Source organism: Tamandua tetradactyla, chromosome 14, assembly GCF_023851605.1.
Source record: "Tamandua tetradactyla isolate mTamTet1 chromosome 14, mTamTet1.pri, whole genome shotgun sequence".
In the NCBI taxonomy this organism is placed as follows: Eukaryota; Metazoa; Chordata; class Mammalia; order Pilosa; family Myrmecophagidae; genus Tamandua; species Tamandua tetradactyla.
The window spans coordinates 19,527,947-20,104,662 of record NC_135340.1 but is presented as its reverse complement, the minus strand read 5'-3'; the positions used below and the strand labels follow the sequence as shown (position 1 = coordinate 20,104,662).

Here is a 576,716-nt window from a genome sequence, read left to right as displayed (position 1 = left end):
ACAATTTTTTTTAATGTCCTCAAATTTAGCCTTCCAAAAATGGGCTATTTTAGATATACAGGTCAGGTTAGAGAAGTCTTCTCTAAAAAGGTGACATTTGAGCTGAGACCTGAATTACATGCAAAGAGCTGGAATTAAGTGCTCTGGTCAGAAGGCTCTTTGGTATGAATGTGCCCGCTGAGTTAGAGGAGCAGAAAGAGACCACAGCGTACCAGAAGGAAATAGTACAAATGAACTATGAGAGATGGGCAGGGTCAAAATCATGAAGATTTTTGAAGGTGAGGGGAAAAAGTTTGAGTTATCTTTGTGGTCCCAGAGAAAAGAGGCAAAACAATGGGAAAAAAATTGTAGGAAGGCAACTTTATATTCTACCTATTATTAGATAGGTTTTCTAACAACGATCACTGTGCAGTGAGAAATGGGCTCCTGGGAACATCTAATCAGTGACTTTCCTACCCCTGGAATTTTTCAAGGGAAAGCTCAGCACAGCTTGGTAGAAACACTGTAAAGAAAACTCAAGAATTAGATGAGGGTTCGACTAGTTGACATTTATCTCTTTTCCAAGCATACCAAGATTCTGAGATTGTCTGGGGTAAGTACACCCCTGCTTTTCTCTTTCCACGTGGTCTCTCTCATGCTATTTTCTTCGTAATTCTGTTCTTACATATACTTTCTTTTTTTGCCACTGTCCTCTCCCACATGACAGTTCTGCCAATGGTATCGTCTTGGCTCCAATGGTAGCATTAAAGGTCAAGGTGATATGTGGAAATATTTTTCTGTTTTCACTGATACCTGCTTATAACTATGGTATGCACATATCTGACACTGGAAAGCTCTTTGACCCGAGAGTTCCTGAGAGCAGGAACCAGATCGTTTCCCTCTTATATTGTATCCTGGGACAGAAATGTGAATACATTAGGTACTCAATAAACAGATGATGCCAATATGCTTTCACAGGATATTTCTGCAAAAGAGCTAATTGCAGATAGTATCATTTCCTTTTTACAATTGAGATCTAGGAACAATGAGGGTAAATATTGGCCGGAGGAGTCAGGACAGGAAATTGATTTGGGAGCCTTCCCAGTAGATGAATTATGAATGAGATCACCAAAGCAGAATGCACTAGAGAGGGGGCAGAGGAGCATGAAAATGAAGATTACATCCATGAGATTTCTAGTACATGAACATTTTAAAGACTTCAAGCACACAATGTCACGTAATAGTCGAATTGGAGAGAGGCCAGCCAGGATTTGACACTGACATGGGAAGAAACAAACAAACAAAAAAGAACGCAAACAAAAGAGGACAGAGCAGGCTGCTCTCAGAATCCGGAACCAGAATTGAAGCTGTTCAGCAGGGAATTAAGGAGAGGAGGCAAGGAGAGGAGCTGATACCTATTGAGGGACTCCTCTAGCCCAGAAACTGTTTTACATATTTTGTCTCATTTAATTTTTATAGCAACTGTGCGAGTTAAAAATTATCAGCCCAGTCTTACACTGTGGAAACTAAGGCTTGGAAAAGTAACTTTCCTGAGGACACCCAGACTGTGAGGGATGGATTTAGACCCAGTCTGATACCAAGGCCTTCGCTCCTTTCACATCCTCAGAGAAGAAGTGAAGACCTCCTGTCATCTCAGGATATTGGCCGGGTGGCCCAGAGAAAGACAAGGGATCTCCAGGTGAGTGTAGGCTGTGCTTTTAGCCAGGTGAACTGGGCCAGCTGTGCTCTGCTCCTAGTAGGGGCAAGGAAAGGAGAACTGCAGTGGCAACAGTTTTCTGGGCTTCTCCCACCTGCCAGTCAATGTCATCTTTGTTCTAAGTCCATATTTTACCCAAATAATATCTCAGTGAGCCCTCAAAGGAACAGATCAGTGTGCTTCATTTGGATGTACCAATTTCTTTCCAATTTCTATTGCCCTGGGGCCACATATTTCTCTTCCACACACGGCACCTGAACTGAGTTGGGACTACAGTCCTATACAAAGAGGAAAGACGCTCAATAGGAAGACAAAGTCTAAAATGATTTTTTTTGGTAACCACGAATTTAGTTAGACATGGGAGTGCTCCTGCTTCAAACACATTGCAGTATGTGTTTGCATAAAGAATTCCACATTTTATGAATTGCTGGCTGTTTACATTACAAAATTTACTGGATACACGAACAAGGGAACACATTTACAGATGGGGAGAAGGGATGAACAGCCAAAAATATATCAGGAAACGAGTTGATTTTCTACTTTATAAAAAGTCAACATATCCATTCCACATGACCGCCAATTCATTTTACTCCTTGCCTGCCATGTATTTTTTTCTTACCAACTGGTACACAAAAAGAGCACTGCTATAAAGCTGCTATAATGGAACTAGTTCAAACATAACAAAGAAGAAAACAATTACAAAAACACAGATATTCCCTATGTAAACCCTGAGTTTGAGAATGCCAAAAATCAGTAGAGAAAGAGAGGGCAAGTTGATTTAAGCTAGGTCCTCAAGGAAGCGTCCCGTTCCCAGGCTTTGCACTGCACTCTTTTTCTCATTCACTATTAGCCAACACAGCCCCAGTTCTGTCATTCATTCCTAAGTACGTGAGAGGCTTTGAGCAACTTATTACCCTCACTGGGTCTCAGGACAGTCACCTATCAAGTGAGAGGAACAGGTGCGACCATCTCGCAGGCCTTCCTAAATATAACCAGCCACGGTTCTATGCAAACTTGACATTTCACTGCCTTTTCCTTTTCACTTCATGTTCTAAACCACAGCTGCTGGATTTGGGAGTAATGAGAGGGTTCAGGAGGACAGGGAAGTGCATGTGGTCTTCTGGTGGTTTTCTGAAAGTAATATATATAGCCTGTCTGTAAAACATCTCATTATCACCTACACAGGTGTCCTTTGCACCTTCTCCTTACCGGCAGGCAGGTCTGCTGCCTGCAATAGGACCACATGCTTCAGGTCATCATAAAATACCACAGCTTAATTTTCTTCGAAACCGAGTCTAGATTTGATCACATCTAAAATGACTTAAAATTTTATTCTGTTTTCTCATTTCTCCAGTTTTCTTTTAGTTCTCAATTAGTTTTATTTGGTCTTTGATGTTCAGGGTAATAATAGCTAATAAACTATGGAAAGAACCTACATTTACATAATTCTTGTAGTGAATGTCCATCTGCTGAACCTTGATACTAGGCTAGGAAATGTGTAATTCCATAAGAAAAGGTTTCCTCAAGGCCAGCTACTCTTGAAAAAAAGGTTGGGGCTTTTTGCCTTTAATTCCTGTTTTAGACATGTTACAAACTTGCAAATTTATTTCCCAGTTGATTCAATCTGCCATCTCTAAATCCTTAGGGAGAATTACAGAAATGAAGATAAAATCTTGGTAATTTATTCAATTTTATCACTTTTACTGATCCCATAAAAAGACTCCATCTGTCAAATTATCTTTACTTAAAAAAAAAAAAACTTTTCATCATTTTCTTTATATGAGTATGTTGAAAACGAGTAGTTTAAGTATCTGTGTCATGAAAACTATTGACATTACAATAAAACCTGTTCTTTCTAAATTATTAGTTCTTTAGCCTCTTTTGAGAGGAAAACTTCAGCTTCTATCATTTGTTTATAATTTGCTTGTAAGTTGTGGGGTTTATGGCTTCGGGTGAAAATATTATAGCATGTTTTGGAAGTGCAGAATAAAATATTCATATGTTAACATATTCTGTGATTTGGATTCCAATCAACAATTAGTACATCTTTCTTTTTTAAACTTCTGCTGCCTTGATTTCACTGAAAGCCCAAATAATAAAGACAAAAAGAAGAGAAACCTAGTTGAATCACATCTTTGATCATACATTTTAAACTTTGTTTCTGTAATCTCAGGCTGTATCAATGTCAATTGCACCTCAGCATCCTGGCTCCATTAGAGAAAATAGCCACAAACACAAACTTTATGATTTCTAATCTTAATTGGGCTTTCACTATACTTATCTTCAGTTCGCTGTCTCATTCTTTCAGTGACTACTGTAGAGACAGTACAACTGTACTGTCCACTTTTCTCTTGAAGGCCTCACTCAGCTTCTACCTAGGGTTGCCAGATAAAATACAAGACACCCAGTCAAATTTAAATGTTAGATAAGCGATGAATAGTTTTTGAGTATAAGTACATCCCATGCAATTTTTGACGTGAGCTATATTTTTATTTACTAAAGCTGGCAACCCCTGACATATCATTTCACACTCTCATCAGCCAACTTTTCCTTACAGTACAATTTGATGGGTGTAAATTAGAAAGTCCCTCAACTTCCTGCCACCTCCTCAACACATTTACTATCTAAAATCAGACCCCTACCTGCCTCTCTACCACGATAAGAACTGGCCTATTCAAGATCAGCCTCCCCACGAAACTCTTGAACCCCTTCCTTGCCCATCTCCTGTGTTAGGCCTCCTCAAACGAAAGTGCAGGTCAGAGGCTGTACTACAGAATGAATACATCCTACAGAAACCAGCAGTGATGCCTGTGTTTGGTGAGGCACATATGAAATATATGGAGCCAGAAGCTAGTGTATTGAAAACTCTTCCAACCCTTCCAGCTCATATATGAAAGAAACCTGGTAGAATTTTTTTCCAGATTTGACAAGGATCTTAAACATTTACATGGTGTATTCCTGAAAAGCCATGTCCTTTCAATTCTAATCCAATATTGTAGGGTGGGACCTTTTGATTAGGTTGTTTCCATGGACATGTGATACACCAATTGTGTATGTGAACTTTTGATTAGAATGTTTTCCTGGAAATGTGATGTACCCAATTATGGGTGTGAACTGCTGATTAGATGGAGATGTGACCACGCCCATTCAAGATTGGTCTTAATTAGTTAACTAGAGTCCTTTAAAAGGGGAAACATTCTGGAGAAGATTCAGATGCAGATGTTTGGAGATGCAGAGGAAAATGCCAGAAGGAACCACAGGATATGCAAGAGCCTTTTAAAACCAGAAGCTGGGAGAACAGCCCAGCAGACATTGCCATGTGCCTTCTCATGAAATGCTAAGCAAGCCAGAACCCAGAGTTTGCCCCAGAGAGACTAAGTGACAGTCCACAGATGCTTAGAGAGGGAGCCACTGGAATCAGAAGCACAAAGCAATAAACTGGGGACAAGGACCTCAAATGCCAAAGTAATCCCAGATGTCATTTGACTTTTCTTTGGAGTCAAGGTATCTTTCTCTGGATGCCTTAGTTTGGACATTTTTAAGGCCTTATAACTGTAAGTTTGTAACTTAATAAATCCCCTTTATCAATAATTTTGATGCTGAAAGAAACTTTTCTAAACTATCACCTTAAAAGGGGTTAATCAACTATGCTAGAGGAAAGACTAAATTAGCTTTCTAGTCACTCTATGGAAAATGACATTGTAAAATCACTGTCATATAAAGAGGCAATTAAGGACTACAGAGCCTAAAACTAAGGGGAAAAAAGTATATTTGAGATTTTTAAGGCCGTTTTGTTATCTTTAATTATGCTGTCTAACTTCTGGATTTTATGATGTTTATGGTATTTGACAGCTTTTAAAAATTTGTAATTATTGTGATTTCTTTTTCTCATTCTAAATAAATATTCATTTTTATACTCAGTTTTGTATTTATAATTTTATATTCATTTTCTTAAAGTGGGCCTCCACCACTGTGGGAAGTTCAAGGTCCCATCAAGACCTGATCCATCCCTGTATGGAGGAATGGAAGACTAGGAAGTCCAAACTGAGTCATCATCAGTCAAGACGGAAATTTTATACAGCCCAAACCAGGTGGGAATGGGGGTGGTGAATAAAGGATCTAGAAAGTCCTTTCAGAGGAAACAAGAGGTGATCTCAATCAATTCTAGAGATGAAGTCCAAGTGCTTTGGGCAGCTCTTTACACAGCCCTAGAGTTCCCTTCACTGACAAGTCAAGTTCATTTGGGGATAAGTGGTTCCTCTTCCTTTGTTCAGTCTTCAAGTTACATTTCTCAAGATTCTATCCTTGTCCTTTCTTCCTAATTCCACGCAATTAAAAATTAATTACACGAACTCATTTACTCTCACATTTATAATCAATACCTAAAATCTGATAGCCTTCAATTCTCTATCTCTAGTACTCACCTCTCTTTCAAGCTTCATACTCATAGCAGACACTTTTACAGGATTTTCCAACCTCATGGTGACCACTCTAACTGCCCTTTCTCCTTCACAGTAGATGAGCCCTGGCTGCAATTTTGTGTAATGTGTTCCAGCCCCCCCAGCCATAGCTGGTTGAGTCAGGAAAGTTATATGATCCAGGCTGGGTCAGGGTGCCTTTTTCTATGAATTTGAAATTTGGAAAGAGAGGATGAAAGATCAATTGACATACCTTCTTCAGGTGGCTGAACAGGTAAAAGGTAAGGCTGTGCCGTGATGAGCCTCTCTCATAGCAGAGAAGCAGAAGAAGCCAGTGTGCAGAGAAAGAGAAGGGAGAACAGATATGCAAGGAGAACAGAGATGACCAACAGTGAGAACATCTACCTGGTTTTCGCAGTCTTTATGTTGGAACTTCCCCAAGACCCCATTCACAAGACGCCTCTCTATTCCCACAATAAATTTCTCCTTTCAACTTAAGTTCTCTTGAAATCTGATACTTGTGGCCAGAAAGGTACTGCTAACTAAGCACTAGCTATAGCTGCTAGGTTATATCTCAAAGTCAGATAAATCAACTCAAAAACATAGTAAAGAGAATTCTCTTTTGCCAATCCAAGGAAATTGTGTATTAGAACTCATCTGAGACATCTGAGAATTTTTTGCAAGGTAGAATTTTGGGGGACTGATTCCAATTTGATTATTGTTAAATATCAAGTCAGCTTCATTAAAGTCATTTGGAACACAGTCCAGCTGTTTCTTTAGAGACATATAACTTCATCTAAATTGGGTTTCCCTATAGGAGATTTAGATTATTCCAAGTTTTACTGGAATGAAAGAATGAGCTGCAAACTGCTAAAAATTATCCTTATCGGGCTACCAATAATAATTATAGTAAACATTTTCTAACATGGCAAATTATGTTGAAATGTATGCAAATATAGTATTTAAAAATTTTTAAAGCTGCCTTTACCTAATAATGCAACCAAAGTATTATTTTGATAACCATCATTTTCTAAACTGGCCATATAAGAGCATCTTAAAGAACTAAAGAATGTGAAGAAAAATAGATTCCCTAAGTGCTAAATTGTGTGATAAAATGGTTAATTTCACAACTTTTTATGAAAGGACTTCGAGAACTCTCTATTAAGACATATGGGATAATATATTTGTGGCAGTGTTATAAAAAAAATGGAAACAACCTAAAAGTCCAATGATAGCACGTTGATTTAATAAATTACAGGATTCTATGTAGCTATTTAAAATTATGATATAGGTTTATAATTGTTTATATGGAAATATATTCAATGTTATGAAACAGCATGATTCAATCTCATTTTTGTAAAAAAACATAAACATAAAAATAAACCATGTATGATTCTGAAATTTCAAATGATAAATGTCAAATGTAAATGGTATAGAGAGGAATATGGAAGAGAAGGAAGCTTCAGGAATTAGGCCCTCCACCAGAACAACTGTTGAACTGGCAGGAACTGTCTAAATAAGATACTTTGAAACTCCAGAATCTGGTAAGGCACTGTGCATCATCCAGGGATGAGCAGGAGGAAGAGACTAGTTGCAGTAAATACTGGTGAATTTTACCCTCAGTGCAGCAGCTACCAACCCCCTTCCCCAGCCTCATGATGTGCAGCAATGGGGCTCACAACTCTGGCTCCGGGTGCAGTTTGCAGGGTGGCATATAAAGACCTAACTCTCCAAGATAGGAAGTGTACAGTTGGATCGCTGATTACTGCTTTTGATCAGTTACTTCAGATCACTGTGGCTCCACCTATTAGGGAAGCCATTGTTCCAAAACCCCTTAGGCAAAAGTGGCAGAGGAGTCTAAGGACAGCATCCTTTCTCAAACCTACACAAAATAGTTAAAAGGCTGCATTAACTGCCAAATCAAGAAGATGCAGCCCCAAAAGCCATAGGAGAAACTTCTGCAACCATTTTTGGACCCTGCCCCACCCTGTCCCCAGCTCTGTGGAATCAGCCTGCACTCCCACTGTGGGTCTCTGGCCTTGCTCCAGCTGGGAAACATTGACCTAGGAAACTCCCCTCAGGCTCATTCCCCTCTCCTGTCCCTCAACCCCCTTCCTAATTTTCCCTCCAACCAAAAGCAGTTTAGGAGAGGGAAAGCAATGTAAGAAACAATTAGTTCAACCTGGGCAATGCCTTCTCTGCTTTAAACCCTACAATAGAGCACCATGAAGCAGAAGAGGGTCGCTTCACAGAAGAGTAGAGAGAATATGCAAATTCCAATAAACAGGAGAACTCCTAAGGCCATTTCAAGCATAAACCAAGGACAAGACACAGGCTTATAAAGGAAAGGAGGACTCTGCACTTTGCAGTCACCTTAGGCTGATCTTCTTGATAGAAGGGCTGAACTCTGAAGAAGTGTACCTGTCAACGCAAAGCCAATCTGCAGAGATTATGAAAGGCAATTTTGCTTTGATTTGTTTGGTTTTGTTAGCTCCTGGCACTAAAAGAAATATCTGTCATAAAATGAGCTGGATATAAACTCAATAAACACTCAGCTCAAGAACAAAATCTCAGAGTTAACATTTTTAAATATTAAATGTACACTGTGCAACAAAATATTACAACACAAATAGGAAATGACGGCCCATCCAAAAGAAGAGGATAAAATCCAGAAAACATCAAGGAAATCACCAAATTGTGGACATACTGAATGAAGGCTTAAAAAAAAAAGATCCTCAGTATGCTCAAAGAGATGAAGGAATACACAGAGAAAGAACTAAAGCGCATAAGTAAAATATGAAAGAACAATATAGGAATATCAATAGAGAGAGATTTTTAAAAGGAACCAAATAGAACTACTGGAATTGAAGACCACAGTAACTGAAATGAAAAATTCCTGAGACAATTTCAAGAGCAGATTGAAGCTGGCAGAAGAAACAATCAGCAAACTCAAAGACAAGGTAATTAAAATGAGTCAGGCTGTGGAGCAGAAAAAAAAAAGAATTAGAAAAGGCAGAAATATCCTAACAGACCTGTGGGACACTATCAATTCCACCAATATATATGCATTATGGGATTCCCAGAAGGAGATAAAAGAAAAAAACGGGCAGAAGGTATAGTCAAAGAAATAATGACAGAAAAAAGGAAAAAAATCCATGATCATCTCAAGTGATGTAAAACGGAATTTAACAAAATCCAGCACCCCCTTCTTGATAAAAACACTTAGAAAACTAGGAATAGAAGGAAACTTCCTCAACATGATAAAGGGCACATATAAAAACCCCGTAACTGATATGATTCTCAGTGGTGAAGGACTGAAACCTTTCCCGCTAAGATCAGGAACAAGATACAGACAACTACTGTCACTAATGTAATCCAACATTTGTACTAGAAGTTCTAGCTAGAGCAATTAGGCAAGAAAAGGAAATCAATTGTTCCAATTTGGAGAGAAAGAAGTAAAACTATTCCTATTTGCATATGGCATGATCCTATATATAGAAATTCCTAAAACTGCTAAAGCAAAGTTACTTAAGCAATAAGTTCAGCAGCATGGTAGGGTACAAAATCAACAAGCAAATATCGATAGTATTTTGATACACTAGTAATCAATAATCTGGAAAGGAAATAAAGAAAAAAACCATTACAATAGAATTTAAAAGAATCAAATATCTGGGAATAAAGCTAACCAAGGATGTAACGGCCTTGCACACAGAAAATGATAAAATATTGCTAAAAGAAATCAGAGGACCTAAAAAAATAAATAAATAAATATGGAAGACATTCCATATTCATAGATCAGAAGACTAAATATTGTTAGATGTCAATTTTACCCACAATGTTTTCCAAATTCAACAGAATCCCAATTAAAATTCCAACATCCTTCTTTACAGAAATGGAAAAGTCAATCATCAAATTTATTTGGAAGAGTAAGGGAACCTGAATTGTCAATATGATCGTTATTAAGAAGCATGAAGTTGGAGGACCCACATGTCCCTATTTTAAAACTTACTACAAAATTACAGAGGTCAAAGCAGCATGGTACTGGCACAAACAGACTATAAACCAATGGGATCAAATTGAGAGTTCAGAAATAGACTTTGACATTTATAGCCAATTAGTTTTTGACAAGGGAGCCAGGTCCACTCAACTAGGAAAGAATAGTCTCTTCCACAAATGGTGCTAAGAAAACTGATTATTCATATGCAAAGGAATGAAAGTGGGCCCATACATACTCCACACCATATATAAACGTTAACTCAAAATGGATCAAAGACCTAAATATAAGAACCAAAACTATATCACCCCCCCAGAAGAAACTGTGGGGAAGCATTTTTAGGGCCTTGTGCTAGGCAATGGTTTCTTAGATGTAAAGCCAGACAAACATAAAAAAAAGAGATAAATGGAACCTCATCGAAATGAAAAGTTTTGTGCCTCTAAGGACTTTATCATGAAAGTAAAGAGACAATTTACAGAATGGGAAAAAATTGGAAACCACATATTTGATAAGAGTTTATCTTCAAACTTACATTTAAAATTTATCCAGATTTTATAGAGAAATACTATATCTCAACAAGAAAAAGACAAACAAAATAATTTTTAAGTGCGCAAAAGAATTGAATAGGCATTTCTCCAAAGAAGATACACAAGTGTCCCCCCCTAAAAAAAAAACACATAAAAAGATTCTCAACATTATTAACCATTAGAAAAATGCAAATCAAAACCACAGTGAGATACCATTTCATACCCACTAGAATGGCTACTACTAATAAAACAAAAAAATAACAAATGTTGGAGAGGATGTGGAGAAATATTCATTGTTGGTAGATACGTTAAATAGCACAGCTGCTGTGGAAAACAGTTTGGGGTTCCTCAGAAAGTTAAGTACAGCATTTCCACATGATCTGGCAATCCCACTTCAAGGTATATACCCCAAAGAATTAAAAGTAGAGACTCAAACAGATATTTGTACAACCAATGTTCATAGTAACATTATTCACAATTGCCAAAAGATGGAAGCAACCCAAGTGTCCATCAATGATGAAAGGACAAACAAAATGTGGTATATGCATACAGTGGAATATGTTATTCAGCCATAAAAAAGAATGAAGGTGTGATACATGTGTCAATATGCGTGAACCTTGACAACATCATGTAAAGTTAAATAAAACAGGCACAAAAGGACAAAGATTGCATGATCTCACTGATATGAGATAATTAGAATAAGCAAATTCATAGTGTCAGAAACTAGAATACAGGTTACCAAGGGCCAGGGTGGGGTTAGGGAATGGAGAGTTAATTCTTAACTGCTTTGGAATTTCTGTTTGGGGTGTTGAAAAAGTTCTAGTCATGTATGGTGATAATGGTAACACAACATTGTGAGTGCAATTAACATCACTTAATTATATATCTGAATATGATTAAAGGAGAAATTTTAGCTGGTACATATATATTGCTAACACAATAATTAAGAAAAAATACACACAGAAAAAGGAAAACAATCATAGAACTGTTCAGCACAAACAGCAAGTCCTAATGCAAACTATGAACTGCTGTTAATAATACAATTATAATAATATTCTCTCATCATTTGTAACAAATGTACCACACTAACACAAAATGTTAAAAATGGGGGCAGGTGTATGGAACTGTATTAAACTCATTGATTTTTCTGTAAACCTATAATTTCTCTGATAAAAATAAAAATTGAAACAGAATCTTGTTATGTAAACAGAAAGCACTGAAACAGAATAGCAAGCTCACATTTGTTTTTAATGAAGCAGAGTCTTGGAAGACATTCTAGAAACAACTGAGTAGCACTCTTGAGAACTGCTGCATCATTACCCTTGCAACACAGAGTAAGATGTTACATGGAAAAACAGAAGTATCAATAACGGATAGAAACTTCAGAATGTAGAGAAAAGTTAGGAATGCCTCAACCAATTTATTTTGATTATATTTTCTCTTTTTTACATATACACAAGAGTGATATGTGATTTAGGAAAAATAGAAAACACATTATGGTGAGGGTAATAAGCCAGACACAAAAAGAAAAATATTGTATGATACCACTTATATGAATAATCTAGAATAAGCAAATGTGTAGAGACAAAGTAGATTAAAGATTACACGGTGCTGAGGGGAGAGACTGATGTATTACTGCTTAACTGTGAACAAGGAGAGTTTTTGTCAGGAGTGATGAAAAAATTTCGGTAATGGAAGGAGGTGATAGTAGCACAATACCATAAATGTAATTAATGCCACTGAACTGTACACTTAAAAATGCTTGAAAAAAAGTTATTTTCCAGGAGTGCAGGGACAGGGAGATGGGGGTAAAGGAAGTAAGTCAAGCCGCATTCCTCGAATGCGCTACCCTCACTCCTGCTGCGCAGGCCCGCCACCCATGATTCCCCCCACCCACGACTCCCCCCACACCCCATGCGTGTGAACCCCATCACCCAATCAAGCTCCAAGGGTCCCCGCCCCACGTCTCCACTCTGTGCATGTGCACACATCTGCCCCAGCCCGACCCACCTCTCCTGCACCAGTGTGCAGTCTGGCCAAGCGCCTTGATGCCCTGCCCCCTCCCTACACCCTGCAGCCGGTCGCCTGCACTGCCGGGCTGCGGGCACTCACCTTCATGCCTGGCCCACAGCCCGAACAGACCCACCACCCCGCCCCGCCATGCTCTGTGCTTACTCACAGCAGTCCATGAATGCGCACGCGCACACCCCGCCCCCCATGACCTCCCCAGCTCTGGGCCACCACTGATCTGCGCATCTGGGCCATTCCCCAGCCCACTCAGGCACAAGCCCACCCTGCTGCCCCTGAGCTCTGTGCATGTGCACTCCAGGGCCCTGCCCTGCAGCCACGCACACACACAGCCATACTTCCCCACCAGCCCCCACACATCGTGTACGGACCTCTTGACCACTGCACCCCACCACCGCTGCCCTGCACACCTTCGCCCCACTCCCTGCTCCCACACCTGGCATGTGCTCACGGGTACATCTGTGCTACATCGCCCCCCACCCTGCACACCACCCTGCTACTTTTAAGATTTTCTGTTTTCAGTTTGTAGCAGTTTGAGTATGATGTATCTGAACATATATTTCTTTGGATTAACCAGTGGGAGTTTGTTGAGCCTCTTGAGTCTGTAGCTGTGTGTGTTTCACCAAATTTTGGAGTTTCCAGCTATTATTTCTTCAAATATATTTTCAGCACTGCACTTCTGTCCTTCTGGGAGTCCAGTGGCATGTCAGACCTTTTGTTACTGTCCCACAGTCCCTGAGGCTTTGTTAAATTTTATTTTTTCAACGTTTCTCTTTGTTTGTCAGACTGGATAATTTCTACTGATTTATTTGCAAATTCACTGACTTTTTGCTGTCTTTTCCATTTTTCTATTGAGCCCATCTGGTGGGTTCTTTATCTTGGTTTTTCTAGTTCTAAAATTTCCATTTGGTTCTTCTTTAACACTTCTGTTTCTTTGTTGAGGCTTTCTATTTTTCCACTGGTTTCAAGGGTGTCATGATTATTTACTGCAGTATTTTTATAATAGTTGTTTTAAAGTCTATGTCAGATAATTCCCATATCTGTGTGACCTTGCTTTTGGCTTCTGTTGTCTTTTCCCAAGTGAGTTGAGATTTTCTTGATTTGTTATATGCCAGATAAATATCCTGGACACTTTGAATATTATGTTATGAGACTGGTTCTTGTTTAAATTCTTTGGAAACGTTGGTATTTTTGTTTTAATAAGCAACTGGCCTTGTTAGATTCAAGTCACAAGTTCCAGTGCTCCTTTTGCAGGCTGTTGTTCCAGCGGCAGTTAACGTGCCAAAGCCTCTGTTGTACTCTTGGAATCTGTCCCTCATGTCCTGGTGGCCACACCCTGTCCAGTCTGGGCCCCGGGCAGCAGTCTATCTGTCCATCTACAGTCTTCAGTGTGCCAAATGGAACCAGATCCACACATGCACGGCTCAAGGTAGAGCCCAGGAATGCATAAACAACTCATGGGGTCGCTTCCCCAAGTTCCTCCCTTGCACTTTCTGGTTCCACAAGAGTCCCTTTTTTGGACTTCTGGCTAGAAAGCTAAGGCTTTAACCATCCCACTTTGCTGTGCACTTCTGCAACCAAGCCTTCATCGCAAAGCTGTACTTCTGCATGCGGCTGAGCAGAGGGCAGTAGAGGCAGAGCATGCGGACACTGCTGCCCACAGCAATGTAGCCCCCACTGGTGTCAAGGGCCATGAGGTAGACCACCACGGTGTGGAAGCCCTTCTGGATCTTCATGGGCATGGCACTGAGGAGACAGTTACAAAGGGCAGAACTCGGGCAGGCCACGGTGGCTCAGCAGGCAAGAATGCTCGCCTGCCATGCCAGAGGACCCGGGTTCGATTCCCGGTGCCTGCCCATGTAAAAAAAAAAAAAAAAGATATAAAAAAAACAAAAAACAAAGGGCAGAACTCTCAGATGGAGCAGGCTCAGAGAGCAAAGCCGTGCCTCCTACCCACCCTGAAACAAAGACCCAATGGGGAAGTAGAGAGTACTAAAAATGAACATATGGATTTGGGAGAAGCCAGAGCACAGGGTCTTGTTTCTTGCCCTCCAGGAAATAGTAGCTCAGGAATGCTTCAATCATTTTAGCTCGACAATTTAGGGTGAACACAGGGCAGTTGAAATGATGGCAAAATGCTGTTAGGTAGAGAAAGCACTGAACCCCCCAGGGGCCTGACTCTGTGGAAGAAATCCCACATTTGCAAGTGACCCAACGAGGGATCGAAAAGGTGGCTGAGTATTAGGAATGGCCTAATCCTTAGGGAAAAATAGCCAAATTCCCAAGCATTAGTCACTCTAAGATCCCAGATTGCACATGCAATTGAGCTAGGAAAAGTCAGCAGCAGCTTTGGTGACCAGGGCAGAAAGCACAGAGGTGAAGCTCAGGGGAGGCAGCTGCATCCCAACGGCAAGGAAGACCCACCCTCCACCCAGAAAAATAGGCAGACAAGACCTCCTTTACGTACCTCCTGTCCTTTGTGCCCTGATATCATCCAAGAAGAAGAAAGGAGACTTGAAACCAGGAGAAACCCTTAAGTATTTTTTAATCATTATTTCTAATGCAATTTTATTAAGGAACAGTCACACAAAATAGAAACCATCCAAAGAATACAATCAGTGGTTCACAGTATCACTTGATTTTGGATGCAGCCCTGTTTCAGTTAGCTAAAGTTGCCAGAATGCAATATACCAGAAATGGGTTAGCTTTTCAAAGGGGATTTATTAAGTTACAAACTTACAGTTCTAAGTCCAAATTAAGGCATCCAGGGAAAGATACCTTGACCCAACGGCATCTAGGGTCTCTCTGTTATATGGGAAGGCATGGCAACATCTGTTGTCCTTCTCTCCCGGTTTCTGGTTTCAAATGGTCCTCTCAGCTCCTCTTTCCCGTGGCTTTCACTCTAAGTGTCTGTGGTTCCTCACTTAGCTTCACTGGGGCAGACTCTGGGTTTCATCTCTTCGCTTAGCATCTCCAAATGTCTGTGTCTTGGTTTCATCACTCTTCTCTCTGTGTCGTCTCTGAGCTCTCTCTCATAAAGCGCTCCAGGAAAGGATTAAGACCCACCTTGAATGGGTGGGGTCACATCTCCATGGAAACAGCCTAATCAAGAGGTCCCACCCAATAATAGGTTGCCCCCACAAGATGGAGAACATAGCTTTTCTGGGATACAGAACAGCTTCAAATCAGCACAAGCCCCATAATTAAGTTTAGAGAATTTCATTCTTCTAGAAAATAAGTAAAAAAAGAAAAGAAAACCCTAATCCTCCCTACTCCTTATTTCCCTATACCATTGACCTATACTGTTGGGCGGTATATTTGTTACTCCTTATAATAGTATCATATATCTGCTATATATATCTGCTGTAGTACATGAAAGAACTTTTAAATATTTATACAGTTAATCACAGACATTGTCCACTGTCCATTCTTTGGATGTTTTCCAGAAGTTAGAAGTCAATAGGACCTAACAAAGAAAGGAAAAGATGCCACCTTGTGCATTGCCATGTGATGGAAAAGCCAAGGGCCAAGGATTGCCAACAGCCAGCCCCAGAATGTCACCATCTTCAAGGACAGAAAGCATCACCCTGCAGGTGCCTTGATTTTAGACTTCTCCTAGCCTCAAAAATGCGAGTCAATATATCCCCATTGTTTAAGTCAACCTATGATATGGTACTTGTTTTAGCAGGTCCTTATGTGAAATTACACATCTATTATATTTTGATTCCTAGCTGAAAATTCATTTTTAACATTCTGGTGCATGTGATTTCAGGCTCTTTTACCATCTTGTTATACTTTCTCTCCATACGATTGTGCTTTTATTTTCCCTTTTAACATGGAGTGCCCAGAACCTGACAGAGCATACCAATTCCAACAAGGCTTCTTAGAGTTGCTACTAAAATAGATGATTTCTCAGTGTAAGACATTTAGCTATTAGCTATTAGATGAAATTTAAATTTCAGGTCATACCCAGGGATTAAACCTTTACTGTCTCATAAATAATGCCCTCCATCATACACTAATTTTCTGGAACAATCCAGGAAAAAAAAAGTATCACAATTTTTCATTAACTGGAGAGCAGTTAAAGATTTCATAGGGCAGTATGTGAACAGTCTAAAAGAAAGAAGCGCTGCATGTTGGAATCCAGAGTAAACCGCCACTTAAATCTGTTTCTTGGGGAGGTGGAACAGTAATATTGCTCAGCCATGCATCTCCGACACCACATCTGTGATTTGTCAAACAATTTAGACAAGCAACAGCTTTCTCATCAGAATTATACACAGAATGATTGAGTTTTAGAGCTCAAAAGAACTTAATAGATTGTTTGGCCCTCTGCTCTTATTTTACAAACATGGAAACAGAAGCTCTGAGCAATGAAATGACTTGGTCTGTGTTTGGGAACTAGTATCAGAAGTGGTGATTTACACGGGCTCACCTTAAGACCATCCGTATCTTTTGTGGTGCTTTATGGTACCTGCCTTCTAATGCTTTTCAGAGCTTAACTTCTCCCCACTCATACTGGAGGCAATATGCTAAGAAAATCATTAGGATGACTAAGCTGTTGACACTTCTAGCGAGTGGAGGAACACTTGACATTTTATACTGCTTAACTGTACGTGAAGAGAAGAACAGGGAAACGAACATCGCAAATACTGGTCTTAGGAATCACATACTCTGTAGTAATGTTGTCCAATAGAACCTTCTGGAATTTTGGAAATGTTCTATATCTATGCTGTCCAATATTGTAGCCACTACTATTGAGGCTTTTGAGCATTTGAAATGTGGCATGGCAACCGAGGAACTGCATTTTTCAAATCTTGTTTAATTTTAGTTAATTTAAACTTCTACTTAAATAACTACATGTGGCTAGAGGCCACAGAATTAGACAGTGCTGTTTCATAGTGTCCATAAAAAATGAGTTCCCTTTTCTTTTTCATCACAATGTTCACGATATTGGTTGAAACTGTTCATTCTTGACCCAAATACCAATGTTTCCTCAGATCTTTTACCTCCCAACTCTTGGGAAGATTGACTTTTATATGTTGCCAATATATACTAGTGGTTCTTTGTGAGACTAAATATGTTCTTAAGCAGGCTGAGGGCTGAGAATTAATCTTAGTCTTTGGACCAAGATTTATTTGTACTCTTTCTTTAATTTTTATTTGCTTTTATTGTGCATGTGATTTTCAAAATTAAATTCAGTATCCACCTTCACAACTCTGATAGCTTTACCTTCTACATAATATTTCTTTTAATTTCCCTCCTTTTACAAATGATATTGATCTCTGGCACTACTGTATTAGTTATCTATTGCTGTGTAATGAACTATCCCAAAACTTAGTAGCTTAAAACGTCCACATTTATTATGTCACAGTTCCTGGGGGTCAGGGCATGACCTAGCTGGGCCTCTGACTCTGAGCCTCTCACAGGGTGTCAGCCAGGGCTGCCGGGCTCCCAAGGCTTGACGGGGGGGGGGGGGGTAGGATCTGCTTCCTGGCTCGCTCACACAGCTGTGGGCAGGCCTCGGGTCCTCACGGGCTTTAACCAGAAACTGTCAGATTCTTTGTACACGGGCCTTTCCCCAGGGCTCCGCAGGGCACAGCAGCGGGCGCCCAGCTCTCCCACGCGCGGGACCCTCCACAAAGCAGCTGGCAACCTGGCAGCTGGCTTCAGCAGAAGAAGCAAGCAAGAAGAGCCCCGAGAGAGCACAAGCAATACGGAAGAAACAGTCATTTCTAATCTAGTCTCAGAAATGACGTCCCGTCACTTTTGCCGTATTCTATCTGTTTTGGAGCCAGTTACTAGGTTCAGTCCACGTTCCAGGTGAGGGAATTCTGTGAAAGGAGGAATGTCAGAAGGTGGGGATCATTGGGAGTCATTGTAGAAGCTGCTTTCTATAACTACCACAAAGAAGACTTACTTTCTAGCCGTCTAACTTGAACCTTAGCTTCAGAATCAGGACGTGGGTGATCCGATGTTACCCAGCTTCAGAGTGGCAGAATCGGCACTAGAACAAAAACCTCCCAACTTCTTAATGAGGCCTCTGCTGGCTATCATACGTGACGCTTGACTGTGTCTCCAGAGCTGGCACATGGAGTCCGTGATGACAAGGAAAGCATTTATACTTCACTTGACAGGTAGTAAGGTTTTTGAGAAGGAGATTGCAGTGGCTTCTCCTTTTTGGGGGAAAGATTAGTTTGATGACTGTATATAAAATGAGGTGGAGAGAAAAAGTCTAGACGTTACATTAATTCTTATTTATTTACAATGAGGATCTAGAATTTCATGTTTTATTGTAAAAACCTCCCATGTGTTTTTGTAAGTCCAAATAAAGCAGTCTTTAAAAGTTTTAGACCAAAATACGACATTGGAAAATCTATGACCAAAAGTTAAGTTCTAATGCACAACATTTTCACATGTGTATGTTGGCTTGAACCCTAAAATTTATTTCCAGTAAATACATAGGAATTTCCAGAAAGAATGTGTTCTATTAACATAGGAAGGTCCTGGGAGAAACAGGACCTGAAAATCCTGGGAAGACGTTGTAGTCTGCAAAATGTTGAAAGGATTTCCCTGCCAGCCTTTCACCCCCTGCCACAACAACACACAGACTCGCATTGAAATGAGTAGGAAAATGTGAAAAAGGTTTCCAATTGCCCACCAGTATTCATCCTTGCCTCCTTCTTTTAATAAAATTTCTGAGATTTAGTTGGACAGGTAACCCAATTGAGCCTACATTTCCCAGCCTCCCTTATACTTAGGTGCAGCCATGAGACTAAATTGTGGCCAGTGGGGTATGAGTGGAAATGAGTCGTGCCTAGTTGTGTCTTTAAAAGGAAAAGTGTGTGCTCCTTTTACACACGGTTATGCAGATGTGATGACAGGAGCTGGGAGTACTCAGAGATGAAAACTGCTCTACCAGCCCCCGACCACCTACTTCCAGGATACTGACATGATAGGTATAAACTTTTCTTGTTTGCACTACTGAATTTGGAGTGTCTATGTTAGCAGACCAGTTTATAATATAACTTTATTTGAGTAACATGTCCACCTTTCCTTCATCTTGGTTCTCTGCCCAGAGAAATAATGGACAAAAGAAAGACAGAAAGAAAGAATGACAGGAGTCTTGACAAAAGGGATAAGGAAGAGGGATGCGTCAGCCCATGTTAAATTTTTGTTACCCTCCCTTGCTTATCTGTGATGCTACCAAGCCCATAATGGCAGCAGTAAACTCAGAATTTTTCTTCCTATGTGGCTCTCCTCCTCCTCCTTTTTTGTCAGTAATTAGAAGAGCAATATATCATTAGTCAGATTTGCTGATGAGCCAAAAGTTCTCCCAGTTCTGACCAGGGTGAGAGACTAGAGAGCTATCCAGGGGTGGGCGGGGCTGACAAATGTTCAACAACTGGTTCTCTAGGGGGAAGCAAGCCCTGATTTGTAGCGTTTGCCAATTTCTGTGGTATAAATTCTCCCACTACGGCCAATTTCTGGCTACCAATATGATGTCACTAAATAGAATTGGGAAGAGATATACGCAATCAGTTCTCACAAGCAAGTACTAGCTGACTCCATCCCAACCCTGGGATCTAGCCATCTGCTGCCTCAGCCAGCTGGGTTCTGCTTCTGACTTCCTTTCTTGGTTGCACTTGGAGGACACTTAATTCACAGTGATGTCAGATGTCAGCAGGGACAGTAAAGACAATGTTGGGGATGAACCTGATGACCCTTGAGCTGTAACTAGGATAGCGCCTTCATCTGATTCTCTAGGGACATTTCATCTTTTCGGTCCAGGGTAATGGTTGGCAACCTTAAATGCACTTGGGAAACACCTGGGGAGTTCTAAAAACTGCAGTCCCTGGGTTCCAGCCCCAGAGATTCCGACTCAATTGATTTGGGTTTGGGAGTGTTAAAAGCAGATGATTTCAATGTGTAATCGAGGTTGACAAACACTAGTCTAAAGTAAAACATCTCTTATTTAAGTGACAGATGCTTAGTGTTATGGTTGTTGCTTTCAGCATAAAGAGAAATAGTCAGACCACCCACTGCCCCAGTGAAAAGGCCATATGTCAAATGGCAAGGTCAGGACAATTTCGTTTGAGAAAGATAATTTTGAAAAGAAGTCTGTGCTTTGCTTCCTCTAGGGTCCTGGAAAGGGGCTTAAATATTATTTTTTTGAAACTTTGAAAAAAAAAACTAGTGATTTTTCCTTTCTAATTAGGAATTTAAGTAAGCATAGGAAATACTGAAATCCTTAAAAAGCACTATATATACTTTAGTCACCTCTGCTACATTTTTACCCCTAAGTAAACTGGTATTATTCATAGTGAAATCTGGTTTGATTTCTTTCCATCTATACCAGATTTGCAATTACTCTTAGAAGCAGATGCTAAATTCTCTTTGTTCAAAAGTCAACAGACAACTGCCTTGTATCTTTCTACCATAAAGTTAACCTCTGAAGTTGTGATTAGAATTGTACAGATTGATAGATGCTAGTTTACTAATGAACCATTTCCAGGCCATAATATTTCATACAATAATCCATACAACTCTGTATATAAACACCAGATAACATAATCAAGTCAATAAACAGCTGTTCAGCAGCCCAGCGTATGATAAATAAAGGAGCAGCATGAGATGATGGATGGACATAGAAGCAGAAAACCTGAGTTCTAAATTTTACATCACCCAGTCTGATATAGTTTCATGGTCTATGAAAATGAGGGCATCACGCAAAATGACTTTGACCCCTTCAACGTTAGTATTTTGATGAAACATTCCAAGACCACAGCCATCAATTATATCAATGAACCATACCTCATGGGTTCATTTCCTTAGTTTCAACAGCTTTGTGGCAAACTCTGAGAATGACTGTGTATTTGTTTTAGTTTCCTAGGCTCAAAGCAAAATCCCATGAAATGGTTCAGCTTAAACAATGGGAATTTATTCACTTACAGTATTGAGGCCAAGAAAATGTCCAAGTGATGGCATCATCAAGCCAATTCTTTCTTCCCAGTGATCCCTGGCTCCTCTGCCACATGCAAGGTGCATGTGCTGTCTACTGGTCTCTTCCTTCTTTCTCAGGTTTCCTTGAATTCAGATTCTTATTTCCACAGGGCTCTTCTCCCCCTAGCTCCCTCTTCAGATTTAATTCCCATCCTGAATGAGGTGGGTCACACCTTAACTACAGAAGCCTCATCAAAAGATCTTACAATGGGTTTACACTCGAGGAATAGATGAGATTTAAGCACATGTTTTTCTGGGGTGTATACAGCTTCACACCACCACAATATTTCTAGATTATTTTATCTCAGCTTCTCAGCATTAATTCCTTCTAGATAAGAGGTTGCAAACACGTTTCATCTTTTCAGGTCCAGTCCCATTTGACTAGTAACGGCCTCCCAAAGGCTTTTGAGGCTAGGTCCAAGCTTGGTGAGAGGTACGAGTACCATGATGGAGAAGTGGTGATAATCCTTCTGGTTTATTAACTACCATGAAATATCCCTGTGGTCATGGTTAGGCCAGTGTTTGCCTGACCAGACAACTGGGCACCATCACTGCCAAGTTGATACCTGAACCTAACCAGCACACAACCATTAGTTGCTTTGTTTCAACAACTTAACTATTTAAAGAAAAAAAAAGCCTCATTATTTAATATTGTTTTGGCTAAAACAAACAAACAGGGCAGGCCACGGTGGCTCAGCAGGCAGAGCTCTCACCTGCCATGCTGGAGACCCAGGTTTGATTCCCGGTGTCCGCCCATGCAAAAAAATAAATTGAACAAACAAACAGAAATGCTTTTTGATCCTTTTCTTTTTTTTTTTTTTTTGCTTTTAAACCAGTCCCATTAGACAGCCTAAAAGATAACAGAAATCGTGACCTTATTTTTCTTCCACCTCCTTAGGTCTGGATGGCTGCAGCTTTCTCTTAAGGCTGTGTGACACCACAACATGATCTGAAAAGTAATTAACTACTTTAGAAGTTAATCCAGCATATACTTTGAGGCAGAAGCAATTCCATCCCTAATAGTTGTTTGGCAGATTGATTCCTCCTTCTGGCTCTTGAAACTGTAGGTAGTAATTGCCCTGGAATTTAAAAATCATCTGGGGAATTCCTCTTTCCATATTTAGGGCATAACAACTAATGATATTGACACTTTGTACTGTGTGTGTGTTTGTGTGTGTGTGTGTGTGTGTGTTTGGCAGCAGAGAAAAGGGGACAGAGATGGGCAGTGCGTTGAGAATCCCCATTGTGGATAAAAAAGTATCTCTTCTCCCTGTAAAGATTTGAAAAACTGTTATGTGGCCAAGTAGTAAGACTGTTTCCAAACTAGTGAATTCATGCTGTATTTGAACGTGTGTTTCCAGGGAGGGGCGTTTCAGGGTGGGTGTTCTTGTTTGCAGGAACTCTGCTTGCAGACTTGCTTACTCTCAAGTTGGTTTTGGTGCTGTTGGAGCTGTTACCATTTACAAAACAATGTTGTGACTACAAACTTCAGAGCAACAATTTAGCTTATAAATTAACCACCCATTTCCTTGATCAAAAGATTTTACTTTCACCCTGTTTTCCTATGCCTTTATTTTATGCCTGCTTTCTTGATTCGATCATTAGACTGTCCTGCGCACTACCCTTTCAAAGTTTTCTAAATTCCCTGAGATCGAGGGATGGGTCCCCTTTTCTTCCACTTTCTTCCATCATCTCCAGCTTTGTAGTCTAACACAGAACTTGGCACACAAAGAACCCTCTTTGTATCTGACTATTATGATGGTTGTGTGTGGTTTATATTATTTATACTCTGCCTCTCTTCAAAAACTAAGGCTGGTTCATTTGGGGTTTTCAACTATCATCAGTTATCCATTAATCAATATAAATCCCTGAATTGTCAAGCAGACCTCTACATGTTAATTGTCTAAAATAATGAAAAGTAATTGAGCAAATAAGTTATTTCCAAACCAGATGACTCTCTGGTGTGGGAATAATTCAAGGAATCTGTGAAGAAGAATTTGGTATTCACTTACTGTCAGGAGAAAACCAAAAACTTGGGCGTCTCTCTCAACTTGGTTACCGATTCCTTGAAGGAGATGAGGCTAATGTGTTGTAGACAGGACTCACAATGAGAGGCATTTCATTATTAAGGCCTATTGATGCTCTGGAAATTCCGAGGGGCACAAGGACCCTGAGGAGTGGTTAATGACTGAAGGCTTCAGGGAGGAGGTGAGTTGAAGCAGGGGTTAAAGGAGGTCGAGGTCTGGACTGGCAGGAAGGGGAAGTGCAGGCACCCGTGAGGCATGGAGGAGGGGGTGGGAGCACTCACGGAGGTAAGAACCAGCGTGGTCTGCGAGAAGGCCAGACTTCTAGAATACGGTTTGGAAAACTGTGGGAATACTTAAGCTTGATTGGAAGGGGTCAAATTATGGAGGGTCTTTAAGACCGCACAGAGAGACTTGAGGCTAAGAGGAAATTAGGAGCCACTGAAGAAGCCTGAACGAGGGAATGACATGATAACAATGGTGTTCTCAGCCTCTATTTCTGGGAGTGATACTTAGGGTGAAGTAAGACTAGGAACAAGGCAGCTCACTTGACTTAGCACGAGAGGAAAATAGAATATTCTGGCTATGGTCGGGGGGGTATGAAGGACAGAGAGAAAGGGATGGAAGTAATTGATATTTCAAAAGAAAATTTAACCAGTCTTGGTGCCTGGCTAGTTGTGAAGATAAAGGATGGGCTAAATCAAGGGTGACTTTGAACATGAGTGAATGGAGAGGATCAATAACAGAACCGGGGGAGTCGGAGAAGGAACTGCCTTTTGTGGAATTTGAATGACAGTGAGCAGTGGAAGGAGGCAGCATTGTAGGATGATGACACAGGGCAAAAATAGTGGATTTGGTATCAAAAGAATTCTTGTTTTAAAACCTGAGTCTAATGCAAAACAAAGGAAAAAAATAAAAACAAAAACCCCAAAGTGTTGTTTGACCTCACTAACCAGGATAACAGGAGCTGGTTCATGCAGCTGTGATGCTGATGAAATGTTTTGCAAAGCGCTACACAAATGCACACTGTTGGCATTTTACTACTGTAGGTATCCCTTCCCAGCTGCATATGAGGCTGAATGGTTATTAAAAACTATAAAATTTTCATTATTATTACTATAAAAACTATAAAACTCATACATAGTTTTCTCTGGTATGTTTCAAGATATGTCACTTTTGATGGCAGGGAGATGAGTTGGGAGGCCATAGCAGTAAAACAGGCATAGGATAATGACAGGATCTGGCCAGGGTAGTGACAGGGCACTAGGGCCACATAGACTCAGATGCTTCTTAGGTGGAAGAAATGATGGGATTTATTGATTGATTGGATGTGAGAAGTGAATGAGATGGAGGATTTCAGGATGACACCCAGGCTTCGGTGTAGGCAACTGAATGGATGGATTGTGGTGTAAGCCGTTGAGACAGACTTTGGAAGGAAGAGCAAATCTGACCGGGGAGGAGAACCTTGAATTCAGCTGTGGGTCTTGTGGCGGGATGTTCACAAAGATAGCCATGTCCCAATTCCTGGCACCTGTGGGTATATCACATTATATGGCAAAGGGGGGTTGCAAATGTGATTAAACTGAGGATTTTCAGATGAAGAGATTATCCTGGATTATCCAGATGGGTCCGATGAAACCACAAAGGTCCTTATAAGTGAAAGAGGGAGCAGGAAAGTGAGAGTCAGGGCAATGCGATATGAGAAAGGCTCAATCGGCCACCGGTGGCTTTGAAGATGGAAGAGGGTCATAAATGAAGAAGTGCAGGCAACCTCCAAAAACTGGAAAAGGCAAGAAAATGGATTTTTCCCCAGAGCCTCCAGAAGGAACATAGTCCTGCGGCACCTTAATTTTAGTCCAGGGAAACCTGAATCAGACTTTTGCCCTCCAGAATTGGAAGTTGATAAATCTGAGTTGTTGTAAGCCACTGAGTTTGTGGAAATGTGTTGCTGCAATCGGAAACTAATACAGACATGTTGAGTTTGAGGTACCTGGGAGTCATCCAAGTAGAAACAGTTTTATATAAGATCTAAGATGGAATTATAGATGTGGGAGTTACTGGCATATATCATAGATATTAGAGATGTATGTATCGCATCTTAACATGTCTGAAACCAGGATATGTCTTAAAATTGCTAATATTTTCTAATCATTATTGTCAGGCAACAAATGCATTGCCTGTGAATGCCCAGGTTGCTTCACTGTACAAATGTGACCTCTGGACATTTCGGTCAACAAAACACTTAAGGGCTATTTGAGAAGAGTATCTGAGTCCTGATTGTTGTCTGAAGACTTTCTGTTGATCTCTCTTGGTAAGATCAAGAAAGGACCAACATCAAAATTTGCAGAATAGATGTCAGGGACTTGGAAGAAACTCTCAAAGACATTATCAGGGACTTATTTCAAATAATGTTGATTTATCAGTACTCTTAATGGCACAGGGGACTACACTGTGTTGGAAAAATAAGGACACAGATGAATTTGAGCAAAAAAAAAAATAGCTGGATTCTGAAAATTCTTAATTTTAATCAATTTGTTTTATATATATTTTCTTTTTGTGTAGGCACAATAATGATAAATGTTTAAATCTAAAAGAACTCTTTCAATAACTGTAAAATAAAAAATTTTAATAAGAAATTATTGAGTCAATCTAATGTTATTTTTTTCTTCTGTTACTCATAAAATAATACGGAATCTTACAATTGAGTGGTGTTTTAACTTTGATGATCTTTATAGCCAGGGAGATGGATGATATAATTCACAGAATATAGAATAATAAGAGCAATGGATTTAGGGAAAAGTTGTCAGAAATACAAATATCAAGTAATTTGACAATATGTATCTAAAGCTATAAAAATATGTGTATCCTTTAGTCCTGTTTTGGGAAATCATCCCAAGGAAGCTATTCAAGAGAAGGAAAATATTAACTATATTAGATAATGGAGGTTTACTTAATATGATGGGTTGAGTTGTATCCCTCCAAAGACATGTTGACGTTCTAACCCCTAATACCCCAGAATGCAACCTTACTAGTGTGTGGCAGATGTAATTAGTTAAAATGAGATCATTCTGGGCTTTGAATCCAGTACGGCTGGTGTCCTTATAAGAGGAGAAAAGACAGAGACAGAGACACACAAGGCAGAAGACCATGCACACACAGCAGTTGTGCAGCTACAAGCCACAGAACAACAAGGATTGATGGTCACCACCAGAAGCTGGAAGTGCTTCCCCTAGAGCCACTGGAAAAAGCCTGGCCCTGCCAGTGCCTTGATTTCTGACCACCAGCCTCCAGAACTGCGAAAGAATATATTTCTGTTGCTTTTAAGCCACCAAGTTTTTGGTAATTTGTTACAGCAGCCATAGAAAACTAACACATGATGGGGTCCAGGAGGACGTGAGGTGGGGAAGGACACCAGCCTCAGAAGCTAGACTATAACCTGAATCCCAGTCCTGTGACACTGGCGAGTACACCTTGCCTCATTCGAAACTAAAAACACAGCTCATCATTATTCAAATAAAACAGTAGCTATGGTGAGCCAAAAGCTCTGGTGTCCTAGTGATCATTTTATCCTCTCTAAAAGGGTATAGAGAGGGTGGGCCATAGTGGCTCAGCAGGTAGAGTCCTCACCTGCAGTGCCAGAGACCTGGGTTTGATTCCTGGTACCTGACCATGCAAAAAAAAAAAAAAAGGTTTAGAGAGCATTCTGGCTTCTCTCTCCAGTCTCACATTTATGCATACCAAGAGAGAAGATGTAACTGGATCAGTTTGGCCTCATCCAATATGATGTGCTGCTTTGGGACAGAGCCCCTTCTTGCCCTTTTCTGATATCCATTCTAAACTGGCCACCTCCTGACCCCCAGGATCCCTGACCCATTAGAAACCAGAATGGCAGAGTCATATTTCAACTTTATGAAGAAAGAATTGCCCATGGCAGACTATGGGCATATAGGACTTCAAATCTCAGGGGCTTCCCAGTACTAGACAACCTGGGAAGGGGGAAAAGGGAAGGGGAAGGAACCATGGGAGAGACAGGGGAAAAGAGTGCAGTCTTTATTATCGAAAGATAAAGACAGCAATCTATCCAATGATAATGTAATGGTCCTTCCATTATTTCAGTACAGTTCCTCAATAGAATTTTATATACATTTTAGTAATAACAATTATGATAACTAAATAGCAATATGGGAAAAGGGGGGTACAAAATTGAACATCGTCCTCACTGCAGCTTCATAAAACTATACATTCCATGGATAATGATAGTTGTATAGAGAATGAGATTATGAGTGATTTTTCTCTATAGTTTAAGTTTTACAAAGGATTTTTGTGCTATTTTATAACTAAGAGAAGAGGAAACATGATTTAAGTCAACTGTCATTTATGGAATGCAGCTGTCAATACTACCTCATGAAAGATATACAATCTGGAGTTACAAATTACTAAAATATGAAATAATTAGTAGAAACTATGTGGTGAATAACTACTAAGAGTCTGATTGAAGCAAACAGTGCTACAAATGGACTCAAAGATCCAAAGTAGAACAATAATCCATTTGCCCCATGTACATTTATTAGCGAGTAAATTTGTAGCCAGTACAATGACCTCCGGTATTTTGCAAAACCCCAGATAGATTTCACGTAACTTCTAATTAGCAAAATCTTGATTCTTCAAACCCTTAAATGATTTTCACATACAATAAGCTTATCAGCCCCAACGATTGGACAGTGATAATTGGTCCCATTTTACGGGAGGAGGAACTGGCAAAGACCTGTCCAAATTATCCACTGCCCAAATATCCAAGTGAAAACCATGGTTAGTCTTTTGACTACTTAACAGACAATATTAAATAGCCTGTATTCCGTATTTATCTAGGGTTGTTGAATAATTACTTCCAGCTAACTGAAGCCTATGACTTTAGCTATAAAGTACTCCCATCCCTATATTTTAGATTATTCTGTTACCTGTGCATTACCATTTTGTTTTGTTTTGTTTCTGCCTTTGCAAACAAGATATACTGAACAACAACTTTATATTCACTTTCTTGCAGTGATTACCTTTTAGGTTACTTAAATTTAAAATTCTCTTTATTGAAAAAATGACCCCAGGTATGAGTTTGTTTTCCTGAATCAATTGGGCAAAAAAGTACATATACATAAATAAATGTATGTATATATATTATTTAATTCATATTCCATCCTGATAAACAACCTAATTTCTTACTACCCCTTCTTAATTTCTCCTTTTAATTTGCTATGGACATAGAAATGAGTAAGAAAGTTTGCTAAAACTGTTTGTAAAATAAGTGTAAAAACTTTTGGGTTAAGGATATGTATATATGTAAAATTATAAGCTTTACTATATATCTACCCGGGGCTCTTTTCTGAAGAGTTGAAACTGTTGGGAAAAAAAAGCCCCAATTAAAGGAATATTGAGAACTAGCCATGTGCCAAGCACAGGCCTAATTGGGTTATGTGCACCATGGTATGATTTCTGGAAAATTTCCCCCATTTTATCTGGAACTACCCACTTCCTCCATCTAAGAGTTTATAATAAGAAAATGCATGATTGGATAACATTGAATTATCCAATATCCAATATTGGATAATATGATCCCCTTCCCACCAATATGGCCATTTGGTTGAGGAGTGGGCACATGACTGAAAATTGTCCCTTCAGTCCTTTCCCTGGACATTTGAAATTAAGAGAGAGATCATTTTCTCTCCCAGTGGTCAGACCTAACAAATAAAAAATCAGAGAGCTGATGAAGGTCATATTTCTGTCCTATGAAATTGAATGCAAAGAAGGTGGCAAGAGAAGATAGAGCAGATGCACAGAGGTGAGAAATGGTGGAGAACCTCATAGGATATGACTCCCAGGAGTGTAAATCTCCCTGGTAAATTGGGACAGATTCCCGAGACGAGTCAGGACCCAGCATCATGGGATTGAGAAAGTCTTCTTGACCAAAAGAGGGAAGAGTGAAATGAGACACAATAAAGTTTCAGTGGCTGAGAGATTTCAGAGTCGAGAGATTATCCTAGAGGTTAGTTTTATGCGTTATGTAGATATCCTCTTTTAGTTTATAATGTATTTTGGAGTGGCTGGATGAAAGTACCTGAAACTGTTGAACTGTGTCCAATAGCCTTGATTCTTGAAGATGATTGTAAAAATATATAGCTTTTGTAATGTGACCATATGATCATGAAAACTTTGTATCTGATGCTCCTTTTATCCAGGGTATGGACAGATGAGTAAAAAAAAAAAAAACGAGGATAAAAATAAATAAATAATAGAGGGAATAAAGGGTAAAAAAATTGGGTGGATTGAAATACTAGTGGTCAATGAAAGGGATGGTAAGGGATACGGGATGTATGAGTTTTTTCTTTTTGTTTCTTTTTCTGGAGTGATGCAGGTGTTCTAAAATGATCATGGTAATGAAAACACAGCTATGTGATGATGACACTGTGAGCCACTGATTGTATACTATGTATGGACTGTGTGTGTGTAAAGATTTCTCAATAAAAATATAAAAAAAAAAAAGAAAGAAAGAAAAATAAATGATGGAGAGGTCTGATGGCATTCAAAAGGTTGGATCAAGTTAGTCCCTTCCTGAGGTCTAGCTAAATCTTTTACCTTGAGTTCCATGAGACTCTCATATATCTTGTGGCTGATTTTCATAACATTTAACATGACCCAAGAGAAACAAATCAGAACAGTAGGAGCAAATGGCTAGTGCTGGTTCGGGAAGTCTGTGTTGCCCCTTTCATTAATAAAGCATAGAGTCAGGAGGACTTCACAAGGGATGAGCTGGGGTGGAGGGAAGGAGGCATTTGGTGGGGGTGGATTCAGAACAACAGGAACGGAAGTATTTAAAAATGTAAACAACTAGTGTGCCCCCACATATGCACACCAGCTGACAGACCAGTCTGCTTTCTTAGAAGAAATGTTGCCTTTTTTTACTTCCGCTAGCTTGAGTGGTTTCTGTTACTCACAAGCAAAAGAATACAATTTGCTCTGTTACAGCTTGTCATCTATTTTGCTGACAGAATTTGATACTAGCTTCATAGAACTCTAAGGCTAGAACAAACTTCAAGGTAATTTTGTTCAGTTTCCCACCCAAATATATTTTTTGCCCTAACAAATTATCATGAGGTAGTAAACATCCATGCCATTCAACTCAATAAAAGCATCAAAACTACAACACACTGACTTGACTGACCAAGATGGCAATGTAAGGTATTCTAGGGTGCCATCCCTTCATAGACTCTTTGAACAACTGGTCAAAACTAAAAGAACTATTTTCCTCAAAACTGGAAAACAGTTAAAGGATTGAAGTAATTAAGTAACTGTATTAGTACCAAATCATGACAAAGGAGCCTGAAAAACAGTAGGCGAAGCTCATGATACCCTTTCTAAGGTCCTCTTTGGCACCAGTCTGCATTAACACTGTGAGTTCCTTGACTTGTTCTGGAGAGAGTAGAGTAATCCCTCTGTGCATACTGACTGAGGTGCCTGTCTGCCAGTGCTAATCCTGTGAAAGCCTAAAGACTCGACCAGGAATTTTGTCTCAGGCTCAGCCTCCTACAATTTGTCCTAAAGGCACAGAAGCAGCTTGCAGACAGCTGAAGCAGTTTAAGAAACAAGTCGCAGCATCCTGGGGAGAAAGCCTGCCTAGATTAAGTCACAAAAAAGATCACTCAGGAGGGGATGAAAATATATTTCAAAGGGAATAGAAGGTATAGCGGAATTTCTCCAAACTGTAAGCTTAGAAATTCCCAATACCACAAGTCCAGGAAAAGGAGTAGATTCGACAGCTCTACAAAGGCTCAGATAAGACAGAAAGGATCCTGTACTTCACATTTGCCTCTTGCTGATCTTCTTGATAGAAAGCCAAGTTCTGAAGTAAATCACCAACCAAACCAGAACCAATTTGCAAAGAAAATGAAAGTGCTTTTTCTTTGTTGTTGTTGTTGTTCTTGTTTTTGTTAGCTCCTGGCACTCAAGGAAATCCCTGTCGTTTCATTAGCTGGATACAAACATAAGAAACAGACAGTTCACGGAGTAAACACCAGAGTTAACACTTAAATATTTAAATATGCAGTATGAAACAAGAGATTACGAGACAATCAAAGAAATAGTAAAATTATGGCCAGTCCAAATGAATAATAAAAATCCAGATACCATGACAAAGAGGACCAGATTTAGGACATACCAGAAAAGACTCTTTAAAAAATGATCTTTGACATGCCCAAGCAGCTAAAAGAAAACACAGAGAAATAACTAAAATATATCAGGAAATGAATATTCCTAAATGAAAGGATGGCACACCTAGGACTAAAGGATATCAGGAAAACAATGAGCGAATTCTATGAGAATCTCTTAGAAGTTCTCAGCATAAACTAAACAGAAATACTAGGTAGAAGACCACAATAATTGAAATTTTAAAATCCCTACAGGGTTTCAATAGCAGATTGGAGCTGGCTGAAGAAAGAATCAGTTATCTCAAAGGAAAGAGATTTGAAATGGCTGAGCAGAAAGAAAAAAGAATTTTAAAAGTGAACAGAATCTAAGAGACCTGTGGGACATCATCAAGCATACTGTTTTGGTTTGTTAAAGCTGCTGGAATACAATATGTCAGAAATGGAATGGCCTTTAAAAAGGGAATTTATTAAATTACAAGTTTACATTAGTTCTAAGGCCATCAACATGTCCAAACTAAGGCATCCAGAGAAAGATACCTTGCCTTAAGAAAGGCTGATAGCATGTAACACCTCTGTCAGCTGGAAGGCATGTGGCTAGTGTCTGCTGGTCCTTGTTCCCAGTTCCATTGCTCCCAGCTTCTTAGTCTGTGGTATCCTCTGTAAGCATCTGTGGTCTTTACTTAGCTCCTCCTGGACACAACTCTGGGTTCTGGCTTGATTAGCATCTCAAGGGAAGGCACATGGCAATGTCTACTGGACTCTGCATCTCCAAATGTCCATGTCTAGGCATCTGCCCTCTCCAAATGTCTGCATCTCTGGCAGATTTGAAGCAACTGTTCTCCAAGAATCTTAGCTTCCTCCAAAATGTTTCCTCTTTTAAAGGATTCCAGTAAACTTATCAAGATCCACCTTGAATGGGTAGAGTCACATCTCCATATAATCAGAAGTTCACACCCACAACCGGGTATGTCATATCTCCATGGAAACAAGCCAAGCAAAAATTTCCACCCTAAACAATAGACCTGTCCCCACAAAGTTGAATTAGGAAAGAAAACATGGCTTTGTTGGGGTATATAACAATTTCAAACTGACATACATTCCAATCAATATATATTTCATGGGAGTTCCAGAAGGAGAAGAAAGGGAGAAAAGGGCAGAAGGAGTACTAAAAGAAATAATGGCAGAAGACATCCCACAGTTAACAAAAGACATAAATATGTATATTCAAGAAGTCCAATGAAAACCAAACAGGATAAACTCAAAGAGAACCATGTCCAGACACATAGTAATCCAATTGTCCCATGCCAAGAAGAGAGTTGTGAAAGCTGCAAGAGAAAAGCAATGAGTTATGTTCAAGGGAATACAAATAAGGTTAAGTACCAATTTCTTATCACAAACTTGAAGGCAAGAAGGCAGTGGGATGAAACATGAAATATTTACAGTGATAAAAGAAAAAAATGAGCAATCAAGAATTTTATATCTGGAAAGACTTTCTTTCAAAAATGAGGAAGAGAGAAAGACATTCCCAGATAAACAAAAGCTGAGGGAGTTTGTGACCACTAGGCTTGCCCTGCAAGAAATGCTAAAAGACATTCTTAGACTGGAAGAAAAAGACATTAGACAGTGGATTTAAGCAGCACAAAGAAATAAAGACTTATGGTAAAGGTAACCATGGTAAAAATAAATGCCAAAGTATTCTATTTTGGGTATGTAACATCACCTTTTACTTCTTACACGTTTTACAATGCAAATGCCATGAAAAGTAATGATATCTCTATGGTTTTGGACATAAAATGTCTAAAGATATAATTTGGGACAAGGACCACAAAAAGGTGGGATTGGAAAAGTATATGTGTATAACATCGAATTTAAGTTGGTATTAAATCAAATGTGATTGTTATTGATTTAGGATGTTAACTTTTATTCCTATGGCAAAAACAAAGAAAATATATGAGAGATATATTCAGAAAGAAATGAAAATGGACCATAAATAGTACAATTTAAAAAAATCAAATATTGAAATGAACATTAATGAAAGAATTAAGGGTCAAAAAAGGTATAAGGCTCACAAAGAAAAACATCAAAATGGAAGAAGAAAGTCCTGTGTTATCAGTAGTGACTTTAAATGTAAATAGATTAAACTCCACAGTCAAAAGGCAGAGATTGGCTCAATGGATAAAACAGCATAATCAATTATGAGAGACTCACCATAAATTCAAAGACAAACTAGGTCGAAAGGGAAAGGTTGGAAAAAATATATACCATGCAAATAGCAACCAAAAATTGGGGGTAGCTAAATCAGATAAAATATCAGATAAAATAGACTGTAAGTCAACAATGGTTACAAGGGATAAAAAAGGTCACTATATACTGATAAAAGGGCCAATTCAACAAGAAGACAGAACAGTTTAAATATATATGCACTAAATGACAGAGCTCCTAAGACATGAAGGAAATACTGATAGATCTAAAGTCAGAAATAGATGGTGCCACTTCAATATGAGGAGATTTCAATACACCACTTTCGACAATGCATAGAACATCTAGACAGAAGATCAATAAGAACATAGAATACTTGAATGATACTCTAAACCAACTAGACCTAACAGAAATATCTAAATACTTCACCGAATAGCAGCAGAACACACATTCTTCTCCAGTGAAAATGGCTCATTCTCCAAGATAGGTTACATGTTAAGTTGCAATATACCTCTCCATAAATTTAAAAATACTGAAATCATACAAGTTTCTTCTCTAACCGAAATATAATGAAGCTAATAATCAAGAAGAGAGGTTGAATTGGAATATCACAAATATTTGAACATTTAAAATACACTCAACCAATAGGTGAAAGAAGAAATCACAAGGGAAATTAGGAAATATATTGAGATGAATGAAAATGAAAACAATATAACAAAACTTATGGGATGAAGCAATGGCACTGCTGAGATGAAAAATTATAGCTCTAAATGCTTACGTTAAAAAAGAAGAAAGATCTCAAATTGGAGACCTAATCTCACAGCTGGAAGATCTACATAAGGAACCCAAAGTAAACAGAAGGAAGGAAATAAAGATTAGAGTGTAAAAAATGTAATGTAAGAACAATCCCTAATTCATTCTATGAGGCAACATCATCCTAATACCAAAATCAGATTAATATACCACAAGAAAATACAATTGCAGACCAATATCACCTATAAATATAGATGTAAAAATCCTAAACAAAATGCTATCAAATCAAATCCAACAGCACATTAAAAGAATTATACAAAAAAAAAAAAAAAAAGAATTATACACATGACCAAGTGGGATTTATCCCAAGTATGCAAGGGTGGTTCAATTTAAGAAAATCAGCTAATTACTTCATACTGTGAATGTAATACACCACATTAACAGAATGATGGGGGAAAAAATCACAATTGATGCAGAAAAGGCATTTGACAAAGTCCAGCACCACATCTTGATAAAAACTCTCGGAAAACTAGGAATAGAAGGAAATTTCTTCAACATGACATATGAAAACACTGCCACTAACATCATACTCATTGGCAAAAGATTGAAAGCTTTCCCTCTAAGGAACCAAGGAACAAGACATGGGTGCCCACTCTCAACACTGCTATTCAATATTGTACTGGGAAGTTCTAGTCAGAGCAATTAGGCAAGAAAAAGAAGTAAAAGGCATCCAAATTAGTAACAAAGAGGTGAAACTTTCCCTTTTTGCAGACAACATGATCCTGTATAAGGAAATCCTGAAAACTCCACAACAAAGGTCCTAGCGCTAATAAATGAATTCAGCAAAGTGGTGGAATATAAGATCAACATTCAAAAATCAGTAGCAGCTCTATACCCTAGTAATGAACAATCTGAAGAATAAATCAAGAAAAAAGATTCCATTCACAATAAAAACTAAGAGTCAAATATCTGGGAACAAATCTAACCAAGGATGCAAAGGACTTGTACACAGAAAACTGCAAAAGATTGCTAAAAAAAATCAAAGAAGGCCTAAATAAATAGAAGGACATTCCATGTTCATAGATTGGAAGACTAAATATTGTTAAAATGTCCACTCTACCTCACGCTATTTATATATTCAATGCAATCCTAATCAAAATTCCAACATCCTTCTTGGCAAAAATGGAAAAGCCAGTCATCAGATTTATATGGAAGGGTAAGGGGCCCGAAATAGCCAAAGCCATATTGAAAAAATAAGAATAAAGTTGAAGGAATCACACTTTCAGATCTTAAATCTTATTCCAAAGCCACAGTATTCAAAACCAGCATGGAACTGGCCCAAGGACAGACATATAGACCAACAGAAAAGAACTGAGAGCTCAGAAATCAACCTTCACATTTACAGCCTAGTCTAGGTTATCTTACTAGAGTGTCAGAGCCACTCAGTTGGGAAATAACAGTTTCTTCAATAAATGGTGTGGGAAAACTGGATGTCCATATGTAAAAGAATGAAAGTGGACCCTTAGCTTATACCATATGCAAAAATCAACTCAAATGATTCCCAGGGATGAGTCTGGCCCTGGAACCATGGGATCAACAGTGTCATCCTGACCAAAAGGGGGGGGGAAGAAGTGTAACAAATAAGGTATCAGTGGCTGAGAGAGTTCAAATAGAGTTGAGAGGCTACTCTGGAGGTCACTCTTACACAAGCTTCAGTTAGACATTGCTACCTATCATAGCTTGCCAAACCCCCACCAGAACCATTCCTGCCAATCCTAAGGAACACAGTAAGGTATTATATAAGGTTCTACAAAGGTTTCATGCACTAGGGTAACTTTCCAGAAACCTACAACTTCCAGATGGGCCCCTGGACCAGATAAGTCCTGAAACCTAGAGGGGCCAGCCACTCCAGAACATCAAGTAGTTGCATCCCCCTAGCCGATATTATCAACAGCCCCTTCCAACATGCAAAAGTTAGAAAGGGCATAATCCAAATACCCATAAAGACTGGGAGAAAGATCAAAGGTGATGGTGGAGCTATACATAGAAGTAGGGCTAACAAATTAATATGATTGATAATCATTATATTGATATTTCTTTTAGTCTCCAGTATCTTAGAGCATCTAGAAGTAAAAACCTAAAATTGTGGAATTGTAACCCATACCAAACTCTGAAATCTGTTCTACAACTAATTGTTGGACTGTGCTTTGAAATTTAGCACTTTTTTGTATATATGTTATTTTTCACACAAAAAAATTTTTTTAAAGTCAATTGTGATGATAAAAAAATATGTATTCCTTCTAGCCTCCAGTGTTCTGGAACAGCTAGAAGTAAAAATCTGAGATGATGGTAAGGTAGCCGATGACAAACTCTGGGATCTGTCCTGTAACTACTTGTTGAAGGGTGCTTTGAAAACTATTGCTTTTTTTTCTCTCTTTTCTTTGTATATATGTTATATTATACAGTAAAAAAGAAAAAAAATAAAAATAAAGGAACTCAAAAAGGATCAAAGACCTATATATAAGAAATAGAACTATTAAACTCTTAGAAGAAAATGTAGGGAATCATTTTCAGGTCCTTGTGCCAGGCAATAGTTTCTTTGACTTTACCCCCAAAGCATGAGCAACAATAGAAAAAATAGATAAATGGAACTTCATCAAGATTTGAAATTTTGTGCTTCAAAGGACTTTATCATGAATTAAAAAAGACAGCCTACAGAATGGGAGGAAATATTTGGAAACTGTATCTGATAATGGTTTAATATCAGATAGGCAAAAGACTTGAACAGATATTTCTCCAAAGAAGATAAGCAAATAGCCAAAAAGCAAATAAAAGTTGCTCATCATTATAAGCCATTAGGGAAAGGCCAACAAAGCTACAATGATATACCATTCCCACCGATTAGAATGGCTGCTGTTAAAAATAAAATGGGAAATTACAATTGTTGGACAGGATGTGGAGAAATAAGACACTCATTCATTAAGTTGGAATGTAAAATGGTGCAGCCGCTATGGAAGACAGCTTGGCAGTTCCTCCGAAAGTTAAGTATAGGATTATCACATGACCCAGCAATATTACTTCTAGGTATTTATAGAAAAGAATGGAAAACAGGAACTCACAATTGCCCAAAGATGAAAGCAATTCAACTGTCCATCAACCAATGAATCAATACAAAGATGTGATATATACTCACAATGGCTATTAATCACCCATTAAAAGGAATGAAGTTCTGATACATGCAACAATGTGGACAAACCTTGAAGATATCATATTGCATGAAGTAACCCAGACACAAAAGGACGATTATTAAATGATCTCACTGTTGTGAAATAATTAGGACAAGCAAATTCATAGGGTCAGAAACTAAAATATAGATTATCAGATGCTGGAATGGGGGTAGGGAATAGGAAGTCAATGCTTAAACTCTACAGAGTTTCTATTTGTGATGGAAAATTCTGGTAATGGATGGTGCTGATTGTAGCACAATATTGTGAACCTATTTAAGAACACTGAATTATATATTCGAATGTAGTTAAAAGGGGGAAATTTAGGTTGTATATATTATTAGAATAAAAACAAAACTACCCCCCACTAATTAAATTTTTCCATATTTCTATGTACTATATGCTCACTGTAGAAAACTTTTTAAAAATACAGTTGAAGATAGCAAAAAATTACCATTTAATTTTCAATTGCCAGTTAAAAAAAATCACTAAAACCTTTATATGCATCTGAATTTTATAAATTATATATTGTCTATTTTTTGCAAGAATAGTTTTAGTTGGAAACCACATCTTACTTAATCTATTATGACCCTTCTTTCCACAAAACCTAGATATTTTTTTCCTCGTCTGATATTCTCTTTCCTGGATGTTTAGGCATTGGGGGCTGGGAGAAGTGCAGATCTTCAGAGTTGGTCGAAGTACAAGGTTTATGTAGCTCTTTGCTCCTTCCACACAGCCCAGATCTCATGGGAACAGGGTTGACCTTATTTCCAGGCAGAATTATTCATGTCACCACTTTTACTTTGGAAGCTGCTTAGCTAGTCATGTCTGACTATATGAGAAAGGATGAATTTACACATTTAGCAGCACATATACTGAAGTCGACAAAGTACATTATTTAATCTCCTATATTAGCTCCTGAATTGCAGAATGGGAAGACAAATGAGTTATGGAACCTCATATATCACTTAGCTTCCTTACTTTTATCCATTGGGAAGGAAAGTCACTTTAAGTAAGAAAAGCTGTTTGCATTTAATCACTTCGACTTATATCTTGAGTAGTTTTAAAGTGATGCTTTTTTTTTTTTTGGTGTTAAAGAGAATCTGCAGACCAAGTGAAGTGGCTGGCCACCACAAGGGACAAATCATCCACAGATGTAGAAGACATGGTGACACCTATGGACTCACAGGGAGAGGCCATAACAAAATGGTCAAAGCTATTTGTAAGAGAGCAAAGCTTGTCTGCTGGAGCCAGGGAATAGTTGTGCTGCCTGTAAGCCCAGTAAAAGGCCACTCTAGGAAAAACTATTGCCATTTTGGCTTGCATGAATAAAAAAATAACATTCAGGAAAAATAATGCTTTCCCTAAATTATATATTCATGATCCTAGAGCAGGTGTGTAGTCCTGAGAACCTCATTTGAAGATGGGCAAATTAGGATGTATCCAGTAGTGAAACAAGCCAGAGGGCAAAAGGTCACATGTGAAAATTTTAATGTAATAGGAGTTAGTCTTTGGAAAAGAGAAGACTGACAGAGAGGACTATTTCTCTTCATAAATTTAGAGGCACCTAAATATCGATCAAAAGGGAAATATTTAAATGCATTATCGTGTGTCTATATTGAGGAATACTATGCAGCCATTAGAAGTCGCACATTCAATGAAAAATAAATGGTGTGACAAAGTCAGAGTAAGAAATGAATTTGTTTTAAAATATATTTTTATCCTTTAAATGTTTCTGAATTTTGTACAATAAACACATTACTTCTGTAATCATATTAAAATCAATAAATACATAAACATGAGAGAGAGCAAACCAAAGAATGGGAGAAAAACAATGTGTCTGTGTATTCATTTTTATTTTTTCTCTTTTCTTTTAAATTAGTAAATGCTTACTGTAAATAATTCAGATAATTTCAATCATTTGACAAATAATTATTGAGTACCTAGTATATACTTTAGTTCCCCATTGTTCTAGAAGTCTGAGCAAGTAGCAGTGGGGAGAAGGGACATGGAGGCAGAAGTTGGCTCAGTATGAGAAAGAAACATCAGAACTGCCATCAAAAATGGGTTTCTTTATAGAGTAAAGCATTTCCATGTCATTGGAAGTATTCAATTGTGTGTATCAGTGTGAGACTCCTTACACTGATAGATGACATGACTTCTAAGATCCCTTTGATTCTGAGAATCTATTACTCTATAAATGAACATGAAGGATCAGGATGTGGGTCCTCACCACTCATCTGCCATATCATATTGAGGAACTCAATTCCCTTCTGATAGTCCTTTCTTAGAAATACTTAAACCAACGTAAACTTGACAAATCAGATTTGGAGGATATTTCGAAGTACTTAAAGTCATACATAACAGACAAATGAACAGTCATTTGCTATAAATTACCAATGCAATGCTCAGAGTTACAGCAGCAGCATCTATAATATTAGAATCCGTTAAGAATGTCTTAAACTTAAACCAGGACTGAAAGGGCCTACTTTAAAAACTCTGGCTCTGTTTGGGGCTCATTGCTTATCTCTTAGTTCCACACTTTCACCATAGAATTATGTCACAATTTGACAGCCGTTAGATTGGCAATGATCATGTCTCAATGATTCAGAAAATAGTTTTTTGAGAGATAGACATTTTAAAAGTAGAAAGTAAGCTCAAATTATAAATGCAAATCAATACCACAAATAAGATGCCACTTCACACCCTCTAGGACGGCTATTACCAAAAGACAATAACAAGAGTTAGCGAGCATGTGGAGAAATTGGAACCTCATACACCGCGAGTGAGAAGGTAAATGATGCAGTCACTTTGGAAAACAGTCCACAGTGTTTCAAAATAGCAAATGTGGAGCTACATCACCCAACAATTCCACTCCTAGGCATAGAGAAATGAAAACCTATGTCCATACAAAAATTTGTACATGAATGTTCATAGCAGCATTACTCATAATAGACAAAAAGCAAAAATTAACTCATGTGCATGAACTGAAGTGATAATTAGATAGACAAAACTGTGGTATAGTCATTTAGTGGAATATTATTCAGCAATGAAAAGGAATGGAGTATTGCTACATGTTACAATATGGATGAAACGTGAAAATGTTACAATAAGCAAAAGAAGCCAGAAACAAAAGATCACATATTATATGATTCCATTTATATGAAATGTCCAGAATAGGCAAATTACGGAGACAGAAAGTAGATCAGCAATTGCTTAGAGTTAGGAGGGTGGAGGAGGGGAGGTCATGGAAAGCGACGGCTAACGGGTACAGAGTTTCCTTCAGGGATGAGGAAAATGCTCTAAAATTAGATTGTGATGATGGTTATACAATTCTGTGAATATACTAAAAACTATTGAATTTTACACGTTGAATGAGTGAAATGGTACGTGAATTGTAGCTCAATAAAGCTGTTTAAAAAAGGAAAACGTTATATTTTCACAAGGCCATTGCAGCTTCCTAAATGTCTCCAGCTGATACCAAGCCTGTTGTAACATTTCCTTGATATAGTTTCAGAACCAAGACATTGTGACAGAAATAGTGTGTGGTCCTCCAGTACAATATTCAGCTGTGAGTCACAGCTATAAAAACAAAGACCAGAAAATAGGCCAAACTAACAAGCCAAATTTAGACCCTTGTAAAATGTACTACAAATGTGAAGTGTTGGCATCAGGGTCTCGTGAACTATTGGGACACTGTTAAAATGACTATATATCAGATCTCCATCTCACGGACCCACATCTAACCACATAACAAAGATGGCTGCACACGTTCCAGTATTTGAAGGTGTAGGCAATTGAAAAGCCAGATCCTGATTTGAGTCAAAGTCTTCTGAAGATCCGAAGAGGACACAAGAGTCATTTTCAAGTGTCCAAAAACAAAGAAACAAATTTTAAAATCACCAACAAAGATGTTCACCAAAGCACCAGGTGTAGTGCCTCCAATACATTTTTCTTCCTGTTTTTTCTACTTGCCTTGTCTTTCTAACAGGATTGAAAACTCCCCAAGGGCAGGGCCCAGGTGTCTGCCTTTTGAATCCCTCTGTGGCACCTCCACAGAATCCTGCCCCAGAGAATTCTAGAAGCCTAAGGCCCCATCTACTCCAGGCGTCCACCCACACCTCATCCCATTTCAAATTTACACCCTGTTCCCACCTCCCTTCTATTTCTCACACCCCCGAGCTCTCTCCCACCTTAGGGCCTCTGGCTGTGCTGGTCTGTTTCCGCCTGACCACTCTTCCACACCCTTTCAATGGCTACCTTTTAGTCCTTCGGGTCTCACCTTAAATGTAACCCCTCAGAGATGTCCTCACTCACCAACCTCCCTGAAGCAGTTCTTGTGAGAGTGTTTACCACCTCATCCAATTTATTTATTCATTGTACTTATCCCAGGTCTTTAAATGTCAGTCCACAAGTAGTTATATTCAGTCCCTACTTATGTACCAGGCACTGTCTTAGGTTGTGGGGGGATACAGCAGCGTACAAAACAAATAGTGATTCAATTTATATGTGTTGTCTCTTCTTATTCTTTGTCTTCCCCCATCAGTTTATAAAGATACTCTTTGTAAGAAGCGTCTGTATAAAAGAGGGGCAGTATGGTAAGAAGTCACGAGTCGCACAGCCCAGGATAGAATCGTGGCTCTACCACTTGGCAAGTTACTTATTCTCTCTGTACCTTAGTTTTTCTGTCTGTAAAACAGGCATAATAATAGTACCTTCTCCTTGGGGCTATCAGGAGGACTGAACATGTTCGTATAAGTCACTTGGAATAATAATACATGCACATTGCAAGCCCTGTATAAATGTTTCTTAAATGAAATAAGTATTTATTTTTACTCTTGGGCCTAGCAAACAGTTGGTGATTAGTTTAATTGCGGTGCCTGTGGTTAAACCTATGTTTATAATTGGGCTAAAATATGAAGAAAGAACAGATCAGCAAGAATAAACCGCTCCATTTCATTTTTAAACTCTTCTTTGGAAACAAGATTCTCTGATCTTACAGATATGATGTGACATTCCAACCAAGTCCAAGCAGTGGTAGGATTTGTTTTTGGAATCTGTTCAGAATAGTGTGGTTGTTTTTTACTGAGGAAGATTCTGGGACTTTCCAGAAGTGGAGTCTTTTTAAAGGAAGGGCTTGGCCAACAATCTGGCTTCTGTCGTCACATGAAAGAAACCAGACCACAGGAGCTGGTAGAAGACTCAAAAAGATACTTCTGTACTTGTCCTCTACTTCGTCTCTCCTCTCCTCATTACGCACATCTCCAGTGTCTGATGTGATATTTTTATCCAGTACAAAGGCAAAGCAGAATTGTGTCGAGGCTAACTGCTAACCATTCTAGATGACATTTCCAATAACTCCTTCCACAGCCCACTGAACATCAGCCAACACAGGTGTAAAATGTAGTGCATCAATACTTGAGTATTCTATATATATAAACATCCAGGAAAGAGACAATAAAATGGAAGAAGGACAACTTAAATAATCAAAGAAATTGGGAACTACCAACAGATATTACCAAGATCCTACTAAGTTCAGGCATTTTTAAAAAGTGCTATGTGGAAGATCAAAACTACAGCAAAGCAAAACTTTTTATCACAGACTTGCCTTATACTTGGATCAAAATTTCCATAAGTCAAAGTGTGAGAAAACTTTGTTATAAAGTACAGATATGTGGTATGCGGAATAATGCACTCCACCACAAGTATCCACATCCTAATGCCAGAACCTGTGAATATGTTAGGGTCAGGTTCCATGGCAAAGGGGAATTAAGTTTGCAGATGGAATTAACATTGCTTGTCAACTCACCTTAAATATAGGGAGATTATCCAGGATTATCCGAGATCACAAGGTTCCTTAAAAGTGGAAGGAGGGAGGTTTGAGGGTGGCTCAGTGGCAGAGTTCTCTGCTGCCATGCTGGAGACCTGAGTTTGATTCCTGGTGCCTGCCCATACAAAAAAATAATAATAATAAAAATTTTTTAATAAAATTTTAAAAAGTGGAAGAAGGCAGAAGAAGAGAATCAGAGAAAGAGATGTGCCAATAGAAGAGTCAGAGAGAAATATTACATTACTGGCTTTGAAGACAGAAGAAGAGGACAGTAAGTCAAAGAATGAGGGTGCTCTCCAGAAGCTGATATGCAAAAAAAGCAAAGGAAACCATTTCTCCCCTAGAGCCTCCAGAAGGAACAAAAATCTGCCAATGTCTTGATTTTAGCCCAGTGAAGCCCGTGCTGGACTTCTGTTTAATCTACTTCTAATCTGCAAGACTGCAAGATAATACATTTGTGTTGCTTTGGGCCACTAAGTTTGTGGTAGTTTGTTACAGCAGCAATAGAAAACTAATGCAAAATATAATATAATCCTAAATGGAATATTATCAGAAAATAAATTAGGAAGAGGAAAGAGAACAATGCTGACTAAAGTTATTAAGGAAAATGGCTTGGACTAAGGGGGATTTGAGATTGCTCTTTTCACAGTTTATAAAATAAATGTGGAAAAAGAGAAGCTGAGAAAGGATATATTTCAAATCTGTAAAATTATAAAGAAAAAGGAGCTTGTTTACTAAATCCAGGATTACCTGAACCAGGAAGCACCTCCCTGAAACTTACAAAGAGATAGTTTTAGGAGAGATAGGTAGATGAGAGAGAGAGAGAGAGGATAAAGAGGAGAGGAGAGGGAGGGAGGGAGAGAGAGAGAGTAAGGAAAGAAAGAAAAAGAAAGGAGAAAAGAGGAAGGGAGGGAGAATGGTATATGCATATAAAACCCTTTCATCTTTAAAGAAAGCAGAGACTTAAATTACAAAAAGCTTTAAAATTTTCAGGTACATTCAGGGATGCAAGATACAAAATGAGGTCAAGAAAACCAAGATATTTGGGGTAAAAGTTGAGCCTCTTTTGGACAGATAACTTGCTTTTCTCAGGCCTGAATTACTAAACCCTGTTGGAAACAGACCTAGCTTCAAGGGATTTAAGAGCTGACACAGTATAGCAATTTCTGTTCTTATCACTGGTTTGGGGATTCTTTGGAAAATGATAAAGTTGGAGTAAGTGTTCCTCTTCCTTCCTATAATGTGTCTGTTTTTCTGGTCTAAAAATAGCAAACCAGAAAGGTCCTCATGTGCTCTTTTGGAGATGAAACTGAAACCTGAGGTCTTGACCAGCTCCGAGCAACCTGCATTACTGTGGGGCGTTAGTCACCCAGCTGTTCTCTAGCTGCACAGCGATGGTAATTACTGTCCGCCTACAGGAATTCTTCTCCCCCTCAGCCTGTATTCTCTGCCACCTCCTCGAGTGCCTTCCTCTGAGCTATTAAACAGCATTCCAGTCTTCAGTACTACATGATAATGGTGGGTGAAATGGCACCAATAAAATTTGCTAGGTCTTGCTGGTTCTTGCAACCTCCAGAGGATGCACGGATGGAATACATAGGATCAGTTGGGACCTGTTTCAGAAAGAAATTAACCCAGCTGCCGCGTGAGAGCTGACACACTCAGAAAAGAAGGAGCAAGTGTGTGTGTGTGTGGGGGGGGGGGGGGATTACTGCAACTGCCCTCCCAGTTATGGGATGAGGCCCAGAGACCAGAGGCTGAGCATTACTCACCCTGACATGTGATAAGCTGCGAAAAGCCTGCGAGACAACTAAGGCCTTTAAACTGGTAACATCTGAAAACTGGGTATGGTGGACGAGTTCAGCTCTGAGGTCTGACAAGACTCAGAAAAAAAGGGAATTTAAGCCACCAACCTCATGCGCTCTCTTTTCCATGTAAATTGTCAGAATGACCAAAAAACCAGTTGTAACTCTGTTCAAACCCAGGCATGTACCCGTCAGGTTCCTTTTTAGAGAAGGATGGAACTAGAAGTGGTTTCGCTTTCCCACGGTTGTTCAACAAAAGATAAAGAACTGCTGTATGTACTTGGGACTGCTGAATAAAACCATTTCAACAGCTCTCACATGAGGCAGGTGCACCTTTTCTCACTTAAAGAGGTCATTGAGCAGTTACAAAATTTGGGAGCAGAGGGCCTCTCTGGCCGACATGATCAGCTATTACTCTTTCAGGAGGTAGAACTTATCAGCACCAGAGGAGAACCTTGGAACTAATTCAGCAGGCATTTTAAATGGACTGCTTTACCAACTGAAGGCCAAAAGGGCAATAGGAAATGACCATAAAATGAATTTTCTGCTGTTGGAATAAAAAGTTGCCCTAGAAATTAACAATACTGCCTTCCTGTTCTATTCGTAGGGATATCTGGTAATATCCAAAGAATTTGGCTCTTTTATCTCTGCCATACCTCTTAGTCTTTCCAATGTTTATTTCTAGTGTCATCCCCCAATATATGAGGCAATTTGGTGTAGAAGGACTTTCCTAACTCTTGGCTCAATTCTATTAACCTTTATGCAATAACCTATAGTTAAGATCTAAATGGCATTGGCACATGTAAATAATGTCTGTGGTCTCTGCCATTGTGAGGGAAGTACTGTGCTTAAGTGGCTCCAGCACATTTTCTCAGAACATTACAGAAGGAGCTCATGGTAGGAATTTATTTAGTGAAATTCTACAAAAGATTAACATTGCTTTGTAATCTGATTTGTGTTGACATTTGATTGTGTTGAGTCAAGAAATATTCAGGGAAATGGGTGAATGCAAGGCTTCATCTTTCTTTAATGCCAATTTCTGAGCTTCTCTTCTAAAAAGAAGAAACTTTAGAAACCAGCAATCTCATGGACTTGCAAATCTCCTTTTGTGATTAATCATCAAGGACAAGTGCATTTGAGAAATCTCTCAACATCTCCAAAAGAGAATCCAAAGAAAGGAAAGACATCCCTTGGCCATGTTGATGCCAAGGAACAAATTTCTTAAATTCTTCTGTGACCTTCCTCTCATCTTCTCTTATCCAAAAGTGGTCTCTTTCTTCATCCAGATTCATGACTGTCCCCATCAATCCACTGATCAAAGCTCCCAGAAACTTGACTGGTTCTATGTCTGCTTCCACCCATCCATCCATGTGTCCATCCATTCATTCACTGACTCACTGATATTCTTTTCATCTCCTATGTTTGTAAGCCCCTCTGCTTGATGCCAGGTCACAACTATTGACAAGATGGATATGACTCTTCTCATGGAAATTTAAATCCCAGCTGGGAAAAGATACATTAAAAAGGCAATCCCACAAATAATGTTTTAATTTCAGTTGGATACATATCATAGAAGAAAAGTACTGGTGCAGTGAGATAATTTAACAGAGGTCTCTGGCCTAGTCTGGGTATGGGGAGTAGACAGCGTAGGGAAGGCTTCTCTAAGGAAGTAACATTTATGCTAATTCCTGAAAGATGAGTAGCGATTTGTCAGGCAAATGGTGTGTTGGTGGTGGGGATGGGAGGTGGGGGGATGGGATGGGATGGGGTGGGGTGGAGGGAATGTGGTTTAGAGAATCTGGGCAGCCAGATAAGCAATGAGGAAGGCCTAACCTATGAAGAGCCTCAGCAGAACTGAGGAAGGGCAAACAGGTCAATGTGGCTGGAGCATGGCCAAAATAGCACGAGTGTACTGAAAGGTTAGGCCAGAGTTTATCCTTGGAGGGCTTGGAAATAAATAGTTGGGTCATCTTAGCTGGTCCCTAGAATAGTCAAAATTCTGAACCAATGGCCTTCTTGGAATCCTCAACCTTAGGCTTTATGCCCTAAACCCTGACAGACGTGCATCACTGAACCAGGCTAAATGACGGTGGTTCAAAGCTAGAACCAATATACAGTCAATTGAGAGCATAACAGACAAATGCATTGTGCAGACCTGGTTTGGATCCTGATTTGAATAAATCAATTATAAATAGAAATTTTGAAGGTACTGGGGAAATATAACGTGGACCCAGTATTAGATGATGTAATGAAGTTACCATTCATTTGTAGGCACAAAAATGGTATTGTGGTCGTTTAAGAAAATATTCTCATTTCCTTAAAGTTTCTAAGAGTGAAATGTCATGAAATCTATCATTTTAATAAGAATAATTCAGCAAAAAAAATTCTAGGAAGCAATTATGGCAAAATGTTAATAATTGTTCTCCTAGGGGATGTGCATATGGGAGTTGATTATACTATTCTCTTTACTTTTATATATCTTTAAAATGTTCACAATAAAAAGTTTTGAAACATGAAAAGGAAAAAATACCGTTAGTCATCAAGCTGACTCATTGGTACTTTTCTTGGAGAAAAGGAAGGCTGGAATAAACGATCTCCCAAAAAGCAGAGAACATGAATTAGGATCAGGCACTTTCCTTTTAAAACTCTTTCTTATGTTTCTTGTTCATCGGTCTATGAGGACTCAGTTTATACTGATCAAGCTCTTAAAAATTCAAAGCTGAGATTGAGAGTAAAAATAAGTGCTTAATTATTCACCCACAGACATGATATCCAGGGGTGAAAGTCTCCCTGGCAGCACGGGAGATGACTCCCAGGAATGAGCCTGGCCCTGGCACTGTAGGATCAACAATGCCATCCTGACCAAAAGAGGGGAAAGAAGTATGACAAATACAGTAGCAGTGGTTGAGAGAGTTCAAATAGAGTTGAGAGCCTACTCTGGAGGTCATTCTTACGTAAGCTTCAGATAGACATTGCCAACTATCATAACTTGCCAAACCCCAATCAAAACCATTACAGTCAATCCTAAAGAATACATAGGGTGTTATATGCAATTCTACAAAGGTTCCGTGCACAAGGGTAACTTTCCAGAAACCTACAACTTCCAGATGGGTCCCTGGACCAGATAAGTCCTGAAACCTAGAACATCAACTAATTTAATCCCTCTGTCCCATATTATCAACAGTCCCTCCCAACATGAAAAAGTTAGAATGGGCATAGCACAAATACCCCTAAAGAGTGGGAAAAAGATCACAGGTAATGGTGGAATTATACAGAGAATGTAGGGTTCCATAAATGAGTATGACTGCTGAATCATTATATTGATATTTCTTTTAGTCTCCAGTATCCTAGAGCAGCTAGAAGTAAAAACCTAAAATTGTAGAACTGTAACCCATACAAAACTCTGAAATCTATTCTACAACTAATTGTTGCACCGTACTTTGAAATTTATTGCTTTTTTGTACAGATGTTAATTTTTCACAAAAAAGGAAAAAAAAGAGGAGTATAACAGAGAAAATAGGTTTAACAAATGAGTATGACTGCTGAATCATTGTACTGATATTTCTGTTGGTCTCCAGTATCTTGGAGCAGGTAGAAGAAAAAAATAAAAAATCGTGGAACTATAACACATGGCAAACTTTAAAATCCGTTCTATAACTACTTGCTAATATATACTTGGAAATTTATAGCTTTTTAATCTATATGTTATTATTCACACACAAAAAAAATCCATTGGGATAAGAAATTTTGGCATGGTTTGTGATTACAAAGCAAACTCCCTATCATTGAACCCCCATTAATATTTACCAGTTTTAATTTTTCACTTACATAAGTGAGCATCTACTATGTGCCTATGATGGTCCCCTTTAGGTGCACAAATGTGCTTGCGATGGATGTGTGCTCATTACCTAAAGATTCTCTGTCCTAGTACAGAGCACTCAAAAAGTTGAGTTTTCCAATATTTGAGAACTAGTATTTATTCCCAGTTTTCCAATGGTCACATTCATTTTGTTTATCTGCCAATTTCACTCAGGTATCCTCACTCCTCAGAGAAGGACAGGTTGGGAGATGAACTTTGATTTGTACTCTTTGGGTGGTCTTGATGTTGGGTGATGTTCTGTTCCAAGAATGGTGAACAATATGCTCACAGTGGATGAGTCTTGAATGGGGTAGAACAGTAACACAGATGAAATGCCCATTAAGTGCCAGGCATGAGCTCATCACCCTTGCAACTACAGTCAGGGGAGCCTGGGAGCCCCAGGACCTGAAAGTCACAGGAAGGAGGTAGCTAGATGAAATATAGAATGTCCAGTTGAACTTTAATTTCAGATAAACAACAAATAATGTTTTAGTATAAGTATGTCCCATGAAATAGAATTTTTAGTGTAAGTATGTCCCCTACAATACTTGTGATAGGCTTATATTTAAAAAAAAAAAAAATTAGTTGTATATCTGAAATTCAAATTTTACCGGGTGCCCTGTAGCTTTTTTTCCCTTTCTTTGCCTAAATGTGGCAAACCTACACAGGGATAAATGAAGGACAAAAAGCACAGAAGAGAAAAGACAGACTGCAGGAAATAATGGTGGGGACAAAACTACTCTGGCCTAGAAAACTAAGCTAAGGAATTCAGACTACATTTTTTTTTTGAGTCAGAAAGGAATGACTGAGGATTTGTGACCAAAGAAGTGAAAAAATGTGCTTGTTATTTGTAAACAGTCCTTAAAGGCAGAGCTTTCCTGTATCATTTTCTGCCTAACCACTAGCTTCCCTTTTATTGGGTGCAAGGCCCTATAGGAGATACAAAGGTGTATAATAAAACACCCCCACTGCCCTCAAAGAGTAACAGTCTAGTAGCAGAGAAAGTACACAACACTGGAGTGGAGGTGCACTCTGGACCCAGCCGACCTGGGTTCACATCCCAGCTCTGATATTTACTAGATGTTTCTTGTACCAACTACTTAAGGTATAACCAATCTGTTCCTACCTGGGAATAGTAAGTTAACCTAACTTTATAGGGTTGTCATTATCACTGAATGAGGTAAAATACAAAAGCACTTAGTCTAGCACCTAAGACATATTAAGTACATCTAAGCATTTGTGTATAAAAACAAGCAACACACAAGATACAAATTTTTTTATAAAAAAGATTTTGATGTATCTCAAGAGGGAGAATCCATTCCAGGATACAGCAAACAATGTGAACAAAGACGCAGAGTAAAGCATAAGGAGTGCTTTAGGAATAGCAAGCAGTCCACTGTGGTTAGAACTTTTGGGTCTGTTAAAAGGAGTGCTGTGAGACAAAATCAGAAAGGAGAGATGGGTCAAGATTAGGGAGGACCTGAAATGCCAAGCTAAAGAGTTGTGACTCTGACCTGCAGGCACTAGGGGACCACTAAAGGTGTCTGAGCAAGGGAAAAGCATAAACACTTGAGAAGGTTTAATTATGCTACCATCTGTATGACAGAGAAACCTGGAGGCTGGAGACTATTCAATAAACAATCACTGTGTTCAGCAGCCCTATGGAGAAACCCACCTGTGAGGAACTGAAGCCTCCAGCCAACAGCCAGCAAGGAACAGAGGCCTGCTCACAACTGCATAAGCTGGCTTGGAAGAGATTCTCCTACACCAGTCAAACTTTGTGATTACTGCAGCCCTAGCAGACTGCCTACCCACAACCTCATGAGACACCAACTAACCTTACGCTATGCCTAGATTCTTGCCCCTTAGAAGCTGTGTGAAATAGTTATTGTTGTAAGCTGCTAAATTTAGGCATAATTTGTTATAGATAATGAAGACAGAGAGGAGTGGATGAAATCGGTCTTACATAAGTAGAATTGCTAGGATGTTGCAACGATAAATATTGGGCACTATGGGGATCAAAGCCATAAAAGAGACTCTGAGCTTTGGGTCTGGCTCCTTAAGTTTCCATTTTTAGAGAAAAGGAAAGAAACATGGGAGAAATAACTTTTGGGGAAAACATAATTTTCGTTTTGAACTTATTGAACTTGAAATGCTAATAAGACTTGAAGGTGTAAGTGTCCCATAGAGATTTGGAAATATGGGAAGGTATTAGAATGGTGAGGACTGTGACAGAAGGCGACTGAATAGAGGAGAATCATCGAAGTGGAGGGCACTTTCATGAAGGGCAAGGAAATAAAGGAGATGAAAGGGAAATCACTAGGAACATACAAATTTATGGAACCAAAAGAGGAAAATAGAAGTAATGCTCAGGGAAAAGGGTGAAGACTCCAAAGAGGATTTTGCTTTTGACAAGATGTTCAGGAATATCAAAAACTATAAGAAATAATGGGAAGTTCTACCTCATCCTGTAAATCAGCATACTGAATCACCTATAAAATCTCCTAGTTGTTGTAAGTCAACACTGGCTGCACAGATGATATATAGTTTCTAGAACTACAATGTAGAAAACAAAATGTTGAATTGTGGTGACTACAGCAAAGCACATGCCAGCGGGTGAAATAAAGCTCTCTCCCAGGCTGTCTATAGGTCTTTCTAAGTCTCCCTGAAACTGCCACAGAAAGGATGGTAGTGAGTGTGCCAGTTTGAAAGGATTACGTATCCTAGAAAAGATATGTTTTAATTCTGATCCATTATGTGTAGGCAACTGTTTCTTTTCATCTCTATTCAGCAGCGTAGACTTGATTAGATTATCTCCACAAAGCTGTGACATGATCAGTTCTGGGTTTAAACCTCTGACTAGAGAGCAGTGTGACTCCACCCATTCCAGGTGGGTCTTGATTAGTTTACCGGAATCCTTTAAAAGAGGAAGCATTTTGGAGAGAGCAAGAGAGCCATGAGAACCATGAGGGCTCACACTGCCAGAGATCTTTGGAGATGAAGAAGGAAAAACATCCCTGGGGGAATGTCATAAAACAAGAAACCTGGAGCTAGCAGGCTTCGCCATCTGCCTTTCCAGTTGAAAGAGAAACCCTGAACTTCATCAGCCTTTCTTAGTGAAGCTAACCACTTGTCAGTGCCTTAATTTGAACATTTTTATAGATGCTTTAATTGGGACATTTTCACAGCCTTAGAACTGTAAACTTTCAACTTAATAAATTTGCCCTTTTAAAAGCCTTTCCATTTCTGGTATATCGCATTCCGGCAGCAAGCAAACTACAAAAGTGAGTGGCTCTAAACAATTTGCTCTTTCAACAAATGGTGGTTTTTCAGGTTACAATAATGGAGACCTGTTCATTTACCTCAGGCTAAGGGTTTAAGTGTAAGGATACTTGTGAAGGTTACGGAAGTAAAATAAACAAGTTCCATAGCCACACACCCAGCCTCAGGGAGAACTAGAACATCCCTCAGAATAAACCAGCAGTTTCTGCAGCAGCCTGCCATGCCCAGGACTCATCTCTCTGCATTCTATTCCCTTCTTTACTTGGTCCTTCTAGTTAATCTCCTACAGATGGCTTCCTAAGCCATCCTTCATGGTTTCTACTCATTTAAATTGTTCCATTGCCTCACAGTTTCTGCCCACTGCCTTCTCTTTCCACATCTCTCATTTTCGGCATTGATACTTGATGGTTTTCTGCTTGTCAGTCAGTTTTTCTCCTTTTCTGGGTCTCTCTTCTCGTTCTGTCTCAAATTCAAACTTCTCAAGAGACAGGCTTTGATTGGTTCAGGCAGTCGCTGTGGGATCTCACTCCAGGCCACCTCACGGAGAGCTGAACAGCCTGAAGGAGTCTGTCTTTGGGTCAGGGGGTAATTTCTGGCTCAATTAGTTGTGGCCAAGAGAGTAGAAAGAGATGGGCATCTGTGTCTAGAGAATTTTCTGTGTTCCTTTTTTCCAAAAGGAACAGTGGGCCTGGAAGCTACTTTGACTCTTAATGAACTTTCTAGAGCATTCCCCAGTCTTAATGGCAGAAATGGTTCAAAACTTGCTCCTTCAAATACGGATTGGTTCCAGACCAGTTTTTTTTTTGTTTTTGTTTTTGTTTTTTGTATGCTGTATGGCAGGGATCACATTTCATTCTTTTTCCATGTCATTATCCCTTATTGCAGCACCATGTTGAATTTTTGTTTGGTTGGTTTTGGGGTTTTTTTCGCTTGTTTGTTTGGGAAGTGCATGGGCCAGGAATCTAACCCGGGTCTCCTGCAGGACAGGCAAAACTTTTACCACTGAACTACCCTTGCACCCCGCAGACCAGTTTTTATCATAAATATTTTTTCAACTTATCAGAAACTACCTCTGGTACTAAGTCTCAAAGCAGTAAAGCTAGCTACTTACAGATTACAAATCAAAGTACAGACAGAAAATACAGACACAGGAAGCTTTAGATAAAATGAAAAGGCCTTAAATTATTTCCGTGAACTCTGCCTAACCCTGGCCAGTTAGTTACTGTTCTTCATTCATATTTATTCATTCAGCACCACCTACTTCAGGCATTTTCCAAGTCCATAGTTTTATAAAGATGATTAAGACAGTAGCTCTGCCCTCAAGGAACTATCAAGAAAGGTGAAAGGAGATATGTATTTCTCCTCATCTCTCTTAAGACTAGTGCTACTTTACTTTCATCCTTTCCTCTTCACTTGTATAACTTTTTGAATTGTACCTGTTGATATTCAGTTCCTCCCTTCCCCATATTTCTTAACCACGCTTGTCAAAGATCTATAAAAACCCCAGCTGCCTCTGGTTATACAAACACGCAAAAATAAACAAGGTTGAAAGAACATATGCTAAAATGTTGGTAGGGATTAACTCTGGGGAGGAAAGTTTTGGATCTATATACCTTTATATTGCTTGAATTTTTATAAGCACTTGTTCAGAGATTAGTTTTATAGTGTAAAAATAAATGACAAGTTCCAGGAAAGTGGCGGAATTGGATAGGTCAAGCTCACCCCTGCTTCAAAGAACAGCTAGAAAAGTGACAGAGAAACTACCAGGACTGCAATTCCAAGGTGCAAGTGACCTGGGAGGGTCTCCTACACCAAATGGGGAGGCCCTGGCAGAAAAAAGCTGAAGAACTGAGACAGAGAACCTGAGACCATCCAGCTGGTGCAAACAGCCTCCCGGATCCATTCCCAAAGGGCAGCAGGGGCCCTCAGGCATGCATGGACAGCGAGATGGGGACTAGGAAGTAAGCCAGGCCATGTTCCTTGAAAGCACTCCCCTCATGCGCGCTGCCCCCACCCCATGATCTGCAACTTCCTCCACACCCCATGCACCTGAACTCTGTCACCCACCCTCCCACCAGCTCCGAGAGCCCCTGTGCCGGCAGCCCACCCCACGCATCCCCCACTCTGACACCCGGCCTGTGCATGCGCAGAAGCCGTCCCAGCTGAACCCCCCTCACCTCTCCCACACAGGCGCACAGTCCTGGCCCACCCCTCCCAAGACCCATGCACCTGCGCTCAGCCCTTTGACCCTCCCCCTCTCTACCCCTCCCTGCACCCTACAGGCGATCACCTGCACATCTGGGCTGCAGCTGCTCACCTTCATACCCGGTCACACCCTCACGCAACCCACCCAGTTACGCAACACCGCCAAGCCTTCCTGAGCTCTGTGCACGCACAGCGCGGTACCCGACCCCAAGCATGCATACGCTCACTCCCACTCATGCCACGCCCCTTCAGCGTGGGGCCAGCTCTGACCTGTGCATCCAGGCCACACCCAACCCCAGCCCACACAGGCGCAATCCCCCGCATCCCTTCCTACCCCCCATCCCTGAGCTCTGCACACACACACACCAGGCTCACGTCGCCCAGACCCACGAATGCGTACAGTCAAATCCTCCCCACCAGGCACCCAATATCTGTGCACTGACCTCTTGACCCTCTGCACCCCACCCCGCCCCACACACGTGTGCACTCTTGCCCCACACCCCGGCACAAGTGCCACACCCAGCAGGTACTCTCGTGCACATCTGTGTCACATAGCCCCCGCCCTGCACACACATGCACCCCTGTATCCTCCAGCATCACTGGCGCACCAGCGCTAGGGCCCCACCCACCCGACATCTCCCACCCCTGACACCAGTCCCACAACCTCCAGGACCTGTGCCCCAGACCTATATGCTTGCGTGTCTGAATCCCAGCCTCCCTGGAGCCCTGACTTCTGAGCCCTGTACTCCACACCCTGACACCCACAACCCACATGCGCCATGCCCACATGCTAGCCCCAGAGCATGTCATCTGACCTCTGTGTCTCCCACACCTCACCCTGCTGCTGCGCTCCAAGGCCTGCCTGAGCTGCACCTCAGCCTTGTGGCCCCCACACCGCACCTCCACAACCCTGTGACCCGCACCATGCTCTCAAAGGAACCAGCATAGCATCCCTGACCCGTGCCTATACCCATGCTGCAACCTGTCACCACACTGCTGTGCCCCGCATCCTGCTCTGTCCTGCAAACACAAAGCTTTAGACTATGGAAGGAAATCAACTTCCACAGCAACCCCATCAAGATATTTACATGCTGCAGAGACAACAGAAGATCAATAAGCATATGAACATACATACAGATAGAGCCCAGTCTAATGACCAAATTAACACTGGAAGACACACAGACTTTGGAACAACTAATCAAAGATATTCATATAACTCTACTAAATAAAATCACTGGGATGGCTAATGACATAAAGGAGATCAAGAAGACACTAGAAGAGCAAAAAGAGGAATTTGAGAGAATGAAAAAGAAAAATACGGATCTCACAGAGATTAAAGATACTATAGACCAAATAAAAAATATACTAGAGACACACACAACTACAGATTTGAAGAGGCAAAAGAAAGAATAAACAAATTAGAGGACTGGACAACTGATTTCAAACACACAAAAGAGCAAATGACAAAAAAGATAGAAAAATTTGAAAAGGATCTCAGGGAAATGATGGACAAAACAAAGTTCACAAATACAAGAATTGCTGGTGTCCCAGAAAGAGAAGAAGAGAGTAGAACCTAGAAAGATTAGTGGAGGATATAATGGGGGGAAACTTCCCAACCTTTATAAAAGACATAAATATGCAAAGCAAAGAAGTCCAATGAACTCCAACAGAATAAATCCAAATACACCTTTCCCAAAACACACATTAATCAGTCTGTCAAATGTTGAAGAGTAGCAGAAAATCTTGAAAGCAGCAAGAGAGAAAAAAGGTTTTCCTTGTGTACAAGGGAAAACACATAAGACTGAGTTCAGACTGCTCAACTGAACATGGAGGTGAGAAAGCAGTGGTATGATATATTTAAAATCCTGAAACAGAGATATTTCCAGCCAAGAATTGTGTACCCAGCAAAATTGTCCTTCAAAACTGAGGGAGAGGGGGTGCGAGGATAGTTCAGTGGTAGAATTCCCTCCTGCTATGCCGGAGACCCAGGTTTGATTCCCAATCCATGCACTTCTCCCAAAAACAAACAAAAATTCAACAAATGTTACTCCAATAACCATTATTTATGGAAAAATAATGAAATGTGGCCCTGTGATACAGCATAAAAAAAAATTAGGGAGAGATTAAAATTTCACAGACAAGTAATGGCTGAGAGAATATGTCAGAAGAGACCGGCCCTACAAGAAATACTAAAGGGAGTTCTGTCTACTGAAAAAAGAAAAAAACAAGAGAGGGAGGTCTGGAGGAGGACACAGAAGTGACGAGTACCAGTAAGGGTTACTTAAAGGATAAAAAGAGAAAGACAGAAAAGAATATATAGATCTGACAAATAAAATCCAAAGGATAACATGGTAGATTTTGAATGTTAATGGACTAAATTTACCAATTAAAAGATACAGATTTAGCATACAGAATTATTAAGAATTATAAGGATTAAGAAATATAATTCACCTATATGCTGCTTACAAGAACTCATTTTAGACAAAAGGAAAATAGATTTAAGTTAAAGGATGTAAAAAGATGTTCGACACAAGCTGTAACCAAAAGAAAGCAGGAGTAGCTATACTAATATCAGACAAAATAGATTTTAAATGCAAAGACATCATAGGAGACAAAGAAGGGCATTATATATTAGTAAAAGACATATACATGTCTGTGCTCTGAATCAAAGGGCTCCAAAGTACATGAGACAGAAATTGGCAAAGCTGAGGGGAGCAGTACACATTTCAATATAATAATAGTAGGAGACTTCAACACACCACTCTCCTCTATAGATAGGACAACCAGTCAGAGGATCAGCAGGGAAATAGAAAATTTAAACAATTTGACAAATGAATTAGACCTAACTGACATATATAAGTTGTTATACCCTAAAATATCAAGATACACATTCTTCTCTAGTGTTCATGGAACATTTCCAGGATAGACCATACATATGCTGGGGTGCAAAACAGGTCTCTATAAATTTAAAAACTGAAATTATTCAAAGTACTTTCCCTGATCACAATGGAATGAAGCCAGAAACCAAAGAATGAGAACTTTCCCAAATATGTGGAGATTAAATAACACACTTAGACAATGAGTGGGTCAAAGAAGAAATTGCTAGAGAAATCAGTAGCTATCTCAAGATGAATGAAAATTTATGAGAGACCCTGAATAGCTAAAAGCATCCTAAAAAAAGAAGAACGAAGTGGGAGGATTAACACTCTTGATTTTAAAACTTATTATAAAGTCACAGTGGCCAAAACATCATGGTACGGCACCAAGATAAAAGTATTGACCAATAGAACAGAATCAAAAGTTAAAGGGGTTGTATACACTTATGTGTTCTCCCAATTAACACTACAAATATAAAGAAGTGCTTGCATGAACTACTGCAAAGGTATGAATCTTGTAGAAAGAGGATATAATTTCAGGCTATGGGGGGGGCTGCTATTGCACACTATGGGCTATGTTTAACAGGAAAACATCAACAGTACGCCAGCAATACCAGGTGTACATAATTGGGGGAGGAACAAGAGTTGGGGGAGATTTGGATTTTCTATTCGGTGAGGGCATGTTTATCAGTTATCTTTCTCTTGGAAACAATGAAGTTATCTAAAATTGAGAGTGCTGGTGGGCTGCTGACTTTGGATGTTATACATGAGACCCCGTGGATGGATCTGGTTGAAAGATGCACTGACTGAGAAGTAGACTAGTGAACGATGGTGCATACATATGATCGAGTATTTTGCTGCTGCAGAAAGGAACGAAGTTGTGAGCGATGCAACATTGTGAATGAACCTGCGGGACATTTGGTGAGGCAAAATAAACCAGAAAGAAAAGAGCAAATATTGTATGATCTCGTGTAGAAAATACTTATAAGAAAACTGGGGCCTAGATTGTAAGCAGTCACATTCAGTCTGGAGCAGTAATTGCTATTTTTGGATTTTGAGAGGCTGTTTTATATGTGCATAACTTGGTATTTAGAGATAAGAACAAAGCTGACCAGGTCGGGATTAAGGTAATTCAGTATACTGGCAGGGGTAAGGAAGACACTGCATTTTAGAACTTCATGTACTCTTTGACACCAAAGGAAGAAAGGTTTATTTTGTGCAGAACCTAAATTTTCTGAAACACATAATTTAACTCAACCTGTCAATATAGATCACTTTAACAATGAAAACACAGGGTGCCCCGAATAAGAATAGAGCCTTTAATCCTGTATAGCTTAATATAATGCCTGCATACACCCCAGAGGATATTAAGCAGATAATCGAAAAGTATTGGCAAAGTCTCTTGAGGGATGGGAGAAAGTATATAGAACTATTAAACTTTACCACTGGGGAAATCCTGGATACTGTGTCAAACATTAGGGACACACAAATCAATAGGCCAAGCCCTTGATCTTGAGGCTTGCTCTTGTGAAGCTTACATATGTAGCAGAGAAGCTCAGCTTACCTATAATTAAGCCTAGAGTCACATCTGGAGGACCTCTTTTGTTGCTCAGACATGGCCTCTCTCTCTCTCTCTAAGTCCAACTCAGCAAGTGAAATGATTACCCTACCCCCTACTTGGGACATGACATCCAGGGGTGAATGTCTCCTTGGTAGCATGGGAGATGACTCCCAGGGATGAGCCTGACTCTGGCACTGTGGGATCAACAATGCCATCCTGACCAAAAGGGGGGAAAGAAGTGTAACAAATAAGGTATCAGTGGCTGAGAGAGTTCAAATAGAGTCAAGAGGCTACACTGGAGTTACACTTATGCAAGCTTTGGGTTGACATTGCTACATATCATAACTTGCCAAACTCCAACCTCAACCATTCCTGACAATCCTCAAGAATACCTAGGGCATTATATAAGATTCTACAGAGGTTCCATGCACTAGGGCAACTTTCCACAAACCTACAACCTCCAGATGGGTCCCTGAACCTTCTGAAATGCAGAGGGCCCAGCCTCTCCAGAACATCAACTAGTTCCATTCCCCTATCCTATATTATCAACAGCCCCTTCCAACATGAAAAAGTTAGAATGGGCCTAGCCCAAATACCCCTAAAGAGTGGGAGAAAGATCAAAGAGCTTAACAAATGAGTATGAGTACTGAATCATTATATTGATACTTCTTTTGGTCTACCATGTCTTGGAGCAGCTAGGAGAAAAAAATGAAAAGTGGGGAACTGTAACCCATACCAAACTTTAAAATCTATTCTAAAACTACTTGTTAAAATGTACTTGGAAATTTATAGCTTTTTTTTTTTGCATATATGTTATATTTCACAATTTAAGAAATGTTAAAATATATATGCATATACATAAAGTAAATAAATAAATAGTATATGTAAACATATATATGGAAAAGAAATGAGAAAGGATGTGCAACCGTGATCAAATGGAGTTAGTAAATTTTTCCATGACCTTACTGGAGCAAGATTATTTTGGTTTCATTAAAAAAAAAAAAAAAACTTAAAGGAAGCATTGTGGAGAGGAGGCACATAACATAATCTGTGACTCTGAAAAAAACTCTCTTTTGTCCTTTCCAGTTATTGGATTCATGTAGATTACTTGAAATTCAAGCAACCCTATTCCTAATTGACTATAGAAAAAGCAATTGACGTGATAAAATAAGCAAGCATTTTGAAGGCTGGAATTTTAGAGGTAGGCAATGGAAAATCTGGTGGTGAGGGGCCAACCGGGCATGGTTTTCTTAGATATGTGAGCTTCCTGTTATGTGGAATGCGTACGTGTGAAATCAGCAGTCACCACATTTGCAATAACTTAATAGCATGACCGTCCCTCCACCAGTCCTCTTTCCCCACACCGAGTTCCAGTTTCACACCGGGCTACTTAGTGCAAAGTTTTTCAAAAGAAAGAAGGAAGTAAACCTCCAAGGAGGCAGCATCATATTTCAAATACCACATTCTTAGCCAGATGAAAGTTTCTTTAATCATGTTTATTAGCAATGCTACCTGGCTCAGAGAAGATGGTCTAAATCTTGGATTTAATTGTCTCCATGTGCCCTCTTTTGAATTTATTAACAATTATTTAAAAGACCTTCCCTTGCCAGGGCAGATTAGCAGACAACATATATATGCTCCTAGCAAGGGTCAGCTTCATTTTGCAACAAGATTGTTCTTGCTTCCTCATCTGAATTTAAAAGGGAGTAAAAAATGTGATATCTAAGTGGCCAAGTCCTTTTGTCTGATGTCAGGAAAGTGATGAGAGTTCCAGTTTCTACACTGTTGTTCATGCAAAAGGGTCTCAGAGCGTGTAACACAGAGAAATCAGTTCCCGGCTACCTAAAAGCAAATAGCTCTGCAGGAAAGAGGCAGCAGCTGGCCAGGGAGCCCAGTAATCCCCAGCAGCACACCAGGGGTTAGCAGAGGAGATTACTGTGTTTGAGGAAACTGATAGGATCTAGAGAGAAACCAAAACTTAATACCTTGTCTGTAAAGCCTCTTAAAAATTAGGAAACCGTAAAAGTAGGCAAATTGTTGGTCGAGGAGTGACTAACGAGAAAAGGAAATTTGGGACCTATTACATTGTTCTAAGGCAGCCTTTAGATTCTAAATTGGGCTAGGCACCAAGGCAGAGGGAGACAGATAGGTCTAGGAAATAGCCAATTCAGTGATAATTCAGAATAACGCATTACCATTAGACAGATTCAGGGTAGTATTTTAAATGGCTATTCAATTAGCAGAGTCTGCAAGCTGACAAAAGGTAGGCGGTATTTTACCCTGTAAGAAGGCAGACCATGAGCAGATAAATATTTTCATTAAAGTTGAGTATATAACTCTGTGCTTGATATTGACCTTTTGAGACTACCATCACCCACTGCTCTTATCTTGGCTCTGACACCATTACATGTAAGCAGCCTTGCGAAAATGTGGTGGTTTGCGTAAAAAAAAAAAGCGTTTTGAAACAACCCTAGAGGCTAAGGTCATTAACAATTCTAAAAGCAGTAGCAAAAGTTATGAATGTTGGTTCTTCCATTTACAATTTTAGAAAAATATTGGTCATCTGGCCTTTGATTTTATAAGGCAATTTTTAAAAATGAATCAAAGACCTGCTCTGAATCTCCAGGTATGAAAACAGGATATGATGGGCAATCCAGATGATCAAACCCTCGGTAGAGTTTTTATACTGTGACTGGTAGAGAGTAGAAGGCTCGTGTTTGAGGTACAACAGATGGTAAGTGCCAACTTCATCACTTAAAAGTATTAGCTTCACTCCTATTCCAACAGTCTGGAAACAAACGATGGTGCAGCTCTATTTAAACATAGCAGTCCTTTTCTAGATTAGGAGCAACTTGACAGCCCTATTTAATTACTCTTCCCACACATCTCTTTGGGTTAAGATGTAGCCATCAGTTAATACCTCGGCTAGTTAATAAGAGGACTTATTGCCAGACATTTAAAAATAGCAATCTCCCTAGAAGTTCCTGGTTTTTGTTTTTCTTTTAATTATGACTACATTTTACAGTTCTGGAAGGCAAACAAAAGTTTTTAATGATGAGTGATCCCAACTGTGCAATAAAATGGTGTGCAAAGTAATACATACAAGTGTGAATGCTTATACACCTAAGCATGTTGACATTTTTTAAGCAGCAGGAAAAAGATATCCTTTTTTTTTTTTTATCATTCAAAGATGATTAAGCATCTTTGAAATATACAGCATGCTTTAGAGGTCTCCTCGGCAGCTCAACCTTCTCCCCCAACTCCTCACCCCACCCCAGCCGCTGCTTCAAGCACAAAAGGCACTATTATTCCTCTCATTTTGAAGCAAAGGAAAAGACTCCCTTAAGGTCGTACAGCCAATTAATGAGAGCAAGAGAGAGGAGAGGAGAGGCTGGGGAAAGAGAGGAGAGATCCTGGTATCTTCAAATGCTCAATATCTGCGAGTCAGTAGATCCTCCAATCTTAGGAGTTCTGTTTCCCTTTCTTGGAGTTCAAACTTTTGACTTTTATCTGCCCTGATTTAGATTACTACTAACCCAGAGATAAACTACCCCAACTACAAAAGCAGTTGAACTAAAAGAAAACGTAAATTGACCTTTACAAATATTTTGAATGTAAATCCTTGGAACTAAATCTATAAATGTGATTGGCAGGTGCTCAAAAACTGTTTGTAATTTGCCTTTATTTAGCTTAAAATAATAAATTTACTTACCTCTAAAAGAAACCACAATTGTTTGTAAAGATGATGCTTTCTGGCTTTTGATTTGGGTGGATTTGCCAGAGAACAACTGAGGTACAAGCTGAGTTAAACTCATACACGTGGCCAGCTGCATGCAGTGAGGAGTAACCTTATTTCAGGAACTGATTTCAGCTGAATTGCTTTTCTTTCTATGGCAAAATCTGCGTCATTTTCATTTATTCTTTTTTAAAGGAGATTATTCTAATGGGCTTATTAGAATAAAAAAGCTTACAAGTGAACAAAAAGAAAAACAGCTCATAAGAAAAATGGTCAAGGGACATGAATGAGTAATTTTAAAATGGCCAGTAATCATTTGAAAAAAAAATGTTTAACTTCAATAAGAATCTAAGGAATGCGGTTTATAACAAGTATGAGATAGCATTTTTCACCTACCAAATTTGAATTTAAAAAATTTAAGGAATAATACCTAGTGTTGGGGAATGCATGAGAAAATAAACACAATGGCAGACACTGCTAGAGGGAATATGAATGGATTCAACCTTTTTGGAGTTGTATATATATATGTGTGTGTGTATATATATACATAAAGGTCATAAAAGCATACATATGCTTTGAGTCAGCATTTAGATATTTAGAAACCTAGCTATCTAGAAATATAGCACTTAGATATCTAGAAAAATGCCGTAAGTGGTTATCTCTGGATAATGGAATTATTGGTTATTTTTATTTTATTCTCTTTATTTACCTGTCTTTTCTACAATGCTCATATTATTACTTTCAAAATTAAGAAAAAAAGCAATACAATTATTCTTAGTAATTGAGCAAAACCTCTTCTGGGCAAACATTTAATTAAGATTTCATCTCAATTACATTATCATCATGTTCATATTCGACATCTGTACTGCACTTTGCATTTTCCAATACATCTTTACCTTTACACAAGGGTCTTTAGGTCAAGTGGCCCTCCTTGTAGATGAACAATGAATGGCCTACAGCTGTTACAATGCAAGTAATTAAAACCTTTCTCGGGTCTTTGCTCCCTCTTACCAGAAATTACTTGAGAGAGAGAGAGAGAGAGAGAGAGAGAGAGCATATTGCATCCATCGTTCTCATGACACAGAGGAGGTGTCTGAATTACACATATTCAGACACATCTGAATATGTGATTTCTGCTATTCCTTTCATTTTTCACTAATGCACAAAACTCTTTTATTAAATGTGAATAAAATCTACATTCAGAGACACTTATAATGTTGGCCAGTTCTTCACTAGAAGGCCCTTGATGATGCTGGGAGCCTTGAAGAGGTGGGTGTGGGGCAGTTTGCAGGCTTAGGGTTGCCACGTGCCCTTAGAGTTTGGCCTCTCAGCTGGCGGAAGGAGCGCGTGTGTTGAAAAGCAAGGGTCAGTACAAGGGTTAAATGAAAGTGAAATCATGCCGACCCAGAAATGCAAATCACTGTCCTGAGCTCTCTGTAGAACTCATGGTGCCTGAACACTCAATTCTTCCTTCTGACTACCTAGGGTCTTGAGAGAGACTTCAGCTATTTGGTGAAAAGAGATGAAATGTGGAGGGAAACAGCAGGCAGCAGTGGCATCTAATTTTATTTGAGAAGCAGCTCCACAATTTATAGTGGCCTTCTCACGGGGGGCGGGGGGGGGGGGCGGGGGAGAGTTTTGAAGTGTATTTCCCTTTCTTTACATTGCTTTCAATACCTTTATCAGTCCAAATTCAAAGATGAAAATCAGAGGTGATTTTAAAAGTGTATCTTAACCAATCATGAAAGTGAGAGCACATAAGAGATTTATTATTCTCATGTGCATTTTGTTTTACAAAGTTGCTAAGTGTGCAGGAAGCTCCTGGCTGCTGACAGAAGGCTTTCTGAAATATAAACTTCAGGTAAGTAATGTCTTGATCCCATTATGAATGGAATTTGAAGGGAGAGGGAGAGAAAAAAGAGAAGAGAGGTGATAAATTACAAAAGAGAGAGAAAAGAGATGAGTACAGATTTAAAAGAAGAAGCATGAGAAACCAAAGAGCAGAAAAGCACTCATAGTTAGAAAGAAGAAATCTGAACAAGGTAAGTTAAGGATGGATAGCAAAAGGGTTATGGATGTGTGTTTAGAGTTAAACCACCTGGGCTTCAACCACGGCTCCATCCCTTAATTTCTAGGTGATTTTAGGCAAGCTGCTTAATCTCTCTCTCTCTCTCTCTCTCTCTCTCTCTGTGTGTGTGTGTGTGTGGATAAAGGCTAATCCTGAAGGTTTGTGATTTGAGAGAACCCATATAAAGTGCTTGGAATTGTGCCTGGGGCAGGGTGAGTGTATAATGACCACAGGTTTAATTGGCAGCTCCATCCTGCACATGAGGGGCTCAAAGGGAAATGTAAAACAGGAACCCAGCTGCTGCCTTCCTCTACCTCCAGATACCTGAGCTCATTTGAGAAAAGTGACCATTTGGGGGCCCCATCTAAAGACCAGGGAACCTGGTAGAGAAAGCTGGATACAGATTTGGAAAATGTTTGAGTTCAAATCTCTGCTCTGCTACTAACAGCTGTTAATGCCCTAAATTATTCAACAAAAATACTTATTGAGTGTTTACTACTTGTCAGTTTTGGGGCTCTGGGCTGGTGAATGAAGATAGACATGATCCAGGCCCTCATATGGGCTAATGCGAGGGCCAAACATTCAGTAAACATAAAATTATGAGAGAGAAGCAATGGTGCCCTAACAGTGTATAATCCTTGAGGAAGACTATTGAGCTGAGCTCTGTTGGCTAAGCGGGAATCTAGACCAAGAGAGGGAAGGAGGAGAACATTCCAGGTTGACAGAGAAGAAGGTGTGGCTGAAGCCCAGAAAGAAAACAAAGCCACCAGTGGGGGCCAGGCCAGCTGCGGCCTGGTGGGCTAGGTTAAGGAGTTAAGTCTTCATTCTGAGAATGAATTGAACAATCACTGGATTTTGAAGCAGGAAAATTACATAATTATATGCGACTTTTGAGAAGACCACTCAATCTTAGTGTGGGAGATAGATTTGAAGAGGGCAAAGTAGGCTACTGTGATGGTCAGTGATTCATCCACAGAGGGCAGAAGGGGACAAGGACTGGAGTCCACACCACAGAGGGAATCTAGAGATGGGTGGATGATACATCAATAAATCTCACAGAGAAGTTGAATATAGAGGGAGGATCACCAGCTTGAAGAATTACATGCTAAGAGTTTCTGAGTCAAGAGTCACTGAGACAGGAAGTACTGGAGAAATGCCAAGTTTGGGGGGGGGGGTCTGCTCATAAGTGTTGTTTTAGACATGTTTACTTGTGTGGCTTGGGGGAAGCCACTGTACCCCTCTATGCCTTGGAATGTTGTGAGAATGAAATGAGATCACAGTCATGAAATGAAATATTTAGCCCAGTGCCTGGCAAAATATAGATACCCAATAAAGAGTACCTGGTGTATTACTGGGATTTTAGTCAACAAACACTGAAGCAGCTCAGTCTCTGCCTTCCACTGAGTGTCAAGATCCTCTTACTTTACAGCTCAGGTTTCATCTATCTTGAGATAGCACATGCTCCACAAGGACAAGATCCTAAGGTAGAATGCCCATTTGAGCACAAAAGAAATTAGGGTTCTTAAAACAGAGCTTGGCTTATCTATACATGGCACTTGCTCTGATTCAACTCTTTTTTTGCATGGACAGACACTGGGAATCTCTGGCATGGCAAGCGAGAACTCTGCCTGCTGAGCCACCATGGCCTACCCTCTGATTCACCTCTTAACAAATATTTCTTAAGCCCTTTCTTTAAGTAATGAACTGTGGAATACAAAGCTAAGTGAGATTCTGTGGCAGGTAGAATTAAGCACCATCCAAGAAAACATGTTCTTAGTTTTAATCCATTCCTGTGGGTGTAAATCATTAAAAATAGGACTTTTTGAAGATGTTCTATTTAGTTAAGGTATGGCCCAACCGAAGGAGGTTGGACCTTAACCCTTGTACTGAAAGGTTATTGAAGAGAAAGCCACATGGAAAAGCAGAAACTAGGAAGTCAACAGAAACCAGAGGAGAAGGGAGAGGACATCACCACGTGACTGGGAAGCCAAGGAACTCAAGCAACCCAGCAGCTGGTCCCAGAACACCAGTCTTCAGGGAGATAGTATTGCCTTGCTAACACCTCAGATTTGGGACTTTTCCTAACCTCAAAGCTGTGAGCCAATAAATTCCCATTGTTTAAGCCAATCCATTGTGTGGTATTTGTCATAGCAGCCTGGCAAACTGAGACAAATACAATCTTTGTTATTAAGGAGTTTGACATCTGCTAAAAGTGACAAGGTACCGATTAAAATACCATAAAAGAGTACATGATGATGGAGAGTGAAGAGCAAAACTCTCAAATGTGGACATAATGATTCCTAAGTTTCAAACTGGAAACTGAAACATAGGTATGGCTCTTAAATACTAATGCTAGCCCCATAGTTTTGATGATAAAAGATCCTATTTAAGTTTGGGTGCTGGAAAGCAGGCCATATAGAAACTGTCCAGCTCCATAGTGGAAGATAAAGGTGCTATCAGGGTCTGAATATAATAAAGATAGGCAGCCAAAGCTAATTATTAAATTGATTTGACTTTTTAAAATTTTTTGAAAACCTGCAGTGCTAAGTCTAAAGAAAAAATGTATTTGTTAAAGAGAAAGATTTTTTTTATTACTGCAAACTTAGAGAACTATTTGTACAGCCAGGGAAATGGTGGGTATTATGTCACATGGTTGATACCCATGGTTTTATGCCCATAAAAGTAACTTGAGAAAATTCTGCAAAACTGCCTTGAACTAGGACTAGCTAATCACCTTCCAGTGTCAACTTCCTAAGGAACAGCAAACTCAAGCAGCCAGCTTACCCCACATGATTTACTCTTTGTGAAATTTCTTCTGAAATTAAATTAAAACCAATTTTTCAGTAATGATCTTTATTTTCAGCTATACGGCAGTTTAAATGTGCCATTTATTTTCTGAGGGCATGCAATGAGGTTGGGAACTAGGTATATTTGAACAAAAGCCAAGTTAATTCTAGGGAATTTCCAAAACCAAAGACCAACCTTAGAATATCTTCCTATCAGGGAAACTTTAGGGTAAGTTCCAGAGATTCCACTTTCTAGATGGCATTGTCCTCCAATAACTGCAATGATTAAGGCTGGATTATTCCCTGAATTGCTTGATGTAAAAGTTTAGCCTCCAGCTAATAGGTTCTCTCAATTAATCTCCTGAGTTAATTCAAAACAAGTTTTTGGCTTAGGTTTCCTCTTCTAGCAGACTGGTTGCCATTAAGCAGGAAAAAAATAATTCTGTTAATGGAAAAATCAGTGTCCAACATATTCTCTAAGACCCAACTCAAAAGTCACCTTCATTCGGAGTCTTTGTCCCTTTGTACCGGCATTGTTCCCAGCACCCAGCTGCTCTTCTCCATTGTGAGCTTCTGAAGGGCAAGGACAAGGTCATATGCATTTCTGTGATAAAATGCCTGATACATACATAGTAGGCATCAGATTTGAGTAAAATGAATAAAAGTCAAACAGGGAGGAAAAACTCAGAGACAAGTGGTCCAGAGAAAATAACAAAATCCCACTCCTCACAATGACATGATGAAAGGCCCCAAGGGAGTGGGGGAAGGGAGGGTTATGGTGACTCATCTGGCAGGTGGCTGAGGATGTTAGATGTCCACCAAGGGCTCCATGAAAGCCTGTCCTCTCTCTGCACATGCTGCCACCTCTCTTTGAAGGTGAGCTAGCCTTGCTGTTTTTCCTTGGATTTTGGCTCACTGGTCAAGAGGATGGAGCAACATCTAAGGCTCGATATACTGTGTAGGCAAGTCTCAGGCTGACTCCCAGGTACACGGTTACACTCCACCGAGTTTTTTTGTTTGTTTAGTTTTACTATCAGGGGAAGGATCTTAAAGGCAAAGGTGCCTGTGTTGTCTCTGAATGGGCTCCCTGTTCGAGGAGATATATCTAGTTGCACAACCTCCTCAAAATATGCCATGAAATTGCATCAGCCCCATTAAGCAAGTCTTTATCAAAGAAGGAAGGAGAGGATTGTAAATACTATACTCAAGAAAGGAGTTTAGATGAAAACCTCACATTGTTTGATTTTAATACTTTTCAAAGGAAATTTGTGTCTTTGAAAATACTCCTTGGGGTTGTTTCTATAAATAATTTTGGGGGGGCGGGGTTAAAGGTTTATTATATTCACAATTTTCTGGGGAGAGGGTAATGGGCCACACAGGGCCAAATGGGGGAAATACCAGGGGTAGCTCATGAGACAAAGAGAGCAAGAGCCAACTTATGGTTTGACAGGGGTGGCTTACTCAGGGGTTGCTTGGCTGTCTTTGAAACTGGTGGCCCCTGCACGTTTGAGGTTGTTTATTTGTAAGCAGGCTGGGCCATAATTTTCTATGAGTAACAGAGGTATAGGTGGGGCACAGTCACTGGGAAGCATGTATAGATGTTAATTACTTTACAGAAGCTAGAAAACATGCATAACACACCTATTCAACTTTGGCTTGACCACCTTATAAACACTTTTTTAAAAGCAATCTTTTGGAGTAGACTCAGAGAAACAGCACCAGAAATGTTATACAATGTTTCAATTTCTAGCTTTACTATTCATATTAGGAAGCTTAAATTCTAAGAAACAGACACTCTTGAGAAACTTTTCTTCATTTTTTGTATCAGGAATTCTCAAATTTAAGAGCTGGAAGAGATATCTCATCAGTCATCTGGTCCAATCTACATAGCCTGGACTTTCTTCCTGCTACACTGAAGCAGAAAGAATCAAGTTTCCCAACTTTTGCACTGTCATGAATCCAATGAATAGGATCTGAATACAGATTACTGAACGGTAGTGTTTCCCAAAACAAATTCCATTAAAAAGCTAGATACTTGTGAGAAATTTTTTTTAAAGATTCTGTGATCAATTCAGAACACAGGGGTAAGGAAGACAGTGTCTATATTTTAGAACCATACATACTTTTTAAAACCAATGGAAGAAAGGTATATTTGATCTGGAACTGAAATTTTCTGTAGTGTATAATCTAATTCAACCTATCTGTATAGGCTATTTGAACAACTGAAACACAGGAAGCACAGAATAAGAAAGAAGTCCTTTAATCCTGTATAGATTATTGTAATGCCTGGAAACATCCTAGTGCATATTAAGCAGATAATCAAAAAGTATTGGCAAAGTCCTCTGAGGGAGGGGAGAAAGACTATGGAACTATTAAACCTTACCATCAGGGAATCCCCTGATACTGTGTCAAACCATAGGGATACCCAAATCAATAGGCCATATCCTCGATCATGAGGCTTACCCTTATGAAGCTTATGTAGGTAGTGGAGAAGCTTAAACTACTTACAGGTATGCCTAAGAATTACTTCTGGAGGACCTCTGTTGTTGCTCAGATGTAGCCTCAGTCTCTCTAATCCCAACCCTGCAAGTGAAATCATTGCCCTCATCTCTACATGGGACATGACATCCAGGGGTGAAAGTCTCCTTGGCGACGTGGGAGAGGAGTCCCAGGGATGAATCTAGACCTGGCACTGTGGGATCAACAATTACATCCTGACCAAAAGAGGGAAAAGAAGTATAATTAATAAAGTATCAGTGGCAGAGACAGTTCAAAGAGAGTTGAGAGGCTACTCTGGAAGTTGCTCTTACGCAAGCTTCAGGTAGACCTTGCTACCTGTCATAACCTGCCACCCCCAATCAGAACCATTGCAGCCAATCCTAAGGAACACCTAGGGCAATACATAAGATTCCGCAAGGGTTCCAGGCAACTAGAGTAACTTTCCAGAAACCTACAACCTCCTGATGGGTCCCTGGTCCAGATAAATCCGGACATATAGCCCAGCCTCTCCAGAACATCAGATACTTCCAATCTCCCTACTCCATATTAGTGACAGACCCTTCCAGTAGCAAAAATTTAGAATTGCTATAGCCCAAACAACCAAGGAGAGGTATGGAAAGATCAAAGGTGATGGTGGAATTATACTTAGAAGATAGGATTAACAAATGAATATGAATGCTGAATCATTAAATTGATATCCCTTTTAGTCTCCAGTATTTTAGAGGAGCTAGAATAAAAACCTAAAATAGTGAAATTGTAATCCATGTCAAAGTCTGAAATATGTTCTACAACTAATTGTGGTGCTATGCTTTGAATTTATAGTTTTGTATTTTTGTTATTGTTCACAAAAAAAGAAGGAAAAAAAAGTCGATTGTGATGCTAAAAAAGTATTTAAGCCCTCTAGCCTCCTATATTCTGGAGCAGCTAGAAGGAAAAATGCGAGAGGATCGTATGGTAGCCCATGACCAACTCTGGGATCTCTCCTGTAACCACTTTTTGAAGAGTGCTTTGAAAACTATTGATTTTTTATTTCTTTGCTTTGTATATATGTTATACAATACAATAAAAGTTAAAAAAAATAAAAAGTGAAAAAAGATTCTGTGAGCAAATGAATTTTACAAATATAGGTGTAAACAAGGTTTTAAAAACTTTTTGTTTTGTTTGTAAACCATCTGACTTTTCAGAACCTTTAAGATCGCTAATATGTACATCATGAATACCCAAGAAGGGGGTAAAGTATGCAATGTAAAGGACCCTGAAACTCCTTTTCTTCCCCCAAACCCACACCCCACACCCCACATACCTATTATATCATAGAGGTTAGCATATAGTAGAACAAGTTAAGGAAACTGGCTACAAAGTTTTCAGCTATAATGAATATTTGTGGTAGCTCTTGGCTTCTATTCACAATGATAGAATATGAATTTGTCCTTGAGCTTCCTATTAGCCAAAACAAAGAGGGATACATGATGGGATAAAAAGTTTGAGGTATTCATTGGATGAAAACAGACCAGTTGTTCTAGAGGCAAAAGCTATCCCCTGTACTTAGAATTGAAAGCCATGGACGCACAACAGTCTTTATAAAGAGGATGTGTGATGTCAGGATGATATCCTCAGCAACACCCTCTCAAGTGCATAAAAGAGTGAATTTCATGGGCAATCTGATGAACTTCCTTTTCTGAAGAGATGGTCTATATTGCCACGGTACAGCTCAGTAGAAACAGTTTTACAATACGTCATGCCATGGGCTACATAATCACAGTTCTTAATTGTCTAACTTAGCCCAAGACTTTAGTCCCAGTCTACTACTAATCAGTCATGTCTGTCTCCAAGAGTGAATCATTTGCCTACTCTGAGTTTGAACTAGATGGCTCCTGAAGACCAGATTCAAAGTTCTAGAAGTCTATAGGATTTATTACTTTGTTTTTCAGGAAAATTTCAAACTTTCTTTCTCCTTTGAAAGCGCGACTTGATCCTTATATATGTCCATACCTTACATAGCTTACACTCACAGGAGAATGCTTAACAGATCATTAAAACCTCAAGCCATGGAAATGTTTCAGAAGGAAAAGAGAGAAATTTAGAATTGGAGTTGGAGATGACCCAAAATTATTTTATCTATTTCAGCATTTTGCTTTAAATCAATCTTAGTTTCTATAGGAGACTTTAATAGTAATGATAATGATAATTCTCTTTAAATCAGCCTGTAGTTTCTTAGAAGGTGAGGATTATAACAACATCAACAACAATAGATACAGCAACAAACACTTATATAGTTTTCCCTATATACGTGGCCCTATTAAAAGTAGTCAATATAATTACTCACAATAAGCCAAAGAAGTAAGCACTATTTCTATCCTATTTCTCACATGAGGAAACTGACTCCGAGGGGTTGAACAACTTGCCTAAAGTCATGTACATAGGCATAGCAGATCCGGAATTGGAGTGGATCCAGAATCCATTTAACTAATACATGTTCCTGCTTCCTGGTACGTGCTGTAAGAGACTGCTGCTTGTCTAAGGTGGCCTCACTCTAGCTGTATGATGTATATTAGAGCAGCCCTCCTCTCAAAATAAGACTTTGTTGAAAGGAGATGTGGAACTTTCTAAGAAGAGCTGTACTATAAATGCAGAGAACAATGAAGGTTTTCATGATCAATGGTTGTTGTCCAAATACTAATAATACAACAGAGAACAATTCTGCGGTACTCTTGAAAAATCAAAGATAGTTTTCATCATTGTAACAACATAGCAGTTATAACTCCATTGGTAAATCTTGAACAAACAGACTGCCCTAAAAGTCAGTAGCATTCAGATTGCAGGGTGAGGATAAACTTCACAGAGGGGCAAACCCCAATGAGGATGTAAGAAAGGCCCTTGTCCCACACCCAGATGTGCAACTTGTACACAGGCCCTGGGGTCCTGATGCTATCTTCCCTCCAGGTTAACATGAAATAGTAGTCTTTTCTCAACCATTTCCTCTTCCCTTCCGGCCCTCTTCCCTGCACCCACCCTAACAGCACATATTTTTCTGTTTGGAGATTTAAAGGAGAGGGATATATTTGAAATAGTCTAGCACCACTCTAGCATATAATCACATGTTGTAATTGCATATCCAGTAATCACACCTTATAATCCTATTTCTCTTTTAACAGAGGATCTCAAAGCAGTTTTCAAAAGTAATTAATCATCTCTTATACTTTCCTGCCCAAAGCTGGTACTAACGCAATTATATGTCTTACTCCCCAAACTACTACCAACATTTCCTTTAAAATCCTTATACCAAACACAGAGAGAGAAAGAAAGAGAAAAAAGTTAATGTTGGCAAGGCGGTGGATTCTTTACATCCTGTTCTGTGCTAACAGCAGAGTAGGGTACAAATCATCTGTATACCATAAGCATTCATGGTGATGTAAAGTTTACCTGCACATCATTAATAATCCATTTCACTTGACTTGTGAAGTTGCCTGCCTCCTTCTATTCATCTTCTCTGAGCCATCTTCACCCTGACAGGTACAGACCTCTTAGCAAAAACACCCTTTCCTTATCTCCTAGTCCATTGTGTAGCCCTGAAGTGCCCTACTTCCCCCATAAAGAACTCTGCATTTATTCTATGGGGCCACCATCACCTAATACCAAAGCCAGATAAAGCTCACAAGAAAAGAAAATTATAGATGAATATCCCTTATGAATATAGATGCAACACTCCTCAACAAAATCCTAGCAAATCAAATCCAAAAGTACCTTTAGAAGGTTAATACCATGAACAACTGGAGTTTATCCAGGAATGCAAGGGTGATTCACATAAGAAACTCAGTCATGTAATATACCACATTAATAAAATGAAGGGGAAAAAACACACGATCATCTCAGTTGATGAAGAAAAGATATTTGACAAAATCCAGCAGCAAACTTTCTTGATAAAAATATTCATAAAAATAGAAATAGAAAGAAACTTCTTCAACATGATAAAGGGCATATATGAAAAACCCAAGAATAACATCATATTCAATGATGAAAGACTGAAAGTTTTTCCCTTAAGGTGTGGAACAAGACAAAGATATCCACTTTTACCACTGCTATTTAACATTATACTGGAATTTCAGGCTAGAGCAATTAGGCAAGAAAAAAGAAATAAAAGGCCTCCAAATTGGAAAGGAAGAAGTAAATCAATCCCTATTCATAGCTGACCTGATCCTATATATACAAGATCCTGAAAATCTATAGGAAAACTACTGGCATCAAGAAATGAATTCAACAAAATAGTAGAGTACAAGATGAACATGCAAAAATCACTGGTGTCCTTATACACCAGCAATGGAAAAGCTATAAAGGAAATCAAGAAAACAATTCCATTAACCGTGGCAACTCAAAGAATAAAATATCTAGGATGACTTTAACCAAGAACATAAAGGGCTTATACATGAAAAACTCTAAAACATTGCTGAAGAAATTAAAGGAGACCTAAATAAATGCAAAGACATCCCATGTTCATGGATTAGAAAATTAAATATCATTAAGATGTCAATACTATCTCTCATGTGCTCATTTCCAAAATGACAAAGACAAGAAGGAACAATGGTCGTATCAAAAAGGGCTGTGGCCACGTGCAGCCTATTTATGCCACAAACTGTTTGCACTCTGTGCCCAAGGATAAGGCCATTAAGAAGTTCTTCATTCCAAACATAATAGAGGCCACAGCCACCAGGGACATTTCTGATGCAAGTGTCTTCGATGCCTATGTGCTTCCTAAGCTGTATGTGAAACTTACATAACTGCATGAGTTGCACCATTCACAGCAAGGTGCTCAGAAACCAATCTTGTGAAGCCCAAAAGGACAGGACACCCCCACTCCTATTTAGATCTGCAGGTGCTGCCCCATGACCTCCACCAAAGCCCATGTAAGGAGCTGAGTCCATAAAGACTAAAGAAAACTACTCTCTGGAAAGAAAATAAAATGGAAATTAAACTTTAAAAAAGAGATGTCAATATTAGCAATTTACAGATGCAATGCAATTCCAATAAAAATTCCAGTAGCTTTCTTTGCAGAAATGGAGAAGTCAATCATCAAACTCATATGGAAGGGCCAGAGCCTTGAAAGATCAAAATGATCTTGAAAAAAGAATAAAGTTGGAAGACTCACACTTCCTGACTTCAAAACTAATTACAAAGCTACAGTAATCAAAAGAATGTGGTACTAGCAAGTATAAATATATAGACCGATGGAATATAACTCATAGTTCAAAAATAAATCCGTAAATCCATGGCCAATTCATTTGTAAAAACTTTTTTATTGTATACTATAACATAGATACAAAGCAAAGAAAGGAAAAAGCAATAGTTTTCAAACCACTCTTCAATAAGTAGTTATAGGGCAGATCCCAGAGTTTGTCATGGACTATCATACCATCATCTCAGATTTTTTCTTCTAGCTGCTCCAGAATATTGGAGGCTAGAAGGAATATATGCTTTTTATCATCCTTTATTTTCTTTTTTGTGTAAAATAATATATATACAAAAAAAGCAATAAATTTCAAAGCACAGCACAATTCATTGTAGAACAAATTTCAAGGTTTGGTAGAGGTTACAATTCCACAATTTTAGGTTTTTACTTCTAGCTGCTCTAAGATACTGGAGACTAAAAGAAACATCAATATAATGATTCAGCAATCATACTTGTTTGTTAACCTCTATATAACTCCACCTTCATCTTTGATCTTTCTCCTACTTTTTAGGAGAATTTGCACTATACCCATTCTAACTTTCTCATGTTGGAAGGGGCTGTCAATAAAATGGGGTAGGGAGATGGAACTAGCTGATGTTCTGGAGAGGCTGGTACCTCTAGGTTCAGGTTTTATCTGGACCAGGAACCCATATGGAGGTTGTAAGTTTCTGGAAAGTTATTCTAGTGCATGGAACCTTTGTAGAATCTTATATATTGCTCTAGATGTTCTTTAGGATTGGTTGGAATGGTTTTGTTGGTGTATGGCAAGTTATGATAGGTAGTAATGTCTAACTGAATCTTGCGTGAGAATGACCACCAGAGTAGCCTCTCAATTCTATTTGAACTCTCTCAGCCAGTGATACCTTATCTGTTACACATCTTTTCCCCTTTTTGGTCAGGATGGCATTGTTGACTCCACAGTACCAGAGCCAGACTCATCCCTGGGAGTTATTTCCCAAGCTGCCAGGGAGACTTTCACCCCTGGATGTCATGTCCCACATTGGGGGAAGGGCAGTAATTTCACTTGCAGACTTGGGCTTAGAGAGAGTGACACCACATCTGAGCAACAAAAGAGGTCCTCCAGAAGTAACACTTAGGCATAGCTATAGGTAGGCTAAGCTTCTCCACTACATACATAAACTTCATTAGAGCAAGCCTTAAGATCAAGGGCTTTGGCCAACTGATTTTTGGCAAGGGTGCCAAGTCTACTCAATGGGGAAAAAAGCAGTCTCTTTGCCAAATGGCACTGGGAGAATTCAATATCCATATAATTAATGGGTATGGCTAATCTAGGAGGATAAGTATTTTAACTAAATTTTGCTTAGTTTGCACCATCTCTCTTTGTGTTCTCTCCCACCTGGAGTATTGGGTCAAAACAAAACTATGGAGAAACTAGGGAGTTGCTGTTCCCTTAGTATCCCCTATGGTTTCCTCCTAATGGCCCCACCCCTAACACCGACTGCTAGCCCAAAGGGTCCAGATTGGCCTTAGAGGCTGTCCCAGACCATTTCAGTGTGCTCCTAGGGGAAGAAGCTGGGTTTTATCCAGGACAAACTCTGAGGACAATGAGAGCCCACATTATCACATCCTACTTTATCAAAAGGCTTGGCAGTCTCAAGAGGCCATTCCATAGCTTGTTCTCCACAGTAAACAGAATATTCTGGAAAACAAATTTTTAGTCCATTAACTATGGTCTGTAAGATTTATAGTCATTCATAGTTCAGCATCATGATTTAACATTATTCCAACCCTGCTTTAGGCACCATATTAGAATTCTTGTCCTCAACTTTTCAGGGAAGGGGAGTGGTTCTTTGAGACCTTGCCTAACCTTAATTTGGTCTTCTAGGCGTCCCTCCACCCATTTGGATATGCAATATGTCTCAGATCTTCTTTCATTCATTCATCCTACTAACAGTTATTGAATATCTAATATATGCTAAAGACAAGTAATGAACACAATGAGTCTGGTCCCTGTCCTCATGGAGCTAGTCTGGATGGCAGACAAATGGTAAACCATTAGGCAAATATCTGCATTATTACAGATTTGTGAGATGTAATTTATGGAAAAGTGCAGGATGCCACAAAGGAGCCAGACTAACTGGAGGACACTTGAGCAATAGCATCTGTCAGACCATTTGTCCTGAAATGTAGACCACATGGGTGTATGTCAGAGTCAGAACAGTCTTCTCATAGTTGCCTTCAAGGTCTGGTGAGGATTCCCTAGAAGAAAAGCAGCTGTCATTCAGGATTTGCTGCAGAGAGAAATCTGGATGGGAGTCCTCCTTTGATTTGAACTATAAAGAGCCGGAAGAGACTTTAAGAAGCAGTATCACATGTCACAGAGCCCCAGGACACCGCCCACATTGTAGTTTATGAATGGAGCCTCTGAAGTTGTGCACATAACTAGTTAATGACAAAGCCTAAATTTCCTAAGTCAGGTTTTTAATTTGGTGGGAGATTATTTGGGCAACTGTGACCTTCTAGAACACTTGTTGCCGCTCCTCCCTCTACAAGGGCCTTGGTTGACAGAGCTTTCAACTCTCCTCAATAACATTCCTCAGGAAGCATGAAAGTCTCCTTAAGGAATTCCAGGCCATGCTATTTTTATAAAGGGTGCCACCCCCCACTCCACCCCCATTCGTGGTATCCTGAGTAAAGCAAACACCAAGTGTTAGGATAGAGGGAAAAGAAGTAGAATAGATGCACACTTGGTCTTCAGAAGTGAGAGGGCCAGACTTTCCTACCATCACATTTACAGGGACCTTGGGTCTAGGTGCTGTGCCTCAGACAGGGATGACCTGGGTTCACCGGGGTTTCTCAGAGACCTTCAGGGTGGTGGGTGCCCTAAGGCAGACCATAAGCAGTGAGGAAGCTGTGCATGGTCCTGGGTCTCAAAATATATACAAGATGAGGTTTATGAGGGCAGGCTTTCAAACCAGACAGCTTGGAGGAGGCGTCCTGGCCCCACCCCTGCCTAGCTGTGTGACTCTGGCCTTCAGTTTCTTTATCCATCAGTCTCCCACTGTTTGTGTGTGTATCTGTGCTTTCGCGTGTAGATTAAAGGAGAGAATGTATGCAAAATAATTAGCAAAGTGCTCAACACATAGTAAACACTCAATATTTGCTAGACATAGATAGATAGATAGATGGATAGATAGATAGATAAAGAGATAGAGATAGAAAGACAAATAATACTAAGCACTTATATGTCAGACAGTTGCCCAAGGTCTCATGGTTAGTAAATGGCAGAACTTGGACAGCCTGGCTCTCGTGGCATAATCATTCTGCTATGATAAGTACAAAGAAGAAAAATGAGGAGGAAGACAAGGGAAAGGAGGCTGAAGAGATAAAGATAAAATAGATAAACAATATTTAATGCAATATTTTTAAAAATCAAAAGTAACAACAAAAAATCCATGATGAATAAAATATCAACATTCTAAGTGAAGGATCAGTGTTACTGATTTTTCTTTTTGCCTCGGGCTCTAACATGGCTCAGCATGACAATGACAGTCACAATTATTTGTTGGATGCATGCTGCCTTTGCTTGTTTCTCCTGAGATTTGAGAATCACTAGGGCCCAGATGAGTGTCTGGAGCGCACTGGTACCAGCCAGTGAGAACCTATTCTATGGAACAGCTCCCACCTCTACCTTAAACACACTGACAGCGGGAGGTTGAAATTGACTGTGGTGAGAGTATTTATATGAGGGAAATTGGCAAAGACTACAAACCCAGTTTTTTGTTTTTTTTTCCTGGAGAGGTGGTTTACCAGCACGCTGGGGCTACCCTCCTACTAAAAGGCTTATCTACTCTCTGTTTGAGGACCAACCCTAACCACTGGTGAAAGTACTGTTTTTCTAAGAGTGCGGTATACTTTAGGGTTTCTTGGCCTGGGCACTATTGACATTTTGGGCCAGATAACTCTTTGTTGTGGGGGCTGTCCTTGGCATTGTAGGATGGTTAGCTCATCCCTGGCCTCAGTCCAGTAGAAACCAGTATCGTTCCCCTCTCCCCTCAATGGTGACAAACAAAAGTCTCAAGACATTGCCAAACGTTCCCTGGCTGGCACAATCACCTGGTTGGGAACCAACAGCTGTGGGCTGAAGAAACCCAGAGCACTGTGAGGGAAAATTATGTCCTGTCCTTTCCTAGTATGACGAGGGAGCTGTGGTTCCCTTCCAGCCTTGGGGTGAGCCTACTGGCTGGCCGGAGTGTTTCCTGGCCCTTCTGTGGAGGTTTGTCGTGCCTCTCTTTGGCCTGAGGAACGGCTTCCTCAGACAAATATTTGGTTGTGGGGTTAGGAGGATGGGGATGTAATCCAAATTATGATTTGTTATAGATTACCCTATGTTTGGTCAGGAACGAAACCACCCACACACAAACCCCTAATAACTTTCCAGGAAGAGGCCTCTCTTCAGCTGGGATAGGAGCAACAGCCTTATGTTGAACTGTTCATCTTTCCACATATACCTAGATCCCTATGCCTCTCCTCAAGGCATGGGCAGGAGGCAGCTCCCAGCCAACCCAGGAGACTTTGAACAGACTTCACTGCCAGCGTGAGGCCAGGCCAGTCTGGTGTGTGCAAAGGGCAATCACCTACAGTCCAAGAATCTGGAAAGTCAAATTTCTGATTTTCTAATCAACAAGATTTGGAATAAAATATGAAGTGAAATAATCTTCAGTACAGAATTCAACATATTTTTAAAGAGCATTAAATTTATCAGGCGTAAAAAAAAAGTTGGCTAGCAATCCTTACCCACTGTCTGCTATGAGTCACACACACATTCAAATACATACTCTCATCCTGGCAGCAGCTGTGACCAGTGTCTTCATCCTGGATGCATTCTTGATTCCCAACTCACAGCTGTTGACCTCTCCAGCTGTTGTTTTCTGAATTAGAAGCTGGACAACTGGGGCTGGGGGTGGGGGGCAGGTCTGTACTGAATGAGGGTAGATAGAGCTAATGCCCCCCGTTTCTTGGAATCTCAAGGATCTAAGAACTGCTTTGGGGGAATCTGGACTGGCCATCTAGGCCACCAGAAAGCACCAGTTCACCTGCCCTCACCCATGCAACTGGGCACCCAAGCCTTGCTTTGGGTGATTGAGGAAACTAAACAACTTGCTATTGCAACTAGTTAGTCTATGATGACAACTCCCAAATGAACCTTTATCTTAAGCTTTGGTCACATTCTTGAGCTCCCGATCTAAATTTCCATTGCCTGTTGGCCATGTCCAGATGTACATACTGTCAGTCCCTCAGATGCAATGTGTCCTATACCTGGCTCCCTGTTCCCAATCTAGCAAACTCTCCTGGGTCCTTTGTCTCAGTGCATCCCCTCCTCTCAGCATGCTTAAAACCTTGGGTCTCCTTCAAAGCCCCACTTCTCCTCAGTCCTACGTCGTCTGTCTCTTATATCTGCCCCTTATTTTCATCTCTATAGAAAACCATCCTCCCTCTTTCACACACACACTCATTACCATATGACTCTTGTAAGCTGATCAATTTGCCTCATTTCTGTCTTTTAACTAGGCACTATTTCAAACTTTGCCCCCTGCTTATAAAACATCAATGGCTTCTCTTGACCTGGGTTGGGGGGGAAATGTCCACTCTCCTGAACAGGCTTTTCAAGGGGTTCCATGGTTTCCTCACACCCCATTTTTTCCCATTCTCATCTATCCTCGGGTCCCTCCTTATCTTCGAGCCTTCCATCTCTCTAGAACAAGGCAAACACACTTCTTCAACACCATGCCCTTGCCCGTGCTCCTTCCGCAGTGCCGAATCTCCTTCACCCCTTCTTCCGCTGTTGACATCAAGTCCTGGAGCAAATGTGGCCCCCTCACCCAGGAAAATCTGGATCCCATTCATTCCCATAATACTTTGTAATACATATTTTAAAAAACATATAATGCTTTTTTCTTTCCCCCCTGTACCATAATTAGTCACATGATCTTCCTTTCTCTCTCCCTCTCTTTCTTTCTGTTATGTTCACATTTGAGTTATCCCCATATTTGTATCCAAGAATGGTATTACAAATATTTTACAACTGAAAAGACCAGACACAAGTCAATCAGATTTGATTCCCTGACCAATCAGAAAAAGCATGAGCCAGAACATAATATCAATGGGTACTGGCTAAATAGCCCTATTTGCATCACTCACAGCACAAAGCCCAGTGCTTGTCTCCATTAGACCACTGATTCAAGGCCTGTAGGATTAAATTGAATTCTCTTTATTATTCATGTCACATATGGCACCACCAAAACTGGTGTCCATGGACTTAGAAAATATTAAGACAACACTGTCCTATTCTTTACCTAACTTTGTCAATAAGGATTTTGCCTACATGCAACAGAAACTGGCCCTGCTATCTTAAGCAAAGTAGGAATTAATTGGAAGGTAATTGGTGATTCACAGAAATGGAGAAGTTGGAGGCCAGGGCATGTAGGGCCTGAGCAGCAGGAATAGTCTCACCAGGTACCACTCCACTTTGGCCCAATCCTCCAGTCATAGGACACCACTGCACAGCCTCTGTGGATGGATTCTAACCTTGTTTTATCTTGGCATCACTCACTCAGGATATCCCATTGTGAGAGGCCATGAGAGATGGCCCAGCTGCCAGGAAGTAAAAGATGGAGGATCCCACCCACTGGGCTTCTATAGAGGGAGAAGAGGCTCACCACCACCACCACCAAACCATACACAGCAGGATGACCGTTTAGATTACTGACAGTCAAAAATGTTGAAAGCCCATTCCATTCCCCCAGGCTCCACTAGCACTCAGTGCTAGGAAGTTGTTGGGAGCTCAGAACAACCTCTGACTAAATGGATAAGGTTACACTTCTTAAAGTAAGAACCCCAGGTATCAACTCCCAGCAATTAGCTTCTCTTGGCAGTTCTATTCTGCACCAAAGATCCCTTGTATGAAATGAGCTTTGGCGACCACTCATGCACCTGGGCCAGAAAATTTCCCTCCTGGAGTCCAGGTCACTGCCTTCCTTTACCTCCTTCCTCCTAGTCTCTCACCTGTGTTCTCCCCACCCCGTCCCCCAGTCCAGGTCCATCAGTCTCCCACTTCCCTAGAACCACCGATGAGGAGAAATACACAATTGAAACTGAAATTTACACTATGGCTTGAATTATTGATTGCTTCTATTTTCTTTGTTAGATCTCCCAGGGATATTTAAGGTCATCTCACATATGACTCCAATCATCTATAGCAGCCACGTGGACCATTGTGCTGAGAATGATTTTGAGGCCATGTCCAATCTCAGTGGGGAGAATGCTGTGATTGGTTGGCAGTTTTCTCCATGGGCAGGAGTGAGGGGTAGCAGGATATATTTCATGGATTTGCCATGCCTGAAGCTCCCCCTTATTCTTTTTTTTGCACAGGCAGGCACCAGGAATCAAACCCGGGTCTCCGGCATGGCAGGCGAGAACTCTGCCACTGAGCCACCATCGCACTGTCCTCCCCCTCATTCTGTGTATCAGAATTCTGAGGCACAATTCCTGCAGCTACTAGTTGCTCAAGAAATAGTGGCTGAATTAAACCTATTCTTAGAAAGAACAGGGTGACTCAATGGTTGAGACCAGGATAAGATCAACTTCAGGGGTGGCATTGAAGGGGAAAAGTTACTGAAAGAGTAATGCAGAGTGGAGAATCTGGGAAGGGCAGAACCACCCACTTACTTTGGCAATAGGAAAGGGAGGGTGTCCACCCCTACCCCAAATATCCATTTCCCTCAGGGAAAGAACCCTGACTAAGCAATGTCCCAATGACTGTGCTGTAACAGAAACTGAACACATAAATACCTTGGGGTTAAGAATTAAGAAACCAACCCCGCAGTGAACAACTTGTGCCAAGCATATATCATCCAGCCCTTCCCTAGAGATTTCCTTAAATGTGGTAACTCAATACTAAATCTTCTTTTGGTGCTGATCACATAGTTAAACTGCGGTTCTTTTGCTTGAGAAATGATCTTAAGGATAAAGCCTCAGGGGACTGTTGATGGAAGTAATTACAAGAAAAACACACTTCCTAAGCCAAAAGTTTCTTTGAAAACATAAACTATCAGCCCTGTTCAAGTGGTCAGAAAAGCAGAAAATGCAGGGAAGACCAAACTCATTTTCAAATCTTATTAGTTGTACACCTGCTCTATTCACAGAGGTCATGGTATCTAATTGTCACATGTCACACAAGACAGGGGGACTTGTCTCCATTTGCTAAATGAGATAACTGAGTTGAGGAGCGTGTGTTTGAGTTTACTTTGGTTCAACTAAGTTAGATGCTTTTTCAGGAGAACCCACTGGTAGTCACACAATCAGTCCTCCTGTTTCAGAGTGTTCAATAAGTACTTGATGAACCTAAGAATTAGGATTTCCTGCCCTTTTCTGGAGGAGACAACTTTGCTAATGTTTCTCTTCCCTACGAACCAGAGTCATCTCCTCTCTCCTTTGGACCCCTATGTGGCGCCCATGAGAAGGAACATCCAGCCCACCTACAAGAAGGCATGCAATTGACTGATGGCCCCAGCTGCTGCGCTCTGACATCCTTGGCTCCAAGGCCACCCCACAGTCTACTCCCAGGCAATGAGTAAGCAGAGCAGGGATACTGCAGTAGACCTGTTGCTGGGAGACAGCAATCTCCTCTGATGATAGACTTTGGCCATCCAGCTGTTGATGGCCTTGCCAAACTTTCCTTAGACTGCACAGGAATATGTGGGGAGATCCACCTAATCCTCCTTTCTTCCCTTCTTCATTCCTGAATCAGACTTGCATCACCATCTGATGACTCTCCAGCTCCCTCCTCATATTTTCTCATGGGCCTTTCCCCTAATAAAACCCTGGCATGTTTAGTCCTGTCTGGCAGCACTCAAACTAATATACTTGAGTTTTTGCTTTGCTAATTTCTCATCTTCATTCATGCAAGAGTAGTTAGTGAGTATCTATTATGTGCTGGGAATACAGCAGTAAGCAAGGAAAGCATGGTTGATGCCCTCAAGAAGCGGGTGGGGGCTGGTGGATTAATCAAATAAGCATAAAAATTAAAAGTGGAAGGCACTATGATGGGGTACAGGGGGAAACCTGACCTAATCTATGAGGTTGATAGAGAATCCCCTAAAGAAGAGATATTTAAGCTGAGATCAGAAAGATGAAGAGAGTTAACCAGGCAAAGGTGTGGAGTATTCCAGACTAATGGGTCAGAAGGTGCAAAGGCCCTGAGATGGAGGGAGCTCAGTGCAAAAAAGGACTCAAAGGAGGCATGAATCAAAGAAGGTGAATGAGAAGCAATGAGGCTGAAGAGGAAGGCAGGGCCAATCTTGAAGGACTTTGTGGACCATCTTGGAAATTTTGGAAGATTATTCTCTTTCTAGAGTGTAAGCTTTTTAAAGCAATTACCATGTCATGGTCCACTTTGCTAGGTCTATTATAATGTCTAAATGCTCACTAAACATTTGTGGACTCAAAGTAATAGAAACTAATGAGGAAATAACTTGATTTTTAATGCAACTTTATTGAAATATATTCACACACCATATAATCCATCCAAAGTGTACAATGAATGGCTCACAGTATCATCATATATAGTTATGCATTTATCACCACAATCAATTTTAGAACATTTTCATTACATCAAAAAAAGAAATAAAAATAAAAAAGAATACCCAAAACATCCCATACACCTTATACCTCCCCATTATTTTTTTTGGGGGGAAGAGGGAATTTTATTACTCATCTACCCATATGCTGGATAAAGGAAGTGTCAGCCACAAGGATTTTCTAATCACATGGTCAGTCACATGATAAAAGGTATATGGTGATACAATAATTATCAAAGATCAAGGCTACTGGACTACAGCTCAACAATTTCAGATATTTCCATCTAGCTATTCTAATACACTAGAAACTAAAAAGAAATATGTATATAATGAGCCAGTAATCATAATCATTTGTTAGAACATAATTTCCCATTTACACCTCCTCCCTCCCATTTGATCACTATCTCAATCTTCAGGGATATAAGGAAAATGACCATTTTAACTTCTTCATGCTGGAAAGGGGTGTTGACCTTTTGGGGTAAAGAAATGCAACCAGTTTCTTGGAGAGACTGGTCTCTGGTTTCAGGGCTTATCTGGCAAAGGAACAATTTAGAGGCCTCAAGTCTCCAAAAAAAATAAATAAACTTACTAAGAAAAGATTTTGTAGAGTCCTACATAGAGCCCGGGGTGTCCTCTAGGGTTTTCAGGAACACTGTTGGTGGTGGCTTGGCATACTGTGGCAATTTGCAACATCTGGCTGAAGATTGCATAAGAATGCAGCTAAAATTTAAATTTTGGACTAAATAAACATCTTTTCCTTTGAAGAACAGTTTGATTTTGCATCATTGTACCAAGCATGTAGCAAAATAGCTGGAAGTACCAAACACATAGAAACTCCTTCGGACCTGGCCCCTGCTGGCTGATATGACTGATGATGACAGTGAAGATGCTAATTCTCAGGCACCAGTCTAATGCTCACAGGGAAGGCAGTGGCTGGGTAAAAGGACACACTGCTTCTAGGTTTTCTGTCCTGGAGGGTAGAGGATGATCCTTTTGGCTGCATTTCGGAATAGCAAAAAGGCAGCACCATCAGCAGACACAAGTTAAATCCTGCCTTTCAGGTTTGTTTCCCCATGTTGGACATTGCAGTTAGAGCCCAAGTTTGGAAGAAAATGCCTATGGGATTTAAAAAAAAAAAAAGGGATGAAAGGAGGGACACTACCTGGCTCCCACCCCCAGTGCTTGCCTCAGGCTGGCTCCATTGCCTTGGAATGGGATAGGGTGATTAAGTGATTGAGATGTAATTGCCCAGCCCAAGATACGATGTATACAGGTCTACGTGCACCAAATCATATACCACAAGACTGGGAGGGACTCTGTTTAGTGAGTGTCCATCCTGGATCCTTAAGATGCCAGCTGCCTGCCACTGCAGACATGTCCATACAGTGGCACCCAAGCATCCAGGATAGAACAAAGGGCGTGTTATTGACAACCCCTGTGTTGGTATGTCATTCTCACCAAAACAGGTCTTGGGCCAGGCTGGCAGGGAGGCTGTATCTAGGAATCCCAGGGTCTAGAATGGAGACTGTCTAATTCTAAAGGACCTCCCTGATGCCAGCTTCCTGTCAATAGTCAAACCTAGGCCATCACATCAGGGCTTGGCTTTGGGCTCATGCCTTCCTAAGCATATTCTTTCCAATGCCTTCCTTTGTTGCCATACCAGTTGGTACAGGCTTCTTTGGTGTGCTGTTCTTTAGGGCACCAGCAGCCCTCAGGCCCTGAAATGTTCCCTCACCCCACTTCATGAGAACAGAATAATACTTATTATAACCAATACATATTTATTGCTTGTATCAAACTGTTCTAAGTCTTATACAATTTCCAACTAATTTAATCATCACAGCAACCCTATAAAATATGGACAATTATTCCCCCCCCCATTTAGCAGATGAGTAAACTGAGGCACAGAAAGGTTAAACAATTTGCCCAAAGTCCCATAGCTGGTAAAGTAGCAGAGCCAGGAAGAAAGTTCAGGCAGTATGGGTCCAGCAGCCATTATGCTGTGCTTCCTCTCCATTGATGACAAATTTCTTATGGATTAAAAACAAAAAAGGCATCAGATTCCTAGACCTGTCTTTCTAGAATGAACTGCATTCAAGTGCAGAACTAGCATTTTATAATTTCCTATCCTGCATAAAGTAAAATTGGGAAATGTTTACAAATTAGGAGTGGCTAGGGAATAAAGCTGAACTTCATTTTATCAGTTTTATAATTGAGAATTCTGGTCTTTCTAGCCAAGTGACGACTTGGGCAAAGTATTCCTCATGATACAAGCTGTGCCCTGGAGTTCGTGGTTTAAGACAGATTATTTTCTTAGCCCAGGTGGGGAAACTGGGTACATAGTTCAGAAAAGTAGATACTGACTCATGGTTTGTTTATAGCCACGGGAGAAACAGCAGCCTTGCATCTAGGTGCTGTGTACAAATTAGTGAAACAATTCCCAGAAAAGGGGAGTTCCTTGCAACCATGGAAAGGAACAAGGGATCTAAAATTATTGGACACTTACTCAGTTGGGTGCTTGATATCATTTAATGCTCACCAGAAGCCTAGGCCATAGTTAGATATTTCCCCATCTCATAGATAAGGACGCTGAGGCTTGGAGATCTTTATATTCCTGCCCAAAGCCTTAAAGCATTGGTGGTAAATCCAGGACTCAAACCCCATCTGATTCCAAAGGAGGGAAGAATTCACTGCCAGCCCAAACCGAATCTTGCCAGGAAGTTTCCCTGACTCCTCTGTCCCACATCAGTCCCTTTTTCTTGAAACACTGATAATATTTGTAATCTTTGTCAAAGAATCTAGTGTTCATTAATATTGTTTCATACTGGGCTATTCTTGCTAGTCAAAGAGATTATAAATTTGAGGGGTGGGGACAGTGACTGTGGATTAAATTTTATTTCAGGCTATCCCTGGTTATTTCAGGGCAGGCTGACTAGACAAGGTCTGATCTCTCTGGTCAGGATGGGGCACCGGAGGTGCTAGCTGGGCTTGATAATTAACAAATCTCTAGAATGTAGGCCTTCACGTTGCTCTTGCCTTCCATGCTGGTTTGAATCTGTTATGTACCCTAGAAAAACCATGTTCTTTCAATCCAATCTTGTGGCAGCAGGTGCTTTGTTGGGTGGGACCTCTTGATTAGGTTGTTTCCATGGAGATGTGACCCACTAAATTGTGGGTGGGACCTCTGGATTAAATGGAGATGTGACCATTCCCATTCAAGGTGGCTCTTGATCCACTTACTGGAGTCCTTTAAGAGGGGGACATTTTTGAGAAAGCACAGATGCTTGGAGAGCTGACAGAGGTACAGACACTTGGAGATGCTGAGAGAGCCATTTGAAACCAGAACCCTGGAGAGGACAGCAGATGTCATCATGTACCTTCCCAGCTGATAGAGAAACCCCAGACTTGATCGGCCTTTCTTGAGTGACGATACCTTCTTGTCGGTGCCTTAACTTGGACATTTTCATAGGATTAGAATTGTAACTTGAAACTCAATAAATCCCCTTTGTAAAATCCAATCCAATTTTGGGTATATCTCATTCCAGCAGCATTAGCAAACTGAAACACACTGTTTTGTCAATCTCTTCCCCGCATTTTGGTCCTTATACCCCCAAAATAAAGTAGCTAAAATGCATTGTCCCTAACTTTGGTTTGGCCCAAGAGGAAAGGTAGCTGAGTTTTCAGTCCTCCTTCTGCTTTACCATAGCCCATCACCCTGCAGGCTCCTTCACCTCATGAAGCACCTACCAACTTGAGATCCAGGGTCTATCTTAATGCTCTCCTGAACCCTAAACATTTCAGACTAGAAATAATCCCACACAACAAGCACACTTAGACCCACATGCATCATTGCCCAGGTCAATGCCAAGAGATAGCTCAGAAGAATCGACAGTACAGAAAGCACCCTCTAATTTAACAGAAAAGCAAGAGGGATGGGTGTTTCCTTTCTTTCCCAACACAAGGATACAAAAGCTTTTTTCACATTAAAGAGCCTAAGCCCACTCGACCTGATTCTCTCCTCTCAGCCACCAATATACACTGATGTCAACAAGAGTGGCCAGGGCATATTGAGTCACATATGAAAGTCTGTTGATTTGTTGGTGGCAGATGGCATCTCTGTCCTACCACCTCTCCAGATTATGGGCTAGTGAAGGGGTTGCTATCTGACTGGTTCAAAGTTGATCAGGGTAACAGGCTGCTCCATGTCCCCAGGGAACTGGAATATCATTCCATACTTACTACGGAAGCAGAGCAGGGGCCAGCAGAGACAGCTCAAAGATAAGAAAGTGAAGAATTCTGTTAGAGGCGCTTCCTGCTGCCTCTTCACTGCTACGCTATCCTCATTTTCAGATAGATAATGAGACCATATTTTGCTCTACCCTTTTACGATCCCACCTCATTAAAACTTATCTGTTTTTTGTATGTTCCCTGTATGCTTTCTAAAGGGACAGTTCCTCTGAGCTGTAAGCACATAGAGACTCCAAAGGAATATGTCTGCATATATTCATGTGTTACAGGGCAGTGATTGCCAGCCTCCCTCAGTTATATGAGTGTTTTCAACATAGGTAATTCTCTTAAGAGGGATTCAATTCCAGCCACATTCCGGGTGAGTGAGGGGTGAGCTGTGGTCCCCCTCAAATCCTGCTTTTCAGTTGCTTCCTCCATCTGCTCCTAAGGCCTGCAGTGAAAGGACATTGGCCTGACTCAGGAGTGCTAGGTAATAACCCCAAGTTTCTCCTCACACTGCCATTTCCAGGTCGTCCTCTAATTGCAGTCCCCTCTGATGTTGTCTCTACTCTGGCACCTGTTATTGCAGTGCTTCTCCAAGAATGTGGGTGCCAGAGACAAAGGGGAAACCCCTGTCCTCCACCTCCCCAGCACTGTCCTCATCTCTCCACAGTTCATCCACCATCTTCCTTGGAAGCAAGGGCCCCAGAACTGCCCTTTGGAGACCACAGAGTCAGTGTTTCTCAGACCATCTGGGGTGAAGAGCCCATTTTCGTTTCCTGTTTTTAAGCTTTTCATCCATTATGGACCAGAACTTGTGCAAAATGAATAAAAATGAATGACTAAAATACTGAAGAAAAAAAGAGAAATGTAAAAGACATACAAAATAGAAGTCCAACTTTTTCATTGTTAGGTACAACAGACTAAATTATTCTATCAAATTGCTATTAAAATTTCTAAATACTTGCTCTTAGTTTCTTACCTCATTCACAGACCAGCCCAGGTGCACAGACTGCACTTTGAGAGGCCCTGATTTAGCTTCAGGACTTTGCTATTTACTTAACTACTCAGAGCCCGGACTTGTCACCAAAGACGGGAGAACAGGCAACATATCGCCTAGTCAGGGATGACCTACATCTGCTTATCCCAGGAACTCTTTCTTGAGTCTTCCTTAGTTTCTAGAAATATTTCAAAGACATTAGAATAATGATAACTTCTTGAGAAGGGTATCTGTCCGCACTTCTTATTGTTGCTCTGGAACTACGTAACTTGAGAAGCAATGAAAGAAATGCATGCAAGAGGATAAAGCCAACACTGGTAGGTCACTGAACTCAAGGCTAGAAGTATACTAAAAACATGTCAAAGACCCAAGACTTGCTATCACTGGGGCTGGTGAGTTATGGCCCAGGCTGGAAGGAGTGCAAATGCCAGCTCCAGAATTGACTGCCATCCAAAAAATGCCATTATGAGTGTGAGGGTCCATCCCCCAAATGGCCATGGAATGAGGAAAGAGGGCAAGCTTCCTTATGGCCTTGGTATTAACCAGGAGGAAACTATGGTCCAGTCAAAATACTCTTCTATACTTCTACAGCAAGCAAAGAAATCTGAGTATATCTACCATTAAAAAAGACCAATTGGGGTGGGCCATGGTGGTTCAGTGGGAGAGTTTTCACCTGCCATGCTGGAGAGAAACTCCAGTTCGATTCTCAGTGCTTGCCCATGTAAAAAAAAAAAGAAAAGAGAAAAAGGACCAATTGCACTTTAGGGACAAAAGTAGAGGGAAGGTGGAAAGCGAGGTAGGACATATAGGTTGGGGGACAGGACTCCATGTCCTAGAAACAATTTTTAAAACAGCCTTATTGATTTATAGTTGAGATCCAATAAACTTCACATTTTTACATTGTACAATTTGATAAGCTTGACCTACGTATGTACTCATGAAGCCATTACAACAATCACAGTAACGAGCACACTCATCACTACCAAAAGCTTTCTGATAGCCGACGTAAACCCTGCGTCCCACCTCATCCTACCCCAACCGTGAGGCAATCACTGATCTACTTTCTGTTGCTACAGATAAGTTTGCATTTTTAAGAGTTTTATCAAAATAGAACACTGTACATATTCTTTTATTTTGGTATGGCTTTTTTTCACTCAGTAAAATTATTTTGAGATTTATCACGTTGCTAAGTATATCAATAGTTTGTTCATTTCTATTGCTGAGTAGCCTTCACCTGGAAGCAATTTTACATCTCAAGCAAGGTTACCCTAGGACTATGATTTTGAGTGCAAAGGGATGTTATGAGGATGTGTGCTTTCCCTTAGAGCAGGGTTGCTCCTCCTATCTTGGGAAATAAACTTTTTTTATATCAAACTTAAGAAGACTAACAAAGAAAAAAAAAAGAATCACAAGATTCATAAATGGTACAAAGGATTTTGCAATATCCAGGGACTGTGACCTGTGAGGAATTAAGAGACCTCACAATTCAGGAACCATCATTTCAACCCAAGATAATTTTCAACCCATCCTATCTGCCATTGTCAAATCCAATTTCCTATTCAGTTTCTGTTTCTTTCCTTGTGATAAGAGATGCTCAGAAGAAAATGTTCCATCACAGCTGTGATTATGCTTTCAGAATCACTAAGGAAACTTGGTCTGCCACCACAATTGGAGTTATTTATTCCTTCACTCACTGTCCATGCATTGGGTGTCTTCTATGTGCTGGGTGTCATGCTTGGGACTCAGAGACCAAGAAATACAGGAAGACTTGGTTCCTGCTTTCACACAGTCACAGTCTGGTGGAAGTGCCTGAGCAGGGTATGCAGGTTTCATGGATGATTGGTTGTACAACAGACTCCTTCACAATAACTGGAAATCAATGAGATGGCGGACAGTTCAAGATGGTGGTTGGGGCAGAGCTGTGACTATCATGGAGATTAGAAGTCAGGATTCAATGCAGATGTGCTTGGCAAGGGACGGGTTTTGTTTACAGACTATCTGGAGGGAGACATAGTGCCCCCACTGACAGTACAGAGAATGAAACCCCAATTCCCCCAGCATGGAGCTGTAAGGCAAACTAGAAGATAGCAGAGGTACTGAGCATATCTTGCTTCCAAAAACTAGCCTTGAATACGTACATTACTGTTTGCTCTACCAGAAAGTAGATACTATTTTTCTAACTAGATAAAGGTGGTTTAACAGAAGAAAGCTCCACAGAACGGAGGCCAACATTTTTACTAATCAGTCCACCATAAAGTTACACTAAAAGAGCACAAAGACAAAAAAGCAGCATACAAAGTTGAATGAATAAGATGATAGCTATAATAAAACAAACAGATAATTCTGTAGGAGAGAGGGGGTCCTGCAGCGTCAAGTCCATAGAAAACAGACCAAAAATCTACTTGTTTTTGTCTTCTTAAAATGTTCTTTAGGGAGTATTTAACTATTAATTTTTTTGAAAAACTGTTTTCAAGTATACTCTTCAAGGGAAATCCTGGCTTCTCAGTAGACGAAACCAACATCATCCCTCCGGATTTGCCTGCAGTCTGGGGAAAGGCTTGGAACTATGAGGAGCTTCAAGAAACCAGCGGCAGAGGAAGAGAGAAATTTTGCAAAAAGGTACTTTTGCCAGCTTGGGAACCCTACCCTGAAGTGCAGGGAGTAAAAAGACGGAGGAGGGAAATGGGGACTGGAGTCCAACAGGAGGTCGGTGCAGTAGCAGGTGAGTGTACAAACTGCCCTAGAACCACCAGGACCAACTGGTCAGGACCTGACTAGGCAATCCTGGGCAAGTAATTTATTTGGGCTTCAGGATTCTTGTCTATAAAATAGAAAAGCAATACTAGGTGATCTTTAAGGTCCCTTCTAACTCTAAATGTGTAGGAATCTGAATTGTATGACTCACCTCTACGTATAACCATTGAGGACTTCACTATGTCTGAGGCACTGTGGGATGTAGAAACCACAGACATCCTCTTCAATGTAGTTTACATCAACCGAAAGTAAAAGATGCCCTGTTGTTAATTCGATGGTGAAGTGCATTTTCTAGAAAAAAAAGTTGTGCAAAAATAGTTCCTGATTATAGCAAGGGCTAAGGGAGCAGATCTCTTTCTCCTATAACCTAACAATCCATTTTGACTAAGGACACTGGAAAAGGGGTTCTCCAGGAATCACAGAATAGAAAGCAGCCCTGACTTCAAGGGGAGGTGTCAAGGCTTTAAGAAAAGGCCCATTGCCCTCATGCTGGGGGAGGTGTTCCCATCTTACTCCTAGAACTGTTTCCAGTTACCATTGTTGACTGAGGTTAGAGGTTAAGTCCCTGTCTGTTGGTGAGGAGTGTAAAAACTCATGCACAGATGGGTGGAGCAGGAAGATGAGGGAAGGTCAGAGAGAAAACAAAAAGGCTTCCTGTGATGAGTCACTCCTCTTCTGGGAAACAATTTCAGAAGCCACCACAAAGCCCCTACCACCCATCCAAACCTTGTACTTCAGGCTGAAAGGAAACGTGGCAAATGAAGAACTGAGCCTCCTCTGACAGCCCACAGGTCACGTTCGCTCGTGGCAGAGGTTTGAGAAAGAGCCAGGCAGGGGCCAGGCACACGTGATAATTTGCACGTCTCCTGCCAGAGTCTCCAGAGTACACCTTTGCATGTGCTAAGACTCTCAGTTCAAGTTCTCCTTTCCTTTAACAGAGCACACTTGATGCTATTGTTTCCTTAAATAACCACAACTTGGATTTTTAGATAAACTTTTGAACCATAGAAAATTTACTGAATCTAAGAAGAAAACAAATTTGACCATAACTCTGGATCTACATAGAAAAATTGGTGGACCCTACATAGGATGATTTTCTTTTCTTGGTTGGTATTGACCTGAAAACAAAACCAGCATTTATTTCCTCACCAACTAAAAGGATAGGATAAGAAGGACATAATCAGTGTACAAACAAACCGCAAGAGTAAAGTAAGACATAAGACCTAGAAGCCAGAATACAGAGGATCCAACTCAGGAGAGAAGTAAGAGAATTTCCAGAATGATAGTTAGGGGCAGTCCCGGGACAGTATGTAGCAGCTCTGAAGCCCAGCAGAGACAGGACAGGGGGCTCTAGGAGGATTGCCTCCCCAAAAAAAGAAAAGAAAGAAAGAAAGAACCTTTGCACATAGATAAAGAAGTGATCTACAGTTCTGTCAGAGAGCTTTGTGCAGAAAACTAAGCAACTAAGCAAATTAAAACAAAAATTAATTAATTGTTAATACAGGGGTAAGACGTAAATAAGAAAGAATGATCGCTGTACCCTACATGGCTCAGCTTTAATGATATTGTAGGACTCGGAATAATATAATCAATCACTGGAGATTTATTGCATCCATATTACAAAACAGTGCTATAACTATATTTGGAGAAAGGGAGGAAGGAAGAGTAAGGAAATTGGGAGCAATATATAAGAAAGCTAAACCCTCATCTTACATAGCAGGAAGTCAATGCATAATATCTAAACCTGAAAAATCAAGAAACAGCAGGACAAGCATGTTATTTAGAAAGTTTCAAGTGACTAAAGATGTTTTTTTCATGGTATAGTCTAAAGGGTCACTTTTTCCCTCTTTGGACAAATGTAACAACAACAAAAAAAATCATGTTATTAAAATGATGCGGGCCAGTGCAATGGTGGCTCAGCAGGCGGAGTTCTCACCGGCCATGCGGGAGACCCGGGTTCGATTCCCGGTGCCTACTCATGCCAAAAAAAAAAAGATGGTGGGTATTATGAGACAATCTTTATAATTATATCCATTACATGCATAGAAAAAAACCTAAAATGATATATTACAACCTATTAATAGTGACTGTCTCTGAGTTGTAGAATTACAACTTTTACTCTTTTTTCATTTATCAATATTTTACTCTATTTTTAATATATTTAATAATGTTTAACATGAAACATATTGCCTTGGTAAAAAAGAAAAAAATAATAAAGCCTTTCAAATAAAAAGGAAAAGGAAAAGTGAGAGAACAGAAGAAAAAAACAACAATGGATTTGAATCCAGAAACCAGGCCCTGCCAGCCTCCCTAGGCTTTAGTTTGTTTGTTTTAATATTAAGCAAGTTTTTATCCTTTCTGGGCCTTAGATGCCTCCATCGTAAAATGGGATACTACTCCCTGTTCTGCTTCACTCTGAGAGGTTTTTGTAAGAGGTTATTGCACAGCTGGGCAGGCCTGCCCAGATATAGAGCATTGTCATTAAACATACTAGATTTGATAAGGGACGTGGGAAAAATGTGCAAAATGAGGGAGTCTTTCTTCTTTGCAGAGCCCTCCTTCCCTAGAGGTATTCATGCACTATTCAGAGCTCCCTCAACCCACCTCAGGGAAATTCCCCTCAAGCTCCTTCCTGGAGCCAGCTGGCTGGAAGCTGAAATTCAAGGACACTTCCTTCTTCTTACTGCTTTACTATCAGAGGGAGCCTTGTTGAATCAGACCTTCTATACCGGCTTATTCAGAGACCTTTCCTTTGTCAGGATGTACTGACTTCACTCCCCACCAGGCCACCACCCCTCCACACTCTCACCTCCACCCCCACCACCACTTTCACTATTTCCCACACCCGGGCCTATCCCAGCTTGGACGCTGCCCCTGTGGGATTTTGCACAGGGCTCCAGGAGGCCCTCACAGGTGTGTCCTAAGAGGCGTCTACCAGGATTAGAGACCTCACTTCCGAGGACATTCTCTTTACAACCAGGTTGCTTTGAAAGGCCTAGGATTACAGAATCCAGGAGAGACTTGAAAGTCTTTGCAAGTGGGAGGTGAGCGTAATTAAAAATTAAGCAACTCACCATCAAAGCCATTTGCCATGCATCTGAAACAAAGAAATGATCTAAAACGAAGAATCGTGAACTAGGAGTTGTCAGAGGACACGAATGCTAGTCTCATCTCTGCCTCTGACTAGCCATGAGTCCTTGGGCAAGTCATTTAACATCTTTGAGCCTCAGTTTCCTCAAACAACCACACTGGCTTCATGCTGAAGTTGTAATCCACTCCTGAAGGCGTGTTTATGGCTTTGGCCATACTTTGGTTCCCCTCCTGGTTTCTAGAGCTTCCTTTTGCTCTAGATTCTATTCTCTCTTTTTACTTCCCCCTACTGTCTTTGTAGCTCTCAGTCCTTTTGCCCAATCCCAGGGCACAGAACCAACATGTCCTCTGAGCTGAGCCTCTGCCTCCTCAGCTCCCAGTTCCAACGACTCCCCTCTTCCCCCATGGGGTATCTCCCTTACTCCAGGCACAAGTCACCTAGAAGCATGAGCTGTGAACACATATAGAGATATAGGCCCACGGGGCCTTGGTAGTGTAACATGGCTTTTTTGGTACACTCAAGGATGCTGTTTTTGCACAGAAAACATTATTCAGAGCTACTTAGATTATGAACGATTCATCTGCAATCTGTTAATTTACAAACGTACAAATTTAGGTCTTCCTTATACTTCCAAATTCAACTTAGAGATATGCTTTTACTCTTCATAAGCAGAGCAATTGTTAACCATCACTTTTTTGGGGGTGGGGGGTGGTTAGGGTGCATGGTCCGGGAATCGAAACTGGGTCTCCTGCACAAAAGTGAGCATTCTACCACTAAACCACCTGTGCACCTCAACCATCACTTCTAAGGGGGGTGGGGCATGGGTAACTGATGTTTGATCCATTTTACAAATTTAGCACTGGGTATGGGGTCGGAGGACTTGGTCTCCATTCTTCTTTCTGCTACAAGCTACATCTTGGGCCTAACCTCTGTGCGCTTTAGGTCTTTTATCTTTGATGTCACTGACATGGACATTTAAGCAATTTACAAAGTTGTTTCCAAGATTTGATTAAAAAGCAGGTGAAACCCTAGAAATCCTTTCTTTCACATGACTTCTAGGATATGACACACTCTAGTTTTCCTCCTGCATCACCAGGGTCCATGTCAGTCTCTTTGCTAGTTCCTCCTCATTTCCCTGACCTCTAAATATTGGGCCCAATCCTGGGGCACCTGTTTTCCATCTCTGCTTACTCCCTTGGTGATCTTATCCAGTTCCATGGCGTCAAATATCATCTCTACGCTGATTTCTCCTGCATTCATCTCTCCAGCCCAGAAATCTCCAGACTCATATTTCCACGTGCCAACTTATCATCTCACTTGGGTATCAAATAGGCATCTCAAACTATACATCCCAAACATACATTCCTATAGTCTTCTCTATTTCAGTCAGTGGCAATTCCATCCTTCCAGTTGTTTGGATCTAAAATCATGGAGTCACCCATGAATCAACTCTTTCATATTTCCTTTGCAATTCATCAGCAAATCCTTTGGGTTCTATCTTGAAAATGTATCCCAAATCAGGTAGTTTTTCAACACCCCCACCCCCACCCCACTACTTCCACCCTGATCCAAGCCACCATTATATCTCACTTGGATTCTTACAATAGTTTCCTAAGTGGTATCCCTAGCTCTGCCCTCACCACTCCTCCCCAACCCCAACTCTGTTTTCAGTGTTAAAATATAAATTAGATCATGCCACTCCTCCTCTAAAACTCTTCCAATTTCCGCCAGTCACATTCAGAGAAATTACTGTCATTTACCACTTACTGTAAAATGGGGATCATAGCAGGACCTACTGATTAGGGTGTTGTGAGGATTAAGAGGCAATATATGGAAAGCTCTTAGAACCAAAATTCATAGAATGTTTTTTTATGTAATAAGCAATGCCCTATGTACTTTATATGAGTGTGTGTGTGGGGGGGGTGTGTGTAAACTCATTATGAATTAACCCATTAATTCTCACAAGAATTCTAAGGAATGTGGTATTATTGTACCCATTTTACAATTGAGGAAACTACGTCACAGAAAGGTTAAGTAACTTCCCCAAGGTTGCACAGCTAATAAGTGATAGAAGCCAGCTTCAAACCCAGACAATCTGCCTCCAAAGCCTGTGCTTTCACTATACTACCCCACTATTAGGCCTTTTACCGTGACATACTCTTTAGTTGCTAATACTGTCCCATCATACGGAGGTACTATTGACTGATTCAGTCAATTCTTCATTAAGTCTTCTGATCATTCCAGAGACTCTTCTTTAAGTCAACATATTCATTTATTGGGCAAATATTGACTAATATTGAGTACTGGGCACTGACTGGGATGCGCCTGTAAACAACAATAATAAAACAGACCCAAAGCTCTGTCCTCGTGACGCTTACATTCTCTTAAAAGTACTTTGCATGAGTGGTACAATGGTGGCTCAGTGGCGGAGTTCCCACCTGCCATGCCGGTGGAGACCCAGGTTTGATTCCTGGGGCCTGCCCATGCCAGGAAAAAAAAAAAAGCTTTTTATAGTGGATGTATCACTAGAGGCCTGAATAGCCTACTGACTAATTGTTTTTCTCTCCTGAGGTGAGTAGGCTCGGCTTTGTTCATTTGGCACATTTCTTGGGCAAAGCCCTTGGCTTACTTCTGTGGGAGGCACAAACGTGATTGCGATGCAGGCCTTGCTCCCCGGAAGCTGTATGTTACCATGCGCCTGGGTACCTCTCGGCAGCAGGACTTGCTGAACGTGTTTCTGGATCTGCTCTGTGCCTATTTGCACGTTGCTTATTAAACATCTAAACTTCTTAAGGGAAAGAACATTCTTATGGCTTCCTTTTTTTTCCCCACAGTGTCTAGAAATCAGTAGCTTCAAAGTTTATGTTCTTTATTGAGTACCAAGTTTAAGAGAGATTCCTCAAAAACTATTTGCACATAAATTTTACTCCCTCTCCCTCTGCTCTTATTAAGGCCACGGTAATTAGTCTATCTGCAGCTGGGAGAAGAAAAGAACCAAGGCTATGAACTGTATTTTATGATTATTAATATTTTAATTGTCCTCTCCCTGATTAGTTTTAGACATTTTAATTTATTTGAAACATTAGGATGAGGAACCCTGATAATCCACAGAATGCTAACTTTAAAACACAAAAGAGTAATCGTGTCTCACAGGCAAGCACACACACACACACATACACCTTTCAATGATTTTCCATCATTCAGGAAAAATTGCCAGGTCTTCAGCAAATCCTCCAATGTTCCTGGCTGGTCCTGCTGGTCTCTCTGGTCTGCTGAGGCCGGGTGTCCTGAGAGGCTCCTTGCCTTCTACACTCCATCCACCTAGACCCTCCTGTGTTGCCCCAACAGGCCTGCTCCATTCTGCCTCAGGGCTTTTGCATATGCATTTCCCTCTTCCTAGAAAGCATTTCTTCCATCCATTCTTCAGATTTAACTCAACCATTACTTCCTTGGGTAAGTCTTTGCTGGCCCTATGCCCCCAAATCAACCCTTAGACCTTAGACCTTCTCACAGCAAGAGTACCGCTCCCTCATGCCCCTATTCATTTGCTCAGTGATCCCAGTTGCAATTTTATTTGTACACATGAAAATACAGGATCACCATCTCTCTTTTTCACTAAACTCCAAGCTTTGTGAGCGTAAGGACCATTTCCGGTTTTGCGCAATGTTATATATCCAGAGCTGGAGCACAGTTCTTCAACCTAAAAGAGCATTCATTCACTTGACAAATAGTTGCTGAGTACCTCTGTGTGCCCAGCCCTGTTCTACTCACTGGGAATGCAACAGTGAATGAGCCAACAGTGAAGGAACTTTTCCTGAGCGTATTTTCTAGTTGTGCTGAGAGACAAACAAACGAGCAAGATGATATCAGAGAACGGTAGGTGCTATGGAGAAACGATAGCAAGATATGGGGATAGGATGTGACCAGTGGAAATGGGCTGGGGCTAGTATTTCAGATAATGGTCAAGAAAGGCTCCTAGAAGGAGGGGACACAGGGACAGAGTTTTGAGTGGTCTGAAGGAGAGGGGGACTGACTTTCCAGTGTCAAATGTAGGATGGCCCCTGACAAACCAGGCCAGCTGATCACCCTAGAGCTGAAGTTCTACTGGGTGCCTTTCTGCCTTCCTTCAGCCACTTACGCAGGAAATTATTGTCTCATCCTATTTCCCACACCTTTCAAATCCTTTTTCCAGAAAGACTTATTTTTCAAGAGACCAATAAAGCTTAGACTTTAATAAATGTTTTGTAATGATGACAAGGTTTCCCAAGAATCCGCGCCCACTCAGTGTGACATGGCCCTGGCTTTGGGATTCCCAGACACACTCAGGCCCTCTTCCTACCACCCTCCCACTCTTAAAAGTCCATATTTGGATTTCCAGTTGAATGGAATCCACCCACCAGGAAAGCCTCGTTTCCTCCCTTCCTTTGGCTCACACTCCCAGCCAGGAAACTTCCCTCACAACATTGCTTGACAGATTCCTCTTCTGCGCTCTCTCCTGACTGCATGGCAGTCACTTCCAGAGAGTTCCACCCAGTAATAAATCACCTGTAATAAACTAGAAAGGCTGATCCCTGCACAGTGGCGTCTCCTTTCTTTGAGCACGTGTCCTAGCAAGCCCTGCCCAAACAACCACCAGCTCCCCACTTGGCACGTGCACTCATGCACTCCTTCCCCACTCTACTTGTGCTAACCCACCTCTTTAACGTCGTTTGCAACAGTTTACTGGCAAACCTTATTTTTTTGTTTTAGCCCCAATTAAATTCCTAAACCATTGTTAAAAGCTTCTCTTCTTCTCTTCTCCCCTTTCCCACCTTCTCCCCTCCCTCTCCTTGTCCCCAAGCTGCCCCAGAATCAAACCTACAGGGTTCTAATCCCCCACATGATGGGGGCACTATGAGTACCTCACTCACTGGGCTGTTAGGAAGATTAAATGATTTCATATAAGTTAAGCACCCAGAACAGTAACTTGCATATTGTGGGCCCTCACATGAATTTATTGAATGAATAGCTCTTACTATCATGTGGTTGATCTGAGGACCTGTGTTCCTGCTCACAGCAAATCACAGCATTCTAGGCTTTTATATGAAGAGCCCAAATCCCCTCCTTGCTCCTCTTGCTCGCAATCCTTACAACTATTACATGAGGAGGCAGGGAAGCATAATAACAATTATCCCTTTTATTTTCCTAGAATTTATCAGATTAAATAGAAATAGGATCCTAGGGACTAAGCTGGGTGGCAAAGATAGACTATATGAAGCTTATTTAGAAGAGAAAGTTATAGGTAGGCAGTACACATAGTGGGGGGGGTGGGAGGCATTATGAGAGCCTTGGGCTATGGAGTGGGTGAGAAAAGCTGAAGAAGCCATGGAGAAGTAGGAAGGGTGTGGAGAGGAGAGATGCAAAGACAAAATTCATCCAGGTTGATGGACTCAAGTACTTTCAAGTTCTTTTCTAAACAAATATAGCCTTCCCTCCCCAGCTGTGTCTTAATCAAGATGGATTACTTAGTGCAGGTATCCCAGTCAAGAGAAAAGAGCCTGGGTTCTCAAGGCAAAATAAACTAGGAGCAAATTTCAGTCCTACTATTTACTAGTAGACTGAGTTAATGGTCCTCTCTGAACTACAGATTCTTCCTTTATAAAATGTAAAATCAAAACAAAAACTCAAACAAAAATCTCTGAATGATTAGTGGTGAGAATTAAATAGGAAAAAGCCTGCAATGTGTCTAGCCCCTAGTAGGTGGACAAATAATTTAGCTTCACTCTTACCATGACAGCACATGCCCAGAGCATACTCAGTGAGCTTTTGCAGCCCACACAAATCCATAATTTCTTGCACATTTTCATGTCTGGTTTTCCTATGCAATTTATCACATTCAATTCAATCCAACAAAGATTTTATAGAATGAGAAGAATTAAACTGAGTGCTAGGAATACAACAGAATCAGGTCCTGCTTGTTCCCTCTCCTCAGAACTTGTAGTCTATAGGAAGGCAGGTGATTAAATATATAGTTACAATGGGCAATGTGAATTCTAATAAGAGAAATTCAAGGGTTTTAAAAAACATATATAACTCTCATATGATAAATGCATGTATGTTATCTATGCTAAGTGTCAAGGCATAGGAACCAAATACTTAGGCAATAAAAATTTACACAGATACCACACTGGAGATGATCTTTTTTTTTTTTTTTTACATGGGCAGGCACCAGGAATCGAACCCAGATCCTCTGGCATGGCAGGTGAGCATTCTTGCCTGCTGAACCACGGTGGCCCGCCCACTGGAGATGATTTTTATGTCAGGAGTAGTTTCCAAAGTTGGCACATAAACCGAACACTACAAAGTCAGTCACCTTTTGAAAAAAAATCCTTTAAATTACCCACAGAGTACAGTAAAAATGTATAGTTATGTGCATGTGAATATGTAATAATATCTAATATCAATAGCAATAAAGATCATGAATAATTCTTAACAAAGAGTATAAAGGCAAAATAAAAGTTTGCAGATTCGTATTATACAAGCAACCAAACAAGTAAAATAAAACGACCGCCTGCATTGGGCCTTGCCAGGAGAGACCCCTTTCTGAAAAACCTGCAGGGTTTTCCTTTGCACCCTACAAAACTGCACATAAACAACACCTGGTGATAAACCCCGCTCAGTCCAGTAGAGACATCCTATCAGAAGGGCTAAGTATACCATACAAATCAATGTAAGATCCACTTTGTAAGATCCCCCCATGTAAAATGGAAACTTGACATCAGCCAATCAGAACATTTCCTCACTTGTTTTGTTGTTTGCCCTATGTAACCTCCACTTCTAACCATCTTGGCAGAGCTCCCTTCTATTTTATGAAAAGGAAGCTACCTGATATGTGAATTGCTCAATAAAGCTGTGAGAACCTAAATTGCATGAAAAGCTTTTCTTTTAACAAGTTGAATTAGAAAAATGTTGCAAAACCAGTGTTCTTCCTCTAAAACTTTTCAATGGAAATGTATATTTATTTCTGGTAAATAAAGTACTAAAAGGCCAAGATACAGCTGCCATGCAAAGTGCATTCACACTCTTCAACCACCTTGGCCTTTACTTTAAAAGTGTAAATAAAGGCAATAGTTTCAGGAAGTCATTCTTTGGTCCTTTTAGCTGTTAGTCTCCTTTAGGATCCTGTCAATCTTACAAAGTAATAGAAAGAAAACTAGGCCCTAAAATCTTATGGGGTGTAGGGTGGCAGTGCATGGGTAATTCAATGGTAGAACTCTCACCTGCCGTGCAGGAGACCCAGGTTCAAACTCCAGCCCATGCTCCTCAATATATATAAATACATATATATCAGCCCATGTCTTAAAAAAGTTATAGAATCATAAAATCTCAAGATATTAAGGGACTTTAAAGATCACTATCCTGCCCTGATAAATCCCAGAGTGATATAGGCATTGCATAAAGAAGTATTTGCAAAGTCCTGTTGGGGGAATGGGGAAATAGGAGGAAATATTCTACTTCCTTAACTGAAGAACTTCTGATATTCTTGCAAGCAGTGGGGGCAACCAAATCAACAGGCTGGGCCCTCGATCTTGGGGTTCACCCCAATGAAACTTATTCCTGCAAAGGATAGGCTAAACGTACTTAAAATTAGACCTAAGAGTCACCACCAAAGAACCACTTTTGTTACTCAGATGTGGCCTCTCTCTCTCTCTAAGTCAACTCAGCAGGTGAACTCACTGACCTCCCTCCTATGTGGGACATGACTCCTAGGGGTATAACTCTCCCTGGCAATATGGAACCAAAAACCTGGGATAAGCCAGGACCCTGCATTAAAAGATTAAGAAAGCCTCTTGACCAAAAGGGGGAGGAGAGAAATGTGACAAAATAAAGTTTCAGTGGCTGAGAAGTTTCAAACAGAGTTGAGAGATTATCCTGGAGGTTATTCTTATGCATTATATAGATATCTGTTTTTAGTTTATGGTATATTGGAGTGGCCAGAGGGAAGTACCTGAGATTGTTGAGCTGTGTTACTGTAGCCTAGATTCTTGAAGATTATTGTATAGAGATATAACATTTACAATGTGACTGTGTGGTTGTGAAAACCTTGTGTCTGATGCTCCTTATATCCAGGGTATGGAGAGATGAGTAAAAAAAACATGGATAATAAATAAATAAAAGGAGGGACAAAGGGTAAAATAAATTGGGTAGATGGAAACACTAGTGGTCAATGAAAGGGAGGGGTAAGTTGTATGGTATGTATGAGTCTTTTTTTTTTTTTCCTCTATACTTCTTTTCCTGGAGTGACACAAATGTCCTAAAAAACAATCATGGTAATGAAAATACAACTATGTGATGATATTGTGAGCCATCGATTGTATACCAGGTATAGAATGTATGTATGTTAAGATTTCTCAATAATAAATAACTAAAAAGATCACTATCCCAACCCTCTCATCAGATGTTTTAATTCCTTCAAAGAGATCAAATACCCTCTACTTAGATAATTTTAATAGTTGGAAACCATTCATTCCATCTTAGAACACCTCCAGCAACAAGCAATTTTGATATACACTTACTTAAAAATGTAATACATAAGAATGGGTTAGGATCTTCTTGGCACTGTGTCACTTTAAAATTACTTTGAAGAATTTACTCTGCAATATTCTTGGTATATAAGAGTCATACAAATTGACAAGAAAGAGGCCACATCTGAGCAATAAAAGAGGTTCTTTGGGGGTGACTCTTAGGCCTATCCATTTATCAATGGATAAATGACTAAAAATGTAATCACAATGTTTGCATTAAAAGTTCAGCCTAGCTCATTTAATAGGCAAAAAATGATTTCACATTTTAATCCATTAAGTAGCAAAGATTATAAGAACAATAATATATAATATTAGCAATGGAGCAATGAGACAGATACTTATAAACTGGTGGGAGATGGCTACTAATTTTATGCATTTCAATTTGGAAGTATTCATTTGTCAAAGAATAAAGCCAAGGCCACCAGAGGTATTTAAAAAAAAAAAATCACAACTGAGTCTATGGAGTTTACCAGGCAAGAGAAAACGTACCAGTGGAAAAATGTATAGAGTATTTGCCTGAGGAGGAATAATCAGAGTACAGAGACCCAAGGCCCAAGTACTTTCTCCATACTGAGAATAAATTACTGCACATAGCCACCTACGATGACTGGGGCAGAAATTAAAGCATCAAATATCCTTGGGATGGGAGTGTGTGGAAGAATGCATGGATGGTATCATATACCATATGAACAAAGCATTAAAACTCCCTTCCCTTGATCACTGTTGATACCAAATCTCCAAACCCCTGTGTCAGGAGCCCATGCTGAAACCATGTTCTCACAATGTTATCCTAAACCCTTAGAAGCCCTTGCACTCCCCCGCTCCCTTTGTCGGCATTAACTTCCACTTTCCATGGCCAGCTGCCACTGTGGAAGATCCTCTTCCATTTGTAAGTCCTGATTAAAATTCATGTCTAACTTCTTGCCTGACACATTCTTTAGTCTTTGAGCTTCCCTGACCCAAACCCTCCAAGAGCTGGGTTGGCACAACTGGTGAGCCAGCCAGGAGACTAAAGAGTCACTGGCTATAACAAGCATACGTCTTGGAGAAAGGGAGAAATCCCAATTTGGCTTCTAGTGACTATGTGAGGCAGGGTGGCTACTCTCCTGGTGTTAGCACTCCTGCAGCAGGCCACTGGGCAGTTAGGATTTCGTAAGAAAAAGGGAGCTCTCAGCCTGCCATAGTCATTGCATGGTCCCTATTGGGAGCTGTGTGTTCAGTCATGGAAGAGGCCCTGGCCACTACAGCTGTGGTTTAAGGCCTAAAAGAAGAACTTAAGTTAGAAAGGGAATTGTGTATAGTCCAAGCAGATTTGAAGGATGCATTGAATAAGAGGCTATCCCATGTAGTCCTGCCAAATTGGCTACAATGTCTTTGAGACATTGGTGTAAAGGGAGTGCTAATTTCAGGAAAAGAAATAAGCAAATTAGCCTCTTTACCTCAAGGAATTAGTACTCAATTATGTCATTATCACTTTGTTTTAAATTTAACCAATTTTGTTATTTAGTATTCCCTTACAGAAGGCCAGTCAACTTCCATTTGCTTTCAACTGGGAAAGAAAACAAAGGACTTTCACCATGCTCTCACATGGCTACTTACATAGCCGGACTGCCTCGTGGCAAAGGATTTGGCTAAGTGGAAAAGATCATTTCATTATATTGATGGCATCATGTTAACAAGTAGCCAGCTCTCTCTCAGAATGAAAAGAAGGCTCAGGCTCATTGTTATCTCACCATGGGAGTCAGGGATGGGCAAATAATCACAACAAGCTGTAACCTCCAAGCTACCCTGTCAAATTCTTAAGTGTTGCGTGGCTGATAAGACAAAAATTACTCCTTGCACAGTAAATAATAAGGCAAAATGTTTTCCTGTGCTGCATATGCCAAAACATGGTTTTCTTGGGGTAGTTGGGGCATTGGAAACCTTTTGTTCCTCACTTAGCCCAAATGTTAAAACCTTTGTATATGTTAATTAGAAAAGGTCATACTTAGAAACCGGAGGACCTCCAGCAGGCTGCTTTTAAAGAGGCAAACAGGGCAAGAGCACTACCTACCTTGTGAATCAGACATAGCCAGCACCCTGTGAACTGATGTAGCCAGCACTGATATTGGTTTTGACTGGGGCCTGTGACAGAAGCAACATTCTAAACAGATGTTCCTTGGCTTTTGGTAACAATTATGGAAAGGGGCAGAATGGAGATACAGCCTCCTGGAAAAGCAATTGTGTGCTGCATATAATACTTTATTGCAAGTAGAGGGATTGATGCAAAGATGCCCAGTCACTTTGAAAATGGCCACCCATATTCAGGGATGTATAATAACATGGCTTCTAAGCCACACTCTGGCAGGGCCCAACTGAGCACACTGACCAAATGGAAAGCCTACCTGTTACAGCACAGCATTTTCAACACCAGCCCTCTGAGTGCAGAAATGCATGAGATTCTCAGACCAATGTCCTATACAGAAGATTCAACAGCTAAAGTCACTGCACCTGAAATAGCCATTGAGATGCCCAGTATAGAAGGCACAAATACCATTCCTGAGTCTGGACTTATACATGGATGGATCTGCTCGTGGGCAGCCCTCCCCCCAGAGACAGCTGTGGCAGTACAGTCCAGTACTGACACTATACAGTGGGAGACTGGTTCTATGCAAAGCAGTCAATGAGCTAAAGTTTAGAATGGTATGGAGAGTAATAGTGCATGAGCCAGGAGATGCACTAACTATCTGTACCAACACCTAGGCTGTTTGCAAAGGCCTTGCAACCTGGATGGCAATGTGGAAGCAGAAACAATGGACAGTCACAAGTCACTCCCTTGGGGGACAAGAATTATGGAAAAACATCTGGGACACCTGACAACAATGAAGATTCCAGCTGCTAATCATGCACCAGAAGCCAGTGGACTTCACTACAAAATGCCCCTCATGCTCCCTGCATTGACCACATAAGCTACCACACCAGATGAAACACATTCGCTGGTCACAAATTGTGGTGACCCAGTGGCAAATGGATTACATCAGTCCCCTTCTGTTCTCAGAGGGGGAGAGGTATGCATTTACTCACATGGCTACAGGACTTTGTTAGCTGTGCCGGTGGGGGAAGTGAACCAGAGGGCCACCATCAGATGTTTGGAGAAAGTAAGTACTCAGTATGGAGTGCCTACACAGATAAACAGAGATTAGGGGACTCCTTTCACTGGGCAGATAGCCAAATCCTGGGCCTTTGATCAGGTTATCATGTAGCCATTCCATCTGCCCTACAATCCCATGATGCAAGCCTTATTGAAAGAATGAATGGTTTGTTAAAGAAGCAGTAAAAGAATAGTAAGAGGTCCTTGCAACAGTGAATTAAAGAAGTCTATCAAGTCTTAGTTTGCTTGAATGCATGCTGCAGGCTGTGGCCCCCAGCTCCTATTGAAATGCTAAGGGCAGGACTGATTCAGGCTCTGAGGATACAAATGAAATGACCAGCTGCTTTACAGCCTAAAATGGGGACTAATAATAATTTGTTGTTGCCTATGCTTCATACAAATGGGACAAAATGAGGTCCTTTGGCCTACTAGCTGGTCTGTGCAGCAGCACTTGCGGGGAATCTTAAACCCATGGGGAATAGGAGTTACCCAAAATATTGTAATCCAGCACAAAAAAATATGCTTATTAAATTTTTATCACCAATCTGGGGCCTCCTATTTCCATAGAACCTTATGTGTAATTATGTGGACGCTTTTTATCCCTAAGCTAACATTTAATGTCACAGTGGAGGACTCTCAAAATTTGCAAGGGGAGAATATCTGATATTTAAAACCTTCCATGATGTCCTTCTGCTTGGTACCTTATTATCAACCAATGGAACTCAAGCATGTATATTGTGAGATCAGCAGGAATGATCACTTATTATTCCCCATGAACATCTTTCTTTTTACCCCTCGTGTCCTCACAAATACCTCCCTACAGTGGGCTTCAGCAATAACTCATGCTCACAATTGAACCCAGTGTTGGGTTTGCATAGACTTGCCATCTTCAGGTGCTACCAGCCCTTCTTCGGTTGTGACACCTGAAACTGGACTGCACGGAATACCCTGCTGACCTGGCAGAATTCAACATATGGGAAAACTGAAAAAAACCTTTTCATTTACGGAACTTTGCATGTGGGGAAAGCCCTATGTCCCCATATCTTATATAATTCTTTACCCCATACTCCAAGTGTACTGGTTTGTTAATGGCTGCTGGAATACAATTAACCAGAAACTGAGCTGTTTTTTAAAAAGGGAATTTATTATGTTTCAAGTTTAAATTCTAAGGCCATTAAAATGTCCAAACTAAGGCATCCAGAGAAAAATATCTTGATTCAAGATAAGCAAATAGGTCCAGAACACCTCGGTCAGCTGGAAAGGCATGTGGCTGGTGTCTGCTGGGGTCTTTGGCTTTTAGTGTCAAGCAGCTTCCCTGGGGAGTGTTTTCTTTCTGCACCTCCAAATGTCTGGGTCTCGTGTTGTCTCTGCCTCTTCTGTCGGCTCTGAGGCTTTTTCCCAAACGGTTCCTTCTTGAAGGACTCCAGTAGGTGGATTAAGACCCACTTTGAATGGGCAGAGATACTGCTCCATAGAAACTCCCTAATCAAAAGGTTCCACCTACAATTGGGTGGGTCATATCTCCACGGTCACATTCATACTGCGCCACTAGAGGTGAAATTCTTAGACCAACTTAATCAAAAAGATCCCACTCTAAAATATTGAATCAGGAGAAGAACAAGGCTTTTCTGGGGTACATAACAATTTGAAATCGGCATACCTAGTATTCGGGAAATGATTTAATTCCCTTTCTTGGCCATGGTGGCATCTCTTTGCGGGGTTGCTATTTCTGTGTGTCTTCTCCTGATGTGGGACACAGATGCAACGTCTGTCCTATGGTCAGTGTAGTCTGCTGTATGGCAGGGGCAGGGCGGGGGGGGGGGGATTGTGGAGACCCAGGGCCCAGCCCCTCCTCCATATTGAGACTAAGTTACTGCACACAGCCGCCCACAATGAGCAGGACAGAAATTAAAACACCACATCTCCTCAGGGGAAAGGTGTGTATGGAAGAATATACAGATGGTGTTATAAACTCCCCTTCCTTGAACACTGTTGGTACAAAAAACCTCCAACCCCTTGTGTCATGAGACCCTGCTGAACACATTCTTGTCCTAAATGCTTACAAGCTCTTGCTCTCCTCCCTCCCCCTCTGCATTAACTTCCTTTCTCCACTGTCAGCCACCACCATGGAATGTCCTTTCCTGTCTGTAAGTCCTAATTAAAACACATGTCTAACTTCGTGCCTGACACGTTCTTTGGTCTTTGAGCTGCCCTGACCCAAGCCCTCCAACAGGTGGGTTGGAACATCAGACTTCGTGTTTTGTTTGTTTGTTTGGATGCTAGAAAGGGAGAGTACCTGGCGGTTACTCTAACTAAACCTTGAAAACTGGCACTCTGGATAGGCAGTTGATTTAAACAAGTCCCATTGCCCATTGGAAAGGAGTCCCTTAAAGGGTCCCTTCAAGTTCATGGACCTTTATCAACTTGAGTCAGTTAGGGCCAGTTGGGATGATACACAGTATTTAGCTTTGATATTTCCTGGGCAAGTTCTACTTTAAGTGAAAATGGTGTTTACTTCTTCAATAATTCATATTAGAACCAACACCCAGCAGGACACTAGCGATGCAGCAGTAATGCAGGCAGGCATAGTTCCTGAGCTCGTGGAACTTGCCACTTACCAATGTGATCGTGTCACGAAAATGTTTTAATCATTTGGACCTAAAAATTCCACTTCAGAAAACCCACGTTAAGGAGACAATAAAAAATGTGCTCAAATATTTATACACAAAGATATTCATTGGAGTATTGCTTAGCCAAAAATAAAAAAAGTATGCAACCTAAATTTCTGACTAATTATAGTACAACAAAAAAATTAACTCTCTATCTCGAGTTTTATTGACATGGAGAAATGTGTATAATACAAGGCAAGGAAAACAACATAAAATAACATATATAGTATGGTACCAATTATGTTAAAATGAATTTTTTAAATTCCTGAAAAAAAAACATACCCAAAATAACACTATTGATATACGAGTGTTGGGATTATAACACCCTCTTTATTTTAGTTTTTCTCATTTTTTATGAGCACATGTATTAATTCTATTCTCTAAAAAGAGTTTGGCAATCCTCCTGCAAAGGGGGAAAAAAACAACACACACACACAAATAGCCAAAACTGAAAAGTGCTCTGCTTTTGCTCATGCATAAGTCCCTGCATGCACTCAAGATTGCTTAACTTAGGACTGGGTGTCTCGAGGCAGAATTTCCATCTGAATTAATCTTATTTCTCCTATTTTATTCGACAGAAACTGCACTCCCCAGGGCTTACACAAGATGAGCAAACAAGGTGATTAGACTTTTCTCAGGCGGCCAGTGTCTCTCGATTTCCCCTGGGGTTCCACTCCCTAAATAAAAGAATCCCCTCTTTTTCCTATGGGTCATGGCGGTTAAGGAAACACCACGTTGAGCACGGCAACACCCCCCCATCACCACCACCACCACCACCACCACCACCACCACCCCCACCCCCACCCCCACCCCCCCCCCCAGAAGCAGCAAAACAAGGCTAAACTACAGCTCGGTCCTATCAGCTGACCTCCCCCGAGGCCTCTGAATTGTCATCAAATGAGGCCTAGGGGATCCGGGCCAGCCCTGCTCCCTGGTACCCCCACGACCCTCGTCCCTGCGACCCTCGTCCCCGGCATCCGGGTCTCTCTTGACGCGTTTGAGGACAGCTGGCCAGTTATTTAGTGAACACTGGTTTTACTGTAAATTCAGCTGCGTCCACTTAAATCTATTAAAAAGGTACAGAGCAAACGAAGGTAACAGGGATGACTTCAACATCTACAAACAGAAGCCTCTTCTCTACCCCAGCTTCTTTTTTTTTTTCCTGTCGTTCAGTGAACACAGAATGGGAAAGAAAAATCCCTCAAACGGGCTATGGCAGCACTAAAAGGGATTACCTAAGAGCTAAGCTCTTCTCGTATAAATGTTCTTCGTTCTTTATTATCAGCAGCTAAATCCTAAAGCCTACATGAGCTTTAGTTTCCGCATCTGTAAAATGGACAGAACTGCGGTTGCCCTTCCCGCAAGGCAGGCGTGTCTGGAATGAATTGAGCTAGGCAGTGAGAGGGAGTACGTGGAATACCAGATGCCTCTTAGCTAAGATGCTTTAAGATGCTTTAAAATGCAAACTCAGGAGGCCAGGCCTGGGACCTCGGTGGATCCCCCTAGAAGCCAATGAGAGGCTAACGAAACGCCCAGACAGACCGAAACGTGACTCTGGCTGCTCTTGACTTGCACAAATCCCCCGCTGCTATCTCTTCGGATCAAAGCTCGCCGCCCCGCTGCAGCCATAAAAGCTGTAAAGATGATCAAAATCGGCCCCCGGGCAGGTGCCCCGAACAGGAAGCCGGGCTGGGGGTAAAGTCCGCCCTCAGCCCGCAGATGCCCCCGGCCCGCCGCCAGGCTGCAGGGCGCCTGCACTCGCAGCTGCACCCGGAGAAGTAAATAAGCACGCGGGTAAGGGGCCCGGGGCTAAGTGCCCCGCCCGGCGCGGCCCGGCTCGCAGCTCACGTAGCCGGAGCGTGAGTCAGCGCGTTCGACCACAGCTGTTAGCCGGGGTAGGGTTTCCTCGGGCCGCGCCTGCCGCCTGCACGTACCGCCCGGCCGCTCCCGCCAGCCGCTTATCTGCCGGGCGCGCCGCCGCGTGCGCCGGGCGGGGCCAGGGTGCGATCGCCTGCCCTCGCCCCTGCCCCAGGGAGCTTCGGCGGGGCTGCTCGGTGGATTCCGCGCTCTGGCCCCGCGGAGGGAACGGGCCTCCGGGGCGTGTCCGCGCTTCCCTGCGCCGCCCGCGCGGTCCCCCTTGGGAGCCACGTGGGTGTGGGGCTCGCCTGGCGGGAAAGAGGAGCGGGAGGGGAGGGGGAGGGGCAGGTCACAGCCCGGCCCGTCGCCCTTGCCGCGAAGGAGCTCTACTCTCTGGTCCGTTGTGTGCTTCGTTTCCCTCCTTGAGCTGCCCCCCGGCTCGCATTTGCCCCAGCTCGGGCGTCTCCAGCGGCGGCGGGTCATGCCCGGGTCACACTGGGGAGGCTGCGGTCAGTAGACCAAGGGCGGGGGTGGGATGGGACCGCTTATCAGCTTCATCTCACACGCAGCGGGGGCTTGTTGGCCAAGTTGGCCCGCGTTTCCTCAGATCTGCACCTGTTTGGTTATAACGTCCAATTTTGTAAGAGGAAGTTGCCTACGTGCCTGGCGCTGAAGGACAGAATTAGATGTGCTCCTTACTAAACGTGTGGGCATGGCCGTACCTCCCCCAAAGACCTACCAGGCTGCGAGACTTCGCCTCCTGAAGGCAAAAAATATTACAAGTCCTCCTTTACCCTCTAAATGTTTTTTAGCATTTAAAATTAAATTTTAGCATTTAAAATTTTAAAAATGCTAAAATGTTTTTTATTTTTTCCAATTTAATCGCCCATTGTAAAGCTTTCCTCTTCCTGTGACTGTCAGCTTTTCAAAGCTGGTATGAAGGGTTGGAATGTTATTGAAAGAGGGAACAGGAGAAGGATGTTTAGGAAGACCAGGGGACTGGTGGGGAAGGGGGGACACAGAAGGCCAAAGGGGAAAGGAACAGTTGATTAGGGAAAGCGTTCTGAACAATGAGTGGTTGACGGAACATTCCTGAGCCCATAAAGGATGGTAGGCATTGTCTGGGCAACAGAGATGTAAAATAAGTGACTGCCCATGGTCCCTGCTCTCAGAGAAGGTTGAGCAGGAGACATCAGCGAAGAATCGTGTTAAACATAAGGAAGGCGTGGTGTAATGGTTCAGCATCCAGACAGGGGAGTCCGGTTGTCCAGGGTCCAATGTGACCTTAGCCTAAATGGTTGCAGCCCACTCACCCCTCCTTTCAGCTTCCTTGCTTGAAAACTGAGTATGGCGAAAGCAGTATTTACTTGCTAGGACTTTGAGAGCTGTGAAACACATTAATACAACCAAAGCACTGGAACAATGCCCTCCATTCAGCCGGCACTCAATAAATATTAGTAAAAGAATGAAAGAGACCCCAACAGTAGCACAACTTCCAAAAGCACATTCATATAGATGTGTTCAGAGCACTTGGGACTCTTCAGCATCCTGTAGTCCTGAGTACAGTATATCTATTTTAGTATTGTTATAATACCAAGAAATTCAAGATTCATATGAATTTATCCATAAAGTGTGTTGCAATTGTACAGTGAAGTCCTATTAGGATATTAAAATGAATAAACTAGATTCACGTGTACGAAATGAATAAATCTAAAAAATAGATTCAATTTTTAAAAAAGTTACAAATGATACATGCAGCCTGATACCAACTATATAGAGAAAGCATGCACACATGCAAAATTCCATGTATTTTATGTGTTTGTGTATTTTCTAAATACTGGAAGAGCACACAACAAATCTAAAGTTAGCTCTGGTTGAAGGGGAATGATTCAGGATTGAAAATCATGGTCAGTGGGGACTTAGATTATTCCATCTGGCACTAATCATTTTAAAGGACAATGTACTTATAGACCATATAGGGTTATTATTTTGGATGGTGATTAATAAAAAGTATCACTATAAAATAAAACTACATGTAAATATGTCAGTACTGGCTGACATTCTGGGTTGCAGGGATATGGGTGATCATCACTTTTTAATTTATGCTTTTCTGCATATTTAAATGAAAAATAATTACAATCCCACAGGGTAAGCACTATAATTGAGGTACAAGAGGGATAGACCCGGAGGGTATGTCTAGGGTGAGGCGAGTCCTCCACATCTAGGACTTTTGGTTGCAATAGAGGACTGAGGTGGCTTCCGGGAATCCCTCTGTTCTAACTCCACCCTCGGGAGGGGCGGGGACTCAAGCATGCCGAAGCCGGCCAGCATCTGGGTCAGCACTGCCCTGAGCACGGAGTTGCTGGCGCCTGCCTATGCTTTGCAGGTTCCTCTTGCAATCCTTAACCTCCCCAAAACATAGTTTTCTGATGCCTCCTGTGATGCAGGTAGAACCCCTAAGAGAGAGAACATGCTGCTTGCTAGTCCTGCTCTACAAGTGGGTCACCTACAATACTGAAAGACTGAGTGAGCTATTGACTGTCACACAGCAAGTGAATGGGACAGGAAATGGAGGCTGTCTCCAGCTCATCTATGAATGCTTTCTGTTCTCCTCCCCCCTCCACTGAGGACATTTTGATGGGTAGTGTCCTCTTCGGGAGGCAGCTAAATGTAGTGGTCAAGATTCCAAGTTTTGCAGTCACTCAGACCTAGGCTTGAGTTGCCAACTACTGTGATTTGGGGCAAGTTACTCAACTTCTCTCAGCCTCTGTTTCCTCTTCTGTGAAACTGGGATAATAATGGTGCTGGGACAGCTAAATGGGATGATACATGGTAAGCATTTGGCACCCAGAGAGCCCTTGGTAAAGAGTGGCCATGTGTAGATCAGGAAGAGATGTCTTTGCTAACAGATGTAGACTGTTTCCTTTTAAAGAGGAGATTATTTCTTATCTCGTGGCTGTCCTTTCCCCCTAGTAAAGGGTTAAATAGCTCTGTAGGAAAAGGATGAAAGACCTTGCTTCAGTCACATGGGACTGTACTTAATATTGACATTCTACAAGAGTTTTAGGCTGGGGAACTTTTGTTTGAAGAATACCCTTCTCCCCCTCTTAAAGAGCCAGTTGTGTTTTTTTTTCTTAATAGTCAAAACTCTCCACGGAAAGCCCTGTTCTCCAAACAGGATGGTTATTACATTAAAAAATCACTCTGGTACCAGTGCCTTCTGAAGAAAACAGAGTGAACTTTTGATGACATGTAACAACACACTGAGAATTCCCTCTTTCTCACTTGGTTGCTTTCTCTCCCTGGCACCCATAAATAAAAGTGTCAAAGGGATTTTTAATTCAGTAGTGCTGAAAATCCAAGATTTAAATCGGATTCCCAGCTGCTCCTTTAAAATGAGTTGCACGAGATGTTGCTCAGTCAGGCTAGCCCTGGGGAAGCGTAAGCGTGCACTGCTGGTTGGTGGAACGTGCAGAACTTCAGGGGAATATAACCAAGCAGAGTTAAGCATATGCTGTGACTAATAAAGGACAACCTGGGGTGTGGCTGTCATGAAAAAAATCACCACCCCACAGGGTCCGGGTACCTGAGAGCAGCCAGGAAAACAGCTTCTGAATCCCAGAGAGTGTTTATTCAGCCAGGGTGAATGTGGCCTCAGTTATCACACTCATGCTTTTCTAAGCTGCCCTCCCATGTTGATTCAGGAAGGGGGTGCTGCTGCAGAGAGTGTAAATGATCTTTCTTTCTACCTAGGAAGCCAGCAGTTCACCCCACACCAAGACAGAGCACTCCCCAGCACTCAGCCCTTGCCTGAGCAGAGATGCCCAGGCATTTTGCCCAGGCATCCACAGCCCAGCACTCCTCCCTCTCTTTTCAAACAGGGTTTGGCTGGGTGTGTGGGGAGGTCCCCGCACAGAGCAGCTTCACTGGACTCTCCTGTGTGTTTTAGGACAGCACAGGCACCTTCACCGAATACAGTTTATTTTTCAAAGAAGAACAACCTGTATTGGTGGTGGAAGCTGCATTTTCATCTTGTTTTCGTTTTTGCTGGTACAGAAGTAGGTTACAAAGAGAAACTTAGATGAAATAGAAATGTATAAAGAAGGTACTATCAGTTACCCCTAATGCTACCACCCAGAGATAAACACTATTAACTGTCTCTCAAAACGTCTTCCCATGGCCAAGTACCTCTTATGCAATGGGTGGCCAGTTGCCCTCATCTGGCACAAATTCTTTACAGTTTTTCTAATTCACTTCAATTATCCACTGTTCTTCAAAATAGCTAAGTAACTGGGAGAAGACTGAGGAATGCCCCCAGCCTCTTCTCACTCTACCTCCAAATTCAGAGCCTAGTGCCTTAGACAAACCCTGCTGCCAATCGAGCGAGAATAAAAGGATAAATCATTCTGGAAGGGACTCATAATCTCTGTCCCTGGGCTCCAGGACTGCAAGAGCCTCAGCCCTAACTCTCTCCCAGCTCCAAAGGGAGAAATCACAGACTAGAATTCTTTAACTAGACAGATCACTAGCACCTCAACTGTATTTTTATCAAACATGTGCCCACTCACTCATGCTAGAACACTTGACAAAGATTTTACTCCAACCATCCTCCCTGAGATCTAAGTAAATGTCAGCTTCTGAAAACCCTCACTGAAGACACATGACACATGTGCTGGTCTGAAACTATTACATACCCCCAGAAAACCCACGTTCTTTTACTCCAGTCTTGTGGAAGCAAACCTATTGTTGGGTGGGACCTTTTGATTAGGTTTCTACGGTGATGTGACCCCACCCATTCAAGGTGGGTCTTAATCCACTTATTGGACTCTTTTAAGAGGGAGACACAATAAGCTTTTTAGGGAAAGCACAGATACTTGGAGACAAAAAACACCCTCAGAAATGCTCACCTAAGAGATGAAATCCAGAAATCGCTCTGGAGAAACCAAGAAAGGACGTACAGATGCTTAAAGAGAGAAACGGCCCAGAGACACTAAGAGAAGACCCGCAGGACACAGAGAGAAAGCCACTGGAATCAGAAACTGAAAGCAGTGAACCAGGAGCAGGGACCAGTGGACACCAGCTGTGGGCCTTCCCAGCTGACAGAGGTGTTCCAGATGCTGGTGGCCTTTCTTCGGAGTCCAAGTATCATCCTGTTGATGCCTTAATTTGAACATTTTTGTGGACCTAGAGTTGTAAATTTGTAACCTAATAAATCCCTTTTGTAAAACGTAATTCATTTCTGGTATATTGTATTCCACAGCTTTAGTAAACTGAAACAGATGTTGGTACCAAAGAAATGAGGTACTGCAAGTGGCAAATATATTAAATGCTGGAATGGCTTTATACATGGATAAAGGGAAGGTTCTGGAAAAATTGTGAAATCTTGATTTAAAAAAAAGACTTGAATTGCTTTGACCAGACTGTTGGTAGAAATGTGGACTATAAAGATACTTCTGATGAGGGCTTAGAAATGACGAATGTGTTACTGCCTATTGGGAGAAAGGCAATTCTTGTTTTAAAGTGCCAGAGAATTTGGCAAACTTGAATTCTGGTGTTGGATGGAAGATAGAAAAAATTTGAAAGTGATGAGCTTGTATATTTAGCTGAGGAAATTTCCAAAAGTGGAAAATGGAGCCAGGCTTCTCCTTGCAGCCTATAGTTAAATGCAAGAAGAAAGGGGTGTGCTGAGAACTGAACTTCTTGGGTACAAATAAACCAGAAAATGGATGGCTTGGAAAATTCTGAGCTTTTGGAAAATGAGCCCCCTGAGAATAATTCCCCACATGACTATTTAAGTAAACATGGAAACAACCATTTCAGCACAAGCCAGATTGGAAATGGAATTATACAGAAAAGATTTGTGGAAAGTCCTATTGTCCGATGGTTTTGATCCCTATATGCTACATGCCCAGCCAACAAATTTTTTTGTGAGATCAGTATGAACAGAACCACTGCCAGTCTGGACTAAAAGGGACAGAAAAGGGGTAAATTGAAGGGAAAAAATGGAAGCTAAGGTCTGGAGTCAAGAAATCTCCAGCCAGGAGAGAGGACCTACCCAGGCAGATGGAAAGGGTGAATTTGCCACAGAGGCAGAGGGCAGGCCTCTGCCTAGATATTCAGGAAGAGTTTTGGTACCCCAGGCCTCAGAGAGGGTAGAACACATTCCCCAGGAATTGGGAAGAGCCTGGCCACCTCCTCACTGCTCTGAAGGGGTTGAGCTTGTGCCCCAGAGAGGGCAGAGGGTCCAAGTACCAGAAAGATACTTGAGGAAGGTGGGGCCAAGAATAAGATGGGCTCCCCAATGCTCCCCAAAGTTGCAGCCTTTACCACAATGTTTGGAGAGAGCAGGGCCACTGTGTAAGCCCTTGGAAAGAATGCGACTGCTGCTCTTTTAAGCTCTGAGGATAAAACACCATTATGTAAATGATGCTCAGACTTTAAAATCTAATGGAGTTTGCCCTACAGGTTTCCAGAACTGTTTGGGAACTTTGATCCCTGTTCTCCTTCCAACTTCTCCCTATGGAAATGGAAATGTTTATCCTCCTACTGTCCCTCCTTTGTATTTTGGAAGTAGATAACTTGGTCTAAGTTTTACAGGTCCACAGCCAGAGGAGAATTGTGCCTTAGGACAAATCATACCTGTCAATTATTTTAATGAGACTTTGTATTGTTTTTGACATTGTATTGTAATTTGTATTGTTATTGAAATTGTTTAAGGCTTTTATGATACTGTGATGGAATATATGTATTTTGTATATGGAAGGAACATGTCTTTTTGGGGTCCAGAGCATAGAATGTGCTGATCTGAAATTATCTACCCCAGAAAAAAACACATTATTTTAATCCAGTCTTGTAGGGACAGACCTTTTGTTGGATGGAAACTTTTGATTAGGTTGTTTCCATGGAGAGGTGACCCCACCCATTCAGGTCTTAATCCACCTACTGGAGTCCTTTAAGAGGGAGATATTTTGGAGAAAGCCTGGACTCTTGGAGACAGAAAATGCCCTGGAGGATGCTAAGTTAAGAGATGAAATCCAGAGTTTGCCCTGGAGAAGCTAAGAGAGAACCCACAGATGTGTAAAGAGAGAAATGCCCCAGAGACACTAAGAGAAGACCCAGAGGACACAGAGAGAAAGCCACTGGAATCAGAAATTGAAAGCAATGAACCAGGAGTAAGGACCAGAACACACCAGCCATGGGCCTTCTCAGCTGACAGAGGTGTTCCAGATGCCAGAAGTCTTTCTTCAGAGTCCAGATATCATCTTGTTGATGCCTTAATTTGGACATTTTCATGGCCTTAGAATTGTAGCTTTGTAACCTAATAAATCCCTTTTGTAAAAGGCAATCCATTTCTGGCATATTGCATTCCAGCACCTTTTAGCAAACCAAAACGAAATGCATCTTCCTCCCATGATCATTACTCTAGCTTAAGCTCCAAACTGTGGGTTTTGCTTATCTATTGCCATGTAACAAATCATTCCAAAATTTAGTGTCTTAAAACAACATTAATGGGTGGGCCACGGTGGCTCAGCAGGCATTGTTCTCACTTGCCATGCCAGAGACCCAGGTTCATTTCCTGATGCCTGCCCAAGTTAAAAAGTAAAAAAAAAATTAACTATTTCAGTTTCTCCGGGTCAGGAGTATGTCATGACCTAGCTAGGTCCCTTGACACAAGGCCTCTCACAAGGTGTTAACAGGGATTGTAGGTATCTCAAGATTCAATGGGAAGGATCTGCTTCCAAACTCACTCAAGTAACAGGCCTCAGATTCTGCTGACCGTTGGCCACATGGGCCGCTCCATGGGGCTACTCATCACTTGGTGGTTGGCTACCCTCAGAGCAAGGGCTCTGAGAAACAGAAAGCAAGAGAAAACAGCAACATGGAAGTCATTGTCGTTTTGTAGCCCAAACGCACAGGCGACATACTATCACTTTTGCTATATTCTATTCATTAGAAGAAAGTCACTGGGTGCCGCCCACACTCAAAGGAAAAGGTTTACAGAAATACCGGGAGGTGAGGATGATCTGGGCCATTTTAGAGGCCACCTGCCATATGGTGCACCTACCACTCATCTCAACTGCATTGTTTTAATTACTTAATCACAGCTCAAGTCCTTTCATTCCCCTGCCCTTACACCTTCAAAGACTGCTGCTTCTTACAGAATAAAGAAAGTGTAAATTTCCTAGTCCAGTATTGAAACCCAAGAACTTCCATATCGGAATTTCTGTTACTTACTCCACAACATTTAGAGCATGAAAAGTATCACCTTTATTTTTAATATTAAATCTTATTTGAACACTAGTTTACTGAGATTGTCAGAAAGTTCCACACCTGTATTCCTGCTTTGAATCACCCAAAATGTCCTGGGGCTTAGTCCACAAAAGTGAGGGGTCACTTCCACAGAGGCCCCCTCTGTCATGGTTTCTCCTGTGACAATGCAGCTGGTCTTTTACCCTCTAGTGGGTCCTTGTGCTCTGCTGAGATATGGCTGTGACTCTCCCCAGCTCACACACAGCGGTCAGTATTCTGACTCTGCCAGTCCATCCCGGCTTACCACCTCAGTGCTCCATTCTCTTCACCCCACAGGAGGTTCAATTCTTGGTCCCCAGTCCCAAAGGATTCAGCTCTTCTCTTTCAATCTGTAGCTGTATAGCCTCTCACACTTCTCCCTCATGGGCAATTCAACTTCTACCTTGTTAGGCATAAATCAGAGGAAACAAACTCAACTGGCTAAGGATTCCAGATAAGGTAAATATGTGAGGTTGGCTGGATGTCACCAATAAGGAGTGACAAACATGAAAAACTATGCCTGCCTACATACATTCACATTTCACAAGGAAGAAAGAAAAACAGAAACTTGTATAAGCCAAAAGAAAAAAGAAAAAAAAAAATCCCACAACCAAACAAAACCAAAAAGCAAAAAATTGACTTAGGCAAGATATATTTTTATTATACTCATTTCTAAACAAAAGACTGTTTCTCATTGTCAGAATGAGAGTTTATCAACAAGCAAGGGAGGACACTGGGATGATCCACTTGATGATGGGTTGGAAACATCAGTATGAATTCATGTTTAGCATAATATAGATATGGATGGTTACATATAGAAACTGTTATAGATAGCATGTATATTCAGGGGCAGTAAACACACATCCAGTTGTTCTGTCAGCTGAGAAGGCCTGCAATGGCATCCCAGTATCAACAAGCACTTCTAGAACCCAGATCTTGGCTTCTAATATAAATCTTTAATAACATGAACAAAGGCTGCTTTGAGAAATGAATAATTATAGGTCTGGGGCAGGAAATATACAAAATGAGCCTGGAGTATCTTGTAGGGCCAGAAAGTAAGGAAGTGCTAAACACACACATACATACCCATACACACAAGTCAAAGGAACACCAGAGCCAGCTGAAAGAGCTCTTGATGGCCAAAGCTGGAATTTTGATTAACTAAATACAGTAGTATTGAAATATTGCCTAATATCTATGGGTCCATACTGATATAAATAAATAGTATAAATAAATAAGTGGGGGAGAATAGACAAATCTCCTATGCTAAAGAATTCCCAATAATTTATGTAGACACTTTTCTCTCAAGGAGGTGGAGCATAACTTCCTGTTCCTTAAATGTGGGCTGAATATCATGATTTCTTTCCAAAGTGTACAGTATGGAAAGGTGGAACAAAAGAGTTACCATACAATGGAGAAACCTGGCAAACACTATCTCAGCCAGGTGGTCGAGGTTGACATCAACTGTGGGAAGTTATGTTGATAGTGTGCATCCTTGATATGATGTGACAAAAATGGCACTTTACTTCTGTGGTCTTCTTCTCCCAAACCCATAACCCCAGACTAATCATGGGGAAAACACCAAACAGATCCCATTTCTCAGACATTCTAAAAAGATCTCACCAGTACTCCTCAATTGCCAAGGTCATTTAAATGGTTAACTTCAAGTGTCAATTTGGTTAGCTTATAGTGCCCAGTTGTTTGGTCAAGCAAGCACTGGTCTGATTACCACCATAAGGATATTTCATGGATTTAAACCACTAGTCAGTTGATTGCATTTATAGCTCATGACATCTGCAATCCATAAAATAGATGGCCTTCAGCAATAAGAGACATCTCACCCAATCAGTTGAACACCTTAAAGGGAGAACTAATGATTTCAGCAGTCATAAAGAAGGATTTCTATCTCTACGTCAGCCAGTTAACTTCTAGGGAATTCATGGAAACCTTTATCAGAGTTTCCAACCTGCAACTTGCCCTGTGGAATTCAGACCAGTCAATCCTGAATTCAGTCATGTGGACCAATTCCTATAATAAATATCATAATATTTACATATATACATCCATCCTATTTGTTCTGTTTCCCTGGAGAACCCTGACTAATACTGTCATCAAAACAAGGAAATTCTAAGAAACTGTTACAGCCAAAAGGAGACTAAGGATGACTAATACTGTCATCAAAACAAGGAAATTCTAAGAAACTGTTACAGCCAAAAGGAGACTAAGGATGACTAAATATAATGTAGTGTCATCTCTTGGATCTTGGAATATACACTAGGTAAAAACTAAATAAATCTGAATAAAGTAACGATTTCTGCTAATAAGAATGCATCAGTATTGGTTCATTAATTGTGACAAATGTACCCCACTAATGTAAAATATTAATAATAAGGGATAGTGGATGTAGGGTATATGGAAACTGAATAATCTTTGCAATTTTTCTCTAAATCTAAAAACTATTCTTAGAAAATAAGTTTATTTAAAAAAAACCTGTGTGTACATGGGGCAAGGAGCCAGTTGGGGATAAGAAGGGTGAGAGGTGTGATTGGAAGGTCCTTAGGGTACCCTCCTGGCATGAAAAATCTAGAAATTAACCCTACCCATTCCCACCACCTACCACTAGCAAGGGAATCCAGAATTCCAAGGACTAATGGCTCTTCCTAGAAGAGAGGAGGACATATTACATTTTGTTTCTCTTCTTGATTACATTTCAGGGAAGTAAAAACAAATGCACAATGCACAGGGTAATCACTACATTAAAAAATTTTAATATATCATTCTGTAACAACAATGCAACCCTAAAGTTCCCTTACCACTTTATCTACCATTATCTATCCCGCATAATTCCCATGTTTTAGTCAAAGTGGTCTGGAGCAGTGGTTCATAAACCTGTAACACCTGGCAAATTCGTTCAAACAGAATACTGGATTCCACCTCCAGAGTTTTTGATTCATTAGGTGAAGATTTGGGGCCCCAGAATTCATATTTCTAACAAGTTCTCAAGTGATGTTGATGCTGCCAGCCTGGAGACCAAACTTTGAGAATGATTGGTCTCTCTCTTTCTTCCCTACACACATTCTTTTTTCCTTGTTAGCTCTGTCTCTTCGCTTATTTAGGGTTCTATCTGGAATGCAATAAAAATTTATATGTACCAGACACACCAATACATTCTTAGGCTACAGCAGTGAAAAAAATAAGGGATGTGTCCTCAAAGAGCTTCCACTTTAGAAACCAGACAATAAACAAACAAATATATGGAAAGTGTTCTGAAGAAAATTAAATGTTAATATAGTGAGTAAATAAGGATAGAATGTTGACATTCTTGGGTCCCTGATCACCATCCATTTTCTCCATACCTCATTCTTTCACTACCATGAATTTTTCAATAGCATTGGTTGTAAACTTAGGCAGGATCTATGGTTAGATTAGTTACTGAACCAATAAATCCCTTTTTTATAATATAAATCATTTTAAACTAGGATTTCTATTACTTGCAAGGAAAACTATCCTAGAGATAAGGGGATTACTTTACATTAGGTCATCAGGGAAGGTTTCTCTGAAAATGATGTTTAGGCTGAGAAAGACCCATCCATGTAAAGAAGCAGAAGAAGGAAAGAAGAGAGAACGACTAGTGTAAAGGCCATGAAGTGGGAATTTAGAATCTGGAATAAAGGAGGTTGCTCTTATTTGAGAAGGGTTGAAAAAAAAATAGGAGACAAGATTGGGGAATTGAGCACACCAAACAATGCAAAACCTTTTGTGATAGTTAATTTGATGTGTCACCTTGGCTATATTATGACATCCAGTTATTTGGTCAAGTACTGTCCCGCTGTAACCATAAGGGTATTTAGTAGATTGGATTTGCATGTATAACCAGTTGATTGCCTCCACAATAAACAAAGGAGATTGCCCTCAGCAATGTGGGGAGTAGCCTCATCTAACCATTGGAAGTTTTAAAAGCCACAACTGAGAATATTAGAAGTCAGAAGAGAAATCCAGACTGAACATCAGCATTGTCTCTTGCCAGAATTTCCAGCCAGCCAACTTTCCCTGGGGAATTTGGACTAAGGACTTCAGCATTACGGTTACTAGAGTTTACAGCTGGCAGCCTACCATGATGTTCGACTTGCCAGCCCTCATGGTCATGTGAGCCAATTCCTTACAATAAATTTCTTAATATATCCGTATCTCCTGTTGGCTCTATTTCTCTGGGAAAACTTACACAGTCTTGTAGACCATAAAAATATAAAGTTTGGGTTTTATTTTAATTACATGGGGAAGCTAGGAAGAAACTTCCAATTACACTCAGTGTCTTTGTGTCATCTTACTTAGTAAGAATTTTATTCGGTATCGTTTTATTCAGGGTGGCAATGTGTTCATCTAAAAGACATTTCCCAGTCTTCATTGTAGCCATATGTGGCTATATGATTATATTTTGGCCAATGTCATTGTCTTAGTTTGCCAGGGCTGCTGTAAAACTTACCATATGCTGGGCGATTTAAATAACAGGAATCTATTGCCTCACAGTACGGAAGGCCAAAGTCCAAAATTAAGTTATTGGCAGGGTCATGCTTTCTCTGACATCTATACTGTTATGATGGTGGGTTGCTGGAAATCCATAGCACAGTCTCTACTTCCAGCATATGAACTTCTCTCTCCTTCTGTTTCCTACTGTGTCCAAATTTCCTCTGCTTTTAAGGACTCCAGTTATGTTGGACTAAGACCCACTCTGATTCACTTTGGCTTTACCTTAACCAGAAACATCTTCAAAGATCCTATATACAAATAGGTTCACATCCATAGGAGCAGGGGTTTAGGACTTGATCATTTCTTTGTGGGGGACATAAATCAATCATTAACAATGATGTAAGCAAAAATTCTTTCTGGGAAAGACTCTTAAAAGAGGGACAAACAGCTAGTGAAGGTTAATTTTTCCCTTCCTTCTTTTTCTTGTTTCCTTTTGGACATACTGGATAGTGCTAGAGCAACCATGTTGGATCATGTAGCCTCATGAAAAGAGTGGTAGAGCAAAAGGAGAGAAAGAGCCTGGGTCCCTAATAACCAGAGCATCACCATCTTAGTTGTAAATTGCCCATCTTCTGATTTCTTTTAGGTGAGAGAAAAATAATATTTTATTTTGCTTAAGTAATTGGTATTTCCAGTTGTTACAAGAAGCTAAACACAGTCATTAAGTAATAATAAAAGTCATTTAAGTACTCATTTAAGAAATGGGTGACATGATCTGATTTATGTTGCAGAAGATGAAGAATGCATTGTGGGACAAGAGAGAATGCAAGGAAATCAATCAGGATTTGATGAGAAACAATGAGTTGAACTAAGGGATGACAATACAGGTTTGAGAGAGATTTAGGAGCAAAACAGAATTTTTTGATGGATTGAATATGAGGAATAAAAGAAAGGGAAGATTCAAAGATGGCTCCTAGGTTGTGCGGCTAATGATGGGGTGCCATTTACTGAGATAGGAAATTTTCTTATAAAGAAGAACAGAGAAATGGAGTGATAGCTAGAGAGAAAGGAGACTCAAGAGAGAGTTTTTGTTTACTGTTTTTAAATGAATGAGAATAGCTCCTATTATATACTGACGGGAATGATTCAGTAAAGACGGAATGACCATTGATGCCGAATAAAGGCAAAGCACCTGGTCCTGGAAAAGATAAAAAGGGAATGAATTGATCTCTGATCAGGCCAGAAATTCAGTTAGTAATTAAAATCAAACAGGCAGCCCTTCCTGAATAACCAAAAAACCCCTTTGGACCTTTGTAGTGTTTGTGTGTGTGTGTGTGTGTGTGTGTGTGTGTGTATTTTAAAAAATATATATATATTTAAAGTATATGCACTGTGCTGGTTTGAAATTATGTATGTACCCTAGAAAATACATATTTTAATCCTAATCCCATTTTGTAAAGGCAGCCGCTTCTTCTAATCCCTATTTAGCATTGTATATTTGAGACTGTAATTAGATTATCTCCCCGAAGATGTGATTTAATCAAGAGTGGTTGTTAAACTGGATTAGGTGGAGGCGTGTCTCCACCCATTTGGGTGGGTCTTGATTAGTTTCTGGAGCCCTATAAAGGAGGAAACATTTTGGAGAAAGTAGGAGATTCAGAAAGAGCAGAGAAAAACAACATACCCATGAGAAGCAGAAAGAACCAGCCAGCGACCTTTGGAGATGAAGAAGCAAAATGCCTCCCAGGGAACTTCATGAAGCAGGAAGCCAGGAGAGGAAGAAAGCAGACCCCATGTTCGCCATGTGCCCTTCCAGCTGAGAGAGAAACCCTGAACTTCATCGACCTTCTTGAACCAAGGTATCTTTCCCTGAATGCCTTAGAGTGGACATTTCTATACAGACTTGTTTTATTTAGGACATTTTCTTGGCCTTAGAACTGTAAACTAGCAACTCATTAAATTCCCCTTTTTAAAAGCCATTCCATTCCTGGTATATTGCATTCCAGCAGCTAGCAAACTAGAACATGCATGATTACATACATGCTTCTTTTTAAAAAGCTGTGGCTTATGCTACATATATTGTTCTTTAATATGCTTTATTTATATGACAACATACCTGAAACTTTCTTTCCACATTACTTCATTAGTGTAACTCAGAAGCTCTCTCTTTTTTATATATATAAAGATATAGATAACAATAAAATACATTTAATTTAATACGTTTTTTAATAAGTACATGTTGTTACATGTACCAACAGCCAATTTCTTATTGCTGAGCAGTACACCATTATATAGATATACAATTTGTTTATCCACTGTTTCTTTTGGGTAAATACCTAGGAATTGGAATGGCAGGATAATATGATTGGGTTGTTTTTTTTTTTTTAAGGAACTGTCCAAATGTTTGCCAGAGCAGTTGTACAGTTGCTCCACATCTTTGCCAACACCTGATACGGTCAGTCTTTTTAATTTTCTCCATTCTAGAAGGTATGCAGTGATAGTTTATTGTGATTTTAATTTTAATTTCCCTAATGACTCATAATGATGTGTTGCATCTTTTCATGGGTTTATTTGCTATCTGTGTACCTCCTTTAATGAAGTGCCTGTTCAAATCTTTTTGCTCATTTTTTAATTGAGTTATGATTTCTTAGTATTGAGTTTTGAGAGTTCTCTATATACTCTAGATAAATGTCTTTTATCATATATGTTATTTGCAAATATTTTATTCCAGTTAGCAGTTTGTCTGTTCATCCTCTTAACAGTATCTTTCAAAGACTAGAATTTTAATCTTGAGGAAACCCAATTTACCAAATCTTATTGTGTAGATTGTGCTTTGGGCGGCATATCTAAGAAATCTTTCATTAACCCAAGATCCCAAAGGTTTTTTCATATGTTTTGATATAGAAGTTTTTCGCTTTAAGTTTTACATTTAGGCCTATGATCCATTTTGAATTAATACATGGTGCAAGATATGGATTGAAGTTTTTATTTTGCTTGTTTACTTTTTTAATATAGATATCTACTTGCACATTACATTTTGTTTGGAGAATTTGTAGAAAAATCATGCAAAAAATACAGAGTTGCCATTTACCTCCTCTCTCTCACACACACACACACACATTTCCCTATTATTCCCACTTGGCATTAGTGTGGTAACTTTGTTACAATTAATGAAACAATATTAATACAGTTATACTATTGCTATAGTCCATGGTTTGCATTATGGGTCCCTGTTTGTGTTGTACAGTCCTATGTTGTCGTTGTTGTTTTTTAAATTTTTATTCAGTAATATATATATAACCTAAAATTTCCCCCTTTTAACCACATTCAAATAAATAATTCAGGTTGTTACTTATGTTCACAATTATGTTCCCTTTTTCATCATCCCACCCAAAAACTCTGTACAATTTAAGCATTAACTCCTCATTTCCTACCTCCATCCCAGCCCCTGGTAACTTGTGTTCTAATTTCTCAGAAGCTCTCTCACCTGCCCTCTGACTTGCTGTGTTAGACTCTCCTCTCCCACGCCTCAATAAATATTTTGACTGCTCCGTGTTGCACACATTAACTGTTGGTAGGCTGTCGTCTACTCTCTGGTATGATGACGATAAACTGCTAAAAATAAGCAATCTAATCAAACACAGACCACACAACTGCAAAATTTTAGGGGGGAAATTAATATCATTTTAGAAGGCAGGTTGCTTTGCAAGTGTGTCTCTAAGTTCTCACTGTGCCATAAAGAGACCAGAATTGAAATAACAGAATGAACCTTATGCAAGAAAGGTGAATAGAATGCTAGTCAGCAAATCCTTACTCAAAGTAGAGTCCTTCTCTCAATACCAGTAGATGAATGAATAATCCTGTATTTAGATAGTGTAGGTCACAATATTATGTTTAAGGTGTATATATTTTTTGATCCCCATTTTAATAAAATTTTAAATTAAGCAATCAACTACCCATGGTTGATCCCATCATATTAGAGGGTTTTTACTCTACCCCATCACAAGGAAATACTATCAACTATTTAACCATATTAATTGTTATTGGTCTTTCATATAACTAACAGTGCTGCAATGAATAACCTTGTTCATACATCCTTGAACAGTTATTTAAGTAAACCTACACTTATATAGTCACAGAATTTCTCAGAGTGCATCCACATTTCCATTTTAAGCAAATGCTGCCAATTTGTTCCTCAAACTGTATACCAATTTATATTTCCACTCACAGAGACTCTCACTAGACATTTTATCAATTAAAACATATTTTCTAAATCAAATAAATAAAAATTATCTCGCTGCTGTTTTAATTTACATAACTCTAATTATGGAAAAGTATTTTTATTTATTTCTATTTTGTATTTCTTCTATTATGAATTCCCAATCCATGGCCCTTGTTTATCCTTCTATCGAGTTCTTTGTCTTTCTCTTGACTTGTAAGAGCTTTTTGGATATTATGTTTACCAGTCCTTTACCTGTCATATGTGATCCAAATATTTTTCCCATTGGCATTGGTCCTTGACCTTATTTATAGTGTATTTTAGGTTTTTATGTAGTCAAAATCCCCCTTTTTAAAACAGTCTAGTCTAGGTTTTGTTTCATGCTTTGAAAAATCTTTCATACTTAAGATTATAAGGCACTTTTACCCTTGTTATCTGTAATATATTTATGATACAATTTTTTACATTTAACTTTGTTGATTATTAATTTGGTGTGAGGTGTGAAGTATGAATTCAGTTTCATCTCTTTTCCAGAAGCCTAGACAGTGGTCCCAATACAATTTTTTTGAGTAATCTGTATTTTCCCTACTACCAATTTGATGTGAGGCTATTATCAAATATTAATTATTTTATATAATTGGATCTATTTCTATGCTCACATTCTATTTTATTTATATATCTATTTCTACACCAGAGCCAAGCTTTTAATTAACTGCAGCAAAATGGCTTCTACATACTTGCCTTTCCTTGGGTATTCCCATTGCCAAGTTTTAATTGTTATTTATTTGTTTTGTCCCCCGAGTGGACTTAAGTTCCTTTAGAGAAGGAACAGTTGCTTAAGCATTTTTATACCCTCTCCAACTTACTTGCGTAAGTACTTGTTTTCCTGAATAGCTTTCCATCCTGCCTCCCCACCCCACAAAGCCTTGTACCAATTAATCACCCGATAAACAGTTGTTAAATTTCAAATGTTGAAGAAGGAAGAGCAAGATGTTCACAAATAAAAGAAGGAAATCACAGGAGTGAATTCATAAGAGGCGGCGACAAACAGCCTAATGCTGATGCATCTCATATATCCATCAGCTTGTCCAAAACAGCACCTGCATTGTTGGTGTCCCCGAATTAAGAGCTCTGCTCAACAGATCTTGATGACTGAAAGAGCCACTGCCTTGGTCATCTAACTGTCATGCATTGAGAGCCCACTACACAGTGCCTCCATTTCCTGAATGATAGCTGTGGCTGTAAGTATTGAGACTGAGTTGGTATACAGGAACCTGGCCATCCTGAGCAGCTCTCTCCCTTTTAAAGTAGCCACTCGAGTATCGATGAACTGACTGTGTTAGGAAGCTGTCCATTGAATGCATCAATTCTGCCATAGACCCAGAAGTTTTATTGGCATTGCCCTCCGAATCTGTGGATAATCCACATGTAAGAGGATTTGGAGGAAAAGCTGCCAGTTGAGAGTTAAACTCTCAAAACTAATACAGCATCACCATTTTCTAAAATTTAGATCATTGTTAAATTGTGAAAATTGTGGCTTTCCAGTCATGTAGAGATTCTGAATCAGGAGATCTGGGATGGGTTTGAATATGCATGTCTAACAAGAGCCAAGTGCTTATTGGTTTGGGAAACTTTGACATAATAAATTGGATTAGTCTAGGTGGAAATGGTTTATCTAGGAGACTTGGGAAACACAGGAGGCCAATTATGTTAATTAGAGTATAGCCTCAAAATTAGAATTCAACTAAAGAAAAGCAAACATAATTATTTATATCGAGATCTATTTTTTTAAAGTCTCTGCTGAAAGAAGAGTATTTGACTCAAATCTGAAAGAAAAAAAATCATAAAATGTGTCAGTATTATTCAAACAAAAGAATGAATGGATATATATAGGCCAGCTAAAGCAAGTTTTCAGCTCCCCTTTGATGAGAGCATTTCAGAAAAGTTTTGGCAGTGGCAGTTGCTAGAATTAAGTATATAGCTGACCAAGATGACAATTTAAAATATAACACTCATCTGGATGTAGATGTCTCAACATGGGTTTCTTTTGTAAAGGCTTATTAGTTTTAAGTCACATTGTGTAGCTCTGATTCATTAAGTCAGTGACTTTGGGCAAGTTGCTTATCTCTCTAGGCCTCTCTTTTCTGACTATTAAATGAAGAGGTTAGATTGTTTCTCAGTCCAGATACTCTGTAAGCACTCCTCTCAGTCTCGAAGTCTTTAATTCTGTGATTTAACCACCTCTCCACCAATGCACAGCCAGATCCTGCTGACATTAGCCTGGACCCTTGGGGCCTCCCTTCCAGCCTCTCCCTATGATGAGCTCTGTGACTCAAAGAAGGATAAAGCAGATGGGGTAAAATATTGACAATTGGTGAATCTTGGTAAAGGATATATGGAGGGTTTTTGCTGTTGTTGTTGTTCTATACTATGGTTACAACTTTTCTATAAATTTGAAATTATTTCAGAGTAAAAGGTTAAAAAAGAAAATCACCTGGTATACCCCACCCCACCCTTACCCTCCTAGCAAACAGTAGAACCTGCCTGGGATGGTTGTCAGCTTTTGTGTGGAGTTGAGAATTACCGATTGGGTCTTTGGAAAGCCTGAGTGTCCCCCAAAATCAGAGGGCAAGAGCTTGACATCAAGGACGGTGCTCTCCTCTCCCGCAAGCCCTCGGGCCTCTGTCTCTGAGGTCACAGATTGGCCCATTAATGTGGGATACCTCACAGAAGAGAGAGAGTGTCAGATGTCCAACACATGGTTGAGATCCCCAACTGCTAATGATTTTGCTTTAAAAATCTTTAAAAAGATAGAGGGAAAACTAATTAAAAAAAAAAAAAAACAATCCTCAAAGTCTTCTGCACATGTTGTCAAGTTTGTTGTCTAGCTAGAAATCTCAGGTGTTTATATGAAATTCCCCACAGGGCTGGAGTGTAATGACGAGGTTTTGTCCTGGCTCTACAACTTAATAACTACTTAACTTTCTGGTCTTCAGTTTCTTCAAATGGACATAATTGGGCCTACCTCACATCACTGTGAAAAAGATGAAATAAAATAATATATACATAATGACATGTGCAGAGCACCTAAATTATGCTCAATGTATCTTTTGGTTTCTTTTCCCTTCCCACAGATGAAAAGAATGTGCCTGATAGCATATATATCTTTAGGATTGTGGCCAATATTCAAACATGGCAAGTAAATGGAAAAAATTCGAAATCAATCAGCTGTAAATAGATTAATTAACTCCAATCAAGAAGTAAACAAGCCAGGGCTGTAGGCTCCAATCAGAAGACAGACCTGGATAATGGTCTAATTTGAAACCAGAGGGTCAGCTGTGAAAACAGCCTTGTGTGTAATGCATGAACAAGGAGCTGTTCATTATCACTACAGCTGTTAAAAAGGCACTTGTCATTTCCTTTGGTGCATGGACGAGTCACCCTGGCATTTAGACCCTACAACTACATCTCAGCCAACAATCCCTAAGCAAAAGTGACCCAACGCACTCAAGATGACAAAAGCTTATCTGCCAACCCTAGAATATTTAGAATTAAATATGCAAATGATGAAATAAATCAAACTACACCATTAGTTTTTTATTATAATAATTTTTTATTGAGAAATCTTCACACCCACACATTCTATACATGGTGTACAATCGATGGCTCACAATATCATCATTTAGTTGCATATTCATTACTATGATAGTTTTTTAGAACATTTGCATCACTCCAGAAAAAAGAAATAAAAAGAAAAAACTCATACATCCCATACACCTTACCCCTCCCTTTCGTTGACCACTAGTGTTCCATCTACCCAATATATTCTACCCTTTGTCCCCCCCCCAACTCTTTCTTTATTTTTTATCCATATTTTTAACTCATCTGTCCATACCTTGGATATAAGGAGCATCAGACACAAAGTTTTCACAATCACACAGTCACATTGTAGAAGCTTTATCATCATGTACTCGTCTTCAAGAACCTTTTTTTCTTCTTTTGTATGCTGTGTGGTGGGGATCAAATTTCATTCTTTTTCTGTGTGAGTATCCCATTATTGCAGCACCATTTGTTGAATCTGTTTGTTTGGTTTTTTGTTTGTTTTCAGGGGAAGTGCATGGGCTGGGAATCAAACCTGGGTCTCCTGCATGGTAGGTGAGAATTCTACCACTGAACTACCCTTGCAATCCCATAATTTTTTAATCATTACATTTAAAAGTAAGTTTAGGGATACACTATGTATATTTTAAGTATTTGTAGTGTTTAAGAGATTTTAGAGGATTTGATAAATTTGGTCTGATCTAATTGAAAATGTGGAGGTTAGTAATTTATTTTAGATTTAGATTTTAAGTTAAAAGATAAAGAGAGTTATATAAAGTTTGTAAACAAAATTGGAATGCATATGATAACTTGAGACAGACCACATTAATAAATTTAACTAGTTTTATTGGAGTGGGAAGGTTTTGATAGGTAGGGCAGGCCACAGATGTATTTCAAAATATAAGATATATCCCATTTATAAGTGCAGTATAATATGCTCAAGGGAATTTTATAAATTAAAATGTAAACAGGTCAGATTGTGTATGTGAATGTGGTCTATTCAACTAGTCAAACTACAATCAAGTGAGTCCCTGAATTAATTTTTATAAAATAAGATTATAATTTAATCTCGCAAATTGAAAGAACACCAGATTTATTTTTAATTTTTTTCCTTTTCTAAACTGATCACTAATTTTAAAACCAAGGTTTTAATTTGTCTTTTATATGCACAAAAACATATTGCACAGAAATTAAACAACTCACCTTGACAGTGCTAATATTTAAATTGATGACTACTTAGATTTTTGTACTTTTTTCCCTAAAATCTCTAAGTGTAGAAAAAGGAATTCACTCAATTTTGAGTTAGCTATTTTTAAACAAGTTTAATGTCCAGGAGATGGGAGAAAGGAAATAGGAGAAAAACTCCATGAAAGGGTTATAATGATGATAATAGCTAAAAGTATTTTGTGCTTAATATTTGCCCAGTACTATCCTAATTGCTTTAGCTGTATTATTCACTTACCTCCTAAAAACCCAGTGAAATTGTATAAGTAGAACAAGGGAAGCAGAGAAGGTATTGGGTGGATTGCTATAATTAGAAAACAATAAGAATTTCTCTTAGCACTTGCAATGTTTTTAAAAAAGTAGTCCAATTACAATATACTGCACCCTATGGTACACCTGTTTGTTTGTTCAACCATTCTTTCAACTAATATTCATTAAGCTCGTACTATGTGTCAAGCCACAGAGTGCCAAATAGCTTATAGAGGAACAAGCCTGGGTGCAAAGAGACCTATTAGAAGGCTGAAATAGTGATCCAAATAGAAATGAGGGTACTTGGATCAGGCTGGCTGACTAAAAGTAAGGGGTGAGGGAAGAGGTGTTATCATCTCAGGGCTTCTGGAAAACAAAGCGTGAGGCCAGATTTAAGGTACCACTGGTTGTTTCACAGGTGCAAGCCCAAAGCAGTGAGAAGAATGAAAAAGGAAGCAAGCAAGGAAAGCTGTGAAATAATGCAACTGCTGCATGGCCACGCTGGTTTCCACTGTACCTCAGGAGGGGAAGAGATTCAAGAGGGTCACTCAGGAGATACTTTATTCAGCACACAAGGCTCCTCAGAAGAGCTACAAAGAAGAAATATACCCTAAGGTAATCCACAAAAAGAGAGAAAGGGGGGACTGTCAAATTACCTCCTATCTCCCATTTATAGAGATAGAGAACCCTGAGAAAGGGGTAAGTGGAGTGGTAAAAAGGGATGAACATTAAATTTCTAACACATTTAATTGGATTTTATGAGATGTCTAGATGGAAATCTCCAAAAGGCAGTTGAATAGAGTCTGGCACTCAGGAGCGAGAATGTGCAGTAACAGACAATTGCGTAGTGTTTTTAGTTTCCAAGCTGTTAATACAAATACCGCACAATGAGTTGGCTTAAGAATCTTTTTCCTTCACAGCCTTGGCCGTGTCTTTATTTTGTCTGTTTTTTTTAATTGTGAAAAAAGCAATAAATTTCAAAGCACACTGTAACAATTCGTTATAGTACAGATTTCAGAGTTTGGTATAGGTTACAGCTCCACAATTTTAGGTTTTTCATTCTAGTTACTCCAAAACACTGGAGACTAAAAGAAATATCAATATAATGGTTCAGCAATTATACTTATTTGTTAAGCCCTCCCTTCTCTATATTACTACACTATCACCTTTGCTCTTTCTCCCACTCTTTAGGAGTATTTGGGCTCTGCCCATTCTAAATAATATGGGATTGGGGGATGGAACTAGTCAATGTTCTGGAAAAGCTGAATTAAAGAAACAAACAAAATAAAGACATGGCCAAGGCTGTGAAGGAAAAAGATTCTTAAGCCAACTCATTGTACAGTATTTGTATTAACAGCTTGGAAACTAAAACACTACGCAGTTGTTTGTTACTGCACATTCTCTCTCCTGAGTGCCAGACTCTATTCTTTCTCCTGAGTGCCTCCGCATTTCAGGACATTCTGGTCCAGGGACCCATATGGAGGTTGCAGGTTTCTGGAGAGTTACCCTTGTGCACAGAACCTTTGTAGAATCTTATATAACACCCTAGATGTTCTTTAGGATTGGCAGGAATGGGTTTGGTTGGGGTTTGGCAAGCTATGATAGGTAGCCTCTCAACTCTATTTGAACTCTCTCAGCCACTGATACCTTATTTGTTACACTTCTTTTCCCCCTTTTGATCAGGATGGCATTCTTGATCCCATGGTGCCAGAGCTACACTCATCCCTGGGAATCATCTCCTACGCTGCCAGGGAGACTTTCACCCCTGGATGTCATGTACCACGTAGCAGGGAGTATAATACCTTCACTTGCAGAGTTGGACCTAGAGAGAGAGATGCCACATCTGAGCAACAAAAGAGGTCCAACAAGAGGAATTTATTGGCTCAAGCTCTCAGAAGCTAGAAGGCTTGTTTCCTCCCAGGGTTGGTATCTTCTGGCTGGCCAGCAATCCTTGGGATTCCTTGGCTTTTCTGTCACATGACAGTGCACATGGTGATGCCTTCTCCTTTCTCTTCTGGGTTGCTTTGACTTCCAACTTAGAGCTGCTCCCTGTGGTTTCTTCCTTCCAAGTCCAATTTCTTTTGCTTATAAGTACTTTAGCCATATTGGATTAAGTCCCACCCTCATTCAGTTAGCCCACACCTAAGGAATAACATCTTCAAAGGACCTTTTTACAATTGGGTTCATACCTATAGGACCAGGTGCTGGGACCTGAACATGCTTTTTATGGGGAACATGATTCAATCCTCAACAAGGAGTTAGCACATAGTGTGTGCCAGTTTGTACCACCCAGAGATCCCCTTTAGAGTCCCTACCACCCCTCTTGCCTGCTGGTCCTCACAGCCAAATTAATCTCCATGAGTTACCCTTTACCAAAGGGAGCTGCCTTGCCTAAGGTTATGCACCTGCCCTGTGCATGCAAAGACTGCTTGACATAGGGCTGCAAAGGCCTGTCCTCTTTATCAATTTGTGGTCATCTCTGAAAGGCCATATGAAATCTAGAGTTCCGTAGAACTGGATGATGCCATCTAGCTTGCAGCTCACCTTCCCCATCTGCTAATTCTGCTTCCTTCACTGCTACCTCCCCACAGCCACCCCACCATGCCCCATGCACTGTCTTGTCTAAGAGCAATCCCCAATAAACCACCTGCAAGCAAATCTTTGTGTCAGAGTCTCCCAGATAATCCAACCCAAGATAGAGTAAAGCCTGGGGAAAGAATTCTAGGCAGACAATTCTTTCAAGTAATCTGTCATTGACCAGGAAGGAAGATACCTAAAGAGAAGTACTGTTGAAGGAGAATTTTATTAAGTTTGTAAAGACCAAGCATTTTTATCTGCTGATGGTAAGAAGCTGGTCAAGAGAGAATCATTGAAGATTTGGTACAGAAAAAGGGCTCTGTGAATGAGTAAGATCCAGGCCTCAGGTGGAAAGATTACCTGTTGATAAGAGGAAAGACATTCCCTGCAATTAGAATAAGGGAGAAAGAAGGCATAGGTATGAATATAGATAAATTTATTTTCACTGTAGATAAAGTTTGATCACCTACCGAAAAATAAGAGGAACTGAAGGCTGGGGAGCAGAGATTTGAAGAGAGTGGAGAATGTCCTAGAAATAGAAGAGAAATAGGTATTGGTGGACAACAGCAGGAAGAGTTGTCTAATGGAATGCAGCAAAATTGTTGAGCAATGGTGAGGGTTGGGTTGAAGTTGGAGTCACCAGAAATTTATAGTGGCAGTAATCATAGTACTAAATGGTGGGAAATCATTATTCGCTGGCCTGTCTCAGTGCTGTGCTGGACGAGCTGGAGGACCCGCTAAGTGCTAAATGAATGGATGTACCCAGTTTAACTGAGTCCTACATTAAAGGGCTGCATCTGCTTCATCTTCATTTCATCAACTTAAAACCATGTGACATTTATCCTGGGTCCATCTCCTGTGGTAGAGAAACGTTGAGGTGGAAAATGCACTTTATCCCACTTTTGTACCTGTTTATCATTTTAAGTACACGTTCTTTGTTATGCATGGATACATAAAGTTTTCCAAAGGTCATTGGACAGGTCAGTGTCAGAGCTAGGACTAACTCAGGTCACCTGACCCCATCTTCATAGGCTCTATTATGAGATATGCTATATGATACTGCCAAGTAATTCCAGATGATTCAGCAGGCCTTTAATATGACCTTTCTTCCTTCCTCCCTTTCCTTCCTCCTTCCTCCATCTTTGCTCTCTGAAACTGGCAGACCCCTTGGAACCTTTTCTGAGCCCCCTACTAAGCTGTCCCCAGCTTCATTATGTTCAGCCCTCATTTGCACATGCTCTTGACACCGGGTGTTTGGTGGCAGAAATGGCTGATAAAATTCCACACTGATTAATTTCATGTTTAATCTAACTGATATTTCTGTAGCCTTTGCAAATAACCTTTTTGAACAAAAACTGCAACGGCTCATTCCAAACCCGATCAAAGAGGTATGCATGACTCACAGCCACTAAATAAACATTGATGCCTGATGGCAGTAATATGGCTATTTATATTCAGAGCCTGATTTAACCAGTGGCATTCCTGTAATAAGATAATAAGCATGAGCTGTTTACTAGAAAAAAAGGAGAGTCTGTGGTGCTGGTGTTCAATAAAATCTCTTAACAGGCAAATGAGTCTCTGAAATTGGTTGGCAAATACATCCAGAATGAAATGTGCTAATTAGCTGCTGTTACTGATTTTCTAAAATAAAGAGTTTAAATTTAGATTAGCCTGGAATTTAGTACAATAAAACATACTGGATATATGATATAATGTTGAGAGTCATATAGATTATGTCTAATATATGTCCAGCAATGCAATTAAGAAAAAAAGAACTCGGCACCCAAATCATTAGATTTTATAAAGTGACCATCTAAGAAGAGAAGGTTTTGAATGTGGAGAATTATTAGCATAGACATTGTGAACCTCAGGTTCAAAATTTTTCTATTCAGAGAGCTCTTGTAGTTTATCTTCTTGGCTGCACTGGCAGAGATCTCTATTACTATCAGCACTTTTATTTTTAAATAGAAAGAGCGAAGGAATGTGAGAGTTATCTTTATTGCACTTAGATATCCTTTCAAAATTGATTAACCCATTCAGAGTAAAGATCACAAAGGCTCTGGTGTTCAGGAGACAATTGTTCCAGATTCAGGAATAAATGATCAAGGCATTCCAGCTTGTAAGAAAGCTTCTCCCAGCATCTTCCAGTACTGTTTTTTCCTCCTTAGAAGTTAGAGCAGCGGGAGTACTGCCCTTGTGTCCTTTCTCTTTCTATATCACTCTGGTCAGCAGCTTTCAGTTGGTAAGGATGCATCTTCCACACTCCATTTTAGCTGCTTCCTTCACCGAGTTAGGATGAGCCGTCTCTATCTGGGTTTGCAACTTCAAATGATGAAATGCTATCAGGAGATACCCAAATATTTTTTAAAAACTTGTATATTGCTTCTAAATGTATATAACCAGATCTTAAAAGTAATCCAGATTGTATCTGTATCTTTTTTTTCCTTAGGTTGGTTGGGATGATGTTTGTTTTCCTAAAGCAAATTCTTCTTTTAAAGCCAGCTAGATGGGTGGATGTCAGTATCTCAGTGCCAAAGTGAGTTAATCCATTCATTAGCAATGAGTTCATTCATTTGTCTGGGTTAGCAATGAGTTCATTCACTCATTCTTTTGGGTTCTGTTTACCTACAGATAGACAAAATGTTGGTTATTTGTTTTAACTAAGATGTTCAATCTTTATCATAGTCTTCTAGTAACCAGGGGGAATTGAGTATGTTTGCATTTGTTCCCACTTCATAGTGGGGGCCCAGCTCAGGTAGCAAGGTTTGCACCTATTATGGGACCTAAAATTGTGGGGGATACCTTCAAATAGGCTAGCAAATAATTGAAATTAGAAGCAGAATCCTGAGTATGAACTTGTGATCTTGCCTGTATTTTTTAACAGTATTAATTAAGCTTCTTCAGAAATGAACTATAGCTAGCTTAAACCAAAAGGAAATTCATTTAGAAGTTAATTAGTAATCTCACAAAATGTAAGGGAGAGTTTAACAGGTACACCTCCGATGTACAAAAACTAGAGCAATTCCAGAGACATGGAAACAAAAGTATCTGGGCGTGTTCTGCTGTTTTTATAGCTTAGCTACTGATGTCTCCTGGGTCCTCATTAGTCTTTTTTCAAATTCTATATTCTGAGATGAGAAAATCTGGTTGGTCCAACTTGGTTTTAAAAAACCACCTGAAAAAATCAGTTATGACAGAGATTTGGGGATCAGGGGCACTTTGTATAGACATGGCTTCTGTGGAAGTCCCCAGAGATTGGAAGATGGTTTTCAGCTAGGCAGCAAATCCAAGGGTCCTCTATAGCAGTACTCTTCCAGGTGCCAGGACACAAAACTGTTTGATCCAAATCCATAAACTGACACACTTCCTCCTTCACTGAGAAGGTCTTGCTAAGAACAAAAAAAGTCAGCTGAACTAAAGGCGTGCTTAGTGACATTCTAGTCCAGTACTTATCTCCTCATGACCAGTAGCAAACAGTTTGCTGACCAGAAACTTCCTGTGGACCACCCTTTAAGTAGCACTGTCTCTACTGTTCAGTCCTTATTTGACTTTATGAGACTGGTACCAGAGTAATCAAGTATTTAGGTTCTGAAGTCAAACCAACCTGAGTTATAGTTCTTGTTACTCTTTAATAGCTGAATGTCCTTGAGCAAATTTCCTCATCTAAAATGGAGATAGAATATACTATAACTAGTGGATACTGTAGGAGACAGATGGAGAAAGAGATAGCCATGTGACAGAGGCAGAGATTGCGTTATGGACTGCTGACAAGCCACGACCATCATGCTATAGATTTCAGAGAAAGCATGGCCCTACTTGATTTTGGAATTCTAGGCTTCCAAACTGTGAGAAAATACATTCCTGTTGTTTAAAACAACTAATCTGTGGTACTTTGTTCGGCAGTCCTGGCAAACTAAGATATATGGAAAAAAACATTTAGTCCACCAGATGTGAAAAGAATACTTGGGACATACCATTGTTCCTGAGAATATATTTTTCTAACACTGCCAATGGATCTGGTGATGCTTGTTGGGTCCTTTTTGGAACCAATGTCTTTTATTTGTAGACCGGTATAGTGAGCCACCAAGTAGCACAAAATGCTCTGATCCATACAAGAATAAATCTATTCCTCCCACTCCCTCCACTTCTTTCACATCATGCTCTAACCCCATGAAGAATAACAAATAAACTTGAGAATGTGATATGGCAAATGCTCACTGATATGTTAGTGAACTGTGGCCATTGGTAAGGTATCTTGTCACTGAGAGGCTCTTGTGGCCTTCCATATCCATGACTTCTCTGACCCTTTAGACTCTGTGTCCTTGACGAGGAGTTCAGTAGCCTTCAAAGTTACCATCCAAGGTTTTTAAAAAAAGAAAAAGGAAAAAAAGTCAAGGGCTTTTTATACAATATTCAATTGTATATTATTACCCATTTGTAGACACTATCCAATTGTATATAATTATCCAATCAAGCTGTCTGTTTGTACTCAGTCTTTCCTGGGCCCTGAGGAGAGAGCTTGATTGACCACAAAGATCTTGAGCTCTTGGAAATCAGCCTTTGTCTGGCTGAACCACCCACCTACCCAAAGAAAATGATACCACCAGGGCTCTGTAATGGTAGAAGACGACCCTGTGGCCCTGAGGGCTTGCAAGTACACACACTCAGAACTCATGGCTCCAAATTCTGTCTTTCCCAACCAACTGGATCTCAACTTTGACTTGGCAATCAAGCTGCAGCTTGTCCTGCTCATTCTTTGGCTGTTTATCTGAGAATGATCCCTGTCTGCCTATTCCTATCACTTTGTCTGGCTGGGTCAATCCAATTCCTGAATCCAAGATCACTTGTGAATCAATCTTTAACATTTGCTTACTCCAAATGCTATCTTTAACTGAGATATATGCCCAACATCACTACTTCCAGCTGCCAAAATTCGGACTTTAATGGGGATAAGCAGGTGCCATCTTCCTTTCTCCTGTTCTCAAACATCTCTTCATGAATGCAGCTAATTAAAATAGACTGTTTTATTTGCAATGCACCTTACTCCTTTCTTTTCCCATCCTACTCTCCCAACCAAAATCTACCCTGCCAAATATCCTCCCCCAATAGGTTTTTTTCTTCTTTTTGTCTTCTTATTTTTGTGCATGAGCAGGCACGTTAATATATATATATATATATATTTTTTTTTTTACCCCAATAGGTTTTTGAAAGATTATGGGAAGAATAGGAGAGGAAAGATAACATTAAAAATTAAGAGAAAGAATTTAGAGCGTGCTTGTAAAGAGATATCCAGGGGAGGGAGAAGTCTCTGTATCTTATTGGATTCATTGGCACTCAGCATCTATTTCCACCAACTTCTTTGCTCTCCTCTGGATCATAGGAGCTAGAAAGGCTTAAAATCTCATTTCCCTGATTTTCTTCCTACTAAGGTTCTTGATGTGATTTAGCTTCTACCAATAAAATGCATTCACATGATAGATATCTGGAATGCAGATGGGAGATAGAGACTATTCTCCTTTCTGGGGCGGTACTGGCTGAGCTTTTGTAGTAGTCAGGCTCTACTGTCTGATGGCCAGCTTCATGTGTATTGATTAGCTGTGATGCTGGCAGCAGTTTCCTGACCTCTGGGTAACAGTAGAAAGAAGGTGGAGGGGAGAGAGTGGTCTTTTGAGCCTTACTCAGTAAAGTGGATTGGGCCACAGGTCCCTTGACTGAAAGAGCTCTAGCTTCTTATTCCCCACCCATCTCCAAAAGAGACTCAAACAAATGAAACATTATTTGTTATAAATAAAATTTTGAATGGGATAGTACTGGAATGGCTACTTCTTACAGAATTCAAGACTGGTTCACAGTTAGAAATCAATACAGTTAATCCACCGTATGAATAAACTAAAGAAGAAAAATCACATGAGCATATCGATTGATGCAGAAAAAACTTTCGACAAAATTCAATTCACATTCATAACAAAAATGCTCAGAAAACTAGCAATGGAAGGGAAATTCTTCAACTTGATCAAGAACATCTACAAAAAACCTACAGCTAACATTATTCTTAAAAGATTGAATGCTTTTTTCCTAACATTCAGAGCAGGGAAAGATTGTTGTCTGCAAGGATGTCTGCTCTCACCACCCTATTCAGCAGTGATCTAGCCAGCACAATAAGGCAAGAAAAGGAAATAAATAGCATATAGACCAGAAAGGAAGAAATAAAGCTGTCTCTATTTATAGATGACATAATGGTCTATGTAGGAAACCCTAAAGAATCTACCAAGAAAAACCCAGCCTTCTAGAACTAATTAATGAGTTCAGCAGGGTCGTAGAATAAAGATCAACATCCAAAAATCATTGTATTTCTATATTCTGGCAATGAATATGCAGGAACATTAAAAACACAATACCATTTACAATCACTGAAAAACAAAGCAGAATAAACCGTAGGTGTAAAATGAGATAGAATTGGAATGATGGTTGCTGGAAGAGCCCTTTCTGAGATAAGACACTTCTCTACCCTGACATTAGTAAAGAGGTCAGGAAAACTTGAGTAAGGTTGGAAGTATTAATTTCAGGCAGTTAATTACATTCTTTCAGCATCTGCCTCCCTGAAGTTTTCACTGGGCAAATCCTTTAGGAGGACATCCCCATTAGCTATTCATTCTTCTTTTGCAGTGACTAGAGAATGAAGTGACTGTTGGCTGTGTCACACAACTCTTCAAAATTCACCCCTGGGTGAAGTGATCCTCAAATAATTACCAAGTGAAGTTCAGGTAACTGAATTAGTGAAATACATTGGCTCCTTTGAGATGAAAGACTCTTTAGGAATGTGAAATACTTTGGCTCTTTGTTATTAATAACCTGAACAATGAAAGAACCTAAAGTGGTATTCAATATGCTCCAGTTATGGAATGACTAAAATTAAAGAATGCAATTGATTTTCATTTTCCATAATTTTCATTTTCTATCCTCTTCATTTCAATAGTCAGGGCTGACTATGACAAGACATCAAATCCCCTCTGATGTTAATAAAGCATCAGCCCTAGAGGTCTGGAAAAGAAAAATTCAGCCAAAGAATGGCAAGTAGGTGGTTCTCTTGTTTTCTATGATTTGTTACCAGTTCCCCTCACTTGTCTCTCCAGGTTAAAACTCCCTACCTTGACCTGCTTCATTTTCTTCTGCCTTACACTAATTTTCTAAAATTAAGTGTCTTAACTACTCTTCCACCCTTCATACAAGCAATTGCATGCGTCAGCTGGATAGAGAAAGGTAGGATGTCCTCAGCTTACTGCTGTGCCCTGGGACAGCATCACAGAGGATGAAGAAGTCAGAAGCATAGAAGCAAATCCCTGGTGGGTGTGTTTGAACTTGAGATAGGCAGAATGGGAAGTGAGAGGGAAGGGGGTTTTGTAGATTAAATCAAGTCCCCCATAAAGATATGTTCAAATCCTAACCCTGGCCTTGAGGATGTGAACTTATTTGTAAATGTAATCTTCAAAGATCCTGTCTATTTATAGATCCTCCCCTATTAAGATGAGACCAAACTGAATCAGAGTGGGCCTTAATCCAATATGACTGAAGTTCTTATAAGCAAAGGAAAGCTGGACACAGAAGTCAAGAGAGGAGAAGACAGAAGGAGGCAGATTGTCGTGTGATGGAGGATTGCCACCCCTGGAACCTTACAGACTTAGGAGAAGGGCTGGCCTGACTACACCTTGGTTTCGGACTTCTAGCTTCCAAAATTGCAAGACTATAAAATCCAATTGTTTATGCCAAGCAGTCTGCGATATTTGTGATAGCAGCCCTGACAAACTTAGATGGGGGGAAATGCTGACAAGCCAACTCCCGGTCTACCTGACATTGGAAGAAGGGCTGAAGATGTTTGTAGGGATGTCAGGCCCGATTCATGCCGAATGTAGGCACGCTGCATTTTTTGAATCAGATTTTCTGGGCCTCATTTTTAGTTTTCGTTTTGACAAGGTCATGTGTTTTCTATTCATCTTTTTTTCTTTCAAAATATCTTTTAAAAGTTTTGTTTTTATTTTGGGATTAGAATAGGTAACATATTCACATAGTTCGTAATTCAAAAGGTATATAGTTATATACAGTGAATTTCCCTCCCTCCTGTCTGCGTATTTCAGCCACCCAGTTCCCACTCCAGAGGCACCAATATGATCAACTGCCTACTCCTCCTTGCAGATATCTACACATACATTTGTGTAAGGTGTCTCCCCACCATCTCTTATTTACACAAACTGTAATGCATGAATCTGTCCTACATCTTGCTTTTTTCACTTAATATATTTTAGAGATCATTATACACCAGTACACAGAGTTCCTCAATCTTTTGTATAGTGATAGTAACCCATTATATTAATGTAATATTATATGCCTTACCATTTTCCCACCAATGATCATTTCCATTTCCAATTTTTTGGTACTACAATGTTGCAAGAGATTAACCTTGCTCATATGAGATCTCGCATGTATAAAAGTATGTCTGTAACTGATATTCTTGTAGAGTTGCTGAATCAAAGAAGTTGTACAACTGCATTTTTGAGAGATATTGCCAAATTTCCAATCCGCATCACTGAAATATCCTTTGCCCAGTTTTCTATTGGGTTGTTGGTCTTGTTCTTAATGGTTGTATATATATATAAGCTGCAAATATTTTCCCAGTTTTTCCATTGATTTTTTACTTTGCTAATTTTTGTACACTATTTTTTTTGACATGGCTGAATTTTTCACTTTTCTTTTATGACCACCATGATTTGTGTCATATTTTAAAAGGTTTTCTTAAGTCATAAACTATTTTTAAAATCTTCCATGATTTCTTCTTATATTTTTATGGTTTTATTTTTTATATTTAAAATCTCTGACCCATCTGGAATTTATTTGGTAAGGTATGTGGTATAGCTCTAACTTTATTTATGTATTTATTGTCATAGCCATCTGCCTGGTTGCCAAACACCATTTAAAAACAATTTTTTTCCCCACTTATCTAAAATGAGAACTTTATCATTTGCTAAATCCTTATATGTATTTGAGTCTATTTCTTGACTTTTTATTCAGTTTCATTGTTCTAGTCATGTGCTAGGGGCACATTTAACTTTTTAGAATGGAACTGATGTTAATTTTGTACTTTTTTTTAAAAGTATTTATTTTTTGTTTATGATACATAACCACATACAAACACAAACATTATCATATGATCATTCCGTTCTTGTTATATAATCCATAACTCACACTATCATCACATAATTGCATATTCATCATCATGATCAGTTCTTGGAACATCTGCATCAATTCAGAAAAAGCAATAAAAAGAAAACAGAAAAATATTTGTACTTTGATTTTTTTTATTTATAGATGTATCGCCCCAAAGTAGAGTCTTTTCCTTTGGGCCAGAGATCCAGTGGAAAAGAGGTGTCCTGCTCTGTCTTATTACTTTATTAACTTTTCCATAGATACCTCATGACCAGATTTTCCTAATCTTTTGGAAAAAAACTTCAGCATTTACGATCTGAGTGGTGTAGCCAAGGAAGTGAAATAACCTTGGGTTTATAAGGAGATGACCATAGGAACACCATACTTCACTTTTCCAAATCCTAATGCATGACAGGGTTAAACACACTTGTCCATTTTTAAGACCCATCACTTTAAAATCAAAGTATATTCAATGACTATGCACTATATGGCAAGTTGTTTCGGTTAGGATTCAGACAGGCATAAACAATAAAGAAATGTATTAATTGCTATCACTGTAATTATTGAGGTGGGATGGCAGACAGGGAAGTTAGTTTCAGTGGCCCACCAATATCATTACAGATTTTAGGTTCTTATCTTTCTGTCTGCAATCTTCAGAATCCTCAGCCATTCTCAGACTGGTGGCAAGATGGCTTTGGTAGTTCCAGAAATCTTCCCCAGACATGACAATACCCCGAGGGAAAAGAGAAATCATTTTTTTTATCCTTTTCTTAGGGGCAAGCATTTCACAGAAGAACCCCTTGTCTCACTGGCCAGAATCAGGTCACAGGTCCATTTCTGAAGCACTGGCTAGGGGTCATGATTACCCTTAGACCATCAGACACACACCCCACCCCCACCCCCCACCCCCCACCCCCCACCATGCCCACCCTGGGCTGGAGAACCATGAGTTTCCCCTAAGGCACACAGCTGTGTGGAAGAGGATGGGTATCTCCACAAAATCTGGATTCAAGCAGTAATGAAGGTGGGAAATGGATACAGGTAGTGAGTCTCCCTTATTCCCTTCATTCTTTCTCCTGGCTGGTTCCCTTTGCTAGACATTCAATAGTGTCTACTTTACACACATTTAGTGTTTGAATAGTAATATAGCACCTACAAACTTATTTATTCAACAAATATTTATTGAACTCCTATTATATGCCAAATATTATGCAAGTTGCTGAGGACAGGAAGAAGGAAAGACAGAGATCCTGATGTCAGTGATTTGGTGGAAGAGGCAGAAAATTAGGGAGTTTCATAGTACTGTGGTCAATGTGATGTGCATTGTATAAGGGCACCATGGGAATGCTAAAGAATGAGCAACTCCCTTCTGGGGTGCGTTACCTCATACACATACCAGAAAGGAAGGGTAGAACTAACAGGAAATATTCCAGCAGCTCCTTGAAAGATAAGTAGTTCATTAGGTAAACAGTGGGGAAGAAGATTCCAGGCAGTACAAAGGACTGAGAGCATTGCCATGGCACATTCAGGTTACAACAAGTGGTTCTGTATATCAGGCTATACATGCTGGTTTTCCCCGAGCATGAAGACACGTGGGGTGTGGTGGGGGAAGTTTAGGGCTTGGTTATCAACTTCAGTTTACATTGTTTAGTAGACATCATGATTGGAAACCATCCCTAAGAAGTTCTGACAGCAGATAAAGCTCATTGAAGCATTCAAACGAAAATCGCAAATTATTGGCCAACTTTCTGAAGTTACATTTCAGGGACACCTAAATCTTGTTTTCACTTCGCAATCAAGCTTCTTGCAAAAGTAACCTGTACCAACAATCCTCCTCATATCTATTCAATCCTCAACCCCAACCCACTGATATTTTTTAAAAAGGAAAACGGTGGTTTTTCCCACTAAGGTCAACAAAAGCCTCAATAATTGCAAGTCACAAACAGAACAAAGTCATCACCAACAAAAAGTCTTTCCAAGTCCTAATGTCCTACCACACTGAACTAGTTGCAAATCACAAATTACGTTAATTAACACCTTTAGAAACCCTGGGTACTGAAAACAGTATGCTTCCTTTTGCTACTTCAATATGAAATTAAAATGAAAAAAAAAAGCTAAATCATAATTTTTTCACCAGGACTTCAATTTTTTTTTTTTAAATATTGAATTCTTCCCCCTCCCCACACACAGCCATATATCTCTTTTCCCTCCTCTCTCCCTCTCTCTCAGAAAACCCCTGCTTTGTTAGTTGGTTCGGTATATGCCTGGTCCACCAATTCAATGCTTCAGCAATGATCACATCTGTACCTTGTTTGCAGAGGACTGACTTATGCCCCATCCCCCTCTAAGATATGCCCACTCAGAACCTCAGGATGTGATCTTATTTGGAATAGAGTATTTGCAAAAGTAATTAAGGTAAGATTTTGAGATGAAATTGTCCTGAATTAGGATGGACCCTAACTCTAATGAAGAGTATCCTTAAAGAGCTGGAAAAGGAAAATACAGAGACACCAGGGGAGAAGACCATGTGAAGACAGAATGGAGTCATGCAGTCCTAAGCCAAGTTACATCGCGGGTTGCCAACAGCCTCCAGAAGCAAGGAAAGAGGCACAGCACAGATTCTCCCTCAGAGCCTTCAGAAGGTACCAACCCTACCAATATCTTGATTTTGAACTTCTGGCCTCCAGAACTGTGAGAGAATAAATTTCTGTTGGTTTAAGCCCTCAAGTTTGTGGCAATTTTTTACAGTACCTCCAGGAAACTAATACCTTTTTCTCTAACAGTTTGAATTAAAACCAAGTAACATTTTACTGTAAGGAAAAGGAACTCCAATTAGCTTAGGAAGAGAGGAATTTATTTTTGAGAACTACAATCTAACAGGACACGAAGATAAAGAATTACAGCCTCCTGCTTTAGGAATGGCAAGAGAAGTGACTATCTCTTGTGTCACTTAAATTCATGTTGGCTCTTCCCATGAGTCTGCCCCATTGCCTTCTCTCACTTTCTCTCTTGGCTGGCTCCCTCTGCTGTGTATATCCTAATGGGTGTGCATGGCTTATCAGGTGGTTTCAGCCCAAGTTTCCATAATCGCTAAGCCCACTCCCCACATCTGACTCATATTTCAGCTTCCCAATTACAAATGTCCAGGTGAGAAACTGGGTTGGCCCATTTTAGAATCACACAGGGACTGGACTCCTAGCCAGCTGTTGGATGCCCATCTCTTGCCTAGTTGCAGCAGATGATGCGTGGAGTCTTGTAGTACAGAGGCTGCCCCTTCCACATGCTGTAGGCAAGGATTCCCCCAGCAGAAGCTGCAGGAGTGCAGGCAAAGCTTGGCCTCTCTAATGCAATCTGATCATTTGTCTGCCTCCCTTATTAGATTGTGAACCATGTGAGGGGAAGAAATTCATGCTGTCTGGCTCATCATGTCTCCACTGAATAAATGTCTCAGTACCTGAGACAGAGTAGACATCCAAGATTTTTAATAAATAAACAAATGAACAAAGTAAGTAGTTGAGCTTCAAAGAATTGCATTTATTCAGTAGACCGAGAGAAAGGTAAGCATTTATACTGTTTCTTTACAAATTTTAAAGCTGACTTCCTTCCCTTCAGTCTTCTCGAAAATAGCAAAGAGACTATCTCTACATATATGATAAAATGCACTCACAGATCCACACATCACCTGGCCCTTGATCAGTGTATCAACGGTAGGTAGAGTTCTCTGGCCTACACTATGTCTATGATTAACAAGCCCCATAATCACAAAACTCCTCTTTGAGGGAGTTCAGGCAAGATATTGTTTGGGCCGTCTCTTGCCTTTACACACAGATTACCTTTTCTTCCCCCTTTTAAAAATGGATTTTCCCCCCAGACAGCTTATTGCTACAAAAACTATCTGCTAGGGAAATCTGATAGAAGTTTCTTTCAGGAGGCTGCTTAGCTTTCCAGAAACTTTTCCTTTCCTTTACCTGTCTTACCGAAGCCTTTTCCTGATAGCCTCTCATTTGGATCTAGCATTGCTCAAGTACGCAGTGTAGTGCTAAGACCTGTTGGGGTCAGAAACAAGAAAGGACTAGAAGAAGACGTAACCCATGTCATCAAAGGTTTCTGAAAGCCTGAGTGGCCCTACTGAGCCACTGCTCAGAAAGGAATCATCAGTGTCAGAGACTATTTGCAAAGAAAGGATAGAGTCATGGCCTTAGAAACTCATACTTCTCACTCTAATGGGGGAGAATATGATTGTTATATGCACTTAGCCATGGGCAGGAGAAGAGAGAGAGGAAAATTCCTAAAACCACTCTCTCTCCTCCAAGTCAGTCATGGCCCCCTGGTTCATCTGAATGTCATCGGCAGCAAATTATCATTAAAGCAGTCCCAAAGAGGGAAATATCAGAAAAGGAAAATTTACTTTAAGACTACTTTATATACCTTGCAAGGAATGGATAATATAAATCCTTCTGTGACAAATTGGAGGTGTAGAAATCTAAGGAAAATAATTTCTTAACCAAACTACAACTGTTTCTAAACTTAAAAGTGAATCACCTTTTCTCTTCCTCTGTGTACCAGAAAGGGCTCCCGGGATCTGCCAAGGGGCTATGTGGTAGACCCCATGCCAGGGTGAAGGCCTCATTGCAAGCCACATTCACACCTGTGTAGCACCCAGGCTCAGACACACACAGGGCACGTACACACGTACTGCCTGCACATGTTCAGATAGAGCCCAAATTGCCCAACAACCAACACCTCAGCCTCATCACATGTGGCTGGATTTCCAGAGAGCTAAAGCCCCTGCCCAGGATTAGCAGTGTGCTCATTTCCTCCAGCATTTACATCCCCAGAGTTCAGGGCAGCTGAAGACCCCTATAGAAGGACAAGGATGGTGGCCAGGCTCTCCAGCACGTAATCAGTCACTACAAATGAATGAATGGGTCACTGGGCCAACTGGCCATCACTAGGACAAAGCGAACACATCCCGTTCTGGAACCTTGCTCATCCACAGCATAGGCAACAACCCCGATGAAACATGGGACCCCTACTCACTGGAGAACTCCCATTCCAACCCCATCCTCCCCTTTCTCAATTCTCCCCTCATCATGTTGGTAGCTCCCAGCCTGCTAAGGCTATGTCACACCCTTTCCAGCTCACCTCCTATTCATTCATTCAACAAACATTTACAGGCCATCTACTTGTGTGCCAGTCACCACACCAGGCCGTACAGACCCCCATACAAGGCCATCTCTTCAGTCACAGAATACCCAAACATGGCTTCCCCAGTTCTTCTGAGACCTCACCCTAGAGGAGGAGTGGCTCAGATACTCTCTCTTCCTTTCATTTGCTTATAGGACTTTCACATATTTACTATTTATTTATTTACTAGCCATAGAAGCAGCAGCAGTGGTAGCAAAAACCTTACCTTCCGAGAAGCCTACTGTTATTAGGCTGATATTTACATACATTTGCATTTCCTTTGTACTCACGGTTGCCAGTAGGGAAAGGAAGTTTTGCCAGGGAATAAAAATGCACCTGAGGCCAACCCTCAAAGTGCTATTGCAATAGCCAGTTTAAAACCAAGGAACTAGCTGTTTAGCTAAAAAGGCAGTATTGTCTATTACTTTTGCCCCCAGCTTTTCCTTCTCTGCACCCCTCATAGCTCCTTAGCTGGCCTGTGCAGATATTTGATTCAGGTGTGGGCGAGCTTCATTTGATCTCGGTCTTCCTGGAAATTTTTTCTCCTCATTCTCCAGGTTTTAGCTCTTTCAGCGAGCTCTGTGGGCACCCTCTGGTGGTTGGCTAAGAATTTCACCTGTAAAAATCACTGTCAAACAAGGGATGGCTTTATTTTGTCATCAGGGTCCTAGATGTGTGCCAGATATTGTAAGTGCATTTTCTGTAGCTTGGCTCACCTCTTTGTTGACAATTTGACATAGGAACAGAAGCTTCTCCCTCTCGGGAGGAATGGTATTTATAAAAAGGGCAGAGCTGAGAAACAAGGCAGGACTTGCAGAATGTAATTTTTCTAAGTCAGCTTGGTGAGAAACACGAGGACTGACCTTCCACTGATGCTCAGAGCGCACATTCCCCCCAAGGAAAACCCATCACCCTCCCAGAGCAGGCCTGTCCTCGGGAACTCACCTTCTGTGTGTGTGAAAAACCAAAGGACTGGAGTCAGGGGAAATAAAAAGCTAACAGAGGGCAGTGGAGTAAAAGAGAATGGTATGGTAAGAACAGATGGGTAAACTTCACAGGCCTAAAGCATGCTTTCTTCCCAGAATTCCTGTCCTCAGGAATTCTGGGAATTCCTGTCCCCAAGGGGCCCCCATTCCTGAGTATGTCCCTTGTCTGTGGAGAAGCCTGGGGGGGCGGGGGGCAGGGCAGGGAGTGGAGGAGGGAAGAACTGTCCTCCTGAGAATGGAGCTTCCTCCTTGTTCCTCTCACCACACCCCCACTAGGCCCCGAATCAGGGGGTCTGTGAGGCTGATGGCTCTTTCCACACTGGAAATCCCGTAACTGGTTTTCTGCAGCCCTTCCTCTAAGGAGTTACGAGGTGTAATTGGTCTTAGGATAGTTCCCGGAGTCAGTTAATGTTACCTTCAGTTTGTAAAAAGAGCCCCATGGGGGTAATTTCACCTAGCCTGGCAGTGGCAGGGCCAACGGACAAGTTCTCTCTCCTGCCTCGTGTCCGGGAATGTTTGTCCGAGGTTGCTGTTCTCTGCTGGATCCCACCCTTGCGCTTTGTCTATCCAAGTATACCAAGCTCAGACAGGCCAACTGTAACCTGACCTTTGTAGGGCAGGGTCTTAAGTAAGGATTTACTCCAGGCACAAGGGAAAGGATTCCAGAAGCTAGAAAAAAGAACCCGGTTGCTCAGATTCCAGACTCTTCAAATCTTAAGCCTCGGAGGAATCATTACCAGGAAACAAAGAGGTATTGTCCACCAGGAGCTGCCTCATTTATTGCCCCCATTTTTCAATTGTCTTCTTTTGCTGCCAGGCCTCAGGGCAGAATGGAAGCTCAGCTTCCTGGGAGCCATTGGTCGGCCTGGGTGGCCCTGCTCTGCCCACTGGGGAGAAACAGTGTCTTTGGTGGACAAATAAGAAGTGAAGGTATGACTGCACCAGAGCAAAATACAGGGACTAGTATGATCACCCCAGAGGAACAGCCCAGACTCAGGTACCCACAGAGCCACCAACCCAAGACAGGACAAGCCTGGTACCTCCATCTCAGGAAGTGCAGCAGCTTCTTGGGCCAGTTGCATCTGAACGGGGCCAGAACCCTTCCAGGGCATGCAGGTTTCTCCCTCTGTTCTCTACTTCCCTTTGGAATTAGAGACCATTCTACTTCAGAATGAACGTATTATTGAATAGTGACCACACACCAGATACACTATGGGGCCGTGTTATTCTCAGCTAACAGAGTGCTTGCAATGTGCAGGCGCAGCTCTAAACCCTTTACATAGATTAACCCAGAAGGTGCTTGACAAAAAATGCTGGTTTCCTTTTCTGTTCTGACAAATTCTCTCAGGCCAAAGAACCTTCAACTGAGTCTATACTCAGTTACCTGCTCCAAAACTGAGGAAAAGGTGCGGATAATTTAACAATATGCTCCTTCTGATGAAATAGAGCATTCTTTTCGAGAGAGGAGGAATGCATTCTGAGCTATTTTGGAGGCAGAGAAGGCAGATTTCATAGGGCACCAACAGGAGGACCCAGGCGTGCACTTTCTCATGCAGCAGAAGTTCAAAAGTAGCAGGGAAGTGGTCTTCTGGGACTAAGCGATTCCTTCAGTCACAAGGGAGCAAGTGTGGACATCAGGGCGCTTCCAAATAATGGGACCGAACCTGTTCTCTGATGTCATCAGCAGTGCCAACAAATAGATCCTGACAGCCCCTCTCAGCTGATTTAATAATTGAACCGACTCTTTCTTCTTAGCTGGGTGGGAGGCTTGTGAGATAAGTGTACACTGGGGTTCAGTGGTAGTGCAAGCCTCTGAAGTTTCTGAATAAATGCAGATTGTTCTGCATGCCCAGAGGACAAGGTTGCCTCTCCTTGAGTGACCTTGCTGGCAGCTCTGGCTTTGTTAGCATGTAGACTTTTGTCACGTTTTTGAGATCCTACATGTGAAAGAATTTAAGCTGGAGGAAGCTGGAGAAAAAGGACTGAGTCGGAGAAGGCCTGCTGAGGTAGCGTAAGCCTTCAGCCAAGTTGTCGCACCGGGGCCCCAAGATGATGGAACACAAATAAGACCTTTTCTATCACACATGTACTTTTCCAAAAGCAAGGGGTTACTAATAATTAATAGCAACAGTTATCACCATTTATTAAGAGCTGACTATGTGCTTAGAGCTCTTTACAGGCATTGTTTAGTTCTATCCTCAGTTACTCCCTGAGATAAGTAACACTGTGCCCATTTTACTCAGGAACCTGAGGCTAAGAGCTGACAAGTTACCAACCCCCTACCAGAATGGATAATAAGCGGCAAAGTTGGGATGCTGAGTTTGTGAAGGAGCAGTGAAGGAGAGTATGTTGCCTTAGACTTAGAGTTCCTTCAGGATGGGGTTTTTAAGGAATAGGCTTTGATGATTAAAAGGAATCTTGAAGGCCACACGGTGCTTCACCCCAGGCTTCTCTTGCCTATTCACCGAGCTGGCTCACCCTGGAAATTGTGCCGGAGAGGGCTGGGGGACTTCCCCGCTTACCCCATCTTCTCATTATTTTGGAAGGTCAGAGACAGGACTTGCTTGATGGGCCTCTGACACATGAATTCCACTCGCCCCTCACTTAGAAGGACCCCAGCTTGATTTAGTGTTCTGCTGTTGCTGTCTTGAAATGCCTCATAATTTACTAACAAGGGTCCCTGTCTTTTCCTTTTGCAATGGGCCCCACAAATTACGTCGTAGTTAGTCTCAGTCAGAGTTTTAGGGTTAGGGTAGGAAAGAGGCCGCCAAAGTAGATTGAGCATCCTCTCCTCAGCAGTGGGCTGTCCGCTTAGAATGCCCCAGGTGTTGGAGACTGAGCACCTAAAAGCCGCTTTCCAACAGGCTCAAACTGAAGGAGTTATTTGAAATTTGTTAATATAGGAGAAATTCACTTGTAAATGTGTTTGTTTTTTTCAAAAATTTAACTGCTAAAAACTGGCCACCATATATTCCAGGGTTTATTGGATTTCATAAAAACCACAAAGAACTTTCCTCATCATTGCTAAGCTCAGGAATTCTGAGTGCACAATCATTGCAATTATCATAGTTTTGCTCAGATATTCGCAGCAATATATGTTGGCGATCATAAGGAAGAAAAGGAGCATTGTTTGCAGTCCGATTATATGGAGCATGTAGGAACATGATTGTGCATCAGGATGTCAAAAGCACTTGTGTTTATCATGCCCTATGCTTCAGGCATGCTTTAGTTTATAGTCTTAAGGAGCCAGATGCCTGAAGAAAGAACAATCAGCCCTTAAGCATTTCCCTAGGACTGTGATCACCTAAAATAGCATTTGCTTCCACCTAAAACAAAAGGGAAAATTTGAGCAGGAGAATCTGAGCTTTTGGAGAACTAGGGTCCTTCAGATCTTGGTTTTATGCCATTTACAGTATGTAGGCAATATGAGCCCAGCAAAATGTAAATTAGTAAATTATATCAAAATTAAGCCGTTTCCTTGTTGTTGTTTCGTTGTTTTTAAAGGAACACTAAATATTTTGATAGTTTGGTCTACACCATGCACACACATATTTTATCTTCTTAATTCAAAGATTAGAGTTATTCCCCTTAGGACTGGTGCTGGAATTGCTGATACCAGTGACGGTTTATTCCAAGGCATTTTCATTCATTCATTCATTCATTCAAAATGTCAGATCAAAGTATGTGGGTATCCTGAATAGGCTAAACATTTAGTATCCCCTCCACTGATATTCTTTTTTTAACTTTTTAAATTGTATAATAAAACATATATACAAAGCAAAGAAAGAAAAAAAGCGATAGTTTTCAAAGCACTCTTCAACAAGTAGTTACAGGACAGATCCCAGAGTTTGTCATGGGCTACCATACCATCATCTCAGATTTTTCCTTCTAGCTGCTCCAGAACATAGGAGGCTAGAAGGCATAAATTTTTTTTATCATCACAATTGACTTTTGTGTGTGTGTTTGAAAAATAACATATATACAAAATAAACTTCAAAGCACAGCACAACAATTAGTTGTAAAACAGATTTCAGACTTTCGTATGGGTTGCAATTCTGCAATTTTAGGTTTTTATTTCTAGATGTTCTAGGATACTAGAGACTAAAATAAGTATCAGTTTAATGATTCAGCAAGCATATTCGTACGTTAAACCCTACTTTCTCTGTATAATTCCACCAGCACTTTTGGTCTTTCTCTCACTCTTAAGGGATATTTGGGCTATGCCCATCCTCAATTTTTCATGTTGGAAGGAGCTGTCAATAATATGGGATAGGGAGATGGAACTAGCTGATGTTCTGGAGAGGCTGGGCCCCTCTAGGTTTCAGGACTTATCTGATCCAGGGCCCATCTGAAGGTCGTAGGTTTCTGGAAAGTTACTCTAGAGCATGGAACCTTTGTAGAATCTTATACATTTCCCCATCCACCAATATTCTTTTATTATTTGTTCAAGATTTATTTAGTAAGGGTGGGGAGAAGCTGATTTGATATTAGTAATAAATAAATACATCTTTCTTTGTTTATAACCTATATGTCTACTGTCTTTTCATTGTCTTTTGAGTATTTTCGAAGCAAGACCCACTTGTATTAGAGCATTGGTATGCAAAGCAATTTACTGATACATTGGAGATGGTGATGGAGAAAGGCATTTATATTGTACAGCAGACAGTATTTTGCTTGCAAATTCCTATTCGACTTGTCTCTCCTCCAAGTATCTGTTCCTTGGCCTTGCATTATCCAGACAGTCTCTGTCTCTGCGTTTCTCTCTCTCTCCTCTTTCTTTTTTTTTACCAACTATCCTCTCTCTGCCCCACCCCTGCAGTTCCTACCCAAATTTGAAGATCTTCTCCCATAGTCATGTTACCAGACAAAGGCAGCGAGTTTTCTGCCCAATGTGCTCAAATGACCAATTCCTGAGACACCAGGGTTTCAAATAGAGAAAGAGTTTATTGCTAGGCATGGAGCAGGAGATCAGATGGCCTATCAGTCCCAAATTCTGTCTCTCTGAATTGCAATAATTTGTTATAGTTTCATAGTAAAAAAGATGGGCACGTTTTAGGATAATGAGACTTCATAGCTCTAGATGATGTAATTAGAGATGATCTAATTATTGAGCACAAATAAATTGATTACAAACTTAGTCACAGAATGTATGTAAGAAAACAGCAGCCTTAAAATGATGATGGTATAAGTTTTAGTATTATAATAAGGTATTGGTCACCTATAGGTTAAAGTCTAAGCTACTGCGCATGTCAGATGGGCCCATTTTGGTTAGCTTCTGCTTCAGTTATCAAGATAACTTTGGATTTGGGTGGGTTAGTTTGGGGCTGACCCAAGACCCTTCATTAATAAACATTAGGAGTTGTTTTTAGTGATCATAAGACTCTAAAGTTGAAAAACTGGATGAAAATGTACAAGTGAAGGTTAGTCACAAGGTTTTTATAATCACAAGGACACAAGAGAAAGCCTACACAATCACCAACAGATCAAGGCAGCTAGGCTACAGTTCAGAGACTTCAACATAATTCCCTACGTCTAAAGGAATATCTATATAATGATTCAGCAATCATAACTATTCCTTTATCTTAACTTCTTGGTTACAGCTGATCAGTATTTATTTTCTTTATGCTTAAGTTACCAAAGATGAAGATTTTGCTTCTGCACATGTGTATCAGCTGACATGTATAACAATTTTCATAGCAATACTGTTCCTAAAAACATGAAAACTAGACACAAGCCAAATGCCCATCACTAAGACAATGGATAAGCTATGGTAAATTCTCTCTGTAGAATATTATACAATAGAGAAAATGAATGAACTTCAGTTATAAGCAACAACACAGAAGAGTCAGAGATAGTACAATGTTGAATGGAAAAAGTAAGTTCAGAAGACCATACACAGCATGAAACTCTACTTATTAAGAAAGACCAAACAACTAAAACTATGGTATATTTGGAGAAATACCAAAGAAACCCAAACTGACAATGTGGTAGCTTTGAGAAATATGGACAAAGAGCTGTGGAAACCCTGAGAAAGGGGGAGAAAAATAATGGCGTCCCAAAGACATCCATACTCTAATTGCTGCAATCTGTGAATATGTTATGTTATATGGCAAAGGCCAATTACAGTTGTAGAGGGCATTAATTTTGTGCTAATCAACTAACCTTAAAATAAAACAACTAGCTTGGATTATCCAGCTGGGCCTAATTTAAATCACATGGTCCTTAAATTGCAAGGAGAGTCAGAACCAGAGATGGCATCATTAGAAACACTCAACTGGCTATCATGGGATTTGAAGATGGAAGAAGCTGCAAGCCAAGGAATGCAGGCAGCTGGAACAGGCAGACACTAGAAAAGGCAAGGAAACCGATTCTTCTTAGGATCTCTGTAAAAGAGATCAATCCTGCCAACAACTTGATTTCAACCAAGTAAGATTCATTTCAGATTTCTGACCTCCAGAAGTATAAGATAATAAATCTGCATTCTTTTAAGCCATTAAGTTTGTAGTAATTTGTTACAGCAGCAACAGGAAACTGATAAAGGAGGGAAGGAGCGAAGGAGGGCAAACCTTTGTTGAATGTTCTATGACTCAGATGCTTTACTGGGAGCTCTGCACATTAACGTGGGTTTAATCTTCACCACAACCCAGTGAGGGAGATATCATTATCTCTACTCTCCTGATGGGAAAACTGAGATTCAAACATTAAGTGACTGATGCTGATGAGATGTGGTCATTTAATCTGAGTCACGACAGATAATGAGTTTCTCAGGTGCAGAGGTGGGTGTGGGCATTCCAAGTAGATGAAACAGATGTAAACGTGCAGAACCACAGGAGAGTGTGCTAATATCAAAGACAAACCACAGTGAAGGGAAGGATGTAGCACCAGCTCTTATAAACTTGGGTGATAAGAGAACTGTCTGTGCGTTGCAACAATGGCCAAAAAAACCTCAAGAAATGTAGTCAAGTATATTACTAAGGATGCCTGATCTCAAAAGATACTTGCTTCCTAGGAATCAGAAGGCTTAGCCAGAGATGCATTACCCAATAGCATACATGTAGGACACCAGGAGAATGGAGATACCAATATTTTTAAAAGTAATATTTAAAAAAGTATCAAAGTAGTCATAATGAGAAAAAGAAGAATCTTGTTGGCCTTCTTAGGACTAATTTTGCAGTTTAATATTGTTTTCATTTTTGGATTCCTTTGGTATGGCAGATAATTTATTGTACATATCACAGTCTTCTTAGTGTCCAAGTCTTCCAAAAGTCTTAATTCAGCCCACACCTATGCTGGAACTATTATGCTAATATTCATTTATCAAGCAAATTAAAAATTAAGGATAGCAGCTCCGTTTCACGTCTGAAATAACTGAGGCCAAGAATAGGAAAAGAACAAGGTGTTCATTAGCACTGTGTAGGACATGAGAACAGGTTCCTATTTAGGACTCAGAGAAACGAATGATAAACTTTGGTTTGTTTCATCTTATGCTGTGAAACCCCAAATTCCAGTTTCCTAAATCCAATTTTAGGAAAAGTATCACATGGGCTCCAGAATGGCTCTACATAGATGCTTCACAGCAGCTTCCTGACCACATGGAAGGTTCAAGCTCGAAGTAACTGACTGGAAGGAAACTTAATGCATAGATAAATCTCTCACTTAATGGATGAGCAGAATGAGGTCTGCAGAGGAAATGACTTGTCTTTCTGTTTAAAAATACACTTAGTAAAGAAATGTTTAAAAGCATTCTGTAAAATCTAAAAACTATCTCTGAACAAAAATATACTCCAGGTAGACAAGAAGGCACCTCCAGGCAAAGACATGTGTGTTTAAAATAAACCTGCTCCTTGGTCCTTACTTTCTTCTTCTATTCCACCCCCCACCCCCACCCCACCCTGCCACTGTCTTTTTATCTTCAAAGAGTCTTCTCCACGTTAATTAGTGGATCTTTGCTGAATCTAGTGACTATAATTGTGAAGCAGAACAAAAACAGAAAACTCTCCCAGGGCCTTGCAGTGAGCAAATGCAAGCAGTCTCGGGAGTCTTCGGAGCTGGCACCTGCCCTTTGTCTCCTGCACATTTTCCCCACACTGGACCCCAACCCACACAGACATAGACAGTCATCAAGACTCTCCAAACCTTCCCAACGGCCCACATCTACCAGAAACTACCAGATTCTGACCTTCCCTCCTAAGGCAACTAAAAGGAGTTATGCCCCATTTTCTAGTCTCCCAGACCTCCTCTAAAACTGGGAATGGTTTGGAATTGCTTCTGTAAACTACTTGGATGATGCTCTCGGTCAGCTCCCCTTTTTATCTAGGAACTCTTCAGTAGAATGACAACTAGGGATAGAACACCATGGGTTCTAGAAACAGGATAGGGAGTTAGACCCCAGCTAAGATGCTTGGGGTACCAGGGAGCAAAGCCCCCAAATGCCTGTAGGAGTGGAGACAGAGAGGAGAGTGATGCAAATCAAGCTAAGGGAAAAACTCCCTGCCAACAAACATATGGCAGGTAAACAACAGAAGCTGTTAGAGTTAGCTACTATGCCCTCCTCCTTTCCCTACCAGAACTCTCCTGAAGGATCTCCTGGGATGTGCAGAGGTGGGTAGTAATAGCTTCTTGCTCCAATTTTTCCTTAGCACAATCTCCTTTCCTTATCCATAGATAAGGCTAATATTGGACAGTTTTGAATGGGGACTGAGATTAATTAAAAATCACGAGCCAAGCCTTATAAGCAAGGCACATGGTGAGAAAATTTTAATATCTTCAGAATCAGATGAAAAGTTCTGTTCCTCATGCCATTTATCTTCAATGGGTGTTACCCCTGGACTTCAAATCATTTTGCTATACCTTTTAAGACATTTTCCTGTCTGCATAAGCCTTCTATTGAACCATGTAAGGACTCAAGGCAATGATATGCTGGTAAATGTTTAACTGGCTATGATTTGCAGCCTTTGCCAATTTGCATGGTATAAATACTCCTCCATGGCCAATTGCAAGCTACCACTATGTTATCAGTGAACATAGTTGGAAAAAGATGCATATAGTTGGCTCTCCTGTGCAAGTGCAAGTTGACTCAAGCACACCACAGGGGCAAGACCATATACCTCTGAGACTATTACTTAGATTCAATCCAGTTTCATTAGCCCCCAGATGGTACTTTTTCAAGACAGAGATGGGCTGACAGAGAGAACTAATCAGCTGCATCAACACCCAATGTGCTGATTCCATATGTAGAATAATAGGAAAGTTGGTCAATTGAGCATTGCAATTCCCGGAATATTGTTTGTAATTCTCTGGCCCATCCTTTAGTATTCCCTTCTGTAAAGGAAAGGTATCATACCAGCCACTGCTCAGCCTTTTGGACTAAAGACAGCATGCATTAACTCAGTCTATACTGTCACCACCATTGCTGATCCACCTAATAGCACCTCCCCAACTTCTCTTTGGATCTGCTGGGAAGCACAAGTAGTCATAGAAAGTACCCATCCATAGACCTCTGACATGTTCATTTTGAGCCCCTTACCTGGTAATTTCTCTAAAAACATAACTTGCAGAAATATGAATACCTCAAGACTCTCTGAACTCAAACAAAGCTTTCATTGTGTTTCACAGAGAATGACAATTAAGAACCCTGGGCAGATACCTTATAAGGAAATCATTTTTAACTAGATGCCCTTCAAACATTACCCCTACTTCTCTGTTTATAGTCACTCAATGATAAAGGGCACAGTACTATATGGGTCAGGCCATAGCACTACTGCAGGACCTACACCAACTGCCAGAGTAGAAGGGTGGTGGCTGGGTAAGCGTAATGGAGGGCCGTGGCAAGAGTGATGGAGGGAGGGGAACAGTGAGCCCTGTATAAATGGTTTTACTTCCATCCTGTGAGTCTCTCAGGGGCACAGTAGATTCAAGCATAAAGGAACTAAAGCAAACATTTCCCCAAGTTCTCTGTTATCCTCTCATCTAGTTGGAGATATATACAGGTCACAGTTGGAGATATCCAGGTTTACTCAGAAAACAATATAAGCCAAAAGTAAAAAGTGAAGAGTCAAAATTATGTCTTGATAATTTAATGTAAATATATATGTATTTTCTCCTTTTTACCTAAATCCTGCTCCCAATTATTTAACTTTGACTACGGTAAAATTGGAAATGAAACATTTTATCTAGGCATTCTGGGACGTAGTTAAGTGCATTTAGTATTTCTTAGAGAAGTCTGAACTATACAACCATTTTGTCTTTCTCTCGGCCTCTACCCTTTGCTTTCCAAGTGAACTGAGCTAAATTCATGATGAAATATTTTATTGTATTATACTCACCATTGCTAAATACTCGACTGATTTAATTGCTTTCCTAGGCCATGAATCTTAAGAACTAATTGACAAGGGATGTGTGATCTTTTCTAATGCATATCCATCCCATCAGAGGGGTTTATGATACTGTTCCAAAGTCCCCTGGTTTTTTATGTTACCGTGCAATATTCCAATAAATATCTTAATCACACAGACATGAATTAACAGACACATTGAGAGTCTTTCTGAATATTCACTTGGTGAGAGATGTAGGTGGCTTCTTTGACTAGAAAAGCCTGCAGGCAGATCACATGCCATGTTGGAGAGGGAAAGAAGTTTCCTCTGGGAAAGCTTAGCATTCCTTAAATATTTATGTTTGTTTTCTCAGTTATAAAATTACCACATTTCCCTCAAGAATTCTACCAAATATGTCTATTGTTTGAAGGTTTTTCTTTTACTATGCCTTCCAAGACAGTGTGTACATGACTTTTTAAAACTCACTCTGAAAAGTCAGGGGACTCCCTTTTGTCGTAGGAAGTGGTGTGCAGGTTCAGCAACTTCTTTAATGTTTCTCTTTTTCAGAACTGCACAGAGACACCACTCTGCCTTCTCAACACTCTTCCAGGAAGCACTGCATATAACAATGGGAGCTTAATTTTAAACAAACCCTGCACTCGTCATTTATAACCCTTATCCTGTCACTTGTAGTGAAATCTTAAGATTTCGGAGTTAAATGAATTTACCAGAAGTGACCTTTCTACTTAGCTTTGCTTTTGCTACCAACAGAATGGGGAGAAACAAATCTGCTGCTACTCCACAGTGGAGAAAGAATGGATAATTTGGCTCCCCCGGCGAAAGTGGCATTCTACAGAGCATGACTGAGTAACTGCTGCTGGAAATGGAAGAAAACACTGTAGTTTCCACAGTATTTATGTTCTGAGAGCCCAAGGTGGGGCAAATTCTGTAACAAAAGCCCAGAGAAAATGTCAATCACTCACATTCCAGAATAAGACTTCCATCTTCCTTTCCTAATTTCCCAAGGTGCTTAGCATATTTTATGCCCAATAAATGTGACTGACTAACCAAATGAAAGATGGGTAGTAGGTTGATTAGTGACTTATCATTGTCTACAATATATACATTACGTAGTCTGTCAAAACTGACATGGAAAGATAGATAACTCTTGCTTTGAATTATTAAATGTCCAAAGAATCAAAGGAAGTATTTTAACTCATTTTGTCATCATATCTCAACTTTATCCCATTAACAACTTTCTCTGAGGCAAAGTATAAAAGGTAGTCTTATGGACATCACCTAAAACACATGAGAATACCTCATCCCATATTTCACTTTTTAAAAAAATTCTTATGGTACTCTTTGTCTCAAAAGATCATTAATAAGTTTTAATGTAATTTTCTAATTTTCAGAGAGCAAGGTGTGAATTCCAAGCTGAATTCAGTGGTTGAAGGCTATCTCAGCTGGATAAAGACCAATTGAAGTGTTTGTTTGTGTGTGCCACAGCATATCTTTACCTGGTTTCTCTGAAATATTACCTGGCTAGACAACTTATTTTAAAAAGCTTCTAGTATACATATCATTCTACCTACAAAATTTTCTTTTCACCAACTAAAGAGACTGCTAAATTTAGCATAAAGAGATCAAAGCTGATTAGCTTATCTTATGAGTCCTTAATAAGTATTTCTCAGTGAAAATGAAGACAGTGGTAGCAAAGATAAGTATTTGGTGGGAGACAAAAACCTTGAGCATCATGGTATCAGATTTCCTATAGACAGCTACTTTTTAAAACTTTTTTATTGTATAATAGAACATATATACAAAGCAAAGAAAGAAAAAGCAATAATTTTCAGAGCACTCTTCAACACTAGTTACAGGACAGATTCCAGAGTTTGTAATGGGCTGCCATACCATCATCTCAGAGTTTTGCTTCTAGCTGCTCTAGAATATAGGAGGTTATAGGAATAAATATCTTTTTTATCATTACAATTGACTTTTTTGTGTGTGTGAGAAATAACATATACACAAAAAAGGAATAAATTTCAAAGCACAGCACAACAATTAGTTGTAGAACAGATTTCAAAATTTGGTATGGGTTACCATTCCACAATTTTAGGTTTTTACTTTTAGCTGCTCTAAGATATTGGAGACTAAAAATTACCAATTTAATGGTTCAGCAATCATACTCATTTGTTAAACCCTACCTTATCTGTATAACTCCACCATCACCTTTGATCTTTTTATCCTACTCTTTAGGGGTATTTGAGCTATGCCCATTCTCACTTTTTCATTTTGGAAGGGACCGTCAATAATGTGGGGTAGGGAGATGGAACCAGCTGATGTTCTGGAGAGGATGGACCCTCTAGGTTTCAGGACTTATCTGGTCCAGGAACCCATCTGAAGGTTGTAGGTTTCTGGAAAGTTACCCTAGTGCATAGAAACTTTATAGAATTTTATATATAGCCCTAGGTGTTCTTTAGGATTGGCTGGAATGGATTTGGTTGGGGTTGGCAAGTTATGATAGGTAGCAACGTCAAACAAAAGCTTGCATAAGAGTGAACGCCAGAGTAGCCTCTCAACTCTATTTGAACTTTCTCAGCCGCTGATACTTTATTCCTATGCAGTTACTTTTGAGCTAAAAGTTAGTTCTTAATTTTTTTCCATCTATAAAATGAAGGGGAAATTGTTTTCTAGCATCATTGATCAAAAACACTACATCTCTTCAATTTCCCTGAGGACCTTCCTAAGATCCTCCAAATGACCACAACACAAATAGCCTTTTAGATTCAAATTCTGTGATGGTAAAGTTCAGGCGTCAATGTGGCTAGTTTGTGGTATCCAGGTGCGTGGTCAAGCAAGCAATTGTTACCATGAGGATATTTCATGCATTTATGTCATCAGTAGCTGATTGCATCTATGCCTGATTACTACGTCAATGAGAGAAGGCCCCTGCCTTCAACAATGAGAGAAGGCCCATCCAATCAGTTGAAGGCCTTAAATGGTAGAAATGATGAGTTCAGCCATCAGAAAAAATTCCCATCTCTACTTCAGCCATCCAGCTTCTCCTGGGAAATTCATTGAAAACCTTCATTGGAATTGCTAGCTTTTGGCCTGCCCTACAGAATTCAGGCTTGCCCATACCCAGTCATATGAGCTAATTCCCATAATACATTTCATAATATTTATGTTATATATAAGTAAATAATATAGGCTGTTAGTCCTGTTGCCCTGAAAAACCCTGACTAATACAACTTCCGTCAAGAAATTAATTCAAATATGAATGCTATTATCTCTAGGGAAATAAGTCATAACCAGGATTTGCATCAGAATCAAGGATGATAATCCCATCTTTATTTTACACACATATATTTACATATAATAAAATATTTGTCCTAAACCACAACTTTGCTTGCAGAAACTCTATCACTCTTGTTCCTGACCATTTGCCATAACATAGAGAAGATCTGTTTTAGGACTTCAGGAAGACATTACATAAGACTTATCTTGTTGCAATTGGTTTAGCATGCACTTGTGATATATTGTTTATAAAATATTTCTTGGCAGTTCAAGTTATCTAAGCCAAAGCCATTAACTCTCCAATGCTAGACATTAAACTTTGTTCTATAATTGAATACTTAAGCCCAAATGGAATATTAATATTCTACTATACTTTGAACAATAAATGGTATTGATGATTCAATGTATGAAATGCACATGCTTTGAATTACTTTCCTACAGTAAAGAAAAGCTTATATTGAAAAGAGAAGCCAGGCTTAAGAGTACATCCTGTGGTCGGAGAGATTAACCAGGATACTTGACCACTCATTATTAGACCCATGGGCAAAGAACTTCAATAGACATTTCTCCAAAGAAGAATGTACAAATGGCCAAAAAGTACAAGAAGATGCTTACCATCATTGACTATTAGGGAAATGCAAATCAAAACCACAATGAAATATTATTTCACACCGACTAGAATACCTGCTATTATTAAGCTAGAAATTGCCAAGTGTTGGAGAGGATGTGGAGCAATGGGAACACTCAGTCTTTAATGATGGAAATGTAAAATGGTGGAGCTGCTGTGGACAGCAGTTTGGGGGTTCTTTGGAAAATTAAGTGTAGAACTGCCATATGGCCCAGAAATCCCACCTCTTCATATGTACCCAGAAGAACTGAAACAGGGACTCGCACAGATATTTGCATACCAATGTTCATAGAAGCATTATTCACAATTGTCAAAAGATAGAGGCAACCCAAGTGTCCATCAACTGATAAATGGATAAACAAAATGTGGCATACACACACAATGGAATATTATTCAGCCATAAAAAGGAATGAAGTCCTGATACATGCAACACCATGGATGAAACTTGAAGACATGTTGAGTGAAGTAAGCCAGACCCAAATGGACAAATATGTATGATCTCACTGATCAGAAATAACTAGAAAGAGCATACTTACAGAGACTGAATATAGAATCTAGTCTAGCAAGAGTAGGGAATAGGGAGTTAAGGCTAAAAATGTACAGAGTTCCTATTTAGGACAATGGAAAAATTTTGGTAATGGACAGTGATGATTATAGCACAACATCACGAATGTAATTAACAGCACCACATTATATATTTGAATGTGGTTAATAGGGGAAATGTTAAGTGTATATATGGTAGTAAAATAAGAAAATTTTAATCCATGAAGTAAATGACACAGTGAACCCTAAGTTAACCCATGGACTATAGTTAATAGTACCAGTATAAAAATGTGCTTTCATCAATTGTAACAAATGCACCACAGCAGAGCAAGGTGTTAACAGGGTGGTAAAAAAAAATTAAACCAACAAGCCTAAATCCATCAGCTTTAAGCCTCCCCAGAATCACTTCTTCCTTCTGCAGCTACGGCTCTGTTACTAGACCATGATTCTGACCAGCATCCTATTCACAGAGGGGAAGTTCTTTCTCAAGAGGTTCATTTTACTCTCTAAAGATAGACTTTCAACAACCTGATCTAACAGTTCTCTAGATTCCTAATTTCTCAGGTCCTGGGCTGAACCAGGGGTTGGTCAATACTTAGGATATCTACCTCTTCCCCAAGATTCCCTAAAGCTCTGGTGATAGAAAAGCTATAGTATCCCACCCCCAATTTACACTGAGCTTGGGAAGCTGAAGATGCCTTAAGGGACTAAGGGATCTGAGCCTGGAACCCAAATGGGTACAGATCAAAGAAACTTGGCCTGCTTCACAAACTGGCCTCAGGCTCACCCTGGGATAAGAAAAAAATAGCTCCCCCCACCCCCCTCCACCCCCCACCCCCCCACTCGCCCCACCCCGCCTTTTGCTGCATACTTAACTTCTAACAACTCAAAGTAGACTTTGATCCTCAGGAGGGGTGATGGAGAATATGCAATCATATAGACTCACTGGGAGCCTAGCACAGCCAAAGGCCATTACTAGGCAGGAAAACAAGGACACAAGTGCTGTTCTAGCCTTTTAGTATTTCCACTGTAAGTTTCTGGTGCCCTTCAAGAGGACCAAAATGTATGACCACTCCACTAAATTCTAGGGGTGACAGTCACAGAAACTACAATGAGAATGGGAACCTCTGAATGGGAGGCAATTTTGAAGTTGCAGTGCCTTAGCCCAGGTTTTGAGGGGGGTTTGGTTGGAGCACCAATAGCATTAGTTAGAGGACCATTTGGTCTTTTTTTTTGAAAGATCACTGAATTACTAAGGTTAAATTTTTAAGTTCAGCTTGCAAATTATATTCTATTTATAAATCTAAGAAATTTTTAAAAGTTATTTTTGGTCTCAATATTTGGACCCATTTATAAACTTGGTTTTACTCCTTTAAACTTTTGGGTTTTTTGTATGCCTTATGGTGGGGGTCACATTTCTCACATTTCATTTTTTTTTCAATGTGACCATCCCATTATTGCAGCACCATTTGTTGATTTTGGGGGGGCAGGGGGGGAGTATGGGGAGAAGTGCACAGACCGGGAATTGAACCTGGGTCTCCACATGGCAGGCGAGAATTCCACCACTGAATTACCCTTCACCCCCTCCTTTAAACATTTTAAACTGCATTAATATAGTGTATTCACTTTTCTTTAACTATTTTAATTGTCTTAACAAAGAAAACCTCCCAAGTATTTAAGTAATCTTATAAATCTAACAAATTAAATTGTAAATGTTTCAATACATTTTACAAAGTTAGAAAGTTATCAACTTAAATTTAATGTCTAAATCAACCACAAAATAACTCTTTATAAATTTAATAAGATTGAAATTAACCAAAGCACTTTCTCTAACCACAATGAATGAAACTGGAAATTAATAATCACCAAAGAACCAGAGCTTTCACAAAATATGGAGATTAAATAATACATTCTTAAGTAATCAGTGGGCCAAAGAAGAAATTGCTAGAGCAATCAGTAAATATCTGCAGATGAATGATAATGAAAATACAACATATCAGAACTTATAGGATATAGCAAAGGCAGTACTGAGAAGAAAATTTATGGCACTAAATGCCTATGTTAAAAAAACAAGAATAAGCAAAATCAAGGACTCAATTCCTCATCTGGAGAAATTAGAGAAAGAACAGCAAACTGACCCCAAAGCAAATAAGAAAAATAATGAAGATGAAAGCAGAAATAAACAAACTGGAGAACAACAACAACCAAAAAAATAGAATCAACAAAACCAAAAGTTGGTTCTTTGAGAAAATCAATAAAACTGAGGGGCCCCTAGATAGTCTGACAAAGTAAAAAAGAAAGAGGATGCAAATTTAAAAATCAGAAATGAGAAGGGGGTCATTATCTTGGATCCTGAAGAGACTTTTAAAATCAAAGAGAATACTTTGAACAACTATATGACAATAAACTATACAACTCAGATGAAATAGTCAAATTCCTAGAAACACAGAAACTACCTATACTGACTCGAGAATAAATATAAGACCTCAACAAACCAGTTACAAGTTAAGAGATTCAATCAGTTATTAAAAATCTTTCTACAAAGAAAAGCTCAGGAGCAGATAGCTTCACTAGGAAATTTTATCAAACATTCCAAAAAGAACTAACACCAATCCTGCTCAAACTCTTCAAAAAAATTGAGGAAAAAGGAACTCTACCTAACTCATTTTATGATGCTAACATCACTTTAAGACCAAAACCAGATAAAGAAGTTACAAGAAAGGAAAACTACAGACCAATCTCCCTAATGAACACAAATGCAAAAACTCTCAACAAAATACTTGCTAATTGAATTCAGAAACATATTAAAAAGAATGATACATCATGGCCAAGTGGGGATTATACCATGAATGCAAGGGTGGTTCAACACAAGATAATCAATCAATGTAATACAGCACATTAACTGTATCAATGTATACAGCACATTAACTGTAATCAAAAGGGAAAAAAAATCACATGATCATATTAATTGATGCTGAAAAAGCATTTGCCAAATTCAGCATCCTTACCTGACAAAATAACTTCAAAAGGTAGGAATTGAATGAGACTTCCTAAATATCATAAAGGGCATATATGAAAAACCCTTAGCTAGCATTATCTTATTAGGAAAGTTTGAAAGCATTCCCTTTAAGATCAGAAATGAGACAAGGATGCTTATTGTCACCACTATTATTCAACATCATACTAGAAGTCCTAGCTGGAGCTATTAGACAGGAGAAAGAAATAAAAGGCATCTAAATAGGAAAGAAAGAAGTAAAACTTTCATTATTTGCAGATGACATGATCCTATACTTGGAAAATCCTGAGAAATCTACGACAAAGCCACTTGAGCTAATAAACAAATTCAGCTAAGTAGTGGGTTACAAAATTAATGTACAAAAATCAATAATGTTTCTATACACGAATAATTTAAGAAGACAACTAAAGAAAAAAATTCCTTCAAAATAGTGACCAAAATAATCAGTTATCTAGGAATAAGCCTAACCAGGGATGTCAAGGACTTGTATACAGAAAACTAAAAGCACTGCTAAAGGAAAATTAAAAATGACCTAAGTAGATAGAAAAACATTCTGTGCTCATGGATAGGAAGGTTGAATGTTGTTAAGATGTCAATTCTACCTAAATTGATCTACAGATTCACTGCACTACCAATCAAAATCCCAATAACCTACTTTGAAGACTTGGAAAATGTAGTTATCAAATTTATTTGGAAGGGAAAGAGATCCCAAATAGCTTACGATATCCTGAAAAAAAGAACAAAGTAGGAGGACTAACAGTTCCTGATTTTAAATTATCAAGCCACAGTAGTCAAAACAACCTGGTACCAGAATAAAAATAGAAGTATCGATCAATGGAATCAAATCAAGAGTGTCGAGACAGACCACCAAATCTATGAACAATTGATCTTTGATAGGGCCACCAAATCCACTGAACTGGGACAGAAAAGTCTTTTCGATAAATGAGCATGGGGAGGCTTGGATTTCAGTAGCCAAAAGAATGAAAGGGGACCTCTACTTTACACCCTATGCAAAAATTAATTCAAAATGGATCAAAGACCTAAATGTAAGAGCCAGTACCATAAAACTTCTAGAAGAAAGTATAGGGAAACATCTCAAGATCTAATAATAGGAGTTAGCTTCTTAAACTTTACACCTAAAGCACAAGCAGCAAAAGAAAAAAAAATAGGAACTTGAGATCAAGAGCTTCTGTGCCTCAAAGGTCTTTGTCAAAAGATGAAGAGGTAGCCTATTCAATAGGATAAAATATTTGGAAAACACATATTGGAAAAAGCTTGATATCCTGTGTACATAAAGTAATTATACAGCTCAACAGCAAAAGAACAAACAGCCGAATTTTGGGCATAAGGATATGAATAGACACTCTTCCGAAGAGCAAATATAAATGGCTATAAAGCACCTGAAGAGATGCTCATTTTCATTTATAAGGGTAATGCAAATCAAGATGATAATGAGATGTCACCTAATACTTATAAGAATGGCTGCTATTAAACAGAAAACTACAAATGTTGGAGAAGATGAGGCAAAATTGGAACACAGTCACTGTTGGTGGGAATGCATTAAGGTGCAGCTGCTCTGGAAAACAGTTCAGCAATTTCTCACAAAATTAAATATAGAGCTGCCCTATGACCCATCACTACTAATACTCGGTATATACCCAGAAGAGCTGAAAGCAGTGACACAGACAGACATGTGCACACTGATTTTCATACCAGCACTATTCACAATTGCCAAAAGATAGAATCAATCCAAGTGCCCATCAACAGACAAATGGGTAAACAAAATGTGGTATATACATATGATGAAAAATTCCGTAGCAGTAAAATGAAATGAGATCCTGAAGCATATGACAACATGGCTGAATCTTGACGATACAATGCTGACTGAAAGAAGATAGACACAAAAGGACAGCTACTGTATGATTTCTCTACTATGACTCTGGTAAAGGTAATCTCAGAAGTTACACTACAGAATATAGCAGACCTAGAGTTACACAGAAAATAGATGGGGAAAAGGCTATCCAATGAGGTTGAACTTAAATGCAAGGGAACAGATAGAAGTGATGATAACTAATTAGTGGGGTTATAAGTAACATTGCCATATTGAAGGTGAATATGATTGAAAGGTGTCATGGTCAGGTTCATGTGTCAACTTGGTCAGGTGGTGACGCCCGGTTGTCTGGTCTGGCAAGTGCTGGCCTGTCTGTTGCTGTGAGGACATTTTATGGACTTAAACCACGACATGTTGGCTGTATCCACAGTCAGCTAAGGGGAGTGTCTTCTACAATGAGTGACACTTAATCTGATCACTGAAGGCTTTTAAGGAGGATTCAGAAGAGACAATCGTTCTGCCTGCTTCAGCCAGCCAGCCTCTCCTGGGAGTTTGTCAAGGACCTTCATTGGAGCTGCCACTCACAGCCTGCCCTATAGACCTTGGACTCAACATCCCCACAGCTACGTGAGACACTTTTATAAATTTTATATTTGCAGATATCTCCTGCTGATTCTGTTTCTCTAGAGAACCCTAGCTAATACAAAAGGGGATGGATAGTTCCATGTATCCCACTGATAAAATGTGCAATTATAAACAAGTTCTCTCATAAACTATTTCAAAGGTTTGAGATTGGATAAAGAGTCAACAGTGAAGGAGTATGGAGGGGAAACTCAAGTTGCATGCTATGGCCAATAGTTAACAGGAAGACATCAGCAGTATCACAGCACTACCAGGGTCAACTAATCACGAGGGAGGGACAAGATATAAGAGTAGTTTTGATTTGATATTTGGTGAGGCTGTGTTTGTCAGTTCTTTGTTTCTACAGACAATGGAAATTGTTTAAAATTGAGAGTGCTGCTGATTGTACAACCAAGGAAAAATATTGTAAGACATGGTTTGTTTATTTTGGATATTATCCATGATGCCCAATAAATGGAGAGAGCCAAAGGAGCAACTGAGACGCAAAATGGTGAACTGTGATACATTTATATGGTAGAATATGGCACAGCTACAAAAAGGAAGGATGTCAAGAGGCACACGATGAACTGAGTAAGCCTTGGGGACAACATATTGTACAAAATAAGCCAGAAACAAAAGAACAAATATATGCTAAGGTCTCTTTCAGAAAATACTTATCAGAAAATTGAAGCTTAGATTGTAAGTCCTTATAACAGCCACATTTAGTCTGAAGTTGTAAGTGTATTTCTAGATTCTGAGACACTAACTGTATATCAGCTGGTATTTCCCTGTAACTCAGTGATACCTAAGACCCAGAAATGAGTGCTGAAGCCCTGAAAGTTAGCATAGTAATAGACATAACAGTTAAAAGTAATTGAAAAAGATCAGGCCTCAATTAGAGATTAAAATGAAGCCAATCTGGCTGGGACTAAGGTAAATCAGAATACAGGATAAAGAAGACAGCATATGTACACCTGACCTTCGCTTACTGTATGAGACCAAAGCAGAGAGGATTATTATGTGTAGAACCTAAATTTTCTGTAACACACAATCTAAATCAATTTGTTTGGCTAGCTCATTTAAACAACCCAGACTCCTGGAGTCCAGATGTGAATGACGCCTTGTAATTCTGTATAGCTCAATGCAACACTGGATACAACTCAGACTACAGTAGACTAATAATTAAAAAGTATTGGTAGAGTCCCTTGATGGTCCAAAAGGAAAAACAAAGGAACTATTGAATGTTCCCATCTAGGAAACCCCAGGTACCCTCTCAACCATTAAGGATTCCCAAGAAAATAGGCAAGCCCTTGACTTTGAGGCTTACCCTTAGGAAACTTATTTCTTTAGCGGAGAAGCTAAGACTACCTATAATGAGACCTAAGAGTTGTTTCTAGGAAACCTCTTTTGTTGCTCAGATGTGGCCTCTCTCTAGGCCCAACTCTACAGGAAAATCATTACCCTCTCCCTTCTACATGGGATATGACATTCAGGGGTGAAAGTCTCCCTTGACAATGTGGGCCAAGACTTCCAGGGATGAGTCTGGCCCTGGCACCATGGGATCGACAGTGCCTTCCTGACCAAAAGAGGGAAAAGAAGTATAGTAAAATAAGGCATCTGTGGCTAAAAGAGTGGTTAAATAGAGTCAAGAGGCTATTCTAGAAGGCTATTCTTACACAAGTTTCAGTTAGGTAGTACTAATTGCCATGGTTTGCTAAACCCCAAGCAACATCACTCCTGTTAACGCTTAAGAATACCTAGGGGCAATATATTAAGATTTTACAAAGGTTCCATGCACTAGGATAACTTTCCAGAAGCCTACAACCTCCAGATGGATCTTGTACCAGATAAGACCTAAAACCTAGAGAGCCCAGTCTCTCCAGAGTATCATCTTCCTACCCCACATTATTGATAGCCCCTTCCAATATGAAAACTTTAGATAGCCCAAAATGGCCCAAATACCCCTAAAGAGTGGGATAGAAAGATCAAAGAATAGAATAGAAACTAGGGTTTAAGAAAAGAATGTGATTGCTGAATCATTGAATTGATATTTCTTTTAATCTCTAGTATCTTAGAGCAGCTAAAAGTAAAAACCTAAAATTGTGGAATTATAGCCCATACCAGACTCTGAAATCTGTTCTACAACTATTGTTGCACTGTACTTTGAAATTTATTGCTTCTTTGTATATCTGTTATTTTTCACAAAAAAAAAAAGTTGATTGTGATGATAAAAAAATATTTATTCCATTGCTTTTTTCTTTCTTTGCTTTGTATATATGTTATATTATACAATGAAAAAAGTTAAAAGAGAATAAAAAGACACCTAGGGCTCAAACTGAGACTCTATAAAAAGTTTCATGCACTAGATTTGCTTTTCTGGAACCTATAATCTCCAGAGGGTTCCTAGGCCAGATAAATCCCAAATCCCAGAGGACCTAACCTCTACAAGATTATCAACTAATTCCATCCCCCTATCCTTTAGTATTGATACCCCTTCTCACAAAAGTCAGAACAGCATTGCTTAAAGATCTCTATGAATTGGGAGAAGGATCAAAGGAGAAGGAGGAGTTAGTGAAGATCGAATTTAACAAATGAGTATAACTACTGAATCATTATATTGATATTTCTTCTGGCCTCCAGTATTTTGGAGCAGCTAGAAGGAAAAATCTAAAATAGTGGAATAACAACTCTGAAACAAACATAATAAACTCTGAAATCTGTTCTGTAACTACTTGTTGAAGTGTACTTTGAAAATTTCTTTTTCTTTCTTTTCTTTGTGTATATGTTACATTTCAGAATAATAAAAAGTGGAAAAAAAAAAAAAAGATGCTTACCCACTAAAAGAAAGCATCGCTTACCGAAACTATTTTGGGGTTCTTTCTCAAACAGTGTTGGGAATACCTCCTCAGTAGAGTAAGGTTTCTTATTAACTAGAGAATTCCCTGATCAGGACACCAATTGGTCCTGGACCCACGATTTACTTTGACTCTTAAGATTTTAAAAATTTTCCTTATTTCTAAAGAACTTTGAATTGGATGGTATTCCACCTCCTTTGAATATCCTTATGTGGTAGGACCATAAACCTCACAGGTATTAAATTCACATGTCATTGCATCTCATGCTTTGCCCAATTCTCATCGCAGTTTTGGCGTCTATGCAAATGACAAATCTCAGGCTCTAGCTCAAGGTCCCAGATCCTCAGAATCTCCTGCTGGCCACACAGGGTCAGCCAATAACAACAACAACACAGCAACAAGGCCGATAACAACAGCAATGGAAGAAGTAATAGTAGCTATCATTATAGCTCACTGCAGGAGTGGAAATTGGGGTACAAATTGGCCATGCAATGAGTAGCCATAATTTCAAATGTCACAGACAACAACCGGGCTGATGCTGAAATATGTACATTCCAACTAGTTCATAGCCTAGCTTCACTTCAGTATATTTATCCTGAGCAATGTAATTTCTAAACGTTGACATTCCCACCTACCTTACATGCCATGCCTTTGGGCTTTCAGCTGACAGTGAACACTTCAAGTTGCTGCACAGTGCTATGGTAAAACCCACCAATGGTTGACTTTCAGCAACATTACCTTCTTTATCTGTTCAACATTAATTTGAACTGTGTATCATATATTATAACCTTGTCTTATTTTTTTTGTTGTTAGAGGAAAATTTTTAAAAAGTACAGGTGCCAGTGATGCAAAGCACAGATTTTATAAACTTATTCTAATTTAACTCAAGATGGAAATCATTAGGGTACAAGGAATTCATGTAACATTTACCTAACAAACTTCTGATTGCTGGCATTCTAGATAAAGTGTGCAATTTCCCCAAGGCGGTTGGTTCAGCCTGGTAGGCCACATCCTATGCAGTTCAGTCCAATCCTGTACTCCTTCCCACCCACTTTATAGCCTTCTGAAGACTGAGGCCTGTTATGGGAGACTCCCAAGGCTAAGAGATAGAGGGAAAGCAAAGGGCCTCCAGGAAGGGCACGTTGTATAAAACAGCCAAACAACTTCCATATTTTCTTTGAGCCAAAATGATCTGGATTGTCCTCCTTCAAAATCGAAACTAACTAGGGAATCACCAGCCCTTCCCCTGGTACTCTATAAACACAGGCTTTTGAACTCTTTGGAAGCAGAGTGCCTGATAAATAAACTATAACACAGTCAATTAAATTTGTATCACTGCATCTATCTCCTACTACGAAAAAAAGCTCCTGGTGTTATTCTTTCAAGCTTTATATTTCAAAGCAAAATTTCAGCATAATTTAGAAAGTTTCTTTTTTAGTCAGTCAATTTACTGTTTTGAAATATTGTACAAATAACTCACACTGTATTGGATGGGTGAATAATCTATATTTGATGAGAAATATAATTCTCTTTAGAAGGAATCATTTATTTCTTAACATCCCCAAGGCAAAACCTTTCCAAGATAAAGCTAGGACTCTTTCTCTCTCTGACTTGACACTGCATTTATAAAATAAATTCTCTAAGTCAAATGATCTTCAGTATGATTTTGGAGGTTTGTGCTCTTCACCTTCTAGAGAAGAAAGCTATTCAGAAATGTTTATTTACTCATTCAATCACTCATTCACAAGGCAGTCATTGAGTGCATATGATTGCAGAACACTGCAGGTATTGTGCTAGGTATTAGCACAAAAGGATGGTGATGGATAAAAAGATGAATAAGAAATGATCTCTGAATATTGGGAGCTTAGAAGTTTATGATACATAAACAAAGCACGAAATACATGGCACAGCTATGAGGAGCCAGTATGGCTCCTAAGTCCAGCTACATACTGAGATCACAAACAGATCAAAAATAAAAACTCTTGAGCTCCACCTACTGCACCCAAATCTACTGAAATAGAGGGGCCTGGAAGAAAGCAGAGCATTTGTAATTTTATAAATACTTCAAGGAATTCTAAGATTCATCCAGGTGTGGGAATTACTGTGTCTTAATTTATATTCTCCTGGTTAGAAAATCCCACACAGCCCCTGCCGCCGCCACCGCCGCTGCCACCACCACCACTGCCACCACCACAAGCATTTTTGCTTCATGCTTGTGGTCAAGGTTAGGGTCATTGAGAATGTCCTTTGCAAAGCCAGAAAGTTAACCTACAGAGAAATGTCCTTGATTTGCCAAAAGACTCTCCAGAAAGAGAAGGAGCTATGACTATGAAGCCAGAGGTTTCTAGCTGTCCTCACGCTGCTAGGAAGCAAAAAAACCATTTCAGCATCACATAAGTCTGTTCGCACAGAATCGCAGCTCCTCAGAGCTAGGTAGAACCTTATTGGTCACAGACCCCAAACTCAAAAGCTTACAGAACTCAGTGATCAGACTGAAGCAGGTGGGAGGGAGCTGGGTTAAAGGGAAAGCACAGTACCAAAAAAGGGGTGCCTCCTACTCCATTCTAGCTCACACTTTGCCATATTAAAGAATATAGGCCCAATTCACCAAGTCTTCCATATTGCAAAAGAAGCCAGATATCTGGGTTTGAAAAAAAAGTCTTGCTAACAAAACAGGGCTTGCAGACAAATTTGATCTGTGAGCAAACAGTTTTTAACTCCTGATCTAACGCAACCTCTTCATTTAACAACAACAAAAAAAACTAATGATAACCTTGCCCTCTTCACAGCACCTTTTCAGTTTGGCCTGCCATGGTTAGGAGAGAGAGTTGTTGAATTGTTTCTTTTTTCTCTGGGTTGGAATTTTCCAATTAATTAATTTCAATTTATTAATCCACCTGTTTCAATGCAAGTTAAAAGCGCCCTGCAGTGGCCACTATGTTGCACTGCCCAGATCCCCATTAGCACAGTTGGCAGACCTCAGCTCTAAGCCCCCTTGAAATTGTTCTCAGTTGAAGACAACTGCCTCAAGTCACCTCCTGGCAGCATCCAGCATCCAGTGATGGGTTGATACACACGTGTAAAAGCCCAGCTTCCTTGACCCAAGTCAAGACACCTCTGCAAGTCTGTACCAGCGGCGCAGCTCCCTGTGGCATCCTCTGAGGCTTGCTGTGATTATATCACAGCTCACTTCCCCTGTCCCAATCCTGCTTCTCTCCCTTCCCCTACATGCATGGTTCCCAAGAGCACTCCCTAATCAACCTCCTGAATGTTTTCTTTGCCTGAGGGTCGGCTTCCAGGAGAAGATGACCTACAACACAGTGTACCTCAAGCTCTCACTGAATGGGTGGTTCAGTAGTAGAATTCCTGCCTTCCATGCGGGAGACCCAGGTTTGATTCCCGGATCATGCACCCCCGCCCCCCCCCCAAAATATATCTCATTGAAAATTTCACTTCTGAAAGTCCACATTTATGAAGTCAAATCATATTTTTGCTTGTTTGTTTCACAAATTTCTTTTATTGTCTTTTTTTAAAAGTTGGGGTTTTTGGTTGTTTTGTTTTTTTGTATGCTGCACAGAAGGGTCACAGTTCATTCTTTTTCCATGTGAATATCCTGTTTTTGCAGTACCATTTGTGAATTTTCGTTTGGTTGGTTAGTTTTTATTTGTTTTGCTTGTTTGTTTTTTGGGAAGTGCGCTGGGGATTGTATCCAAGTCTCCCACATGGCAGCAAGAATTCTATCACTGAAACACCCTTGCACCCCTTGTTACTGGTTTTTGAAAAGTGATTTCATAGTAGATGCCTCTAGTACCATGTCACATCCCCTCAGCCACCTCTGATTTGAGCCGCTGCTGTGGTACACAGTTCTAGGAATTCTGACTGTCTTTGCATGGACAGTGCCCCACCTCAAGCATAAGGCATGCCCTCTTTGCTTTTAGCATTGGGCCCTTCTCTGATGCTACAGGGGCCTATGGCTTCCCTGAAAGCAAAGCCTGGAAATGTTTATGTTTATGGTAGAGGGTTGGGAGTTCGTGGATAAAAGCTCTGAGTCTTCTGTACTTATAGGAAGTCACAAAACAGCAGCTCCCATAACTCACCTCCTCAGCCTTGTACCCCTCCTTGTGTTGTATTTCCTGTTTCCTCGCCTCCATCTGCTTGCTCCCTCACTCCTTTTCCTGGGATCATGTCCCAAGTAAACCAGATAAGGATTTGGTGCAGGTAGTTTAAGTGGAACCCAGGCTAAGATGGATACATCTCCTTACCCCCTTTCTTTTTTTAATCAAACAATACAGAAAAGTACAATAGTAAAAGCAAAAGTCACTTTCCCAAACATCTTCCAGCCGTATTTCTACTCATTAATGATCATTTATAAGTAACTTTAAATAAACTGGATCAACCCATCTACTCTATTCAGATCCTTTAAACAGCAATCTTCCTGAGTACATTTAAAATTCAAATTAACTTCTACAGTTGTTTCATTTGTTCATCCATTCAGTTAAGAAATGTTTGTGTTAGATCTTCTACATGTAAAGCACATTATAAAATATTGTAGGTGACACAGAATTTTCACCCAGGTGGTATTTCTAAAATGGATACCTGGGTTCAAATCCTGCCTCTGCCATCAAGCAGGAGTATGACCTTGAGCCTCATTTTTTTCTTGTTTGTGAAATGGGAATAATAAAAATAACTATATAGTAAGGTAGTTGCTATAAGGATAAAATGAGATATTCAAGGTAAAGAACTTGGCATTATGCCTAACATATACTAAGTGCTCAGCACATTTCAGCTACCACAGTTATTTCACCTAACATTAACTGCAGGCCCACTATGTGTGTAGCATGGATCCAGGTACCACGAGAGCTGGGAAAAATACATTTGCCCTCAAAATCTAGATAATGTCCGAATGCTGTTCCACTCAGCAAAATTTCAACAGCTTGGAGCCTGGTCAAAGTCACCAGGGACTTGAGGCACCAGGAAAACATCCAGCTCCCCTGCTTACTCCCTGTGACCATGGAAAGATTGAACTCACCTGTCAATTTGGGGCTGGTGCCAATTTTAAGCACATTCTGCCATAATGGGAGTTAGCTCCAGACTCCGAAAGATGAGTCGTATACACAGGGTTTACTGGTCCTGTAGAGAAAATACAAATCAGAAGAATGATGAAGAGATATAAATGCCTGATTTGCTCAGCTGTCTAAGCAAATACCTTGCTAGCATGGAGAGTCACATTGTGTTTCAACTCCTCAAGAAATACACGGTCAGACAGCTGCTCCCCAGTATGAGTGGCATGTTCAGGGGGAGCTGCTATGTTCTATAGTTTGTAGTCCACACAGCATAGCCAAATACTTTCTGGATGCTCAATAAATATATTGACAATTGAACACCTGTAAATTTCTTTAACTATTATCTAGGCAGGGAAAGGATGTTTTAAGAAGTGTGGAGAAGGGACAATCCTTGTCCTGGAAACCGTGGGGTCAACAATGGCTTTCTGATCAAAAACGGGGAAAGAAATGTAAGAGAATAAGGTATCAGTGGCTAAGAGAGTTCAAATAGAGTTGAGAGGCTATTCTGCAGGCTACTCTTACGCAAGCTTTAGCTAGATATTGCCAATTACCATGGGTTTGCGAAACCCCAACCAAAACCATTTCTGTTAACCTTCAAGAACACCCAAGGCTCTATCTGAGAGTCTACAAAAGTCTGACATACCAAGATTACTTTCCAGAAACCTACAACTTCCAGATGGTTCCTGGGTCAGATAAATCCTGAAACCCAATGTGGCCAGCCTCTCCAAGAACATCAATTAGATCCATCCACCCCCATCCCATATTACCAACACTCCCTTCCAACATGAAAAAATTAAAAAGGGCAGAACCCAAGCCCCCTAAAGATTTGTAAAAGTGTCCAAGGATAAGAAGGAATTATAATAGAAGGTAGGATTCAACAAGTGAGTATGACTGCTGAATCATTACATCGACATTTTAGTCTCCAGTGTCTTGGAGCAGCTAGAAGGAAAAACCTAAAATCGTGGAACAGTAACCCATACCAAACTCCGAAATCTGTTTTATATCTACTTGTTACAATGTACTTCAAAATGTACTGCTTTTTTGCATGTATGTTATATTTCATAATAAAAAATGTGTAGAAAAAAAGAAGTATGGAGAATGTTTTGGGCACTGCACCATATTTAAAAACCTAACTCTGAAAGCTTTCTGCTTATGCTTTGTAAAGTGCTTTAAAAGAAAAGGAGAAACAAAGGAAAATGAAAATGATGATAAAATCAAATTAGCTTCACGATGCAATCCCACATTGCTGGGTAGGCGTGGAATGAAGGTGGATGTAAGAGTAAGACGTCTGCTACTCTGTGCACAAAGGATTGCAAAACCAAGAAATCTGAATTGGAAAACATATTCTATGGTGATGACAAGAACAGGTGGGAAATGAAATTGTTCTACTCCTGGAAGCAACAAGCCACTGCCCAAAGACATATTTTGTGTGAACGGTTTGTAATTCAATAACCACAAAAGAACTGTATTAAAATTAAATTAGAAACACTGGCAACACCAGATCCAAATTCTACAAAGTAACAATTAGCTGCAGCTCATTCTCATTCAGCAGCTTATTCATTTGCAGTTCATCACAGTCCCCACCACCTTCTATTTTCTAGCTCCCACTAAAGATTCCTGTTGCCATTTCTCGTCTGCCTCTACAGTTGTTTTTCTTACAGATAAAATTAGGAGGAAAATTAAATATTTTTGCACTCATGTCCCTATCAAAACTGAAAAAAAAAATGGAAGAGTCACATGTTTCAAGAAATATTACATTCCTCAGCCTTCTTATATTCCTGGAACTTGTTGGCATTTTAGTTAGCAACCTGCATTAGTTTCCTGTTGCTGCTGTAATAAATTACTACAAACTTAGTGACTTAAAACACCACAGCCTTATTATCTTACAGTTCTGAAGGCCAGAACCCAAAACGGGTCTCATGGGGCTTAAATCCAAGTCATTGGCAGGGCCACCTTCCTTCTGCAGGCTCTAGGAGAAAATCTATTTCCTTCCCTTTTCTATCTTCTGGAGCCTTCTGCATCCCTTGGCTTATAGTCCCCAGCCAACAATTACGTCACCCTGACCTCTGCTCTCTGCTCATCATTTCTCCTTCTGTGACTCATTCTCAGTTTCCTGCCTCCCTTACTTCCTGATAGAGATGCTTGTGATTAGATTGGGTCCACCTGTATAATCCAGGATCTCCCCATCTCAAAATCCATAACCTAGTAACACCTGCAAAGCCCTTTTGCCATGGAAGGTAGCATAGCCACAGGTTCCTCAAATTAAAACAGGGCCCTCTTTGGGGGATCAGTATTCATTACATCACACATTCCATCACAGAGGCTGGGGATTAACCACTGCTTCCAAGGGAATTTCTAAAGAAAAAAAGGTCAAAGGGGGAAACAAATATTTCAAAACTTTCCAGTTCAAATTCAACTTGCTCAAGTTTTTTTTAACTTAAAATGAGGGACATAAGGAAGTAAAATGGTGGGTGGGCATATGTCAGCGTTTGAGTCTCTCTCCAAGTCTAGAGAATTCCCACTTTTACGGTTTGGTGGGAATGAGAACAGCTTCCCACGATAGGAAATAATACACTGGATACCAGCTCTCCCATTTTCTTTTTCAGTTCAGGCACAGAAACTGGCTCCACCAATCAGAAATAGCCCCATGGACTTGGAATTGAGAGCTGGTAGCACAGGCAGGAAGGGACAGGAAACTTTCTCTCTTTGGCAAGGACAAAGGCATCAACAGCTTTCACACCAGAATTATTAGTTCTGCATGGGCATTTTTCCTGTCCCTTTTAGTTTTGGGCTTGGTGTTACACCCTCACAATCATTCTGTGAACTAACTACCCAGAATATTTAAATAGGCTCCATTTCTACTTAGAGCCAGCTTCTTTTGCTCACAGCTAAGAACCCTGACTCAGGCAGAGAGCATCTGACTACAAAGATAGTATAGGGGTTATGGGCTCTGGGGTCAGTTAGCCCTGGATTTAACCTCAGACCTAGTGCTTTCTAGCTGTGTGACTCTGGCCAGGTTTCTTAACCTCACTAAGCTTCGATGTCATACTGACAGTGCTGACTCGGGCTCCCGGGGGTGTGAGCATGAACAAGAAAATGCACGGCAAGCTTAGTCCTGTGAGTGGTGACAGCTCAGTTAGAAGCAGCTATGAAGAATTTATAAACTTAGAGTTAAAATATCAGTGCCCCTCAATATTTGTTTTCCCCTTTTTCTTTGGTAAAAGAATTCCCAAATTTTAGCTGGGGAGGTGGCCACATGCGATAAAGCGTATCCCAGCCTGTCTTGAAGCTTGGTCTCCTGGGTGCTGAGCTTCTGGTCACACGGGGGTGGGGGTGGGGTATAAGCAGAAGGAAGCGACCCCCAGGAAGTATCCTTAAAAGGATGGCTGTGCCCTAACTTATCTCTTTCTGCTAACGGGAAACGCGGACAGGACTGCCGAAGCTCAAACAGCTTAATTAAACCATGAGATGGAAGCCAAGTGCCGGTGGACAGAAAGGAGAACAACGTGAGAATTGTGGGGCTCTCCCGCAACCCTGGGCCTTCAGGTCTCTGAGAGAAAAATAAGTTCATCATTTGTTTAATCCTCTCCCATTTGGGGGTTTCCACCACTGACAGCTGAATCTAATCCTGACTGGACCAGAAAGAGCCTTTAGTTTACCATTAAAAACAAGAATCCCTTCTACAACATTTCCAAGGCTGTCACCCAACTTTTGTTCAAGCACTTCCAGTTATGAAGGCTTTAACTACCTCACAGGGAGCCCTATTTTTTTTTAATTTTTTTGTATTCCATAGATAATAAATGAATCTTTGCAAGAGAAAATACGTAAAGAGTACAGAATAATACAATTTAAAGTATGAAAGTTCCTATCATTCCCCCTGCTCCCATCTCATTTCCTTCCCCAGAAGTAACCGCAGTCAACTATTCTTAAAGCTACTAAGACTTTATAAATCTTAGAGTTAAAACATCAGTGCCCCTCAATATTTGTCAACAGTGGGGTAGGGGGTGGCATTTTTGTCCCATCTCAGTGCATTTACATTCATACAAGTAGTGTAACAGCCGTAGAAATACAGAGAAGGAACCAAATAAAAGAGACTCCACAGCACTCAATAACTGATTAGATAAGGGAATGGTGAAATGGAGAAGAGAAAGGAGTAAAAAAAATTAAATCCATACAGGAATTGACCCAGATTCAAATCCTGGACCATGCACCCCCCTAAAAAACTTAATCCAGGGCTCCAATCTGGGTGAAATTGGGCAACAGTGTCACGGGCAGAAAGAGAGCACATCACAAACAAGAAGAGGAAAAAGAGGAGAAAGGACAATAATAAACCCAGTTCTTATTATTCCATTATCAGTAGAGGGTTGGAAATATTAGCCTGGAGCTACAGCGAGGACAGCAGCCTCACACACACAGGCCAACAGCAAAAACACGTATGAGAATACTAGGGCAGTGAGAGGGAGAAAAGAGAAGGGCCCATGGCAGATATTTAGGGGAGCTTTTGTCTTTAGGATAGAATGATAAAATACAAGCAGATCCCTAAAAAATGGGAAAAAGATCAAAGGTGATAGTGGAGTTATACAGAGAAGGTAGGGTTTAACAAATGACTATAATTGCTGAATCATTATATGATATTTCTTTTAGTCTCTAGTACCTTAGAGCAGCTAGAAGTAAAAACTTAAAATTGTGGTATTATAACCCATACCAAACTTTGAAATCTTTTCTACAACCAATTGTGTGATGTACTTTGAAATTGATTGCTTTTTTGCATACATGTTATTTTTCACAAAAAAGAAAAAAAGAGAAGGAAGAGTACAACAGAGAAGACTGGATTTGACAAATGAGTATGACTGCTGAATCATTCTATTGATATTTCTTTTGGTCTCCAGTGTCTTAGAGCAGCTAGATGAAAAATTGTGGAACTGTAACCCATACCAAACTTTAAAATCTGTTCTATAATTACTTGTTAAAATGTACTTGTAAATTAAAAAAAAAAAAAGAAAAGAAAAAGTTTGAAATGAGTACTTTGTTTTAAGTAAGAAACACAAGTTTTGAAATACTACTACCAGACAACGAGAATATTGAATCATTATAATTGGTATAAATTATATATTCATTTTCTGAACATTTCTATTTCTGATTTGCTAGCAACCAATTTTAAACACTGAATAAACTATATCAATTCTCTGGTGTAAAAAAAAAAAAAAAACAAGCAGAAAAGAAGGTAGTTATGTCATTAGGAAAGTAAGGGAGCATATCCTTTATAAGAGAATGTATTTTTTTTTTAACTTAAAATATTGAAGTAAAAGTTTGAGAAAGAACTTCAGCCAAAGTCGTGAACAGTCTCAAGTTTATCAGGCAGCTCAGCAGCTTCAGTAGGTGACTAAGGATGAGGTCAGTGGTAAATTTTGAGAACCGCTGCCTCACCAAGCCAAGAGGGTGGACACAAGGTTGCACAGAGTTGAAGAGGATGTAGGTGATGGGGGAGTGAAGCAGTGTGTCCGCCATGTTAGGCAGGACAGCCTAAACTGTGCTGCGATCACAGCATAGATCCCCAAATCTCAGTTGCTTAACACAATAAAAGGCTTACTTCTTCTTCTCAAAAAGTTTGAGGCAGATCAAAGAGCCCTCCTGCATCTCGTAACTGTGCCTTCTGGAACACATGGCAGAGGAAATAAAGAACAATGGAGGTAGCACACTTGCTCTTTATTGCCACAAGGCAGAAGTCACACATGTCACCTCTGCTCATGGTTCATTTGCTAGAATGAGTTATGTGGCCTCAACCTGACAACAAAGAAGCTGGAAAATGTACATGAACACAACACAAAGGACACTTGGTGAGCACGGACTGTCTGCCACAGGCTCCTTGTCAGGAAGACAATAGAGCAGGGGAGGCAGCAGGGAGGAGGGGAGCCTATGTTCATATAGGATAAAGAGACCTGAGAGTGTTTGAGGAGGAATAGGACAAAAGCAGAGAGGGTTCCAGTTATCACCGTCCAAAGGAACCCTGAGTCCATCTCCTTATATAATGGTTAGCCCTTTCAGACTTGCATCATCTTTCCTTTGAAAAGCCTGCTTCCTGAGACTACCTCCAAGCCTTTGCTAGAAAAAAATTGCCTGCAGCTAGATGCTATACCTTTTCAAATGCATAATACCAGAGAACTGCTAGTCCAACAAAGGCTGTTAAAATGGGTTCATGACCATCCTGTAAAGTAGAACAACCATTTCTTAAACTTGCAGTTTGCAGAAGGCTTTAAATACACAATATCATTTGAATTTTAATATAATATTGTCAGATATACACGGCACATAGAACTATTATTATTATCATCATCAATCCTCATTTTACAGATGAGAAAACTCTGTACGTATAGAGAAAGCAAATGGCTTACTCAAGATCACCGGCTGAGGCTTGGTTTTGGATCTTCCAATTCCTAGTCAGGTCCTGCTCTCCATCTGCCGCATATCTCTGGGGGAAGATATAAAATGGCTGATACTCTCTGCAGACAGAGTGGGCAATGAATGTATTACATATTTTGAATAGACTTGTTAAATTTATTTTCTTTAAAATGAATTTGTCTAAACTTTAAACAATGGTTATCAGCAGCTTCCTCTCCAACTTTGGGCTCTAGGAGAGTTTGCACTTTCTGTCCCAATTCTGTTTGGGAGCAGATTTAAATTGGTATAAGAAATGAATGGCATCACAGCTCAGCTCCCTCCCACATGCAACCTGCTGTGGAGACATTTTGCATGTGACTCAAGTTCAAACCGATGGGGCATGATGAGCTGATGGTGTGTGCTGTGCCTGGGCCAGTCCTTTCTGTGTACCTCAAGAGGAGTCTCGAAAACACTACAACATCAAAGAATTGGTAGGATCACCATCCACTGGATGCTCATATGTTATTGATACTTTGTATTCACGGTTCCATTGAAACATCACAAAAGTCCTGCAAAGGAGGTATTGATCTCCATTTACAGAGGCCACAGAATTGAGGCAAATTATACAAGGTTCTATAGCTGCAAGTAGCATACTTGGGATTCAATGTAAAACCCATCTCTTTCCAAAGTCTGGACAATTTCTACTGTTCCACTGAACCTCCAGCTGAGACACCATGAGGAAAATTAAACTAGATCCACAACAATCTTCTTGAAGAATGGTACCAGTGCTTTTCTAACAGAGTCTATTTTCTCAAGGAAAAAGAAAAAGGATGGATGGATGTATAGACAGATAGCATAGATAGATACAAATGGATGGATAGATTATACAGATGATAGGTAGATAGTTAAGTAGATATGGTTAGATGATTTAGCTAGATAGGTAGATAAATATATGATAGGTTAGACAGAAAGATATAGATGATTAGATGGCTAGATAGATAGATAGATAGATAGATAGATAGATAGATAGATGTAGAGACAGAGATACTATAGATACTGTTTAGAACACCCTATGCATGGTTTAGATCTCTGAGAATATGTTGTCCTATGTCTTGAGAGCAATTGGTCAGTACTCAGGCCAAGACTTGAACAGAAGCCTGGGAAATGGTATCCTAGAAGTGACAGGAAAAAAGGGAAAGAGGTGCCACAGGCACCTAGGCCACAGAAGAGATCCTTGTTGCTCTCCATGCCAACATTCCCTTCCTACTTATCTAGGTTTGTGTTTTCTTATCATGATTTAAACACAGAGAAGATTTGTGTGGTGCTAAAGGTAGAACTTCAGAGGTTTTGTTCAAAACAAAAATAATAAGCTTGTTTTTTTCCTCTTCTTCCAACAGCTGGTCCTAGGTCACAAATGTGGAGACAGTTGCCACTCAGACTGAGATGGCTCCTTTCACCTGAGGCTCACAGGAAGGAGGCAGCAGAGTGGCAGTCCCCCCACAAGCAGAGGCCCTCAGTTCATCCACCTTCTTGGCTACTGGAGTTCATTTCCACCTTCACCTCACAGCCACTTGTAAACTCATCCCTGAGGCCCAGAACAGCCTCTGAGCCCATATTTGCATGTCAGGGGTTGTGTACGTGAGTCTCTGCTCATGCCACGATTAAAACTCGAAGTACCTACTATATTCAGCCTTGAACAGCTGCCAGGTCTTTGCAGCCAAGTTGTTGGAGGCGGCTCTCCAAACTGCCTGACACAAAACATGAAGAAAGATTCTGTGGAGGTCAAAACCCTCAAGCCTTTTAGAAACGTGATTTTCAGACAGTCCACCTCAGTGACAGCCCTGCACAAATAGGCACCTTTCCTTATTACTGAAACCCATTAGAATGAGCCACAATATCAGGTTGTATCTTCACGGGTTCCTCTGAAGTACTAATGTGAAGCAAGGGTTAGGGTCCTGAGACCCCAAGCTACCAAAACAAATAAAGGAAGCCAACAGGAAAAATCAACATGGTGGCCACAAGCCCAGGGACCTGGCCTAGGCAACTACTGTGACTCCAAGTAGAAGACTCAGAGGCCATTCTGGTCCCCCCCCCACAACCCTAATCTTCAAACATAGTTCATGTCACTGAAGAACTAGGCTTTAGTTTTCATTTTCTCTAAAATAACTACAAAGGAAACAGTGAAAGTCACCAGATTCAAACAGCCCTCTCAGAAACAGATGTGAACTCTGCTATAAGGTACGGGCCTAAGGGCCTCCCTGGCTGACTCAGCAAATGGCTGACCTACCTCAAATACTCTGTCTGGGTCGTGCTGACCTAGCCCATACCTCTGAGGCTAGAATAGAAAGTCGTAAGCTTCCCAGAAAAGGATATGAAGCACAGCACTTTGGTGAGGGGGATGGGCCAAGCCTAGTTATGGTGTACCCAGAGAGACAATCAAAGTTCTACCCCGAAACCAAAGATGAATGTAGGCTACTCCCAGCGCTGTTCTCCTCCCAGCAGAAACCTGGGAATTAGTTTGACAAAAAAGACACCCGCCTGGACCTGGGCCAACTTTGTTACTGGAAAAGGGGAGGGAGCCTATGGGTGGGGATGGGAGACTAAAGAAAGGTTCGTTTCAGTCTCCCATGAAAGAGAGAGTCTTAGCCACGCCCTCTACCCTGCCCTTTGCACATTCCCTTGCCCCACGTAGCCACTGCTTTTGCCCAGAGTGCTTTCTGGGCTACAGGTCCCAGCTTTGCTCAACTGAGGAAACTTGGAAGAACTTCAGTAATTCACATGAAGCAAGATGGCAGAGCTGGCTCAGATCCCAGGTCTCCTGACTTTTAGCCCAATGGTCTTTCCTACCAGAACATAGATGACTCATCTTATCTTTTCAGCCCGAAAGAGAAATATCCCCAGAACCTCCGTGATTTCATTCAATAATGGAATCTTAGAGTTGACTGAGATCCCAACTCCAAGGCCATGTGATAAGGAACAGCCACCTGAGTTGTGTTCCTTTTCCTTATGTGAGTGCAGATAGAGGAGAGACCTTCCCACTCAGTAGAAGAAATTGAAGCAGGAGATCTGAAGTGACTGAGCGAAAGATCACACAAGCAGTTGAGGCAGGAGATGAAAGAGGAGAGACAATCATTGCACTTGCCAGCTCACAGCAATTCTCCACCCCAATCCCAGCACCCTGCAGACCAGTGGGCGTGCATCTCTGAACCCCATTTTCCCTAAAGTTCCAAGCATCCCAGCCAGACCACCTTTCTCCTCCTTGTGCATCCACTCTAGAAAAATGTACTGTCCCAACCCTGCAAGAAGACCAATGAACTGATATATTAAATAGAATCTAAGGGTGGGAGCCAGATTTTTTTATCTTCTTTATGTGGCCTCCAAGTTCTAGGCCAAATAAATATCTCCAGAGCTGAGGAATTTCAGGGTACATAGGACAGGAGGGCTTAGACCTGGTGACCCTTGGGAGAGGCATTAGTAGGAGAGGGTGGGCACTGTAGGAACTGATGCCAGGATTCATGGCTCACAGCTGCACAACTAGTTCTGGGTGTTTCTGATCACCAGTGGGCTCCCTCCTGCCTAACTATGGCAGGCCACCGGGAGCCTCCTGAAACACAGAGAAAAATCTGCCGCCCGACACGTTCACCCTGGCTGTTTGGCTGTTGTGCATGCCTATGGGGCAAGCAGGCTATTTTTGAGCAGATTTCATAAGTCCCTTTGTAGCTGCTGCTGCTGCTGATTGCACATGTGTTTCCAGCTTCGTTCCTGTGGTGAGAATGTTTATGGAGACAGGCACGTTGTCAGAGAATTTAGAGAAGGCAAGATTTAGAGATTAGGAGCACAATTTCCATGTCTAGACAGAGTTCACACAGGCAGCATCTGCTCAAGTCAGGGTCTCTGGAATTTAGCAACTTGAGCTGATCACTCTCTGAGCCATTCATCCCATGCATGAGAATTTACCATGAAATCTCAACGGCATTGGCAAGGGATCTCTCTAACATCTTTCCTGAGAGTAAAGCCAGGGAGGATTTCTGAGCCTTGAGGTAGGAAAAAAATCAAAAGTATCAGAAAAATCGGTGAAAGGCTGCATCCATTTTTCATTTTGTAATCTTAGCTATTAAGCCCAGTTCTAGCCTCTTGTCACAGGCTACCTGTTACTGTCTCAGCTGTTAGGGTCATTTTTATCATGAGGTTGGTTTCTTTTTTATTTATTCCAATTTGCTTTCTTCTTTGTTCACCTTCTCAGTTTTGTCAGCCTGGTGACAAGGCTGCTCATCTAGTTTGTTTTTAATTTATCCCTGTGCTCCTCTTTTCCACCTTCCCCCACTGTGGTCAGGCTCCAACAGAAAGCCCAGTTACTGTCTGCATTCTGCTTTAAGTTTTGGATCCCATCATGTTTGAATAGCTCTCTCCGTCAATCCTTCCTTGTAACCTTTGACTCCACTTGTTCCTTGCCCCTTTCACCCCGTCCCTCTCTCGAGGCTCTTATCACTTCCTGTGTTAAGATTGTTTATCATGATCTGCCTCGGGGCAGGGTCTGTGCCTGAGTTACTCTTGTTTCCATCACAACCTTCTCTGGATGGTGTTTTCTAGAAAAATAATACCAGCAAACAGTTGAGTCCATGCAGCAGGTACTGGACTCATGTTCTAGCTGCATTTTTTTTTTTAATTATCACTTAATCATCATAACAATCTTCTGATGAGGTTGTTATTGTTTTCTCAACTTTACCCATAAAGATCCTGGGTCTTCCTGGTGGCAGAAACAGGATTCACATTTAGTTCTGCTCGCCTCTGGAGTCAGAGTGCATAACTCTTACCCTGCTGTCTTCTCGAGGTATATTGGAAGAATTAAGGGCTGAACAAATAAATATTCAAGATTGCCAGGTTTCTGGTCATTTTTCCTTCTCATATATACTTCTGGCTCTTTTCTGGCTTTTAAAGAAACTGGAACCCCGATAAGAGTTCTAGGATCTCAACCGAGAAACCAACTTCCATTCTTTCAACCACCGCTGGGGACTTCGGCACACATTGTCTTAGCCTGGCAGGGCCTTTGCCGACTTATTCGCCCATTAGGCCCTGGGACCAACGCCACTGCCCACATTACAGGTCTCCTCAGCTGGCCACATGGCAAAGGCTGGCCAGCCTGCAAAGCATGCATTATACCAGCCACAGCTGAAAGTGGATAAATTGAGTCAAGCCCATGATTTTCCCTGGAAAGTCAGAAGTTGAGGCCAAGAGGGAAACTACCAAAGGTAGAAAAAGCAAAACCAACAAACTTCTCACAGTCCCAACCCTCCTTCCATTTATAAAATAACGAGCCAATTTTCTGGCAAGGCAACCACAGAAGTCTACGTTTCTCTGAAGTTCTTCAATAAATCTGACTTCCATGAGCTAAAAGGGTCAAAAGGATGCAGCTTCCTCTGGTCAGGCTACTAGCCTGGGAGGAGAGGCAAGAGCTTACATTCTAATGTTAGCCGCATACCTGTCTTCTGCCAGTGCATAGTCCTGGAAACTGTTACCCAAGATGTCCGTGCTTTCATGCATAGACAGAGAAATGTCATCCCAGTCCATCTTTGGAGGTCACCACCGTTTGGAGGGGGATGGTGGGATGGTGATGTGAAAAGGCATCAAGGGCAATTCAGGGACAACCTCTGCTGTTGTTCTGCTTTCCCCACCTCCCAGCCCAGGCCTTGACCTGAGAATGAAAGCAAAACATGGCAGTGCCTCTGGATCTGCCTTGCCTAGTTTCTCATAGTCACTTCTGTTCAGCAAGAATTTCCCCAGCTCTTTCCAGGTGCTGTGCCAGCGCAGGTCACTCCAGGGGATAGAGAGGCAAGAAACTGCCAAGGGTTATAAAAGGTGAAGGGGTAAGTACTTACATTGCCTCCCTCCCCCTGTTATTTAAAGAGAATCCTAAATTGCTCTTGTCTTTCCCTCTCTCACTCCTCCTAAACAGGAATGGGATCTTAGTTTCTAGAAAGGAGGCTAAGTGATTCTCATGAGCAAAGGAAGAGAAGGGAGAGGGGAGGATAAAGGAGAGAGCTTGGGTTTAGGATGGTCCAGAGTAGCTTGGATTCAAAAGACTGGAGGACTGGGGGATAAGTAAGATGCATCCATCTGGCTTAGGAGTTGGATCCTATGAAATAATCTCAGAGAGATACTGGCAAATAAAGAATTTTTTCTAAAAATATTTTTAACTGCACTATCTGCAGAACTCTGTTGCTGCAGTTATGGTTCTATGCAAAAACTTTCATATACCCCCCACCTTCAATTTTTTCTTTCTTAATCATCTGTAATTTCATGGATTTTATACATTAATAGGGAGGTAAGACCTAAAGTACATTGTGGAGGATAGACAATGAGGCACGGTCAGAAAAGGGAGGGAGGAAACAGTCCATGAAGACTTCAAAGAGAAGACAGGAAGAAAGCTGGGTCCTGAAGTTTGGAAAGAATATGAAGGGATATGTTTTCAATGACTTGATAGCTTTAATATGGAAAGATAATCATTAGGATGAAGTTGCAGTACCCCGCTTGCTCTCTTGATTCTTTAATTCCTAACTTCTTCCCTTTCCTCCTTCCTACAAAGTTTAAAAGTTGAGGAGAATACAGGCTCCTTGAGGAGAGGGAGGTTTTCTGATATGCAGTGGTGAGCCCACAATAGGTGCACAGAAAAATGTTTGCTAAATTGAATTAAGAATTCAAGTTCCCCATATTTCATATGTCATAGGCAGATCTCACAAGATTGCATCATGTAATAAAAGGATATCATCTCTTTATGTATTACAACCTCAATTTTCAAAAAAAGAAAAATGTATAACCATACATACATATAAAAAAAAATGGATAACCAAAATATCAATAGTGGAGTTCTGAGTGATTTTTATTGTCCAAATTTTTATAATAGACATGTAGTTTCCCCCCAGAAAACCTTTTTGTAAAACAAGAAAAAGAAGGTCAGATGTATTGGGATAATAGAATAGTTCTTTGTAGGACACTGGAATCGTATGAACATAGACCTGAGATACTGAGAAAGATGCAGCCAGGGAGAAAAGTATTGAAGAATTCCCTTCCCACCCTCATACGGCAACCTCCCTGGCAATGATGGAATATATTTTGCTGGTGGTTATGCCAGTTTACAAGAGAGAACAGATGCACTCTTCCTTCAGTAAGGAAAACATACTTGTTGTTAAGCTCATAGTGCTATATAAACTTCTCCAAACCTAAGGAAATAAGTCCTCTTCTGAACAAGCACAGGCTTTTGTTCTTGTTTTGTTTTTTTTTTGTACCCTTCTTGACATTTATCACTTTCCACTTAGCATTGCATCATTGACAAGAGAACTGAAATTGAAATCAAAAGACAAATTCACGACCTCACTCTGCCGCTTACTAGCTCTAGGACACTGGGCAAGCCATTACCCCTTTCAAATGTCACTTAACTTTCCATTCAAGGAATGCTGTACTATAAGAGTAATAAAAGGGAAAGGAAGTAAATAATCAGAATGAAGAAAAGACACAGAGCAAATAAGCTCCTTATAAGGGTTGATACTGCTTCTGTCATTGAATATCAATTTGGCTCTGAGTTTCCTGGCATCCATTTTTCTTGCTATCCAGCATCCAATCACCCTTTCTATTTGCCCCCTGCTGTTCTATTTTGAGGAATGCCCCATTCATCTTGAGAGTGGTTGTCCCTCCCACTGTGGACATCAAAGGGACTAGCTCCCAAAATGAAGCTTGATCAGGAGCTTTTTCCCAGATTGAATCTTGAGTGACCCACCATCTTCAAGGCAGTTGGACATCTTACTCACTTCGGTCCAACAGTGTGAGAAACAGTTCCTGTGGCCTTGCTTTCCAGAGCTCCCTTGTTTCCTATCTGCTTTCCAAACTTGGTCTTTGAGCATTCCATCTATTTTATGAGCTCCCACTCTTATCATATAACAGTCGCTTGAGTGGCAAATGAAGTGAGTTTTGAAAAGCATAAATGACTTGCCTGATGCCCCTGAGCTAGCCAGTGGTACAGCCAGGTCTTGTATTTAAAACTTTTGTTTTAAGAATCCTTTTAACAAATTCCACTTTTCTGCCTAACATAGCCAGAATCAGTTTCTGTGGTTTGCAGCCCAGACTCCTGGCTCATTCACAGGGTAGAAATAGAAACGTGATAGTTTATAAAGTTCTCATATCTGAAAAGAAAATATAGACCATTTCCTCACAGGAGAAATGGTTTTCTTGGGACTAATTTCAAAAAGTAATTTTTCAAGGAAGGACACATTTGGGGGATGCCATTAAGTGGCTGTGCAGGTTTGAAAGGATGTATGTCCCCTAGAAAAGCCATGTTTTAATCCTAATTCCATTTTGTAAAGGCAACCATTTCTTCTAATCCCTATTCAGTACTGTGTGTTTGAAACTGTAATTAGATCATCTCCCTGGAGATGTGGCTCAATCAAGAGTGGTTGTTAAGCTGGATTAGGTGACGACATGTCTCCACCCATTTGGGTGGGTCTTGATTAGTTTATGGGAATCCTATAAAAGAGAATGACAAGAGAGAAAGCCAGGGGAGATTCGGAGAGAGCAGAATGACATAGCCACGAGAAGCAGAGAGTCCATCAGCCAGCGACCTTTGGAGATGAAGAAGGAAAATGGCTCCCAGGGAGCTTCATGAAACCAGAAGCCAGGAGAGAAAGCTAGCAGATGACACCATGTTCGCCATATGCCCTTCCAGATGAGAGAGGAACCCTGACTGTGTTCACCATGTGCCTTGTCACTTGAGAGAGAAACCCTGAACTTCAGTGGCCTTCTTGAACAAAGGTATATTTCCCTGGATGGCTTAGACTGGACATTTCTATAGAATTGTTTTAATTGGGACATTTTCTCAGCCTTAGAACTGTAAACCTACAACTCATTAAATTCCCCTTTTTAAAAGCCATTCCGTTTCTGGTATATTGCATTCCAGCAGCTAGCAAACTAGCACAGTGGCATAATAGATTATGTCCCTGACAATGGATGACCAGATACTCTTTGAGAGCCAGGGACTTGATGCTTTACATTTAGTTTACCTATAGCACATTGTTCATAATACTACTCAGGGTTTTGTTTTGTTTTGTTTTGTTTTGTTTGCTGAATGAAGAAATAAACTAACGAGGCAGCCTTCTAGAAACTTTTGTCATCTGGCATTCTCAGTTTTCTACCATCTTTATCTAAGAAGGACACAGAGATTTCATAACAATACCCAAGACCCTCTTCTTTTCCTAGCTTCTACACGCACCTTCAGCTATGATACAAGCATTAGCAGACTCTACATGCTCCCTTTTACCAACACTATGAGCATTTCCCATATCTCTTGATTTTTCTTTCTCCCTTTCCACCAGCAAGAATACTCTCTGTCAGAGACTATCCTCTGTGCTTCTGTCCCTTTCCATTCACCTCGTCCAAAGCCAAATCTAGTCAAAATGCTTCCACCACCCCTGATGTGAAGCATCATGACCACTGCTGAGTGGCTAGAGAAGCAGTGGAAGCAATTCTGCTTGGTACGATCCTCATTTCACCATCTCTATTTTTGAGTAATATAAAAATCTGTTCCAACACCATCAGGAAACCAAAGTACCACAAGAGGTCTGAATTAAAAGCTTAGTGCCATCTCAACTCATTAGCATTTCTATGGATGGCCAGGCAGATTCCTTTCCCCTTCCCCACAGCAAGGGATTCCTTGTGCTGAGCCTGGCTCACCAACTCAAGGCAGCGGTCCTGGAAAACAGACCAGCTAATGCAAAAAGGGAGATGTGAAAAGGGAGGTGGAAAACCAGAGCAGGGGCCGCAGGTGGCCTTTAGTTGAGCCTCAAAGACATACCCTTTTGCTTTTCCTATTAAGTCTTTATTTACCCTGAAATTTACATGTTTGGCTGCAGTCCAAGGACTAGCATTTTGCGAGAGAGTGAGCTCAGCCTATTTTAAGCCTATAATAATGAAAACTAGAGCTACTTCTTGTTCAGCCTAGCATCTCTCAATTTCCCAGGGAAGGAGAAAACATACTCTTGCTTTGTGGTCTGAGGATGCAAACTTAGCTACTTTCCCATCCCCCAAAGTTACTTTCCCACATTTCCAGGCTTCCCTCTCAGGTCTTCCTTCCCGCCCCCTCCAAAAAAAAGCAGAGCTTTAAACAGTTTGAGGGTGGAGTGGGGGGACTCACCTGAACACTGGGCAATTTTATAAATGTTGAGTTACATGAGGTCTCGGGTGTCTGGGAAGTTGGGTAAGCATGTTCTAAGGCCCAACAATCATGGTGTTGTGGTTTTTCTTAAAAGCCACGGATGACAGATGTCTCTGGGTAGCGTCGAGATGGTCACTCTGATTCCTTTTCACAAACGGATCACGATGAAAAGGCCAAATGGCATCTTAAGTGCAGCAGCATTTGCCCGAGGTGGGGAAATGGAGTGGGAGTGGAAGGCGGAGAGGAGGAAGGAACAGAATTATATACCTGAACACCAGGTCAGGGGACACCTGTCATCTGGCCACTTTACCACTCACCCCACACCTTGCCATAATAACCATTCAGTGTGCCAGGACTAAAGAAAAACCACAAAGTGGTGCGCAAAGAGAATTGGACCTGAAATAATTCACGTAGGAATCCACCTCTCTAAGAGCCTTAACAGGCTGCTGCCACCTTAAAAGAATGTTCGCATTATTGTCACGATCCTAAAATCAATCGGCAACAGGCACTTGAAGCTCTCCAGGAGATGAAAAGTGTGCGGTTTGCTTGTGCTTCCTTATCAACAAAGTTTTGATTTTCGAAAACACTCTCCTATCTTGAAGGTGGATTTCAAAAAGTGTCCCAGTCACAATTCTTTTCGATTTTGATCTTCTTCCTGATATAGACATATAAATTTTAAACTCCTGTTTGTTATGGGTTGGACTGTGTCCCGTAAAAAGACACATTCTAATCCTAACCCCTGCCTGGTCCTACGAATGTAACTCTATTTGGAAATGGGGTCTGTGACCCTTAGACAAGGTCAAAGTGGATTAAGGTGGCCTCTGAGCCAACACGATTGGTGCCCTTATGTGAAGGGGACAACTGGACACAGACAAAGGTGAGAACCCCATGTAGAGACTCAGGCAGCGAGTGCCATGGATTGCAGGCAAACCACTGCCAGCAGTTAGGAGAGACATGGAACAGATTCCCCCCTAGGGCCTGCAGATGGAACCTGGCCCTGCCAACACCAAGATTTCAGACTTCCAGCCTCTAGACCTGTGTGACAATAAACTCCAATGGTTTTAAGCCACCCAGCTTGCAGTACTCTGTTATGGCAGCCCTGGGGAATAATACACCATCCTGTGACAAAAGGCGAGGAGAGCAGCTGAGGTTGGCAAGAGGACTATGGGCTGGAAGTTATGGGGCAGGAAGGGGGTGGCCTCTTCACCACCCCCTCCCCTGGGTCTACGACATCCTCAAAGTACATGAGATTCAATCCATCTATTTCTGAAAATGAGGCTAGTGAGACTCAAAAGATTCCAAAATCACTTTAAGGAATACGCTGCAGATACAATCCTCTGTACCTTTGTGCCTCGGATTGAGTACTTCCAAAAACAAGCATTAAAACAGTCAGTAGTTTAGTGGTTAGAATGCCTGCCTTCCATGAAGGAGACCCGGGTTTGATTCCCAGACCATGCACCCCGCCAAAACAGTTATCCTTCTATCATTTATACTTCTATCAACTCACATAATTCTCACAATGTCACCAGAAGTGAGTGTCATTATGCCCACTAGAAAGATCATGAAACAGAAGCTGCGACAGGATGACTGTTTTGGCTAAGAAAGGTCACATCACCAATATATGGCAGATGTGGGCTTGAACCCAGGCTTTCTGTCCCTTTCTACTGCATCACAGCTGCCTCTCAAATGTATAGTATTCTACCCAGATGTAGGAAATGATGAAGTGCAACAAGTACCACATTTCACTCCAGGATCCCCATCTAAATCAAGGGGTGCAAACTTAAAAGCCTTCAAGAGTCTGGCCCTGTGGAGCCCTGGTGAACCGTAAAGCACGTGATCTATCCAAGAAGGCCGTCACCACTCAGTTCCAGCTCAAAGTTGCCATAAGAACGGGATGTTCAGTCTTGCCAGGGATTCCAATTTTTCAAGAAAAGCTAGCAATTTGAGCATGTATGCACGTATGCATGAGAGAGAAAAATTACTTCATTTTAAAATCAGGACAACTAATGGACACATTTGAAGCCACTGTACAGACCAAACATGCTTTGGGAACAAATCTGGCCCTTGGCCCAGCAATTTGAGACGATGGCAGGTGAAATGAAATAAATTGTTCTCCTTGGTTCCCTAACAAAGAGCCCCATCTCCACTTTGAGCTTCCTTCTGATTCACTTCCCTGCCTGAAGGCGCCCAGCTCCTGAGCATCTCCTCCAGCTCATTGCTCATCCACCTTCTTCCAGCGGGAAGCGGCTGTAGTGGAAAGAGGCTGGTCCCATGGACAAGAGAAGTGGGCTCACTGCATCCCACTGACCTACCCGAGCCTCAGCCTCCTTGGCTGAACACCTCTAATGTAAATAATAAACAGGGCAGGGTGTTTTGCAAACTTTACAGTGACACGTGAATGTCAAGTAGAATTCATTCTGGCCACAGGGGTACCACTGAATTCCACTCACACCAGCATTTAGGAAGACCCCTCAAGAAATTCATCAGTCTCTCACTCAACTGTTTAATATGCAATATCTATGCCATTCACTAGATATTTAACCACAACTTTCCTGCATCATCAGGTATTGGTATCAACACCCTGTTATCAGCACTTCACACAGGGGTTTATTTCTCCAATGAGAGTGCAAGCTCCAGAAAACAGAGATTACAAACTCTACTTCCCAGAGTCCACCTTAGCCCCCTGTTAAAGATTGGTGATTCTCAATAAAAACATGCCAACTAAATTAATGGGTAGACAGCCTGGCAGATATCTAGATGTTCTGCATTAGCCTTCTCCTCCTTTCCAGTCTCAAAGAGGGAATTAGGTTTGTTGAAGAGTAGAATATGACAGGTGACTTACAGGGAAACTGAGGCAAGTTTGACATGGAAGAAACCAAGAAAGAAAAGAAGTTCATATCCTGCAAAGATTTCTGACTGAGAAGTAATCTCAGGGGACTTAGCAAAAGGGAATGGAGACAGAGAGATGAAATAAGGAATTCTGAGTCCAAATAAGGACAGAGGGATGTTTTGTTGCTTCCTAATTCTCCCCCATCCTGCCACCATTTCCTTACCTAAAACAAGCGAAGAAAAAAAAACCTGCACCAAAACAACAAACAAGAAGATGAAATGGAATTCCAGCTAGAGACAATCTCAGGACAGAGAGAGGAGGAGAAGGAAACAGCGACAGATCAGGAGTTCCTTGCTTGCTACCCGGCCCTTTCCAGGTGTTCAGGGTGCCTGAAACATCCTATCAATCCCATTACTGAGACCCAGGTCTTCCGGCAATGCCCTGTGGGATGCGGAAAGGGAGCATCTGCCCAACCCACCCAGGCTTACTGACACCCTTGGCCTAGAGCCAATTAAGAGCATATTCACATGAATGCGTGACTAGAAGCTTCAGATTACATGCCAGGTGGAATTGGCTCCATTTCCACTTTATGATCTGGATAATTACCAGGTTTCATTAAGTTCTTCCTTGTTGGCTGGGCTTTCCCAGCTGAGTTCTAATTTTACTGACAGTTAGTTTTTTTCTTTTTACTCTGACAAAGCCAAATCTTTCAAGAGGTTAACTGTTCCTCCCCAAACTCCGATTTGAGAATTATTGAGTCAAATATCACTGCCTCGCACCCACCTCTTCTCCCATCTTCTTCTTCAGCTACTTCAATTCCTTACACACCCTTCCCTCTCATTCTTTACCTCTTTTCGTGTATCTACATTAGAGAATTTTGGCCCAGGAATCTACAATGAATAATTTTGATATTTTACTTCCTGGTGGTCTAATATTGGTAGGAAAATATTATTTGTGGGAGGGTCACTGTGGCTCAGCAGGCAGAGTTCTAGCCTGCCATGCCAGAGACCTGGGTTCAGTTCCCGGTGGCTGTCCATGTGGGGAAAAAACAAAAAGAAACATTATTTGTAAGGCTCACAACAAAAACAAACACAAAAATTAACAAAAAAATCCTAAGAAAGTAAATTCAAGCTTACATTAGCTTGAACTCCAGGACTAAATCCACAACTGTAAGGCCATGGCTCTTTCCCGTATACCATACTGCACCCTTAGAAAGCATCACCATATCCCCTTTAATGCCACGTCAACTTCCGGCAGACCATTCCAACTGAAGCTCCGGAAGGAAAAGTAAACATGGCTCCTAAAGCTCAGAGGATGAATTGACCTGCAGGTGCCCACGGTCTGCCTAGAGGAACACCCTCTTCCACCTAGCCAATCCCCACTCCCAGCTGGCTGTGGGTTCCTATTAAAGAGCAGTGGGGGTGGGTGGATGCAAGGGTAGTTCAGTGGTAGAACTCTCGCCTGCCATGCCAGAGACCCGCGCTCGATTCCCAGCCCATGCACCTCCCAAAGCAAACAAGAAAAAACATACAAACAAAAAAATTCAACAAATGGCACTGTAATAACGAGATACTCACATGGAAAAAGAATGAAATGTGACCCCCACCACACAGCATACAAAAAACAAAAACAACGGTGGGTTTGTAGTGGCACATGCCTCAATGAAGGGAGAGAGTAAGTGCTGGGTCCAGCTTCATAAAGGACACCGGAATTCCCACAGGAGGTCTGTCCTGCTTGGAGAAAAGCTGAACTTCATGAATTTGGCCATGAACCCTGCCTCCTTCTCCTCCGTTGCAAAGCCTTCTCTTTTCCCTTCTCAGCACTTCTCTAGTCTTTCAGCTTTTAATTTTTATTTTCTTCTATTTCCTCACTCTTTCCATTTAATTTTTATCTTTTTGGTTCGTATTTTCAGTTTTTAATCTTTAATCCTTTTTATTCTTTTTACTCTCCAATTCATGGGTTACTTGTATTTTGTCTTAGTTTTTAAATCTTCTTTGTTTTTCATATTTTAACCTTTTACCTCATCGGCTTATAACATATCTTCTCTTTTAAATCTCATGTACTTTATCTTATTTTTGAAAGCTTAACCTTTTATCCTTATTGGAATTTTGAGCTTATTTTCAACTCTTCTTTCACTTTTCTCTCGCTGTCCGTCAACTTTATAGCTTCCTAAGTTTCTACTGTTTTTTTAAAAATTAGTTTTATATTGGTCAGCAAGAAATATAAGAAAAGAAACCCCACACCATAAATGGGAGTTTGAAGGTCTTTTTTCATTTTGGCTTCCCACTGCCAACACTGACTTTTTTTTTCCTTTTAAAACTTTTTTTTTATTGTGAAATATAACATGTATACAAAGAAGCAATAATGTTTGAAGTACACCATAATAAGTACTTATAGAACAAATTTCAGAGTTTGGTATGGGTTACAGTTCCACAATTTTAGGTTTTTCCTTCTAGCTGCTCCAAGACATTGGTGATTAAAAGAAATATCAATACAATGATTCAGCAGTCATACTCATTTGTTAAAGCCTAACTTCTCTCTGATAACTCCTCCTTCTCCTTTGATTCTTCTCTCAATTTTTAGGGATATTTGGGCTATGCTCCTTCTAACTTTTTCATGTTGGAAAGGGATGTCAACAATTTGGAATAGGGGGATAGAATTAGTTGATATTCTTGGAGAGACTGGTACCTCTGTGTTTTAGGACTTATCTGACCTAGGAACCATCTGGAGGTTGTAGGTTTCTGGAAAGTAATCTTGGTATGTGCAACTTTGGAATAATCTCAAGATAGAGCCCTGGGTGTTCTATAGGGTTAACAGGGATAGTTTTGGTTTTGATTTGGCAAAATGTTGTAATTAGCAATATCTAGCTGAAGCTTGCATAAGAGTAGCCTCCAGAATAGCCTCTTGACTCTATTACAACTCTCTTAGCCACTGATACCTTATTTTGTTACATTTCTTTCCCCCTTTCGGTCAGGAAGATGTTGTTGATCCCATGGTGCCAGGGCCAGGCTCATCCCTGGAAGAGCCAGGGAGACTTTCACCCCTGGATGTCATGTCATGTGGGGAGGGTGATGATTTTCCTTGCAGAGTTGGGCTTAGAGAGAGAGGCCACATCTGAGCAACAAAAGAGGTTTTCTGGAAGTAACTCCTAGGCACAACTATAGGTACAGTTAGCCACTCTGCTACAGAAATAAGCTTCATATGAGCAAGACTCAAGATCAAGGTCTTGGCCTATTGACTTAGGAGTCCTTAATGTTTGAGGGGATGGGTTTCCCCAGTGGTGAAGTTTAATAGTTCCTTATTTTTCCTTCAGTCCCTCAGGGAACTTTGCCAATACTTTTTAATTATCTGCCCAACATACTCTGGGATGTATCTGGGTATTACATAAAGCTATATAGAATTACAAGACCTCATCCCCATTCTGTGCTCCATGTATTTGGGTTGTTTAAACGAGCTAAGATTATGTACTACAGAAAATTTAGGTTTTGGACAAGATAAACCTCTCATCCTTTGGTCTCATATAGTAGATGAAGTTCTAAATTACAGACAATTTAATTTATACCTGTATTCTGATTTACTTTAGTCCCAACCAGATCAGCCTTGTTTTTATCTCTAATTGAAGCCTGGTCTCCTTTTTTGGTTTCTTTAACAGTTGTTGTATGTAGCAATGCTGACTTGCAGAGCTTCAGAACTCCAACTCTGAGTCTTAGACGTCACACAGGTACCCAAAGTTCCAAGGAGATACCAGGTTATGCATATATAGCACAGCATCTCAAAATCTAGAAATAACGTTACAACTCTGGACTAAGTGTGACTACTATAAGAGCTTAAAATCTGGGCCCCAATTTTCTTATAAATATTTTCTGAAAGAGACCGTACAAAAATTGTTCTTTTATTTTTGGCTTATTTTGCACCACATAATGTCCCCAAGGTTCATTCACTTCATTGCCTGCCTCACAACTTCGTTCCTTTCTGTAGCCACGTGATATTCCATCATATGTATTCACCACAGTTTGCCATTCTACTTCTCATCCAATGTATCCTTCAGCTACCTCCATCCAGTAGGCATCATGGATAATGTTCAAACAATCCATGTCTCACATTATCCTCACACTCTCAATCATCAACACTCAAGTTAAGACAATTTTCATTGCTTCAAAGAGAAAAATGATAAACACACCCTCACAAGATAGAAAATTCAAACCTCCCCTACCTCTTGCCCACCCCACCCCCATAATTATTTACCCCTAGTATTGCTGTGATACTGTTGATGTCTTCCTTTTAAATATAGACCATAGAATGCAATAATAGCTTTCCCTCTATACCCCTCTATTACTGACTTTTTGTACAAGATTCATACCTTTGAAGTAGTTCATGCAAGAACTTATTTATATTTGTAGTTTTAATTGATGGTATACATGGTTCTATACAGCCCTTTCAATCCTGTTCACCTTCAATATGGCAATACTACTTAAAAACCCACTAATGAACTGTCTTCACTTCTGTCCATTCCCTTACACTTAACTGCAGTCTCATTAGCCAGTGTTCACCCATCTCTAGCTTCTGTGTATCTCTAGGTCCCCCATATTCTACATTATAAGCTTCAGAGTTTATCTTTACCGAGGTCATAATAGTGAATTCATACAGTACTTATCCTTTTGTGTCTAGCTTGTTTTACTCAGCATTATGTCCTCAAGTTTCATCTATGTTGACATATGCTTCAGGATGTCATTTCATTTTACTGATACATAATATTCCATTATATGTATATACCACATTTTGTTTATCCACTCATCTATTGATGAGCATTCGGAGTGTTTCTCTCTTTTGGCAAGTGTGACTAATGCTGCTATGAACATCAGTGTGCAAATGTCTGTTCTCTTTCAGCTCTTCTGGGTATATACTGAGTAGTGGTATTGCTGGGTCATGGGGCAACTCAATATTTAGTTTTCTAAGGAATCAGCAAACTGTCTTCCACAGCACCACTCCCACCCCTGACTTTTATTCATATTATCCTAATTTTAAGGATGATTTTAAAACACTTCTTTTCTGAATATGGAAAAGGGGAATCCTAGAAGGAATTCATGAGGCTTGATTAGAATCAGAGGTATTAGTGTGAATTGATGGCCTATGTACTTGTATGTGTATATTATATATTATATATGCACACACATATATACATACACACACACATATACACATACACACACACATATATATGAAATATATAATATGAATATACACATACACAATCACACATATATTTACTTTTCTGGCTCTGTCTGTTGTGAGAACAATAAGATCCCAGTAGTAACAAGCACATATGGTGCCCAGAGTTTGGTTTCTAAATACCATTCAAAAACTAAACATTTCAAGCCTATTTGGAGAAATGGCTGCTTCTAGGACTGAGGCAGAGAAAGTACAAGATGAGTCTAAAATATCTTGTCTGAAAGGAAGCTCAAAATGATGCGGACATATCATAAGAACACAGGGCTTCCCATTGGCCAAATTTGGGACATATTCAACATCAAAATAAATAATGAGAGTTACAAATTATAACTCATTAAATAAAATAAGAATTCATGAATCCATAGAGGTATAAAAGAATAAATAAATAAACAACAAAAAGCTCTTCCTTGCTCTAAACTGCCAACTAATAAATGTAGAAAGAATGATGGAGTTAGAAAATCACCATTTTGCCACTATCATAGTGATAAATAATTCAGGCAAGAATCATTAGCAAATGCTAAAGCTAATGAACAAAAGTTTGACAAGGAATGTGATACATACATAGTCTCAAAATATCTAAAATTATTTACTAATATCCATATAGGAAATCAGAACCATAGAAGAAAGCAGGTTCTGCTTCACCCCAAAATAGATTACTGGCCAATGTAATCCCTGGAAAACTTCTCAGTGTACAAGATGGTAGCTGAAGCAGGCAATGTCCATTGTCTGGCTTCTTCAAGGAGAAAAAGACTGTGCTATGGAATGGATGGGGTCCTGATGGACAAGTCAGCCAATCTTCAAAACCTTGACTTTAGTGACAATGTCTCTGATTCCATGTACCTTTCTGTCCTCACATCTTCTATTAGGTCCCCTTGTAGTGCTCCCCTGAGAGCTACTGTACTACTGCACAGGCAGTTTCAGAAAGTGATCGTCCTCCCCCAACCAACTCTTTCTTGACTGATGGAGAGACCCTCAGCCTACCCCAGACCATCACTACTAGATACCACACTCTCTGGAGATAATTCTTGACTCTACATATAAATGACTCACCCCTGAGCCTCACCCTGGTACCAATGACCTGACCCAGAAAACCCAGAATCCCATAAATCCAGACAGGCTCCACCTTGGACTGGATGAGCTTGACGTGCTAGAGGTGGAAAAAAAACCATGTTGCCTGAAGAAACGACTTCACTGGGTGATACACTTTAAGTCTTCAATTCTGTTTCTTTGGATATGGTAAAGTCCCTGGAGTTTGCCCCTTAACAACTAAGTCTAGAAGCAGCATAGCGTGGAAAAGGTAAGGGACTGAATGTGGTGTGGGCCTTATAAAATGGGTACTAATACCAGCTTATAAGAAATCTCAACTGTAAGACATTTATCTCTCCATATTAGTGTTTTAAAGTTTGAGAACTGGCAGGGAAGAAAAGAATATGTAGCCTCGAGGTATCATACCACATAATACTTTTAAATTACAAAGTTAAAAATAGTAACTTTACAGTGGAGAAATATGGAGGACACTAACATACCATGCGCCTCCTGTCATGATGCATTAAGAAGAATACAGCATCACTTCTGTAACATTCATAAGTAAAGATAAGTGAAATCCTCTTTCCTTTAATCTCTGGTTTGCTATTGAGGTCCATTGTTCATATGGCTGGTTCTACTTCTTTCCAGTCCTCATTAATTCCTTAAGAAGCTGGACATGATTTGTCTTAACACCCTTTTTTCACCTATCCTCTCTCCGTCCAAGGTTCACATTGTTTGCTCTAGATAATTTCAAATTATCTGTATCTTCCACGACAGAATTGCTTACCCCTGGGGCTCTGAATGCCAGGATTTGCAGTGAACACAATGGGACACTGCCAGGAACCATTTAAGAATGAGTAGGTTAATTTCCTGAGGGGCAAGGGGGTTTCTTTTGAGACTCACTAAAGTTCATTATGAATAGAACCTGGTGGAACTCATGGGAAAAATTAAAGAAAAATTTTACCGTGTGTCTGCCCCGAAGGTTAGATTCAAATATTTTATTAGAACTAGGTCTTGTCTATTTATTATCATCCTTAGAGTTAACATTTTAGGTCAAGTAGAAAGAGCCAGTTTCCCCTGTTTTAAGTCCAACAGTCTGTCTGCAGTCATGTTTTTCTGGTTAGGAAAGACTGAGGAAAATGAATGAGTTGAGGGGCTTCCAATTTCCAACGGTGGTCTGTTGCTATCCTCCAGCTTTTAAAATCTGGCCTCAGTGCTTGGAAGAAGATTGCTCTCCTAGATCTATCTAGTGGATTGCTAATAACTTAAAACCTGCCCCATTCACACTGAATTCCAAAACACATGTGATTTTCCCTTCCAGTGCCCAATAGGTATAAATTAACAAGAGCTAGGGATTGTTAGATGGGGGTGAGGGTGGGGAATAAACAAAACTGTAAAACATTTGAGAATCAGAATTATCTAGGAGTTTTACAAACTTAAAAACTATAAATTTATCACATTTAAGGATGTTATAATTAATCTATGTGATAAGATCTGAATTTAACCCTTAGATATGGAAATGAGAACAGATTCAGGGATGTTGTTCTCAAAGCTATGAATTGCCGAATGAGGTATTAAAAGTCCAGGTTTTGATTATTAGCTTTTTTTTCCCCAGCTCTATAAACCCAAGTGGCTTCATAGATTACAAACTGCTTTTCTTGCTGCCTCTAGGAAAAGCTTCCTTGCATTGAACAGTTGATTTATAAAAATAAAATATGATAAGATACCTGGAGAAGACTTCCTGCCCCCAGAACTTTTATAGGGCTGCTTGAAAAAGTATGAGCTCAGGTTACTGTTGTATACATCTTTATTAACTCTACAACTGTACTATTATCCAGCTAAAACCATTGTGAACAGTAACAGTTTTTAAAAAGACAACTTTACTATTTCCAAATTACAGAATCAAAGAATAATGTAGCTCCAAGAGCAGACACCCAATGGGTGGTGGTGTCCTCCAAGCAAGCTCCTGCACATGTATCCCAGTACCATGGAAGAGGATTCTTGGGCATCGCTGATGGAATACTGGAAAGTCACTGGTGCAATGACCATTGGCAGGAACCCACTTTGCAGTAGGACAACTCCAAGCCAAGGAACTGAAAAGGATCAAGAAATGCATCCAGGCTTGTCACCAAATAAGCTAAATATTACATGTCTACATCAATAGTTAGTGTCACAGGGAACTTGCACATTGGAAGAACTCAAGCCACAGAGAGCTGTAGGTTGTGACAATAGAAAAGGACTCTATAGATGGCAGCAAGTCAACATTTCATGCAGGCAAGAGATTGGCTTTAGGCAGTTATTCCATTACTGATCATTGGCAATCTCTTTACCAAATCGTAAAGAACTCTCCAGATTACACAAAATGTGTGTGTGCGTTTAGTTTTTATTTCTCAGTTCAGTAGACAAGAATCATGAACCAAGATAATTTACTATTGACCCTCATTATTATTACTGATGTTTATTGAGTGCCTAATCCTTAATCCAACATAAAGTTAGGATCTATAACTGATAAGGTAGCAATTGCATGAAAGAACCCTACTATTTCACTTTGTATATTGGGACCACTCTTGGCTGGGCTGGATATGTGCCTTATCATGGAACCCAGAAGGAAAAACACTTTAATATATAGATCATATTCTTTCATCGTCTAGAATATAGTGGCTTCTATAAAATTCCAGCCAGAAAGAAGGGCTACATATCGGTCAAATATTCTAAAGCAAACGGATAGGCATCTCACTAACATTTAGACTCAGGAGCCAATCTACCTAGGTTTAAATCCCAACTCTGCCACTTACCAGCTACATAACCTTGTGTCTCAGTCTCTTCATCTGTAAAATGGATATGATAATAATAGGTACCTCATATGACTGTTGTGAGGATGAAATAAGTGAATACAAGGGAAGCACTTAGAACTAAGTATATAGTAAACACCACGTAAATGTTAACTCTGAATATTACTATTTAATTGGAATGCAGTGTAATCAATTATCCATTAAAGTAAGTTAACTCATTTAGGTACCTAGACATGTTTTCAGTAACCAACTTATGACCAAGGTGATAATTTAGCAATTCTAACTTTAATTTTTTTCCCAAGCTAAAATTAGTGCTGCCCTTGGGACCTTGGTCACCTTTTTGACTGCACTGTCACACACCCAAAACGAGTTAAGGAGAGACTCTCACCCATGCCCTCAAGTACTCCTTGACAGATGTGGAAGCAAGGTAGCCTTTTCTCTAGATTCCATTAGTTTCAAAAATATGTAATTATGTGACTGTCTTCCAGGTACTGCTCATGGAGTGTCACCTCTCACTCCCTGCCCTCAAACCATATCAAAAGCTCAACTGTGAAAAATTCTACTCATAAAAGTTTTCCTGAAGGATATACGTTCCTCAAAATGACAAAATAATACTAACAATCATAAGGATTTTGTTAAGGTCATTGTCCTTTTCATTAAACAGTGTCCTCTTAAAAGGACTCAAGGAAATTTGTCTTTCTGGTCTGAGTATCAGAAATGATGGTAAAAGTTAATGGTTACCAAGTGCTACCAAGTACCCAGCACTTTTCTAAGTACTTTATGTGTATCAATCCATATAATCTGTGAAACACTTTTGAGTGGAGATAATTTTTGCTTTGCAGGTGTTTTTTGCAGAAACACAGAAAGATTAGGTAACTTGCCCAAATTTACATAGCTAGTACAATGTAGAGACACGATTAATCCAGCTCGAGCCCAGTCTCTAAACCGCCACCCTATACCACTTCTTGAAAAACTTGCTCTGCTACTGATTTTGTCTGCCTGATTTTTGTGAATCATGAAATTGGTCTGAATTGGTTGCTGGGAAGCTCAGAGCCATGCATCTAACCATGTAAGAGATGTTTTGGCATGAAATTTTGCATTCCAACCTTAATGCTAACTTTATTTTTTCTTGTATATTTACATTTTTCCTTTGGCTCATTACTCTTATCTGCTTAAAAAAATAATAATACCTGCTGGATATCAAAACCTGTCAAGAAGAGTAAGGAAAGGAAAAATTACAAGCTAGTCTTACTCATGAGGATAGATGAAAAAAAAATCTCTAAAGACATTAGCAAATAGATTTCAGCAATGTAAAAAAAAAAAGATAATCTATCACAATCATACTGGATTTATCCCAGGAATGCAGGGATAGTTTGGAATTAGATTTAGACCCCCACACAGGAAACGTACTAACATGGTAGGGATGTTGTCTCAGGAGCACCGGATCTGCAGCCTTCAGGAGCCCAAAGCAAGGGACCCAGAACTCTTCTCACCTTTAGCCTGCAAATACCACTCTGGACTTTCCTGCCCATCTATGGCCTGAGGCCTTCTCAAGCCTTTCCTTCCACCTGGGACTTGCTGCAGCCTTTTCCTGTGTGTACACGGCATTCATTAACAGGTCATCTCGATGGCAGTGCAGTGGCTTCAAAACCACAGACAGTGATCAGCATAGAGCTGACAGCTCCTATACAAACATTCTAAGAGATATTTCCTTTTTTCAGAAGCTTTTATTTCCAGAGGTTCTGGGAATAAACATTCGTTGACTGAGTGTGGGAGGGAAATAAGTCTCTCTCTCTGCTACAAAGACCACAGGAAAAGCAGAAGCCTTGGCAGCCCCTGTGTCCTTGGCTCAGTGTTGTCCAGAGACAGCCCTGCTCTAGAGCCTATCTTGGCAAAGCCCCCCGCCCCAGACACCCCCACTGCACTCTCCACCCAAGTCTAGCTCAGCCCTTCCTAGTGCAGGGGAAATACCTTGCCTCTGTGCCTGTCTCTTCCTTGCCCTATTTGGCTGTGTCTTGTGTATCTCTCATCCTCTGCACCCAGGAGGGGACCTCCCTTAAACACTAGTGGCACCCAGTGCATTTTATCTGAAGGAAAATGTGGGTCCAGATTGGGGGAGGGACTTATGCAAAGCCACAGAGAGAGTGGTAAAGGCAGAAGCATTACTCTTTTGAATCCCATTCCTATTTCAGCACCAGCTAAATTGTATACCAGTGCCTGGACTCCTCAAGTCTGCATCTCTGCCCTGGCAGAAACAAAATGAGCTAATTAAATGCTTGCCACTGGCTTATTTTGGAAACCTCATGGAGTGTGTGAGAGTCCGAATGAATTTCAGGCCACGATTGATTACTTCAAGTATGGAGGAAATCATCCAAGCACGGAAGAAGGTGAGGAAGCTAAACCGTGGCTGAGGGTTATTAATATTGTAATGCTTTTGCTCATTGAAGCAGAAAAGCAACTCTTCGTTATATAAGGGTCTAAAGCTTTAAAGCTATAATGAAGGAGAGTAAATAGAATCCTTCAAGGTTGAAGAAGAGTCCAACCAAATACTCTACCTAATTGCTTTGGGATAACCAAGATCAACCTGCTTACTGTGGGAGAAAGAAAATCAATAATAGTATTTAGAGGAAACTAAAGGCACAATTGGGTCATTCTCTGTTGGCTGGTAGAGAGTGGTACCTTGGCACAGATCTCCAGAGTGGAGGAAATTAAGTGAAAAACAATCCATACTGCTTAAAATGATGCAATAGCTTTTTTGTTTGTTTTTGGCTAGATAAAGCAAAGCTGAATTTATTGGTGTCTCTAAGCAGGAAATTAGAACAGAATATCTACATATATCGTCTTAGGACCTGAGCTGAGTGTTTATTATTATTATTATTATTATTATTAGAGAAGTTATGACCCAACAACTTTTAAATATAAAATAGTTCATTGAAAAATTTAAGATTTACAGAATATCTGTAGAATTACCTATTGTTGAGATGCTTTCATAGGGAGATGGAACTTTTACTCACCCTTTCCTCCAGCAAACATTCTGGTAAAAAGTGACTTAATCCATTGGTGAAATGAATGAGTTTTGGATCACAGCATTAGTCTCACTCACAGAGATTTCTGGGATCCAAATGAAAGCTCTTCTATTTCTTATGAAGACTTCTTGTCCTTTCAATCCAGAGGTTTTGCATGCCCAACTTTTGAGCAGACGTTGTCAATCACATGGTAAAATCACTTAGATAATAAAGGATGCTTTGAGGAAATACACACCATCACTCTGTAATGGGCACAGAACTGACACAGACTAAACAGACTTTGAAACGCCTAGCCTCAACCTGCTGAAGGCTCACCTCATTGTATTAACCTTTAGTGATGATATTTAGGATATTTAGGAAATAACATTTGTGAGAGCTTGGAGCAGAGATTTGGGCAGACATTTAAACAGAGCATATTATTTGTTTCAAAGCAAGTTTTGTATCGTGATTTCCAATTGAGTGTCAAACTGAATAATTCTAAAAAGACTTTAAAATCAAGTAGAGTCCTTTTGTAGTATAGCTTTTCAGGGCCAGTAATCTTTCTCTATAAGCAAAGTAGGCTTTATTTCTTGTATAGTTCATGACTGTCACATTCTGGAGACAAAATGCAATTTGATTTCCATCCAGTCAGTTGGTCATCACACCCAAAAACCTCTGCTCCGTAATCTGTTGGATCCACTCCCTCTTCGTTGCTTTGCATTCTGGCCACAACTTTTTAAAAAAATATTCTTATTGAGAAATCTTCACACAATACAGTCCATTCATCGTGTACAATCATGGCTCACAATACCATCACATAGTTGTGTCTTCATCACTATGATCATTTTTAGAACATTTGTATCACTCTGCAAAATGACAAAAAACTCATATATCCCATATCCCTTATCCCTCCCTCTCATTGGCCAATGGTATTTCTGACTACCCAATTTTTTACCCCTTATCCCCTCCTATTATTTATTTATTTTTTACTCATCTGTCCATATATTGGCTAAAAAGAGCATCAGACACAAGATTTTCACAATCACACAATCAGTCACATTATAAAAGCTATATAGTTATTATAATTGTCTTCAAGAATCAAGGCTATGGAACACAGTTGAACAGTTTCAGATACTTCCTTCTAGCCACTCCAGTGCACCATAAACTAAAAAGGGGTATCTATATAATGTATAAGAATAACCTCCAGGATAACCTCTCAACTCTATTTGAAATCTCTCAGCCACTGAAACTTTATTTTGTCTCATTTCTCTCTTCCCCATTTTGGTCAAGAAGATTTTCTCAATTCCATGATACAAGGTCCTGGCTCATCCTGGGAGTCCTGTCCCACGTTTCCAGGAAGATTTATACCCCTGGGAGTCATGCCCCATGTAGAGGGGAGGGCAGTGAGTTCACTGCTGAGTTGGTTTAGACAGAGAGGCCACATCAGAGCAACAAAAGAGGTTCTCTAGGGGTGACTCTTCGGCATAATTATAAGTAGACTCAGATTCTGCTTTGCAGGAGTAAGTTTCATAGGAGTGAACTCCAAGATCGAGGGCTCAGCCTATTGAATTGGTTGTCCCCACTGCTTGTGAAAATATCAGAAATTCCCCAGATGGGGATGGCCACACCTTCTTCCGGACTCTGTCTCTGGTGCCCATATTCTACCTCAGCCCTCTGCATATCTCCACACTGCTTATTTGGTGCCACTACTTCTATACAATTTACAACTTCTTTGGCTCCTCACTGCCTAAAGAAAAAGTCGAAAGTCTTCAGCATCATCATGACCCCTCACAAAACACTTAGCCTCTCCTCCAGTTGGACTTCTCGGTACCTGCCAGAATCCTATGCTCTGGCCAAGAAAGAGTGTCCCTTCTTCAAACAGGCCTTCATGCTTCTGGCTGTTTTTATATAACAAATTGCCTAAAATAACTTTTCCTTGCTTCTTTGTCTGGAGAAAAAACACCCTTTTCCTCAGGAGGAATTATCTACTGTCTTCCACCTTTCCATTGCTGTCTGGAAACTATCAGTTACATGTTTATCACCCTGAATACACTATCAGCTCCTCATAGGCAGGGCCCTTGCTGGGCATATCTGTGTGTCTTCTGTGCTTCTCACAGTGCCCATCACATGGAAGCTACATGTTTGCTGGAAGAACCGATTTTATTGGATTTCCAGAGAAAGCATATTTTACCCAAGGGTAAAGGACAGGAGTCTCAGTTCTATTATATACTTTTCAAGGGGTGAACATTCAGGGATATACAATGTAACACCCACACCCACTTATTTTCAAAAGCATTATTTTAGCACCAGGTTTGATGTTTAATAATGATAATGTCATGTTAACAAGGTTACATCTTGTTATCACACAGTGTTTACCAAGGAAATGCTTCTTTGCATTATCAGAGTAAAGGTACTCTTGAAAGTGTATTTTCTGAACTTGAAGATTGAAGGCAGTTTCATTTCAGAAACCATATTGCTACTTGTACATAAAAACTAGCACCACTCACCATGCACATCCACCTCTTCAACAGAAATCCATGAAGTAAGGGTTGTGTTGGCTCACCCACTTATTGGCACACACTAAGACCTCAGAAAGTGATTGATGAGTTCTAATTTTTGGCCCAATTTAAAATAATCTTTGGTGATACTTCTCCTCAGGCTTAGTAACTTCCTTCTTTGCTCTTGGGTCTAGTTGATCACTGACTCCATTATCTACTTCAAGACAAAACTCTCACTAAACCATGGCCTTTGTTAAACTTTCAGGTTGTTTTAAAATGCGTTATTTAAAATTTTTCGACATTATTAATTTTATATGCATTCATATGATACAAAGCTTTTGTTGAGGGAGACCTAGGTATTATAATTTTTTATTTTATCATTTTATTTTTATTAGAGAAGTCAGAGAAAAATCATGCCTAAAATAGAAGTCACATGAAAATCATGCTGAAAATAGAGAGCTTCTGTCTACCACACTGTTGTGAACACCTTGTATTAGTGTGGTATGTTTGCTACAATTGATAAAAACACATTCTTATAATTGTACTATTAACTGTAGTCCATGGTTTACATTAATGTTCTTTCTTTGTGTTGTAACATATATAAAACCTAATAGTTCCCTCGTTAACTGCATTTAAATATATAGTTCAGTGCTGTTAACCACATTCACAATGCTGTGCTACCATCACCACCATCCACTAACAAAACTTTTCCATCAACCCAGATAGAAACACTGTGCGATTTAAGAATACCTGCCCATAGCCTAAGCCATTCTGACCCTTGGTAACATATAGTGTAGATTCTGACTCTATGAGTTTTCTTATTCTGATGTTTCCATATCAGTGAGATATATTTGCCCTTTTGTGTCTGGCTGATTTCACTCAATATAATATCTTCAAGGTTCACCCATGTTGCACATGCATCACAATGCCATTCCTTTTTACAGCTAAATAATATTCCATTGTGTCTACGTATCACATTTTGTTTATCCATTCATTGGTTGATGGACACTTGGGTTGCTTCTATCTTTTGGCAATTGTGAATGATGCTGCTAGGAACATTGGTGTGCAAATATCTATTTGAATCCCTGCTTTCAATTATTTTGGATATATACCTAGAAGTAGAATTGCTGGGCCTTATGTAAGTCTATACTAATTTTCCGAGGAACTGTCAAATTGTCTTCTATGGTGGCTGCGCCATTTTACATTCCCACCAGCAATGAATGAATGTTTCTATTTCTCCACATACTCTCTAACACATGTAATTTTCCAGTTTTTTTAATTAAGAGGCTATTCTCGTAGGTATGTTGCTGGTCTGAAACTGTTATGTACCCCCAGAAAAGCCATGTTCTTTTTCCTAATCCAAATTTGTGGGTGCAGACCTATTGTTTAGGGTGGGACCTTGATTAGGTTATTTCCATGGAAATGTGATCCACCCAATTACAGGTGGCATATTTTTTATTAAGCTGTTACCATGGAGATGTGACCCACCCAGTTGTGGGTGGGATCTTTTGATTAGGTGATTTCCATGGAGATACATGTCCACACACTCAAGGTGGGTCTTAATCTGCTTACTGGAGTCATTTAAGAGGGAACCGTTTGGGGAAAATCTCAAAGCCTACACAGACAGAGACATTTGGAAATGCAGAAAGAGAGCAGCCCTGGGGAAGCTAAGAAACCAAAGGACCAGCAGATGCCAGCCACATGCCTTCCTAACTGACAGAGCTGTTCCAGACACCGTTGGCCTTTCTTGAGTCAAGATATCTTTCTCTGGATGCCATAGTTTGGACATATTTATGGCCTTAGAACTGTAAACTTAATAAATCCCCTTTATAAAAGTCAACTCATTTCTGGTATATTGCCTCTGACAGCATTAGTAAACTAAAACAGTATGAAATGTTATCTCATTGAGGTTTGGATTTGTATTTCCCTAATGGCTAATGATGTTGAACATTTTTCATATATTTTTGGCCATTTGTACATTTTCTTTGGAAAAATGTCTGTTTGTCTTTTGTCCATTTTTTTCATTGTGTCATTTGTCTTTTTGTTGTTGAGTTACAGTATTTCTTTCTATATTCTAGATATTAAATCCTTATCAGATATGTGATTTCCAAATATTTCCTCACATTGTATAGCTTGTTATTTTACTTTCATGATGAATCCTCTTAGAAACAAAAGCTTTAAATTCTGCTGTAGTCCTATTTATCTATTTTTTTTATTTGTTGCTTGTGCTTTTGTTTTAAAGTCTAAGAAATCATTGCCCAATACAAGGTCTTGAAGATGCTAGCCTATGTCTTCTTCCAGGAGGTTTATAGCTCTGGCTTTTATATTTAAATCTTTGATCCATTTTGATTTGATTTTTATATATGGGGTGAGGTAGAGACACACCTTCAATTTTGCAATTGGAGATCCAGTTCTCCCAGCACTATTTGTTGAAAACACTATGGTTCCCAATTAAATGGTCATCTTCTCCCTTGTCAAAAATCAGTTGGCCAAAACAAAAAGACAAATTTTACCATGCCTCTCTCATGTGGATTAACTATCATATACAAACTTAGAGAGCTGAAGTTGAGATCATGGTTTATCAGGTTGGGGGCTATTGTAAGGGGTCCTAGATTGTAAGCTCTTACAGCAGCCACATATATTCAGGAGTTGTAACTGTCATTCTAAAATCTGAGATACTGAGCTATTTGTGTATAACTTGATCATTCTCTGAAACTTTGGGTATTTATGCAACACCTGAGACTCTGAGTTAGAGCACTGAAGTTATAAAAATCAGCATTACCCCATACAGCAACTATTAAAAAAAATGTTGAAAAGTGATCAGACTTTGACTAGATATATGAATGAAGCTGATCTGGATAGGACTAAAGTAAATCAGAACACAGGGTAAAGGATGATATCATCCATATTTTAAAACTTCAACTTCTGTGTGAGATCAAAAGGAGAAATGTTTATTTGGTGCAAAATTTATATTTTGGGTATTGCATTATCTAATTTACCTTGTACAATCAGTTTATTTGAAAACCATAATTACTTGGAATCTTGAATAGGACATGAGATCTTATTGGCTTATACAGGCTAGTGTGATGCCCTCATATATATATATCCCAGAAAAGTTTAGGCAGAGAATAAAAAGGTATCTGCAAAGTTAATAGAGGAAATATTAAACTTCCCCATCTGGGGAATTCCTGATATTCTTGCAAGCAGTGGGGACAACCAGTTCAATAGGCTGGGCCCTCAATTTTGGGGTTCACCCCTAAGGAAATTATTCCTGGAAAGGAGAAGTTATGCCGACTTATAATTATGCCCAAAAGTCTTTTGTTGCTCAGATGTGACCTCTCTCTATAAGCCAACTGAACTCACTGCCCTTTGCCCTCCATGGGATATGACTCCCAGGGGTATAAATCTCTCTGGAAATGTGGGACAGAGCTCTGAGGATGAGCCAGGACCTGGCATCATGGGACTGAGAAAGTCTTCTTGACCAAAAGGGGGAAGTGATAAACGAGACAAAATAAAGTTTCAGTGACTGAGAGATTTCAAACAGAGTCAAGAGGTTATCCTGGAGTTTATTCTTCTGCATTATATAGACATTCCTTTTTAGTTTATAGTGATTTAGAATGGCTAGAGGGAGGTACCTGAAACTGTTGAACTGTGTTCTAGTAGCCTTAATTCTTGAAGATGATTATATAACTAACTATATAGTTTTTACAATGTGACCATGTAATTGTGAAACCCATGTGTCTAATGCTCCTTTTATCCAGGGTATGGGCAAATGACTAAAAAAATAAGGATAAAAAATAAATAAACAGGGGAAGATAAAGGGCAAAAATTGGGTAGATTGAAATACCAGTGGTCCATGATATGGAGGGGTAAGGGATATGGGATGTATGAGTTTTTCCTTTTTATTTCTTTTCCCAGAGTGATGCAAATGTTCTAAAAATGATCATGGTGATGAATACACAACTATGTGATGATATTGTGAGCCATAATATTATATATAGTATATAGTATTATATACTATGGCTGGACTGTATGCATGTGAAGATTTCTCAACAAAAAATATTTGTTAAGATATCAGTTGACCATAAATATGAGGGTTGATTCTGAGCTCTCACTTCAATTCCATTGATCTATATGCCAGTACCATGTTGTTTTGATTACCATGGCTTTGAAATAAACTTTAAAATAGGGAAGTGTGAGTCCTCCAAATATATTGTCTTTCTATTTCAAAATGGCTTTGGGTATTTGGGGCCCCACACTTCCACATAAGTTTGATGATTGGCTTTCTATTCCTGCAATGAAAGCTGTTGGAATTTTTTCTTTTTTGTGTGTTACTGAATTATTTCATTCTTCAAATATTTATTGAATGGCTATTATATACTTGGTACTATTTGCTCTAACTACCTGAGTGGTTTCCATAGTTTTGAGGAACATTACTGTGTTTAGGATTCCTCTGCCTCCTTTGCCCAAGGAGGGTTGGAACAACAGCTGCTCTCTGAGCCAACCCCCAGCAATCTGAAGTAGCTAATCAAAAGTAGAGATCTGCCATCAGCCCATACACACAGGAGTTTGGAGGATTAGGTCTTTATGGCCCACTCTGGCATCAGAAAGCTACAACGGGAGCCTGAGCTACAGTCCCACTGCTGCCTGCCATGGAGCATGGTAGCCACTGCATTGAGGTTGAAATTGACCAGTATTTATTGCAGTTTACTAGACTCATCCTCATGCTCCTCCCTGGATACGGCACAGTGTTCCACTAGACTCGAGTTTCTAAACTATTGACTCAGATAGTTCCTGCCAGTTCAATATTGCTTTGATGGATGGACTGATGATTTCTAGCCCTTCCTACTGCACCATACGCCACAAGCCATGGTTGCATGATACAAAATAGAAAAAGAATTATATATATCATATATGAAATATAATGTTTTATATACTAAATATATCACATAGTACAAACTTCTAAAGGAATATAAGAGTTTGTGGGAAATTTGTACGTTTGTCTCTTAGCCTCCTTGAGGAGACAATCAATGTTGCCTATTTCTTTTGTGTCCTTCCAGAGACAGTGCATTTGCATATACAAGCAGATACATATTTTTTCCTTTTTTTACACTACTGCTGACATACACAATGTTCTGTATTTAGCTTTTTCCACTTGAAAATTTACCTAGGAGATTGTTTTAAATCTATCCATAAAGAGAGCCACCATTGTTTTTTATAGAGGTATGACCTTCCATTTTCTCTCTATGCTATGAATTACTCCTTCAGGTATGACAGGTGGTGTGCCAAGACCCACTAAGATGTTAGTCTGTCCCCTGATGGCTGCTGTAAGACAAATGTCATGCATCCAGCAGGCAGCCTAGATCCCTTGCAAAGGAGTTTTGCCTCATATGAATCTGACATATAAATGGACTGAACCCTTGATTTTGCCTCTTTGTACCATATATAAGCCAATCGTTCAAAAGACTTTATGAACATAGAAAACTATATGTGACTTTAAGTGTATCGATTGAGATATATATTCTAAGTACAGTCTTTCGTTAATGACTGAAAAATATAGGTTTCCTTGGGATCTTCTCAGCAAGTCTCTTTTTAATTTGGTTATAGTGAATCCAATGAATTTATTTTTGATGAGATATAATTTCTCAGCTTTTTCATCGTAGCACCATTTAGGACTTTATTTGTACTATATGTTGTGACTACAGCTACTATACATCTCCATTGTGACCCTTATATATTTTATGATTGGAATAAGAATCAGTATGGCCCTGGAAGATATATTTCAGGATGGTGCTCTCTGTAGATGCATTATACATTATAGTAGATAACAGTCTTTTGTAGTTTGAGAACTTGAAATGTAGCTAACGAAAATTGAGATGTGTTTTAAGTGTAAAATATTCACCAGATTTTGAAGACAATATATAACATATAGAATATCTCATTAATAATCCACATTGACTATATGTTGAAAAGATAATATGTTAGATGGAGTGGGTTAAATAAAATATATTATTAGAATTATCTTCACCTGTTCCTTTTCTCTTTTTTAAAGTGGCTACTATAAAGTGTAAAATTACATGTGTAACTCACATTATATTTCTATTGGACAGCATGGTCTATAGTATGCATTTATTTCCAAAGTGGACTTGGGTGATAAAAGTACCTTCTGTTTTAGCCCCTAGAATCTAGATTTTTTTAATCTTTCCTTTTGTTAATAAATTGAAAGAATTCTAAAATTCAGAACTCAAGTATGATTTATCAAAAGTTAAGCTAAGGGAAAGAGAAAAAAATGTGCTATTACAAATACAACCGATATGTGGATTAGGAACTTCAGAAGCATGAAGGAAGACATCACATTCACAGCGAGTTACCCTCGGAAATGCTTGGAGGGCTTCTAACTCACCAGGAACAGGTTAATGGAGCGTGGCTAGAAGGAAAGATAACTGAAAAGTCAATTCCTGACTTCAGCAGGTCTAAAGCCTTAAAATGATGATGCCCCTCTCAAGACATCCTTTGATGCTTTCTTCATCCAGTTACCATTTTCCTCTTGCTGATAAAAACTCAAAAACTCAAAAGCAGAGTGTTAATCAGATCTAGTGTAAAAATGTCTAAGATCACATACTGCCAAAGATTTAAGTCATCTTTTCAGGGTTTCTATTATAAAGAATATGAGTTACCAGAGCTCTGTTTTCATTATCAAAACAAGTCATTTTCAAGTTCCTATCATATGAAACCCATTGCGGTGGCCGCCAAGAATAAAAATGTACAATACACAGTTATTGTCCTCAAGAGGCCTACAGTTTGCTGGAGATGTATACAGCAATCCCTTCTCTCCGTTTCTCTTTCCTTCAATCCTCCTTTCTTCCTTTTACTCTCTTAGTCCTCATTCTTTCTCCATCAGGAAAGGAATATTTTGGTTGTGAACTGCCTGAACTCCTCCTTGAGTGGTTCAAGAGAATCATTATCACCAATAAATTGATAAATCCCTGCTGGAAAAAGTTCTGTATGAGTTACTCATGTGAGAATCACCTCAACCCCGAATTGCCCACAGCCTGGAGCCGCTGCCTTTGTGACATTTGGTCCAGGGGCACATGAGAGTCACTACTGGGGTCTTCTGTCTACAGGATCTGCTGTACATGGGTGGATCAGAGGTTGCCCAGGTCTGTAGGGATAGTTCAGCCGCCCCAGCCTGAGAAACTTCTCTTTGCCGAAGTGCATTTTAGTTATACGATGTGACCATAACACCTATGACCTCCAAAGTTCAAGAAAATCTATTCAGCCAGTTTTGAATGATGTAGAACTAGAAAAAAAACTTAATTGCATCTATATAGATTGCTGAGGGCTTTTTTCACCCCAGCAGGTCTGGACAATGAAGGGGAGATCAAAGAACTATTGTAATTTGATGGTATATTTTCCTTTTCAAAGTCGCATTCCAACATTTGGTATATTTTTCTATTTCTTCTCCTTGGTTAGATAAGTTACTTCCTTGGCTCACATCCCTCCTTGACTTCTATTAAATCCACGTTTTCTCTGCGTTAATGACTAACAGAGCATGTACTGTAAATTAGCATTTATAAAAATCAATTACGCTGCTTCATAAGACAGAGCAGAAACTTAGATTGTATTCATCAGATCATTTGTATTTATCTGTTAATTATAAATCTTAATTGTCTCTTTTTATCAAATTAATTTGCACAAATTGTACAACTTCAGAATTTAGCAGTTTTCAAGCCCTTGAAATACAATTTTTCTCTTAATATTCTTTTCAGAAACATGGCATTCATTAATGATTAGGTTGGTAAAAATTAGCAGTTCTGATAATTGGCCTTGGCTTCTCCTTGGATTTTTTTCACTTTCCACTGAACTCCTAGTTCTCACAATTTCTCATGCCTGTTGGCTTATTAGTGCACCCAAGAGCTGTTTTAATTGGACTTTGTGGCCCATGAGACTTCAAGGGTTTTGGCTCAAAGAAGAACACAGCTCTATGCCAGTGAATTTATTCCAAGTAGGTTTGACTCTTTTCCCTTCTCTCCAGCAGAACCTGGACTTCTGTCCCATGGGGTTAGCCTGATTGCCCTAACCTTCGTCATAAAGAGACCTACATATGAAGAGAAAGAAAAGGCTTTCCAAATTCCATTCTCTTTCTCATTTGTGAAGCAGCTGCAGACTTTGACACTTGGGAAGTTGGCAAGCAAGCAGTGCTGAGAAGGGGCCTCGCTAAGCTCTCCGCTCCAGCCACCTCTAAACTATAGCTCTGTTTTCACTCGGTGTGGCAGCCACTTAAAAGGGACTAGTATGTCACACCACACATATCCAAACACCAAAATAAGCTTTCTTCTTGCAAGATGATGCACAAATACAAGTTATATTAAGGAAGGAATCTAGACAGAGGGAAAAGGTATCCTGACCACACTAGAACCAGGCACCTTTCTGCCTGGGGTTCTGACTTGGACACAGTCACCCCTGGCACCGTTTCAGAGGCCTTGCATACAAGCCCTGATGACACTGAGTGACAATCGACATGATCTGTCCCAAAGGGCTGAAGAGCTCTGGTGCAAAAAGGAAGACACCTCTGTCCCCTGCTGGCCCCTACGGGAGCAGAGATGAGGATTCCCTCTTATCCCGCTTGGGAAATCCACCTGCATTCTCCCAAATAGCGATGTTCACAGACTATGGGATGGTCATTCCAAGATTATAGGAGCAGGTTTCCGATACAGCTAGAATTCTTCGAATTCTCCGACTGGGTATCTGAAATTGTTTAGCTCACTGTGATTCTGCCCCTCTAAAAGTGACCTAATTTCCTCACTATTATCTGAGATGGGACCCCAGCCACAAACAAATGTGCAAATCAAGACCTGGAGTCCATAAGCTGTGGTGTTCCAGGGATTTTGTTAGTTTTATTGGTTAGGGAGGAGGTGCAGTAGGAAAGTTGGCTGGCCGGAAGGAACACAGGAGGAGATTAGTTCTCTCACGCTGGTGCATGGGATTTCCTGCCCCATCAAAAGCTACAGGCTTCTCTTGTGCATTCCAGCTACAGAAATGTAAGATACTTCTCAGATCAGATTACTTTCGAGAAAATGTGTATTTCCCCTACACAAAGCGCCCACTAGGCAGATCTGTCAGCACTCTCCCTAAGCCCCGGTTTCCTCTGGTGTGGGTTTGTCCCAGCACATGCCACAGAACCACGGCCAGATTAGCTCCCGCTGTCTCTCCTCACCCCACAGCTCCCACCAGAGGACACACTGCAGCCTCCTGTGCCACATGGCTGGCCACATGGACTGAATCCAGTGACAAGGTGCGAAAACCATTCTTGGAAATTTTACAAATGTTGACTGAAAGCAAGCCATTTTACTCAGCCCACGTGGTTCAAAGCTGTCACTTCTTGAATGGGAAGACAGAACTGCTGCCATTCCCTGGGCTGAGTTCACACACAAGCAATGGCCAAAGGGGCGAGAAAGTATCTGCCTGGTCAGCGCTGGGGCGGTAAGTGTGGGAAGAGGAAGTCTAGCTCTCCACCGCAAAGAGCTCCTCCGTGTAGAATTCTCTCCACAAGAAAAGCCTCAGGGTATTTTTGGTCATCTCATGCTAAGTGTGACACTGTCTTTGCCTGTGATTCTCCATTTGGAAACCTAGTGTGAATTAACAACCGTGGGCCAGCCATGCAGCCCTACCCCTCTTTACTGCCCGCTTCCTGCAGGAGTGAGCCCCCACAGCCTTCTACGGTCTCCATAACCCTGCACCCACCAGGAGCCCAGAGCAACTGGGCCAGGAGGAGAAACGGTATACACTCTGGGGGCAGTTAGGGTTTGGAAGTGAGACTAGAAGTTATTCTCTGGGTCTGTCTGGGCCATTATCTTAAACAAAGAAGAGCTAAACTTGGAAGTTATGAGGTAGACCAATCCAGCCTGCCAACAGAAGAGGATGAAGCCAACATCTGGTGGAAAACTGCCAGGTCCTGACAGCTTTGCTCACTTCTTCCAATCCTTCCTCAGGTGCAGCAGCATTTCTGCCCTTACACTGATATCTCTGTAGCCTGGATCCTTAGAGTAAAGTTTCCTTTTCAGGTTAACAGGCTCACACTGAATTTGAGATCTTGCAAATAAAGAGTCCTCACCAATATACCTATCCCTGCTCATTTCCGTGTGTCTGTCCTTTCTGATTCACAGTACTTTGAATACACTTATAAACACTCAACACACTGAGCTGTTCTTATTTGTTTAAATATCTGATGCCTCACCTGGAACTGAGAAGTCTCTGAGGGCAGGGGACACTATTTTTTTCATCTTTCCTTCACTTATTATTGCAAGCCTGACACACAGCAAGTGTCCACTGAATGTTGTTTGCTGAATTGAATCCAAACCCATGTGAAATTTGGCTGAGGACATCTCACCTGCTGGCAGTCATTTACCTGGTCATCTGAACCCTGTGAGGGTGGGTGTGGTAAAGTTTTTTTTGGAAGCTAAAATTTTGGCAAGACTACAACCCTGTTTCTCTGGAAGGGTTTGCTTTGTTTCATTACAATAGAAGAGCAGGATAAATAATTTTTCCTGTAAGAAATATGCTTCCTCTTTTTTGACAATTTTGACAGCCTATTGTTTAAGTCTGGAAAAGGAGTCCAAAAAATAAGGTAAAGAGGAAGCCTGACTCAGGAGTCTTTCCCAGATGCTATTGGTATCTTGAGACCATTCAGAGAGGTAATTTACACACACATGCATATATACAACAGAATTTAAGTGGATTTCGTGTTTCCGCAGAGTGTCCAAATACTAACATTTGCCATCTGGCCTTCTCAGATGGCTGTTTCTGATGTCTGCCCTGAAGACTAGGTTTGCCTTTATTTATTCTTCAAACATTTATGGAGCCTGAGCACTGTGCCAGGCACAAGGGATGCAAAGATGGAAATCTGCACCTGCTCTCAAAAAGTGAGTTACAGACCATGAAAAAGCAATTGCACAATAACGCAGTGACTGTTCTAGTAAAACTAAGATGTGCTAAAGTGAATCTTACAACAAGATACCATGGGAGTGTGGGAGAAAGATGACTTAGGCTTGCCTGGGCAAGACATGAAAGAGTTCAGAAAGGTCGGAGGAGAATTAAGAGAGAATAAAGCCATAAAAAGGAAAGAGAAAAGAACATGTCAAGTTCAACAACACTGAACAGTCACCTAAAATGAACACACACAGTGACCACAGGACTTGGCCATTTAGAAGCCATTGCTGATCTTTAAATATATGACCTCTTAAGTATTTGCACAGAAACCTAACAAATGCTCTGCGTTTGCATCATCTGCATCATTTGGATGCTTGTTATCAATGCAGAATCCCAGCTCTCTGTTCCCCCTAGAGATTCATGTGCACTGATCTCAACCATACCCTTCCCTAGAAAAGTGGCAATTTGGGATGAATGATCAGATGGGAGACTTGTAACGAATGGTTTGTGCAGACCTAGGGTGTCAAATAAAAATAAACGTGACAGTTCTGCATAGCAAGGAGCAATATTGACACCAGACAAAGGCGGTGAATTCTCTGCCCGCTATGCTCAATTAACCAATTCTGAGACACCAGGGTTTCAAAGAGAGAAAAAGTTTATTGCCAGGCATGAAGCAGATCAGATGGCCTATGGGCCCCCAAATCTGTCTCCCTGAGTCTAGGAGGTTCAAGGTTTTTATGGATTCTAACTAGGAGAGATGAGGTCATTACAATTTCAATAGCAAGTATAACCAGAAAGGAAGGGAGACAGAGTTATCTCAATAGCAAGTGTAGGCAGAAATCATTTACAAATATAAAGGAGTGAAACTGGACCGGAACCAGTTAATGGCTGACTAAAGTTCCTCCATTAGCATTAAAGCCTTTGCCCTTAAAAATTTCTAAGGTTTAAAAAAAAATGGACAAAGGCACAAGATAAAGGCTTTTACAATCATTCTCAGGGCGCTGTATGACACTTCAGAGATTTCAAGTTTTTCTCTCTGTCTACTCTAATATATCAGAAAGAATAAAGGCATATTTACATAATGATTCAGTAGTCATAGTCATTCGTTAACTCCTAGCCCACTAGTGACAATATATAGAGCATTCTTATCCATAATCTTGATTTAAACAATGTGGGTTATGTAGAAAATATTATTATCATCATTTTACTGACCAGGAAACTGGAGCTTGAAGAGGTTGAATGCTTTGTCAATGACCACAGGGGTAATAAATGGCATAATCTGGATTTGAATTCAGATCTTTAATTTACTGGCAGACAGAAGATTCTATTCACTAGAATGAGCAAAAATGGTTCTTTAAGGATCTGAATGAAATATTAGTTAAGAAAATTCCATTTTCTTTGCTCTAATTGTGGGCTTGTCAAGCAGTTTCTTCATGATTGATATGACTTCCCTTGAGAGACAAACTTTTTGTAAATGAATAAATTGACAATCTCACTCATAATTTTTTTTCTGAATTGATTAGAATAGGCCCAAGAGAGTTGATAAACTGAATTTCTGAATCATCAAAGCTCAGAGTCTGCCATAACCCATATGCACTTTACAATGAGACATGCTGCAGTGAAGGGTTGGAGAGAAAGTACATTGGAAATGGGCACCTCTGAGAATCAATCGATCTACAGGGTTAACTTCCTCAAAATGACCAACTCTTCATTCACAATGTCTAATGAAGTTAGGTCTTATTTGGGCCAACTATGTATGTTACCCAAGAAGTTTAATCTGGTGGGTAAGGTGTGGCCTCAGGTGGTTCTGGGATGTATAATCATTTCTCCTTATCGGCCATGTGGACAAATCATGGTTTCATGGAGGTCAGTCTGGTTAGAAAAAGTACTTGGCCAATGATGGCATCCTCTTCTTGGGAAAGGAGTGGACAAGAATAAGTTAGGGCTCTAACCAGATGGTCTTGGCTTCAGGACAGGGTAGCAGCCCTTAATGGAAAGTGGATTAAGATTGAAAACAAAACCAAGAAAAACACCCAACAATATATCATGGTGTTTAAGGGCATGGGCCTTCAGAACAGGCAGAACTGATTTCAGGTCCCAGCTCTGCTAACAGTGTGGTCTTGGGCTAGTCACTTAAATTCTCTAAGCTTCACCTGTAAGGCAGGATTAATAGCAATAACTAACTCACAAGTTTGTTGCAAAAAACACGTAATATAAAACAACATAGTGCTTATCGAAGAGGAAACAATTTGCAAATGTCATCAGCAACATCATCACATGGTCTGGGCATTCCAAATGGAGTTTGGGTAAAGGCTTCAGAGGATGGGCTCCTGGGCCAAGGATATGCCCCAGGCTTACCAGGAAGAGGTTGATGAGCAGTGTTCACCTGCTAGTGGATGCAGGTGGTCTGGGCTGGTGGACCTTTAGTATTGCACTTGCAAGGTCATGAGAGGCTGGACACAAACAGGCTTCTAGACAGAAATTAATTTCGGAGGGCCAGCCCTGGGTGCTTGCCAGTCAGATTTTTTTTCTTTGTAACCACAATAAAACCTTTGATTTAAAAAAAAATGCCTTAAAACTGTTGGCTAAAATCATTTATATCATTCTGGTCAGGCCTGTCTTTCTCAATCCTCATACAACCTCCCCTCCCCCCACCCCCAGTCTGAAAAACTACTGATGAGTTTATTGGAAATGTCTTGTTCTTTATTCTGTGATGGAATGATTTCCCTAGAATATAAACAAAGGGAAAGGCCTGCAGGTGACATTAAATCAAGCTGGTAGAAGGAAAGATGTACATATTCCCCCTAGCCCTTGGATAAATTGGAGAAGTGCATCATCTCCCAGGATTTCCTGATGAGATTAATACTCAGTATTTCTCAGTGGACTTTCTTACACTATTCCCAGGGCTCCTAAGAGATGTAAATTGTGATGCAAGACGGCTAGTTAACCACCTGCTAGAGCCAGGCAAATAAAACCACCATATTACATTACTTCATTTAGCCAGCCAGTATCCTGAATTCCCCCAGATCTGTCATCTGTCCTCCAAGCCCCAGGTCTGTGCTTTGATTTTGCCAACCACAGAACTGCAAATAATTCTTAGCCAGTAGGGAAATGATGAATTCTTCTCCTTGTTTTTTATCTTCACACTGCGGTATATAGATTAGCCCATCTCAGCAAAATTACTCTGTCCTTTCTCTTTCTCTGGGGTCAAAGTTTGGCCTTAGGCACCAGATTTTCAATCCCTTGCTTCTTACTTTAGGGACTTTTTTTTGGTGAAGTGCTGGAACTCAGAGGTCAAAACCATTAACATTGTCAAGGATGCCTTTTGCAGCCTGAGAGCTTGGGCCCTAGCTGCTTAACAGAGTTCAGCAAAAGCTGGCAAGAGAGTTTGATATTATTTGACCTCTTTTCCTTCAGTTCAGAATATGAATAGGTTTCATTTAATTAAGCATAAATGATACAAGAAATGTTTGCTAACATTTATAACAAAAGAAATAAAATATGACTGAGAGAGGGAGTAGATGAAGATGGTAGCCAGGTGGATCAGAAGGAGTTTTCCTCCAGCTACAACCTTCAGGTTAGGTAGTAAACACACTTAACCCACCCCCTAAAACTCTACCTCCACCTTGTCTGTAAAAGAACTGCTAGAAATGTTGACCTGTTCTAAATCATACCAATCAAGAAATTTTCCTTTTGTTTTTTTTTTTTTCCTTTTATGTGTTGATCATTCAAAACAAAACATACTTCAATTTAGGCTACTTCATATTGTTTCTTTCTGTGAGTCCCAAGCCTCTTTTGGAATCGAGCCATTTGCTCTTTGGGATCATGTCCTCTTGCTGGAGAGAGGAAGCAATGGGCCAGTTTGAGGCCCGGAAACTTCCCAGGCTTTCAGGAAAGCCAGGGGGCCTGGGTGGTCATCTCTTTGAACTTGCTTCCCTTAAAGTAAAATGCAGAGAGAAAAGGATTTGCTGAACTCCAGTTCTCCAGGGCCAGATCTCCAGGGCCAGTGATTTGTAGCAATTGACAAGGTGAAGCCTCTTCCCTAGGGAGCTCTTTGTTTGTCCTCTCAAATGTCAAATAGGTTATGAGAGCAGGAAACCCAAGGTCAGCTTCCACATGGAGCAAGCCCAAAAACTGGCGCACTCCAGTGTGAAGCCCAGGAGTATATTTTCATTTATGTTTGACCTGGTCTTCCTCCACACCCAAGGATTTTCCTTATTTTCTTTTCCCTCTCCAAACCCAGAGGGAGAGAGTTTAAGTGTTCAATAGCCCAGCATCTCAAGAAAAAAAAACCAATAATAAAAAGAGCAAACCCTGATGACCCGCAAACACTTGGTATCCCTTCAGTTGTTGCAACTTGAAGAAATCACAGTCAATATCAGGGCATGAGATTTATTTGCAAAATATCAACCTGTCAGCAGGCACAAAGAACTGCTGCTTCTGTTCTCATGACAAAGGGACTCAAGCAGATGTCTTGATAATGAAAACTCCCTAGTTTACAAGAAGGCCTTTCATCTGCAAGGTTATAGCCTTTCAAAATAAAAGAATAATAAAAAATAACCTGGCAATATTTGCCACCAAGATCTTAAAACAATGTTATTAGTTAGGTTTCTAGATTTAAAATTGATTAATTTTTTTTTTTAATGAGTGCCTACTATGTACAAAAACTGGTGGACAGTGACAAGTTTTCTATCGGTCCAAAAACCTGAGCTTGATTGATACAGTATTTGACCCAATAGAGCTGCATGCTCATGTTGGCTACTTAGAATTATAGAATTACAGAGTTTATAGGGAACTTTAGAAGAGACCAAAGCCCAGGGAGATGAAGTGACTTGTTCAAAGTCAGCTATACTGCTCCCAAGCCAGGACAAGACCACAGGTCTCTTAAGGTCCTGTCTAGGATTCTTTCCCTTTTTAGGTTACCAGAGACTTGCCCACCTAAGAGTTAGAAGGAGAAAGAAAGATACTTCAGCAGCAGGGATTGGTGGTACAGATGACTTTAGGAATCTCAAAATTGGGGCTTGCTAGTAGGGAAAACCACCTGTAATTACTGCTCTGGTCACCAGAGAAAGTTAAAGAAAAACCAAAACCAAAAGCACCTATTTGGCCCTATAATACGGAACAATGTAAAGAACAGAATAACTATTCATTCTCAAGAGAGCTGGTCTCTCCTAACGGAAGCACACCTATTGGTACAGCCCCCTCATACCAGTAGAGTGCAATGGAAGTAATGCTACCTAACTCCCAAGACTGAGGCGTAAGAAGTCTTTCATCTTTCACCTTGGAGTGCTCACTCGTGGCATGCCTCTTCATAGCACATGGCCACCATGCTTTGAGGAGACCAAGTTCTCACTTAGAGAGATCATGTGTGAGCCCTTCAGTGGAACAACCTCCACGGAGCCCTCAGCCACCAGCTGGCATCAACAGCCAGCCATGAATGAGCTTGTTGGATGACCCATCCCTTCAAGATTTCACATGACTGCAGCCGGATCCAACATCAGACTGCAACTGCCTGAAAAACCCTAACTGAGGGCACTCCAGCTGCACCCAGCCAACGCAAAGTATGACGATAGTGTTTTCAGCCGCTAAGTTTTTTGTTGTTCATTATACAGCAATAGCCAACCTGAACAATCCTTTTATACAAAATGGGACAGACTGAGTGATATGAAAGTTCACTAAAAAAGGCATCATTTTAAATTAAGAACTTCCAAGAGGATTTTTTTAAAAATCATAACACAACCTGAAAGGGAGAGGTATGAATTTTCATGGAGTAAATGCTGGCAAACTGTGAGGTTTACAAGAGCAAATGACCAAAAGCATTAGACATCAAGGACGCTGAGGGAAAATAGAAACTGTTCAAAGCTAAACTTAATGAATGCCCAAGGGTATTCATTATGCACGTCACCCCAGCGATAAATACTCCAGAAGTAAATCAAATGGAGGACGATGCAGGAGAGCGAAGAAATGCAAAAAGTAATCAAGGGGAAGAAAGAAGCAGATGCTCTACTTGGTACAAAACCATCTGGAACACAGCAGAGGAGGGTGAGGCAGCATGGGATGAACAGAATATCAGGCCTTGGAGACAGCAAGAGATTGCCCAAGTAGTTCAGAGTAGAATAACAAGCAAAGTTAAGTGGGATAATAAATATTTCAAATGCACATGGAGGAAGAGAGTCAGGGCATGTGACAAGTGGTCTGAGAGCGACAAGGAAGGACATTTATGAACAATGACAACCACATGGGCTAATGGAGTGATGATCATTCACTAATCGGGTTTGGGTGCTAAATATTAATAGTGGCTACCCAGGTTGGGCCTTAGAGTAATTCAACCAGTTACAAGATTTAAGCAGAAATCATCAAATTCTCTCACTGGATCCCAAAGTTCCCCCAAATTTTATTTTTTTATTTTATATTTTATATTTCAATTGGACACTTAGTTAAAAAAAAGCTTTGGATTTTATACTTTCTGTCAACGATCGCCAATATTAGGGGCCAAGTGCCTGAGACAGACTTACTTATTCCAAGAGGAGATATTTGGTGGAAATCAAAATTGGCTCAGAATTGGGGTTCTAATGACCTTGGGGAGTGAGAACCTCACCTTAGAGTGAGGAACAACACTTTGGAGAAGAATTCAGTTCAGTGTGTCCCCAATATTATCAAAACAGCACCAGGCCTATTACCTCCTCATTTACCTCTTCATTGAAGTCTCCTGCAAGGTCCCAAGCATATTAGGGTAAATTGGGTGGAGGTTATTAACCATATTTTTAAACAAAATGCACTTAAGAGAGCTTCTGCTAAATACCAGAAATTGGGCTGCAAGTTTTACAAATATTAAGATAATTCCAAGAACAAATGAAATTGAATTATGAGTGATGGAAGCAGGGAAAAGCTCACTGACAAGGCCCATATCCTGAACAAGATATACCTTCAAGATTAGAAAAGTAAGAAATATTATTTTATTGCAAAACAAGAAAGCACAGGCCTGTGGAAAGAGGGCCAAACAGCAATTATCAGCACTAATAATCAGCTGCTAAAGAGGAAGGAGAGATTCATGTTCCAGACAGGTTCATCTGCTTCGTTCTCACTCTGAGGAAAAGGCAAGAAAGACAAGGATGCAGGTGCAGTGGGAGGTATGACTTCACCTCAGATTCTTTTCTCTTTTCTATGTGTACATGCTGTCCAGAAGCTAACAGTAGCTCTCAAATTTTTATTAAGAATTCATTGTAATCTTAAGCTTATTTTCAGGTAACAAGAGACACCTGAGTCTCACTCCCTGAGGTCATTAGAACCCCAATTCTGAGTGTCTTATTTAGATTTGTTGTTGGGATTTTTGTTTTCCAACAACAGACATGACTTAGCTACTCAGTTACTGGAAGACAACACCCTAAACCCTGAGGTAGATTTCAAGATATATTTGTAGGTTGTACAAGACATAGGGTCACCAACAGCCAGGGCCAGGGAAGGCAAGAGAGTTGCACAACTGAGAATCATAAGTAAGTGTCATCTAGTCCCTGTAATGTATATTTCTCCACAGACTCGGAGCCCATTTCCCAAGTAACTCTCACTTGCTACATGCCAAGGATGCTTTTTCAATAAATACATCCCAGAGGGCTCACCACAAGAATAGACACACTTTTATTCTTCTCTTAAATATCCAACTATTTAAGAGTTGGATAAAGTCTTTGTAGAATCCATAAAGAGAGGAGTAGCTCTGAGAATCAACCAGAAAAAGGGATTAAATACCGAAGAGCTATCACAAATGAAATAGTGTTCACGACCACCCTGGGGGTGGAGGGGATGTAAACAGGCCCATCTGTTCCTTACAGAGGCATAGGGATGACTCACATACCCAATATACACACTTTCCACAGATGTATACATGTGCGCGCGCACACACACACACACACACACACACACACACACATCAGTCCCAGAGGCACCATCCCTTTGAGGGATACTCTGAGTACCTTTGGGTTGAAGGCTGATATACTCTAAGTCAGCCCCCAAATGAACACTTTAGCAGGAGTCCTTATCCCTAATGCAAATAGTGCTGAAGTAATTATCTATCAGTCTCCCCATGTTGTATGTGGATGCAGGCCCAGGGTGCCTAGACCTTTGCATTAGTTATCCATTACTGCATAATAACAAATTACTTCTAAACTTAGCAGCCTAAAACAAGCATTTACGTTTTCATACAGATTTTGAGGGCCAGGGACCCAGGAACAGCTCATTGCACCTGGTTCAAAACTCTCATGAAGTTGCAGTCAAGATGCTGGCTGTGATGGCTGTTGTCCGAAGGCTTGACTGGGGCTGGGAAATCTGCTTTCAAGATATCTCACTCAGTGGCTGTTGACTGATGGCTTCAGTTCTTTGCTGCCTGATTCTCTCCATAGGGCTGCTTGAGTGTTGTCACGACATGGCAGCTGGCATGAATTCCAGGAGGCCAGGCTCATCAGGTACCATCTTGGAGGCTGGCTACCACAGCTTTCCAGCTGAGCTCCCACCTGGTTCCTGATTCTCACCAATCCTTGCTGGTTCCCTGGACTGCAACCTAGTTTTTCCACTTGGTAGGCTTCAAACTGCCATCTAAGCAGTGGGCACTCATGACTTTAAATACTTTTTTTATTGTTTGAAATTTTTACAGTGAGAATGTATCTTATAAATTATTTTCAAAATAGAATACTGGCAACTTGATAATGTTACCCAACTTTTTCTGGTCCTCCCACTGTTTTATTTTTATTATTATTGTGGAGTTTAAGACTATAATGTTCTGGATTTCTTACCAACTAAATATTGAGATTTGTAGCGCATTTACTATTATTCAGATTCACTGGATTTCTTCATTTGAATTGGGTTTTGGCTTCCTGATGACCACAATTGTAATTATCCATGCATGGATATATTTTAAGATATGTTCATAATTTTCTGAGTCTCACCAATCTATAATTACAAAGAGGTCATACTTCATTAATACAGTGGCTACAAGTCATAGAATGCACCTTTATTATTAAGTGTATACACATTAAGAATTATTAAACATTCCTGTTGTATTAAGTTTTTGATCATTATGAAATTCGGTAATTTTGATTGTGTTTAAACCTATGTGTTCTGATTATAATTTATCATAGCAACTTTTTTGGGGGGGGGGGGTCAATGCTTTTATGGTATATCCTTTTCTTTCAACTTTTCATTTAAGGTATATATTTGGTAAACAGTTAATATAGATGAGTTTTTCCCAAAAAAAATATAGTTAGCAATCGTAGTAGGTTGAGCAGTGGCCCCAATAAACATATAAAGCATATGTCCAAGTCCCACCTCTGGTAACTGCGAATATGACCTCATTGGAAATAAAGGTTTCTGCAGATGTAACTAAGTTAAGGACCTCAAGATGAGATCATTCTGGGTTAACCAGAAGCAACAGAAGATCCAATAATAAGTGGCTTAAACAATGAGAAGATTTTATTTTCTCATATCTCATTAAGTGTGATACACATCTGTGTAATTTGGCAATCCTAGGATGCCATCAGAACTCAGGGTCTTTCCATATCTCTGTTCTGCTGTGCTCAGCATGTTGACAACTACCCCTCAATTGTAGGACAAGCTGTCGGGGCCCTCACATCCTCTCATAGCCACATTCAGAAGCAAGAAAAGGGCAGTTTTCTCTTGTGCTCCTCATTTTAAAGAACAAAGAAACCTTTCCCACAAGCATTCAGGACAACTTCCCTTTGTTTCTCATTGGACAGAATTATATCACATGCCCATTCTTTTCTCAGCGAGGGAGATGGAATTACCATGATGACTTAGGCTCATCAAAATTCACCCCTCACCCTGGGGTTGAGGAGGAAGCCAGCCTTGCCTGAAGATGGCAATCCAACACCTGAACTAATCATGGTACCGTTACTAGGGGCAAAGAGGTGTGAGCTATGGGATGGGCCATTGAGCAAATGGAGTCAATGGCGGGAGCTCTCCTCAGGATACTGCGGGGCCCCAACCTCCTCTTCCCACCCCGCAATGTCACCCAGATATTTCCGAGAGATCTCCCAGAAAGCTGTCTTTTGTACGGGTAGGAAAAGGCAATGATACAATTACCTCCTCACAAAAGGAGTGCTCTTGGGCCCTCCTGCTCTCCCCGGAACTCACACCCAACCTCCACAATGAAAGGAAACAGCAGAGGAAGTCTCCTCTTCACCATAGCCTAGCGCATGCCCCTGGAGTCTTCTTTTCCTATCCCAGAATTCCATCTTCCCAGGATGATTGAGAGGAAGACTGTCCACTCCCTTCAGGGCAAATCCCACTAGCACTGACCCACACAGCATGGGGTGAAGTCTTGTCTCATGGCTTTCATGAGAAAGCACATCAGGAAAATAGAGCCCCAAATAAGTAAATTCAGGCCTATTCAGCTTGGAATAGCATCATGTGAAGGGTATCAACCGTGCAGCCAATACCAACTTATGCCAAAGTTCAGGTCATTTTCACAGTCTCGTTACATGTATGATATCAAGTTTAGGCCTGTATAACTTTCCTGTCACATTTGTGATCCCTGGTTCCAAAGTCTGTAGGCAACTGTGTAAGAGCACACACATAAGAATAAGCAATAATATCAGGTAGGGGTTGGCAGACTTTTTTCTCTAAAGGGCCAGATAATAAATATTTTAGGCTTTAAGGTCCATACAGCCTCTGTCACAATTACTTACTGTTATAAAGCAAAAGTAGCCACAGACAATATGTAAATTAGTGAGCATGGTTGTGTTCCAATAAAACTATTTACAAACACAAGCAAGGGCCTGGATTTGTGCTACAGGCATATTTCACTGCCTGCTGATATAAAGCATAAATCCAAATAGAGAAAATATTTCTCCCAAAGAAATAAAGATGTCTAGAAATCTTTACTTTGCTAAAATGAACAATTTGCATTAATAACATTTAAATATCTGCTGTCAGGAAAACCTTGATTCTGCAATTTTTCCCCCAAACAATGGCTGGGTGTTCACGAATTTTTTTTCTGGAGCAAAGATCCCAGAGCTGGGAATTCAAGCTTTCACATCTTAGGAGGCAGGTACTGTTTTAAATTTTAAATGGCCATTTTTCCAGCTTCTGGAAAAAATTTGTTTTTTTTCTTTTCACATGGGCAGGCACCAGGAATCGAACCCAAGTCCTCTGGCATGGCAGGCGAGCATTCTTGCCTGCTGAGCCACCGGGGCCTGCCAAAGTTTTTTTTTTTTAATTTTAAAGTAGTTTTCAAGTTTCAGCCAAGACACCCTACCACATCATCACAGCTCACTTTTGGAGAGCGTGAAGTACTTTGAGAATAACTGGCAGGCTCCAAGCCCATTGCCAACCTCCCCAAACTTCTGATCCTATTTACATTGCTATAAAATGGAGAAACAATGACAAAGTCCAAGGTTGTTGCAAGGCTGTGTCACTTTTAATCTCCAGAGACATTTGCCACCCAGAACCACCCTCCTCCACTTCATATCCTATGAACACATATTTTTATCAGAGAATTGATTTCCAAAGTGAACAGTTTTCCAAACTGTTTATTTCACTACGTGCTTTCCTTCGAAAGGCACAGATGCTCTTTGCTGTCTCCCTGGAGAAAACAGTAACTCATCCTCGGCCGCCAACACTGCTCTAGCAGGAGGCTTAAGTCCAGGAAATTTTAATCTCCTTTAAAATAATGCCCATTGATTATAGATAGCAAACACTTACTGTCTTGATCCACTCTCATGTGTACTTACTGAAATTTATTTACTCTGTCCCATCATCAACCACAGATGCCCTGCTCAGAAAGGCACTCAAGCAGTACCAGAAAGCTTGACGTTCGAAAGCTCGGATAAGCCCTGACGTTCCGCTCAGGGACAGGATGCCTGCAGGTGTGTTCTCCCAGGTGTGGAACAGGTGCCAAACTCCCTTCAATGTGCGCACAACAGGGAAACTAGCAAACAGTAGGAACTGGCTAAGGCTAAATACCAAGAAGACTGGCAAGTGAGCATTTGTTTTATAAATGCATTTAGACCAGCAAAATAAGTAAAAATAAATATTATTAAATTTAGTAACCGCCCCATATTGTTGTAAGTATAAGGCAAGTCATGTCATACTTTCAACCTCGATCCATTTCCCATATATACCCACTAAAAAGTGCCACTATTTTACCAGAAAGACCTGTCAAGTAGTTTTAACGGATAGATCTGGAGCATTTAACACAAAACTATCCATGGTGTATCTAGCCTTCTCTAGCTTTCAAGACACAGAGTCTTAGAAAAGACTGTCTGTCTTGGCCTACTGCCTCTCTCTTCCATGGCTCTTTTTTTCCTAACTTCTCCATTACAGTTGTCCCAAAACAGTTTTTTCAGGACTCCATGGTACCGGGTCAAGTGTTGAATGAAGGGATTTCTCCCATTTTTTCCCCTTCCATTTCCTGTTTCCAACAACACAGGGATGGTGGAGGAACACAATAGTAGGGCAGCACCCAAGATAGAAATACCTGTTCCTGTCCTTCTTTTTCCTGGGCACATTTGACTTCCGTGGATTCAACAATAGCCCAAGCAAAGACTCAACCCTATCAGATGCCCTCAGGTCATGACCCTCGGGTAGTAAAGTTCTCAAATTTTACCATATCCTGGAGGGCTTATTCAAACTCAGATTGCTGCACCCTCCCCGCAAAGTTTCTGATTCATTGGTCCAGACTGACCAGTTCCCAGATGACGGTGACCCTGCTGGTATGGTGATCCCGCTTTGCCCACGGGCTTTAGGCCTTCAGATCTGATGGAATCAGACCTGGGAACTTCAAGGAAGCAAATACAGTTATCCCTTCCATGTCACAATTTTCCCCAGCATGATTTCCATCCGGGTTGTCATAAGAAACTAAATGGGAACTTTGAGGAGTTTTGCAGAAGCCATAAATGACATGCCAAGGCCAGCAGATGACACAGAAAAAAGCTTAGAAGCTCCGAGATGCATATTAAAATCATGGGTCCCAAGCATAGAATTCTCAGTGGTCTGGGAAGTGCTCCCAAGAAACTGAGGAAAGCGATGAACCTGAAGGAGAAAATAGAGTTGATATGTTTCCTTCAGGCAAAACAGCAGCTGTGACCGGCTGCCATTACTGCGTTAATGAGTTAGACTGTAAGGCAGATGAAGGAAAAAGAGAAGAAAATCCGACAAGCCATTGCTGCAGCTACACCAAGACTGCAAAGCATTTGCATAAACCACGAGATCTGTATCTCTCTCCCTTAGAAAGTACAACATTCTTTTGGGTGCACAATTGTTTTAAAGAAGGCACTCTGGCATCATATGAGGAAAGGCTAAGTCCTTATATGACTCCCTGTAGGAAAATGAAGGTGAAAGGTCTACCTCTGGATTTTCAGGTCAGCAAGGCTGGTTTGAAAATTTGAAAAAAGGTTTAGCCTATGCAATTAAAAATAATGGTAGAAGGCAGGCCATGATAGCTTAGCAGGCAGAATTCTCACCTGCCATGCCAGAGACCCGGGTTCGATTCCCAATGCCTGCCCAGGCAAATAGTAATAATAATAATAATAATAATAATAATAATAGGAGAGGCAGCTTCTACCAATCAAGAGACAGCTAAGGAGTTTCCTGAAACCTGGAAAAAACTGATTGAAGAGAAAGTCTACAAACCCTATATTGGAGGGAAAAAAATGCCTCGGAGGATTTATATTAACCAAGAAGAGAAGCGAGGCTCAGGTTCTAAAGCCTCAAAGAATAAGATAACCCTGCTGTTTTGTGCCACTGTCATAAGGTTCGTAATAACGACAGCCCTGATATATAAAGCTGCTAACCCCGAGCTTTGAAAGTAAAGGACAAGCACCAGCTGTTTCTTTTGTTTTTAATTTTCATATTTATTTTGTATTTTTTTCATACAGTAATTTTACTTAACATTGACCTATGTTAAGTAAAGCCTATGACCAAATGCACTTAATCTAAACTTTACAATAAGGTGCTGTAAACACCCCCTAAAAGTGTTTCTTCATAGAAGTGTTTTCTCTGACACAAAGGGTCAAAACATTAAATGCGGAATTTCCAGATCACAGTGGCACCAGACCCCTAACCCCCACAATGTGGAAGGGATGGCTGTAGTCCTGTGAAAACAGCCAGCCACATCTGCCTCTGCCTCAAGCAGATTCACCTCCTGCCAGATCCAATGTCCAGACATGAGGACAAGTTGAGCCAAGGAAGGCCAGGTCTTAGAATGCAGGCAGATCAGGAAGTTTGAACAAATACTAAAGGGGCTATGGGGCTGAGTCCCAGCCCCATCCTCTTACTGTAAGCACAAGCAAGTCCCTTCATATCTTTAAACTACAGTTTTTTCATCCGTAAAATGGGGTCCATAATCATAGCTACAACTTCAGGGAGTTGTAAGACTTAAATGAGGTAATGCATGTAAAACACTTAGTCAAATGTTTGGAGGATTCCAAATAGGCTAATTGTAAATGCTCAACGAATGTCAGTCTATTAATAATATTCCTAACATGGGAATAAGGCTGGGACTTGGAATTCAAAGGGCTGACATACAAAGACCTGGGTACAAAGCCTGGCCTGAGGCTGGATAATCAGGCTAAATGAGGAAGAGAAAGAAGCGATACAAATAACACACAAGGCAGGGGTAAAAGTAAGGTCTGCGGCACAGATTTCCTGCCCAAACTGGAACAAGGTATCCTTAGGTGCTATGGAGATCTACTGTGTGGTTGGCATTTGGGAGATCACACAGCAAGAACCTAGCCAAGGGAGACTGGGGTTCAGGGTAAGGTACAAGACAGTTGTGCTACCTACATTAGAGGGTGATCAAAAAGAATGATGATGCCAAGTTAAGGAGCCACTAACCTTGAATTGGTCCCAAGGTCTAGAGCAGGACTGAGCTTACAGATGAAGGTGAAGGAGTCCAAATACAGTGGTCAAAGAGATGAAGCAGAGGGTGAAGACTTTAGAGTATCTACAGGTCTCTACCATTTTTGGCTCTTCTAGGCAACACCTATGCCTACTAAGACATATGAAATAGGTCACAGTCCCCAAATCCGCTCCCTTTAGGGTTAGAAATAAAGTCTGCTCTCTGGTGACCTTCTTCCTGAGTTCCTAACTAATCAGTCTTGGGAATCCACCTACCCAGATCTCTTGTACTTGTCATAGCTGACCACCCTGGAATTGACCCCTCTGTTCCTTTTTAACTGGAGTGAGAGCCCCTTGTCCTGTCCTGTATCCTTGCTGCCCACAATGAGCAGAAGCAAACCATGCTGCAGCTTGTGCTCCAAATACCTTGCCATATCAGTCGTCAATTTGCATTTCATCCAACTCCACAAGCTTTGTTTTAAATAAGCAATGATCTCTTTATGTCTGGTGCACTCACTGTCTTTCTGCTGTCTCCTTTTCACTGTCCTTTTAGGCATTCCTTTTGCTCCCAGTTTTTTGTGTCTCAGATCTTCCTCTTTCTAATCTATACCTTTATTTTCATGCAACACATCTGCAATATTTCCTAAGAAAAGACACATATGAAGTAAATTTGGAGAGAAATTTATATGGCCAAAGTGATCTTTATTACCCACTCATCCTGCACCATTCAGTTGATACTTGCAGTAGGTATCAAATCCTAGATTGGCAGTAGACTGGCCCTTCAGAATTTGAAGGCATATTGCTCTGTTGTTTCGCTAGATTCTAGTTTTGCTTTTGAGAAATCCAAAGTCATTCTGATTCCTGATCCTTCACGTGGCCTATTTTTTTTCTCTCTCTCTTAGAGCTTGTAGGATTATTTTTGTCCTCACTTCTCTGAAATCTCACATTGATGTGCCCTCGATGTGGATCTATTTTCACTCACTGTGAAGATGCCTAGTGAATCCCTTCAGTCTGGACGGGGTTTCCTCTGGAAAATTTTCCTGAATCATTTCATTGGCAATTTCCTGCTCCTCATTTTCTCTGTTCTCTGCTTCAGGCTTTTTTGTTATTCAGATGCTGGACCTCTTGAACTGGTCCTTAAAATAGTTAATTAAATATTTCATCCCCTTTTCTCCCATCTCCTTTGATTTTGGCTTTACTTTAGGGAGATTTACTCAACTTTATCTTCAATCTTCCTGCTGAGGTTTTCATTTCACCTATTATATTTTTTAATTTGAATAGTCTATTATTTCATCCACTGATTGTTTTCTTTTTAAATAGTTTTTCATTAGTATTTAATGGTTGCAGTATCTTTCCTCATCTTCTTGAGGGATATTAATGACAAGTTTTCATTTTTAAGTTTTCATCTCCTGAGTTTGTTGAAGTTACTTTGTTTCTGTTTTCTGTACTCTAAATGTCATGTTAGAGGCCCTCCCCAGATATTTTACAATCATTGATTCTCTACTTATCTTTGAATGGGTACTGAAAAAGCTGACTGCAATACACAGGTTCACTCACAAGTAGGATAGTGTGTTTATCCTAAGGAATGATCTGGATTCTTTTTCTCTTAATTGCTTTAAATCATAGCCATCAAGAAGGATCCTGTGTCACATTGAGCAGTACTGTGCTTGAGTATTGTGTTAAAGACAAGAAAAATAAATTAGCAAAGTCCACAACAGGCTAGATATAAGACAAATCACCAGAACAGGTCTTTTCCAAAGTTGCTAGGACTTTTGAATGTCTTTCCACTAAAATATTTTAAAGAATGAGGCAGATACACTGTCTTTCCAAATGACCTAAGGACAAGATTAGTCATCACTCTAAGCTGGAGTTTGAGTCAGATATTCTTCACAAGACTGATAATGTAGAGATGCCAATAAGTGCCCCAGCCATGAAGTTTTTTTGGAGGATCTGTTCACATCTCTGGAAAGGACATCTCTGTGCAACCCTCACCCCTGACACACCTTAATTAAAAATAACATCTTCAGGAGGTCCTTTTTACAATGCTTCACACCTACAGGAATAGATTAGAACACATTTTCCTACATAATTCAACCTACCAAAGGGGAAAAAGCATGCAATAATCTTCTTTTTTTTTTTAACTTTTTTTATTGTATAATATAACATAATACAAAGCAAAGAAAGACAAAAGTAATCATTTTTCCAAAGCACACTTCAACAAGTAGTCACAGGACAGATCCCAGAGTTTGTCATGGGCTACCATATGTGATAATCTTTTAATGAGAAACCACACACATCATCCTCCTTGGTGGACAGAGGCCACATAATTAGAAGCTTCCCTTTGGAGGATAAGCTCAGAAAAGCAAAATTCCAACATAAGGAATTTTATATTTCCTCATAATTTACCAGCATTCCTAATAGAATATATCAAAATAACCTTGATTTATGATGGGGACTTGGCACAAGATGGTCAGAAGTTTCCAGAACCCTCCTGTAGCTCCCGCATGACTTTCACTCCCTGCCAGGACCCAGCAGAGCTCTCCTGGGACAAGGATTAGAGGTGCCAGCCAGTGTCAATTGCATATCAACTCTCCTGTCTGTTTTTTGATGAGTAGCTAAGATTGCTGATGGGGCCTCTAATCTTTAGGTCACGGTTAGAGCCATGTGTCACTGAGTCATAGTTAAATGCTGTTCTGTCTGGAGATAGTGGGAAATGAGTAGGTGTGGTACATTTAGCCCACCTCTTCCTAGATGAAAGCTGCTTAACAAAAACCACCACCTCAATACATGTGGCATGAATGAATCTGTGTAGATTCCTGGGGTGGGTAGAGGGGAGGATGGGAAAAAGCCTAAACGCATAGACTCAATTATGACATAATTGAGGGTCTGACCCAATTATGACATAAAAGAAAACTGCCTGACAATGTGACTTTTAAATTACCAATTCTAATCCCAGGGTCTCAAAGCATGAGAGAGGCCCCCATCACGTTACACTGGCTAGCTGGGCTCAAATAAATATTAACACACTCCCTTCATGAGTGGGAGCCTTTTGTGTGGGAAGTGTGATATGCCTCGCCAAGGTTCCAACAGTGAAGTTTTCACCTCAGTATGATCCAAGGCTCCTAATATCCAAAGACTTTCAATTAGCTCTATGGTATCCTAATAAGTACTCACTGAGAGCAGCATTAGGTTATAACTCTTGACAAAATGGGTCTGCATGTCTTCCTTATGCTTGGGGTCAAACAATCACTCATATTGCCATGATCAGAGTCCCAGAAAGACAGGGAATATGGACAAAGTTAGGAGGCAGATGAAGGAGAAAACGTGGCTAATGTCAGTCTGCCCATCTGACAAAGGTATGCCACTGGGTCACCAAGGAAATGAGTCTAAACAAAACATTGGTTTCCCATAGTTACAGATCAACGATAGGCTAAAATACACAACAGTCTGTACCTTCCCAGTTGTTTAGTTACAGATCGACAATAGGCTAAAATACACAACAGTCAATGCTTTCCCAGTCGGTTAGTCCCACGGAAAATTAGAGAAGGATCAAATCAAGGAGATTCAAGGGACTACAGAGAGACTATAGCAATCGACCACTTATTTACCCTGTTTTTCTAAAGGTAAACAAAAGCAGAAGACTCTCCTGGTAACAAATCTTATACCTTTTGCCAACTCTAGCTATTGTATCACATATCCTCAGTGGCATGTTCTTTCCTTTTGAATAGAAAACAGGAAAAAGGAAAGTTGCAGAGATAAGTGCCAATGAGTTCTCAGTGACATTTTCAGTCTATGAGATGAGACAGTACCTACTGAAGCCTACATTTTAAAAGTACTTGGGATTAAAATTCCTTCTAGATCTGGCAAAATATCTATTAGCATTTTCTTAGAACTATTTTCATACTGAGTGAAATATGTAGTTTAAGAAAGTGTTTATATTATGATATTATTTTATATAAAACTGTAAATACATATATAGATATACATACTTAGATGACTGGAAGAATGCTGCAAAATTATGTAAAACAGTTACCTCTGGGTGGCAAGTTTCCTGGGGACTTCTTTCTTTTTTTTTTTCACATGGGCAGACACCGGCAATCGAACCTGGGTCCTCAGGACTTCTTCATTTTCAGCATTGTCTGATTTTCTGCAATGAATGTAGCAGACCCATTACTTTGAGGGCCAGTTGTGGGTCACCCCGCATCAGAAGAGGTTAGAAGCTCAGAAGACCTGGCCTCCAGCTGTCATACTAACAACTTGAAATATCTGAATTTCTCTGGGCCTCAGTTTCCTTAGCTACAAAGTAAAAGGGTTTGCCTAGAAACTCTCCCAAGTCCTTTCCCATTCCTGAAGCTAATCATCCATGATCCAGTTCTAACCATCGCTTCCCTCAGATTTATTAAAAAATTGACCTCACACATTTAACTGGTTCACCAGACCCTGCTTTTGGGCCTAAAATTATGTGCGCTGATGCAGAGATGTAAAAATCTCTTTTGTAATCCGTGTAGGATTTTGCTGCCTACTTAGCTTTGTTTCATAACCCACAATTATCTTGGAAAAACAGACAAGTCTATTTACTCTCCCATCTATGTTCGAGAAGGAAACAATCTCTCCCTTCCCCTCCTTAATAGAAAAAAAAAATCCCAAACTCTCAGGTGGGAGTCTGGATAACTCAAGAGATTTGTCAGTATGAGCTTGGAATCTTTCCCACTAAGTCCCAACTGCTTTATTTTTTAAAGCTGCTTTTGTAAGGCAGGCGAGAAAGGCTGAGTAAATAGTTAGAATTTATAAATGGTTTTTGCAAATTAAACAGAATTCTATCTCTGAAAGAAAACCAATAGAGTGGTTCTGTTCTCCCATATTATTTGCTCACAAGAAAAATTGAAAATGCCTATAAAAGCCTCTTGGTGCTGCAGGTAGACACTTTCTTATCAAAACAGACCAGAAGAGGGAATCGAACCACTCAGGAAATCACATATCCACCCCTTAATAATATTAACAGGGAAATCTCAGAGACAATGATAGCATGAATAATCATAAACATGGGCTGCAGATGGCTGAACCACAATAGTCAAACTCAATTGCTAGCTTGCTAGTGGAAAAGAATAAGCCAGAAATGAATTTAAATACGTGGTTCAAAGGTCAGCTTCTAATATTTTATCTGAGTACAATCCATATCCTGCTTTCCAGGTTAGGTGGGCAAAGACACCAAGTCTTCTGGATGAGTAGGAGCTTTCTCTGATTTAGAAATTCTGTTTAAACAGCATGAAGCTACTATCCGGCCTCCTTGGGTACCTCCCTTTGTTCTCTGTGAAGGCACCATGGGCTACAGATGTACCAACGCCCCCTTCTCTTCTCATCCTTTACAAAACAATGCGTGGCCCAGGGGAATAGGTCAAAAAGCTCTGTCTGCACGATCTCTGAATAGGCATTTGCCCTATTCATTCTGGGAAATCAATCTCCAAAGGCATTTCATATACTTTAAAAAGCTTCCCCAATAAAAAACAACTTTTGAAACTCCCTATTCAAGTGTATTTCATCCATTTCTACTGAGTCATTCGTTCAACAAACTCAGTGTATCTGCTTCCTTCTTAAAATCACGTTTCTTTGGTGGGCCACAGTGGCTCAGCAGGCAGAGTTCTCACCTGCCATGCTGGAGACCTGGGTTTGGTTCCCAGTCCCTGCTCATGCAAAAAAAAAAAAAAAATCATGTTTCTTTTTATTGGTTTGAGGATACGTGGGAGTTGTATTTGGGGTGGCTAGGGGCAGGGAGGAGGGTTTTTTTCATTTCTAGAGAAGTGTTATATCTAAGGGAGGGTACCTCTTAATCCAAGGTAGTAAAAGAGTCTGTTTACCTTCCCTGTCTTGGCATGTTCCACTTTTAAAGAGGCTTATGAGTGACTCATATTTTTGGCTGACTGTGTTCTTGAATATCAGGTCTTCTCTGAGTGAGCAACTTGTCTTCTATACAGATACCATATGCTGACCCACCCATCCCAACCTCAATACTGTTTGTCCTGCTTCCTTTGATAGGAAACCTATTCACATTCTGTCTTCCCTCCTTACACTAGGAGGCTGAGTGGGTTTGAAGAACTTGGTGGCACCAGCTCTGAGGTTCCCCTTGTCTCTACTTTTGAAGAGCTCATCACTTGTGAAGCCTCAGAAAACTCCATTTTCACTTAAGATCTACTTTCTACAACCACTGATGCTTTCAAACCTGAATCTAGATCCCAGCATAAGATAAGGAATTGAATAGATGCAGCTAGGCACAAAGGAAAGTCATGGTTAGAGAACTCTTTATAGTCCTACGTATTTACAGCATACTGTTTTTTACTTCATCATGTTTGTGAGTAATACTCATCTTCCTTCTCCCAGCTCATCCACAATTCTCTCATCCTTAAGGTGTCACCTGTTCCAAGAAGCTTCCCCTGGCCCCCCACTACCCACCATTAGGTGCTTTTATCTCCATCACTGCATTCAACTTCACTGCAGTATAATTATCTCTTGATGGATCTCCTTCTTCAGTGAGGACAGGAACTAAGTTTAATTTACTGTTAATCATCTCTGCTTGGTCTGGCACACAGAAGGTACTCAGTCAGGGTGAGAATGAATGAGCATTAATGTTGTTCAACTGATCCCTGAGTTATTTAAGAAAATAAAAACAGTTTTAAACTCAAAGGCAAAAAGTATGCAATTATGTGAAAAATAATCTGAAAACCCCTTGCAGGAACTTTTTAAAAAGTGTTACACTTGGCAGCTTGCTCTTCCATGCACTTTACTCTGCCTTGGATTATGATTGAATATCTATTTAACCCTGATGCCTCTACCAACTCCATCAGTTGAGCCACCACCACAAATAGCTCTATCACAAATGTCTCAACCACCCTTCCCAGCACCACACTACATCTACAATCCTCCTGACCACTTCTTCCATTTTTTCCATTATCTCCAGTACACATTCTCCACCTCCACTAACATCTCCTCCACCTCCACTTCCTCTACTTCTGCTCCCTCCTCCACCACCTCTACCACCTCCTCAACCACTACGCTCACCACCTCCATTACCCCATCACCTTGACCACTAACTCCCTTACCACCACCTTCATTTTCATTTTCATCCCCTCCACCACAATCTCCATAATCTTTCCCACCACTTCGGCCATCACATTCACCACCTCCATTATAACAGCCCCCCTTCCACCGCCATCTCCTACAGCACCGCCTCCTCTGCCAACTCCACCACCAGCTCCTCCGTAGCCTCCATAGTTTTGGCTTCCTCAAATATATTTGAATATATTTAAATTCAAATATAATTTAAATATTATATTTAAAATATAATACAAAATATTATAAATATATTTATATAAATAAATATATATTTATTTATATATATTATATATATAAATAATAAATAATATTATATATAATATATAATTTATATATATTATATTTATTATATTATAAATATAAATATAATATAAATATTATATTTAAAATATAATACAAAGGGGGCTGATTTCATAATCTTTTCTACTTCTTTACTACCTCTTGCTTTCTTCCTGCTCCTGCCATTTTTGTTGTCGTATACCTGCCCCCAAAAGACATCTTGCAACTATAAACATCTTGCAACTATAGCTTATGTGCTATAAGCTTAGCACATATTCTGGTTTCAATGGATATTTAAAAATTAAATTGGTTTTCAAAGCTTCATTAGAAGTTGTGGAAGTTTGGGGTTGAGGGCAGAGAAGGCAGAGAATAGCAAAGCATTCCCGGAGTCCTCCAGCAGCAACCATCTCTTTTTCACTGTGCTCAAACCTGCTTCTAGTGCTCTCAAATCATCACAGGAAAGGGTCCCATCTGGTGGCCAAGGAAGAGAACATGTTGGACAGTCCTTTCCTCTAGGCCTTGAAACCAATATTTTATGCCAAGAAGGAATCATGCGAGCTATTTCATTCACTGAAAATTACTCCAGCCACGGTCAAACAGCCTAGAAATGAAGCACAGCATAAACTGGGCATCCTGCCTGGTCCCAAGATAAAACTCGCATCTGGACTGCAAGTCTAAACAGTCTATCAATTCCCAAGTGATTGCATTCCTTCTATCATAGACACACGAATATCACAGCAGAAAAAAAAATTTAGCCTTATGTTGCTTGTGTTCGGAATGAATGAGAACAACACCGTGAGAAATTAAGGTATAATGAAATGTAAACAAACAAAGGGAATTTACAATAAAAATCCAACTCTTCCAGGCCTTCTGTCTTCCTTATGGAGACTTTGATGGAAAGACATGAGATTTTCAGATGTTAAAGTGGCCACCAGAGGGAGGTAAATTGGCAGGGCAAGCCAAGCCCCAGATCTATATAACTCCCTGGAACAGATTATACACAAATAAAACAAGAAAATCCATAAAAGTCACTGGAACTGCTAGAAGAAAAAAAAAATGTCACCAATTTCCCTCCTCTTTGTCACTTTTTTAAAACGCAAAGAAACAAAGAGGTATTTATCGAACAAACACAAAAGCTTTAGGTGCTAAGTCTCCACCCAGACTTAACATTCAGAATAATAAGGCTAATTCAGCCTTATTTCCTATAGTTTACACTTTCACAAGGGTGGGAACAAAAGTTAGTATAGAAAGAGGAACTTTTTTATGTGTACCAATCATCCACGTAATCTAAGAAGTGGCATCTGAATGCAAGGACTTTGCAAAGGGTGTGATCAAGATATGTTTAGGGGGAAATCTTGTTTCCATGGAAATTTCAGGAATTCTTCATCAAGTCTCATTTCATGGCAAAGACAAAAAAACATTTATTTGTTTGTGTTTCTTTAATCCCTTTTAATTTAGTGGCGTTGTATCTAATCAAACCAATTGTTCGTTATCACTGAACATAAAGAATTAGAGTCAAGATTTGTCATCCCCGCTGCCCAGGGCTACATCGCTCACTCACCCTATTGCTGTCTCACCGCAAGGTGGAGCGCTTTTAAGGCCTGCCCAGAACCCCTCATCAACACAGCACACACATGCACAAGCAACTGTCACCGTTGTCCTCTCCCCACTGCTTTATTTTCCCTTCTTAGTACCTAACACCACCTGACATAATATATATTTATCTATTTACTGCCTGACTTCTCCCAGGAAAATATAAGCTCCCCAAGAGCTTTGACATCTAGTTTTATTCACTCAAAGCTGTATCCCCAGTGCCTGGGATGGTTCCTGGCATAAAATATTTGCTCAAAAAATATTGAATTAATTAATTAGTTAACAAGTACATATGATGCAGAGGAAAAATCTGTATCTATTTAAAAGACAAAATAATTCAAGCAACTGTTAATGCAAGTATAAAATTGTCACTGAAAACTAAAATATGCCTTCCTGCATTTTCTTGGCTTTAATGAAAACCAAGGTGCAGGCCAAATGAAGTCAAGATCAATGGCTTCCATATTTGTTTTGTAAAGTCTTCCATTCTATTCTGCTTCTAAGTTTATGAAAATGGATCTCATCCTTTATATTCTCCTTAGACTGCTCTTCATCTTGGCTGTTTTTTCTTTTCTTCTTACTCCTTGAAAGTGAATAGGAAGGTCAGGGAGAGAGACTGGAAGAGGAAAAAAAAAAGCTTAAAGGACTATCAAGAGTAAAGCATTAGGGACAAATTTGTTCTGGTATGGGGGGGAGTGGAGGTCCTTACCTCTAAATCCTAAATTTCTAAATTCCTAAATTTCTAATTTTAATTAATTAAAAATTCATCTTTCAAAATAGTCAAGCTGAGGCAGAGAGAGATTTGGGGAGAAATCTCTAATTCACAAAGGACCCCGCCTTCTTATCTATAAGACTTTGAAATCACTCACTCTGTAGTTCAGGAGTAGAAATAATTCTTATAAGGATTGATTATTGTGTGAAGATGATTAAATGGGAAATTATGTATTAGAATATAAATATACAAGAAGTAAGATTATATGGTCACCTCTGTAAACTTGCTTAGCTGATGGGCAGAGAAGGCCTTGGCTAAAAATATTCTGACCCTGAAATCTGAGTGGGAGGAGCTTTTTTTTAAAGTTATGTCAAGATAGGGAGCCCAGGAGACACAGAACATGGCTGTAGTGGCTCCATAGGACAAATAAAAGCTACTATTTCTCAAATACTTTCTGTGTTTTCAGTGATTTTATGGAAGTTAACTCATTCAATCCTCAACACCAAACATATGAAGCATTATTATAAACCCTAATTTACAGATAAGATGGGAAAGGATCAGAGAGGTTAAGTGCCTTGCCCAAGTCCACACAACTGGCAGGAAGTGAAACTGGTATTTTAACCTTGATGGTCTGGCTCCAGAACCCATAAGCTTAATACCTGTTCTTTGGAGAAATGGATGGCCCATGTTGGGTGGAGGTTTGAACTGCTGGGGTCTCTCTCTATGGGTTGGTGCATATCTTAGCTATACACAACATGTAGATAAAAGCTTCATCAACAGGGCAGCCCAAGAAGGTCAAAGATGTGGACAACTGTCACCACTCTGAAAATCTGTACAGAGTGTCTTTACTAGCTTGTCCTTCTCCTGCCAACACCACACTGTCAGTCTTACGTGTGGCTTTCTCCTCCCTTTCCCTTTAGTTCTTTGGGTTGAAGGTGGAAGGAGGAAGCAGGGAAATGAACAAGGGAATTAGCAGAGCCCTTTGAATCACCCTTGACTAGCCTCAGATTAAAAATAAATCCAAGAATATGAACGGTGGGTTTAAAATTATTTTGAAACCTATACACAAGACATGACAAAGAATTACACAGTGCCTGAAACACTTACGATTTTCTTCCTGTTTGTCCCCTTACATATGGGAAAACAAAATCAGGAAGGACACTTCTACGTTCAGGAAGAAGGGTCTTTGGAGAATATACCAGAACTCTCTGTGTTAGAGCTTTCTAATATGACAGTTCTTTCAAATCATGTTCATAGAGCTATTTCCCCAAAACTATGCCTATACTAAGAACCAGTAAGAACTGCTATATTAGAGAAGTTTCACCCACAATTGCATACTAAGTCCAGAACTTTCCTCCAAACATTCACATTTTTAAAATTCATTTTATTCACAAACACTCCATACACATCAAAAATACAAACCTCTCTCCCCCCAATTATAACTTCTAATCTACTTTCTGTCTCTGCATATGTTATTTCTAGACATCTCTTCTAAGTGACATCATAGACTATTTGTACTTATGTCTGACTTATTTCACACGGCATAATATATTTTCAAAATTTTTTTTAAATACCAAAAACACCAAACAAATGCGGACATTCTTATTTTGATCATTCTGTTCCACATATATAATCAGGAATTCAGAATATCATCACATAGCTGCATATTCAGCATCATGATCATTTCTTGGAACATTTGCATCTATTCAGAAAAAGATATAAAATGAAAACAGAAAAAAATTTATACATACCATACCCCTTACCCCTCCCTTTCATTGTTCACTAGCATTTCAAACTAAATTTATTTTAACATTACACAGCATAATATTTTCAAGTTTCTTCCATGTTGCAGCACGTCTTAGAATTTCAACCGTTCAGTTTTTTAAATTAAGAAAAAAATTAGGAGTGCCCTAAAATTATTTGAAATTAGGCCCCCATGGTGGCGGGAGCTGTGACTGCAACGTGGCATCCATATCCTTCCTCAGGAATGAAGGACTTATTATCCCAACTGCACAGACTGTTGCTATCAGAAAGCTTCAGCTTGTCAATCCCCATGGGGATTTCCTTGACTGAAAAGAGGGACCTCACCCAAGCCAATGTGCCTTTCTGGGGCAGATTCCATTCTGTGACTGACAGTTATGGGGTATATAGTCCCAAACTCAAGACAACTCTGAAAGGTTATCCCTGCTTGAAACTTCCCATATGATCTATTGAGACTTCACTGCAATTTAGCTTCTGCCTCTGTCCAGTCCTGTTCCCTTTTCTTCCCTCCTCACTTCTCTCCCCTTCCCTTCCCCTACCATCTATTTGTATTGGTTCTGAGATCATTCTCCAATAAAACTCTTACTGGCTAATTTCCATCTCAGATTTAGCTTTCCAGGAAACCCAGCCCACAATACCTATTATGCCAGTGATTACAATTACTCCAGATTTCCTAGGCAAAAAAGTTTCAAATCAATAAGTAACCCATGTTTATCCTAGCCACACCAGCCTTACGGCAAATACAGATGATAAGAGTATCTTCCATGGAGAAAAAATAACTGGAATTCCAGCCCTACCCTGTACCCTCAGTTCTCTTTAAGGGTCTTTGGAAGGTCCCATATAGACCTAGGAATTACCATCTTCATCTTGATTTTCTGATGCTGTCTACCAGTCCTGATATGAACCTCATGGTACTCAGGAGGCTGCTCTGAAGATAATACTTCCGGATGATAATTCAGTTTCATTGCTCAAGGGTGATCTGATCATAATGGTTCTCTGGGTTATTTTCATTTAAATCACTTCCAGATGTATGCTCTGCCATCTCATGTTTTCCAAAAATCTTCCATTAAGTATATAAGTTATATCTCAGTAGGGGATAAGGTTTCTTTTTTCTAATTGTGTTATTTAGCTTATTATAAGCCTTCCTACCCCCATATCAGAAAATAAATCCACCAGAGACTAGATGAAAAGATTCATTGTGTGACACAAGCTTAGCATTAAAAAAAAGTTCTTGAATTTGTTTTTACATGTAAAATCTTGGTGTAGACTTTATATATAGGTGTTATTGGTTAGCTTTCTTTTTGTTATTATTTTATAATTTTATGGTATTATAACCAAGACAATAATAGTTTTGAAGCTGAGCCTTTGGAATTTATTGAACTTCCTTTGTGCTTTTACAACAAAGGCCTGAAAATAATGTATATATTTGTTCTACATCTCCTCCTAGATATTTTATCTTTGTCCTATCCATTTCTACAGGATTTTTTTAAGTTCCAACCATAATTGTTGAGTTACCTATTTCTTGGCCATTCAGTTGTTTTAATATTTTGAAGTCATATTGTTAGGAACAAGTATGTTCATGATTATTATATAATATCTTGTTCTGTTTTCTTTTTCATTAGAGAAGTTGTTGGTTTACAGAAATATCATGCATAAAATACAGAGCTCCTATAAATCAACCTTGCATTAGTGTAGAACATATGTTGCAATTGATGAACGCACATTTTTATAATTCTACTATTAACCATATCCATAAGCCTAGGGTCCACTGTTTGTTTTGTACAATCCTACAGATTTTTTTAAATTTCTGTTTTAGTAACATCTATACAACCTAAAATTTCCCCCTTTAACCACATTCAGATATATTTTTCAGTGTTGTTCATTATGTTCACAATGTTGTGCTACTATTACCAACATCCATCACCAAAACTTTTCCATCAAACAGAAACTCTGTACAATTAAAGCATTAACTCCTCATACTGTACCTCTACTCTGGCCCCTGGCGACCTATATTCTAGTTTCTGACTCTGAATTTGCTCATTCTAATTATTTCATATCAATGAGACGATAAAATATCCTTCTTATCTGGATTATTTCACTTAACATGCTGTCTTCAAGTTTCATACATGTTGCATGTATCAGAACTTCATTCCTTTTCATGGATGAATAAGATTCCATTGCAATAACATTCTAATAATATACCACATTTTTTAAAATCTATTTGTCAATTGATGGACACTTGGGTTGTTTCCATCTTTTGGCAATGGTGAATGATACTGCTCTGAACACTGGTGTGCAAATATCTGTTCAAATCCATGTTTTTAATTCTTTGGGGTATATACATAGAAGTGAGATTGCTGGATAACATGGTAATTCTTCAACTTTCTGAGGAACTGCCAAGCTGGCTTCAACAGCAGCTAGATCACTTTACATTTCTACCAGCAGTGAATGAATATTCCTATTTCTCCACATCCCCTTCTAGTTACAAGTAGCAATTCCAATGGATGTGAAATGGTATCTCATTGTGGTTTAGATTTGCATTTCCCTAATGGCTAATGATGTTGAGCATCTTTTCGTGTATATTTCCTTTGAAGAAATGTCTATTCAATTTTTTTTGTCCATTTTTTAATTGGGTTTTTTTTGTCTTCCTGTTGTTGCATTATAGTATTTCTTTATATATTCTTAAAACTTATTTATTAAACCTTTATCAGAGATGGGATTTTCAAATATTTGGTCCCATTCAGTAGGTATCATCTCACTTTCATGATAAAGTTCTCTGATTCGCAGAAGTTTTTCGTTTTGATGAGGTCCATATGATCTATATAGCTGTTGTTCAGGCTTTGGATGGAAAGTCAAAGAAATCTTAGACTAATATAAAATCCTAAAAATGTTTCCCTATGTTTTCTTCTAGTAATTTTATAGTTCTGGTTCTTATGTTAAGGTCTCTGATCTATTCTAAGTTATTTTTGGACATGGTATGTTCATTCTTTTGCAAATTGAGGTCCAGTTTTCCCAATGCCATTTGTTGAAGAGACTATCCTTTCCCAATCGAATGGACTTGGCTGCCTTTTCAAAAATCAGCTGACCAGAGAAATTAGGGTTTATATCTCAACTCTCAACTCAATTCCATTTGTCTATATATCTATCCTTGAGTCATGCTATGTTGATCACTGTGGCCTTTTAATAAGTTTTAAGATTGGTATGTGTGGGTCCTCCAACTTTGTTCTTCTTTTCCAAGATGGCTTTGGTTATTCAGGGCCCTTTTCCCTTCCATGTTTATTTGATGACTGGCTTTTCAATCTCTGCAAAGAAGACTGTTCAAATTATGATCGAGATTTCATTGAATCTGTAAATTGCTTTGGGTAGAATTGACATCTTAACGATATCTAGCCTTCCAGTTCATGAACATGGAATGCTTTCCATTTATTTAATTGTTCTTTGATTTCCTCTAGCAATGTTTTGTAGCTGTCTGTGTAAAACATATTTGCATCCTTTGTTAAATGTATTCCTAGATATTTTTAATTATTTCAGTTGCTATTGTAAATGGAAGGTTTTCTCTTGATTTCTTCTTCAGATTGCTCATTTAATAGAAATACAACTGATTTTTGATCTTGTACCCTACCACTTTGCTAAATTTGTTTATTAATTTCAGTAGCTTTCTTGGGAATTTTCCAGGATTTTATGTAAAATCTTGATCATGTCATCTGCAATTAGGGAAATTTTTAGTTCTTCTTTTCCAATTTGGATGCCTTTATTTCTTTCTCTTGCCTAATTGCTCTGGCTTCCAGTACAATGTTGAATAACAATGGTGATAGTGCACACCCTTGTTTTATTCCTGATCTTAGAGTGAAAGCTTTCAGTCTTTCACCATTGAAAATGATGTTGACGGTGTGGTTTTCATATATTTATCATATTGAGGATGTTTCCTTCTATTTCTATTTTTCTAAATGTTTTTCCCTAGAATGGGAGCTGGATTTTGTGAAATGCCTCATCTGAATCAATTGAAAAGATCATGTGTTTTTTTTTCCCTCCTTTGTTCTGCTGATATGGTATATTACATCATATCTGGTATTAATCCTACGTGGTCATCGTGTATAATTCTTTTCATGTGCTGTTGGATTTTGTTATCTCATTAAGGATTTTTGCATCTATGTTCATAAGGATAGTGTTCTCTAATTTCATTTTCTCTTGGAATCTCTACCTGCTTTGGCATGAAGGTGGTGTTGGTCTCACAGAATAAGTTAGGGAGTGTTACCTCCTCCTTAACGTTTGGAAGAATTTTAGCAGGACTAGTGTTAATTCTCCTTGGAATGTTTTGCAAAATTTACCTCTGAAGGTCCTGTGTTGTTTGTTTTTTTCCCTTGGGAGAATTTTGATTACTGATTCATTCACTTTATTAGTGATTGGGCTGATGAGATCTATTTCTTCTTGAGTCAGTGTAGGTAGTTTGTTTATTTCTAGGAATTTGTTCATTTCATCTAGGTTATCTTCTTTGTTGGCATACAGTTGTTCATGGTGTTCTCTAGTAATATTTTTTCTTTGCATTCAGTAGTAATTCCCCTTTTCATTTCTGATTTTTGTTCATTGTGTCCTCTTTTTTTCTTTCTCAATCTCATTAAAGGTTTACCACTTTTATTGATCTTTTCAAAGAACCAACTTTGGGTTTTTTATTCTCTCTATCGTTTTTCTTTTCTCTATGCCATTTCTACTTGTTTTGAGCTTAGTTTGATCTTTTTTCTCTAGATCCTCTGATCTGACATTAGGTCTCTGATTTGAGACCTTTCTTCTTTTTAATCTAAGCATTTAGAGCTATAAATTTCCCTTTCAGCACTGTCTTTGATGTATCCATATGTAATGGTTTGAAGCTGTCACGTATCCCAGAAAAGATCATGTTCTTAAAGCTAATTCATTCCTGTAGGTGGAAACCTATTGTGGATGTGGACCCACTGTACGTAGGATCTTTTGGTGAGAAGGATCTTAAGGTAAGATATGACTCACCTCATTCAGGATGGGTCTTAATCCTCTTACTGGAGTCCTTTAAAATGGGATGGGTATGGAGAGAGGCACAGGGAAAAAGCCAGAGAAGCTGAGGCAAAAAGCCAGAACAAGTTGAGAGTGAACACACAGAGGATGGAGAGAAACCATAGAAAAAAAGAGGTACCAAAATCTGTTTTAGTTGGCAAATGCTACTGGAATGCAATATACTAGAATGGAATGGCTTTTAAAAAGAGAATTTATTAAGCTACAAGTTTGCAGTTCTAAGGCCGTAAAAATGAGTAAACCAAGTCATCCAGAGAAAGATACCTTGACTCAAGGACAGCTGATGTCTGTCACCTGGGAAGGCATATGAATGGCATTTGCTGGTCATTGTTACCAGTTCTGTTGCTTCCAGCTTGATGCCAGTGGTTTCTTCTCTAAGCATCTGTGGATCTTCACTTAGCTCATCTGGGACACAAGTTTGGGTTCTGGCTTGCTTAGCATCTCATGGGGCGGTACATGGTGACATCTACTGGGCTCTGCATCTTGAAATGTCCATGTCTAGGTGTCTGCTCTCTCTGTCAGCACTCCAAACATCTTCAAATGTCTGCATCTCTGTCAACTCTGAGCTATCTCCTAAATGTTTTGTCTTTTAAGGGACTCCAGTACACTAACCAATACCCAACTTGAATGGGTGGAGTCATTCCTCCATCTTATCAAAAGGTCACATGGTATGTCACATCTCCATTGAAACAGTCCAATCAAAAGGCCCCATCCCACAATATTGTATCAGGATTAAAATAAACATGGCTGCCCCAATGAGATTGGATCAAGAAAAATGAAATGGCTTTCTGAGATACATAACTGCTTCAGACTAACACAGATACTTTCTCTCAAGAAAGGCTAATTGGATCCAGGGTTTCTCTTGTCATATGGGAAAGTACATGGCCATGTCTGCTGCCCTCTCCTGGCTTCTAGGTTCAAACAGCTCTCTCAGTTCCTTCTGCATCTCCAGACTTCTGTGTTTTGGCTCATCTCTCTGTTCTCTTTGCCCACTCCCAGCTCTCTATGTTTTCTGCCTTTTACTCTTTTTCATGCAGGCTCCATTAAAAGGATTAAGACCCACCTTGAATGGGCAGAGTCACATGTCCATCTAATCAAAAGGTACCACCCACTATTGGGTGGGTCACATCTCCATGGAAATAACCTAATCAAAAGATCCCACCCAAATGATAGATCTGCCCCCACAAGACTGGATTAGGTTTAAAACAACGTGGCTTTTCTGGGGTACTAAACACTTTCAAATTAGCACGGGTCTATTAGAAGTTATCCTGTTTGGAGTATGTTGTACTTCTTGAACACGTATATTTATGTCCTTGATAATAGTCGGGAAATTTAGGGCCATTATTTCCTCAAATATTCTTTCTGCCCCTTTTCCCTTCTTTTCTCCTTCTTGGACATCCATGATGCATACGTTTGTGTGCTTTGTGCTGTCATTCAAATCCATGAGACACTGTTCAATTTTTCCCATTGCATTCTCTATCTCTTCTTCTGTCTATGAGATTTCAACTATACTGTCTTCTAGCACACTACTTCTTTCTTCTGCCTGTTAAATCTGCTGTTGTATGCCTCTCACATATTTTTAATCTCTTCTACTGTGTGTTTCATTCACATTTCTATTATGTTTCTATGTTTTCAAATTCTACTTTATGCTTGCACAGTATCTTCTTAGTACCCTTTATCTCTTTAGCCATATTTTCCTTCTTCTTCTTGAATTGATTTAGGGGAATTTTTTGAATATCTTTTATTTGTTGTTACAAATTCTGTCTCCTCTGAAGTTTTAATTTGTTCCTTTGACTGAGCCACATCTCCCTCTTTATTATTATGGCTTGTAATTTTTTGCTGGTGTCTGGCATCTGATTATCTTGATGAGTCAGTGGCTCTCTTTTGCCTAGGTTTTTTCTTGTTGATTGGTTTCATTCTAAGGTACTTCTTTGACACTTAGTCAACTTATTATAGACCTTTAGAATAGCTTGTGTTTTTCTGATCAGATTTTTTCAGCTCTTATTCATCTATTTCTTGGCCCGGAAGCACAGTATGATTTATAGAGTGTACTATTTGTGCAATTGTTTCATCCCCAGAAGAAAGTTTTCTTCTCCCTCTTCCTTTTCCAGGAATGTTGGTCTCTTCAATTTGTTTTTGGGTTTTTTTTCTCTATATTTTTTAACACTCCTTTCATTGTCTCTAGCTGCTGTTGCCTGGAGGGCAAATTCTGGAAGGAGGGTAACCCTGGAGAGACTTCCTCAAGTCAGTATTTCCCAGTCAAAACAGGGTCAGGGACCCATGAAGAGAGTGTAGATTGGTTTCAAAGTGCCTGAGGGAAGAGATCTAGAAGGACACCAGACTTCTCTTTGATGGCTCCCTGTATTTGTGCCTCACTGGCCTACACAGCTATGGTGCTCTTCTGCAAACTCTTTTCCATAGTCCTAAGGTGGCACTGTGCCTTTAAGTTTCAACCAACTCTACCCCCTGCAGGGGTGGAATTGAAAGAAAGGCTGGTGGCTGCTTTTTGTTTTGGGCTATTTGAAACTGTAGCCATCCCCAGAGCTGGGATGCAAATTCCAAATTCACTAATTAAAAGCCATGAATAGTGCTGGGCTGTGCACCGCTCCCCCTTTTCCTGGGAAGGGCCACCCTTCAGCAAACTGTTCCCCATAGCCCTAAGAAAGCACTATGAGTGTTGATTCCCCTTCTTCCACCCCTGTTCAGGACTGGGTTGAAACATAGGCTGCTGGCAACTTCTGTCCTGGACTGGTTGAAACTAGCCTTTTTTGTCCCTCAGGTCTTCCATTAATGCTTACTTTCATGTTTGTTTGTTTGTATTGTACCATATTGAGTCCCTTCTCATTTCTTTATGGAAATATTTTTCATATATTTTCTTTGAGCTTACCATGGGATTAAAATATAATATCCTAGATCTATAACAATCATTTTTTTATTTGGTACCATCTTAACTTCAATAGCATACACATCCATTATGCCTATACCCCTTCATTCCCTCATCTTTTGTTTTTACTTGTTACTTTGTACATATATCTTTGTACATTGTATGTCCAGACCACAGATTCATCAATACTTTTAATGCATTTGCATTTTAGCAGAAGAAATAAGGAGTATTTTTAATCTCTTCTATTGTGTTACATACTGAAAAATACAATAGTCAATTTACCAGCCTCTTCTTGCCACTCTTCCCTGGATGTTGCATAGCGTCCTGCTATACTCTGGACTTTCAATAGTTGATTCAGACAGTTCCTATCTGTTTAATAGTTGTTCTGGTGGAAGGACTGATTCCTGGAGCTTCCTCCTCTATCTCTCCATAATCCATTTCTTAAGTAATATTGTCTTCACTAACATAAAATATTCCTTTTTGTCCCTTATTAGGTTTTCACCTTAAATTTTATTTTCCCTGATTTTAAAAGTACTACCTCTGATGGCTTTCATCTGTATATGCCTGATGTGCCTTTGTCCATTCTTTTATTTTCAATTTATCTGTATCTTTTTCTACTTAAATAAAAGTCTTATAAATGTCAAATATTCATTCATGTCCACACTTAAAAAAATTTTAAGGCTTTAAAATTTTTTTTTTAATTTTGGGCTTAAAAAATTTTGGCTGTGTCTTTTGATTGCTCACATTAACTCACATATTTATTGTAATTACTGTTACATTGACACTCACTTCTTCTGTCTTGCTGCTATTTTCTATGCTTTCATTTATTTTCTTTTGTTTTTGTTCCCCTTCCTTGGTTTCCTTTCTTTTTCTTCAATGATTTTTTAATTGAGATATAATCATCTAAATTGTACAATCAGTGGTTACAGTATCTTCATAAAACTATGTGCTCATCATTACAATCGATTTTTGAATATTTTCCTTACTTCAAAACCAATAAAAATTAGAATAAAAATTAAAATAAAAGTTAAAAAAAAGAACACCCAAAACATCCCATACCTCCCACACACCCCTATTGTTAATTTATTTTTTCTCCTTTTTTTTCCTTACTCATCTGTCTATACACTGGATAAAGGGATGGCAGTCACAAGGTTTCACACCCTTATGTTCACACTTTAAATGCTCTATAGTTATTCAATCCTTTTCAAGAACCAAGGCTATCGGATTATAGTTCAACAGTTTATTTCCCTCTAGATACTCCAATACACTAAAAACTGAAAAGGGATATCTATAGACTGCATGAGAATAACCTTCAGAAAGACCTCTCAACTCTATTTGAACTCTCAGCCACTGAAACTTTATTTTGTTTCATTTATCTTCCCCTTTTGGTAAAGAAGATTTTCTCACTCCCACAATGCCAGGACCAGGCTCATCCCCAAGTATCATGTCCCACATTGCCAGGGAGATTTACACCTCTGGGAGTAATGTCTCATATAGGGGGGAAGGCAGTGTGCTCACCTGCAGAGCTGGCTTAGAGAGAGAGGCCACATCTGAGCAACAAAAGAGATTCTCTGGGGATGACTCTTCGGCATAATCATAAGTAGGTTTAGCTTCTCCTTTGTAGGAATAGGCGTCATGGGGACAAACCCCAAGATTGAGGGCCTGTTCTATCAAATCAGCAGTTCTCAATGAGTATGAGAATATCAGGTCTTCCCCAAGTGGGGAAGTTTAATATTTCCAGGTTTTTTCCCAGTCCCTCAAGGGGACTTTGCAAACACTTTTTTTTAATCTTCTGCCCAGATTACTCCAGGATGTGCAGGCTGGGTATCACACCAGCCTGTTCAAACCAACAAGATCTCATGCCCTTTGTGCAACAAGACTGATTGTGAAAATTCAGATATGGATAGCACAATACTACCTGATTGTAGGACAATAATGTAAACACACTGAATGATGCTGAATTCGAGTATGGCTGAGGGAGAAGGGCTTGGGCACATATGAAATCAGAAGGTAGGATAGAGGATAAAGACTGAGACAATATAATTTAGGAATGCCTAGAGTATACAATGATGGTGATTAAATGTATGAATTAAAAAAAATGTTTTTGCAGGAGGAAGAACAAAGGAATTTCAGTATTGCAGGGTGTTGAAAATAGATGGTGTATGGTAAAAAGTACAATCAATGTAAGTTAGGGTCTATAGTCAACTGCAACATTGTAATATGTTTCCACTGAATGTAATGAAGGCATTATGCCAAAACTTAATGTCAACATGCACTGGGAAAGGGGTATGGATTCTTTGTGGCAGAAAAGGAAATGTCTTCAGAGAGAGTATGGTGGCAAAGGCATGTCTATGTACTTAGGCTGGATTGTATGATGTGTGAATAAAACTATTAAAAAACGGTCAGAGAGAAACAAGTGCTAGAGAAAATGCAGAGAAGGAGATGTACCTATTCACTGTTGGTAGGGAAATGAAAGGTGCAGCCCCTTGGAGGGCAGTGTGGTAGTTCCACAGGAGGCTAGGGGTAGGGCTTCCATATGATCCTGAAACCCCGTATATTTCCTCCAAGTATATACCTGGAGGAACTGAGTATGGGGACACAAACGGACATTTGCACACTGGTGTTTCAGACAGCAGTGATCGTGGTCCACAAGGAATGGAGGTGGCCTAATGGTACAATGACTGAGGAATAGAGGCGAGAACTATGGTTTATATATACAATGGACTATTGAGCCGCCTCAAGAAGGAATGAAGTTGTGTGGCATGCAACTAGTTAGACGAATGAACCTGAAGAGCTGTATGTTGAATGAAATCTCAGGAACAAAAAGACAAATAGTATCATGCCTGAATTATATGGACCGACTATAATATAAAAATTCAGTGAACTAAAGTTGAGAGCATGGGTTATCAGGTTGGGACTTATAGTAAAGGGTCCTAGATTGTAAGATCTTATAGCAGTCACATATATTCAGGAGATGTAATTGTTAATTTTAAATTCTGAAATACTGTGTGGTTTGTATACAACCTGGTCTTTCCCAGAAATTTCAGGTATTTATGTGACTCCTGAGACTCAGAGCCAGAGGTCTGAAGCTATGAAAGTCAGCAGTACCGCATACAGGGACTGTTTAAAAAGTTGAAAAAGTGATCAGACATCAAGTAGAGATATGAATGAAACTGATCTGGATAGGACTAAGGTATATCAGAAGACAGGCTGAAGGATGGTATCGCCCATATCTTAGAACGTCAATTTCTTTGTGAGACTAAAGTGAGAGATGTTTATTTGGTGCAAAATTTATATTTTGGATATCGCATTTACTAATTTAACTTGTATGGTTAGTTTAGTTGAACACCTTAAGTCAGGGAATCTTGAATAGGGCATGAGATTTTATTGGTTTGTCCAGGTTATTGTGATACCCCAATAAATCCCAGAGTGATTTGGTCAGTGAATAAAAAAGTATTTGCAAGGTTCCCATAGGAGGATGGGGAGAAAGGGGGAAAGATTCAACTTTCCCTCTTGGAGAATTTCTGATACTCTCGCAAGCAGTGGGGACAACCAAATCAATAGGCCGAGACCCCAATCTTGGGGTTCACCCCTATGAAATTTATTTCTGTAAAGGATAGGCTAAGCCTACTTAAAAGTAAGCCTAAGAGTACCCCAAGAACCTCTTTTGTTGTTCAGATGTGGCCTCTCTCTCTAACCCTACAGGGCAAGTGAACCCACTGCCCTCTCCACCATGTGGGACATGAATCCCAGGGGTGTAAATCTCCCCGGCAATGTGGGACAGAAATCCCAGGATGAGCTGGGACCTGACATCAAGGGCCTGAGAAAACCTTCTTGACCAAAAGGGGAAGAGAGAAATGATAAAAAATAAACTGTCAGTGGCTGAGAGATTTCAGAGTCAAGAGGTTACTCTTATGCATTATATAGATACTCCTTTTCAGTTTATGGTGTATTTGAGTGGCTAAAGGGAAGTACCTGAAACCATAGAGCTGTGTTTCAGTAGCCTTGTTTCTTGAAGATGATTGTATGAAAATATAACATTTACAATGTGACTGTGTGATTATGAAAGTCTTGTATCTGATGCTCCCTTTATCTAGGGTATGGACAGATGAGTAAAAAAATACAGATAAAAAATAAACAAATAATAGGGGGAACAAAGGTTAAAATTTATTGGGTAGATGGAAATACTAGTGGTCAATGAGAGGGAGAGTAAGGGGTATGGTGTGGATGAGTTTTTTTCTTTTCCTTTTTGTTTCTTTTTCTGGAGTGAATCAAATGCTCTAAAAAATGATCATGGTGATGAACATACAACTATGTGATAATATTTTTAGCCATTGATTGTACACCATATATGGAATGCTTGTATGTTAAGAATGTTTGTGTTTGTATGTTGTTTGATCAATAAATATAGTTTTTTTAAAAAAAAAGACATCTAGATGTCAGCCAGATATTGAAATGAATGGCTCAGATAAAATTTGCTACAGAGGTTCACAAGAGCAAGCAATTAGTAACTATGGGATGATCAAAGATAGGTACTTTGACTATCTTTTATTTAATCTTCAAAATGACACTGTGATCAAAGGTACACGTTCCAATTCCATAGATAGGAATCCTTAGCTCTGAGAGGTTAAAAATCTGTTCACAACTCGCTGCCCTCCCAGCTACATCGGACATGATTCCCAGAGGTAAAAATCTCCCTGGCAATATGGGACAGGACTCCCAGGATGAGCCAGGACCTGGCATCATGGGATTGAAAAAGTCTTCTTGACCAAAAGGGGGAAGAGAGAAATGAGACAAAATAAGGTTTCAGTGGTTGAGAGATTTCAAACAGAGTAGCGAGCTTATCCTGGAGGTTATTCTTATGTAATATATAGATATCCCTTTTTAGTTTATGGTGTATTGGAGTGGCTAGAGGAAAGTACCTGAAACTGTTGAACTGTGTTGCAGTAGCCTTGATTCTTGAAGACAATTGCATAACTATATAGCTTTTATAATGTGACCATGTGATTATGAAAACCTTGTGTATGATGCTCCTTTTATGCCAGATATGGACAGATGAATAAAACATAAGGATAAAAATAAATAAATAATGGCCGGGAGGATATGGGGTAAAAAAAAATTGGGTAGATTGAAATACTAGTGGTCAATGGGAGGGAGGGTTAAGGAGTTTAGGATGTATGAATTTTTTTCTTTTTTCTTTTTATTTCTTTTTCTGGAGTGATGCAAATGTTAAAAAAAATGATCATAGTAATGAATAGGCAACTATATGAGGATGCCGCAAGCCATTTGCAACATGGCTCTGGATGGACTGTATGTGTGTGAAGATACCTCAATAAAAATATTTTTAAAAAAAGATCTCATGCCCTATTCATGGTTCATTGAAATTATGGTATTCAAACATCCCTTTCTTTGTTCTCACACAGAAGTTGAAGTTTTAAGATACATTCAATATCAACCTTTACCCTTTAGTGTGATTTACCTTAGTCCTACCCAGATCAGCTTCATTCATATTTCTAATTGAAATCTCATCAAGTTTTCAGTGTTTCTAAAGTTGCTATATGGGTTAATGCTGACTTCCATAGCTGCAGACCTCTAGCTCTGAATCTCAGGTGTCATACAAATACCCAAAGGCTCATGGAATGGCCAGATAATTCACAAAGAGCTCAGCATCTCAGAATTTAGAAATAACAATAAAACTCTGGAAATTATGTGACTGCGGTAAGAGCTTACAATCTAGGAACCTTCACCTGATAACCTATGTTCTCAAATTCAACTCTCCGAGTTTGTTTATTATAGTTATTCCATATTAGTGAGGCATTATAATATCTACCTTTTCTTTTCTGGCTTATTTCACTCAACTTACTGTCCTCAAATTTCATTCACTTAGTTGCAAGCCTCATGACTTCTTTCCTTCTTGCAACCACTCAATAATCCATTGTAGGTAAACACCAAAGTACCCCTGTCCAGTCTTCAGTCTACGTACCCTTAGGTCACCTTCATTCATTGCAATTTGAGAACACTGCCACCATAAACACCAGAGTGCAAATGTCCATTCATGTCCCCACTCTCAGTTCCTCCAAGTATACACCTAACTATAGGGTTGCAGGATCATATGGCAACCACACTCCTTGCCTCCAATGGAGCCACCACACTGCTCTCCAGAGGGGCTGCACCACTTTATTTCCCTATCAACAGCGAATAGGCATAGCTCTCTCTCCACATTTTCTCCAGCTCTGTATGTTTTTGTTCATTTTCTTTTCAGGGTGAGGGGAGCACAGAAGGATGTACAGGCCAGGAATTGAACCTGGGTCTCCTGCATAGCAGGTGAGCATTCTACCACTGAACCACCTATGCACCAGCCCCCTGTTCATTTTTAAAGAGTTTTATTCACAAATCATACAGTCCAAACTAAGTAAAAAATCAATAATTTCCAATATAATCACATAGCCATGCTTTCACCACCAAAGTTTACATGAGAACATTTCCATTTCTTCTGCAAAGAATCCCATACACCTCTCCATATTCCCTGCTCATTGACATTTAGCTTTGACATATTGCCTTTGTTACATTCAGTGGAAGAATATTACAGTAATACTGTTAATTATAGACTGTAGAAAGCATTGATGGTATTTTCTCCCGTATACCACTCCATTTTTAATACCTTGCAGTGTTGACATTCATTTGTTCCCCACATGCAAAAACATTCTTATATTTGTACATTTAATCACCATCATTGTTCACTCTAGGTATCACTAAGTTATACTGTCATAGTCTTTATCCTCTATCTTTCCTTCTGGTGTCATACAAGCCCCCAGCCCTCTTCCCTCAAGCATATTCACACTCAGCTTCATTCAGTGGACTTACGATATTGTGCTACCATCAGATAGTATTGTTATCCATTTCTAGATCTTTACAATCAGTCCTGTTGAATGTTCTGTACTCTTTCAGCACCAAAGGCCCAATCCCTACCCTCTTTTTATCTCTGGATAACCTGTGTTCTCAACCTTAACTCTAAAGTTCATTCATTAATATTAGTTCATATTAGTGAGACAATACAGTATCTTTCCTTTTGCTTTTGGCTAATTTCACTCAGGTTAATGTCCTCAAGGCTCATTCACATTATTACATGCTTCATGACTTAATTCTATCTTACAGTTACATAATATTCCATTGTATGTGTATGCCAGACCTTGTTTAGCCACTCGTCCATTGATAGACATTTGGACTATTTCCATCTCTTGGCAATCACGAATAATGCCACTATAAACATCAATGTGCAAATGTCCACTTCTGTCCTTGCCTTCAATTTTCCATTCTAGTAGGTGTGAGATGATATTTCATTGTGGTTTTGATTTTTAGTTCCTTAATAGCCAATTGCATTGAGCATCTTTTCATGTTTTTGAGCCATTTGTATTTCCTCTTCAGAAAAATATCTGTTCATGTCTTATGCCCGTTTCTTAATTGGGTTTTTGTCTTTTCGTTGTTGAGTTGCAAGATCTCTTTATATATTCTGAATAGCAAATGCTTATCTGATATATGGTTTCCAAATATTGTCTCCCATTGCATTGGTTTCTTTTTACTTTCCTGAAAAAAGTCCTTTGATGCACAATAGTGTTCAGTTTTGAGGAGATCCCATTTACCTAGTTCTTCTTTCATTGCCTGCATTTTTTAGATGGATATCCAGTTCTTCAATCACCATTTGTTGAAGAGACTGCTCTGTCACAGTTGAATTGACCTGACTGCTTTATCAAAGATCAATTGGCTGTAGATGTGTGGGTTCACTTCTGAACATTCAATTATATTTCACTGGCCAGTTCACCTATTTTTATGCCAGTACCATGCTGTTTTGATCTTGGTAGCATTGTAATATGCTTTAAAATCAGGTAGTGTAGGACTTCCCACTTCATTTTTCTTTCTCAAGATATTTTTAGCTATTCAGGGCACCCTACTCTTCCCAGTAAATTTGATTATTGTGTTTTCTATTTCCGTAAAGAAAGTTGTTGGGATTTTTGCAAACTTTCTTTAAGTAAATTGTATTGAATCTGTAAATCAAATTTGGACAAAATTGACATCTTAACTATTTTTAGTCTTCCAATCCATGGATATGATATGTCTTCCATTTGTTTAGGTCTTCCTTGATTTCTTTTAGCAAAGTTTTTTAATTTTTGGTGTATAGGTATTTTATGCCCCTGGTTACATTTATTCCTAAATATTTTATTCTTTTGGTTGCTCTGGTAAAGCATATGGTAAAAAAAAATGGAAGTTTTTTTTTTTATTTCCTCCTCAGATTGTTCATTGCTGGTATATATAAACACTACTGATTTTTGCTTGTTGATCTTGTATCCTGCCACTTTGCTTATTGTTCTGGTAGCTTTATTGTAGCTTTTTCAGGATTTTCTACTTACAGGGCCATGCCATCTTCAAACAGTGAAGGCTTTATTTCTTCCTTTCTAATTTGGATGCCTTTTTTTTCTTTTTCTTGACTAATTGTTCTAGCTAGAACTTCCAGTACTATGTTGGGTGACAGTGGGCATCCTTGTCATGTTCCTGATCCTAGAGGGAAAGTTTTCAGTCTTTCCCCATAGAGTTTGATGCCAGCTGTGGGTTTTTCATATATTCCCTTTATCATGTTGAGGAAGCTCCCTTCTATTCCTATCCTTTGAAGTGTTTCATCAAGAAAGGTTGCTGAATTTTGTCAAATGCCCTTTTTTGCATCAATAGAGATGATCATGTGGTTTTTCCTCTGTAATTTAGTGATGTGGTATATTAAATTAATTGGTTTTCTTGTATTGAATCATCCTCATATACCTAGGATAAAACCCACTTGGTCATGTTGTATAATTCTTTTAATGTGCTGCTGGATTCAATTTGCAAGTATTTTGTTGAGGATTTTTCCATTTGTATTCATTAAAGAGATTGGTCTGTGATTTTCTTCTCTTGTAGATCTTTGCCTGGCTTTGGTATTAGGGTGATGTTAGCTTCATAGAATGAATTAGGTAGCTTTCCCTCTTCTTCAGTTTTCTTGAAGAGTTTGACCAGGATTGGTACAAGTTCTTTCTTGAATGTTTGGTAGAATTCACGTGTGAAAACACCCAATCCTTGGCTTTTCTTTTTTGGGAGTTTTTTGATAACTGATTCAATCTTGTTACTTGTGATTGATTTGTTGAGGTCTTCTATTTATTCTTGAGTCAATGTTGGTTGGTCTTGCTTTTCTAAGGAGTTGTTAATTTCATCTAAGTTGTCTAGTTTGTTAGCATATAGTTATCCATAGTACCTTCTTATTATCTCCTTTATTTTTGCAGAGTCAGCAGTTTTGTGCCCCCCTCCCATTTTTTATTTTATTTATTTGCATCCTCTCTCTTTGTTTCTTTGTCAGGCTAGCTAAGGGTCTGTCTATTTTATTGATTTCTCAAAGAACCAACTTCTCTTTTTTTTTAATTCTCTCTGCTGTTTTTATGTACTCAATTTCATTTATTTCTGCCCAAATTTTTGTTATTTCTTTCCTTCTGTTTGCTTTGGAGTTAGTTTGGTGTTCTTTTACTGTTTCCTGAAGGTAAGCCATTTAATTCCTCGATTTTTGCTCTTTCTTCTTTTTTACTATAGGCACTAAAGGCAATAAATTTCCCTGTCAGCACTGCCTTGGCTGCATCCTACAAGTTTTGATATATTGTGTTCTCATTTTCATTTGCCTCAAGATATTTCCTGATTTCTCTTGTAATTTCTTCCTTGACCCACTGTTTTTTTAAGAGTGCATTGTTTTGCCTCCATAAACCTGTGGATTTTCCAGGCTTCTCCCTGTTTCTGATTTCCAAATTCACTCCATTATGATCTGAGAAAGTACTTTGTATAATTTCAATATTCTCAAATTTACCAAGACCTGCTTTGTGCCCCAACATGTGGTCTATCCTGGAGAATGACCCATAAGCACTTGAGAAGGATGTGTATTCTGCTGTTGTTGAGTGCAATGTTCTGTAAATGTCTGTTAAGACTGGTTCATTTACTGTATTATTCAAGATCTCTGTTTCCTTATTGACCCTCTGTGTAGATGATCTATCCATTGATGAGAGTGATGTAATGAAATATTCGACTACTATTGTAAAAGTGTCTACTTCTTCCTTCAGTATTGTCATTGTTTGTCTCATGTATTTTAGGGCACTCTGGCTCAGTGTATATATATTTATGATTGTTCTGTCTTCCTGATGTAGTATCCCTTTTATTAATACATAGTGTCTTTCTATGTCTCTTTTAATTGCTTTACATTTGAAGCCTAATTTTTCTGATATTCATATAGCTATCCTTGCTCTTTTCTTGTTGTTATTTGTATGGAATATCTTTTTCCAACCTTTCATTTTCAACCTGTTTTTGTCCTTCTGTCTTAAGTGAATCTCTTATAGATAGCATATAGATAGGTCCTGTTTTTTAATCTGTTCTGCCAATCCATGTCTTTTGATTGGGGAGTTTAATCCATTAACATTTAATGTTATTATCACAAAGTCTGTACTTTCTTCAACCATTTTCCTCTTTAGATTATACTGTCATACCTTATTTTTTTCTCTCTTTTAACCCTATTAGTTACCATTCCTGCTAATCTTCATTTCTAAACTTTTCTCCAAACCTCTCTCTCTTGTCTTTTCCTATCTGCCTGTAGCATGCTCTTTTAGTATTTCTTGTACAACAGGTCTTTTGTTCATGAACTCTCTCCATGTCTATTTGTCTGTAAACATTTTAAACTGTCCCTCATTTTTGAAAGAAGTTTTACTGGATATAGAATTCTTGGCTATCAGTTTTTCTCCTTCATTATCTTAAATATATCATACCACTGCCTTTTTTCCTCCATGGTTTCTGCTGAAATACTTAGCACTTAGTCTTACTGAGCTTCCCTTGTATGTGATGGATCACTTTTCTCTTGCTGCTTTCAGAATTCTCTGTCTTTGACATTTGACAATCTGATTAGTAGGTGTTGTCTTGGAGTATGTCTGTTTGGATATATTCTGTTTAGGGTATGCTGTATTTCTTAGACCTATAGTTTTGCATTTCATAAGGATTGGAAACTTTTCATTGATTATTTCCTCCATTATTCTTTCTGTGCCTTTTCCCGTCTCTTGTCTTTCTGGGACACACATAACATGTATATTCATATGCTTCATGTTGTCATTCAGTTCCCTGAAACCCTGCTCAAATTTTTCCATTTTCTTCCGTATCTGTTCTTTTATGTGTAGAATTTCAGATATCCTGTCTTCTAGTTCACTGATCCCTTCTTCTTCCTCTTCAAATCTGCTGTTATATATGTCTCCATTTTGTTTCCCATCACTTCTATTGTGCCTTTCATTCCCATAAGTTCTGCCATTTGGTTTTTCAAGCTTTTGAATTTTTCTGTATGGACACTCTGTGTCTTCTTTATATCCTTCATGTTTCTCCCGTATTTTCCTTCAACTCATTGAATTGATTTAGAAGATCAGTTTTAACACCATTAATTAGTTGTTTCAGTTCCTTTATCTCAGTTGAGGTATTAGGTTGTTCCTCTGGTTGAGCCATTTCTTTGTTCTTCCTGGCATGAGTTGCGATTTTCTGCTGGTGTTGAGGCATCTAATTTTCTTGCTTAGTTTATTCTAGAGGTCTTATCTCTTTTGCCTAGGATTTTCCTATTGGTTGGATTTGTTCTCTTTTTGTCTGTCTCACCAACCAGTAGTCATATTTGTTCTGACCCCCAGTCTTCCCTGCAAAAACCTACAGCTGCCTGCTTCAGGGATGGGAGCGGACACTGAGCACCACGGCAATGTCCCTGTTTGTGGGTAAAACAAGTCTGCTGTCTGCCAGTGGTGCTCTGTTTTACACCATCCTGCATGACCTGAATTTATTTTAGGACACTGCTTTAACAGTTGGATCAACACATGTTTCTCAAACAAAACAGGGGTGGGTTCCCTGGTAGGTGGTCTAGACCCACTCCCATCAGCCAGAAATATTTTCTGGGTACTCTCTGAAAAATCTCTTCAATTCTCTTGCACTTTCTGTTCTTCCCAGAGGATGGTGCTGTTTGGTAACTTAATCATCCTCGCAGCCCTGGTTGCATCTCTCCAGGTCTAGTTGAAATTGCAGGTTTCCTGTTCCCTCTCTTTGCCGACCAAAATCTGGCTCAATATGGGTCTGTATCCCCCCACTTAATTTGTAGCAGAGTACACCTCCAACTGCCCCAGTCTTTAGCCTTCTCCCCAGCAAGGATTAGGTCTCTTACTGCCATTTCTCACAGTGGTGGGGGCAGAACTTTAGGGCCCAGGGCTAGAAACACAGCATCTGTCCACATTTTCTCAGACTCTCTGAATCTCATGAATCTGGGCCTTCCTTGAAATGCTCTCCCCTGTCCCCCAGTTCTCCAAAAGGTGAGGATCTGTCCCACTGCTGTGAGAGAATACGTATTCTGTGTCCCAGTTGTGAGAGATCCCTGCTGCTGTTCCTCTGCCCTTCTTATGCTGTGAGACCAGTCTGGAGATGGGGGAGAGGTGTTCCTGGTCTAGGAAGAAATTTCCTACCTGATATTCTTCTATTTATTTCTTCAATTCAGGATTTGTAGTGTTCCTCTCCAGCCCATATCCTCCTCCAGATTTCTGAATAATTCAGAATTGTTCTTTTTTAATGCTAAATCTCTGAGGAGAGATTTTCAGTAGTTGTTTATGTCACCATGTTGATGACGTCACCCTCCCCTTGATTTCCTTTAAATAGTTTATATTTCATTATGCTCATTGAAAGGTCATAATTCTAAAGTCATTGTTGTGGTAGTTGCTCTAACACATTAAGGTCCATATTTATGCTAATTTTTCCTAACAATGTCTGTTTCAATTCACTAGATCTGATGAAATGCAGTATACCACAACTGGGTTGGCTTTTACAATGGGGATTGATTAACTTACAAGTTTACAATTCTGAGGCCATGAAAAATGTCCAAATCAAGGCATCATCAGTCAATACCTTCTTCCTGAAGAAAGGCTGCTGGTGATCTGAGACACTTCTGTTACCTGCCTGGGTAGGTACATGGCAATGTCTGGTAGTTTCTCCTTTCTCTCCTGGGTTTCATGGCTTCTAGCTTCTGGCTTCAGTGGCTTCCTCTCTGAACTTCTATTTCTCTTTTTGCTTCTGTCTCTCTTAGTTTCTGAGTAAAGCTTTTTTTTCTGTCTTTTATTGTCTTATAAAGAAGTCCAGTATGAGAATTAATACCCACCATTTGAAATAACCTAATCAAAAGGTCCCACCTGCAGTACACCCACAGGAATGGATTAAAAAAACACGATCATTTTTGGGGTACATATAACTTCAAACTTCTACAACATCAGATAATTTTAAATATATCTTCTCCATGAACAAGAACCTAATATTTTCTCATTTCCTCCAGATCTCTCCCCACCAGACTCCCCAAATGTCTAATGTGTTCATATATGACTTATGAAATTGGTCTTGTCATTTAACAGTCATTACTCATACACATTTAGAGTCTGTAATTTTCAGATAATACATCTTAACTTAAAGGAAATCTGAGATATCTAGTCATCTACATAACCATCCCTCTACTGTCTGGAAATAGGGTCATGATAAATGTACATTTTACATAATCAAATCAAATTTGTTTCCCTAGGTCCTACTTTAGCCCAGTCACTCCTCCATCCCCTGGGATCCCCAAGGGAGGCATATATAAAGGAAGCAAAGTAATAATTTTTGAATACTGTGCAGGTCCCCTTTTCTTAAGTTAGTTAGGCCTCATTAGCCCAATGCTGAAAACAGCCTCTTTGATCTTCTCTGACTATTTCCTACACCCAAAACTTGACTCTGAATATTACCACAGAAGATAAATGAATTGGCCAAAGAAGGGATATCTGTTAGCCCAAGGCATAAGAGCCAGAGAGAGGCAGACATGCTGGGGTATAGCTGCTGTAGGCCCTTGGTCCAAGGACAGAGAGGATCAGCTTACCACTCCGACCACTTGGAGAAATAGAGAGACAAAGTGAAGTCAAGCCCACCCCAATATACTCAAGAATACCCTGGAATCTGACTTCCTATTTCAAAGGCTGAAATACTTAAATGTACAGAATTGTGGTGAATCATGATGCCTTGTGCTATGCAGCTTAAAAACTGTGTATTGGACACCAACTATCAATAGGAAAACAAAGATGGACAAGACACTGTCTCATCTCCCAGAGTGCTCAGAGACAAATGGAGAAAACAAATAGATACGAGACTGTGAGATGGGTGTCATAATGAAAAATTCCTCAAAACTCAGCAGTGGCCAGGAACAGTCACTGTGACTCATCATCCTAGGGTTACAAGAACAATTGTGGATTTAAGAGAGAAAAATACTTTCTCTCCTCTGGACCAATCCTCTAGCATACAAATCACTAGAAAGGCCTCCCTTCCCCCAAATTGTCTCTTTCACTTTTTACTAAAGCATGAAATTTCTTCCAGAGGAGACAAAGCCTGTCTTTCTGCAATTAGAGAAAACAAGATTAAAATAGACGTGCTGCGGGATGGTTAGCATAAGTGGAAATTAGATTGAATCCATGTGTGAATGACTAATATCAGACCATTGCCATTGTGATAGGGGACAGAGGTTAGTAATTCATAAACCACGGGAGCCTGGCGGCCCCAAGAAAGAAAACTGGAACACCAAAGAATATGTAGGCATGTGTCACAATTTTGTCCAGGGTTTGCTTTTTTGGTTTCTATTTATGGGAAAACAAGATACAACCTGAAAAGATATTGCCTGTCACCTCTTCTTAAGTCACCTCAGAAAGGCTATCTTAGGCTCCTAGATCCTGTCTCATCTTCTGGCATCTCAGCCCCTGAATTCATATTCTGAATCCCACACACCATAAATACCTCCAACCTAGCTCTTCATTCCCAGACTTTCTGTCCAAGCCCCTCCGTCTTCTAGCTCCTTCCTTAGCAGAGTAACTTGATCATGTTACCACCTGTCTTAGTTTCCCAGGCTTACAATAACAAAATGCCACAAATTGGGTGGCTTAAAACAATAGAAATTTATTGTCTCACAGTTCTGGAAACTGACAGTCCCAAACCAAGGTATCAGCGGGGTCAGCTTCCTCTGAAATCTGTAGGAGAGAATCCTTCCTTGCCTCTTCCTAGCTGCTGATAGTTTGCTGGTAATCCTTAGCATTTGACTTGAAACTATAACACTTCAATTTCTGCCTCATGGCATTCTCCCTTCTATATTGGTCTCTTCTGATAAGAACATCAGTCATAAAAAATTAGGAGCCCATCCTATTCCAGTGTGACCTCATTTTAATCCCAATTTAACTTATTTCCAATAAGGTGACATTCTGAGGAATGGTGGTTAGGGCTTGAACGCGTGTTTTGTAGGCGTAATTCAACCTACACCACCACCTGAATCCCAGAATGGCCCTTAAAATTCCTCCAAGATGTTTCCAGATCCTCCAAGGACAATGTTCATCTCTTGTATCTCTTCGTGGCTGCAATTATCTGGTAATTCCACCATCACCTTGACTTCACCCACAATGCTCTTTACAGTTCCCCTCATTTATCCCTTTCTCTAAATAGTCTGGTTTGTTTGTTTGTTTTAACGGGGAGAAGGATGGACCTGATGATGCCTTTTATGAGCTCTTAGTGCTCCAGCCTGCTTTAATAATCCCCAAGCTCCACTTTGTGTGCTTCAAGGTATAAATATATGCTAATATAAGGTCTGGCTCCTTGTCACAACACATTGCAGGCTGCATTTCGTGCAAGATAGAATAAAAAGATTAGTTGCAATCTGGAAGTCAATCAGAAAGCAAGTAGAAACCAAAAAAAAAAAAAAAGCACTCAGATTGTCAACAAGGAGAGGCAGAAAAATTACTTGAATCAAATTGCAGTTTAACTCGTTAAGTGTTAAAGGAAACCAATTTCTTTCAGAAATTGAAAGGCAGTTTAAACATTTCTACAGTTTTACTAAAGTTTGAAATTTTCCAATGAAAGAATATGTTTTCTTTATTTCTGCCCATATGACATTTTCCCTGTACTCTCAGAGAATAGAAGGCCCTAGATAAGAGGATATTTAAAGAAAAGAGAGGACAGTTATCAACAAGTGAGGAAAATAATGTATTAAAGAAATACCTCCTTGATTTCTTCAGCCTTTCCAGGTTCCTTGTCAAAAGACCTAAGGCAGTTGGAACTGTGTAGGAAAAAAGCTTCGCAACAAAATCCGCCCTGGCTCTGGATAAATCACCAGGCTGAATTAATTGACTAACACAGAAGTTGCATTCAACCTATGAAGGTCAAACAAAATATACCAACCTCAAGGCCAAGCTGCATTCCATTGAAACTGACAACACTGCACACCAAAGCATTGCTCATGATGAACTCGAGTCTTCTTTATAAACCCTCTTCCCCATTCCTAGAGCATAGACATATTGACCTCTGTTTTGCAAACAGTGTAATCGTTACCTCTCCTTGTCCTTCCTCTACCAGAATCAGACACACCATGCACCAACACCCATGGTGAAATGTATAGTTCTCCCCAACCATTGCAATCAGTAGAAATCACTAACTAAACCTCCATCTTCAGAGTTAAGACCAAGCATTTCCCAATCCAATGGTCCACTGGGAAGTGATCTGCTAGCTGATGGAAACAGAAGATCCACCCCACCCCCTGCCATGTTATCCTAAGAAAAGAATTCTCAGTATCATCAGAAACACTAGGGTCAAAAGGATACATATAATCTACAAATGGCCATTACCTCAGGAAGTAAAGGGATCCCCACATTTTATTCAATACACATACATATTGTTGGAATCTTCTACAGTGCAAAAGATTGTTTCCACAAATTTAAAAACTTCACTTGAAGATGTTCTGAGATGAGTATGCAAAGACATTTCAATAGACGCACAGCTCTGAAAAACTAAACCTCTTGGTTGAACACTTCCTTTGTTAACGTTTAGACATGTTAACAAGCTGGACAAAGCTCAGAGTGTAACTTGCTGCCTCTGTGGCTTTTTGTCTCCATTCATTCCTTTCCTTGCATACTGATTTAATCAACAAACATTTGCTGAGTGCTTACTACCTCATGGGCTGAAAAGGGAGAATGATGGGAAGCTAAAATTATTTCCCTTAAAGAAGAAAGAAGAAAATAAACAGCATCTATGGTAGCCTGTTGTTCTCTGTTATTATAACAGACAAAATCTCAGACAGATTCATCAGAGGGAATATTCAGGGAACACAAAACTGCCTTCCCTGGTTTCACACTTCCACTGACAACTTTTCCCTTTCAATAACTTGTTTTATGCCAGGAGCAAACAATATGAAATCCATTCCTAATGAACAATAATTATAGCTTTAAGAAGCTGTACAATCAGTGTTCAGTGATTTCATTATTAGATAGCACCATAAATTATGCTAATGCTGATAACAGTTCTGGATGAGAGAAGTCCAGATCCGGGAGATTACACTGAAATTATTTACATCCTCTATTTCTGAAACAATAGACGCAGCAATTTGAAAATCAGATGATCCGATTTATTCTGGCAGGACACACATGTAACAAGTTGTGTCAACCATAAAATTAAATAGGCTTCATATTTTTTCTCTTTTCCCTTTTAAGTTTTTCTTCTGGGTCTTGTCTTACCCTATCATTTTACCAATCTCCTTGGAGGCGAGATTCTAATTATTGTAAATCTTGTTTCTAAAATTCCTTGCGATGGTGATTGCTGATGTCATGTGTCAAGGCTGGCTTTAGCACACCCATGTCTTCACACAACCTAAGCTTAAAATGCAATCGCTGAAACAATTACCTACCTGGATGCCAGGAAGGAGCACAGGGCAATGGGGAATTATTGTCTCTTTTAATCAGTCCTCAAATTCTTAAGGGTTAGCTATGGAAGGAGAATCCAGATGGATATGGAGAGTTTACCCAGGTCTCCTATGTCCCTCTGTTTAGCCCTTGCCCTAGGAATTCTCTCATTATAGTTAATAGTAATAAAAGCCGCCATTTATTATGTACTAATTATATGACTGTACCACGCAAAGGGCTTTATGTACACTATCTCATTCAATCCCCATAAAACCCCTATGCAATGGGTACTATGATTCCCACTCTGCAGATGAAGAATGAAAGGCCCAAAAGCCAAAAAATCTTGCCCAAGATGGAAAAGCCAGGGTTCAAACTCAGGGGAGCTAAGATTGCTACCATTGACAGGGAACGTGAGGAACCCAACACAAATCTGACACCAAATCCAGGGTTTTTCCTGAAGCCTCAAAAAGTGCAGCAAAGGGGAAGTTTACCACATGAAGCCCAGAAAGGCTTCTTTGAAGTTTTCATTAAGTGCTGCCAAAGATATGGATTAATAAAGCACTCAGTTTACTGTAGGATGTGTCAATCGGTATAACCGCTTTGGAAAACTGTATGGCAGTTCCACCTAAAGCTAAATATGTGTTAGCTCCATGACCCAGCAACTGCAATTGTGCACCCAACAGAAGTGTCATGAACAATAATGGTCATAGCAGCATTATTAATAGTCCCCAAACTAGAAACCACCCACATGTCCATTAACAGAAAAATGAGCAAATACACTGTGGTACATTCACACAATGGAATGCTATACAATGATGAAAATGAACAAACTACTGATATATGCAAAAATACGTGTGACTCTCACAATGTTGAGTGAAAGTAGTTAGAACAAAAGAGTACATACTATATGATTCCATGTATATGAAGTTTAAAAACTTGTGAAGCCATCCTATGGAGATAAAGTCAGAATAGTGATTACTCTTGGGGTCACTGGGCGAGAAGGAGCACAAGGGATCCTCAGGATTATGGAAATATTCTATATCTTGATGTGGGTGGTATTTACACAAGTGTATTCATATGTAAAAATTCATTGCGCTGTCCATTTAACATTTTTTTTACTGTAAGTTATATCTCAATATCCCTAGATGCCCAGTAAATGTGGAGTTGAACTAAATGCACACTTTTATTCAGCACAAATTTATGAAACCCAGGGCATTCACAAAGCTCATCACCCACTACAGAGATGCCAGCAATAGAATAAGTTAATAAACAAGGGTGCTTAGAGTTAGGATAATAAAACCATATTTTAGTGGCATTTGCCTGGAAATGACAAGAAAAATAACAAGATGGCTGACTTTATCTTAGGTCATTTTCATTACTTTTAATCTTTTCATCTTTCCCTATCACACTGTCCTTTACTCAACAGACATAACCAGGCAATTCCACCATCATGAGGGAACAGAAAAACCATAATTTCCTTGGATTTTGCAGAGGAGAAAAGACAAGACAAGAAATTTGAGCACGCTATTAAATCATTAAACCTCAGATATATAAGAAATAGACCAGGAACCAAGGCCAGCATGCATTTTCTTATTTTTGAATATAGCAGAGCCTAGAAAGATGATTCGTTCCCCTTTTATTATAGGCGGAAACGTCTTTTATCTATTTGCTTTGGGAAGGTACTCAAGAGTAGGCATCTCATAGGACTAGTCTTTTTGCCAGAATTTGAGGTAACCCAGCTGCAAATCACTGCCAGCACCTCAAAGTTCAAAATCAGGAGTGCAAGGGGAAAAACAAAGAAAAAAGAAATAAAAAGGATGAATTCAACCTGTTACTCACCAAGGTAGAATAGCTTGCTTTAGAGTTCATTTTTGAAAGGTGTGTCAGATCAGATTTAGAGGAGAGAAAATCTTTTGTTCAAATCCCTCATCCAAATATAACTACATGGAATGAAAGTTGAGATCATGTAACATGTCTCAATTGTTAGGCCACAGCTGCCAGAAGCCTATTTGAAGTATAAGCCATTTTTCTGAGTACTGATAGAATGCGGTGTTTATATAGCATCACAGCACACGAAACATTACCATATTTAGGAAGGGAATATGCCATTCCTTCTGAGTCCACCAGGATCCAGCCGTCTTACTTGGATAACTATCATGTAAATACAGAAGGTAGCTGCTAAGAAATTCACCTTCACTGTTCAGAAAAGTATTCCTGTGTTTATCTTTTGCAGGAGCTAGACTTGTTAGATATAAACCATTCCTCATCAGCAACAAGTAGAGGTTCATTTCTGTCATTCATAAAATAAACCGAGGCCCAGCCAAAGGAAATGACTTTTGGAAGCAGCCCTGTCATAGAAGTTACTAATGGCTCTGGGGCCCAGACCATAAACAGTCTTTAGGAAGGCTGGTGCTGAGCTGTTGATATTAAAAATCACCTCATTAATTATGTTTGTAAACAATGCAGCTGTCTGTGCTTGCAAGCTGGCTTCCCTAGCATAATAATATTTGTAACAATAATAACCATCATTTCAAGCACAGCAATAAATAGTCAATCCAAGAACCTCAAGTGAAATCTCATCTGGGAACTGCCACCTGGTCATTCAAAATACTTCCTCAGAAGGTAGGAAGATTATTTTTGTTTGTTTTGCACTCAGAAGGCACTTTGTCAGAATCGAGTACTCCACTAGAATTATTCCCTCCTCACTCTTTGAATGGAACAGTCAACAGCCAGTGTGGGAAAAATAACAAAATCAAGGGAAAGCTGAGAGCCAAAAGAAGTGAAGGAGTTGACCAGAAAAGGACATCACTGCTTCTAATATTCTGTTCAAGATTATAACCAGGGACAGAAGGAATGTGGTGTATAACAAGCTACCAGAAGAGATGATGGGAAAGGGGCACAAACGGGTTGAAAACCTTTCTCTTAGCAGTAGGAGGGATTAAAAGAAAGTGGCAGATATAGAGAAACTCTTTTCTTTCATGTTATTTCTCCACAGGGATTTTTTTTTTTATTAATTAAAAAAAATTAACTAACACAACATTAGAAATCAATCCATTCTACATATGCAATCTGTAATTCTTAATATCATCACATAGGTGTATGGTCATCATTTCTCAGTACATATGCATCGATTTAGAGAAAGAAATAGCACGACAACAGAAAAAGCAATAAAGTGATAACACAGAGAAAACACAAATAAAAATAAAAAGTACAAAAATATATAAGAGAAAGAAAAAAAAAAAACAAAAAAAAACTATAGATCAGATGCAACTTCATTCAGCGTTCCAACATAATTACATTACAGTTAGGCTGTATTGTGCTGACCATTTTTTTTTAGACATCATACCATTCTACATATGCAATCAGTAATTCTTAACATCATCACATAGATGCATGATCATCGTTTCTTAGTACATTTGCATCGGTTTAGAAGAACTAGCAGTATAACAGAAAAAAATATAGAATGTTAATATAGAGAAAAAAAAATAAAAGTAATAATAATAAGAACAAAACAAACAAAACAAAACAAAACAAGAACCTATCGCTCGGATGCAGCTTCGTTCAGTATTTTAACATGATTACTTTACAATTAGGTATTATTGTGCTGTCCATTTTTGAGTTTTTGTATCTAGTCCTATTGCACAGTCTGTATTCCATCAGCTCCAATTACCCATTATCTTACCCTGTTTCTAACTCCTGCTGAACTCTGTTACCAATGACATATTCCAAGTTTATTCTCGAGTGTCGGTTCACATCATTGGGACCATACAGTATTTGTCTTTTAGTTTTTGGCTAGACTCACTCAGCATAATGTTCTCTAGGTCCATCCATGTTATTACATGCTTCATAAGTTTATCCTGCCTTAAAGCTGCATAATATTCCATCGTATGTATATACCACAGTTTGTTTAGCCACTCGTCTGTTGATGGACATTTTGGCTGTTTCCATCTCTTTGCAATTGTAAATAACGCTGCTATAAACATTGGTGTGCAAATGTCTGTTTGAGTTTTTGCCCTTATTTCCTTTGAGTAGATTCCCAGCAATGGTATTGCTGGGTCGTATGGCAATTCTATGTTCAGCTTTTTGAGGAACCGCCAAACTGCTTTCCACAGTGGTTGCACCATTTGGCATTCCCACCAACAGTGGATAAGTGTGCCTCTTTCACCGCATCCTCTCCAGCACTTGTCATTTTCTGTTTTGTTGATAATGGCCATTCTGGTGGGTGTGAGATGATATCTCATTGTGGTTTTGATTTGCATTTCTCTAATGGCCAGGGACATTGAGCATCTCTTCATGTGTCTTTTGGTCATTTGTATTTCCTCCTCTGAGAGGTGTCTATTCAAGTCTTTTTCCCATTTTGTAATTGGGTTGGCTATCTTTTTGTTGTTGAGTTGAACAATCTCATTATAAATTCTGGATACTAGACCTTTATCTGATATGTCGTTTCCAAATATTGATTCCCATTGTGTAGGCTGTCTTTCTACTTTCTTGATGAAGTTCTTTGATGCACAAAAGTGTTTAATTTTGAGGAGTTCCCATTTATTTATTTCCTTCTTCAGTGCTCTTGCTTTAGGTGTAAGGTCCATAAAACCGCCTCCAATTGTAAGATTCATAAGATATCTCCCTACATTTTCCTCTAACTGTTCTATGGTCTTAGACCTAATGTTTAGATCTTTGATCCATTTTGAGTTAACTTTTGTGTAGGGTGTGAGATATGGGTCTTCTTTCATTCTTTTGCATATGGATATCCAGTTCTCTAGGCACCATTTATTGAAGAGACTGTTCTGTCCCAGGTGAGTTGGCTTGACTGCCTTATCAAAGATCAAATGTCCATAGATGAGAGGGTCTATACCTGAGCACTCTATTCGATTCCATGGGTCAATATATCTATCTTTATGCCAATACCATGCTGTTTTGACCACTGTGGCTTCATAATATGCCTTAAAGTCAGGCAGTGCAAGACCTCCAGCTTCGTTTTTTTTCCTCAAGATGTTTTTAGCAATTCGGGGCACCCTGCCCTTCCAGATAAATTTGCTTATTGGTTTTTCTATTTCTGAAAAATACGTTGTTGGGATTTTGATTGGTATTGCATTGAATCTGTAAATCAATTTAGGTAGGATTGACATCTTAACTATATTTAGTCTTCCAATCCATGAACACGGTATGCCCTTCCATCTGTTTAGGTCTTCTGTGATTTCTTTTAGCAGTTTTTTGTAGTTTTCTTTATATAGGTTTTTTGTCTCTTTAGTTAAATTTATTCCTAGGTATTTTATTCTTTTAGTTGCAATTGTAAATGGGATTCGTTTCTTGATTTCCCCCTCCGCTTGTTCATTGCTAGTGTATAGAAATGCTACAGATTTTTGAATGTTGATCTTGTAACCTGCTACTTTGCTGTACTCATTTATTAGCTCTAGTAGTTTTGTTGTGGATTTTTCCGGGTTTTCGACGTATATTATCATATCATCTGCAAACAGTGATAGTTTTACTTCTTCCTTTCCAATTTTGATGCCTTGTATTTCTTTTTCTTGTCTAATTGCTCTGGCTAGAACCTCCAACACAATGTTGAATAATAGTGGTGATAGTGGACATCCTTGTCTTGTTCCTGATCTTAGGGGGAACGTTTTCAATTTTTCCCCATTAAGGATGATATTAGCTGTGGGTTTTTCATATATTCCCTCTATCATTTTAAGGAAGTTCCCTTGTATTCCTATCCTTTGAAGTGTTTTCAACGGAAAGGATGTTGAATCTTGTCAAATGCCTTCTCTGCATCAATTGAGATGATCATGTGATTTTTCTGCTTTGATTTGTTGATATGGTGTATTACATTAATTGATTTTCTTATGTTGAACCATCCTTGCATACCTGGGATGAATCCTACTTGGTCATGATGAATAATTCTTTTAATGTGTTGTTGGATACGATTTGCTAGAATTTTATTGAGGATTTTTGCATCTATATTCATTAGAGAGATCGGCCTGTAGTTTTCTTTTCTTGTAATATCTTTGTCTGGTTTTGGTATGAGGGTAATGTTGGCGTCATAGAATGAATTAGGTAGTTTTCCCTCCACTTCGATTTTTTTGAAGAGTTTGAGGAGAGTTGGTACTAATTCATTCTGGAATGTTTGATAGAATTCACATGTGAAGCCGTCTGGTCCTGGACTTTTCTTTTTAGGAAGCTTTTGAATGACTGCTTCAATTTCTTTACTTGTGATTGGTTTGCTAAGGTCATCTATGTCTTCTTGAGTCAAAGTTGGGTGTTCATGTCTTTCCAGGAACCCGTCCATTTCCTCTAAATTGTTGTATTTATTAGCGTAAAGTTGTTCATAGTATCCTGTTATTACCTCCTTTATTTCTGTGAGGTCAGTAGTTATGTCTCCTCTTCCATTTCTGATCTTATTTATTTGCATCCTCTCTCTTCTTCTTTTTGTCAATCTTGCTAAGGGCCCATCAATCTTGTTGATTTTCTCATAGAACCAACTTCTGGTCTTATTGATTTTCTCTATTGTTTTCATGTTTTCAATTTCATTTATTTCTGCTCTAATCTTTGTTATTTCTTTCCTTTTGCTTGCTTTGGGGTTAGCTTGCTGTTCTTTCTCCAGTTCTTCCAAATGGATAGTTAATTCCTGCATTTTTGCCTTTTCTTCTTTTCTGATATAGGCATTTAGAGCAATAAATTTCCCTCTTAGCACTGCCTTTGCTGCGTCCCATAAGTTTTGATATGTTGTGTTTTCATTTTCATTCGCCTCGAGGTATTTGCTAATTTCTCTAGCAATTTCTTCTTTGACCCAGTCGTTGTTTAGGAGTGTGTTGTTGAGCCTCCACGTATTTGTGAATTTTCTGGCACTCTGCCTATTATTGATTTCCAACATCATTCCTTTATGGTCCGAGAAAGTGTTGTGTAAGATTTCAATCTTTTTAAATTTGTTAAGACTTGCTTTGTGACCCAGCATATGGTCTATCTTTGAGAATGATCCATGAGCACTTGAGAAAAAGGTGTATCCTGCTGTTGTGGGATGTAATGTCCTATAAATGTCTATTAAGTCTAGTTCATTTATAGTAATATTCAGATTCTCTATTTCTTTGTTGATCCTCTGTCTAGATGTTCTGTCCATTGATGAGAGTGGTGAGTTGAAGTCTCCAACTATTATGGTATATGAGTCTATTTCCCTTTTCAGTGTTTGCAGTATATTCCTCACGTATTTTGGGGCATTCTGATTCGGTGCGTAAATATTTATGATTGTTATGTCTTCTTGTTTAATTGTTCCTTTTATTAGTATATAGTGTCCTTCTTTGTCTCTTTTAACTGTTTTACATTTGAAGTCTAATTTGTTGGATATTAGTATAGCCACTCCTGCTCTTTTCTGGTTGTTATTTGCATGAAATATCTTTTCCCAACCTTTCACTTTCAACCTATGTTTATCTTTGGGTCTAAGATGTGTTTCCTGTAGACAGCATATAGAAGGATCCTGTTTTTTAATCCATTCTGCCAATCTATGTCTTTTGATTGGGGAATTCAGTCCATTGACATTTAGTGTTATTACTGTTTGGATAATATTTTCCTCTAACATTTTGCCTTTTGTATTATATATATCATATCTGATTTTCCTTCTTTCTACACTCTTTTCCATATCTCTCTCTTCTGTCTTTTTGTATCTGACTCTAGTGCTCCCTTTAGTATTTCTTGCAGAGCTGGTCTCTTGGTCACAAATTCTTTCAGTGACTTTTTGTCTGAGAATGTTTTAATTTCTCCCTCATTTTTGAAGGATAATTTTGCTGGATATAGGAGTCTTGGTTGGCAGTTTTTCTCTTTTAGTATTTTAAATATATCATCCCACTGTCTTCTAGCTTCCATGGTTTCTGCTGAGAAATCTACACATAGTCTTATTGGGTTTCCCTTGTATGTAATGGATTGTTTTTCTCTTGCTGCTTTCAAGATCTTCTCTTTCTCTTTGACCTCTGACATTCTAACTAGTAAGTGTCTTGGAGAACGCCTATTTGGGTCTAATCTCTTTGGGGTGCGCTGCACTTCTTGGATCTGTAATTTTAGGTCTTTCATAAGAGTTGGGAAATTTTCAGTGATAATTTCTTCCATTAGTTTTTCTCCTCCTTTTCCCTTCTCTTCTCCTTCTGGGACACCCACAACACGTATATTTGTGCGGTTCATATTGTCCTTGAGTTCCCTGATACCCTGTTCAAATTTTTCCATTCTTTTCCCGATAGTTTCTGTTTCTTTTTGGAATTCAGATGTTCCATCCTCCAAATCACTAATTCTATCTTCTGTCTCTTTAAATCTATCATTGTAGCTATCCATTATTTTTTCTATGTTTGCTACTTTATCCTTCACTTCCATAAGTTCTGCGATTTGTTTTTTCAGTTTTTCTATTTCTTCTTTATGTTCAGCCCATGTCCTCTTCTTGTCCTCTCTCAATTTATCGATTTCATTTTTGAAGAGGTTTTCCATTTCTGTTCGTATATTCAGGATTAGTTGTCTCAGCTCTTGTGTCTCATTTGAGCTATTGGTTTGTTCCTTTGACTGAGCCATATTCTCAATCTTTTGAGCGTGGACAGTTATCTTCTGCTGCTGGCGTCTGGGCATTTATTCAGATTTCTCTTGATGTTGGACCCAGCAAGGTTGTAAGATTTTTCTGTGAAATCTCTGGGATCTGTTTTTCTTATCTTGCCCAGTACGTGGCGCACGTGGCACATGTTTGTCTCAAGTGTTTGGAATGGGTTTCCCCCAGTCACCGATCTCCGTGGCCTGGGGATTTCGGATCCAATTCTCTCCGTTGGTTCAGGGGCCGCGCGTGGTGGGGACGTCAGCTGCCGCGGCTTGAGGGGACCCTGTGGCTGGTTGCGGGCCGCAGCGGGCCTGGGGGATTCCCCACCGGACCAGGAAGCCTCCCGTGGGGGGGGGCTACCGCGGCTTGGATAGCCCTCCTATCCGAGACTCGTATCCGCGGACTCGAAGCAGAGACTCGAAGCCGCCTGCAAAAGAGGGGTGCCGCCTGCCTCGGCTTGGGAAACTTGCTTCTCCAATACTCTCAGCCGGCCCGGAAAGGAGGGAGGGAGTAGCTCGGACCACCGCAGCTGCCGCTGATCGGGAAATCACGCGCCGCTCGGGGGTCTCACCGCAGCCAAGTCTCGCAGTCAGTCTAGCCAGCCCAGACTTTGGATAGCCCTCTGATCTGAGATTCGTAGCCGCGGACTCAAAGCCGAGACTCGAAGCCGCCCGCAGAAGAAGGGCGCCGCCTGCCTCGGCTTGGGAAACTTGCTTCTCCGATACTCTCAACCGGCCCGGGAAGGAGGGAGGGATTAGCTCGGACCGCCGCAGCTGCGGCTGCTCGGCAAATCACGCGCTGCTCGGGGGTCTCGCCGCAGCCAAGAGTCGCAGTCAGACTTGCCAGGCCAGACTTTGGATAGCCCTCTGATCCGAGACTCATAGTCGTGGACTCGAAGCCGAGACTCGAAGCCGCCCGCAAAAGTGTGGCGCCGGCCGCCTTGGCTGGGAAGCTTGTCTCTCCGCGTCCCTCAGCCGGCCCGGGAAGGAGGGAGGGATTAGCTCGGACCGCCGCAGCTGCGGCTGCTCGAGAAATCACCCGCCGCTCGGGGATCTCACTCACCGCAGCCGAGTTTCACAGTCAGACTAACCAGCCCAGACTGGGTTACGCTGTGTGTTCATTCCCTGCTGTAGCCCCGGGAGCTGTTCTGTACTGTTTCTGTTCACCTATTAGTTGATTTGGAGTCGGAGGAACTAAGACGCATGTACCTTACTAAGACGCCATCTTGGATCCACCACAGGGATTTTTTTTTCATTATGCCAGTCATATATGCTGGACATGAAAAAAGTTCAATATATACCTAGGTAGATAAGAGACACCTTCCCTGCCCCCTCATCCCACTAACTTCTAGATTTTTCTTTTCCTGTGTAGTCTCAAGCATCTACATAGAGGTTTCCGTTTTTCCCAGTGTTCTAGTTTGCTAGCTGCTGGAATGCAATATACCAAAACGGAATGGCTTTTAAAAGGGGTATGTCCCAATTAAAACAAGTCTATAGAAATGTCCAATCAAAGGCATCCAGGGAAAGATACCTTGGTTCAAGAAGGCCGATGAAGTTCAGGGTCTCTCTCTCAAGTGAGATGGCACATGGTCAACAGTCAGGGCTTCTCTCTTGGCTGGAGGGGCACATGGCGAATACGGTGTCATCTGCTAGCTTTCTCTCCTGGCTTCCTGTTTCATGAAGCTCCCCAGGAGGCGTTTTTCTTCTTCATCTCCAAAGGTCGCTGGCTGGTGGACTCTCTGCTTTGTAGTGTTGCTCTCTCTGAATCTCTCATTCTCCAAAATGTTTCCTCTTTTATAGGACTTCAGAAACTAATCAAGACCCACTCAAATGGGTGGAGACATGTCATCCCCTAATCCAGTTTAACAACCATTCTTAACTAAATCTCATCAATCAGGGAGATAATCTCATTTCAGTTTCAAACATACAGTATTGAATAGAGATTATTCTACCTTTATGAAATGGGATTTATATCAAAACATGGCTTTTCTTAGGGGGCATATATCCTTTCAAACCAGCACACCCAGAAAGGAATCACATTATACAATTTGACCGATTACTTTTTGTTTATTTGTCATCTCACTTAATACTCTGGCATTAAACTTATTTGAGAAATATACAAACTGAGAATATAGGGACAGTGCATAATTTTCCCTGGTGAAGGATCAGTGAGTTTAGGATTGAACCTCGGTACCAGTTAACCCGCCATACCTCCCCTCTTGGCACGCATTCATTTACATTTTTGTCCTATGAATGTCTGCTAAATGCTACTATGTACCTGGTGAAAGCCGGCACTGGAGACAATTCATGAGCATGTGTCCATTTCAGGTGCATTGGGGGCATACCTGACAGTAATGCATAACCCCAGTGGCCTGTATTTAATTTTTTTAAAGTCATATTTGTGAAGCACACATTTTTAAAGTTAGCCCAGCAATCATAAGCCCTTAAAAATGCTTAAAACAAGAGGGAAATACATTTTCTATGTAATTAAAGTAAGCTAGAATTCTTAGACCCCTGTCTTTCCACATGAGAGGACAACACCTTCATACCTCATTCATGCCTCCTCCACATGTAAATTTTAATTCTGAACTTCACCAGAGGAGATAAATGTGGTATCCACTTGCAGAGCATTACCCATTTTCTCTGTCTCTGTCCTTCTCTTTCCTCTCTTGTTCTGTGTATATATTAATTTTATAGATCCTTTTATTGTCTGAACTACACTGGTTGCGTGAGAAGCAGAACAATAGGCCAAGAAGTTCCATTTCACACATGCCATCCTTATAATTCAAATGGGACAATAAAAAGGGAGAGAGAGAGAGATCTATAAACTGGTGATAAATCAGTGTCCTAAACCAAATTAACCATCGAAATAGATTATCATAAAAATAACGCCATGAAAAATATTCTTCACCTTCCTGGTTCAGCTGCGTGTAATGGAGAGAGGATGTGTGTGTGGGGTGTGTGTGTGCGTGTGTGTGTACGTGAGTACCTGCCACACACACATGCAGGCATGCACACAAGCCATGCATTTGCTCTCTCTCCCTCTCTCACACACTCACACATACACACACACACGCACACACGCGCACACATGCACGCACACGCACATGTATACACTTGATAAGAAACCCAGAGCCATGCAGTGTTCATGCTGCTTCTTCCTCCAGGCATAGGAGAGGGGGAAGAAACTACAGGATTGATCATTAGGATTTCTCAGTTTCTAAAGCTCAGATTTCATTCTGCGTGGTATTATAACAAAATGTAGCGAGTATTTTGTTGGCCCCTGAGGATACAACAATGAGCTAAAGTGGACACAATACTTGTCCCCATAAAATTTTGAGTTGAGAAAGAATAGATAGATATTAATCAAACACTGCCATTTCTCTAACTATAAATCCCGATAAGCGTCATGAAGGAAAGGCACAGACTGCTCTGAGAGCATCTCACAGGGGAATCTGAACTAATCTGAGGATGGGAGGGGCAAGAGAGACATAAACAGTCCATCAGCAGGCAACATCCAAATAAGCAGGGGGAGGGAGAAGGGTGAGAAGAAATGGATGAGGCAACGTGACTGGGACTGTGGGCAAAGAGGAGGGAGACTGTCCCAGACTGAGGGGAACACAAATGCAAAGACCCTGTGGACAGACAGAGCAATCCCCTCCCAGGAATTGAGGAATCACACCCAGGAATTGAAAGGTCACCAAAGGCAGAGAATGAGGGGCGGGTGGTGCCAGAGGAGACCCAGTGGGAGAGCAGGACCCAGACCATGCAGGTTTCCAATACGTCAGGGGGGCGGGAGGCTGATGGGAAAGGGGCATCAGGCTTTCTTTTGAAACGTTCAGTTTGGTTTCCATGTAGAGAACAAGGTGACATGAACGAAGGAAGATGACAGGAATGCAGTCACCTGCCCCCCCCCCCCCCAGGCTAAGCAAGAGATGGGATCTGAGTCGAACACTAATTAGCTTGTAACCTTGGATAATTTGCTTCACCCCTTTAAGCCTCACATTCCCCATCTGTAAAGTGGCAATAATAATGGTGGTAGGAGGGATTAGACTAGACCATGCCTGTGGAGTGCCCGACCTTCAATAAATGTTACTTATCAGTGGTGCAGGAGATGGACAGAAATAGACAGATTAGAGAGATGGAAACAGTTCACCAGCTAGCAGCCATCCTACCTAATTCGTCACTAGGAGGAGGAAGACACTTTCTTTCAAAGGAGCTCAGTGGGAAGACTAAGTGGAGAAAAGCATTTTTCTCTGGAGAAAAGCACTCCGATACTGGTACCACTATTGGAAGTTTCCCAAATCTGAAACAATTTTTGTCCCTTATTGTAAACACTGCCAGTAAAATTTAAACCCCGAAAACTGTCTGAGATCATTTAGAAAAGTCATTGCCAAAATTTGCTCAAGTTATCTCTTAAATATGCCTTGGAACAACAGCAAAAGGAAAATTACAGAGAGGTAAATCATTTGTCCAAGGGGATGCCACAAGTAATGGTTCAACCCAGGAGTTGAACCCAAGTTGAAATCGAAGTCTTTGCCCTTTCCAGAAGGGGACACAGCCTCATAAGTACAAACCTTATGAGTACAAAACCTCCTTTTCAGAAGTTTATAAACCAATCCAAAAACTAACAACTACAAGAAACAAGGTACAATCTAAGGTCCAGTTGTGTAGCTTACATTGAAAATCCTGGTGACACTATAATTGTTTTAGCATTTTGGTTGATAGTATAAAACTAATAGTGCTATAAAATAGTTCATGTCCCCAGATCTACTAACATCACATTGAAGGTTTTATCAAATAGCATACAGGGAGTTAAATAAAAGAAAGAAGCTTGATTTACCAAATGCCAAAGGCAATTGCTATTTACTTTTAAGTCAAGTCAAATGGCAGGTTATTTGTATATCCAAAACTTCTAATGCAGGAAGGAAAAAAAACAAACAATGATTATCTTCTGTCTTACCACAGACTTGAGGACTGAGAGAAATCCTTAATTAAATCAAACAGTTTTCTCACAGAAGCTTTGGGTAGAACCTACTTTGGGGAAGCATAAGATAACTGATCCTAAAATTAAGAACTTGCTCAAAATACAGGCACAGGACGTCTGTTGTACCTCCTGTAAAAAGCTCTACAGAAACCAGAACTGGTTTTCCTTGAGGGTGTCCGCTTTCAACTTGCCAGCCTCCTCCAGTAGGAGATAAAATCATGCAGGGGTATGGATTAGCTATCATGTCATTATAGCAGGCACAGCCGTCTGTTACAAGTAAATTGCTAGGCAATGTAATAACAATGCAGTTTATTTACTGTGCCGGGTGCTTATCTACAGAAATGCTCCTGACAAACAAAGAAAGGCAACAGCTAAACGCCTTCTCCTTAGAATTACAGGCTGAAGCTCTGCCAGCACCTCCAGAAAATAAAAATGCTAAATAATCCCCAATATAAACAGAGTCCCTAAAAACCCAAAGCATTTCCTAACAGAGGAAGCAGGAAAAGGCAATTGGTAGACGAGATGTCCACAAGGTCCGTCTCAGGCTCACATCACTACTGACAAAATCACATCCCAAGGGGAGGAGGCAAGGCAGGACCAGAAGAACAGGCAGGCTAAGTCTAGACTCACAGGACCAGGACTCCTTGTCCTTGATGAAGATGATGATGACAGTGAGGACGAGGATGACTACCATTTGATGATGAGGAGGAGGATGACTACCATTTGATGATGAAGATGATGATGACAGTGATGATGAGGATGACTACCATTTGATGATGAAGATGAGGATGACAATAAGGATGACTACCATTTGATGATGAAGATGATAATGACAGTGACAATGAGGATGACTACCGTTTGCGGCATGCTTATCTGCCTGACCCTCTTTAACGTTATCTCTTTTAATTCTCAGAACATGCTCCCATTTACCAGATGAAAGGTTTATAACAAAGAATTTCTCCACTACACTGGTAACCTAAAATTCGAAACCAGGTCTGACTTACTCCAAACCAAAACTCTCAATCTCTCCACTAGACTGTTCTTAAGGATCTAAGAGACAGCCTGAGGTTGGACTGCTGCCCTCCAGACGCCCACTGTATGTACACACCCCCATCCACTGAAGCATCATCCAGCTTATACTTTGTGTCCAACAAAGTAGAGCCCTGTTTACTGAAAATCTAGTAGGTGCCTCTTAAACACACTGCCTTCCAAGAATAGAATAAGTGAATTACTGAATGAAGGAATGGAGACATCCAATTAAGGAGTCAAGGGTGCAGTTTAGACAGACATGACTGGAATGTGATTGCTCTAAAAGAAGCCTACACCTTAATCAATCGTGTTTACATATTTGAAGAAATAGTGTGTCCACAGAAGGAAGGCAGTCTTCCCAAAGTTCAGAAAAAAATGGAACACTATTGAATTTGGCAGTATTTATCTAATTGTGCCTGAGAGGGAGTGTGCTCGTCTGAAAGGAGTTTCGTACCCTAACTCCTAGAAAAGCCATGTTTTAACCCTGATCCAAGATTGTGGGAGCAACTGTTTCTTTGAATCCCTATTCAGTTGGCTGGAAACTTAATTAGGTATCTCTACAGAGATGTGGCATCACACAATCGTGGGTGGTAACTTTGGATTAGGGAGAGATGTGACTCCTCCCATTCCATGTGGTTTTGATTATTTTACTGGAATCCTTTAAAAGAGGAAGCATTTTGGAGAAAACTTGAGAATGCTGAAAACACAAGAGCCCACACAGCCAGAGACCTTTGGAGATGAAGACAAAAAACATCCCCGGGGGAGTGTCATGAAACAAGAAGCTTGGAGAGAAAGCTTGCAGATGTCGCCATGTTTGCTATGCATCTTTCCAGTTCAAAGAGACACCCTGAACTTCTTCAGCCTTTCTTGGGTGAAGGTAACCTCTTGTTGGTGCCTTATTTGGACATTTTAATAGACATTGCTTTAATTGGGACATTTTTGTGGCCTTGGAACTGTAAACTTGAAACTTATTGAATTCCCCTTTTTAAAAGCTGTTCCATTTCTGATATATCGTATTCCAACAGCTAGCAAACCAGAACAGGGAGAAAATCTGGTCATCAGTACAAAGATGCACCAGGATTGTTTAGTTCACCTCAACACATTTTGTGTGCCTGCTATGTGCCATGTTGTATAACAGGTGCTGTGATTAAACACACATACACACACATTCACACACGCACACACAATCTCTAACAGGAGGAACCTGCAGTGACAGTGAGGGACCAGTATACAAATAGCTCTTAAATGCTCAGTGATAATAGCGTTATATGCAAAGTACCACAGAGTGCAAAGGACTCTTAGAAACTTAGTCCAATGTTTAGAAAAATCACCCAAAGTGAAGTATAGCTTCAGTAAAAAATCTATTGTCAAAATCCATGGTGAGGGTATGTCCTAGGTCAATGGTAGCCAGGATGAAGAGGAGAGGGCAAAATAAATATTTAGGAAGTGATGTAATTGATCAGTTGGATCAGAGGAATAAAGGAAAAGTGAGAAGTCTAGGTGTCTAGGTTTCTGGCTTGGTGATCAAGCTGATCACCGATCAACTGAGATAGGAAATATAGGAGAAGCAACCCATATTTGCATTTTTAAGATGAAAATGAGGTTGATTCTGAACACGGTGTGTTTGCAGTTCCAATTAGATATCCAAAAGATGCTGCCCAGCAGGCTAATGGATAAATAATTATGAAACTCAGAAGAATCATCAGGGCTGAAGATTTAGATTTGAACATCATGAACAAACAGGTGTTAAAACGAAGAGAGTGAAAGAGATTAGTCAAGAATGGATATGTCTGCACAATTGTTCTGTAAATGCACAACTTCTCTAATTAAAAAAAGAAGCTTCTAAAATCTTAATACTTATCAAATCTGGATGATGGGTATCTGGACGATAATTTTTTTCTTCTTTTGTATGTCTGATATTTTACAAAATAAAATGTTTAAAATAAAAAAGAATGGAAAGAAGGATGGGTGCAATGGATGAGAAAATAATCTAATTAAAATGAGATTATACTATATTGGCTAATGTGATGGTTAGGTTCTGGCATCAACTTGGCCAAGTGATGATGCCCAATTGTCTGGTCAGGCAAGCACTGGCCGGACTGTTGCTGCAAGGATATTTCCTGGCTGGTTGATGAACCTGAAGGCTGGTGTATTCAATCAGCAGTCAGTTGATTGCATCTGTGGCTGATTACATCTCCAGTCAACTAAGGCGTGTCTCCTGCCAAAGAGATAATCCAACCAGTTGAAGGCTTTTAAGGAAGAAGAGAACCTTTCACTGCTTCTTCAGCCAGCGAGCCTCCCCTATGGAGTTCGTCCCGACCCTGCATTGGAGCTGCCAGCCTCACAGCCTGCCCTATGAATTTTGGACTCTTCCATTCCCACGGTTGCGTGAGATGCCTTTATGAATCTCAAATTTACAGATGCTCCTGTTGGTTCTGTTTCTCTAGAGAACCCTGACTAATACAGCTAGCTTTAATTTTTGGAAAGTTTTAAAACCTGGGTTTTTTTTTTTTTTTTTCTGGACTTAGAAGAAAAATAAAATGAAGGAAATTGAATTTCAGATAAATGTTTCTTTGCCATAAAAGTTTTCATTTCTTAAAAGATCTCTCTAGGTTAAGGAAAATAAAGATTATTAACAAGCATAAACTGGCTAGAATAATTTTTTTTAATCAACTTCCTGCTAAGGAAGATGAGGAACTTAGTACTCTCACATTTCCACTCATATCCCCCGGATAGTATCAAAATATTCATTTTCTATTTTGTTACTATAATCTCTACTTCTGTTATGCCTAGTTCTTAAATGGATTAAAAGCTCCCCACCAGCCTTTTTTGTGTGACTACTCCATCCCTGAGTTTCCTCTTTTGATTTATGTCTTCAGTGGCTGGATCTTGTCAATGAGTAATTTTTTTCCCAAGAAAATGTTCATGCAATAGGTGTATCTTGAGTTTGTTGGTGCATGAGAATGTTTTTCTGTTGTCTTTATATTTGACCAAGATCTTGGCTGAACATAATATTCTTGGATCATTCTGTTCCTCAGAACTTTGTAGACGTTACTTCATTGGTTTCTGGCATTGAGTAAAAGTCCCAGACCAACCAGATTTTTCCTCTTAATAATTTCTCAGCCCATGTCTTCCAACCAAATGGTAAGGAAGAAAAGCTCAACTATTCTCTCAACCCAGCTCCTTCATTTTGTGAGGTGAACAAAGCTCTTTTTTGACAATGATGAAAGGCAACGTTTAAAAGCTACCAGCCCTTCTCTGCCTCGTTAAATCTTCTCATCCGTCAAGACTCAGATCAAATGCCCCCACCACCTCCACCACCCCCCACACACTTGAAGCCTTTTAGGCAGAATTACTTTATTCGCATAGTAATTATTACATTTATAGCTGTAGATATGTCTGTGTCCCCACTAAATTATAAGCAGTTTAAGGGGGGAACCATGTTTTCTTCACTGTAACTCCAGCATTTACCACACTATTGAAAACACAGTAAGGATTCAATCGTGTACTGAATATCTCTCCTCACTTTTCCCCATAGAGATTTGAAGGACTCTTTATAGCAGTTCTGTTCAAATGTCACTAGCCACTGGAATCACCTGCAGGACTGGTTACAACAGAAATTGCTGCTCTACACCCCCAAAGTTTCTGATTCAGGAGGTCTGGGATGGAGCCCAGGAATCTGCATTTCTAACAACTCCCTAGGTGATGCTGATACTTCTGTTCCTGGAACCACACTTTGAGTAGCACTGAGTTAGAGCATCATTAGAAACAGAAGTGGATTTAACAAATCCTTGAAAACTGGGGGTAAATGAGGTTCAGCTAATGAGCTAATGGTATCTCCCAAGTCATCAAAATCTACTGGGTTAACTTACTCCTCATATCATAAATATAACATAGTTAGAGCAGATGACCCGCGGGAAAAAGACATTTTAGGATTTGTCACTTAAATTTTTTCTTTTTTTGATTCATTTTATTGCTCATGAATAAGCACCATCGGTCAGTCTTACTAACCATGCTTCTCTATTTTATGAACTATACTAAATTATTTCCATTCAATGATTAGATGTGAGAAGAAATCCAGAGGAACTTCAGATACGTCAGACGAAATTCTCCTTCAAAAATAAATGATAATAATTAAATCCATTTCTCTCCCTCTCCCTTATTCCACTTTCTCAGGCTTTTCATTCTCACCTCCTGCTTCCGTATCTCCCACCACGGTGAGAGTTGGAATTCTTTTTCTTACTTGTGTCAAGACTTTGCAAACCACCACGAGGCGCATATTCCTTTTCACAGCATCCTTGCCATTTAGCCATTCAGTCCCTGGAGAAGGTGGTCTATGGCCCCAAGCCTCCCACAGCAACCTCTAAGTAGGATTTTTCTATTCTTTCACATTTGTGAACACCGCCTCTTCCCGGTTTTCTGCTGCTCTCACGAGCTCCGGTTGCATTGCAGTGCCACCTACAGGCCGCTGCTGGTAGAGACCCAGAGCGAACGGATTCTGTGCCGTCACCACCAGCGGGTTAGTTAAAGGAAAATATAGCCGTTCTGAATTCAAATGAACTCTGCCTCTACAAGAAATTGTTCAGTACAAGATTAAGGAGGCCTCCATTTGGAACTTCCATCTGAAACCATGGACTGTTAAGCCATCATTTGAAATCGTGTCATCAAGCTTGCATTTTTGCTCCCTGTCAGTTGAGATTTTAACTGAAGGTTTGTACAGAAAACCTTCTGACAATAGACCTTCCATGGAGAGGGTATGGAAGCAGAAGCTTCTGGGCTTCTGGGCCTTTCAGTTCTGCTCCTTGCAGTTGTGGCTGTGGTTGAGCTTCGTTGAGATCTGCAAGGTGAAAATCAGCTTGGCTGGGACAGGGAGAAAGATTGGAGTGGAGTGATCGTGTGTTGCGCATTCAGCAAGCAGCAACCGCATTAGGAACTGCGGGTCCATTAGCTCTCGTTTAATGTTCTTCTCAAGCAGATAAGTACAGGCATCAAACACCCCGGCCTTTTTATGACACATAAATCACAGGTCAGTGCCTTCCATGGAACCTCTTGTTTGCTAAGTGAGTAGTTAGATCAGGGAGCAAGGAAGCAACATTTCAGCACACTTAGAGACCCAAGGGGATGAGCTGATTGCACAGGGCAGGGCCTGGAATTTCTCCCAGCAATTTAATGATTAAAACCTTTCTCCTGCTTGAGAACATATCGCCTCAGATCTTTCATAAGCAGTAGCTCACCGTAAGAGCCACATCTGGTTCCAGCTTTGCCATTAACTTCTTTCTCAGGGAGTTGGCTTCCACCGCCCCTGCAGAGTGGAGAGCAGGCTACGAGAGTCTTTCTCCTTGGACCACTGCTGATTGGACTGAAACTGACCCTTTCCCAACAGAATTCAAAGAGCCTCTCTCTTGACAATTTAGATTGAAGAAGCAGAGAGACTGAGGGAGCTGGTTCTTGAGTCGCGTTAAATGCAGAACAGCAGGCGAAGGTGGTTGTTCTGTCTTGGGCCTTCCATTGCCGCTTTTCTATGGAATCCATGGGTTCTGCAGATAAAACTAAGTTGAAGGAATTCAACTCCTTATTACCAAATTGCTGTCTAAGAAACACTGAATCTTAGAGAGGACACAAATTGGAGTCAAGTTGGGACTCCTACTCTCTGCTACACTCTTTCGTGGAGAAGCCTCCATCCATATGCTCAGGCACTTGAACTTCCAATGCTCCTGCTCTCTGCCAGGGGTGGGAAGTGGCCAACCCCACGGGGCAGGGGGCCTGGGTAAGCATAGACAGGCGGACCCCCACTCAGTATGCCTGACAGATAGATGAGCTCTAACCCAGCACTGCTCTGGGTATGCTCTGCAGACTGCTCACTACCTCCCCACAAACTGTTACCGATTCTCAACAAGAAAAGTACAGAAACTTCGGGTAAGCGTTTAGGAACTTTTCGAGCAGTTTCTCAGAGCAATCTAATATCTATCGAATCTAATAAAAAAATCAGAGCTGGTATTTTGTGCGTCTTGTTTTTTCCATTTCATTTTTCTAGTGTTTTATTTTTATTGTATTTTACAAAAAATACATATTGGCCCACACATAATTGGGAAAACACACATGCGCGCGCAAGGTGTTCCCCACAGGTGTTTTGAAGAGCACTACTTTATGGCTCCCTTCATGCTCTGGACCAAGCAATCCAGCAGCCAGAATCTCACTCAGAGAGGAGAGGATAGTTGTGCCTTCTCTCCAAAGCAAAGCTCTCTCTTCACATGTGACTGTGAGGAAACCTGTCCTGGAAACAGTCAGGTCAGAGACAGGGGCCTTGGACTTAGGTTCAATTTTGCCCCAAGTGTTCCAGGATAGAAAATATCTGAAGGCACCATAGCCCTCTGAGAAGGTTAGACAAGATATTCCAAGAGGCCCAGGAAGCACGCTCAAGAGCAAACTTTAGGACTACACCCAGGGGCAGGTGAACTAGCCCAACTAATTTGGGGAGCTCTAACTCCCCCAGTCAGTGCTTCTCTGTGCCATCTCCCCAGGGGCCACCCCAGTGCCCCCCAAACGTACACATTTCATCCCTCCCTGGAACCCGTCGACTTATCTGGACGCCACCACTTTCTATGGCAGGCAGCAGCAAGCACAACTCCCACACTTCCCCAGACAGTCTTAGTCAGGGTCTCGCCTTACCCTCTCCAGGGAAGAGATGCAACAAACGACTGGGGACACGGCGTGGGCCCGTGCACTGTGCCAAACCCTCCAACTCTAAGTCCTCCCTGTATGGTTCCAGAAAACGGAGCACTCACATGGACATATCCTTTAAAAGCGGTGGGAGGGGGAGTTCATCTTTAGCAGGAAAAATAGAAAAGTACGAGGAGGAGGAAGAAACCAATGGAGAATGAGCTAGAAAGAGTGGAGGGAAAGGGAAAGAGGAGTTAAAGGACTGTGAATCCTATCTGTGGCCCCCGTTCCTAGCACAGAGCCAAGCACATGATGCCTCTCCATAAATGTTTGTTGAATGAATGAAGAAAAGAAGGGAAAATCGCCATAGGGAACAAGGAAGGAGAACACAGGGAACGCGCTGCCCAGGTTCCCCTGCCTCCCCGGGGGTGGGGAGTCCCGTTCTCCCCGGCAGCCCCTGCAGGGAGCAGGCAGGGGGAGAGGCCTCGGCCCCACAGAGCCTGTGCGCTGAGCAGGTCAGGGCTGCAGGCCTCCTGCTTCCTTGAAGCAACACTCCCCGCTGCCCTTCTTCTCTCCAACACCCTCTTCCTACCCTCTCTCCCTTTTTCTCCTGGAAAAAAAAAAAAAGTTTTTTAATGCAGGGAGGAGTCATTTATTTCATTTGAAATAATTCCCAAACAGGATATGGAACCTCAAACAGCTCCTCGGGCTTTGGCAATTGTTGCGTGCAGGTGTTTCACACAAATGCTGGGCAGCACGTACTGAGCTGCAACTCAGGGAGCGTGGGTGGCGGTGCGGAGGCTGGAGAAGGGCCAAGGCACGAGGGGCTGGTGGCCCAGAGCCCGGGAGCATCCCCTGTGTTCCAGGAATCACACTCCTTCCCACATGCCTCCTCCCCTTACCCGTCTTTTCTAGCCTCGCTTCCAACTCCAATCCTTAATATAATAAGAATTGAATTTTCCCGTTTGTTATTTCTATCACTCGTATGATAAAAACAAACCAAGGTCCTCAAGAGAGAAACTACCCTCCGGGGAACAAAATGGAAGAAAGGAAGAACGAGAAGGACTGCCTGATAATAACATACAAAAACAGGATGGACTTTTGCCTACACAGGCCAAAACAAACATTTGAACAGGAACAGAGTTTAATAAAGAGGTAATCAATAAAAATCAGTACACACACACGAATGTACTTTTAATCCATATTCTAAGGATAAAACAGACACAAGGAGTATTGAAGTGTAAAGGAATTGCTCCAACCAGTAGAACTTTGTAAGTATCCCTCCTTTTAAAGAACAGACAAATGGTTAAATAGAGAGTTGTCATATGATCCAGCAATTCCATTCCTAAGCTGTTTCATACCCAAGAGAAAGGAAAACATATGCCCACATAAAATTTGTACATGAATGCATTGCAGCAGAATTATTCATAATAACCCAAAAAGTGGAAACAGCCTAATTACCCATCAACTGATGAGTGGTTAAATAAAATGTGGTATATCCATACAATGAAATGTCATTCAGCAATAAAGGGAATGAACCTTGAAAACATTATGCTAAGTAAAAGAAGCCAATCACAAAGAACCACATATTGTATGACTACATTTGCATGAAATGCACAGAATTGGCAAATTTATAAAGACAGAAAGTACAATAGTGGTTGCCTAGAGCTGGGGCAGGGATAGAGGGAGAGGAAAAATGAGGAATGGGACATTGGGGTGGAGGGCAGACAACTAAGGGGTGTGGGATTTCTTTTGGAGGCAATGAAAATGTTCTAAAATTGATTGTTGTGATGGTTATTCGACTTTGTGAATAGACTAAAAGCTACTGAATTGTACACTTTAAATATGTTCACTGGGACACATCTCAATAAAGCTGTTTTTTTGTTGTTGTTTTAAAAAGAATGGATGCGTGAATTACAATGAAGAAAACTATGAAAATGCCAACAAAGACTAGGAATGATAGGGACGTGTCCAGTGGATTTCATTGACCCCTCTGTCCAGAAAAGGGTTAGGAGAGCATCTTCAAAACTTGTTGGTGCATGCCCTCCTTTTTATCCTCATTCTCACCACCAAAGCTCCTGCATCCAGGCATCACCTACCTGCTGACGGCCCGAGAAAGGAGACCCTCTCTCCTCTTCCCCAGGGCTTTCATAATGCAAATGACTTAGCAGTATTAAAAGTGTCACCCTTCTAGAGATACTATATATTCAGGTTATAATCATAGAGACTTATGATATCTGCTTTACTGGTTTCTGTGTGCTCTGTGGAGTCCTTTCAGGGCTGTGGAAGTAGGGGCAGAGAAGAAGGGAAAGTGGGCTTTGAATGGGGCTCTGGGCTCTGTCATATCTTTTAGGAAATTCTCACTTTGTATGGTTACATAAAATGCTTTGGGATTTAAAAGATAAATAAACCCTTACCTACCCAAGAAGAAGAAATTATTGAGAACAACTGAGCCTGGAAAGTTCTAGGGATAACTGAGACATGAAAGGCACCATGAGACCCATGTCACCCTTTGGTGAGCTCCAGAGAGCCATTCTCCAGCTTTCGGCACAGATGGCAGCTGTCTCTTTGCCTCTGGGCATTGTCCCCAGACCCTTCTCCAGGCCTTACCAGATCTGACAGCCTCCAAAATGCTCCAGGGTCCTGTCCAAGGCACCGCTGGATGGATCACTAGGAAAGTCTACTGTGTCATCCCAGTGAGCCTTTTTTCCAGTGCATGACTGGCAAGTTTATTTCATCAATAGATATACCTGGCCAGAAAGAAGAGTCCAGAAGAAAAACATGATTAAGTTTGTCTATCACACCAACCACATTTTTTCACCCATTAAATATCTAAGGCCACCAGGGAATTCTCCCATCTCCAATCAAAAACCTGAAACCATTCCATGATGTTTCTAACTGCTGCAAACTGCAAAAAACAACCACAAAATTTTACCTAGAAAAATGTCTATCAGGTTTCCTCAAACTTCACTAAGATCCACAGTGGTCAACTTGACCACAACATAGTCAAGTCCAAAGTTCCAAAGGGTTCCTACCTGGGAGGGCTGTGGTTTCTATTTGCATTTTTTATTTGAATTCTCTCTCATCCAAAGCCCTATTACTGCTCTTGGTCTGATAGCCAATTTTCTGGGCCCATCTCACTGAAAGGTAAAACTGGTAACTCAGTGCCTAGCAAAGCTTTTTATGAATTACAGACACTTGGTAAATGCTTCAAGAAATTGATGAGTTGGCTAATGAGTGAATTAGTTAATGATTTCATAAGTAAAATAGCTTTAATCTTCAAACACAATAATCTATTCACATAGACTGCATTTCTACTGCACTCCTGGCCTCCAAGAAGGTAAGCCCAGGGGGCCACCAGTGACCAACGGTTTCCTTCAAATCCATGGGTCCTCTATGTCACCCAAAGCAGTTCTACTTGCATCTATTTTATATATTAGGCTACTTGTCTAATTTGGATAAAAAGTTTGCAAGCTGTGAATCTAGTTTAATTCCTCTTTTTACATGTGAGAAAGCAGGATTTCAGTGACATGAGGAGACATGCCTGAGACCACACAGCTATGTCATGGAGTCAGGCCTAGAATTTAAGGCCCAACCCCAGGTCAGCTCTTCAGGGATTCCTAACAAAAATGGTTTTTCAACCATTTCCATGTTTCTCATGGAAAGTGCCAAGAAATTCCCTGCACCTGAAGGTTATATCCATGGGAAATGTTTATTTTCAGTGCTCCGTAGAGGTGATCAATTCCTTGTGAATTAGAGCTCCTTTGATTGCAAGTGACAGAAACCCTCTGAGACTAGCTTAAGTCAAAAAGAAGGACTCTATCACAAAGGGATAGACTGGCTCAAGGAACTCAGGGTAGAAATGAACCTACGGTAGAAATGCAGCTGGTCCCTAGGTACCAGTGGGAGCCAGGGATTCAAACAGCTTTAGAAATCTCTTTCTATTCTGCTTCAGCCTTGCTGCACATCTACTTCATCTTCTACTCTCTGCAGACCAGAATTTTCTACTTTGTGAATCAGTGGCAGAAGACAGGGTCATACCAGTGCCCAAGATTTATTCCCACAGGCTGGTCCCCTAGATAGTTTTCTGACTCTCCTGCTCTCTCATATTCATTCATTCATTCTTGTTTTTGTTTTTTTTTTCCTCTTTATCTCTCTCTCTCTTTCTCATATTTTTGTACTTCCTCTCCCTCCCACACTCATTTCTTTGGACAGGTTTAAAGAGATGATTTATATATAACAAAATTTATCCTTTGGTAAGAGTGCAATTCAATGAGTTCTGTCAAATGTATAGTAATTGTGCCAGTTTGAAACTGCTGTGATCCCCAGAAAAACCATGTTCTTTGATCCTGATTCAATATTGCTGGGAGGGATCTTTTTGATTAAGTTGTTTCCATGGAGATGTGACTCACCCAATTGTGGGTGGGACCTTTTGAATGAGGTGGCTTCCATTCAAGGTGCAGTTGCTTACTGGAGTCCTTTAAGAGGAGACACAGACAAGAGACCTTTGGAGATACAGAAGGAAAACGCCCCTGGGGAAGCCTTTTGAAACAAGAAACAGGAGAGAAAGCTAGCTGATCTCACCATGTGCCTTGCCAGCTGACAGAGAAATCCCAACCATCATTGGTCCTTTCTTGAGTCAAGGTATCTTTATCTGGATGCCTTAGTTTGGACATTTTTTTTATGGCCTTAGAACTGTCAACTTGTGACTTAATAAATTTCCTTTTTAAAAGCCATTCCATTTCTGGTACATTGCATTTCTGGCAGCATTAACAAACTAAAACAGTCATACAACCACCACTATGAACAAAATACAGAGCAATTCCATCTGCCCAAAATATTCCTTCATGGTCTCATCAGATAATCCCTTCTCACCACCCTCTACTCCTGGCAATCACTAAACTGTTTCCTGTAAGAGTTTTGACTTCTCTAGAATTTCATACAAATGGAAATATACAATATATAGTATGATTTCTTTCCCTCGACAAACTATTTTTGAGATATATCCAAGCTATTGTTACATGTATTGGTGGTTCGTTCCTTTTTGTAGCTCAGTAACATTAAATCGTATAAATATACCACCATTTGTTTATCGAATGCTAACGGACATCTGGGTTGTTTCTACTTTGGAGGTATTATGAATAAAGCTGCTATGAAGTTATATGCACATTCAGTGCCTAAGCAGTCATCCTTCAGTGCCTATGTTCTTTGTGTCACATATATTTATGCTTTCATTTTTCTTGGGCAAATACTTGGGAGTAGGATTACTGGCTCATATGCCAGGTGTATGTTAAACTTTATAAGAAACTCTCAAACTTTTTCAAAGCAGCTGGATCATTCTATGTTTACATAAGCAACATATAAAAAGTTCCAACTGTTTTACATCTTTTCCAACACTGGGTATGATGAGGTTTTTTTTAACTTTTGTCACTCTAGTAGGTATGTACTGGTATCTCACTATGGTTTTAACTTCTATTTCCCTAATAATAATGATGTTTACTATCTTTTCAAGTGCTTATTTGACATCCATGTCTCTTTTTTGGTGAAGAGTTTAACTCTTGTCAAATTTTGGAGGGTTGTTTGTCCTATTACTGAGTTGTAAGAGTTTTATATACTCTAGATATGATTCCTTCATCAAATATGGGTTTGCAAATATGCTCTCCCTGTCTGTGGCTTGTCTTTTGATTTTCCTAACAGTATATTTTGAAGAGCAGCTTTTAGTTTTAATGAAGTCCAATTTATCAATTTTTTCTCTTACGGTTCCCACTTATGATGGTCTATCTAAGAAATGTCTGCCTAATCCAAAGGTCACAAAGATTTTCTCTCATGTCTTCTTCCAGAAGTTTTATTTCAATTTTTGTTCACTTTTGAGTTAAATGTTATCTATAGTGCACCTCATACTCTCTCGCATTCTTTTTCCAATTCTTTTTCTCTCTCCCCAAACCTAACACCCTAGGGTGAGATTGACTGAGGCACTGGGGTCCAGCACTCCTTCCTAAACCAACCTACGTGACACAGGCTGGAGAAGTCTCTGAATTCTCCAGCTTGATCACATGCCTGCTTTGGTCCAATCAAAAGCATCCAGGGCTGGGGGTGCAAGGGTGGTTCAGTGGTAGCATTCTCGCCTCTCATTGTGGGAGACCTGGGTTCGATTCCCAGCCCGTGCACTTCCCAAAAAACAAATAAGCAGAACAAAAAAAAAAAATTAAAAAAAACAAAAATTCCACAACTGGTGCTATAATAACAGGATACTTACATGGAAAAAGAATGAAATGTGACCCCCACCATACAGCATACCAAAAAAAAAGTATCAGAATTATAGTGTGCTGTGCAAACTATGGCTGCCACCAGGACTCCTGTGATAGGGAAAGAGGAAAATCAGCAACCAGTAAATGAGAATTTACTGTAAACTGGGAAGATAATAAGTGTCCACTGCCTATCACAGTCAAGCTCTACTCATTTAATGCTTGCATTTTAAGCAATAAACTTTGAATATTACAAAGTTCCTCCTCATTGAATGAACATATCTAACAACATGCAACCAAAATTTTCCATATATCCCAGCGAAGTCCCACACATCCTTCAGTGCCTAACCTACTAAAACACCACCTTCATTGTGCAGCCTTTGGGGAATCCTCAGACCAAGTCAGCTCTATTCTGACACTTAAAACATTTTGTCTTCTCCAACAAAGTGTTAGCTCTTTGTGGGCAAGAACTTTATATCCTTTGTCTCTATCTCAATGTGTTAGTTTAGTTCTTGTGCACATAATATTTTTTGGTAGTTGTTAAATGTTGGGTTTGCCTTATAACTATTTGTCAAATATTGAGTAGAAAATGAGAAAGGGTCAACTTGGAAGACTTCCAGGTGACAGAATTACCAAAAATTACCAAATTTTTTTATAAGAAAGATCCCCATCTGAGATTAACAGCTGATTTACACTCAAAAGGAAAAAAAAGAACGGATTAAGAAGCAAAATCAATTTTATGGGGACTTTTCACTCTTGCTGGGGGAAACATAATTCAAACGCTTCCTTGCAGTCATGATGTACAACGTTCTCTGAGCCCCAACTACTGAGCAATAGTGAGCGTCATCATAAAAAGCCCCAGGTACAGTTCACTATGCTTAAATCCTTCATTTCTCTTAACAACTCAACTGCTACTTTGCTGGCCCAGATGCTCAAAGAACAGCAAATATTAAAGGGGGAGTTTATGATAATAAACTATGAAAAGTGAAACATTAAGACTATTTTACAGAAAAAAGTGTGTCCTACCAATAGAAGTTTCTGGATAGGACTTTGGGCAAAAATTACTGAGATACAAAGTAGGAGCTAATCCTGTCATAGTAATAAGAAGTTTAAATAAAAACTGCTATTAAGGAAATTTATCTGAACTCTGCAGATATTAAATACAGACATAAAGGTTATAATTATCATACATTCTTTGATTTTTAAAAACCCCAATTTCTGAATGTTTAGATTAGAGCCTTTAAATATAGAATATCTAGGCATGGAGAAGAAATTTCCATCGTAAAATTTTTTTTTTTTAAATCTTAAGCAGTGATGGAAAGTGCATATCCTGCTTCCGTTTCAAGTGCCAAAGGGGCTCTTTGAAGGATACAAATGTGTGAAGCAGAAAGATTCCAGAGTAGGGAGAGAACAGAGAATTAGGCTTTGCTGGGCTTCAGGAACCTCTGTGACCCCATCGTTCTAGAGTCATTAGTCTGCCGCACCCTTGCTTCCCACGGGGACTGCCTGAGTGCGCGACATCGTTTGAAGTAATCTGCAGAAGTTCTCTGTGCATAGGAAACATTGTGAATAGCTAAAGCAGCTTCTGGATTCTCCGTAGAGAACAAATGGCTCTGGATTTAGAGAAAAACAGATCAACAAACAATTCAAGCACCTGGACGGAAAGTAGAGGACAAATAGACAAGGATTTTAAAAATAAAATAATTTATTTGGATTTAGTTGAAACTGAAGACTGGATGGGTCAAAGGAGAGACCCCCAGTCTGAACTAGGGTGGAGGCTGGCAACAACAGCAGGGTCTTGTGGCCTGAGAGAGACTCTGTCACTATCCGGGAGGTCCTGGATTTTATGTTGAATTTTATGCAACATCTTACATTGCAGTATGAACTAAGGACTTAGTTCTGCCTGTTTATGCATGGGTTATATACTTGTGTCTAACCTGTTTCCTTTGGTTTTTCAGCTAGTTTGGGAGGAAGTGAAAGGAAATAAATTCTAGACTAATTGGGTTCATATTACAAATTCCAGAAAACAGAAAATATCATATGTTTGTGGCTACACTGTGGTAGAGTGAATTATGTACCCCAATTTAAACATATTCTTAATCCACATTCCTTTGGGTATGAACCCATTGTAAATAGGTCCTCTTGAAGATGTTATTTTTAGCTAAGGTATGGTCCCAACTGAATGAGGATGGGTTTTAATCCTGAATACTGAAGGCTTTATAAAGAGAACCCGCAGGTCACAGAAGCCACAAAGGAGAGGATGTCACCATGTGACAGGAGGTAAGATGCAAGCCAAGGAACCCGCAAGACTGAAGCTAGCCAGCACCAGAAAACTACAGTTTTGGGGAAGAAAACATGGTCTCACTGATGTCTTAATTTTGGACTTCTACTTTCTGAAACTGAGAGCCAATAAATTCCTCTTTTTAAACCAAAATCAGTTTTTGGCATTTGTGATAGCTGAATACACAAACGAAGACACAAACTAGTTTAGCTACCTTTCTCATAAACTGAAGTTCAAATAAAATGCAAAATCTTACTTAAATAATTGCTATTTTAGAAGTTCCCAAAGTTAACTAAAACTTTGGTATTTTAGTACCATCTGTGAGTATTTTTTATTCTCCCCAATTTATTAGTAGAATTATTTACTGTTCAGATTTTATAATGTAGATCATTTATTTTAAATCATTTATTTAATTATAGTATTATTCACAACTGAGTTTGGGAGGTCTGGAAGATTTCTAGAACTAGCCTACTGAACAATCAGCAATTTATGATGCTGCAGTTTCTAAATAAGAAACTGCTACCTAAATAATTACCTAAATTTTTTGTTTCATTTCCTCTACTGCACACCAACGAGTAGGTGCTATGGGTTAAAAATGAAACTTGAGGGAGAGATGTATAATTGGCCAACAAGCTGTCTTATTTCTTTGTTCAAACTTTTCACCTGCCTGACAAAAGCCAACTCCAAGTGATTTAACCAAAAGTTAACTCGGTAGAAAGCAACCTGAACAAAAGACTCTTCTTGAGGATTTTTCAAGGTTTATTTTTCCCCTTTATTTAAAAAAATCCAAGTTCAATTTTAGTAAAATATTCCTCCTTTGTTCTGTTTATGATAGTGAAAATGTGGAACAACCTAAATGTCTAATAATAGATTAGTTTCACAATTGAGCTGCTACTAAAATCCATGATCTCTATCCTAAACCAACAATTTTGACTTCTTCCTCAACCCACCCCAATCCCACCTCCTACACCCTCATTCTCAACATTGGTTCTGCCTCCTTCTGAACAGAGAAGATAGAAAACACCAGGCATGAAGCCTCACATTCCACCTCGGGCATCTAAAGACTTATCTGTATTCTTTCTGTCTCAGCAATAGAGGGCTCTACCTTCATCTAATGCTGCTTCTGCCACCTGGTCTCCTGGCACCTGTGCACCTTCCCTCTTCATCAGTCCATCATCTTCCCTCTGTTCTGTGCAGTCAGTCTCTCCTTTACTCAAACAGCGTATAACCAGTTGCAAGTCTCTTTGTCCTAAAAGACAACAAGGGCTCTCAACTCGACATTCCCCCCCAGTTTCTTCCCTTTCGTAGTCAAACTTCCACATGGATCCTGCTTCTATCTGCTCTCTTCCCATTCTCTCCTTAACCCCAGCCCATTCTGGCTTTGGCTAAAATCACCAGTGCAAATGGCTGGCATATTGTCGAGTTTAATGGACAATTTTCTGTGCTCATCTTATTTGACCCCTCTGCAACACTGGTTGCCAACTATTCCCTCCTCAAAACTTCCTTCCATTGGCTGCCATAACAGCTTTCCTTTCTGACTTTTTTCCTTCTAAGCCACTCCTCAGCCTCCTCTGAGGGATCTTCTTATTCCACTTATTTGATGTAGGCCATGGTTTCCTAAGCCTCCATCTTTAGACCTCTGCTCTTTGCCTCTCGATACTCTGTTCCAGGACCACCCCGGCCCACCTCTATCCTGATGGCCTTCGATAGAGCCTAGGGGTTAAAGATCTGCACTCTGGGTTTGAATTCCTAGTTCCACCACTCACTGGTTGTTTTCTTTTCAGCAAGTTATTCTCTAAGCCTCAGCTTCCTCATCCATAAAATGGAAGTAATAATGCCTGGGCCATAAGGTTATTGGGAGGACCAAATGTGGTAATGCATGTAAAATGATTAGCATAGTACTTGGAAAAGCACTAATTAGGTAAGTAATTGTTATCAATTATTATTAGCTGGCAATAAACTCCTGGAAGGCTAAAAAGGCATAGTTCATTACCAGAATACAATTGTTACTACTACTTGATCACTGAGGCCAAAAGATGGTGCAGAGCATTTCTTTTCTCATCAGGTCACCTTTCAGACTTGTACCAAGATTCTCTTCTTTTCCCAGTCTCCAGTCCTCTTCCCTTTTCTACCCATGAATACTTTCATCAGGGTCCCAGCTCCAGCCTGCCACCATCACCCCACATAGTGTGGACCATTGTGGGCTCACTCCTAGGTGGATATGACCCACTACAGGAATAGGCCTGGACTTCCAAAGTCTTCAGAGTGGGTTCCACAAACCTGTCGCTAGCTAATAATGACTGACTCTCACAGCATAGCTTGATGCTTTCTCATGTTATGAGAGTCCCTCTGCATCTGGGATAGGGATTGGAAGGGGCAAAGGGGGCCCAGGGGACAGAGAGGCTTATTCTGTCATACTATTATTATTATATCATAATTAATAATAATAATAATTATTATTATTATTATTGTCCAGAAACATGCATTTAAACCAGACATCCCCCTTACTTCAGACTAGAATATACAATAACCAACTTAGCCACTAAAATGTTTTAGTGTAGTTTCAACTCAGTATGTCTAATACTACATTAATTCTCTTTTCTCCTAAAACATGATGATGGATAAGGCATTCTGCAAGCCCATGGATGGTAGTTTTGGCAGAAGCATTGCATGCAGGGAAAGGAAACCCATATCCAGAGTATGTGCCTATTCCAGTTAGAACAAATCACTGCCCCTTCCATGTCCAATGTAATCAACCTGCTACCAACCTGTAGTTGGCTGGTCACCTCGGGGAATGGTGCCATATCGGGGGCTGAGTGTAGGTCTCTGATGCTGGTAAATTGGGCACTCAACAGTGGCTGTAGCCAAGTCAGCCTAGATGAGTGGAAATCCATGTTGCTGAGCCCATGCATAACCTCCATCCCTACCACCAGGACCACTTTGTTCATGAGCCCATTGGGCAATGACAGGAGTTGCTGGAGAAGAATCTGACCGATATCCACAGAATGGGTCATCTTATCCACTTGATTATTAAAATCTTCCTCTGCTGAAGTCACCCTCTGGTGTGCATTCACATGGGACACAAATATGCTCATGTTTTTAGCCCACTCAGAACAGTCTATCCACATACTTCTTCCCGAGACCTCTTTGTCACCGATTTTCCAATTATGGTCTTTCCAAGTCCCTGACCATCCAGCCAAACCATTAGCAACAGCCCATGAGTCAGTACACAAACGCACCTCTGGCCACTTTTCCTTCTAAGCAAAATGAACAACAAGGTACACTGCTCAAAGTTCTGCCCACTGGGAGGATTTCCCCTCACCACTGTCCTTCAAGGACACCCCAGAAAGGGGTTATAGTGCTGCAGCTGTCCACTTTTGGGTGGTACCTGCATATCGTGCTGAACCATCTGTAAACCAGGCCCAAGTTTTCTCTTCCTCTGTCAATTCATGTAAGGAACTCCCCAGGAGGCCATAGCTCTGGTCTGGGAAAGAGAAGGTAATGTGGCAGGAGTGGAGACCATGGGTGCTTGAGTCACTTCCTCATGTAACTTACTTGTGCCTTCAGGACCTTCTCTGGCCCTACATTATATATACCATTTCCATTTTACAATAGAGTGCTGCTGCGCATGCCCAACTTTATGGCTTGGTGGGTCAGACAACACCCAGCTCATGATAGGTAACTCAGGTCTCATGGTAACTTGGTGGCACATGGTTAAGCATTCAGTCTCTACTAAGGCCCAGTAGCAGGCCAAAAGCTGTTTCCCAAAAGGAGTGTCGTTATCTGCAGCAGATGGTAAGGTTTTGCTCCAAAATCCTAAGGGTCTGCGTCATGATTCTCCTATAGGGGCCTGCCAAAGGCTCCAGGCAGCATCTCTATTTGCCACTGACACTTCCAGCACCATTGGATCTGCTGGATCATACGGCCCAAGTGGCAGAGCAACTTGTACAGCAGCCTGAACCTGTCACAGGGCCTCCTCTTGTTCAGGTCCCCACTCAAAATTAGCAGCTTTTCTGGTTACTCAATAAATGGGCCAGAGCAGCACAGACAAATGAGGAATATGTTGTCACCAAAATCCAAAGGGACCAACTAGGCATTGTGCCTCTTTTTTGGTTGTAGGAGGGGCCAGATGCAGCAACTTATCCTTCACCTTAGATGGCCCACACCACTGGACATCTAGAAATTTCACTGAGGTGGAAGGCCTCTGTATTTTTGTTGAATTTATCTCCCATCCTCTGACATGCAAATGCCTTACCAGTAAGTCTAGAGTAGCTGCTACTTCTTGCTCACTAGGTCCAATCAGCATGATATCATCAATACAATGGACCAGTATTATGTCTTGTGGGAGAGAGAAAGGATCAAGGTCTCTGCGGACAAGATTATGACATAGGGCTGGAGAGTTGATATACCCCTGAGGTAGGACAGTGAAAGTATATTGCTGACCTTGCCAGCTGAAAGCAAACTGTTTCTGGTGGTTTTTACTAATAGCTACTGAGAAAAAAAGCATTTGCCAGATCAATAGCTGCAAACCAGGTACCAGGGGATGTACTGATTTGCTCAAGCAATGATACCACATCTGGTACAGCAGCTGCAATTGGAGTTACCACCTGGTTGAGTTTACAATAATCCACTGTCATCCTCCAAGTCCCATCTGTTTTCTGCACAGGCCAAATAGGAGAGTTGAATGGGGATGTGGTGGGAATCACCACCCCTGCGTCCTTCAAGTCCTTAAGAGTGGCAGTAATCTGTGCAAACCCTCCAGAAATCCGGTATTGCTTTTGATTTACTATTTGGCTTGGTAGGGGCAGTTCTAGTGGCTTCCATTGAACTTTCCCACCATAATAGCCCTCACTGCAAGAGTTAGAGAGCCAATGTGGGGATTCCACCAGTTGCTCAGTATGTCTATACCAATTATACTTTCTGGAACTGGGGAAATAATTACAGAATGGGTCCGCGGGCCCACTGTGAGATGGAGCTGAGCTAAAATTCCATTGATCACCTCATCTCCATAAGCCCCCAGTCTCACTGGTGGACCAGAGTGATGTTTTGGGTCCCCTAGAATTAATGTCACTTCTGAATCAGTGTCTAATAATCCCTGAAATATCTGATCATTTCCTTTTCCTCAATGCACAGCTATCCTGGTAAAAGGCCATCGGTCTCCTTGGGGAAGGCTTGGAGGAAGATTAACAGTATAAATTTGTGGCAGTGTAACAGGGTTCTTCCCCCAAAGGGACCTGACCTCCCCTTCATTCAGGGGGCTCTGGGTTTGTAAACTGTTTCAAGTTTGGAAATTGATTAAGGGGCCGTGACTCTGTGTTTTTGTAATTCAGGTTAGACTTCTGTTCACTTGACCTAGAATTCTTTTGTTTATACAGCTCAAACAAGAATTTAGTAGACTGCCCTTCTATTGTATTTCTAGGTACCCCATGATTTACTAGCCAATGCCACAAATCCCTGCAAGTCAGATAATTTTTACACCTACTTTGAGTTTGCTGTCTCTTATAATAGCCACATCTGCTCTGTCTTTGGTGATTAAATGCTGCCACCTGGCTTCTGCCAACTCGGGATCCTGTCATCCCCATTGTGTTTAAGGATTCCTACTCAGTGATAGCAGTTCCTACAGTAATATCTGACCTACAGAGAAGTGCAACCACAGAGCTCTTCAGAGATGATGGTGCTAGTCTCACAAATTTATTTCTCACTGTTCTGGTGAAAGGTGCATCCTCTGGACATTTACTGGGGTGTAAGAGCAGGCTTTTCATGATAAATTCACTCTAACATTCCAATCTTTCTAAGCTTCTGGATCCCCTCATCTACATTATACCAGGGAAGTTATGGTATTTCAACCTCAGGTAAAGTTGGCCACCTTTTGATCCATGTTTCAACCAACCATCCAAAGAAACTGTTAATACCTTTCTAACCACTCGAGCTATAACATTGAATGCAGAATCTCAGCTTACTGGGCCCATATCAATAAATTCAGCCTGATCCAGCCTTATATTCCTCCCACCATTATCCCACACCCTTAAAATCCATTGCCACACATATTCCCCTGATTTCTGTCTATATAAGTTGGAAAACTCACACTTCTTTTGGAGTATAGCGTACCTCCTCATGTGTGATACTTTGTACCTCACCTTTAAGGGCCTGTTGGGACTTTAGTCTAGTTATAGGTCTGGAAGAAATGAGGGGTGGTGGGGCTGGGTCATGAAAAGAATTAGAAATATCTTCCAAGCCATTTGCTTCAGGGCCTTCATTTGCAGTTTCATCTGATGAAACAGGATTAATCACTCTAGGGCTAATCCCTTCAGGAGGAGTTTGGGTGGCCAACTCCTCAAGGCAGGCTGGAAGCGGGGTGGTTATGTCCTCAGGGTAAACTATTACAGGGTTATCTAGAGAAGATTCAGCATGACCTAGCATTTCAACCTAACCCCCAACATCATTATCAATCCATATGTCACCACCCTATTTTTCAGGGTCCCACTCCTTTCCAATCAGTGCCCTCACTTTAATGGCAGACACCATGCAAGATTGAGATTTCAGTTTACGTTGTAAAGTTCCTACTCTAACAATAAGATTCTGAGTCTGATTTTCAGAGACTTGTCTACAGCTACAGGAAATAAGATTTTCCTTTAGGATACTCATAGAAATGTCTACATCTGTCAGACAGTGCTTAAGCTTCTCGTTTGAAGCCTTAAACCCATCCCTTTCACTCCTTAATGTAGCCAGTGTATCTAACAACAACCAGCCAACATCTCTATATCTCTTATTTCCACAAAACTCTGTAAAGGTGTCAAAAACATTATCCCTCAGAGCCTGCTTCATACAAGTGAAGCATTAGGAGAATTGAATGATGATATTTTGACTATGTCTTTTGCCAACTCACTCCATGGATTGGGAGTATCATTCTGATTATGGGAATCAAAGTCCTTAGTGGCTCTGAGTCCAGTCAGAGTAGAAAACCATTCATAAAAACCCCATTTTTAAGATTCTGTTTCTTAAGAACAATCCCACTCTCAGCACCAAGATGTATTAGTTAGGGTTCTCTAGAGAAACAGAATCAACAGGGAACACTCGCAAATATAAAATTTATAAAAGTGTCTCATGTGACTGTGGGAACACAGTCTGTGAAGCTGATGATTCTAATGGAGGATCTGGAGGAACTCCACAGGAGAGGCTTGCCAGCCGAAGCAGGAAGAGAGACTCTCTCTTCTGAATTCTCCTTAAAAGGCTTCTAGTGATTAGATTAAGCATCACTCATTGCAGAAGACACTCCCCTTTGGCTGATTACAAATGGAATCAGCTGTGGATGCAGCTGACATGATCATGATTTAATTCTATGAAATGTCCTCATGGCAACAGACAGGCCAGCACTTGACCAACCAGACAAACAGCTGCCACCACCTGGCCAAGTTGACACATGAACCTGACCATGACAGTTCTAGTCTCGAGGCACTGGCTCATAGGTGCCAGCCAGCAGGCAGGAGTCTAGGGAGCTTTTCACGATACCCATCCAATGGTATCAGTGGATACTTCTCATGAGTGGATACTTTCCAACCTTGGTTCTCTGATCTCCTTGGAAATTCCAGAAACTGCTAAGAGCTTGTAACAAGTTTTTTCTATAAAAATATCCTCTGTATTCCTGGAAACGCTGAAACATATCCTGGGCTCTATAAAATTTTTACTTATTAAGCTTGTTTTTCAGAGACTTAAAACCTCCAGATTGTTCCAATGCCATAGAAGCTCTGAAACTCAAAAATACTGGACTCTCCAAGAACAACAGCCAGTTTCATCAGTATCATACCTTTGCCGCTTAATAAGAATGCCATTTTCAGCTTTGAAGCAGTTAGAATTGTCACCCAGTTATCCCTCAAGATTGAGAGATAATTGTCAAATGATAGGGAGGAATTATAACTAAGAAATTAGGATATAGGGGATGATTTTGATTATGGAATCATATTCCTTTTTGCTTTCTGAATTTCAGAGCATACCAGATTTCAGAATATACCAGAAATCTCTAAATTGTAATCCAGCTGCCTTGATCTCTGATAATGATTGTATAGCCCTTATCTTCTGCCCCTGTGATTGTAAAAACCTTGTGGCTAACCTTCATTTGTGCCCAGTTATTCTTTTTTTTCAACTTTAGAGTCCTGTAATCACTAAAGACAGCCCCTAATGTTTATTAATGAAGGGTCTTAGGTCAGCCCAGAACTAACTCACCTCAAGTCCAAAGTTATCTTGATAACCAAGATTGGATCTAACCAAAATAGGCCTACCTGACATGCACAGTAAGCTTAGACTTTTAACCTCTATACTTCATTATAATACTAAAAGTCATGCTCATCATCATCATATTAAAACTATCGTTTCTTACATATGTTCTATGACTAAGCATGTAATCAATATGGTCATGCCCAATAATTACATCACCTCTAATTACATCATCTGGGGCCATTGTGCTCATTATCCTAAACACTGCCCATCTTTTTGCCTAATAAAACTATCAGAATTGCTGCAGTTCAGAGAGACAGATTTTGGGTCAATAGGCTATCTGCTGTCCTGCTATGGACCTAGTAATAAATATTTTCTCTTTAAAAAAATAAGAACCCTCTATGGTTCTGTTTTCTGAGGTGAAGAATTCTGACCCAATACAGTCAAAGCCTTATTCAAGAATAGGGAAAAATTTTTTTCGTTTTTATTAAGGAGAAGCTATCACTTGATATTTGTTGTTGAGCAAAAATATCTTTTTCATGCATTTAAAGAAATATTACACTAGTAGGTGTTGTTGATAGCTCACATTTCTATCTAGGAGGATCCATTTAGATAACAATAATCAATGCCTTGCTATTAATCATAAAGGCAAGATTTTTATAGGCCTTGGGTATATAAGGTCCTATTAACATCTAATGCATTTTAATAATAATAGATGCATTTTTTAGTACTTGCTACGTGTCAGTTACTCAAATCACACATATAGGAAATATTAGATTCAGTATTTTAACCTGTGTCTTTTTTACCTTAAATAAGTTTTGCATTTCTTACTTCCTCCACAAAACCCTACTTGTCTTCAGGCATTGAAGATTCCTGCCACATCCAAGTCTTATCAAGAAAGGTAGCTGTGAAGTCATCTTAAAAGAGAGGATTTACCAAAAAGCTGATAATGTAATGAGTGAGTAGCTGAGAAAGCTGAGTTGGTGACAGATAAGCTGCTGGAATTCTATCTTCTGACACTATTAAGATAAAAATCTTCATCATCTCTTTTTCTCTATGCCTTGACCATGCCTTCCTCAGAAGACATGTACCAAACAACACGTTTAGCTACTGAGATGGGATGCAAATGAATAGAAAGAAAGTGACCTGGTAGAAATATAATCTGATGATAAAGGACTCAAAGCATAATGAGGGGCTGACCAGGTGAAGAGCTCTGCAGTGAGTGCCAATCAGACCTCTGATGAGAGTGGGAGATCTCTGTTCTGGGAGGTCAAAGGGCAGAGAGAAGAGTGGGCTCCATGAGCCCAGCTTGTATCCTGGCTCTTCATGGTGTAATGGAAAGGCCACATAGACTCGGAATCAAAGAGAATGAGTTCAAAGTCAGCTCCACAACCCACTAGCTGTGTGAGCTGAGGCAAATCACTTAACTTCTCTGAGCCTCTCCTCATGGGTGAAATGGGGATAACAATACCTACTCCACAGAATTATCATAGAGATTAAATGAAGCAATATAGAATAAAATAGCAAATAGTAGCTTTTCTAAGTCCCCTACTGCTGGTCCCTGGATCACATTGCAAAATGAACTATCCACATTCAAACCCTTACTCCGGCTCTTAGTTCCCTTCCTTTCCTGTTAAGACTATAACCCAGTCAAAAAATAAGCTCGGTCAGAAATGAATAAAATTGTCCAGAAATTATTTTTGCCCATTTTCAAAAACTTTTGGGGGGAGTAGTGTTCTACTTTTAATTTTGATTCATTTAAGTTAATTGTGTCTATTCTTAGCTGTTTATAATAAGAAAAAAATAAATAGCCAACAGAAGAGAATTAATTAGAGAAATTATTGTAGGTTACAAAATAGTATGTATGGCATACACAGAAGTTATAAAACATATAAACTGATTATTATAAATTGAATTTTCTACTGTTTAGCAAAATGTTGTATTTCATAAAAACAATGTAGGAATAATTAGCTGAAATAAATTAGAATTTTTTTAAAACCCTTTTCTTTTAACTATTTTAGTTTATTCTTTAATTCAAAAGCAATACATACTCATTTCTACAAGATAATTTTACAAGAGAAAAAAATGTGAAGAAATCCATAATTACATATATCAGAAACAGACCACTGTTACCAAATTGGTATATATCATTTTTCACGTATAAATGTGTTTTTTACAAAACTGGAATCATATCAAATATACTCTTTTATAACCCACCATAAATTACTCTCCTCCTCCCCAACCCCCGCCCCCAAAAGACTCTAGCATGGGCCCCTGATTAATGCAATAGGCTTATCCTCAGAAAGAGATTTAAGCAAGGTTAGAGATCAGTACAAATTAAAGATAGGACAGAGGGAGGTGGTGAGCTCCTGGACTCCTGTGACAGACCAAGGATTCAAACTACAGTCTGAGTTCTGAGTCCATTTCTGCATTGCACACACAAGAAACAGTCTCAGCTGTTCTAAGCTTCAATTTTCTTACATATGATATGAAGGTAATGATGCCTGTGTCCCACAAATGCTCTAACAAATGTGATCAACTTTTTAATGACCTTTGAGTTTGGGGAAAATAACACCGCAGTATTTTATAAAATTGTCACCTGCTCGTTATTGGTATTATTATTATTATTATTACTACTACTACTACTACTACTATCTGTATTATTATTATCTGGTTTTGAATTTTAAGCTCTCCTTTTTAGGATATCTTCTCTGATTAGTCCCATGACACTTTAATCACTCCTGGTTTCTGTTGTTGTTATAAGAATTTATCAATTTTTGCTTACTTGAATAAACATTCTTAACTCTTTTTCATGGATTTTTTTTTAAGTCCCAGGTGGACAGTATGCTACCTAGGAGCTGGGTTTTACATTGGTTTTTCATGCACCATCTGTCAGCTGCCCCCAGTCCCACACCCGCGTGACTTTTGCAATGCCCGTGTACGTGGTGGACATTTGCTGCGTGGGAGGTACTTGTCGCACACAAGCTTTCTTTTCGTGGAGGAATGGGAGGTACAGGCAACTGGGACTCTGTGGGATGTTGTCCAAATGGGAATTGCCAATGCTGGGAAGTGAATTATGTCACAAGAAAGACTGATGTAGACAGGAACCTCTAGTTGATGATTGCTTGAAGCCATTTTTTCAGTAACCCCTGAAGAGCTAGAGCAGGAGAACTGAGAAGAAGCCAAAAAATTAACCCTGTACGACCCTTTCCTCAGCCCTCATGATGCTGGATCCCCTTTATTTAAAGCATGGCCAGGTTTCTTCTTGGCCATTCCCTTGTGCCTTTAAACTTTATTCTCTTTTCTAAATACTAAGAAATAGCACTCCTGGACACAACCAGAATAACCTCCTAAAATTTCAAACCTCCAAAGAACACATAAGATTTTTCTAAACTAAATAAGGGGTTTTTTTTTTCTCCTCTCTGTGTTTCTTTTTCTCCTACTTCTGATTTTAATTCTTCAAAATCTTCCTTTTTTCATTCTCCATGAATTTCCTTTTCATGAAATGAATCAAAGTCACCTTTACTGAGAAAAAAAAACACTTGAACAATGTCCTAGCTTCACTGGGGAATTCACAAGTACCGAGACGATCACAGTTGGGGGGCTTCTACAGACACTTTTGGATTTCTGTTCCTCAGGACAAACACGCCTGACCCTCTCCTTCTTCTCACCCACAATCGTTCAGGACCAGCCAGAGACCAGAGCTTTGAAAATAACAGGCAAGAAAACAGGTGTCTTCCGGAGGGCCTGGGGCCTCCCAGATGGGAGAAGTGATTAAGGGGAACAGGAAGTGTGGCCGCTCCTCAGCAAAGCCAGGGACAGATTGAAAATTGTGCTGTTCTTATGAAAGCTCCAAGGACATTATTAAACGGATGAAAACTATTGTTCAGAAACAGGCACTTGTGCAAATGCGAAACTCTCTTTATGGCCCTGTTTAAATTTATCTCTAAACAAAAGGTTGTCAGTGAAGAGCTGGATGGCTTCCCCACCATGGGTTTAATCGCACCCAAACACCACCTAAATTTCCCAGGCATTCTTCCCGGTGCTCCTGAAGGGTGCCCCAAGCCCCAAGAGATGCCCATTTCAAAGTATCCAGCAGCCAAAAGGCATCCCCATCTTGGAAACTGTCTCCTTAGCTTCACTGTGGAACTTCAGGAACAACGACAAAATCAAAATCACTGAATTTCTTTTCCTCTAGGGTTTACTGAAAGTCCAATCCATTTTAAAGCAACATTTCCAGTCACCTTCCTGCCCTCTCCTTCTCCGGGGCGGCTCCCTCAGCACGCTGTCTTCACCACCAAATGCTGCCTCCATTCGCTGGTCATATCAGGACTGCAGGGCAGGAAGCTGCACCTGATCGTGCCCGCAGAAATCCTGGCCTGCTCAGGAGCACGCATGCTCCTTCCCAAATAGGTCACATGTTATGGGAACCTGGTCCCAGAACTGATCACAGTGACACCCACTCCCAGCACCTCGGTCAGCATCCTGGGGCAGAAAGCACGGGCTTTAAAAAGCAAAAAATAAAGATACAATGAGGGCCCAAAGATGGCAAACTGGTCCTAATGCCCAAATTCACAGTTTTGGGTGTCATCTGGCATTTATAATCTCCATGTACTGGGAAGATATAAGTATGCTATTGCTTACTGGCAGGAGTTCTGGTTCAGTAGTTCTGAAGCCCAGCTACCCATCAGAACCAACTAGGTTCCCAGAATGACTAAATCAGAATCTCCTGGAGTGGAATATGGCTTATGAATCGGTCAACACATCCTGGAGGGGTCTAGCAGCTTAGCCAGGTTTGGGAATGACAGCACCAGAACCTTCCATGCACCCTTCCCTGACCCTAGACATCTATATGAGTTACTGAGTTTCCATGGAGTGCATAGCCTGCCCCACACTCCCAGACACAGATGCTAAAATGCACATCTTTGGGAATAAATAAGAGAAAGGAAATGATCAAAGAGAAACATAAATTCATTCCCAATAGAAATAAAAACACTGCAGCCCTGGCCTCCACGTCTACCCAAGAGGACTCGCCCCCAGTTCACAATGCATTAACTTTGCAGAGAGGAAGAGAAAGACAACTGCAAGGCTGATGTGTAACCCAGATCCCATTCTATAGATCTGTGCTACAGATGTGCACCCCAACCCCTTCTCCATGAGCCACTATCTGTATGGGTGCCCCACACTCTTGAGCTATTTAATTCTTGATTAAGTTTGCATGAACCAGCATTGCCCTCTGCCTCCTTCAGCCCATGGAGAATCTGCATCTTCAATTTGTGTACACATACGTTGTGCTCAGCCCAAAAGAAGCTCTCCTAGTTTGATTGCCTCTGACTTTATCCCAAACACATGTGAATCCCCTGCTGCAACATCCTGACTTGAATCCAAATCCAGCACCCTTTGTGATGTGAGGGGCAGCCACATTTTATGCTTCAGAGAGATTCATTCAGCTTAGGATAAAAAAAAAAAACCTCTAGAAATTATATCATTTTCCAACTGAAACACATCCCTTTTTATACCTATACTTAAGATTCATGCCTCAGGCCCTCCTCCAAAAAGATCATCAAAAATCAAATGCTCTAAATTTTAAAAAGATGCCAGAATAGAAGATATTGAAGCCCGTGAACTTTTCTTCCAGCAACCAACTTTTACCCAACACACATAAACTTACACATTTAAGGTAAATGTGCAAAACATGAAGACCAGAAGCATGCTTTCATGTCCCATCCCTAAAAGAAGAAACGGAGGTATGACAATGGAAAAAAGACTACATCAGCCAACTTGAACAATACAAATCAATATCCATCTGCAAAACTGATTTTTAATATTTAACCAAGTAAAATGGAATGGCAGTGATCATCTGACCTTGGATGGTCTATTGTTTTGTTCTGTGATAGCAACTTAACAAAACAAATTATTTTGTAGGCACCTGGCTCATTATGCACTACAAATTAAATCTTCATTTCTCTATATGCTCCAAACAGTACCTATCCATCGCCTTCACTTAAAAACACATTGCCCTTCGTTCTAGCCTTGTTAATTTCCAGATGTTAATTAAACTTAAACTCATAAAAGTATCTGTTTAGCATGCAAGACTAGATCATCCTTCAATATCCATTACCCCTGTACATTCCAACATGTTTACCCACTGTTTTCTGTTTGCATTCTCTTCTATTTGCCTCAGTTTCGAGGGACAGACTGGGGATTTAACTTGGAATTCAATCTCTTCCCCATTTTGATTCCACCCAAGTTGTCGCCTCTGCTTGATGCCTTTATAAGCAACTTTCTTCCAAATTATTGCTGAGAAGAATGACTTCCAGATAATAGCACCCAAATATGGAACAGCAGGATGATACTGAAATCCTGAGGGAAAGCTATATTTCAGCCTGTTTTCACTGGGCCATTACACAAAAAGAGAAGACTTTCGATCTCTAGAGATCCACAGCAACTTATTTATTGCCATAAGAAGGCTGACAGATGGTCTGAAAACCACATGGATGATGAACGGTACTGCTTAGGACCAGCACCTAACATAAAACACGCTACCATCCCACAGGGGAGTCCCAAAGGCCTGGAAGTAGATTCTACGTATTACAAAGCAGGAAAATGATATTCACATCTGGTTTCTCAACAAAGTGGGTACTCATGGGCAGGCAAATAGCCAAAAAAAAAAAAGAGAGAGAGAGAAGAGGCTGCCTCAAGATGGCCATGGTCAGCCTTCGGCCTCTGCACAGAGGCAGCTCTGCTCTCTCTTGACTTCCTGAGCTAGAGAGACGTTCCTCTCTCAGGAACTTACACTGTCTTCAGACAAGTCTGTCCCATGTGAGGAGGGTCCATAGATTCATCCCCACTCCAATAGAAGACAGCATCACCAAGGATATAAACAATTATTCCATGCATTAACCTATAAGCCAAAGCTTAGAGAAGATATAAACAGGCCCTGGTACCCCCCAAAAAAGGTAACAGTGAACACTTTTAATCCCAGTTTCACTCTAACACTGCATTTTACAAACTAGCCTATCTATATTCACAGATGATTTATAGATGTAAAGAATATAAAGTTGTAAACCCACAACTTCTTCAATTATTTTTTTTTAATTCATCAAGGTTGCAGGATTCAAAATCAATTTGCAAAAATCTATTTCATTCTAGGGTACACGGGTGGTTCAGTGGTAGATGCTCACCTTCCATGCGGGAGACCCAGGTTCAATTCCTGGACCCCCCCAAAAAAAAATTTATCTCGTTTATACACATTAGTGATGAGCAATCCAAGAAGGAAATTATGGGGGAAAAAATCCCATTTACAGTAGCATCAAAACGAATTAAATGTCTTGGGATAAAGACTTTCATACTGAAAACTAAAAAACATTGCTGAGAAAAGATTAGAGACTTAAATGGAAAGACATCCCATGTTCATGAAATGGCTTTACTACCCAAAGTGATCTATAGGGTCAAAGCAATCCCTTGCAAAATCCAAACTACCTTTTTGCAGAAGTGGAAAAACTGATACAGAATGCAAGGGGTCCTCAAATATCCAAAACAACCTTAGAAAAACTTAGAGGACTCATTTCCTGATTTCAAAACTTAGTACAAAGCTAGTAACCAAAGTTATGCTGTACTGACATAAGGAAAGACAGGTAAATCAAGGAAATCAAATTAAGGATCCAGAAATAAATTCCACAGATACAGTCAATTGATTCTCAACAGGCTGCCAAGATCATACATGTCATTGATATGTGTTTTTGTTTGCTAGCTGCCAGAATGCAATATACCAGAAATGGAATGGCTTTTTAAAGGGGGATTTAATAAGTTACACGTTTACAGTCCTAAGGCCTTGGAAATGTCCCAATTAAAACAAGTCTATAGAAATGTCCAATCTAAGGCATCCAGGGAAGATACCTTGGTTCAAGAAGGCCAATGAAGTTCAGGGTTTCTCTCTCAAGTGGAAAGGCACATGGTGAACATGGTCAGGGTTTCTCTCTCAGCTGGGAGGGCACATGGTGAACACGGCGTCATCTGCTAGCTTCCTCCCCAGCTCCCCAAGGGGCGTTTTTTCTTCTTCATCTCCAAAGCTGCTGACTGGTGGACTCTCTGTTTCATGGTGCTATGGCGTTCTCTGCTCTCCCAAAATCTCCTGGCTATCTCTCTTATGGTCCTCTAGCTTTTTCCAAAGTGTTTCTTCTTTTAAAGGATTCCAGTCAAACCAATCAAGACCCACCTGGAATGGGTGGAGACACGTCTCCACTTAATCAAGTTTAAAACCCACACAGATTGAGTCACATCTCCCTGTAGATAATCTAATAAAAGTTTCCAACATACAGTACTGAATAGGGATTAGAAGAAATGGTTGCCTTTACAAATGGGATTAGGATTAAAACATGGCTTTTCTAGGGTACATACATCCTTTCAAACCTGCACAATATGCAAAGGTTCTTTTGGATTCAAAACACATTACCATTATCACAGGAATTTTAATAATATACTTTTCAAAAAAAGAACTGTCAAAGCCTGTAAGTACAAAGTAAGCTGTGCTAAAATGAACACTTGTTTTATCATTTCATTGCATAAATTTTTTTTGTCTTAGTGACTCTCATAACTTGAAAAGATCATGATTTCAAAGTCTTGATTAGGAATTGCATGTAACCATTTCTAACCCAAAATATGAAATTAAAAAGCATGATCAGGTTTTTCATTTTAAATTTTGGAAAACTTTTATTTCTAAGATTTATATGTCATATTTATTATTTTCCTCAATATTTTAAATTTCCTTTTCCTTATAATTATCAATATATATATTGATAATTTGATTCTGCCCTTAGAACACAAAAGCAGTCATCAACCAGATGTAAAAGAATATGCATGGCTATGTTACAATAAAAATATATCATAAACAATCTTCTTTCAATTTTTTAACCATTTGAAAAATTAAAAACCATTTAAGCTAATGGGCTATATAAAAACAGGCAGTTGGTGAGATTGGCCCCATGGGCCATAGTTCATCAATCCCTGGTTTAGAGCCTCATCTCTTTCATCCTTTCATGCCCACCCAGATAAGGTAATAGGTTTCCGTGTCCTCAACCAGGAGGAGGGCAAACAAAGTACAGGGGATTTTCCAGCTTTCCTCCAAGACTAACTGTGATTAGATAATTCCAATGGGAATAGTAAAGAAATGCCATACCCATCCTCTGGACTCCAGATGTAGTTGTGCTTGCCTGAGAGTAAGGTTGTGTTCTTTCGGACAACAGCCTCTTTCTCAACACCCTTCCAGACACTGTAGGATTTAGAGGTAAGATTACAATAGTATAATTCTTTCTTAATCTTGAATATTCTTGCATAGTGAGATCCATAAAGGATATCATTCCAATCCCTCCACTACACAAAGACATGGAGCTGAGGGGAAAGACCTTCTTGGCCAGGAGACTGCAGAAATTCTTTGAAATGATGAGATGGTCCTCAAGGATGGAGAAAAAAGCTTTGAGTAGATCAAAATGGGGAAAGTGCATTTCTTTCCTCTTTCAGATTAAACCATGGATCATGAGGAAGAAAGATTATCAATGAACTCAGACCCATCTGGGGCAGTCAGGGGTCTTTGGGGGATACAAAACTTTAACTTATCAGAGTTAGGAAAGGAATCGGGGGAGGAACAAGGGCAGCCTAGCTTGAAAACATAGCGTTGCTATATTTAGAAAATTAAAATATACCCAATTAAACAAATAAATAACAAATAACTTTTTAGAATAAGCATGTCTCTCCTAGAATGAGCTGAGACCCAGCATCAAGGGGTTGAGAAAATCTTCTCAACTGAAAGGGGGAAGAGAGAAATGAGACAAAATAAAGTGTCAGTGGTTGAGAGATTCCAAGCCGAGTCAAGAAGTTATCCTGGAGGTTTTTCGTATGCATTATATAGGTATCCCCTTTTTAGTTTAAGGTGTGTTAGAGAGGCTAGAGGAAGTGTATGAAACTGCAGAGCTGTGTTCCAGTAGCCATACTTCTTGAAGATGATTGTATAATGACAGAGCTTTTGCAATGTGACTATGTGACTGTGAAAACCTTGTATCTGATGCTCCCTTCATCTACGGTATAGCCAGATGAGTAAGAAATATGGATTAAAAATAAATAACAGGGGAAAAAATGTTAAAACAAATTGAGTAGACTGAAATACTAGTGATCAATGAAAGGGAGTGGTAAGGGGTATAGAAAAAAAGGGAGGGAACAAGGTTAAAATATATTGGGTATTATAGCAACTTTTTAAAAAGTTGAAAAAGTGATCAGACTTAGGCTAGAGATATCAATGAAACTGATTTGGATAGGACTAAGGTAAATCCCAATACAAGGTAAAGGGTGATATTGTCCATATCTTAAAACTTCAACTTCTGTGTCAGACCAAAGGAAGGGATGTTTATTCGGTGCAAAATTACATTTTGGGGAGTGCATTATCTAATGCAACTTATATGGTCACTTTATTTGAACACCATGAAACCTGGAATCTTTAATAGGGCATGAGATCTTGTTGGTTTGTACAGGTTAGTGTGATGCCCCGTATATCCCAGAGTAATTTGGGCAGAGAATAAAAAAAAATTTGCAAAGTCCCCTTGTGAGACTGGGGAGAAAGGAGGAAATACTAATCTGGGGAATTCCTGATATTCTCATCAGCAGTGGGGACAACCAATTCAATAAGCTGAGCCCTCAATCTTGGGGTTTGCCTCTATGAAACTAACTCCTGAAAAGAAGAAGCTAAGCCTACTTACAATTATGCCTAAGAGTTAACCCCAGAGAACCTCTTTTGTTTCTCAGATGTGGCCTTTCTAAGCCAACTTGGCAGGTAAACTCACTGCCCTCCCCTCTCTGTGGAACATGACTCCCAGGGGTGTAAATCTCCCTGGCAACATGGTACAGGACTTCTGGGATGAGCCAGGACCCGGCAACATGGGATTCAGATAGCTATCTTGGCCAAAAGGGGAAGAGAGAAATGAGACAAAATAAAATTTCAGTGGCTAAGAGATTTCAAACAGAGTCAAGATGTTATCCTGGAGGTTATTCTTATACTCTTTATATACCCTTTTTAGTTTATGGTGTATTGGAGTGACTGGAGGGAAACATCTGAAATTGTTGAACTGTGCTTCAGTAGCTTTGATTCTTGAAGATTATTATTTAACTATATAGCTTTTAAAATGTGACCATGTTACAGGGTGCAAGGGTAGTTCAGTTGTAGAATTCTTGCCTGCCACGCAGGAGAACAGGGTTTGATTCTTGGCCCATGCACTTTCCCCACCAAAAAATAAATAAATGAATAAATTAAACAAATAGTGATGCAATAACAGGTTAGTCACATGATGGAAACAGAATGAAATGTAACACCCCCCCACCATACAGCATACCCCTCCAAAAAAATATGACCATGTGATTGTGAAAACCTTGTATCTGGTGCCCCTTTCATCCAGGGTATAGACAGATAAGTAAAAAAATAAGGATATGAAATAAATAAATAATAGGGGGGAATAAAGGATAAAAAACTGGGTAGATTGGAACACTAGTGGTCAATGAGAGGGATTTTTTTCTTTTTATTTCTTTTTCTAGAGTGATGCAAATGTTCTGAAAATGATCATGGTGATGAATACACAACTATGTGATGATATTGTAAGCTACTGATAATGTACTATGTATGGACTGTATATGTATAAAGATTTCTCAATGAAAATATTTTTAAAAAATAAAAATATATATTTATATAGGGTAGATGAAGGTGCTGGTGGTCTATGGGAGGGAGGGGTGAGGGGTATGGTATGTACAAGTTTTTCCTCTTTTCTTTTTGTTTCTTTTTCTGGAATGATGCAAATGTTCTGGAAAGTGATCATGGTGACAAATATACTACTATGCGACGATGTTGTAGGCCACCGATCATACACCATGTATGGAATGTTCGTAGTTAAGATTGTTCATGCTTATATGTTGTTTAATTTGTCAATTAAAAACAAACAAACAAATAAATAAGGAAAAAAAAATAATAAGCATGTCCCAAATATTGTAATTCTATGGGCTGTTGTAAGCATAGGAGCTGAACTCTCCAGCACTATCTACACTATTTGCAAAAAGAGAAGATGAACTTTGGAGAGTACAGGCATACTTCATTTTATTTTGCTTCACTTTATTGTGCTTCACAGATACTGTGTGATTTTTACAAATTGAAGGTTTATGGCAATCTTCATAGAGCAAGTCTATCAGCCCATTTTCCCATCACCATGTACTCACTTCATGTCTCTGTGTCACATTTTGGTAATTCTCACAATATTTCAAACTTACATTGGAAGAAGATGCCATTTAGGTCTTCTGTGACTAGAGAAGAGAAATCAATGCCTGACTTCAAAGGTTCAAAGGACAGGCTGACTCTCTGGGGGCTAATGCAGCTGGTGACTTTAAGTTGAAGTCAATGCTCATTTACCATTCTGAAAATCCTAGGGCCCTTAAGAATTATGCTAAATCTATTATGTCTGTGCTCTGTAAATGGATCAACAAAGCCTGGATGACAGCACATCTGTTTACAACATTGTGTTTTAAACCCAATATTGAGACCTACTGCTCAGAACAAATGCTTTCTTTCAAAATATTAATGCTCATTGATAATGCACTTTGTCACCCAAGAGCGCTGATGGAGATGTGCAATAAGGTGAATGTTATTTTCATGCCTGCTGACACAACATCCATTCTGAAGCCCATGGATCAAGGAATAATTTTGACTTTCAAGTCTTATTCTTTAAGAAATACATTTTGTAGGGTTACAGCTGTCATAGGTAGTGATTTCTCTGATGAATCTGGACAAAGTAAATTGACAACCTCTGGACTCACCATTCTAAATGCCATTAAGAACATTTGTGATTCGTGGGAGGAGGTCAAAATATCAACATTAACTGGAATGGAAGAAGTTGATTCCAACCCTCTGGATACTTTTGAGGGTTTCAAGACCTCAGTGGAAGAAGGAACTAGAGATGCAGTGGAAATAGCAAGAGAACTAGAATTAGAAGTGGAGCCTAAAGACATGACTGAATTGCTGCAACCTTATGATCAAACTTGAATGGATGAAAAGTTGCTTCTTATAAAACCTTGTGTCTGATGTTCCCTTTATCTAGGATATGGACAGATGAGTAAATAATAAGAGGAAAAATAAACAAATAATAGGAAAACAAAGGTTAAAATATATTGGGTAGATGGAAATACTAGTGGTCAATGAGAAGGAGGGGTAAGGGGAATGGTATGTATGTGTTTTTTCCTTTTATTTTTATTTCTTTTTCTGGAGTGATACAAATGTTCTAAAAAATGATTTGGTGATGAATACACTACTATGTGATGATATTGTGAGCCACTGATTGTACATCATGTACAGAATGTTTGTATGTTAAGAATGTTTGTGTTTGTATGTTGTTTTGTCAATAAAAATATCTATTTTTAAAAAGTTGCTTCTTATAGATGAGCAAAGAAAGTAGTTATTTGTGGGGGAATCTACTCCTGATGAAGATGTCATGAATACTGTTGAAATGACACAAAGGTTTAGACTATTACATAAAAGGAGTGGCAGGGTTTGAGAGGATGACTTCAATTTTCAAAGAGTTCTCCTATGGGTAAAATACTATCAAACAGCATTGCATGCTATAGAAAAATCTTTCATGGAAGGAAGAGTCTTTGATGTGGCAAACTTCATTTTGTCTTGTTTAAGAAATTGCCACAGCCATCCCAACCTTCAGCAATGCCTCCTTGATCAATCAGCAACCATCAAAAGTGAGATAAGACCCTCCACCAGCAAAATGATTATGACTCACTGAGTGCTCTATTGATAGTTGGCATTTTTTAGCAATAAAGTTTTTTATAATTAAGGATGTACATTGTTTTTTCAGACATAATGCTTTTGCACACTTAATAGACAATAGTTTGTGTAAACATAACTTTTATATTCATGTGACTCACCTTATTGCAATTTTTGCTTCATTGTGGTAGTCTGGAATCAAACATGCAATATTCTTTTGCTTCTGGGGTGTCCCACATGGTTGCCAGAAGCTTCTGAGGACTCATTGGCCATCCTTAGTTCTGATCTTTTACACTACTGTGCCAGTTTAAAAGGATGTATGCCCCCTAGAAAAGGCATGTTTTAATCAAAATCCCATTTCATAAAGGTAGAAGAATCCCTATCCAATACTGCATGTTTGAAATTGTAATCAGATCATCTCCCTGGATGATGTGATTTAGTCAAGAGTGGTTGTTAAACTTAATTAGGTGACAACATGTCTCCACCTTTTTGGGTGGGTCTTGATTGGTTTACTGGAGTCCTATAAAAGAGGAAACATTTTGGAGAAAGAGATTCAGAGAGAGCAACACCACCAAGCAGAGAGCCCATGAGCCAGTGACCTTTGAAGATGAAGAAGGAGGGCACCTCCGGGGAGCTTCATGAAACCAGAAGCCAGGAGAGAAAACTAGAAGATGACACCATATTCGCCATGTGCCCTTCCAGTTGAGAGAGAAACTCTGACTGTGTTCACCATGTGCCTTCTCACTTGAGAAAGAAACCGTGAACTTCATTGGCCTTCTTGAACCAAGGTATCTTTCCCTGGATGCCTTAGATTGGACATTTCTATAGACTTGTTTTAACTGGGACATTTTCTCAGCCTTAGAACTGTTAACTAGCAACTCATTAAATTCCCCCCTTTAAAAGCCATTCTGTTTCTGCTATATTGCATTCCGGCAGCTAGCAAACCAGAACAACTACCAAACAATTGTATACCCTTCATTTGGAATAAACATTTGCCATTTTTTAAAGGTACCATGTTAATGCAAGACTTTTATGCCATATAGATAAAAGCTGGTGGTCTCCAATGCCTTTTAAGAACATGGAAGACAAAATTCTGGTCTTTAACTTCACCTTTTCCCTCTCACTCTCTCTATGCATTCTGCAATTTGGGTACAGTCTTGACTAATTCCTGCTAAAATCCCTTCTCAAATAAAGACTTGAGAAGCTTCAAAAATGGGCTACTTAGATAGGTAAAAATTCCTTTTAATTCCCCATTGAGTTCCAAAAGAACACTGATTCTTTTACTGTCTGAAACATGGTTCTCCCATCCCCCAGCTCTGAACTAGCTATTCCCAAACTATAAATGTTCAATTACTTCCCAGACCGCAAATGCTCTTTTTGCTTCCTCTATGCTATATATTTTCTGTGGTTTGCATTATCGTTTGCTAAATACACTCAGACACTCTATTTACCTCAGCCACAGCTTTGAGACCTTTGTGTAACTTCTCGCCCTCTAGGAGCAGCCCAGATAAATCACTGCTCAGCTATTTAACACACAAAGAGGAAAAGGTTCCAATTTTCCAAATAGGGCCATTTGTTTAATTTATTTGGCTACTAGGGAGTTGTGGAAATGCGCTTGCTAATGTAGAATGGAAAAGAATGCCACCAAGGCTTTCAGGTTTTATCTCATCTCTGACAGGATGATCCAAATATCCTCACCAGTTTCTGTTTTAAAAATGCATGAACCTTCTATTCCTTCAACTAGTTTCATGAGTATTCATTGTATTGTCATTCTGTATACCTTACAAATAAATTATAAATATTCTTGGCATTTATTTATTATTTAATAAACCATTTTTTTAAACGTACCCCCCCAATAAAAAAAGAAAGAAGATTCCTTTTCCAGGTAGAGAAGCCATCACTCAATAGAAAACAAGTCAGAAGGTATTAGATTCTTCATAGAAGAATAAACCACATCATATCATCAATGTGTCTTATCATATATCCACAAGACATATTTTTGCACTAGGAAACTAGTTCTAATCTCAACTTTGCCGATAGATAAGGCCATTAGCTGATAAAATTCTCAAAGACAAATATCCTGCCCACTTTTCTTTTATAATTAATTTTTAACAAATTGAGCATAATTTATTTACCTTTTAAATATATATAATACTATATAGATACAGATGAAGTCCCTTTTGATATCTTCAGTCCTTTTTCCCACCAAATACCAAGAAATAACCACCATTATAACCTGACCTGTATCTTTCCCAGGCTATTGACCCACACCACAGAAAATCTGTGGTAGAGCTTATTTCACAGTTTTCTTTTTTCACATAAATGGTCAAAGAGTACACACAATTCTGAAGCTTGTTTTTTTCTTTTGATGCTACAATATATCTTTTAGCTCAGTCCACGCTGATGTCTATAGCTCTAATTGTTTTCCTTTTAATTTCTGTATAGTATTTCACCATTTGAACATGCCACTTTCTATCCATCCATAACCTGATAGAGGACATTTGAGTTGTTTCCAGTTGTCCATGATACAAACAATGCTGCAGCCTACCCTTTCTGACATTCCCTTATGTACGCATGACAGTTTCTCTTGAGCAGAATTGGCAGTCATTGGATACGTCATTTTCCATTTTAAGAAATACTGTGAAATTGCCTCCTAAAGTAGGGATCATTTTATTTCCACCAACAGTACATGACAGTAGCCTACTTCCATATCTCAACAACATTTGACATTAATAAACTTTTAATTTTTATCACACAAAGAAGTAAAAATAAAGTAGTATCTTGTGATGATTTTAACTGTATTTTCTCACTAGCTTAGTGTGGATGAATATATTACTACATGTTTTTTCGCCCTTTATACTTTCCTCTTCTGTGAATTCCGTGTTTATATCATTTACCTATTTTCCTGTTAGTTTATTTGATCTTTTCTTATTGATTTGCAGGGGTTCTTTATATATTCTGGATATGAATCCCTTATTACACATATTGCTTTTGTTCACTTTTTGAAACCTCAACACCTAACAGAGCATCTGGCTCTTAGTAGAAAGCACTAATTTTTGTCAATTGAATAAATAATACTGCATAAGATATGTATTGGACAATCACTCTGCGACTCACTGCAGGGCTATAGTATTTTCATTATCTAGGTATGAAAACTAGGCAAGTGGGTTTATTAAATAGGAGTCATTAAACAGTGTACCATGCTCATTTCTGAAGCCCTAATTCTTAGGGCAGGGCCGTCTATAGAACAGCCACTCAATAACAATAAATGTTGAATGAATTAAAGACTGGGATGGAAGAAATCAAAAGAGCCTCCTCCCTCTCACATGCTTGAGAGACCAAATTCTCCATCCCATAATAATCTAGGTTAACAAATATCGTAATAAAATCTGGCGTGCAGCCAGTACAGCTGAATGTATTCCATCTCCACTCTGCTCAAAATCTCTTGATCTCCACAGCAAAAACGGGAAATTAGAGCCAGAGTGTCTATCTCACAAGAGAAGCAAATAAAAACAAAATGAATGCGCCAAGCCACTTGACTCAGCATGAGGGAATCCAAATTAAAATCCCATTGCCTTGTCCATTGCCTCTTCCACTGGGAAGCCAGGACTGCTTCTCCCCCTTGCCTGTCTCTTCCTCCCCCAACTCCCCATCCCTCCACTTCAAGTCACTCCTTTTTTTTCCTTGCCAGATTGTTGTTCTTTTCTATATGATGTTGATCCCTGGATTTTCCTGGATTGTCGTGATTTCTATTAAAGGACTCTCACAGCAAAAACACCATCCACATTTATATACACATAAATATGTTCCTCTTCTGCTTTCTTGCTCCATCAGAAGTCGATGGAGCTATTTGGTCTAATTATTTCTGGCACTTTGCCATCAAAATGTGCACTTCTTCAAAAGGATGGAAATGACAGTGAATCTGCCTCCTCCAGAGCAATTGAGGTTTTCGTTTGAAACCTGTTGTCTTGGAAACAAGAGAGTTCCTTTCATTGGCCACACACATACTGTAATGGCTAAAACATCAGCTAGAGGCAGGACTCCTCACAACCCATTGCTTGTCTTGCCCAACTCACAGGTTGGTTGGCTGCAGGAAAGGAAACAGACTGGGAGTCAAGACATCTGGATTCTAGCTTTTCCTTCAATCCTACAAATCATGCAACCTTTCTGAACCCAAATTTCCTTATGAACAAAATGGGAATCCTAATAGCACCTCTTCTGTATATCTCAGACTTATGGGAGAGATCAAAGAAGAATATAGTTGTTGAAAAGCATTTTGGAAATTGGAGAAAAAGCTGAACAAATGTATCAAATACTTGAATTATTTTCCTCTTGCTTAAAACTAATCATGAAATTTTAGCTCATATATATATATATGAATTCATTTAGCTCATATATATATATATATAAATTCTTTGGGTATTATCTTTTCCTACTGGTGAAACAGATCACTCCTAAGAACCTAAACACCTCCCAGCTGAAAATGACTGTCAGTGACCAGTGGTTGTCACATTTTACCCCTATTATTTTAAATGAAAAGTAACTCCCTGCAGCTAGGAAGGAGAGATATGTGCTTTTGCTCAGTGAATAGTAACAGGAATAACCAGTTTTTAGAAATAGTCTGTTATTACTTCTGATTTATTTATCTCTGGCTATAAAACAAACCACCCCAAAATTTACTGGTTTAAAACAATCCTTTTCTTTTGCTCATGATTTTATAAATTAGAAATTCAGAAAGCTCTTGCATGAGCAGTTCTTCTTTGATCTATGTGATATTAGCTGAGTCAGCTGGGGCCGGAGGATCCATTTCCAAAATGGCTTCTTCCCTTACCTGTCTGCCTCCTCCATGCTTCTTAGCTTCTCTTTATTTCCACATGGTGTCTCAACCACCATGGCCTCTGCACATGATGGAGGGTGCTCACAAGATTGTGATCTCAGGGTAGCTGCACTTTCTCATGTGATGGCTGGCTTCCAAGAAGCAGGAAGCAAAAAAACCTGCTAGACCAGTTATGAATTATAACTCGAAATCACACAGCATCACTTCTTCTGTATGTAGAAAATGGGGGGTGTAGAAAGAGACTTCATTTCTTAATGGGTAGTGGAGACTTACAGCACAGAAGCACCTGTGGAACAGGAGATACTGATGGGAAGGTCCCTGGAAGATATACTCTGCCATAAATCTCTTGCCATTTGTTGTCCCTAGCAAGGACCCCACCCCACTTCGGTCACACCAGATTAAAAGTAAGAGGTCTAGGAAGCACCTGTTAGGAATCTGACAACTTCCAGACACAATTATCATGGTTCCAAACTTTCAAAAAACCAAAGGCGCACCCACAGATCAGATATAGGTCCTAGAAAACTTTAATTTGGATGGCTCCCAACAGAAACAAGGCATGGTACCCTAGCTTCTCCCAATCTAAGCAATTTTGGGGAGCATATGATCACAGAAACCTGCCTAGGACCATGAAAACTGTGATATCCAGGATGAGGCTTATGTCTTGCTACATGCATTTAATAATTTAATATGTGTGTGATCATGGGTTAATTACATAAACTTTCTAGGTCTACTTCCTCATCAGGACAATGGTGGTTTTTTACCTCTGATAGTTTGTCTTCCCAGGATTGTTGAGGTTGTCAAATGAAATATGTATGTGACATGCTTTTTTTTAAGTTGTAAAGCAGTATATCAATGTGAATTATTACAACTGAGAGGAAATAGAGGCAGATCCTGGCTTTTTCTCTTTATGACTATAACTCTAAGCAAGTTGAGTTAAATATTCTGTGCCTCCATTTCATCTTTTAAAAAATGCCTGGTTTGGCAATAGAGATTTTAAGCATAAATCACAAATCTGCATTGAAATGCAAAAATTCCAGTGTACCCACCAATAGAAATAAATGCCTGTTATAGCCACCCTAGGATAGACCTATAGTTGTGTTGTTCTCATTACAAGTATTAAGTCAAACATGGGATGGCTAATGTGGTAAGTTACAGAAAAGAGTATGCAATAGAAGAGTGTATATAATATATAGTGGTTTAGAGAGGACTCTGGACCCAGACTTCCAGATTTATATACTGAATCCACCTTTGATCAACTGTATGACTTAGTACAGTCTACGTAACTTCTAGCTGCTATCTCCTTATCTACAAAATGAAGGTAATGATGTCATCTATGACATAGAGTTGTTGTAAGGATTAACTGACTCACAATGCACTGAAAAAAGTATGTAAAATCATAATAAGCATTAATAGATGTTAGCTATTGTCAATCATTTCAGTCTTTTTATATCTGCCATAAAAGTCCCGCACATTTCTTGTTAAACTTTCAGCTAAGTATAAAGGAAATCAATTGATTTTGTAAATAGTCACCTCGGTGAACTCTTTTACTGGTTCTAGTAGTTTTTCAGCTGATACTCTTGGGTTTTTAAAATAGACAGCAATGCTATCTGCAAATAATGAGAACTTTCTATTTTTTTCTCTCTATTATACCTCTTATTTAATTTGGTCTTAATACATTGGCTAAAATATACAAAGTTAAATAATAATTATAATAATGAGCATCTATATTTCGTTCCTGACTTTAATGGGAATGCTTTTAGTATTTTGCCATTAAAAAAATGATCTTAACTATTGGCTTGATATTTTTTTCTACCATATTAAAAAAATATATCCATCTGGACTTCCAGGGAAGATGGCAGAGAAGGGAGCTCCAGGACTCGGTCCTCCAACAGAAACAGCTATTAAACAGGCAGGAAACAACTGCATTGAAATTCAGAGGCCAGAAGAACACTGTACAGCATCCAGGGAAGAGCAGGAGGAAGAGGGAGATAAATTGCAGTAAAGAACTATAAATTGCTCTCTCCACCTGGCAGCTACAGGTGTCCATCACCCAATCTTGCAGAAGGCAACCATGGAGTCCAGTGCCTGACTAGCTGCTGGTGACAGAAAGGGATATAAAAATCTTCTTCCCCGAGAACAGGAATAGGCATAGCCACTTGCTGATCGTGGCTTTTGAATAGGGAATTCAGATTACTGGTTCCCAGCTCTGAAAGTGGCTACTGTTTCACCTAACCCAAGCAAAGGTGGCAGCAGCAGTTGTTTCAATCCAAGCAGGGGCAGAGGCAGTAGAGGTTTAAATACACAGCATTTCCTCAGGGATACAGTTAAGTGAAGGATTGCCAGGAAAGCTTTGGAGAGCTGACCGAGAAGCTTTGGGAGCCCTTCCTGATCCCCTCCCCAGTGCACTCTGGAACCATTCTGTGTCTTCTTTATGGGTCCCTGGCCCGGTTTCAGCTGGAAAAGATTGGCCTGGAAAAATCCTATTCTGGGTGGCCCTCCTCCCAGAATTTGCCCTCCAGAAAAAAGGAGCATGAGACTACAAAAGGAGTGTAAAAAAATCACAGAGCCAGTAAGTCTGGGACAAAGGCCTACCAGAGTCAAATATCCAGGAGAAGGAGACTTGTCTCCTGGGAAACCAAACTCCTGTAAAGAGGGGAACTCCAAAACAGCTAACAGCAAAAACCCAAGTCAAGACAGGGGCTTAGAAAGACAAGGAAAACCCTGCAGACTGCATTCATTTGGGGCAGACCTTCTTGATAGGTGGACTGAAGCCCAAGAAAAATTCTGTTTTATCACCAGCTAGTTACAAAACCAAGAAATAAATATCCTAGAGAGTAAATCCCAGAGTTCACATTTTAAGATATGAAAATGTACAGTGTGCAACAAAAGAGTGCAAGACAAAGAAACGGGAAATGATGGCCCATCCAAAGGAAGAAGATAAAAATACAGAAAACAACAATGAAGAAGACAAGAAAGCCTCTTTAAAATGATTTTTAAAATGCTAAGATAGTAGAGATGAAGGAAAGTACAGACAAATAAGTAAAGGATATTAGGAAAACAATGAATAAACATGAGAGTCTACATAAAGAGATAGAAATTTTTTAAGTAATCACACAGAACTACTGGAATTGAAGACCACAATAATTGAAACGAAAAAAGCCCAGGAGGGTTTCAAGAGCAGATTGAAGCTGGAAGAAGAATCAGTGAACTTGAAGACAAGACAGTTGAAATGGGTCAGGCATAGGAGCAGAAAGAAGAAAATAAATATTAAAAGCAAAAATAGCCTAAGACAGCTATGGGGCATGATCATGTGCACTGATATAGGCATTGTCAAAGTCCCAGAAGGAGAAGAAAGAAAGGGACACAAGGAATAGTCAAGGAAACAATGACTGAGAACTTCCCAAACTTACCAAAAAAATGTGAATATGCACATCCAAGAAACCCACAGAACACCAAATAGGATAAACATGAAGAAAAATATACCCCATCATATACTGATTATATTATCAAAGGCAAAGGACAAGGAGAAAGTTCTAAAAGCTGTAAGAGAAAAGCAACGTGTTATATAGAAGGGAGTCCTGATTAGATCGAGCACTGATGTCTTATCAGAAACCAGGGAGGCAAGAAAACAGTGGGTTGAAATATTTAAAGTATTGGAGGAAAACAACTTCCAGCCAAGAATTTTGTACCTGGTGAGCTTTCTTTCAAAAATTAGGGAGATAAAAGGGAGTTTTTTAGACTGAAAGGAAAAAACACTAGACAATGGTTCAGAGTAGCATACAGAAATAAAAACTTCTGGTAAAGGTAAACATGGAGTAATTACAATGCCAGTATTATTGTACTGTTTGGTATATTACTCCATGTCTGACTTCCTACAAGTGCTAAAATTCTAATCCATAAAAACTTATGATAAATCTAGGTTTTTGGACAAACAATGTATAAAGATATAAGTGGTAACAGACGCAAAAAATGTTGGGGGTCAGTATATATGCATGATATTCAAGTTAAGTGGGTGTTCTAGTTTGCTAACTACCAGAATGCAATATACCAGAAATAGAATGGCTTTTAAAAAGGGGAATTTATTAAGTTGCTAGTTTACAGTTCTAAGGATGTGAACAGGTCCTAATTAAAGCAAGTCTATAAAAATGTCCAAATAAAAGCACCCAAATAAGGTTACCTTCACTCAAGAAAGGCTGATGAAGTTAAGGTTTCCTCTCTCAACTGGAAAGGCACCAGTCAAACATGGCAATTCTGCTAGCTTTCTCTCCAGGCTTCTTGTTTCATAAAGTTCCCCCAGGGGCATTTTCCTTCTTCATCTCCAAAGGTCTCTGGCTGCACGGGTTGTGCGGTTCGTGTGGCTCTCCTCTGTGGCACTCTCCAAAATGCTTCCTCTTTTAAAGAATTCTGATAAAGTAATCAAGACCAGCAAGGAAGTCACATCTCCCTCTAATCCAAGGTTAATACCCTCAATTGGGTGAGTCACATCTCTGTGGACTCACTATAAAATTAAACTTAGTCTAATCAAGTTTCCAACCTGTACTGCTGAACAGGGATTAAAAGAAACTGCTGACTCCAGCAGATGGATCAGGATTAAAACATGGCTTTTCTAGGGTACATAATCCTTTCAAACCAGCACAGTGGGTATCAAGCCAGATATGATTTTTATATATTTAGGATGTCAAATTTAAACCCATGGTAAGCACAAAGAAAACATGTGAAAAGTACATTCAGATAGAGATGAAAAAGCACTCAATATGGTACAACACAGAATAGCAAATAAATGTAAAAGTAGACTTCAACAGAAGTGAAGGCCAGAAATAAGGTATAAGGCTTACAAAAGCTAAATTGCAAAATGGCAGAACAATGTCCTGTACTATCAATAGTGGCTTTAAATGTAAATGGATTTAATTCTCCAGACAAAAGGCAGAGAGAGCGGTACAAGGATAGCTCCATGGCAGAATTCTCACCAGCTGTGCAGGAAACCCAGGTTCAATTCCCAGAGCCCGCCCCCCCACACACACACATAAAAAGGACAGAGAGTGGCAGAGTAGGTGAAAAAAAAAAAAATCATGACCCAACTACATGCTGTCTACAAGAGACTCATCTTAAAGACAAAGGTACACGTAGCTTTAGGGTGAAAGGATGGAAAAATTCTACCATGCAAGAAATATTCAAAGGAGAGCTAGGGTGACTATACTAGTATCAGACAAAATAGACTATAAAAAACAGTTAAAAGGGACAAAGATAGTCATTATATACGGACAGGGGCGGGGGGAACAATTCAACAGGAAGTTATAACAATTATAACTATATATGTACCTAACATCAGAGCCCCAAAATATGAGAAGCAAATAGTGACAGTTTTGAAGGGAGAAACTGATGATTCCAAATTAATAGTAGGAATTAATTTGACATGTCACTTTCAATAATAGATAAGACATCTAATCAGAAGATCAAAAAAAAGTATTGGACTTGAATACTGCACTAAACCAACTACTCCTAACAGACATATATAGAACATATATATGTCTGTATATATGTTCTATATATATATATACAGACATATATAGAACATTGAAAAACAAATGCATGCCATCCTAAGCAAAAGGGGGGAAAGAAGTGTAACAAATAAGGTATCAGTGGCTGAGAGAATTCAAATGGGGTCGAGAGGATACTCTGGAGGTCACTCTTACACAAGTTTCATTTAGATATTGCTATTATCCTAATTTGCCAAACCCAGCCGAAACCATTCCTGCCAATCCTAAAGAATACCTAGGGTATTATATAAGATTCTACAAAGGTTCCATGCACTAGGGTAACTTTCCAAAACCTACAACCTCCAGATGGGTCCCTGGATGACATAAGACCTGAAATGCAGAGGCGCCAACCTTTCCGGAACATTAACTAGTTTCATCCCCTTATTCCATATTATTGACAGTCCCTTTCAACATGAAAAAGTTAGAATGGGAATAGCCCAAATACCCCTAAAGAGGGAGAGAAAGATCAAAGTTGGTGATGAAGTTATACAGAGAAGGTCAGGTTTAACAAATGAGTATGTGTTAAACATTATACTGATATTTCTTTTAGCCTCCACTACCTTAAAGAAGCTAGAAGTAAAAACCTAAAATTGTGGAGTTGTAACCCATATCAAACTCTGAAATCTGTTCTACAAGTAATTGTTGCAATGTACTTTGAAATTTATTGCTTTTATGTCTTATGTTATTTAAAGAGAAGGAGGAGTATAACAGAATAGATAGGATTTAACAAATGAGTATGACTACCAAATCATTATATTGATATTTCTGTTGGTCTCCAGTATCTTGGAGCAGTTAGAAGAAAAAAATGAAAAATCATGGAACTGTAACCCATACCAAACTTTAAACTTTAAAATCTGTTCTATAACTACTTTTTAAAATGTACTTGGAAATATGTTTTCTTTTTTTGGGGGCGGGGGGAGTGCATGGTCCGGGAATCAAACCTAGGTCTCCCAAATGAAAAGTGAGCATTCTACCACTGAACCACCCACACACCCTGCTTTTTCAATATATATGATATATTTCACAATAAAAAAAAAACATTTAAAAAATATACATTCTTCTCAAGTACACTGGATCATTCTCCAAGATAGACCATGTTGGGTCACAATACAAGTTACAATAAAATAAAAAATATGGAAATCATACACTGTATATTCTTCAACAATCTTCACAAAGAAATAAAACTAAAAATCAATAACAGGCAGAGAACTGGAAAATTCAAAACTATGTGAAAATTAAATAACATACTCTTAAACAAGAAATGGATTAAGGAGGAACTTAGAAGCAAAATTAGTCAATATCTTGAGGTGAATGAAAATGAAAACAGAACACACCAAAACTTATAGGATGCAGCAAAGGCAGTGCTGAGAGAGAAATTCATAGCTCTAAATGCTTACATTAAAAAAGAAGAAAGATGTCAAATCAGAAATCTAACCTCAAAACTGTAAGAACTAGAAAAAGAAGATGTAACTAAAACCAAAGTGAGCAGAAGGAAGGAAATAATAAAGATTAGCATGCAGATAAATGAAATAAAAAAAAAACAGAATCAACAAAACCAGACTTTGTTCCTTTGAAAACAGCAATAAAATCGACAAATTTTTAGCTAGACCGACAAAAGAAAAAAGAGAGAAGATACAAATAATGAAAGTAAAAAAATGAAAAGGGTAGCATTACTATCAATAATGATATTGAAATAACTGAAACAAAAAAGGCCTATAAGAAAATACTATGAAAAACTACACCAATAAATTAGATAACCTAGATTAAAGGACAAATTCTTAGAAACACACTAACTACACTGACTCAAGAAGAAACAGAAAATCTCAACAAACAATTATTAGTAAATAGATTGAAGCAGTAATCAAAAACTTCCCAACAAAGAAAAGCCCAGGATCAGATGATTTCATAGGGAAATTCTTTGAAATACTCATAGGGAAATTCTATCAAATACTCCAAGAGTACTTAACACCAAAGCTGCTCAAATGCTTCCTAAAAATTAAAGAGGAGGAAATCCTTCTAACTTGTTCTACAAGGTCAACATCACCCTCATACCAAAACCAGAAAAGAAAATTATATATATAATGAATATGGATGTGAAAATCCTCAATAAAAATACTAGCAAATCAAATCCTACAGCATATTAAAAGATTTATACCTCATGATCAAGTGGGATTTATACCTAGTATGCAAGTTGGTCCAACATAAGAAAATCAATTAATATTAATACACCACATTAACAGAATGAAGGTAATAAAATGCATGATCATCTCAACTGATGCAGAAAAGGCATCTAACAAAACAAAGTATCCTTTTTTGATAAAACTTAAAACACTAGGATTAGAAGGAAATTTCTTCAACATGATTAAGGACATATATCAGAAGCCAACAGCTAACATCCTACTTAATGTTGAAAGACTGGAAGTTTTCCCTTTAAGATTAGGAACAATGCAAGAATGCCCATTGTCAATTAAAGAAGACCTAAATAAATGGAAGGATATTCCATGTTCATGGTTGCAAGACTAAATATTGCTTGGATGTCAATACTACCCAAAGCAATTCATAGGTTCAATGCAATTCCAATCAAAATTCTAACAATCTTCTTTGCAGAAATGGAAAAGCTAATCATCAAATTTACATGGAATGAAAAGGGGCCCAAAATAGCTAAAACCATTTTGAAAAATAAAATGAAGTCGGAAGACTTGTACTTCCCATTCTTAAAACTTATTACAAAGCCACAGAAATCAAAACAGCACAGTGCTGACATAAGGACAGGTGTACAGACCAATGGAATAGAACTGAAAGTTGAGAAATCAGCCCTCACATTTATGGCTAACTGATTTTTTAAAAGGTAACAAAGGCCACTCAATCGGGAAAGAATAGTCTCTTCAACAAACAGTGTTGGGAAAATTGGATCTCTAATTACGAAAAAAAGGAGGACCCCCTACCTCACACCATGAAAAAAAATCAACTCAAAATGGATCAAAGATCTTAATATAAGAGTTAGAACTATCAAACTCCTAGAAGAAATCATAGAGAAGCATCCTCAGGACCTTATGTCAGGCAATAGTTTCTTGGAATTTGCACCCAAAGCACAGGCAAGAAATTAAAAATAGAAAAATGGGACCTCATCAAAATAAAAAACGTGATTGTTGCCACTGCCTCCACCAGCACTAGCCATGATGAACCTGAGAGGAGACCACAGGCCCCACCACCCAGCCACTCCGCCTTCCTGCCACTCACTGCCAACCTTCTCAGGACCTGTTCCAAAAATCTGTTAAAACATGGTGGTTTACTATGAAGTTCTGGGTGTGCAGAGACATGCCACACCTGAGGATATTAAAAAGGCATATCATAAATTGGCATTCAAGTTGCACCCTGATAAAAATCCTGAGAATAAAGAAGAAGCAGAGAGAAAATTCAAACAAGTAGCTGAGGCATATGAGGTGTTAGCAGATGCTAAAAAATGGTAGATCTATGACAAATATGGCAAAGGAGGATTAAATAGTGGTGGTGGAGGTGGAAGCCATTTTGAAGTCCATTTGAGTTTGGCTTTACATTCAGTAATCCAGATGATGTCTTCAAGGAATCTTTTTGGTATAAGGGACCCATTTTCATTGGACTCCTTCCTCTTCGAAGACCCATTTGAGGGGTTTTTTGGAAATTGAAGAGGCCTCCGTAGAATCAAAATCAGAGGCACAGGATCTTTTTCCTCTGCCTTCCATGGGTTTCCATCTTTTGGAGGTGGCTTTTCTTCAGTAAATACAGGATTTACTTCATTTAGTTCACTGCAGCATGGGGGCCTTACTTTATTTTCTTCAACATCCTTTGGTAGTAGTAGGGTGGGTAACTCCAAATCTATATCAACTTCTACTAAAATAATTAATGACAGAAAAATCACTACAAACGGGATTACTGAAAATTAAAAACATTTGCTCCTCAGAGGAATTTATCATGAAAGCAAAATGACACCCTACACAATGGGAGAAAATAATTGGAAACCACATATCCAATAAAGGATTAATATCCAGAATATATAAAGAAGCCCTTCAACTTAACAACAAAAAGACAAACAACCCAATTTTAAAATGGGCAAAAGACTTGAACTGATATCTCTCAAGAGAAGATACACAAACTGCCAAAAAGTACATGAGAAGATGCTCAACATCATTAGCCATCAGGGAAAGGCAAATCAAAACCACAATAATATACCATTTATACCCATTAGAATGGCTGCTACTAAAAAAAAGAAAATTACAAGTGTTGGAATGATGTGGAGAAATAGGAACACTCATTCATTACTGGTGTCAATGAAACTGGTACAGCCACTGGGGAAGACAATTTGGTGGCTCCTGAGAAGGCTAGGTATAGAATTGCCATATTACCTGGCAATCCCACCACTCGATATATACCCCAAATAATTGAAAGCAGGAACTTGAACAGACATTTGCACACCACTGTTTATGACAACATTATTCACAGTTGCCAAAAGATGGAGGCAACCCAAGCACCCATCAGCCAATGAATGAATAAACAAAATGTGCTATATACATGCAATGGAATATTATTCAGCTGTAAAACGAACGAAGTCTTAATATATGTGACAACATGGATGAACCTCGAAGACATTTTGTTAGGTAAAATAAGCCAGACATGAAAGAACAAATATTGTATGATCTCAAAGTAAACTTACAGAGTCGTAATCTAGAATATAGGATACCAGGGGACAGGGTAGGGATATGGAGTGGGAAGCTTAGGCTAAAACTTCACAGGGTTCCTATTTGGAAAGATGGAAACGTTTCGGTAATGGGTGGTTGTAATGGTAGCATAGCATTGTGCATGCAATCAACAGCACTGAAATATATATCTTGACATGATTAAAAGAGGGAAATGTTAGAATGTATATATAGTAACAGAATAAAAAAATTATCTCCATCTATTATCTTAGTTTATTAACAGAAATTAGAAATAAATATTGACTTGCATCAATTGCCTTTATGAAATCTAATGTGATGAATTTATATTTTTCCTTTGAATTATAATTATCATGACCTTGACAAATATAGGATTTTCCATATCATGGAATAATGCTTTATTCAAGTGAATAAATATTGGATATGGAATGTAGGAAACTTGGATTCTAATCATAGCTCTGAAGTCACCAGATCCAAAATTCACATCCCTAGAATTTTGCTCACTTGGACCAAAATCAAGGATAATTTTTTTCTTTGTACCCTATTTTAGGTGAGGAGAAAACTAAAAGGGCAAGTTTTTTATGTATAACTTTGAATAATCTACTGTGGGATCCAAATGAAATATCAGACTTTTCTAATAATCCCAGGACTCAGGAAAGATGTTCAGATTTTTACAGCTTGCATAAAAGGGTTTTAAATTTTACTACTCCTCACATCACAATTATTTTAAAAGCTACCAGCGATTTGCATTATCTTTTTTGTTTAACATAGAAGTGGCCACTCCAGCCAACATGAATGCCATAAAAGTTAACTATAAAACTGACATCATTTCCTGAAGGCCAAGTGAAGACCTTGCTGAAAATCATACTTCCTAAACTGCTGGGGGCAATTCTCCAAAAGCACCCTACACAGTCAGTTGGACCCCATTTATTTTACTCCTCTACAGCTTCCTTAATTTCTTTGGAAGTGAGGAAGGCTGGGAAAGTAGCCTGTCCCTAGAGATAAAAGTTCTAGACAAAAATATCAGCTTCTACAAACCTGCAAATGCCTATAAGGCCTTAGGTGGTTTCTAGCACAAAAAGAGTTGGCCACCCAGAGTAAGGAATAACCGTATCTAGGAACCAGTCAAAGCAATCAAACTCAGTTTCTTACTTTGTCATTCTGCTGAGAAGGTTTAGAATACTCTTGCACTTGGCCTATACTGCTTCTTTTTCTTCAGGCTAGAAATATGGATAAATCTTAAGCTGTTTCATAAAGACATTTTCAATGATAATAAGATGAAATAAAGCATCCGTAATACCAAACTTTTCTGATGTCTGGGTATAGGTAGAGAAAAAGGAGTCAACAAGGGGTGGTTTTGGTGCCAAAACTTTAACTCCTATTTTTTAATACACACAGACAAAATGTGGTTAAGACTCCAAAACTCTTCTCCAGGAATGAGTCATGGCTGGCCACCAGGAATTCTAAGAAGTAAATATTTCCTTCCAGTGAGGGCTTAAAGTGGTAAAGCCCTATGCAAACAGGGAGGGTAGAAATTGTTGGCCACTTTGATCAAACCGTGGAAAGAGTGGGGATATCCTTGACCTCCCTTTGGTCTCCATCTCAGGCTCCATGTGACACCCTTGCTCTACCCCCACCCCAACCCCCAGTTTCAGATTCAGATCTTATATTCAAGACCATCAGAAAAGTAAGCAAGTTTTGCTTCCAAACATCCCAGGAAAAACTGGGACTCATTGAGAGATAATATAACGCAGGACACCAAGCAAAGACTGGACCATGATGTGGAGATACAGAACCCAGCTCCACCACTTACTAGTTGCTGAATATGACATGCATTTCACCATTTGCCAAAACCTGGTTATGCTGATTATTCTCCATCTGTCCCCTCCAAATCCATTCTCCACCCTGAGGAATATGACTTATACAGATTGCATTAATGGGTACCCTTGCCTGCTGGCTTTTAGTTGATTTCAGGCAGTGGGAGGCAAGAAACTGGAGCATAAGAGGGTGAGAGACCAGTGTGTTTATTCTCCTCAGGGTCATGGATTGGCAGTGGCTGCATTCCTTTAGTTAAGGCCACAGTTTCTATGGGGAAGCCCTCTCTGACAGCCACAGCTGTTGGGTAACTAGCTCCTTCTAATAGAAGCAGGTCTCATCCGTTTCCAGTAACCACTGCCAGTACAAGCTTAGGAGGAACAGTAAGAGTTCTCTACTGTTGCTAATCCAGATGATGCTTTACTCTCCTTTACTGATTTCCCTTAAGTCTGCCCACACCTTTTTAAACAGTCTGTTTATTAAATTTTCCCTGATTTCCCCATCTGTGCCATCTGACCCTAAAACATTGGTTCTTCTCTACCTCCTAACACATGGGAGCTGGTTAAAATTAGGTATGTCCATGTGGCTTGCTTTGGCCAGTGATATGTGAGCAAAAATCATGGATGTCACTCTTTTGTTGCTGGGCAATTATGTTCATATGTAGGTGGCATAAACAACCTAGAAAGCTAACTATGCATCACATGAAGACAGACACCCCAGAGACTCACTTTGCATGAGTGAAACTTAAACTTCTACTGTTAAATTACTGTAATCTGGTGGGGGGTTGTTGCACCAGCATAACCTAACCTATCCTGACTAATATACAAAACTTCTGTGCCTCATTGTCTCATCTATAAAATAGGGTCAATAATAGCATCCACTTCCGTAGGGCCCTTGGAAGGCTTAGTTGAGTTAGCATATGTAAAGTGCTTAGAACACCAGAAAGCTCATAACAAGAGTTCAATAAAGGTATAGCTGCAAGCTTTTTAAAAAATTTTATTATGGAAAATTTCAAACATATATTCAGAAATAGAAAGAGTGATAATTAACTTCCAAGTCCCCATGGTGTCCAGCTTCTACAATCATCAACTCATGGTGAATCCATTTGTGTTCTACCCACTCTCGTACTCATTTTAAAGCAAAACCCTAACATATCTTTTCATACATAAATCTAAAAGATAAGGATTGTTTTTTAAGACAGTAGCATCATTAAAGCATACCTAAAAAATTAGTAATAAATCCTTAATAGCATCCAATATTCAGTTACTATTCAACTTTTTAATTGTCTCATAAAAGTTCTTAAGTTTATTTGTTTGAACCAAGATCTTCACAAAGCTCATTTAAGTAGTTTCTAACCTGTAGGTCTTCCTTTCTTCTGTGTTTTGCTCTGTGTGGTGTTCCTTTCATCTGTGTTTTGTTCTGTGTTGTGTTCGAGGAAGAAACCAATTGGTTTGTTATGCAGTTTCTCACAGCTGAAATTTGCTGATTGTAACCCCCATGTTATCACGTAACATGCTCCTCTCTCCCCTGTATATGCTGTGGTTTGACAACTAAATCTTGAGATTTGGTCAGATTCATGTCTGGTATTTTTTATTTTCAATCAAAAGTACTTCATAGGTGGCAATATGTCTGGCCTGGTCTCTTTTTTTGTGATGTTAGCAGCTAGTGATAATCATTGCTGTAATACAATGAATTCATTTATGGGTTGCAAAATGGCAATATTCCAATTTTATTACTCTTTCTTCATGCATTAGCTGGAATACCTGTAAAAAGAGAAACATTCCCTGAGGGTATATACCACAAAGCAATAGTAGAATAAGCGTTTGATTCTTTCTCTTTATTTACCTAAGTTCAAATAATTGGTATGTTGCCCAGCATTTTTTAAACATGATTATTTAGAGGTTTTCTTTAAGAAATATTATGAACTCATAGATTTAAGAATATTTGGAGTATTTTTATCTATTACAATTACTAAACTTATTTATGCTCAATTTCTCCCATCTTTAGTCAATTGGAGCCCCATCAAGTTGCCTCCAAGTTCTTTTGGCATAACTTTTTGTTGTGTCCTTGATATTTAGGATCACAAAATCTTCCAGACTAATATTGTGTATTTCCTTTCCCAGACCTAGAATCTGTCATCTCTGCAAAAAGAACTAGTTCTTTTTAGACACCACAATATGGGCTGTAGGAATAGTCATCGCCATTATTAGATTGGTCATTACTTCTTTGTCTTTTCCATGGAGAGAGCTGGAAAATGCAAATATATATGACAAAATGCATCATGTATTCCTACAGGTATTTACAATTCAAATTAAGGACCATAGGATTTTAATTTTAATATATTTGATCTTATATTGTTATCTCCTTTTTTACGCCAAAAATTAAATTTCTCTTGGACACCAACATAATTACTTCGGAGACTCAGGGCCTCCTGAGTCTCAGGGCTCCTCCTCCATATTGAAAGTAAGGTGCTATATGTAGCCGCCTCCATGACCAGGATAGAAGTTAAAAGTCAACAGACCTCCTCTGGGAGGAAAGGATGCACAGATGGTATTGTAAGACACATATCTTGTAATGCACGAAAATTCCTCTTCCCTGATCACAGTTGATAACAAATCTCCAGACCCCGTGTCATGAGACCCTGCTGAAACTCTGTTCTCATACCCTATGGAATGTCTTTGTCTTAAATCTTTCTGAACTGCCCCTTGCCCCTCTGCCTCTACCTATATTTTCCAGATGGCCGCCACCAGAAACCTCTCCTGTTGTAAGTCCCAATACAACCCATGTACACTTCAGTGCCTGGTGTGTTTTTCAGTCTAGTAGCTGCCCCTTCCCATGCTCTGCAGAAGCTTGTTCTGGGCCCAAACAATTACCCATTTGCTTTATCCCACACCCACACACAACAGTCTCGAAATAACAAAACCAGTGCTACTACCAGCAATTAAAAGTGAGGTGTGGCTTCTCCGGGGAAGGGAAGGATCTGGATAAAACAATGCCAGTCCACTAACAGAGCTACCACCCTGGCTGCTGGACTTCCAGCAGAGCAAAATTCCTTCGAGTGGGAGAGGGGGTTAAGACCTCAGGCCTTAATTGGAAATGAAGGGAAAATACTCTATAATGCATAGATTTATTCATTTGTATAGCTTTATATGAAGGACACCCCAGAGCAAGAAGTTGCTTGGCTCTGACTTGCTCATTTTCTTTCTGGCGTAGCTTCAGAGAGTTAGAGTGAGGGGAACCAGCACAATTTTGATGAACAGCAACAGAAACAATGGCACTTAACACTATAGCCAAGAAATACATACTCAAGATTAGACTGCTTTCTTCTTCCCCTTCTATCTCTCTGCAGGAAATCAGAGTCCTCGACCGGGAATTTCCTAAACCCTGTTCACCAAAAAATTATTAGCCTTTGGGGTGTTGGGAAGATAAATCCCAACAATGGAAGGGCAATGGAAGAAAACAAACAGCAGTCTTTGTTTTAGCCATTTACCAATAAGAAAAAACATACTAGTTGGAACAAAGATAAGCCACAGGACATTTCCTGAAAGTATAACATGGCTACACACACTAGGAGAGTGATTCCAGGGCTACTGCTGCAGCCCAGCTGCTCAGGGGTACTAGCTTGGCTGCAGTTTCCCCTGCCTCCCTTGGAGCAATTCCAGTAATTCCAAGCTCACAGCAGCAATCAGGGCCCAGCAAACAGTTTTCACATTGTACCCGTTAAATAATTTGTCTGTCTTTTGCTTTTTCTCCAAGGTTCCTCACCCTGAGCGAGATGGCTACTCTTTAGGTAAGCAGCTGATTCAAATAAACTCCAGAGGCCAGAATGATGGTATTCTAGTTTGCTAGCTGCTGAAATGCAGTATAACAGAAATGGAATGGCTTTTAAAAAGGGGGAATTTATTGAGTTGCAAGTTACAGTTCTAAAGCCATGACCATGTTCAAATTAAAGCAAGTCCATAAAAATGTCCGAATTAAACACCAACAGGAGGTTACCTTCACTCAAAACAGGCCGATGAAGTTCGGGGTTTCTCTCTCAACTAGAAAGGCACACAGCGAACATCTGCTAGCTTTCTCTCCAGGCCTCTTGCTCCATGAAGCTCCCCCAGGTGTGTTCTCCTTCATCTCCAAAAGTTGCTGGCTGCTGGACTCTGTAGTTTTGTGTCTCTGCTGCTCTCATCATTCTCCCACTTTCTTCAAATGCTCCCTCTTTTAAAGGATTCCAATAAAGTAATCAAGACCCACCTGGAATGAGTGGAGTCACACCTTCCTCTCTTCAAAAGTTAATACTCACAATTGGGTAAGTCACATCTCCTTGGAGATAACCTAAACAATTTTCTAACCTATAGTACTGAATAGGGATTAGAAGAAATGGTTGCTCCCATAAGATTGATTAGGATTGAAGCATGGTTTTGTTAGGGAACATAAATCCCTTCAAACCGGCACAGATGGGAAAAAAAGCTTTTGGGCAAAAGTGTCCAAAGTCCTCAGCTTTAGTGTTATGAGGGTAGGCATTCTCAGTTTTCCAGCAATGTGGGACATGGGTTTATACCATAAAGAAAGAGAATTCAATTTTTCATACTCTACTTCTGACTCCTAATTCTAAGATCTCTGTTGCATTTCAAGATACTTTAATTACCTTAAAATTGAGTGCCTATTTTATGTCAGAGTTCCTGCTCCTGTGTGTAGGTATTGAGTGTTTGTGTCACTTTCATTATCTCCATTTTACAAATTTACCCAAGAGAGGTTGAGTAATTTTCCCAAGGTCACACAGCTAAGTAAATGATGGCACCAGAGTTGGACCACAGGTCTGGGTGACTCTAAAACCATACAGGTGTCATGCCAGGTATGGATTAGAGGACTCAGGAAGCATCTACCAAAAATCAGTTGGCAGGGAATTTGACTATGTTATAAATCACAATACCTACTATTTTAAGATGTTTTCAGCTGAGAAGAGCAAAACACCCAGGTACCAAGGTTTAAGAATAGAAGCATGAAGTAAAGCAACTGCCTGGGCTCCAGTCAGAGGTCTGTCTGATTTCATTTCTCTGTGATTCTTGTGGCTTTCTGCAGTGTTCAGAATCAGGCTGCCATGGTACCAAGGACCAAGTTCTCACACAGCAACATCCGAAGCAAGACAGAGATACTCACCCAAATGTGACCTACATTAAGAGTAAGATAAACTCATGAAGTTCCCCAGCAGGCATCCCCTTTCATCTCATTTGCCAGTATTAGGTTTGATGCACACCTGGAAAGCAACTGCTAGCAAATGGGAATGGATTACCACAATAGACTTGGACTGGCCATCCTTCCCTCTCTGGAGCTGAGAGGCCCCCAACGTGTGGGGCATATCACCCAGTACCTTAGCAAAATAGAGTTCTTTTTTTTTTTTTTTTTTTTTTTAAAGGAAAGACAGAGAGAAGGAAGGAAGGATAGAAGGAAGGAAAGGAGGAAGAAAGGGAAACATCTTTTAAACATTTTCTTGTTTTATTGTATTTTGTTTCTCCGTTTTTGTTACATGGGCTGGGGCCGGGAATCGAACCGAGGTCCTCCGGCATAGCAGGCAAGCACTTTGCCCGCTGAGCCACCGCGGCCCGCCAAAATAGAGTTCTTTTGCAAGGAAGGGATGGAATGGCTGTTGGGCAGGCATCCAACAGTACTGCCATATCCACAATCACCAATCTCAACCACCGAGGTCCCAGTTGCTTGGTTCTAGTATGGTTGATGACTGAGGTGTGAGTTCTGAGAGTTAACAGAAAAGTTGTTTACTCCAACTCCCATAACCAGTAGCTATGAATCTACTATGTAATGAAGCAACAATGGGACTAAATGAAGGGGACTAGAAAATGAAAGTATACAAAGATGAATTCTGTTGAGAAGTTATGCAAGCAAAATACAAGCTACTGGAATGTCAAGAGGCTCTAAATCCAATAAAGGACTGAACTTCTTGCATAAATCTAGGCAAACTCCATACCTGCAAGAAGAGCTTGGCAGAAAAGTTTCTCAAGTCTAATATTCCCAACTAGGTGTGGTTCACACCTTGAAACCAAGAGAGAAAAAAGTGGGAAAACAGGAATAATGGGAAGTTATTTCATTTGTATTTATAATTATATTCAGTTGAATTCAATAACCATCACTAATCCCTTCAATACCACAGGCAATGTGCTCTGGATGGTGGTGGAGGAGCACTAGGCATGAATAAGACAAGGTTTCTGCCTTCAAGAAGCTTCTGATGAATAATTCAGAGAGGTATACAAATTGACTTCAGGAAAATTGGTTTCCCCAATTGACTTTTGGTGGATTTAATTTGGCTAAATGACTTTGGGGAATTGATCTTCAACAAATTGATCTGTTGCCCATGTGAGGACTTAATTTCAGAACGTCATAAGTGGGTATCAAAGAAATACAAGTGAGTAGTCTTGGGAGCAAAGGGGTGGGAGAAACGAATTTCTATAGGGATATATGAATGGATCTTGAGGAATGAGTAGGAGTCTAATAGATACAGAGGGGAAGGTAATGGCAGGACTCAGAAATAGCAAAGGTTTGGGGCTATTTTGTTGGTATCAAATTCCACAACTCAAGCAAATAAAGACCCTACTTACACTCTCTGAAATGCACTAACATGTATTTCAGTTTCTGCTGTCTTTTCAAAGATGACCTTGCTAGTCAGCCAGAAACAAGCACAGGGACAAGCCTGCGGGCTTAAACCAGCTTTTTTTTTCAAAGCTTCCCATCAGACCCACAGTTTGCCACCGCCATCCTCTCCTTTCCGCGCTCTACCCCAACTAAATGGGGAGATCATTGCCGGCAGTGCAAGCATCGAGAATGTTCCTCAGACTATCGATCCCACACCTAGGTCCAGTGCGAAGACAGAAAGTTAATAAGGCCTTGTTGGTCCCCCGTTTGCCCAGCTTGAGGAACAGTCCTGCAGGATCTGAGTCTAGGATTCGTGTTCCCGATTTCTTGTTCCAGTGATAAAACAACTATCTCTTAAAAGGAAAATGCTCTTTAAAGTAGAAAGCATTCCACCCTGAAAGTTATTAAAATAAAGTTAGGTGTGAGTTTGCCCTCTCAGGGGAGCAATGGGGGCACAGAGGTCTTATTCGGCAAATGAATTTACTGTCCTGATGGCTGAGATTTCTGAACATCCGGGCAGTTTATCATGTCACTCAAGTGTATCATTTTTTTCTAAATACTTTTCTTCTCTTTCTCTGTTTCTCTCTGCATTGGAGCCTCCACCCATGAAATTGAAAGACTTCTAGTAGAAATTCCTTTGTTGCATCAGCTTTGGAAATATGGATTACAGTATTCTGTGAAAAACATTTATTACCCTCAACTGTGACTCAGACAATGTTGCATTTCTGGGGTTATAGATTTTCTTTCAGCTAAACTAAGGCTCTAAGTCACAGTGACAGTTGTAATGTGTGTAATACCACAGTACCAGATTCTATTACACACATATTTTTGCTAGGGGTTTACGATGTTAAAAATATTTCTTCTTTTTTCCAATACCTTTCTGTACCTGTTGTGTAAAATATTAGAACCTATAACACCAAAGTCAATTTCCAGATGAAATGCGCACAACAAGAGTAGTTTGTCCTTTATAGAAATAAAGGGGGGGGGGGATGTTGCTTACAAGCTAATGATATTCAAGTACAATATTGAATTGTAATAAAAGATGAATGAGAGAAAGTGTGTGTCATTGTGAGGAATGGAGAAGGTTACAGAAAGCTGAGGCCAAGAAAGGATTTATCACAGGTGTTGCTGCGGGCATTTGTTAAAAAATCTGCAGATTTATTTGCAAGTGTATTTTATGGGAAAATAGAAGAGTCCACTGAGGAAAAAATGTCTAAAGATTGCTATCTTTTACATAATTAAGGTACAATTTCAGAAATGCATGAAAGAAACCTTAACTGATTCTCAAGGGGGTAGAACTTCAAATTCATCAGTGGGTCCTGTCAATTCCATAAATGCAGGAAGAGGTCTTTGTTAAAGGGCTATTTGATACCGTAATTTTTCAAGGTAGGTGGGAAAATGTACACAAAGAACAAGTGGATTTAATTAGCACACCCATTTGCAAAGCCTTAATCCATTAGACAGTTATGCCAATAAATCTTTGCACTTTTCTTTAGAATCCAAATTTTATTCAACACTCAAAACATTTCTCCTGGGTCTTTAGCCATATAGCTGTTGGTCTCCTAAAAGAATACATTGTAACTAATGTTTTTATGGGGGAAAGATCTGATCACAGTTGACTAAATCATCAGAGGCAAAGAGAAAAAAAAGATAAGACCAGAAACATTTAAGAATTCCTTCTTCTAGCTAAATTTTAATTTCCTAGACTTTTCGACCTTCCACTTAATAATAAAAAGCAAAATTAACTGAGTTTCATCTCATTTTCCCTTCCACAGCTTCTGCAGTCATGTGGAAATGGTAAACAATAAGATGATCTAAAGGAGACAGAATGAGAAGTACCTGGGATAGGCAAATCATCTGCAGCCCAGCATAGCGACTCCACACTCCTCAATGAAAGGAAATGCTTAGCTCAGAGTGACATTAAAAAAAAAAAAAAAAGCGTAATTTTGATTTTGTCCAATTTCAGCTCACTCAGTAATTACTGAAAGAAAACCTTAAGGAGTTTGGAGGATTTTTGTGGTGAATATGTGTGTTCTTTGTTTGAGGGGAAGGAAATCTAATATGTTTACCATGTCTTGTTTCAAATACAAATATAGAAAATAATAAAAAGAAAAACATAAAAGTTCTTGTCAGTAATAAGTATCAAAGTACATAAAAATGTTCATACCTTTGATCTAGTCGTTCTACTTCTATGACTCACTCCAAAGGAAATTACCTAAAATACAGAAAGCCTTAAGCCCAAATATTTTAAATGCAAGACTATTTATATTTAAAAAGGAGGAAATACTTATTTAAGTGACAGTGATTTGATCCCAGAGTTAAATCATGGCAATGATTAGTACAAAAATGGGCGTATGATTGTGGGAAGGTGGCAGAATAGGAAGCTCCAGGAAACACTTTCTCCACCAGAACAACCATAAAACAGGCAGAAACTGTCTGAATCAACTATTTCCAAACCCTGGAGTCCATTAGAACATTGTACAGCATCCAGGGAAGAACAGGACAAAAAGGCTGGTAAATGATGGCAAATGCCAGTAAACTGACCTCTCTTCATGGTGGTTACTAGCAACCATCCACCAATCTCATGACAGGCAACAGTGGGGTCTGGCTGCTGGCATGGCTTGCTAGTGCCAGAAAGGGACATAAAAATCCACTTCTCCAAGATTGGGGGTGAGCTTGGGCCAACTGCTGATCAGGGCTTTTGTTTGGCTGCTTTAAAGCACTAGTGACCTGGTCTCAACCCACCCCAGACAAATACAGCAATGGGGACTTAAAGATGGTACGCTTCCTCAGGGCTGCAGAGGACAGTTGAAGCACTGTATTTGCTGGGCAGATCAAGAAAGCGCCACTTTGGGAAGCCTGGAAAAAGCTCCTGGAGTCCTTCCCCACCACTCCCTCTTCCCTTCACCAGAGCAGTTTGGAGCCAGCAGCCACTCCCTTTGTGGGTCCCCGCATTGTTATGGCTGTTAAAGACACAGTTGGGAAACTCCTCTTCAGCATGCACCCCAACCCAGAATTTCTCCTCCAGGCAGTAGCAGTTTGAGAGAAGAAAATCTCTGTAAGAACCTATTGAGGGTGATAGCCTGGGGCAAAGGATTACCTGCTTTCAATTGAGCAAAGGAACATCTTGGGAGAGGGAGAGAAGGACTGTCTCCTGGGAACTAAAGGGTTAATTCAAACTCCTGTAAACAGGGAAACTCCTAAGCCACTAGCAAGCACAGGCCCAGGACAAACACAGAAAAGTACTGAGAGGACCCTGTACTTTGTATTCACCTTGGGAGGACTTTCCTGACAGGAGGGCTGGCAATCAAAAATCTTTGTTATATCACCATCTAGTTGCAAACTGAAGAAACAGACACCACAGGGAATAAATAAATAAATAAATAAATAAATAAAGTATTAAAATGTACATTATGCAACCAGATATTACAAGACATCATGAAATGATGGCCCATTCAAAGGAAGAGGATAATAATCCAGCAAACGTCAATGAAGGCATGCCAGACAAGGACTTTTTTAAAAATGACCTTGAATATGCTCAAGGAGATAAAAGAAAATACAGAGGAAGAACTAAAGGATAACAGGGAATAACAAATTAATAATATGACAATCTCAATGAAAAGATAGTAATTTTAAAAAGGAGAACCAGAGAGAACTACTGGAGTTGAAGACCACAAAACCTGAAGTGAAAATTCCCAGGACAGTTTCAATAGCAGATTGAAGCTGGCAGGAGAAAGAATCAATGAACTTGAAGACAAGACAACTGAAGTATGTCAGGCTGTGAAGCAGAAAGAAAAAAATTATAAAAAGTGATAATAGCCTAAGAGATTCCTTGGACACCATCAAGCATATGAATGCATATATAATGGGAGGAAAAAAGAAAAAGGCGCAGCAGGAATATTCAAAGATATAATAACAGAAAACTGTCCAAATTTAACAAAACACATGACTGTGTTTTTGTTTGCTAAAGCTACTGAAATATAGATACCATAAAATAGGTTGGCTTCTACAGTGGGGATTTATTAGTTTACAAGCTCACAGACCTTTCTTCAATGTCAAGGTATCTTTTTCTGGATGCCTTAGTTTGGACATTGCAATGGCCTTAGAACTGTAAACTTGCAACTTAATACATTCCCTTTTTAAGAGCTGTTCCATTTCTGGTTTATTGCATTCTGGCAGCTTTAGCAAACTAAAACAGTATCTTAAACTGCTGTTCCTTCCTATAATGTTTTTCTACTCTAAACCACACACTACAGTCCAGGCATGGCAAGGACAGATGATACTTGAAGACTTCTGTGCTGTTTGGGATTTGTGGGATTTCCTGGATTTAATGTGCTCACAGAGTAGCAAGTGAGAGTCATGTTAGGTGCATTAAATTATTACGTGTCATGTCCCAGAGCCCAGTCAGTCTGGAAGTGACATATCTTAAGTACAGAAGTCAGTCATCCTTGGTCACTTATATACATATATTTCTTCAGAGTCATATGTGATGCCTGCAGTGGTGTAATTGCACCTTTGGAATCTTATGTAAAAAGTTTTCTATTGCTGTGATGGGAATTTGATAAAAGTGCTACCACCTTTATCAAATTCTCTGAAGTTTTATATAGGTGCTGTTCACTAAAGTCATGTATGTACTGTGCACAGTTAAATGTAGAACTTTTCATCATGTTTCAAAAATACCCCACTGATGGTATGATTTCTAAATGTTGGGTTAATTTCTTTTTTTTCTTTTTTTCCATTAATTAATAAAAAAAAACCCACTGTATTTTATATAAATCATTGCAAAACAGTATTGAAGAATATTAAAATGTGAGAAAAATAACAGAGGGAGAAATGGAAAATTTACAAATATGTAAATATTAAACAGCATACTCTTAAACAACCTGTGTGTTAAAAAAGAAATTAGAAAATATCTTGAGGCAAATGAAAATAAAAATAGAACACACCAAAACTTATGCAATGAAGGAAAGGCAGTGCCAAGAGGGAAATTTATAGTTCAAAATGCTTACATAAAAAAGAAAAAACACCTCAAATCAGACCTATTCTCAAAACTGTAAGAACTAGAAAAAGAAGAGCAACTAAACCCACAGTGATCCAAAGAAAAGAAATAACAGAGATTAGAGCAGGAGCAAATGAAATAGAGAATAAAAAAGAGAGAGAGGGAGAGACTCAACAAAACCAAAATTTGGTTCCTTGAAAACATCAATAAAATTGGCAAACCCTTAGCCAGACTCAGGAAGAAAAAACAGAAAGGATCACTAAAATCAGAAATAAAAAGTGCGGTATTACTATCAACCTCACAGAAATAAGAGGCTTATAATAAGATACTATGAACAACTGTGTACCAAAAATTAGATTACCTAGATGAAATGGACAAAATCCTAGGAACACACAAACAACCTATACTGACTCAAAAAGAAATAGAAGATCTCAACAAACCATTAACTAGTAAAGGAATTGAATCAGTAATTAAAAATCTCCCAATAAAGAAAAGCTCAGTACCAAAAGCTTCACAGATTGAGTTTACCAAACATTCCAAGAAGAGTTGACACCAAACCTGCTCAAACTCTTCCAAAAAATGAAGAGGAGGAAACATTCACTAATTAATTCTTTGAAACCAACATCAACTTCATACCAAAGCCAGATAAAACTATCACAAGAAAAGAAAATTACAGACCAATATCACTTATGAATACAGATGCAAAAATACTAACCAACCAAATCCAATGGCACATTTAAAAAAATTACACACCACAATCAAGTGGGATTTATCCCAGGTATGCAAGGGTGGCTCAACATAAGAAAATCAATTAATGTAACACACTACATTAACAGAACAAAAGAAAAAAATTGCATATTCATCTCAAGGAATGCAGTAAAGGCATTTGACAAAATCCAGCACCCCTTCTTGTTAAAAAAACACTTAGAATACTAGGAATAGAAGGAGACCTCTTCAACATAATAAAGGGCATATTAAAAAACCCATAGCTAACATCATACTTGAAAGTGAAACATTAAAGGCTTTCCCTTTGAGGCTCAGAAACAAGACAAGGATGGCCACTGTTAACACTGTTATTCAATATTGTAGTGGAAGTTCTAGTCAGACCAGTTATGCAAGGAAAAGAACTAAAAAGCATCCCAAATTGGAAAGGAAGTAAAAACTCCCCTACTTGCAGACGATATAATTCTATGTACAGAGAACTCTGAAATTTCACAACAAAGCTTCTAGAGATAATAAATGAATTCAGCAAAGTGGTGGGGCACAAGAGCAACATGCAAAAATGAGTAATGTTTCTATATACTAGCAAGGAACAATCAGAAGAAGAAATAAAGAGAGAAAATCCATTCAAAATAGCAACCAAAAAAATCAAATATCTAGGAATAAATCTAACCAAGGATTTGGTGCCCAGAAAAACTACAAAACATTTTGAAAAGAAATGAGAGAAGACCTAAATAAATAGAAGGATATTCTGTGTTCATGGATTGGAAGACTAAATATTGTTAAGATGTCAATTCTACTCAAACCGAATTACAGATTCAACACAATCTCAATCACAATTCCAAATGCCTTTTTTGTATAAACTGAAAACTATATTTGGAAGGGTAAGAAGCCCTGAATAGCCAAAGCCATCTTGAAAAAGAAGAATAAAGTTGGTGGACTTCTATGGTACTGACAGAAGAATGGACATATAGATCAATGGAATAGAATTTCTCACATCTATGTCCAACAGATTTTTGAAAATGCTGCCAAGTCCACTCAATTGGGAAAGAATGGTCTCTTCAACAAATGGTGCTAGGAAAATCGGATTTCCATTTGCCAAAGAATGAAGGTGGATCCCTACTTCATACCACATTAAGAAAATCAACTCAATATGGATAAAATACCAAACTATAAAACTCCTAGAAGAAAATGTAGGGGGCCATCTTTAGGACCTTATGTTTGGCATTGGTTTCTTAGACTATACACCCAAAGCATGGGCAACAAAAGAAAGCATAGTAAACGGGACCTCACCAAAACTAAAATCTTTTGTGCCACAAAGGATTTTATCATGAAAGTGAAATGACAACCTACAGAATAGGAGAATGTTTTTGTTTTCAAATACAAATGTTTAATATCTAGAATATATAAAGAAATATTTCAACTTAACAACAAAAAGATCCCAAACACACAAAAAAATTAAAGATTGAACAAGTCTTGAATAGACAGTTCTCCAAAGAAGATAGACAAATGGCCAAAAATTACATGAAAGATATGCAACATCATTAGCCATTAGGAAAATGCAAATCTAAACCACTGGGTGGTTTAGATTTCCAATGAGACACCATTTCATACCCATTGGAAATGCTACTATTAAAAAACTAGAAAATTAAAAATGTTGGAGAGAATGTGGAGAAATAAGAATATTCATTCATTGCTGGTGGGAATGTAAAATGATTTAGCTGCCATGGAAGACAGTTTGGTAGTTCCTCAGAACGTTAAATAAAGAATTACCATATGATCAGGCAATCCCACTTCTAGGTATATACCCAAAAGAACTGAAAGCAGATGTTTGCACACTAATATTCATAGTGGCATCATTCACAATTGCCAAAAGATGCCAAATATACTATCAACTGATGAATGGATAAACTAAATTTGGTATATACATACACCATACACTAGAATATTACTCAGTCATAAAAAGGAATGGAGGTCTGATACATATGACAACATAGATGAACCTTGAAGATACTATGTTGAGTAAATAAGCTAGACACAAAAGGGCAACTATTGTTTCATATCTCACTGATATGAAATTATTAGAATCAGCAAACTCAGAGTCTGGATCTAGAATACGGGTTACCAGGGGACAAGGTAGAAGTAGGGAATAGGGAATTAAGGCTTAAATTGTACAGAGTCTCTGTTTGGGAGAATAGAAAATTTTTGGTAATGGATAATGGTGATGGTAGCACAACTTTAGGAATAATATTAGCAGCAGTGAATTATATATTTGAGTGTAGTTTAAAGGGGAAATTTTAGGTTGTATATATGTTACTAGGTTAAAAATTTTTTTAAAAAACACAAATATTGAATCCTAAGGTAAAGCATGGACTATAATTAATAGTATAATTATTTAAATGTGCATTCATCAATTATAACAAATGCAGCACATCAATGCAAGGTATTGATAATACAGTGGTATATGAGAATCCTGTATTTTACACATGATTATTCTGTAATAGATATAAAAGCTTTCCTAATAGATATTTTTTTAAATAATGGGCATGAGACCTATTTCTGGCTAAAGTAATGCAAGAGTAACACTTCCCTTAGACAGACACTCCTCTTAGAAGTAGAATTACTAAATCAGTGGGTATAAATCTTTTTTAAGGCTCTAAATACTTGGCAAAGTTATCCTCTTCCCCACCCCATCCCCAAAATATATATTTAAAAATACAGTAGGATATTGTTTTACACAAACTCAACACACAAGAATTTAAGTGTGATTGGTAATCAAAAAAACAGAGGCAGAGAGAAAGAATTAAGAGTTTTTTTAATTATGTCTATGAATAATTTTGTTTATTGTTACTAGAGTATTTATTTGGGTTGTTTATAATAAATGTATGATAGATTTGTTCATATAAGAAATACTTATAAAATAATGGGATTCGCTATTATACACAGCTTTCAACTTACATGAAGGGTCTTGGAACACACTGATCATGTAAAACATGGTCCTACCATATCCCATTTCTACCTGCTCCCTTGGTTCCTGCTTAGGTTTCAACTGTGAGGGGACGTGACGTTTGGAACTATGGCAGCCATCCTGAAACTATGATGGAAAGACCCACTAAGTCACAGAGGGCAACCTATCATGCAGATCAACATTCTCTTCCGGAACCATTCTCTTCCAGACTGCAGCCAAAAGCATCCTAACTGAAATGCATACACTAATGAAATATTGTAGAGACTTTCAAAATGATCATGAAGTTCTTTTACAGGATGGAAAAGCTTATGATATAATACATAGTGAAAGAATTGCAGGCTACAAATCTGATATGAGTTGCACAAATTCACATTAAAAAAACTGGAAATGAACAAGATAAAATGTTAAGAATATTTGCCTCTAGGTGATGGCATCATAAAACATTTACCTCTCTGCTTCTTTTCCAAATTTTAGACAATCAATATGTAGTGCTCTTATTATCAGGAGAAAAAAGACAAAACAGAAATGGTCCCTGTGAGTTCAGAGATTTGAGAAATGATGCACCAACTCAAAAATTATACGCAAGGTAAATGTGGCCAAGTGTCATTTTCTAGCCTAAGCATCATGGATTCTGATTGCCTCGAAAGCCAGCACAACCCCTCACTTATCTATGCAGTCAGAGCAAAAAATAATTTGCTGATTTAAACATAACCTGTGACAACTTGATTATCTCCTCACCAGTAACAGAACAATCTCAACTTTGTCTTTTGGAAAATTTGTTATTATTTTGCAAAGGTAATTCTTGCTCACTGTAAAAGAAAAATCAAGCAAAGCAAAATATATCACAGAAATAAAAGTCCCTAACCACTCCAGTCCTTGGAAGTAACTGCCATTAACAGATCAGTATACATCCTCCCAAACATTTTGCTAGCGCATGTACAAACAAACAGTTTTTAAACGAAAATGAGTTTTTACCATGTAAGCTCTTGCGAAAGTTGCATTATATTATGGACATTTTTCTATGTCACTACATATGAAAGTACTGCATTCTTTGTAATGGCAGAATGGTGTTTTATTGAATGGGTGTATCACAATTTATTTAATGGACATTACGTTTGTTTAGAATTTTTCTCTATTACTGAGTTTGAAGGGACTGTTAATAATCACCCCATTTTTCTACTGAATTTCAGAACAATTGAAAGACAAAGATACAGGCAGATTCAACCAAGAGGAGAGGGAGGAAGAGGGCAAACAACATGCTCAGCTAAAAGTCACTCCTCCCCAAGGACAGGGTGAGTGAGGGTGTGGTAGATTGAATCATCTCCCCTACAAAGACACGTTTAAGTCTTAATGCCCAGTCCTGCGGGTGTGAACTCATTGTAAATAGGACCTTTGAAGATGTTATTATTAAAGTGTGGACTCATTTGTGAATAATTATGGCAAAGATGCTAATTAGAAGAGGCCAAATTGCATCAGGGTAGGCCTTGATCAAGGAACACCAAGAATTACCGGCAAGTCTCCACCAATGCTACACACTCCAGGAGAAAGCAAGCCCCGATGAAACCCTGATTTGGAATTCTAGCCTACAAAACTGTGAGACAATAAATTCCTATTGCTTGAGCCAACCAGAGCATAGCGTTTGTCATAGCAGCCCCAGCAAACTAAGACAATGGGTGTGCAGCAAAAGGCCAAGAATGTTAACCTGGTGGCATTCCCTCTACTTGGAAACCAATGCAATGACATTGAATATCTGTACAAATAAATTTGCACTATTATTTGAATATTGCCGTAGGATAAATTCCTAGATTGCTAGATCAGAAGATAGATCTATTTAAAATCAGTAGAAGTTATTCTAAATACCCTCCAAAATGAAAGTATCAGTTTATACTCTCACCAACAAAGTATGAGAGTGCTTATTTTGCCCTTCCTAGTCAAGTATCCTCAATCTTTTTCATTTTTGGCAATATGGTATACAATAGCATTATAGTTGCAATTTGCATGTCTTTATCAATGATTTTTGAGTGCTTTTTCATAAATTTACAGGACATATATTTCTTCTTCTGTGGTTGCCTACTAAGACAAAAAGAAGCACTTCTTTTCCCAGCAATGACACTCCATTGACTTGCACCTTACACCCTTTCTCACCTAGTCCTCTTATAAACAACGTGTACACATTTGTGAATGAATTCTAGTTTTCCTCTGCAAATAGAAACCAAGAAAACTCTGGCTTCTCTAACACCATGTTTTAGTGTAATCATTAAACCAGGCTGGACACAACTAAAATAATAAAAGATCAAAGTATTATTGGGAACAAAGAAGCCAAATTTTAAGTCTAGCTCTGTCATTTAATAACCTCTGGCTTACCTGGGACAGCTCACTAAATGTTGCTAAGCTTCAGTGGCTTCTCTCAAGTGGCAGTAGGTGGAGTTGAAATAGGTCAGTAGTTTTCAAGATTTCTTTTTTGCAGCAGAACCCTTATGCAAATACAAAATGTAACGCAGAAAAAATCGGAGTGACTCTGTTTAAAATCAAGATAGGAGATCCTGAGCCCCCCAGCCACTTGGACTCTAGTTTGTCTCATAAAGTACCCTTCACCTCCATGTACTCCCTATGGAATTCTGAGGACACCGCTGTGCCCAGCTTGAAAACCACTGGGCTTAGAAGAGTTGTAAAGCACCTCCCAACACTAATGTCTAGGCACATCCAGGACATAAATGAATTGCAATTCTGAATCACTTAGTTTACTAGTAAGTGCATCCATATTTCCCAAGGACCAGTTTAATTTGGCTGTGCTACTAAACTTGCAGATGAGCTACTAAAAACTGACAAAAATAGTACTTTTAACATCTGTAGCAGGATGGTTCTAGGTGAGAATGAACTCTGGAACTTCTTGAACCTGTAAAATATCCATATGCAGGGAAATGTCTGATATCGATTTTTTATGGGATTGTCTTTTTACAGCCATAAGATCAAACCCTGACTTGTGAGTAGGAATTGATCATTGACAGGATTGGTCATTGGCATTGTTGATTGGCTTGAGAAAACATCAACTCAACAGCAGAAAATGACTTTGGGAAGCAGCCTTAATCTGACGTGAGAAAAAATTATCCCCAGGATGGGCTACATAATTAGTGGAGCCCAGGACAAAATTAAAACATAGACCCCTTGTTAAAAAAAGTATTAAGAATTTCAAGATGGCCACAGCAGAGCATTACAACAAGCACAGGCCCATTCAAAGTGCGGGGCCCTGTGCAACTGAATATGTCATTCTCCCTGAGCTGTGCTAAGTATCCCTGCCCTAGGTCTAATGGTGACAAAGTGCGGGGCCCTGTGCAACTGAATATGTCATTCTCCCTGAGCTGTGCTAAGTATCCCTGCCCTAGGTCTAATGGTGAGTTCGGCCCAGACTTTGAGAAATGGTGACTCCTGAGGCATTTCTGATTTGGGCATGAATGAGGTGAAGTTAAATTGGCCCTGGCCACAAAGTGACTGGAAACCAGGCAGTGGGCTGTGAAGTAGGAAATCTAACCTGGAGTCTTAGCCTGTTAAGTATGTGTAAATTATTCTTTGCCTGGCACTGCCCTTCCATTATCCAGGAGTTTTCACTAAGTATCCTTAAAATGGGCTCCACTTGTGCTTTGGGCTTTTGGAAAAGAGCTTCACAGAATAGTAAAAGGGGCCACATGGTATTCTAGCAGTGGACAGCTCTGCCTAGCAGGAGAGGATGACCATGTGCAAACAACCAGAAACAATGTGATAAGGGCTATGGCACAGACATGTATCAACTGTTATGCAAATGATGATGAGAGAGTGGTGGTTTCCACTCATAGAGTGGTCAGAGAAAATCAGCAAGAAATTAACATTTGAATTGTCCATAATGAGTGTTAGCCAAATGGGGAAGATCACTCAATAGGGACAAGTAAATTGTCATAAACACAAACATGCTCTACTGTGGCTCTCACCAGAAATTTTGAAAAAGAAAAAAAAAATTTCCACATTCTTTTTTTCTTTTGCATGGGCAGGCACCAGCAACACCCACATTCTTTTAATGTGGGTTTTCTTCTCTGTGATTTTGGGGAAATTGCTCATTGATTAACTGGCGATGAATTAGAATTAGTAGAACAGTAGGTTTATAGAATTATTTGGGAAGATCTTTTTCCAGCGTTTGTTAGGCAACACCTGAGACCAAAGAATGACCCACCACAAGGTTACTGTGGCAAAAAACTTCACCCTCAACTGAACTGAAGCAATTCCATTAACACCAATTTTGCTGAATTTTCAAAATTTTCTGACCACTCTGGAAGTCTCTCTTTCCATACAAAGTCCAGTTTCCTGGCTCCTGTCACCCACTCCCTATCCCAGTTCTCAATTCCTTACCCTTTTATTATGCAGAGCAATTCTATTCTGTCTGATCTTTTATTCCAAATTAATATATCCAGACTCTTAACTGGATTCATCTTAGATTGATGACCAGTTTTTGCTCCTTGGTGTCTCCATCTTTAATCCCAAATGGCTTATCAGTTCATTTATTCCAAAGAAGCCCACATCACACTTCCTCAAGAGAAATTTTGGTGGATTCAAGTATCTCCTTTCAAGAGACCAGAGGTTGCTCTTTATGAAGGAAAGGGATTATACACTCTCCCTTGGGTTTATACAGATGTGTCTCTCCTACATTTATGGAAATGCAGCGGACCCTTTGCCAAGCAAAGCTTTCCCTAGAGCCATAGCCTCAAGAAAATTCAGTCCAGCCTATAACTCCATAATTGGTGAAGACTGAAGTGATGAGCAGTACTCCTGTGCACTGGTTTAAAACTGTTATGTACCCCAGAAATGTCATGATTTGTTAATCCAAATCCAATCTTATGGGGCAGACATTGTTTAGGGTGAGACCTTTTGATTAGGTTGTTTCCATGGAGGTGGGGCACACCCAATGGTGGCTGTGACCTCTTGATTAGATGGTCCCATTCAAGGTGGGGCTTGATTACTTTACTGGAATCCTTAAAAGAGCCAAACCAGAAAACTCAGGGGCAGATGTTTGGAGAACAAACACAGACACAGACATTTGGAGATCAAGACAGAAAAAGTCCAGATGCTAAGCAAGGACTCACAGAAATAGCCAGAACCTGAAAAGAAGAAGTCTCTGGCCCCAGGAGATGCTAAGCTAAGAAATGAAACCCCGAGTTTTGCCCCAGAGCAGTTAAATGATGTCCTGACATTTAGAGAGGAAGCCACTGGAATCCAAAGCTGGAAGCAATGGAACCGGAAACAAGGACCAAAGATGGCAGCCACATGCCTTCCTGTGTGACAGATATCGGCCTGTCTTTGGATTCAAGTGATCTTTCCTTGATGCCTTAGTTTGCACATTTTTAATGCTTCAGAACTGTAAACCTGTAACTTAATAAATCCCCTTTACAAAACCTGATCCATTGTGGTATATTGCATTCTGGCAGCATTAGTGAACTAAAACATCCTGACTCATCCAGGCAAGGACCATCAATTCCTGAGGAAGCTTTAGGTATTGTGAGTTCTTCCGAGTGGAATACCTACAAAGCAAACAAATCTTTCACTTGCTAATATTGACTACATCCAATTACACTACATTTCCCATACTTCAGTTCCAATTTTGGCCTTGTCCTTTTACTACCTGTTCTGACGTTAAATTGATATTTTTCTTTAAATTGACTCACTTTTTAAAACATAAAGAAATGAAGGTGAGCCGTAAGCTATGATATCCACAAAATCATGGGTTCGTTATGCTGGTTATATTGTTTCTAATAAATATTAAAACAAACACATCACTATGAAAATAAGAAATGTTCATCCACCTATCACCTGAATTCATCCCAATGGTATACATACCACAATTTGGAAAGCACTCTAGTGCATAAAGAAAAACCTCAGACTCAAAATTTTAAGCAAGGTTCTGTTCTTTATTAAAATCTGCAAGCAGGAAGGAAAACCATGCAAGCATACACTTACAGCAGTGTCTCAACTCCCCAGTCTTCTTATGACTTAAAATAACAAATACTCTTCTATGCATCTTTAGGCGCAACAAATATGCAGAACGAGCTTATGTAACCAGAGCAAGCCCTGTAAGGGAACTTTTCCAAGAACAGTTTTTCTCTGCAGTCAAAGGTCTCTTGGGATTCAGGGAACCTGTGGAGAGAGGTCCTTCATGACCCAGAGGAACACGTACTTCCAGCAGGTGTGAGTGTGTGAAATCTTCCTCAACTCATACTTAACTTTGTCATAGTTTATTATTCTAACAAAAATCTCTATATTCCTCTGCCTTGCCAAAGGTCTTGTCCCTATTTGCAACAAGGAAAGAGGTCAACAAGGGAAGAAAGGAAAGAGATAAGAAAATCCCATCCTGCCACATATGAATTGTGTGGTCTCTGTCAGCACCCAGGACTAATTGTTTCTCGATTTACAGAATAAAAATGGTAGTAAGACACAGCATCCTGGCCATGCTATGATATTGGAAACAGAATATTTAGACAAAGCCCTACAGCAGCCTTGGAGAGGAGGGACCCAACACCCCTCGGATGACTGGCATGGCAGAGAAAGTAAGTAAATGGTCTGGGTAGAAATAACCTTCTAGATTATTCTGCCAAATTAGTAAAACAACATGCCACCAGCCCAGGGCCTTAGCCTAAAACTTCCAGACTCACCACCCCTCTCCCATGTCCAGCAGTCACATGTCTACACCTATTTCAAAAGGTTTGGCTACAAGAAAAACAGTGAATTTTTTTACAAATTAAGTATCTAAAGTTATCTCTATTTTTTAAATGATTACAAATATAATAGATGCTCAATATCAATACTCAATTTTTTTGGATCTCAGGTTTTTTTTAATCTGTAAGGTATAAAGGGACAAAGAAAAAATATTATCCCAAGGAAATATCAACATTTATTTTAATACCATTCTGCTTACTCTTCTTTCTGAGCATTTTTTCACATTCTTAAAAGCATAACATATAATAAAGTATCAGTGGCAGAGAGTTCAAATAGAGTCGAGAGGCTGCTCTGGAGGGTGCTCTTACACAAGCTTCAGGTAGACCTTGCTACCTATCATAACCTGCCAACCCCAACCAGAACCATTCCAGCCAATCCTAAAGAACACCTAGGGCAATAGATAAGATTCCACAAGGGTTCCATACACTAGAGTAACTTTCCAGAAACCTACAACTCCAGATGGGGCCTTGGTCCAGATAAGCCCTGAAACTGAGACCAGCCTCTCCAGAACATCAGATAGTTCCATCTCCCTACCCCGTATTAGCGAGAGACCCTTCCAATATGAAAAAGTTAGAATAGCCATAGCCCAAACACCCCTAAAGAGAGGGATGGAAAGATCAAAGATGATGGTGGAGTTATACAGAGAATGTGGGGTTTAACAATTGAGTATGATTGCTGAATCATTACATTGATCTCTCTTTTAGTCTCCAGTATTTTAGAACATCTAGAAGTAAAAACCTAAAATTGTGGAATTGTATCCCATGTCAAAGTCTGAAATATGTTCTACAATTAATTGTGGTGCTGTGCTTTGAAATTTATAGCTTTTTTGTATCTATGTTATTTTTCACAAAAAAAAAGAAGGAACAAAGGTCAATTGTGATGATTAAAAAAAAAATGTATGCCTTCTAGCCTCCTATATTATGGAGCAGCTAGAAAGAAAAATATGAGAGGATCATATGGTAGCCCATGACAAACCTGGATTTGTTTTTGTTTTATTACTTGTCCTGTAACTACTCATTGAAGAGTACCTTGAAAACTATTGCTTTCTTATTTCTTTGCTTTGTATATATGTTACACTATATAATAAGGAAAATTAAAAATAAAAAACCCATAACATATATTCAATTTTTATAAATACTTTTAATAAAACATTTAATTTTCCCTATTATAAATGTGTGATGTGTTCATTAGAGAAAACTTAGAAAATACAAATAAAGAGAAAAAAAGAAAAAGAACCATATATGATCTCAACACCCTGAGGCAATAGCTATTAATATTTTTATTATTTAAGGTGCAAATTTTTACTCTGACTCATTTACTTAACTTCCTACACAAGAATTTTAAAATTTTGTAAACATCATTTGCTGGTGGGGGGCTATAAAAAATTGCTATTTTTTTAAGTTGGGCTTATTGATGCATCATTTATATGCAGTAAAATTCACTCTTTAGGCATGTGATATAATGAGGTTGACAAATATATACAGTTGAGTAACCACCGCCAAAATCAAGATATATTTTCATCACCCCAAAAAGTTTCCTCATGCCTCTTTCTCTGGTAATAAACATCATTTTTAACAGCTGCAAGATATTCTGTTTTGTGTAAAAACCATAATTCACTGTTGTTCCTAGCATTTAATTATGAGCAATGATGCAATTAGTGTCATTGTAAATAAACCTTTAGTCATATTCTGGATCATTTCCTTAGAACAGATCCCCAGAAGTAGCTTTTTTATTTTTTAATGTAAAGCTTTTAATACATATTTCCTATCTGCTTTCTAAAAACCTTTCATCACATTACATTTCTATCACCAGTACATGAAGAACCCCTCCATGGCATACCTTGCAGTTTTGAATACCCTCAACCTGTAATTTTTACCCATTTGAAGTGTGAAAATTGTATTGAATGAATTAACCTGGTTGTTTTTAATTATCAATGAAGTTGAACATTTTTAAAGGTTTATTAGATGATTTGTAGATCATTTGTGAATTCTTCCTCCTTGATTGTGGTCTTAATCGTTAATTACTGACTTTTAAGAGCTTTATATACATTGGCAATATTAACCCTTTGTCTATTATACTTACCGCAAAGATTTTCACCAGAAAATGTTATCTTATATGTTCTCAAATTTTAATTATGTTTTTAAACACAAAATATCAATCCTATTAGTCTTTTCTTTTGTGCTCAAAAAATTAAATCGAATTCCTATATCCACTATATAGCAGTGGAACCATCAAGAAGTTATAGGACTGATCTTTTCAATTTTATTTTATTATTTTCAATAACAGTAATTTGTCAAATGTTTGCCTTCATGTGACTTCAATTTTACATCTCCATAAATCTTTTTGAAGTAAATTAATAAATCAGAACAAAGTTCTTGTCAGATTTTTGTATCTCAGTTTTATTATATAAAGTATATGATTTCCATATATGTAAATCAATCATATTTATAAGCTAACCTTTCCCTACAAAAAGAATCATACTCTAAAAGACCCTCTATCAGCTTGAAATAGTTCCCTGTATGAGAAAAGAGCTCAGTAACAGCAGAATAAATGGCACATAGAGATAAGGGCATAGCTGGTGTTTACATAGTCAAGAGAGCTTTGAAGTCAGCCTGTTCTGGATTTGAATTCTGTTTCCCCATTTACTGAATTTGGCAAGTTATTTTAAACTCCCTTAGTTTCCACTTCCTCATGTATAAAATAAAAGTGTCTTGAGTATAACAAAGTAACACAATAACGAGCATAAGCTCTTGTACAGTGTAAACTGCTGATCCGTGTTACAATTTTTAAAATTATAATATGGGCCCTCTACATGATGCCCAATGAATGCAGGTGGCTGCAGGATGCACTGACGGAGAAGCAGAATGGCGAACGATGGTGTATACTTATGAACGAAGGCTGGGCTGCTGTGAATGAACATGTGGAATATTTGGTGAGACAAAATAAGCCAGAATCAAAAAAACAATAATGGTATGGTCACCTTTAGAAAATGCTTATAAGAAAACAGGGGCCCAGATTATAAACTTTTAGAGCAGACACATTAAGTCTGGAGTGGTTATGATTATTTCTGGATTTTGAGAGGCTGTATTGTATATACAACCTGATATTTGGAGAAAAGAACAAAGCTGAACAGGTTGGGGTTAAAGTAATTTAGAACACAGGGGTAAGGAAGACAGTGTCTGTATTTTAGAACCACACATACTCTTCGAGACCAATGGAAGAAAGGTTTATTTGATCTGGAACTAAAATTTTCTAGAGTGCAAAATCTAATTCAACCCATCTGTATAGCTCATTAGAACAACTGAAACACAAAGAGCACAGAATGAGAAAGAGGTCCTTTAATCCTGTATAGATTATTGTAATGCCTGGAAACATCCTAGAGTATATTAACCAGATAATCAAAAAGTATTGGCCAAGTCCCCTGAGGGAGGGAAGAAAGCCTATAGAACTATTAAACCTTACCATCAAGGAATCCCCTGATACTGTGTCAAACTTCAGGGACACCCAAATCAATAGGCCATGCCTTTGATCATGAGGCTTACTCTCGTGGAGCTTATGTAGGTAGCATAGAAGCTTAGACTACCTATAGGCATGCCTAAGAGTTACTTCTAGAGGACCTCTGTTGTTGCTCAGATGTGGCCTCAGTCTCAGTCAGCACTGCAAGTGAAATCATTGCCCTGCCCCCCTACGTGGGACATGACATCCAGGGGTGAAAGTCTCCTTGGCAATGTGGGAGAGGACTCCCAGGGATGTATCCAGACCTGGCACTGTGGGATCAAGAATTCCATCCTGATCAAATGGGGGAAAAGAAGTTCAATTAATAAAGTATCACTGGGCAGAGAGAGTTCAAATAGAATCAAGACACTGATCTGGAGGTGGCTCTTAGACAAGATTCAGGTAGACCTTGCTACCTATCATAACCTGCCAACCCCCAACCAGGACCATGCCAGCCAATTCTAAAGAACACCCAGGACAATATATAAGATTCCACAAGGGTTCCAGGCACAAGTGTAACTTGTCAGAAACCTACAACCTCCAGTGGGTCCCTGGTCCAGATAAGTCCTGAAACCTAGCCCAGCCTCTCCAGAACATCAGATAGTTCCATCTCCCTACCCTATATTAGTGACAGACCCTTCCCATATAAAAAAATTTAGAACTGCCATAGCCCAAACAACCCCAATGAGAGGTATGGAAAGATCAAAGGTGATGGTGGAATTATACATAGAAGATAGGACTTAAATGAATATGAATGCTGAATCATTAAATTGATATCTCTTTTAGTTTCCAGTGTTTTAGAGCAGCTGGAAGTAAAAACCTAAAATAGTGAAATTGTAACCCATGTCAAAGTCTGAAATATGTTCTACAACTAATTGTGGTGCTGCGCTTGGAAAATTATGGCTTTTTTTTTGTATATATGTTATTGTTCACAAAAAAAAGAAGGGAAAAAAAGTTGATTGTGATGATAAAAAAAAGTATTTAAGCCCGCTAACCTCCTATATTCTGGAGCAGCTTGAAGGAAAAATATGAGAGGATAGTATGGTAGCCCGTGACAAATTCTGGGGTCTCTCCTGTAAATGATGGTTTGTTGTTGTTGTTGTTTTTGGCATGGGCAAGTGCCAGGAATCAAACCCGGGTCTCCGGCATGGCAGGCGAGAGCTCTGCCTGCTGAGCCACAGTGACCAGTACTATAACCACTTTTTGAAGAGTGCTTTGAAAACTAATGCTTTTTTATTTCTTTGCTTTGTATATATGTTATACTACACAATAAAAAAAGTTTAAAAATAATAATAATAAATAAGTAAAAAGAAAAGAAGAAAGAAACAGGAGGACTAAGTTACACCTACCTGATAGGATATAGCAGATGTTGCAACAGAATACACATGGACATTAAGATCTCAAATCAGAGATCGAACCTCACAACTGGAAAATATAGAAAAAGAAGAACAAACTAAACCTAAAGCAAGTAGAAGGGAGGAAATAACAAAGATCAGAGCAGAGGTAAATGAAATGGGGAATTTAAAAAACAGTGGAGAGAATCAACAAAACCAATATTTGGTTCTTTGAAAAGGTCAACAAAATTGGCAAACCTTTAGCTAGATTGACAAAGAAAAGGGGAGAGAGGACACAACTAAGTCAGAAATGAAAGGGGGTCACTACTACCACCCCCACAGAAATAAAAATGCCTGTAAGAGGAAACCACAAACAACTGCACACCCACAAATTAGATAAGCTAGGTGAAATGGAAAATCCCTAGAAACACACATTACCTACACTGATTCAAAAAGAAACAGAAGGAGAGGAGACAGAAATGACAGAAGGCTCAGAGCTGAGAGAAACCTCACAGCAGAGTTGACACAGACACAGATATGTGAAGAACTGAGACACAGATGTGTACAGATGCTTGGAGCCCAGCAAACATTGCCATGAGATGTTAAGCAAGCCAGAACCCAGAGAGAGCCAAGGGAAGCCAAGAGATGAAAGCCAGCCCTAGAGAAGTAAATTGAGGAACCTCCACAGGAACAGAGACTGAAAGCAATAGAGCCCAGGAGCAAGGGACCAGCAGATGCCAGCCACGTAACTATCCAGCTGACAGGGGTGTTCCTGATCCATCAGCCTTTCTTTAAAATTCACCTTTTTAAAAGCCACTCCAAGGTTTGGTATATCACATTCTGGCAGCTTGCAAACTAACACAGCATACAAGCAAAAATTATCATGCTGCAGGATGGCCAGAACATGGTGCCAAAGGAACCAATTAATAGATTTATCCTCTACCTCTGAGAATGTTTAGATATTTGTCACTGTGGTAGTTAGATTCAGTTGTCAACTTGAAGGCACCTAGTTCTGTTGCTGTGGTCATGAGCCAATGGTACGTGAACCTCGTTTGTTGCTGATTACATCTGCAGTCAGCTAGGAGGCGTGCCTGCTGCAATGAATGATGTTTGACTTAATTGGCTGGTGCTTAAATGAGACAGCGCAATGTAGCACAACCCAAGCAGCTCAGCATACCTCATCTCAGCTCAGCCCAGGCCTTTGGAGATGCAGAAAGAAATCACCCCAGGGAAAGTTGTTGGAACCCAGAGACCTGGAGAGAAGGTCAGCAGAGATCACCCTGTGCCTTCCCACGTAAGCAAGAACCTCAGATGAAAGTTAGCTGCCTTTCCTCTAAAGAACTAATGAAATAAATCCTCCTTTTTTAAAAAGCCAATCCATCTCCGGTGTGTTGCATTCTCTCAGCTAGCAAACTAGAACAGTCACCAAAGAGAAATGTACCCCAGTCCAATGTAAGTTTGTTTGTATTAACAATTTTTAAGGACAAACATAAGATATGTGCTCAATGAAAAGTATATATTGGAAAGTGGAAGTAAAGCTATCAGGCATGTGAGCTGCCACCGAGGAAGAAGTACAACATTTTGAATATGCAGTTTTGTGACGTTTGAAATGCAGTGATCACAGAGGGATAGTGTTGAAACAAAGGCCTCTAAGACAAATGTAAAATATAGAAGAGATCAATCGAAACTTTTGTGCATAACTTTAATGTATATGTGAGATCCAAGTGTGAATATGAGTTAGTGATGAGACAGTGATCTGGCACCCAGAATCTTCTGGGATGTGTTTTATTTAGCCAGTGTCCTGGTGGGTGTTAGCCTGCTAGGGTGAACAGGAAACAAAGGGGCTCACCACCACTCCACCAGGAGTTAAGTTCAAGCCCCACTGGTCAACTGTTTGTGGGAGCTTTTCCTAGCCTGTAAATGAAGAAAGACCAACAAGAAAACTGGTTTATGAAAATGCAGTTTTTCTGGAAAAGACAGAAGAAGAAGAAATGTTGACTCTTTGAGAAGAGGAAGTTTCCAAGAGTAGCTGAACCTCCTCCTATCATTTCCTCGTGCACAATATTTTTTTGTTCAGCAAAGTATTGCAAGCATACAAAAAAAGCATAGAGGATAATATAACTCACATCATTCAGATTTGTGTAATATTAACATTTTGCCTGATATACTTTAGAACTTTTTCTTTTTCAAAAATAACATATTTCGGATACAGATGAAACTCCTGTGTACCACTCCCAATCCTTTTATTTCCCTTCTTTCCTCTCTCCACAGCATAATTACTATCCTGAATTTGTTGAGTGTTATCTCCTTGCATGATTTTATGCTTTTTGCTATATATAAATCTATCAATAAACAACGTATATAGTATTAAAACAATGAAAAAGGAAAACAAAAAAGAAATAGAAGATCTCAACAGACCAGGCAGGAGAAAAGATATAGGATCAGTAATCAAAACTCTCCCATTGGAGTAATAAAAAAAAAAAAACAGATGATTTCACAGGGGAATTTTACCAAATATTCCAATAATTAAGACCAATCCTATTCAAACTCTTCCAAAAACTTGTAAAGGAGGGGCACTCCCTAACTCACTTCATCAGACCAACATCACACTAATACCAGAGCCAGACAGAGACACCACAAGAAAAGAAAACTATAGACAACTATCCCTTATGAATATAGATGCAAAAAATGTTCAGCAAAATAACAGGCAACCAAATCCAACAGCCCATTAAAGAATTATGCACCATAATCAAGTGGGATTTATCCCAGGTATATGCAAGGCTGGTTCAACATAAGAAACTCAATCAATGCAATACACCACATTAACAGAACAAAGGGGAAAAAAACCCATAATTCATATTGATCAAATGTGGGGTTCTCCAACCGAAACACACATAACAACCAATCTGTGACACCAGGGGCTTCAAAAGGAGAAAGAGTTTATTGCCACATGAAAAGCAAGGAGGATAGATAACCTGTGGGCCTAAAATCTGTCTCCCAGAGTCTAAGGAGTTTAACTCGTTTTTATGGATTCAAGAAAGGGGAGGTGGAGTTGTTAACGTTACAGTAAGTATAAACAACTACAGTTTAAAATATATAAAGGGATGGAGCTAAGCTAGAACTAAACTAGAATAACCATAAACCATAACGAGTATAAACATGGTAGTCAGGAGTTAGTTCTGGGCTGACTCAGTTCCTTCAACAACATTAAGGAGTTATCTTTGTGATGATAAGACTTTGAAGTTGGAAAACAGGATAAAGAGGAACAAGCCAGGGCAGCCAGGAGTTTCTTACAATTTGCAATTCAGTGAGTTTCAGAAATTTCAGGTGTTTCCTTTTGGTTATTCTCCAATATACTAAGAAGTAAGAAAAAGGTATCTATTGAATGATTCAGTCATCATAAGTATTTGGTAAATCTTAATATCTCAGTTATATAATTATTTCAATTGATGCACTAAAGGCAATTGACAAAATCCAGGACCTCTTCTTGATAAAAACACTTAGAATGGTAGGAATAGAAGGAAACATCGTCAGCATGATAAAGGGCGTATATGAAATATCCAGCGCTTACATCATACTCAACAACAAAGACTGAAAGCTTTCACCCTAATATCCAGAACAAGGCAAGGATGCTCACTGTCACCACTGGCTTTCAATATTGTACTGGAAGTTCTGGCCAGACCAAATAGACATCCAATTGGAAAGGAAATAGTAAAACTTTCCTTGTTTGCAGATGACATGATTTTTATATAAAGAAAATCCCGAAAAATCAACAACTTCTCTAATTAAAAAAAAAAAAAAAGGCCAACATACAGAACATCTCCCTCTCAGAATCTTCATGAAAAATTTTCTGAACCTTTTCCTTACCATTTACAAACTCTCATTCCCGCTAGAACTGTCTCACTCTTCACAAATAATCTCATTATATACCTTATTTTGTCACAATGCACAGGCATGCCACAAACATTTGTTGAACACCTTTATACATTATAAACTCTCCCCTGCTCTCAGAGAGGTCACATACTATTGCTGGAGAGGGACAGGTGGACACTAATTGCAATGATGACAACAATCACAGTTTAGTTTTGTACCTTCTAGAAAATCTACAACAAGCAGTGTTACGGGAATACAAAAAGTGATATTTTTCAGAGCTTCTTGTATTTGAACTGTGCATGGAAGGATAAGCGAGAGGTTGCTAGGCTGATGGGGAGTGGGTGGGATGGGACAGAATAGAGGCAGTGGGGAGTATAAAGGGGACTCCAGGCAGAGGAGCAGCACATGCAAAGACACAGCAGCTTAAAGGAGCACAGCAATAATGTGGCTGGAGCAAAACTGTGCTAGTGGTGGGGAATGAGGCAGGTAATACAGAATAAGGCCAGATCATGACTTTATATCATACAAATGAATTGGCACTTTATCTTATCAAAGGGGCCCATCTGAAATATTTGGGGACATGTGGATGAATACTAAATTATCTAAGGATATCCAAGGGGACAAGGACATTCCTGAATCTCTTCCATGTCAGCAATGACTTCCTACCTGCTAAGATTCCTCTTTTAGTTTGCTGATCATTCTAACCATTTTTTCTCCTTTCTTGGCCTCTCCTCCTCTGTTTTTTCTTGAATGTTAATGTCCCTAAGGCTTGCTTATTTACAGTGGAGAATTTCACCCACTCCTATAGCTTTTACCACCACCTACATTCTGATGTCTCTCAAATGTTTATCTTTATCTCAGATGGCTCCTCTGTCCAAATCTACACGTTAAACCATCTTTAGCACGTTATTACAGAGATGTCTTATCAGCTCCTTAAATTCAACCCAACAAAATCTGAATAATTTTTTCCACTCCCTCTTCCTCCCTACCTTGCCCTTTCAAAATTGTTCCTCCTATCTTTGTTAACAGTCACTCAAGCTACAAGCTTAGGACCTCCTTTAAAACTTGTGTCTCCTTTGTCTCCTGTATCCAATCTGCCATCAAATTCCGCCGAAATTACCTTGTCCTTCCAAACCCCTCCTTTTATCCCCACCACCAGCGCCTTTATTAAGGCTCTCATCCTCTCTTACAAAAGTTGCTACAGAGCTTTCCTCATTAGTCTTTTCCCCTCTCCTTCCTCCATCTCTCCACAATGCTCTCAGGATTATCTTCCATCCAAAACATAAAGCTATGTCTATTATCCGCCCCACCCCCACCCCCACCCCCGCTAAAACACCTCTGATGGTTGGTTGCCTTTAATGAGTAAAGTCCTAATTCACTTCTGTGACATAAGGTCTGTCCCTCAGATATTGCTGGGACCACTGAAGTTGACCAACATGGCCTGTTTGGCTCCTCCCAGCTCCAATTCAGAATTCTCGCCTTTTTGCCTTTTCCCTTTTCTTACTCTCCTTTCTGAAAGGAAGCTTTGTCCCTCCTCCTACTAAACTATGAGCTCCTTGAGGGCAGAGACCAATTCTTATTCACCTTAGTATCCCTCAAGTGAATAGCATAGTGTCTTACAGAGACACACAATAAATCTTATTAAATAAGTGGCATTGCTTTGTAAAAATTAAATATATAATGTTAGAATTCTGATGGGTACTTGTTTGTAGTCTTTACAGAACTGGGTTTGCCTGCTGCCCAGTTTTGTCAGTAACCTTTCATCTTGAAAAAAGGCACACCAACCCTGGTTTGATTTCTGGCTCTTCTTCCCAGTAGTTGATAGGTCTTGAGCAATGTGATATAACTTGAGAAATGGGTTGAGATTTAAATGAGATACATTCATGCATTCCTTCAACAAATAATTACTGAGCACCTACTATATGCCAGGCTCTAATTTTAGGTCTACTAGGATTAGAAATTTATTTTATCCACTGGTATGTTCTGACCCAGAAATTGAGAACATATCAGTGGATAAAATAAATTCCCAATCCTAGTAGACCTAAAATTGAAGTGAAAAGAGTAGATAATAAACAATAGATTATAATAAACTATGAGGTGGGAATGGGGGAAAATAGGCGCTAGGGGAAAATAGGTGCTATTAAAAGAAAAAAGGAGGGAAAAGAGAAAGTGTATTATTTTCTATTATGGTGACACTTACAGGAAGTCTTAAGTGAAATAAGGGAAGGACTGTGCATGTACTTTGGGGAAAAGCATTCTGGACAGAGGGAACAGCAAGAACAAATGGTTCAACAAGAACTCACAGTTTATGAAGCAAACATGCAATGTCTAAAGAGATGAGTGGCTGAAGTAAAGTGATGGAAGAAGTGAAATTAAAGGCGGTGAGATCAGAGAGACATCCTGGGGCCAATCAATTATACTAGTTAGGGACTTTGGGTTCTAAAAGTGATGAGAAATCATAGGAGGATTCTGAGCAAGAGTGAGGCAGGCTAGAACAGGGAGAGACGGAAGAGAAAAAAGCTATGAAGGAGCCCTTTAAGTAAGGACAGTTAATCAAGGTCAGGAGGGCCCACGTCTGGCACAGACACCCTGCTTGGAGGCTTCCCACTTTCTGGAAACACCCAGCAGCCGCCAACCCACCTGAAGCCAAAGAAGCCCCACCTGAATGAGCCATCTATGGAGAATGGTGGAGCCAACTGACCCACCCAAATGCACTATCTACCACCAGGCACCACTCTGGAGAGAAGGGAGGGTAGGAGGAAGCACCCCAAACAAGGAAGGGGGAGGAAAGTAAGTGAAACAAAGCAATGAAAGCAGATGGTCCTGGATGGTGCAATGGTGGCTCAATGGCATAATTCTTGCCTGCTGTGCCAGAGACCCAGGTTCGATTCCCAGAGCCTGCCCATGCCAAAAAAAAAAAAAAAGCAGATGGTTCCAATGTTGGGGCCTCTTGCCTATATCCTCTTATGAGAGTGTCCACATGCTCCTTCTCTGCATGTGGACTCAATAAATTTTCTACCCACTTACTCTATCTGTGCTGTGCTCTTGAATTCTTTTCTTATGGTGCAGCCAAGAACCTACAAGTCAAAATCTGGCAACAAGAGTGTGTTGGGAGCGATTTTCATTTTAACAGGATCCTGCTGGTAACTGTTCAGAGAAAAGTCTGTGGGAGGATATGAGAGACAGCCTTCAAAATGGTTCCCAGTAATTCCAGATGTTCACACGGTTGTATAATCCTCTCCCCTTCAGTGTGGGCTGGGCCTAGTGACTGGCTTCTAACAAACAGAATATGAAAAAAGTAATGGTATGGCATAGCCAAGATTAGGTTGCAAAAAGACTGTGGTTTTCTTCTTGCTTATCCTCGCACAACACGTACACACTCTCAGAGCACACGCTCTGGGGAGAGGCCGGCTGTCATACTGGGCACAGTCCCATGGGGCCCATGGGGCAAGGACTTTTGTCTCTGGTCAACAGCCAATGAGGACCAGAAACCTCCTAACAGCCATGTAAGTGAACTTAGAAGCAGATTCTCCCCCAATTGAGCCTTGCGATGACTCGGCACCCCCAGCTGGCTTCCTGATTACAGCCTCTTGAATCAGACGACCCTGCTGAGACATGCTAGGATTCCTGACCCACAGAAACTGTGAGATAATAAATGCTTATTTTAAGCCATTAAGTTTTGCAGTAATTTGCTATGCAGCAGTAGATACATAATACAGAAAGCAGGTTTGGAATCCCAGGTTAGTAGAACAGTGAAATGGTCCAGCCCAGTGACAACGGTGGCTTGGATTAGAGCGTAGCAGGGACAGTAGACGCTCAACAGATATTCACTTCATTTTTGTTCCACGCTAAGAATTAGCCGAAGCAGAGACTAGAATTTTGGAGGAACCTGAACTGATCGACCCTGTTTGAAAGATGCCATGATATATTAATGGGGCATGCAGCAGAACCCAAAGTGGCTCAAAAATATTGATATACCTGTAAATGGTCTTCCTTCTCCTCCACTGCCTCACAATGCGGGAAGATACTCAGATCCTCCAAGCCCCCCGGAATTCCTAAGAGTCCTTCACTGCTTAGGGGGTCTCCTGCCATTTACCCCCACTAATCAGGGACGCTGGCCTTTTATCTAGTTTCCTTTAGCACCAAAAGAGCCCCAGGTTCACATAGATGGTTAGGGGACACGTTGATGACAACGACAATGGTTATTTACTTTTCTTTTGTGGTTTCTTATCTTCACAAAAGGCGAGTCTGTGCTGAACACACCAGAAATCCTTCCAATTAATGCTAATGAGTGACCAGCCTCTGGCTCATGCTACAGGAAATGAGGCCACTAAGAGGAAGTTATCAGTTAAGGATTTATGTTTTAGTAGCATGTTTAATTATGATACAACCACGACTGTCTATTGCACAGGAATTTAGCATGCAAGATTTACAGCTCTTAGCACAATGTCTGTCTTTGTTGTCTCAAAGAGCCGTGTTTCTGATGTTTTATTATACTAGCCCTCCGTTCAATTGTGTCAGACTGCCCCCTACTGCTTCGGTCTTAGAATCGCATCCTGGCTGCTACTGTTTGAGTTGGTTTGGGGAATGTGTAGGTTTTTGCAGGGTCCATAAACCTGGCCACTCTCATGCCTCAAAGAACACTGAGAACATTGGGACAATGAAGGGTTTTTTTCTTTTTTTACATTCCCTTTAATAAAATCACTGAACAATAACAGATCCGCACACACACATACACACACCTAGAAATATGTTTGCTTCCAAACACACCATCTGACTGCTTTAAGCTTGCAAGCCATATTAAGTTTCTGGAATAAGAGCAGATCAGATTCTTTTCTTTCTTATTTCTTGAGAGCAGCAAACATCTTCAAGAGATATGCTCTCTTTTCATGATATGACACAGGGAAATTTTTAAGAGAAGCTGATGAAATTTTAACTAATCCAGCCAGCCAGAGGAAAGCAATGTTACAAAAGGGGCCTCAAAAGAAGGGTGAGATTTCTTTTCCGCTTCAAAGGCACTGACGTGCAGTGCTGTGACAGAGGCTGTCTGCAGGAGGGGACCGAACGCTCCTAGCACCCACACACAAAGCAGCCGGCCTCCTCTCTGCTGTTCACCTGCTCAGAATGTGGTCCTGGCCAGCCCTTAGCTGGATGGAAATGTGGGGTCAGGAAAAGGGCTTAGGCATATATTGCTAAGGAAAGTAGAGGAAACCCAGAAACGAACAGTTTGGATTTCCTAACACAGAACTATTTTCAAGCTATTCTGGGGGCCCTCCCCAAACAAACAAACTAAAAAAAGAAAACGCAAAATAAACTCCCCTAACTTTGTGCTAGTGGTTTAAAAACAAAAACACCTCACTTTATCGCAAGATAGCCTCCCAAATTCCTGCTCCTTCCTCTCTCCTCCTTAACCCACATCAACTCAGCCATACCCAGCCTGTACACAGCAGATAACCAGGCCCATTATCCCCCCAGGCCTTAGGTGTATAACTAGCTAATCTGTTCCTCTAAACTCTGCATCTATGTAACCACAGGCAGCCTCCTACCACACATTTTGGCATACACAAGACTGGGGCCTGCCCTGTGACTAGTTCTCAGGAGAGCTTTCCTGTGACCCTTGTCACTACTGGAACTTTATTCAGATCCCTGAGCCACCTGCACACACCTTTATTCTTTCTGCAACGGCCGTGCACTGCCCTGGCAAGTAAGCATTCTATTTCTCTGTCTTCATTGTTAATTCCTTGGCCGGTACTTAGGGCACAGCTCTCTCCCAGCCTCACAAAGGAGAGTAGGGATGGGGGTGGGGGATATCACTGGAGAACGTTTACCCTCATTGCAAGGTGCCAGATGAACTCAAAACCTATTCCATAAAAGATGTTTTATGTGGCACGGTCCAAGAGAATAGCCCAGCTGCTGCCTTTGGCTGTCCTCCATTTTGCATTCCCATTCACAAAATCTTCAGAGAAGACCATGTGCTGTTTCCTTGCAGAGCTGATCAAGCTGTGTTACAATCCTGAATGAAGTTGGATTTAGAATGGAGTAGCTAGAAGGGGCCTTGTCAGCCTGTTCTTTCCTTCTACTCTAACTCCCTCCTGACCTCCCTCCACCATGAATCAATAAATCATATTTTGAGTCCCTCTAAAGATCTAGCACCATGCCAGAAGCTGGAAATCCCAAAAGCTTACTAAACCTCTGGCATTCGTGGATTTAGCATTCACAACAGTCCCCGAGACCCATGACCTACAGTGATTTGTCTTTTTCTGAGGCTCAAATTTGAATGTTAAACACCACAACACCAGTGTATGGGAAATAGTCACTTAGTAAGTGAACATGGTTAGCTGAGCTATCTCAAACCACTCTGTCAAAAGTATTTTCTTAATTTACCATATGCCAGGTACTGTACTAATTATTTTCTATATTTGTTCTCATTTAACCATGATTTTGACAACTATATCCCTATTTTATAGGTGAGAACATTGAGAATCAAGGAAGTCGAGAAATGTGCTTGAGATCAAATACCGAATTCATGGGATTAAACAAGACCACAGAGTTAGTGTGATTGAAAAGATCACATAGTTAGTTAGTGTGACTAAGCAAGATCACAGCATTAGTCAGTATGATGGGCAAGATCACAGAGCAAAGATTTGACCCCAGGTCTGTCTTGCCCTAATGCTCAAGCAGTTAACCAGCACGATTTTGCCTCCTACATCATTCTCTCCTCACTTCAGGCATGCAGGAATGACCACGAAGCCAGAAGAATTTTGTTATCACGGAAAAAGTGGCCCTAAGTGCTAGAGATATCATTAGCAAATATTGAAAAGGCTATTTGTTAATGGTGTGAAAATATTCAAGGATTACACTTGGTTAATCAGAGAAATATAAATCTGGGAAAAGAAGGAACCTGAACAAAAATAATTCTACTTTTATGAATTTGGGCAGGAGAGAAGGAAAATTTGAGGTAGGCCTTAGATGATGAACACAATTTAGATGATTGGGAGGAAGAAAGAAGAGCTAGCAGGCAGAGGAAACAGATTAAGTAAAGGTTCAGGGGAATAAGTAAACAGGATGAATACAGACCTCCACAGGGCCAGGAACCATGTCTTTGTTTGCTCATAGTTATGTGTCTCCAAAGGCTAAAATATGGCCAGAACTCAGACACTATTTGTTGATGAAAAGAAAAAGGAAGGAAAGGAAGGGTAGAGGGGAGTGGAGAAAGAACTCGAGTAAAGACTGAACAAGTGGTAGAAATGTTTGGCCACAGAAGGTGTGTGTTGGGGAGTGATGGGAAATAAGTAATGGGAATAAGGTGAGATTGGGTGATGCAAAGTGAGGAAGGGCCTGGACTAAAATCAGAGCAAGAAGTCTGATTTAATGTAATAGGCATGATGGAGCCAGATGGAGCACTCATGGTTTCCTGAGCAAAGGAGAAGCATGTTAAAAGCCATGAAGCATGAATCAGTGTGTCCATAGTGTGAAGGTTAGACAGGAGAGGAGACAAGCTGGAGTCTGGCAGAGTCCTTAGGAAGCAATCGTAGTCTAGATGCAAGAAGGAGATGAAAGTTTGGGGATGGCAGAAGAAATGAGAAGAGTGATAAAAATCAAAGAACATCTTGAAAGGACAAAATCTATTCAATGTTGATACCAATTTGGATGCTACAGATAATGGAGGGAAACTAGACAAAATTTCTAATTGGGAGCCTGGATAGAGTTGTGGTAGCAGCCTTAGAAAAGGGAAAGTTAATGTGGTTTAAGATGAGGTGAGGGAGATACTAAGCTTGGGATGTGATCTGCAACATCAGAAAGATTAAATATAGAGATAGAGCTATAGATAACATTCTGCATGATAGAGTCTAAGAATTTGTTCATTGTTTCATACATGTGTACATTTGTGGGATCAATACATATGGTACAGACACAAAGCAATTTTAATAGAACTATACAGTTTCAGATTTGGAAGAAACTTAAGATTATCCAACACTTACATAACATACAGAATGATGTTCAGAACCCTTATCTAGTGTACAGCAGAGTTTGTCATCCAGCATCTTTTGAATAACCTCTGGTGAAAATAGCTCACTCCTCTTTCTGTAGTTGGGCAACTCCACCTATTTAGAAAGCTTTCCCTAATATTGGTATCTTTTAACAAAATGAAGCTAACTTGCAATATAAATTTGTGAATCTTATAAAATAGGTGTAGAAAATATTGCTAAGTCTTTTGATATACATTCTTCCCTTCTTTTCCTGGAATAAGACCCCATAATTTTAGTGGGACACGTGACTACCCAGATAAAGACTGCTTTTCTAGATTCTCTTCCTGCTGGTTGGCCATATGACCTAGTTCTATGCAGCAGGATAGAAGCAGAAGTGATTTGGGGAATTTCACGGTCATGTTCTTAAAGGGAAGGAGCACACCTTACACTTGCCTTGTTTTCTTCCTTCTTGCTGACTAGAATATGGACATGGTGCTGGCAGCTGGGACAGCTATCTTGAATGACATGTTGAGAATGGCAGAGCAACAAGGTGGCAGGAGCCTGGGACCATGATAATTGAGTAAACACATGTGAACACCTTAATAGTCCCAGACCTGCAGGAGACAAATAAACGTCTATTTACTTTAAGCTGTTTTATTTGAGTTTCTGTTTTAGCAGCCAAATTATATATTAAATAATACTATAAGTTCTGATCTCTGACATTGCCAATTACTAACAAGTTGTTAAATTTCTCTGACTCTTGTTTTCTTCGTCTGTAAAATTTGCCTTTCTCTACAGAGCTGTACAAGAATTAAGATGATATAATGTATGTAAGAGAATTTAGCATGGTGACTGTCCAATAAATGGAAGCCATTACTATTATTACTACTTCTATTATTATTTTCTTTCATAAAAGATGAAAGAGGCATCATTCAGAAGGACAAATTGACATTGAAAAAGAGCTATCTCAAAAAATAAATCCAAAGAAATATGATTCCTTAAAAGTAGTAAAAAAAAAAAAACAACTTTTTTACTACATTTCAACATAATAGTTGAAAATTAGTGTATTCGTTTGAACAACAGTAACATAGAATAAACACCTTCATTTCATTTCATAGTCAAGAGACCCAGAAAGGTACAGAAACTAGCACAGAGCAATACAATAAGTAAGTGGCAAAACTTGAGCTAATTTTATGTCCTTCACTCCTTTGTGGTTCAGTCACTTGAGAAGCAATCAACAGGACAGAAGAGTGTATGTCAAAACTGCCCAGGAATCGTCTGTCTTTCCCACCCTGAATTGCCTATGTTCTTAAAGCTGTTCAAAGATCAGCACCATTGGGAAAAACTGGCCCTTTCCTTCATGAAGAAACTGTTCCATCACTACTCATCAAGGTGTTCCTCCAGTACTTTGCAAGTCTCTCATTGAGAAGTGTTTTCCTTCTTTGTGAGGGACTGTCTAGGTACACAGCACTCAGGCCACTGCTGATCACCGGCCTGCATCCTCCACAAAATTCCTCCATCTTCTTAAAGTTTCGCCTTTTTCCCTTTGTTCACATATCTAAAACCCTATTAAGAGGGAAAGCTATCTTGAGAATACTGTTTAAGTTTCTTTATCAGAAAGTTACTTTTAGGGGCCACAGTGGCTCAGCAAGCAGGCAAGAATGCTTGCCTGCCTATGCCAGAGGACCCGAGTTCAATTCCCGGTACCTACCCATGTAAAAATAAATAAATAAATAAATAATTTTAAAAAGATTAAGAAAAAAGTTACTTTTATTTAGCTTATAAAAAGCACTGAGGCATTAAACACTAAATATTTGATGATGGATGAGTAGTTGGAGGGATAAAAGGAAAGAAGAGAATATACTTCATCCAATGAAGGAAGCTTCTTAAAATTAACCACATCATCTGACAGAATCAAGAGAATTCTCTGTTGTGGGGAGAGAGGCATGAAAAGGAATATGCCTTGAGTTGTTAAAAGATAAACCTGAAAAAATAAAAAGATAAACCTGGGTTTTAAGGGAGTTTTTAAAATAAAATTAATGTGTTCTCATTGTAAAACACATTCACGTTTCACAAAGAAATAAAATCTTCCTCCCCTTTGACCCCCTAACTCAGCTTCCAAAAAGTAACCCTGTGTATTAGTCAGGGTTCTCTAGAGAAACAGAACCAACAGGAGTTATCTGCAAGTGTGAGATTTATAAAACTGTCTCATGCAACCATGGGAATGCAAGAGTTCAAAATCCATAGGGCAAGCTGCAAGGCTGGAAACACCGATGAAAGGTCTAGATGAATTCCACAGGAGAGGCTGGCTGAACAAAAAGAAAATTCTCTCTTCTCCCTTAAAGGTCTTCAAATGATGGATCAAATCCAACTGATTGGATCAGCTTGTCTGGGGGAAGACACTCCCTTAGTTGATTGTAGGTTTAATCAGTCACACATGCAATCAACTGACTGATGATTTAATAAATCTGGTTTATCAACCTGCCACATAATATCCTTGCAGTAATATTTAGGCCAGTGCTTACCTGACCAGACAACTGGGCACCATCATCTGGCCAAGTTGACACCTGCACCCAGTCACACCCTGCTTCATATTTTACGTATCCTTCTAGAAATTGTCCAGCATATGCAAGAATATATTTCTATGTACATACACACCCAGAAGTGTATATATATAGCTAGATAGATAGATAGAGATCCATAAATTTATATATGAGTTTTCCTTCTTGTATGTATAAAACTGTCAATGAAATAATTATTTTTAAAATCATGATTCTTGAAGCAAACCTCAGGAGGTTAAATAAAATTAAAAGCTTTGCATACAGTCTTCACAAGAGTCAGCAAAGGTCCAGGTACTCCCGAAACAAAAATAACCAAATACCTCAAAATATTTTAATTTCCTATTCCAGGAATGTGAAACAGGTGTAATTAAAATAACACTTCTTTAATTAAGTGACCTCTCTTGACCAACCATCTGTGTATAATTCAAATTTCCCCCTTATTATTACTGCAAAATTAAAACGAGGTCATATAAACAGGAAGATCCACTTTAACTACCTTTAAGCACCAACAGTATATATTTTCCACCAGTTAAAGTCCTTAATGATACAAAAAATCTGTCAAGCATAACTCCCCCAATTCATTTGCCTGAAACCATCAATATTTTATCATGCACTTGCAGTTGGCTTTAATTTAACAGTCCAGCTTACTAATCAAACAAAACACCCAAGTCATTAAAAGTTAGCGTGCCATTTAGAAAGTGCATTTCACGTTTATTAAAATATCTTTCATGCAGCCATTAGAAACGTAAAGTTTTAATTACAATCAGATATTTAGTTCTACTCCAGTTATGCATTTGGCACTCTCTTGCAATTGCCTTGATTAATCTTCCAGACCAAGTTCATCCATTACCTCCTGAAATTATTTTGCTCTCAACTTCTTCAGAATTCATCTTTCACCCCGACACCCCCTCCCCACAAATAAGTAAAGTGCATTTTAAAGGTGTATAAAAGAACTACCCAGAAGATAACTCATTTAAAAGATTTCATTTCATATGTAATTTACCCTCATAAAAGACCAAAGAGGCATCATTCAGAAAGACAAATTGAAATTGAAAATTAGCTCTTCTTTTCTTCATTGTCAATTTTCATTATTTATTTTTCCTCCTAATGATGGGGAAAGCTCAACAAGCATTTTCTTACAATTTTCTAACTGGATGATTCAACTAAGTATTCTTTTTTTTCCTTAGCTTTTCAATCTTCCCTACCCTGCCCTGGCTTGCTCAAAAGTTCCATGGAGGGGATTACTAACATGTAAAATAAAAGCTTTTATGTTAAACCTAGCTATTGTGAATTATAGCACTTAGACCCTCCATCAGTCATACTGACTGCACACTAAAAGACATTTTATATGGGGTATAGAGCTCATGGTGGGTTGAGGATTACTTGGTCCTGCTTCTGAGAGTTACACCCTGGAAAATCATGGGAACAGGTAGTCTGCTGTTGAGAGGAAGGCTTTTAACCTTCAGGTTAATAAGTACATTAATGGAATTGAGAGTCCATCTGGAATAGGTAATGGATTCTCCTTTAATGATAAAAATATCCTGTATCCATCAAGTTATCTCAAAAATAAATCCATAAACACAGTTCCAAAGAATAAGAAATTATGTTGAAGATTATTAATTACATATTTTACTAGATAAATGAAAAGAAATCTTAACCGAAATTCAGATTTCACTTCCTCACATTTTTTGAGTCAAGAGGTTATGTATCAGGTGCATGAGTGTTTCAGTGGCAGAGTACCTGCCTTCCATGCAGGAGACCCAGGTTCAATTCTCAGACCATGCACCAGCCCCTCCCCCCAAAAAGAGGTTCTATATCCCAAGGAAAGCTATGCAAAACAAAGCTGTACTCCCACTATTCCATTGCTCACCAGATCATGACTTCAAGGTTATATATCTTTATATATTAGAAAATTAAGGTGGCATGAGCCTGATGATACTTTCTTCAAACCACAGGAAATTTTTCAGAATATTGCTACATTCTGGGAAGAAGCAAGAGAAAAACTTCTTTCTATACACTATTCTATACTCTGTCACTTGGGGCCTAAAGCAGCTCTGCTTGGGCCCAGAGATTGGCAAAGTCTCTCCTGAACAGCTCCAATAGCTCCATTTGCTTGCATAGAATTTCCCTAAATCTCTTGAGTTCCATCAATTTACGTCCTTCACTCCTTTAACCACAGGAACTCAAACAGAGTTCAAAGGAACGTGAGGGAGTGTGGGGTGGGGCGGACACCATTCCACCCCTCCCATCTTCAGTTGACTTGACTCCTGGTCCCTACCCCCAATCAAACCCCACCCCCTTCTCACCCAGTTGCAAAATATCTCTTTGCCTATGGAGAAGCTGAGAATGAGAGTTTTCTTTTCAAACCCAGGAAGGCCTGGCTCCACTATAATTCCTTTAAAAATTGTTTGAACACCGCTAAGTATCTTTTTTGTATAATCAACTGCCTCTATCGTAAGTGGCTAAACGAAATCAACTGGCACTTTCAGCATTCTCCAAGGAAATCTCCTTAGCCTAATCCACCAGCTCGTTAGATTTATCTTCTATTTTCCACATGCTGCAGGCAACAGTGTTGTCAAACTTTCCTCCATTACATAACAAGGGTCACCTTTTTTCCAGCCTCCCAAAACAGTTTTCTTCTTGTCCTTCCACAGCCTTTACTGATAAGCTCTTCAGGGGCCTTCCAGCTTTCCTTAACAGTTTCCTCAAGACTTCCAGCTCCTGCCTACTGCTGAGTTCCAAAGCCAATGCCACTTGCTTTAGGAACTTATTAGAGTAGTACCTCATTTCCAGGTACCAAATTCTGTTACAGTTGACTACTGCTACATATTGAACAGCTCAGAACAACAATAATCTTATTATATCTACACAGAAAATTAAGTAAATTAGCTGATTATTTACAAAAAATGGTGATTAAAATGACATCATTCTTTTTTTTTAGAGAAACAAGATATGTGCCTATGCGTCCTGTTTCCCATCAGCTTAGGATATAGCTATCTTCCTATCTTTTCCTTCCTGCTCTCAGGTGGATTTTTGCAAGTTGTACTTCATGAATGTTTATAAAGAACAAATGATCACACACTACAATGGTCTTATAAAGGCAATGTCCTATCCCATTTAGGAAAGTGCACCTGACAAATTCAGCCGGACAGTATGATCTCTCAGAAGTAGAGGAAATAATAAGGGAAACTGCTCTCCTAGATGATAATGGGAGAATTGTTTGGCAAAGAGGAAGTAGCAGGAACCTTGGGAAACAATGGGACTTTGTTATCCTGGAGATGGTGATTTACCAGGAAAGAGAAAGCAGGTGTAGCTGGAGGCAAGTCCTCTCTTTGTGTTGGCAGGAAGAGAACAAAGATAGGGAACTGCAGGCTGTGGCTCTACAAGGGCAGATTACAAGAAAGGATGGGGGCTTTCAAAAATAAAATTCTGACTAAACTACTGCAAATTATTCCTGGGAAGAAGAATAGAGAGCAAGTTCTGTGGCTGCACAGAACTATCCTAGCAAGTTCAGATTTAGAAGGATATGAATACTACAGAGGAGGTCAAGGGACCCATAACCAAGATTAAATGCGAAAGTTGGCACAAACCAATGGGAATTGTGTCAGGAAGGCTAAAGCCCAAAATGTACAAGTGATATGGAGGACAGTAAGGAAAAATAAAAAGGGTTTGGTGCTTTTGCTTGGAGCACAAACAAGGAAGATAATAAGTCTGTTAAGTAGAGATTATGGGGCAATGTTAACAGATCATAGAGAAAGCATAACTGTTTCTTTAGAGAGAATGGGCATTTAACTGGAAAGAGTAGCATGAACATTAATTGAAGAAACAGAAGCTAAGATGAAAAAGTGAGCAAAAGTCCCTTGCTGTCGCGAAGGAGTTCATCTCTTCCTAAGAATCTAGTACAATTTAACAGGTGAGATTTTAAAATCATTTCAATGCAAGACTTTGCCCTGCACAGTTTAGGATACAAAAACCATATGCCTGTCAGCTCTCAGCATGTAAGCCTCAAGTTTCTACACAATGCAGGAAATCCGAATTCTAGTCTATTCCTCCCAAAGCTCCCATCTCCTACCTCTCACACATCCAGGTGTGTCCTTGTGCCTCACTGAGGACAGTATGGGGAAGTCAAGTCTGGCTTGATCCACTGACTGTGACAGAGGAATGATGACCATCAAGAAGAAACTGATTTTAGCAAGAACTAAATCACAGAATACCAAGCAAAGGATTACCCTCTCTGCTGTGCTCATTTGTTGTGACTGCTAGTCAAACTGGTCAGGGCCCTTTCATTTAAAACTTTTTCTAGTACTATCCCCATTATAGGAATGAAACTGTTAATGCTTGTACTACCATGGGTGCCAAACCTGCACTTCCTGTAGGAGATGGTCCAGAAACATCACAGCAGTCCAAGGGTCTCCTGAAGAACATGAAGATGCAGGGAGTCCCTAATGATTGGGTCCTGATCACCTTGATGAAAGCTGAGAGCTTTGTTCTAGCTTCTCCCATGGGGGCTGATGTGGAACTCTTTGGTCAATGGTTTATCAAAGGAAAATGAAGCTTCTCTGCACTGAGCTTAGACATGATGTTAATGTTTCCATTAACTTCTTTATTTCACTTACCAGACACAACCTAGGATAAGTCAATTCCCCTTCCTCCCTCCTGATCTGCTCCCACTGTGGGAACCCACTCTCTACCCACTGTGGTAGACTGAATAATGGCCTCCCAAAAATGACCACATCCTAATCCCCAGAATCTGTGGCTGTGTTACCTTACATGGCAAAAGGGACTTTGCAGATATGATAAAGTTTAGGATTTTGAGATAGGAAGATTACTGGATTTCAGCTTCTTGCCTCCAGGTCTTTCTTTCATCCCATTTATAAAGGACTCCAGTGGGAGATTAACTTCCATCCTGAATGAGGTGGGTCACACCTCAACTGAGTAGCCTCATCAAAAGGTCCTACTTACTTTGGGTTCACAACCAAAGGAATGGATTAGATTTAAGAACATATTTTTCTGGGATACATATGGCTTCAAACTACCACAGATTTTTGGGTAAAATCCAAAATCCAAAGCTTTGCCTTCAGGACCGACTGTGATTGGGTCCTCCTCTGTTCTCACTGTGTCATACTCACCACCACACTGTTCTCCTTACTGTTCCTTGAAATTTTTCCAATATTTTTCCTGCTTCCAAGTTTCCATACTTCTGTTCCCTCTGCTAATGATTCATCTTCCTCCTGCTATTACACAACTGCATTGTTTTATTGTTTAGGTTCGAGCTCACCTCTACAGAGATGTCTTCCCTGATTCTGCCCATCAAAATTACACCCCATATCTGCCACACTTACTTGCTATCTCATCATTTATCATGGTCTGAAATTAGTTTATTATCTACTTACTTATTTATTGCCTGTCACCACCATTCCAGCCTCTATTCCTCAAAAAGAATTTATGTTTCATGATGTCCAGGACCTTGTCAGGCCCAGGGCCTGACCCATGGGCCCAGCACCAGTGGCAGCTCTCATTTAAATAATTCAGACCCCAGGGCCTGGAAAACAGAAACAGTTTAGGCTCACCCTCTGCCTCAGCTTCTGTCTCAACCACGCCCCTGGCAGGGAAAAGGTCTGCTGAGAATTAAAGGCTCTGTACCACTTTACACTGGTGGGGAGCTGCAGTCTGACAAGAGCCACCTGCTGGATAGGATAGGGAAAACATAAATTCAAGAGGCCTCATAGGAAACACTGGCAGCCTGCTGGGTCTCAAACTCAGGGAACTTTGATACTGATTACACTGTCATCCTGAGTCATAGGCCTGTCTTGTCTGGGAAAATCTGATTGGAGTTGATCCTTTCTGGCAGGGTAAGATGCAGAAAAACAAGAGCTGAAAAATACTGATCAGTTAAACAGAAGCTAAGCTAGAGGTCTAGAATAAGTTGAACTGAATGCAAAGGACAGATAGAGAACAAAGCCAATCAAAAATAAAACCCTAGATAAATGAGCAAAAATGACCTCCAGAATAACTAATCAAGGAAATCAGATGCCTAGATACCAGCAAAAGAAATCAGGAGTCATACTAGGAAGAAAGAAGATGCGGCCCAATCAAAGGAACAAACTAACACTTCAAAGGAGGTACAGAAGTTAAAACAACTAATTAAAGATGTTCAAAAAATCTTCTAAATGAAATCAATGAGATGAAGGAAACCATGGCAAGAGATGAAGGATATAAAGACAACACCACACAGAAGGACTTGAAAGCTTGAAAAATACAAATGGCAGAACTTATAAGAAGGAAAGGTACAATAGAAGAGAAGCAAAACACAATGGAAACATACAACAATAGATTTGAAGAGGCAGAAGAAAGAATTAGAACCAGAGGACAGGACATCTGAAATCCTATACACAAAGAATAGATGGGGAAAAGCATGAAAAATATGAGCAGGGTCTCGGGAAACTGAATGACAACAGGAAGCCCGTGAATATACATGTTATGGGTATCCCAGAAGGACAAGAGAGAAGGGAAAAGGGGCAGAAAGAACAATGAAGGATATAATCACTGAAATTTTCCAAACTCTTAGATCCAAGAAGCACAGCATACCCCAAACAGGATAGATTTGAATAGGTCTACTCAAAAACATTTATTAATCAAATTGTCAAATGTCAAAGACAAAGAGAAATCTAAAAGCAGCAAGACAAAAGTGATCCACCACATACAAGAGAAGCTGGATGAGACTGTGTGCAGATCTATCAGCAGAAACCATGAAGGCAAGAAGGTAATGGCATGATATATTTAAGATTGTGAAAGAGAAAAACCACCAATCAAGAATTCTAAATCCAGCAAAACTGTCCTCAAAGATGATGGGGAATTTAAAATATTTTCAGACAGACATTGAAAGAGTTTGTGAACAAGAGACCTGCTTTACAAGAAATACTAAAGGGAACACTACTTGCAGATAGGAAAAGACAGTAGAGAGAGGATTGGAGAAGAGTATAGAAATGAAGACTATCAATAAGGGTAAAAATAGGGTGGGCCACGGTGACTCAGCAGGTAAGAATGCTTGCCTGCCAAGCTCGAGGACCCGGGTTCGATTCCCAGTTCCTGCCCATGTAAAAAAAAAAAAGGGTAAAAAGAGAGTACACTATTGTAAGTATAATGGAGAAAGCTGAGTGTGAGTATGATTAAATGAGGAAGGGCAGGGGCATGTATGACACCAGAAGGAAAGATACAGGATAAAAACTGGGACTGTAAAACCTAGAGAGGACAATGATGGTGATTAATGTACAAATATAAGTTTTTTTATGAAGGTGAACAAATGAATGTCAACAGTGCAAGTTGCTGAAAATGGGATGGTATATAGAACAAAATGCAATCAATGCAAACTAGGGTCTATAGTTAACAGTAAAATTGTAATATGCTTTCATTAATTATAACAAAGCAATACATCAAAGGTAAATGTCAATAAGAGGGCTATATAAGGAAGGGGTATAGGATTCTTGTTGTTGTTTTTCCTTTTTATTTTTTTATGCTTTTTTTTTCTTTTTTTCCTCTTCCTTATTTGCAGAAAAAAAATGGAAATGTTCTCATATAGATCATGGTAGTGAATACATAACTATGTGATTATACCAGGAGCCATTACTTAGGATGGATTGCATGGTGTGTGAACAAAGCTGTTCCAAAAATAAACAGAAAGACACAGTGCTAGAGAAAATGTGGAGGGAGAGAGATATACCTGTTCACTGCTGGTAGGGAAGTAGAATGGTGCAGCCCCTTTGGAAGGCAAAGTGATAGCACCACAGGAGACTAAGTATAAGTTTGCCATATGATCCTGCAATGCTGTTATTAGGTATATACTTGGAAGAAATTAAAGCAGGAACACAAATGGACATTTGTACAGTGGTGTTTACAGTGGCAGTATTCATGATCTGCAATGGTTGGAGGTGGCCTAAGGGTACATTGGCTGATGAATGGAAGGATGACCTGTGATGTATACACACAATGGAATATTAAGCGGCTGCAAGAAGGAATGAAATTGTGAGGCACCCAACTTGAGGACATTATGTTGAGTAACATTAGCCAGAAAAAAAAAAAAATGTTGTAAGGCCTCACTAATATGGACTAACTGTAATGTGCAAACTCTAAGAATTGAACTTGAGAGCATATGTTATTAGGCAATAGAATGTGGGCAGAGACTGGGCAATTGGCAAGTAAGGAGTACAGAATGCTAAAAAACGCTATGGTAAAGGTTTCTAGATTGTAAGCTCTTACAACAGTCACATCCATTCCGAGTTTTATCTGTTATTTTTACATTTTGAGCATCCCAGAGTACTTTGGGTATAAAATAAAAAGCATGTGCAAAGTCCCCTTAAGGGAGTGGAGGAAAATATTGAAATATTAAACTTCCCCACCTGGGGAATTTTTTTAGGGACTACCAATTTAATAAGCCAAGCATTGCTCTTGGGGCTTGCCATTATAAAACTTATTCCTGCAAAGGAGACGCTAAGCCTACTGACAATTATGCATAAGAATCACTCCCAGAAAACTTCTTTTGTTGTTCAGATGTGGCCTCTCTCTCTAAGCCACCTCTGCAAATAAACTCCATACCCTCCCCTTTATGTGAGACATGACTTTCTGGGTGTAATTCTCCCTGGCAGTGTGGGCTATCACTCCCAGGAGTGAACCTGGCAGTGGCATAGCAGAGTTGAGAAAGCCTTCTTGACCAAAAGGAGGAAAAGAGATGAAACAAAGTTTCAGTGACTAAGAGATTTCAAATAGAGTCCAGAGGTCATCTAGAGGTCATGCTTATACATTACATAGATACTCCTTTTTAGTTTCTAGTGTATTAGAATAACTAGAAGGAAATACCTGAAGCTATTGAACTGTAATCCAGTAGCCTTGATTATTGACAATGTGTGTTTAACTATACGGTTTTTATGGTGTGACTATGTGGTTGCGAAAACCTTGTGACTGACACTCTCTCTATCCAGTGTATGGGCAGATGAGTTGAGAAAATAAAGACAAAAAATAAATAAATAATAGGGGGGGATAAAGGGTATGGGATGTTCTGGATGTTCTTTTTTATTTTTTCTTGGAGTAATGAAAACGTCCTAAAATTGATTGTGGTGATGAATGCACAACTATATGATGATACTCTGAGCCATTGATTGTATACTTTGGATGGATTATTTGGTATGTGAATATATCTCAGTAAAATTGCATTAGAGAAAAAGAAGTGCAAGACTTGAACACTGAATACTATAACACAACATTGAAAGAAATTAAAACAGATCTAAATAAATGGAAGGATATCCTGTGCTCATAGATTGGGAAACTTAAGATCATTAAGAGGGTAATACTATATACATTGGTTTACAGATTCAACACAGTCCTTAGCAAAATCTCAGTTGACATTTTTGTAGAAATTGACAATTTGATCCTAAACTGCATATGGAAATGCAAGGGACAGAAAATAACCGAAATAATCTTGAAAAAGAAGAACAAAGTTGTAGGACTCACACTTCTTAATCTAAAGCTCAACTACCAGGACGTGTGGTACTGACATAAGGAGAAATCGCTAAATCAGTTGAATGGAACTGAGACTCCGGGGAAAAAAATATGTATGGGTAATTGATTTTTTTACAACAATGCCAAGACAATTCAATGGGGGTATTATTGCTAATAGTCTTTACAACAAATAATTTTGTGACAATTGGATATCCACAAACAAAAGAATGATGGGGCCCTATCTCACAACATACCCAGAAATGAACTGAAAATAGATCAAAGTTCCAAGTGTAACAGTTATAACTATAAAACTATAAAAAAAAACTATATAAAAAACTATAAAACTCTCAGAATATAGCTATAAATCTTCATGATCTTGGAATAGGCAATTGTTTCTCAGATATGACACCTAAAACACAAGCAACCAAATTAAAAATAGTTGGACTTTATCCAAATAAAGAACTTTTGGCTTCAAAGAACACTATCAAGAAAATTAAAGTATAGTCCACATAATGGGAGAAAATACTTATAAAACACGTGTTTCTGAGAATGGTCTAGTATCCAAAATATATAAAGAACTCTTCCAGCTAACCAATAAAAAGATCAACAACCCAATTCAAAAATGAGCAAAATATTTGAATAGACATTTCTCCAAAGAAGATATACATATTAAGAAAACAAGAAGTGATAGAAAATGCTAACCATCATTAGCCATTGGGGAAGTGCAGATCTAAATCATGAGAGATCTCTTCATATCCATAGGATGGTCATAATAAAAAAGACAAATAACAAAAAGTATTGGTGAGGATATAGAAAAAATTGAAAATTGCTGGTGGGAATATAAAATTGTACAGCTACTTTGGAAACAGCTTGGCATTTCCTCCAAAAGTTAAACATGGAGTTACCATATGATTCAATGATTTAACTCCTAGGTATATACCCAAGAGAATTAAACACATGCTCTCACAAAAACTTGTACATGAATGCTCACAGCAGCACTATTCTTAATAGCCAAAAAGTGGAAACCACCCAATTCCATCGACAGATGAATGGGTAAATAAAATGTGGTATATCCTCACAATGCGTTCTAGTTTGCAAGCTGCCAGAATTGCAATATATCACTAACGGAATGGCTTTTAAAAAGGGGAATTTATTAAGTCACTAGTTTACAGTTCTAAGGCTGTGAAAATGTTCAAATTAAAGCAAGGCTATAAAAATGTCCAAGTTAAGGAATCCAGGAAAGATACCTTGGTTCAAGAAGGACGATGAAGTTCAGGGTTTCTCTTTCAACTGGAAGAGCATGTGGCAAAATCTGCTAGCTTTCTCTTCCCACTTCGTTTCATGAAGCTTCCCCAAGGGCATTTTCCTCCTTCATTTCCAAAGATCTCTTGTTGTGTGGGCTCTCATGGCTCTAAAGCTTTTTCCAAATGCTCCAATAAGCAACTCACCTTGAATGGGTGGGGACACATCTCCATGGACACCATCTAATCAAAAGTTACCACCCACAATTGAGTGGGTCACACCTCCATGGGAACAATCAAAAACCTCCCACCCAGAAACATTGAATGAGGATTAAAGGTCATGGCTTTTCTGGGGTACACAAATTCAAACCAGCATACAATGGAATATTATTCAGCCATAAAAAGGAATGAAGTACTGATTCGTGCTAGAATATAAACGAACCTTGAAAATATTATACTAAATGAAAGAAGCCACACACAAAAGGCCACATAATGTTTGATTCTATTTACATGTAATTTTCAGAATAGGCAAATCCATAGAGATAAGTGGATGCCAGGGACAGGGAAATGGCAATACTGGGGAGTGACAGCTAATGGGTACAGGGATTCTTTTTGGAGTGATGAAAATTTTTGGAACTGGATAGTGGTAATGATTACACAACCTTACAACTATGACAAAAGCCACTGAATTGTATATTTTAAAAGGCTGAATATTATATGTGAGTTATATTTTAACTTAAAAATATTCTGTATTCATCCATCTGAAAAACTGTGGTGACCTGGGCATACTTTGGCTAGTTAAAGGAAAAAACCAAAGTCCATTTTGAAAGTTTTTGTTCTTTGTTACTGATGACCAAACAAACAAGTAAGAAAGGGCTGGTGTTTTATGGAAGAGATGAAGGACTATAACTGTACCTAGTAAAAAAATAAAAGCAAATACTGGTTTATGCCACTTAAAAAAAGAAAAGATGGAATCAAAATGATGCCGATATTGCACTAAATTACCCATCACAAAAAAAGCTGGATGGGACAATAAATAGCCTAAGTAATGAGCCCAATTTCTCAATAAATCTCTAAGAAAAATCAACTGCATGTGCAACTAATGAAAAAGATACAACAAGGAGCAAGAATAGAGGAGGATTCAAGATTTAAGTGGCCACAAGCTTAATAAAAAGTAGCAGAGTGATGTAGCCACAAGGCTATTAATGCAATCTTAGCTATGAAAGCCAGATCCAATGTAGGAGTGGGGTATGGGGAGGGAAGGGTCCCACACTAGTCTATGTTGATCATATGATAACTAGAGTATTGTATGACATTCTGGATGCCACAATCTAAAAGGATCTCAGGAAAACTAGAACCTGACCAGAACATTTAAGTGTTGTGTTCTAGTTTGCTAGCTGACAGAATGCAATATACCAAAAACAGAACATCTTTTAAAAAGAGGAATTTAATAAGTTGCTAGTTTACAATTCTAAGGCCAAGATAATGTCCCAATTAAAGCAAGTCTATAGAAATGTCCAATATAAAGCATCCAGGGAAAGATACCTTGGTTCAAGAAGGTGGATGAAGTTCAGGGTTTCTCTCTCAAGTGAGAAAGTACATGGTTGTGGAGAGCCGCCTCCCGGGTTGGGCCTAGTGGATGCGCTGCAGCCTGCTCTAGAGTTCCCCCCGCCCATCGAGTGAGCCAGGATGGCGCCCACATCCTGCTTCCGCTTATGACACACGCGCCCACCAACCCTATCTTCCAATCACCTCTGTATACGTGGCACTAACCTATTGGGTTTGGGCACAGTATATAAGAGGTTACCCGGACAGGGTGGGGGGAGACGACCCATAGGGAGCCGTACCTGACGGCCGCATAGAGGTTGTTCCCCCGCGGGGTATTCTGTCCCGCGCGGAATTTGTAACAGAGCTTGCAAGCTTAGCTCCAGTAAAGGTCTGTGCTCACAACTGCAGCGTGTCTCGAACCCGTGTCTGTCACTTGAGTCGGTTTGTCTGCGTCTGCCTCTCTCTCCCTCCTGTTCCCTCCGCCGGCCGGGGACCAGAAGCTGAGCGAGACGGCGCCGGACACATGGTGAACACAGTCATGGTTTCTCTCTCGGCTGGAAGGGCACATGGCGAGCACAGCGTCATCTGCTAGCTTTCTCTCCTGGTTTCCTTTTTCATGAAGCTCCCTGGGAGCCATTTTCCTTCTTCATCTCTGTGCTGGTTTGAAAGGAAGTATGCCCCCTAGAAAATCCATGTTTTAACCAAAATCCCATTTCATAAACGTAGAATAACCCTGTTCAATACTGTATGTTTGAAACTGTGATTTGGATCATCTCCTTGGACGATGTGGTTTAGTCAAGGGTGGTTGTTAAACTGGATTAGGTGACAACATGTCTCCATCCATTTGAGTGGGTCTTAATTGGTTTACTGGAGTACTATAAAAGAGGAAACATTTTGGAGAGAGATTTGGAGAGAGCAGAGAATGCTGCAGCACCATGAAGCAGAGGGTCCACTAGCCAACGACCTTTGGAGATGAAGAGGGAAAATGCCTCCCAGGGAGCTTCATGAAACTGGAAGCCAGGAGAGAAAGTTAGCGGATGATGCCGTGTCTGCCATGTGCCCTTCCAGCCAAGACAGAAACTCTGAACTTCATCGGCCTTCTTGTACCAAGGTATCTTTCCCTGGATGGATGCCTTAGATTGGACATTTCTATAGACTTGTTTTAATTGGGACATTTTTTTCAGCCTTAGAACTGTAAACTGGCAACTCATTAAATTCCCCCTTTTAAAAGCCATTCTGTTCCTGGTATATTGCATTCTGGCAGCTAGCAAACTAGAACAATCTCCAAAGCACTGGCTAGTGAACTCTCTGCTTCATGGTCCTGCAGCATTCTCTGCTCTCTCTGAATCTCCTTCATTCTCCTCTTTTATAGGACTTGAGAAACTAATCGAGACCCATCCAAATGGGTGGAGACATGCCTCTACCTAATCCAGTTTAACAACCACTCTTGATTAAATCACATCTCTGGGGAGATGATCTAATTACAGTTTCAAGCACACAATTCTGAATGGGTATTAGAAGAAACAGCTGCCTTTACAAAATGGAATTAGGACTAAAACATGGCTTTTCTAGAATACATATATCTTTTCAAACCAGCACAGGTTGTGTCTTAGTTTTCCAGGTTGCTATGACAGTGGATTGGCTTAAGCAACAGGAATTTAAAGTCTCAGTTTCAGAAGCTAAGAAGCTAGCTTCCTCCCAAGGTTGGTAACATTCTGGTCCTGGCTTACCTCAATCTTTGTAGTTCCTTGGCAATTCCCATCACATGGCAATATCCTTTCCTTTCTCTTCTGGGTTCCTCCTGACTTCCTGCTTCTGGCTTTTTATTAGGCCTCTAGTAATCTAGATTAAGACTCACCCTCATTCATTGGGCCACATCTTAACTTAAAATAACATCTTTAAGAGGTCCTAATTATTATGGGTCAAAATGTAGAGTAAGATTTGGGCATATAATTCAATCTGCCACAGCCTGACACCATGACATAATTGGCTTCTTTGAAAAAAAAAAAGAAGGCAGAAGAAAAATATGAAAATTTTCTTCAAAAAAATGTATCATATGGATGGAGGTGGTCCAAGGGTCCATTGACTAATGAGTGGAAGGGGGGACTGTGGTGAATACATACAACAGAATATTGTGCAGCTGCAGAAAGAAATGAAGTTGTGCATGCAATGACATGAATGAAACTTGAGGACATTATGTTGAGTGAAATAAGACAGAAACAAAAGGGCAAATATTGTATGGTCTCACTAATATGAATTAACTAAAATGAGCAAACTATGGGAGTTAAATTTGAGAGCATAGGTTATCAGGAGATAGAAAAAAGGCAGATAGGGCAATTGATGGTTAAGGAGTTTATAATGTTTAACAAAGTTGATCATAAAGGTTCAGAAATGAATAGCACAATACTGTACAATGTTAACACAGTATTTTAAGTATAATTAACAAAGGAAAGAGGAAGATTAGAATCATGTATGTCACCAGGAGGAAATCTAGATGATAAAAAACTGGGACTGTATAACTTACTATTTGATTAATTGCACAAATATAAGAAAGTTTCCACATGAAGTAGAACAAATATATGTCACTATTACAAGGTGTTTATAATAGGGTGGTATATGGGAAAAAAATACAGTCGATGCAAACTAAAGTCTATAGTTAATAGTAACATTGTGATATTCTTCCTTGTTTGTAACAAAGGCAATACGCCAAGGCTAAATGTTAATAATAGGGGGGTATAAAGGAGGGGCATGGGATTTTTTTTCTCGCAAGAAATGGGAATGTTCTGATGTCAATTGTGGTGGTGGATGCATAACTATTTGATTATACCAGGAGTCACGTAAGATGGATTGTATGGTGTGTGAATAAAACTGCGGGCTTTTTTTTATCATAGAATTTAATTAACATCCCTGAATTGCATTCTTGAAAGTGATTAAAATGGGAAATTTATGTTGTATTTATGTCATCATAATAAAAAAAAATTTAATTTTATCAGGATTCAATTTATTTGAACTCTGTTTTGGTTTACTTAAGCTGCCAGAATGTAATATACCAGAAATGGGTTGGCTTTTACAAAGGGGATTTATTAGATTACAAATTTACAGTTCTAAGGCCATGAAAATGTCCAAATTAAGGCATCAACAAGAGGATACCTTCACTGAAGAAAGGCCAATGGCATCCAGGGCTCCCCTGCCACATGGGAAGATCCTTCACTCCTGGGTTCTGTTACTTTTAGGTTCTCTGTGTCCTTGCTTATTTCTCTGGGGACACCTCTCTGATCTCTGTGTGTCCTATGGGTCTTCGCTTAGCATTCCCCAGGCATTTCTCTCTCCACGTGTCATTCACTTGGTTTCATCTCTCTGTCTCTGTCTTTCCATGTTTTCTGTCTTTATTCTCTTCATAGAGGACTCCAGTAAAAGAATTAAGACCCACCTTGAATTGGGTAGGTCACATCTCCATAGAAACAACATAATCTAATGGTCCCACCTAACAACAGGTCTGCACCCACAGGAATGGATTAAAAGAACTGGAGTCCTTTAGAAAATGATGGAATTAAGGGAAAGAAACAGAGAGAAAGACACATAAACTGAGAGAGAAAGCCACAGAAACAGAGAGGAAACCACTAAAGCCAGAAGCTGGAAACATTGAAACCTGGAAGAGAAGGGAAAGACCTGTAGGCACCGTGTGCCTTGGCACCTGACAGAGGAATCGAGGTACCACCTGACAATACCTTGATTTGAACATTTTCATGGCCTCAGAACTGTAAGCTTGTAAGCTAATAAATCCTCATTGTTAAAAACCAGTCCAAAGTACTGGAGTGGATGTGGAGAAAGAGGCACACTTATCCACTGTTGGTGGGAATGTCAAAGGGTGCAACCACTGTGGAAGGCAGTTTGGTGGTTCCTCAAAAAGCTGAATATAGAATTACCATATGACCCAGCAATACCATTGCTAGGTATCTACTCAAAGGACTTAAGGGCAAAGACACAAATGGACATTTGCACACCAATGTTTATAGCAGCGTTATTTACAATTGCAAAGAGATGGAAACAGCCAAAATGTCCATCAACAGAAGAATGGCTAAACAAACTGTGGTATATACATACGATGGAATATTATGCAGCTTTAAGACAAGATAAACTTATGAACCATGTAATAACATGGATGGACCTAGAGAATATTATGCTGAGTGAATCCAGCCAAAAACTAAAGGACAAATACTGTATGGTCCCACTGATGTAAACGGACATTCGAGAATAAACTTGAAATATGTCATTGGTAACAGAGTTCAGCAGGAGATAGAAACAGGGTAAGACAATGGGTAATTGAAGCTGAAGGGATACAGACTGTGCAACAGGACTAGATACAAAAACTCAAAAACAGACAGCACAATAATACCTAATTGTAAAGTAATCATGTTAAAACACTGAATGAAGCTGCATCTGAGCTATAGGGTTTTTTTTGTTTTTGTTTGCTTGTTTGTCTGTTTGTTTGCTGTTGTTGTTTTTTACTATTATTACTACTTTTATTTCTTTTCTTTATATTAACATTTTATATCTTTTTCTGTTGTGTTGCTAGTTCCTCTAAACCGATGCAAATGTACTAAGAAACGATGATCATGCATCTATGTGATGATGTTAAGAATTACTGAGTGCATATGTAGAACGGTATGATTTCTAAATGTTGTGTTAATTTCTTTTCTTTTTTTTTCTTTCCGTTAATAAAAAAATAAAAAATAAAAAATAAAAAAATAAAAAAATAAAAACCAGTCCATTTCTGGTATATCACATTTCAGCAACTTGAGCAAACTAAAACAGTTGCCAAACATTTGAGGACTGAGTTGGGTAAACTCAGACAAAATATGTACAAGAGTCAGAAGTCACAATGAAACAACGTCACAAATAAGTACAAGGAAGCAAGAAAGGGAACCTTCATTTAAAAGGTGGAAAAGCAACCTGGCAAGGAGACAAGGAACAGGGGAAAGGACAGCCAGTAGAGACATATGTTCAGTGAATCCCCAAGATGTATCCCAGAGATCTGTGTCATGTGCCCAAGTAATTCACAGGCAGCCAGCCGGGCACCTGATCACCACCTGGCATTTGGAAACCACTCTTCTAGAGAGCTCCTTTGATCATGCCACATCTATCCTTCAAAACTCTCAATCATTCCCCATGGTTGCCAAAAAATAAAATTCAAAGTATTTAAGTAGGCTTTGGAATTCTACCTAGTATAATCAAAATCAAAAATTTATTTCCCATTCCTTCCCATCACCAGTCCTGTCCTCTGGCCAACCTGATGTATCAATCTCTCACCAGGCAGATAGCTCTATTTCCTGCTTGTAAACATTTGTTTCTCCCATTCCTTCCCCCAGCATGTCTCTTCTCTTTGCCTCCACCCCTCACCAAATCTGTTATTCATCCTATCCATCTGGAAGTAAAGGCTCAAATGCCAATTAATGGATTCTTTCTCAATTATTTCATGCAAAAGTTATCCCACCACCCACGTCCTCCTCTGAGCCCTTAATCACTTAGTTACTACAACTCAGTTCTCATTTTCTTCATGTGTAAAACTTGTTTAATAATAGTACCACCTTCATAAGGTTTTGTGAGGATGAAACAAGCTTAAAAAATGTGAAGCACCTAGAATGATGTAAAGAACATGCAGGAGCTTAATAAATTATTACTATTGTCATTATTATTTTAATTCTATTAACAGTATACTTATCAATTTTAGCCCTATGTTGTGGGAGTTTATAGCTTTAACCCCATAGTAGTTAGTAAACCACCTGGGCAGGAGCAATGTTTTGTGTATTTTAATTCATGCATAGCAGTCATTCAAAAAAAAAAAAAAAAGCAAAGAAAGATGAATGAGAGGGCAATGAATTAATACCTAAATAAAAGAATGAGTGTCTTGGATTGAGTTCCAAGAAACAGACCTTGGGACAAGAATTCATGTACACATGATAGAAATAGAGTGGGGGAATCAGGACAGGAATGGGCAGGAAACCAAGCAAGGGTGAAGTTTCAAACAAAGTCCTGCAGAGAATACTTTCTGCCTGATTGGGCAGGAGAATTCTGGAGTATAAGTTAGGCCTCAGAGTGGTCCCAGCCTGAAGCAAGGTTATTAGGTTTTTATATACCTGCCCGCATCAGTCTTTGGTTAAAGGCAGCCCCTGGGTTCATAAATCTACAACCATGTTTGGCTCTTCATTCTTGTAGGCAAAGAGGACTCCAGTATCCTGAGGGCTACTGAAAGCAAAATTATACCAAAATGCAGAGGAGGGTGTGGTAGCATGCCAAAGAGGGATCCAAAGGGCTGTAGGTGTAACACTGACGATAACCACTACAGTCCACCCCTTGCACCGCTCAGATATACTCAGGCTCATTTAAGTTCATTCCATCCTGTCTTAGATTCTTCAAGATGGTAATTGGTACATATCTTCGGGGGGAGGGGATTTACAAGACAAAGTTAGTAGAACAAGCTAAAATTCCTACTACTGCATCACATACACCCACCAGTCATTTACTGGCATACTGTGATATATAACTCCCTGTCACAAACACCTGGCAGTGTGATAACTCCTTTCTTAGCCTAATAATCTAATAGCAAGATACAACTGTAGATTTAAGCTTAATAGGACTCTTACTAAGAATCTTGACTGAAATATCCCCCTGTGAAACCCTGAATCCTGTAGAACCACAGAACCTAAAATTTCAGGGACAAGAAGCACAAATTTCCCGAAGAAGGTCACAGGGATTGATGGCAAGCAGTGCCACTCCTTCTTCTATCCCTTGGAACCATGACTCATACTCTACCAACTTAAAACACAAAAGTTTTAAGTTTTAAAACTTAAAACATATAATGGACTTTACTCAAAAGAACTACTTCACCTTGAAAGACAGTGTTCTAACCTTTCAGAACATCATCTTTAAAATGACACTTTAGCCACATTTTCTAGAAGCTGTTTCAATGATTTTCAACCCAAGAGCATACTACGCAGTACATGATAAGATCAGTGGACTCTATGATCTTATGTCACTTGTTGTATTTCCTTCACATAAAGTGGGTATACCTTGATCTGAGACATGTGTGAGCCTATGTTGGTAAACCAGATATGCTGTGACCCCTCAGATAGTGGTAAATCAGATACTATGAGATCTCAGATAATGGTAATGGTTGAAGAACCAAAGGCAGAAAAGGTAAATTCATACCTAGCATACATTCTGATACTGGTAAGGGCAAATAGGTGCCTTTTTCAGGTTAGAAGGAGTATGATATAACCAACTTGTGACCAAGCGGTTGCTTAGATCTCCTCCAGGTATTCACCATATTAAAGGTTCAGACTCAGTTGCTGCTGCTAACAGATCAAATACTCAGAAATGGTAGTAGCAAGATCCACCTTGATAAAAGGGGACCCAAGAGGGAGTATATATCCATGTGTCTCACCAATTAACACTATAAATACAAATAAGTTCTTGCATGAACTACCGCAAAGGTATGAATCTTGTACAAAGAGTGTATACATTCGGGGCACAGGGAGGAAACTGCTATTGCATGCTTGGGCTATGTTTAACAGGAAAATATCAACAGTACAACAGCAAAACCAGGGGTAAATAACAGTGGGAGGGAAAAGAGTTAAGGGGAGGTTTAGATTTTCTATTTGGTGAAGGTGTATTTATTGGTTAACTTTCTCTTGGGAACAATGAAATTATCTAAACTTGAGAGTATTGATAGATTCTTGACTTTGGGCATTATACATAATGCCCTATGAATGGAGATGGCTGAAGGATGTACTGACTGAGAAGTAGATTAGTGAATGATGGTGGATACATATGATCGAATATTGTGTTGCCACAAAAAGGATTGAAGTTGTGAGGCATGCAACATTGTGAATGAATCTGTGGGACATTTAGTGAGGCAAGATAAGCCAGAAACAAAAGACCAATTATTGTATGGTCTCCTTTAGAAAATACTTGTAAGAAAACAGGGGCCTAGATTGTAAGCTCTTATAGCAGTCACATTTGGTCCAGAGGGGTAATTGTTATTTCTGGATTTTGAGAGGCTGTTTTATAAATGTATAACCCCGTATTTAGAGATAAGAATGAAGCCAGTCAGGTTTGGATTAAGGTAATTCAGAATACAGGGGTAAGGAATACATTGTCTATATTTTAGAACCTGATCTACTGTTTGAGACCAAAGGAAGAAAGGTTTATTTTGTCCAAAACCTAAATTTTCTGCAGCACATAATCCAACTCAATCTGTCTGGATAGATCATTTAAACAAGCCAAACACAGGGAGCCCAGAATGAGAATGAGGGCTTTCAATCCTGTATAGCTTAATGTAATGCCTGGATACATCCCAGAGTTTATTAAGCAGATAATCAAAAACTATAGGCAAAGTCCCTTGAGGGATGAGAGAAAAATCATGGAATTATTCAACTTAACCACGGTGGAAACCCTGATACTGTGCTGAACATAAGGGACACCCAAATCAATAGGCCAAGCCCTTGATCTTGAGGTTTGCTCTTATGAAGCTTATGTATGTAGTAGACAAGCTTAGCCTACCTGTAGGTATCCCTAAGAGTCACCTCCAGAGGACCTCTTTTGTTGCTCAGAAGTGGCCTCATTCTCTCTAAGCCCAAATCTGCAATTGAAACCATTGCCCTCCCCCCTGCGTGGGACATGACATCCAGGGATGAAAGTCTCCCTAGTGGCATGGGAGATGACTCCCTGGGATGAGCCTGGCCCTGGCACTGTGAGATCAACAATGCCATCCTGACCAAAAGGGGGAAAAGAAGTGTAACATATAAGTTGAGAGAGTTCAAACAGACTCGAGAGGCTACTCTGGAGGTCACTCTTACACATGCTTCAGTTAGAAATTGCTACCTATCATAACCTGTGAAACCCCAACCAAAACCATTCCTGCCAATCCTAACGAGTACCTATGTCATTATATAAGATTCTACAAAGGTTCCGTGCACTGGGGTAACTCTCCAAAACCTAAAATTGCCCCGGACTGCGTAAGTCCTGAAATACAGAGGAGCCAGTCTTTCCAAAACATCAACTAGTTCTATCACCCCATCCCATATTATTGATAGCCCCTTCCAACATGAAAATGTTAGAATGGGAATAGCACAAATACCCCCTAAAGAGTGGGAGAAAGAGCAAAGGTGATGGTGGTGATGGTGGAGATATACAGAGAAGGTCGGGTTTAACAAAAGAGTATAAGTGTTGAATCATTATTCTGATATTTCTTTTTGCTTCCAGTATCTTAGAGAAGCTAGAAATGAAAACCTAAAATTTGGGACTTATAACCCGTACCAAACTCTGAAATCTGTTCTACAAGTAATTTTTGCAATGTACTTTGAAATGTATTGCTTTTATGTATATATATTATTTAAAGAGAAGGAAGAGTACAACAGAGAACATAGGGTTTAACAAATGAGTATGACTACTGAATCATTATGTTGATATTTCTGTTGGTCTCCAGTGTCTTGGAGCAGCTAGAAGAAAAAAATGAAAAATCATGGAACTATAACCCATACCAAACTTTAACATCTATTCTATAACTATTACCAAACTTTAACATCTATTCTATAACTATTTGTTAAAATGTACTTGGAAATCTATTTTGTTTGTATATATGTTATATTTCACAACAAAAAAAAAGTATTGGCAAAGTCCCTTGAGGATGAGTGAAAAATTATGGAACTGTTAACCTGACCATAACGGAACCCTCTGATACTATGTCAAACATTACAGACACCCAAATCAATAGGCCAAACCCTTTATCTTGAGGCTTGCTCTTGTGAAGCTTATGTACAGAGGAGAGAAGCTTAGCCTACCTATAGGTATACCTAAGAGTTATTTCCAGAGGACCTCTTTTGTTGCTCAGATGTGGCCTCTCTCCCTCTCTAAGCCCAGCTCTGCAAGTGAAGTCATTGCCCTCCCCCCCTACATGGGACATGACATCCAGGGGTGAAAGTCTCCCTGGCAGCATGGGAGATGACTCCCTAGGATGAGCCTGGTCCTGGCACCATGAGATCAACAATGCCATTGTTGATCTGACCAAAAGCAGGAAAAGAAGTTAACAAATAAGGTATAAGTGGCTGAGAGAGTTTAAATAGAGTTGAAAGGCTACTCTAGAGGTCACTCTTATACATGTTTCAGTTAGAAATTGCTACCTATCATAACTTGCAAAATTCCAACCAAAATCATTCCTGCCAATCCTAAGGTACATCTAGTGTGTTATATAAGATTCTATGAAGGTTTCATGCACTTGGGTAACATTGCAGAAAACTACAACCTCCAGATGGGTCCCTGGACCAGATAAATCCTGAAATGCAGAGGGGCCAGCCTCTCCAGAACATCAACTAGTTCCATCCCCTTATCCCATATTATTGACAGCCCCTTCCAACATGAAAAAGTTAGAATGGGCATAGCCCAAATACCCCTAAAAAGTGTAAGAAAGATCAAAGGTGATGATGGAGTTATACAGAGAAGGGGTAGGGTTAACAAATGAGTGTGATTGCTGAGTTAGTATACTGATATTTCTTTTAGTCTCCAGTATCTTAGAGCAGCTAGAAGTAAAAACCTAAAATTGTGGAACTGTAGCCCATACCAAACTCTGAAATCTGTTCTACAACTACTTGTGATGTTCTTTGAAATATATTGCTTTTTTTTGATACATGTTATTTTTCACCAAAAAAAATAGTCGATTGTGATGATTAAAATGCATATATATTCCTTCTAGCCTGCAGTGTTCTGGAACAGCTAGAAGGAAAAATCTGAGAGGAAGGATTGGTAGCCCATGACAAACTCTGGGTTCTGCTTTGTAACTACTTGTGGAAGAGTGCTATGAAAACTATTGCTTTTTTTCTTTGCTTTGTATATATGTTATATTACACAATTTTAAAAGTTTTTAAAAATGGGGGGGCTCAACATATGTATAACTTCTGTCTCTGCCATCATAGCTACTTGTAGGTCCCTTGTGCATGCACTGGGTGATTGAGAACAAAAACTGGCAAACATCTTCAAAATGAGTCTTCCTGTTGACCTGTTGCTCAGTGCCTCTTCTAGAACAGATGTTCTCTAGTGGTCATTAATGTGCAATTAAAAGACACTGGCATGTTTTACCCATACGTCCATTCACATGCCTCCTCTAAAGACCAATGAGCAGGGTTTTGGCCGGTTCGCTATTTATGTGAAAAGAAAGTCCAAGGAAGGGATCAGTTCACCTGGCCTAGTAAAAGCAAACTGCTCCTAGTGGTCCTTACAAATTCAAGGGAAATGAATTTGGGTATGAAGGGAAAAACATTAGCCAGATTAATAGATAAATGGCAAGTGCCAGAGAGCTGTATTGATTTGCTCAATTAAAGACACTATAACCCAGACAGAAGCTGTGATCCGAGTCACCACCTGAATAAGAACACAATATTCTTAGTCATTCTCTGAGATCTATCCATATTCTGTACATGCAATGCAGGTGCTTTATATGGGAATGTAGGTATCACCAACCCTGCATCTTTCAAGTCTTTGATGGTGGCACTAATCTCTATAATTCAACTATAGCTTGCCTCTGGTTTACTATCTTGGTAAGGAAAGGAAGTTCCAGTGGTTCTTATTAAGCCCTGCCTATCCTAATGGCCCTTACTCCACGTGTAATAGCCCCAGTGTGATAATTCTGTCAGTTGACAGCTATGTATATTCCAATATTGCATCTAGAAACTTGAAAAATAGCCACAGGAAAGGCCCATGGACCAACTGTGGCCACTGTGAATTGAAAATGAGTTTCCATTTATCACCTGACCACTTTAAGCCCCCACTTTGACTGCTGGGCCATAGTAACATTTTGCTTCCCCAGGAATTAGCATCTACTCAGAGCCAGTAACTTTTAATACCCAAAAGTTCTTGATATTGCCTTTTCCTCAAAGCAGTCACTTTAGTAAGTGGCCACAAGTCCTGTTGGGGAAGGCTTGGCGGAAGATTACAGCATGTGTTGGTTGCAACATTGCATGGTCTTTTCTCAAGAGGAGCCAGTTGTTCTTCAATCAGTTGTCTCTGAATCTGTGAACTGGCCAAGTTTTTGGCCATTAAATCCAGAGGGGTTTTCTCCCTGTTATATATTCTAGTAAAATGTCCTTTCCTTTCATTACTAGCAATAACGTAATCAATTATCCACTACCCAGGATCCCTGTGGCCCAAAACATTGTGATCACCAGTACAATCCTTTATGCACTCCTATCCTTCATGGTGAAGTTACTGAGGTACTGGTCCACAGGAAACAGCCTGCTGGAGTACCAGAGAAGCTTGTGAGAGAACAAGCGCCAGTGGGCCTTCTGCCCACCATTAGCAGACATACTATCCAAGGAAAAAGAAAACCAAAAAAACAGAAACACTAAAACCAGGAAGAGAAACTCCTTCCTGTGCTATGCTTTGCAGTTTCGCTCCAGCACCCTCTATTGATAAATCCTAATATTGCACTAGATGGCAAAATAGAAATGTTTACGTAGTCCAACTGTAATATCACAGGGGAAAAAAGTTGTGGATTTGGATTTGAGAGGCTATAAATTTATAAGCAGCACACATGCTCACTTCTCTGAGCCTTTTGATCCCTTGTTTAACAGATTGCCAATGCAGTTCTGGCCTTTCTACCTCCTTTAATGTGGGCCATTATTTTCCCAAGCTTCCAGGAACCATCCAGCAGTATATCAAAACCAGGAGCTCTTGCCAGAATGTTAAATTCTAAATTACAGGGAAGGATATTCATACTAACAAACTCTCTCCTTATCTAACTCAGTGGACTGTAGTCTCACCCATACTCTCAAAATCCACTCCTGGGCTAATATGGCAGTATATGTTAGCCGGCTCCTGTAACTCTGCTCCCTTCTCCCTCAGCAGAGCCACCACTTTCCCATTTGGGAAATAACATTTGATCCAAATTATTGGTTTAATGACTAGGAAGGGAGATGAGGTCAGATCATGTGGAGACAATATATTATGTTACAAAGCATTTGTTTCAGTTGAGACTTCCGCATAGGCTCCAATTAAGAAAGTAGGTACTTCCAACCTCTAGCAAGAGGAAATGGTCCACTTTTGCAGGCCCAGAGGTTTCAAGGGGATCTGGGGCCCAGGGTTATCTAGTGTAGCCAGTTATCTAGTCCCAGGGCTCAATACCTTCCCTACGAAGACCTTAACTTCAGCATGAGAGAAGCTGCTAATCGAGTCTTCTCTGAAGTTCTACACTCAGAGCCTCAGTCTTTTCTTAAGCATGATCTGCCCTCCGGCTGCTGCCAGGGAGGCCTTCAGACTTTCACATCACGCTTTATGATAATAATGAGCTTGTCCCTTTATATCTTTGATGTGTCAGTAGCACTCAGAATCAACCAACCAATTTCACCATGCTTTAATTCATATTTCTCTCAAATCTTTCAAATGCTAGAGATGGTGCCTGAACCAATATATCCCCTCCCTCTAGATCCCTATCCCAATTCATCAGATGTAAAAGTTTACTTGCAAGGCTATAAAATACGTCATATTACAACACTCTACTTGTTATACTGTTGGGGTTCTTCTTGCCATGTGGCTGGTGAGTGAGCCAGCTTCAGAATGCCATCCTTAGAGTTTGCTGCCTATGGCCACCTTTAGTACCAACTGCCTTAGGAAGGAATAACATGATAGTGACTTATTAAGAAAAGGTCCCTAAACAAAACTGGTAAGAGAGAGGCAGAAGCAAGACAGGGAAGGGGAGAAAACCAGTAAGGCCCTGTATTTGCTCTCTATTGTTGCATAACAAATTATTCCAAAATGTAACTGCTTGAACACATACACACACACACATCGGTAACTCACAGTTGCTGTGGACGAGGAATCCAGGCACAGCTTAGCTGAGTTCTCCGCGTCACAGTCTCTCATAGGGTTGCAATCAAGGTAGTGATTTAGGATCCGCTGTGTCATCTGCAGGCTCAACCAGGGAAGGGTCTGCTTCCACACTCACTCAGAGGTTACTGGCAGCATTTAGTTTCTCACAGGTCATTGGAATGAGGGCCTCAGTTCTTTGCTGGCTGTTGACAGAAATTACCCGCAGTTCTTTACCCTGTGGGCCTCTCCAATTAGGCAGCTTGCCTCATCAAAGCATGGACACTGGGAAAGCAATAGAGTGAGTCTGTTAGCAAGATGAAAGTCACCATCTTTTGCAACCTAATCATGGAAATACTATCCCACTGTGTTTGCCACATTCTGTTGGTTAGAAGCCCATACTCTCTTTAGCCCATATTCAAGGGGAGGGAATTTCACAAAGGCTTGAGTTCCAGGAGGCCGGAATCATTGGAAACCACCTCGGAGGCTGCCTACCACAGGCACAATCTCAGAGAAAGTCCCAAGGAGGATAATGTCAGCATGACCCTGCAGGGGAACTCCAGACAAAGTTACACCTCAAAGCTGTTCAACCCAGCACAAGGAGCGAAAAGGCTTCACACTCCTGTACCTATCAGCCACTGGTTTAGGGTCATCCCCAGTGAGGCATAAATTTCCAGGCCCTTCCAGCCCTTTGTGAAACAGGTGAGGTGGGTTCCAGGAGCCTGAGGGCAGTCCTCCAAAAACACAGGCCTAGGTACTTGCTGCTGGAAGTAAACACAGGGGTCTGGACAGAACATCAGCCTCCTGTACTACCTACTGCGAGCGAGAGAATGCACAAGGGGGTGTCAGCAGTGAATAATTGTCAAACCTCTATTATTCTGTGTGGCTGTTCTAGTGAAAAATCTTGGATTTTAAGTAATGAGAACCCACTTATTTGGTTTATTGAAAGGATGTTGAGAAATCTCACAGAACCTAAGACAAGCAGAGCCCTGCGGCTCAAGGGGCCTAATCCTGGGAATGGGGAACAGGAAATGCATAGGAAACCTGAGAAGCTGCTCTTGCTTTCTCACTCTATGAGGTCAAGGGACTTTCATTTCTTTTTCTTTCTGAATCCCTGCTATGTTTTTCTCTTTGACAACAGATTGTCTCTATCCACTGGTCCAGATGCACATGACTCATCCTTCCTGCTCCTTAGTTCCCCTGGCAGCCCCAGGAATAGGTTCCAAATTTCTATCGCTACATAGAAAATATTTTTAAATATTAGTTGTACTTATCTACAAGGGATAGAAGTAGAATTTTTCTTCTTCTTTATAGTATTTTATGTTCTTTACAAATGTTGTCCAGTGAGCATGCATTAATATATAATCAGCAAGAATAAATGCAGCATAGGGGGGTTTCCCACCCCCACCATCACCCACACCCTCTTTCTGTATTTCTCCCAATCACCCCTTCCTGATAGATGATCTCTGGAAAGATTTAGGATTTGGTCTGTTATTGTTAGCAATACACAGCTAAGTTCAGCAATGAAAGGTAGATGTTTTCTGCATTAAAAAGTTTGATTGCCTTTTTTAGTTTTTTTTTTGCTCTGAGGAATCTGAAAGACCTGAGAAGTCACATGCCATTCCTCCAGGATGAAGATGCCACCTGGGGAGGATTGTGGGGCTGGAAAGGAAGAAAGGAGCAAGAGGGAGTCTGTAGATGGCAAGTTAGGTGATTCTGGGGGGGAAGTAATGTTTGGCGCCCTCCTGTGGACTTAGTGTGTAATTGAGAATATGTGATAGTACGAGCTAGTTTTCTCATACTGATCTACCAGATATTACAGGTATAAACAAGGAATAGCAAACAAACTAAACAATCACATGATAAGTAAAAAATGAGAAGTTCAAGAAATTAATGCCAAAGAACACATCTCTGATTCTTCCACTGTGGTTTCCTTCTAGTACAACCCTTTTCTGATACAACTAGAAAATAAGCTAGCGACTCCTGTAAACCTCTAATATTATGGGGGGAAATATGCAATAATGGGACACTTTTGAAAACACTGCCAACCCTCTTAAGTCTTATCGAGTCCTAGCCTGAAGCACTGGGCCGTGATGAGCATTGTCGTAGCTTGTATCATATGAGTCATCAAATAAGCATCACTCCCCATCTTCTAGAAGGACCACAAGTAATATAATCTAGAATTTTGAGAACTTGGCTAATTTGTTGTTTTGTTTTGTTTTTGTTTGTTTTTTTTGTTTTGGGCATGGGCAGGTTCCGGGACTCAAACCCAGGTCTCCAGCTCGGTAGGCAAGAATTCTTGCCCCTGAGCCACCATTGCATCGCCCTCTAATTTGTTTTTAAGATTAATCAAGGAAATTTTGACAATTTTCATCATTATGATATCACACATCCCTCATTCCAGAAATTCTTCCTTATGACTAATTTACATCTCTTATGCAGTCATACAAGTACATTTCTTTTTGCTCTACTCACAGCTATTTACCATCTTCCCTAGGGACCCTGCATTGTCAGAGCCCACCAAGACATTGCTTATCTTTAAACACTAAGTAATCCACATTTATTTGACCTTTCCTCATACACTCAATTTTCCGATTTTGATCAAATTTGTAGCTTCTCTTTCAATCTACTCCAAGTTTTTTAGCTCTCTGAGACCATGGAGCCAAAGCAAATATGTGAACCTCTGGATGATTTTTAAACATTGCAGCTTCTGTATCATAAATAAAAGAAACACAAAGAGGCAGAGGGATTTCTTTGATGTGCTAGAACATGTGGCTATGCTGATGCATGAGATAAGAATTCTGTTTTTTCATAGCATTTAGGAAAGCCAAAACACAGGTTGTCACCCTTTGCATAAGTCATTGATACTTGGTGAAATGGCGCCATCTAGTGCCCAGAACCAGCAACAATATCTCCCAAAGAAGGCCAGGGAGAAAACAAGTATAAATCAATTACTGTGCAAAATGACAACTCCAGAAACTAGCAGGGCCGAGGCAATTTAATAACAACAGGTCGATTGACTCTGGGGAAGCATAATTCTTAGTCTATTGACTGGGCTATTGGAGCAGCTTAGCAAATAGCATAGCCACTTTGCAGAGAGAAACTGTCACTGTTGGGAAAGTTCTTAGTCCCACTGGAGGTTTAGAATGAGAGGAGCAGCAAAGTAGGCACCTACCTCATGCCAGGCACTAATCTAAGCACTTTTCATGCCTCTTTTACCCCCTTCATCATCACTACCATCTTATCACATTTTACAGATGAGAAAACCCAGCAAGGCTAAAATCTTACCCTTGGGGTACACAACAGAGCCAGGCCTAACTCTAAAACTCACAGTCTTTCCCTTGCACTATCCTCAGTGAGGCTGTAAAAGGGACTTCTCAATGGCTTTCTTAGCCTCCACAGGGAATATCAAGGAGATTCTCTTCTCACCATAGCCCAAGACTTCTAGTACACCCCAAAAGTCCGTGCCCTGCTGTACAGCTCTATTGAAAGATGTGTAGATGCAGTGTGCTTTAACAGACCAAGGTGTCAAAAGAATTTCCTGCAGTTTTATAAGAACTTTTTTTTTGGGGGGGGGGGAGCTTGCCTCCACGTTTAAATCACGGACTCTTTAGGTGCCAGGTGCTGTACCCTTGATATGTCATGAAAGTTCTAAATATGTATTGACCAATCAAGTATCAACTCTTGTTCTCACCTACATTTCTCTTGCCATGACTAAGCTTCTGGCATTGACACAGCTGAATTCAAAGAAGGAAGCTTGTATTCTCAGGGATCACAGAGAAACTCAAGATAAACAACAAACAACAACAACAAAACTGCCAGGAATAAAGTCCCTTTCTGACACAACTTAACTATGTCACATGGCTAATGGCATCCCTCCCAGGATTAACTAACCAGCACATGTATTAAGAAAGGAACAGAAAAGCAAAAAAGGGTGTCTTAGTTTGGGAGGGTTGCTGTAACAAAGTACCTCAGTCCGGGTGACTTAAACGACAGGAATTCACTGTCTCACAGTTTCAAAGGCTCGAAGTCCAAAATCAAGGTGTCGGCAGGCTTATGTATGGCTGAAGTCGGTAGCATTTGGTTGGCAGCCTGCCAGCAACCCATTATTCAATCTCGGCCTCTGCCACATAGCCATCTGTCTCCCTTATCTTCCACCTGTGTCCAAATTTCCTCTGCTTATAAGGACTCCAGTCACACTGGATTAAGGCCCCACCCTGATTCAGTTTGGCCTCATGGTGACTAATAGGAGGTTCAAAGACCCTTTTGACAAGTGGGTTCACATCCACAGGACTCGGAGTTGGGACTTGATCATGTTTTTGTGGGCGGACAGGATCCAATCTATAACAAGGGGTAAAAAGAAATTATTTTTTCTGAAAGTTGGGTCACGTGTGAAGAAGTTGAGGTTTTTAAGATACTGCATTTTCATTCATGCTTTTATTTTTGATTCAGCCATTAAGTCTATTAAATAAATGCAATCAGTGAGGCAATTAAACAGTCAGAAAAGATAAATAAGCAATGATATTGTTACCAAAAAAAGCAATGATGTGCCTGATACAAAAAATGCATCTATATGAAAAATAATACAGAAAAAAAATAGAGAAATGCAGTGAGTTCTTTAAATTACATAGGTAGTTCTTACTGTTGATTTGTTTTGTTTCCTAAAGGAAACATCTCTCAAAGTATATTGCATCCAGGAAAAATTTCTTGACAATTCCTTCTAACTGGGAAGAAACCCCCCTCCCAAAAAAAAACAGTCATTAAAGGGAGTTTCCTTTTCTTCACACACATCCCCTCAATTCTAATGATTTGCAGGCAACTATAGGATATTCTCAAAGAAAGGAAAACCTTAGCCTGTTACGTATTCTGGTTTAAGTTAAGGAAATAAATTGGTATTCTGTAAAAGAATTGAGCATCTGAAGGCTTCCCAATGAGTCAGAAACAGACTTTCAAATAGAATCCTGGCCATTTAGCTTCTAGATTTGTCTTAGAATCTTCATATGGCAAAAACTCATTATAACCATGTGGGCCCCACCCTGTGTGTTGTGGTGGGGGTGGGGAAAGCCAAGGGTCTAGATTCCACAGTCCTGCCTCCCAGGCAGTGGCTCCTATGCGTGGAACAGAAGGTTTGAGAGTTCAGGGTAATCACCAATAGTGTCTCTCCCTCCATTCTCTCTTGAGGGGTCTCTGCAACACAGGCACCTTTAATGAGTTGAGTTTATAGCCCTGGAACACACCTTTGCCCTAATTAGGATATAAATGGTTGATGGAGAAAGATAAGGGGTATGAGAATGTGTTTGTTCAGGTAGAAGCAAATCATTCAGAAGAGTTGGCACAAAGGGTATGTTCATGGGGAGACATGACAATGAAACAATAGACCGGGGATAGATTATGAAAAGTCTCATGTGAATGCTAAGGAGTTCTTACTTGATACTTCAGATTAGTGTTTCTTAAATATACGCAGTGTTTGAATTTCTTCAAAAAGAATTAAAAAAAACCTCACATAGATCCTGTGTTGGCTAAAATTCTCTTTAATATTATAACAGAGCCTGCTAACAGTTCCCTAATATTTGCTCTCCACATCTTCCTTTTGGTAATAAAATCCTTCCAGTATCTCCTACAGCCTACATTTCCCAAACTCCCTTCCAACTGGATTTGATCATGTGACCAAGTCCTGGCCAATGAGAAGTTAGAGCAAAGATGTGTCCCAGAAGGAAGCTGCTTGCCCTTCGCTTCCTCTACCCACCTTCCCACTGGCTGGAAATCCATCCAGCTTCAGCCACTACTCCAGGACTTTGTGATTCAGAATGTGGTTTGTGGACCAACAGCATCACCATCAAGAGGGAGTTTATGGAAATGCACAATTTCAGGCCCCACCCTACACCTGCTGAAGCAAATTCTGCTCCTAAATATGATCTCCAGGAAAACCTTCTCAACCAAAAGGGGGAAGAGCCAAATGAGACAAAATAAAGTGTCAACGGCTAAGAGATTCCAGAGTCGAGAGGTTATCCTGGAGGTTATTCTTACACATTAAATAGATATCACCTTTTTAGTTAAGGTGTAATGGAGAGGTTGGAGGGCACTGCCTGAAACTGTAGAGCTGTGTTCCAGTACCCATGTTTCTTGAAGATGATTGTATAGTGATGTAACTTTCACAATGGGACTGTGTGATTGTGAAAACCTTGTGTTTGATGCTCCTTTTATCTACCTTATCGACAGATGAGTAAAACATTAAAAATAAATAATAGGGGAAAAAAATAAGATCCCCAGGTGATTCATTTAATAATTCATTAAAGTTTGAGAAGTGATGCTCTAGGAAAAGGTAAAGCAACAAACCTAAAGAACCTGGATCTGTGGATGAGGTTACATTAATGGGCCACCTAAAAACTCAGATTTTTATAAGAAAGGGAAATAGGCTTTCTAGACGTGTTTAAGCCACCTCCATTTTGATCTCTGCTTGATCTAATGTACTAATATGAATGTGTACAAATATAAACCTATCCTTTTAGCTTTTTTAAAATATAAGGGCATTTGTGTTTTATTTTGACTATTCAGTACCATTACTGCTATTAGACCACTTATACTGCAGGTTTTGTTGAGTAGTTAAACTGATTATATATTAGTCCGCAGCCATAAAATTAAAACAAATTTATAAATAAAATTTTTAAAAAACTATAAAAATCCAACTGAACAATTGTTTTGATATAATGGGATGGATGGCGTATTTCTGCTAGAACAAAATTACTCTTTACGACATGCCTATGGTACTTATGTTTCCACACAGATGCTTTTTTGAGTTTGGCAGACCTGCACTACCATGTGCTTTGTGATGGCTCAATTCGCTCATCACCTGCCTTTATTTGAACCAAATGGTATGATAGCATTTGACTTCCCTTGGCCTAAACACATCATTTAAACATTGTTACTGCTGTTTTTTTCTCAATCACCCAGCACAATTCAAGATGCACTAGTTAACACAAATAATTTTATCCATACAATGCAAACACAGTTTATAACATCAATGTTTCCATTTACTAAAGCTGCTGGAATGCAATAGACCAGACATGGATTGACTTTTACAAAGGAGATTTATTAGGGTACAAATTTACAGGTAAAGGCCATATGAATGTCTGAACCAAGAAGAAGATACCTTTTCTTAGAAAAGGCTGCTGGCATTCAGGATTCCTCTGTCACATGGGAAGACACAAGGTGATGTTTGTTGTCCTTCTCTCCTGGATTCTGGTTTCAAGATGGCTCTCTCAGCATCTGTGGTCCTTCTGGCTTCTCCTGGAACATTTATTTTCTCTCTTTGCTTCTCTACAAAATGTCTCTGCCTTTTATCCTCTAATAAAGGCCTCCAGTAAGAGGGTTAAGACCCATCTTGAATGGGCTGAGCCACATCTCCATGGAAACAACCTAAGCAAAAGATCCTACCTACAACAGATCTGCACCCACAGGGATGCATTAAAAGAACATAGAATCTTTTGAGGCACATAACAGATTCAAACCAGCACAATCAAGATGCTAATACAGAGAAAGAAAACATATTCACACAAAAACCTATGCACAAATGTTCATAGCAACTTTATTTGTATTAGCCAAAAACTTGAAAAATCCAAATATCCTTAGCAGGTGAACGGACAAACAAACTACAGTACATTGTACAATTGAATACTATGCAGCAACAAAAAGAAACAGACTACTGATATGTACAACAACTTGGATGGATCTCAAGAGCATTATGCTGAGTGAAAAAAGCCGATCTCAGAAAGTTTGAATACTGTAGATTCTATTTATATAACATTCTCAAAATGACGAAATTATAGAGATGAAGAACAGATTCTCAGGGGTTAGGTTAATGGGAGGGTATGATTATAAAGTGGTAAAATCAGAGTCTCCTTGGGGTGATGCACCAGTTTTGTATCCTCATTGTGGTATTTATATAAATCTATATAAAAATCTATATGTGTGATAACATTTCATAGAACCATACACCAAAAAAAAAAAAAAAGTCATATAGAAACTGGTAAAGTTTGAATAAAATCTGTTAATTTAGTTAATGTTCATTCTTGGCTTAAGAATTGTGGTCGATTGAATTATGTACCCCAAGAGCATGTACAACAGACATGTTCTTAATCTTAATCTACATTCCTGTGGGTGAGACCATTTGTAAGTAGGACGTGCTGAAGATGATATTTGTAGTTAAGATGTGGCCATCTACCGGAATCCACACTACTAGAAGCCTTATAAAGTGAATAAACCAGAAAGCAGAGGTCAGAAAAAAGCCATCGGGAGGATATAGAAGGCAGATGTCAGCAAAGCCCGAAGCACAGTCACAACGAGAAAGAGATTACCATGTGATAGGGCAGAGATAAGCCAAGGGACCCCAAGGACTGCACTAGGTCAGACCAGATGCTATGAACACTGGGGAGAAAGCATGGTCATGCCAACACCTTGATTTTTAATTTCTAGCTTCCAAAACCATAAGCTAATGCATGCTTGTTGTTTAAGCCAACCCAATGTGCTGTATTTGTCATAGCAGCCTGGCAAACTAAGACTGTGTGTAGTTGTATAAGACGTTATCATTAGGGGAAGCTGAGTGAAGGGTATACATGAAGACTGTGTACTATTTTTGCAATTTCTTGTGAATCTGAAAGAATTTCAAAATATTTTTTTTATCTTAACCTAAGCACAAAGAGGACCAGACTGACCATCCTTGGGTTTTGTATTTCAGCATAACCTAGACATGACAGGTGTCAAAGGAATAGTCAGATAAATAAGCATTTAGAAAAGGAAAAAAAGTTACTTTCAAAGAAGGGAAGGCAGTCATACTTCAGAAAGACTGGCTCACCAAATAAAAAGCCTAACAATTACTTAAAGGAAAAATATGCAGTATTACCAATGTTACAGAGTTGACATTGTGGTGTTATAATCAGAAATGGCAACTTATGTGTGTGATTATTATATTCACAAACTCCTCACCTAGTCCCAAACATCTACATGGCAAAAATCAAGGATAAAGTTGTTTTTGTCCAAGATTACATGAAATACTCAATGTTTCATTATTTGGGGGATTAAACCAGACCAGTCAGAACAATTCTCTCTTCTTTGACTTATCTCAGAGGTACAAAGTTTGGATTCTTTTTCTTCCTCTTCTTTTTTCCTAACATGGCTAAGTGAAGTATTTAGACATATTGGAATCAAAGCAAAGTGTCAGGTTTTGTTCCTATGTGGGGCATACATGACCTGACATGCCATCTTCACTTTAATTGCTGGCATCTCAATGACCAGGTTCTCTCTTCCCAACCCTTCTTATGCAGGTTTTCTATGTATCTAGTGTGCTTTTCCTCATATGTGAGTCTAACCAGTGAAACTCTCCTTCACATGCAGTCCCAGGTGGTTAGACCTGGAACTTCCTCTTATCGTTGGCCTGGAGCACAGACATGAGAATATTCCCTCCAAGAGGCAGCAGAGAGCAGCAGCCTGATGAGAATGAAGCTGTCCTCTGGGTCTATTTCAGACCTCAATCTTCAAGGTTAGCCAGGTTGAGCCCAAATTCTCAGCGCGTGCAAACATGCATGGGTGTGTGGTAGGTTGAATTATGAGTACCAGGGGGACTAATCTTAATCCCGTTCCTGTGGTATGAACTCATCAAAAATAAGAACTTTTGAAGTGGTTAGTTTTAATTAAGTGTGGCCAACTGAGTCAGCATAGATCTTAATCCTATTACTGGAGGACTTATAGAAGCCAGGGAGAGAAGCCACAGGAAACAGCCAGAAGCTGGAAGTCAGTGGAATCCAGAGGAGAAAGGAGAGGATGTGCCACACGACAGTAGAGCCAAAGAACCGAAGGATTGCTTGTCACACAGAATGCGACCAACCCCAGGACGAAGCAAGCCTTCCGGCCTCTGAAACCAGAAGCCAACAAATTTCTGCTGTTAAGCCAACCCATCTGTGATTTTTGTCATCATGTCCTAGAAACTACAAAGGGCTTTACCATCCCTTCCCCCTGCCCCCCCCCCTTAGCCTCACCTACCCCAATTGGCACCACAGCTAGAAGTTACACTGGCCACAGGGAAGGCAGGAGGTAGGTGATAGCAACTATATGCAGATGCAGGAGGGGGCACGGTGTTAGCAAAGCCTCGCCTGCTCTAAGACAACTTGTTTTTCAGAACTTGAAAATCCGTATTCTTTGCAGATGTGCTTCATGTTCACAACCAAAAGGATGTTAAACATAGACTCACACAGAAAAATTTATTGTGAGGGGTTTACCCAGAAAGTATTCACAGAAAGTAGCAAAGGAGGATGTGTGGCCTTGTTTATATTTCCGTATTTTCAAGCACATACCATGCAATGAGTTGGCTTAAAAAAATGGAAATACATTGACCCATGGTTTGAAGACTAGGAGAAGTCAAAACTGAAGTGTCATTAAGGCAATGCTTTCTTCCCAAATACTGTATTCTGGAGTTGACAGCCAGTGATCTTTGTCCTAAGCTCCTCTGCACATGGCAATGCACATGGCAACTCCTCCTGTCCTCTTCCTTCTCTTCCAGTTTCTCTTACTCTCAGCTTCTGGCTGTTCCCTCTGCAGCTTTTTCCTCTCCCTGTGATCTTTTCTATAAAGCATGCAATAATAGGATTAGGACCCATCCTGGGCCACACCTTAATAGAAGTAAGCCCATCAAAAGGTCCTGTTTACAAGGTTCACACCCAAAGGATAGATTAAGTTTTTCTAAGGTACTTATCTCCAAACCACCACAGGCCCAAAGGTGGGGTCTCCTTTACTTCCTTCCTAACTTTTGCTCTAAGGACTATACTGGACAAAGGCCATGGATTCTTTTGCCTGACGTGCTCAATAACCAATTCCTGAGACACCAGGGTTTCAAAGAGAGAAAGAGTTTATTACTAGGCACATAGTAGGAGATCAGATGGCCTAGCAGCCCAAAATCTGTCTCCCCGAACTGCAGTAATTCTGATAGCTTTATTAGTGAAACAATGGGCAGGTTTAGGATAATGAGCACAGTGGCCCACATGATGTAATTAGAGGTGATGTGATTATTGACCATGCACAAATTGATTACATGCTTAGTCACAGAATATATGAAAGAAAATGGCAGAATATGGTATAGGTGACTTGTAGGTTAAAGTCTAAGCTAGTGGACATGTCAGGCAGGCTCACTTGAGTTAGAGCCAGTCTCTGTCACCAGGATAACTTTGGACTTGGGGTGAGTTAGTTCTGGGCAGACCCAAGACCCTTCATTAAGACTCTAAAGTTGAAAACCTGGATAACTGGGTGCAAATGAAGGTTAGTCATGAGGTTTTACAGTCACAGGGGCAGAAGATAAGGGCTACAGCCATTATCAGGGATCAAGGCAGCTGAATTACAACGTAGAGATTTCAGAAATTTCGCTCTGTCTACTCTAGTATACCAGAAAGCAAAAAAAAGAGTCTATATAGTGATTCAGTAATCCAAATAATTCTATAAATCCTGATTTTGCAGTTACAGGACTACTCGGGGATTTGTTATAAGTACAGATTCCTGGACCTCACCCCCATGGGCCCCACCCCCCAAAGGATCCCACCTAGAGAATCCTGAGAACAGACTCATTATTTTTTTTTTCCAAGCCAAATTATATCCAGCTCTATTAAAGATACTTTTCATAAACAATCATGGTATTCTGGCAGCACATGGGCAGTCCACCATTAACAGTGTACCACAACTTTCAATCTCCCTTCTTCAACAGACTACCAAAATCAGAAAGCCACTGTGAAACCCAATGAAGTCTTCATGTGATGCTCTGAACAGAGAAAGTTTAGAATGAGGGTTGACATTTCACATTTAGCATGTTGTTTGACCATTTTTCATGAGCCCACCCTGATTTTCAGGAAATGAAATGAAAATGGCAGAGTTATCAGTCTGCAGATCCATAACCTACGCAAGGGGTACTTGCTGCTCTTTTGTGGGACGCCAACTTAGGGGCATCACTGAAAAGTCCAGATTACCTGACATTCTGGTAATTTTTGACCCTAACAGATTTCAGGGAGTCAAGTCTTTACTTGTTCTAGTTTGCTAGCTGCTGGGATGCAATTTACCAGAAACAGAATGGCTTTTAAAAAGGGGAATTTAATAAATTGCTAGTTTACAGTTCTAAGGCCAAGAAAATGTCCCAGTTAAAACAAGTCTATAGAAATGTCCAATCAAAGACCTTGGTTCAAGAAGGTCGATGAAGGTGGCCAAGGTGGCGGCTTAGCAATGTGCACATTTTAGTTCATCCTCCAGAACAACTACTAAATAACCAGAAACAGTACAGAACAGCTCCTGGGGCCATGTGAGTGACCAGACACAGAGTGTACCCCAGAGTACACACAGTCTGGACCAGCTGGACCGGCTGCAAGCCTCCCCAGAACCGTGAGTTCCCCAAGCCACGACAGCTGCCCCTCCCCCACAGACTGCTTCTCAGAGGAGAAAGAAAAAGACTTTAACAGCAGCAGGGGCTGAGTCCAACCAAATGCCGATTGTGGCATTAATTAACAAATTCTGACTACTAAAAATAGGCCCCCAGATCAGGTGAACATGGTCAAAGTGGAGGTCACTCATTGGGCTAACAGAAAATGAAAAAAAGAAAAGAAACAGAGGTTTTTTTGGCTGTGTTTCTACAAAGGCTTGGCTGCCTCTGGATTAAGCGGCAGGACTTCTCAGGCTACAACTGCCCCAGAAATAAGTAGAAACAACCCGCTTTAAGGGCTTGTCTCCTGCCAGGGGTGAAGCCCAACTCAGGTGGAATCCCTCCCTCAAGGAATTCAGACCCCAGGGCTTGGTAATTTGAAGCCATTAAAACCAGCCTACAACCTCTCCTCTGTTTCCACCACACCCCAGCAGGGAGAGTCTGCCAAAGTTGAAGGTACCGCATCATCTTATGCTGATGGGACCTGCAGGCAGACAAGCACCACATACTGGGCAGGATAAGAAAAACAGAGTCCAGAGACTTCACAGGAAAGTCTTTTAACCTGCTTGGTCTCACCGTCAGGGAAAACTGATGCAGGTGACTCCTTCCCCCGATAGGAGTCCAGTTTAGTCCGGGAAAACCTGGCTGGAGTCTATAACACCTACGTAGACCCTCCTAAGGGAGGGGGGGTAGGGAAGGCACCACACAAGCAGGGCAAGAAACAAGAAGACAAGAACCAAAAAATTATCCTCTGTTAAACCAAACATAAGCTAGAGGTCCAGAAAAGCTGAACTGAATGTCAAAGAATAGATAGACAACAAATTCATCCAGCAAGAAAACCCTAGGTAAGAGAAGTGAAAGCAATCTCCAGAATAAACTAATTAAGGTAATTAAATGTCTAGATACCAGCAAAAAATAACAAATCACACCAGGAAAATTGAAGATATGGCCCAGTCAAAGGAACAAACCAATAGTTCAAATGAGATACAAGAGCTGAAACAATTAATTCAGAATATACAAACAGACATGGAAAACCTCATCAAAAACCAAATCAATGAATTGAGGGAGGATATGAAGAAGGCAAGGAATGAATAAAAGAAGAAATGGAAAATCTAAAAACACAAATCACAGAACTTATGGGAATGAAAGGCACAGTAGAAGAGATGAAAAAAACAATGGAAACCTACAATGGTAAATTTCAAGAGACAGAGGATAGGATTAGTGAACTGGAGGATGGAACATCTGAAATCCAACAAGAAACAGAAACTATAGGGGAAAAAATGGAAAAATATGAGCAGGGACTCAGGGAATGGAATGATAATATGAAGCACACAAATATACGTGTTGTGGGTGTCCCGGAAGAAGAGAAGGGAAAAGGAGGAGAAAAACTAATGGAAGAACTTATCACTGAAAATTTCCCAACTCTTACGAAAGACCTAAAATTACAGATCCAAGAAGTGCAGCATACCCAAAAGAGAATAGATCCAAATAGAAGTTCTCCAAGACACTTACTAATCAGAATATCAGAGGTCAAAGAGAAAGAAAGGATCTTGAAAGCAGCAAGAGAAAAGCAATCCATCACATACAAGGGAAGCCCAATAAGACTATGTGTAGATTTCTCAACAGAAACCATGGAGGCGAGAAGACAGTGGGATAACATATTTAAATTACTAAAACAGAAAAACTGCCAACCAAGAATTCTATATCCAGCAAAATTGTCCTTCAAAAATGAGGGAGAAATTAAAACATTTTCAGACAAAAAGTCACTGAGAGAATTTGTGACCAAGAGACCAGCTCTGCAGGAAATACTAAAGGGAGCACTAGAGTCAGAACCAAAAAGACAGAAGAGAGAGGTATGGAGAAGAGTGTAGAAAGAAGGAAAATCAGATATGATACATATAATACAAAAGGCAAAATGGTAGAGGAAAGTATTACCCAAACAGTAATAACACTAAATGTTAATGGACTGAACTCCCCAATCAAAAGACATAGACTGGCAGAATGGATTAAAAAACAGGATCCTTCTATATGCTGTCTACAGGAAACACATCTTAGACCCAAAGATAAACATAGGTTGAAAGTGAAGGGTTGGGAAAAGATATTTCATGCAAATACCAACCAGAAAAGAGCAGGAGTAGCTATACTAATATCCAACAAATTAGACTTCAAATATAAAACAGTTAAAAGAGACAAAGAAGGATACTATGTACTAATAAAAGGAAGAATTCAACATGAAGATATAATAATCATAGATATTTATGCACCAAACCAGAATGCTCCAAAATACATGAGGCAAATACTGCAAACACTGAAAAGGGAAATAGACACATCTACCATAATAGTTGGAGACTTCAATCCCCACTCTTATCAATGGGCAGAACATCTAGACAGAGGATCAACACAGAAACAGAGAATTTGAATGTTACAATAAATGAGCTAGACTTATCAGACATTCATAGGACTTTACACCCCACAACAGCAGGATACACCTTTTTCTCAAGTGCTCATGGATCATTCTCAAAGATAGACCATATGCTGGGTCACAAAGCAAGTCTCAACAAATTTAAAAAGATTGAAATCATACAAAACACTTTCTCAGATCATAAAGGAATGAAGTTGGAAATCAATAATAGGCAGAGCACCAGAAAATTCACAAATATGTGGAGGCTCAACAACACACTCTTAAACAACCAGTAGGTCAAGGAAGAAATTACAAGAGAAATCAGTAAATATCTCGAGGAGAATGAAGATGAAAACACAACATATCAAAAGTTATGGGATGCAGCAAAGGCAATGCTAAGAGGGAAATTTATTGCCTTAAATGCCTATATCAAAAAAGAATAAAGGGCAAAAATTCAGGAATTAACTGTCCACTTGGAAGAACTGGAGAAACAACAGCAAACTAACCCCAAAGCAAGCAAAAGGAAAGAAATAAAAAAGATTAGAGCAGAAATAAATGAAATTGAGAACATGAAAACAATAGAGAAAATCAATACAACCAGAAGCTGGTTCTATGAGAAAATCAATAAGATTGATGGGCCCTTAGCAAGATTGACAAAAGGACGAAGAGAGAGGATGCAAATAAATAAGATCAGAAATTGAAGAGGAGACATAACCACTGACCCCACAGAAACAGAGGTAATAACAGAATACTATGAACAACTTTATGCTAATAAATACAACAATGTAGATGAAATGGACAACTTCCTAGAAAGGCATGAACAACCAACTTTGACTCAAGAAGAAATAGATGACCTCAACAAACCAATCACAAGTAAAGAAATTGAATCAGTCATTAAAAAGCTTCCCAAAAAGAAAAGTCCAGGACCAAATGGCTTCACATGTGAATTCTACCAAACATTCCAGAAAGAATTAGTACCAATCCTGCTCAAACTCTGAAATAAAAACTGAAGAGGAGGGAAAGCTACCTAATTCATTCTATGAAGTCAACATCACCCTCATACCAAAACCAGACAAAGATATTACAAAAAAAAGAAAACTACAGACTAATCTTTCTAATGAATATAGATGCAAAAATCCTCAACAAAATTCTAGCAAATCGAATCCAGCAACACATTAAAAGAATTATACATCATGACCAAGTAGGATTCATCCCAGGTATGCAAGGATGGCTCAACATAAGAAAATCAATTAATGTAATACACCATATCAACAAATCAAAGCAGAAAAATCACATGATCATATCGATTGATGCAGAGAAGGCATTTGACAAGATTCAACATCCTTTCCTGCTGAAAACACTTCAAAGGATAGGAATACAAGGGAATTTCCTTAAAATGATAAAGGGAATATATGAAAAACCCACAGCTAATATTGTCCTCAATGGGGAAAAATGCAAAACTTTCCCCCTAAGATCAGGAACAAGACAAGGATGTCCACTATCACTACTGTTATTCAACATTGTGTTGGAAGTTCTAGCCAGAGCAATTAGACAAGAAAAAGAAATACAAGGCATCAGAATTGGAAAGGAAGAAGTAAAACTCTCACTGTTTGCAGATGATATGATACTATATGTCGAAAACCCTGAAAAATCCACAGCAAAACTATTAGTGCTAATAAATGAGTACAGCAAAGTGGCAGGTTACAAGATCAACATTCAAAAATCTGTAGTGTTTCTATACACTAATAATGAACAATCTGAGGGGAAATCAAGAAATGAATTCCATTTACAACTGCAACTAAAAGAATAAAATACTTAGGAATAAATTTAACTAAAGAGACAAAAGACCTATACAAAGAAAACTACAAAAAACTGTTAAAAGAAATCACAGAAGACCTGAATAGATGGAAGGGCATGCCATGTTCATGAATTGGAAGACTAAATATAGTTAAGATGTCAAGTCTACCTAAATTGATTTACAGATTCAACGCAATACCAATCAAAATCCCAACAACTTACTTTTCAGAAATAGAAAAACCAATAAGCAAATTTATCTGGAAGGGCAGGTTGCCCCGAATTGCTAAAAACATCTTGAGGAAAAAAAACGAAGCTGGAGGTCTCACGCTACCTGACTTTAAGGCATATTATGAAGCCACAGTGGTCAAAACAGCATGGTACTGGCATAAAGATAGATATATTGACCAATGGAATCGAATAGAGTGCTCAGATATAGACCCTCTCATCTATGGACATTTGATCTTTGATAAGGCAGTCAAGCCAACTCACCTGGGACAGAACAGTCTCTTCAATAAATGGTGTCTAGAGAACCAGATATCCATATGCAAAAGAATGAAAGAGGTCCCGTATCTCACACCCTATACAAAAGTTAACTCAAAATGGATCAAAGATCTAAACATTAGGTCTAAGACCATAAAACAGTTTGAGGAAAATGTAGGGAAATATCTTATAAATCTTATCATTGGAGGCGGTTTTATAGACCTTACATCCAAAGCAAGAGCACTGAAGAAAGAAATAAATACATGGGAACTCCTCAAAATTAAACACTTTTGTGCATCAAAGAACTCCATCAAGAAAGTAAAAAGACAGCCTACACAATGGGAGACAATATTTGGAAACGACATATCAGATAAAGGTCTAGTATCCAGAATTTATAAAGAGATTGTTCAATTCAACAACAAAAAGACAGCCAATCCAATTACAAAATGGGAAAAAGACTTGAACAGACACTTCTCAGAAGAGGAAATACAAATGGCCAAAAGGCATATGAAGAGATGCTCAACATCCCTGGCCATTAGAGAAATGCAAATCAAAACCACAATGAGATATCATCTCACACCCACCAGAATAGCCATTATCAACAAAACAGAAAATGACAAGTGCTGGAGAGGATGTAGAGAAAGAGGCACACTTATCCACTGTTGGTGGGAATGTCAAAAGGTGCAACCACTGTGGAAGGCAGTTTGGTGGTTCCTCAAAAAGCTGAATATAGAATTGTCACATGACCTGGCAATACCATTGCTAGGTATCTACTCAGAGGACATAAGGGCAAAGACACAAACGGACATTTGCACACCAATGTTTATAGCAGCATTATTTACAATTGCAAGGAGATGGAAACAGCCAAAATGTCCATCAACAGACGAGTGGCTAAACAAACTGTGGTATATACATACGATGGAATATTATGTAGCTTTAAGACAGAATAAAGTTATGAAGTATGTAACAACATGGATGGACCTTGAGAACATTATGCTGAGTGAGACTAGCCAAAAACAAAAGGACAAATACTGTATGGTCTCACTGATATGAACTGACATTAGTGAATAAACTTGGAATATGTCATTGGTAACAGAGACCATCAGGAGCTAGAAACAGGGTAAGATAATGGGTAATTGGAGCTGAAGGGATACAGACTGTGCTGAATACAAAAACTCAGAAATGGACAGCACAATACTACCTAACTATAATACAATTATGTTAAAACACTGAATGAAGCTGTATGTGAGAATGACAGAGAGAGGAGGGCTGGGGACATAAATGAAATCAGAAAGAAAGATAGATGTTAAAGATTGAGATGGTATAATCTAGGAATGCCTAGAGTGTATAATAATAGTGACTAAATGTACAAATTTTAAAAATGTTTTTGCATGAGGAAGAATAAAGGAATGTCATTATTGCAGGGTGCTGAAAATAGAAGGTAATTAATATTTTTAAATGTCACCTTATGTGTGAGAGTAAAGCAAAAAATGTTTACTTGTTACAAAATTTATATTTGGTGCACTTCCTAATATAACTCATATAGATAGTTTGATTGAACACCATAAGTACTTGGAATCTCAGGTAGGACATGAGATTTTGTTGGTTTGTCCAGAGTGATGCCCTGATGAATCCCAGAGTGATTTGATCAGTGAGTGGAAAAGTATTTGCAGCACCCCCTTCAGGGAATGGTGAGAACCGGGAGAAATTCAACTTCCCCAAGTTGAATTCTTGATATTCTTACAAGCAGTGTGGACAACCAAATCTATAGGCAGATCCCCCAGTCTTGGGGTTTGTTCAAATGAAACTTAACCCAAAAAAAGGATAGGTCAAGTCTACTTAAAATTTAGGCCTAAGAGTCACCCCCAAGAGTGCCTCTTTTGTTGCTCAGATGTAGCCTCTCTCTCCAGCCAACACAACAAGCAATCTCACCACCCTCCCCCTGTCTATGTGGGACATGACTCCCAGGGGTGTGGACCTTCCTGGTAACATGGGACAGAGATCCTAGAGTGAGCTGAGACTCAGCATCAAGGGATTGAGGAAAACCCTCGAATGAGCTGAGACCCAGCATCAAGGGATTGAGAAAACCTTCTCGACCAAAAGGGGTAAGAGTGAAATGAGATGAAGTGTTAATGGCTGAGAGATTCCAAACAGAGTCGAGAGGTTATCCTGAAGGTTATTCTTATGCATTAAGTAGATATCATCTTGTTATTCAAAATGTAATGGAGAGGCTGGAGGGAACTGCCTGAAAATGTAGAGTTGTGTTCCAGTAGACATGTTTCTTGAAGATGACTGTATAATGATATAGCTTTCACAATGTGACTGTGTGATTGTGAAAACTTTGTGTCTGATGCTCCTTTTATCTACCTTGTCAACAAACGAGTAGAACATATGGAATAAAAATAAATAATAGGGGGAGCAAATGCTAAAATAAATTTAGTTTGAAATGCTAGTGATCAATGAAAGTGAGGGGTAAGGGGTATGGTAGGTATAATCTTTTATTTCTTTTCTGTGTTCATTTTATTTCTTTTTCTATTGTCTTTTTACTTCTTTTTCTGAATTAATGCAAATGTTCTAAGAAATGATGAATATACAACTAAGTGATGATATTGTGAATTACTGATTATATATGTGATGTTTCATTTAGTTTGTTAATTTTTTAATTAATAAATAAATTAAGAAAAAAAAAGAAGGCCGATGAAGTTCAGGGTTTCTCTCTCAAGTGAGAAGGCACATGGCAAACAGTCAGGGCTTGTCTCTCAGCTGTAAGGGCACATGGCAAGCACAGCGTCATCTGTTAGCACCTACTATCTGTTCCCACTTTTACAAGAAAGCTTCCTATGGCCAGGAAATATGGTCTGTCTTCAAATTCTACTATACAGATTCAAATTTCAGTTTCCTAACCCATAACAGCTGGCCTTGACACAGATATATTGGAAACTTACTTGACCTGGAATTTGAAAATGGCTGAAAAATACCTTACAGTTAGCATAGCTAACTGCAGTTTCGCTCACTTTGTAGGTAAACATCACATAAACCTCATGTGAGACCTGAGGTTTATGTGAGCAGAGCTCCTTGAGCAGAGACCTTACCCAGTAGTCCTGCCCCTGAAAAAGTACTGACTGCCCCCACATTTCCCATCCCAAACCCCCAAAAAAGTCCTTGTTCCAGTCCAAAATTGTTCCCTTCAAGAAAAAGGCAGCCCTCTGGGAAAAGCTGATGACCCCACATCTAAAGCTACCAGGCCCACTAATTCAAGGGCCTTGAAAACTAAAATCAGCCACACAAGAGCAATTAACTCAGTTCAAGAGGCCCATAAGAATTTGACTGTTTTTAATTTATCAGAGATAATTCAGTCCCTGTATAGGAAAAAAAAAAAGTCCATGGACTACAAGTCAATGATCTCCAAAATTCCCAATTTCCTGTTATTAAGACTTTCATCAATCAATCCATACCTTGACTGGAAGGAAAATAAGTATGAAAGCCAAACTAAAAAGACCTTTCTGCTTTAATCTTAAATCCAAGATTTATTCTAGACAAATGTCCCTTTCTAGTCAGAGTTAGTTAGAGAGGCTAGGCTACCAAGATCTCTTCCCATACCAAACCTACTAGCCCACTGCCAAGAGTCCAGATGGATTCTTCCGACAATCAGTTTTTCCCAACAAACTTCCCTCATCGTTAACCAAAAGGAAGTTGTTCTGGGCTATTCCAAATCAGTTCTTTAAAACAAAGGTTCCCATAGCCCTCTGGTCTTCCAACAACAGATACAGCTCAAAGCTTCTCTGATGATGAGCTGATGAAACTCCTCAAATATGGGGATTCATGACTCTTGCCAGTTCAAGGCCCTCAAATGAGTTTCTTGGCTTTTTCTGTATCCTGCTTTCCGGCAGAGTAACTTGGATAAAGAAAATCATAATTAGTGATGTTACTTTCAGTTAATGAAAGTGGAATCTCTTCTAAACTACTTATGGGTGTTTTATTCATTTATTCATTGATTCAACAAGTATCTACATGCAAACCTCTCTTCCAGGCTCTGAAGAGACACCAGTGAGCAAAGAGACCCTCACCCCTGACTTCAATCTAATGGAGGAATTGGGACAATAACTGGGCAATAATAAAATAGCAAGCTAGTCCTATGATGAGAGAGACCCAAGAGAGGGGTCTTTACTCAAGATGGTGGGTCAGGAATCCTAAGGGTGAGAGGTTAATATGAGTTGTGGGGGGTTGAAAGTGTTGTATACCCCAGAAAGCCATGTTCTTTAATCCTGATTCAATATTATTGGGTGGGGTCTTTTTGATGAAGTTGTTTCCATGGAGATGTGACCCACCCAGTTGTATGTAGGATCTTTTGATTAGGTGGCTTTCATGGAGATGTATCTCCACCCATTCAAGGTGCATCACTTACTGGAGTCCTTTAAGAGGGAACCATTTTGGAAGAAACAACAGAGCCAACAACAGAGCCAACATGAGACCCAGACATTTGGAGGTGCAGAAAGAAAATGCCCCCAGGAATGCTGTTTGAAATGAGAAGCCAAAGACCCCAGCTGATGCCACCAGCAGACAGAAGTGGTCTGGACCCGTCGGGCTTTCTTGAGTCAAGGTATCTTTTCTTGGATGCCTTAGTTTGGACATTTCTATAGACTTAGAACTGTAAACTTGCAACTTAATAAATTCCCTTTTTAAAAGCCATTCCATTTCTGGTATATTGCATTCTGGCAGCTTTACAAACCAAAACAGGAGTCAAATGGGGAAGGAATATTCTAAATGGGGAACCACATGTAAAAAAGAATGAGGGAAGAGGACTCGGTTCAACAGAGAATATGGTGCCAAGGGACTGGACAGATGAGAGACCAGAGAAACAGGCAGGAGTCATATTGGAGAGAAGACTTAATTGTTAGTGTAGTTGAAACTATCAGAGGGTTTTAAGAATGCTTATTCATTCATTCTAGGTGTGTGACAAGCAAAAAAAAAAAAAAGTAATTATAGCATGATAAGCTCTATCAAGACAGCAAACAGACTACAGGGAAGCCATAACTGGGGTGTGGCTGTCAAGGGCATAGACACAATTGACTGATTGATTGATTGATAGTGTCTCCACTTTAGAAACCTGGCTGCTACATGCAAAACTAATGGGAGGAAACCAATCATGAGTGTTTAGCTCAATTCAGGGAGACTAGTCTAGATTTCAAAGATTATTTCCTAATGGATCATTTCCCCAGGTGTGGTAATTTGGAGCTGTATGTACCCCAGTAAAATGTTCTTAAACTTAGCCCATTCCTGTGGCTGTGAACCTATTGTAAGTAGGACCTTTTGATGAGGTTACTTCAATTAAAGTGTGGCCCAGAATGGGTCTTAATACTATTACTGGTGTCCTTTATAAGCAGAATGAAACTCAGACAGAAAGCCAGGGAAAGTAAGAAGCTGAAATTCAACAGAACCAAGAAGAGAATGGAAGAGAATATGTGCATTGCCATGTAAAAGAGGAGCCAATGACCAAGAATCACAAAAAGCAGCAGTCCAGAATGCTAATCTTCAAAAAGAAAGCATGACACCTAGATTAGGACTTGTTATTAGCCTCAAAACTATAAGCTAATAAATTCCCACTGTTTAAGCCAAGCCATTGCCCGGTATTTGCCTGAGCAGCCCAGGAAACTAAAACAGCAGGTAAAAACCACTTGACCAAAAGCAGGAAAAACATGATCCAACATGATTTTCATCACAACCTAATAATCTTAAATATTACCACTTATGGAAAATACAGTGTGGGTGAATTTTGCATGCATCTTTAAAGGGGGGGGTGGTATTTTTTATTTTTTTAAAAAAACTTTTCTTTGTTTCTATACATTATTGAAATTGATATTTTGAACTTCATAGTGGGGGTAATTTCTCTCATAAAACTCATGAGACTGACAATGAGAAGATTAGAGTTAAGCAAAGGTTGCCTTATTGCCACAAGCAATGTTTTGAGAATTAAAGAATTTAAAATTCTTTTCTGGAGAATTTTTCCTCCTAACTGCCTAACAACTCATCAGTCAAAAGGTACATCTTACAAGTATCATTTGAGCCTTGAATCAAATTTCATCTGAAGCCAGTTTACCATCTTAATTATAAAAGTCAGTGAATTATTTGCCGTCTTTTTTGTTGTTGTTGTTAGAACTAATTTGTTTTGGGTTCTTGTTCACTAATAAGAGTTCTTGCCTGCCATGCCAGAGACTGGGTTCAAATCCCGGTGCCTGCCCATGTAAAAAAACAAAAAACAAAAAAACAAACCCCTGTTGTTAAGCCAATACAAGTTTGTGGTTCTTGTGACAGCAACTCTGGCAAACTAAGAAAGCCTACAAAGCACAGTAAGTCAGAGTCAAAGTTGGCAGTTCCCATCCCAGGATAGGATGGAAAAACACAGCGACCAAACCTGTCTAGGCTGGTGGCAGTTTTGTCACTATGGTGAAGATAGATGCATCTTAACCTGATGACATTAAAGAGTTGATTTATATAACTGGATACTCTTGTTCTAGCTTCCTGCTCATCAAGCAACCTCCCAATTATAATTGGGCTTTCATGTGGCATGCTGTGGTAGGTTGAATTATGTACCTCAGAAAAATCGGTTCTTAATCTTTAATCCCATTGCTAAGGTTGTGATGATGTTATTTTTAGTTAAGGTGTAACCTTGAGTCAGGATGGGTCTTACTCCTTTTACCGAAAGCTTTGTAAAGAGAAAGCTATAGGGAGGACCTGGGACCCAGAAGCTAACAGAACCCCAAAAAGAAAGGAGAGGACATGGTCATGTGTATTGCCTTGTAATGGGAAAACAAAGGAACTCAAGGATTGCCAGCAGCCAGCCTCTGAATGCTACAGTATTTGGGAGAAACCATCACTTTGCTGATACCTCGATTTTGGACTTCTAGCGTCAAAACCATGAGCCAGTGAATTCCCATTGTTTAAGCCAATCCATTTTGTGGTGTTTGGTCTAGCAGCCTGGAAATTAAGACACATGATTAGAATGTACATGCTGGAGAATTCAAGCATCCAATCCCTTTGACATTTATTTCCTCATTGGAGATTAATAAATTGGCCTTTTTTTTCCCATACATCACTGCTGTGCTTCTGGCTAATATAACATCACTACAACTATCCCATCACCTGTGAGAGGCAGATCCACATAAATGCAGGGGGAGATGACAGCAAATTCACCCTTGAACTTGGGAGAAGCAATAAAGCATCATTAGGTCCTACACATTGCACACGGCAGCGGCTCCTTGTGACATATGGTGGGAACGATACATTCACAGCAGTTCTCTGATGTGCTGGGCTACGTTCACAAGGGTGAGCAAGACTCCAGCCCTAAAGCAGTTCACTGCCTAATCTCTAGTGGAGTCATCTCCCAGTGAGTAGTAGCTTAATTAATGAATGAATAAATTGTAAAGCCTTGCAGCATTAAACATTTTATTTTAGTGAAATAGGTAATTTATTTACAAATCTTACATCACTTGGCCTTGCCTTACTTCCTGAATCCTATCTTACCTATGTAGGCGTTGCTCCCTGTTCACCATGACAGCCTTTCCATCACAGTGAGAGCAATGGCATCATCCAATCAAGTTTCCAAACATCATTACTTGGGGGCAGGAGGGAATTCCTTTCTTTTTGTCACAGTCTTGGGACACTTAACTATACTACATGGCTCTGATGTTTTTAACTCTTTAGGTAAATCCTTAACAACTCTCCTTGTGATCCCCCAAGAGTTTCATTTGCTCTTATAATCATGAACTTTTACCCTAATTACACCACCAACATTAATATCCTCACTTCCTATTTCACAGCAACTTATTTGACTAATCACAATTATTACTACACATACCTTTATTCCTAACCTTAAATGACATGAGTCACATCATAGCATTAGTTCTCTAAAGAAACACATGCATGATTACAACACATTTCTCTCCCTGGCATGGCATCTGGATTGTTGTTGCATACTTTCTATTCAATAAATTTATAATGACAGAGGCTGAAAGTTCACATTACAATCATCTGAGGGACTAAAAATAATACCTTTGCCTGGGCCCTACCCTGGAGATTCTTATTTAATTGGTCTGGGATGCAGCATAGGAATTTGTCAAGGCTTTCCCAGTGATTCTTTGTGCAGCCAATAGTGAGAATCACTGCTCCAGTACTGTGCCTGTTTGCAACTATTGTGGACCCCAGAAAGCCAAGGTCTTTAATCCTCATTCAATATTATTGGGTGGGCTTTTTTTATTGTTTCCATGGAGATGCATCTCTACCCATTCAAGGTGGGGTTGCTTACTAGAGCCCTTTAAGAAAAAGCTTCAGAGTCCTTGCAGCCAGAGACCTTTGGAGACGAAGAAGGAAAACGCCCCTGGGGGAGTGTCTTGAAACAGGAAGCCTGGAGGCAAAGCTAGCAGACATTGCCATGTTTGCCATGTGCCTTTCTAGTTGAGAGAGAAACCCTGAACGTCATCAGCCTTCTTGAACCAAGGTATCCAAGGTATTCCTGGATGCCTTAGGTTGGACATTTTGCTTTAATTTGGACATTTTCATGGCCTCAGAACTATAAACTTGCAATTTAATAAATTCCCCTTCTTAAAAGCCATTCTGTTTCTGGTATACCACCTTCCTGCAGCTTGCAAACTAGAAAAAGTACCAACATCAAATAGTACATTGAAATAACCAACAAACTATTTATTGATATTTATGTGCCTGTGTTATTGTATTTGATCCTCAGAATTACCTATAAGCTATGGCAATAATTACTCCAATTTTATAGATGAGGAAACTGAGGCTTAGAAAGCTTCATCTAATTTTGTGCAGCTATCAGGTCCAGAACCAATATTTGGAACATGACTGCTGGGCTGCGGAGTCCACACTCCTAATCTCTCAGCCATTCTGCCCCATCCCCAACTAAGTAGAAACACAAACCAGGACTTCTGTTTATCTATGTCACCCCTTGATTAAATCTGTAGGAGTGTGGGTAGATTCAGGCAGTTACTGAGGAGAATCTCACTAAAAGATATTTACATATAAACACAGTATCCAGAAGATGCAATATGTTGCACAGCCCCCAGTTGTGCATCTCTTCTTATAAAAACCCTCACTCTTCTTATAAAAACCCTCAGAAAGGTATTTGGAGAAAGGAGAACATGGGGCAAACAATGGAAGCTGAGTATAGCAATTGTCTAGAAGATTCCTAGCCCCACAGTAAATATTCTGAGCCAAACACCCACCTTCTTAAATCACTGGACAAATTCTTCATCCTCCCCATTAGATTTAAGCCTTAAAGTTAATATTAAAAGTGCTCATAAGGGACAAAAAGAACTGCAAGGAAATCTTAAGCTTCACTCAGTTGGTTTATCATTAACAGTAACATTAGTATCACAATTTTGAAATTATTTTCTGTAAATGTAAAATAAAGCAAAATTGTAAGGAAATTTTAAGCTTCACTCAGTTGGTTTATCATAAACAGTAACATTAGTATCACAATTTTGAAATTATTTTATGTAAATGTAAAATAAAGTAAATCATATGTGATGTTATTAGGAAGCAAAATATTTCAACATAAGAGAAAAGAGAAACCTATATAAAATAAAGAGGAGTTCAGGAAAAACACTATAAAATGTTCAATTAGAATTGAAATGATCAATTTGAATACATGATTGCTTTAATGTATTTCTTAGCTTTATCCACTAAAAGATATTAAAAGCAATGACATCCTGTAATAATGAACACAACTAGTATCAAGACCTTGACTTTTAAATACAAGTCCCTAGTTAAAAGATCCAGGACTCCTTAGAAAAATGGCTGATTCCATGGCTAGGACAGGGAACACAGAAGCTGAAACTAGGACATCTTGTGCCAGAGATAAAAGAAGTACACAAAAGAGTTATATAAAAAAAAAATAACAGGAGAAAAACTCTTTGGAAGTATCAAATGAAGTTGAAGAACCACCTCCCCCTTTTCCCTCCCCACCCTCACACATAACCTATTGTCACTGGCATTGCATGAGGACAATGGAGAGGATAACAATGACCCAAGTGAGGAAAAAAACAAAAGCACACAGTTAAGCCTCCTGGTCAATAGCCTGACTCAACAGTCCAGATGTTAGAAGAGTCTAAATGTCTCCTGGCTGGCTCGCCAAAGCTATGACCAAAAAATTGCACTCCTGGGTATAACCAAAAAAATAGTTTCATATGTTCACCAAAAGACAAATATAAGAATCTTATAGTAGTGCTATATAATTAATAGTCAAGTCCTGGAATCATCTTAAATGTCCTACCTTAAAATAGATGAATAAATTTCAGATAGCCATGAAAAACAAAGAAATACAGCTGCACACATGAAAACATAATGATAAGCAAAAGAAGTTAGACACAAAGTAGTATATACTATATAATTTCATTCATATAAAGTTCAAAAACAGGAAAACTGATCCACTGGCTTAAGAGGAAGGATGCTTGTGGGCAACACCACCTATGGCAGTTATTATTTGTCCCACAAAGAATTGGCACAAGAAGAAAAAAACCTCTGACACAAAGTCAGAAAGCAAGGAAGTCTCTGTCCTAAGAGAGGGTCAGAGCCTCGAGTTCATTTTCTGCTAGCTATTTATCAGTAAAGGGCCATGTGGAGTTAAGCTATCCACTGAACACCAGTTTGCCTTGAGTAGGTATCTTTAATTTTAAGAACAAAGTAGGAATTTTCCCACAAGTGGGAGGATATGTTCCAGATAAGCAAATGCCACAGATAAGCAAAGTAGACAAACATCTTAAGCTGTTTTCAGCTTAATAAACAAATAGGCAGACAAATGCAGTGGCTTTCCACTGCTTAAGGACATGCAAACACAGAGCAAGCTTACAAGTGCTTTAACCATATTCTCCCCTCAGATGGTGGCTACTCTTGTCAGGGGCAGTAATAGTAGAAAGAAGGTTTAACAGAGGTTCTTGGGCAGTGTTCTATTTCTTGATCTTGGTACTGGTGTCACAGTTCACACTGTAAAAATTTTTTTAACTATACACTTGATTTTTTGTGCATTTTCTATACATTGTACTTGAATTTAAAATTACTTTTAAAAAGCCAGCTTGAAGGGGCTCTCTCTGGCCAAATACAATATAATTTGAGCATCAAAAAGAATCATGGCTATAACTGATAATTAAGTGAAAATCAATAAGTCTCCAGAAAGGAGGGAAGAAGGTAAACATTTAGAAGAGCACATCTTTGCAAACAAAAGTTGCTAACAAATTTAGAAGGATTGCCAGTATTAAATCACCATTTGTAACACCTCATGTAATAACTGATTCAGCAAACAGTCATCAATGAACACTAAAATCATTGGGTAAAAATTTGTTAGCAAACAGGATTTCACAGGTATGGTGCCAAAGCATCACCCAGAGACAATTTGCCAAATGCAAAGGAGAACAAATGCACCTTTGCAATGGCGAAGTCTGGTGTTACACAACTTAATCAAGCGATTGAACTTAATAGCACAAATAATGGAACAGTGTGACATTACGTGCCTCCAGATTGTGATGGAAATTAGACAATGTAACCTAAGGCTGTGGATCTTCTTGACTTCAGTAGAATCATCTGAGGAAATTAGAAATCCCAATGCCTAGGCCACACCACCAGCCCAACTATTTCGGAATTTGGGGGTTGCACTGAGCATCTGTATTTTCTAAAGCTTCCCACGAGTTGCAATGTAAATTCTGGACAAAAATGTATACCCCAAATCTAACTTACAGTTTATAGGGTTTACTGGAGGCAGAGCCATGGTTCTTAACACTAGCAGCACAATAGAATCAATCATCTGAGAAATTTTGAAACTAAAGCCAGTTGGGCTTCATTCCAAGTCTATTGGTTTGAGGTGAGACTATGGTGTCTGCATTTTTAAAAAGCATCTCAGATGATTCTGATGCACAGACAGGGTTGGTGATCACTGGGATAGAGGAACAAGTGAACATCATGAGAAAACAGATAAATATAGAATGTGGGACACTATAAGACTAATATCCTAGCTTCCTCAAAAGGTGAGTGTTATAGGGAAAAAAAAAGAGGGAGGAACTGTTCTATGTTAAAGTAAACAGCAAAAATATATATAATATGTTCATCAGTTTGATAAAAATAAAACATCTATAAGACATTTTGGGGGATAATTGTGGAAATTTAAATATTATATTGATTTTAAATGGATAATTTTCTTAAGGATAACAGCATTTTGGTGCTCTAGACTAAAATCTATATTCTTAAGTGATATATACTGATTGTTAAGAAATAAGTGTCATGCTGCATGTACTATTTACACCCAAATGATTTGCCCAAGAACGTATATGGAGAAAGAGAAATAAAGCAAAATTAGCAAAGCAGTAACAATTGTAAAAGCCAGGTGGAGGGCATAGGGGAGTTCATTATACAATTTTTGCAATTTTTCTATATGCTTGAAATTATTTCATAATAAAAAGTTGAGGAAATGAGAAAAATTTTAAATAGGGACAAAAACCTTCACACAAGACCATGTAATTTCCATCTGTATTACTTCTCTTTTGAGAATTTTCCAGGAAAACCTACTCACAACTCAACCTCAGCTGACCTCACACCCCACCCAATGATTAAAGCTGCATTTCTCAACCTTTGCTCACTGAGTTTTGCTTCGTTTTGTTTTAAGCTTTTATTCTGAAATAATTGCAAATTTACATAACAGTTAGGAAAAAAACAATATAAACCCCAACATACCCCTATACCCCCAAAAATCCAGATATAGGAGCCAAAGGGTTAACAGAAAAACTGCGGAATTTATTGGGAGTGACTGGCTTCAAAGTGGCCTTGAGGAGGTCTGCTGCAAACAGCGAGCTCCCAGCTGTGAGCCTTATCTGGGGGTGAAGGGGAAGAACATGGTCTGCAAACAGACTTGCTTTGTCCCTACTTTCGCACACCACACGAAGTATGGAATGTTCCCTTTTTGCTACCCAGATATCCAGGAGGCTAGATTGAAAGTAACAAGAGAACAACGGAGTAATATACTGAAAAAACAGGCTCGGTCAGCAAAAGAGCTATGAGAAATGATATAAAATAAAGCAGCTGGAGCTCTTCGGGGCTGCAGTCATCTTGTCTGACTTCTGTGTGTGTCTGTGTGACTCATCCTGCAGGAAGTGTCCACATCTATGTTTTTTATTTCGCAGGGGTTGCTGAAAGACTGCAACAAGTGGCGCCCGAACAGGGACCACTCATCACTTCACAGGGCCCGGCAGGCCCAGCTCCTTGTGAACATTCAGCCCTGCTCAGGGATCTGGCCCGGTTCCCTGGAACAGTCAGTGAAGGTTACTCGAGGCCTTCACCAGTGCGTAACCGAAAGGGTAAGGCACCTCCTGGAATTGGGGAGGGACTTGGCGCCTCTGGAATTTGAGAGGGACTTTCGGATTTATGTTTTATGTCGCAGGATAGGAATATTCCTTTACTGAGGAACCGAAAGGGTACACGCCTCCTGGAATTTGGGAGGGCTTTCGGATTTATGTTTTATAAGGGGCAACTCACCGTCGATACAACGGGAATATTTATATTTACTCAAGGGATTGTTACACTCCACAGGAGTGGAGGTTTCTGATGCTTTGCTTTCAAAATTTTTAAGCATGTTTCTCAGAAATGTCATTGGTTTCGCTGCCAGCATAAAGTTCAGCTTAATCTTAGGGAATGGAAAGAAGTAATTAAGACTTTGCGTGAACATCATCAGAGAGGGGACACTATGGGACTTAAGTTATGGATGTTGTGTAGTGCAATTACTCAGTCTCTTCAGTTACTGGAACCTGTGGCTCCTTCTAAACCGGAGGGTTCCAATGCTCCTTCTTGTAGTGGCGATGACAATTGTGAGGAAGTGCCTTTAGATTCTCATGGCGTCTCTGTATCTGTAGCATGTCAGGCTGACTCTTTTTCACTTGAAGATTCTGATTCTGATAATGAGGATCCTATTCCTCTACTAGCTAATTGATTTTCTAAGGGTTTAAAGCTAGCTGAGGAGGATGATGCTTTTCCTCCTCCTCCTCCTGTGACTTCTTGTTATCCTACACTCAATGCTTTTCCGGCCACGGTGCAGGCATCAGCGCCAGCGCCTTCCCCTGTTTTGAGACCTCAGGCTTTTGTTTTCAATGGTTCAGGGCCAGGACCTCCACATTATTCTGAACCAGCCGCTGCTTTTCCAGATTCTCATTTTGTTTTCCCTATTATCCACCAGCCTCTTGCTGGAGGGGGTCAACAAGTTAACTATACTCCTATTCAATACTCTGTGTTACGGGAATTCAAAAAGGCCATAACAGAATATGGGCCTCAATCTCCTTTTGTTCTTGGTTTGCTGGATGCCTTTTCTAATAATAATTTAATGATTCCTATGGATTGGGAACATTCAGGTAAAGCGGCTTTGGGTTCTTCACAATATATACAATGGAAAAGTTGGTGGTTGGATGAGGCTAAAATGCAGGTTTCTTTAAATGCTGCTCAGAATCCTCCGGGTCCTACTCTTGATCAATTAACTGGACAAGGTCTATTCGCTACTATGCAGAATCAGGCTGGACTGGACAATCAGGTTTTAGATCAAGTGAAAGCAGTTGTTTCAAGGGCTTGGAAGAAATTTGGAAATACTGGAGAAGCTACCTTATCTTTTGTGAAAATTATACAAGGACCCAATGAGCCTTTTGCTGACTTTCTTCCTCGACTGCGCTTGGCTATAAATCGTACTATTGGCTCCATGGAAGCTGCTAATATTTTATCGCAACACCTTGCTTATGAGAATGCCAATCCTTCTTATAAAAAAAATTTAGGTCCTTTAAAGGCACAAAATGCTGGCATTGATGAAGATGTTAGGGCTTGTAGTGGCGTAGGTAGCCCTGAACATCATGCAGATGTTTTTGCTGCAAAATTGGCGGAATCTCTTTCCAAGCAACCAATTTGTTATAAATGCAATCAGTCAGTCTATTTTCGGAAAAATTGTAAAAACAGAAGGGCTAATGGACAAGGGTTACGTCCTCGTCCTCCCCCAGGCCCTTGTCCTAAGTGTAGAAAAGGTTATCACTGGGCAAAAGACTGTATAAACAAAGGTGCCTTTTCTAAACCACCACGAATGGCTTTTCAAACATCTTCCCAGAACCAGGAAAACTACCCACGGGGCCCAAAACCTTGGGGCCCCCATCCAAATACAAGGTTACAATTTCCAGTCAGCGATGGGACACAACATCTCCTTATGCACCCCAATCCATAAATCTTATTCTGGTTTCTCAGCGGTATGCCACTACTAAGCACAGTGCTGCAGCTGACATTTCTGCTTCTGGTACTGTTTATTTGGAACCTGACCAGGGTATTGTACGCATCCCTACGGGGGTTTGTGGTCCTTTACCCTCCAATTCAGTAGGACTTTTATTTGGCCGAAGTAGTTCTACCTTGCAAGGCCTTATTGTATTTCCTGGCATTATTGATCCGGATTTTACTGGAGAAATTCAAATCATGTGTCGGGCACAGTCTCCATTAACTGTACAAACTGGACAACGGATTGCTCAATTACTATTAATTCCATATTTTCCTTTCAAATCTCGAGATGTGGAACGAACAGGAGGCTTTGGTAGTACCGGGTCTCAGGTTTTCTGGGAAACAATGATAAAAGATGAACGACCTGCTTTTACCATTATCATACAAGCTATAGCCTTTGAAGGCCTGGAAGATACTGGAGCTGATGTTTCCATAATCGCTCAAAAACATTGGCCTCCTTCTTGTCCTTGTCATGCTGTTTCTATCAAACTTACTGGTGTTGGTTTCCTTGGTAACATTTTTAAAAGTAATGACTGTTTATCCTGCCGAGGACCAGATGGTCAATTAGCTGAGTTGTCCTTCTATATTGCTGATATCCCTATTAATATTTGGGGAAGAAATGTGCTGCAACAATTCAGAGCTTTCTTAACTATCCCACATTTATCTAATTCTGTTAAAAACATGATGTTGAATATGAATTTTAATCCCTTGGCCTTGGAAAACTAGCAGTCACTATTTCATCTCCTCAAGCGTTACCCCTTACTTGGCTTACTACAGAACCTAAGTGGGTGGAACAGTGGCCATTGCCTTTACCAAAGCTTGAGGCTTTACATATTCTTGTTGAAGAACAATTAAAATTGCAGCATATTGAGCCTTCCACGTCTCCTTGGAATTCTCCTGTGTTTGTTATCTGTAAAAAATCTGGAGCATGGAGATTTTTAACTGACTTGAGGGAGGTTAATAAATGTATCCAACCTATGGGACCTCTTCAACCTGGATTACCAATGCCTTCCATGATACCTGAACATTATAGCATCATGGTCATTGACTTGAAAGATACTTTTTTTAGTATTCCTTTACAACCCCAGGATAAAGAAAAATTTGCCTTTTCCGTCCCATCTCTCAATAATGCTCAGCCAATGCAGAGATTCCAATGGAAGGTGCTCCCTCAAGGCATGATTAATAGTCCTACCCTTTGTCAGGAATATGTGCCCAGAGCACTATCCTCTATAAGACGGCAGAATCCTGATATCCTTTTGTTACATTATATGAATGACATTTTATTGGCTACTCCCACTATGGAACTTAGAAATTCATATTTTTTAAAGCTGAAAGATGCACTGTCTCAATATAACCTTATCATATCAGAGGAAAAATTATAAAAAGATCCACCTTTTCTTATTGGGGATTTCAATTACAATCTGGAGTTATCAATCCCCAAAACATTCAACTTTGAACTGATCAGTTAATCACTTTAAATGATTTTCAAAAGCTTCTTGGGGACATTAATTGGATTCAGCCTATTCTTGGAATTCCTACTCACAAACTGCAACATTTATTTGCCATCTTAGAAGGTGATAAAAACTTAGGGAAATTAACTCCTGAGGCATTACAGGAATTACAATTTGTTGAACAGCGCATTTCAGAAACTCAATTGCGCCAACTTAATCCAGATATGCCCATGCAATTATATATATTCCATACACCTCATACCCCTTCTGCCTGTATAGGACAATATGATAGGATATTGGAATGGATTTTCTTATCTAATAAGTTCTCTAAACTTTTAACTACTTATTTAGATAAAATTGCCTTCTTGATGTACAAAGGCCGACGACGACTCCGACATTTGATTGGTAAAGATTTTGCGCTGATCATTACTAAATTATCTCATCTTCAAATTTCTCGAGCCACAGAGATGAATGAAAATTGGCAAATTGCTATTTCAAGTTTTTCTGGTCAATTTAATAATCATTATCCTTCTTCAAAATTATTTTCATTTTTATAAGATCATCCTATTATTATCTCTAATATTATCAATTCTTCACCTGTTGCTGGTCCCACAGATTTTACAGACGCCAATAAACAACGTGCTGGATATTGGTCTGACACTAAATTTAAAGTGTGCCCTTCCCTAGGAAAATCTGTCCAGCAGGCAGAATTGTGGGCTGTTTTCATGGCATTATCTAATTTCCTTGATTCTCCATTGAATATTGTTTCAGATTCCTCCTATGCAGTGCTTAGTGTTACCTTATTACCACAAGTTTCACTTCCAATTATTCTTTCAACTCCTTTATTAAAATTATTTGCAGTGGTGCAATCTATATTGCTTTCCCGTGCATATCCTGTTTTCATTACTCATGTCCGCTCTCACAGTGAATTGCCAGGCCCTGTACATGAGGGCAATGCAGCTATTGATTCTCTTCTTATCGGTTCAGTTCAAGCTGCACAACAAGAACATACTTTACAGCACACCAGTGCTCTAGGCCTACTACGACACTTTAAGCTTATGAAACGCCAGGCTCAATCTATTGTCCGTGCTTGCGGTGTTTGTGCCCAGCATAATCTTCCTACTCTTTCTCCCAGGGTTAATCCCCGGGGCTTGCAAACTAATCAAATCTGGCAAATAGATGTCACATATTATCCCCATTTGGAAAATTCAAAGTTATTCATCACACTATTAATACGTTTAGTCATTTTCACTGGGCCTCTCTGTGATTTCTCATCTCTTAAAATGTTTTGCGTGATGGGTTTACCTTCCCTTATTAAAACTGATAATGGACCTGCATATTCATCTTCCAAATTTCAGACCTTCTGTGCTCAATATAATATCACTCATGTCACTGGAATTCCTTGGAATAATCAAGGCCAAGGCATCATTGAATGAGCCAATCGCACTCTTAAACTGTATTTATCTAAACTGAAATGGGGGAATAGAATGGAAAGACCTAGGGATTTGTTGCACAGGACGTTATTTACGTTAAATTTTTTAAATCACTGGTCACAATCTAAAAGTACCGCTGCAGAACGACATTTTGCATCAAAGCCTCAGGTTGTGAAACTGGAAAAGAAGATTTGGGTGAAGAATCATGATAGTAATTGGGAAGAAGGATTGTTATTACAATTGGGGAGAGGTTATGCTTATGTCTCAGTAGGTTCACAAAACCTTTGGATACCAACTCGATTGATCAAATGGCAGTCATGAGTGGAAAGGAAGATCCTTTCCATCTGCTGATGCAAGGAGCCTCTCCTCCCACATGGGGTCAGCTGAAAAAACTTACTCGAGAAGGAGGAAACCTTGTGGTGTCGTCAGGACAAGCTCTTAATCCTTCTACTTTACTTCTGGTCATGCTTGCCATTGTACTCTGCCAGGTAAGTGGAGAAAATCATACTTATTGGGCCTATATTCCTAACCCTCCACTACTACAAGGTGTTCCTTGGAGAGATACCAATATCCCAGTTTGCACTAATGACACTAATGTACTTCCTTTACCTTCTTGTAATCATTTGGATATTCATCCCACTTGGCTAAATACTAGTTCTGTCTTTAACTATAGTGCTTATGCACCTACCGTTCCAATTTGCTTTGGGAATGAAACTTTCTGTCTTAACTATTCTCATACTGCTTTTGCTATGCGCTTCAATCACTCTCACCTTGCAGCCCATACTATTCTTATGTCTATGGTCGCCTTTCATGTTAAAGCTGAAAATATTTCTGATAATGAAACTGACTACGATACTTCTTTGCCTCCCTGTATACCCCCAAGTATTGATCGATCTCCTGATCGTCACCCACGATTAATATGGCAAAAATGTCGGGGGCATCGTCCTTCTATATTATTAAAATATAGCAATTTAACTGTTCTTGATTGGAGTCCTCATGGACATTTTGAAACTAAATTTGGCCATATTCCCCTTAAATGGCATCGTCAGGGAAACAATTTAAGTGCAGAAGCTAATGAAACTATAAGTCGGAATGAAGGAGGACTGTCTCCGTCCCTTCCTCGGCCCTTACATAACCAGCATTATCGAAGCCACGTTTGGAAATTAGTTGCTCCTAAAGACCATATTTTAATTTGGACAGAAAATATGTTTTTTAATCATACCAATCCCCAAAACCCCATTTCTATAGTGCTTCGCAAAAACATCACTTATTATATTCAGTCTTGTGTCAGATATCCTTATTTACTTCTGGCTGGAAATTGGAATTGGAATGGAACCCTGCATATGGTCTTCTGTAGTGAATGTACCTTATTACAATGTGTAAATCATACTTGGTGGGCTGTGCAATGTAATTTAACTGAGAAATGTAAAGTCACGGTCATGAAGTTGAGACCTGAACTATGGATGCCTGTTAATTTGGCCCGACCATGGAGTGAATCTGCAGGACTAACTCCCATTTATAAGGCTGTTGAAACATTATTGCATCGTTTCAAATGATTTCTTGGAACTCTCATTACTGTTCTGCTTGGACTTGCTGCTGTGTCCACTACTGCTGCCGTATCCGGAATTGTACTGCAAAATGGAATACAAACTGCTACTTTTATAAAAGACTGGCATAAAGACTCTCAAGTGTTATGGCAGCAGCAACAAGAAATAGACAATCAGGCCCACGCCCCGCAGCAGCCGATCCGCCCGCCCTCCTTCTCCCCTCTCTTTCTCCACCGGCCCGCCGCGCGGCGCCCACGCCCCGCAGCAGCCGACCCGCCCGCCCTCCTTCTCCCCCCTCCTCCCCCTCCTGCTCCGGCCGCTCTCCAACCACCACGGTGCCCTCTTCTCCCGCCTTCACTGGCTCCTCCACCACCAGCCTCTACAGCCTTGCCGCCCTCACCTTTCCTCCTCCAGAACAGCTACTGGGGGAGTGGAGATAATACAGAGCAGCTCCCGGAGCCACGAGGGAGATCAAAGGGACAGCGTACCCCATCCTGGAACGGCTGACTCTCTGGAAGAACCAGCTCCGGTGAGATCACAAAGGGGCACGGGCTTTCCTGGGTGGGACGGCAAGCGACCGGAGTCCCTCCCTTCCACCTTCCCAGGCCAGCTGGTAGAATTGGACAGGCGGTCCCCTTAGGCCGCGGCGACTGGTGCCCCCACCACACGAGGCCCCCCGGACCAACTGAGATAGTTGGGTCGGAAATCCCCAGACTGCGGAGAACAGTGACCGGGGGATCCCTTCCAAACACGTGACTCCCCCGTCGGCTGGGAATAGTGCACTCTCCCAGGCTGCGACAGCTGGCGCCCGCCCGCCACGCTTGGTGCCCCGGGCCGACTAGCTAATTCAGCCAGACGCTCTCCCGTGCTGCGGCGGCCGGCGACCCTCCCCGCATTCGGAACCCCAGGCCGGCTGGCATTCTTCCAAGACGCTTCGGCTGCCGAACCTCCCCTATGGCGAGAATTTTCCAGAGTTAAAGGACCCACAGCAACTTTCACTGGTGGAACCCGTAGACAAACGTGTGCCACGAGCGCCACCTACTGGGCAGGATAAGAAAAACAGAACCCAGAGATTGCACAGAAAAATCTTTCAACCTGTGGGGTCGAACACCCAGGGAAATCTGACTAAAAGCCCAGATGCCAGCAGAAGATAACGGATCACGCTCAGAAAACTGAACATATGGCCCAGTCAAACGAAGAAACCAATAGTTCAAATGAGATACAGGAGCTGAAACAACTAATGCTGAATATACGAACAGAAATGGAAAACCTCTTCAAAAACGAAATCGATAAATTGAGGGAGGACATGAAGAAGACATGGGCTGAACATAAAGAAGAAATAGAAAAACTGAAAAAACAAATCACAGAACTTATGGAAGTGAAAGATAAAGTAGAAAAGATGGAAAAAACAATGGATACCTACAATGACAGATTTAAAGAAACAGAAGATAGAATTAGTGATTTGGAGGATGAAACATCTGAATTCCAAAAAGAAACAGAAACTATCCGGAAAAGAATGGAAAAATTTGAACAAGGTATCAGGGAACTCAAGGACAATGTGAACCGTACAAATATACGTGTAGTGGGTATCCCAGAAGGAGAAGAGAAGGGAAAAGGAGGAGAAAAACTAATGGAAGAAATTATCACTGAAAATTTCCCAACTCTTATGAAAGACCTAAAATTACAGATCCAAGAAGTGCAGCGCACCCCAAAGAGATTAGACACAAATAGGCGTTCTCCAAGACACTTACTAGTTAGAATGTCAGAGGTCAAAGAGAAAGAGAGGATCTTGAAAGCAGCGAGAGAAAAACAATCCGTCACATACAAGGGAAACCCAATAAGACTATGTGTAGATTTCTCAGCAGAAACCATGGAAGTTAGAAGACAGTGGGATGATATATTTAAGTTACTAAAAGAGAAAAACTGCCAGCCAAGACTCCTATATCCAGCAAAATTGTCCTTCAAAAATGAGGGAGAAATTAAAACATTCTCAGACAAAAAGTCACTAAGAGAATTTGTGACCAAGAGACCAGCTCTGCAAGAAATACTAAAGGAAGCACTAGAGTCAGATACAAAAAGACAGAAGAGAGAGACATGGAGAAAAGTGTAGAAAGAAGGAAAGTCAGATATGATATATATAATACAAAAGGCAAAATGGTAGAGGAAAATATTATCCAAACAGTAATAACACTAAATGTTACTGGACTGAATTCCCCAATTAAAAGACATAGACTGGCAGAATGGATTAAAAAACAGGATCCTTCTATATGCTGTCTACAGGAAACACATCTTAGACCCAAAGATAAATATAGGTTGAAAGTGAAAGGTTGGGAAAAGATATTTCATGCAAATAACAACCAGAAAAGAGCAGGAGTGGCTATACTAATATCCAACAAGTTAGACTTCAAATGTAAAACAGTTAAAAGAGACAAAGAAGGACACTATATACTATTAAAAGGAACAATTAAGCAAGAAGACATAACAATCATAAATATTTACGCACCGAACCAGAATGCCCCAAAATACGTAAGGAATACACTGCAAACACTGAAAAGGGAAATAGACACATATACCATAATAGTTGGAGACTTCAATTCACCACTCTCATCAATGGACAGAACATCTACACAGAGGATCAATAAAGAAATAGAGAACCTGAATATTACTATAAATGAGCTTGACTTAACAGACATTTATAGGACATTACATCCCACAACAGCAGGATACACCTTTTTTTCAAGTGCTCATGGATCATTCTCAAAGATAGACCATATGCTGGGTCACAAAGCAAGTCTCAACAAATTTAAAAATATTGAAATCATACACAACACTTTCTCGGATCATAAAGGAATGAAGTTGGAAATCAATAATAGGTGGAGTGCCAGAAAATTCATAAATACATGGAGGCTCAACAACACACTCTTAAACAACAAGTGGGTCAAAGAAGAAATTGCAAGAGAAATTAGTAAATACCTAGAGGCAAATGAAAATGAAGACACAACATATCAAAACTTATGGGACGCAGCAAAGGCAGTGCTAAGAGGGAAATTTATTGCCTTTATCAGAAAAGAAGAAAAGGCAAAAATGCAGGAATTAACTGTCCACTTGGAAGAACTGGAGAAAGAACAGCAAACTAATCCCAAAGCAAGCAAAAGGAAAGAAATAACAAAGATTAGAGCACAAATAAATGAAATTGAAAACATGAAAACAATAGAGAAAATCAATAAGACCAGAAGTTGGTTCTATGAGAAAATCAACAAGATTGATGGGTCCTTAGCAAGATTGACAAAAAGAAGAAGAGAGAGGATGCAAATAAATAAGATTAGAAATGAAAGAGGAGACATAACTACTGACCTCACAGAAATAAACGAGGTAATAACAGGATACTATGAACAACTTTACGCTAATAAATACAACAATTTAGAAGAAATGGACAGGTTCCTGGAAAGACATGAACAACCAACTTTGACTCAAGAAGAAATAGACGACCCCAACAAACCAATCACAAGTAAAGAGATTGAATTAGTTATTCAAAAGCTCCCTAAAAAGAAAAGTCCAGGACCAGACGGCTTCACATGTGAATTCTATCAAACATTCCAGAAAGAATTAGTACCTACTCTCCTCAAACTGTTCAACATAATCGAAGTGGAGGGAAAACTACCTAATTCATTCTATGAAGCCAACATCACCCTCATACCAAAACCAGGCAAAGATATTACAAAAAAAGAAAACTACAGGCCAATCTCTCTAATGAATACAGATGCAAAAATTCTCAATAAAATTCTAGCAAATCGTATCCAACAACACATTAAAAGAATTATACATCATGACCAAGTAGGATTCATCCCAGGTATGCAAGGATGGTTCAACATAAGAAAATCAATTAATGTAATACACCATATCAACAAATCAAAGCAGAAAAATCACATGATCATCTCAATTGATGCAGAGAAGGCATTTGACAAGATTCAACATCCTTTCCTGTTGAAAACACTTCAAAAGATAGGAATACAAGGGAACTTCCTTAAAATGATAGAGGGAATATATGAAAAACCCACAGCTAATATCATCCTCAATGGGGAAAAATTGAAAACTTTCCCCCTAAGATCAGGAACAAGACAAGGATGTCCACTATCACCACTATTATTCAACATTGTGTTGGAAGTTCTAGCCAGAGCAATTAGACAAGAAAAAGAAATACAAGGCATCAAAATTGGAAAGGAAGAAGTAAAACTATCACTGTTTGCAGACGATATGATACTATATGTAGAAAACCCAGAAAAATCCACAACAAAACTACTAGAGCTAATAAATGAGTACAGCAAAGTAGCAGGCTACAAGATCAACATTCAAAAATCTGTATCTTTTCTATACACTAGTAATGAACAAGCTGAGGCGGAAATCAAGAAACGAATCCCATTTACAATCACAACTAAAAGAATAAAATACCTAGGAATAAATTTAACCAAAGAGACAAAAAACCTATATAAAGAAAACTACAAAAAACTGTTAAAAGAAATCACAGAAGACCTAAATAGATGGAAGGGCATACCGTGTTCATGGATTGGAAGACTAAATATAGTTAAGATGTCAATCCTACCTAAATTGATTTACAGATTCAATGCAATACCAATCAAAATCCCAACAACTTATTTTTCAGAAATAGAAAAACCAATAAGCAAATTTATCTGGAAGGGCAGGGTGCCCCGAATTGCTAAAAACATCTTGAGGAAAAAAAACGAAGCTGGAGGTCTCGCGCTGCCTGACTTTAAGGCATATTATGAAGCCACAGTGGTCAAAACAGCATGGTATTGGCATAAAGATAGATATATCGACCAATGGAATCGAATAGAGTGCTCAGATATAGACCCTCTCATCTATGGACATTTGATCTTTGATAAGGCAGTCAAGCCAACTCACCTGGGACAGAGCAGTCTCTTCAATAAATGGTGCCTAGAGAACTGGATATCCATATGTAAAAGAATGAAAGAAGACCCATCTCTCACACCCTATACAAAAGTTAACTCAAAATGGATCAAAGATCTAAACATTAGGTCTAAGACCATAAAACAGTTAGGGGAAAATGTTGGGAGATATCTTATGGATCTTACAACTGGAGGCGGTTTTATGGACCTTAAACCTAAAGCAAGAACACTGAAGAAGGACATAAATAAATGGGAACTCCTCAAAATTAAACACTTTTGTGCATCAAAGAACTTCATCAAGAAAGTAGAAAGACAGCCTTCACAATGGGAGACAATATTTGGAAATGATATATCAGATAAAGGTCTAGTATCCAGAATTTATAAAGAGATTGTTCATCTCAACAACAAAAAGACAGCCAACCCAATTACAAAATGGGAAAAAGACTTGAACAGACACCTCTCAGAAGAGGAAATACGGATGGCCAAGAGGCACATGAAGAGATGCTCAATGTCCCTGGCCATTAGAGAAATGCAAATCAAAACCACAATGAGATATCATCTCACACCCACCAGAATGGCCATTATCAACAAAACAGAAAATGACAAGTGCTGGAGAGGATGCGGAGAAAGAGGCACACTTATCCACTGTTGGTGGGAATGTCAAAGGGTGCAACCACTGTGGAAGGCAGTTTGGCGGTTCCTCAAAAAGCTGAATATAGAATTGCCATACGACCCAGCAATACCATTGCTAGGTATCTACTCAAAGGACTTAAGGGCAAAGACACAAACGGACATTTGCACACCAATGTTTATAGCAGCATTATTTACAATTGCAAAGAGATGGAAACAGCCAAAATCTCCATCAACAGAAGAGTGGCTAAACAAACTGTGGTATATACATACGATGGAATATTATGCAGCTTTAAGACAAGATAAACTTATGAACCATGTAATAACATGGATGGACCTAGAGAATATTATGCTGAGTGAATCCAGCCAAAAACTAAAGGACAAATACTGTATGGTCCCTCTGATGTGAACGGACATTCGAGAATAAACTTGAAATATGTCATTGGTAACAAAGTTCAGCAGGAGTTAGAAACAGGGTAAGACAATGGGTAATTGAAGCTGAAGGGATACAGACTGTGCAACAGGACTAGATACAAAAACTCAAAAATGGACAGCACAATAATACCTAATTGTAAAGTAATCATGTTAAAACACTGAATGAAGCTGCATCTGAGCTATAGGTTTTTGTTTTGTTTTGTGTTGTTTTGTTTTGATTTTACTATTATTACTTTTATTTTTTTCTCTATATTAACATTCTATATCTTTTTCGGTTGATGATGTTAAGAATTAATGATTGCATGTGTAGAATGGTATGATCTCTAAATGTTGGGTTAATTTCTTTTTTTCCGTTAATTAAAAAAAAAAAGAGAGAGAGAAGGGATAATTGGAGATGAAGGGATACAGACTGTACAACGGGACTGGATATAAAAACTCAGAAATGGACAGCACAATACTACCCAATTGTAATGCAATTATGTTAAAACACTGAATGAAGCTGCATGTGAGGTATAGGTTTTTTGTTTTTGTTTTTTTTGTTTTTTTTCTTTCTATTATTGTTTTAATTCTTATTCTGTTGTCTTTTTATTTCTTTTTCTAAATCGATGCAAATGTACTAAGAAATGATGAATATGCAACTATGTGATGTTATTAAGAATTACTGATTGTACATGTAGATTGGAATGATTTCTAATTGTTTTGTTAATTCTTTTTTTAATTAATAAAAAAAAAAAAAAAGATCTAAACATTAGGTCTAAGACCATAAAACAGTTAGAGGAAAATGTTGGGAGATATCTTATGGATCTTACAACTGGAGGTGGTTTTATGGACCTTAAACCTAAAGCAAGAACACTGAAGAAGGAAATAAATAAATGGGAGCTCCTCAAAATTAAACACTTTTGTGCATCAAAGAACTTCATCAAGAAAGTAGAAAGACAGCCTACACAATGGGAGACAATATTTGGAAACGACATATCAGATAAAGGTCTAGTATCCAGAATTTATAAAGAGATTGTTCAACTCAACAACAAAAAGACAGCCAACCCAATTACAAAATGGGAAAAAGACTTAAACAGACACCTACCAGAAGAAGAAATATGGATGGCCAAGAGGCACATGAAGAGATGCTCAATGTCCCTGGCCACTAGAGAAATGCAAATCAAAACCACAATGAGATATCATCTCACACCCACCAGAATGGCCATTATCAACAAAACAGAAAATGACAAGTGCTGGAGAGGATGCGGAGAAAGAGGCACACTTATCCACTGTTGGTGGGAATGTCAAAGGGTGCAACCACTGTGGAAGGCAGTTTGGCGGTTCCTCAAAAAGCTGAATATAGAATTGCCATACGACCCAGCAATACCATTGCTAGGTATCTACTCAAAGGACTTAAGGGCAAAGACACAAACGGACATTTGCACACCAATGTTTATAGCAGCGTTATTTACAATTGCAAAGAGATGGAAACAGCCAAAATCTCCATCAACAGAAGAGTGGCTAAACAAACTGTGGTATATACATACGATGGAATATTATGCAGCTTTAAGACAAGATAAACTTATGAACCATGTAATAACATGGATGGACCTAGAGAATATTATGCTGAGTGAATCCAGCCAAAAACTAAAGGACAAATACTGTATGGTCCCACTGATGTGAACGGACATTCGAGAATAAACTTGAAATATGTCATTGGTAACAGAGTTCAGCAGGAGTTAGAAACAGGGTAAGACAATGGGTAATTGAAGCTGAAGGGATACAGACTGTGCAACAGGACTAGATACAAAAACTCAAAAATGGACAGCACAATAATACCTAAATGTAAAGTAATCATGTTAAAATACTGAATGAAGCTGCATCTGAGCTATAGGGTTTTTTTTGTTTTTGTTTGCTTGTTGGTTTGTTTGTTGTTGTTGTTTTTTACTATTATTACTACTTTTATTTCTTTTCTTTATATTAACATTTTACATCTTTTTCTGTTGTGTTGCTAGTTCCTCTAAACCGATGCAAATGTACTAAGAAACAATGATCATGCATCTATGTGATGATGTTAAGAATTACTGAGTGCATATGTAGAATGGTATGATTTCTAAATGTTGTGTTAATTTCTTTTTTTTTTCTTTCTGTTAATAAAAAAAATAAAAATAAAAATAAAGAAATAGACAATCAACTTTCTATTGCTATCAAAGAATTGCAGTATGCTGTAAAATGGTTAGGTGATCAATTACAACTTGTAACTACTCAATTAAGATTGAAATGTGATTGGAATACTACTCAATTTTGTATTATTCCTTTTAAATATAATCAGAGTACTTGGAGTTGGGAAGAGGTGAAACAAATGTCTCTAGGTCATGTAAATATGTCTAATCAAGTGCATATTTTAGAAAAATAAATTTCTGATGCTTTTTCTAAGGCGTTACCCGATCTTACAAACGCTAATATCATCAAGGTATCACTAAAGGACTGCAATCCTTGAATCCATTAGGGTCAATGAAAACTATTGTATCTACATTGCTTGGAAATTCTATTATGATCATATTGCTTTTCTTTATGTTTGTTATAGTCCTCCACTGCTGGCAGTGAAGGAAACAGCAACAAAAATTAACTGCTTTGATGACTACTGCTCTCTCTCATGTACGAGCTCAAGAAAAATAAATGGCAAAGGAGGATCATGCATGGCTGGTTTCCAAAGCCAGTTTCCAAATTGCTGTTTTTTGAGGATTTAAGTTGCCATCACATGCAACTGAACTTGCTATCACATGACCTTAGTAAGAAACAGTTGAGATTTGCACTCTAGCTGGGAGGACTGGCTATCCTCCCAGAAGGAGGTGTACTTTTACTAAACATATCTGGGTCCCAGAAAACTCCTCTTGGTCCCTAGCCAGTTCCCAGAGGACCCAAATGGGCCCAGTCATGTGAGTAGATTGGGGAGATAAGAAATCACATCATTTTTTGACTACTATAGGCTTAGGTTTGGGACTGTTTATACTCTTTCTCTTCCTCCTCAGCTGTGCCTAACTACAAATGTTCAAAATTATATGCATATAAGAAATCAACCTTTTAATTGTGAAAATTATTTTCTATTCACTTGTTTTCAAGCATTTATGTTGCAGGAAAATGAGATTCTTTTAACAGCAAGGAAAAGAAGAGGTACGCTGTTGGTGCAGATGTCAGGATCCTAACAATCCTATCTAAAACCACAAAATTTCAATGGATTGTTTGAAAAGGCTTTGACCTCCTCCCCTAAATAAACTATAGCTCTTGACTGATAGCCAATGATGGGTAAGACCCTTACTTCAGAGCCTAAGGGCAGCCTAAGACAGGCACAGTCACCCTAGCTTATAAAATAAAAAAGGGGAAAATGTAGGAGCCAAAGTGTTAACAGAAAAACTGTGGAATTTATTGGGAGGGACTGGCTTCAAAGTGGCCTTGAGGAGGTCTGCTGCAAACAGTGAGCTCCCAGCTGTGAGCCTTATCTGGGGACCAAGGGGAAGAACATGGTCTGCAAACAGACTTGCTTTGTTCCTACTTTCGCACACGAAGTATGGAATGTTCCCTTTTTGCTACCCAGATATCCAGGAGGCGAGATTGAAAGTAACAAGAGAACAAGGGAGTAATATACTGAACAAACAGGCTTGGTCAGCAAAAGAGCTATGAGAAATGATATAAAATAAAGCAGCTGGAGCTCTTCGGGGCTGCAGTCATCTTGTCTGTCTTCTGTGTGTGTCTGTGTGACTCATTTGCAGGAAGTGTCCGCGTCTGTGTTTATTTCGCAGGAGTTGCTGAAAGACTGCAACACCCAGATCCACCAATTTTAACATTTTGCCACATGTGCCAAATCATTCTAGCTATCCATCAATCTATCAATCCAACTATCTGTCTTTATGTCTATTTATCAATTTATTTTCTGAATACTTCAGGGTAGCTCATGATCCCTGAACACATAACACTTCATGCACATTTCCTAAGAACAAGGATATTCACTTATGTATTCACCTTAAGTACAGCTATCAAGTTCAAAAAATTTAACACTGATATAAAGCTTATAGTCTATATTCCAATTTTTTCATGTGTCCCAATAATGTCCTCAAGCTTTCCTCCTCCCTCGTTAGATCCCATCCAGGATGATGTATTGCCTTAACTGTCATGTTTCTCTAGTTGCTCTTTCTTTCTTTCTTTTCTATTGTAGGGACATATATAGGACATAAATTTTCCCATATCAAACATTCCCAAGCATGCCATTCAGTGGGATTAAACATACTCAGTATGTTTAAAGGCGGTACCCTCACCACCTTTCATTACTAAAACCTTCCCATCTCCCCAAACAGAAACCTTATGCCCACTATGCATTAACTCCCCATTTTCCCTCATCCCCACCTGTGCTGGTTTGAAAGGATTTATGTACCCTTAAAAAGCCATGTTTTAATTCTAATCAATCTTGTGGGAGCAACAGTTTTTTCTAATCCCTATTCAGCACTATAGATTGGAAAGTTGATTAAGTTACTCCATGGAGATGTGACTCAATCAATTGTGGGTATTGAGCTTGATTAGATAGAGATGTCTCCACCCATGCTATGTGGGTCTTGACTAGGTTAATGGAATCCTATAAAAAAAAGGAGACATTTTGGAAAGAGAGCAGCAGAACCACTACGGAAGGACAAGAGAACCACAGAGCCCACTAGCCAGCAACCCTTGGAAATGTAGAAGGTAAACACCTCCTGGGGAGCTTCATGAAGCAAGAGACCTGGAGAGGAAACTAGAAGATGTTGCCATGGTCACCACATGCCCTTCCAGCTGAGAGAGAAACCCTGAACCAAGGTCTTTTTCCCTGGATGCCTTAGGTTGGATATTTCTATAGACTTGCCTTAACTGGGCTATTTCCACAGCTTAAAATCTGTAAACTTGCAATTTATTAAATTCCCCTTTTTAAAAGCCATTCTGTTTCTGGTATATTGCACTGTGGCAGCTAGCAAACTAGAGCACCACCCTTGGTAACCTGTACTGTACTTTCTATCTCTATGAGATTGTATATTCTTTGACATTTTCCTTCTAGTAACCGTGGGGCTTAAATTTAACTTGTTTGATCTATAACATTCTCATTTGCTTTGATATCAACTTAATTTCAATAGTATACATAAATTATGTTACTATACCCCTCTGTCCCTCCACTTTTACATAGTTCTTGTCATAAATTACAGGTTTATACATGAGTCCAAAACCACTGATTACTCACTACATTTTATACATTTACCTTTGATATCACATAGGAAGTAAAAAGTAGAGTTACAAACCAAAAATGCAAGAGTACTAGCATTTATGTTTACCCCTGTCCTTATTCTAACAGGAGATCTTTATTTCTTCACGTGACTTTAATCTATTGTCTATTGTCCTTTTCTTCCAACCTGCAGAACCCTCTTTCTCTAGCAGTAATGAACATCCTCAGCTTTTGCTTATCTGGGAATGTCTCAATCTCTTCCTCACTTTTGAAAGACAGTTTTGCTAGATACAGATAATTCTTGGTTGCAGTTTTTTGCTCTCAGCACTTCAAGTATGTCATTGACAGTTTCTACAGCTTCACCTGGGACATCACTTCCTGTTTCTTTATATGTTTTGCAATCTTTTGTTGAAATCTGGACATTCTGTACTTTACTGTGTTATAGCTAGAATTTAGACTCTGGCACATCTATTCCTTAAGATTAAATCCAGCTAATGTTATAGTAGAGCTTTTCATGAATGCCGGGAGCTAACCAAAAAACGAAAAAAGAAATCTTTGCAGATTGACCTGTATAAGTTCTCTCCTTCAAGGTTTATCCACACAGTGAGTTTAAAAAAGATAGCTCCAGGTCAAAGCGTAGAGGCCACTCTGACCCTTTCTGGTTCAGCATCTTGTTTGGGGCATGCCCATGGGACCCTGGGAATTATATTGTTTATACAGGTAGTAATGTCCCCTCTTCCATAGGAAGCAGTGCTCTCAGGCACTGCACTGTATGTCCTACATCCAGCAATCCCTTGTTCTGGGCAACCACTTGAATACTTTCCCACAGAATTCTGTAGAAGAGCTCTGTCTATGCAGGGCAAATTCTGGGATGGTAAGTCCTTCAGGCTATACCATGCAGAGTGGGCCAAACATACATACTCCCAGTATCTACACAAGTGTTCATCTGTTCCTTTCGGAACAGGAACCAGGGATCTGCACTGGGTGTATGGACGGGTTCCAAGCTGAGCCCTTGAGAGGTGGGGGGAAGGGCCAGCCAGGGTGCCAGGAGATTGTATAGCTTTTAAGTTGATTCAGGCTCATCCTATTACTGCAGTCCTTAAACTCTTTCCTGGAACTTTGAGAAAGATGTTTCTGCCAGTTCTTGCTGGTTGCTCACAGCTACTGTTTGGGGACAGAACCCGAAGTGTCTCACTCCACCATCTTGATCGCAAGTGCCCGTTGGATTTTTTTGTTTGTTTTGCATGGGCAAGTACCAGGACTTGAATCCGGGTCTCGGCATGGCAGATGAGAATTCTGCCACTGAACCACCGTCACACCACCCACTGGATTTTAATAAGAGTTATATGGTCAAGATCTCTGGCTCAAGTGACTTACAGAAATGCTGGATAAGGCAGGATTTTCTTGCCACCTGACTTCTCATAACCTTTTATATAGTTAACATGCATCAACCACTGGGATGAGGGGAAGGCACCACCATTATAAGGTAACACTTCTTAATCCTATTTTGTTTTCACTGTTTTTTATCATAGACCCTTTTATCTCAGAGAATCTTGTGGGTTGCATGCTATGATCAAAAACACTGGAAACAAGTATGTCTCTGACATACTTGAAGTGCTGAGAGCAAAAAACTGCAACCAAGAATTATTCTCTATCTGGCAAAACTGTCTTTCAAAAGTGAGGAAGAGATTGAGACATTCCCAGGGGTAAGGACAGGGGTAAAAATAAATACCAATACTCTTGCATTTTGGTTTATAACTTACTTTTCACAAACCAAAGTACTTGACCATGTAACTCTTATTAAAATCCAATGGGCAGTGTGACGGTGGTTCAGTGGCAGAATTCTCACCTGCCATGCCGAGATCTGGGTTCAAGTCCTGATACTTGCCCATGCAAATAGAAAAATAGTAGCATGAGAAGTCCTCTGCCTCACATTTCTTCATTCTTTGATTAACCGGAGAGAATTTGAGGATTTCACCGGGGCATAATGGCCCATTTACTATCAGATGAAGCTCCATCTCCCAACCACTGCAATCTCGTATTCACCGAAACACGAGAATATAATTGTCTTTGTGTAGGATCATTTTTCTTATATACACTGTTTTGCTTGTGCATTGGTGTGCACAAAAAGTGTATGTTTTAAACTCTAAGTTCTTAAAAACATTCCTTGTGTCTCCTTCCATTCAGCATTCAGGATGACACCAACCCAACCACCTGCAGACAGAACATGAGCTGATACCAAAACAGGGAGAAAGAATGAATGAGGATCCTTCTTTCTAAAAGGCTTTATCCCAGGATGCCCCCTACCCCCCAGCTCAAGCTCCTATGGCACTGTTATTCACATGCATCTCTCTGATCCTCTCAATGACTCTATGAGGTGTGTGTTATTTTCACCATTCTCATTTCACAAATGAAGTTCCTGAGGATCAGAGAGCCTACCACACTTTTCCAGAGTCACACAGTGGACAAGCAGCATGTCTGAGCTGTCTGCTGGAGCCTAACACAGAGCTTGCTCTTTCAAACCATACACTGCTCTGCTTCCTGCAAAAGGAAAGGCCTGTCTGCTCTTCCTCCACTTTGGAAACATAACAGCCTTCCAAATCTCCTGCTTTGCTTCTTACAGTAACAGGACTTTCAGGAAAAAGTGGTATTCATTGTACCGCTGCTGGCAATGGCTGAGCATTACATGTGGTGCAACGCACTTGGCAAGTGGTAGGTATGATTCAGAATCTAAATCATCAGAGTCATCCCTTGACTAACCTGAGCCACCCAGCCCTGTGGCACATCTAACCTCAAAAGACAGTTTATAAAGGAATGGCTAATCTCAGTCTCACAAGTCTGCACACAAAAGAGCTCAATGAGCTATTGCCATTGCCTAGAACAGCTCAGATGGGGCTCATTTCAGGGTTCTCCAAGCAGGGGGGACGGTCTCCAACCGTCCATTGAGAATCCTGCTAATTTGCTCCCTGAACAACAAAGAAGTCCTGCAGATAATGATCAAATGAAGACTAAATACTAAGTTCAAACTAAAGAGATGAAAACTCAGCCTCAGCAGATCTCAGATCCGGTATGGAATTATTAATGGTCAAAGGGAAAAGGATCTCAATTTCTGTTTCCTCAGTTGATCAGGAAGATAGGAGGTGTCGTAAAATTCTGTGGAATACTAAAATCTGCCCCAGGCTCTTGGGGCTAAAGTTAGCAAAGGCTAGCTTGCATTGGTTCTCCAAGGTTGCCACCTGCTCAATGTTCACCATCATTCCAGGAATTTTAATTTCTGGCCAGAATCTGAATTGGCCTGTGATTCAGATTCACAAAGCTGTGGAGCAATCCTATGGTAGAATCTAAGGATAGTTCAACTTCAGGCCATGCAAAACTGTTCTTCAACTTAAATCATTGCTTTGCACGCTGTTAAAATGTTGGACGTTACAATAAGGAATATCTTTAGTTAGCATGAACTTGGATTCTATAGGGTCTTTTAACTGTTTTCCATTTTAAATAAAAGTCTCCTTTCTTTACTCAAAATTATATTTAAAGGAAAAACTATCATTTTCTGCGTAAAGGCAATAAGAATATCAGTGTAGATGTCTGCACTGCCCACAGCACACTCTTAAAGAATCTGCACCCCTCTGCAACCCTTGCTGAATGAGTAGTGAGCCACAAAACCAGAGGAGAACTCTGCCCTAAAGAGGGGGCTTGTCCTAGGCTGATCAGGAATCTGCACAAAACCGTGAAGTGGGCCTACCAGGTGGGTTTGTCACTAATATCAAGAGACTGAGTCAGCTGGAAACTGCACAAAGATGGACACCCAAACTCCTAGATTACATCCAAATTCATGCAGAAGTGGTACACAGAAGGTATCAGAATGCTGATGCTAAGGCTCCTGAGGCCTTTTCTGGCCTGTGCATCCTCATCCTCACAATAAACTCTCCTTTCAGGCATGAGCTTGAGTAGTTGTTGTTGGTTTTGGTTTTGTTTTTTTTTTTTTTTACAACCATATGAGTTCTGACTGAAACACTTGCTCAAATAAAAATAACAAAAACGAAGCTATAAAAATAATACCAGGAAGCCAGTAGTATAATTATCTTCCCTCCACTAGCTAAAATTGCTTTCTAAATTCAAATTCTGTTCAGTAAGCATTTCCCAACCACCTGCTCTGTACTTTGTGATTATACTATAGCCTCATGTTTTAGTGGCGTTTTTGTCCTAATATCATGGGAGCCTCCCTTCTCCCTCAAGTCCCAGAAGAGATAAGCAGCTCTTTCTTATAAATTAAATCACAAGAAGTTCTGAACTTAGAGATAGCAAAATCCCTTTTTTTCTACACAAGATAATATTAAGGAATAAGCAGATATTACTCACATTAGTTCATCAGACTTCTAACGGCAAGGTTTCTCTCCTTAAATATTAAAGATTCAAAGTCTAAGTGGGCAGTAAAAATCCCTTGAGTTAGGAGAGGTGAACAGAGCAAGATTTGTCCATGGTCAAATACCCTCAAACATCACTTAGAAAGCACTTTCCTCTTAAGGCCACTGTGGCCGCCCCTTCAAGCTGATTGACAGCTATGATACCCAATTACAACTTTTCCTATCTTGTTGGGCTTGAGAAGCCGCCTTTCTCTGCCCTTTGCCAGAGGCACCTCAGAATAACAAGCCTGCAAATATTCTCATGCTGTAATACCAACCATATATGAAATATAAAACTAATTTACATTGTTGCCCTATTCTCACCCTTTGTTGTGGGGTGGAAGTGCCTAAACCATTCTGGCAGTGTTCTCCTGGTAATTATTTGACAAAGGGAAGGAAGCTTTGGAAATGACAAATGGCAAACAGCTGTCTCAGTCTTTTCTACAGACTCACCAGCAGCTCTGCCCCACCTGATAAGAATACAAAGACAGATCTGCTCACAACCCACTGGGTTAGATAGACATCATGCCTCTAATCAGGCAAACTGTAATAACCGGGTGATAGAGGTATTTCAGAAGTGTTGCGGGTCTTCAGAGGAGGTATGAATTATATCTGTGAGTGCTGGGGAATGTTACCCAAAGCCGTTCCTGGCCTTTTGACAGGTGGAAATTTCGGGGAAGTAAAGGGAAGGACATTCTGGAAGGAGATAAATTGGCAATGCACCAGCAAGTAAAAATTTTCCATTGTGTTTGGGAAATGGCACCAGGTTTGGGGAAGGGCCCAAGATGGTCTGATTTCTTTGCAGGATAAATTCTACTTAAATGATTTGCCTATTTTCTGACCTCTTTTTTGTCTTCTCTCTCTTTTTCTCTTTTTGTTACATATTTAAAAGGAATCCCTAGGCAGGAACTCAGGGGGAGTCGATCCCATATTGGAATTCTAAAGTGTATTTTTGTAGGTTCAGAAATTATCAATGACGGGGTAATACCTGCTTAAATAAATTATAGATACATCTGGACGTTCCATATCTTTGCAAATTGGGGTACTGAGGAGAGTGCTCCCTGAAACTAAGTCTCTGAGTCCTAAAAAATAGGACAGTATCACCACTACAATGTAAAAGCAAATGAGTCTGTTCAACACGTAATTTGAACAGTTTACCAACCCAACTCATAGAATAAACCCAACTCATAGAATAAAAATGGCTAAATTTAATTTTTATTAATGGCCAAACACTTTGGGGCATTATCTCTTTTAAAACTCCCAAGAACTCCATAAAATGGGTACCATTATCTTCCTTTCCTGGCTGCTAAAACAAATGCCATTCAATGGATTAGTTTAAATAATGGAAAGTAATTGGTATTGAGGCTAGGAGAAGCCCAAAATCAAGTCGTCTTCAAGGCAATGCTTTCTACCAGAGGACTAAGGCATTCTGGGGCTCATTGCCTGCAATTCTTGGACCTCGACTGTTCTGCCACTTAGCAATGCAGATGGTGGCCGCTCCTGGCTTCTCTGTGTTCCAGCTTCTCCCCGTGGCTTTCTCTCTGTGTCTGAATTTCATTCTGTTTACAAAAGACTCCAGAATAGGATTAAGACTAATCTTAATTCACTTGGGCCACACCTTGACTTCAGTAACCTCATCATGTAGCAGGCAAGCCTCCCCCTCTCTTTCTGATTCAGCTGTGCTCTCTGGAAAATCCCCAAACCCCCTCTCCTGACCTTCAGGCACGGGTAAAACCGCAGGAAAGTGAGATAAGACACATTTCTGGGATAGAAACCCCCTCCCCCAGCCTTCAGGAACTGGTGAAGCTGCAAGTAGGCAAGATAAGACATTCCTGGGGTGGGGTCCCCTCAGTGGTTCAGCTCTGGGCCATTCTCAATTTAAATCAACCAATTATTTACCTTGTCTTTAACATGTCAAAGAGTCTATAAAAGCTAAGGTTGCCTTTTGTTCGGGGCTCAGACTTTCAGAGGCTACTCGACTGAGCCCTATGGCCATAGCAAATAAAACCTGCTTCCCGAAACTACGGATCCTTAGTCTCAGCCTGTTCTAACTTCACGGAACGTTCCTGGACGCCTGTGGCCTCATTCCTGGTTTTCGCGCTACAATCAAACGGTTCTATTTATAATAGATTCACATTTACCGGAATGGATCAAGAGTAAGAACATGTTTTTTCTGGGATACATAGCTCCAAGCCACCACACGGTTTTACAGATGAGAAAACTGAGGCTCAGAGAAGTTAAGGGACTTGCCCAAAATCACATAACTTACTAAGGAGAGGAACTGGGATGTGAATTCCATCAGTTCAACTCCAAAGCCTATGCTTAATCACTTATGTTAAATATGCAAGACATATTTAAATAATGGTTCTACCATGTTCTAATTGTTAAAACCAAGGAAGCTTTTATTTAAGTTTCTCTGTACTTCAAAGTTGCCAAATTCTTGCTAATCTGTGCTACCCACAACACACAATGCAGCTTAGGCCGCTATTGCTCACATTCATATTGATTCACGAGAAACAGATAAAGAGACATTACAGGACCCATACTCGTGAAAGGAAATTTAGAGAGGGAGCCAAGACTTGATCAGCGGGTTGACTGCTAACGGCTGTCAGCCTGTGTGTCTGTCTCTCTCTTCCTTCCTCATGTCTCTGTCTTCCTCTCAGCCTCTCCATCTGTCTCTGACTCTTTCTCTCAGTCTCTCTTCCTTGTTGTCTCTGTCTTTCTCTATATTGCATCTTTTTTTCTGTGTGTGTCTTGGTATGTTTCTTTTTCTATCTTATCTTTTTGTCTCTAAGTTTCTTTGTCTCTCTAGCTCTCTGTCTCTGTCTCTCTCTCTCTCACACACACACACACATACACCATTCAATTAAATTCCACAGCTTCACATTGCTTCCTAAATCTAGGAAGCAGACCAATAACTTAGGATGGATTCAATATCATAAAATATTCCTGTAGGAAACCTGAAGTCCCTAGGAACTCATTACCTGCTAAAGGGCAATAGAGGGTAGAAGTAAAGAACATGAACTCATGAGTCAGACTTGCTGTATGACCTAGGAGAAGTTATAAATTTACATGAACTTTAGTTTCCTTGTCTGTGAAACAGATGATGTTGCAATAGACATCACGTAGAGTTGTTATAAGATTTAAATGAAATAATGTGTGTAAAGCTCTTAGCACAGAGCCTGGTAAAAGCTAAACATTTGATCACGATTAGCTGCTATAATTAGTATTGTTATTCACAGTACCTTACTTTTCTTTGGACTCTCAGAGCCTAGCATTATACTTGGCACACAGTTGAAGCTCAGAAAATGCTAATTAAACTGAACTGTATTCTGATATCACTAAGAGAGCCTGGGCTTAGAAGCATTTTAAAGAGTAGCCAGACCTAGCAGTTCATCAGCACAGGGGCCACATGCTCCATTCCACCACCAGATTTCCCAAGCTTCAGAGAGGAGCTGAGAAATTAGGGGGGCAGAGAGAAGGTGGTTTGATGCCAATGTCCCACACTATGTCCTAAACATGGCGAATGACTGGTGTGCTGGTTTGAATCTGTGGTGGACCCCAGGAAAGCCATGTCTTTTAATCCTCATTCAATATTGCTGGGTGGGAACTTTGTGATTGTTCCTATGGAGATGTGACCCACCCAATTGTGGGTGGTAGCTTCTGGTTAGATGATTTCCATAGTGATGAATCGCCACCCATTCAAGGTGGGGTGGCTTACTGGAGCCCTTTAAGAAGAAACCATTTTCAGGAAAAGCTAGAGAGCCCACACAGCCAGAGATCTTTGGAGTTGAAGAAGGAAAATACTGCCGGGGGAGCTTCAGGAGACAAGAAGCCTGGAGAGGAAGCTAGCAGACACGTTCACCATGTGCCTTTCCAGTTGAGAAGAAACCCTGAATGTCATTGGCCTTCTTGAACCACAGTATTTTCCCCTGGATGCCTTAGATTGAACATTTCTATAGCCTTGCTTTAATTTGGACATTCTCACAGCCTTAGAACAGTAATCTTGCAACTAAATGAATTCTCCTTTTTAAAAGCCATTCTGTTTGTGATATGTCACATCCGGGCAGCTTTCAAACTAGAACAACTGGCAAGGAAAGAGGTGTCCCGGGAACAGGCTATCCTTTCACTTTCTGAGGCATCTGTCAAGGATGCCAGGGTGGTGCCATGTTCAGTCAAGTCAAGGCTGTGCAGACCCCAGGACCTTGAACTCATGGGCAGAGGGCTCCTTAATCAAAACAAAAAGGAACCCATTTCCCTCCTTGGCAGAGCCACTAGACAGTGCCACATGAACTCACCTCTGCAAATATTAAGAGCTAACGTTCATCCTCCCACATTAAAGGGAAAACAATCCAGTCTTACAAAAGTGTCAAGGAGGACACTTGGATTTGTGACACCTGTTTTGGCTTGTGTTGACCTTCAGTATAACATTTTCTTTGTTGTGGCAGCTGTAAATCATGAGCTTTTAAACACCCACCATGAAGATACTTTGATAAAACAGCGCATGTATGGATGAGGTCACATTATGAACAAGCAGGTCTTCAGAGAACAGGTATTGAGCAAATCACTGTGGAGAAGATAGTTTTCTTTCATATGCCACCATAGAAAGCCTGAGTCATGGAGAAAAGAGTTAAAGATCATCTAAGTTCTATTGCGTAAACTTTCCAAACTACTAACCATTCCACCCCTCACTAATTGCATTTCTCAAATTGCATGGGAGTAAAAAGGAAGTTTCCAACAGGATGATAGGGTGATTTGACGCTATATGTACCCAAAAAAAAACATGTTCTTAAATCTAAACTATTCCTGTGGGTGTGAACCCATTGTAAGTAGAATCTTTTTTGATAAGGCTCCTTCAGTTAAGTGACCCACCTAATTCAGGATGGGATTTATTTCTCTCACTGGAGTCACTTATAAATGGAATGAATACAGAGAGAGAGAGAGAGAGAGAAAGCCACAGAAGCAAGAAGCTGAAATCAACCCAGAAGAGAAGGGAGAGACCAGCAGATGCTCCCATGTGCCTTGCCCATGTGACAGAGAAGTCAAGGGTTGCTGGCAGCCAGTCTTCTTGAAGAAAGCATCACCTTGATGTTGCCTTGATTTGGACATTTTCTTGGCCTCAAACTGTAAGGTAATAAATTCCCATTGTTAGGGCAACCCATTTCATTTCATTTCATTTAAGGAGCCTAGAAAACTAAAACAGATGGTAACCAGGTTCTAACTAATCTAAGCTCAAGCTCCCTCTTCTCTCTAGTGAGCAGGCAGGGACAGTTCCCTGCTCCCTCCCTGAGGATAAAGCCTATGTCCCTTCATCCACTCACATCCACATTTCTGCTCCCTCCTCCCTGTCCTCTATGTGGCATCACAGAGGTGGCTGAGCCCTGTGTATTTCTGGTCACACGATGTTGCTGCCACCACCACTGCTAAGCTCTTCAGAGCTCTATAACTCTGGGAAGTCTCCTCTGTCCTCCAAATAAACTCTCAATACCTTTTCAGCAAAAGAAAGCTTGGAGAAACTTCAAGCTAAGCAGTAATAGGAATCCTAAACTACTGAGGACCCGACAAGATCAGTCTTCAGTGAGGGCCTCTTGTCTTCACATCTTTTCATTTCAAAGCCATTCCTTAGAAATAAGAGGCCTCCAGGGAGTAAGGAGTTACTTAACCTGCCCACTTTTACAGATCACCAGCAGGAGTCATTGAAACCAACAGACATGTCCTTTACTTTCATTTCTTAAGGAGTACACCTAAGTCTCAGGTGGCTTAATGATCACTGAATGACCATCATTAATATTATTTTTTAAAGGGAATTTCAGTAGTACCAAGAGGGTTACCAGCTTCAAGGGTTCATGAAAGTCCAAATCAAGAAAATATGCATGCCCTTACATTAAAAAAAAAAATGCTAACCAATATTCACCCTCTGGTATGTGAGTATTATCCATGAGTAAGATTTTCTAAATAAAGTCACTGAACTTGTCTTTCAGAAACTGGTTCTTCTGCAATTGCAGCTTGTAGAACGTTCAGTCACAGGAATGGCTTATAAGGGTTTCCAGCTCTTCCTTTAATGATAATATACTGGATAGTCTATTCTCAGATGGCTCTCAGGTACCTCTCAGAAATGTTTACAGAGACAGTTTGCCATGACCATAAATAGAAAATATTATTTGCTTTTACATATGGTAAAACTAAGGCATGGACTCCCCCCTAGTGGGACATGACATCCAGGGGTGAAAGTCTCCCTGGCAGCATGGGACATGACTCCCAGGGATGAGCCTGGCCTAGTACTGCAGGATTGACAATGTCTTCTTGACCAAAAGGGGGGAAAGAAGTGTAACAAATAAGGTATCAGTGGCTGAGAGAGTTCAAACAGAATCAAGAGGATACTCTGGAGGTCACTCTTACACAAACTTCAGTTAGACATTGCTACCTATCATAACTTGCCAAAACCCGATTAAAACCATTCCAGCCAATCCTAAAGAACACCTAGGGCAATATATAAGATTCTACAACTGTTCCATGCAGTAGGGTAACTTTCCAGAAACCTATAACCTCCAGATGGGTCCTTGGACCAGATAAGTCCTGGAAACCTAGAGGGGCCAGCCTTTCCAGAACATCAGTTAGTTCTATCTCCCTATCCCTTATTATTGACAGCCCTTCCAACATGAAAAAGTTAGAATGGCCATAATACCCCTACAGTGGGAGAAAGATCAAAGGTGATGGTGGAGTTATACAGAGAAAGCAGGGTTTAACAAATGAGTATGATTACTGAATCATTGTATTGATATTTCTTTTAATCTTTAGCATCTTGGAGCAGCTAGAAGTAAAAACCTAAAAATTTATCTAAAAACCTAAAAAATACCAAACTCTAAAATCTGATCTACAATAATTGTTGTAATGTGCTTTGAAATTTATTGCTTTTATATATATATATATTATTTTTCACAAAAAAAAGAAAGAGTCAAATAGCTAATAATTTCCAGAGACACAATTTTAATCTAGGTATTCTGAATTTCCCATCCCTACAGTTGCATCCAAAGATTAAATACTTCTTGTTTCAAGAAAAAGGCAGGAAAATCTAAAAGACTGAGCTGAGATCATGCCATGAAATGATAAGTTCCTATTCCATACACAGAGTCCCTGGCTCAGAGATTGCCATTTCCCTGCATTCCAATTCAAGACCATTTAAGAAACAGAGGTCATTCAGTGTAAATTTACTCCAATAAATATCCACCCATATAAACACCCACCCTCTTGAACCGTATCTATTGAACTGATCTTCCCCAGGAGACTTTGAGACAAGAGGCCCCAGACTCAGGGAAAGCGCCTGAGTGTAGCATAACTTTAGGAAAGGGAGAAGACGTAAGTAATTGTTCATACCTGTTAGAATCAGCTTCAGGGAGTGATAAGTGATCTGTGGATGGTCTTGGGGACAGGATAGGGCGACAGGTCCAGCCTAGATCATGGGTCTCCAGCACAAACATCAAGGCACATCCTGGACAGCTATTGATAGAAAGGGTTCCACCAGAACAAAATCTTGAGCAATGGAATCTAAAATGAATGAATCTCACAGTTCCCTGACACCCTATTCACAAATGCATCTGCATCTGCATCTGCCTTGAATTTTTCACATCCTTCCCCTGGTCACAGAAGAAAAAAACAGACCAAAACAAAGCCATCCTTTCCCAGAAAGGGTGATCCTTCCGCTTGAGTTCTGGCTCCCGTCCCCTCTGACGACTCCTCACATGCTCCAGCCGTCCATCACCTCTCTCATTTCTTTCACCTGTCCCTTTCTAGCACCACCTTTCACTTAACGCGATGGTGCTTAATATCTATAGATCACAATTCTCTTTGAGAAGTAGGTAAAATTCCCATGCCATTTCTAAAAGGTTGGTAGATTCCCAGAGTAAGGAATCCCTGCTTTTTAAGCAAGGCTCTTTCACCTTAGACCTTAGCTGCTAGTGGGCATCTTCCCTTCCTTTCAAAGCCAAGTTTCCAAAAAATCTTTGTGCTCCCTCTTCAATCCGCTGACCTCACTCCCCTAAAACTGATCCTGCTAGAGCTGCCACTGATATCCTACTTGCCAAACCCAATAAGTACTTTTCTTCTTATCATTTGACCTCCTGCTGTATCTCACAGTGACCCTTACTTATACCCTGAAAGTCTTTCCCTCTGTATCTTGACACCACTGTGTCAAGGGCCTGGTTAATAATTCTCCAGGAAATGTCCCTAACACATAGGTGAGGCCTCAACCACCATGTTTTGTGTCCTCACATGTCTCTACCTCCCTGCCATGGTTGACTACCACCAGGTTGGTTTCACCAACAAGACCAGTCAGTGACTTCCCTGAGAATTTGGGGACAGAGAGGGGAAACAAATCTCTTGGGCTTCCCATAATGTTCCAGTCATAATTTCCAGTTACATACCTATAACTACATACTTGACTACCCCTGTCACCTTCTAGTATATTCCTCTTTTTGCTTGAGTCAGTTCGCATTTGGTTTCTGTTCTTTGCCACCAAAAGCATCCCGACTCATATAAACATTCCCTTGCTCCTGGTTCACCTCCTCTCTCTCTCTGGCTGTGGTTTCTTAGTCTTCTCAGTGGGCAACTCTTCCTCTGCCCACCCTTTAAACAAAACTTTATCAATCAGAATTATAGGGGACCATTGTTGAAGAGAAAGAAAAGTAGTCATGTCAGTGAAACAGATTGAACAAGGTTACTTGGGATTGAATTGAGCCAGCCCAGACCTCACTTGGCACAAGCTCCTTGCAACACGGACTTATATTGGAACATAAAATCAAGAAAAAACAATTGCAAGTCAACTTACATCGGGCTGTATTTTAAAGATAAGAGACTCAGAACATGTATCACCTTGTAGAAAATGCCAGAATCACACACACATTTTTTAAATGTGATTTATCAGATCCAATAATTTGGATAGTTTCCGATACAGCAGTCAAAAATCTAATTATAAAAGGGGCCTGTCCCCTGATATTAGAGTTTCTAATGTTGGCTGACTAGAAGAATGTTCCCCTCTCATTCTCAGTGCCCTCACTTGTCTCACAAGTTCAGGGATGTTTTTCCAATGACTGAACCAGCCCCCATCACCACAGCTTACTGCCCTCCTCACACCAAGCAGAAAGGAGCCCTCAGGGGCTGAGAGTCTTATGGCTCCAGACCACCAGTTGTGCAGCATCATTTTTCATGGTTTTCCTTTTCCTGTTTTCACATCAAAAAAATTTTCCTATGAGTACCCCCTTTAGTTGCCTTTGTAGTAGGACACAGGCAGAGAAGCGGTACGCGAGGGCCGTGTAAGATGAGTGGGAAGCCAAGTCAGTCCATTCTGAAGAATGGCCATCGAGAAAACACAGGCTCACACTGTGGGGGAAGTGGCTAAAAGGGCTGGAAATGTGGATCACCTTTGATAAATAAAGAAATAGAGAAGGGAAAAGAGAAATGAGGAAACACAAATACCAGGATGGACCAGTGTGTACCAGCTATTCAGAGCTAAAATGAGGAAAGAAATAGACAGCCAGAGATGACCTTTGAGTGGAGTATGTTGAAATATTATTTTAGATGAATTACCATGAAAGTACTGTTAACAAGCAGGAGAAATTTAAGGGGAAATACTATTCGGTCTCCTGTGTTTAGCTGTAAGGGACAATGAACTTGTCAAGCAGTAGAGATGAGCGATAGGCCAAGAATGAAGTGAAAAATTTGAAAGTCTTTTGCATAGGGATGCAGGGTAATTATTTAAGTTATGAAGGAAGTAATTTAGGTCTAAATGTCACCACCATTAATTCAAAGTTTTATAGTAATCTGTTAGGGAAGAGTTCTCTGGAACTTATGAATAACTGCTTCTTGAAATGGAAACTCTGCAAAAACAATTGACATTTCTACCATCCTTAAGGAATAGGGCTTTGAGAAAAATGACTTTCCACGTGGCTCTCTGAACATCAGTGTCTGGATAGCTGACATTCATCCTGACTTTATGTGCCCTCATTAATCAGCTCCTGTTAAAGATAATGCCGTACATGTAATTATATGGCATAGCATTATGTTAAATATTTCAGACAATCATATTGTGCCATATCTTAGCTGTGGTGATGGATTGACCCAATTTGAGTACGCGTGTCAAGTTTTCATAGATTTTCATCTATATTCATGACTCGAGGCCCCACAACAAATTAATAAACAAAAGAATATGATTGTTTGTAAATCCATGGTCTATTGCTTAGTATACTTCTCCATACTTATTTTAGCTCTAAAAAACCTATTCGGCTTTCTAAAACACATGCTTATTGTCTGTTTTCATTTGACCAGGCTCCTGCATTAGAAGATTCTTACAATATTTTTCTACCACATGGCACTTATAAACTGAGTCATCTAAACAAAAAGTGAATGAAATGAAACAAAGTAATACACTAGAATGAAAAGTCAGATTAAATTAAATTCAAGATCTTGTAAAAATTTTAACTTATCCTACTCGTGCTGCTTTTTTTTTTTTTTTTTTTTGCACAGGCAGGCACCGGGAATCGAACCCAGGTCTCCGGCAAGGCAGGCGAGAATTCTGCCTGCTAAGCCACCATGGCCCGCCCTATGCTGCATTTTTAACACATAACAAAATTTATCCTTATACATTTTTCAGGTGTTTAACATAGAATTTCATTCATTATTCCTTACAACAACTTCATGAAAAAATCAGCACTACGCCAATTATATAATTGAGGACACAAACAAAGTCAAGACTCTTGTCCAAACTTTCAAGGCAAATAGATTGGGAATTAAAACTTTCTGCTCATACGTTGATAGCCCATTTTCTTTTACATGTTTTGGTGAAAATTCTTTTACCAGGTACCTGGCTTCCCCTGGGAGGCTCACATCAGTTATTAACTGCTGTTAAATCGATAAACTGCTGCTGCTTGCATCCTAAGCCTAGCTAGCTCATGGGAGAAGCTGCCCCCTCAGAAATCGATGCCTGAAGCTGCTCTGAGAGATGCCTACCTCTCTCTTCAAAGGACCCCCTCTTCAGGCACCCCCAAAGAAAATTCCCATCACCGCCTAGTTTAAGCAAGCCAGTATGCTTTTCTAACTTTTCTAACTGAAAATCTACCCAGCTGCTTTCACTTAATGTGGTAAAGAACCAGCAGAAACTTTGTTTTGTACAAATGGCTGCTATCATCCTGGATTCTGGAGCAAACTGTTTGCAGTCAGTAACACATGACCTAATGATGTGTGGTGCTGCTTTGGTGCGTGGTGCTTTTTAAAGAGCTAGATTATTATTGTTCAATGGTTGGTCTCCTAGAACAAGGTTCTTGCTAAAACGTAAATTCCTCGGCCCCAACCCAGACCTACTGAATCAGACTTAGAGGTGAAGCTGCATTTTTAGTAAGACCTCAATCACCCCTACTGTGATTCTTATATAACATGAAGTAAAAAAGAACCCCGCTCCCTGCTCCCGGGCCAGATTGGAAGTTCTCAAATTAGACCTTATGCTTCTAAAGGGCAAGAGTTTTGTTTTTTATTCATCCTTGTAGACCCAGCACCCTGCTGAGGTGTTTAATAAATATTCATTGATTGAATGCATATCAATTAGTTGTGGTAATTGTACGTGCATTACAGATGTTCACAATCTTTTATGTTCGAATACGATCATGTGTCATTAGTTACTTAGGAAGCAGTGTAAACACTTATGAACACTTCATTTGTCCTATTTCCACTATATGAAGTATAGGATTAAATAGGCCAAAAGCCTGGCTATCCCTGAAAAACTCATCATGTGGACTTGCCCCATCATATCTGAAGACTCGTGGATTCTCCAGTCACTCAGATAATCAAAGTCCTTCTTCACTTTTAGGCAAAACTTCTAGTCCGATCAAATGGCAAATCTCTCATCTAACTAAAACTTTTCTCCCAAATGGGGCTACCTCAGCTGGTAACCTCCCGTGAGCATGGGGGCGCATCCTCATAGCTCCTTGTATACCTCTTCACCCAATTTCCTTTGCTGCCTCTGCTTCCTGCCCTGATCAAGGGAGCGGTAGGAGGGAAAAAGATAAAACCAGTAGAGCTGTAAGCTGAAAGCAGGCCTCAGTACGGCACATGCACAATTGCTGGCACTTCCTCCTCCTAGGAGAACCTCCTCCCCACCAAGCACCCTGCTGCAGTCAGACTTCCTCCAGCTGGCCACTGTCGCCTCCCCCTCAGCTCTAGTTTCCTATTTTGAACTTCCATATTCTTGGCGCTGGGTTCACCTTGGCCCTCCAGGAGGGCCTCTTTTAAGATAACCCAAGTCCCTGGAAGCTCACCTGCTCCCACCTTAGTGAGAGCACATTTCCTCCACCAGCACCCTCTCGCCTCACTTTGCCAGCTCCAGCGAGCATGGAACGGGCACCAATCTCTACAATCCCTGAAACTCTGAAGTTTCCTTCATTTGGCCTAACCCAGGGATGCGGAGAAGTGGGGTGCATAGGAAGAACTCTTTCCCCTCCCCAAGGAAGAAACACTGACAACTCTCTTTCCAGTGGATTCTCACTGCCCACTCCCATGAAGAATTCTTCACCGTCTTTACCCTTACCTGAAGCAGATGGAGGGCTAATGCTGGCAAAACCAGTTCCACAGTCCTTTATCATGTCCCATCTAGTTGGTCCAACATCTCACGAGGAAGTGGGGACATCTATCACCTGTCAGATTCTGGGGAGACAACTAGAAAAGCCACATCTGTTCATTAGTCAGACTCTGAGTTACAAGAGAAGAGATGCTCTCAATTCATCTTAATTAATGGAGGTTTGAGATAAGAATAATCCTGGAAATAAGGAGTACTAAAATATTATAGCAGCCCAAGAGCAGCTGTACCCAGACCTCGCAACAACTCAAAGTTGGTTCAGAGGGTAAAACAGATCTAATGACCAGAAGATCTCCCCACCCAACCACACAGAGTTCACCAGCTCCCCTGTCATGGAAAAGAAGCCACCTCTCCTTCTGCTGACACTCCTCCTTTTGCTCCCACACACATGTCATGTCAGCTCTTACTTTACTCTCTATTCCATGAAAACAGGTGTCCAGAAAGATAACAGGTGAGAGTTCTGTTGTCATGTGTATTAGTTAGAGTTCTCCAGAGAGACAAAATCAACAGGGAATACTCACAAATATAAAATTTATAAAAGTATCTCACATGACCATAGGAACGCAGAGTCCAAAATCCGCAGGGCAGGCTGTGAAACCGACGATCTTGATGGAGGGTCTGGACGAACTCCACAGGAGAGGCTCACCAGTTGAAGCAGGAAGAGAGTCTGACTCTTCTGAATACTCCTTAAAAGGCTTCCAGTGATTAGACTGAGCATCACTCATTGCAGAAGACACTCCATTTGGCTGATTACAAATGGAATCAGCTGTGGATGCAGCTGATGTGATCATGATTTAATTCTATGAAATAGTCCTCATCGCAACAGACAGGCCAGCACTTGCCCAACCAGACAAACAGGTACCACCATTCGGCCAAGTTGACACATGAACCTGACCATGACATCATGTGAATCTGGGAGGCACTGAGTTAACATAAGACAAGTGTCTTACCATGGGATTCTCAGAGCCTTTAATAAATTATAGCAGAGTCTGACTCTGGAAGTTGTGGTGTTTCCCAGTGTGTTTGCCCATTTAAAGACCACCCATTAACAGTGGAGAGACACACCTGGGACAGAGCAGTCTCTTCAATAAATGGTGCCTAGAGAACTGGATATCCATATGCAAAAGAATGAAAGAAGACCCATCTCTCACACCCTATACAAAAGTTAACTCAAAATGGATCAAAGATCTAAACATTAGGTCTAAGACCATAAAACAGTTAGAGGAAAATGTTGGGAGATATCTTATGGATCTTACAACTGGAGGCGGTTTTATGGACCTTAAACCTAAAGCAAGAGCACTGAAGAAGGAAATAAATAAATGGGAACTCCTCAAAATTAAACACTTTTGTGCATCAAAGAACTTCATCAAGAAAGTAGAAAGACAGCCTTCACAATGGGAGACAATATTTGGAAATGATATATCAGATAAAGGTCTAGTATCCAGAATTTATAAAGAGATTGTTCATCTCAACAACAAAAAGACAGCCAACCCAATTACAAAATGGGAAAAAGACTTGAACAGACACCTCTCAGAAGAGGAAATACGGATGGCCAAGAGGCACATGAAGAGATGCTCAATGTCCCTGGCCATTAGAGAAATGCAAATCAAAACCACAATGAGATATCATCTCACACCCACCAGAATGGCCATTATCAACAAAACAGAAAATGACAAGTGCTGGAGAGGATGCGGAGAAAGAGGCACACTTATCCACTGTTGGTGGGAATGTCAAAGGGTGCAACCACTGTGGAAGGCAGTTTGGCGGTTCCTCAAAAAGCTGAATATAGAACTGCCATACGACCCAGCAATACCATTGCTAGGTATCTACTCAAAGGACTTAAGGGCAAAGACACAAACGGACATTTGCACACCAATGTTTATAGCAGCATTATTTACAATTGCAAAGAGATGGAAACAGCCAAAATCTCCCTCAACAGAAGAGTGGCTAAACAAACTGTGGTATATACATACGATGGAATATTATGCAGCCTTAAGACAAGATAAACTTATGAACCATGTAATAACATGGATGGACCTAGAGAATATTATGCTGAGTGAATCCAGCCAAAAACTAAAGGACAAATACTGTATGGTCCCACTGATGTGAACGGACATTCGAGAATAAACTTGAAATATGTCATTGGTAACAGAGTTCAGCAGGAGTTAGAAACAGGGTAAGACAATGGGTAATTGAAGCTGAAGGGATACAGACTGTGCAACAGGACTAGATACAAAAACTCAAAAATGGACAGCACAATAATACCTAATTGTAAAGTAATCATGTTAAAACACTGAATGAAGCTGCATCTGAGCTATAGGTTTTTGTTTTGTTTTGTGTTGTTTTGTTTTGATTTTACTATTATTACTTTTATTTTTTTCTCTATATTAACATTCTATATCTTTTTCGGTTATGTTGCTAGTTCTTCTAAACCAATGCAAATGTACTAAGAAATGATGATCATGCATCTATGTGATGATGTTAAGAATTAATGATTGCATGTGTAGAATGGTATGATCTCTAAATGTTGGGTTAATTTCTTTTTTTCCGTTAATTAAAAAAAAAAAAAAAAAAGAGAAGGGATAATTGGAGATGAAGGGATACAGACTGTACAACGGGACTGGATATAAAAACTCAGAAATGGACAGCACAATACTACCCAATTGTAATGCAATTATGTTAAAACACTGAATGAAGCTGCATGTGAGGTATAGGTTTTTTGTTTTTGTTTTTTTGTTTTTTTTTCTTTCTATTATTGTTTTAATTCTTATTCTGTTGTCTTTTTATTTCTTTTTCTAAATCCATGCAAATGTAGTAAGAAATGATGAATATGCAACTATGTGATGTTATTAAGAATTACTGATTGTACATGTAGATTGGAATGATTTCTAATTGTTTTGTTAATTCTTTTTTTAATTAATAAAAACAAAAACAAAAAAAAAAAAAACAAAAAACAGTGGAGAGACACAGATCAGGCTACACTGCTGAGAGCTATGCATATCCCTTCTCTACCTCTTGACTTCAACTTACTTGTGGCCTTAAGTTCTTGTGGCACCTGCAGCCCATCCTCTCTTAGTGTGTATTTTCCATTCCTGCTCCTACAACCAACTACTAACTCTCTCTATAACTCAATTCTCTTCAAGACAAAGAATACATTTAGTCCAGGATAGCCACCATGATCATAGTTTTGGGCAGACCTTTGGTACCAAGCCATCCTGTAGGCCACTGACCAACCTACAGCCCAACTGCCTTTAGACTGGGTGCCAACCCTTTCCAGGAGGGGAGGACAACATGTGACACTCCCACACTTAGCTGGGGACCATGAAGGGCGTCCATACATACTGCAGTCTGTCTAACCCCTTTGTGACTGCCAGACCACTAATTAAAGAAGTATAATCATCCATAACTGGGAGACTTGAGTTTAATCAATGTTGTTCACATGTCATAAGTGTTGCCCCACCCTTGTGATGTATTCTGTGACCAAAAGTAGACTAGGTTCCATATAAAATCCTCGAAGATTCTTCGCTGAATACATGAGTCACATTTTAAATATATATCCCAGACACAATTGACTTCTGCCCTTCATTCACTGCATAGCTTGTATGTCAAGACTAAATTATATTTCTGTGTTTTTAATTTTTTTTAGGTGCATGGTCCAGGAATCGAATCCAGGTTTCCTGCATGGAAGGTGAGCATTCTATCACAGAACCACCCATGCACCTTTTTTTTTTTAATTTCAGTGTTTTTTGATTACTATTTATCTATATGCTTAAAGAATTTAACAGCTAATGGCAAAACAAAAGTAAATGATTTTTTAAACTTAAGTTTTCCAAACTAAAAGAATAGATGCAAAAATGTTGCATTTTATAGACTTTATCTTTTTTAAAATGCTCCTATGCTACAGTGAATTTAAAGCATCCATGGGTGTGTTTCAACCCTCCTGGCAAGTGTTCATGCAGCCTGCTCCTATTAAGCAATCAGACCTCCTCATCTTCATCTCAGTGATCACATTCAGTCCCATGCATGGGAAGTACTGGGTCATTAACCTCATTCCACAGATGGATCATAAATAGGCACCTTCCATGTTTTAAAAATGTAACTCAGCCAATGTGACTAAAGGTCAATTTTAAAAAACCATGCTCACGGTAATATTATAATATGCTTCCACTCAATGTAACAAAGGCAATACTCCAAAACTAAATGTCAACAGGGAAGGGGGGTAATGGATTCTATGTGGAAGAAAAGATAATGTCTTCATAGAGATTATGGTGATGGAGGCATTTCTATTTACATGGGTTGGATTGTATGATGTGCAAATAAAATTGTTTAAACATGAACAGAGAGAATCAAAAAAGTGCTAGAGAAAATGTGGAGAAAGAGATGAACCTATTCACTGTTGGTAGGGAAGCTGAGAGGTGCAGCCCCTTGGAGGGCAGTGTGGTGGCTCCACAGGAGACTAGGGGTGGGGTTGCCATATGATCCTGAAACCCTGTTGCTCAGTATATACCTGGAGGAGCTGAGTGTAGGGACACAATGGACATTTGCACACTGATGTTTATGCGGCAGTGTTCACAATGGATGGAGGTGGCCCATGTGTAGAACAACTAAGAAATGGAAGAAGGAACTGTGCTGTTGATACACAAGGGACTACTGAGTGGCTACAAGAAAGAATGAAGTTGTGAGATATGCAACTACGTGAATGAAACTTAAGGACAATATATTGAATAAAATGTCAGAAACAAAAAGATTTTAAAAGAAAACAAACCTATGCTCTCTTTCAGCCCTCCTTATTAGGGTCATGTCTTTCTTTCTTTCTCTTTTTTGGCTTGCTCAACATGCCTTCCCTCCTACTCTGATGACCTCACCACCCTTTTCTTTGGGTAGTTACTCCTCCCCACTTGTATGTGTTTGTGGGGGAGCTATCAGTCAACATAGCCCACACCTGACCATTGGACGGACATCTGGTCCAGACCATTCCAATCATTGTTTCCTTCCCTCCTGGCCCCAGCAGTTGACTAGGGAGAGGGTGGAGAATATGAATCAAACAGAACCAGTCTTTCCTTGGGATTTTTCAGAAGAAAGAAATTATATCTTATGGGGTGGCTAGGCTAGGATGATATAAGCCTACAACTGACCCTAGATACAGGGAGTATATATATATATATATATATATATATATATATATATTTTTTTTTTTTTTTTTTTTTTTTTCTGCATGGATAGGCATCAAGAATCAAACCCAGGTCTCCAGCATGGCAAGTGAGAACTCTGCCTGCTGAGCCACCATGGTCCACCAGCATATCTTGAAATAGGAAAGAATACAACCAACACAGAGAGTAGCAAATCAGAAGAGGAAAAGGAGAGGGAAAAATAAAATGGTATTTGAAACTCTGGATCTAACTCCATTCTAAGATTTACCCCTAGTTAAATAAGCTAATTAATTTTAGGCTTAAGCTAGTTTGAATTGGATTTCTGCCCTTGGATTAAAAGATTCCTATCTAATATAAACACTTTTTTTAAAAAAGGAAGAGGAGCAGGACCTAGAAAAGAAAGCACAGAGAAGACTTCTGGGTCAAGATGGTGGCTTAACAACGTGCGCGTTTTAGTTCGTCCTCCAGAACAACTACTAAATAACCAAAAACAGTACAGAACAGCTCCCGGAGCCACGTCAGTGACCGAACACACAGCGTACCCCAGTCTGGATCAGCTGGACCAGCTGCGAGCACCCCCCAGAACCGTGAGTTCCCAAACCCGTGGCAGCCGGCGCCCCTCCCCCACAGGCTGCTTCCTGAGGGGAAAGGAAAGGACTTAACCAGCAGCAGGGACTGGGCACAATCAAATGCCAATTGTGGAACTAATTAACAAATTCTGACTACTAAAAATAGGCCCCCAGCTTAGGTGAACCTGATCAAAGCGGAGGTTGCTCATTTTTGCCCCGGCACCAAGGGAGCAGGACTGACAGAAAAAGGGGGAAAAAAAAGAGAAGGAAACAAAGGTTTTTGTGGCTGTGTATCTACAAAGGCTTGACTGCCTCTGGATACAGCGGCAGGACTTTTCAGGCTGCAACTGCCCCAGGCATAGGCAGAAGTGAGCTCTTTTGGGGGCTTATCTGGAGCCTGTGCCTTCCCCAGGGGAGGGGTGAAGCCCAACTCAGGTGGAATCCCTCCATCAAGGAATTCAGACAGCAGGGCTTGGTAATTTGAAGCTATTAAAACCAGCCTACATGTATAGGAGATCCAAGATGGCGTCTTAGTAAGGTACATGCGTCTTAGTTCCTCCGACTCCAAATCAACTAATAGGTGAACAGAAACAGTACAAAACAACTCCCGGGGCTACAGCAGGGAATGGACACACAGCGTAACCAAGACTGGGCTGGCTAGTCTGACTGCGAAACTCAGCTGCGGTGAGTGAGATCCCCGAGCGGCAGGCGATTTCCCGAGCAGCCGCAACTGCGGCGGTCCGAGCTAATCCCTCTCTCCTTCCGGGGCTGGCTGAGAGACTCGGAGAGACAAGCTTCCCAGCCAAGGCAGCCGGCGCCACACTTTTGCGGGCGGCTTCGAGTCCGCGACTACAAGTCTCGGATCAGAGGGCTATCCAAAGTCTGAGCTGGCAAGTCTGATTCCGAGTCTTGGCTGCGGCGAGACCCCCGAGCGGCCGCAGCTGCGGCGGTCCGAGCTAATCCCTCCCTCCTTCCGGGGCTGGCTGAGAGACTCGGAGAGACAAGCTTCCCAGCCAAGGCGGCCGGCGCCACACTTTTGCGGGCGGCTTCGAGTCCGCGACTACAAGTCTCGGATCAGAGGGCTATCCAAAGTCTGGGCTGGCAAGTCTGATTGCGAGACTTGGCTGCGGCGAGACCCCCGAGCGGCCGCAGCTGCGGCGGTCCGAGCTAATCCCTCCCTCCTTCCCGGGCCGGCTGAGAGTATCGGAGAAGTAAGTTCCCCAAGCCGAGGCAGGCGGCGCCCTTCTTTTGCGGGCGGCTTCGAGTCTCGGCGTTAAGTCCACGGCTACGAGTCCCGGATCAGAGGGCTATCCAAAGTCTGGGCTGGCTAGACTGACTGCGAGACTCGGCTGAAGTGAGACCCCCGAGCGGCGTGCGATCTCCCGATCAGCGGCAGCTGCGGTGGTCCGAGCTACTCCCTCCCCCCTTTCCGGGCCGGCTGAGAGTATTGGAGAAGCAAGTTTCCCAAGCCGAGGCAGGTGGCACCCCTCTTTTGCGGGCGGCTTCGAGTCCGCGGATACGAGTCTCAGATAGCAGGGCTATCCAAGCCGCGGAAGCCCCCCCCCACGGGAGGCTTCCTGGTCCGGTGGGGAATCCCCCAGGCCCGCTGCAGCCCGCAACCAGCCACAGGGTCCCCTCAAGCCGCGGCAGCTGACGCCCCCACCACGCGCGGCCCCTGAACCAACGGAGAGATTTGGATCCGAATGCCCCAGGCCACGGAGATCGGTGACTGGGGGAGACCCATTCCAAACACTTGAGACAAACGTGTGCCACGTGCGCCACGTACTGGGCAAGATAAGAAAAACAGATCCCAGAGATTTCACAGAAAAATCTTACAACCTTGCTGGCTCCAACACCCAGAGGAATCTGAATAAATGCCCAGACGCCAGCAGCAGAAGATAACTGTCCACGCTCAAAAGATTGAGAATATGGCCCAGTCAAAGGAACAAACCAATAGCTCAAATGAGACACAAGAGCTGAGACAACTAATCCTGAATATACGAACAGAAATGGAAAACCTCTTCAAAAATGAAATCGATAAATTGAGGGAGGACATGAAGAGGACATGGGCTGAACATAAAGAAGAAATAGAAAAACTGAAAAAACAAATCGCAGAACTTATGGAAGTGAAGGATAAAGTAGCAAACATAGAAAAAATAATGGATAGTTACAATGATAGATTTAAAGAGACAGAAGATAGAATTAGTGAATTGGAGGATGGAACATCTGAATTCCAAAAAGAAACAGAAACTATAGGGAAAAGAATGGAGAAATTTGAACAGGGTATCAGGGAACTCAAGGACAATATGAACCGCACAAATATACGTGTTGTGGGTGTCCCAGAAGGAGAAGAGAAGGGAAAAGGAGGAGAAAAACTAATGGAAGAAATTTTCACTGAAAATTTCCCAACTCTTATGAAAGACCTAAAATTACAGATCCAAGAAGTGCAGCGCACCCCAAAGAGATTAGACCCAAATAGGCGTTCTCCAAGACACTTACTAGTTAGAATGTCAGAGGTCAATGAGAAAGAGAGGATCTTGAAAGCAGCAAGAGAAAAACAATCCATCACATACAAGGGAAACCCAATAAGACTATGTGTAGATTTCTCAGCAGAAACCATGGAAGCTAGAAGACAGTGGGATGATATATTTAAAATACTAAAAGAGAAAAACTGCCAACCAAGACTCCTATATCCAGCAAAATTATCCTTCAAAAATGAGGGAGAAATTAAAACATTCTCAGACAAAAAGTCACTGAAAGAATTCGTGACCAAGAGACCAGCTCTGCAAGAAATACTAAAGGGAGCATTAGAGTCAGATACAAAAAGACAGAAGAGAGAGATATGGAAAAGAGTGTAGAAAGAAGGAAAATCAGATATGATATATATAATACAAAAGGCAAAATGTTAGAGGAAAATATTATCCAAACAGTAATAACACTAAATGTCAATGGACTGAATTCCCCAATCAAAAGACATAGATTGGCAGAATGGATTAAAAAACAGGATCCTTCTATATGCTGTCTACAGGAAACACATCTTAGACCCAAAGATAAACATAGGTTGAAAGTGAAAGGTTGGGAAAAGATATTTCATGCAAATAACAACCAGAAAAGAGCAGGAGTGGCTATACTAATATCCAACAAATTAGACTTCAAATGTAAAGCAGTTAAAAGAGACAAAGAAGGACACTATATACTAATAAAAGGAACAATTAAACAAGAAGACATAACAATCATAAATATTTACGCACCGAACCAGAATGCCCCAAAATACGTGAGGAATACACTGCAAACACTGAAAAGGGAAATAGACTCATATACTATAATAGTTGGAGACTTCAACTCACCACTCTCATCAAGGGACAGAACATCTAGACAGAAGATCAACAAAGAAATAGAGAATCTGAATATTACTATAAATGAACTAGACTTAATAGACATTTATAGGACATTACATCCCACAACAGCAGGATACACCTTTTTCTCAAGTGCTCATGGATCATTCTCAAAGATAGACCATATGCTGGGTCACAAAGCAAGTCTCAACAAATTTAAAAAGATTGAAATCTTACACAACACTTTCTCGGACCATAAAGGAATGATGTTGGAAATCAATAATAGGCAGAGTGCCAGAAAATTCACAAATACGTGGAGGCTCAACAACACACTCCTAAACAACGAGTGGGTCAAAGAAGAAATTGCTAGAGAAATTAGCAAATACCTCGAGGCGAATGAAAATGAAAACACAACATATCAAAACTTATGGGACGCAGCAAAGGCAGTGCTAAGAGGGAAATTTATTGCTCTAAATGCCTATATCAGAAAAGAAGAAAAGGCAAAAATTCAGGAATTAACTATCCATTTGGAAGAACTGGAGAAAGAACAGCAAGCTAACCCCAAAGCAAGCAAAAGGAAAGAAATAACAAAGATTAGAGCACAAATAAATGAAATTGAAAACATGAAAACAATAGAGAAAATCAATAAGGCCAGAGGTTGGTTCTATGAGAAAATCAATAAGATTGATGGGCCCTTAGCAAGATTGACAAAAAGAAGAAGAGAGAGGATGCAAATAAATAAGATCAGAAATGGAAGAGGAGACATAACTACTGACCTCACAGAAATAAAGGAGGTAATAACAGGATACTATGAACAACTTTACGCTAATAAATACAACAATTTAGAGGAAATGGACGGGTTCCTGGAAAGACATGAACAACCAACTTTGACTCAAGAAGACATAGATGACCTCAACAAACCAATCACAAGTAAAGAAATTGAATTAGTCATTCAAAAGCTTCCTAAAAAGAAAAGTCCAGGACCAGACGGCTTCACATGTGAATTCTATCAAACATTCCAGAAAGAATTAGTACCAACTCTCCTCAAACTCTTCAAAAAAATCGAAGTGGAGGGAAAACTACCTAACTCATTCTATGAAGCCAACATTACCCTCATACCAAAACCAGGCAAAGATATTACAAGAAAAGAAAACTACAGGCCGATCTCTCTAATGAATATTGATGCAAAAATCCTCAATAAAATTCTAGCAAATCGTATCCAACAACACATTAAAAGAATTATTCATCATGACCAAGTAGGATTCATCCCAGGTATGCAAGGATGGTTCAACATAAGAAAATCAATTAATGTAATACACCATATCAACAAATTAAAGCAGAAAAATCACATGATCATCTCAATTGATGCAGAGAAGGCATTTGACAAGATTCAACATCCTTTCCTGTTGAAAACACTTCAAAGGATAGGAATACAAGGGAACTTCCTGAAAATGATAGAGGGAATATATGAAAAACCCACAGCTAATATCATCCTTAATGGGGAAAAATTGAAAACGTTCCCCCTAAGATCAGGAACAAGACAGGGATGTCCACTATCACCACTATTATTCAACATTGTGTTGGAGGTTCTAGCCAGAGCAATTAGACAAGAAAAAGAAATACAAGGCATCAAAATTGGAAAGGAAGAAGTAAAACTATCACTGTTTGCAGACGATATGATACTATACGTCGAAAACCCGGAAAAATCCACAACAAAACTACTAGAGCTAATAAATGAGTACAGCAAAGTAGCAGGTTACAAGATCAACACTCAAAAATCTGTAGCATTTCTATACACTAGCAATGAACAAGCGGAGAGGGAAATCGAGAAACGAATCCCATTTACAATTGCAACTAAAAGAATAAAATACCTAGGAATAAATTTAACTAAAGAGACAAAAGACCTATACAAAGAAAACTACAAAAAACTGCTAAAAGAAATCACAGAAGACCTAAACAGATGGAAGGGCATACCGTGTTCATGGATTGGAAGACTAAATATAGTTAAGATGTCAATCCTACCTAAATTGATTTACAGATTCAATGCAATACCAATCAAAATCCCAACAACTTATTTTTCAGAAATAGCAAAACCAATAAGCAAATTTATCTGGAAGGGCAGGGTGCCCCGAATTGCTAAAAACATCTTGAGGAAAAAAAACGAAGCTGGAGGTCTTGCGCTGCCAGACTTTAAGGCATATTATGAAGCCACAGTGGTCAAAACAGCATGGTATTGGCATAAAGATAGATATATCGACCAATGGAATCGAATAGAGTGCTCAGATATAGACCCTCTCATCTATGGTCATTTGATCTTTGATAAGGGAGTCAAGCCAACTCACCTGGGACAGAACAGTCTCTTCAATAAATGGTGCCTAGAGAACTGGATATCCATATGCAAAAGAATGAAAGAAGACCCATATCTCACACCCTACACAAAAGTTAACTCAAAATGGATCAAAGATCTAAACATTAGGTCTAAGACCATAGAACAGTTAGAGGAAAATGTAGGGAGATATCTTATGAATCTTACAATTGGAGGCGGTTTTATGGACCTTACACCTAAAGCAAGAGCACTGAAGAAGGAAATAAATAAATGGGAACTCCTCAAAATTAAACACTTTTGTGCATCAAAGAACTTCATCAAGAAAGTAGAAAGACAGCCTACACAATGGGAATCAATATTTGGAAACGACATATCAGATAAAGGTCTAATATCCAGAATTTATAACGAGATTGTTCAACTCAACAACAAAAAGATAGCCAACCCAATTACAAAATGGGAAAAAGACTTGAATAGACACCTCTCAGAGGAGGAAATACAAATGGCCAAAAGACACATGAAGAGATGCTCAATGTCCCTGGCCATTAGAGAAATGCAAATCAAAACCACAATGAGATATCATCTCACACCCACCAGAATGGCCATTATCAACAAAACAGAAAATGACAAGTGCTGGAGAGGATGCGGAGAAAGAGGCACACTTATCCACTGTTGGTGGGAATGTCAAATGGTGCAACCACTGTGGAAAGCAGTTTGGCAGTTCCTCAAAAAGCTGAACATAGAATTGCCATACGATCCAGCAATACCATTGCTGGGAATCTACTCCAAGGAATTAAGGGCAAAAACTCAAACAGACATTTGCACACCAATGTTTATAGCAGCGTTATTTACAATTGCAAAGAGATGGAAACAGCCAAAATGTCCATCAACAGACGAGTGGCTAAACAAACTGTGGTATATACGTACGATGGAATATTATGCAGCGTTAAGACAGGATAAATTTATGAAGCATGTATTAACATGGATGGACCTAGAAAACATTATGCTGAGTGAGTCTAGCCAAAAGCTAAAAGACAAATACTGTGTGGTCCCAATGATGTGAATCGACACTCGAGAATAAACTTGGAATATGTCATTGGTAACAGAGTTCAGCAGGAGTTAGAAAAAGGGTAAGATAATGGGTAATCGGAGCTGATGGAATACAGACGGTGCAATAGGACTAGATACAAAAACTCAAAAATGGACAGTACAATAATACCTAATTGTAAAGTAATCATGTTAAAATACTGAACGAAGCTGCATCCGACCTATAGGTTTTTGTTTTGTTTTGTTTTGTTTGTTTTGTTCTTATTATTATTACTTTTATTTTTTTCTCTATATTAACATTCTATATCTTTTTCTGTTATAATGCTAGTTCTTCTAAACCGATGCAAATGTACTAAGAAACGATGATCATGCATCTATGTGATGATGTTAAGAATTACTGATTGCATATGTAGAATGGTATGACGTCTAAAAAAAAAAAAATGGTCAGCACAATACTGCCTAATTGTAATGTAATTATCTTGGAACGCTGAATGAAGCTGCATCTGATCTATAGTTTTTTTTTGTTTGTTTTGTTTTTTTTTCTCTTATATATTTTTGTACTTTTTATTTTTATTTGTGTTTTCTCTCTGTTATCACTTTATTTCTTTTTCTGTTGTAGTGCTATTTCTTTCTCTAAATCGATGCATATGTACTGAGAAATGATGACCATACACCTATGTGATGATATTAAGAATTACTGATTGCATATGTAGAATGGATTGATTTCTATTGTTGTGTTAGTTAATTTTTTTAATTAATAAAAAAAATAATAAAAAAAAATAAAAAAAAAAACAAACCAGCCTACAACCTCTCCTCTGTCTCCACCATGCCCCCAGCAGGGAGAGTCTGCCAAAGTTAAAGGTACCACATCATCTTATGCTAGTCAGACAAGTGCCACACACAGGGCAAGATAAGAAAAACAGAGTCCAAAGACTTCACAGGAAAGTCTTTTAACCTGCTGGGTCTCACCCTCAGGGAAAACCGACGCAGGTGACTCTTTCCTCTTGATAGGAGGCCAGTTTGGTCTGGGAAAATCTGGCTGGGGTCTATAATATCTAAGTAGACCCTCCTAAGTGTGTGTGTGAAGGGGGGAAGGCACCACACAAGCAGGGCAAGAAACAAGAAAACAAGAACTGAAAAATTCTCCTCTGTTAAACAAAACTTAAGCTAAAGGTCCAGATAAAGCTGAACGGAATGTCAAAGAACAGATAGACAACAAATTCATCCAGCAAGAAAGTCCTAGATAAAAGAAGTGAAAGCAATCTCCAGAATAAACTAATTAAGGTAATTAAATGCCTAGATGCCAGCAAAAAATAACAAATCACACTAGGAAAATTGAAGATATGGCCCAGTCAAAGGAACAAACCAACAATTCAAATGATATACAGGAGCTGAAACAATTCATTCAGAATGTACAAACAGACATGGAAAACCTCATCAAAAACCAAATCAATGAATTGAGGGAGGATATAAAGAAGGCAAGGAAAGAACAAAAAGAAGAAACTGAAAGTCTAAAAAAAACAAATCACAGAACTTATGGGAATGAAAGACACAGTAGAAGAGATGAAAAAAACAATGGAAACCTACAATGGTAGATTTCGGGAGACAGAACATAGAATTTCAAAACTGGAGGACGGAACATCTGAAATCCAACAAGAAACAGAAACTATAGGAAAAAAATGGGAAAATATGAGCAGGGACTCAGGGAATTGAAAGACAATATGAAGCGCATGAATATATGTGTTGTGGGTGTCCCAGAAGGAGAAGAGGAGGGAAAAGGAGGAGAAAAACTAATGGAGGAAATTATCACTGAAAATTTCCCAACTCTTATGAAAGACTTAAAATTACAGATCCAAGAAGTGCAGCGTACCCCAAAGAGAATAGATCCAAATAGACATACTCTAAGACATTTACTAATCAGAATGTCAGAGGTCAAAGAGAAAGAGAGGATCTTGAAAGCAGCAAGAGAAAAACAATCCATCACACACAAGGGAAGCCCAATAAGACTATGTGCAGATCTCTCAGCAGAAACCATGGAGGCGAGAAGACAGTGGGATGATATATTTAGATTACTAAAAGAGAAAAACTGCCAACCAAGAATTCTATATCCAGCAAACCTGTCCTTCAAAAATGAGGGAGAAATTAAAGCATTTTCAGACAAAAAATCACTGAGAGAATTTGTGACCAAGAGACCAGCTCTGCAAGAAATATTAAAGGAAACACTAGAGACAGATACAAAGACAGAAGAGAAAGGTGTGGAGAAGAGTGTAGAAAGGAAGGCTATGAGTAAAGGTAAAAAGAAGGAAAATTAGATATGACATATAAAATTCAGAAGGCAAAATAGTAGAAGCAAGTACTACCCATGCAGTAATAACACTGAATGTTAATGGATTAAACTCTTCAATCAAAAGACATAGTCTGGCAGAATGGATTAAAAAACAGGACCCATATATATGCTGTCTCTACTCAAAGGACACAAGGCCAAGGACACAAATGGACATTTACACATCAATGTTTATAGCAGCCTTATTAACAATTAATTACCAAGAGATGGAAACAGCCAAAATGTCCATCAACAGAGAGTTGACTAAACAAACTGTGACATTTACATAAGATGGAATATTATGCAGCTGTAAGACAGAATAAAGTTACAAAGTATGTAACAACATGAATGGACCTTAAGGACATTATGCTGAGTGTGATTAGCCAGAAACAAAAGGACAAATACTGTATGGTCTCACTGATATGAACTGACATTAGTGAATAAACTTGGAATATTTCCTTGGTAACAGAGACCATCAGGAGATAGAAATAGGGTAAGATATTGGGTAATTGGAGCTGAAGGGATATAGATTGTGCAACAGGACTGAATATAAAAACTCAGAAATGGACAGCACAATACTACCTAACTGTAATATAACTATATTAAAACACTGAATGAAACTGCATTTGAGAATGATAGAGGGAGGAGGGCTGGGGACATAAATGAAATCAGAAAGAAAGATAGATGGTAAAGATCGAGATGGTATAATCTAGGAATGCCTAGAGTGTATAACAATAGTGAAATGTGCAATGTACAAATTTTAAAAATGTTTTTGCCTGAGGAAGAACAAAGAAATGTCATTATTGCAGGGTCCTGAAAATAGATGATAATTAATACTTTAAAATGTCACCTTATGTGTGAGACTAAAGCAAAAAATGTTTATTTGTTACAAAATTTATATTTTGACTAGAGCATTTCCTAATATAACTCATGTAGATAGTTTGATTGAACGTCATAAGTACTTGGAGTCTCAGGTAGGACATGAGATTTTGTTGGTTTGTCCAGAGTGATGTCCCCGATGAATCCCAGAGTGACTCGATCAGTGAGTTGAAAAGTATCTTCAAAGACCCCTTCAGGGAGTGGTGAGAACAGGGAGAAATTCAACTTCCCCAAGTTGAATTCTTGATATTCTCACAAGCAGTGTGGACAACAAAAGCTATAGGCTGAGCCCCCAGTCTTGGGGTTTGTTCATATGAAACTTAACCCCACAAAGGATAGGTCAAGTCTACTTAAAATTTAGGTCTAAGAGTCACCCCCAAGAGAGCCTCTTTTGTTGCTCAGATGTGGCCTCTCTCTTCAGCCAATATGACGAGCAGTCTCACCACCTTCCCCCTCTCTGCGTGGGACATGACTCCCAGGGGTATGGACCTTCCTGGCAACGTGGGACAGAGATCCTGGAATGAGCTGAGACTCAGCATCAAGGGACTGAGAAAAACCCTAGAATGAGCTGAGAATTAACATCAAGGGATTGAGAGAACCTTCTCGACCAAAGGGGGAAGAGTGAAATGAGACTAAGTGTCAATGGCTGAGAGATTCCAAACAGAGTTGAGAGGTTATCCTGGAGGTTATTCTTAAGCATTAAGTAGATATCACCTTGTTGTGCAAGATGTAGCGGAGAGGCTGGAGGGAACTGCCTGAAAATGTAGAGCTGTGTTCCAGTAGCCATGTTTCTTGATGATGACTGAACAATGATATAGCTTTCACAATGAGACTCTGTGAATGTGAAAACCTTGTGTCTGATGCTCCTTTTAGCTACTATATCAACAGAAGAGTAGAACATATGGAATAAAAATAAATAATAGGGGGAACAAATGTTAAAATAAATTTAGTTTGAAATGCTAGTGGTAAATGAAAGCGAGGGGTAAGGGGTATGGTATGTATAACCTTTTTTTTTTCTCTGTTGTTGTTTTATTTCTTTTTCTGTTGTCTTTTTATTTCTTTTTCTAAATTGATGCAAATGTTCTAAGAAATGATGAATATGCAACTATGTGATGATATTAAGAATTACTGATTGTATATATAGAATGGAATGATATCTTAATGTTTTGTTTGTTTGTTTGTTTTTTAATTAATAAAAAATTTTAAAAAAAGAAAGCACAGAGAACTCCAGAGACATCCTCATAACATTCATTCCAGCACAGAAAATGGAAGCCAGCAGGTGTCTACATTACTTCTATACTGGTGCACTGATGGGGCTCAGTCACCAAAACAGAGGTAGGTGAACTGCTTGAAGGCATAGAAAACAATGTGTAATCACTGAAACTTCTTGTCCACAGCTGTCAGCGGAGGGAGGAACTTGAATCCTGATCTCATTTCCCTGGTCAGGGTTACCTCCTCCTCACTGCCCCAACCCAAGATAGGAGACAACAAAGCTGGAAAAGTTGGTAGGGACCATATTACAGCGGCCTGGCTGTACAATATAAAGAAGCTTGGACTTTATCCAGTAAACTGTGGAAGCCATCAAAAGTTTTAAAAAGAGGAATGACTTGGTCATATTTGTGTTTTTGAAAGATCTCTCCAGCCTCAGAATGATGCCTGGATTGGAGGAAGACAAAGCTGGAAGCAGGGAGACCAACTGAGGAAGTCTAGCAATCAAGTGATCACTTGAACTAAGACAAGCAAGTAATGACCGAGTAGAGAATGTATATTTATCAGATTAAACCTACGAGAATTGGTGATTGATTGTATGGGGTGAGATAGAGGTGTGGAGGCAGAATAAGGAAGGAATCCAGGTCTCACAGTCTAATAGGCCATGATGTCACAGACTGACTTCAGGGATCCAGAGAGAAGGTCTGGAGCTAGATACAGATAGGGGGAAGGAAGTCAGGCTGGGACCTGCTCTCTTGGAGGATCCCTGGGGATATCCAGGTGGAGGTGTCCAGTAAGAAATTAGGACATTTGAGTCACTGATTCTATGATCTTGGGCAAGATACTTACCGTCTTAGAGCCTCAGTTTCTTTATTTGTCAAATGGGAAGAATATTATCTTTTCATAACTTTAATTAGTTTGCCCAAACCTGCCCAGCATAAAATGCTGACTTCAAACTGAGAGACAGAACAGACTGAAGGTTCTAATTACTCCAAGAGTGAAATCCTTAGAAGGTCACGGGTCCCAGTCACCCACCAGCCCCAACTCCTGGCTCATCCTTGGGTAGTCCAAAGATTTGAGTAGCTCAAGCTTTGCCCTGAAGACTTTCATGGAACTTAACTCACTTCCAGATTTGGGCCTAATTTTTGGCCTCCTAACCTATTGTTCCTCTTGAACACCATTCTTCCTCTGGTTCTCCTGAGGAACTCCATTTCAAACCTTCAAGTCTTCTTCCCAACACCTGTGATTCTTAATCTGCCTCATCTCCCTGAAACAATGCAAATGTTAACTTGTAATAAAACTTTCTTCCTTTTGTCAACAGATTGTTCAAAGTAAAGTCTGTAGATCTTATTTTTAATGCTGGCTGATGCAACTTGAGTCTGAATTTAGATGCCATTAAGGTGTGTGCCAGTTACTAAACTATAATCTCTTAGCTCCAAACCCATCTTTCTATGCCCTGCCTTGTAGTCCTGGGGCTGGGACTCTGCCAACCACATCTCTGCTGGGCATGCATTCTCCCTGTCAGATTCTTACAGAAGGGTGCTGGAAGAGAGGCTTCAAGGGGGGAAATGGGAGAAAGGATGCAGTCCTTTCTGTCTGTCTGCTCCACAGTCCTGAGACCCTCACACAGCAATTCTTCTTCCCTCCCCATAATAGCAGTTAAATATAGTTTGGAGTTTTTCCAAAACTTGAATTACCAGCCTCATCCAATAGGTGCCCCCTTCATAGAGTTTTGGCTCTCAAGTTCTCTGAGCTCAGAGACACCAGCTCCAGCCAAGCTGCATCTCCTCTGCAGAGGACAGGGTGCACCCCTCCACATGGCCCCTTCTCCATGTTTCTGAATTTTAATTATCACAGCATTTGTCTCCCAAGACCTGGGGCTGCTCACTGCTTCCTGCAATTTCTACCTCTAAGATACCTTGCTGTTCTTTTCCTGCCTTTTCAGTGACCTAGTTTATACCTTTATATCTAGTTAACAATTTTGTATATTAAATTCTCTCTGTTCAAACAACTAATATGGTTTTTGTCTCCTGATCGGACAATGATGGTACAAGATGTTTTTAATCTAAGTGTGCAATTGGCTTTTAGCTATATATTTTTAAAGGATAAGTCATTTTTGCCTGGAGTATCCCAGCTTCTGAATAAGCTGGCCACCCTTGATAAAACTGGGTTACCCATCCCACCTGTGTGAATTCTTCCCAGAGTCTGGATAAAAAGCAGCTTGCTCTGTGGAGAGCCCACTGGGACAGTCTACGGCAACCAGACACGCATCTGACTGTTCTTCCAGCTACAGGATCTGCTGGCAGGACTCTCTCTTCCCACTGGCAGGATGCGAAAGAGCTCAGCTTTGTCAGAATCTGGGCTCCACTGGGACGGCAAGATCTTCCTTTCTTCGCCATCAGCCTGCATGGAACTTGCTCTGTAAGCCCTTACCCTTTTACCCAGGGACCAACCCCTTTCTTCCCTACTGGGTTCTATTAAGGTAGAAGGCAACTTTCAATTCTGCTTGTGTTTTACCCATTCCCTGTGTATTTGGACTCATTGTCTAAGTCCTTTTGTTTGAGGAATAAATGAACCTGTTTCTAGTTCTCCCTCCAGAACCAATTAACTAACACAAAATAGCAAATAAGACATAATCCCCGTCCTCAAGGAGCTTCAGGTTGGGGGAGTCAGATAATAGGTTTTTAAATGGAATACAGGTTCAGTTGCATGCAGCAGAGGTGCAAAGTGGTGGTGAATTAAGCAAAAAAAAAGTTTCTGTCTCATAAAACAGTCCAAGTGTAAGAAGTTGAGGGCTGCCCTATTCTTGAGGTTATCCAGACACCAAGCCTCTTTCTATCTTGTGGCACAACCAGCCCTTGAAGGTTGCCATTGTCCACAAAGTCCAAGATGATGGGCCATCACATTCATATTCCAGTCAGAAGAGTAGAGGAGAAGAAAGCACATGCCTTCTCCTTTAACACAACCTGGACATTGCACACATCATTTCCCTTTGCATCCTGTGACTGCAATTTAATCACTTGGTTGCAACTATTTGCAAAGCGTACAGGGAAACATAGCCTTTATCCTCAGGGTGGCCATTGGCCCAGCTAAAAATTAAACCTCTATTTCCATAGGAGAAGGGGGTCAATGGGTATTCAGGAGAACTAGCAGTCTGCAAGAGCACTTTTCTTCATGTAAAATATGGTGTATAATTGATGCAAATGTTCTAATATGATAATTATTATCATAGAACATATGATAATAATTCCCAATATGATCACATATTGGGAATGTGTTACTTTCCTGTAAATTTTTTTAATTAATAAAAAAAGCTTTTTTTAAATGTGGTATATAGTGAGGGGAAGGCTGAGAAAGTTTGAAGGGATAGGAAGAAGAGGTTCTAGAATTTAAGATTTCTAAGATGAAGTATTTCCACATACTAATAAGGTCCAGATGTGGGATGGAGTGAGTGGCTAGAATGGTAAAGGTAAGCCCATAAAACTTGAGGTAGTTATTCCTCAAATGTGGCCTCACTCTCTATAAGCCCAACTCTGCAAGTGAAATCAGTGCCCTCACCCCTACATGGGACATGACATCCAGGGGTGAAAGCCTCCCTGGTGGTGTGGGAGATGACTCCCAGGAATGAGCCTGGCCCTGACCCCATGGGATCAACAATGCCATCCTGACCAAAAGTGGGAAAAGAAGTGTAAATAATAAAGTATCAGTGGCTGAGAGAGTTCAGACAGAGTCGAGAGACAACTCTGGAGGTCACTCCTATGCAAACTTCATTTAGACATTGCTTTCTATCATAACTTGCCAAACCCCAACTAAAACCATTCCAGTCAATCTTAAAGAACACCTAGGGCATTATATATGCTGCTACAAAGGTTCCATGCACTAGAGTAGCTTTCCAGAAACCTACAACCTGCAGATGGGTCCCTGGACAAGATAAGTCCTGAAACCTAGAGGGTCCAGCCTCTCCAGAACCATTAGATAGTTCCATCTCTCTACCCCATAATATTGACAACCCCTTCCAACATGGTGAAAAGTTAGAATGGCCATAGCCCAAATACTGCTAAAGAGTGGGAGAAAGATCAAAGGTGATAGTGGAGTTATATAGCGAAGGTAGGGTTTAACAAACGAATATGAATGCTGAATCATTATATTGATATTTCTTTTAGTCTCCAGTATCTTACAGCAGCTAGAAGTAAAAACCTAAAATTGTGGAATTGTAATCCATACCAAATTCTGAAATCTGTTCTGCAACTAATTGTTGTGATGTGCTTTGAAATTTATTGCTTTTTTTTGTATATATGTTATTTTTCACAAAAAAAGAAAAAAAGTTGATTATGATGACAAAAAAATATTTATTCCTTCTAGTCTCCAATGTTCTGGAGCAGTTAGAAGGAAAAATCTGAGAGAATGGTATGATAGCCCATGACAAACTCTGGGGTGTGTCCTGTAACTACTTGTTGAAGAGTGCTTGAAAAACATTGCTTTTTTCTTTCCTTGCTTTGTACAAATGTTATACTATATAATTTAAAAAGTTAAAAAAAAAAAAAAGCCTGAGGTAGTCAAAGTTTTTCAAGCAAGGATATTGAGTGGTTGTCTACATGGGCCCTGAACCCCCCTGGAATGATGCTATGTATTGGAGTGGAGAGAAAGCTGTGCAGAACAAACATAAGTGATAGAGGCAAAGAGATGGTCAAAGACTCTCTGAATTTTCATTCTTAGGAAAAGGTAGAATGACAGTCCTACCCACAGAGATGGGATATGGAGATGAGTTCCATTTCATATGTATTATATGAGATGAAAATGGGGGATTTAAGTAAAACTCTTCCATGGGCAGCTAAAAAAAAATTGGACGTATCCTGAGTCTAGAAAGCTGAGTTTCAAACAATGCCTGGCTCTGAAAATAAACCATTGTGCATAAGGTAAGGGAGGGGGGCAGTTTAAACCTAAATTGGGAATTTAGCAGAAATACAGGATGAGCACATAGGAAGCCAATTTGCATAAAAGACTGAAGTGACTTCTGGGAAAAATTCCCCCTGTGTTTATCGCTAAACTTCACATAAAGTTGTGTATGTCTGATAAATTGGAGGGAGAACCCAACTGAAACTTATTTGCTAGGAGATCAGGGATTTGCCTGCAATTACACTTGTCCTAAAAGGAAGGAACAGGGCACCATGAGCTAATGCAATAAAGATTTGGTTAATACAGTAGGGGTGAAGCTGAGAACAATATAGTGTCAGCCACTTATATTTAGTGATTTAAGACAGTGTGTTTTGTGACCAACCTGCCAATATTCACTGGGTAACCTAGAAAAAATTGTTTAACCTCTGAAGCCTCAGTTTCTTCTTCTGTAAAATGGAAATAATATCATCTAGTTTGTACAGAATTAAGAGGAATAATTATTAATGGACTTATCCCACTGTCAAACACATAGGAAAGAAATAATGGCCATTTATTTTATTTTTATAGATATTATTGCATATAGTAGCAATAATCCACAAGCCCACTGTGCAAGTTTGAAACCATTATGTACCCCAGAAAAAACATACTTTAATCCTGATCCAATCTTGTAGGACCAGATCTATTGTTTAAGGTGGGAAATTTTTATTGGATTGTTTCTGTGGAGATGTGATACATCCAGTTGTGGGCATGAAGTTTGATTAGCTTATCTCAATGAGAATGTTGCACACCCAATTGTGGGTATGACCTTTTGATTAGCTAGAGATGTGACTCCACCCATTTAAGGTGGGCCTTGACTAGTTTATGGGAATCCTTTAAAAGGGGAAACATTTTGGAGAAAGCTCAGAGTCAACAGGAGACCCAGATGTTTAGAAATGCAGAAAGAAAATGCCCCCCCGGGAAGCTGTTTGAAACCAGAGGCCAAAGAACCAGCAGATGCCAGCCACATGCATTCTCAGCTGACAGGGGTGTTCTGGACCCATTGGCCTGTCCTAAGTCAAGATGTCTTTCTTTGGATGCCTTAGTTTGGACATTTTTAGGGCCTTAGAACTCTATACTTGTTATCTAATAAATTGCCTTTATAAAAGTGATTCAATTTCTGCTATATTGCATTCCAGCAACATTTAACAAACCAATATGCCCACTTCTCACCCCCACCCCCTGCCAATGGACTCAGAACTGAGTCCTAAGGAGAACAGGTGCCATAAAAGGGGGGGGGGGGGAATTTTAAAGCTTTCTCACCAAAAACTCTCATTGCAGCTTTGACAAACCCCTCTAGTAGAGTATAACACCAAGCTCTAGGGTGGGAGGGCATTCTTCCCCACCTCCCAGAATGCCAAACAGCTCTGGCTCAGTGAAAACTGTGGAGCATCAGGGACAATTTGTCGAACCAGTCCAGAATAGATACCTCAGCCATTAGTAGAAATGAGGATGAGACATCTAGATCCCCCTCATTTATAGATCTCAGGACCCAGATACATGGCACTGGGACCAAGCCAGAGGCAGTAGGCAGTAGGACACAATAAAGCCCTGTGGAGGTGGCAAAGCAGCAACAGTGCCAAATTGCAGAGTACTAATTTATGAGCAGTGTAATGGTTTGAAGCTTGTATGTACCCCAGAAAAGTTAATGTTCTTAAAGTTAATCCATTCCTATGAGTATGGACCCATTATAAGATGGATCTTCTGGTGAGTCTTAACTTAAGTTGAGATGTAACCCACCTCATTCCCAGTGGGTCTTAAACCTCTTACTGGAGTCCTTTATAAGAGAATAAAAGAGAGAGAAGCTCAGACAGAGAAGACATAGAAGCTAAGAGAGAAATACAGAGAAGCTCAGAAAGAAAGCCACAAAGCAGCCAGAAGTTGAAAGCAACAAAACCCAGGAGAGGATCAGCAGATGTCACCATGTGCCTGGCTATGTGACAGAGAAGCTGACAATCGCCGATAACCGGTCTTCAGAGAGAAAGCATTGCCTGTTGATGCCCTGATTTGAACATTTTCAAAACCTGAGAACTGTAAACTTGTAAGTTAGTAAATCCCCATTGTAAAAGTCAACCCATTTCTGGTATATTGCATTTTGTCAGCTTTAGCAAACTAAAGTAAGCACTTGGGAGATAACTCCTGGGAGCTTTCAGAAATATTTTTACAGGGGCAGAAATCCTCCTGGAGTGGATGGGATCAAAGCTAGTAAAAGTTGGGTCATTATGATTGATTTCATTTGTACTAATAGTCAGGGATCTTGGGTCACATGTCAGTTGTTACCTAAGGCCAACCATAACCATGTTGTAATCATCATCATTCACAATAAGAGGCCTTATCTTTCATATGACAACCAAAACATGCTGCCTTGTTTGAATATAAGGAGTCTTTGTTTTCCTGTGCCCAAGAAATGTTTAATATAGTCTTACTTAGGCAATAAATCCATAGAAACAGAAAAATAAATATCTGTTCAGATGCAATTGAAAGCAGGTACTCCTAAACAAAAGCCAACGGGGAAAAATATTTTAAAATGCATAATTGTGGCAGGGCTGGATATCAAGAAACAAGATCTTCTCTTCCTGTGCGAGCTACTTTAACATGTTGATATTAAATCCAGTATTACTCATGATCACATACTTTAGACTACATGTTAGTAGACTCCCACCTATGTACAAGCCACAAGCATAAGAGCTTGACTCTGGAATTTCCACAAATATGCAAGTGATGATTCATTTAAATAAGAGGAATTCAGACTATCTTATTTTAATTTCTACTAATGTCTAAGTTATCCATTCATCCTGGGACATATCAAAAAATTAGTTTTGGTTTCTCTTAATGTACCATATTTAAAGTTGTGGTCAACTGTGCTTTGAAGGATGGAATAGTTTGAGGCATTCCAAAGGATCAGCAATATCAGACATTTATTTTTCTCTTAAATTCTTTAAAAAGGAGACCAAATGTCTCAGCTAAAGAAAGAGCTGCCCCCTAGTAAATTAACAGAAGAAATTTCTCCTGGCCAATCTAGAGCTCCTTAACTCAAAAGGCAAGTGCAAAGCCACTGCTTTCGTACATAGCAAATTGGTTCATTCAAGGAAAGACTGCAGACTGAGAAGGAAAGAATGGCATGCTCAAGAGAAGATGAATTTTTAACATATTTAATAGAAGACCACAATGAAAGAAAAATGACTTCATCAACCCCATTCTGGGAGCCTTGGTAAGACTAAAGGCTAAAAGGAGAAAGCCACTGGAACTGGCTTCCTGTCATGCAAGTTCCATCCATCAACCCAAGGTAGCTTCAGAGAGGTATCTGCAATCACAATTGATAGTGAATAAAGCACAATTATCAAGTTCTTTATTTGCTATTGCTCTAAAGTTAAACAGAGTCATTTGCCTCTATCAAGTAATAATTGATTACTTTGTATGGGCTACAACTTATAAGGCCAAGGTCAAGGAAAATTAAGTTGGATGGGCTACAATTTATAAGGCCTAAGTCAAGGAAAATTAAGTTGGATAACATAAATCCTCCAGCACTGATCCTTATCTGAACTACTGTGCTGTAAACTATTAACCCTGAAGACAGGTTTGTGGAAAATAATATAGAATCCAAAATCATAGTGTACGTTCTGATGGATAATAAACAACCAGAACCATCTAGGAAATACTGAACTTTCTTCATTTGATAGGAAAAGATAATTGAATTTGCCCTGCCTTGGTGCACCTGGTTAATCATTCAGACCAGCAAAAGCAGTCAGTACTCATTAAAAGGAAAAAAAAGATACGTTTTAATTGAGGAAAGATTTTCTTATTTTTCCTCCTCTTCTTCCCTTGCTATGATCCAAGAGAATACAGTCTTTAAGGGAAGGAGAAAGGGTCACAATGTAACCGAGAAGTTAGGATTTAAGGGATGCTTTTGATTACTGGATCATATTCCTTTTTGCTTTTTGGAATATTGAAGTAGACAGAGGGGAATTCCCAAAGTCTCTAAACTATCATTCAGCTGCCCTGATAACTGAAATGAGTGTAAAAGCCCTTATCTTGTGCCTTTGTGACTGTAAGAGCTGTTACTCCTTTATCTGGTCATTTTCTTAAGGGCAAAGACCCTAATGCTAATGAAGAATTTGAACTTAGCCATTAACTAGCTTCCGCCCCAGACATTTGTAAATCATATCAGCTAGGCCCCACTATTGAAAGATAACCTGTTTCTCTTCCTTTTAACTTACACCGGTAGTATTGAAGTAATAGCTTTGCCTCTCCTCCTTTCAATTTATGTTCTCCTATTGAAATGATAATGATAACACTGTCTCATTTTCTGCTTTGATCTTGCTATTCAAAATGACCTCATCTCACCTTGCTAAAATCCTTAAAGATCTTGAACCCCCTAAATTTAGAGAGACAGATTTTGGGCCGCTAGGCCATCTGCTCTCCTACTACGCACATAGAAGATTTCCTTCACTGAAACCTGGTGTCTCAGGATTGTTTCTTGAACGCATCGGGCAAAAGAATCCAACCACATTTGTCCAGTAACAAGAAGTAATAGCATGAGGTTTGCACTGACAGAAGTGAGGGAGAAATTCAGTCAAAGTCTTTTTGTCTCTGTTACTAATTGCCAATACAAACAAACAAAAACCTACCAAAAATTAACAGAAACAAAGTATGATTCTGCAGTTTCAACTGCCCAAAAAAAACATATTGTAATAGAACAGTCAGAAATACTAAAACTGAATAAAGCTAGGCTAAGGGCATAAAGATATTATTTGTGCCATTCATTCAACTTCTCTGAATAATTGAAAATATTCCAAATTTAAAAGTTGGACAAAAGTCTTGTCATAATTGGTACTAAAGTAAAAGTAGATGTGGGTTAACTTATAAAAATAATTTTATGTACTCCTTGTATTTTTGTTTTGCTGATACAACCATTATTTGCACTTTTACTGGCATAATAAATGGCCTCTGTCCTATGTATACTGAAGTTTTTATATCTAGCATTGTACCAGCCAGAATATCTATAAATTATTATTTTTACATTGATCAGTACATTCAGCCAGTGAACCTATGTGTACCTGTTTAGTTGCAATTTCCAAAAAAAATTGTCTTAAAAGACAAAAAGGCAAAAATTAAAATAATCTCTGATGACTGTCTTTAACACAGTTGAATCAAGCAAGAAAAAATTAAGTCATTTTCTAAACTTAACATCACTGAAAAAGCACTACGTTTTAAGTCCCTAAAAAAGACAGATATTTAAAAAGTGAATTTCATTTAGAAATGCCAGAAGTTAGAGATTATTCTTAAAAATCAATAAGCTTACTGTTGGTAGGGAAGCTGAGAGGAGCAGCCCCTCTGGAGGACAGTGTTGTGGTTCCACAGGATTGGGCTAGGATGGGGCTGCCATATGATCCCGAGACCCTGTTGCTAGGTATATAACTGGAGGAACTAAGAGTGGGGACATGAATACACATTTGCACACTGGTGTTTACAGCAGTGGATGGAGGTGGTCTAAGGGTACATCAACTAAGGGATGGAAGGGAAATGTGCTGTTTACATGTAACGGACTACTGAGCAGCTGCAAGAAGAAATGAGGTTATGAGGCATGCAACTAGGTGAATGAACCTTAAGGACAGTATGTTGAATAAAATGTCAGAAACAAAAAGACAAATATTATCATGCCTCACTCATATGGATTGACTATAATATACAAACTCAGAGAATTGAAGTCGATATTGGGGCTACTCCTACAAAGCTTATTCCTGCAAAGGAGAGGCTAAGCCTACTTAAAATTAGGCCTAAGAATCACCCCCAGAGGACCTTTTTTGTTAAACAGATGTGGCCTCTCTCTCTAAGCCAACTCAGGAGGTGAAATCGCTGCCCTTCCTTCCACATGGGACATGGCTCCCAAACATGTAAATCTCCCTGGAGATGTGGGATCTGACTCCCAGAAATGATACGCAGACTGTAAACTAATAAATTCCCATTGTTAAACCAATGCATTTCATGGTATCTGCTTTAAGCTGCTTAGGAAACTATAACAGGTGTCATCCAATTTTTCTGAAAAATTTCACAATAAGCTCACATTATAAACAAAGTAAAACTACTTATATTTTTAATGGGTCTTGATTTTTCACAAAGAGTATAGCCTCCGAGTAGCCATTACGGATGGCATCTGATATTAAAATCTATAGAGGGGAGGGAATGTTTCATAGAGTAGAAACTGGGGGAAATGATAATTTTCATCTGTTCAAAATATAAGCATTTTTTTTATCCTCATTATATTTACAGAAGCTGAAATGGAAGTGAACAAGACCAACACTGTGTCTATTCTCAAAGATTTACAGACTAGTGGGAAAGGGACAAATTATAGCAGAAATTATCATAATTATGTTAAGTGACACTATGTAACAATGGGGTTTTCCCTTGCTGGAGAGTCAGAGAGGCTTGCTGAAGAAGGGACGCTTATGCTGCGCAAACAAGAAAAAGAGTGGGTAAGCCCCCTCCAAGGGAAGGAACAGCCAGGGGACAGACCCAGAGGTGGGAGGAAGGCTGGGGAAGGGAAGGGTCGTTGGTTGAGAGTCTTAAGAAAACAGAGAGGGACCAGATCATCCAGGCCTTGTGGAAATGCTAAGGATTTGGGTCTTGATCCCAAATGCAATAGAAAGCCAAGGGCAGGTTTTAGGTATAAGTGATATAACCTAGCTTGTTCTTTCATAGATCTGGGGGGGTGGGGGGGAAGTGGACAGTTCATATCAGTTACTTCAAAGGTGGAATCAACGAAACTTATTTGATCTGAAATGGCAAATAAGGAGAAGGGAAGTAGTAAGGGTGAATCCTGGGTTTCTTACTTGGGTAACTGAGTTTGGGGGTACCATTTATGAAGATGGGAAGCACAGAAGCAGAATCAGGTCTTAGGGACCAGGAAGAGGAAACTAGGGTGTCCAGTACAGAGCTGGAAATACAGGACTGGCACTCAGAAGAGAAGTCTGGGCTGCATTATAAATTTGGGACTGGTCAACCCAAAGAGGTGTCATTAATGTGTCCCGAGACTGCAAAGTGGGGCCATTTCTCCTTTAATATCTAATGATTTTCCATCGTTTACTGGGGCTCTCCTCTGGAAATACTCTATTGGGTTGAATGATTGCCTCCAAAAGGATATGTCTACATCCAGATCCCTGGAACATGAATGTAACTTTATTTGGTAAAAAGGTCTTTGCAGATGCAATTAAGGATCTTGAGATGAGACTATCTTGGATTATCCAGGTGGGTCCTAATCCAATGACAAATGTGCTTATTAAGAGAGACAGAGGCAACAGACATACAGAGGAGGAAGAATGTGACCACGCATTGGAGGGATGTGGCCACAGACTGAGGGAGTCAAGGAATCCCGACAGCCAGCAGCATCCAAAGGGGCAGGGAAGTATTCTCCCCTAGAGGCTCCAGAGAGAGTGCAGCCCTGTCAACACCTTGGTTTTAGACTCTAGCCCTTAGAAGTGTGAGAGAATAAGTTTCTGTGGTTTCAAGCCACCAAGTTTGTGGTACTTTGTTATGACAGTCATAGGAAACTAATAAATAGCCCACAAGGACGCTCAGAGCTGCTAGCATGAGTCTCCCCCTTGTGTCTCCTGTTGCCAGCTGGGACTAGAGACCTTAGATGAACCCTTCAAGGAAGGGTCCATACCACTGGGCCTTCCATGGTCAGACCTGCAGGCCTTAGCTACCTGTAGCACAGGCTCCCTGGGTGGTGGAAACAAAGGCCAGTTGTTGCCACAGGTAGGAGACTTATTCCCACTCTTGATTTCCACAATTCAAAGAAGCACTCCTCCTCTCCACATGAGATGAAATAACCAACCTGCTTGGAAATTTGGAGAGGACAAAGTGAAAGGGCTAGACCCACATCCATCTACCTCCTCAGAAGTGAGCTACCACAGGAAGCATGAGTTCAGCTGCTCCTCCAGAGACTGGCTCTTCTCCTCTCCTTCGCCCACCCCAATCCAGCACTGCCTGTGATGGATGGGAAATTCTGCCTAATTCTTGGCTTTGGGATGAGAAAGTCCAAGTGAATAACAAAGCACACCTTGGCCTCTGCCAGTAAAAAGGCGATATTTTGGCTTATAACATTTATTATTTGCTATCTTTCCATAACAGAAAACCTGAGTTTTTGTAACCAGTCCTGTTGCACAGTCTGTATCCCTTCAGCTCCAATTACCCAATATCTTACCCTATTCCTATCTCCTGATGATCTCTGTTACCAATGACATATTCCAAGTTTATTGTTGGATTCATAAACTTGGAATATGTCAGTTCATATCAGTGAGACCATACAGTATTTGTCCTTTAGTTTTTGGCTAGTCTCACTCAGCATAACGTTCTCAAGGTCCATCCATGTTGTTACATACTTCATAAGTTTATTCTGTCTTAAAGCTGCATAATATTCCATCGTATGTATATACCACAGTGTGTTTAGCCACTCGTCTGTTGATGGACATATTGGCTGTTTCCATCTCTTTGCAATTGTAAATAATGCTGCTATAAACATTGGTGTGCAAATGTCCATTTGTGTCTTTGCCCTTAAATCCTCTGAGTAGATACCTAGCAGTGGTATTGCTGGGTCATATGGCAATTCTATATTCAGCTTTTTGAGGAACCACCAAACTGCCTTCCACAGCAGTTGCACCATTTGATATTCCCACCAACAATGAATAAGTGTGCCTCTTTCTCCACATCCTCTCCAACACTTGTCATTTTCTGTTTTGTTGATAATGGCCATTCTGGTGGGTGTGAGATGATATCTCATTGTGGTTTTGATTTGCATTTCTCTAATGGCCAGGGACTTGAGCATCTCTTCATATGCCTTTTGGCCATGTATTTCCTCTTCTGAGAAGTGTCTGTTCAAGTCTTTTTCCCATTTTGTATTGGATTGGCTGTCTTTTTGTTGTTAGTTGAACAATCTCTTTATAAATTCCGGATACTAGGCCTTTATCTGATATGTCGTTTCCAAATATTGTCTCCCATTGTGTAGGCTGTCTTTTTACTTTCTTGATGAAGTTCTTTGATGCATAAAAGTGTTTAATTTTGAGGAGTTCCCATTTCTTTCTTTCTTTCTTCAGTGCTCTTGCTTTAGGTATAAGGTCTATAAAACCGCCTCCAATTACAAGATTTATAAAATATTTCCCTACATTTTCCTCTAATTGTTTTATGGTCTTAGACCTGATGTTTAGATCTTTGATCCATTTTGAGTTAACTTTTGTATAGGGTGTGAGATACGGGTCCTCTTTCATTCTTTTGCATACGGATATCCGGTTCTCTAGGCACCATTTATTGAAGAGACTGTTCTGTCCCAGGTGAGTTGGATTGACTGCCTTATCAAAGATCAAATGTCCATAGATGAGAGGGTCTATATCTGAACACTCTATTCGATTCCATTGGTCAATATATCTATCTTTATGCCAGTACCCTCCTGTTTTGACCACTGTGGCTTCCTAATATGCCTTAAAGTCAGGTAGTGTGAGACCTCCAGCTTCGTTTTTTTCCCTCAAGATACTTTTAGCAATTCGGGGCACCCTGCCCTTCCAGATAAATTTGCTTATTGGTTTTTCTGTTTCTGAAAAGTAAGTTGTTGGATTTTGATTGGTATTGCATTGACTCTGTATATCAATCCAGTAGAACTGACATCTAAACTATATTTAGTCTTCAAATCCATGAACATGGTATGCCCTTCCATCTATTTAGGTCTTCTGTGATTTCTTTTAAGTTTACCTTGTAGTTTTCTTTGTATAGGTTTTTTGTCTCTTTAGTTAAATTTATTCCTAAGTATTTTATTCTTTTAGTTGCAATTGTAAGTGAGATTCGTTTCTTGATTTTGCCCTCAGATTGTTCATTACTAGTGTATAGAAACACTACAAGTTTTTGAATGTTGATCTTATAACCTGCCACTTTGCTGTACTCGTTTATTTGCTCTAGTAGTTTTGCTGTGGATTTTTCAGGGTTTTCAACATATAGTATCATATCATCTGCAAACAGTGAGAGTTTTACTTCTTCTTTTCCAATTTTGATGCCTTGTATTTCTTTTTCTTGCCTAATTGCTGTGGCTAGAACTTCCAACATGATGTTGAATAACAGTGGTGATAGTGGACATCCTTGTCTTGTTCCTGATCTTAGGGGGAAAGTTTTCAGTTTTTCCCCATTGAGAATGATATTAGCTGTGGGTTTTTCATATATTCCCTTTATCATTTTAAGGAAATTCCCTTATATTCTTATCCTTTGAAGTATTTTCAACAGGAAAGGATGTTGAATTTTGTCAAATGCCTTCTCTGCATCAATTGAGATGATCATGTGATTTTTCTGCTTTGATTTGTTGATATGGTGTATTACATTAATTGATTTTCTTATGTTGAACCATCCTTGCATACCTGGGATGAATCCTACTTGGTCATGATGTATCATTCTTTTAATGTGTTGCTGGATTCAATTTGCTCGAATTTTGTTGAGGATTTTTGCATCTACATTCATTAGAAAGATTGGTCTGTAGTTTTCTTTTTTTGTAATATCTTTGCCTGGTTTTGGTATGAGGGTGATGTTGGCTTCATAGAATGAATTAGGTAGCTTTCCCTCCACTTCAATTTTTTTGAAGAGTTTGAGCAGGGTTGGTACTAATTCTTTCTGGAATATTTGGTAGAATTCACATGTGAAGCCGTCTGTCCTGGACTTTTCTTTTTGGGAAGCTTTTTAATGACTGATTCAATTTCTTTACTTGCGATTGGTTTGTTGAGGTCATCTATTTCTTCTTGAGTCAAAGTTGGTTGTTCATGCCTTTCTAGGAAGTTGTCCATTTCATCTACATTGTTGTATTTATTAGCATAAAGTTGTTCATAGTATTCTGTTATTACCTCCTTTATTTCTGTGGGGTCAGTGGTTATGTCTCCTCTCCATTTCTGATCTTATTTATTTGTATCCTCTTTCTTCTTCTTTTTGTCAATCTTGCTAAGGGCCCATCAATCTTATTGATTTTCTCATAGAACCAACTTCTGGTTTTATTGATTTTCTCAATCGTTTTCATGTTTTCAATTTCATTTATTTCTGCTCTAATCTGTTATTTCTTTCCTTTTGCTTGCTTTGGGGTTAGTTTGCTGTTCTTTCTCCAGTTCTTCCAAGTGGACAGTTAATTCCTGTATTTTTGCCCTTTCTTCTTTTTTGATATAGGCATTTAGGGCAATAAATTTCCCTCTTAGCACTGCCTTTGCTGCATCCCATAACTTTTGATATGTTGTGCTTTCATTTTCATTTGCCTCGAGAAATTTACTGATTTCTCTTGTAATTTCTTCCTTGACCCACTGGTTGTTTAAGAGTGTGTTGTTGAGCCTCCACATATTTGTGAATTTTCTGGTGCTCTGCCTATTATTGATTTCCAACTTCATTCCCTTATGATCTGAGAAGGTGTTTTGTATGATTTCAATCTTTTTAAATTTGTTGAGACTTGCTTTGTGACCCAGCATATGGTCTATCTTTGAGAATGATCCATGAGCACTTGAGAAAAAGGTGTATCCTGCTGTTGTGGGGTGTAATGTCCTATAAATGTCTGTTAAGTCTAGCTCATTTCTTGTAATATTCAAATTCTCTGTTTCTTTATTGATCCTCCATCTAGATGTTCTGTCCATTGATGAAAGTGGGGAATTGAAGTCTCCAACTATTATGGTAGATGTGTCTATTTCCCTTTTCAGTGTTTGCCTCACAGTGTTCCCTTGCAGTGTTTGCCTCACGTATTTTGGGGCATTCTGGTTCGGTGCATAAATATTTATGATTGTGATGTCTTCATGTTGAATTGTTCCTTTTATTAGTACATAGTATCCCTCTTTGTCCCTTTTAACTGTTTTATATTTGAAGTCTAATTTGTTGGATATTAGTATAGCTACTCCTGCTCTTTTCTGGTTGGTATTTGCATGAAATATCTTTTCCCAACCCTTCACTTTCAACCTATGTTTATCTTTGGGTCTAAGATGTGTTTCCTGTAGACAGCATATAGAAGGATCCTGTTTTTTAATCCATTCTGCCAGTCTATGTCTTTTGATTGGGGAGTTCAATCCATTAACATTTAGTGTGATTACTGTTTGGGTAGTACTTTCTTCTACCATTTTGCCTTTTGTATTTTATATGTCATATCTGATTTTCCTTCTTTCTACACTGTTCTCCACACCTCTCTCTTCTGTCTTTTTATATCTGTCCCTAGTGCTCCCTTTAGTATTTCTTGCAGAGCTGGTCTCTTGGTCACAAATTCTCTCAGTGAATTTTTGTCTGAAAATGTTTTTGATTTCTCCCTCATTTTGGAAGGACAATTTTTCTGGGTATAGAATTCTTGGTTGGCAGTTTTTCTCTTTTAGTAATTTAAATATATCATCCCACTGTCTTCTCGCCTCCATGGTTTCTGCTGAGAAATCTACACATAGTCTTATTGGGTTTCCCTTGTATGTAATAGATTGCTTTTCTCTTGCTGCTTTCAAGATCCTCTCTTTCTCTTTGACCTCTGAGATTCTGACTAGTAAGTGTCTTGGAGAACTTCTATTTGGATCTATTCTCTTTGGGGTATGCTGCACTTCTTGGATCTGTAATTTTAGGTCTTTCATAAGAGTTTGGAAATTTTCAGTGATAATTTCTTCCATTAGTTTTTCTCCTCCTTTTCCCTTCTCTTCTCCTTCTGGGACACCCACAACATGTATATTTGTGCGCTTCATATTATTATTCCATTCCCTGAGTCCCTGCTCATATTTTTCCATTTTTTCCCTAAAGTTTCTGTTTCTTGTCGGATTTCAGATGTTCCATCCTCCAGTTCACTAATCCTATCCTCTGTCTCTTGAAATTTACCATTGTAGGTTTCCATTGCTTTTTTCATCTCTTCTACTGTGGCTTTCATTCCCATAAGTTCTGAGATTTGTTTTTTAAGACTTTCCATTTCTTCTTTTATTCATTCCTTGCCTTCTTCATATCCTCTCTCAATTCATTGATTTGGTTTTGATGAGTTTTTCCATATCTGTTCGTATATTCTGAATTAATTGTTTTAGCTCTTGTATCTCATTTGAACTATTGGTTTGTTCCTTTGACTGGGCCATATCTTCAATTCTCCTGGTGTGATTTGTTATTTCTTGCTGGTGTCTAGACATTGAACTACCTTAATTAGTTTATTCTGGAAATTGCTTTCACTTCTCTTGCCTAGGGTTTTCTTGCTAGATTAATTTGTTGTCTATCTGTTCTTTGACATTCAGTTCAACTTTTTCTGGACCTCTAGCTTATGTTTGGTTTAACAGAGGATAATTTTTTGGTTCTTGTCTTCTTGTTTCTTGCCCTGCTTGTATGGTGCCTTCCCCACCCCCCCACCCTTAGGAGGGTCTACGTAGGTGTTATAGACTACCGGGTTTTCCCAGACTAAACTGACCTCCTATTAGGGGGAAGGAGTCACCTGCATCAGTTGTCCCTGAGGGTGAGACCCAGCAGGTTAAAAGACTTTCCTGTGAAGTCTCTGGGCTCTGTTTTTCTTATCCTGCCCAGTATGCAGTGCGTCTGCCTGCAGGTCACATGAGCAAAAGATATTGCAGCACTTTTAACTTTGGAAGACTCTCCCTGCTGGGGGCATGGTGGAGACGGAGGAGAGGTTGTAGGCTGGTTTTAATGGCTTCAAATTGCCAAGCCCTGGGTTCTGAATTCCTTGAGAGAGGGATTCCACCTGAGTTGGGCTTCACCCCTCCCCTGGGGAAGGCACAGGTGGGAGACAGCCCTGAAAGCAGCCCATTTCTACCTATGCCTGGGGCAGTTGCAGCCCAAGAAGTCCCAGAGGCTGCCAAGTCTCCGTAGAAACACAGCCACTAAAACCTCTGTTTCCTCCCCTTTCCTCTTTTTCCGTGAGCCCAATGAGCGACCTCTGCCTTGACCAGGTTTAGAGTCTCTTTCCTTTCCCTCTGGGAAGCCGCCTGTAGGGGAGGGGCGCCAGGTGCCAGGCACTGCATCTTGGGGAACTCACAGTTTTGAGGAGGCTTGCAGCCTGTCCAGCTGGTCCAGACTGGGGTACGCTGTGTGTCCGGTCACTGACGTGGCTCCGGGAGCTGTTCTGTACTGTTTCTGGTTATTTAGTAGTTGTTCTGGAGGACGAACTAAAAAGCACACATTGCTAAGCTGCCATCTTGGCCCCTCCAGGTGTTGTTTTCTTTTTCCACTACTTTAAGCCACATTTCAATTAATATCCTTGGACATACAATTTTATACAGCTATCTCTACACTAAAGAGTAAAACTGCTGGGTCCAAAGAAATATAAATTTTAAATACTGATTCATCTTGTTTGGAACACTATCTCCAGTCTGCTAAGATGGACTCTTACATAATATAACATAATCAAAGAGATAACGTCCCATCACCTTTGCCATATTCTATCAGTTAGATGCAGGTCACTGGCCCCACCTGCACTCAGGGGGAGGAGATTATACCCTCAGAACTAGATCATGGGGGCCACCTTAGCATTCTGATTACATGAGGGTGTCCAGCTCCCCAGGTGAATCCTGGGTTAGCAACCTCTGCCAATCTGGCAGGGAACAAAAGGTATCATGTTTTTATTAGCATTCTTTGAATACTGGTGAGGTTCAATACCTTTTTAGGTGTTTACTGGGCATTTTCTATTTCTTCTTTTGTGACTTACCCATTACTGCTCTTTGTCCAGTGTTTTCTTGAGTTGTTGGTACAGATCAACAATCTCCTATCTGCAATTTCAAAAATCAAAAAAACTCTGAAAACCTTAAGTTGTTCATAACTATTGGGTAGAATAAGCTGGCTCATGATGAACTTATTTGTTTTCTAAGCCTTCCCTGAACTGATGTGAAGCTACAGTTTTATTCATTTCATTTAGTGTGGATTACACTGCACAAATAAAAATGTATTTGAGTAATTGTGTGCTGCCCTGGGCCCCACTGGGGATGTTAAATAATATATACTATTTACCTTTCTGAAGGTCCTTAATTTATGTATTCTGAAATATTTGTAGCACCACAGATTTTTGGTAAGAAGTTATAGAACTCTATTTCTTACTGATTTCAAAAAAAATTTGCATGGATTTTGCCAGTTTCTCCCCCATTTTGTCATGTTTTTCCAACCGAGCTAAAAAATACCATAGATCTTTTTAAATTACTTATGTAATTCATGTTCATTGTAAATTTTTTAAAAAGTTAAATATGTATTATAACAGTGCCTCTTAATCCCTTCAAGTCAGTGATGTCTTTGAAAATCTGATTAAGGTTATGGAAAAGTTTATATACTCTCCTTTATATACTCTTTCACATTTAATTTAAGGAGCTTTGTAGGCTTGAGCACTAAGTTAAGAACCTCTACTTTATATGCTCTTCTTAGGAAATTTCATCCTTTCCTCTGATTTCAATGATCATCTACATAATTATGACTCCCAAATATGTATGTATGTTTGGGTATATGTGTGTGTATGTATTTCATCCCAGATTCATTTCCTGATTATATTTCCATCATGTCAGGCTACTAAACATCTTCACTCAAATATTTCACTAACCTCAAACTCAACATACCAAAATCCGAAATCATTTTCTCTTAGGACAAATCCACTCTTCTCTTTATATTAATTCTTAATGAATGGAACCACTCAAATGAGTCGGCCAAAAACCTGATCAGCAATAATGACTCCCACCCCTCCCACTTCTTTGATATCTTTCGGTGTTATCCACTTCTCCCCTTCTCCATTACAACAAATTTAAGTCTAGGCCACCATGCCTTGCTTGGATTAACTCTAACTAGTTTCCTACCAGCATTTTGCTAAAGCTCCTGAGATGCAATATGCCAGAAATGGGTTGGCTTTGAATAATGGAAATTCATTAAGATACAAGTTACAATTCTGAAGTCATGGAATTGTCCAAATTAAGGTATCAATAAGAAGATACCTTCACTGAAGAAAGGCCCATGGCATCCAGGATTCCTGGTACACATGGGAAGGCACAAGACGACATATGCTAGTCCTTCTCTCCCAAATGTCTCTGGGCTTCTTTGGGTCCTTGCTTGTTTCTCCTGGGGTATTTCATTCTCTCTCTGTGTGAGTTCTCTTAAAGTACTCCAGAAAAGAATTAAGACTCACCTTGAATTGGGTGGGCACATCTCCATGGAAACCACCTAATCAAAAGGTCCCATACACAAAAGGTCTGATCCCACAAGAATGGATTAAAAAAAAATGGTCTTTTCTTTGATAAATATGAAATTCAAACCAATACATCCTCCAATCCATGTTCCACCTTATAACCAGTGTGATCTTTCTGAAATGCAAATCTGCTAATATTACTTAAAATTTTTTAAGGATTCCCCATTGTTCCCAGGATAAAGTCAATACTCCTTAATATGATTTACAAAGTCCTTTATCACCTACAATGCTCTTAATTCCACATGATCTCCCTCCCAGTCCCTATATTTCTCAATGTTCACCACTTACCAAATTGCTCAAGCCAAAATGCTTGAACTCTGTCTTCATCCTCATCCTCCATCATATCATATCTGTATGATGTAGGGCCATTTTAATTCACGATAATCCAGGTAGCTGAGCCTAAATTAAGTTTGAAATCCTTAGGCTCCTGTTCTAGTTTGCTAGCTGCCGGAATGCAACACACCAGAGACAGATTGGCTTTTAATAAAAGGGGATTTATTTTGTTAGTTCTTCGGAGGAAAGGCAGCTAACTTTCCACTGAGGTTCTTTCTCACACGGAAGGCACAGGATGGTCTCTGCTGGTCTTCTCTCCAGGCCCCTGGGTTCCAACAACTTTCCCCGGGGTGACTTCTTTCTGCATCTTCAAAGGCCTGGGCTGAGCTGCTACTGCTGAGATGAGGAATGCTGAGCTGCTAGGCTGTGCAACATTGCGCTCTCTCATTTAAGCACCAGCCAATTAAGTCAAACATCACTCATTGCAGCAGACACACCTCCTAGCCGACTGCAGATGTAATTAGCAACAGATGAGGTTCACATACCATTGGCTTATGTCTGCAGCAACAAAACTAGGTATGCTCACCCGGCCAAGTTGACAACTGACTCTAACTAACACAGCTCCCTTTGGCTGAGTTGCCATCTGGAAAATACTCCTACTGGCCAGTCTGGGGCTGCCATTAGTAAGCATAAAAGCATCATGCAGAGGGATGCTCAAGGAAGAACCCCAAATTTTAAAATAGTAATAGGGAAATCTGATTATTAATCAGGAAGTAATTGAGAGGAGATGATATTACCTGACTTAAGGTGTGTGGACCAGGAGATGAGGGAGGTAGAGCCAAAACTCAATTGATTTTTTAGGTCATTCCAATATGCAATAATAGCAGTGAATAACAGACAGTTTAGGATGTCCATCAAATACCTTGACTTTAAGGTACATTGTTAATAACCTTTTGTGATTAAAAAAAAAAGGGAGGGGAGTGGGGGATTACTGCATGAGTAGTTCAGGGGTAGAATTTTCACCTGCCATACAGAAGATCTGGGTTCAATTATTGGCCCATGTACTCCAAAATAAAAGAAAGGAAAAAAAGAAATTCAACAAATGGTGCTGCAATAATGGGGTATTCACATGGAAAAGAATAAAAAGGAGAGTCCACCATAGTCAGACTGCAAACGGTCCAGAAATCTAAAAACAAGACACTGGATAGTTTTAAAGGCCTTAATGGTGTGGCCAGAGTCAGCTGGTCAGACTGGGACAACAAGAGTAACCTGAAAATGGTGTCAACAGCAGTGAGATACCATGGATAGTCCTGAGAGGAGCTCACAGGTCTGATGGTAATCAATCTGCCAAAAACAAGGGGGTAGATAATGGTCCATGCTATGTTACCTGCCTCTTCACCACGAGACTTAATTTTGGCAGGAGTCACAAGTCTAGCATACAATGGTAGCCTGACTTTGTGTCCAGCCTGTGTGATAGCTGCTGTGTTGTCAGGTCAGGTATAATGGTGGACCAGGCAATAATAGTAGTGGCAATGTGGACAGAGTAGCTCCATACCAGAGAACTAGCCCTTACTATGAGCATCTACATGAGTGACCCAGACAGTTCAATCAAAAGCTGTAATTTGTTATCACATTCTGCATTTTCAAAGAGGGGTGTCTTTAATCTACTAGTCTGTAGTTTCCCAAGTGACAAGTCAAACTGCCAAGCCATTGGTAAAAGCTTGATATAAAAATATAACAAGTTTCATCAAGGAGAGGATTGACCAGAGCTATGAAGAACAGGCTTTAGTTCTGCACAGCAGAGTGACCATGACCATGTGTGGTTCACTGTAGCTGGCTCTAAGGGTCAGCAGTGGTAAAGCCCAGGGTACACCATCAGGTTTTTAAACTTAGCCAAACCATCAGTGTAATAGGTCTAGGCACTATAGCAAAATCCCTGTGAATTGAGGGCCCCATTGAGGCAGCAGCTTTGCATGAGGCAATAAAATTGAAGATAAAGTATCCAGAAAGGACAGTCGCTGCTATTTCATATAAATCTAAGATGCCTGGAGCCCGGCCAGCTGTATTCTTAAATATGGCATTTCCATTGACATTGAGGCTTGTTTGACTCTTCCCACTTTGTTGTCTTTGAGTTCAGTGGACCACACCCAATGAGACTATCTACCCAAGGGATCAGTTTTGAGAGGGTCAAGTAGCAGGCTAATAACTGCTTTTCAAAAGGGGTGGGGAGCCTGAGAGCTACGTCAGGGAAGCAATGCGTTCAACTCCCCAAGGGGCACCTCCAGCGGAGGCTACCTCTTTTTGTCCAAGTCTCCAACTGGCAAAATCACAGAGACTAGTAGCTAAAAAAGGTTGAGTTATGGAGACCCAAAGTTACTACTAATTCTCTATGTCACCTCTTCTCGATCAGAATAATCATCTCTAGCACTTATACTCATTCATAGAATAGGCATGTAAAACATCAACACCAAGTATACATTCATCAGTAAAAGCTACAACAGCATACCAAATAGGCCCAAAGGGTCCCACCCCACAAGGTCACATTATTTCCATTCACAACTGATGAGTTGCCCAAACCCAATCAGTGGAATTCAGGTGTCTCCTCCTCCCACAGAACCAGACAGGATGACTTGGGTGGCTGTATTCAACAGAGCTATATAAATTTGAGTCTTTCATATATAGTCTCACCCCTAATCACATTTCTTCTTAATGAAGCTGTGATTATGGTTGAGGGAAAGAGAGATGAGGGGGCACAGAAGGGGAAAGCAACTCTGAGTCAGGAAGCTTAGTGTTCAATTTCAGTTTCAGGTGACCATTCTCTGGTGACTCAAATAAAAAGATCTTCTGTTTTCAGCACACACAATGTCTTTATTGAATATTAAGTTCTTTACTGATGACACCATTAACTTCAGCTTTAGGGATTCTTTGGATTAGCAGTCACAACCACACTGCCTTTAGTCTGGGGCTGTGGAGCATATTGTCATAAGATCCCTTCTTTCATCTGCCCAGAGAGTGAGCAACAACCAAGACACTGTTTAGGTAGCTTGTTTCAATCCTACTTCTCACTGCTCAGCCTCTAAACATTAATTAGCAAGCAGGAAAGTCAGGGATCCTCATTCCCCTCACTCACGACGTGGACAAGAGCATTTACTGTTAGATCCCAAGGAGTCATCTCACATCCCCAAACCTGGCCATCATTCATCCTTTTCCAGAAAATTATGTCTCTGTCAGCAACCCATTCTCATTATTAAAAACTGTTGTCAAATAAAAAACAAATGCAGATTTGGTAAGGAGAGACTTTAATCGAAAGAATTATTGCAAGGCAGGGAGGAAAGACTCGCCTTGCAATAGGTAGAACACTTGACCATAAGGTCTCCAAGCTCCTCAAGGGTTTTCTTTTATATAGAGAAATAAAGAAGGGGGAAGAGGAAAGAGGAGGAGTAGAATGAAAGGGTGACATGATGGTCAGAGAACGTTCTATGCTGAAGGCAGCCTACCTCTCAGGAGGCACCCTTAAAGTTCAGGGGCCTGGGGCCTGGAGTAAGGCGAAAAGTTTAATCAAAATTTGGTTTTGTTCTGATTGATCAATAGGGACAAGCAATTTAGTTAATCACCTTCGAGGTGATGAATGGGAATTTCGAAGATCTGTCTCTGGCCTTGTCATAGGTAAACACGAAGGGGCATCCATGAGTCTTATATAAGTCATATGGGGAAACGTTGTTCTTTGTAGTAAACCATCTTCTGAAAACAAAGGGAGAATGTTCTTAACCTTTGCTATTTTTCAGGATTGCAGAGGTCAGGTAAAATTCAACAATGTCACTATCAAGAACTGTGAGAGGTTTGGCATTTTATCCTACTTGAAAGTTGTCAAGTTAGCCTGCCACCATTTTAGGCATGCTGGCAGAAGACACAAGATATCTGGGAATAACTTATTACTCAACACACAGAAGTAGCCTTGTTACAAACATTTCTTTGTTCCAATTCCCTAAGTCCCAATTCCCACAGGACAAGTGCAAGTGACACCTGTACATGCAGAGGGTTGCATTACAGTGAGGACTCCTGAATTTAGATAACCCAAATCTTTTATAATGCCATTTGCTCCAGAAGGAGAACTCTGCATCTTCTGAGGTTCTAAGCAAACCTGCCCCTTCCTTTGGAAGGAGATATTATCTCTATTTTCCAAATCTGTTTGCTATGTAAACATCCCTGAAAAAAGGCATACAGAAACATGGAAAACAGAGAACTGTCCAATAAATACCTTATTTTAACTACATCAAGTAGAAATGACCTCCCTATTTGCTTTTTACAAACAAGTAGGCCAACCACTTGTTTCAGTTGGTAAGAACATGCTCCCCAGATCAACTCTCAATGGACATGCTCCTAATTCTCTTTTTGACACTCCTCAAGATCCCTGTAAGCCTAAGCTTACCTTCCATCTATCTCACAGGCCACTGTTAATAATAATCATCTTCTATAAAACAGCAATTTAGTGGTTTTCATTGAGGAGTGGGGATGAATTAAAGATTTCTGGGCAGAGGGTCAGGATAGGTAATCTGAATATTCATCTAAACTAATGATTCTCAGCTTTTCCTGTCTTCAACTCACCAGAGGAATATTAGACACCCACTTGTCAGCGACGCTGTATGTAGGACCATGGGGAAAAAGCCAAGTTTGAGCATTAATTGACCAACCCCATGTTAAATCCTCATAATCATTTTACTTGAGATAGTATGAAGACAGCTCAGACACAACCATATCTAATTATTTGTAACTAATTCAAAACAAATTACATATTATCCTTGCCATTTCTATTAACAGTGATGATGTAAACTGACTAAATTAAAAATACTAAACTTTTAAGTATTACTGGGTACATATGGACTAGAAAACACTTTGTAAATCTAGCCCTTAAAATTTAGGGCCACAGGGATGAGCCTGGCCCTGGCACTGTGGGATTGACAATGCCTTTCTGACCAAAAAGGGGAAAAGAAATATAACCAAATAAGGTTATCAGTGGCTGGGAAAGTTCAAATAGAATCAAGAGGCTATTCTGGAGGTTACTCTCACACAGGCTTGAACTAGATATTGCTATTTACCATGGTCTGCCAACCCCCTACCAAAACCATTCCTGTCAACCCTGAAGAACACCTAGGGCTCTATCTGAGATTCTACAATGGTTCCATGCAATAGGGTAACTTTCCAGAAAAATGCAACCTCCAGATGGGTTCCTAGGCCAGAAACTCAGAGGGGCCAGCCTCTCCAGGACATCAACTAGTTCCATCCTCCTACCCCATATTATCAACAGCCCTTTCCAACAAGAAACAGTTAGACTAGGTATAGCCCAAATACCCCTAAAGACTGGGGAAAAGACCAAAGGAGAAGAGGGAGTTAGAGAAGATAGGATTTAACGGATGAGTAGGATTGCTGAATCATTATATTTATATTTCTTTTAGTATTCAGTGTCTTGGAGCAGCTAGAAGAAAAAACCTAAAATTGTGGTACTGTAACTCATAACCAACTCTTTACAATGTACCTAGAAATGCATTGCTTTTTTGTATATATGCCACATTTTACAATAAAAAAATGTTTTAAAAAATTCAGGGCCAAAAACACCTAAATTTTTAAAATTAACAAAACTGATGCTGGAAAGCATGTTAAAATATATACAGGCATACCGTGTTTTATTGTACTTTGCAGATATTGTTTTTTACAAATTGAAGGTTTAATGGCAGCCCTGCATTAAGCAATTCTATCGGTACCAGCATGTTCTCACTTCATGTCTCTGTGTCACATTTTAATTAAGGCATATACATTGTTTTTTAGAAAATGCTATTACACATTTAATATACTACAATGTAATGTAAACATAACTTTTTTTGGGGGGTGGGGTGGGGATGGTATATGGTCCAGGAATCAAACCCAGGTCTCCCGCATGGAAGGCAAGCTTCCTACCACTAAACCACCTGTGCACCCTAAACGTAACTTTTATATTTACTGGGAAACCAAAAAAAAAAAAATCATATGACTCACTTTACTGAGTTATTTGCTCTACTGCAAGAGTCTGGAACCAAACCCGTGATATCTCCAAGGTATGCCTGGAATACGTAATTGTTTAAAATTAGCAGTATTCTTATGTTGGCAGACATATTAAAATATATTTAATGCTTATCTGATCCTCTACACCATTTAATTCAGAATATAAACTCCAGATCGATATTTAACCATAAAGGAAAAAAATAAATACTGCTACACTCAGCTGATTTTTTTCTCTTTGAATTTAATGAATTTACATTTTAAAAACTTAGTCATTTTACAGTTAAGGAATAGAAATCTTAAAAAGAAAAATACAAAGAGTGAAAGGATTATAACCTAGTTTACACTTCATTTTGCCATAATTTTTAACTGCAATTCATCTCATCATATCTTATTCCAATGTGCAAATGCATTTACAGAACCTGTTACAATCATGAAACTAAATTTAAGGAAGTACATTATTAACAGTGGCCCTCAGAGGAAACTGACTTATCTTCTGTTAAAAAATCTATGGCATATTAGCATTATATAATATGCTACTTAACCAATTGAGAACCTTTCCTTACAAGAATCATCACCATAGTAAGGGAAATAAACCCACAAAAGAATTAAATATTTAAAAGGTGAAATGTTCCTTTATGCTAACTTTAGCAGTCTCTTTTCTTTTTCATTGTTAAGAAACACTTTGTTTTGATAGTTTCAAAGCAAAAGCTGTTAGAGTAGAGCCTAGATAACTAAAACTGTACTCCTGAGTTCAAACTTACAGATAAGTCTTTTGTAAGTAGTCCTCAATAAAATACCCTCCCACCCCATCCCCCTGCCCCAAATCTTTTATGTTTCTTACAAAACTTTGGTCAAGAGTAGAAATAGATGCAGGCAGATGTATATGTCATACAATAGCAAGAGCAGTAAAGCCCAACTAATGACTTTAGGTTTTAAAAATAGAAGGCAATTAAAATGTACTCAAAGTTACATTAAGAAAGCTTTCACAGCGTAATATTGAAACAGTCACAAAGGTTAAGAAAATACCGATATCAAAGTACAAATGACTACAATGTTAAAATAGACAAAAATACAAGAGCCTCTTTTAAAATTAAAAATAAAGAACACAACAACACATGAGTCAGGATTATTCTCCTGGTCTACTCATGAATTTCAGTCTTTATATTTATAAGGTTGGTTATATTGACATCTATTAGGGCTTCTTATGACATCTGAGGAAGTCTCTTTCCATCTTCGGAGGGTGGTTCCTCCCTTAGGAACCTCTGGATCCCAGTCACATCTTGGTCATTGTACAAGTTCAAAGTAGTGCAATATTGCCATGATGTGCTGAGGCATGAAGACATATCCCGTGTACAGTGCCATCCCCACAATGGACACAAGCATGGAATCTGAGTTGCAGTTAAGGAAGCCATTGTTTTACTTAATTTATTCAAAAAGAAATTTAGAATTTTTTCCAACAATTGTTTTATGTTACAGTACCCATTTACTAATGCTTTTCCATATATGTCAAGTATATATAAAGGAGTAACAATAATTATAACAATGACGATAGCAGCTAACATGAACTCTGCTTGGCACCATTCTAAGTTCTTTTTAGCTCATTCAATCTTCACCATCATCTCACTAGGTAGGTACATTATTTTCCCTATTATGACTCAATACAACAGACTGTTTAAAATCAAGCATAGAAAGTGGCAGTGTTCAACCTTAGCAACTGAAATGTATAGGAATAACGTTTTTAGAATTATTTAGATTAGAATGTAGCCAAAAGCACTGACTTTGAAGTCAGACAAAGCTTAGATCAACCATATACTAGCTAAGTGATACATAAAGTTTAATAGTACCTGCTATTAAACATATATTAGTATCACTAAGTTTTGTAACTATCTCAAATAAAAGCCATCTTCATAACCTAAACAATAAACATTCTGTAGCATGCTCCTTTCTTCTTATTCCAAGAGAAAATGAAACTGTATGGATGCAAGTCAACATGGGATCCTTCCAGGGTCAACTAAAATATTAGCAGCACTATGTAACATCTAAGGGCTTTGGCTTTGAAGAGTCACGTAGCAATTATAGAGGAATAAGAACTGGAACTGTGTTTGATGAATTCACTTGTTCATCCATATTCTCTCTCTCATACCTTTCAACTCTACTTACTAGTATTTCTGTATCTTACATTCTTGAGAAGATAGTGTTTAAATAAACAATGTACATAGTACCAAGTAACATTTGTATAGCAGTTTAGCTGACGAACCTTGTTCACCCAACATTCTCTTACCTAACCCTTAAAGCTTTCCTGGGAAATATTATGAATGTAACCCATCAGACACTGGGGGAAAAAAAAAAAGTCAATGACTGCATTTAAGAAGCAGTTTTTCAAGCCAGAACTCAAACTCACACGCTAAATTCATTCCCCTCATCCAACAAACATGGGTGAAAAGACTCCCATAATCATATATTTAAAGTAACTTTTTAATTTTCCTTAATCCAGTTCTTTCTTAAACTACCAGCTTCTAATTTCTTTGAAAACATTACGGATTTGCTGCTTCCTTATCACTGCCACATGTTTGCTCACCACCTACACAACCAATTGCCTCGACTCCTCCAGGCTCTGGGCATTGTGCGCCAATGACCTCCTAATCAAATCCAATAGCGATCTGAATTGACACTGTTTCAGTTGTACCTCTCCAAAATCCTTTTCACCCTGGGCTGGGGCACTTGTCAAAGACTCTCTTTTTTTCTCTCTCTCTCATTTTAAATAAACTTTCATTTATTTCTGATTATAAAAATAATGTGTTTCTACATTTTTCATTATCAGTTTTCCTGTAATTACCACCTTTGTACTGGTAGCTTGGTTAATACTATTATTTTGTTAGGACAGATTAATAAAAGAACAGGTCTACAGTTTCTTTAAATTCTAAAGTATGCCTAAGAATAAGGTTGGCAGAATTAACTAAAGGCTCTCTTTTCTCTCACCATTTTCCTCAGTCTTCTTCACTTGTTCTTTTTCCCTGTCTATCCCCTACATGTATGATGATAAGAGTGAACTTTGTGTTTTTCTCCCAAATATCAATTCTACCCACCACATTCTTTGGATGGGCCTGACCTTATACCATCTCCAGGGACAATTATGGAATTTCAGGATCACTGGAATCTTTTTGCCTCCATGAGGAAAGCAAGACTCAGAACAAAGCTGACGCGAGAAGTGGTGGTAGAACAAAAACAGTCACAGGAAAATGAAGCCAGAATCTAGACACCCCGACACCCACCTTACCACTGGACTTCAGAGAGTAAGACAACAAATCTCCTTTACTCTTAAAACCCATTTAAGTTAGATTTTGTTACTTGCAGCTGAACACATCCTGATAAAATGGAGTTCCCAATCTTTTGCCTTGGGCTCTGTTCCCTCTCATAACTTAAAAATCACCATAATGTTGTTGACCTGACCCCCGTCCTCCATATTGCACATAGATATTTCCTACCATTTATTGGATATTTCTACCTATGACATTCCTTAAATGGGCTTAAATTCAACATAGCCAAAACTTAACTTTAACTATTTCCAAAATTACCACTTCCTATTGAGGCAGGTCAGACAGGTAAGAAGGGAGGGGAGAGCAATTCTAAATCCCAAAACAAAAAGTTCCTTTTGGTGCACACACCCACAAAGCCCTCACTCATATGTGTGCACCTGAAAAGAACCGATGAAAAACGCAGCTCTTCAATTCCTTATCAGCATAGCCAGAGAGATAATAACCCCCCCCAAGTCCTTATAATGCCTGGATCCCAGCCTCAAACTGCTTCTCCTTTGGAGAATGCCCATACTCATCCTTCCAGTATGCACTTTCACTATGCATTAAAGTTTTGAGCTGTACACACTGGACAGTCTTTGGATTCTTTGGCTGTACACACTGACTAGTCTTCAAGTTCTTTCCTGTGCTTGAGTCAAGAACCTTCATGGCATTAGCCCCTGGTTGGGGTCTTGACTTCTCCCAGAATTCCTGCATGGCTCTCTGGCACCCAGCAGAGATTTCTGGGAGCTCTATGGCATCCAACCTAGAATTCCCAGGGTTCTCCGGCATCAAGCTCTATTAAGTTATTTGGCTGTATACACTGACTAGTCCTTGAATTCTTTCCTGAGACTAAGTCAAGAACCGTCATAGTACTAGCCTTTGGTTGAGGTCTCAATCTCTCTAAGAACTCCAGAGGCTGTCTGGTTTCATTATGAATCCTATATTTATAATTGATAAAACTATTTGACTAGTCTACTAGTCTAGAAAGTCCTTTCTTTCTTCCCACAAATTACTATGATTTCTGAGTTGTTTCCCATCTCCTACAAATGACTCATGTCTCATCTCCCCCTAACCTGATTAAGGCATTTATCATTCCTTGCTAATACAAACCCATCAAATGTCCCATTTTATGCCCCTAGCCTCTTTCCACTCCATTCTTCACAAGAGTGATCCTTTTAAAATTCTTCAGGCTTTCCAGTGTCTATAGGACAGCACCCAAAATTCTAAGCCAATTATTCAAAGACCTTTCCAATCAGGCCAAGGTTTTAAATTGGGGTCCATAGCAGTAGAGCCTGAGTCAGGGATTCTTATACAAGTGATTTACTGAAGGAGATTTATCAGGAGAGTGAGTAGAGCAGAATAGAGCAGGGGAAACAAGAGAAGCAGAGACATGTTATCTTATCCTACAGGGAGCTCTGGAGCATGAATTGCACCACTTATTTGGTATGATCCTGAGGCAGGGCACCTGGCCTTTTGCGTCCTCTTTTCTGACAATCACTGGCTTCAATGTGGGTAGGGAGAAACCACTTGGCCAAGACACTTCCCTTGGCCAAAAGCAAAACTCTTGAGAGCTGGTAAGAGGATCTAAGTGGGGACCCACAGCATCTACTATATTGCTTTTCAGCCATATTACATGAGTCTCAGTAAGCAATGTGTTACATATTTTCATACTGCTTTGCCTCTGCTTATACAGTTTAATATGAGTAAGAATAAGAGAAGAAGGAAAAGCAGCAGTAGCTTTCATTTCTGAATGTCTAGTGTGCCAGGGACTGTGTTAAGTACTTCAGAAAGTTCAAGCAACATCCCCAACAACAAATTAGTTCCAAACCAAATCAGTCTGACTCCAAAAATCTATGTTCTTAACCAATATACTATACCTTCCAATATATGAAAAGTCCTATTCCCCCTAACAAAACCTAGTGATCCTTACAGTCCATTTAGTTATCTCCTTTTATATGGGGTCTTCCCTAACACCCTCATATTTTCCCCATTTTCACCCTAAGCTCCAGGAAGAATTAATTACTCCCCAATACTCATAAAACCTCTTTATTCACATAATACAGCACTTATCACCTGACATTATAGCTACCTGTATATGGTATTTATCTCACCAAGTTATCAACTCGTTGAATGTAGGAACACTGTCTTATTATTTTTGTTATCTCCAGCATCTAAAATAACACATGTTCAATAAATTTTTTATGGACAAGTGAATTGCTAAAGAAACATTTATTTAACTCCACATTCACCGTGAACTTCCTACACACTCCACACATTGTCACTGATGAAATATATAATAACTATAGGAAAGAAAAACAAAATAAGTTTCTATACAATTCTGTATTTCAGAATACTTTTTTCTGTTTTTTTTTTTGACATCTTTTTTTTAACTCCTCTTTTCCAAGTTTTATAAATGTATATACCAACCAAATGAAAGTGGTATAGTAAAAACTTCAAGGTCATTTATTGGCTAAAATTCAATTCAAGGAAGAAGTAATTACTATAAAACAGCCATTTGAATAATTATATTACATACTTTTATGGTGCTATAATTCTTCAATTTAGTATTGAAAATATATCAAACGAAGGAACATGCAGGAATTAGCTTAACAGATTATTCTACTAAAAGAATTTGAAACTTAAACTCAATATTGAGAACAATAAATCTAACTTTTAAACATTTTAAATGTGCATAAAATCATGATCTTTTTCTAAGTGAAACAAGAATTTATCAAAACTTGAAAATGCTTTCTGCCTGTTTAAAATAAAAAATACAAGAGATCAAAGTCATATATGATGGAGAAACGTGTGCTAGGGAAAATGTGGAGAAAGAGATGTACCTATTCACTGTCGGTAGGGACACCGAGAGGTGCAGCCCCTTAGAGGTTCCACAGGAAGCTAGGGGTGGCGCTACCACATGATCCTGCAATCTCGTTGCTAATAACTAGAGGAGCTGAGAGTGGGAACACGAATGGACATTTGCACACTGGTGTTTATGTGGCAGTGTTCGTGACTGCAATGGATAGAGGTGGCCTAAGGGTTCAACGACTGAGGAACCAAAATAACACAACAGAAAACTGAGTGGCTGGCAAGAAGGAATGAAGTTGTGAGGCTTGTATCTAGGTGAGCGAAACTTAAGGAGAGAATGTTGCATGAAATATCAAAAACGAAAAGACAATATTATCATGCCTCACTTATAAATAAATATAATATACAAACTTGGAGAATTGAAGTCGAGAGCATGGGTTATCAGGTTGGGGCCTATAGTAAAGGGTTCTAGATTATAAGCTCTTACAACAGTCAAGTAACTGTTAATTCTAAATTCTAAAATACTGAGCTATTTGTGTATAACCTAGATGTTTCCGGAAACTTTCTGAGTCTCACAGTTACAGCACTGACGCTATGACAGTCAGCATTATACCATTCAGTAACTGTTTAAAAAGTTGAAGAAGTGATCAGACTTTGACTGAAGATATGAATGAAATTGATCTGGATGGGACTAAGGCAAGTCAGATACAGGGTAAAGGATGATATGGTCCATGTTTTAAAACTTCAATTGCTATGTGAGACCAAAGGAAGAGACTTATATTTGGTGAAAAATTCATATTTTAGGTAGCATATTATCTAATTTAACTTGTATGTTCAGTTTATTTGAACACCATAATTACATGGACTCTTCAATAGAGCATGAGCTCTTGTTGGTTTGTACAGGTAAGTGTGATACCCTGATATATTTCAGAGTAATTTGGGTAGAATAAAAAAGTACCTGCAAAGTCTCCTTGGAGGACTGGGGAGAAAGGATGAAACAGTAACTTTCCCATCTGGGGAATTCCTGATATGCTCGCAAGATCAAATCCAACAGGCTGAGCCCTCAATCTTGGGGTTCAATCCTATGAAACTTATTTCCACAAATGAGAAGCTAAGCCTACTCATAATTATGCCTAAGAGACACCCCCAGAGAACCTCTTTTGTTGCTCAGATGTGGCCTCTCTCTCTAAGCCATCTCAGGAGGTGAACTCACTGCCCTCCCCTCCAAGTGGGACATGACTCCCAGGGGTGTAAATCTACCTGACAATGTGGGACCTGACTCCCGGAAATGAGCCAGGACCTGACATCAAGGGAATGAGAAAGTCTTCTGGACCAAAAGAGAGAAGAGAGAAATGAGACAAAGTTTCAGTGGCTGAGAGATTTCAGAGTCGAGATCCTGGAGGTTATTCTTGCACATTATATAGCTATCCCTTTTTAGTTTATGGTGTATTGGAGTGGCTCGAGGGAAGTATCTGAAACAAACTTCCTGAAGCAACTGAACTGTGTTCCAGTAGCCTTGACTCTTGAAGACGATTGTATAATGATAAAGTTTTTACAATGTAACTGTGTGACTGTGAAAACCTTGTGTCTGATGCTCCTTTTACCCAGGGTATGGACAGATGAGAAAAAAAATGGATAAAAAATAAGTAATGGGGGAAAGGGGGTAAAATAAATTGGGCAGTCTGAAATACTAGTGGATAATGAGAGAGGGGTAAGGGGTACAGGATATATGAGTTTTTCCTTTTTTCTTTTTATTTCTTTTTCTGGAATGATGCAAATGTTCTAAAAATAATCATGGTGATGATGAATACACAATTATGTGATGATATTGTAAGCCACTGATTGTACACCATGTATGGAATGTATGTGAAGATTTCTCAATAAAAATATTTTTTAAAAAAAACCATATATAACATTATATTATGATGCATACACATAGAGTAAAAGTTGCAAGAAATAAATGCCAATTACAAATACCAAATTCGGTATAACAATTACCCTATGGGGTGGAATGAGGGGAGGAGGAAGGGAGAAGCAACTGAGATGGGGTATAGAGGGGAGCTCAAATGTATTATTAATGATTTTCTTAAACTGGTTGGTAGGTACATGGACTGTGTTCAATGTATTACTCTAAGAATCTCTCTTTGTGTATGTGTGTGTGTGTATGCTGGAATAGCTAATAAGATTTTTAATTATTAAGAAATTTAAAGGAAAAAAGGAAATGTATATATGACTAAAAACTGTTTTGAGTAAAGAGTTCTCCCCCTTTGCAAAGTCTGCATTAGGCATTTTGGGATTTAATTTGCTACTAGGAAATAAACAGACAGTCCTGGTATCAGAAATAAAATAAACAACTCTCAATTCTGGCAAAAAATATATATATATATTTGAAGTCACTTTAATGCAGACGCAAACACCAATTTATAGCCTTAAAAAAAACAAAACATAACCTTAACCTAATCAAATCCTTTACTCATAGCCACTCATTCAGAATAACTTTTATCCTCTATCTCCCCAAAATGCATATCCCATTTCCATATTCTCATCCCATTTCTCATTATTTCCAGAATTACAATTAAGCCCACAAAAGAAAGCTTTCCATACAATTAAATTTCAAAAATTATCTCCCCCAAAATTATCCTAAACCTCTCAAACATTAGAGAATGATCGAAATGAACTTTATCCAGTGACACACTCAGTAGTGTCTCCCAAGCAGACAATGGGACAGTGAGAAACTTCTACGAGGCTTAAAAATTGCCTGTACTTTTGAAGGCAACTTTTATAAGTAGCTTTCTACAAATGCAATCTAAGCAATTTTAACCATGTAGTTGAAACAGTACCCGGATATTGAGTTAAATAATCCCTGGGGTTAAACTTGGCACCATTTAAGGGTTACTTTGCATAAAATGGGGATACACATAACCTGCCTTTAAAGATAATCTGTTCTGCAATAAAAGGCAATATAATTCTTATCAGAACTGGTTTTTGAAGGTTTGGGAATTTAATAGTCATGACTCAAACCTGTATGTTTCAGAATTGCCCAAGGTCACCCTACTACTAATTTGTTATTAATCTATAGCGTAATCCTGGAAAATCACAACCTCCCTGGGCCTGAGTTTCTTCTCCATAAAATGAGGTCATTTCCTGCTTTAACATTTTAGGGTTACACTTGTTCGGAGATGGTATTTAGGCACCAGTTCTAAGATAGTCTTAATGTGCACAAACACACATAGAAAAAATATAAAAGCAGATAAACAGATGTTATATAATACATCTATACTAGAAAGTAATACACAAAGAGAGTAATCTCTTTACCAAACTCTTATTGTTTGTATAAAATAATAATCACCAGCTGTACACAAATTGATGATTAGCTAAGTATTTTAGAGGGACTTCATGACTCAAGTAATATAGAATAATGTTGGTGCAATGCAGATAAAAAAACCTCAAAAACTGAACGCTAGGCTGTACTACCTTGTGGGTTTATGACCTGTCTCTACCACTGAATTCTAAGTGCTTAAGACCAAGAAAGCCTCCGCTGCTCTTTTGCTTCCAGCTGTAGTTCATTGTTAGAAAAAGCAGGCACTTCATAAATCATTCAAGAACTTAGCAGGATATGGGCAGGCACTGAGGATAAATGTTTGTTCAAGGGCCAAATGAACAATTAAAGGTTATTTATAATCTGGAGGTTAACATAAATATTTTATGGGTCCAATACGCATAGAAGCAAATGAACCATATAAAGAAGATATGAAACCATATATCTGTATGTTGTTTGCTGTTTCCTTAACAGTGATCCATAACTAATCACAAACTGATTTATGTTGCCATCTAGATGGGGGAAATCAAAGATTTTTCACCCACACAAGGGCCATCCCACCCTTAACCTGCAAAAAATCCTACAACAACAACAGGAAATGTTTTAAAGATATGTAAAGTGCAGTCAGAAGCAAAAGACCATAGCAAATAACGTTTCCTTTCCCAACTAGTAACTCCACAGTATCATCACCTACCTTAGAAACCTATTCACAAGACTGGAGAAATCAAAAGTAGTTTCTCGTTGTGAAAAGGTTGAGGAACTTCATTCCCATAGTTATGCGTAGACCTCTTCATTGGTCTAAATAATTTCAGTGCTCTAAGCCTCTCATTGCACACTGGTCACATCAAAAAGCAAAGGTAAAATGGTGTTTAAAACAATCTTAATCCTGTTTTAAGTGAATTCCCTTTGTAAAATCAGTGCTAAAATGCTACTCATTCTTAGAAATACTACAGTTTTTTATTATTCTAATTTATTTTAAGGAACCATCTCAATGAAAAAGAAAGCAGAATATTTTAAAAAGCATTACCATATGCTGTTTGCAGAAAAGCTATCAGCATAACTGAAAGCAGCTGCTGGCTACTGAATGGTGTGCCAAACAGGAAATCTTCCTTATTTTCTGTGGGGTTTTGCTTTGACCTCAAAAACCTGAAGATCACCACCAAGAGAAATTTAAGAAAGTTTATTTTAAATATAAAATATTTTAAATATATCAACTGTCTCTCGCTATTTTCCTAGTCGCCTGTGTATCTTAACCAATCTGGTATTCTTGGATCATGACACAAGTTATCATATCTCTGAGCTTTCTACAATGTGTTGACCACAAAACTGAGTATGGAATATGTTTTTAGAAACTACAACTTGAGATGGCAAACTCTCTAAAACAAAAAGTAAGCTGCTGAACGTGCCCTACTCAACTGAAATCCTCAAAATGTGTTTGTAGCTCTGATCAGAGAGACACAAAGGCTATGTGAATCAATATGCACCTTTATAAATTAGCACTTATATTAACTGATGAAGATCTGAAGTCACAGTGTTGGAAGAAAAATCCCAGGGGAAAAAAATCTGAAATATGATCTCTTCTGCTATGATGCATGTTTCTGGAACAAGTTAACTCACACATGACTGATGTAACATAGGAGTTGTGTTGTTTCATAAACTAAGGGTGCCATGATAACAGATAAAGAATTATAATTTCAGCAGGAAGGAAACAGTCCTGACCTCAGCTGCTGCATAGGAGCCCTTTTAAACTCTATTTTAAGAAAATTAAAAATTAGCATCTGCAGCCAGGCTCCCTCCCCAGAGAAGCTTGCACAGCTCTCAGCTAGTGGCACTGCCTCCTGAGCCTGCCTCAATGGAAGCCCACAGCAGCTGCATTACCTCAGCACCCACATGCCAGCATTTTCATTTTCATTTATCAGTGCATTTTTTATGTTCCCTGAGGCAGCCTGCAGCCACACTAAGCTGCCTGCCTGAGCTATCCAAGTTACTCCCCAAAATACCAATTATTGTTTTGTCCAAGATGCCAGTTATCAGTTTTATTAGTATCCGCTTACTACATTTCATAGATTTTGAGTAGTCTGCCCCAATACGATTTTCTTATAAACCCTACTATTTGGGGAATTTTCAAAACACATAATACAAGTGACAGCCAAAATTCTTGTTACAGTAAAACTTACGTAAAGGCTATTTTGTTTTGTTGGAACAATTACACAATTTACTTCTCATAACTGTTCATTGTAAATATTATCCTGTATTCTGTAGCCACTAAGCTTCCAAATTTATGAAAATTGCATAGACTGTATTGAATATCTTCCAGAACACATGTAGTTTTAATTATGAAATCAGAGCATTTGGGGTTTGTTTAAATAAAAATCAAAAGAACTCATCGAATCTTATCTTTGCTCCTAAATGCTATAAATATTATAACACTCAAAGCCTGGAAGGGTTGTAGAATCTGAAGTAGCAGAAATAGGCCCTCTAGCCATCTCAGATGACAGATTACTGGTACTACATATGCTGAAACATTGCAGACTATCTATCTATGCATGATCTGTACCCACTGCCATCAACCACCCATGACTTTCCCTGTCTTTCCCAGTACTTAGTTCTTGTTTAGCACAGTTTTTTTAATCTTACACCTTTTCCAAAAGCTGTTAAAGAAAAAGTTTTAACTTCACACCCATTCCAGAATGGCAATTATTTTTAAAATGGAAAATAAGGGTTGCTGAGGATGCACGGAAACAGAAAACCTCATACATTGTTGGTGGGAATGTAAAACGGTGCAGCCACTGTGGAAAACCATTGGGCAGTTCCTCAAAAGTTAAATGGAGAATTACCATATGACCCGGCAAGCCCACCTTTTGGTAAACACCCAAAAGAAGTGAATGTAGGGACTGGAAGAGATATTTGCGTGCCAATGTTCATAGCTGCATTACTCACAATTGCCAAGAGATGAAAGCACTCAAGTGTTCATCAATGGATAAATGAATAAATAAAATACAGTCTATACATACAATGGAATATTATTCAGCAGCAAAAATGAACAAAGTCCTGATATGTGCTACAACGTGGATGAACTTTGAAGACATCATGTTAAGTGAAAACAGCCAGACATAAAGAGACAGATATTGTATGATTTCAATGATATGAAATAACTAGAATATGAAAATCCATAGAAACAAAGTAAATTACAGGATGGGGTAGGGGATAGGGAGTTGGTGCTTAATGGGCGATGAGTTTCTCTTAGGGATAATGGAATTCTGGTAATGGGGTATAGATAAGGGATATTCTAACATTCACAGTTAGGCAGCCAAATATCAAGGCACTGAAAAACAGCCTAGAGCAGCTGTCTTCAAACTAAAGAACCAGGCCCCTGGAAGTACAAAACTTTCTAGGAGATTAGTATAATTTAAAGGATATCAGTTTACAAATCTTCAGCTTCCACTGTATTCTCTCCTAAAGCTGACCTGTTTAAAAATTGTGGTCTACGAGTTCTCCTTTCCATACTCCCTTTTACAATTTCACTTCTGCCACTTTACTTCCTGAATCTTACATCTGAACATTTTCCCAGGGTATAAAATGACCTCTGGAACAACAAAGAAAGGGATAATAACTAGCTCTGGTTGTACTTTATTTCATTGAGGTAACAAACACTTGTCACAATGCCATGCCTCTCTAGCTACCTAAAGTTGTGAATTCAGAAGTGCAGTGTGCTTGAATTAGTCTACGTAAACATAACTATTTGAACAGAAAAAGGGTACTGAGTTTTTTTGAGAGAAATTAAGGCTGATTTCAACAGTATGGCTTCCCAATAAGAACTGGCTTTGCCAATTAGGTTATATGGTGAACATATCCTATGAATTTTGAGGAAATTTTTAAGGTTTTAAAAATATTCATTTTTAGAATACATGTACAAGTGCAGGAAATTATGTCCTTTATAACTGTCTAAATTTACCATGAAAGATTTTATATGTCAAGTTAAATGAGTGAGGGGACACCCAGTACATGCTTTTTGTTCTTTTAGAGGATATACAAACAAAAGGTCGGAAGACCACTGAGCTAGAGAACTGGAAGAGTTAATTTATCAGTTACAATTACTTCTGCCTTTGCTTAGCACTAGAAATGGAAATCTGCATTCACTTCTACAAAGGGAAGGTCAAAGGAAATGACAAAATACAAAGAAAGATTTAAGATCATTGGGAAGCATATTTTCTGTTTAAGTATGAAAGCAGCATAAAGGTTCATGTTATTTCAAGGTTATTTTGAGATCACATTTTGCTTTAAAGTATCTGATAAAATCCTTCTAAATGGCATGAAAGCTTACTATTTTTCTAAAAGTTGATTTTCCCTAATATTGAGAATTTTACCTAATCTTCAAATCACACATTGATCTTCATTTGAAGTCTATTCAAAATTTCAGATGATTCTATAGATATAAACATTTTCTCCAAAAGATAAGCTTATTAAGAAAAAACTTCTAAAAGACTCTGGTGAATTGGGGTTTTACTAATAATTTCCTTTACTGACTAGCTCAGGTGAAGCTCTGCCAAAGACAGGGACAGATGGTGACCTAAATGGTCCCACTGGGTAGACATACACTAACACAGAGATACGAATTCAATTGCAGGATATCATGGCAATCATAATTGGTACCTCCTAAGGTGATATGGCAAAATATATTCCTCAAAAACCTCTCCTTTGGCCACTGAGTGAAAGGAGTGGGGGCAGCTTATAGAAACTGATTTCATCAAACCATACACACCAAAACCACACCTGTTAAAAAAGTATTTTCCATGAATTCACAGAATATCTCAGCAGATGCACAGGAAACTGCTGACACTGGTTGCTCCAGGGTGACTAGGTCAAACATTCACCAACAACCTTTCTGTACCTTTTGAGTTTTGAACCAAGGAATTACATAATCTTTTTTTTTCATGATTTAAGTATTCCTATTTTCAAAACAAACACCTAATTACTCTAATATATTGAGATCCAAAGAAAAGTCCTTTTCTATTCTAAGCATTTGGAAATACAGCAAAAATCTAAGAAAACAAATTAGTTTAGTTACTGCTGAACAAAGCACACAGTTTAAAAATTTTAATGCTTATTTTTCATTGTCATTCAAATCCTACTTCAATTCAAAACTCCTACCTTTGTGTCTGTTTTTTCTCACCTTCCTTAATCCATTCTCAATCCAGTCACCAGAGTAAACCCTTTAAATTTTAAATAAAAGTCAGAGGCCCTCCCCTGTCTGATTCCCCATGTTTTCTGTGCTCCAACCATTCCAGCCTCTGTGACGGTCTACACACACGCCAGGCAGGCTCCTGGCTCAGGGCCTCTGCAATGGCTGATCCCTCTGCCTGCTATGCTCTTCCCCCAGATTTCGCAAGGCTAATTGTCTGCTTTATGTTTTTGCTCAAATGGCCCTTCACAAAAGCATCTCCTGACATGCACTTTTAAAACAGCCACCCCACCCAACCCCCACATTTCCAACCACCCTAACCTGATATACTCCTCTGTTTTTTATAAATTTACCACCTAACATATACAAATCATTCATTATGAAAGCTCCACAACAGCGGGGAGCCTGGTCTTTTTTGCTCACTGATGTTATCTCACAAAGCACCGTATCTAGCACATCACACACACAAACATGATTTGTTGAACTATCCTACTCTTCTGACTTTACTTCCCAGTTATTCTGCCTTAAAGAATTCTTGTTCCAGCCAGTCATGCCGGAGTACTCGCTATCCCAGCCCACTCTACCTGAGTAGAAAAAAAAACTTCCCTACCTGAGGGAAAAAAAAACTCAAAATATCTTCCAGAAAGATCTCTGAGTATTCCCAGTTCACTCTGCTCTTCTCACCCCTATTCCCAAAAAGACTTGCTGCACAGCTCCTTCAGCTGAAACAAAACAGGGAGGATCCACCTGAGGGCCTGTGTAAGTTCCAGTTCCAGGGTTTCCCAAAACTAGTCTCTGATTTCCTTGAGGAAAGGAAGGAGGTTCATCTTCTTGGAAATTCAGTATATACCTCAGGATTTCAGGACCATACACAAAAAATAAGACAAAAAAAATATTTATACATTAAATTTTTCCATTCAAAATAAAAATAGCTTTGAATCCCAATCAGGAATAAAATGTATTTCTTATAACTTAGATTTCCTTCTCTACTGAATATTAAAATGTCAGTGAGAAAATAGTTAAAGCTGGATTTTAACCACTGAATCTACTCAAAAGGTACGAGCATCTCCAATTATCTCCAATTTCACCCTAGGATAAGAGTATTTACAATGACCTACAAGGCTCTACACCATCTGAACCAAACACTCCTGCCTCCGGGCCTTTGCACTCACTGTTCCTCCTGCTACTCACACCCTCCTTCACTTGCATCATCTTCCACTCTCACCAAACACTCCTGCCTCCGGGCCTTTGCACTCACTGTTCCTGCTGCCTTGTATGCTCATTCCCCTGGAATTCTCTCCCTGCTGAAGTCTTCCCAAAAGTCACATTCCCAACCACTCTCCTCAAAATTGAAAAACATTCCTTCTTCTTTACTTACTTCTTACCTTCTTCTCTGCTTTATTTTTCTCCATAATATAATTGTTATTAGTTACAACAATCTCATAGTCTATACAGTCTACTTATCTAGTGGTATTAGGAATATTTTTAATTAATTCATTTATTCAGTTATATCCCCAGTATCTAAAACTGTCTGGCAAATTAGAAGCTACATAATAAATATTTTGGGACTCACAATTCAGCAAACACATACTTTACCATAAAAACAGAGCCATGTACATGCTATTAATGGCTCAAAAATAAATCACATAAGTTCTTCCAATCTATAACATTTTTTACTTCTTTAATTTTCAATACTCTTAGTCAAATTCTGTTAATCAAAAACAGCAAAGACCCAAAGTTACTCTAAATATGGTTTAAAATCAGGTCTCTGTCCTACCCCATAATACTTTTTCAGTTGATTTGGAATGACTTCTCAATATATAAAAAAAATGTTCTCAAGCATTATTTGTGTGCCGGATACTGTGGTGGGGGGGTTAAAAAAAATCTTTTCTTAAAGAAACACGGACTCTCTTTGGGGGGGGACGGAGGACCTAATTCCTAATACACAACAAAAACCTGCTGGATGGCAAATATGACCCAGTGATTAGGACTAATAAGACTTTCTTTTAATTACTAAAAATAAAAAGGTTAAAGTAACTTTTACTCAATGCAATTAATTTTAACAAGCTACTTGCAATGTTTCCACCTTTCCTCAACATAGTTACAATGTTATTCAATGAGGCACTACAGGGAGTTTCTCCCACTGGCTACAAAAACCTGGTCTCTTTCTTTCCCACTACTGGCTGCTATTGGAAAGGAGGCTTTTTGTCTTTCATTGTATTTTATTTTATGGCATTGAAAGAAACTAGTGCTTATGTTATTTGCAGAATTCACACATGTGAAGCTGTGGCAACTACAGATTCTGGGGTCTTGGGGTATTTTATTCTGGATATGAGTTTCCAGGAGATTTTCTTTTCAGACGAATTTTATAAATACTTTCATTACATTCCTATAAGCAAAGTAAGGGAGAGATCCAATATTACTGATGGAGAAACTGAGGTTTATAGGAAGGATAAACACTAGGAATGTTAATTAGGGTTCTTAAGGTGGCTTTTGAAACACGTTTAAAAACCTGGCAGGTGATGGAGGTTGTTAGTCTCTTAAGTATTTATTGTAAAACTTTAGCACTTAAATGAATCTCTTAATTGTTACTTTGTCTTATTGCAGTTGTCAAATCCCATTTCTTTGTAGGATGGAAACTATATCTGCATATGGGAAAAGTTCATATATTGGTTGACAGATTTAAAGCTAAAGCATCATCTCAAGTGCGGTGTCAGAAAATAAATAAGAGAAAACTTAGGATACAGATCCTAGTGTGGAATGATTTACAAAACCAGTTTATAAATCTTATTGTTTCAACAACTATTTACAATGAATTTACACAACAGACGCATTTCCTTAAAAACAGATTTTAAATTATTTTTTTACAAATCATAATTTTCTTTCTTCAATAACCTCAGTTGGGATTGACCTTCATCTTACAATGTTTTTTTAACTAATTTTTACCTAATTGATTTGGAAACAAGTAGAGAAGCAAGTAATTTCTAAACACTATTCAGATGCTCAAGGATATCCCTAGCATGTATGCAGAAATGGTTAGAAGAGGTTATCAGCTTTTTCTAGAACAGCAACTTCAAATCATTAAAAGAGTTACAGCAAGTAAATGCAAACCAACAGATGTGCCTTTTTAAAGACATTAAAGATTAATCTACAGTCTTCTGACTTCTAATGGATTTCTAATGCAAAGGCTGAGGCAAATTTTCTCTTATACTAAATAGATTTTTAGTAAGCATGATTATGCCCAATGTGATTTTTAAACAATAGAAAATAGACCTCTCTCCAAAACCATGTAATTGGCCACAAAAGTAGCTCTCAATGATGCTTACTAATTATTAATGAATTTATGAACTTCAAACCATTCACAGTAATTCAGGCTCCTGAGAAACAGGAAAAAACATTCAGTTTTGTCATCCAGTTCTTTCTTCCAAGTTAAAATGAGGATTCAATCTCAAGATAATATAAAGTTCCAAACTAAGCCACAGGAAAATTAAATGGTTGGTCTTTACTGCCACAGCTCATAGTAATTTCAGATTGGCTTTGTCAATTTACCCAAAATTAATTCAGTAATGTGAACTTTGAAATAAGATTTTTTTTTTAAGTCTTGGGTTTAAAACCATAAGATTCTACAGTAACAGATGCCAACTGTAGTAGTTTTCACTGATTAAAAAAATCAAAATCATTTGGTCACATAAACTAATGAGAAGTCAAAAACTAAGGCAAAATTTACTAAGGCACTGCATTGTATTTCATAATTTATTTCTCTATACCCCCAACCAAAAAAAAGCCATCACAGGTATCTATAGGACACAATTACTGTTACAGCATTAAAAAAAAATCATATTACCATTGGCACTGTAGCATTTATCCACGTGCAAACAGAAGCTTTTAAATATAAAATACCTATAGATTCTGATAGTGGTCTCTTTACACTGAAACTCTGAAGAGTTTCAATTTTGCCCAACATTGTTTACATTCTTTTTTTTAATGGTTTTAAGTGAGTCCAGAAGCATGTGCCTTTAGTGAGAAATTTCAATTAAATACGCATAGTATACTATTGCCTGACGTGGCCTCATGAGTTCTAACCTACAAACGTTATAGCCAGACTAAACTGTGGCTACAAAAAAAAAAAATGGTGTGGTGAAATTAGCCCTGACTTTACATTTAGAATCTAAGCGCCAGGTCTGGAAAACGGTAACAAATAAATAAATTGCCTTGTGGATGGCCAAACTTCCTCAAAAGTGTTGAAATAGAAGACTCAGCTTTGAGTATAACCTTATGCTATTTCAACATAAATAAACATGCTTGATAAAGGCTGTAATGAAATTACTTCAGCCACTCCGCCGGAATGCAACAACGCCGGTGCAACGTTGTTCTGAAGTAGAATACTCCAGTTAAACTACACTAAAAAAGAGAGACCCGGCATGAAGTAAACAAATACTTGTTTCATACTAGTCCCCAAGTTTAAAAAAAAAAAAAAAAAAGTTAGATCTCAGTACCAGTATTTATTCCGCAAGAACATTATCAAGGGATGTCAACACAGACCACTGGAAGCACGAAACATCATAGATTTCAGGGGGTCTATTTTGACAACCTTTAGCTATTGAGGTTGTCGCGAAGGTTAGAGGACTTAAGATAGAGGAAAAGTACTGAGCACATTTGCTTGGCTGCTTGGCTCCTAGCAATTATTCAAGAGTCCTTAACAGTTATAAACTCTTATCGATCATAAGTTTCAAACCCCAAGGACGACCACAAACAGCGAAAAGGCACAACGAATAGAACACACTTTCTCAACCACCTATATTGAAAATCAAAAAAAAAGGTACAACAGCTTACACTGCTTTCAAAGACCGTACTGCGATAGCAAGACCACAAATACACAACTTGGTTTAAAAAGCTGGTAAACAAGTAGGATTTTCATTAGAGCCAAAGCCAGCAGAATCGGGGACAGTTAAAGGTCAAAGGTGCCCAAGCCCGGAGCGATGCGCTCCACTACCCCGTCTCTGCCTCCCGCAGGCACAGGAAACTGATCCAGAGGCAGCCGCGGCCAAAGTACAAACGAGGACGCGCGGGGCCGGACATCACCCTCGTGGATTTACACCACAAATGAAGGCGGCTCTATCTTGGGTCCAGCAACTCACAGGCCACCCGGGATCTCAACAGTTACCGGCCTCACCGGCTTAACCGCCCAAGCGCCGCCCTCGGCTCCCCGGACCTCGGTTCCCCGCGCCCCCCGCGCGCTGCCGCGAAGAGGCGAGTCCGCGCACCCGAGTCCCGCGGAGCCGCCCCTCGGGTTCCCCCATCCCCAGAGCCCCTGGGCCCGGGACGGGTTGGCCCAGGGGCGCGGGCTCCCACCCCGGCCTCCACGCCCCGACAGGATACTGAACACAGTCCGCTCCCAGGGCTCCAGCATGTAGAGCGCCGTGACGAGCAGGTACTGATAGTAGAACCAGGACATCTGCTTCCAGGCCCGCGCCAGCGCCATCCCTGCCACGCGTCGCTCACGAAGCGGCCGACTGTCTGTCTGTCTGTCTGCCTGTCCGGCCGCGCGAACGCCTCCCAGAGCCTCCAGCCGCGAGGCCCGCCCGCCAGCCCGCGCCCATTGGCCTGCCGGGCCCTGCGCGTCACCCGTGGGCACGCCCAGCCCCGCGCGCGCCCGAGCTGCCGGCCGCCTGCGAGCCCCGCCTGGCCGGCGCTCATTGGCCAGGCCGCTACTTGCCGTTCGCGCCCGCCTCGGCCCCGTTTCCCGCCCCCCCCCTCCACCTCCGGCCCGGGCCGCGCCCACGCGCGCCGGAGAACTGTCGGGGCGAGAGCTTACCCGCCCGCGCGCTGCGCGTCGCGCCCGCCCCGCCTCCCCTCGGCCGCTGAGGGCGGCGCGTTAGTGCGGGCTGGGGAGTGGGTTCCGCAGCGGGCTGTGCTCCGTGGGTAGGCCTTGGTACTCCCCCGGGGTCCAGGAACGCTTGTCGAAGAAGTGTTTGTTGAATACCTGTTATGCCTCAGGCATCCTACTGGTCAGAAGGATCACAGGGGTGAAAAGGAACGTGTCTGGCTTCTTACCTCGGGTAGAATATAGTCTAGCGGTGGACAGAGACATTAATCAATCCCGGGAATGCAAGGGAAGTTGCAATCAGTGTAAAGGAGAATAAGGTGCTATGAGAAGGTGAAATGTTTGTGATGTTTCATATTTCCCTCAAGGAGTTCAGGGAAGGCATCTCTGAAGAAGTGATGCACCCATTGTCTCCTTCCTCTCCCACGCATGAATGTAAGCACACAAGCACATCTACATAGATAAGCATACTCCAGGCACTCCTTAACCTAAAGAGAAATAGCATAATCATCTTCTTTTTTAGAGGCTATAGGTACAGTGTTGGCCAAAACCAGGAAAAGCAACTCATCTAGACAGTTCTGCAGATACAGGCTGCTTGAGCTCATATGTGGCCTGGTGGTATGTCACAGAGATGCACTCCTAAATGTCCAGATTTTCTCACTGGGAAATGGGCCAGCAACATTGTGCTTGCCATCAGGAATGTGATCTACTTCTACCATGTGAAACAAGACAATTAAGTGACCTGTTCAAATTTTAAAAGAACACGTTTCAGGCTAAATAGCCTACCACTTTAAAACTTTCATCATAAGTAACTTTTAATTATTCATTTAGAAATATCGAGTGCTGTTTATGAGCTAGACATTGGGAATAGAAAACCTTATAGATTGGGACCTGCCTTCATCAAGTACCCAGTCTACTGAAGAGGAGAGGCAAGTTAACTGATTCCAGTGAGGTGTAATAAAGGGTATATTAGTGTTATATGTAGGAGGTCGAAAAATTCTACAGAAAAGACTATCAGAAATCAGACTGGGGTTGTAGAAGCCTTCTGGGAAAAGGTGCTTGAGCTGAGTTTTGAAGGACAAGTGGAAATGAAAGAATGAATGGTGTTGGGGAGAAGTTGGGATAGATACTCCAAGTACAGGAGCATGATACCCCTATATAAAGACCTGACACTTTTGAAGTGCTGGAAGACCTTCCATGCAGCTGGAACAAAAAGAATGTGTAGGCGATAGCAAGAAATGAGGCTAGGTAGCAAACAAGGACCATATCTTGAAGGATCTTGTTTGAGGAGCTAAGGAATTTTTAACTTGATGTCACAAAGTTAAAAAAGCCAATGATCTGTTTTTTAGACAAGGCATGGGGTGGGCAGTACCTGGAGGCTATTGAGGAAAAGAAGAAAAGGTTGGAAAGACATTACAGAGCTAGAACCATAAAGGTACCTGTATAACCTACAGTCATTTGGGGCCTCAGAGACCCAGGTAAACCTGCCCCTCCCTCACACACTTCACTCTTACTGTGTCGGACTTTTCCTTTTCCTGTTGCTCTCTGAGTTGCCATCTCTTTTCAGATCTGTTCTGACATAGACAAACACTGTTCCTTTTCTTCAAATACTCCAATTACCCTCAGCACTTGGTGATGCTCAGATAAGTTTACCTAAGATTGGAAGTATTTCCCATAGCTATTCTTCCCTCATGGAGCCAGCTCCCTAAGCTCCGTTCCTTCCAGGTGGTCCCCCCACTCCCAACTGTGAAACCCACTAATTGTCTCAGGGAAAGCGGCCCTACCTAGCCATTCTGCATCCCCTGAGACCCTGGGATTCTAATGAATAAAAATTCCTCTATCTTGTTGAATTGACCACTACTGAAACTGGGGGCAAGAGACTGGGATTCTGGATGATGGCAGTATTCAAAGAGAAAGAAGTTTGGCTGAAAAGATAGGAATTCTGATAGGATGAGGTTGAGTCTGAGATACCTGAGGGACACGCAAATGGGGGTGTGCAGGGGGCAAAGTTGGGCATATGGTGTAAAACTCAGCAGCCTGAACGGGAACTAGAAGCATGCTAATTGCTAATATATCCCTGATAACTATACCCATGAAATGAAAGCAAGTGGGGTCACCCAGGAAAAGCACATAGAGAAGATCACAGTACAGAGTAACCAAGGGAGGTTTGGCATTTAGAGAATGAGAGTCCAAAGGGAACTCAAAAAAGAGCTCCCTGAGATTTAGTAGCAAAGAAGAAAGATACACTGGAGAACACAAGGAAGGAGGGGAAACCCAGCAGAATCAAATGGCTCAAAAAGGACAAGCAAAATGAAGAAAGAAATTTATTTTGTCTTCATGGGGCTCAGCTGATGACTCACTGTTTAAATGTGGAGTGATGAGAGCAGAAGCCAGATTATGGAGGGTTGAGGAGGAAACGTGATGTAAGAAAATGAAGACAACTAATTCAGGCTTAACAGGAAGTTTGCCTGTAAAGGGAAAAGAAGAGAGAGAGAATGATAGCAAGGTTTTTTATTTGGTCTGATTTTCATATGGGAAAGTTTTGAACAAGTTTATGGGCTTAGAGTAAAGGTACAGTTGGAGATGGGAAGAATAAGATCCAAAGCTGTAATAAACAGGAGTTAGTCACTCTTTCCCTAGGAGGGGGAAGTTGGAAAGATGGGAGCCATGTGGAGATAAACTAGGTCCCAAAAGAGGAAGTTGAGAGACACCTTACATTATAGCTTCAATATCCTTAGTGAAAAAGAAACACCTTTCTAAAGGCCTTCTGTTGAGAGTGGGTGGAATTTGAGGTAGAGGGTTTGAAAAATAAGAGGAGTGGGAAAAGTTCCCTAAACATGTTTAGGAATTGTCAGGCAGAAAGATCATAATGATCACCAGCAATGCAAAAAAGCCCAGAAATAGAACTAGAGAAGTTGAATGATGAAGATTGCTCTAGTGTAGGATTTTGCTGAGTGAGTTCAAGGAAGAAACAAGGGGCTAAGAAGATTGATGGGGAAAGAATGATTGAAATAATGGCTGTGAGTATTGGATCAAAGAGGGAAGTAAATGCAGAAAGGAGCACATGATCAAGGGCTGTGTGAGGTTGGAAACTGGGAATAGGTGAGTGGAAGATTTTCTATCCTGAAGTATGATAAACATAGATATACTTCTGAAGCTTAAGATTACATAGATGGGACAGTCTTGGTCAATGACAACATACAAGTTAGTGACCATGGGATGGGCAGCCAAAGTGGAGTGGAGGGGAAGGTAAAAGACCATCAGAGCAGAGTTGATGGGGCTGATCACATGAATGTTGAAATTGTCCAGGATAGTGGCAGGATGAGAAAAATCTGTAGACCAAATGTCGAAGTCTTCGGTGAATGTGGAGAAATGCTCAGGAGACACAATGAGATGGAGAATGGGCACACTGGCATGTTGTTTGGGTCAGGAGGCAGTAATGAGGAGCAGGAAGACTAAGCCCACCCTTTGCCCACCCCCAGCTCCATGTTTGTTAGAGATAGGACATATCCTCAGGAGAGAAAAAGGAGGTAGGGTGTTAGCAAACAGGTGGACAGTTTAGGAGACTGTTTACACTGGAAAGGAAAATCTGGGGCAAGATGGAGAGGGTTAGCAGGAGGGTTCAGTCCAGTGATGTCTCTGGAAGAAGGAAATATCAGAGCAGAATGGGAAGGTCGACACTGAAACTTTAGGGAGAGGTTGTACTGATGGACAGGTTAGGCCAGGCTGACCTTGAGGTTTGGCTTACAGGAGTATCTGTACGAATGCCAGGGGGCTCCAAGTGGTGTTCAGAGCTAAGAGGTAGCCACTGATCGCAGTCAATTCAGCAAGCTGTCTTTCAAATACAGTGTTAGAAAAATGTGATTTTTGTGTCTCAACAAAGCCCAGCCCTTGGTGGGGCTAGGACCACATCACGGAAGCAACCAGAGCCCATTAGACTGCCTGACCTCAGGTCCTCTCCCCATAGAGGAAAGGAGGAATATGAAAATATATCATCCTAAGGCTTCCAATTTCTGAAAAGCTAAGCCTGGCCAAAGGCCAGAGGCACAGTTAGGCCTGATTCAGGATGTGAGAAAAAAAACAATGCACACTGCAGCATCTTTAAAAGAAAAACACATTCACAAATGTACAGCCTTGTGGCTGTATTCGTAAATAAGGCAGGATCTGGCTGACATCTAATAAAAATAACAATTCAATCAGTATTAAGGATCTCTAGTTTTTGCATATTTTCAGATTTGTGTGAAAGTTAATCTGTTGAGTTGAATATGATCGTGAACATCTGTATTTGTGTGGTTTTTTTTTATGCCACATGAAACCATTTGCTAAGTAACTAGCACTTTCCCCCAGGGCAGTTTCAGTGCTTCTCCTCTTAACCACCCAACTTTTAGCCATTTCCCTCTCAGCGGACAGCCTCTCTTCTGCTCCCTCTCTCCTGCTTTGCCAAAACTCTAAGACCTTCCAAAGGGAGCTTCTTTACATGCCCTCCCCTTACCCTCAACTCTCACAACCCCACATTTATCACCTCACATTTGCTCGCAGCTGAAGAGTCATCTCTGATTAGTAAAGCCGCGCCCTCTACCTGAACTTTGACTGGTATCCTGTCCATCGCTGCTCCTCAAGGCTGGGTTCTCTCTCTCTCACCCCATCCTCTCCCCTTCCCCATGCCCTCCAAATAGTCTCAGCCAGTCTTCCTAACCCTATTGAACTACTTTACTTTTTTGTTTTGCTGGCTTAAATCCTTTTTGTAATGAGAGTATCAAAATATTTATCCAGCTATCATCCTTTCGCTGTTAAGCACCCATGGTAGTGGTGGTTCCTTACCACCTACCTCATGTCAGCCATCTCTCCGAACCAAACCGTCTGAGTTCTACCCTCTCCTGAGAAGGCAAACCTGAGACACTTGGAAGAAATGACTCCATGAAACGTAGTGACAGAAAGAAGAGATGGGGGAAGAGAAAGGAATTAAATCTGATGCAAGGCTTCTGGTATGGGACTTGAGGTGCCTTTATCCCATTAATAGTAATGAGAAAAGTGGAAAGAAAAGTGAGTTTTGGATGCAAGATTAATTTGTAGCTGAATATGTCTCTGAATTCCATAATTATTAAATAGAGGTTTTACTTGCTTTTTAGGAGAAAATGGGTGCAAAGGCACTTTGTAAACTGGGAAGCACCAGACAATTATAAGGTGCTACTGATAACTTTTATCATTATTTTAATTATATTTAAATATATTCTGCAAGCAGTTATAATGAAAACCTGAAGCGGCATTTGGGATCCAAAGAGAGGGAAGAAGCAAGTATGAAGGGAGAAAGGCAGAGGGCTATCAAGCCTTTAGGGAAGAAAATAGGTTTTATCAAAGGAATCAAAAGAGCAGTAAGAAATTCGAGAATATTGGATAGTGCAGTGTGGTAGAACCCACTGGATCTGCCACACTGTATATCCCCATACAACCTCACTCTTATCAGATAAATGACCTAGCTATTGTCACCCAACTTCGCAGTACCTGCTATTGGCTATTTCTAATAGTAAAACATGGGTCCCTTATTCTTTTAACTCCAAGAAAATTTTCATAACCAAAAATACTTTTTTTTTTTTTTTTTTTAATACATGGGCAGGCACCGAGAATCGAACCCGGGTCCTCGGGCATGGCAGGCAAGCACTCTTACCTGCTGAGCCACCGTGGCCTACTCCCAAAAATACTTTTAGCCTATGAGAAAAGAATTGTAAATTTCCAAAATCTATATCATGTTGTCACCTGAAAGTTTTTACTTGAATTTTCCTTTCAGTTCAAGTAATCCAATAGTTTCACAACCCACTCATTTACCACCCACCACTGTGTACCCACAATATGTCGGCTCTGCCAGTGGGCTACAGGGCTACAGGAAGACAAATGCAACATGGCCCTGCCATCAAGGAGTTCATGGTCTAATTAGAAATGGGTCAGTATATCCCACGGAAAAAAATGTTATAATTAAGACTGTTGTAAGTTTAAAACGGAACCAGTGCCTACATTTGCCAGGGACCATAAGAGTTGTAGGCTGGGTTCCACACAGCCAGCCCTTAGGGAGCTCACAGTCTAGCCAAGGGCACATATGCACACATGATGGCAACAAAACACGGGATTAATTCTGCTCTTGTTAGCTTTTCATATTCCTGGACTAGCAGCCACAGCAACCTCCTTGCTGGGTTGGGCAGACTTCTGGCAGCTGAGCTGCTCCAGGAGAAATGAGGGCAACCATTTTGGGGTAAGGAAGAAAGAAAGGAGGAGGCAAGAAGTATAGAGGGGCTCTGGGTCCAAGCAAGTGGGATGGCACAGGAGAGAGGAGTTTCCCAGGGCAGAGGTAAGGGCTGGGCTGGTCTCTGGGTTGGGGAGAGGAAAGGGGAAAGTAAGGCTGTTAAATTTGAGTATAAACTAAAGAAAACCCTCAAAACATTGCAAAATGTCTCAAAAACACATTTTTGGTAATACTTCTGTGCATATTTTTATTATAGCAAATACAGAAAGGCACAAAGAAGAAAATAAGCATTATTCGCAATGTACCTATTGTCAAGATTTCCTCCTTACATACTTTTGTCAAATGGGCTCTTACTGTGGAATAAGAATGGAATTCAGCAAATGTATGTGCCTCCAAATGGATAAAACTACATTTGGAGTTGGCCTCAGCAATGTTATTTGTGCAGGTAAATATGCACTACCAGTTAGTTGAAATATATTTAAATATGGCAAATGATTTGATTCAAGATAAGGGAGCTACAAGCAAGTTGATCCTAACTACTGTATTCATTCATTCATACCTACATTTAGCAAATCCTTATTGAATGCTTACCATGTACTGGGCACTGAGGCCTGATTTCTAAGAATCCCATTTTGTCTGGTACCAGGTCATTCACAAGTGACTCTAAGAAATGCCAAGGCATGGACGAGGAGGTACTGGTATAGCAGGAACCCTGATGTGAATGATCACGTGGTCTCGATGCCAGTCCTCCCATAGTTTCCTAAGAAGGGGGCACCTGGAAGTGAGGGTCTTGGCCCACGACCCTAGAGCTTTTCTGTCAGCACCATGAGTCCCCACTCTAACCCGAGCCTTCAGGGAAATGAAACCTTGTCCCCCTCACAAAAAGGCATGCCCACCCTCACCCACGCGTGCACACACACACATACACGCGCGCGTGCACACGTTCACAGACCTGTTGTGCTAGAATGATGATAGGATCTCACTTTCCTCCTGCCAGAAGCAAATGAAGAGGGTTCATGTGAAAACCACAGAAGCCAAAGAGGAGGTCTGAGAAAGGAAGCCCCGGACTGTGAAAGGGACTGAGAATTGAGGAGGCAGAGGAAGCCGAGAGGCTGAGGAAGTGAAAAGGCTGAAGAAACTAAAGAGGCTGAGAAGGTTGAAGAGTCAGAGGCTGAGGATGCAGAGAGGTTGAGGAGGCAAGGAGAGTAAGGAAGCTGGGCCTGAGGTTGCAAAGAGGCAACGAGGCTGGGGAAGCTGAAGAGGTTGATGGGAATGGTAGTCTGAGGTGACAGAACAGAGTTATGGAAGAGGCTGTAGCAATTGAGGAGATTGAGAATGCTAAGGAAGCAGAGGAGACTGAGACTGCTGCAAGAAGAGGAGGGCAAGAAGCATTATCTGGCTGGAAAGGTGGGGTCCTGCAGTTGGGAGGGACATAGATCCAAGAGCAAGGGTCAAACGCACCCTTTCAGATGCTGTCAGCTCCAAACTTGCCCGGCTCTTTAGTAAACGAATGTAAACAAGAAGCCCCATTTCAACAAGCGTCACATAACAGCCCTGCTTCCTCTGACTCATTCTGTCTAATTTTCAAATACAAATACAGTAGTAATCTCATGTTTAGCTCCTATGAGTTGTAAATAGATATGCCCATTGTGCCATTCTTTGTGACCTTCATAACAACTTTTGCAGGTACAAATATAAAACATAAAATAATTTACCTTAAACTTTGTTGTATGAAGTGAATCATTTTGACAGATGACCATACTTTTAGGGTACTGAACATTAAAGTCTAAAATTCTATACTGGACTAGCAGTGAGAGAAAAAATAGATAAATGGGACCTCCTCAAAACTGAATATTTCTGTGCTTCAAAGGACTTTTTCAAAAGGGTGAAAAGGCAACCAACTCAATGGGAGAACTGCCACGTGGTCCAACAATCCCATTGCTAGGTATACACTCAGAAGATCTGAAAGCAGGGATGGGAACAGACATTTACACACCGGCATTATTCACAACTGTCGAAAGATAGAAACAAGTCAAGTGTCCACCAACAGATGAAATGGATAAACAAAATGTGGTGTGATGGTCAGGTTCATGTGTCATCTTGGCCAGGTGATGGTGCCTGGTTATTTGGTAAGGCAAACACTGGCCTGTCTGTTATTGTGAGGACATTTCATGGAGTTAACTCTTGACCACGCTGGCTGCACCCACAGCTGATTGCATTTGCATCTTCTGCAATGAGTCGTGCTTAATCTAATCACCAAAAGGCTTTTAAGGAAGATCACTCTTCTTGCTTCAGCCAGCAAGGCTCTCCTGATAGTTTGCTGAGGACCTTCACTGAAGCTGCCAGCTCACCTCCTGCCCTACAGAACTTGGATTCTTACATCTCCACAGTTACATGAAACACTTTTATAAATTTTGTATTTACAGATATCTCCTGCTGATTCTACCTCTCTAGAGAACCCTAGCTAATGCATGTGGTAGAGACATACGATGAAATATTATTAAAATAAAGCCCTGGCAGTAAGAAGGAACAAAGTCTGGAAGCACACAACAACATGGATGAACTTTGAGAACATAAAACTGAGGGAAATAAGTCAGACAAAAGAATAGATATTGTATGATTTCACCAATATGAATTAATTATAATATGTAAACTCATAGATATAAAATCTAGTATATAGGTTACCAGGAGATAGAATGAGGCTTGAGACGGGGAAGCAATTGCTTAATACATGCAGAATATTTAACTCAGTTAAACTTAAACACCTGGGAATGGATAGAGGAGATAGTAGCATATTATTGTGAGTATAATTAACAGGGCTGAATTGTGTGTGAATGTGGTTGAAAGAAGAAGTCTAGAGTTAGGCGCTTATGTGCCCAGAAGGTTAAAACATGGAAATGTGTAATACAATAAATCTTGTGGTGGACGATGACTGTGATTAGCAATACAAATATAAAAAAAGTTCTTTCATGAACTAGAACAAATGTATGACACCATTACAAGGAGTTAATAATGGAGTGGTATATGGGGGAAGTTTTACCTGTTGCAAACTATGGTACAGTTAACAGTAATCTCTTAATATTCTTTCATCAACAGTAACAAATGGACCACACCAATACTAGGAGTCAGTAATGGGGAATTCTACTTATTCTCTTTCAATAAGTAGAATATGCCAAGAAAGAATCAGCAGGAGATATCTGTAAATACAAAATTTATAAAAGTGTTTCATGTAACTGTGGAGATGTAAGAATCCAAGTTCTGTAGGGCAGGAGGTGAGCTGGCAGCTTCAGTGAAGGTCCTCAGCAAACTATCAGGAGAGCCTTGCTGGCTGAAGCAAGAAGAGTGATCTTCCTTAAAAGCCTTTTGGTGATTAGATTAAGCACGACTCATTGCAGAAGCACGACTCATTGCAAACTATGGTACAGTTAACAGTAATCTCTTAATATTCTTTCATCAACAGTAACAAATGGACCACACCAATACTAGGAGTCAGTAATGGGGGCAGGAGGTAAGGGGTCTTGGATGTTTTGTGTCTTTTTTTTATGTTGTTATTTTGTTTTGTTTTGTTTTTGAGTAATTAATGAAAATGTCCTAAAATTGATTATGGTGATGAATGCACAACTATGCGACAATACTGTGAGCCATTTAGTCTTTGCATGTATTATATAATGTGTGAATGTATCTCAATAAAATTACATTTTTAAAAATTCTGTGCTGGAGATGTGACTATTTTAGAGAGATATTTGGCAGTTCACCTATGAGACAGAATTCTACTTGCAAGTAATAACCGTATAAAGTAAAATAACTTCTCTTCTATAATAGAAATCATATCAAATAATTTGGGGGGGGATAGTGCTATTTGATCTGAACATAATCAGATCCAAAACTTAAGGTGGAGGTAGTCCCAATTGTTTGCTTAAATTATGTACTTGCCTATTGAAGCTAATTAGCATTTTCTGTCATAGATGCTAGATTGCTGAATGTCCTACTTCTTAATTTCAATCCCTCTGGAATGCATATTACATAGGCCAGGTATGTTGGAGCAGCTGACCCCATATCATAACATCACATTATATATTATCTCATAACTTCTAAAATTATAAAATTATATGTATAATATAAACTGAATTAGCTGACATTACCCTGACAAGGTCTAGGAACCAATCCTGTGTTAGTCAGGGTTCTCTAGAGAAACAGAACCAAGGGAAGATATCTGTATATATGAGATTTATAAAAGTGTCTCATGCCACTGTGGGAATGGAAGAGTCCAAAATTCACAAGGCAGACTATGAAGCTGGCAGCTCCAATGAAGGGTCTGGACAAACTCCACGGGAGAGGCTCGTTGACTGAAGAAGCAGCCAAAAGTCTCTCTTCTTCCTTAAAAGCCTTCAACTGATTGGATTATTCCACTGTGGGAGATGCCCCTTAGTTGAACGCAGATGTGATTGGCCACAGATGCAATCAACTGACTCATGATTTAATATACCAGCCAGAAAATATCCTGACCAGACAATTGGGCATCATAATTTGGCCAAGATAACACCAGAACCTAACCATCACACCTCCTAAAATAAATCTTTAAGTTCATTGGCTATGAATATTGGCTACTAATACTGAAATTCAACCAGTGTCAACACATTTCAAAGACCTATCAGAGTTGCCTCTATATCTTTCAATAAGTAGAATATGCCAAGAAAGAAGAAATTTTCTCCCAAGCTTCAAACAATAAGGAATGCTCTAGAGGTTCATAAGAAATTCCTTTATAAAAAAAAAAAAGTTATTATAGGATACAGGGCTCTTAGATTTTATGCAAGGGTGTGTTCCTACAGACTATATAATTTTAAACATTAATTGTAAACCTGAAAAATGATGGCCTTTATTTTTGCTTATCTGCTAAAGAAGAAATGCCATATAAAAATACTGAAATGCAATTTACAATTTATTAAGCAAACCAGTTTTGAATATGTGGGTCGTAATTATTTTCTAATTTTGGAAGATTTTCATTGTTTCAAATTTTGCATAGAAAATGTGACTTATTAATATCTTTATTATGCTCTATTTCAAATTTGAATAACTGAGAAATTTACTAAATTGTAAAGTTACATAAGAAACTGGAGAAAGTTACAGGAAGGAAAAAATAAAGACTCTGGAGAATACTCATTAAAGCAATCTAGCTTAACTAGTAAAATATTCCCCCCCCATAATATTTGCACTATATATAACAAAGAGCCAAAATCCCTAATAATATATAAAGAACTCATAAATCAGCAACAACAGAAAAAAGATAAACTAAGTTTTTAAAGTGGGCAAAAGAAACACTTTGAAAATCATTGCTTTTTTCTCTTTTCTTTGTATATATGTCATATTTAACAATAAAAAAACATTTAAAAAAAACAAGATTTCACAGAAGAAATGCAACCTACAAACATGAAAAGATGCTTGACATCAACAATGATCAAAGAAATTCAAATTAAAGCAATGATTAGGTGTCCCATTTCACCTTCAAATGGCAGAGATTGGAGAAAATTGATAAACTGCCACTGTTATCATAGATGTTGGGGGGAAAGGCTCTGATCCGTGCTGATGAGGGAGTAAATTAGTACAACCTCCAAAAGAGAATGATTTGGTAACATATATAAGAGCCAGAAATTTCACTACTGGGAAGTTGCCCTAAGGAAAAAATTAATCTCAAGTGACCAAATGTAGATACTCATTGTTAATGGGACCCAGGATCAGGCTGTTTGCTTCATCCACTCCGGCTGATTCAGGTTCCATCTTACATCAGCATCAACACCCAGCTCCACTCCTTTCACTGCCTTCCACAAGGAGTCCTCTAGGATGTCTGCATTTATAGTGAGATGGGTATGCTACGATGAGCACACTAGAATGTCTGCATTTATACTGAGATGGGAAATGGAGGCAGGGGTGTCCCACCTCTCAGAAGCATTTCACTAGAAAATTCCCCAAGATCCACCTTCATCTGGGCTTCCAACTCTCCCCTGACCACCCAGGCCCTTATTATTCAGAAGAGCTTCATCTTAAATCTGGTAGCTAGTCTTGCAAAACCAGGCCCCAGAGACAGATATCTACCCTACCCTATAGGCAGGGCTAATCGAAAATCTTCTCCACATAGAAGGTGGAATTTCTCATACTAGCTGCAAAACACACACAAAAAATCCCCGTTACTATATTTGTAATAATGAAAAACTGGCAAAAATCTAAATGGACATGTGTAGGCGATTAGATAAATAAATTATAATACATTTCTACAATGGACTAGTCTTTGAAAAGAATGAGCTGGTCAACTTTAAAATGGAATGATGGGGCAGGCCATGGTGGCTCAGCAGGTAAGAATGCTTGCCTGCCATGCCCGAGGACCCGGGTTCGATTCCCGGTGCCTGCCCATGAAAAAAAAAAAAAAAAAAGGAATGATGTCTGAGATGTACAACTAAAGGGAAAAACTTGCAGAGCAATATATATATATATACACCACCATCATATTGTTTTGTGCATTGAGGTACCCAAGTGCCTAGAACAAAGTAGGTGGTCGATAAACACATGTTGAATGGGTGAATATTTGGAAAGAGAAAGAACTAGGAGGCCTAGAACCCTGACTACCAAGTTGTCTACAATCTCCTAGCAGGTGGAAAATTGCCTGACCCCTGGTGTGTCCTTTAAAAATACACAATGGTTATCAGTATCTAACTCCAAGGCAGAAGGTCTTTTGAAGAAAGAGGTCAGTTTATACAATCTTATATTTCTCTTTTCTTACAAGCGTGTTATAGCATTTTGATAATTCATAATAGCAGAGGTAGTAGACAGAAATATTGCAGTTCTTGGAAAAATCTGAGTAAATATGACATACTACAATCTGCTATCCCCAATCTTTTCTTCAAGTTGTCCTCATTTTAACTACTTCACTTCAGCTTTTATGCTAAAGAACGAGTCCAGTCTAGATGATCCAGGAAAAAAACTTTAAAATTAGCATCTGAGTGATTATTTGACTATACCTGCTTGTACTAACAATCCTCTCCGTGTGGATTTCATGGTCCATAAGTACAAGTCTTAAATAACAAAAATTTTTAGTTACCCAAAACCTCCATTCTTCCAACACATAAGCTGGTGAAAGCTTTTAGTGTAGTATAAATGAACATTCAGTTATTATATTGAAACAATGTTACAGGGTGATGTTCAAAGCTGAGAGTTTACTTTTTTTTTCCTTTAAGCTGAGTGCTAACCCGACAGTGGTGGTAAGATAGTTGGCCCAAACTAAAGGCAGATTTCTGGGCCCTGCTACCCCAATCAGTGCCAGACCCTCACATTCACCCACCAAGACAAGTCTGTGAATCTCCTTAATTTTTCCTTCACTGCCACAGAGAATATCTTAACTAGTTCACCCTTTACCCCTTAGGTACCCCAAACGGCAAGGGAGTGATCTTCTCAAAACAAGCAAAATGTTTTCTTAAAAATCTCATTTTAGATTTACATAAAATTTAATAGAATTTAAATTTAATAAAAGCATTTACATGTATATATGTAATATATATATGTGTGCATTTGTTTCTATATAAAAGTATTTCCCCCAAAATCTCCCAATGAATCCAATGTTCCAAGAAGATAGGAATTGTTTCTCTGGTGGTTTCAAGTATCCCCAGCACGCTACCTGTGACTTAGTTTGAGAACCATGGCCCCACATCACTTCAGCTCAAACCTGATCCTTGAAATCTTCTGACATTTCTAGGACTCCAGGATCCATCTGCTTCAATCTTCTAGTCACATTATCTCCCTAACACATTGCTGCCCTGATCATTCTTTGGCTCAAAAAGCATAGGCACCCCTTATTTCCTTCTGTATTTGGTATGACCCCTTCGTCATGCTTTCAAGGATTTCCACAGAGGGGCTGCCCCTCCTTGTTACTGTAGCCTGGTGGTCCCACTCTCACAAATGGCCTCTCCATAAACACTATGTTTGCTCCACCTTTTTTTTTTTTTTTTTTTTTTTTTTTTTTTTTTTTTAAAGGAAAGACAGAGAGAAGGAAGGAAGGATAGAAGGAAGGAAGAGAAACATCTTTTAAACATTTTCTTGTTTTATTGTATTTTGTTTCTCCGTTTTCGTTACATGGGCTGGGGCCGGGAATCGAACCGAGGTCCTCCGGCGTAGCAGGCAAGCACTTTGCCCGCTGAGCCACCGCGGCCCGCCCTTTGCTCCACCTTTATGTCTCAGATTTCTTCCCCACTCTCCTCTAAATGTCCAAATCACGTTCTGCTAGACCCAACTCGTTTCCCTTCCCCTTAAAATTATTGGAATTTAATGATTCCCTTCTCTTCCAAAATGCTCTAACTCATGTAGTATGTAGTACGAGCCAAATGATTTGGCTATCACTTGATTTTTCTCCCCGACATTTTGATGCCTTATCCATGGTCCCTAAGCTCCCTCCTAAACCAACCCAGTAGCCCCTCTCCTTTTCTTACAACTCCAACTCCAAATGAATCCCCATCTCTCTTTCCATCCTGCTTTGATTTTAGTGTTCCCTAATGCCCACCTACTGATGCTGCCAGGTCCTGGGAAGTCCTGCACCCTGGTTGGGCACCCTCATATAACCACCTCATGGTGGGCTCGAAGTTTAGACTTTCTCAGGCAGATAGAGCATCAGTGACAACATTTCTGAATTCTCTACAATTCAGCTAAATGGATTAAGCATGTGCGGAGTCCCAGCTGTGTGGATGATGGCATTTGAGTCCTCCATTAACAGAGCTCACGGTCTTGTGGGGGCACAGTCATAATAGCCAGTGATTTTTTTTTTCTGTCTGGAATGTGAAGGTATCAGGATGGTCTCATAGAAAAGGTGACATTTGACCTGGGCCTTGAAAGGTGTATATGACTCAACTTGAAGTTGGAACTTTTGCTGGGTAGTGGGGTAGAGGGTGGGGAGGGGAGGGGAGTGATGAGCCACTCTGGACAGAGCCAGAGACATCACAGGAAAGGCCCCACCCTCTTCAGAAAAGCAAGCACCTTGGCTAATCAGTTGAAGACAGTTTTCATTAATTTTTTCTAGTTATGAAATGTTTTCCCAGTGTTAGATAAAAGAAGAAAGTATTTTGAATAGGACATGGGCATGTTCTCTTCCAAATCCTTACTGGGGCCAAATCCTTACACTTTGAAAGTAGATCCTTTTTTGTAAGTATCTGTTCTAGTTTGCTAGCTGCCGGAATGCAACACACCTGAGATGGATTGGCTTTTAATAAAAGGGGATTTATTTTGTTGGTTCTTCAGAGGAAAGGCAGTTAACTTTCCATGGAGGTTCTTTCTTACGTGGAAGGCACAAGATGGTCTCTGCTGGTCTTCTCTCCAGGCCCCTGGGTTCCAACAACTTTCCCCAGGGTGACTTTTTTCTGCATCTCCAAAGGCCTGGGCTGAGCTGCTACTGCTGAGATGAGGAATGCCAAGCTGCTAGGCTGTGCAACATTGCACTCTCTCATTTAAGCACCAGCCAATTAAGTCAAACTTCACTCATTGCAGCACACATGCCTCCTAGCTGACTGCAGATGTAATTAGCAACAGTTGAGGTTCACGTACCATTGGCTTATGTCCGCAGCAACAAGACTAGGTATGCTTACCTGGCCAAGCTGACAACTGAAGCTAACTAACACAGTATCCCAAAGCCAATTAGAAGATAATTTGGTGATTCATCATGTGGGTTACCAAACTGGTTCGTGCTCTATGGAATGAGTAAAATAGATGACAAAGCCATGAAACTGATCTTCTTGGTTCATAAATGTACTCTGAAGACAATTTTAAGTTAATGATCAAGCTGGAAATATAGGATTTATCCTGGACTACTCCCTCAGCCCCTACCTTCACTTCAATTTATGAGCCAAGATCTATAATCATTTCTTGAGTCATTGAAGGCTCCATTGTTTTTGCCACTTCACTCCTTCCCTTCACAGTTCACATCCTAAATTAACTATTGATTGAGTTTCACCTGGGTGAACCAAAGGGGTACAGTGTGACTAATATATGCTTTGGTTAGGTGAAGAGTGCAGGAAACTGGGTTGTCATTTTTAATCTTAATGACAAATGTTCAATTGTTACATTCTCGCAGAACACATGGAACTGTGGGCTTACATTTCACAATGTGTGTGTGTGTGTGTGTGTATATATATATATATATATATATATATATACCATGTCACATTTTGGATAGTTACATCACATTTCTGAGAGTTACAAAATTTTTTTCAACTCCCTCTGAGAATTTTTAGGGGATATATAACTGAAAAATCAGGATTTAAGAGTTGATTTTGATATAAATATTCCTTTCTGCTTTCTGGTATATGGTAGTAGACAAGGAAATGCCTGAAATCTCTGAATTGTAATCCAGCTGCCTTGATCTCTGATAATGGTTGTATAGCCCTTATCTTCTGCCCCTGTGATTGCAGAAACCTTGTGACTAACCTTCATCTGTACCTAGTAACCCAGTTTTTCAACTTCAGAGTCTTATAATCACTACAGATAGCCCCTGTTTGTTAATGATGAGGCTTGGGTCAGCCCAGAACTAACCCACCCCAAGTCCCAAATTATCTTGATAAGCAAGACTGGATCTAACCAAAGTGGGCCCTCCTGACATGTGTAGTAGCTTAGACTTCAACCTACAAGTCACTTATACCTCATTCCACCATTTTCTTTCATACATTCTGTGACTAAGCATGTAATCAATCTGCGCATGCTCAATAATCAGATCATACCTCTAATTATATCATCTGGAGCCACTGCCCATCTTGTCTCTAATAAAACTACCCGAATTACTGCAGTTCAGGGAGACAGATTTTTGGCCGCTAGGTCATCTGCTCTCCTAATACGCATCTAGTCATCAACTCTTTCTCCCTTTGAAACCCTGGTGTCTCAGGAGTTGGTTATTTAGCAACAGTCGGGCAGAAGAATCTATGGCCTTTGTCCAGTAACAGGTATATATTCCTTCTGGCACTTTTTATGGTGCCCCCTACCCTTGTTGTGCCTATGAGCTTCAGGAACCTCATACTTCTTCCTGTCCTCAGCCTTGTCCCCTACCCAATTCTTCCTCACTGCTGCCAGTGAACTTTCCAAGAACTTTCCATGATTTCTTATCATCTCAGTATGATAGGCAAGGTTCTCCATGCTTCTGCTCTGGCCTCTCTTCCCTTGCACAGTGAACTACTAACCTCTCTGTGAAACACACTCTCACTCCCCAGTGACTACACAAAGAACTATTATTTCCTCTGCCTGGGAGGCACTCAGTTCCCACTGCTTCGCCTCTCAGCAAACTCCAGCTCATATTTCAAGGCTGAACTCTACCATCATGCATTCTTTGCTATCTCCTTCTGGTTCTAAGCAGTCCTCCCTACTCCCACAAGGTCAGAGCACCCAGCACTCCCCTCCTCTAGAGTGGCTGCTACCTGCATTGTCAAGGTTGACTCAAGGGTTGCTTGCTTGCCCCCTTCAGGCAGCTCTTGGAGGACAAACCCTAGGCCTTTTCATATTTATATCCCCAGTAGTGCCTGGGTCAAAACAGGTACTCAACAAATGTTTGTTGAATGAATACTTCAAAGAATGAAAAGTTCTAAAAATGTTCTACCAACAATAGCATCTTAAAAATAAGCAGTTTCACAGGGGTAAGGAAGATACTGTATTTTAGAAACACACATACTCTTTGAGACCAATGGAAGAAAGGTTTATTTGATCTGGAACTGAAATTTTCTGTAGTGCATAATCTAATTCAACCTATCTGTATAGCGCATCTGAACAACTGGAACACAGGGAGCACAAAATGAGAAAGAGGTCTGTGGTAGTTAGATTCAGTTGTCAACTTGGCCAGGTGAGCGTACCTAGTTTTGTTGCTGTGGACATGAGCCAATGGTACGTGAACCTCATCTGTTGCTGATTTACAGCTGCAGTCAGCTAGGAGGCATGCCTGCTGCAATGAATGATGTTTGACTTAATTGGCTGATGCTTAAATGAGAGACCGCAATGTAGCATAGCCAAACAGCTTGGCATTCCTCATCTCAGCACTCGCAGCTCAGCCCAGGCCTTTGGAGATGCAGAAAGAAGTCATCCCGAGGAAAGTTGTTGGAACCCAGGGGCCTGGAGAGAAGGCCAGCAGAGACCATCCTGTGCCTTCCCACGTAAGAAAGAACCTCAGTGGAAAGTTAGCTGCCTTTCCTCTGAAGAACTGACAAAATAAATCCCCTTTTATTAAAAGCCAATCCATTTCTGGTGTGTTGCATTCCGGCAGCTAGCAAACTAGAACAAGGTCCTTTAATCCTGTATAGATTATTGTAATGCCTGGAAACATCCTAGAGTATATTAACCAGATAATCAAAAAATATTGGCAAAGTCCCCTGAGGCAGGGGAGAAAGACTATGGAACTATTAAACCTTACCATCAGGGAATCCCCTGATATTGTGTCAAACTTTGGGGACACCCAAGTCAATAGGCCATGCTCTTGATCATGAGGCTTACTCTTGTGAAGCTTATGTAGGTAGCATAGAAGCTTAGACTATCTATAGTTATGCCTAAGAGTTACTTCTAGAGGACCTCTGTTGTCACTCAGATGTGGCCTCAGTTTCTCTAAGCCCAACTCTGCAAGTGAAATCATTGCCCTCCCCCCTACATGGGACATGACATCCAGGGGTGAAAGTCTTCCTAGTGATGTAGGAGATAACTCCCAGGGATGAATCCAGACCTGGCACCATGGAATCAACAACTACATCCTGACCAAATGGGGGAAAAGAAGTGTAATTAATAAAGTATCAGCAGCAGAGCGAGTTCAAATAGAGTCAAGAGGCTACTCTGGAGGTTGCTCTTACACAAGCTTCAGTTAGACCTTGCTACCTACCATAATCTGCCAACCCACAATCAGGACCATTCCAGCCAATCCTAAAGAACACCTAGGGCAATTTATAAGATTCCACAAGGGTTCCAGACACTAGAGTAACTTGCCAGAAACCTACAACCTCCAGATGGGTCCCTGGTCCAGATAAGTCCTGAAACCTAGCCCAGCCTCTCCAGAACATCAGATAGTTCCATCTCCCTATCCCATATTAGTGACAAACCCTTCCAATATCAAAAATTTAAAATTGCCATAGCCCAAACAACCCCAATGAGAGGTATGGAAAGATCAAAGGTGATGGTGGAATTATATATAGAAGATAGGACTTAACAAATGAATATGAATGCTGAATCATTAATTGATATCTCTTTTAGTCTCCAGTATTTTAGAGCAGCTAGAAGTAAAAACCTAAAATTGTGAAAGTATAACCCATGTCAAAGTCTGAATTATGTTCTACAACTAATTGTGGTGCTGTGCTTTGAAATTTATAGCTTTTTTATATATATGTTATTGTTCACAAAAAAAAAAGAAGGGGGAAAAAAAGTCGATTGTGATGATAAAAAAGTATTTAAGCCCTCTAGCCTCCTATATTCCAGAACAGCTAGAAAGAAAAATATGAGAGGATCGTATGGTAGTCTGTGACAAAGTCTGGGATCTATCCTGTAACCACTTTTTGAAGAGTGCTTTGAAAACTATTGCTTTTTTTATTTCTTTGCTTTGTATATATGTTATACTATACAATAAAAAAAAAGTTTAAAGAAAAAGTAGTTTCCAAAAAAAATTTTTTAAAAAAGCAGTTTCCCAAAATCATTGCTATTAGGAATAAAATTATTCCAATATGTATATTTTTAAAAACAGTGTCATGATAGACCTCTATTGGATGCTGTGTGAAAACCAGTATTTTAAAAATAGAAATTAAAGGTTTTGGTGATATCATTCCCTGATTTTAAAAAAGATTAAAAATGTGTCATACTTAAACACCTAATAGTCACAACTAATAATTAGGCCAGAAATTATTTATCACCTTCATCTTTATGTTCCAGCCTCAGATAAAGAGAGAAATCAGAAGGTGTAGAAATCTGATGATTTTCAAGGAGTTGTTGGAAAATAAAAGAAAAAGAAATGCAAGTGTCTGATTTACTGATTTCATTGTAAGAACTTCACTGGATATGCATCAAACCAATACACTAGGAGATTCCTCCCTTCCCTTCTTTGCCTCCTCCTCCCCCACAGGGCCCTTCATCCTTCTAAGGTCAGCCCAGCAGAGATGATGGACAGTGAGCTCTCTCACACTGCTGGGCAGGCCCTGTGCTAAGTTGACTGCATGAGACTCACCTCCTCCCATATCCACTTCCTTGACGTAACTGCTCTGATGAAGAGTCATTTGGGGCACGACTGCTGCATGGATAGGAGTCACCCAACCCAGCTAGCCACACCCCTCATTTCCCCAAGGAGCTCATTTTGTCACTTTATTTCACCTATAAGCTGCCCTGAACTTTCATACTTATTCTTCCACATTTACCAAATACAAGCTGATGCCTGCAAACCTCTTTATAAACAGAAGTTGGCCCTTCTTATGTTCTCTTTCAAGGAAGATTTTGAGATATTTTCTGGTGTCCTGACCTGCAAGCTGATGTCCCTGGAAGGAAAGGCCAGGTTCCAGCCCAGACAGTGGTTCTTTTCAGGCTAGCACTTTTGGCACCAACTGTCCATCTGACCACACCCCTCCTTATGCCCTCTTGAGGGTGGGGTTTGGGGGACTTCTATGATCCCCACTTCCCACCCCCATAAACTAAAGAGGCAGCTTTCTCTCCTCCTGGACCCAGCTGGGTTCTGCATTTCACTGGCTCCTAGGGCTGCTATACTGACAGGGGTCTGATGACCCTGTCTGAATCTAATTCCATCCCAATGCCCTGTTATCCTGTTTTCCTCCCTCATTTTCCTAAAGCAATGGACTGAGTGGGTTAAGAGGTCAGGAAATCTGGACTGTGGGTAGGGCAGCCAGGATTACGGGTGCGTGAGCTGCATTCCACCAGGGTTGAAGGGAAGGATATAGCTCTTTCTCCCAGTCTTCTTTCAAGCACCTAGTGGATCCTGGCCAGGAAGTTTAAGAACGAGGGTCACAAAAACCAACCATTGCCCACAACCCCTGTGTAGTCAAAGAGAGAAATACTTGCATTAAGGGCCATGATTCCAGGAGAAACACACCTCCACCCCGGCCTGGCACATGTGCTGCCTTTCTCCCTCCATCTGGATAGCCTAGGTTCAAGAAAAAAAAAGCAACTTCAGGAAACATAGTAATGGATTTTATAATATCTTTTAGTGTTCTGGGAATAGAGTTACCTCACTCTCCTTAAGACACGTTTAACTTTCGAACATCTGACTGACCACTTTCAGAGCCACAGTTTGAAAGTAAAAACCTGCCTTTACCTCTAAATGCAGAGGATATCCAAATCTAATCTCCAGATCTAACTTTTCTATTTCTCCAGTAAATTCTATTATTCATAGCACGTCTAAGATTATACCGTTAGTACATTAAAAATTCACAAGAACAAAGTAAGACTTTTCAACAATGTGCTGACCTTGTGATGAAAGCGTGATGCATTTCCACCCTGATGAGTTTTCCAGAGTTTCCCATGTCGTGTGCTCTGCAAATGGGTTACCCAGATGCCAAGAATTTATCTCTTGCTGATAGAAGACTCTCCTGGTTTTCTCAGCATGCCATTTAAATACTGTCCTTTTCTACATGTGCCATGCTACAAAAAAAGGCTGGGCATTAGCTTAAGTGTTCTCTGTCTCCATGTCCCCTTTAATAGCCTGTTAGATTACGGATCTATGATCTACACATCCAGAAAATTTTCTTACAATTATTTGTGTTTTCCTACCCAAACCACCTCTATGTTTTATAAGGTGCTACTCATTTGGATACCCTGCTATGTTCAAATTAACTTAGCATGTCAGAAACAATACTTAATAAAAGTGTTATAATATTGAAAGAAATGGAAATAGTCTAAAATGCAAAAATAGAGAATAAAGTTAATGTGGTCAGACTTAATGGGCTATTATTATTTAAAATGATGACTATAAGGACTGTTAAAAGCAAAGTCTTCTGCTATAACAAAGGGGAGGAAATTACAAAAAAGTTACTAAAGGAAATTAGAAACAACCTAAATAGATGGAAAGATATTCCATGCTCATGAACAGGAAGGTTGAATATCGTCAAGATGTCAATCCAACCCAAACTGATCTACAGATTCAATGCAATACCAATAAAAATCCCACCAACCTACTTTGAGGACTCAGAAAAACTGGTCATCAAAATCATATGGAAGGGAAGGGTGTATGGGTAGTTCAGTGGTAGAATGCTCGCCCTTCATGCAGGAGACCTACGTTCGATTCCCAGACCATGTACCCCTAAAAAATACATATATATTATATGGAAGGGAAAGAGACCTCGAATAGCTAAAGATACCCTTAAAAAGAAGAGCAAAATGGGAGGTCTATCACTTCCTGACTTCAAAGCTTGCTATAAAGCCACAGCGGTCAAAACAGCATGGTACAAAGAAACACTGACCAGTGGAATAGAATTGAGAGTGTAAGAGATTGACCACCAAATTTATGGACATTTGATTTTCAATTAGGCCCCCAAATCCACCGAATTGGGACAGAATAGTCTTTTCAATAAATGGGCATATTCGTTTCCCAGTGCCTGTCCATGCAAAAAAAAGGAAGAAAAAAAAATGGACATAGGAAAACTGGATTTCAATAGCCAGAAGAATGAAAGAGGACCCCTTGATGAAAGAGGGGTCTTACATCCTATACAAAAATTAATTCAAAATGGATTACAGACCTAAATGTAAGAGCCAGTACCATAAAACTTCTTGAAACAAATGTAGGGAAACATCTTCAAGGTCTAGTAATAGAAAGTAGCTTCTTAAACTTCACACCTAAAGCACAAGCTGTGAAAGAAAAAATAGACAAATGGGAACTCCTTAAGATCAAGAGCTTCTGTGCCTCAAAGGACTTTGCTAAAAAGGTAGAGAGGCAGCCAACTCAGTGGGAGAAAACATTTGGAAACTACATACTGGATAAAGGCTTTATTCCTGTGTACATAAAGAAATTATACAGCTCACCAACAAAAGAACAAACAACCCAATTATAAAATGGACAGAGGAGATGAATAGGCACTTTTCTGAAGAGCAAATACAGATGCTAAAAAGCACATGAAAAACTGCTCATCTTCATTGGCTAAAAGGGACATGCAAATTAAGACGACAATGAAATATCACCTCACACCTATAAGAATTGCTGTTATTAAACAAACAGGAAACTATAAATGTTGGAGAGGATGTGGAGTAATTGGAACACTTATTCCCTGTTGGTGGGATTGTAAAATGGTTTAGCCACTGTAGAAATCTGTTTGATGATTCCTCAGAAAACTAAATACTGAGCTGCCCTATGACCTGGCAATACCAATATTCAGTATATGTCCAAAAAAGTTGAGAGCAGTGACACAAACAGACATTTGCACACCAAAGTTCATAGCAGCACTACTCACAACCGGAATTGGTGGAAACAATCCAGGTGCCCATCAACAGAGGAGTGGATAAACAAAATATGGTATATACATACGATGCAATATTATGCAGCATTTAGACAAAATGATGTCCCAAAACATATGACAACATGGATGAAACTTGAGGACATAATGCTGAGTGAAGTCAGACACAAAAGGACAAATTCTGTATGATTCCATTATTATGACTTTGATAAAGCTGCCAGTGTTTTGGAGCAGCTAGAAAGAAAAATCTGAGTTGAGGAAATGTTAGCCCAAAACAAACTCTGGGAACTGTTCTGCTGCTGCTTGTTGAAATGTGTTTTGAAAATTATTGCTTTTTTTCTTTGCATATATATTTTATATTTTACAATTCAAAAAATTGTCCAAAAAAGTTATAGGCAGTTATAGTAATATTAGATAAAACAAATTCCTAGAAAAAAATTAATTGACTCCAATATCTTAGAACAGCTAGAAGTAAAAACCTAAAATTGTAGAATTGTAACCTATACCAAATTCTGAAATCTGTCTACAACTAATTGCTGTGCTGTGCTTTGAAATTTGTTGCTTTTTTGTATATATGCTATTTTTCACAAAAGAAGAAGAAAAAAGTCGATTGTAATGATAAAAAAAAAAATTTATTCCTTCTGGCCTCCTATATTCTGGAGCAGCTAGAAGGAAAAATCTGAGATGATGGTATGGTAGCCCATGACAAATTCTGGGATCTGTCCTGAAACTACCTGTTGAAGAGTACTTTGAAAATTATTAATTTTTCTTTCTTTGCTTTGTATATATGTTATATTATGCAATTTAAAAAGTTAAAAAAAAATTAAGGGGAAGAAAGTAAGAAAAATAGCTGAATACAAAGTATAATTACAACTCTGCTTTAAAAGCTAATCTGTGCATTGGAAAAATAAAAAGACATCAAGGAAATAAAACAGAATGCACTAGAATTTTGTAGTTTATTTTTCTTTTCTCTGTTTTCTAAATTATCTTTAATATGTAGGCATAATTTTTATGATGAAAAAATAAGCAGAATAAACTTTTAAAAGCAAAATACCATTTTCTATTGCAAAGGTCAAGCCTTGTCAGTCTCCCAGCCAAATCCAAAGGCATCAACATCCTCTTTTCTCTGTGACCATCTTTGTGCTGGTGTGAAAGGATGTATGCCCCCTAGAAAAGCCATGTTTTAATCTAAATCCCATTTTGTAAAGGCAGAATAATCCCTATTCAATACTATATGGTTGAATCTGTAATTAGATCATCTCCCTGGAGGTGTGATTTAATCAAGAGTGGTTGTTAAATTGGATTAGGTGAAAACATGCCTCTACCCATTTGGGTGGGTCTTGAGAAGTTTCTGGAGTTCTATAAAGGAGGAAACATTTTGGAGAATGAAGGAGATTTGGAGAGAGCAGAGAATGTTGCACCACCATGAAGCAGAGAGTCCACGATCCAGCGACCTTTGGAGATGAAGAAGGAAAATGCCTCCCGGGGAGCTTCATGAAACAGGAAGCCACAAGAGAAAGCTAACAGATCACACTGTGTTTGCCACGTGCCCTTCCAGCTGAGAGAGAAGCCCTGACTGTGTTCACCATGTGCCTTCTCACTTGAGAGAGAAACCCTGAACTTCATCGACCTTCTTGAACCAAGGTATCTTTCCCCGGATGCCTTTTATTGGACATTTCTATCAACTTGCTTTAAATGGGACATTTTCTCAGCCTTAGAACTGTAAACTAGCAACTTATTAAATTCCCTGTTTTAAAAGCCATCCCATTTATGGTATATTGCATTCAGGCAGCTAGCAAACTAGAACAATCTTCAACTCCCTTCTTTCCTTCAACTCCTATCAAATCTTCCACCATGACCCAAAACCTCTCCCCCTGGAGCTCATTCAGATTCTCCATTTCAACTTCCTCAGTCCCCAGTCTGCCCCTGGCCTTACACCTCCCATCTAGACTCCCAGCTAGTAAGCTTCCTAGCTGACTATTATCTCATCTCTTGCCCATGAAAAGGCTGCTGTACAGTCACCAATACAGGCTTCAATAAATGCTGCTTACATTGCACAACACTCTCCTGCCCCAAAACCCTTTGTTTTTAAACCCACATCTTCTTATCTGACTTTTGAGACACCCCCTCCCACCTACTCACCTTTTCTTCTCCAACTTTGCCAACTTTATATCCTGATACTTTCCATTCCAACCAAAGGAATCTTACCATTGCCTAAGCATAACTTGCTGTTCCCAGCTCATTACTATTCCCATCTCTGCACATGCCACCCCCTAGAAAGTCTCTTCCCCAGGCAATCCTTCTTTAAGCCAGTGGTTCTCAACCAGGGTGATTTCATCACCCCCAGGGAACATTTAGCAATATCCAGAGATATTTTTGGTTGTCACAATGGAGGCATATTATCCATACAGGATAGGCTGCCACAACAAAGAATTATCTGGCCAAAAAATGTCATCCATTTAAATTCAACTGACTTAAATTCAACTGCGGTTCATCTTTTTGGATGAAGAAATTGTCTCAAATAAACCATCACAAACTCTGATCATTCCTTTGCTTTACATTAACTAAGAATTACAGACTGCCCAATATTGACTTGTACATGAGTATTAAAATCGTAAAATCTCAGGACTGGAAAAGACTTTAAAAGTCATCTAATCCAACCACATCCTTGTAAACATTGTTTTCTAAAAATCTTCCATGTGAAAAAGTTGCCATGTGAAAAGTTTTCTCAATCAGATTATAAGCTATTCCATTAAATCCTTTTAGTCATGTGTTCTGCAAACATTTATTGAGCACCTACTATGTGCTAAGTACCATCCTGGGCAGTAGGGACAGAGTAATAAATAGGCATTATCTCTGCTCTTGTAGAAATTAAATCTAGTGGGATAGATATATTAAAAATAATAATGTAATTTTCAATGTGATAAATATTTTGATGGGAAGAATATGTTTTAGCTAATAATGGGGGGATGCCTAACCTGATCTGGGGCACCCTTCCCTAAGGATAGGACATTTAAGCACATATTAGGCACTCGATTCGTTGAATAAATAAAGGAGAGTCCTGAAAGGTAAACAGAAGTTATCCGGGGAAAGTGTGCAGAGGAGGGAGGAAGACAGCAACAGCAAGGGAGCCAAATGGTCCTAATGTGTCTGAAGGTGCCTATGAGACATGTAAGTAGAGATACCAGGTGACCATTGGATGTACGTGGCTGGAGCTCAGAGAGGAAACATCATGCCCAAGGAACAACAACTCCGACATATAAATAAGGTAGAGGGGGCAGCAAGAGACTGATGAATAGAGGCCGGAGACATAGGCAGAAAACCAAGGAAAGGGTGTTATTAGATGAAAGCTTTTCAAGAAATGAAGCCGACCAGATTGCCAAACTGACCTGGAGGCCCATCCTCTTATGGCCCACCTCGCCTCGGAGTTTTGAATTGGGCGAGACTGATCATATAGCCATCCTATAAGAACAACCCACTGTTTTTTATATTTCGAATTAATTTAAAATCTTTCTTCCTCACAAATTTCCTACCACAAAGCTAACCATTTTGATCTGAGTATCAGTCAAAGATAGATTTTGTGGTATTTGGATTTATATTACACTCAAATTAATCAGACTACATGTGACTCTCATTTTGAAAGGTAAATCAACTACTTTTAGATTCCTCTTAGGTCCTGGTGCCACAATGTTCCATCAACAAGAAAGAGTTTGGAACTGCCTTAGTGGCTTGATAAACAAAAGATACCCCTGGCAACGTGCAATTGGTTCTTGATTATTTGCGCCAGTGAGAAGTAGGGCTAGCATGAATAAAATCAATGGAGTCTAAAATTCTATGTTCAATCTTTTTTTTTCCTAACTAAATCTTCAATTTAAAAAAAAGTACTAAATATGGTGGCTCAGTAGCAGGATTCTCACCTGCCATGCTGAAGACCCAGGTTCAATTCCTGGAGTCTGCCCCTATAAAAAAAAAAAAAAGTACTAAATAGTAGCAAATTTTATGGTGATCTCACTCTTGGTTTCCTTCCATCCTGGTCTGGAAGGGATGAACCTTTTGAAAAGCCATCTGGAAGGGGGGAAAAGGCAAGAATACGGTGCCCAGATAAACTATAAATTTAAAAATCAACTTTTCAGTGGTGTAAATTACAGTTATCTCTTACATTTCAGATTAGACCCCCAAAGAGTGTTTCAACTTCCAATTCTTTTAGATTGAGCTTTCATTGAGCATGTACCTACTACATGACTCATGTTAGAATTATGGAATGTGAAAAACATGGTTTTGAGCTCTGGGGACTAAGACTCTTACCACTGAGATGACAGGCTAACAAGCTGAGAGCAACAAATCTAACAGAGGCAAAAACAAAATAGTGGAAGCACAGAGGAGAGAATCCATCATTCTGATGTGTGTGGCAACTGAGGAGGGAGGGGTGGGTTAGGAAAGGCTTCATGGAGGATCAGCAGAAGTAGGGGAAGATCATTCCGGGTGAAGGAAGAGCAGGAGCACCAACCTTCCAGTTACTTTGTGAGCTGAGAAGACTTAATGATTGATTTGGGTGAAACATGCAGATGCATGAGGCAAATGGTGAAAGAGTAGGTAGGAAAATCAGTTGGGGTCAAACCATGGGAAGGTCTTGAAGACCATAACAAAGAATATGGATTTTATGTTTAAAGACAAAAGAATTATTATTGATAAAGACAATAGAAAAGCTTTCTGATAACCAAAATAACAAGACTGCTTCGTGTGTTAGAAATAAAAGTTGTGGCAGCAATGTAAACTGTGGGTTTAAGATCGCACAGACTGAAAGCAAGGAAAACCCCATGTGCAGGTTTCAAAGGATTATGTACCCTAGAAAAGCCATACTTTAATCCTGATCCATCTCATGGAGACAGCCATTTCTTTTAATCCCTATTCAGTACTGTAGGTTGGAAGCTTGATTAGATTATCTCCACAGAGATGTGACTCACCCAATTGTAGGTGTTAACCTTGGATTAGAGGGAGCTGTGATGCCACCCATTCCAGGTGGGTCTTGATTAGTTTACTGGAATCCTTTAAAAGAGGAAACATTTTTTGGAAAGAGCAGCAGAACCACAAGAACCATGAAACCCCATGCAGCCAGAGACCTTTGGAGATGAAGAAGGAAAATGCCCCTGGGGTAGCTTCATGAAACAAGAAACCTAGAGAGAAAGCTAGCAGACATTGCCATGTTCACCATGTGCCTTTCCAGTTGAGAGAGAAACCCTAAACTTCATTGGCATTTCTTGAGTGAAGGTAACCTCTTGTCGGTGTGGTAATGAGAGAAACTCTTGTCTTGAAGGACAATGAATTGGGACATTTCTATAGACTTGCTTTAATTGGGACATTTTCATGGCCTTAGAACTCTAAACTAGCAACTTAATAAAGTCCCCCTTTTAAAAGCTGTTCCATTTCTGGTATATTGCATTCCGGCAGTTAGCAAACTAGAAGAAAAGATAAGGCAATTTTTAACTCCAAGACAGACAAAAAATGCAAAAAAGGAATTGTAACCATCTTATACTACTTGGTTCAGCCATAATGATGTAATCACTTAATACTGATTTTAAAAAGAAAATCTGTGTTACATCCATTTTGAGAGGAAATAGGATGTAAGAGATTGATCATAATGGAAAGTGGATACTATTAGTTAAATTTGATAAATCAAGAATATGTAGAATATGTACATTATTTAGGTAGATAGATGTGAGTACCAGAAAAAAAATTTTACTAAATTAGAAGTACAGACTTTGGGATAGCAGGAGGAGGACAATGCTATTTGTGTTATAAGACTTTTTGTTTTATTTTATTAAAAAAAAAACTTCTATACTAATTTAATAAAAATTAAAATTTAAAAGAAAATTGCAGGCAGAAGGTAGTTTGGCAGATAGTCTCATTAGCTTACTCCTTTCTGACCGCAGATGCTGCTGAGGACACACCATTGAAATTATCCCCCCACTGCTGTCATGTCCTAGTCAGAGTCTCCTAAAGAACCTGGACAGCTGCAGACGCTCTTCTTCAGAGGGATAAGCTTTGAAACAACCAATGAGAGTCTGTGGAGCCATTCTGAGCAATGGGGAACACTCACGGACTGTATGGTAATGAGAGATCCAGACACCAAACGCTCCGAGGCTTTGGGTTTGTCCCCTACACCCCTGCGGAGGAGGTGGATGCAGCCATGAATGCAAGGCCACATAAAGTGGATGGAAGAGTTGTGGAACCAAAGAGGACCATCTCAAGAGAAGACCCTCAAAGAACCAGGTCCCCACTTAACTGGGGAAAAGGTCTTTATTGGTGGCATTAAAGAAGAAACTGAAGAGCATCACCTAAGAGATTATTTTGATCAGTATGGGAAAATTGAAGTGATTGGAACGATAACTGACTAAGGCAGCAGCAAGAAGAGAGGCTTTGCTTTTGGAACCTTTGACGACCATGACTCTGTGGATAGGATTGTCATTCAGAAATACCATACTGTGAAAGGCCACAACTGTGAAGTAAGGAAAGCCCTGTCTAAGCAAGAGATGGCCAGTGCTTCATCCAGCCAAAGAGGTTGAAGTGGTTCTGGAAACTTCGGTGGTGGTCGTGGAGGTGGTTTTGGTAGGAATAACAATTTTGGTTGTGGAGGAAACGTCCGTGGTCATGGTGGCTTTGGTGGCAGCTGAAGTGGTGGGGATATGGTGGCAGTGGCGATGGCTATAATGGATTTGGTAATGATGGAAGCAATTTTGGAGGTAGCAGAAGCTACAAAGATTTTGGCAATTACAACAATCAGTCCTCAAATTTTGAACCCATGAAAGGAGGAAATTTTGGAGGCAGAAGTTCTGGCCTTTATGGTGATAGAGGCCAATACTTTGCCAAACCAAAAAACCAAGGTGGCTATAGTGGTTCCAGCAGCATCAGTAGCTATGGCAGTTGCAGAAGATTTTAATTCCAGGAAACAAGGCTTAGCGGGAGAGGAGAGCCCCGAAGTGACAGGGAAGCTACAGGTTGCAACAGATTTGTGAACTCAGACAAGCACAGTGATGACAGGGCCTAGCTGCTACAAATAAGACATGTTTTGGGCAGTACTCATGTATGGGCAAAAAAAAACAAGAAGATTGTATTTGTGACTAATTGTATAACAGGTTTTTTTAGTTGCTGTTCTATGGAAAGTGCAAAGCATTCCAACAAAGAGGGTTATTTATCTTTGTTCGGTTGGTTGTTTGTTTTGTTTTGTTTTTTTATTAATTAAAAAAAATTAACTAACAAAACATTTAGAAATATTCCATTCTACATATATAATCAGTAATTCTTAATATCATCACATAGTTGCATATTCATCATTTCTTAGTACATTTGCATCGATTTAGAAAAAGAAATAAAAAGACAACAGAAAAAGAAATAAAATAATAGAGAAAAAAAAACTATACGTACCATACCCCTTACCCCTTGCTTTCATTTACCACTATTTCAAACTGAATTTATTTTAACATTTGTTCCCCCTATTATTTATTTTTATTCCATATGTTCTACTCTTCTGTTGATATAGTAGCTAAAAGGAGCATCAGACATAAGGTTTTCACATTCACAGAGTCTCATTGTGAAAGTTATATCATTGTTCAATCATCATCAAGAAACATGGCTTCTGGAACACAGCACTACATTTTCAGGCAATTCCCTCCAGCCTCACCACTACATCTTGAACAACAAGGTGATATCTACTTATCTACTTAATGCATAAGAATAACCTCCAGGATAACCTCTCGACTCTGTTTGGAATCTCTCAGCCATTGACACTTTGCCTCATTTTACTCTTCCCCCTTTTGGTCGAGAAGGTTCTTTCAGTCTGGTTGTTTGTTTTGGGGGGCTGCATGGTCCAGGATTCAAACCCAGGGCTCACACATGAAAGGTGGGCATTCTAACCCACTGAACTACCCGTGCACCCCCAACAAAGGGTTTTAATGTAGGTTTTTTAGCTCCTGTGCTGGCTTGAAAGGATGTATGGACCCTAGAAAAGCCACGTTTTAATCAAAATCCCACTTCGTAAAGGCAGAATAATCCCTATTCAATACGGTATGTCTGAAATTGTAAACTGATCATCTCCCTGGAAATGTGATTTAATCAAGAGTGGTTGTTAAACTGGATTAGGTGATGACATGACTCCACCCATTTGGGTGGGTCTTGATAAGTTTCTGGAGTCCTATAAAAGAGGAAACATTTTGGAAAATGAAGAGATTCAGAGAGAGCAGAACAGAATGATATATCCACGAGAAGCGGAGTCCACCAGCCAGCAACCTTTGGAGATGAAGAAGGAAAATGCCTCCCGGGGAGCTTCATGAAACAGGAAGGCAGGAGAAGAAGCCAGCAGATAAGGCTGTGTTCACCATGTGTCTTTCCACTTGAGAGAGAAACCCTGAACTTCATCAGCCTTCTTGAACCAAGGTATTTTTCCGGGGATGCCTTTGATTGAACATTTCCATGGAATTGTTTTAATTGGGACATTTTCTCGGCCTGAGAACTGTAAACTTGCAACTTATTAAATACCCCTTTTTCAAAAGCCATTCGGTTCCTGGTGTATTGCATTCCCACAGCTAGCAAACTAGAACAGCATCCATGCTGTTAATTGCTAAATGTAATAGTCTGATCATAACCCTGAAAAAATATGTCTTTTTTTAAATGTGCTATGTAAAGTTAGTCTACTCTGAAGCCATCTGGATAAACTGCCCCAACAGTATGAAGTTAGACTTCCTGCAGGGTGATGGCAGGTTCCATTCAAAATTCACTTAGGAGGAAGGGCCGCCATGACCGCCGGAGCCACGCGGCTAGCGAGCGAGCCTCCCAGACCCCTGGGTGAGAGCCCGTCGCCTCCGCGATGCTCATGCTGCACCTCACGGCTTGCGGGCCTTGGGCCTGGGTGTGCAGGAAGCTTGTTCTCCATCTTGAGCTACGCCTGCGGGCGGGTACCTGATGAGCCCTTGTGATGAGGCCACTTGGGTGAAGATGTGGCACAAGGGCATGAGCCCAGCAGGGAGCCGTCCTCCCGCGAAGGGGCTGGATGTGGAAGGAGGAGAGCCCCACCAGTGAGCCCCACCAGGGAGCCCCGAGGACAGCAGGTAGTGACCCGAGGCCGCCACCAGCCTGACAGCGGGCCTGTGGACTCCTGCCCGCGCAGCGCATGAACTGGAAATTGAACCCGGGTCTCTCACATGGCAGGTGAGAATTCTACTACTGAACTACCCTTGCACCAGCCTAGTTGAAGATTTTTAAGGAAGAAGAGAGAGACTTTCACTGCTTCTTCAGCCAGCAAGCCTCTCCTATGGAGTTCGTCCATATCCTTCCTTGGAGCCGCCAGCTTCACAGCCTGCCCTGCGGATTTTGGATTCTTCCATTACCATGGCTGCGGAACGACTGAGAAAAAAGAGGGAAAAAAAAGTCCTGCCTCTTTAAGCTCCTCTGCCACCTTTCCCAGAAGGGTCTGGAACAGTGGTCGCCCTCAGAGCCAGCCCCATCTATCT

The 576,716-nt window shown here is 39.8% G+C and overlaps 1 protein-coding gene, 3 long non-coding RNA genes, 1 other non-coding gene and 2 pseudogenes across 6 annotated transcripts; 2 read left to right on the top strand and 5 right to left on the bottom strand.

Annotated features, from left to right (window-relative positions):
* Nucleotides 1-75,124: 75,124 nt before the first annotated feature.
* On the top strand, nt 75,125-75,473 carry LOC143654835 (small ribosomal subunit protein eS26 pseudogene; annotated as a pseudogene).
* A 65,747-nt stretch (nt 75,474-141,220) lies between these two features.
* On the bottom strand, nt 141,221-466,366 carry LOC143655666 (uncharacterized). Its single transcript, XR_013162210.1, has 6 exons — nt 466,214-466,366; nt 413,796-414,086; nt 244,609-244,722; nt 187,239-187,315; nt 180,813-180,913; nt 141,221-141,650 (listed from the first exon to the last, which is right to left on the bottom strand). It is a non-coding gene; the product is annotated as an uncharacterized LOC143655666 (long non-coding RNA).
* Nucleotides 266,232-266,302, bottom strand: TRNAS-GCU (transfer RNA serine (anticodon GCU)). The gene has a single exon. It is a non-coding gene; the product is annotated as a tRNA-Ser (tRNA).
* A 7,271-nt stretch (nt 466,367-473,637) lies between the features above and the next one.
* LOC143655664 (uncharacterized) lies at nt 473,638-514,954 on the bottom strand. Its single transcript, XR_013162209.1, has 3 exons — nt 514,634-514,954; nt 478,829-478,956; nt 473,638-473,754 (listed from the first exon to the last, which is right to left on the bottom strand). It is a non-coding gene; the product is annotated as an uncharacterized LOC143655664 (long non-coding RNA).
* Nucleotides 514,955-515,558: 604 nt separating this feature from the next.
* Nucleotides 515,559-567,570, bottom strand: LOC143655663 (uncharacterized). Of its 2 annotated transcripts, XR_013162208.1 has the most exons (4): nt 565,235-567,570; nt 564,826-564,911; nt 523,118-523,182; nt 515,559-520,828 (listed from the first exon to the last, which is right to left on the bottom strand). It is a non-coding gene; the product is annotated as an uncharacterized LOC143655663 (long non-coding RNA). The 2 variants fall into 2 exon arrangements; XR_013162207.1 differs by having other exon boundaries at nt 515,559-523,182.
* On the bottom strand, nt 523,345-543,313 carry SPTSSA (serine palmitoyltransferase small subunit A). Its single transcript, XM_077126976.1, has 2 exons — nt 543,108-543,313; nt 523,345-524,511 (listed from the first exon to the last, which is right to left on the bottom strand). The coding sequence occupies exons 1-2, from the start codon at nt 543,208-543,210 to the stop codon at nt 524,408-524,410; spliced, it is 207 nt and encodes a 68-aa protein (XP_076983091.1). The 5' UTR covers nt 543,211-543,313; the 3' UTR covers nt 523,345-524,407.
* A 5,618-nt stretch (nt 567,571-573,188) lies between the features above and the next one.
* On the top strand, nt 573,189-574,249 carry LOC143654834 (heterogeneous nuclear ribonucleoprotein A1-like; annotated as a pseudogene).
* The last annotated feature ends 2,467 nt before the right edge of the window (nt 574,250-576,716 follow it).

Coding starts and splice junctions, on each gene's coding strand:
- SPTSSA (XM_077126976.1), bottom strand. CDS start 543,210: ATGGCGCTGGCGCGGGCCTGGAAGCAGATGTCCTGGTTCTACTATCAG. Junction 524,512..543,107: donor CTGGGAGCGGACTGTGTTCA/GTATCCTGTCGG, acceptor ACTGCAACTCAG/ATTCCATGCTTGTGTCCATT.